Source organism: Micropterus salmoides, unplaced genomic scaffold (assembly GCF_014851395.1).
Source record: "Micropterus salmoides isolate LMB-PRFRI ecotype aquatic unplaced genomic scaffold, ASM1485139v1 Ms_hic_scaffold_12, whole genome shotgun sequence".
NCBI lineage: Eukaryota > Metazoa > Chordata > Actinopteri > Centrarchiformes > Centrarchidae > Micropterus > Micropterus salmoides.
In genome coordinates, this window is record NW_024040263.1 from 30,820,966 (window position 1) to 31,397,681 (window position 576,716).

Genomic DNA, 576,716 nt, shown 5'->3' on the forward strand with positions numbered 1-576,716 from the left:
ACTGGCATGTTGTGTATGGACATACCATATCGACATATGATGCTGATGATAATAATAATTATTAATATTATATTATGATTATAAATATAATTATTATAATTCAGTATTAGACAATTGCAGAGTAAATATTAAGACAATGATATATTAAAAATGTAATTTAAGATATAGTTTTATTATTTTTTATATGATATGTCCCATATTGAGATTGTTTTACGTTAGTAGAATCCTCAGCACCATGGACAGATCCTTTCTCTCTCTCTCTCTCTCTTTCTCTCTCTCTCTCTCTCTCTCTCTCTCTCTCCTAACTGTCTCTTCCGGACGCACACTCGGCAGCTGGCTGCGATACAGCTCCTCCCTCCAGTGTGTTGGCTTTCCCGAACAAAGATCCTTGGACGTGCACAGTTTCGCTGAAGAGCACTTTTCTCCCCCAAAACAACCAGACGGACAATCGAGGCGTCAGTTATTCCATATCGACCTGAGAGAAAGGAGTTAAGGTGTCGGATAAGGTCTCCAACGGTCCTTCACTCCCCACCAAATCTCTGTCAGCGATGGAGACTTGGGCTGGCTTCTGCCCAGCCTTGCACTTATCTCTGGGTATCTGGGTGATGATAGCCGCTCATACCCTACAAAATGCCAAGGCGGAGATAACTTGCGCATCTTGCACGTCGCCAATTCAACTTCACCTGGAGCAATTGCAGCTGGGGATGCGCACTGACCCGACAGAGGAGCCGGGCACCCTAAAAAACATCCGAGTAGAGTTTAGGGAACTCGGGGTCGACGACGATCACCAGACAGGCGTTTCTGTCGAGGATGTCCCCCAGTTCCCTGAAGATGCCAGTTTGGATGGAGTTAGTGCAAAGGAAGATGCGCCAGGGTCCAGTGAAGAAAGTCACCGCGGCAGTGATAAGGCGGGGGATCCCGAGACGGGTGAGGATGCTGCGCTCCGGAGGGCGAAGAGAAACGGCCCGGAGTTTGGCGAGTTCAATGAGAACGGCTGGACCGGCCGGGCTGGCATGGATACTGGCGCTCCGGAGGACCGAGGCTCCTTATTAGACGGACACAGGCAGGGCAGGTCCGATTTCAGATGGAACAGGGACGAAGGGAGAGGGAATAACCGGCAGGATGAGCCCAAGCTCACCAGCAGCACTTTCGCTCTGACAGGGGACTCTGCGCATAACCACGCGGTGGTTTACTGGTCTGGGCAAAACAGCAGCGTAAGTAACCATTAATTATTATTTTGCCTCTGCATATTCGGTCGCTTTTCTCGACTCCACATTTCACATGAACTCTTTTCTAAGAGTGGGATATTATGCGCAGCTGGGTGAACAAACTCCGTGACGCGTAGAGCAGAGACTCCGTGGTCTGTCGTGCCGCTGAGTTGTGGTTCACTGTTAACAGGTGCACTGGAAGCTACAGATGCGCACCGACGCACACGCTTCCCCAAATACCAGACTTGTGCAGCGACTATGAACTGTATTCGGCCGCGACCTTTGACTCTACCAGCAATTACGCACGAAGCCTCTCTCTTTTCATCATCATTTCTTCAGCTATCTTGTGACATTGTCCCAACATCTACACTTACTATCTGCCCATGGTCCCAAAGTCGTCCACTTTGAGTTCAGTATTTAGTTCGTCTTGAATTACAGCCTTAGTGTGAAAATATTTCTGATTTATTTGCAGCGAATTTGAAATATGTAAATTCATGATTTATTCCTCCCAAATGATGCAATGTTTTCATCCAAACTAATTGACTGGGGAAGGAGGGAGTCATAAATTATTGCTCAATCTCCAATAAGCCTTTAAATTCTTTAGATTATGAATTTCTCTTCTGTATGACTGCTTATGCTTCCCCTGAATTTGTTGGCTTACTATATCCAAAAAGAGTGAATTAATTTGGCTTTACTGACTGTTTTGGACCTTTTAAAAAATATAATAGGTGACCACAGTGTGGTGTGATACAATCTCTATATTGCAAATAAAAAGACCTGGATGCATTACCACATACTTTCCAAAGGGGGGGGGGGTTCAGTGTTTGGAGGTCAGGTTGTACCCCATCTGCATTAATCCTAAACAGAAGATGTGTGCATCCCTCAAACAATGGCGCCTTAACATATGGACTCACTGGGATTAAATGCTGCACTGTGACAGCACTTACACAAAAACATACGAAATTGAGGAAAAATATCTCTTGTTGTTATTCTAAACAATTAAAAACACTTAAAGGATGCTGCATGCTAAATTTAAGAAAATATATATATAGATAATCAACATTGGAACCTTAAAACGTTTGCTTGCTCTCTGGGTGCAGGAGTACAAAAGGTCAACTATACAGATAAAAGACAGGAGCAACCTGCCACAATAGACGTGTAAATCTTTACCGCAGCAGTCAATAGTCCTCACAATACCACTTACGGGTCTCTAAAATGACACAGACCACATTCAAGTCCATTCTGCATACGAATTGGATGAAAATCCTGCCCCTCTTACACAAGAGGGCCCTCATAGGAAGATAATAATTAGACAAAATGAATCAAAATCATTTACACAACCATGTAAGCTCACAGGGAGCCGATGGGCTCTTCTTTGTGGTTTCACAAGCTTAATTTGTTGTTGTGGCTGCTTCTCTCGCTGTATTCCATTAAAAAAAAAAATCCCACATATTCAGTCTTGTCTGAGCTGATTATGACACGGTGCATGAGCTTGTTTTTTAACCCGCAGTGAAGCGCTGTGAGGGGAACATGTATGTGTGTGCGCACATCCGTTTCTGTGTTTGTGTGACTATGTACTAGCAGGAGAGGGTGAGGAGGTCACTCTGTACCGCTCTCCCTGAGCTTTAAATCTTTAATAATTATCACGAAGATTGAGGGCTCTATTTCAAAGAAGGAAAGTCAGGCCTGGCCTCGAGAGCATCCTCAAGAGAGGAGACCTGCTACTTAATCTTCATTGGTCGTTGGTTTTTGTTCTCGTGATGAATGGAGTGGAAGAACAAAGAGATTGAGCTTGAAGTCCTCTAACTTAAACGCAGCAGTAGTTAAGTTAGATTTAGAGCAAGTGGCTGGATGACTGGATGACTAGCTAGTTGGATGGATGACCAGTTTGGTTAAAACAGATTAATCTTGAATGTCTATTCACCACCCATTGTACGCTTGTGGACATAATTTTCCATCTACAATTCTGTTGTAAAAACATTACAACATTAGCTTTCTAGATATACATTTGATAATACCACCTGTGGCATACTATAGAACAAAAATACCTTTCTCCCAATGTTCTCTGTGTGTCTGTCAGTGCCCAACATTCCCAAAATAATCATTTTATAATTAAACTTAAACAAGCTATGGTTTGGTTTTCCTGAAAAGTGATGCAAAAGTAGCGTGACAGTAGTTATAGCGCCTCAAAACCTCTTAGGAAAGAAGTTAGAGCGGTTGGGTGTACAGTGCGTCTGACAATAAGACTTGACACCACTGGTTCCACCCCACCTCGCACCAACAGTCAGCATTAGCTTCTTTCAACCTTGACCGCAATCTTTTACTTGACTTTAACCAAGTAGTTCAAGTTCAGGAAGGCGGTCCCTATCTTTAGCTAAGCAGTTTTAGCTGGCTAAACCTAGTCAAAGAATGAGGTGCCAGATCAGAAAAGGCTCATATGGGTCCGAATTGGAAGGCAGCGACAAACAACTTTTTGTTGTTGTAGAGGTTACCTTGTTGATGCTCCCACGCTTAATTCTATTAGAAAATGACCAATACTGAGCGACTGACAGACTAATTGGATGGGCGGCAGTCATGTGCCCTGTTCCACTGACCTGTAGTCAAGTTACAGATTTCCTACTTGCTCAACAATTTAATCCTTCTGGACTAAATGCCTAAAATATAAATGTAAATGAACCTCAGCTGGCTGACTGGTACCCTATTCGGTTGACTGGCCCCAGCATCATATTCACAACCTCTTTGGTCTAGAGACTTTTTCTCAGTCTTATTTCAGCCAGATTGGTCGGCCGTGTCTTGTACTGTGACTACCTCTGGGAGGACTTGATGCTGCTGTGGGTTCCCTGGGGGGTGAATGGTGTGTCCTCTGAGGCGTGTACACAAGGCTAATGCACTCTCACTGTCTCTCTGTACCTGTCCAACTTGCTGTCTCTGCCCCCGCTGCCCTACCTCTCTTTCTCTCTGTCTGTCATTGTATGTGTCTTCATGTCTCTGCCTCAGGCTTATGCAGGTTATGTCGAAGCCTTAACCTTACATATTAACTGAGAATGTTGAGACTAACTGTCATTTATAATATTCACAGGCATAATTCCAACGAAGCATCCCCATAGCAAAGTGACATGTTCTTTCCTGGAGTATCTTTGAGGCTATGTAATCCCCCCACCCTCAGCAGTCATGAGCATAATGGCATTGTGACTGACAGCCTGAATACAAAATGGATAGCTTTAGCAGTGCCTCTTTTAATGTGGTCTTGAAACATTCATCTCTTCTAAGGGAACCTTGAGATTCCCTCCTAACAGCATAATCACAGTGAATATGTTCCTTTAAGAGAACTGTGACCATAAATATTAGCACATTTAGTTAATAGCACAGAACGGGGCGTCAACGCATTGGCTGGTCTACACTATATATTCTCTCCTGTTTTTTTCATGTGGCACATGGAGCTCTCTTTGATGTCCTTCATCCGTTGGGGAGGGGTTTGAGGAAAGCATAAGGCGGTCCGAGTATGTGCTCAACTTGAGTGGTCTTTAAAGTCATGAAAACTCACGCAGAGACAGGTCAGTCATATCTGGCAAGTCATCAATAGAGCTGTGTGTGTTTGAAATTCCCAAATCCCTGTTGAGAACCGGAAGAAGCATGCAGACTCTCATGAGTGGCATTTGAAGGCAAAAATGTCATGCAGCAAGAACACACACACACACGTTCAAGGCATAAGTATAAGAAATTTAAATACAGGTAAAGATCAGACAATTAAAAAACTCACTTTTTTGAAGTACCTGTACGCAGGATAAGAGGTTGGCAATGGATGGATGGATGGACTTTTTTGAAGGATGTTGCATTCTTTCTAAACTTTGGCGCAGTTGATTAATGATTCCTCTTTTTAAAGAATCCAACGTCCTGCCAAAATTTTGTTGTAAAATACTTTATCAACCTGACTGGCTGTTGTTTGCATGTTTATTGTCATTATATGCAGCCTCCATAGTATGGAAAGAGCCCAGAGACAAGGACAAAGCTGTGTGTAGCAATTCCAACCACAGTCTCTGCAGTTAGGGGAGATGATTTAGGATGTAGAAGCAGGTCTTGTTTACGGCCTCTTTCCATCAACCCATCTCACCCCTCAGCCTAAATTACTGATGGTAATACATTATAAAGTTGTTTCTTTTCTTCACTCTCTCACTACTCTGGTGGCACTCTGCTCTGGAGAATGAAAGAGTGGAAAAAAAGGAGAATATTATAAATAATGTAGCCCTTCCAGCAGGGCCTTATCTCCCTTATTTCTCAATCTCTCCTCCCTCCTCCACCTCTAATTAGTCTCTACAAATTTATTTCCTGTCCCTTGTTTTTTTTGCATTGGAACTATGATGTTGTGGCAAGAGGCCATGTGCCACAGAACATGAATGGAGAATCCATCTTGACTGGCCTCCAGAGCTTAACTCTTGGCTGCAGTTCCCAAACAGTCAGGGCAAGGCGGAGACTCACTCTTGACCTCCTGATTCCACGCAGAGTGGTTTTAAAACATTTCATGTCAGCAAATGTTTACTATATAACCAAGCTTTCAAATTCCATTTGTTAGGAGGAGTCACATAATGTCATATTTCATTTCTGGATACCTTAATGTGTAGCGCAGATGTTAGCATAGAATAAAAAGCAGCTTTTGCGTACAAAGGTTTTGTGTTTTGTGAAAAATACAGTTGAGCATAAAGTATTAGACTAACATACAGCCATCAAAAATATCTAACCAGTATGACTGCAAACACAAAAATCCCCTTTCTTTTAACCTGAAGTTAGCTAGCTGAGCACAATTTGAGAATGCGTTTTTTAAAGGTCTCCGGTTGCACTTAATGTTATAACTCTCCTCAGCACTTCAGCACAGGAACGCTAGCACATTAAGGAAGCCATTCAGGAAGCCATCCAATCAGCATGCATTGCACCTGCTGCAGCAGCACGCCACGGATCTTGGATCACATCAAGCCGCTAAAAGCTTTGAAGCTATGGACACGTGCATAGTAGAAACCCAGCCGGTCGGACAAGAGGCTTTAAGGCTTCGTTCGCCAAACCTAATGGCCTCATTATGTTTCCTGTATGATTGCCACGTTGGCTGAGGCGCTGATAGAAGCCACCTCACTAAGACTTCAGAGAGTTGAGTATAATCATACGCTTGGCCACTGATCCTGTTCGGCAGTACAAGGGTGCTGACATAATCTGTGTGCGGTAAAGAGTGTGTGGTAGAAAGAACTGTGTGTAAGTATATGTGGGTTAATTATATTGGTGCACCCCAGTGTCAGATTTAATTTAGTGTAATTTCTATTCTATTAAATGTCTTTTTACCATCTGTAGTGCCCAAAAAATGTGGGGTACCACCTACCCGGGCAGCGTATCTTCCACCCACTGTCTTCCTCTTGCTGTGCACAATTTGAACACCTATAGATTGACTTGGAATATCAAGCTTTGAATTTCAGTTTCCAAGTCCCAGCGGCACAATGCATCTTGACCTTATCCACCTTTTTTTCTGAGCCAAGTGCGACACCTTGTAATGTTGATGTCCCTTGCCATTTCCCAAACACGGGCAAGCTGTGGAGAGTGGCCAGGCGATGAGCACGTAATAATGTCAGACCACATTGAAGCGATAGACCGCACGCTGTTTCTTTCTCTCTGCCTCTCCCTCTGCTCTCTTTCTCTTCCTCTCTGTCCTTCTTCAGCAGGCACTCCCACACAGTGATATATCTTCACTAGGTCGCAGACAAAATTGCAGGCACCCAAGACGTACTTATTTGCATGCAAACAGGCCCACATGGAGTTGCACATGTGCTCGTGTAAAAAACACCCATGAACATGCACACGCCCTCAATCATTCTCAGTATCACGTCTCACTCTCTGTCGGAGTGAATGGTGTCGTGCCTGCGGGAGGTTGTCACTGATGGAGACTAATGTTGACACATCTCACCCCAGGACCTGCAGTCAATTAACACATTGTCTAATTAAAGTGATCTACTGGTTTATCTATGAGAGATTGAAAGTGGCTATAAAATGAGTCCACGCTGCATTAACTTTACAATCAGGTCTGCTTCTTGATTTCTTTTTAGATTTTAATGGTAATAACCTGTTTAAACATTGCCCTATTACCAAACAGATTGTGTAAGCATCTTTCTTTCATGGTGGCGGGAGATAGATGCTCATGATGTTGGATCCGTATTTCCTGTTAATACCCCTCTCAAGCTGCACAAAATACTTAAGCAGTTGCCATACGTGACTGAACTTCTGACTGTCCATAGTATCTTGCGGAGAACTCAGCTTGAAAAGTGCACTTTAAATAGGCCTAAATCAGTCATTTTCATACCCGTCCAAGGTTTGCCCTTACTTCTTTTGAAGGGAAACCACATTACATTTCCATCAATTGTCTCTTATTTACCCAGCAACTAAGTACAGCTGCATTTAAAATTTAATGATGTTGTAAGAGTTGTTCGGACTGCTTGACGGGTACAGTAAAAATATAAGCCTGTCTTGTAAAGGAGAGTGTAAGTGGACATGGATATCAATGAATTATTTAATCCTCATGATTTTTTGGTGCTTTCTATGAGGGTGGAGCTTCCACTGGGACCGAAAGTACAATGCCTTCACATTATCCTCTTTAGAAAAATACTACATAGAGTAGTAGAACTACACAGTACGACAACACTAACGATCCCTTTAGTTATTCATTGAATAGAGTTGACACTAATGCTAACATAGCAATCAAGTAACAAAGTCCAGTTGCCCTTGATTTTACCTCCCTTGGATAACTAAGACCCAAATGAGAACCTTAATTTTTTAGTAGGGACATGACCCTACCAATATCCAGTGACTACTGAATGGTCCCTCGCAAAAATGAGTCCCCCCTCATATGTCTAACATTGGTTTGGGTCCGCTGCCTACTTTTTTCAGACCCCAATATCTGCCATCCATCTCCAACCACTTATCCTGTGTACAGGGCCCCGGGTGGGCTGGAGCCAATCCCAGCTGACATCGGGTGAAATATCCGCCCTTGTATTTAATTCCCCATTATAAAAGGTATGCACTCATACTATATAAAAAAAGTTTGATGAAATGCAATGTACCTAATAGTTCTTTACTTAAAAACTAAAAGCTCTTGTTGAGACTTAAGTCATGTGTTGACGTATTTCTGTAGGTACCCTTTGTGGTGATGGTGTTTTGGCATTATATTGAAAGGTTATTTTGAAATTTTTGTTCACCTCAATTGCAATTAAAAAATAATGTGACCTACAGGGCAAGTATTAAGGTGACCTGCAGTGGCCTCGGAACCGCTGTTTCAAAGGTCAAAATTGTGTTGTCAAGTTCAACTTTTAAAGAATTAAAAGAAAAAAAAACTAGCAACAATTTTCCTCCTAAAAATGAAATCTTAAATTTATAACTAAAAGAATAAAAAATAAAAAGCACCCCCGCTGAATGCATCATTAAAATTATCTGCCATTGGTTATTATATATTATATTATTTAAGCTGATATTTGCTTTCAAGGATCTTTGACAGTTGGCACCTGGATCCAATGGGCAACAAGCTGTCGCCACCTGTAATCATGTGTTTGTTTAGCTAATGAACAGAGGAATGAGGCTGTTGCTTTCTGTTGCTGGTCAACATCTGTTTTCAGTAAAGATGAGAGGAGATAGTATTTGTCCACATGCATCGCTCATATTTGCTGCCAGAAATGACTGCGAAGCCTGTGGAAACTAGACTGCAGTTGCCTCACACTGTCACATTGGTGGTAATCAACGGCTTAAGATGAATGTGAATGTGCACGTGTGTGCATTAGCATAGGGGTTGTGTGTGTGCACATTTCTATGCAACCTGTATGTGTGTCCAAACACATACAGTATGTGTTATTGTGTGCTTCTGTTGTTGGGTATGAACTGCCACTAAAACATAACAACCTGATGAAACATGATGAATTAAGAGTTGTCAACTTTAAGCATGCACTAGATGCATGCACAAGCTAAAAAAGTTCCATCTTCAATTAATTCCTCAGTGTGTAATTTGCTTGTAGTAACTAAATAAAAGTACCGCACTGTAGCAAAAACATTCTGCAAATGGATAGCCTATATAATCATACACAACAAACCCATAATGAAAAAGAAAGCGCTGATGTCTCCTCTACTTTACATTAACCTCAACAGCTAAATAATCTCTTTTTCTTGCTGCTGTAATAAAATCATCCCCATGTGGCCCCACTTCGACCCTCATTGCTCGTTTTCCCACTTCCTCTGTTTGTTCCCACACTTTTTTTCCTCGACATCTTGAGTTGCGGTTGTACTGAACACTAGCAGTAATGTTGAGTAATGAGTGGTAACAGGCGTGTAACTAAATAAATACCCTTAGTCTGACACTTTTTACGTTCTCCAGCTTGCAAACCTCTTTTTGCCTGCGTCAACAGCACAGTGATTTTCTGCAGTGTGGCTCGTCGTGCTGAGAGCAGCACATAAAAGGCAGCACCGACGAGGGCTTGTTCTTTTTTAATGTGAAGCTTTATCACCTTTTTTTTGTAGTAGCAGTTGTAATGAAGAGAGCCTCTTGAATATTCACTTATATTTCGGTGTCATTTGTTGATCAAAAGCACACATAATTATTCCTGAAACTGGCACCTCATAGTACATGTCTTGCCCCAAAGTAGAAGCTTAAACCTTCTAAATCCCAATAATTCTCAGTGAAGGTAACCACAGTGATGCCCCAGTCCTGTCATAGAGAGACTGATAGTGCACCTTTACAATCAATGGTGCTCAGTATCATTTCTGGTGTGTCATATGCCTTCCGGCTACAGTGAAAATAAGGCAAGTAACAGTTCAGCCAGAGTCAAACTTTCTTGGCTGTATTTTCTTGTGATGCAAGGACAGTAGAAACCTGCATTTATTAATATTTATGACATTAACAATGAATACGACTGTAATCATGGGAGATTAGTCAATTGATTTGCTTCTTTTATCTCATTGTTTTTAGTTACACGTTTACTGCATGGTTCCTTCTCAATATATTATTACATTTAACATTTTGTACAATCTTGTTTCTAACTACTTGTTTCTTAACTACTGTGGTATGTTTGGCAAAATGACAAAAGTCTTATCAATACTCTCATCATACCCAGCGGGCAATGATTTTAGCAAAAAAATTGAAAAAGATAGCTTACAGATTCTGAAGTATTATAGTATTGGCTATAGACCCAGATATTTTCTCAGAGTTGGTTGAGACCAAATAGAGCTAAAAGTAAAGTGAATTTTAGATTAATATTCTACCAGGTGGGTAGAAACATGACTTTGACTAAATACTAAAGTTGTGCCTGCTGGGTAACTATGCAGCTGTTTGCTAACATATAGATCGTTGCCCAGACAGTATACGGGGTGGCTGCATTAGCATTTTTGCTCTTTGCTAACACAGAATCTTACATTTTGCATCCTGGTGCATTCCCATTGACAGCGATAATTTCTATTTCTTTTTTTCCCCACAAGGCAAAATGACTCCCATTGACTCACTCAGCATGTTAGCAATAGTAAGCATATGCCTATGCCCTTTTAATTATCACACATTGTGCCAGAGGTGTCACAATATGATAGCAGGAGCATTAGCTTAGGCTTGACCTTTTCATCTGGAAGATGAGCAGAATCACAACAGGAGAAATTAGATGAAACCTGTACAATTCCAATATCAGTGAGGTAATCTTTATTAGAAACACAAAAACCTACAGGGTAATCTAGTAAATTGGCAATAGACTACATGAGAATCATCATTTCTGGGCCTTCACTACAACACTAGCTATGTAGTCTGAGCTGACCATGGCTCTCCTTTAACCATGGATATGTTATTGTGTAATCTTCAAAAGTAAGTCAGTTATATAAAATTTTATGAATAATGAATAATGCCCCATTTTTACCGTGTGGTCTGCCCAGACTCTGGCGGTATCAATTATCTTGAAGGGGATAGATCTCATTCCAGTCGCTCTCTGATTTTAAACATGTCAGTGTAAAGACATAATGGGATTTAAATGAGACCACTCACATTGAAACAATGATTTGTTGCACGGAGAGTGCTCTGTAGCAACTTTATTTAATGAATTCTATTCAGTTCAGTACGTCGAATTCTGCCTTACCTTGTAATTTGTTTTGCGTGGGTAGCTCTGTAGTGAGCCATTACATTCATTATGTATCTATACATTTAGTTTGTTTCTTAGTGGGCTACTCTCTGCTCTGAACACATGGACACATCATCTGATATAGTAACTGAATGGTTATTAAAGCAACAGACCTGTTTGTGTTTTTCTTGCTCACGGCTTTTATCATTCGACGAAGATATCCCACTGATAAGTGCTGTGAATGCAGATAGGAAAGTGGAGGCTGTGTATGATTATTAACATTCGCCGAGGTAGGGCCTCGAGTGAAGGCATCGCTACATCATCCAGACCTGTGAGATGGATGAGGGGAGCCGGGGCTGAGGGAAACTGGGCCTTGTTGGGAACCCACAGAGTAGCATGCAGCTCTGAAGAAACCCAGCCCAGGTAATTATCACGTTGCGCCACTTAAATACAAATGAACATGCTTTTTCACAGCAGAGAGCCGTTTAATCAAGTTTGTTTGTGTGTGTCTGTGTGTGTATTTGTGTTTGTCCTCTGCTTGTTCTTGTATGCTTTTTGATTTTTTTTAGGCCCTTTAGCACTTGAGCCCACTACATTTCCCAAAACACAGTATAGCGCTTGCACTCCGTTTATCATTTTTTATGCAGAAGTGACTGTTTTGTGTGTTCTTGTCACACAAGTGTTCCTCTCAGTCCACCACTGTGTTTCCCACCGGCAGCCTGGCACGGCATCCAGCTTGCAGCGAAGGAGGCTGACTCTTCCTGTCATTCCTGTGGTCCCACATTTGCCGCCTGTCTGCCTGCCTGCTGGCTGCTCCTTAGGCAGTGCCTTTGTCCATCACTAGAGGGAGTGGGTAGTCTAAAGAATAATGAAGTGTAATATGAGCTGCAGGACAAGAGGACAGAGGGAGAAGTAGAGCGAGAGGGAGAGACCACTGATTATTCATTATCCTTACTTTAGAGCTGTAGCCACTTCGTACTTTTTACAGCTTCAGTGCACATATAAATTGCATGCAACATGCACATGCTGTAGGTTATGTGTGGAGTATATGAATAGATGCCACTGGACAAGTCCTGCAAAGACAAATGGCTTGCTATTTAGCAGATAAAAAGATTATGTGATCGTTTACTCTCTGTCTGTGTCTGTGCCGGGGTGTGATGAGAGAAGGCAGGGGGAGGCATGCAGAGTCAGAAAGATGGATGGAAACATGACAGCAGCAAACATACTTTGAGAGACACAGCCGAGCTCTTGGACTCTCACAAAGCAACTAGTTTGGTGCATGCTAAACATTACAGCGCATCTCCTACAGCAGCTAAAATCTGTTCTCTCCACTGTTTCTCAGAAGTAGATCAGGCCTTGCTCATTTCTCCCAGCTGCAGCCTGAGCCTGTTTGCTGCCCTTTCACAGCTCACTTGCCACACATGAAAATGTTTATGTGGCCCTAATTGAATTTAGAGCTACATGGTTTACCAGATAGAAAAGCATTTGTAGAGCAGGCTGCTACAAAAGAGATAATCCAGCTAGTAAAGATTCTTTGCCTCTGCAGCCCATCTCTGCTTTTAGGAGATTTAGTTTTAGCCATCACTGGGAGAGAGAATTTAGGTGGAGCCAAATCTTAGTAGACTGTGCCTCAGGATACAGTGGTCACAAAGAGCCATGTGATTTCACTGTGTCAAATTTCTTTTCCCTAAAGACAGAGGTATGTCAGCTAACCTTTGTCATTCTTGCTTTGTTTGTCATGACAGTGTTGGATAGGGTGTCCGTCTGTCTGTCCATTGGTCCACCCACACTTTTGTCCAGGGCATGACTATTCACGACTCCCAGAGGATGGTTTGTAATGACGCTAGGACCTTTCCTTCAACCAATATTACACAATACATATAACTAGCAGATTGCCATGAATTTTTCTGCACATTCATGCTTCCCGGAGGATGAACCCTGTCAATGGCTTACTGGATAGCCTTTTTACTAGTGCCAGTCTCAGGGCAAAATGTCAGTTTGACGCATGAGATACCTTATAGTCTAAGGATAATTGTCATAAAATTTGCTGAAGAGAATCATGCTCCCAAGGAGATGGTTGATTCTAGTGACTTTCCTCCAGCACCAGCCTCAAGAGGAAAGGTATTAGAATAGTGAAAGCAATATGTTGCTCATTTGATCTAGGGCTGCAGTCTATAAAATGTCAGGAAAACAGTCCATCTTCCAGTTCCCAGAGCCCAAGGTGACATCTCCAAACGACGATCTATCAGTTCATCTCAGCTTTAGTTCTTTCCAGAGTATTTCTTACACTGCAGGTTCTAATAGATTAGTCAACTGACAAAAATTTATTTGCAACTATTTTTATAACCAATAATGATAAGTAATTAAAAATGTTTAGATTGATTATATTATACATTCATTATTGATACTTTTCCACAATTTTGACATTTCATAGTATAATCAACCAACCATGTCAATAATTGTCAGATTAATAATAACAACAACAACAACAAGCAGAGGGCGACTAGATAGGTAGATACAGCAGTCACACAAGAGGAAGAGTTCTGGTGGGACCCTGTCCTTGGCCCGTCGGTCCCCAGATGTGGAATTTACCACTTGACTATCTCTGGGCTGTTTATTCTAAGGTTTATTTAAAGATCTTCTTTGTGACAGGAAAGGAAAGAGAGGGGATGATGTGATAATGATTGCATTTGACATTCAAACACGTACAATAACAAATCTGTCGTTTCCTTGCAGAATTAAGTTCATCATATAGCTTGTAGATCTATTGCTGTGGAAATGTTACAGTGTGCAGAATGAGTGCGAGTAGTTAAAGGGGCAACATGGAGTTTTCAGCGGCCACTGGCAGTGCGGTTTTAAGATTGCAACAAGGCATGTGCTCATACGCATGCTCGCTTGAAGTCGGGAGCGAGCTTAATCACAACCACTTTCATACAGAGATCCTGCAATAAACGCAGAAACACTGGCAAGCCGACTGTAGCTTCTCACACAGACATGTTCAGGCTCAGGAGTGACAGCGGCTATAGACAGACAGGGAGACAGCTTCACACAACATGCTGGAAACTCAGGTAAACTCCCACTGCAACGTTACAGTAATATTTTTAACAGCTTGTTACATGATAACATTACATTTACTGCATTTGGCCAGCGTGATACATCAGCGTTCGCTCGCCTGCTGCTTTTCAGTAAGTAACATTACTATCTGTGTGTCTTCCACCGGAGGATCAGATATGTGAGCACAGCTAAATGTATTGGATGATAACAAAATAGTTAGTGATCTTGACTGAATATTATAATTGTTGCCACAATTTATAATAGTTAGACCGCAAGTAAGTAACATTACTGTAGTGAATGGTTCTTCCACTGTGTTTTGCGCTATGCTGCATTATTGTATATTATGTGGGTCACGTGAGTTACAGCAACTGAGACTGTGGAGAAGCTGAGTATCAGTAAAACTAAATTGAACATTAGGAAGCAAATAGTGGTAGCCATAACATTTCATATTATTTAATGCAATGCACCGGATAACGTTAGCACCGGCGAGCTAACTTTACTCTCTCCGTGACTCCAGCCTTTCTGATGTTCACTGTTTTCACCCAGTCTATGTTTGGTCGGATGGGCTTCAGCACATAAAACTTTGTTGTTGTTTTGTATCCTTATGTGGAGTTTATGTTGGAGTTTGGGTTGGAGTCTGTGTTTTGCTGGGAGACGGTTGTTTTGTGGTGTTGGTGGACTGCATGTTGTTAGCTGCAGTGTTGTTGCTGTAGTCAGAGAGAGGCTCAGGAGCGTGCACAAGGCTACATCCCGACCCGTTGTCCTCACATTAAAAGCAGAATAGTGGTTGATGCAAGCAACAGAGAAAACAGGCTTGTGCTTCATTTCTAAGTGAGGTTAGAGCCGATCGACGAAAAGGAAGTAAAAATTTGATCTTTTAATAAAGGGATTTCATTAAAAAACTACAAATCCCCTTTAATGTTTTCAAATTATGCAATATTGCTGAATTTTGTATTAGTGATAATTTGATCTAACGTTCCATCCACACTGTAAGTATACCTGAACAGAAAATGGATGATAAAAGAACAATATTGCTATATTTTGCATAGTGTCTTTTTTTTTTCCTGTGGATAGAATGCCATTACAAAATAGGAGCTTCTTTCCAATATATTCCTGTGATATTACTTCATGTCATCGCCATGCCAACCAAGACAGGCATGAGCCTCCGCTTCAACTTGAGGGGGATGAGTTGTCAACACAAGTTCAAAGGTCAGGGGAAGTGCGGTCACCAGCCACCCGTCTGCACACGTTTTGATGAGCACCCAGAGCTTTACAATGCTGATAGGAGGGGAGACAGGTGATGGGTTAAACCAGTCCCTGGCACACAGAGGGGAGAGTCACGATGCAACAGGGGAAAAAAAAAACAGTTTAATAAATGGTTCTGTAAGTTTGTAGAAGCACTGCAACCTAGTTGTGCATAGGAATTAAAATAATCTAAATTAAAATCTTCCACTTGGTAATTGAGCAATTTAATTTCTCAGTACAGTTAACGTGTAATTTTATTCTTTCCAGTGATGGTAATATCCTCAAATGAACTGAATTTCTGCAGCACATCCACAAACATGTTCAGAACAGAGACTGTCAGGATCAAACAGTGCTAAAGCAAGTAGGCCTACACATTTAAGTGTTTTAGTCGAATGCGCATGTAGTTGGTTGCATGAAACATTTTGTGGTAATGGCAGTTTTGCAACAAACTCAATGCGTGTTCTCACACCTGAACATATACCGCATATACAAGCACACACACAGAGGCACACACTGTCAAACACCGAATCCATTTAAAAAAATCCAATCGTAGTATGATTTTTTCTTATCAGCTGGATATCAAAGAGCCTTGATCCATAACTGGCTTTACTCCCACCGGCACTCATGTCTGCAGCATGGGAGGGGGGGCTAAGGAATCCATATGAAAGAATCTGAATACACGAGAATCTGGGGAGCGGCATTTTTTGCTCTGCTGCGTCGAGTCATCATGGAGTGGGTAATTCAGCCGAGTGGAAAGTGTTCTATCGGGAGGCAGACAAAGAGCGTGCCAACATGCCAAGCTCCCACTCATACTCAAACCTCAGATGCAACATCAAGACAAGATTATAGATAATTACAGCAGGAGCGTGACTGGAAGCACTCTGAAATAAGTGCAAAAAGAATGTAGGAATATCTATTACCTGTTGTTACCTACAGTATATTGATTCTGTAATCAACATATTTTCATGTGAAGTTTTCCACTTCTCTGTACATATAAATGGTAAATGGACTGTACTTATAAAGCGCCATTCTAGTCCTCTGACCACTCAAAGGGCTTTACACTACATGTCACGTTCATCCCTTTCACACACGTTCAGGTGCTAACTGCACGTCCGAAAGGAACTAACATTCATACACTGATAGCACGGCCTTCAGGAGCAATGTGGTGTTTAGTAGTTTGCCCAATTGAAACTTCGACATGCAGACTGGAGGAGCTGGGAATGAAACCACCTTCTGATTAGTGGGTTACCCGCTCTGCCTCCTGAGCCACACCCAATATATATGTATGCAACATAGTTGTTCTGCAAGACTCTGTGTAGGTGTGCACACATGTATGTGTGGTTGGCGTAGATAGCATGCATACAGCGTTATAGAGAGTGACACGCAGTGTGGGTGGATTCATAATTTGGACCATATCTGCCCCTCAGGGTCTGATGTGCATGGTGGGGGCTGAGACTGGAATTACTGAAAGAGCCCACTCCACATTTTTCTGTGCTCCCTCCGGGACTGCCACTGTAGTAGAAAACTTCTCACTGCTGTGGTGTGTTGCAGTAGGACAGAGTAGGAGCAAAGAGCGACTGTGGAGAGTAAACTTCAAACCTGACACTGCCACAGCGGCTGTCTGAGAATAATCAGCGTTAAGATGTTACGGCTATTCAGGCCAGCAAGCAGCAGACAGAGCCTGGATGGCGGGTGACTGTGCCAAGACCCCTGGGAAATATGTTTATTCAAAGGGCGGAGGACTTGTGTCCAGGCATAGTGGCCAGGATTGTTCCACCTCCGAGGGGAGCCCCAACTCCCCGGACGAACAACACATAGCCACATCCATTCCTTTCCCTCAGTAAGGTGCTTGAGGGTTTCTATTTTATGTTACTGTATAATCCACTTAATTTCAGAGGGAAATATTGTACTTTGTGCATTAAATTTTTTTTGACATCGCAGTCACTAATTTCTTTGATGATTACATTTTTGTGTAGGAGAAACACTACTTTAATAAATATTTGTTGCAGGGGCACCGCCCTATTTAATAACAGGGAAATTAAACCAAATTAATTAAATTGATCAGTCTCTGGAAGGAATTGAATTCTTCCTATAGATTGACATTATCTTCTGTTTCAAAGAAAACACAGACAACTTCTTACTGATTAAATGAGGGTACTAATAAATGAATAAATGAAGGATTAATAATGAAAACAACAAATACAACAGATGAATAGTAAATATTGTGATGAAATAATCCTTTAGCTTAATAGTAAAGTGTGTTAATTGATGGTGAAAACAACAGGAAGACGTTAACGTAACACTAGGGTATTTAACTTCTCTAAATGTCTATTAATATGTTATTCAACATCAAGTCCTTTTCACAGTAAAAAGCGTGGTTCAGGCTAATGTTTTGAAGCGCAGGCAGTGATGAGATGCTCTCGCTGACCTTCCGGCATTGTTTGAAGTGTTCCGTGCAGATCACTACATGATGCACTGTTATAGACTGCACTGGTCAACTGTAAAGAAAATTAAATCAGCTCCACAATGATCAGCTACAACATTACATGCTGTTTACTGAGGCTGGGTATAGTTACAAATGCCAAAAAATACAAATTTCCCATAGATTACAAATCTGTGGTATCTAGTGGTGAGGGTTGCACACTTGTAAATAACATTATTTATGCCTTATTTAGTCCACCAGCTAATGTCCACCATTACCAATTTCTGCCATGTGAACAGATTCCAAAGGGCCTAAGCAGTGGCATATGTCTCCCCAAATTAAGGGCCTTTTAGAGCATGTGAATTGGTTGCGCTCTCAGCGACTCCCCAGATGGATGGAGATTTCCCCAAGGACAGGAACTTAAACCATCTCTTCAGCTCCTGCACCTCCTCTTCTCCTCCAAGGGTCCTTCTGTCTATTACAGATATCGTGGTCTGACTTTGTGACCTTGAGAGGATATCTCTTTCTCCATTAGACACATATAATAGTCCCTTCCACCCATCCTAGGAAGGCACTGGCTAAGCCTCAGGGAATGTGACATTTCACCCTCGTCAGAGGACGACATTTTAAACGTGAACATTCTGTCTTAATACAAAGTAAATACAGTCTTTAGAGGCTTATTTAGTTTAGTAGTTGGATGATTTCATCACTGAGTTAGAAAACACATCTTTTCTCTCAACAGGGACTGAAGAAATTAGCTTTTTCAAAACATCGACATCAAACATGGAATTGAATATGTGGTTAATGAATCAACAGCCTTGCCTCTGGCATGCTGGACGATTACTTCTCGCTATAAAGGTTGCTTAAAAATTAAAATCTCCCCAAAAGCCACGGTTATATATATTATATAGCAATTAAAAACAAAGAATGTGTTCCCAGTAGTCTAATATTAAACTCTGAGAGGTAAAACCATGGTATACATTTACTTTAGCCCTGTGGGAGGCAATTAGAGAACTACTCCTGTTTTAGATTCACGGTCATCCACGTGCACTCAGAAGTGATTTATTGATGTATACAAACAAACAGTCTAAATCTTGATTAGTAAACAGCCTGTGTGGCGACGGTGTCTGGAACCTCCCAGTGTGGATGGTGGATGGCAGAGCTCCTCCGGCCATTTCTCTTTAGGTCTGGCAGCCGTATGGCAGCCGTGGGCTGTGTCTCCGTAAATCCAGTGTGGATGAGGGATGAATGCTGATCAATTAGAGTACAGCATTAAAATGTTCAGGCTCCAAGACGATGGCTGCCATGCCTCCCTGGTGCAGATATGGAACCACTGTGTGAGCTCTGCTGCCATTTATCTTTGTGGCCTGGAACAAAACCAGCATCAGTATTGCTTCATTGGATGATTCTCATATACCAGAAAGTTGTCATAGCAGATTGACTCTTACAATATGGCATAATGAACTCACAAAAATTAAACTACTGAACTATATGCATGGACTGGCAAGCTGTTTAAAATCGGACCATGTACAGGTGTAGTTGCAATTTATATGGCATTGACAATTACCAGGTGCACTAATTTAGATTTTACAGGATGCACAGTGAGGCACACATTTGGAATGTTGGGTATGTAGATCTGTGAAGTGGGAGGCTTTGCTGGTTATGGACCACTTAAAATTGCAATTTTATAGTTTTCTTTAATTGATATTCTCAATGTTCCTCAACACAGAAACAGACAAACACTCATGGATGATTAAATGATACTATATGTGCATGTCAGGATCATCAAATCGTCTGAAAAATCATGACTTTCCATAGGTTTGGTCGGGCATATTACAACACCCATGAGCCTCCTCTGCAAACAAAACATAGTGCTGTAATTGCAGAAAACATCCAAAAATGACCCAGAATCAAAAAGTTAACCATAAAAAAAGAAAGAAAGAAAAAAAAAAGAACATTGTTTTGTTTTTGTGCGGATTAAACAGATGAGTGCTCCAACTGAGTACCCTAACATTTTCTTTGCAGAAAATGAACTTTTCATGAAAGACTTTTACTTCGTTTAAAAAAATCCGAGCTTCCATTGTCTACAAGTAAAACTTTCATGATCAGCTTTTGCAGTGTCCATCTGCTGACTTGTGCTTGCAGTGTTGCATTGATATGTCAAACCTTAAATGTTAATGTCCAGTATTTAAAGCAGAAAATCCTATACCTTCAAACATGTGTGGGTGAAAAGGGGTTGTTGGTCTTGATATGCATTCTATGAGGACGGTGACACAGTGGAACAAAAGTGGATTTGCAGTAAGTGGTTCTTCATCATGTTTGACCTGAGCTTTTCCCCTGGTGGGAGATGATTGAGTACGTGGCGAGAGGAATGAGAGGGGTCGGCTATAATCTACTGCCTCCTTTTTTGTTGTGCAGATCCCAGGTGTAGTACAGGTGGAAGCCAGTGAACTCTCTGCTAATTGGACAACAGTATATATTGCCTTCAGTTCTTTGTGCATTATCAGAAAAGTAAATAAAAACATTTTAATAAGCCACTTGGCTTTTTTCTTTCAAACAAAGCACACTCATGTGACACCTCCTCTTGCAATCTGACCGATAGCGCCACTGAAAGTCAAAATATGACAATATGACAACTGAGTTTCACCATTATTCAGCAATCCTATAAACACCTGAATGTACTCCTAAAACAGTAACATTTACAGGTACATTCGAGTGTTAAGGAACTCAGTAACTTCCTACAACAGTGATGACAGTGCCTTGATTGTGGCTACTGGAGTGTGAGAGTTAATAACAGGGTGAGAGGGTGATCCACACCAATCTGGGGCAATGAGGATGTGATGCGTAACACAGACCCCCAAGCCTGATGTATGGGCTGCCATGTGACAGAGCATGTGGCTGATAGTCTACGAGAAGGGAGGAACTCAGCGGGAGGGAGAGATTGTTTTGAACTGTAGCAGTAATTAACGGCTCTCACGCCGAACGAAGCCTCTCTCAGAGCTTGTCTAATCAAACTTGCACCCTCCCTCTCTGCCTCCCTGTCTCCCACATGATGTCTTTCTCTCTGTCTTTTTCAGTAATTTGCTCAAGGTCTCTACCTTTATCTTTCCACTTTTACTTCTTAAGTGTTGGAAGTAAATGAAGAATGTGATGCAGCCGTTTTAATTAGAGACTGTCCATTTACATGTAGCTGGGTTATTTGATGATATTAAATACATTCTCACACATACTGCCCATACTAAACCCCACATGTCAGGCTTAAAATAGACTTGCAAAGTTATTTACTTATTTCACTTATTTCCAAGGGTCTGGAAGTAAAAGGCCCATTAAATGTTAAAATGTTACGTTACACGGATGGAGAACTTCCAAAGGTTGGATGGCTATCAAGATGTCCCACTTGAATAATCAGTACAAAAGATGTGCAAGTGTGTTAGAAAAGCCAAAGTCCTTTGAAATTAACTACAACTCCCAAGGTGCATTTCTACAGTGGCTGAGAAGAACAAACGCACTACAATGGCCCAAAACATTTGCATTAGGAGACATGTGCTGCAACTTCAGAAACTATGCAAATTCAAAAACACATACAGAAATCTGTGAAGAAAGAAAAACAATGGAAACATGCTGCAAATGAAAAAATGTGCTGCAAAAACACTATTTTTTGTCATACTGCACAATGCTGCTGCACCTCTTTCCACCCTGTGGGTTGAATGCTCAGTTTTAGCTACAGCTACTCACTTCTATTTGATCTTTTTTGGGAGCTGCACATTCACAATACCTAACTAAGGACTACTGGCCAATCACAAGCAAGGTCGTGTGATCTAAAACAAAGCCATTTCAACCGGTAACCATGGCCTTGGTTAATGTGTACGTGATCCCGGAACGCAGGCGAGTGGTAAATTATTAATTTGTAACAAATTTATCTTTCATAGTAATGTTTTTGTAGTGGCTAAGTCCACACATTAAGCCACTGAAGGTTGCATAGACAGGCATCTAATTAACACGCCCAGCCGCCATAGCCTACTAGTGTCTTACGAAATAAAGTTGTTTGCGCTAGCCGTTTTTGTTCAGATTTATTGTTTACCGATGATGGTCTTAAGATAAATACAATAATCCATAATGCAGCTCACAAACATCCATTAGATGTTACATTTTCTCATACAACACAGTACAGCTTGTCCGGCGTAGAGTGCTAGAACGAAGCGGTGAAAAAAAACTATAGGTGCTCCCCTTGGTCCAGCCAACACATTCTCACTCCGGACTCTACACAAATGGATGCCTTGTCAAGGCCCTTTGGCGTCCTTTTTAGACGTTTAGGGCTCTGCGGTCAAGTTAGCGACACTTAGCATCAACAAATATGCAACGTCCAGTGTTTCAAAACATCGCCATTTTGAAACCGCACGCTATTAAAGTTGTGAAACACTGCAATTTGGTTAGGTTTAGGCAACAAAAATACTTGATTATGGTTAGGAAAATATCATGGTTTGACACGTAAGGTAACTAACGTAATTTGCCTAACTTCAATAAAAATTATTTAATGTTGACTTTGTTTCACACGGGACACGAACACCGCTCTCCTGGTTCAAAGTCCAAAACAAACTGACGCCACAGGGCTTCCCCCACTGCGTTGAACTATGACACTATAGGGATCCCCCGTGCGTTACAAACTGACGCTGATGGGTCTTGACCATGCGTCCATATGTGATGAGTTGGGGAGTAAGAACGGGTTGGTCCAGCAACACCTGTCACCTGTACAAAGGTTCCATCTTAAATTACCTTTGACCCAAAACAGACAGGTGCTAAATGGCTCTTACAGTTTTAACTGTGCTCTGTCTCTACATCACAGTAACAACTTTATGTTAAATGGATGGTATCTAACATTCAGTAGGGAGGGTGGGAGTGAGGGGAGGCAGCAGGTGGACGTCTTATCGCTGTATGTGTGCTGCAGCTCTGTTTGTTTCTCCAGTGTTTTTGAGGGACATGCCTGACTAGCCGCTAGGCGAGCATTATGTGTTAGTGACAGAAATAGGTTACGTAAGTAAAGGCTGGACTACAATCAAGCTGTTTTCAGCCAGTTCACTGCAGTGTTTTCTGTTGGCGATGGTAACTCCTGTTGGGGTGGGCCAAAAAGCAGAATATGACCTCTTTAACATTTGGCCATAGTTTCTTACAATATTATAACCCTAACCTCTTAGTGCTCCCCTAGAGGCCTGGAGAACTTATATTTTAAACCGTTGTGTTGCTCTATCAGTAATTTAATACCTGTAAGTTAATCACTGCATGATCCAATGAGATGTCTTTCCAAAATATAGACTGTCAGCGTTTGGTAAATCCGTTCTACCTTTACAACAAGGGTCCCTCATCACTACCAATACCCCAGCACTGGTCACCCACACATTCATCAGAGGGGCTCACATACGTTGCATCATGATCACATACAGATCCACATCATATGGGATTATGTGAATTACATAAGGTAGTAGTTTTCTGAATGGAGATTATTTAAGGGAGTAAGTCTCCAAAAATTGTGAGTAAGTACAAAACTAAATGTCACTACAAACATACATCACACACACACAAAGGCAACATACAAGCAGAATCTCCTCCCCCTCAAATGTGATATTGTGATGTTTTTACCATCAAAGCTGAGGTTGTCTCATTATCCTTTGGCCTGCTGTAGCCTATTCCTCGGGATATTTCTGGTTTCATAATGCCTGTATGAATATTAAGCAGATAATGGGCCATGTGTCAACACTGATGAGCGGATATTAAAGGTTAATATCTGTCATGAACACAGTATTTCACCTTTTTGCTGTGCATGCTCCCATGAGGTGGGTGCAGCGGCCACTTTCTGAGCATGAGCACAAGGAAGAAAAGTCACAAAAGTGAAATGTCTCCACCACTGGGTTTGTTGGTCATTTGAATACCCACTTTAATATGAAAACAGGAAAAAATGCAGTTATTTTCCTTTTCTGAAATTTACATTTACATGTATTGTCATGGGTGGCTGAGTGCAGTCTTAGGTAGCATAGGTGTGGACCCAAATGCAGGCCAATGGCGACGACATTGCGGTTAAAATAAAATATTTATTCCACAAAGCACAAGACAAAGTCCAATCCAAGGTAAATTCAAATGAAAGGTAATCCAAAATTGACGGGGTAATCCAAAACACGGAACAATAAACTAGGAACAAAGCAAGGCAGAACACTCAACATCTGACAAGGACATCACAAAGACAGAGCTGAGGCTAATATATACAGTGGCACAGCACACACACACACACACACACACACACACACACACACGCAGGCAAGGCAATTAAACATAGGTGAAACACGAGCAAAACAAACAACAGGAAACAAATCTAGACAAGCACACATGAGAACTGAACACTACAAAATGAAACAGGAAGTAAAGCGTATGGGAACACACAAGGACAGAGTTACCAAAGTAAAACAGAAAACAACTACATTACAGAACAAAACCAGGCAGGGAACCAAACAGGAAACAGGACTACATATGGAGACGTAGCACTAAGGACTAAGACACAGACACAAGGAGCAAAAAGACAGGGTACAGTGATTACATGGGGAGCAGACAGAAACTAACTACAACCAAACAGAGAAACAGAGACTAGGATGAAACAGAACACAAGGTAGACAAGACCAAAATAATAAAACACAGAAGTACACAGACCAGGAATATTGCTAACATGTATAACATTTTTTGACTTTTTGTTTTGTTTATAAAGCAGTTGCCACTATAGCCATTATGTAACAACGTGCAAAAAAAATTCATACAAATCTTTTAAATTATGTGCAAAAAGTTGTTCTGTTTTGAGTTCATCATTTTTATTATATCACAGGCAGTATTACTTTTTTCAATTACATTATGCACACTTATTATATTACCCACACTTATTATTTTATGAGTTTATACATGGCTTCAACACTACAAAGACTTAACTCACACTAAGTTCTTGGAGAGAGATCGGGGAGGCAGTATGATGCAGTCAAGGGGGAGGTTATGACTGCAGGCTTTTTGCAATGCAATCCAGTGTGGCCATTCAAGACAGGTAAAAATGCAATTTCCTTAAGACATATAGTTAGTTTGAAGCGTTGTGGCACAAGCGGCAGATAGGAAGTAAAAAAGTTAAACTACTGAAAAATTATTATAACTGTTGCGCAAAACACAAACCTATTGGATCATTAAAATACAACACATCCTTATACCAAAAGGACAGAATAGGTTGATTGCCTGTGACCCAAAACGACATATATGAATGGTCCCTGTGTCGTTGCAGTCTTTAGCAGGGTCTTGTTCCATTTGTGCAGAAGGAGGACCCACTCACTCTTTCTGCAATCCTCAGAGTTAGTCGCTCTGTGCTAAGCTACTTCATTGCTTCTGTTGGCATTTAAAGTTAGTTGGTAGATTTTGTGTTGAAGCGCTCAGCTGTGTGGGAGCACTTTAAATTGAATGATGACAATGGTAGTGTGTCAGTTTTGGGTTTTATTAAATTTTACAATAGCTTAATTTCATTACAGATTACAACAGTCAAATAGCCTTGATAAACTGTAGGCTACAACAAACAACATGATGTTAGGCCTATTGTAGAAGAAGAATATTTAGTAGGCTATAATAAAAGTTAAAAGCAAATTTTGCAAAACAGCATGTGGTTTTGGTTCTGATAATAGTTCTCATCCTATCTGCTCTCCCTGGACCCCCGCCCAGGCACCTACAGTAATCATATGCCAGAGTTGCTGAATCACCATCTCCTTTTAGCATGACCAAGGGGGATAGCCTACGAGTTGCAATCCGCTAGTTGGACACTTGAGCCCAGCGTCTGTGTTTAAATCATCCACTAACTAACAAACCTATTTCTCGTAAATATATGACTGTTTGACTGTTTTTTTTTTCCCCTTGTAAATTTGTATCGGAAAAACATTTTTCTCTGAATATTACCCCCTTCACCCAGCCTGGTCATTTTTTGGCCCTAATACACCATCGTAGGAGAGGGAATATTTGACTGAAATTTAGCAGGTGGACACAAACGTGCTTCTAATGAATGATAATGTTGCACTGTAACTGTGTAAACAGGCAACTGTTCGCCTTCTTCAGCTAAGAAGTGATATATGTCAATGTCGTGTAGGGTATCATTTCAATTTTATTGATTCCGATTCTACCTATAAAATCCGGTTCTTATCAAATCTTCCAATTACAATATTCTAAGCTTTAATCAATCATAACTGTCAACTGTGACTGTGTTTTTCCCTTCATTTTTAGAAATAAATATTACTCTCCTACAAGGAATTATCTATGCTGTTTCTGATGTGCTATGAAGTCTCATGGATATTGCTGTGAATAAGCAGATATCAATATGCAACACTATGCATTTTACATACCTAAACAGAGGACAGCAAAGGGATGTTGCCCCTTCACCACAAATCTTGTCACCGCTTGGTGACATTCATCCTCTTCCTCCTTGCTCAGCTTCCCTTTCATGGCTAAAGTGAAAAGAGTCTCTGTACTAGAGGGGTGTCTCTGGGGACTTGTGTCTAAGAAAAATATATATTTAAATCATTTGTAGACAACATTCGTTCACCTTCAATATAAAAAGTGAATGTCAGAGTGTGAGACGTTGATTCTGACATTCTGACACAGAAAGCTCTGTCACCAAATGTCCGGAGCCTGGAATTAGGGACAGCAAGCAGGTCCTTGTCAGAGGACTGCAGGGACCGTGACTGAGTGTAGGGATGGAGTAGATCTGTGAGGTACTGAGGTGCAAGTCCATGGAGAGATTTGTACGTCAGTAGGAGGATTTTATATTTAATCCGTTACAATAGTCAAGTTGGGAGGTGATGAAGGAGTCTTAGCTATAGAGTTGGAGAGGCACTGTAGGAGTCTGGAGATGTTCTTAAGATGGTAAAAGGCAGTTTTAGTAGTGTTTTTGATGTGCTGTTGGAATGAGAGAGTCGAGTCCATGATGACGCCCAGGTTGCGTACTTGAGGGGATGCAAAGATTGAGCAGCCATCCACGTCCATGTCACCAACCTTTTTCAGAAGTGACTGTGGGGCAAACACCATGAGTTCTGTTTTGTCTTTATTGAGTTTGAGGAGGTTACTGTCCATCCAGTTTTTGTTGTCCTTCAGGCAGTTAATAAGCCACACTGGTGGAAGGGGACCCAATGAAGGTTAAAGTCAAGGGCAACTGGACTTGGTTGAAGATACTGGAAGACTGGCCCCACTGAGGTTAAATAGCTGAGTTTCCCTGCCAGTCAGTCAGAACTGAAGAAGTCCTTTGGATGAGGGACGAAACGTCTTCCAGTATCTTCAACCAAGTCCAGTTGCCCTTGACTTTGACCTTCGTTGGATAACTATGACCTGGATGACTGAGAATCTTCATAGACTGGTGGAAGGGGAGTAGATGATTTAGTGCTGATGTAGAGCTGGGTGTCATCAGCGTAGCAGTAGAAGAGGAGTCCATGTTTCCGGATGATCCCGCCAAGATATAGCATGTAGATATTGAATAGTAGCGGGCCAAGCACTGATCCTTGAGGTGCCAATTCAGAGCAGATGCCCTTAAGGGTGATGTATTGTTGCCTGTTGGTGAGGTAGGATTGAAACCAGGAAAACAGTACACAGTACCAGTGAGGCCAATAAGTTCGGAGAGGCGAGTGAAAAGAATGGAGTGGGAGACTGTTTCGAAGGCTGCAGATAGGTCGAGAAGAATTAAGACGCTGACGTGACCAGAGTCAGCTGCCATGAGAAGGTCATTTGTGATTTTAATGAGGCTAGTTTCTGTGCTATGATGTTTCCTGAAGCCAGATTGAAATGGCTCGTAGAGGTTGTGATGTAGCATATGGTGGTTGAGTTGGGCAGCCACAGCTCTTTCCAATAACTTGCATATAAAAGGTAGGTTGGAGATTGGGCGGTAGTGGTTTGGGTCATCTGGGTCCAGGCCAGGTTTTTTGAGTGTAGGGATCACTGCTGCAGTTTTAAAGCTGGTGGGGACCACCCAGAAGACAGCGAGGTCTTGATGATGCTGACCAGTGTGACACCCAGAGTTGGAAGACATGCCTTGACCAAGGCAGTTGGCATTGGATCCTCTTTGCTGGCCGTGGCCTTGACACTAGCTCAAGAACTTGAGCTGTTTTGAGCGGGGTGAAAGAGGAGAGGCAGTCCTGCGGTGTGGAGACAGTTGAAGAGTTTATGTCGAGCAGCGGTAGTGTGGTTGGATGGGAGGAGCTAGACAGCTACAGTTGATTGTGGATGGTTTCTACCTTTTTCTGGAAGTATTCCAGGAGCCTGGAGCATAGGCCAGCAGCGTCAGATGGTTGAGGAGGGTCAGGTGGACAGAGTAGGCAGTTGATAGTGGAAAAAAGCTGTTTATGGTTGATGTTGGTTTCCAATGAGTGTGGAGTAATAGTTTTCGCCCTGGACAGAGCATCTTTGTAGCTCTTAACATGATCGTTGTAGGCTTCCTGGTGGACAGTGAGGCCAGATTTTTTATAGTACCTCTCCAGCCTATAGAATTACTCTCTTCTTGCATGCTTTTTTGACATACTTCGTAAAATAACGAGATGTTAGGATGTTAGCAGGTGCTGGCAGATTAGTGCTACTTTTTGGACTGTAAAATGCTCACTGCAGTTCAATCAGAAGCGTTACTGTAAATATGCAAGAAGTTAGGAACCAATAAGCTGAATCGTGGGTTTGAGAAAAAGAAACACACAAATGGGATTATAAATTTAGTGTGATGGCTGAACTTTACTATATTCATTGTCAGCTATGACAAGCTGACTATACAGGAAACACTGCAATTTAGACTGCATACAGTAAAAAGTTGTTTGTACACCAGCAGGGAAATATTTTTATACAGAAATTTTATATTTTGTATATTTTATTTCTTATTAACACACAACTTTTACCATTTTATTTAATGAAATGTATGAAATGAATTGTTCTTAATGCAATGTAATTTACATGTAGCTTTGGCAATATTGTTGTTATACATTCATGCCAATAAAGCTGATTTGAATTGGACGATGTAAGGTCCCGGTTCTGCCACTCAAAGCTGTAGTAATACAAATGGAAACTGTAAGGGCTATGGCTGGTTTTCGGACTCGAATGCAGTACTTAGATTTGGAGGTGGTGAATGTAACTGGGTTTATTAACAGTTTGCTGGGTGTGAGAGGCTGGGTTCGGAGAGTGGAGGGTCCAGGGACAGCACTATATTGGGGATTAGGGAAAGGGGGAAGTCCGTGGGGAATGGGCCCACCGGCCCAAGCGTGCGCGAGCAGGAGAGGAGTCATAGCAGGAGAAGGGCTAGGCAGGGATATTGGTAAGGTAAGTCTACGATCTGGTGGTGAGTGGAGGCAGGAACCTGGTATAAAAGGCAGAGCATAATGAGGTTGATGGCTGGCAGCTGGTAACAGGCTCCTGCACACCTGACTCCACTCCTGCAAAAAGGGACACACACACACACACACACACACTACCCAGGAACAGGGGACCTGACAGGAAACTTGACTACTATATATTGAGTAAAGTAAAAAATAATCCATTTCCCATTTTAAAATTAATTCAAATGGAGAACCAAAGACTTGGCACATACCGCATACCTACAGAATCCAGGGTTCAAATTCTACCATGGACTGCCTGGGATCACTTATTTTCTAGACCAGGGGTTTTCAAAGTCTGAGACTGTGGGCCTCCTTACTTGCATAGTTTTGCTCAGTTCCTGATTGCCTATGGGATCATGATTATGTTATTTGATCCCATAGACACTCAACAATTGAGTAAAGATTGCCTAACATTGATGTTTGACATAACCTCCAACTACATCAAATACATAAAAAAGGCTGTCCTAAGGCATTTATTAGTTTCTGACTCTGATAAAGTGGGGAAAACTGTATTTCTGAACTCTATCCATAACCAAATCACACAGGTAGGCTATTCTACAGAATGTGATCTCCTTTTGATGACTATTGTAATATTGTTTCACTTCCATTCACTGAGCCTCCCCTGAAACAGTTTGGAGCCCCACTAGGAAGCCCGCCACACACTCTGAAAACCTCTGTTTCAGACAACACCTAATTTTATGTCTCAACCTCCAAGTAAATATAATTACAACTTTTTGGTTATGAATGGATGTGTTACTTTTGTGCATTTTTAGAATGGTTACTCTAGATACTCCTTAAATTATACAGTGCCATGTTCTCTTGCTCCACTGGGGGTTCAGTGTCACTTTCAATTTGCCATCCTCTCTCACCATTGACCTATTTCTGCCTTGGTTCCCTCTCACTGCTGTGCCCCCCAGTGTTGAATTGACCTAATAACCCCATGCAACACCTAGCCACTGGCCCTCTGGGAGCTGGACAAGAGGTGAGGGTTCACACTAATATTAGAAAATACGAGTAGGCCTATGTTATGTTGGAGAGGAATGGAGACCTCAATTTTATTTTGCTTTTAAGATCAGGGGAAATGCATTAACTGTACATGCTGTTACAACAAGGTGGATTTTGTCCAATGCAATGGTGCAAAAATGTATAGGTAAAAAACAAAACCAGTAAAAATGTATGAAGCAGAGGGGGGACTTTTTATTTACAATAGGTAGAGCAGCCTCAATGCTTCTCATCATCAAATTATGATTCTGGTCTTTTTTCCAATCAGTTTCAGGCTTCATGCTGTTTTATTCATCGTGTGCGTTCATGCAGCAAGTGGATTTGTTGGGGGTGTGTTCAGTTCTCACAAAGACAAAGACAACAAAAATATTACACATCACTTCTTGCGTCATTGCATTGTTTTATTTGGCTTATGCTCATTTTTGAATCCCGAAGCATGTTGGCAACACGACTGTTAAGGTGAATTCGGTGCTGGATTGATTGCGTTAAAAATGTGATCCCTCACTCTGTTACTGGTTTCCCAACTTAAACCGTGCTTCAATATGAACATTTCAACATCTTCAACTCATTTCATGCTGGGTTTCAAAGACTTTCACATGCTCACTGAGAACTCATTCACATTTGGTGAAAAAGGTCATGCTCCGTGGCACTCTGCTGCAGACCTGTTGTATTTGGGAGTCGGGGGGGCCATTATGTAGTAAGATGTGAAAAACATCAGGACAAGCTCCTTCATTTAGCATGACCTTCCGCGCAGCAATATCAGGGCTTGGCAACACTTTGGCTTTTGTAACAGGGGATACATATGGGGCAAGGGCACAGCAAGAATGAGCTGTCAGTATAGTCGGAGGGCAAGTCATGTCACCAGATTAATTGATGAGACTAATTAATGACATTACGTAATGATGGCAGTCTTCCATGCCAGTTCTTCACCCCTGGGTTATGAGACGAGCAGGGAGGAGGGGGTTTAGATGTTGCACACCTACAGCTCAAAGAGGGGAAAAATTACTATAGCACACACGTGCGAACATTAATTAAAGAACACCTGAATACACACACACACACACACACACACACACACACAGGCATATCTCCTCTGTTTTTCTTATGCTTGCTATTTCTTTTCCCAGATCACACTATTGAGAATTGTTCTTCAGTACAGCAATTACTTAATAAACCCACTGATACCATTACTAGTCAGCATATTATGCAGAATATAAAGCAGAATTCACCCTTAAAAAGGAATTCCAGCTGATTCGTCATTTCAAACAATAGCTGTAGCCGGTTTCTGTTAAACACTATAGTGCTTTGCCTTTGGGCTTTTTTGTCTCGTCTTGTAATTTAATTAAATCTATAAACATTCAGTCACAAAATTCCCTCTCCATGCTTAAAGCTTCTCCGTCAACAGTGCAAACTTGAGGCTTTGTGTGCTTTAAGCTTGAGGGCTTCTATCCCAGCTTTTAATTTTTCTTTTTGTTATGTAGACCAAACAAAATGAATGCTCCTTAGAGAGACTTGGCAGAGACAGGATGTGACTCCTTGGGGCCTGAATCCTAATGACTTGTAAATAAATATATAATGTCATCACTTCATTAATTGTACCATGGATCCCGCAGTGAGAGTGTTTCCTCTCACATCATGTCACCCTGTCTTTAACTGCATGGGGCCTGATGTGAGTCGGAAGGCGTGTATCTCTGCTTATGCACACAGACTCATAAATCTAGCAGTTGTTTCAACCAAAGTCAATTAATTTATTACAGTCTGTGCGTTATATGGCATCCATGACATGTCTCTTAATGCACATTGCATATAAGTTAATAAAATAATCTCACATCAGTCTATATGTGATGAACGTACAATGTATTTCCACCAGACACTTGGGATGGTTATCCAGGAAACGGCTTAAAAATGGGATCGGACGGACAGCCTTTAAATAGCCCAATTAGCATTTATAGCTTGAAGGCGAGACAAAGCTGGCAACGTCTGTCCCTCAGTTTAGAAAAGCGCTCCTCCATTCTAAGGATAGGGCTTTGGTTTCATGCTTCGACGGCAGAGCAGACTGTACACACAGACGCAGATGAAAGTGGCGATGTGAAGAATTCCTTCACAGAGAGTTTTGGGAAAATCCTCTTTAATTCAGTCTGATCCCGGGGTATTACACTCGAGGAGCTTTGCCAATTGTCATTTAGCTCAACTTGACTTTCAGGTATTTAACACTCTTATGAGAGAATCTACAAATTCCCTAAACAATAAAAAACTGTCACTGCTATACAATTCATGTCCTCTAGATTTTTTTATGTTTGATTTCATTTACTGACCAATTATATATTTTTATATAAGTTTTATTCCCCAACATGAAGGTCTAGTTCTGTTTCAACACTTTCTCTGCAGTGCCAATAATACATTTCTGGAGGTTAAATAGTGAATTATTTATGTATTTTTGGCTTTAAAGTACACACATTTAAAGTGGCATCAATTGATTTTTGGCCACTTGGGGGCAGCAGAACAAGCCGTAAACACAACATTTATTATTACCTTGTACATACAGTTGATATGATATAACAGTTCACTATTTACCCATACCAGTAGACACAGAGCAGCATTAGCATTGCTTTGGAGTCATGTTTCTGGCTATCTGACGACTGCAAGTCAAATATGCCCTCTCCTTGTAGTACTGAGGGAAATATCTAACTCCTAAGGGAAATATTATCAAAGATAAAAATAAAACATTAATGTGGTGGGCCTAAAACAAAATGGTAAAGATGTGGACTAAAATAGAAGCTGAAAGTTAGTAAAATGCTTCATAAAACTGAGGGAAAGGTGATAATTCTCTGTAAGTTCGTCACTATAAGCAACACCTTTCACTGGTTCATATACAAATACTGATGAGTGCAGATTTAATTAAATTGAATCTAAAAATACTGGAATAAGCCAATTAAATAACTACAGGGTATAATTCGATAATGTAGAATTTTAACTACCCCCATATTACCAAGACTTCCAAATTGATTGAGGAAAAAAAATTATGAGAACATAACGACACTGAAGATAGGAATATAAACATAATCATAGCTAATGTCATCACACTTCAGTCTGAACAGAGGTCCTGTTTATATTTGGCAGACTGAAGATCCACTATAACTTTGTGGGAATCTGAATTGAGCTTGCTTCCCCTGTCTTTTTCAGCGTATATTTGGAGAAGCTTTTCATTGAGCTTATTTAAACCGCCATATTCCTTTACCAAAATAGAAACCTAGAAACATAAAAGGATAAAAAAAGAAGATACGGCTTAGAAACAAATCAGTGCCATCTGCATGAGGGCGTCAGATCTTTACATGCATTTCCACAGTGGAGACACAAGTTTCAGGTTCATTACTTCACATGTAACACTCAGTCTATTATCCATACACCATAAACCCATCACTTGCTTCTTTAATTTAGGATGTTTTTTCATACCCATTTTTTTTGGAACTACATATTCTTTATTTGACTTGTTTGTTTAAAATAAAGCCATAGTAAAAAGAATCAGGAAGCATTTCATACCATGATAAATGCAGTTCAATATAAAAAGCGGTTTAAGGAAGTTAGCCTAAAAGCATACATATTTATTATCTTGAAGATTGTTAATTTTACTTTGATCACCTTGTCCTTCATAAATCCATTTCTAAACCAACCACTAAGTATATGTTTTTGAAACGACTGAGGCTTCTTCATGAACACTTTCACTTTGAGGCCATGTCTGGCTCCAGCTGGTCATTAGTGTATGCAAAATGCTGCATGTTGGCTGCCTCAAGGTTGAACTGATATTTCTTTTACCATTAGCTATCCAGCTAGTAAGCAAGGCAAATGCAATAGATGAAAAACATTTACAGAATTTTCACATTACTCCAATACATTATGCTCACTTGCTCACAGGCCTCTGTGGCCACTGTAAAGCTGAGATCCAGGTGCACATGGCAGAGAACATATTTCTCTCTGTGTTGACCCTGTTTGACCCTCTGGCCACCTCATTGAGTTTAGGTATTTTTCTCATCATGCATGGCAGTGCAATTGCACGCAGGGGACTAACTATAAGCGTAATGACTCTCTGGGCTGAATTCCATTAAATTGAATTCCACTGAATAATCACCCGGCAATATAATGACCCATTACCCATTTGCTAGAATTGTCTCATTTGTCTTCTAAAATGCCTATTAAGTTACCCATAGTGTATTATATTTTACCATCAGATTTAAAATCAGACATATGTCCCTGAACACAGTTGTATGGCATATTTAGCAATCATTGTTTTCAAAAGACGTCCTCAAACTCGACCCATTTAAGCCTCCCATACAGACTTAGTCAGCCCAGTATCTTTGGAATTGCATTCATTTTGGACGATCTCACTGGCCAGCATTTAAGTACAGTCCCAAAGTTCAGTACCCATGCAGCAGTGTTGTAGTCAAGACCACCCAAACTGAGATCAAGTCATGACCAAGATCAAAGTATATCTAGACAAGACCAAGACTTTGAAGGGTTGGGACCAAGTCAAAACCAAGGCTAGGCAAGATCGAGTCAAGACCAGGACTGGTGCCTCACACTACATTACACACAATAAAATGCGGAACATGATCATAGGCACTTCTCAAATTGATCTGAAAGAACCCCATTCCCATGAAAAACACCCACTATACAAGCACACACTATAAACTGGAATCAACTTAGCCTTCTTTATTGAGGAGCAGTACCACAGTCAGAGGAAAGACACCACAATGCAGTACACACTATTAACAAAATAACTAATAACTAACTAATCTAAATAACTGAAGACTGTGGGAAATACTAACACGTTTACATATGACTATACTATATCTATTGTGACAGTATACTCTAAATATTATTATTTATTTTCTCAAATTATTATGACTTTATTCTCAAAATCTCAGATGGCTGTGTGTGTATATGTGTATGTGTGTATATATATATATATATATAAAAATAATTTTACAATTCTGCCTGTTGGTTTATGTTATTATCTTGCAAATTTGGCGCTGACTGACAACACACACACACACACACACATATATATAAAACTATATACATATATTATTGCAAGGAGCAATTTAGTAGTCACTGGATATTGATAGATACATGCCCATACACCTACCTACAGTAATTCTATGCCCTTGGAGTCCCGAAGGATTTGTGATGTGAAGAGATAAACATTGTTTCATCAGTGCAATAGTGATCCAGAAACTCCTTTGCAACTCCTCTTACATGTTGCAGTTAATTTGCAGCTGGTTCACTTAAAAAGAATTGCATCTGATTACTTAATAAAGAAGTATACGGGAAAGTACTCAAAGTACTCTATTGCTTTCTTTCACGGGATCAGGTACTTGTTTACTAAGCATCCACAAACCATTTTGTACAGAAAAAGACTAGTTGAAACACTTGGATCATTTCACATTACTGTTATATTAATGGTGCATGAGCTAATTGGCTTGGTCTGTTCTTTAATATACATGTTCTTAGGCAGTGTTTTGACACAAATTCCTTGATTGCATAAGTATTCTTGCGGATATGTATGCCTTAAATGTTTATTTCATACCATTGAGGAGCTAAAATTTGAGAGTGGACTTTGAAGCTGTTAAGCAACATCTATTTTTCTCCTCTAAGTAAAAATGTGCCCAATTATAATATATACAATTTCCCACAGCTGTTCCCTCAATTTTTTTTTAAAGAAACTTTGATAAAAGGTTCTTGAGTGGCAATGATTATGCAAGTCTTAAGTATCTAACTATATAGCTATCTGTGATTGTTTAGTGCCTTTTGAATAAGAGCAACTCATTCAAAGTCCAACTAAACAAACTGAGATATTAGACTGCCCTGTGCCACAGGGCCTTAGCCACAAACTCCGGGCTTTCATAAAGAATAAGTTCTCTCTCACCAGTAAAAGAAAGAGGCACAATGAGAATGGAGTACAAAATATATCAAAATGGACCCGATAGAAGCAGAGGGTAAGACAACCAAAACGACAAACAGAGCTTGAAACGGATTAATGAGTTAATGGTCTCATATGCAGTATTCTATCTTTTGTGCCAGCTAACAGCACGCAGCTTGGGACTGAAAGATGAATCTTAATCTTAATCATAAGAAAAGATGTCTCATTAGATACTAATGATATAGAGGCAGATTTATTTGTAGATATTGTCATGGTAAACATGTACAATTAGATTAATCTGCCACTATCTGACAAACAGTCAAAACTCCAACTTTTCTGTCTACCTGTAATTCCTGCCGTCATGTGTGAGGAAAACATTATGGTAAATTGTGACATGAGAACAGGAACATTCTGGTTTGCATGTTTGACAGATAATAGCAATGAAAAACTAATATTCCAAGTATTTTTACCTAGTTTATGCAACTTTAAATCAGAGTGTAGACCTCTGAAGCCACAAGCAAACCCAAATTCTACAATGGATACATCTTCAACACCGCTAACTGAAATAAGCCCTATGGGTTTACCATGTCTTCCTTAAGGTTTAACCTCACAGTGCAGCCCTAAGCTGCCCTCAGAACCACTCAACTGTTTATGAAGCCACAAATTACTGACCAACCACTGACCTTCGCACACTGGCTTATAAATCAAAGTGTTGACCTCATTGTGTTAATTATTTTATTGAGATCCTTTTTGTAATACTAATTTGTGATGGAAATTCTTGTGAGAGAGTCATCTCTTAATTAAAAAAAAGGTTTCAGGAAACTCAGGATGCCTTACACAGCTTTGTTATTTGAAGCTAGACTCAAAGGCATTACCTAAGTCACGTTGGAGGTCACATGTATTGTATTCTAAGAGGAGACAATCAGTCTGTAAATAGCTAAGATTGAAGGCTTACCCTAAAAATTTCTCATCTTTTAGCCTTGGCTACAAGATCACAGCCTTGTTATCAGCACAGCTGGTTTCCTGACAGAGAGAGAAACAGTATCTACAGAACTACTGCTAGGGAGACAGACTTCACCTTTACTTCTTGATATGTCAGTGATCCAGAGTGTGACATGTTTATGCTCAGCTTTACCCACTTTAAATCCCCTAAGTAAAATTACCTCATAGATATAAGTGCAACAACTAATCCTGTTTAGAACACCATTTGAATAAATATTACTTTCATTTCACAAAGCAGGGAGTAGAGGCCTTTACAAGAAAATGTCATAAAATCACATGCAGATGACATGATTTTGTATATCACAATCTTCATAGATCTGTACCAGCAGTTGTTCTCTAGATGTGAAGTGAATATGTAAAAATGTGAATCTATCCATGTATAGATAATGTAATGTTTCTTGGAGGATGAGTCTTATTGATATTTAAAACTAGGGTAAATAACACTGGCGAAACAAGCAAGAGACAGCTAGATTTGGAAAGTATTCAACTGAAAAAAATTGAAATGTAGGTAGAAGGACTTTCATTTGGCCCCAGTGAAACAATTGGCTGGGCTTATTAGAGGCCTGCAACAGCCAGAGATACCGGATTCATTCCTTTTCTCTCCAGAGCATTTGATTTATTGATTGCTGTTGGGATGTAATGAGAATTTAAACAAATATATCCAGTCAGATGCAAGTGAGATTACTGCAACAGGTAGGTGATGGCATCGATAACCATGGAATAGTCTTCTTGGGAACTGGAACCAGGCAAGATGTCTTCCACAGCACTGGTATTTTCTCCTGGTTAAGGCTCAGATTGAAGAGGTATCACAGAATAGCAGATAGCTGTCTGGCACAGGTCCTCAGAACCCTTTGGCTGATATGGTCAGGGATTGCAGCCTTGCCCTTTTGGAGTCTCTCCAGTTGTCTCCTAACCCGGCCTGTAGTCACTGTCAGGTGGGGGAAGGTGCTCACTGTCAGTGGAGGAAAGGCACTTCAAAGGTTGGGGGTCGGGGTCCAAGGAGCTCACCAGGGGTGAATTGGAGGGGCCGGAAGCATTGGTGGGAGTGGAGGAGTGTGGAATTCTGAGTGTGTGGAGTAGACAGCTGAGGGCTGTGAACTAATCCTGTTGAATTAACAGTTTAGCTTTTGCCCCCTCCAGGCTGCCCAGTGTTTGTCTGTGTCTCACCTTGAATCCAGTGATTTCCTTCATTCCACTCACACATCTCTTACACTGTTCAGCTGGAGTTTGCCCCCCAAGTTTGGCCATTGGACAAGAGTGACAGCAGGACCAGTTTGTGATCTACCAAGGGCAGGAATGCCAGTGGCACTGTATGCATCCTTAGCATTTCCATACAGGAGGTCCAGTTATTGTCTTAGTAGTAGGGCAGTTAACAATAATAAAATATTGGTAATATTTTGTCCACTGTGATATTATTGAAGTCCCCAGTAATGTCTACAAAAGCACTGGGATGCTGAGTTTGAAGTTTTGCAATAGTCGAATGAATGGTGTCGCCACGCCAGCTGAGGACATAATCTCTGAGGCAATTTAATAATGCATGCAAAAATATTCTTCACTCTATTGCTCCTTTTATAAACAATATTATTAGATCAAATGCACTGCTATAGATCGATGAACAAATAAAGGACCTCAAACGACAATGCAACAAAACTGAAGAAAGTGAATAAAAGTCACCCATGATATCCTCAAAAGCTTGATGAAGACCACATATGAGTATACAGTTAAGAATGCTGCAAAATCCTGCTACTCTAAATCTATCACCAGCCATTCTCACAAAAACCCAAAGTCCTTTTTCAGAAAATCAATTAATTCATAGAGAATTGCTTTCCCTACCAACCTTAAATATGCAATAATCTGACCCCTACTAAAAAAGCAATCTCTTGATTTGGTTTTAGATAAATTTTTGAGCAATTTCAAAATCACCATTTTTAATCAAAAAATGTATGTTGTTTTATGAATAACAATAAAATATATCAAAAAAAATTACAATTTGGAAATCCTGTTCCTTGCCCCTGCCCTGCCTTGGAAAGATTGTTTCCAAGGTAGGGCTAGTTTTTGAAATGAATAGGATTTTCCATGGATCTCTGTTTCCTTTATAATTTCCCATTTTCTCACGATGTTTACTTCCATTTCAACTACATCATCATCATGTTGGACGTTTGGTTCGTTTTCTTCTTCATCATTCAGCTCAATTATCTCAGCATTTTCTATTGCTGCATTGTTTTCTAGATGGTTTTCGTTTCTGTTGGTGTTGCCTATTTCTAGTTTGTTTGCAGTCATATTAGGTCTTGATGTTGGATTTTTTTCATGCCAGATGATGTATGTGTTTGCAATGACTGATGTTGTTGGGTTTATATAGCTTTGTAGTATGCTTCCATCACCTCTTTATACTCTTTCCTGGACCATTTAGTTCTAGTGGGCTTTTGGCAGTTTTCAGATGGCGCAGTTTGAGGGCCTCTATGAGGAATGTTCTTGCCGTGGTGATCCTCATTTACTTGTTGGGTAGAGTTTGTTCCAGTAACAAACTTTTCGACCTCCCTACTGATGGTCGCAGTCCTTGTTGACCAGTGCAACGGCCAATGCGGTATGGTAATTTGTTTGGTTGTTCTGTCATTGCAGATATGAATTGAAGCCCCTTTAGCCGCTCTCATAACTGGTCTGTTATGCTTGCGTGGCCCGGTCTGCACCACTTGGAGGAGAGTTTGAACTTCTGCAGACTTTATTATTATTATTTATTTATTTAATTTTGGTTTTTGAGATATTTCACAATGTGGATAACTCAATCCCTGATCTTGTTAGGAAATTCTAATTCTGACCATAGGTTATCTGTGGATACCAGCTTGCTTGGTTTGGAATGTCTCCTAGCCAATAATGGGCTTGGGTGCAATGATATTTAGCATTCTGTGTGCATCAAATGAAAAGAAGCTGGACCTAAACCAAGTCAGCTGATGATGCATAAAATCATAAAGTATAAAATGAAGCCTTGCCTGTTTGAATTGTGAGCACTCAAGCCCTCTTCTACTCAAGCTTTCTTCTAAGGGTTGTTAAGGGGCAGAAATCATTATTTCATCAGCCAGATGAAATGCTGTACAGGTGAGGACAATTAGCGGCAGGCTTTTTGAAGTGCTGATACGTTAGGTGTACCAATGTATAATTCCCAGCTCAGACCCAATAATACCCCTGAAAAGCTAGAACTATGGGGTAGTGGAGGCTGAGATCTGTCAGTGCTGAATGACTGGAAACAGAGAAGTGGAGAGGGAGAAAAACCAAATCCATCTTGGCCTGTAGTAGTTTTGGAGGTCCTCTTTTAGCCATCCCAGCTATTACACGGGTCATTTACCATACAGTATGATGCTGCCTACTATGCTTCATTTTAGTGACACGTGTCCTTGTTGTGAACCATGGTAGAAACTTCTTCCTCTTCTAAAGCAGTTGCAGGTAGTGGAAAATTTCTCACAAAGTTTTATTCTGTAAATGGAAAAAGAGTCAATGCATCAACTTTTTTTTTCTGACTTCTAAAAATTTATCATTGAAAATAGTGATGTACTTTTCTATGTGTATTGTAAGTTAGTACTTCATAAAAAATGAATGTAGAGAGGAAGATAATAAGACAAAGAGACTATATATATATATAGTAATATGTACATAGTCTAATAGTAATTAGTACTTGTATAACATTGTAATTACACTCCAACTGGCAACTTTTACGTAGTAAAGCACTTTGGAAACAGTTATCCATATGGTATCATGTGTTCTGTTATCGTTTCATCTGACTAATGATAAGTCAAAGTATGTGGCAGTTTCTTAGGGAGTGACGTGCACTACACAGTGTGTGGGTGAATTTTGACTTTAGGGGATAAGGGCAAGAAAAAGGACACAGTACAGAGAAAACAGCCTTCCATGATTAATCTTGCAGATTTTAGTTGCAAACAGTATAAACTTAGATGGAAGAACATGCATTACACAACCCAGCATGAAAAGAGAGGCACAATGGGCCACTTTGTATGCATGGTATCAGCTGACTGAAACACAGAAATACTCTTTTTCTATGTGGATTAAAGCTCTTGTTGAAAAAGATGGTTCAAGAAGTCATTTCAGGAGATAGAGAAGTGTATTTCCACAAAAAAATATCCACAAATTATTCGCACCACACTTCGCATTTGAGCTGATTACACGCTACTCCTCATAAATAGAACAAAAGCATACTACAGCATAATACATTTTATATTTTTTAATGTTATTAGTATTCTTTTATAGTAAATGCCTTTATGCCAATGTACAATAAAACCATGCCACCTTCATTGTTATTATTATAAGGAGTAGATTTTATCAACCAAAAAATATAATTAATTTACCAAATAAGTTTTGAAGAAAATTTAATTGCACCTGAAGATTTTGGTTAAAGCTAACATTTATTTATGTGTAATGTGAAAGAAGTCACCCACTCAAGCCTAGTGGACAGCTTGCAAAATCTAAAATCATACTGTACGCTACCTGCCCAGAACCAATCAGCAAATGGACAAAGTTAGCAACAAGCTGATGAACACAGTTGAGCATTTAGCAGCTAAAGAGACAGATACTTCTATTTCTTGTTGAGTTGGTGGAGACAGAACTAATTGGAAAAGGAATATTGGAATTATTTTTTTTCCCAGATGAATGAATGAACATGTATATCAAATTCATGTATTACAGCTTGTTCAGCTGCCCCCAAGTGGCCAAAAGACATACTTAACTACTGCTTTAAGATAAGGGGAAAATGGTGGTTTTGGTTAAACACTGCACATCCCATCTTGTGCTCTGTCTGTCTTATTTAGCCAAGACCATGATCTTACCCCAACATTTAATGAGTACTTTGAGTTGCCTAAACATAGCCATAAAAATACTTATAATGTTTTGGTTGCTATTTCTAGGTATTTGTAGGAAATATAGGCTTAAAGGAGCACTGTTTTTCTAGAGCAGGTCTTTTAGCAGTTTGTCATGTCAAAAAGACAGGTGCCATTAATGCTTACCCCACTGTATTACTGTAGTTTTATCCTAATGAGAATTGGCAATAAAATGCCATGCTGACAAGCTGTTGATGGCATAACCGATGATTAGTCCCAGAGCCTCTGTCCATATGTCCATTTTGAAATTGAGTTACAATATGTCACAGCAAATGACTTTTCCTATTAGAACTCGATGTCATGCTGGCATACGGCTTATTGCCTTAGAGAAAGTTTCATTGATGAGAACTGGAAGGTTTTAAATGGAATCCCTGTCTACCTCACAGAGAGGGACAGAGGGGAAGAGAGAAACGCTTTGCAAAGCGTTAACAAAGGTGACATGCATTTTTCTCTTTTAGGGATGTGCACTCTTGCAAGAGGTCAGGCCAAAATGTTCATGGCCCATTTAGTCCTGAACGCATCAGTTCCAATGTGTCATCTGTGTTTTTCTCTAGGAAGAGATGAAATCCCAAAAAGCACAGTAATGTGACAGGGGGAGAAATGTCCCTGCAATGTTTTGCGAGTGCAGAGCTGAACATAATTAGATTCCAGACATCCACAGGGAGCTCCAAAACACACCGCTCTAATGTCACCATGTCTGGGCCTCCACTAAGGCCAACAGTACTGTCAACAAGCAGTTTAGATAAAAACTTCTTCTAACGCTGTGTTTTTAACAATAGCCCACGGTAGATGATAACTGTTCACTCACAGATCTTCTTTCGAAAGCTAAACGCTGCAACAAAAACAATTCAATTCAGTTTTATTTATATAGCGCCAAATTACAATAACAGTTATCTCACAGCGCTTTTTATAAAAGAGCAGGTCTAGACCGTACTATGTGATGATATTTACAGAAGCCCAACAGTTCCCACCAAGAGCAGCACTAGGCGACAGAGGCAAGGAAAAACTTCCTTTTAAGAGGCAGAAACCTCGAGCAGAACCATGGCTCAGGGTGGGCGGCCATCTGCCTCAACCGGTTGGGGTGAAGGAGAGAGAGAGAGAGAGAGAGAGAGAGAGAGAGAGGGCAAGAGAGGGACAGAGAGACAGAAGAAGGAGGAAGGAGAGAGAGAGGGGGAGGGAGGCACAATACACACACAGAGGTACAGACAGTAAAGGTAATGTTGCTATAGACTGAATGAATAATGGTACAGATATTTATAGTAGTGTTAATGATAATAATCGTAATGTTAATGATTATAATAACAATAATAGCAATAGGACTAGTAACAACAATTGTAGCAGAGGGTGTTGAGCAGGAACACGGGGGCAGCGGGTGACTCGCAACCACAGATCCAGACTCCACAGCTCTAAAGCCAGAAACACCTGCAGGAAGACAATGCTAGCAGCATGGCTCTATGGATGGCAATGCTTTGGTTCATGACCAAATACCTGCAAAACTAATGACATTCCCATCACCCACAGCTGCGCTTTGTGTTTAGTGCTAATTTAGGGTGACCAGATGTCCCCGTTTTCCAGGGACAGTCCCCGGTTTTGGTGGCCTGTCCCCGTCTGGAGCTGTCCCTGGAAATGTCCCATTTTTAACTGTGTGTTATTCATAGACTGTATAAGGTGTTAACAGACCTGAAATGAGATTTTACATGGCCAGAAAGACTGGACAGCAGGATGTACAGGTGTCGTGCCGAAAAGTGATCGCTGAAAACTGATTGCCGTCCGCGGAAGCACACGCAGCATGTTAAAGCTGTATTGCACAGTGTCTTTACATCTGTAGTTGCTTTTATCTGGATCAAACAGACATAACGTGCAAATAAACATCACTTTATGTCCGTGGTAATAGTAAAGATATGTCTTTGTGATAGGCCTACTTTTAATTTTGGCCAAATAAGTGTTTGCAGTTTATTGTAACCAAACATGACATTTACGTGATTATAGGCAATAATTGAAGACTGTTGTTGCCGATAGATTATGTGTTTAGCAGGCCTATGTCTAATATCCTTGTTCATATTTGGAAAACGAATGTCGTCTATAATTAACATGACTTACTGCTGAGTTATATATAAAATAAAGACAAGATCTCTTTTGCAATTATCCTTATGACTCTACATTATTTAACTTACTGTTAACCAACCATACCAGTCCTTTTTACCTGTTGAAATACATTTAAATGGCCAAACACACACATAAAATGCATTATTCTACTGCCAGAAAGTAATTACAGCCTCTGCTTATTGACTGAGAAGTAGTTTCTGCCTAAAAATGACATGATTTCATTCAGAAGAGTTATATTTGACAGATTATAAAACCAAAATCGTCGGCCTTTTTTATTTCATAATTACATATTTTTTAATGACATACTGACCACCAAACCAAAAATGTCCCCGGTTTTCGTTTCAGAAATCTGGACACCTTATGCTAATTAGCCAATGTTAGCATGCTAACACGTTTATACCTGCTAAACATTAGCATGTCAGCATTTTGCATGTTGTCATGCTAATGTTAGACTTTAGCACTGCTGTTCACAAGCACATGCCTCAAAGAGCAGCTAGCATGGCTTTTGTTTTTTTTTTTATTAATAAAACGTTAACCTTCTGCAAGTACTGCAGAAAACAGCCTTCTTTCTTAGTGAAAGAATAGTAGACATTACCCTGGTGAAACATGAGGCAGAATTATCGTCAGTAGGAAACAGAAGAGGAGGGCACTGTAGACTTTTATTTGTGAGAACAGATTGTGTAACAAGAAAAACTGTTAGGGAAACTGTGAAGAACTTTGCTGAGGTACTGCGGAAAAAGGCAGACGATAAGAGGGAGTTAGAATTAAGGCACTTAAGACAAGACCTTGTTTGGGATGGCTCTGTTTCTCCCCCGTTTTCATTAGAATTCGAAACGGCAGCCGCAGTCTGGGTCCCAGGAAGTGGGAGTGAGACAGAGGGGAAAGTAAAATAAAGGTGGCAAGAAGAAAAGGAAGGCAAGAATGTCTGCTGAGGATAAGGGAGACATTGGAAATTATAAAAGTGGATGCCTGTGATGTGTTGTCAACTGAATCAGAAATGGAAGTGAAAGAATAAGACGGAAAGATGGAGAGAGATAAAGACAGTGAAGGAGAAAAGTGAAGTTGTCTAAAGTTCATGATAATATTTTATATTTTTATATTATAATATCAGCACTAGCAATAACGCAGAAATTGTGCAGACATTTAAATTGTGACATTGCAGAATGTAAAATAGGTGTTGGCAGATATTGCTGTATGTTTTCACTGTATTAGTGAAAGTGGAAACATTTCTGTGAAGGTGTTGCACTGTATTTCAGATGAACGCTTGGCTGCTGCTCATCAAGCTTGACTTTGAATACTAGAGACAATAATGTAGAACAAAGGGCTTCCCAAATGTTTTTATTGTGCAACCTCAGGGCAGGATATTGAGAACAATTTCATCACATTGGATTTAAACAAAATAGGCTACTTTAATTCAGACATACTGCGGCTACATGGGCTGTGATGAGTAGAGACATTAAAGTCTTTTTTGTCAATGTAATGCATTCTTTACTGCTCTGCTGACATTCAAGCCCAAGGCAATGTTTAGTAATTTCATTAAAATGGAACACAAATGGATAGCTGTGTAGTTTTTGCTTCATTAGACCCAAACTCTGCTGCTGTCTTGATACCTTGTGCTAAAGAATTCCCTGCAGAAAATTAATTGCAGCATGTGAGATCACTCTTGTTTCAAATATATGAATAAAGGATGTCAAAATACATTCAAGTGAGATTAATTGCTCACTTACTTTATCACTGTTCCTTCAGTATTCCTCTTTAGGTGCTGAGATCATTGTATTTTTAAGTATATTTTTACAGATCAGTGGCACAAAAGCAGGTATATAAACATATACATCCAGTGAATTATCAATTCAAGTGTCATGAATGGTACACTATTTCACTTTACTTTAAAGCTGCACTAATTGATATTTTCAATTAATCAAATGAAGTCAGAGAAGACGAGCATATGAAGGCCTATATATATATATATATACATACATACAGTATATATATATAAAAAATATGCGTGTCGAGTCTATGCCACAGCAGACGGATGCTACCAAGCCGACCAATGACAGTTCTTCCAGTCGGCCTTGCCGCAACGTGTACTTTTTTTGGGAGGTGTGCGTCATGCTTCAGTGTAGGGTATGCAGCTATGCGTAGGCTATGGTGTACCACGATTGTAGATTTGACACAGTAGTATAAATTGGCCTGAACTCTGCAGTTAGCTTTTTAGCCTCTTTTAGCTCATTGTTTTGGTTTTAAAGCACATTCGCTGGTTTTGGTCCAGTCTTAGCACTCATCAGACTCGCTTGTAGCTGCAGCAAAGAAGTTCTAATAAACCCTATGTAAACAACCCATACCCATACTCATACCCATACAATAAATAATAAACAACCTGCCAAGCACCAAATGGCGGACAGACAAAGTTAGTGGGTAGCTGGTAAACAAGGAAGTGCATTTAAGTAGTTGAAAGCACAGATTTCTTTCTGAAGAGTTAAAAATACAATATACTAGACTTACATTCAATAACTGGACAGACTCCAAATGAACGCCAATGTTGCTAGCTTTGTAAAGTAATAATTTGGTGGAGACGAGGTTCTTCTTCCCCCGTGTAGCTAAAAGAATCAGTGATGCAGCTTAATGACACCTCAACTGGGTTTGATGGAATTTATTTTGACACAGAATAATAGGTATGCTCAGTACACAGCACTCATAACAAACCTTAAACAGACATCAGTAACACATATCACACAACTAACTGTGTTGAGTGGAGGGGACACTTCGTTCTTTAGAGTAGAGATAACACAGTTCTTAAATTGGGATGTTTCCGTAGAGAGAGATCTATATATTAAGCAGGGATTTTACCTGCACTTTCGATTTTGTATTACTAGTACACTGATTGCATTGATTGGAGGAAGAAACCTAGTCTTAAATGATCTCTTGAGTGTGCTCTTCATTTATTTTGGGTGTCTGACAGTCTGTGCTGTGTTTTCAGATATTTATGGATAGGGGAAGATACTTTCATTGATAGCTGTATAAAACTGTGGGAACAGACGCTGTAAACCTTCTTGAGTTGTCTGCTGCAAAACAACAGTCTTAAGTTGTTAATAAAAGCTGTTGACAAAAGGCTATTTGAGGCTAAACATAATCTGTACAGAATGTCTTGAGATCTTTAAGATTTATCATGACAACAAGACTAAAAACAAAACTTTAAAACTGTCTTTTGGAGTGGATTGAATTTCTTGCCATGCTGAATGCAATGTGACCTCACATTGGTATTATCTTTAAATGCTCTATGGATTTTGTAATTGGATTTAAGTGGTAGTAAGTTGGAAATTAGACAAGTAACTTTTGGCAGGCTACATTGAAATGCTTGGTGGTTTTCCGGTTGAAAATCTTGGTGTGTGCCATTCAGCGAATTTCTATGAGATTCCCTCTTTAAAAGAGTAGCAAAGGAGGGCATAAGGCAGAATATGTTCAAAGAGGACATATATTTGATTTAATGTGCTGGGACAGTGCAGAGTTAGAGGATACCCTCTGGTGGTTTGCAGAGGAGAACAAGAGGACTCTGCAACCAGCATGATAGAAGACTTTTATCAGAGGACAGAGGCAGAGAAAGGAAGGCAGAATTGTGCTAAAGAGGTTCAGAGGGAGTGATAGGAGGCATCTGGTCAAGCAGTGAAACGGCCCAGCACGCAGAACCTGAGTAACATAAAAGAAGCAAAGGCGCCCCAAAAAATCAGAGCCCCTGGGGTGTGCTGGAGCACAAAGGTTAATGAGGAGAAAGATCCTCTGCAGGAGACCTGATGAGAGAGGAGAGGAGGAAAGAAGTTCAGAATGACTGGGGAATTTAGCCCACAGCACCTATATTAGAGTTTCGAAAATAATGTCAGCCAAAGTAACAGCGTTATCACACTCAGCAGAACAAGAGATTTGAAAAGCAATATGAGTTTACTTAATTCTATAAAAGATCCAGTGTTTCTATCTTTATAAAATTTTGAAACTACATGATAGGAATGCATAACAATTTACATGTCATCTTGTTCATGAGCCACCTACTCGTGCATGGATTACATTTCCTTGTCATTCCAACAGTCAAGCTAAATTCAATCCAATTTTGCAGTGCTTGAATGCAGCATCAGTCACAAAGAGAGAGTTGTCTCAGCCGTGTCCGTGCCAAACTAAAACAACCTCATTCCCCCTTTTCCTTCTCTGTACACCGCAAAACTAAGGATTGATTTTCAAAACAAAAGTGAGAATGAAAAAAAAAGAGAAAAAAGATACACAACCTCTCTCACCCTTGCACAAAGGATCCCCAACAGAAGTAGTTGCCAGATTGCTGAAGCATGAAGCACTAACAGCTTTGCCCAAGGCTAACTTCAACCTTTTCCAGTGGAATGGAATAGGAGATGTCTGGTGAATTTCTCATTGTTTATAGTCTCATTTCATGAAGAGATTAAGAGTGAGTCTCTTGCTTGGTGAAACAAGGAAAAACCAGGGAAGCGAGAAGATCATTTACTTCTCTGACAAAATGAGCTTTCCTCTTAAGCGAAGCCGTGTGTGATTTAAGGGTTGAATTTAGCCAGAAGTAAGGTGTAATACAGAGTAATTGTACTTCCTACATTTTCTCACTGTCAAAAAATGTTAGATTTTAGGTTTTTCCTGGTGTCATTAATAAAAAGTGAAACTGTAGACCAGATTCACAGTTATTTTCCAGAAAGTAGAGGGTGGGTGGATATAGGCTATATTTCACAAAGGCTCTGCTCATTTGTGCCATAGCTAAGACTACACAGACTTGGGAAATATGTAATATAACTATCAATCTGAATGCCTTTAATATAATTTTCCAACTAAAATTGTTTTAAGTAAAAATGCTTTGCTTTTCTTTACAATAATAAGTAATCATTATTCAGAGACAGCCTGTAAGCCTAAAGCCTCCATGTCTTTTATCTCTAACGTGGAAATGATCAATGCGATTGGTCAAAAAGACCAAGAGGTGGGATATCCCTTAAAGCTCTCCTGGGACAGGCGTGAGCTTGATGGACAATTCATCTTTACACTTCTGGCATGGATCAAGTAGAATTAATGAATTCCTCACAGCCTGACCTTTCCTGGAGTTAATGAAGAGGAAAATAACTGTGAAGAGCTGAAATATGTGTTATTGCAAAGAGAGGTGATTTGAGTGAGAGAGCGGGATGGCAGCACATCCTTGGTACTCATTTAGCCTTTATGAAAATGTTTGTCTCTGTTTTTAAGGCCGTGAAGACGCTTTGAATCTCAGCAAAGGCGCTCAGCTCCTATCATATTGTCATGTACTTGTGGAATGGGTTCTAGTCGTCATAATGTGGCACATTCCTCTTGATGTTGTTTTGGATGTTTTACAGTCGCACCGACTGTTTGCACTCAGCTTTGTGAGGCTTCCTGTCTCCCAGACATGGAAAGCAGGTGTTTGACAGCTGATGGGTCTTACTCTGCTGGGAACGCCCGGCTCATCTCTCCCCTAATGAGCTACATGAGACGGATTGTTTCTTTATCCTTCATTTGACTTTACAACAAAAGTGAGCGTCTTAACAAAACTGTTTCGCTGCTGACAGAATATGTTTACTGCGTTGAGAAAGTAGAGAAACAAGCTGCCTCGATAAGGTCTTTGAAGGTGGCTTAATGATTTTCCTAAATTAATGTTTTGGCAGTTCCACTGTCTGGCTGCCTTTGCGCTTCAGTCTGCTTTTATTGCACATTTTAGTTGCTGTGTGTTCAGTTTGGAGAATCAGTGGCATTTAGGTTGTATGAGAGATATTGAGTGTAGATGTTGAAGAAACCTGGAATATTGATTTTTGCTGTTGCAGTCTGTGTCACTTTTAATACAAGCACCTGAGAAATGTTGAGTGGTTATCAAGATTTTGTTATTGGTTCAATGCAAAAGTAATGCAAAAAAGTGCAGCCCATTATTATATAGTATGTCTTTCAGCAAGCCATGAATGTGCACATATTGTCCGGTAAATCAAATAAAGCCAGCTCAAATGATAATATCAATGATATGAATCATTCATATCATTTGAGCTGGCTTTATTTGATTTACTTCACAATACTCACTATGAAGCTCTATAAAACCAAGGGAGCTGCTGATTCTGGTTATAGTTCACTGCAAGTCTATCACTTTGAGAGGCCTTCATATTGTCACATTGTTATTTAATTTTGTTATTATAAAAATGTAGATGTAGAACATGGCAAAGTATGTAAATTAAACAACTTTGGAGTTAACACTGTAAAACATTACAGACCCATTTAGTTATGACAGTTTCCTTCTTTTTAACTCAAAGAGCTCTGACAAGTTTTGGACTTTGCACAACTGTGTGAGATTTGGAGAGTTAAACTTGCATTAATTCATTGTGTTGACTATGCGAGACTTTTGTTGTGTTGATTGTTGAAGTTTGTTAAAGTTATCAGTTGAAAAAAAAGGCAGAGGCAGGTGTGCGGTGATTGGAGCGAGAGAAAAAAAAAATAGCCTAGTTGTTGTGTCTTTTGACTTCGAGAGAAACACAGACATAAGAGAGTGCTCTGTTAAAATGAGTAGCCTGTGCAGATACTTTTTACGAGTACGACTATCATCAGAGTGTAATGTGTCAATATCTGTTTTCTAATAAACTATAAATATATATTTTTGATTACTATTGTGATCAAAAACATGGCTCAGAAGCTCAATTCTGAGGCTGTTCTGTAGATAGTTTTCTAATAAATATAGCAACTTCTGACCCATACCAATTTCAGTCTAACCTCCAGTTAGTCCCACACATGTCCAGCTTGAGCCCCGCTCGTAAGGAGAAAAAGTTTAACTTGAACAGATACAGATAGTGGTGTACTTGCTCATCCCTACCAATTATACACTGCATAATGTTATTTTTCAACCAAGATATAGGCACTTTTGTGCCAGCTGTGGAAAGAGTTCCTGACAATGGCCTCAAGGCCCTGTTAAATAGGAGGCAATATGAGCTGCGCTTGCCACTGAGTTCAGTGTAAAAGTTCAACTATATTGAACTATGACCATGTTGTACACACAAGCTCACCAAACCACCCTGATGCGGCGAAAGCCACGCATTGCTGTCGTCGCGGTCCATCTGAAAGGCCCTTTCTACATGTAAACTGAAACAAATTTGGAATTTAAATCCTCTTAACTTGAAATGGAAAGTAGTATAAATGTGGTCAAGTTGTTTTAACTTTAAAACTCTGAGTTATGTTACATCCCAAAGGTCTAGGGGTATCCAGGATATAACAAATGTGTGGCTTCCCACGCTTCCCATTCCCAAGCAATGCCAGAACACAGTAAATACAATTTAGCAGTTTTTATTTGCTTCAGAGATGAGCAGTGCCCTAAACAACCAAAACACTCTAACCTAAAGGTTTCCTAAACCAAAAAGTAAAGAAAAGACAGATCTACACTAGGCTTCTAATTCCAAAAACAGGAGAAAAAGGGGGCAAACATAAAGGGCTTCTCACTCTTACTAAACTGCTAGTAGCTGACACCTACAAGCTACAACAAAGAAAATTGCTATATTGTGAACAAAATGGCTAAAGCCAACAAAACAAGGTTGTCATAAGACAATAATCAGAATGACTAAGGTAAGCTATTCAAAGTTGATGTGAACACAGGTTAATTTATAAAGTCTAATATGCTCACAACAGTTCTCTACTTACAATGAACACAGACATAACACACAGTACACAAGCTCAGGTTAGGAATGGCAGAGAGAGAGAAAAGTTCCTGTTAGTGGGGATTAACATGCCTGCTGTCATCCAGTTGACCAATCAGGAGGCAGCAATCAGCTCTGCAGGACCAATCCAGTGTGCCCACTTGTTCTTCATTAGGTGTATAAACACTCTAAGGGAGGAGACAGCTGACCGTGCAGGGTGAGATAAACAAATAACAAAATATGACCCCAGGTTCAAAACAGTTAGAATAATGCAGAAAGTTTTCTTGCATTGAAAAAGTAAAATAATTATTTGCTTTAACTCAAAGTATGAAGTTGAAGCCAGTTGTAAAAAGTTCAATTAACTGAGAAAACAATGTTGAGACAACTAGAACACTGTAGTTAGATCAACTTTATGAACTTGAATTTGTGAGGTGAAACAAATGCACTCTTCAAGTTGAGTTAACTTGCATTAAAGGAAGCAGGTGAACTTACATTTCCAAGTTCAAATAACTTGAAATATCTTACAGGGAGGAGCATTCTTTACAGGCTAGCAGCCTGCTCCTAACCCTTAGCTCCTACGTCAAGCTAATTCATACCAGACCCCTTTGTCCACTGAAGGCACAGAGCTGAAAATTTTAGCAAACAATCAACACTGGTTATGCACACATGTTAATATGCTGAAATGCAGTTCATGCCTTTTGCTGTGGCACCACTACTGCCAGCCCTATCTTTCTACATTAAGTTGGGATACCACTAATGGAGCCGTGTCACTGAATTGTTTTAACAATACGACGTGTTTCACAAAAAACAAAGCCTTGTTAACGAATTAGGAAATAGGTCTACGGAAATGTTTGGGCTTTAAAACACATGCAGAATGTGTGGAGTTTTTTTTTTTTTTTATTTATTTTCATGTCTGTGACATATTCTACAGATATAGACATTGAAACTGTAGTGAAAAGTAATGTTTTTGGTACGAGGTCCACATATCAACAGATCATTTTCACTGCCTATTTTTGCTGAGAACCAGACCAGTCTGTTTGTCTGTCTGCACGCATGTCTGTCTGTTGCGCCTGTTAACATGGGCACTGAAAAGAAAAGCAAGAGGTTCCCCAATGCACATGCGCTGCTTGGGTACCACTGCTCCCCCTGTGAGGCCTGCAGTACAAACTGGCCCCGCCCCCGCCAGTATTCATGAAGCGCCGCTCCATATTACCAAGTGTGACTGATGTAGCCTATTAAACTATTTCTTACTCTGCCTGTGACCGTCGCAGCACCCTTCTCAAAACTGTCACTAATTAAAATTCTGAGAAGCACCACGGCACAGGAAAGACTGTTGGGGCCTCCCGAGTCTTAAAAATAAATATGCTCGCAGTCTGGAATTAAAGATTGTGGAATAGGATTTTGCTCATCGATGCACCAAAAGGTGTGCACATGTACCCTGGACAGCTCCCGCAATAACGGCTGTAGCAGGATCAGTACCTTGACTCTGGTAAGCACCCTTTTGAAAACTGAAACTAATTAAAACATATCTGAGAAGCACCATGGTACAGGAGAGACTGTCGGGGCTGGCCTCCTGAGTCTTGAAAATGAACGCACTCGCAGTCTGGACTTAAAGAGGGTGGCATTGGCTCTTGCAGGATCAACATGTTGACAGCAGTTGTGACATGTGCTGCAGGAAAGGGCCCACTCAAGGTTAGCTGTGGGGGTGCCTTACGTGTTTGCGTTGTGGTGTCTGTCGGCAACCTAAAAACCCATCACACACACACAGAATCTGCTCAGTTATAAGTCTTCCAAGAAAAATGTTCCATCGATAATGCACAAAGAACTTTTTTCATTGGCTGGATGAAGAGTTCCTTTCTGGGACATTACTTTTACATTTGCTTCTTGTCCTTTTAGAGAGCAACTTCAAATACATGCAAATCTATAATTACCAAACCACTAGTATTAGAAGCATCCATGGATGCAGAAGCCAGAGCCATAGACTATACTTTTGGCAAAAAAAAAACCACATTGTCATTTAAAGGTGCTATGAAAACTTAATGAAAACACAGTAGGGGGCAAGGACAGAAAGGCTTGTTCAGCCTTTGTTGTCATATTTTGTGTGTGATAACGAAGCAAGCATTCCCTAAATGGTTTACTCTACACGTCTATTAATAAGAAGAGGTCAAAATAACAGGGGCTGAGAGAGTTGGAGTCAAAGAGGAGAAATATTTTGTTAGGGAAACCATATGGTGCACTAAGCACTCATATAGTTTCAGCCACAGATTCAGCCACAGCTGAAGATGATGGATTGTATCGAGCTACGGGCGGGGAACGGTTGAAATAAGTAATAGAAAAGAAGGTGGGGGTAGAAGGTGTTTATGTGGAGGGGTTGCCCACCATTTCATTCCTATATTCCAAGAGGTGATGGAGCTTGTTATGTTGTTGATGGCGTGAGAGGTATTGTACAAACTCGACTGCCTCCTGGCTTTGGTAGGTGTTTTAGTGGAATAGAGTTGAATTATCCATTTAGTACCAGAGGGGCAGTTTATGACCTCTTCCTCTTCCACTCCCCCGCTCCTCCATCATCCACCCACAGTGGCAGCTGCGGTCAAGGTTAGTTCTATGGCTACTCTGTTGTTTGGTGAGTGAATGGAGCCAGGGAAGTCTGCCAGACAGGTTTTGCCTGAATATATTTCGGTACAGAGATGGTTTCAGTACAAGCTTTAATTATGCAAGCAAATGACCAAGAATTGTTTTCTGTTGCCATGGTGTCTGCACAGGGCATGTGCCAGAAGAGATTTTAAATTTAAAAAATAAAATCAGCAGGAGGCCTGTGGGATTTTAACAGGAACTAATGTCTAAAAATAGATGGATTTTATTCAGCCTCTGAAGCAGATAATAACAGACAAAAAAATGTTTTAAGAACTCAGAAAGTGGTACTAATAAGAATTTTCACATTAGCTTTATTTTTACTTTAAATGATGCCAAGAAGTGGCATGAATCTTCCTCACACCTAGGAAATGGGCTATTGTTCCTCCTGTGGATGGCTGAGAGTCCTTGCTTTTGTTGAACTTTCAGTTTTTATCATTTTTGTGTCTGCTTTTATCTCCGCGACAATCAAGTCTGAAGGCTGAAACTGTACAGACAGCGCTGGGAAACATTTTCACCCCTCAATGACATAGGGTGCAATTCCCAGTGCTCACACCACTGACTTGCTTATGCATTGCAACAAACACTGTTGGCCATGTTTGTGGGTGGGAAGGCGGTGAGGGATTGTGTCTTTTTCACTCTTGCTGTTGGTTCTCTGGACACAGAGATGGTGGTATATCAGGGGCAAAGAGTTATGGAAAACAAATAATAATGTTTGAATAATCCATTAAAATGCATCAACTGTAAAAGGATGATTAAAGAGCCAACCACAATTTAGATCGCACCTCTAATTTTTAATGTGGCAAATTTGCTTAAATTAAAAGAAGTCCATAATAAGTCCATTAATAAATGGCTAGAAGCAGGTGTGATTATATCCATTTGAGTGTGTGAAATACAATTACAAACATTATTTTCATTCATCATTGTATTACACATAATAATTTAAAATCTTTAGTCACTTGGCCTAAATGAATAGTGGTGAGGCAAGAATAAATCCAAGGAACCTTGAACATGAAACAATTTGTGGAGTGTAAAAGCACAATATGTGTTATTTTTGTCAATGGGAGGCAGAGAATATAGTGAAGAAAATATGTTGATGATAGCTGTATGGTGACACAGCATCTATAGGTATACATAAAATGAACAGGCTTAAAGACTACAAAGCCACAGCTGTGCAACACATTAAAGGAAATTATGTCAGTTTAAAATGGTGTTTGTCTGAGCGAGACTCTCATTTGGCAGAAAAGAGTTGTGTGTATTCCTCCGCGCTCGCATCTCATCCATCCATCCATCCATTGAGTCAAAAGTGGGAGGAGCTAGTTAGGAGGAGGAGAAGCCAGTGAGGGAAGCGATGATTCATAAAAGATGAACCTCTGATGTAGATGATTGTTGTTCACTCATTTCAGAGTTGTTTGTTATTGTGTTTAATTAATAGAGTTTGTGTGTTTTGTAGCTTTTAGGCATTCAAGATCATTTTTCCCCTACACACTGATCAGTTACACATATTCTAATATGACTATTTCATAGCCATCACTCAAAAAAGCTATTTGGTCATTTAGAAGGAGTCTGCCCTAAAAGTTAAGCCAATGCAATTATATTCCTAGAGCCATTTTCAGCCCAACAAATGCCTGGTGTTGGGTACCAGCGTAATTCTGGTTAAATCTCTTGAAGCTCAGAAGATAATTCAGACATTCAGCTGACAAGACCTAGTGATTATTGCAGACATATCCTTCATAGAGTTGCTATTTACCCAACAGAAAACCTTATTGTAGTCCCCATTCCCATCACCACCGAGGAAAAAAAAAAAGGTTTATAGGACCATCAATGCTATTCTCTTTAAAACTGCAGTTTCTGATCAGAGTCCAAAAGCTCAAGGATAAGGGCTTTGAAAATATGTTGCTAGCCTGCCTGCTCAGATGATCTGCCATTAGTGAGCAGAATGATTGATTTCTTAAAGTGGATGTGCGGCACTGGAAAAGAAACATTTACGCCTCAGGCAGAGAAGGCGGCATTAATAAAACATTACAGGCAGTGACTCGCCAGCCCTCAGAATCCAGTGTTTTCCTCCCTCTCTTTCATATATGTTTAAATGTTGTTCATTGAGATTTTCAATTCTGAAAGTATGTGAGTGTGTAAACTACTGGGAGGAAAGTAGGTTAACTTTGCAAACTTTAACATCTGACTATTAAGTTTTGAGTCTCAGGTGGTGTCAGTGTCAGACAGTGTTTGTGTTGGTGTTTCATTTTCCAGCATTCATTTCATTTTCTTTTCTATAAAATGAGTTGTAATTCTAGTCCTTACCAGTGCCAGTTTCAAATGTTTCCATTAAATTTGAAATGGAAGGAAATTACTGTCAGTGTGACACATTCATTCAAAGCCAGGGGCTGATATTCCAAAACTGCCTTTCTGTTTACCCCACCATGATTTGGAGTAAATTAACTGTGGTAATATTTCAGATGTAATCTGTATTCATTGTCCAGACTGCTGTCTCTTGTTTGTTTCTTTGCATGACAAGTAGCATCTCATTTCACAATGAAGAATGCAACACCTTGCCTTCTTGGTATTGAAACCATAATTGGACGGTTATTCTTTGAAATACTGTTTTTGTTCACGTCTGATGTCACTTTGCTCACTCATCTTCGAGTGTAGTGCTAGCAAATGAATGAAAGTGATTGGAATGCTTCTTTCAGGACTATTAATGGGTTTCTTCTAGTTCATCCCGCAACTTTACCAAAGTATTTTAGTTTGAAAAGTTTCTCAAATGTATGTTCCGAAATGTAGGAAAGGGAAAAGAGGGGGAAAAGCCTCCCGTCCATCTATTTTCCAAAATCTATCTAGGTCTGTGTTCAGGCCAAGCAAAGTAGCCCAGGTGTCCTTCTCCCCAGCAACACCCTCCATCTCCTCCTGGGGTCAGATAGGATATGTATTCCTTCCAGTGTGTTCTGGGTCTACCTGAGGGTCATCTCCCAGTTGGACTTAGTTTGGAATGACTGTACAGAGAGGTGTCCTGATAACATGCACAAATCACATCAAGTCATTCCTTCTGATATGAAGGAGCAGTGGTCCTACTCCAAGCTCATTTACAAAGCCACAAAGTAGATCCAGACAAGACAGAGAGGCAAACACTCATTTTCCCTTCCACAAAAAGGTCAGAGTTTGCATTGCTCACTCGTAATCCAAGGCATCTCCTTTCCATTACTTTGGCATATGCTCTCCTAGGGAACCTATGCAGGGCGATATCGTGATAATTGCAGCAGACCTGCTGATCTCTTTTTAAAAAATGGAATCCAACACTCCTGTCTGGCAGACTATCAGTACACAGTTACTGTACCTGATCTCTATGCAACATTGGAGAGGCGTATCAGCAAAGATTACTTTAGCCTAACCTTGTACGGAGAGTCTTCTCAGGGCAAATCTCCTCAACCTCTAGCAACTGAAGCTTTTAACAGAACACAGTGATCTCTGCCTGAGAGATGAGTATAACCTCCCTGGCTAAGCAAAGACAGCAGTCAATGCTTTTCTTGACTCTCACTCTAGACAACCCACCGACAGTCAAAGTCTTACCCACGAGATTGGCTCCATATACAACTACAGTGCATCTGGCTTCTTCCCCACAAGAGAAGTTCCACATCATTCCACCAACACGATTAGCCATTTTATAAATCCACCGAGACTTCCACATCCACCTGCCACCTGGCTGGAAAGGCACCCACCTGTATACCTATCCTTGCGGGTGGTGACCCCACATGGTAGCGGCCTCATGTTGTTTCTTTGAGCCGAGCCTGACAAAGCCAATGAGTAAAGGCCCCACCACCAGGTGCTCAGCTGTGAACTCAGCTGGCTCCAGGAGGGACTCCTGGTGTGGACCCTCCTCTTTACTACTCAAGCTTTATAGGATTCTATGAATCATCTAGCCCCTGACCACAGGGACCAATTTGTCTTTAAAAAAAAACTGCCAGGAGCTATTGCCTCTGACAATACAGCTCCCAGCATGCAAACAATCCCACCATAATAAGGTAGGAAAGCAGGTAGGAGACTAAATCCCCATTAATAAGGTGTTTTTATCTATCATATAATTTGCTTTTCATTTGCATTAATGAGGATGCTTCAATCTGTCTTGAAAGAGGAAACAGGGACAAGCCACAGGTTGATCACAACATAATGAGTAAGTGCGGGAGTGGAAGCTGGCTGTCTTAAATAGAGAGGATTTGAATGAAGCCTGCCATAATATAAAAAATGTGCAGCAGCTGGCTAGGTGCCACCTCCATGCATTAAATAAAGTGCACTTGTGTGCTCACTGAGTGGGTTAACAAGGCACTCTCAAGTGAAGAATCAACATGCCCCAGAGAGAACAAAGCCGCAAATCATTCAAATCCAAGCCTTTCCAAAAAGTCATAAACCTCTCAAAGGGAAAAGAAAGGGTGAAAAAGAGCTCAGCACAATAAACCTCTCACATGGTTAAAGTTACATTTCTAGGATATAAAATGGGCATACCTCATGTTTTAAAGTGACATTTGGAATATGGCTCTGCAGGACCACTCTCTTTTAGGTAATAGTGGTCATCTTTTATAGGAAAGATCCAAGCCACTATATCCTGTTGGTGTACACTATTGTGCTTCCTAGTGTGTCCTTTACCACTAAATGGCATCTTAGAGGTTGCATACTAAATGCAAATCGATAAGGCCATCCTGTGTCCATCTAATCCTGCAACCTTGTGGACTGTTGCATTCTTGTTTGAGATATCAGCACCATTTTCTCACACACAATGTTATGCTGTTGAATAACATGTTAAGTGATTTTTTGGTTGAAATAAGCAGATTAGTAAGTAATAATAGTGCACCAAGGGCATAATTTTCTCTGGGGACCTTCCTCCTCTGCATGTTTTTCAGTTAAAAATGTAATATCTATATTTTTATTTACAGTTAATATTCTTAAAAATGTCAAACATCAGTGATTATTTAAGACAGTGAAGGACAGTGCTGCAAATGTATCATCTATCATAATGTATGGGAAACTAACATCATTTTAAGAAGGTTTAGTGCACACAAAAGTTGGGGTTTTTTTGTCCATTGTACCCTCTGAAACTTCCGAAACCAACATAACATATTTATTTTAACCCAAACCATGATGCTTTCCTAAATCTAAGTAGCTTTTTGTGGCTAAACCTAACCAAGTAGTTTTGTTGCCTAAACCCAGAGGTGGGTAGAGAAGCCCAAAACTGCACTCAAGTAAAAGTACTGTTACTTTGCAAAAACAAGTACTCAAGTAGAAGTAAAAGTGTTCATCAAAATAATTACTTGATTAAGAGTACAAAAGTATTTACTAAAAAAATTACTTGTGAGTAACTTAAGAAAAAAAAGAGTCTTTCCCCCCTAGTCTTTTATTTGATGCGGATGTGACTAGAATCATGTCCGATGGTCTTCCTCAGGAAATGTAAAGAAGTGAACATACACTTTATTCATTTGTGATGAAATGACAAGTCATCCTCTCCTGATTAGATAACCTGCCACACTGACACCCGGACAATATCCTCACTGTCTAATCATCAAGTGTGATAACAAAATATTGCATTAATATTATGATCTGTTAGTACTTCAATAAGAAACGATTGTTCAAAAATATAAATTATTTTCTTGTTGTCTCCCATATTAAATTATGATTTGGCCAGCAAATCAAATTAGGAGAGAATTCTTTGATGTTTCCTAATTTACTGCCTATTAAAGGTGTGTTCACTTCTTCACGTTTACCTGAGGAAGATCATCTGTGGTTGAAACATTACATCAGTCACATCCACATGAAATAAGAGTAGTTTTTTGTTTGTGCATAATTTGGTCTGTCTTTATCAGGCTACACCAACGAGTATGACTAGTTAAATGCAGTTAGCTTGAATATTTCCATTAAGGCAGAAAGCAGGAGGAGTTTTTAAGCATGATAAACTGTGTGTAGCTATTTAATATTAAACAGACACTGCACTCTGCTCAGTGAAGCCTACTGACTTCACAACCAAAACCTGGTGCTCTAATACGGTCTCATCCCAGAGTGTCAGATCAAGGGCGTCACTTCTTGTTGAAAAGTGGTGGAGACATAAGGGCTCAGATTAGGGGTGTGATGATACACTTGGATCACGAGATGTGAAGATGCACGATAAAAAGTTGATGAGATTTTAAACACTATTTTGAAGAAATAGGAAATGCTGAACGCTAGGACCTCTCGTGATTGCAATAATTCACAATTTTTGAAAAATGTATTTTATTTATTGAGTCTGTAGTAAAGCTAAGACTTTTGAATTTTCAGACTCGTACCCACGGCACTGTGAAAATTTAACCAGCGCCAAATTCAACCAAGCTTATTCGGAGTTGGCTGTTCACTTTCTCACGATGACTATTTCTACTTCTTATATACAGTCTATGGAATAATCCCCCGTTCATTCTTTCCTTATTAAGTTTATATAGTTAGGTGAACCCAGGATGTTCGCATCACACTATTCTACGCATCTTAAAGAAAGCTTACACTATACTATCTAAAGAAACTTTATTAAAAATGTTGCATACATCTATAAAAGAAAACTTACACTCCATTACTCACAGGCTGGATTACCTGTTTCCCATTCACATGCCCCAGAGACACCTGGCAGAGATCTGCACTGTTCTGAGTACACCCTTCTACTTTTTTTTTTTTTTTTTTTCAGAGAATAGTCAATGTCTGTTAATTGAGGGCAGTGAGCTCAGTGACATCTTATAGGAATAAAAGTGTAGTTGTACTATTAAACTAAAAGAAAATTACAGTTCTTGCCACCAGGTCTTACTTTTAGTTTCAACAACCACAATAATATTTTATTCTTCAACTTAACAGCTGATATATCCACAATAACACTGATTTCGCATTAAATGGTGCATTAGATTTCATATTAAGGAATCTATAAGCCTTTTGTTTTAACCAAGCCTTAACCTATTCTCATACTGCTTTATTTTCCCAATGTTTGAAAGCGTGTTCCATGTTTGCCTCCCACCCCTCCACTCCCTGCTCCAGCTTGACTGAAGAATTACTGTATTTGGTGCAATTTGATGGACTGCTGAACTGTGAATATGCTTTAGCCCCAGACAGCTGTCTTGCCCAGAGTGAAATGTGATGGATGGGTAGGAGAGCAAGGGGGACATATGGAAATGACCAGCATGAAGGGAAAGAGAAATTCTGTGCGCCTTTGTTTCACTAACCCTTGACCACACACGGCAGGGATTTGTTTTCTTTTTCATTTACCATTTGTGCCATATACTGGACAATGTCAGCTGTTCTATTTCCAATGAATCAATATCCATTTGCCCTAATTTCCTGCACCTATTTCAGACTAAAATACATCTAGAAAATGTAACATTTCTCTTTGAAGGTCAGTATTATTGATCAAAATAACCAAAGACTGAACTCATTGGATGCATTTATCACTCACACCCATTGTGACATCTGCTCTGTCTTCACAAGCGGCATCAGGCCACAGAAGCAAGCTGGGTGGTACTACGGTGACAGTAGCTAAAGATCAGAATTGACAAAGTGGATCACTGTTCTAGATAGAGTGGCAGGTAAGCATAATTTCCCAATAACTCACCATATTTGGCAATGCCTTAGTCAGCAGAAGGCCTGCAGGCCATCAATCCAATCCGAGGAGATTGATCCACTGAGTGTGTTTGCATGTGACTGTGTGAAAAGGGGGGAGAGGAAAAAGAGATAGAAATGTGATTGCATACATTATGTTGACAGGATGTTGAAGGAGCATTGTGTGGTTTTATTGTGTGATATGGGTGTGTATTTTATGTGTCATGTGCATCCAAAGAGAGACTAGCAGGACCTGGTGGGTGTTGGGGAGCCTTCAGCCGAGTCGTCACATGCCAAGTTAAGCTGAAGAAGTAACTGCAGGCTGCCGTGTGTTGACTGTATGGAAGGTCACTGGCTGTTTTAACCCCTGACAGACTCCTCTAACACAGCAGGCCAAACAGCGTTGAATTGCAGCAGGACAGGACAGGACAGGACAGGTAGTCTGAAATATATTTTCTCCAACAAAAATAAATATTTCAAACAGGAGATGGATTTATCTGTAAATATAATAGCCTTCAACAGGTTGCACTTGGAGCACACAGCAGGCTGCTGGTTTGCAGAGTCTAGATTTATCATAATACAAACAAACAAAAGAAATAAAGAAAATGGTGTGCCTTGAACACATCACACATGAATGAACTATTGGACAACCAAATGAACAATCTCATTAAAAACCTCATAAACTTCATACTCATGCTGGACTGCAGCCTATTTTATGCCCTGTTGAAACTGGGTGAAAGCTGCATTGCTCTACTACTTGAAATGTAATTTATGGCAAGCATTCTGGATTGAAAAAGTAGATACATTTAGATTTTTACAGCATAAAGACAAATAATTTTTGATATCCAAACTAACAGAATGAGGAAATGTTACAGGTGCACTCTACTACAATGTATTATATTTATTTATAATGTGTATACATTAAGTATATTACCCTTAATTCATACACCGAGCCTGTCCAATGATGTGTGATCATAGGTAACTTCTCAGAAAGTTCCACTAACTTTCTCTGTATGGTTTGTAGACTGTGGAAAATCCCATTGAAGGATTTCTAAAATGGCATCCTGCCATTTTAATTTATCAAATGTACTAAGTTGCGGAATAACTGCCCGGCTGGAACTATGGGAGCCTTGAGGTTCTTAGGGAATCACTTAAAGATGTGCTGTACCTACACTATATAGCCAAAAGCGGCCACCTACACACCCTTATTTGTTGAGCATTTCATTCCAAAAACATGGGTATTTTTATGTTGCTATCCACGATTTTGGAACCTGGCTGCAGGGATGTCGCTCACATTCTGTATTGCAGTTCACCCCAAAGGTGTTGGATGGCGTTGTGGTTAGTGTTTCGCACACCAAACAGAGAATACATTAAAAATTTATATATTTGTATAGCACTTAACATAGTCACAAAGTGCTTTAACAAAGCTCAAACAGTGATAGATAGATATATAGGGAATCCAATGAAGGGGTGATAAAAATATGTTCTCGCAGTTCCATTTAAACGCTGAGCAGTTGGATTTTGGATCAATTGCAGACAAATTAGGGCGTTTTTTTAGTGCAGAATAGAGAGAGTTACAGGTCATCTGCAAAAAGAAATAGTTTGAGACACTTCTCAACTGATAAAAACAAGACAGAATAACCCTTGTACCTTGGTTTTTAAAGTTCAGATCTGAATAAAAAAATGACTCCTACAGGTTGATATTGGTTGGCATGAAGCCAAGTTTTCCATTAATTTTGACTTTAAGTATAATTATCTTATTCTTGTTAAGCTGGCAAAAATTACAAGACATCCAACACTTAATGCCATCAAAACAGCCTTTTAGGTCATCTAAACTAAGAATAAGTAAGGTTAAAGGGAAGATAAAATTGTATATCATGTATATATGTCATCTGCATAAACAAGATATTGTGACTTGAGTAATCTGATTCATGTTGAAACAGGAAAGGGTTTTTCCCAAAGTGTTGCTACAGAGTTTCAAAGTAACCCTAGCCCATACCAACCCCAGACCAATTGTGCATAACAAAATTTGGACAGGGGCATCTACATCATGGCCAGATTAACCTATTAGACCACCACCCTCACCCACCACAAAATGCCCTCTGTGCATTGTATCTGTGCCCTTTCCAAATACAGTGCAAACAGTGAACAGTTTACAACACTATCATCATAACCCCAGGGACCTAGACTCAGAGACCAACCAATACCCCTTCACTGGAATAGCACCTGGAACCAGGTGTTCTTAATGCCAGTTAATTTGTGGTAATTTGACCAAACACAGCTTTATTTAAGAACAAGAGTTAATAAGGCTATGTTTGGCACCGCAGTGCTTTCAACTAAATGCTGAAATCAACATGCTAACATGCTTACAATGACAATGCTAACATGTCTGTGTTGAGCAGGTATGTTTACCATGTTAACCATCTTAGTTTAGCGTGCCAGCGTGATAATATTTACAAGTGAGGCTGATGTCATTAGTTATTAGTTAGGTATTTGGTCACAAATTAAGGCACTGGATAAATCAACATTTGGAGCGGAGGATGGTGCTCATCATGGAGCTAAATAGACAGAGCAAAGTTGTTATAATTTATTATAAGGGTAACATCTTTACTAACATCAGTGCCAACCTCATGACAATCCATCCAATAGCTGCCAAGAAATGTCTCTCGAAACCTCACCTGTCGACCTCATAGTGTTGCAAATCTAAATTCTGGAGTGTTCAGTTACACATCCTCTGTGAGCATGGCAGATGTGAATGGAGGTTATTTTGTTTTGAAATCCGTGTGGCTATAGTGGTTCACAGGCTTTAAAAGGTTGTGTTTGATAGTTGCACTATAATGCCTGTATACTGAAAGTTTTATTTTGATGTAATCTCTTACTGTTTGCTTTAGTTCTGGGAAATACAATCAGGAGGCAGTGCAATGTTTTCTTCAATTTACTGTTGCCATCAGACTGAAAAGGCAATATCCACAGAGATTCTTCTTTGCCATATAAGTGCACAGCAACTTGATAGTATTATAAGATACACTGGTTGAATAACCGCAATATTTGCTTTCATTTTTTTATATAGAAATCATGAAGTGAATGAATAGATGAAAAAAAATCCTGCTCTTTCTCTAGAATCTAACTATATAAGCAGGTTAGATGTGATTACAAATGCACTCTACAACATTGTGGAGTCAAGCAGTTCAAGTGGCAAGTATCAGAAATGAAAACCTAAAGGCAGCATTGATTTTAGGTGGAAATGAAGCTCTGTTTCAGTTCATGACAACACAGAACACATTTCCAATCATGGTGTAAGTTTAAAAATCACTTCTTAGATTTCATGGTCCAGCGGCTTTGCTTAATTGATTTTCACAATAAACATAAACTCCTGTTTCCTTTTTTATAGGACAACAAGCTGTGCTCCTACCTACTCTGTCATATAAAGACATTCATGGCTCTGAGTTTTTTCCCCACTAGCTATATTAAATGTTTTGTTTGTTTTCTCCTGAACACATAGCTCTCTTGTGTTTACCATAATTCAACAAACCCCCTTTGGGCGGGCAGCCAGTATTTTAGCACTTACTTTTAGTAGTTGAACATAAAATGCTTAAAATGCATTACAAGCTTTCTTTTTTCTCAGACAGACAGATAAATGTGTTTGGAGGCAGCTTTTGTCACCTGGCAAATTATCAAAGATTTGTGGTCAGTGCATACACGTCGAGGTCTTTCTGTGTGCATTCACTGTGCATATGTCTGCTGATGTGTGTTTCTGTGGTTGCATGAGGCTTTCCATACTCAAGATGTAAGAACAGACTCTAAGAGCACTCACTCCACATCACCTTTTTAAAAATGAATGATTTGCAGCTTTCACAAAATCAAATTCTGGTCATAACAGCTTGCAAGATCCAAACCATGCTGATTTAAAGTCCAGTTTGTGATTCTGTGAAACTTCTCTGTTTTGAATGCTGCTTTATGCTGTTGGGGAGTTGATCAGCTGAGTGGATCTCCATCTCCCACCTGCTTTCATTATCTGGCATGAGGGAGGGTATGATGCTACACTTTAGCTGAGCTTTGTCTTTCCACAATGAACTGTATCAGGAACAGTGGGTGATAACTAACTGCTGTCAGTCATTGTCAGATGGCATACCATTTATTGTATCTGTCCTGATAATGCATCAGTGGCACACCTAGCATTAACCACATGTTGCCCCACTTTTCAGACAGCTGAAAGGGAGCACCATCACAAGAGACACACTAATACAATTTTTTTTCATGTTTGGTGAGTAGTTTTCATTGGGATGGTCACCATGTTTGAAAAGCATAAACAATGTTATACTCAGTATTACATCTGAGCCACCTGTCAAACAACTAACAACAACTAATGTGCCTGAGCTTTTTAACAGTCTGGCTATATGAATGCTCCACCACATTAGTCCGGACTGAAATATTTCAACATCTACTGGGTGGATTTCCATGGAATTTGTTACAAATAAGGTCCCCAGATGATGATACAGACATTCATTGTTCCTACATGATGTATCCTAAGCTGTGTTTCCACCGCAGGAACAGTACCACGGGACTAGGAACCTTGAGAGGAACCAACTGCATTTCTGATGTTCATATAAATTTTGCTCATGGATCGTGGTTACTAAATAACGATGCAGGTCCATCACTTTGTACGGCGTATACATCAGGTGGTGAATTTGCTTAATCTTTGCAGGTCTTTAGACCGCGGTGGAAATGAACACAACAATGGGCTGAAAAAACCTTTTAGTTCCTTCAAAAGTAGATCCTGGGAATAGAAGTCCCAGGTATTTTTGGTGGTCACAACTACTGGACGTATTACAGAGAAAATGTGTACAAACATTCATGTTCTCCAGATGTATATTAATGATTTGGGGCATCCTCTGATTTCCTCTAGTGTCGAGTTAAATGTTTCCGCAGCTAGTGGATGGATTACTGTGAAATTCTGGATGAATATTAGGCTATGTTCTGACTGCAGGCCAATGTGACCCAAAACCGATTTTTTTGCTCATATGTGACTCAGATCTGATCTTCTCATGACAGTGTGAACAGCCCAATTCACATAGAATCTGATGTTTTCCAGTTCGGATCTGGGCCACATCCATATGTGAAATGTGACCCGTGAGTGGACAATGAAAAATGGAAACACGCAACAGTACTTAGATGCTGGAGTGTGTTGACACTTGGATTATTGGTGAATGGCTACCTGTCACCTTACACCCTCTGCATCAAAACTGATCAATGATATCAGCACTGGCTTGTGTTTTACTGCAGAAATGGCTCACATGACAAAGTGGTTTTATATCATATTCACTTAAATCAAAGTGAAAAACCAGCTCTGTTTCTACTCCATACACTGCTATAAAGGACCAAATCCTATTAATTGACCACCACAGTCATCACAGTCTGCAGATAAGGTGCCAGATTTAATTGAGAAGAGATGTCAGCTTCAGGATAGGAAGACTCAACTCCATCGGTCCTCAGAGTCTGGCGAGAGTCAGTGATGTCAATGAAAGACGTGAACTTTCAGACAGCATGAAAGAAACGAAGGCAGGCGATAGAGATAGGGGGCAGGAAAATGGCCAAGAGGGGGAAGATGGCAGGAAGAAATGCAGGAGGAAGGCGAAGAGTAAAGAGAACAGAGGAAGAGAAGGAGGGCAATCAGAGAAACGGAAAAGAGAATAGATATGTCCCTATTCGACTGCCAGCAAGTCTCTATGCTGCTGAATTACACCTGATCCAAGAAGTGCAGACAGTTCCCTCCTCTGAGAGAGTTAGGGCCTATAATCTTCCGAGTTGATAATGAGAGCTCAACCTCAATGATACATCAGACCAATGGAGAAACTTAACAGCAAAGGCATCATTCTTCATTGCAAAATCCTGACAGTTTTATTACCTCGCTTTTCTGAGGATATTTATAGCATAGCTATGCTGGTATAGATACAAAGAGAACAGCAGCCAAGAGAGCTGAGGAGTGACTTTAATGCTACACCACACAGTGAAGTTCCACTTTTAACATTCAGGCCCAGCACTGTGCGAAAGAGGAGCATGCAAAAAAACGCAGGCTCTTTGCTTATGAAAAAGGCAATATAAAGCTTTGTTGGTGTTTTCACAGTCATGAATAAAAATGGCTCCACACGCAGAAGCCATACATCTCATTTTGCATTCAGAAGCCTTTCTGTGTTGCTGATCAATTTAAAAAAAAAAAAAAGATCAAATGGATACTCTGTTCCCACCTCTTTCTCCTTGATCTCCCTCTCTATTTCTTTTTTCCTGTAGCGCAACAACAACAACAACAACAGCAGAAGTAGCACAATGATTTTTTTTTGGAAAGGTCCCATCTCAGTGGCTGCAGAAATCAGAGATTCATCGGCAGCATCCATTGTGTCTCAGTGGCTGACAGAAAGAATAAATGTGCTTCTCTCTGTAACGATCATTTCAGGCCTCCACTATCTCTAGCAAGCACGAAGAAGAGCAAGAAAAGCACACAAGCAGGCTCTGATCGAGACTCGTAATGAGACCTAATGGTCCTAATTCTCTGCGTCAATGGAAAATCCTTTATTTACTTTCTGCATTCAAGGCAACAAAGTAGATTATGCTCCCACAACAACAGCCGGTGCAGAGTGATGTTTGAGCTTTTCATGCTGAGAACAAAGAGCTCCTCAGATTCGAAGACTGTGTAGTTTAATAATAAAGGATACACCATTAAACATTTAAAGACTATGCTAACCAACAATGTAAGGAAATAAAATGTACTTTTCATGTGGGATTTTATTTGTACAAGACAAATGATTAATATTGACCTGAAGAAAATAGTTTTATTATAATATTACAAAATAAATCTCACAATTAAAGCTGGGGTAGGCAACGTTAGAGAACTAGCAAGAGACAACAAAACACATTTTCATGGGCAGTGTGTGCACAGGTAGACAGGTTGGTAGGTAGACTGGTAGGAAGGACAGCCAATCATTTATTTCAGTCATGATGCAATCCTGCGACAGCCACAGATACTAGTTTTTTTGAACGAGAATTTCAACAAATAAAACAAAAACTAGAAAGAAAGAAATAAAGAAATTGCCTGATCCAGTTTTAATTACTCTAAAGACATCAACTGTCTGGTGCTCACCACGAGTGTAAAAAAAAAAGATTCCATTCATGTCCCTTTAGGGGTTTCAGGTTAATAGTTTGGCAAATACAATATGTATGCTGTCCAATTTTGATAATAATTAAATGTATTGCAGTGTGGTAAATATGCTTAACTTTACTGCCTTGAGTTAGATATGAAGATCGATACCACTCCTTTTTCAATGCCTTAACGATGTAGCTAGAGCTGGGAGTAAATTAGCTCAGCTTAACGACTAGAAACAGAGTGAAACAGCTTGCCGCGCTTAACCTGGTAACCAAAAATTTGTTTTTGAAGAGATGTTCACGCTAGCTGTTTCCCCCTGCTTCCTGTGCTGAAACACCAAAATGTATGCACAGACGACATATGAGAGTGGTATCCATCTGATCCTCAAACTCTCAGCAAGAAAGCAAATAAATGCATTTCCCAAAATCTTGTTTTTAAGGTACACGTTTATCTGGTGCACTCAAAATATATATAAATAATAATAATATAATAATTTTTTTTTAGCTTTTAGTATGTTTGCTTAGGGGCTCTGGATTTTCATAGTGTTTTTCACCAGGCATTTTTTTAGGAATAGGCAGTTCAAGCGCCCGATCTACTTCTGCATCACAGCGTTTAGTAAACCCACTGCCCACAACAAACAACTGATGCTGTAGGATTCAGATTCTATAAGGGGACACTCTACTGGAGGCCGACACTCGCTGTCATATCATGAATTCAAATGGCTGGTTGCTGCTTATTTTCTTTCCACGTGATTAATTTGCTCACACCACTGTGTACAAATCTTGGGGAGCTATTCTGCTTCAGCACATATCTAAATTGCTTCACAAATTTTAATATAGGCCAAAAGGGTTCAGTGTAAATTGTAAAATATAGGGGGGAAATTAAATAAAAAATACATATATAAAAATATTGGATCATAAAATGTGGTCAGGACATCCATAAGTGGAAAGGGTAATACTGGTAATACCTACATATCAATACAGAAATAACAGAGACTATGGGATATGGAGGAACAGAATACATTCTGACAAACAATAAGCTGGAAAGAGTTGAAATCATAAGGGAATATCAAGGTTTCTCACGCCCCATATATCAAATGTAATTAAAACCAGGATAAAACATAGCAGCTACACTAGTGTGCATGTAAAAGGTGCTTATTGACAGACTATATTATGTTGATTAAATGATTCAAATGCAATTGAGTCAAGTTAAATTAAGTTTAATTCAAAATAAAATATTGGAAAAGTATTGTAATTGTCATAAAATATTGTAATTACAGGATGAATCCCCTCAGGGGCGCTAGTGGATGTCTGACCTAGGGTACCAAAATGTCCCGAAACGGCCTTGTCAAACACAGTCTACATGCTGCAACATTTTGACTGTAATTGAATTTATCAAGGGGCATGTAAGTGTCAAGTCTGTACTTAAAAACATTTGACGTACTGTTCTCATAAAACACTGTGTGTGCAGGCTTCACCAGTTTTATATTTCAGCGTGGGATTTTCTTCATGTAGCTGACTCCTCTTTTCCTTGTTTTCACTGATAAGCAACTCGTGTCCCATGTTGTTGTTATTCTCACAAAACTTCATTATAGATTGTGATCAATTTCCATCTTTTGGACACATTCTGCATCACATGAACACAGCAATCTGAGCGCTTGAAATCCATTTTGATAAGTTAGCTCTTTTTTATCAGCAGCAATGAAATGGGCATATAGTCTCATCTTCTGTCTACTTCTATGCCCAATTGAATAACTCAGTGAAAAGTGTGATGGTCAAAATTAGAGCATGAACCAATCCAATCAGGCTTTTATCTCTTTTTCTCCAAGGCTACTGTATGACCTTTTCTTCCTCTAATTGGTTTATGGAAAGTCTCTCACAGCTGCACTGAAGCTTGGCTAGATAAGTGAAGGCTGTTGCAAATGTCTTTTTTATCCCCCTGTGTGAGGACTGAACTTGTAGCAGGCATTCAAGCAATGTCATGCATGATTTTTTTGCAAGATAATTCTGTTTCTTATACAGTGAATAAAGCGTGATCCTTTAAAGTCCATTGAGGGTAACTGATTGCTCAGCTTACATAATCAATCAGAATCAGATGTGTTGTGAAGAAATTTCAAATGTGGTTTTGTGCGGAGCTAAATCATTTTGTAGAACTTAACTCCTCTAAAGAGGTCAAATTGTTCTGTTTGCCTAGTTTGAATTACTGATCAGGTGATATATGATCTTCTTGTGCTTAATAATATAATAGTTATTATCATCATCATTACTTTTACATTTTTAACTCTTTACACTTTACATCCATGCCTGACGACAGAGCACCCCAGGGTCTAGAAATGTGAGCTTTGCTAGGCTGCGATTTGTCCTCTGTAATGTAATGCCACACTGATCTGTGCTACTGCATTGTTACTGTGATCAACTTATATCATGATAAGGCTTCAGCTGTAGCTTTAGCTAGAAAGCTAAAGTATAACATGTTGTTGTTAGGAGACAGAAGTTAGCTACATGGGCACATCAGGGTTAATTCACTTGGTTGTTAGCCCTGTAGAGCCTTTTATCAAATCAGGTTTCATAATTACTCAGTCATCTAACAAGTAAAAAAGATATACTCAGCTATAGTTACTGTGTGGTCATCTGTACCCGAAGGCAAAACAAGCTGGCTTCTTATCTGCTTGTCTGATGCAAGAGAACCTTTGTTTTTAAATCACACTGGACTTAGAGTGCTTTTCTATCACAGCGGACAAAGCGCTTTATAATTTGCTTCTCACACCCACACCTACACACCAATGACAGCCCAGTGGGAGCAATTTGAGGTTCAATATCTTACTCAGGGACACTTGAGACACTGGATAGAGGCTGGCATTGTATAACGCACTTTTTTAGAGCCTGACTGCTATAATTTGTGTCAAAAATCAGACTCCTCCTTCGGCTCATACCTGAACACACATACAAACAATATTTTTCAGATTCAAGGAGAACTACACCACAACACATTGTAGCTGGTTGTGTCTTCTGGTAAATTTGCATCAGACATGTACTATATAGTCCAGATGAGAACAAACACCAGTGTGGTACAGCTATGGTGGATACCATGCCCTATAGATGGCCTGCAATACCTATTTTCCAACATGTTGAAGCAGATAGCTGCTGCATGTCCTTGTAATAACTGTGCTGATAACTGTATGCCATAAAAATGGTTTCTCCAATGATCTCCCTGCTTTACCTGTTCACATGAAGTGGGCATTTTCTGTTGAAACCCGTTCCCAATGAGTACAGGTAACCATGTCAGGAATATCAGAATCAGAATCAGAAAGAGTCAAGTAGACAAGCATTCTGTGCAGACTCTGGTGACCAATAACATGAACTTTAAACCCGCCATTGCATAATTGTTTAATCGTCTCTGTGTCTGTGCAGTGTGAGAAAACCTTTAGCTTCTCTCACAGTGTTTGTGCAGGGTTTTGTTTGGGGACCTGCAGACCAGAGCCTCACTCAGGAGTCTCAGAAATGAGTCACTTAAAATGCCTTGGCTGTGAGGATGCTGGATGCTGGGCATGTCAAAATGAATCACGCCACGCAACACATGGCACCAACTGTTTTGTTTGCTGGGCTACGGTTGTTGGCACAAAGTGATGCACACTGCCCATGACCCACCATGGCACCGGATGATGAGTTGAGACAAGCAGGCTTTCTGGAGCTCCAGTCCTGACCGTGTCGGCGGAACTGGAGAGCACCGCTGTCTCTCTGGAACTTCACCGCAGTGACAGGTTGTGCTTTCTATGGAACTATGCAGTTTGATGGTCCGATTTCACAGAAATGGACTGAGCTTTTTCCTAGAGTGAAACTTTTTTTTTTCTCACTTCAGTGGTTCTCCAGGAGTGTATGTGATATCTATCTGCAAAACATAACTCAATGATTTAGCTGTGACAGCCCATCAAATCATGTGTCATTTTTTCATTAGTTATAGAAATCCCCTTTATTTTGACACATTTTTCAACCAGATGTTTATTTAGGGCTTTAATCTAATGGATTTATCTAAAACCTGACTTTTTAAAAATGTGATCATGAATGTATATGAATTTTTTTTTTTTTTAAGCCACACTAGCGTTATGGCTCAAGGGATGGACTGTCAGTCCACCACTTTGGTCCAGACAGATATATCTCAACATGGATTGGCATGAAATTTTGTACAGATATCCATAGTGGCCAGAGGGTGAAGCCTAATGACTGTGGTGATCCCCTGACTTTCCCTCCAGCACCATCACGAGTTTGAGTTTTTAGGTTTTTATTGAGATTAGGGTTGGGCAATGTCAATCAAATTGGCATCATCTTTTAAAGCCTCAGCAGTAGACAGTAACTTAGTACATTTACTCAAGTACTGCACTTAAGTACAAACTAGTGTTACTTTACTTGAGTATTTTCTTTTAATGCCACTTTCTACATCTCAGAGGAAGATATTGTACTTTTTACTTCTATTTATTTGACAGCTTCAGTTATTTTACAAACCAGGACTTTCCACAAAAATCTTATGAAGAGTTTAAAAAACATGTTTAGTTATAAAGTAAATTACAGTTTATACAAGGACAGGTAGTACATTCGTTGATTGACAGACATTTATTGTCAAATATTTTGATTATCTTTAAAGTCATTTTTCATGTAAAAGTTTTCAAGGTTCATAAATGTGACGATTCGCTGCTTTTCCTTTTGATCATTTAAATGATTTTTATTCGGTTTGAGGTTTGTACTGACAAAAAAAGCATTGTGAAGGTGTCACTTTCGGCTCTGGTCTTCTGAGTGTTGTGAGTGTAGTGAGTGTAGTGCTGACAATTGATTAATGGAGAAATGAATCAGCAGATGCCACCCAGAGGATGATGCACAATACAACACAATGCCGGCTCAACCCTGTGATGCTGTGATGTTTTCAAACTCAAGACATTCCCATCATTCTCAACTGTACTTTGTTAACATGCTAAACTAAGATGTAGAACATAGTACGAAGCACCTTGAACACCAGCATTTTGCCATTGTTATTGTGAGTATAATAATTAGTCATTTAGTGGATGTGCCGCAGCAGGATTCGAACCCGGGTCTTCCCACAACAAAGTCATGTGTCTTAGGCCCCATCCACACTACTGCGTTTTTGTTCTACAACGGAGACCTTTTGTTCCGTTTGCACCTCCCTTCCAGACTAAAATGGCAAAAAAGAAGACCTAAAACGGAGAAGTATGGAAACGCTGCCGACACCGTTTTTCGTTTAAAAATATAGGGTAAAAACGGAGGACTTTAGAAACGATGACACTCAGGTTTGGCTCTCTGATTGGGTCTTAAGTAAGAGTCCCAGCTTGTTATTGGTCCATGCAGAAAAGAAATCTGGCGTGATTCTTCCTCTACATTACTGGACTACTATTACTTGTTCTTTCGCCAAATCTTCTGTAACTACAGAATAGACCATCTGCTTCATATTTACACCGGCACCTATATGACCAGCGTACGTGAACGGCCAATAGATGTGAGTTTTCAGTGGTTTTAGTATGGATGGAGATCAACTCTGATACGCAGCTAAAACGCTAGTGTGGACAGAGATCGTATTCGTTTTGAAACGGAGTAATGGGGTGGGGCCTTATCCACTGTTCCATCACCACCCCCATTTGGCCTAAAGCACTGCTGGGCACAAGTATAGCCTCACAGAGCAGCTCCGATAGCAGTGTGTTCTTAGTCTTATACAGAAAGCAGAGAAAGTGTGATTTATGCGAGATACTGAAATTAAAAACAGTTTGTGACAGAGCAGAGACAATGAAACAGATAAAAGCTTATCTGTTTCTTATCAAAGTTTCTTCTCTATTAAAAACCAACTATCCAGCATCAATCAAACTCGGTTGATCCGTCAGGTGGAAGGGATAACAATAATGGATGGTGTGCCGGGGTGGCATCAGCACCCCACTCGAGTGTCTGCTAACCCAGCGTTGTCACAGCAGATGTCAGTATGCAGCCCCTGAGCCATCAGTGAGCTGGCTTGTGTTGAGTGAGCCAATGGATCAAATGCTTGATGGAAAACATAACGTCCCTGAAAGGAAAACATATTGCAATTTTAATTATGCCCAGCTCACTTCTGATGCTTTTAGTGACTCAGCAGTGTCTGGCATGGTACACCTGCATTAGCTTGAGATATTCTATCAGTGTCTCAGCAGTTCTTTAAAGTACAACCTTCTGGTCCCATTTCATCCCTCATACCACCACATCAGTATGTACCATCTAGAGACAGGAGACGTAGGCGTCAGAGCTCGTGAAAAACATAACACTTTAAGACAGAGCCTGGTGTTAATCAGCTGTCCTGCTGCCTCCTATATCGTGTCACCTCTGAGAAGATTCACAATGACACGCGAGTACGCCTGCAGTTAAAGCTCTCTGCCTCACTTCTCCTCTCTTCTCCTCTCCTCTGCTCCTGCTGACACCAGAGTGGGGAAAATTACCAGAGCTCAGAGAGAGAAAAAAAGAAATAATGTGAAGATGAAAATGACAGACTCCAACTAATTCCTGTCGCTCGTTTGCTGAAAAAAGAGCAATATGTCCCTGTAATCAGAAATGATGTGCCTATGGCAACACAGGGGAAAAAAGCATATTCAGACTCGCTGAGGTGGAAGATGACTCTGATTAGATTAATAGTAGTTTGTGCTCTAGGATGTGTTTAGAGCTGTCAGGGAAATTCACACTTTTTAAGAATCAAAGCTACCAGTCTTCATTGTGAAAACAGTGCACAGTGTGTCTTTCTGTCTTAAAAAAAACCTTCAATGAGAAAGGTAGAAAGTTCATAATAATCACAACAGCTATGGCTGGTGACATCTCCCACCCTGACTCTGACTCCCTGGACTAACACAAGCTAGTCTCTCATGTCTCCTTCCACTTGTGAATTTGTTTTTCACACTAATTTGAAAAAAACTGACCATTTTCTTTCCAAAAAAGCTTGGTAACACAGAACATTTCTCGCTTGCAAATTTGGTACATTGGAGAGCCAGGTGGGCCCTGGCTCCCTCTGGCAAGAAGTGCATAATGCTCCTGTCATTCAAAAATGTCTCACCTTCGGGGGTTTTTGGCATTAATTACAAAAATCCACCCAACACTTGCAACATTCCCTGCAGAATTTCAAAGATAGTCATAAATTTTCTGAAACCTTTGAAATTTTGCAGACAACTTTCATTCTACCAGTACCAGTATCCCTGAACTCTGAAAAACGTGCAAAGATATGTAGATTTTCCAGTAAAGGAGCACTCCACCAGTTTTACAAATCAACTCACCATTTGGGAAGTTCTATACCTAGCCTGTGAGAACAGTTATATTATGTTTTGTGGAAGAGCTTTCTAAAGTCTGAAAAAACAACCCTGATGTTATTGTGGTTATCTCAGCTTAGGCTTCAGAGGACAGCATTTTACAAGGAAGCCTGCGTTACAAAGCTGCGGCGGAAAGTTTAAAGACGTGGGTTTTTACAAGGCAGGGAGGGTCTAATAAATTGGAGGAAGTTGAGGGGCCACTATTACCTGCGAGGAGAAGGTCACATGACTTACAGGGTTAATCAGCTAGGGATGCACCCTAATCCAAAAATGTTATTTGAGAAAGCACAAATAATAAGACGGAAACAAATATTTGTTCTAGCCTAAGTTGCTTGTTATTATTCAGGAGGGAAAGCAAGCTCAGGAATGTGATAACCAGTGTGAGAATGGAACTAAAGAAAGGTGTGAAATCAGAGGCTGCAGTAGAGAAGAAACTGCTGGTGTGTCTTTTCACCTGTCTGTCTGTTTGTCTGCCTGCCTGTCTGGTCACTTGACCTGTCTCCCTGAAGTAGTGATGCTCTACCCGCCGAACACACTAATCAGACGTGTGCTGTGGAGTTCATATTGTTTATACATCTCCGTGTTGTCTGCTTTGGTAGCCTAATATTGCTTGTTGCAGAAGCCTTTGTGTCCATAGCTCTTTTTATTTATTGTTAATCGGAAATTTGTGTTTACAGTAACTGTCTGAATTCTGTGTCTTTTCTGGTTAATTATAATGAGGTTATAGAGAGGAAGGCCAGGGCATATTTATAATTGATAAGCTGCAAAAAGTTGGTTTGGACATCATGGCTAAGTGTCCTGATGATGAAATTTAATGTAATAGTAGCCAATTGGAATTTGAGATTAGTACCTTCAACTGAGGGATATTTTTCTATATATCTTTATTGTAAATCGTTTTTATTTCCAATGTCTTGGAGAACCTTTAAAGCACTTTACAAATAAAATGTATTAGTATTATTATTATTATTATTTAAAAAGGCTAGTTTTTGTTGCCGTTTTTCTTTTTGTTTTTGTCTTGAATCTCTTTATTCTCTCTCTCTATCATATCTAATTATTTGTTGTGTGATAGAAAGTTTACCCTGGCCTGTAAGCAACCTGAATACACTATAGTAAATGATAAAAAGAGGACACATTTGCCGCCGCCCACTGTGTGACGTTGTTGAACCAGGGAATTTGTGTGTCCACCACGACAAATGAGCCTCATTGACTTTGTATAGGTGTTGTTTTCGTGGTGCTGACACGTAATTTGAACACATTACGTGCCGCCACCACGTAAATCCAGGTTAAGGGGTTGTGTTCATTTCACGTATTTCTGTGAGATCAGGTTGCCTGTAAGATGTGTTTATTAGTTCATTAGCTACAATGGTTCATTTCCTGAGGTGGCACCACTGGAGAGCATTGGTGGTTGGCCAGTGAGCGTACTTTAACGTACGTTAACAGTGAGGTTAGTTGTCTGAACGTGGTTCTCTTTGGTGATAAAGGTTAGCCTAATTACTAACCTCAGTGTATTCAAGGAGCTCAGAAGACACTGTTGTCTGGAGTAAATGTGGGATAAGCAATTCCCTTCCAGTGCACATCTTTTTCACAGATTATCTCCTTACGGTCTGCCAGCCGTTCTGTGTGTATGCTACAAAATATCTGGTGTGTGTACACAGCCCTGGCTCTGTAAATGGGAAAAAAGAGTTGCACGCACCCCGCCACACAACACTATTCCAGCCATGACGTGTGTGTCAGGTAATGTTAAATGACCTGCCCACGGACATTCAGCTTACTTTTTAGTTCACCAAGACATGCTGTTGTTGTGATGTTAGCTATAGTAGTAGGAGAGTTGTCAGTATCGCTGTCTGGAGCCGTTGTGCTGGCTTTGGGACTGTCTCGCCCTCTCTGCATGTTAGCTTGGCTGTAGCTAACTTTAACTAATGTTAGCTACATTACTTGCCGTGCTGTTGTTCGCATAATATCGTGGTATTTGTCATGGTGTTGGATTTAACCAGAATTGCATACCCCACTTTTAACTGATAAGCTGGTAAAGGTTCAGACATCATCAGTGCTGCTGTGATAAAAAGGTCTCTGCACTTAGTTTTGACCGACACCAGGTTCTGGATTTAACATGGGGCAGAATTGACCTGACCTGTACGTATCCGTGGACTAAATTATCACTGCATGATCAAATCTGCTCAGTATGCAGAAACATGAAGAGAATGGGGTTATCAAAAGACAAAATGATTTGTTGTGTTATATGTTATTTTTAAACTGTAGCTTCTTCAGTCATTGCACTTTTTCCTGTAGTAGAACATGTTGTAGCATTCAATAAACAATACTTCACAAATGTACAGGCTGTATTGTATCTTCTTGATACTCATCCTGGGCTCTTTCTGTGCCTCAGTCTTCAACATCAGAATCAGTTGCTTCCAATATACACAACAGCTGCTGCCCCGTTTTCTAATTAGTGAATATGCAGGGCCACATTCTTATAAAAATAGTTCCCTCAGAGAAATGGAAAATCTTTGAACATCTCCCAGATTGTCACTGTGGGCTCCCACTGAATTATTATTTAATGATAAGATAAGAAAAATCTGATGCAGTAAAACAAAAAAAAACTGGACTGCTTTGCTAGTCTTTTGTTTTATTGTCAAAAATACATTATCATAGTTTCTAATCAGTGTTAGCTCATGAGCTTGTGGGATGTATTTTTTCTTTCACTGTGACGCCTGGCTAGTCTGAGTCTGTGTGTCAATGAAATTCCACCACTTTCATTTTTCCATCTCTGCATTATGTAGTATGATGGGGGTAAAGTCAGGTAGTCTACATACAGTCTTTGTTTTCATTGCAACCTTGCTTGCAATGTGATAAGCTCTAACCCCCAGTGCAGGCTACACAGCCAGCCAGATAGTGTTTGCTTCGCATGACTTCCTCAAGAGCTGGCCTGAGAGGCAGATGCACCATGGGAAAGAAAAAATGGACTCATAGGAGATCTCAGTGGCTGGTGTCCTGCTTGAACTTGAAATGCTTAAAATAGCCCATGCAAATGGAGACTATTAATAATAACGTTGAAGTCCAAAGACTTGGAGAGAGAAGCATTTTTTCCCCTTGTTTGTTAATGACAATGTAGATTTCCTGTTGAATCTGCAATATTTTTTTTGTTAGTTAAGCCTAATTAGGTGTTAGAATAACGCTCACATCTTACCTTACACCGTGGAACTGGCTTCATGCAGGAAACATTCTGGGTGTTCTCATAGAAGGATGAAACAAATGCCAAGAATTACAGATTCAAATCTGAAGGACTGTCATTGTTTGTTTGTTTTTAGGTGAATATTCCATTAGCCTACTGCTATCAAAATGGCAGCAAACGTTACACATGGCAGCTCAGTATCATGCTTTGCACGTGCACAGTGGCTTGCTCATGGCATCGCAGCAAAAAAGTAGTGTACATCTAAGTAAAAGAAATTCTTTCCTATATCCTTTTGACATTAGGTACGTTTCAGCATTTTCATATCACCCAAAGCAGAATACCCTTGCTTTTGACAAATTATAAATCCTGTATTAAGAAGATAGCAGCAGGTTTCTCAAGACTTTTAGAAACTGTGGATCGAGATTGGCTGAAGCTCTGCACGCATTTGCAGCTGCTTCACAGACAGTGGTTGTTATGGTAACATTTCTATCTCAAGTCTTTAAAGCTTTGGTAGGATATAGTGTGCATGAGTGAAATTGAAGGACCTAAAACTTTGGGAAGGAATGCACAGCATAATGTGACACGTTTATCTCAGTGTGCTGCAAAGGTTATTCCTCCCATGGTCTAGACGTCCAGCTGTGGTGATAAAGCAGATATGCTCACAATCTCATCCTGCCATGCAGGCCACTTGATTGGTTTATCAATTGACCTTTCCCATCACCTTGTAGCACCATATTGATCCTTCAGTTCTTTTGTGAATGCCATGTCACCCACTCAAGCTAAGACTTATGTTGTACCAGTCTATGATAAAGCAAAATTTCTGTCACACCAAAAGGCAAACTTAAGTTTATTTAAAGTAGTGATAGACCGATTAATGTCTGATATCTTCAAATAATCTGCATCAGCCGATACCTGCACTCACAAGGCCGATATATCATCCTAAATGACAGTAAATCTAATCCAAACTATTACTGGCTAGCTTTAAATATATACTGTCAGAGAATAATGCAGTTGAATGACGTCACTTCTGACAAACTTTACCCGACCCTCATTTAAACACCAGCGACGTTCTGAAATCTACAGCAGAACCCAATGTATCTCTCTCTTTTAAAAAAAAAAATGCCATCAAAAACAACATGTTACTGGCTAAGTTAAACATGTATATTGGATTGAACTCTGCATGGAATAATGAAATTACACCTGACTTTTCTTTGTTTTGATATCGGTATTATGAATCAGCCGCCCTTGCTCTCTAAATATCAGCATCGACTACTAATTTAAAGCTGCGGGATGCAATTTATTTGAGAAGCATTTTTTGTGATATTTGTTGAAATTCTCTTTACATACTGACAGCAATCAATAAATCAAATGCTCTGACACAAAAGTTGAATCGTTCTCTTAAGCGATTGTGCCTCCAAAATGAAAGAGAGAGGTTTTACTTTGAAAAGTTCTAAAGGACATTCAAAAGAGTCTCTGGCTTGCTTGACACATCTATGAAAAAGCCATCAGTAGATGTGTGATAGGATTTTCTATGCTTGCCTATATTTCCTTCTTCTAACTTTGAGGACAAAATAGTCACTTGCTGCTTATATCCCACCCACTGAAAGGTGCCATGGTAATGAGATAATTGGTGTTATTCACTTCACCTGTCAATGGTCTCTGAATGTTATGGCTGATTGGTGTATATTCCTGAATCGCTGACCGAACAAAAATAGTTGTTCATAAATGTTTTTACAAATAAATTGCTAACATAATTGTTAAATATAGTAATTAATAGTTGGGGCCGCACTGAACATCTTGGTTATGAATTACATTAAAGGTTAAATGGATTGACGGCACACTGAATTTGCTTTGCCTTCCAGAAAGTTTGGTGACTTGTGGGAGACAGATTTAAAAAGAAAATTAAAAAAGAGTTGGTGCAGAAGAGGCTGTGGCGTCTTAAGTTTCTAATATGGGTCATGTTTCGGAAACCCTGGGACCTGCACTTGCTATATCATTATCCAGGGTTCTTTTCATAGAAAGACAGAGATGGTGGAAGAAAGAAGAAGAAAAACAAAGCATGGCAGACACAGTAAGAAAAGGAAAAATGATCGAGTGATGGTGAGGAGAGCAGAGGTCGGTATAGGGAATATGAGAGACAACTCTGAGAATAAAGATAAGAAGTTGACAAGGAGACTAAGAAAACCTAAGGGAGACCAGTACAAGGGAATAGGGAAAGACAATCCCAGATAAACAGAAATAAAGTGGCTTTAGTTAGGAGGGATACTCAGAGTTGGTAAGGTAAAAAGGGAAAGACAGACAAACGACGGATGCAATAAATGAGAGAGGACTTCACTCCAGGGAGGCGTACGAAGAAGGATGGGCATAAAAGAAGGGGGGAAGTGATTTAGATACAGACAGATGGAGACAGAGCGTGTGAGATGGAGTGTGTAGAAGCAGAGTGATAGAACAGAAAACAGAAACAGAGAGAAAAGGAGGAAGCCGAGTGATGTCCAGAAGGGGCACAGTGCTGCAGTCTTCTCCCTGGTGTCGCCCTGATTGGACTACAACACGCCAACAGCTACAGTAGACCCTGGTGGACTGCATTTACGCACGCAAACACAGGTCATTTCAAATCTTAGTTCACTTCCTTTCATCCATTGATGGCCTTCTTCTTGGAAGTGTATTTAATTTGTGTATAATACTGATAAGTTAATTACAACATTCAGCATGCTGAGCTTTAACCTTGGTTTTGTTCTTTCTTTGCTGTGAGCGATGGTAGTTAAGAAGCAGCATATCTGTTCAAGGGTAAAAGGGGTTATTTATCTTTGTAGCTTGTATTTGTATGTGCATACTTATGTGTCCATGTACAGTGCAGTACATGGCACATATGGCGTTTTAAGTTGACATATTACTCTTAACTGCACAGCATGATAGAAGAATATAGCATAGAGGCATTCAACACCGTCTGTCACAGTCAGAGACTAATGATGCAGCTGGCTCCAGTTCTCTCCAGCGCAATCCTTTTCTGCTGCTCAAAGGCTGACGTGAAGACTTGACATTATGGTATTTGTAAATGGTAAGTGGACTGCATTATTATTGCGCTATGCGCTAAATGCTAACATTTAACCCATTCACACACATCGCTGAGGCTGCCATGCAAGGTGCCAACCAGCTCATCCTCGTTAGGGGATTGGAGACGGGAGCAGTCAAGTCATGCTTGGAATACCTGAAGCGTTTTTAGCATTTAGCTCGCTAGCTACCACTGTAATGTGCTTAAACCCTCCCGTTTCCCCCGGGCTTCTCCCACATTTTACCAATCTCTCCCGATGTCCTCAGATTAAAATGATTCCCCGTAAATCTCCCATTTATTTAATATAATAAATAAAACAAGAAGAAAAGCTGCCCAACGAGTTCAGGAGGGATGATGTGCTGCTAAACAGAGTATTTGCTCCTAAAATAAATACGTGCAAACCAGAAAAATTATTTGCGATGTGCGAGTAAAAACTACAGCCTACACTTATTTTTGTGCATTATGATTTTTTAGTTAGTTAGTTAGTACTAAAACTACTAAAACAAATGTATATTGTATAAAAGGCAAGTTATTATTTTGGCCGGTAAAAAATATGCATGTTGGGTGGATTTTTTCATCTACCAGTCCCATTGGCAGGTGAGCCAAAAAGTTAATTTCCACTCCTGCATGTAGTCTAACTATCGGCTAACTTTGTCTGTGGTCTACTGTTTTCTGTTGTCCTGCCATGTCTGGAATGGGTGGGCCTAACCATAAAATGACTGGGAAGAGGCTAGAAAGAAGAGCTGAGGGGAAGTAAAGACAGCTTGACACTATAAGCAACACCCTATTTGATCCACTGTATAAAAAGTATTGATTAGTGCAGCTTTAATCTTTCAAGACTAATGGTCATCTGCTACTATGTTGTTCTATTACTGAGTGTTTCATTACAGCACAGGTGGACCAACCCTTTGATTAACATAGTGAACAGAGAGATCCTTAGAGCCCAGCGCTCTTTGTTATTAGCAAGAATACAAAGGCAACAGATGACAGTTGAGTCCTGTATGTCAGATGCTCTCTCTTGTTGTCCCCCTCTTTATTTCAGCTCTCTATTTCTCTCTATTTATAATCTATACAATATTATTCCCAAACATCCCACTGTGCATTTATCCACTTACCATTAAGTCAATGGCGTAATTTTCCCTCATGGAGATGCCGAATTGTATGAAAGGATTCAGTGTTTTTCACCCTTGCCTTGATGTCAACTGGTAGCTCTATCGCCGCCAGTTGTCACTGTGTCTCATAAACAGCTCTTGCCAATTGACAAAGTAATTGCTCAGCTTTTGACATGCTACTGAGAGGCTTAATCACTTCTATATAATGATCAGTTCCAGCTGCCATTTTGGTGTCGACTATCCTGACGTTTGTTTGCAGACTGGTAAAAGCTTGTTTTCAGTTGTCTGTGGGACTGTCAGTACTGGAGTACCGTGACATTTTGCAATCAAAGGCACAGAGAGCTCTTTTGTTCCAAACTGAGCGTACAAAGTGGACGTCTTTGAAATACTTTGAGGTGAAATACAATGTGTGAAATGTTCTTGTTGAGAAGATCCATGTGCTGTGGATGTGGATTTTTCTTTGATCAGTTGTTTTGATTCCACTTGAGCCTTTGAATAGAGTGAAATGAATTATGAAGAAGGATTAATGAACAAAATGATAGAAATGCTGCACAAGGGAATCTTTGTTAATCTGGTTATTTAATGCTTAATGCTTCTTGTCCATTTATTTTTACTTTGTGTTTCATTGCATTTTTTGCTCTGTTTCGCTACGTTTTGGTGAATTAAAAATACTTGATCTTTTTATGTTAATTCAAAACTTATTTCAAACATGGCTGATAATGCCATGTTAGCGTTTGCATTTTTAATGATTACTCTGTCAAGCATGGAGCAACACATTCATCCACTGCAATTTGTAGAAGGCAAAACTATACTGAATGGCCTTGCTGTGCTGCCACGTACCGCTTCCTGACATCGAAGGTAAAACTTCATGATCATATTTAAACTATTGCTCTGCAAAGAGAGGAGTTAAACATTTTTCTCAGAAAAGTCATTGCACTGTCATTAGCACGCTATGAGGTGAACCAATATTCAAAATTGTGTTTGGCACTTTGACTTGGTCTTTGAAGATAAGGAGACATTTAGTTATGCTAATAATATGTTTTCACCACAGTTAGTTAATTGCTGAGGCAACAATGCTAATGCAAGAGCAATGTGACTGACATTTTGATTCAATAATTGCAAGTCAACTGGGGATTAAGAAGGGGAGAGTGCACTTGAAATACAGACACCCTGTCAAACTTTTTCTTTTATAAGCTACAGTTTTGTCCTTCCATTACACCTGCTGTCTGCTGCACAAAGACCATGAACATTTGTGAGCAAGTATGTGAACAAACGTAAGATTATCCACCTGGTGTTCCTTGATATCCCCACAAGGTTTTTCATTTAGGTCTGTGGCTTAATGCATTAAATATTCTTTAAAGAAGACTTTTAAGTTTGGCTGAAAAGATATTTTTGAGACAGATAAATAAGCATTTGAATGGACAATAGTAGCTTCTTTGATTTGTAGCTGGTGTCCTGGTTGTTCCATGTGAATTTCAAATTCAGACTGTCATGTGGGGATGAGACAACTCGTTTCTGTGTGTGTCACCCCCACCCCCCGAGAAGACGAGACCACACATCACTGACAGCACAAAGCCCGTAGGAGCACACACATGCTCTTTCTATGAGGCCGCATCATTTCTACAGAGGCACGGCATGCACATATGCACTTCCAATAAATATGCAACCAGAAACACACACAAACGTACACTCATAGATCTTGTTTTTCTATGTGGTGTCACCACATGGCAAGAATCCATTTTTTTTATCTTATCCAACATTGCCCTCTCTCTGGCACTGCAATTTTGCTTGGCCTTAACCATATGTTCACAGTCTTAGTAGGAGGATCCCTTGGGCAAGTGGCACATCTCCCCTTAAAAACCATCCCAGGGTCCCTGATAAGCGGCTGGCTTGTTCAAAGGGCTTGTGGGTATGTTGAGGCTCAGCCAGAGGTGGAAAGGTCCTGGAAGTCTGCGGGCCTCAGAGCTTCACGAGGACATGAACACTGGGGAGGTCGAGGATGCCAGGACACTGGTTCTTTTCCAATCTGTACAGGGATGCAGTTTCTTCTCATCTAGCCCTGACTGCTAATGCTTGTCAGAGGAGTCAAGGCACCTCCTGCATCCCCTCCCAGCAAGTGACTCAAGTCAAGCTTGTCAGGTTGATTTAAACAAACATAAGCTTGTTGCAGGGAGGGAAATGCTAACTAGAGATGTGGATGCTAATGAGGAAGAGCAGCAGTCATTAAGCCAGGGAAGGAAAACAGTACAGCAACAACACATTGACGGAAGAAAATAGCATCTATTATGTAAAAGGATGTTTCCTCTGAGGTCAGGTCAAATGTGTGATAAATGCTAAGTAATTGTGTGTGCACAATTTCCTGTGTTTTGACATTTGCTTGACTGATTTTTTTCACACACCTCTGACTGCATTCTGTAACCCAGAGGTGAATATCACTCGTGGATGTGTAACAACACTCCCTCCACCCCCCAACCCCCATCTCTCTCGCAACTTTACACCCACAGCTGGCTCTCCTCCGCTCTGGAGTGGACTATCACAGCCAACCATTGATCCTCACGGCAAGTCACGGCAGACTTGGCCTTCATGTCTTGTGATTCGCTCTGAGGACTTGCACAGTACTTATCAAAGTGCCCTGCCATGCTGATCATCTCTCCAAAAGAGCAGAGACCAAAGCTGTGAACGCAGAGACTTTTGAATCAGGCTTTTCTACAGGGGCGAGGATGGCTGCGTGCTCCATCAAGAGGAAAACTAAGTTTCAAACTGGCGTACACAGCGTTGCTTTCACAGTGCTAATTATGCAAAGCACTAGCTCACTACATGCTAATCTATAACTCCCAGAACCTTGTAGTGTTTTCCTAACTGGTGTTGGGAAGAATTCAATTTAGTGTTGATGCAACTTATTTTGTCACAGTATGTACTTTTTGTCTGAGATAGAGAAAACAAAGAATTGTTTTAATTAATTGTACTTGGTGATGTGTGTTGTTGTGTCCTGTCAGAAAGTCGTTGATTTTGGTTTCATGGACACAGAGGCATCCAGGAGACATCTTGTATCTGTGATCTAATTTTTCAGAATCAGCAGACTTCTTTCAACGCAACCTCAGGGTGACCCCTAGACTAGGTCTCTTTTATGTGGATTAAATAAACGAGATATAGGATATTAAAAAGTACGATTCAGAGGCAATGGTAGGTGGATATATTTACATTTAGGTAAGCCACGCTCAGCTCTTTTGTCCGGTGCTAAGCTAAGCTTGCTGGTTGTGGCATCATATTTAGTGTACAGAAATGAGAGTGGTATCGATCTTCTCATCAGACTTTTGGCAAGTAATTATGTGTATTTCCCAAAATGTCAAACTATTGCTTAAAGGCTGAGCCCAGAAACCCTGTAAAGAAAGCTCATTTCGGCCCTGCTTGTATCTGTGATCTCTGTTCGGTCATTACCCAAAGCTCATGACCATAGGTGCAGGTTGGAAAAGAGAGATGGAAAGTAGGTCAACGAGTATCGAGAGCTTCAGGCTCATGCTCCCTCTCTCTGCATCAACACTCAGTTGCGGTACAGGACAGTGTCCACATCTGGTGGTTCTGTGTTCCATCTTGCTCTCACTTGTGAATGAGACCCGGGGACATTCACTTGGGGGAAGATCCTAAATTCTGGTATTAGACCAGAATCAGGTAAGGAGAGATGATTAAAAGTGTGATATTGTTTGATGTTTGACGTCAATCAAGATCCTGCTGCTTGATGTCAAACATTCAGTAATTTCATTGCCTCATACAAAGATTGTAATGATTATATTCCCTGTCTTTACAGGTGATCCTGATTCTAACCAAGCTGTACGACTTTCATATTGGCAGCGTCACTGAGAGCACTCTTTGGAGGTGAGTAGCAGTAGATGTATTTTAATCCTTTAATGCTGCTCAGAGGGCCTAGGGGTAGACTTAGCTTTGTATAATAATTCTGTGATTGGTTTGATGTTTCAGCTAATTGATCAGTCAGTTTAATAGACAGTTCACTAATGAGGACCACACCAATACGAGGTATAAAGCAGTTTATTGGGATAATGAAGAGTAGATGAATGGGATGAAAGGGTCAAAGGGAGAGGGATGGAGGGGTCGAGGACAGAAGGATGAAACGGGGTTGTTTAGGGTTTGGTGTGGATGGGAACCCAGGGGTCGAGACTCTGGGTGATCTCGGAGAGCGGCTTGCTTATTGTCAGTTACTTAGTGGAAGTATTAACTCTAGAATGCATGTCTTTGACGGTGGGAGGAAACCTGAGTGCCCGGCGGAAACCCACGCGAGCATGGGGAGAACATGCACACTCCACACAGAAAGGCCTGGGCTGACCGAGGTCTGAACACAGGACCTTCTTGCTGTGAGGCCGCAGTGTTGTCCACTGGGCCGCCGTGCTTCTCATTGAAAGAGGAGAGAAAGAGGGTTTGAGGGGGAGGGATGTGAAACTGGATGAGGCACAGGTGGTTGAATTAGTGCGCGTGAGACAGGGCTGGTCCTTTTCCTGAACTTTAGTTATATAACTCCATTATATTCCAGTGACTGTGGTACTGTGGCCCACTGTGGGTAAACCCTTAAAAGAAGTGCTAGGCCTTCCTCATCTCTGTTTTGCTCACTCATTCATTTTTCTTGTGCAACTTTGAACCATCAGTCTCTTTCCCCACGTGTCTGCAACCACTCTGTGTCCCTTCCTACCCCTCCCCTGTGGCGCTGTGAACAGTATGTTCTGGTGTCATACACGGTCAGACAGGGCAGTCAGGGTGGAGCCTGCTGTTTGCCGTGCTGTCGTTCTGGCGTATTATCTGATGTACTCCCCTTCCTCAACCCTCCCGGAATAAAACAAAAACACATACACATGCACGCACACTCTTGAAACAAGAAGAGTACTTGTTGGGGGGGAGTACTCTAGCAAAAGGATGGGTAACACATCCCTGATGAGTTGAAACTGTGTGTAACCCATTTTCAGATCTGGATGGAATGTGTAAACACACAGAATTATTTCTTTTAGTTTTAGGAGTTTAATGATGATGCCACACACACGACAATGTCCTCCTGGACCAGATTTGGCCTGGGAAATATCTGCATGTTAGGACAAAGGGACTGCTCAGGTAACTTAATGTTCTCCAATCCCCTCCCAGAACAGCAATTGCTTAATGATGTAATTCAGCAACGGTAACTATGCACAGTATGTCTGTAAAGCTTTGGATTTTTCCACATGCTGAAGGGCTGTGTACGCTGTAGTAAGCGTGACAATCTGCATTTTTTCAATTGGGTATTAGGGCCACTGATCTGATATTCTGAGAATGATGCAACAAGAAAAAAGTCATAAGGTTAAAGTCATAATTTATCTAGATAAAAAGCTTTAATATTTCAAGAAAAAAACATTTATAGAATCGGTGGTTTCGATTCATATGTTATAGTTATAGGTTGACTTGATTACATGGGCATGTTTTAGCATTTCCTGTTATTTTGACTTGACAAAAGACTTGTGTTGGGACTGCAGTGTCACATTGTTTGGGACTGTCTCCCTGCTGCCAGGATGCTTCCCATTAAAAAGCTCAGTGAAGTGGCTATCAGTGAGCTGCGCTTTATCAGAGGTGTGGAAGCTAACATTTGTGTGGACATTAACCACACAAAGGTGAAATTAATGCCTGTTCAGAAGTGTTTTCAAATAGTTTTGGTCGTTCAGGAGCAGTGCACAGTAGCTACCCAACACTTTGTCTCTTCCAGAGAAAATCTAAGTGGGCTAAGGTTTCTGTCATTCAGCCTGAATGGGATACGATCATAGCAGAGCACATAACAATAACGTAATGCACAGCACACTATAGGACAGGTAGATACTAGTAGGTTTTCATATAATTTACATATAGCCCACTAAGCTTTAATCATTTTCTGATGCCATGACTGAACTCTGGTCTCAGCTGTCTGGAGAAAACCAGGTCCCCACTGTACTCCAGCTGCTGCTTAATATCGAGTCATACATCTTAAAACTGGTTTCATTTTCTCTGATAATAAGATCCGGACTTTATTGGTGAAACCTAGAACTTCCTGTCATCAACAGCCATCATTTTACATATAAGGCCAAAAAAGGCCTTATTGTTTACTACAATAAGAGTATTCAAATCTTGACTTTATTCTCAGTACATCGATAATATTGTGACTCTTTTCTCACCATATTTCCACTTTGTTCTTGAAATCCCTGCAGCTGGACTGATATGTTGATAATTCCACAGACTCTGAGAAGTGCCTCGCCAGACCACAGTGACGTTACACACGGCCGTTCAACCCATTCTGCTACAGTACAACCATACAGAAATCTATGGAGACTGCTTATAACTGGATATTCTGCTTTTTTTATGAAGGCTACCAGGGGTTTCTTAGAAGACAGCATCCAGGGATTAGGTGGAAGTGTTAGTTCTCACATCAGGTGTGGTGACACAGTGCTTTGCACCTGCCAGGCATCAGCTTCACTCACTGATATGCCACACTAGACGCGACAGCGCCACATGTGCCTCTACATGTAGTAACTAGAACTTTTCTATTCCCCAACCCCCCACACACCTTCCCTCACCAGCTGGGAGGTGTTTTTCCCCCCAACAGTGACATGAAATTTCCACCAAGGAGCACATCATAAACTAGATTAGTTGTGGAGTTACATGTTACATATAAAAAGCTTGACAGGAGGGTTAGAGAACAGCCAATTCTGTTTGTCAACAGCATTACATTTCATTTTGGGGTAATATGCTCACACCCAAACTGGGTTGCCTGGTAGTCATCAAAAGTAACCCTACGAAAGGAAAAGTTTAAGAGAGGAAGACTGAGGACGAGAGTATTTAGGTGAGGAAACTTTTTTTGATGAGAAAAATAGAGTAAGAGTGACTTGTTTGTTTACTACTCAAGAACATTCAATCCCATCTTTTCTTGATTCAGTTTAACTAGCCCCCATCTCCAATCATGCAGTTCTGCTCTTGAGTATCCAATTACTGGTTCAAACCCCAGGAGCTCTATTTGCCTAAAGAGAAAGGAACAGTATTCCATCTGTATGTTTTTTTTTTCTTTGAGACTTTAAAGATGGCAGTCCTTTAAAGCACAAAACATTTGCACTTCTCAAGCTTGAAGTAGTAGTTTGACAACGATAAGTGGTGCCAATGTGACTGCTAGCCATTTCTGACATTTAGACATCTACTGTGTAATTTGGACCCCAAGGCAAAAACAGAGCAGTGTTTTGGTGTTTGAATAAGGGCAAAGTCCCCTGATATTCTGGGGTAAGACAGAACACAACTGCTTTAGCTGCAGACACCATGGATCATAAAATAGTCTGGATATACTTCCTAAATAATTAAATGATTGTTTTGTTATAAACCTCTACTATCTGCATTTCAAAATTGTGTGCACCATCTGTCCTCTAATCCTCGTTAGCTTTTTTTCCATTGTGTATCCTATTATACAACTAAGAAAAAGGAAGGAAAAGACATCCTACAGTATGTGTAGAGGTTGAAATCTGTTCACTTTGATGATCCCAACAGTCCTTGTTGCATAAACACCCCTAGACATACCCCCTATTACAACCAGATGGAAGAAAAAGAACATAATGTAGCCTTCAGGAGAGGTGAAAACCATCATAATGCAAACTGAATGGAGCTGGAGTAAACTTGTATTTGCATTTATAAAAAACAAAAACTAGTTCTAGTTATCAAACTGCATTGCCTTACTTCATACTCCATCATCTCTGCATCTGACATGGTGCCCAATGGTGCTCAATGGTGCTTCCTTCACCAGTAAAATGTGTGTTTTTTATTGCAGATGTTTTTATGCCCAATATAGATAATATTTTATAACTAAGTACCTTATCAGGTTTGGAATGATTCACAGTGTTAAATAACAACATGCAAACGTGACAATGGCCTACTACGTTTTTTTTCTGTCGCTATGGTACTATTCACACAATATGTGGTAATATTTCACTACTCGTAGTACAAAAACACAACAGATTGTGAAAAATACCTTTAACTATAAATACATCTGACACTGAGTACAAAAAAAAAAACATCTAGAAAGACAATAAAATAAATTACGTTCATACAAAGTACATGCACCACTTTGGATAAGATTTTCCTCTCTATTGTTAAAATACATTTTACTAATAATCACTATGCTCATTCTTCCTAATTGATTGTCGCTGAAAATCAATTCAGCAGCTTATTATATATGTATGTATTGTTGGTCAGATTCAAACGCACAACCTTAGTGTTGGATAGCTTAGTGCTGCATTGATTACAGTATGCACAATGCAATACTGTAAAATACACTACATAATTACCATCCATAATTATTTTTATATTATTTGTTACATTTGATTATTGATGTGTTGCAATAAAAGTTAGCTTCTTGCATCAATGATTGGAGACGATGTCTTCTTTGATCACACTTTTGATTATGGGATAGATGTTATGGCTGATTGTGATAAGTAATGTACAGTTAAATTTTTGCCCAATGTGAAATGAACAGTAACAGATCACCTCAGAGTCATTTTGAAACAAAATTAAACATTTTGTCTTGGACTAGGTGATTGTTTGTGAGAGTTTTTGTTGATAGCTTTGGTACCATTATCACAACTAGTGGTAAAATTTCACAGCTCTTAGTACTCCAAACTCCAAACTCATCACTTGTAACACAGCCAGACTTTCGTTCAAACCACACAACCATCGATTCAAAATGTACAGTAAGTATCTCATGAAATGTCATGAGAAGATATGGTTCAATCACCAAAACACAACATGATGATATGTTTTCACTTTAGTCATTTTAACTACCAGTGAATCTAATGACAAACAGTGCGAGATACATGTTTCAAATCACCTTAGAAGTGCTGAAAGTAGTATGCTGCAATATGCTGTAAAAGACAGATTACACAGTTTTCACATTAGGCAAGAAACTTATTACATTATCCAGCATTTACAGAATCTATCATCTCCATAATATCTATCCTAGATTGTGATCAATGAAGACATTCTGTACAATCACTGATGAAAGAAACAAACTTTTACTGTATTTTACTCTATTGCAACATAAGTTTGTATAATCACATGTAGCTCTGTGCCTGTCCCCTCTAACGGTGGCCTTGCTCACCTCTGATTGATTCCACTGCCTTGCTGTCTATTCTGCTCCATGTTGAAAGGAATTGCCACTTTTCACACCATAGACTGGGTTCACACCCCCTTTTATAGTATATGGTTACAGATTGAGTTTGCCATCACCTGAAAGTAGCAATGTAATTATGGATGGTAATCATGTACTGTATTTTTTCATATTATATTATACATAGTGTAATCATTGCAGTGGTCATTTTTAGCTCTGTTTGTTCCATAGAGCACTAAGCTACTTGCACTAAGGTTGTTGGTTTAAATCCCACTGAGGTCACATAACAATCTCACACCTTGGTGGTGATTTGGAAGTTTTGAATCAGAATATATCAGGCAAATGAAACAACAATACATATACAGTATGTTTATTAAGAAAATGTTTCAGCAATGATCGAGTAGGAACGATGAGCATAGTGACAGTAAAAGGTGTTTTAACAGAAGAGAAGAAAATCATCGCAAACATTCTGCGTGTATTTTGTATGAGCATAATGTATGTGAAACATGTCTTGCTAAATGTTTTTGTTGTATCGAGTGAATGTCAGATGTTCTTATAGTTGTGAAAAAATATATTTGTATGGGAAGGACAGTGTTCCTTTTTGGAGGAAGCGCACAGGGACTAGCATGAATGTTTTGCTGTCAAAATAAAAGCAAAACAAGCTTGAATGTGTCCCAAGCTGGGCATTGTGCCTACACCATTTGCTTTGTCCAGTATATAGCCCAATTTAGTAAGAAACTCTTATGTCAAGGAATTGTCCTTTCATAGAAAATGGTTATAAAGTTGGGGTTAGGTGGAAAAGGCTCTGCTGTTTGAGGGAAACCTCGAAGAATCAATGCAACAGTGAAGCAATACAGATTCTGCTTCCTTTGATGAACATACTGTAAGTGAACATTACATCTAAGTGAAGTAATCCAATAGAGTTCGGGGTCTTTCTATAAGATCTGTGTGAACTGCATTGAAAAAAGGTGTGAAACATGTGTGAAACAAATGAAAAAGTGTTAACACATTCGCAAGAGAAGACTTCTGCTGTGCTAAGAAGGTTGATGATGAAGATCAAGAGGATCCCAGTTTCATTAAGCATGTCTGAGCAATCTAGAAAAACTGTAAATCAGTAATACTTAAAAGAGGGAGCTGAGGCAGCAAACAGCGGGGACATCATGGGTGTACTGAGGAGAACTGGATACTGCGTTCAAAGATGGCACCCCACTCACTCCTATGAAAGTTGCTGACTTGCCGCATTTGCCAAAAAAGACTCAGGATTCCTCACACTTTTCTGGGGCCTAGAGAGCATGTGCACTACAGTCGGCTGAAAGCATGCACATCCAATAATCACACTCTTCTAGATTGTGTAAATGTTATTGAACCAAATGGATCAAATTCTGATAATAAAAAGAATCAATTCAACGTGTTTGCTATGCTCAAATTATCTATTCCCCCTTTTATAGCTGCTTCTTTTACAATAATTGTGAATGGGGAAAGTGCACGTTGGGACAGTGTGTGTCACAGCAATGCCCAGCTCCGCTTCTGGGGGCTTGGTTGACATGAGATTATAAGCAAAGCAATAGTGAGAAGTGTCATATTGTAATAGTTAAATGCAATTGAAGGTTTCTAGTCAGCTGGTAGCCACGCAGCTGATGAATGAGCCAGGAAGTGTGGAGCAGGAATGAAGAAGCTAATGCCAATCAGCTAATGGAAGTATGAGTTCAATCCGGTGCCTGAACTAAGGTTATGCTCCAAAAATCGCTGACTAGGAGGGTGAGTCATTCTGAGTACCACTATACTGTCCCTGGTACCATCACTATTAGCCTGCTACCACCGAGAATTTACAAGACTGACAGCTAACTTGCTTCTATCGCTAATGTCATTCTGTAAATCTCAGAGTGTGCTTGTCTATATTTCTAGAAAAATGGAGTAATGCAATAGGTCAGAGAGGACTGATGACAGTGGGCTGTGTTTGGGACTTAACCTCTATTTAGTTAGCAATTACCATTTTATTTGCAATTAGAGTGGTTCTAGCTACTAGCTCAGTAAAGCACTAGGTCCCTGCAGGAAAAGAAAAAAGAGGTTTTCATTCTAGTTCTGGTGATTAAAGGTGGTCAGACGAAAAGACAATGTGGCGGTAGTTTTTTAACCACACATGGTCCTTAACTCGTTACACAAGACACATAAATACTAAATGAATGGACAAAGTGCAGTTCACCTCAGGGCTAGAACACCATCACAAAAATGCAACCCACTGAACTATTTGCAGCTTCCAACAAAGTACATTTAAGGCAAGCCAACACTATTAACAGGATGTCGGAGTATCATCCTCTGCTACACAGCTGATTTTTGCACACAAATAAGTGATGATTGGACTCACATGAACCCTGCCACTGTCATCAGAGTTAAATGCACCATGACAGTTTAACTCTGTAGGGAAGAAGTAATCAGGTGAAGTAACTTATCCACGGTGTGAGAGCAGAGACATCATTGGGCTTGAAGATCAGCGTTATTGGCAGCACTCCCAGCCCTGTCACTCACCCGCAAACCTACAGTGAGGGGAGCAGCTGTCCATCTAGGCTTGACTTTCCAATATATCAGTGTCTGAAGAAAATCAGGATTGTGTATACAAAAAAACCCAGACATAAATAATTACAATAAATCTGGTTCAGGAGCTTCAAGAGCATTTGAGACAGGGATGTTAGATGTAGAGGAAGTTAGAGTGGAAATAAAAAAGAGGAAGCTAAAAGGCGAACTAGCACTATTTATTGAAGCAGCCATTTTCTTGAATCAGCTCAACTGTGGCAGTGCTGAGGAACCTGGCTGTCTCATGTCAGCTCCGGTCAGTGATTCGTCTCTCTGTTGCCGGCTAATTGAGATCACAGCTCTGATGAGGTTTGAAGAGGAGCAGTTGGAGAGAATGTTTATCACTTCACGAGAAGACGGCCCAAATGGCAAGTCTAACGCTGCCTTTTTTGCAAAGGTCAAGGCAGTGGCAACACCTCAAAGTATCACCCAGTCAGTCTGTCAATTTTAATGAACATCCTGACCTTAAACAATGAAAGCTGATCAGTCAGTCTGCGCAAAATGTTCAAAGGAGCCTTCATATGTGCGTGGTAGAGGGGAAAGAAATGAAGGGGAGCTATTCATTGTTGACAATAAATCAACTCAGCAAAACAATTCTTCAAAGTTGTTCAGCCTCTCTCATCTGGCCCCTGGAGTATTGTCCCTCAGCGGATGAAAATTGATCAAATATGACAAGCCCTGTACTCATTTGCAGGTATTCAGACGTGGGTAAATTAATGCAACAACAAAGTCAGGTTGTAGTTCCCTCCTATCACTGTAGTAATTTGACATATTTGACATATGGAAATTTTTTCAAAGGAAGTCTGTGCAGCAGTTGTTTTCTGTGCTTTACACAGTGAGTTTATTGAAGTTCTCACAATATGTTACTGAATCACTGATCTGGAAAGCTCGAGGATGAGCTTATGATCTTTGTTCATACCACTACATCATGCATAAGCAAAAGTCCAGTCCTTTTATTTTGTATTCAAAGAAATATCAGTCAGATATTGTTGCCACTTTAAATTAAAGCCTAGTTATTAGAGACCTTCAGTAAAGGAAGAAACACTGAATACTCAAACTGAGTACACTGAGTCATCATTGTCAATGAGGATCTGTAGCATTGGAGCTCCCCTCACTGGAGAAAGAAAGTGCCATAGCTGTGATAAACAATGAGTTACTTCTGGTTAGAAACCAGCTGAAAAAACAATAAAAACAACAGAAACATTCATGACTCTACATCTGTGTTGCAAATATGTGCTTGCTAAGATATTACCTACTTCAGAACTGTGCTTCTTTGGGCCAAGTTTTGTCTTGAATGAGTTTAGTTTGAGCCAGGGACAGACTAAAATTGGTTAGAATCCACAAACTGCACTTAAGTCAGAAGCTGCCCCTTACGGTTAACTGGACAAAGTTATTCAAATCAGTTTTACAGCAGTTCCTTTTCCAATAAATTGTGTATGGGAAAATGCTTTTTGTGCAGCTCCATCCCTGGCGACCACAATTGAAGCATCAGCTGCCATATGTATTGCTAACACACAAACACTGGACCAAAACATCTAGATTTATTTTGATATAAGAGCAAGCAGGAACTTCTTTGGGTGAACATTCACTTACAGTCACTGAAAGAGCTGGCGCCAGGCCACCACAACATGGACAGAAAAGCCGTGCCTCCACCCCATCCCCGCCTCATGGCTGAAGTGTGCTGCCGGTCATATTGTTCCAGCTGGTATGACAGAACAGGCAGGCGTGGCAGAGCACTGCTAACTTGAGTACACTGCCATTTTGCAAAGGGTGCACTGGCTAGAGAGAAGAGCATGTCACATGAGAAGTGTTGCCACATTGGGCAGTTTTCAGCCCAAGTGATTAGATGGGTAAAAATGGTTTGGGGTGACTTATGATAGTTTGGGCTACTTTATGTATCATTTGATTCCCTCCAAGGAATTGCTGTAGCCTCAGTCAGTTTGTCCTATTTGATTAATGCTAATTTTCACACTAAATGATCAGGCGTTCGAGTCTAATTATTTTGATTTAATTGGTCTCATTCTTGCCTTCAGAAAATTAACGTTGATCTGATAAAAAAAAAAAAAGAGCATTCTCTTCACTCTTATTTGTCCCCTATTAACATGCTGATTACAGCTGAAATATTTGGTATGAAGAAAATATCATTATGAGGATAACTGCCTGAAAATAGTGTCACTGAAAATGACAGTGATTATTTAGTATATTTACACAACAATTAGACAACTGGTGGAGGGATTGTCGTGCAGCACTACTTGCTCCAGGTCTAAAAAATAATTAGCAATCCGGGACATATCAAAAAGTTAAAGGGGAGCTTTACCAATTTTTCACATAAAGATCAATTCACTAGCCATGGGGAGTACTCTACCTGTGACAACTGTTGTTTATTGCCTTCTGTGGCTCTGGATGAGTTTTTTCAAGTAAAGAAAACCACTAAAGATGTTTTCAGAGGATATGTTCACCTTTATAACAAAAAGGCTGCCGTCTGAACTGAGAGGCATGCAGTTTGAAAGATGTGGGCATTTCCCAGGCAGGAAAGGGCTACAATGCTGGTAGTTGTATAAGGGGAAAGTGTTTCTGGAGAATGACCCATATGTGGATTAAATGTCTGGATAGCTTGAATATGTCTGTTGTGAGTCTTTATAAAAGAACAGTACAAAATTGCTGGAGTTGCTATAGGAACATTTAAGAGGAAAATATATGTAATTTCAGTTAAATAGTACTCCTCTGATTTGGTATTGTACTCCTATAATATTGCCATGTCAGACACAAAGTCTAAATGTTTATTCTGCAGAAACAGAGATATAGTCTTTTAAATTTCATGCATTCCTGCACAGGTAACTCAACAGTTAATGATATTTTTACATTTATCCTGTTGTGTTACTGTGTGGAGCCCGGCTTCACAGTGAAGTGTCAAACCTGTTAACGGCAAAGCCTACTATTGTTGCCTGTCTCTGTTGTTATCTTGATAAGGACATAGCCAACCAGACAATTTGCTTTGGTGTGAAGGGCGTTGCATATGATCTGAAATGACAATCGCTCAGGCACCCAATACAGTATAATGAGTCCTTGAGCATCTATGAACATAATCTTTACAACGTGAAGGATTACTGGGATAATAATAATAATAATAATAATAATACAGGAGCTGCCCATTGTTGAATGAAGTAGGGAAAGCCCGCATTGCTCTCTTCCTTCCTTTTTTTCCCCACAAAAATGATTGTTTCCTGAATAAATTTCGTCCTTCGGGTTAGACGTTAAACCGAGGTCCTGGCTCATTGTGGTCATTAAAGATCCCATGGCGCTTCTTGCAAAGAGTAGGGGGTTCCCCGGTGTCATGGCAAAATTCCCAACCTGGCTTTCACCATCTGGCCATCTAATCATCCCACATAGTAATTGGCTCAGTGTTTCCTTCCCTCTCTGCCTCAAACTGATGTGTGGTGAGCGTCCTGGCGCTAAATGGCTGCTGTGCATCACCCAGGTGGGTGCTACACATTGGTGGTGGTTGAGGTGAGTCCCCTACCACTTCACTGTGAAGCGCTTTGAGTTTCCATGATAAAGCGCTATGTAAATGTAATGCATCATCATCATCATAAATGACAACTAGTAGCCTCGTCCACACTACTGCATTTTCGAATTAAAACGGAGATCTTTTGCTACGTTTGTACCTCCCATCCAGACTAAAACGGTGAAAAAGAAGACCCAAAATGGAGAAGTTTAGAAACGCTGCTGACCCCGTGCTGCGTTTCTAAACTCTGGAGGGCGTTTTAGTGAAGACGGACCGAAACGGAGGACTTTAGAAAAGATGACGCAGCCGCTTAAGCTCGGCTCGCTGATTGGGTCTTTTAAGTCATGCAAAGCAGAAACAGGATGCTGCTGTTTTTGAGTTGGTATTTTTATTAAAATATTCTGTACCATGCAAATAACATTTATCTGCCTACACTTGTACTGTGCATGTCGCCGTTTACTTTGCGACGACTCCCAGTCTGTTTTCCGCCGCCACAGTCCCGTGTTACATTAAGTAACAATCCCAGCTCGTTATTGGTGCATGCAAATAATAAATCTGGTCTGATTCTTCGTCTGCATTACTTTATTATTTCGCCAAATCTTCTGTAACTACGGAATAGACCATCTGCTTCATGTTTACACCAGCACGCGCATGCCCAGTGCACCTGAACGGCCAGTAGATGTGCGTTTTCAGTCATTTTAATGTAGACAGAGATCAACTCAAAACAGCCAAAACGCTGGTGTGGACGGAGATCGTATTTGTTTTAATTCTCGTTTGTACACTAAAACGCAGTAGTGTGGATGGGTCCTAAGAGAAAGCCAAGCTCAGTTTTACTGATGGCATTCTATTTAGAAAATTCATCATCTTCACTATAAAACAAATATCAATCAATGTAAATTAGAGAACAGAATTAAGCTCGTTTCTATCTAAAGAAAGCCATGCTCTGCACAACAAGAGGATTTTGTTAACATATCAGAATTAAACCAGTGAGCATCTGACTTACATGTTACAGTGTGTAGTCTCCATTTGTTCTGCAAAGACCGAATGAGCTTTTAATACGCCATTATAGGAAAGTGGAAGTATTTCAACATTGCCACCAGTGGCATAGTGTCCAGTTACTGCATTTGAGTTACATAACTAAACCTTACATTGAAAAGATATTTGACTGATTTTCTAAATGTTTGCCCGGCTCATTAATATCTAGCACAAGCACACTGGTTAAAGCTCTCCTGTGTAACCACAGGCACACAGCTTGAATGACACACGACACACTTGAACCTTGCTCTCCTGAGTGAAAGTCCTGAGTTTACTTCACTCATCCATCACCCCACCACCCTCCTTTCATGGACTATGTAAGCATTTTTTTATGAAAAGTGCTGTATAAATTATATTAACTAATAATTATTATTTTTGTTGGGCAGGTTACCTCATTAAAAAACTACAAGATATGCTGGAAGCTGAAACATGTCCCTCTGGCATTAATTTCCACTGTAGACTATGAAAGAGTAAGAAAAGTGTGAAAAAAAAAAAAAACATCAACGGTGGATTTGCACCACCTCTCTTTTGAGAGGGCCATCATAGTTGGAGGGGATTCCTTTGCCTAAACACAGGGGACCGTCAGAGAGAGAGCATGGAGATAGCTCTGTGTTATCACTCCCTGACTGCACACTCCCCTCCCGCTGTGCCAGGATGGGGTCACCTAGGGTGAGGAGTGACATCCTCTCAAATTGCATCATTTTGCTGAGCATGGTCACAGGCTATGTGATATTTCACAGGTCAGTGCCTATAATAAGGGCCCAGCTCTCTCAGAAAGACTCACCTGATGTCTGTGACCTTTTGCAATTGGACTTGGTATTTCCCTCAAAACCTCACTAGCCTGGGCTTACCAGAACTTTTCAGGAGCACTTCAATGAAAGAGCTCTGGAGAGGATAAGATTGATACAGTTACAGGGCTCTCCTAAAATGGAAGAAAATAATGAATAGTACGATAGATAAAAACAACTTTATCTGAATGTGACATTTATGGTTTGGTTAAAGCGGTACTAATGTATATTTTTATATTAACAATGGATCAAATAACTATGGGTAACATGAAACATATTGCTCATAGTGACAAACCCACAAAGAATAATCACCTGACTCTGCAGTTCACGCTAGCCCTACAGATTGTTTTAGCCTCTTTCAGCTCCTGTTTTGGTTTTACAGCGCGCAATTTTACTGTTTTGATTCAGACTCACAGTTTCCATCGGTGGAGATAGCTGTTTTCAGTAAAAATGCTCTGATAAACTCACTGTATTCTACTGGCCCAGCATTAAATGGCAAACAGTCTATGTTAGCTGCTAGCAGATGAACAAAGTAGAGCACTTATCATCTATTTACCTCAGGAGATCCATCCATCCATCCACCGTCAACCGCTTATCCTGAGTACAGGGTCGCGGGGACCTCAGGAGATATAGAAGACAAAACAAAGTTAAAAGGAGAATAATTATTCACATTTGTACATTTGTCAGGTGGCTAGAGACATGGCTGCTAATGTTGCTTCATATGTGCTGGTTGAGGTAATTGGAAATGTTTGCTAACGCCTTTGGCATAGAAACTTTCCAAAGTGATAATATGTTGTGTTTAGAGCTTGTTCTGCAGCCACCAAGCGGCCAAAATAAGAAAAATAAATGAAAACAGCTTTAAGGTTAGGTTAAAAAGGTTATATTATGCTTTTTGGCTTTTTCCCACCCCTTTATTGAGTTGTATTTCTTTTTTGTGCATGTATTGTGTTTGCAAAGATAAAAAGCCCAAAGGGAGTTCCCATCTCCCAGAGAAAACTCTGCTCTGAACTGACTGAAAACAGCTTGTTTGTTGTCCAGCCTTTTCCTTTTGTTTTCTGTGACATCACATCAAAATGCGCATCATAATGCTCGCCTAGCGACTAGTCTGACATGCCCTCAAAAACACCGGTGGAAAAACACTGAGCTGCAGCACACAGTGACAAGACATCTGCCTGCTGCCTTTATGGATGAAAGATACATTTGTCAGAAATTAATAACTCACTACTCTGAATCTCTTCCTCCAGTCCATGTTGCTAAGCTGGTAAGTGGAACATATACAGCATCGACTGTATATAAGAAGTGCACATAGTCATCATGTCGCCACCCGTTAGTTTGTGGACTGCCGTTTTGAAGCATCGAGTTTGGCCGTTAGGGCGCCGCCATGTTGATTTTTTGCCACCAGCGGCACTAGATGTGACCATATTTTGACGAGACGGCGGAGCTAACAGCTTAGCTAGGTGCATCTGTAATTCACGTAAACTGTCATTTTAACAGGGCTGATAATTTTGTCTAGCGAATAACAGTCTTAAAACTAAATGTACTCACCAGCGAACATGAACAGTCAACTCCTAATAAGCTTCAACGCCGCTGGTGAAATTTATACAGTGCCATGGGTACGAGTCACTGTCGCCCCCTGCTGGCCATTTGATAGAATGCAAGTTTAAGGGACTTCCACGTTCGCATCAGTTTGCTGACCGGAAGCTTCCCGCTTGAGCTGAACCGACCCCGTGCTTACCAGCTTCTCACGATCCGCCCTACTCTGTTTCTGATTGGCTAGTAGTCCTTACCTGGGAACTGCGCATGTGCAACTCCCAACCAAGATCTTGTAGAGGTAAGATGTATCATTCCATAGCTAAAACAGAGCGTTCAACACACAGGGTGAAGAGAGGAGCTGCAGCAATGTGCAGTATGACAAAAAAATATGGTGTTTTTTGAAAATCAACCCCTTTAAACCTGTTCTGGTACAACCCCTAAATAAGATTTTGAACCTGAATATGAGCTTAATATGACCTCTTTAACAAAAGGGAAATGGCAAATAAATAAAAAAAATAATAATAAAATAAAATAAAATACAAAAGTCTGGTTAAGGTAATGGAATTTTTGCACATCTTTAAAAAAAACCTGAAGTTTGTCTGTCTGCAATTTTCAGGACATTAACCATGATGCATCTACCACCTTACCTCCACACCATTAGAATCAGGCCATATGAACATAATTGCAAGAGCAGGCTGACAATAGAGCAAAACAAAATAATGTATTTGAACTTAACTTATATGCCAAGATGTTTTGTCATTCACATACAATGCTGGTCTCGGTCATTGCTTTTAATGTTCAAATACAATACATGCAATTACAAAGATCACAACTGTCCATCAGAAGCCAGTCAATCACAGTATTTGTCAGATAGAACAAGTTAGACTGTATTATTCATAAGCAGCTGCCAACCTGGAGTCAACACAAAGCCAGTACATTTGCAAGCATGACTGCGCATATCATTCATTTTATGGTAATAAAAAAATGACAGCCCTGAATAATAGGCACCCTGAAAAAACGTATTATATGCATGCTACTTAAAAACAAATTTCATGTGAGTTACAGCGACCTTTTTGTTTCCCCCTTTGTGATTTACCACGCAGTTAACACATTAATCACCCTCTGTTATTAAAGAGGTCATTTGTTCTGATCCTTACTCACAATATTTAAATTCTTACCTTTTTAATTACACACTCTTGGGCTTTTTCCTCATATCCTGAAGCACACACTCATTTGCTTGCTGTCATAACAGAAAATGGTGGATTTCATCATGAGGCTTAAGTCTGGGGGCGATGTAGAATTTTATTCCACAGTGATTCAAGGGCATCTCTCTTTGAGGCGGCTCTGGTTGGTTTTCATTTTGCAGGAATCAACTTAAAGTCTCATCAGCCATCCAGAAGTGGTTAAAGCTAATTCTTTTCCCTCACATTAAGGAATATTAAATGCCAATTTTTTTTTGTGTTTCAGAGTTATTACATTTGTAAACCATATTACACTTTCATTCACTTTTTCAATTTGGATACTGAACTAATAAATCTCCAGTGGATTCACAAGCATACAGGCTGGTAAATGAATACGCCTTGAATGTATGATAAAATTTCCTATGTTTGTGGACAGCAGTGTGCAGCCCGAGAGCTTTACTCCTCTGCTTATCTGAGATGACATAAATATTTCCACGGATGACAACGTTCTGACACCACTTGCCCACAGCATGTTGTTGGACTGTGGTGGCTGGTGATGTGGCTGGCGGCATGAGTACTATAGCTAGGTACATGTTTTGTCTTTGCCCATACCAGCTGCCCGCTGCTCGCACAATGGCCACTTACATAGGCAGTGCTGAAGCAATGGGCTCAGATATGTTGAGATTATAGACAGGGTGCTGCCAACGCTGAGAGAGGCAGCCATGAATGTGTGAACAACATAAGAGTGTGTGCAGCACAGGAAGAAAGCTTGGTTAAAGCAGTACTAATGTATATTTTTATATTAACAATGGATCAAATAACTATGAGTAACGTGAAACATATTGCTCATAGTGACGGAGAAGGTTGGAGGAAAGTTTATTATTCATTCTCCCCTCCTTCTACTTACTTTCCTTGGTAAACCTTCCCTTTCACATGTTTGAGTTATAAGTTCCAGATGATTGGCTCTGGAACTGCTTATCAGAAAGAAGAAAGTTACCAGATAAAGGCACTGCAGAGTCGTGAAGGATAGGTCCCACTCACATTGCAGGAGAGCACTTTTTTTGGAAATGGAAACAAAACGTGTATTTACACAACAGGATGTATGCTGGCAAATGAGCAGGCGATCAAACAATAGAGTTTTAGAGCATGCTCAGACATCTTACACTCTTGCCTTGCTTTTATCACTCCTACTTTACCAAGCCTCCACCAGAGAAACAGCTGGTTTTCTGCTAAACACTTGCATTTGTGAGTCGCTCATCCCCGTTGGGAGAATTCTATGCTGACAGAAAAGGAGAGAATGATTTAAAAGTGGACATTCTGCATACAGAGTGGATGGTGAGCATAAATCCAAAGGAATTATTGCAGATATAAATCAAAAGTTTATTTGCAGCCTTCATCCATTATGACACAGTTGAAAAAGGGATTCGGAGAGGTTCCTGCAGTCAGTGAAGCATATATTGAAAAGGGAAATATTTCTCCTTCACGGTTTGTCTCAGCAAGTTTTTAAAAGAAATCTATGTGACTGTATTTTTAAAGTAACTCAGTAAGTTTACAGACAGATCATTAAGCTATCTCCATGGGAAAGATGCATTTGAGGAAATGATGTGTGAAAGCACACCTGACCCCCGTGTCTGTGCTTACACCTCTAAAAATCTCCCTGTAGGCAAGAAAATAGGACAGTAGATTAGCTTCAAGTTAGAGTAAATGTAAGCTGAATGTTAAATTGCTGATGAATTTGGTTTAAATTATAATTATTATTTTTAGCAGACAAGTTGAAGACATAGCTAAATATGTTACATCAATAAATAAGTGTGAAAAGAAATAATGCTGTATACTATATACTCATTTAACCTCATTATATTTTCAACTCCTTTATTTACCTATGTTCATAGTCTTGGCACACTAATCTATTTCTGTTTTCCCCCCACATATTTCCAACATGATAATGAGAGTTGTGTCCATATACTGTTTGCCCAGGTCATCAGTCCAGGGTATGTCTGTTTAACGTGGAGTAACCAAAAGGACTGTGCGGCTAGCTAGCTAAAAATTAGTTATATATCTTGACTCCAGATTCTGACTATGAGTACAGGCATAGCCCTCTTGCTAAGGACAGGGATCTGGTTGACCGCTTTGTGTTGTGGTGTGGGAACAACCACCTCCTCCTAAACGTGGCAAAGACAAAGGAGATGGTGGTGAACTTTAGGAGGACCAGGACAACAACACCGAACACCATTCACCTTCTGGGAGAGGAGGTGGAGTTGGTGGAAAACTTCAAATACCTGGGTGTGCACCTTGACAACAGACTGGACAGGAAGTACAACACTGAGGCCGTCTTCAAGAAGGGCCAGTGCAGACTCTACTTCTTGAGGAAGCTTAGTGCATTCAGGTGGAGACTCCTACAACTCCGCTGCAGCAAAGACCGTTACAGGAAGTCCTTCCTACCCACTGCCATCACAATACACAACAACTCTCCTCTGGGCAGGGAGAGGAGACTGAATGACACATGATTGATAAAGGACATTAAATGGTAGTTTAGGGCTGACCCCCAATAGTCGAACATTCAATGCTTCGATGAGCAGAGCCTGATTCGACTGTCAATCTCACAGTGGAAGCTTCGCAGCGAAACAAGGATCATGCCATCTTGGTGATATGGGGGTGCTCAACATCTGATTTTACATAGAACTACCAGTTTCCTGACAATAAGTTAATTTACAGCCTATTACAATATACATTTCAACATTTAATGCTGTACATTAACATGTAAGAAGAATAAAACTTTCAATACATGTCTTTAAAAATGCGTACATAAATCTAAAATTGTAACCCTAACCCTGGGTTGTCAGTGCACATGTGTAGGCGTAGCGTGTGTGTGTGTGTGTGTGGTGGCGGAAGAGGAACACTTGCTGAAGAGACGGAGCTCCAGCTTCACTGTGCCGAGTTGTCCGCACCTCGCGGGACTTTTGGATAATTTATAACCGTTGATGAACCACACAAATAATGTTTTATCGTTTTTAAACAGCCGGCTACTTGAGATAGACCCGCGAGGAACCGCAACGTGCATGCAGTTTTCAGCAGCACGGCATGCACGCAAAACACACACAAGACCGGTGAATGGCAGGAGAGAGAGAGAGAGAGAGAGAGAGAATGGGTCTTCAAAAAGCCTCAGTTTAGCTGGAAATTTACAGTGTTAAGTTGAATGATACCAAGATTAAAGCGGATCTACTGTGTGAAATTTTGTACACTATATGTTAGTTTGTGGAAATATGTGTGGTCTGTAAATGATTTGTATCCTGTGTCAATTTCCCCTCGGGGATCAATAAAGTTTCTATCTATCTATCTATTGTAGTATATCTACTTTACCGTTAATAAAAATAATGAATATTAATATTTGGAAATATTAATAATAATAATTAATCTCTCATTTTCGGGGCACCACCTAAAGATTTGCTGTCCGCCCAAGGCTTTAGGAACCTTAAGTATAGCTTAATAATTATACAATTATTTCCTAGTGATCAGTTAGTAGTAATTTCTTGATTATCTTAAATCAATCTAATCAATCAGTCAATCTCATATCGAAGGCGTAAATCCTCCATTACAGTGACCTGGAGTACAATACACACACACACACAGTTCCTATGATTATGGTGAAATTTATTAACTAACTAAAGGTGGATATAAATGCGGTTAAATATACGTCATGGAAATAAACAATGACTAAACAAACAGAATGCAAACAATGAAAATGATGGAGTTGAATGTGAATTTAGTGTTCAATTGTGGAAAGAATTTTAGTAAGAGAACAAAGGAACAAATGAATGCAAGTTTTGATAATAACTTATATTTGGCTAGGAGTTCATGCTAAAGGATTAAAGATAAAGGCAAAGGATTAAAGCTAATAATGGACATCAACTCGACCACCAAATGTAGCATGTTATAGCCTTACTGCTTGTTGGTTTCTCAGCCGGATGGTGTTCGGGTGGCCCCGTGACTAGTTAGCGCTCAGGTCCTAGGCGTCCAGGTTCAGCGGCTTGGCACGCCGGCACCGGCTTTTTACTAGCAGGTTTTATCCTGGAGGTCCGTCCTAGGCGGCTTGTGGTTGAAGAAAACTTGCAGTGATAGGCCGTTAACCTGGCTTGGTTCGTCGGTTTGATGTCCTCTGGATCACTGCTGGCGTAACGGACCCACATGTCTGGGCCCGAACGTCGGTGGGAGCAGTGGACTTTAATTCGACGGAAGTAATGCTTAAAAAGGGAACTTGGTTGGTCCTGACTTTGAAGTTGCTTGGCTTAACAGTCTGATAACTCTTAACAAACAAACAAAAGAAAAAGAATAACTTCCACGAAGGTTCTCCAGACCTCGCAGATGTATGCAGTTATTGTGAGACAAAGAAAACTTGAAAGTCGCGGCGCTCGCCGGGCCGGACTTCTTAGGATGTTGCTGGGAGATGGAGCACGCTCCGTAAGCGTGCAGGGCGAAGAGCAAGAAGAGTTGAGGTGAAGGGAGGGAGCGAGTGCATGTCGCCATGTTTTGTTCCTTTGGGCGTATCCCTCAGGAGGAGGTCTTTGTTTCCCCTGAGGCAGGGCTTCCGGTCTCCTGAGAGAGTCTGTCTGTTAACTTTAATGTCTATTTTAAAGTCTATTTGCGCATATTTTAGTCAAATACTTTCCCACAATGAAACCTTAAATGTCATAAACAGTTATACTGTTCTTAGTTTAAGCATTTGATAAAAGGAGGGAAAACAATTAACCGCCGTAACGATTAGAATGGTTCGGTTAAACACATTTTTCAAGTTTACAGCAGATGAAGAAACTTAACTAAACATTTCCTGGATAATATTGGAAGTTAACCATTCTTACTTAGAGAATATATAAACAAGTTGCACGAACATGGCATCAGATTATACACAATAAAATACAGAGTGATACATTAAAACGCATTACATGTAATACTTCTTTTGCCCTCTGGGGGGGAGCTCTGGTCCCATGAGAGGAGGCTGAGATAACTGATTATTTCTTTAAAACAATCATTTGCTCAGGAGCTGGGGAAATTAATTAATTTAACACATGATAATCTTTCTGTTACATGTTCTTTAACAAGAAAATATATAAAACGGTGTTGAAGCATGGCATTAGTATAACATAAATTAAAGGAATATCAGTGAGTATTGAGAACATTGCAAATTAACTTTCTTTATGGATTCTTCTTTTCAACACAGTCTTAAGAACATGGTAATAGAAGTACTCAAATTGAAGTGGCAAGAACTGGAACTTAACAAAGATTATTTAATTAAACAATGTAATAGGCAAGTTATAAGGAGACAATATTCATTTGTCCACACAAAGGAATTCGGGGCAGCGTCCTTCTCTGGCGTCTGGAGTTTGTCACACCTAGATGTGAAAGTGAGAGGGCATGTTAAAAGTCCAAATTAATGGCTCTTTGGTGGGGTAGAGAGTCAAGACTGATGTCTGGGGTAATCAGTCTGTTTATTGAATGGTTAGTATCGTGAACACTGTTGTACAAATCCGTCCAACGTCAATGTCGGAGACATTCTGAACATCTGGTTTATGTTTATGTCTCCCCTACACCTAGCGAGTGGGGACGTAACACTTATTAAAAAATAATAAAAATATAGCTTAGCTAGCTAACTACAATATCCAACAGTTATTGCACATTTAGATTAGATATTGGCTGCCCTTTTTATGTACATCTGCAGCCTGTTTTCCTGGTCTACTATGAAGACCCTGTTCATTGGCTGTAAGTATCCTGGTGGTCTAGCTTGCTGCCTAGTGGACTCTGCCCCCCTCCTGCAGTATCTAAATAAGGTAGAATGGCTACTCTTCAGTGACTCCTGACGTTTAAACTTCACTAGCTTCTAAAATGTAAAATATTTGAAACTTCAGGATATGTTAAAGTACTAACTCGTCATTCAAAAAAAAAAAAGATCACTTAAGTGAATTTACTTTCCGTGATTGAAAACAGCTTCTTTCGTATTTGTACTGTGGACTGTATGTGCTGAGGTAGTTTGGCATATCAGACTTGTATGGGCGCCGAGAAAATCGCTGTTTCATTCGTCCCAGCTCTCCCCTACACTGAGACTGAACACAAATCAGAGCGAGGGAGGCCGAGAGCTACTGAGTGTCAAGAACACTGTCCACGATGAAACAGACATCCAGGAGTACATCAGGAAGATGGCCCCCAAAGATGAAGAGTTTAGTGAATACCTCAGGCTGCAGAAACCCAAGGGTGAGGACAAGAAAAACGAAAAACCTTCATGAGACAAATCCTGTCAATAAATCCTACCAGTGGCTGGAAAAGGCTGGACTGAAGGACAGCACAGAAGCACTAATCATGGAGGCACAAAAACAGGCTCTCAGTACAAGATCAATAGAGGTTGGGGTCTACCACACCAGGCAGGACCCCAGGTGCAGACTGTGCAAGGATGTCCCTGAGACAGTACAGCACATAACAGCAGGGTGTAAGATGCAGGCAGGAAGTGCGTACATGGAACGCCATAACCAGGTAGCTGGTATAGTGTACAGGAACATCTGCCGTGAATATGGGCTGGAAGTCCCAAGGTCAAAATGGAAGACACCTCCTAAGGTAGTTGAGAATGACCGAGCTAAGATCCTGTGGGACTTCAAGATCCAGACTGACAAACTGGTGATGGCTGACCAACCAGACATCGTGTTGATCGACAAACAGCAGAAGAAGGCTGCAGTGATGGATGTGGTAATCCCAGGAGACAGCTTCTTCAAGAAGAAGGAACACGAGAAGCTTGAGAAATACCAAGAGCAACAGTGGTTCCAGTGGTAATCGGAGCACTGGGGGCTGTGACCCCCAAACTGGGAGAGTGGCTACAGCAGATTCCAGGTACAACATCAAAGGTCTCTGTCCAGAAGAGTGCAGTCCTAGGAACAGCGCAGAGCACTTAATCTTCCAGGCATCTGGTAGATCATGTGTGTGTGTATATATATATATATATATATATATATATATATATTTTTTTTTTTTTTTTTTTTTTTCACATCTTCACAAGCATCTTCACTAGAGAGCACCCATACTTCTCCTGTTTCTTTTTTAGCACATGGACTTCAGGACTACTTCTTCCTGACCCCGACATGTCAGTTATCATCACTAACAACACTCAAGAGACCTTGTTGGAGCGCAAACTCAAAACCTACCGGCCACTATGGTGCGCTGCCACTCAGAGCAATAGTAATAATCTAGCCACCGAACTGCTTTTTTTTTTTTGCTTGTGGCATGAATAATGAATGGAAGTGATTTCTGGTTGTTCTTTTCCTGCCAGCTTTGCAAGGTTGGAAGATACACAGGGGGCAGCTTTCCTCTAAGCCTGCACTCTGACTAAGATTGAAATCACATAAAGTATAGTAGCTATCGACTGCCAGGGAAACTGGTAGTTGGTTCATCTCAGGTGGACAGAGCAGAGGAAAAGAGGGTTAGGTAAGGTGTATTTAGTCATGACACAATGCGGGTCAGGTCAGCAGCCGGCAACCATACTGCAAACAAGGTGCATTTCAAAAGCAGATTTATATTTTGTAACCTTAAAAGTCCTTCTCGACCTCATAAAAAAGTCATCATGTCTGGGAGGGATTTTTAAAGTTTTATACTTTATTTAAAGATTCATTCTGGAAAAAGCATTCTAGAGCATGGTGAGCAGGGAGGAGGACGGAGCAAAGACACTTGCCTACCAGCTGTCAAGGTTGAATGGAGAACACAGGCTGTAAGTGGGAAACACGACAAATGTTGTCACTGAGAGCGATCTTTGAATGTCAGCACTTCTGTCCCACTCCGGCTGTTCCTTTAAGGTATTTCCTCAACACTCCATTTGTCAGGTGCAGTGCAATGATGCGGCCAGGGTTATATTTGGTAAAGCCTGATGGCAGCGTAGGATACTGTGATTTTTATACCAACTCCTGTTCTCCTGATTCTGTTTGGCTTATTGTGTACAATGTATCACACTCGAGGAAATGCTTTTTATGTGAAATCTTTTGTTTTAAAATGCAGGATCGTCTCGGAGCGCCTTGTATTAACAGAAGCATGGATTCTAGCATGGTGGGCAGGCACATTTCCTGTTTCTGTTTGTTTCACACATGGGTTGCTTTTATATTTTCATTTCACTATCTCTCACTAACAGGGACACATACGTTAACACACACACAGAGTCACATATGCACATAAACACATTTCTTAATCTGTTGACAGAAAGACAGAATATGGCATACAGTGCTCAGTCTTTTGAGGTTCCATTATTTTTTTCATGCTTCACTGTACTCTTCTCTCACGTGTGTTTCACTGACAACTCTGTGCTCTCCTGCAGAAACACAGTATCTCTCAATCTTAATGTGTCAATTCTCCAAAGTCATTTTCAATTATGCTTCAGTGGATTCTGTATTAGCGGAGAGATTGTGCAGCAGTTGCCTTTGGTGAAAACATGGAAAGATGCAAGCACTCGTGTGTGTGTGTGCCACCTTTGAGCATGACTGTGTGTGTGTGTGTGTGTATTCTTCAGTTGGTGTGCACGTTTTCACAAGAGTGCAACTCAGGGTGAGTGTCTGTTCCACAGAAAAACTCCTTGACAGCTTGTACATTACGACTCTTGCTGAGATATGCCTTGTTGATGGTAGCAGTGATTATTAAAACCTGCTGGATGTTTGCTGCCTCAGCCTGACACATGCTGCAACGCAATCTTCGTGGCTGTTTCTCTTTCAGATCACCATTTTTATTCTGTTTGCATGCAGCAAATATAAGAATGGGTTTTCATGGGTAGTCCTAAAAGTTTAAACTGCCATTTGCCTTAAATCAGTTCATTTTGCTTATGGAAGGCGGTGGAAATTTTGTTTGTATTTGCAGTGAATACTGCATTGTCTGCTGGTTTTAGTAAGTTGGACAATCAGCACCTCTGTTCTACCAGGGTTCTACCAACACTGCATCTGCAGTGTGGACATTTGTAACAAGCAGTATATCAAAAGCAGGGGAGCTTTCAGCCAAAGGTGTTGTCAGAAATCATGCCCATGACTTTCTGTACATAAATGTATCGGAAGCAGATCTTTCTTCCCCTTCAATATTGGTTTTAAATGCAGGGAAACATTCCCAGGCACATTGCCCTGTGCCTTAAGCCAAGTGGTCTTAAATGGTAAATGTGACTGGAATGCAGATGAGGAAGTCTTAATTTGGGTATTCTCTGTACAATCCATTTACATGATGCTGCCTTTTTGTACCTGGAAAAGTAATACTTTTAAACAAATGTTGAAAAATCCCGTATACACCTACTGTCACACCATCGCTTCCTGAAAAATATTTTTAAATGAACAAAAAACTAACCAGCTATGGCCAGCTCCAATATCTGTCTTGCCTCCCAGAGCAGCCCCTAAGTGAAGGATTTGAACATTTGTGACTCCACTCCTTGTGGTATTATCCAAAATGGCAGTAGGACACGCCTCTGGATCCAAACTAGGGATGCTGGCATGAATGGGCTGAAAGTAGTACACAGACTGCACCAGTATCCACTGGAATTAGCTTGTTTTTCAACAAACAAAAACTTAAGACATCAGAATAATTTGAATCAAACTATAATCACATGAAATTTTTGCACACAGAGCCTTCAAATGGCAAGCTCCAGAAAAGTAATTGCTACTCCCATGCTCATTATCCGTGGATGTCACTGCATCTATATGTGGAGAGTTTGATATGGCATGGATCCTCTATTGTGGAAAATTTAACATTATAGAGAACGTGTTGGATAAACTAACCAGAATGGAATGACTACTCTGGCAAATAAAATATCTGAAAAAACAAGGTACTTTATCATATTGTTGGAAAGGATCTCAACGTTGCCCACAATGGACTAGCTACCACATTACACATTACATTAAGGCAACATATCTGACAGTAGAGAATTGATATTTGTCTTCCCGTAAGTATTGTTTAACTTTATATTATAAATCATTGCTGATCCATTAACTCATTTTACATACATTTAAACATGTATTTCGGTCCTTTAGTATGTTGTCATGCATGTACAGCTTGTGGTTCAGTCCCTACATAACCACCAATCACTGCTCTCCCCGTAGAAGGTCACTGACCCTCTGTCCTGCTGCTACAGTGCTATTTTGAACTGTTATGAGTCAAATGCATAAATATTGGATACTACAAGCTAACACTGAATGATACAATTAAGACTTATTTTGCTTTGTACCCTATTTAATATGAAATGATTTGACAGGGAATCTGCTTTGAAAGGAACCATAATGCCATCAAAAGTACTTACCAAAACAGTTTGACAAAACTATGACGTGTATTTCTGCAGAATGTTGTCTGGAGTGCCAGTTTAGTGTTTTGGATTAAAGCCCTTATTAATCCATTGGTTGAATGAGGCAGTACACTGGCTGCAAGTAACAGACTAATTACCCGAGGCAACTCATCCATCTATTAATTTTCCATGCCTGCTTACTCCTCTTCAGACTCACAGAGAAGCTGAAACCTTTCTCTTCATGCCTCAGATGAACTGGCAGGGAAACACCCTGGACAGGTCACCAGTCGCTGCAGGGCCATCAGACAGACTAACACATTACAAGCTACACTGTGGGCAGTTCTGACCCAGTGAGCATTGATCTGCAGTTTGTCTACATGTCTGGAAATCTACTGTAGGGGGAAACTGGGATTATTAGACCTCTAGGTTACATAAAACTGTTAATAACATAAAAAAAAAAACACATTTCAACACCCCTGACTATGGTATTGAGAGGTTAGTGTAGATTTTATCAAACCTGTATCCAACTCCAAATCTTTTATGAATTTTTTTTAGGTACTTTGTCTGATGGAGAATGAAGACATTTGTTAGTTAAAAAAGAATGATGCACTGTTTTTATTTCTCTCAGTATCATACCTAACCCTACAGAGATTCGACTGTGCTGAAGGTGTTGGGCTTTTAACACATGTTTTGTCACTGCTCTGTGACATTCATTAATAGTTGTTCTTGTTGTTGCAGGTCACAGAATCTGACATGTAATACAGTGTGTTAGTGTATCGTAGACCGAGGTGGACTTTAACATGATGGACGGTTGATATTTAAGCAAGGGAATTTTGTTGGCTTTAGTGAAGTATACCCACATTTAAGTTGTTCAGTCCTGTTAGTCACTGAGTTAGCATGTGCTTGTATCCAGCACCATGAAATCAGTTTTCTTTTTTCCTTTTTTCTTTGCAGAAGAGGCAAAAGAGATCATCTAAGAGAGATCATGAAATAAATATTTGATAAGGGATATGTTGGATGCAAAAGTTAACGACTAAGGGTCTCAGCATTTTAGTTTCCTAACCCAAGACATACCTTGACCAGAAATTATTTGCCATAAAAATGATAAATTTGTGATATCCGGTTATATAAATAAAATTTACTAGACTGCTGCGGATGTTCAAATTAGCTGAGTTGTATTTCTTTGGAATGGGAGGACATCCGAGTTTCAAGGTATCAAGAGCAGATCTCCTCTTGTACTATATATATATGCTATAGCTAGCCCTTTACTGGTTAAATGAAGGTTATTACGATTTTCAACTTGTCCAAATATTGTCTCTCATGCTTGCTCTCATACTCTCATACTGTCATCACACTCCCAGGCGTTTTGTTCTGGCGACAGCTCTATTTAGTTATTTTCCTCGTTACCCAAAGTTCCCTGGATTCCATCCAGAGAGCAGGCTTGTGTTGAGGACCTGTGGCTGGAGCAGAATTGCCTTTGTCATGCCCCTAGAGTGTGTTCCTGGAACAAAAGACTGCAACAATTTAGACAATTGCAGTGGAAATGTCTGCGGCGCATTCAGGCGGCTCTGCCTCTGACCCCTCAGCACTGCATAGAACGCTTCGGTTCACCAGTGCTGAGAATGTTTTTCGAGCGCATCAGTCAGCGAGTCTTCAGGCTTGATTTTGCCGCAGGGTTCTCTGCTAGAAAACCTTTCCTCTCTCGTCTCTCTCGCACTCTGAGCCTCCTGCGTCTCTGTGTGACTCTCTTTCTGAGGACAGACGATTGAGGTGTAGCTGCTTCGGTTCGACTCCGACAACCACCTGATGATGCCTTCATCTTCAGACCCCTGATGAATATTGATTTGGTGTTTTCTGTTCTTGTTGTGTCTCTTTGCTATTTTGTATGTGCTAGCATGCATTCACAAACAGTTTTTATTCAGCAACAAGCAAGCCAAAGTCAGCTTTACAGTGAGTGAGATCAGAATCCTTTTGTTTTCCTTGGAACGATATTGCAACAGCCTTTATTTCTCTGTATTTCATATATGTATGTGTCAGGGTGATGTGCTTTGTTTGTATGAGCTTGAGAAACTCAGATGATTTGGTTGGAGTTTTCATCATTCAGTCTTTGAAGTGCATGGATTTTTTTCTCTCACTCTCTCCCCAGAGCATGGTCAACAGTGTTGTACACCAATGCTAAATTGTTCTGCTTTACTGGCAGCCATCTGGCAAAACCTCACAAACATTCCCTAATGCAATTTCTGTCTGCCTTTTTTTCCCAATCATTTGATGTTCAGTGCAATTCACTGCACTGTATCTCTCTCTCTCTCAAAAAAATGGAGGCCTTCACTTCACAAATGAAAACAAATGAAAACCTCCACTTTATGATTGTGTAGATACAGCAGACAAGTTTAGCTCTTCTATTAGAGCATGTGTCCTTCAGTCCTTATTGCAGAGGCCCAGGTTTAAATCCGACCTAAGGTCCTTCGCTGCGTGTCACACCCCATCTCTCTCTCCCTCTTTTCCTACCAGTATCTACTATCCTGTCCTTTAAAGGCAATAAATGCCAGAAAAATAATCTTAATTATATAAATAAAAATAAAAATATCTGCAAATGTTGGAATCTCAATTTTTTGTTGAACTACTTCACTACTATAAAGACAGTGATTGCCAACACCCTGACAAACTTTACACAGTTTGTGGAGTGCCCAACCAAAAACAATGAAACACTGGAATTACTGTACTCCAATGTCAAAGAAGTGTAGCTCCAGAGCCCTTCCCCCACACAGATCTGACAACTGGTTCATATCTTGCCATTATATAAGCCTTGTCCAGGGGCAGCCTGAAATCACCAGGACAGTCAGGAGATGGTCACCGGGGGCGCGCGAGTCGCTGAGATGTTTGAGGCCACAAATTGGGAAGTGCTGACTGAGTGACATGGTGAGGACATCGAGGGGCTCGCACACTGCATCACACCATAGATCACTATCTGTGTGGACAATGTCTGCCCAGACTGTAACCTGTTTCTCCAGCAATAAGCCCTGGAACACTAGAGCCCCTTTTCCACCGCACCAGCTCGACTTGCCTTTTTTTGGTTTTCCATTGTGGAAAAGTTGTACTTGTACCTGCTACCAGGAACTTTTTTTTCGTATCACCTCCGTCGAGGTGGCTAAACGCTCTGCTGCTGAAATGCTTCTGAGAGGCTTCCAGTGTGAGTTGACGCCGGAACTAAACCGCTGCCCACACGCAGCCTGTGTGAGCACAGGGTGATAAATAGTAGCCTACGTCCATCCCTCAGAATTCCCATGATGCATGAGGGTGAAGGGAGTTTTGTAAAAAATTGCCAATAAGTTTGCCATTTGTTTGAAATCGAAATGTTACTTTATGATTTATGTTTATTAATGTCTCCTTAGAATATAGTGTTTTTTGTTGTTAATTATCATTCTTGTGGTGGTTTACCATTAAACCAGGAGTGAAGGGACCGTTTCATCTGATAAGAGCTGCAGAATTCTCCCACAACAGGGTAAGTGCATGGAGTATTTTTGTTCGGCTGTGTCTATAATCAACTAAGTTTAACTTCACGGCCTACGTAGGAGAGCCTCTATCCAGCCTGGGCCATGGCTGCCCCCGTGTATCCACGTCACCTCCACTTATGCTGCCAAATGTAAATCAACACTCCAAAGCCTGATCAGAAAAGTCAGGAAGATTATTGGTTAAATGCCCCTATCTTTAATTCAGGAGATATTTGAGAGACAGTGAGGAAGCAGGGCCAAAAAAATCATAGCTGATTCAAAATACATCCTGAACGAAGAGTATGCATTGATGCCTTCGGGCAGAAGGTATGGGGTACCAGGCTGAACAGGTATAAGTTTTCTTTAACTCCACTATCAATTAAACTTCTAAAAAGGAAGACATTAGGGATTTGCGTGTTTGTTTCGGGGGTAGGAGTTGGTGTGGGTTTCTGTGCAACGTGCATCAATTTTAGAATATAGGAATGAAGTCTGTAACTTTTTGTTGTAGAAAATGTATTTATTTATGGGTTAAGTAGTATAGTATTGTGCAACATCTACCAGTGTGGTTGGTGTTGGTGAACGTGTAACTGTTATATACTGGTATAATGTAGTAATCTAAGTGTTAATGTGATGGCACCATGACTGTATGTGTAGATTACCGTAAAATTTTACTACACTGGTATGTCTTGTGTGACTGTATATGTTGTATATTCTGTTAAATGTTTAATGTTAGGATCAAGTGTGGTTGTTGTGATGGCTGTGTGCTGCCAAACGATGTGGTCTCTTGAATGCCCAAGACGAATTTCTCCCAAGGGAGACAATAAAGACTAATCCTATCATTTTTTCAGCCAAACATACCCCCAATGTGTTTCACTGAGCAGCACAGGAGATCATTCATGCCTGTGCCCATCACTCTGGCACAGTGAAATGCATCTTTTTAACTTGTAAATTATATCCATTTTACACACTTACTACACTCTATCTATCGACCGACCGACCGAGGAAACCTTTGCATGTTCTGCAATAAAACTCTTTAAATATGGTATCTCCAGGAGCATAATATTGCCAGTGTGGTAAGTCTGTTTCATGGTCACAGACTTACTGAGAAAATCTTCCATTGAAGAGTCTGATGTAACATCCTGATTAAAATCTAGCTTAATCTCTTTCACGAGTCACAAAAATTATTTCCAACCGCTATCTTCTAAAGCTCACAAACTGCTTGTCTAAACAGAAATGGAAACAGGTTGCCTTTGCCTAAAAACACACTGCCGTTGTGCCTCGAAAATATGTAGAAGACTCAAGTCAATGGCAGTAATTTTCTTTCCAATCTCTCCATTCTTTGTAGACACTGTCTGCCTCTTCATTTCTTGGCACATGGTGACCAGACAAAACAAGATGTAAAAAAAAGTCTCTCTTATGGGGAAGTGATGAATAAATGCAGAATCCTCACGCTAGAGCACTTAAGTGTCTCTGCACATGCACAGAATGTGCATGATCATGTTACTAAGCCTATCAAAATAAGCCTATTCAACTGAATAAGAGCTGGCCCCATATAGTGACTGTGCTGCTGTTACTTCTCATAGGCCTATATCAAGTCAGTGACTAGTGAAACAGAAGGGAAGCTGGTTATTGGATTGGGAAAAAAACGAAACTAATGGTGATAGTCCATTAGACCCACTTGAATAACCCTCTGTACTACAAAACCTTTAAACAGAACACACACTCACAGAAGGCACAGAAGAGCTGCAGATGATTTGTTTTATTACATTGTATTAAATTTATTTATCTGACACTTTTATCCACAGTGACTAACAATAAGTGCATTCAACCATGTGGAAACAATCCAAAAAATGCAAGAATCATACAAGTACATCAACTTCATCTAAGGCCTAAATGCTTCAAGTGCTACATTCATCATCACATCCGTAGTCTTCAGACTACAAATGTGAATTAGCATTCTTGCTAAGCTCTGGCGTGTTTACATCTTGTATTTTCGTACTGATGTTCATTTACATGCTTTGTCCTTATCAAATAAAGGAAATAAAGCAAAGTAATTATTATTATACATTTTTATGGGCTGTCTGCGACGGAAGATGTGTAGAGTTTCTGCTGTCCTGATGTCAGTGGAGAGATGTCAAGATTTTGTGCGCCGCCTCCTGGGTGAAGAACTGACGTTTCCTCCTAATGTTGAGGAGATGAATCTTGGATAAAGTGCAGGACAGTAGGTCACACCCAGGTTCCTGGCAGTCTGAGCCAGGGAGGCCACAGAGTCCTAAATGATAATGGAGAGTTTGTTTACAGGACATGCCTTCCCTGGAAGGAGGAGCAATTCAGTTGGGTCGATGTTGGACTTCAGGTGGTGAGAAACCATCCACGGAGAGATAACACACAGAGATGTGTGCTGCCACCTGGGTTTCAGACCAGGGAAAAGAAATAAGTGAGTGTCATCATCATAGCTGTGGTAGGAAAAGCCATGCAAGTGAATAACAGATCCAAGAGGGGGTGAGCCAGAACAGAACCCCGAACGCAGTGAGACCCCAGTAGTAAAGGTACAAGATTCAGACTAGAGATGAGCACCAAAACCCATTTTAAATGGGCCCCAGGGCAAAAGTATTAAACACTGTAGTATTGATAAACCTCAACATTACCTGTTCTTTTATCTTTACTTTTAAACGTTTTGGTGTGATTTATTATCACGCTGCAGCCTCTCCCCTGTTCTCTGTGTTGGGGCTGAGCTTCTCCACATACATAAACACACACACACACACAGAAAGCAAAATCAGCGAACAGCAGATCAGAGAGGCCACGGTGGAGACAGTGAAATGACTAGGTGAAGTGAAGTTGACTACAACTACAATTGTTACTGTAAGTGCAGTAAAACCTTAGCGAGTAATACCTGTTCAACAAGCATAAACATGTAAACATGTCGAAAGTATTATTTTAATCTGCTTTGTCTGCAGTCTCTCATCCACTGCCGCTATGTTTTACACAAGCATAGCGCTGTAGCTTGGCTAATAGCGAATTGCTGCAAACAAGGTAAAAGGAAAGCTGTCTGTAAGAAGTCTAACTGTTTAGCTTAGTTTGCCAAGTTTTTTAAAATGTGGGAAATTCTTGTAAACGTAGCTGCTGGCTGAGACAACCCAGCCCTTCCTCCCTCTACAAGCAGTACCTGCAGGCAGTGAATCACACCAGCAGCAGTGTGGCACTTTGTGTCGGAATAATCTGAACAATGAGTTCCCAATCAAATTTCATGGCTTACCAGATCCATTTTATTTGCTCTTCCTTATCAACCTGTTGTTTACATCACAAGGTGCGGAATCGTCTAGCATAGACGTAAATCCAAGGATACCACTGATTAATGGGCTCTGTCTGTGTTCATAGAACAATAAGTAACCATCATATTATTTTGTTAAAGCTTCGCCCTCAAGCAGAGCTCTAAAGGCTGAGAAAGTAAAGAGCAAAACTTTATGAGACAATGACAGGAAGGCTTAAGTGTCACACAGTCATAGCAGACCTGCATCTGTTTTGAGAGCAAATAGGCAGAAATTCCTCCCTCCAGACACCAGCCTGCCTGACAATCACTGTACAGGATGTCCGCCAGAATAAATGTTACATACTGCCTATTCTTGTTGCCAGAAGGTGGTGGGTGATCCATCCAACACAAAGCGGGTGTTAGTGTACTGGAGTGTAAGACACAGGGTTTTTCACACATAGGTCTATTTCCAGTGGTATATAGGAATAAGGAGGATAGGGCATTTGCAGAAGTGGATTTTCACATTGTAATATAATTCAAAACTATTAAATGTTCACGCATCCGATAAAAAGAAACCTAAGTATGCCATCATCTGTACGGTTTTTGTTAAAATCATTATGCATAAGGCATTTTTTTTGTGAAACAAGGCACTGTAGTAATTGATGTACTATGAAATATTAGCACGGATAATCCTCTCTTCTTAAAAGTACGGCTCAGGTCAAATTGGACTTGTCAGTTCCTCAACACTTAATATGATTAGAGGACCAAGGACAGGCCAAATGTAGCTGGATATGCGCTTTGAGCCTGTAACAGAAACTTTCAGTTTGTCTAATTGTGGAAAATGTAATTGTATTTGTCAAGCATTATATCCAATGATTTACATCACTGAGCTCTTATGGAAAGTTGTTCATTTAAATTAATGCAAATAGTTTTAAATATATATATGGTTTACTGTGAGGTGAATATTTATTACAGGACTATTGTGTTGTACTGAATTGTATTGTATGCAGCGCACTTTTAGTCTCAACCCACTCTTGATCCTAATTCATAAAGTTTCTAAATTTAGGAATTTGATTGGTTTGATTGTCTAGAGCCTGAAAATGGCTTCATGTGAAAATCATAATGTACTTTCTTGAAGAAGGATCGTCTCTAAAGGGGCCCTGTGGAGTTTTCTCATAAACAAACAAATGCATGTTTGCATTCAAACGTTCTCACCAGAATACATTGTGTATATCAATTATGCCTAACAAGCATGTTGAATGCTATTCTTCCCTCATAAAACATTTGCAAAGCTGATTGAAAAAAATAGATTTCTTGTTTACATCTATTTTGGGCTACCATTCTTTTTTTCCCCTGGCATTTGATTCAGTTGAGTACAGCTTCTTGCTAACCACTGAACAGTGGTAGGAATCAAACTACTGGCTTTTGGGTACCGTACAGCATAACCACTGACCCATCCTGTAGCCTTGCCATTGTCCACCATTGACCATTTCCTAATTCCGTTTCCCATTGCATACCTGTCCAAAAAATATGATGTGGGTGGATAGCTTTGTTTTTGTCACTTTGCCATCTCTTCTATTAAAATCAATCTTCTATTCAGACTCAATTTTCCTTTATTGTATTGATTAGCTCTCTTGTGCAGGGTGGCAGACTGTTGGGGGGGGGGTCACACTTTATCTCAGTCCACATCCGAGAGCTGACATCCTCCTGCTGTCTGCACCAAAGATATCACCACCTTCCAAGAAATATAAGCACATGCATTACGGTGATTGTGTGATGAAGGCACGCCTGGCAGTAGTGCTAACCCATGTCATGCCAAAAACAACATATGTTTCTATGGTATTTATGGAGTCTCCTCTCAGGAGGCTCCGACAGTGTTACACAAGGCAGAACGGTACAGTTCACCGCCTCTGCTCCAAATCAGGAGCATTCTCAGTGCAGCACTTCTCCCCACACCTCCACTTTAATATTCTGTGGAAATGTTGCTGTCTGCCTGACTTATTATTGTGCTTTGTAATCATAGCAACTACTGTGTCTCTCAGAGGCATTGTCGAATGAATTTGAATGAGAGAAATCTCTTTGCAATTTCACTGAAACCCTGTTCCCAGTGAAGGAGCACAAGAAGAGGGTTCTGACTAAAAAAAGGAAAGACAGCCGAAATAGTTATCATCTTCACTGTAACACTAACACCGTGATGTAGACTGCAAATCCAAATGGGAGTTATGCCATCGTTGTGGGTGGGGGCTTCTGTCCCACAGAGAGAAATATTTGAAAATCCTGGGCAACTGAAAGCCGCTTTTCCAGAACAAACGAATAAGCGATTACAGTACTGTAATGCTGTAATATTCTACTTGAGGGCAGATTTGGTGGTTACTAGTGATGATGGATTCACATGTTTTAGGCACTAGGCTGGCTAACAGGCTCATTCCCACTGTTAAATTATTAAAGCCCATAGGTTCAAGAACATCCACGTTTTTGCACTCGTCATGTTTTATTTCATAGTAGTCATCTGGAGAGAATTAATTATTTACAGCGCCAGGTCCCAAGACATTTTTGAATTAGTTAGTTTTGTTGCTTTGTTGATGATTGGTTGACCTTCTCTCGTTCTATTGCCAGAGGTTTTACTGGCTACAGAGTAAAACTGTATACATAAAGCACCATACCAGCCTATATCTGCTTGTTGCTTTACTATAGGGTGCGATCTGGCATTATTTTTCATCATTGCAAAATAAATTTGAAATGAATTGTGCAATGTCGTAGGTATCTTCAGTGTGTTTGTTTACCCATTAGATTGTCAGCAATCTTTCAGTCTGCTTTTGTCGAGTTTATCTACTGTAGTATTTGCCTCCTCCTGACTGGATTTTCCCTTTCTATCCTACACAGATCTACTGACTATGGCTCCACATACGAGAGAATGAATGACAAAGTAGGATCCAAGACTGTCCTGAGTTACCTATATGTCTGTCCAACCAACAAGAGAAAGGTGAGCTGCTGCAAGTAATTCACCAAATGATTCACCATCTCAATTATAAAAGCTGTGTTTTCCTGTTCACAATGTTCATGTACTGCCAATTCTTAATGTATAAACAAATAGCATTTACCTTTACTGCAGAGAATAAGGCCCTTTTTGAAAAGTTTGGTTTATAAAAAAGAATGACATTTGTTGATATTGTCCCCTGGTTACTTGTGTATTTGATCATATTTCATTAAGGAGCCTCCTTTTTCTGATCTGTTTAAGTTTGTTGTTGGTGCTTTAAATTCAAAACTTGTTACCCATGTTTACTTATTGTCTTGATCAATTGCACACCACTAATTCCAGTGCAACAAAGGAGTCATGTTGTACTCTCCACTTTGCTGCGCTGAATGTTTCTTCTGTAATAGAAATGTTGTTATAAATCCATTTATTATTTTGATGGCAAATGGCATAATCCCTCCAGTTTTTGGAAGTCTTTTCACTTGATGTGTAAAGATAGTGTGTGCACTTCCCGACATAATATCAGGTGAGCAGGGAAAAAGGCAAAATCGATCTCAGGAAGAAGGGCACCTGCACACTGAATAGATGCTCCCCAAATGCAATTTGTGACTTTTTACTTTTAAAAATGTTACTACGAGCTACAGTACATCACTGTAGATTATCTTTCTTTTAAGTTAAGCATGTGATCAGACTCCAGTGATTGCTATGGAAGTGATATCTCCATGTTGTTCCATGTTGTAAATGTCGTAAATAATTTTATGTCTACATATTGATGTAATTGGTTGCTTGACCTGGGATTAACGCCTGGCTGAATCAGGTGAAGTAAATGGACCATCTTGGACACATATTACCTGATAAAGATGCAATGGCGTAACATTGTGATTGTGCTTAACAAATTGTCTTTGTGCCCATTCTTTATAGTGAATGTGCACCCTTTTTCTTGAGGCCTTTAATTTGAAATATCTACAGCAAGTCTCAAGTTTCATGATAGTAGCTTAGCAATTAAAGAAATAGGAAAATAGAAGATTGGACTTACTTAGTGAATCAAAATAGTATTTCTAACAAACTCTGAGCAGCAGATTGGTGAGTATGATGTGACTCTTTTGTTCCACAGATTATGCTGAATTTACAATGTGAGCTATAACAATCCACACCTTCTCAATTATTTTTACCAGACTTCTATTACCTAGTCTTTATTTGAAAACCATTAACCGCAACCGTTTTGGAGAATTTACATTATATAAAATTTATCTGTGGACACAAAGAACATTTTGTTAATTTATGTCATTGCATTGTTACGCAAAACATTTTGTGAATAAAATGACAGTTTAACGAGGGAAACGATCCAGATTTGACTTCTTCCTGTATGAGGATGTTTCTGGCAACCAGCTAGAGTGGAATTTTAACAACTTCAGACCACACAAAAGAAAGAAAGAAAAAGGGTATGAGCAGCCAGCTGCCAACCATCTGCCAATGTCTTTAATATGCCTGAGAGTTCTGTCAATTTCTTTTCCTTTCGTTTTTTTTCTGACATTCTAAGAATTTAGTTCACTGATCAGTGGATAGTTTGCACTTCATTTTCTACCATCTGCCTCAGTTTTCCGTTTTAATTTCATTCAATGAAAAAAATGTTAAAGAACCTTCCTAACCTTCCTGTTATTAAAAATTCCCATGCTGCTTTCACATTAGCTGAATTGAATTGCGCAGGAAATGGATCCCCTAAAAGACTGTGCTCATTCCTGCATCCCCTGCATGTATAGGAAACAAAGCCCTACGCTTTTCTATACTGTGATTCACAATTCACAGTCAGTAAATCTGATTTGCCCTTGTGTGGTGAACTCCACCCGTCTAGTTCTCCGAGCTACAATCTGATAGACAAGTGCAATCGTAGCCAAAAGGTCAGAGTGCTGTAAGCAGCTCAGTTACAGTAGGAGTCTCCATATACACTGGGGTGTCTATTTATATATCTGTGTGTTTCAAGTCAACTTTTTGTATCTTTAAAAATAACAGTATTATATAGAAAGTACAAACATACTAATTACAACAGATTGCATGCGTATGGAGGAGATGGAGTTACACAGCGTTTAAGTGATCTGTTCCTCTGGTAACGCAGAGCTGGAGACATTAACATTATAGTTTTGCAGAGAACTTGACATGATAATTACAGGCAGTTAGTTGCAATAACAAGTCATTCTTTGAATATTTTTTCTATTTCAACCACAAAACAGTATGCCTGAGTCAGTGTCTACACGACGTAAGCAAATTGGCAATCAACTGGGAACCAATAACTACAAAATCAACACGTTTTTCTCTGAACATTGTCTTAAAAATATATAATTGTTTTGAATGATTGCTTCTACACCCTTACTGTGACCAGTACTGTAGCATATGTTGGCTAATGTTAACTAACCTAAGATTGATGTTGCTGTGTAACAGACATGTCTTATTCACACACCTTTACCAGTGCTACTGTTACAGTGTATTTTAGTAACAGGTGCGATTTCATTGTTTTTTATCTAAGAGGTGAAACACAAATATATTTGCTTGTAGTTCCATTCCATAAGGTATAAAGTCAGGTTGTTTATGATGTCTTAACTTAATTTGAAGTTGTACTTCTGGCTTCCTAGCTACTGTGAGTGCAATTTTTACTTTTTAATAGCTGCTTTAACTACCCCTTATGGCCAAAGATGTCATAGTTACTTGCTAGTCTTGCTTTCAAACTTAAAGTCATGATTGAGTGATAACGCCTGCAGGTTAGACTACATTAATTGACCCAAAATGGGAAACACTAATAATAATAACAACAATAATAATAATAATAACAATAATAATAATAATAACCCCCACCCCACCCTCGTCTATGAACCATAGGACATCAATGATACTGATGTGAAAAAGATGTCATGGCCACCCACTAATAAAGTTGAGAATGTTCTGCTATATTACAGGTATTGCGAAACGTGTGCAAAACATGTCATTTTCAAAGATGACATGTTTTGCACACGTTTTGCAATACCTGTCATCTTTGAAAATATCATTTTTCATTTTATTTAGTTTGAACTGCATGGTTAGTCAAATGTTGAATAAATAAAAATCATTTTGGCATCAAACGACTTACAGAAAATAAAGCATGACTCCCGTGTGTGAAGAGGATGTGGTCATAGTTGTGGAGGTGCTCGGGTTCATCAGCCTCACTTTCCAAGGCCGAGCCAATGTACTGACCCTGAATACATTTGCATGGCAAGGGAGATAATAGGATCCTGGGACTGTTGAGCTAAACCACGTCAGGCCGAGGAACAGATCATAGCTGATTTCTCTCCATGACTCACTCTTCCCTCACTCTTCCTGCCTATTTTATGTGGAGAAGGTTTTATTCCACATCAAGGGCATAGCAGGGATGTAGTCCTTAAGGTCCTCTTTGTGGCTGATGTGACGTGCATTTCTAGTTATATAAGATTAGATAAACTTTATTACCACCTCAGGAAGAAGAAAGAGAATTCACACACGTACCACATAATATACAGGACATAAATAACACCTAGGAAATCAGTTTCACCACACATATTGAAGATATTTCATATTTTTTAAACCAATCTAGGTAAAATAAAACGACATTTTATTGCATGCGTATTACTGTGTGAGTGAATCATTAGTAACAATCTCAGGAGAATCTTTTTCTCTAATGGTTGACCTCTGGCTCTGCCTATGGGCCGATTCCCTTCGCGCACTTTATCTCTTAACTAATTATTTCGATTTGGCATCCCATAGGTAAATGAATGTTTGCCTGTATGCTTGCTACATTCCTTTGCTGCCTCCTTGCATCTGAGTGGCCTTAACCGCCCATGTTCTACTGGATAAAAGGAGATGACTAATCACTCACTATAATATTTAATCGTCTGCTGCTCTTTAGATATTTGTGTCAAACACAATAATCATTATGTGTTCACCGTGTATATTTTGGAAACATACAGTGTTTTTCATTTCTTTCTATTACATTGTCCAACAGTCCACAAGCTGTGACCCTTTGCAATGTCACATTATAGATTTGAATGATAGCAATGACATTTAGTGCAAGGCTGCTGAAAATGACACCTCCCATGAATCTTCTCTGCCATATTTTGATGTCTTTTCCTGAGCCCGGTGTGCGCTCAGTCCTTGAGCGGTTTGACTGAACGGCTGGTAGATTAGGTTAATTTAAAAATAAAGACATGCACAGTTAAAATGCCATTGAGGAAGCAAGACAGTGAAAACATGATAGCTAAATGTGGGTGATTAAGTCTTGATCCATGGTTAATGAGCATATTGCAGCGACAACTCTCTGTTAAAGCCTCCTGTCAAAGACAGACTAAGCTCAATTGATCTGGCGTGACATGATTCATTTGCTGCAGGGTCTCTCTTTCCCTCCGTCTCTGATCCATACCTCCACTTACCTCATGAACCGACAAATACCGGCTTCTATCTCTGTGCTCCAGCTTATGCACAGCTCAACACCAGGCTGATAAAACACAACGGTTATCCCTCCAACCTCTATTGATTTAGTATTGTTACCCTTCTCACTCACCCACTTCCTCACAAAGGCGGAGTGGATGCTGTGAGGGAAATCTTAATCACCCCTTGCTAATGCTATCGGTCACTGTGATTTTGGAAGTGAGTAATTATTGTGTGAGGTTGATTGTTTCAGTAGGCAGTAGAGAAATTGGCCACTGCTCCTTTTCCTGCTTTTGTATTGGCCTCGAATTGGTTGTGAGTTCTTTCTAATCTCAGAGGCAACAGACAGTTACTGGCTCGTTACGATAATATAAGGTTGGGAAATAATGTTTTTCACACTTACATGGTGAATGGGTAATGTGAATGTGACAGTACATGCTAGGGCTGTTTCCAAAATTAAAAGCACGCATTGTGAGGCTTACAGAATCTAGGAGTTAGGAGGAGCTAAAAGCACTGCAATTGAAGGCTATTGTAAGGATAGAGAGGGAACACAACTCTCATCATTCAGTACAAGGCTTGAATGGAGAGCAAGGGTAGATTTTAACATGAAATGTACAGTACAGTGAAGACACCCTTCAAGACTACTTTTCTGTTTAACTGAAAGTCCTGACGGTTGACTCAAAATAAGAGGTGGCAAAATGTAATTTCCCATTCATAATAAACTCTGCTGCTTACTATAATATTATAGAATGATTACTGCTTCAAAACTGTAAATTACATCTGACAAGCACCAAAGACACTGGCAGATATCAGGACGCCTTGGCATTACACAGTGACAGGTAATGAATGGCAGGATCGGCGAGCCCGGGCCAATGAGAAATCTAGGTTGGGAATTTGCTGCCTGTTTATTGGCGCTTAATGAAAAACAATTTATCTAAATCACCACCAGGGAGGGTTCCTGGTTAAACCTCTGGAAAGAGAGCTAGCATTTCTGTCAGTGACAAATGTGCTGCTGTTTTTCCAATTCAAATTGAACTGACGAGAGAAAACAGCCATTTGGGCCACGATTGCAGCCACTACCCACAGTTCCACCACACAATCCTTGTAGAGGGATGGATGTAGTTTATGCCAGATAAAACACTTAAGACTAAGATAAAAACATTTAAAGCTGCACCAGTCCATATTCCCATATCAACAATGAAGCAAATGACTAAATGTCATGTGAAAGGGTTTCACTCGTAGTGACATGAAATCACCTCTTTAGCTCATTGTTTTGGTTTTCTGGCCCACTCAGCCGAAAAGCTTTGACACTGTCCTACCACCAAATAGCAGGTTTCAAAGAAGTTATAAGGAAAGTGAATTTGAAGGTACATTCACCAAGTCACCAAAACATTAGCAATGCTTATGTTGCAAACATGTCTACAATGTCATTATTTTGATGTATTGCTCTGAAAAAAATCTGTTAGTTCAGCTTTAACATTGAAAAGACTCTCATTTATCCTGGTCCACATGTTTTTGACCTGATTGGACTTCGTCAAACATTAAACTAAGCCAGTTTATTGGATCTTTTGCGTCTATGTCACAATGGATGAAAGGTACATCTCACTGCAAACTTTGTGGGACGCCATTCAACAGATCAAGACTTACATGCCGATGCAAAAGCGGATCCCATTCAAAGCAGCGTGAGCAGAATTCCCTAACTACTTTGGGAGAACACGTTTATTTATGAGAGCAGCGTGTCGGACCTAATGAGAAACAATGTGCAGCAATTTGTCGCTCGGCTTCAGCAACTAGAGAAAAACAACTTCTACCTGATGGACAACGTTGGTGATTTGGAGACGTGGAGCCTAATCTCCACTTCATTGGAGTTCAAGAGTTCGCTGAGGGATCCTGACTGATCCCACAGCTCCGGATGAAACAACTTCCCTGCTCCACCAATCCTTGAGAGAGCCCATTGTTAGTTTTTGCTCCCTGAATGGATGATGTTAAATAATTAAACAAAATTTCATTTGAATATTGGGAGCCTAATACTGACGTACTCCATGCATGGGTTGTACTACATAAGCCTAACATTAATTACTTTCTTTGAAACATGGCTCAACAGTTACATCTCAGATAATAAAATAAATCTCTTTTATATAGATGTGATACATGCTCCAGGGGTTGAGGTGTCGCTATATATGTTTCCTCTGATATCGTATCTGAGTTAATCATACCCACAGGTGGGCCTCTGCATTTTGAATGTGTCTTAGTTAAGGTAATTTTTCATGCAAATAAATGTATGTAACTCTTGGTAGCGTATATAGGCCACCCTCTTTGCCAGCAGAAACCTTTAATTGCCTGCTCTCCACCATCAATTCCATTCCCTGAAGAAACAAGATAATTTTGCCAGGTGATTTACAAAAAAACTGGTTAGATAAGTCATCTGATAAAGAAAGAAATATAATTAGTATTCTAAGTTCTACACAACTAATTAATGAGCCTTCTCGAATCACACCTAGAACCCAGTCTCTGCTTGACTGGATACTCGTTTCACACCCAGATAGAATCTTAAGGGCAGGTGTTCTGTCTGGCTGCTTTAGTGATCACTCAATTGTCTACTGTGCATGGAAAACAAAACTATCTACATCACCACCAAGACTAATCAAAATCAGACAATACAAGAACTTGAATTCAGATAAATGTATTAATGATTTCATTGCTATTAATTGAGACAGGTACCAACTAATACAGTACCTAATGTACAAGATGCCTGGGATTTTCTGTACACTGAGTTCATTGATGTTGAAGACAGACATGCTCCTTGGAAAACTGCTATGGTCAAGGGTAAACATCTCCCTTGGATCAGCCCTGAACTTATTACTCTCTTTAGGCAGGGGGACAATGCATGGTCAGTATTCAGTGAGACAAGGGCTAATGCTGATTGGGAAGTAAACAGCCAGCTGAGAAATATGAGCAAGACAACAACCTGTAATTCAAAACTCTAACTACTATAAGAAATGTCTCACTTGTGATTTTAAGAACCCTTAACTGGAACAAAATTAGACCCATTATTAATACATCAGATAAACATTCTATTAATTATTAAGAGTTGCTAATGCAAAACATGACTCTTTATCTATTGCCAAGCATTCAATAGAGATTTCCCCTCTGTCTGTTCTATCTTATTACCTGACTGACCTGGCTACTGTTTTTCTTTAGTAATACAGTGAAGCTGGACTTGATGGTTTAGAAAACAGGTGTATTAAACTAGCTTCCCATATTCTAATGTATCCACTTGCTGATTTACTTAATCTCTCCTTAATTACATGTGAGTTACCAGCTGTCTGGAAATGTGCATGCATCACTCCATTGTGTACAGGAGACAATGTACTACAATCCATATCCATTTAATGTTCCATCTCTAACGTGTTCGAAAAATTACTTTATAAACACCTTCCATATTATCTCAGTGCAAACAATATCTTATCACCATTTCAATCTGGCTTCAGGTCTAACCACTCCACAACTACTGCCCTACTTAAATTCACCAATAATGTGTTCTCTGCTGCAGATAATAGTGAACTCACAGGTGCAATCTTTATTGATTTGATTAAAGATTTCGATCGCCATCTACTTTTAGATAAACTCCATGCTAAAGGCGATTCTGAAAATGCAGTTCTGTGGTTCAATTCATACCTTCACAATAGAAAACAATGTGTCGTCCTGGGAATAAATCTGATGTGTTCAACAAAACAAAGTCTTATCTTGTGATTTTTGGTACCATACAAAAACTCAAATCCAAACTTGGTTGTTGTGTACCTGTAACCTGTACTGATGGCCCTCCTCTGCATATAGTTGATAAAATTAAATATCTTGTTGCACGGCTTGATTCATAGGAATCAATGCAAATCAACATGCTTTACACTGAATGTTCATAAGAAACTTGCCTCTCAACTTATTACGCCTTATTTTTGACTATTGTGATGTAAAATCAGACCATGTCTGGCTTAACACAGCATATAACAGACTGCAGATTTGTCCTTGGACGTCCTTTTATCACTCACCACTTGTATGACACACTTAAATCTTGACCATCTCTAAATATAGACACACTCAATGGCTTCAACTTATATCTAAAGTCTATTCATTTTAATTATCCCCTCTGCTCAGCTGTATTTCTCTGTCCCTCATGCTAAGATAACAAGTGGCAATGTAACCAATTGTAAATATATAATGTATTATTTGTTTTGTGTGTGTATGTGTGTCTGTGTGTGTTTCCAAATTGACGTCTGTATTTCTGTTTTTTGATTTTGTCATTCCTCTGTTGTTATGTAATGACAGGACCCCCTTGATAACGGGATGATGCACCTCAAGGGGTTTATCCTAATAAAAATTTGAATATATTAAGCAGTATGTACAGTTTGAATGAACACCACTATTGATTTGAGTGTAATCAGGAAAATCCCTGATGTAACTATTTAGACTATAGAATCGCAAAATATCCAGTTAAATGTACTGGTAATGAATTATTCAACGTTTGAAATTTTACCAAGAATACATGTATTCAATAGCATAGTCAGAGTTAAAGGAATACCATTTTCTTAAAATATATTAGGCACCTATTCAAACACTTCTTCTTTAGTCAAGGAGGAATTCCTGTGACCATTTTATCTGCTTCCACAAAGTCTCTAAATGTCATTAGCAGAAAGAAATGTGCATTGTGGAATTCCTGTTCTTATTGAATTCTGTAATAACTGTGATAGCTCTGGCAGAAATATTCCAAGCATGAAATTAGGGCTTCTGCCACAGTGGCACTGTTAAATTTGAAATTAGAATTTTATTGGAAGGAGAAATGCTAAGAAATTACATGCTAAAGGACTCGCTGATAAAGAAAATAACATACTGTGTATGCAGATTCATGCATGGCTGCTTAATCCCTTGTTTGTACAGCTTTCAATTGTAACTAGACTATAAACTCCATCACCCTTCTGTTATGTTTAGTGTCCTGCTTGTCTGTTTTGTTTTATACACGATGTCACCTCTTATTGCTGCCGACAACCTTGATCTTATTTTAGAGAGAGATGTAAAAACTCCAAGTCTTCACCTCAGAGTGCACAGGAATAGCCACAGAGCCATCGCAAGAGAAGCGCAAGAATCGCACTCATGAAATTAAGTTAGAAATATAGAGGAGTTGTTTGCCAAGCAGAAGCTTGACATGTGCCAAAAGCCAGGCATTTTCTGCTGACACTGCTCCTCTAACATCCCTCCTCTACCTCCTCTCATCTCCCTATCTTTCCACCTCTTTTCAAACTTTCTCATGAAATCCTTTCTCCTCCCATCTTCAAAAACTCGTACTTCCTCCCTCACATGTGCGCACCCCCCCCCCCCCCTCCCCCTCTCTCGTCTCCCGGCTCTCAGATTATGGTGTTGACAGATCCGGAGTTTGAGAGCAGCGTCCTCATCAGCTCTGATGAGGGAGCCAGTTACCAGAAGTATCGCCTCACTTTCTACATCCTGAGCCTTTTATTCCACCCCACTGAAGAGGACTGGGCCTTAGCCTACAGTCACGACCAGAAGGTGAGATAGTGCTTGATGTCATATCTCTTTACTCTCCTTATAATTCTTTGACAGTTGTTGTTTTTTATAAAGATGAATACGTGCGGGGCAGAGACCAAATAACCAAATGTTAAAACAGTCTCAAAAAGGGGTTTGCCAATATTTAAACACTTTTTTACGTTAATAAGGTAGATGGTGAAGTCACTGAACACTGACTGTCACAAACCTGCTTGTTGCTTGAGTTTGAGAGTTTTACCATCCTCAGCTGCACTGGGAGGCCCGTTTATCTTTCACCACAAAGACTAAGTATACGTTTGAACATGGTTAGAAATGGCAGATTACATGTAAGCTAAATAATACAACTGTGACACACGAGTCCATTTGCATAGTTTATTATGAAACCCAAATACCTCTCCACTTGTTCTCTCTCCACTTGTCTGTGTCAGAGTCAATTCAAGCTGATTTGTGGAGGGGGGGTGAAGGGCTGAACCAAGTGTAGTTAGTTGAAGTAGAAGAAAAGATCAAAATTATGGTTGGTAATTTTATTTCTGTACATGAATAACACACTGCATGTATTGGGTGAGATTTAATGTCATTGAAATATATATTTCATCAATAAAGATTACAATAAAAAAAATTCCCAATAGCATGCAGCTCTATTATGATGTGTCTCACAATCCATGCAATGCTGGTCCAAGCACTAATCACGTTCTTGCACATCAGAAACTCTTATTTGGCAGAAGCATTGGATAATATCATGGAAGTTTCTTGGGAAGAACTGCATAAGACCCGGCTTTTACAGGATCTGAGTTAGTGCTTTCATTTCAGAAGTAATGGCTAGCAAAAAAACACATCAGTCACTTAAATAGATTCTTCACTATAGTGACCTTCACCTGTCTTTGTCGCACAGTATGGAGCTCTTCTGCTCACCATCTTCACACGGTGCTCTTAAGATTGTACCCGACAAAGGTTCACCATTTAGGTCAATGACTCTGACCGGAGAGCCAAAGCCATCGCCCTGCAGGAGGGAGATGGTGCAGGAGGGTGATGATTGGTGAACAGTGGTGGCTGTATCAAACCTGTCACCGGTAAAGCTTTGAAAAGGTTGTCACTGCATGAGCCAGTGTCAGGCTTTTTCTTGGCAGAGCGGATTTACATCATGTAAGATGGAATCCTGCATTGACAGGTGAACAATTACAAATCTAAACAAAACATCATATAAGTAGAATCACACAGACATGCAGAACTAAACCTGTAGACTGTTTACCATTTACTTAGCCAATCCTTTTAATTAAATGTTTTATAATTTGTGGATGCCATCACCTCTTGTTAATCGGGTAGCATTACTACTACATTACTACAAAATCATTTCCTCCTCCGTCTCACATCTATACATTAACGATTTGGTCACAGAAAGCCAAAAAAGTCTCGAGGATCATAACTTTAATCTGAGCTCGTCTACTTTGCTCCAGCATTAAAACTCAGCATGACGTTTCTGCTGCTGCTATTTCAGAATGCAAGAGCAGCTATTAAGATGAACAAGGTAGCCAGGTTCAGGAGATTCAAATCCCTGTGAAGTTTGGGTAAGAGTGTAGTTGAAAGAGAGGTGCCGTCTGCCTTCAGCCAAAGTTCTCGGCAAACCATAAAATTATTCTGATGGATTGCAAGGAGTAAAAACTACTCATCTGTCACAGTCGTTACATTACAGTCTTTCCTAATGTTAATTAAAAACAGCTCTTAGCAGCTTATATTATCTATAAAAATTACATCGTATACCAAATACGAGGTGCGCCTGGCCCATGACATAAACTCTCAAGATCAATAATGGCAACAGCTATTGATCTCACTGATTAAATGCATCTCAGTCATGAAGGCGGGATATGCATCAAGTAGCAGAGTAGAAAGTTCAAGAAGATGGAGGCTGCTGAGACGGGAATTTGGCAACTCAACATTAACAAAGCAGCCAGGGTCAGTGTGTGCATTGAAGATTCCAGGTAATATGAGGATATGACTAATGTGGCTATAATTTGCATCATCACCAGGACACCTTGGCAGCCAAAGCAAAAGGCTCAGGCATGATTACCACCTCTGCTAGACCCATTTTCATTCCTCTCCTGAATGTGTCATCCACATAGTGCAACCACCTACACAGGGCTGCTTTTTTTCCAATAAAGAACATGTTTTTCATCTAGATACTTAAAAGAGGTTTACACAGATATTGGTTGCTTAATTCAGCCTGATTTCCCTTGCAGCCTCGACACTTCATTTTGACCGTTGAGCCAGCAGCGAGAAAGTTTAATATGCTCATTTTCAGCTTGTAACGGCTAATAGTTTTCAGACTGGGTCACTCTGCATTTAATCAGTTGTAAGTTGGTGCTTAGCCGTGGTTAAGTGCAACCCTCAGGACTTAACTTCGAGGCAGGAGTGAAACTCCTTAGCGAGACATCAGAGTCCATGTCAGGATGTATAAGCTGGAATGAAGTATTTGTTGTAATTCTTGATTCTCTTTTATGACTTTAAAAAAATTACATTCGGGTCAGTCCCCTCCTCGAGTAAATGGAGGTATTTTTAGATTTAGCACTCTTATTGACCTTTCCAGGCTCTTATCGCTAGACTGTGAGGGGTTTGTGGAGACAATTACTCATTGATGTATTCCCAAGTTGGCTTCTGAGAATAAGGCCAGTGTTGCTGCTGCCAAGTGAGTGAGTTATGTAAACAGCCTGACACAGGAGAACAGTAGAGGGGAGAAGCTCCACACATAGAATAAATCGGAGTTGTCTTATTGTATTCCCTGTGAACCGTCTGAGCTCTCGGTAGACTGGGTGTTACGGCATCATGCCCAAAATTTTTTTCTTCTTAAGCTGAAACAAGTACAGGGTGTTTCCTAATTTCCTCTCTTTTACATGAGAGTCCTTCCTGCCCTGACGTGAAAACTACAATATTTCTGATGATGTGTTGGCAGATATGGCAGATATTTAGTAGCATTCGAGTGATACTGCAAAAAAATAAAATACATTTCTTCAATAGGAATAAAGACAATAAATATTTCCCTTTGTGTCACTTGCAGTGGAACCGTAGTCATTTGTAAACAGTAGGTTTCTATCGCAGCAATAAATATTACCATACAGCTGCTTACGCCTCAGCAAACTTGAGAGACAAGGCTGTGACTCTCTAATGGACTGCGTAGTGATTAACTCATCCAATAATTGCATCTGAGACAGAGCTGTACACTGTAATCAAACATTGTTTGCAATTAGCTGTTTCCTTATGTGAATATCTGACCCATGACAGAATGAAATATTTTCTAGCAACTATTTGTCATGAATCATTATTATCTTTATTACTATCATTATGATCCCCACTATTCCTTGGGATGCTATTAAAGACAGCGTTTCAGTATTGCACTTCCGGAAAGTTGTAAGAGACAGATTAAGAGAGAAATGATCAGAATTGGTGAAGCAGTCTCTGAGATAGCCTGACTTTTAGTTCCTAATGAGGGTCAAACGCCAAAAATACTGCCCATAATGCAACTTCATAGCATCTTCAGCCACCTGTCCTGCCCTTAAATAGGCAGAACTTTCATCCTTAATATCATTTAAATGGGTAAGTTTTATAAAAATTCACTCCTGTGCAGTTGTCATTAGGGGGAAATTAGCTATGGAGACAAAAAAACGTTTTCGTACAAGGCTGTAAACATGTTTAATTCTGCTGTAACGTTGGGCGTTTTCACATGGGGGTTTATGGGGATTGACTTCAGTTTTTGGCACTTTCAGGTTGGCTTCATTTTTCAGCCCCGGAGTTTGCCACTTGGTAGAGCATCAATCCCTTTTTCAAATGTGTGAAAATGAAATGCATTGCAGTGCATGAAAATATGAAATACACTATTACTGCCCCCCTCCCCTCTCTAGTTATAGTTTTATAAGTGTGGTTACAGGTTATGTGTGCTTAGGCTCTTCAAGGAGGCTGAGCAGTTTGGAAAATAGGTTACAGAAGACTGGCATTTGACCAGCATCTATTCTCATTCTGCTTCCTATGCATTTTTTTTGAAAATATAGATTTTACCATGTTGGAAGGTTTCTTTCCTCTGTGGCTTTATTATCTATGTTCTCTAAATTATTTTGCATTGTGGAGTCTTTTTTTGTGAATGTATGCCCCTTAAAGGAGACCGATTATGCTTTTCCATATTTAATACAATCAACATATCTACATTGTTACAATGTTGGATGTTCATGTTAGACATGCCTAAAGCTTCTAATAATGAGGTAAAAGTATTTAGAAGAAATCCCTGTGAGCAAAAAAGTCAGATTTCCTTCTCTTCTGAAAACTCTGTTTTCAACAGCTTTTTCTACCAAGGGCTCCGAATGACGACACACGGAGCCCGACGGAGCCGGTTTTCCATAAATGGTCATTTACTCTGTACCGCTCAGCGACAACAACAGCCTGGTAACATACTTCAGGTCTTGGCCAATCAGAAGACAGTTGGCTTTGAGGGGGGGGGAGCTTAAAGAGACAGGAGCATCTACAGCTTGTTTCAGACAGGGGCTGAAATGAAGGCCCACATGAAGGGCCAGTATAAGACAGAAAATTATTTTTTTTTACTTTGAATCATGCAAAGCTGCCATACAAGAGTCACAGAACTACAATATAGGACTGGAAAAGCAGTATAATAGGAAGCAGAGAAGATGCAACTATTTTTCATGAAAAGTGGCAGCAGTATAGAAGTGAGTGTCATTTTCAATAACCATAACAGCACAAATCTTTGAATAGATACACGGTACTTACCCTAATACAAATTGGGAGATTACTGAGCTACAAAAACTCATTTAGTGAAGTTTTAAAATAATCCCCCCAAAAGTCTTTGAATATATAGGCTATGTCAAATTGCATTTGCAGTTTTTTTAGTGATTATGTTTGATGTGTAAAACTATTTGAATGCACCTTTAAAGCCAGTCTACAATGTACTGTAGATGCAGATTACAGCCATATCATATACATAGCATTTTAAATCATTTGGTTTCAGCTATTCCACAAACAAATGCATGACTGACATATTTTGGTTTGGCGCCCATGTTCTAAAAATGTGCCTGTCAGGGACCTGCCACCTCTGAACAGTGGCCTGCCGCACACAGTATTTCCTGCTGGTCTGCTGCATTCTGACCAGCCTGCAGAAACAGAAGTTGAGCACTGACAAACTGAAATTCCCCATCTTCACCTTTCCTTTTAACCCGTAGAAGCAAATAACTAAACTTGCACTTTAGAGAAAGACTGAGACACCAGTATATATTCACACAGCAAGTGTTGAGCTCAACAAGGACAGCGCCTTCCATGGTTCAGCTTTAACTTCATAAAGAGTCATCCACATGGAGATGTAGTGCGTTGTCACGCTGCACCACAGATTACCCTATTTTTTTTACCCATTACCCTTAGATGTTACACAACAAACTGTAGTTCCAGGCAAAAACTGAATTTTTTAGTTTGTATTTCCACTGAAGGAGCAGCAGTCCATTAGGGCTGACGTGGCTGTTGCAGAGAGCTGGTGTCTCGGTGGTTATAGCAGCTATGTTACTGAGTCTGAACATAAACCCTTATGGGATTTAACTAAATGTTTCCATGGCACTGAGTTGGCAACTTGCTGCGAACTAAGTATTAATGTCATAAGTCAGGTGATGGATGGCTCAGAGTGAAACAGTGATGACACAATAGATCATGATAAAATAATCATACAGGGAGGGACCTATATTTGGCAGGTTAATTCTAGACAATAGAAGAATGCTTAGTTTTGAAAAGAAAAAACAAAGCATTGTCAGCTTAGTCAAAATCAGTTTTGTGAAAATGCGCATTCACTATCAAACAAGGAGTAAAAACAAAAGAAAAACACTATTGTAAGCCTAAAGGCACATATGAACATTTTACAATACATATTTTAAAAGGAACGAGATAGTGACAGATGTCGCCAGGTCAAGCATGGTTTGATTCATCAGGAAATGTTTGATTGTGGTTTTGTTGCATGTGGCATGATGAAACAGGGAAAGGAGCACTGAAATCAAAGGGAAATTATACAGTAAAGCACTGACGGCCACATGGCAATGAGAGGCAAGCACAACAGATGGAGTAACTCATTCTGATGGAATAGCAGATATGTATCGTCACTCCGTTGTCAAAACAGCAGATGGAGGTGTGCTGCCAAGGCGACAGTGGAGTGTATCAACAACAATGAGGAGAAGAAACTTTTCTGCGACTTGGTAGCCCTTGCTAAAGATTATACTTAAGGCTTTATATATATATATATATATATATATAACTCTATTTTGATTTGTATGTGTTTTGTATTTCTATGAGAGTTTGTGTTTGTGTTTTTACTAGTGCTGGGTAACGATTAAAATTTTTATTGCGATTAATCGCATGATTTTCTTGCGATTAATCGGAATTAATCGCATTGTTACACGTAAAATTTAATAATGAATTATAAAGTAGTGTATTGCGCTCTTTTAATTTAAATGTACTGCTATACACACAAAAGTGTAATAACATGTGGTTTGCAAACACTTTAAACAAATAAGGTGCTTTTTACCAGCAGTATTCTCTTTACACAGCAGCAATGAAATATTTCTTGTAAATCTCAACTGAAACATTAATGTAATCAAATCAAATATTACACCAAAGCTATTTGCCACTGCCAGGCATTAGGGCTACCTTTTATCTAGCTCGTTAAAAAAAAAAGTTACCATCAGAGTTCTGTTTTTTTGTAGTTTTCAGGTATGTTTTATCAGGGAGCAGCAGAAACAGTCTGTTCAGTTGGGTTGGGACGATGTCTACAAAACTACATTGAAACATCGGGATGGACGATGGCATGGGGGGGGCTGTAGCGGGGTCGGTGCGTGTGTTCACTCGCACAGACTTCACTCGGTTAAAAACTTGAAATGAAATACAAGCACAGACCAGGTAACGTAAAGCAACATTGAACACAGGGTGCAGATGTTGGTTTCGGCTGTTTGAGTTATTTGATAGGCTGCATCATTAACAAGCAAGCGGCTCACCTGCCGCCGTAATAACAGATCGCAAATAGAAAAATGATTTGCAGGCTGATCAACATCCCGCCCCTCCTGTGACCCATGGTTTGACTGTATGTGTATTCAGAGCCAGTGAGCAACGGACTTTCAAAATAATAATAATAAAATAAAAACTGCGTTAACGTGCGATAAAATAATTGTCACATTAATTAATTAATGTGTTAACACGATAATAACGCTTTAACGTGCCCAGCCCTAGTTTTTACCAAATACTGTTATTGTGAAATTGTAAAAAAAAAAAAAATAATAATAATAATTAAAGCTGCAAGCAGCGTTGTGTGTAAATCATCCAAAAATGGCCGTAAAATTCAATATGGCCGACTTCCTGTTGAGTTTAGGATATGGGTTCTTGAGGCTTTTTTGTGTGTCTTGATATGATACATGTCCCCAGAAAATTTTGTGCATGTAGGTTGAAACTGGCCAAGGGGCAAATTTTTTCCAAAATTTGTAGGTGGCGCTAGCGAGTCATTTTGCCACGCCCATGCGCGAAACCCATAAAATACGTAATTTTTCACCACTCCTGACGTGTGCAAAATTTGGTGAGTTTTGGAGTATATTTAGGCCCCCAAAATTGAGCTTACTTTGGAAAAAAAAATAAGAAAATAAATATATAATCCTTACAGTTTCATTTTGTATTTCAATTTTTGTAAAAGCTGCCTTTAGCTGTCATGCCAGGCTGGATTACAAATGGGGCAAAGCAGCAACTACCAAAAAACAGCTACTCCCAAGATCCCCAAAATTCCCATGTGTGAAATTTGCCAATTTCATTAATTGCCAATTTGTTAGGGAAATTGTACCACTTAAAGTACAATGTTTATTAAGTTGGGTTATGCTTTATTAACTAATACCTGTCTTGTAGTGGGGCCAAAATCTATTTTTAAGACCGTAAGGGTTAATTAGGGTTATTTTAACTTTTCACTTGGTGAACAGATGAACAGTAGATTGTTCTGTTGTCATCTAACTGCAAGCATTCAAACTTTCCATGATTCTGAGCACCTGGCTCAGGTGGCTCATTCTTGACCATGGTAGAAATTTTCTGAACAGAAGTGTTTCGTTCAACCAGGCGGGAAATCAAAAAGTATTTATGCCTGTTCTGATCGGCCATATCCGAAGGCAGGGTGAACAGCCAATCATCTTCGAGAGGGCCTAATGCAAGAAACATTTAAATATGAGGATTATGGTGCACATTTTCAGACAGCCTCTCCTGGAAGGCATATATTTATTGCACTTGTTTCTACACCGATAAAGTGTAAAGAATGACAAAAGAAGCTCAAACCCATCTTACTTTCTCAGGTTTTTTGAAGCGGCTCAGATACGAGGACACTCTTGTAAAAGAGATTTTTCATCTCAAGGAGGTTTTTTTATCCTGGTTAAATAAAGGTTTGAATGAATGAATGATACAGTACTTCGTGTCTGATAGAGATTGTGCCAAGATCTGGTTGGTTTAACTAAAGAAAGAACGCTTTTGTCAGTTGATTAGAGGAGACGGAAGAGGGGGAATGTTGTGATAGGGTTGTGAATTGACAAAGCATAAAGAGAGTCCTCCTGGTTAAAATGAGCTTCATTACTGGTTAGCTATAGCATTCGATACCACGGTCAGATTTCTTTATTATATCCAAAGATCTGGTGAAAGTTGTACTCTTTCCTTAGAGACAATGGTTTAGATGTCCATGTCTTCTGAAGGTGAGAAGCCTTTGGTATTTCAACATCCGTCTTAACCTTTACATGTCGCTTACATGGCCACTGTTCCTTTCAAGCTGTGGGGGCTGTCAGTCCACTTCCAGCTCTTTTTGGAGGAGACCCATAGCTGTCAGGTGAAAGGGATTGAGAAAAGAGGCTGACTGTCAGGAAGCTGTTGGCGGGTGTGTGTGTGTGTGTGTGAGGTGTATGAGATGAGTGCGGGGGTAAGAGCAAGGTAGGGAAAAGAAATGGAGAGAAAGAAATGATATCGCTGATATCCTCCAGTGGCATGACAACAGATGAATAGATATCAGTTGATCTGCTTGTTGTTTGTTTATCAGTTTTCAAACAGGCCTGCGATGTATTCCCCTCTCGTCTGCCCTGCTGACACTGCAGAAGAGCCAAAACCTGATATGACACACTAGGTTAAAATCACTTCTTCGGAACGAGAACGAGTTCCCTTTACCACATTGGCAGAAGTAAGGGAAAAAACTATAATGGTTTGCATATTTATGTTCTGTGGGGGGTGATGTAACAATTTATATCATTCAATTCCGTTGTCTTTGTGGCATCTGGCAGCAGAATTGATGCAGGGTCTCTGAGCTGTTCTCTCACAGCGAGGAGTCACTGTAACAAGTGTATGCTTTTTGGCTACACATAATTATGACATTTATTTTAGTCGCCATCATCCCACGAGTGAGCCTATCAGTGTGTGGAAACCCAGGACAGCAAGAGGGCAAAGAACATAATTTCCCAAACCCTGACGGGAAAGCTCTTGTCACTTCTGTAAGCCAGCGCTGCATGGTAGAAGATACACTGAATTAAAATAAGTGCTACAACTTTGAATCCATTTGTGTTCTTAGTGCCATCGGAAGCTCCTACTACATAAGTGGTTTACTTTTAACTGAGATCAATTTAGATCAATTTATTTGCTTGTTATCTGAGCTTTCTGTAGAAGCGTTCATGATTCTGAGCACTTCGAGGACTTTTGCTTAAAGCTGGGGCAGGCCATTTATTTCAGAAGCATTTTTTGGTTTATTTCTTGAAATTCTCTATAGATCCCAACAGCAATCAATGAATCAAAAGCTCTGAGACAAAATGTAAAAAACAAAATATGGTGTATGTGGCTGTCACAGGAGCTATTATGGCCTTCAGTCTGAAAGGCATGATTGGCTGGCCTACCTACCTGTGCGCACTCAGCCTTTCTCTCAATGTGCATGAAAATGTGCATTTTTTTGGTTCTTTGATTCTTTCATAATCTAGCTGTCTTTTGCCAGTTTCTCAAAACATTGCCTACGCCAGCTTTTAAAGACTTTCCATTCGTTCTTGACTGTGGTTGAAAGCTCCAGATCAGGTGAGTAAGTGTGGACCAAGACCTGCAACTGTTTTGTCAACTGCTGTTTTCATGGTCAAAAATAAAATGCATTAAAAAAAAAACTAACTCCAACCCTAACCCTAGCTTTGAAAAATCCTTCTGGGATGGTGGTGTAGATGGTGGTGTCTCAAAGTTTATGTTCACGTGGATTATGGACCGACAGACTTTTGTTCCCTCAGTTTGTTCTTCAGACAGCACTTCTCTGTGCCAATCTCAAGGGACCAAGAGTCATCAGGGCAACAATGTCAGTTTATATCCACCCCAGGTAACATAAAAGCAAATGTTTCTGTTTATTTCAGTTGATTATGCAAAATGAATTATTCAACATGTTCCAAATGCCTAATGACTGCCCGCTCATTCAGTTTTAGTGGTGGTAAAATTTTGCTGATGTTTGTGTAGTCCTTGCCAGAGAAGCAACTAACTAAGTGAAGTTTCTTCTGGTCTGGTTTCTTTTTATACCTCCTTTTTCATTGTTAGTACAGGTGAACTTTGGGGTTGTTTGACTAACACACTCAAACAAAAGCCACTCTTTTCAATTAACCTTGTGTACAATATTTGTTTTTTTCTTTCGTCAACCAGGTTCCCTCAGGCTGCGACCTGTTTGTTTTCAGCACCTTAAGACTTGCATAAGGGGACATTAGTAATTTACTAATTGGGGTGTGAAATTATAGGGCATCTTTCATTATAAAATGCCATTGCACATTTAGGGAGGAGAACATTAAAGATTTATGGTTTAAAAGTGCTGTGTTACTAGAAAAAAAAAGCAATTTTAACCTCTTCCCAAGCCCATATAGTCTCAACCCCATTTCCCTTTTCCCTTTCACAATCCCCCTAATGATCGTAACAGGCCTTGGAGCCCATAAATCTGAACAGTAGGGAAACTAAGCGTCTCATCATTATGCAGCCTCCACCTATCCGCTCAAAGAGCATCCATGTAAGGCCCCCAGGACAGCAGCAGCACTTGTTTAAATCCAATCTCATTTCAGAGAGCTCTTCATCACTTTTTCCCCCTCCTGAACCTAATGACGTCCCTGTGCTATATTGTTGTCTTATGTGTAATGGGGATGTGCTCAATTACTCTTCCGCTTGACTAATGGTGATGACTGAGTTAAGTTGACTGAGTCATTTACAGTTGAGGTAATGTTGTTGCTGGCACTTGTTCCCTGAAGAAATCTCCTAGGAGACTCCTGTTGGACAGCTATCACCTTGGCAGGATTAGGGTTCAAGCGTACATCTGTTCATGTCTGTGAATAGATAGTGATTTATCTAACACTGACCTAGTCACAACTTGGTCCATCAGAAGGTCAAAACATTTTTAAAGTATGCCTAATACTTTTCTTGCTGATGTTCCTTCATATACAGTAAAAGGTTAACTAGAACTGTAATGAATCAGAAGTAGAAAAAACATTTTGTATGTCACAAGGCGATGGAAGCTTGTCTTTGGAGCGACTCTCAGAAAGAACAATAACATACATGTAACATAAAAACTTACATGAATAGAGGCAATGACCCATGTTTCAATTGTTAATTTTAAGCCTGGAAACTAGACTGTGGACATCACATTGGTGGATACATTTAGTGTTTTTCTTGCTGTTTCTTTAGCCTGGTTCCAGACCTCTAAACTGCCACCCCTTCTGGAATTTGTCGAGCAGTACATATAATTGACTAATCAAAGCTTAGTAGGTGGGATTAAGCATGGGGATGCCATCTTCCTAGTGAAAAAAACATTGTTGGGACAGGTACATCACTCAGTACCGATTGGTTAGGGCCAAACAAAACAAAAGAACATCCCAACCAAGTCCAATTGCCCTTGTTTTAAACCTTCCTTGGATAAAAGACCAAAAAAAGAAATCAGGTATTATGAACACAGAGTCAGGTTGAACGAATGAAGTGAAACAAAATAGCAATTCAACTCTTTCTCTTTTTGATGCTTGAGAATGAAAGAGTTTAACTTTCAAAATGGACAGATTAATGTTCCAAGGTTTTTTTTTTGTTGTTTACAATAGAACTTTTTTTCTTTTTCTACTTCTTTCTGTGAATGCTTTGCAGGGATATACAGAAACCGTTATAGGAACATCTGGATAAGCTCTCCAAGTCAGGGTCTTAGATTTTGGAGCGGGTGTTAGCAGTCAGCAGAGTGAGCCTGGGAAATGGGAAAAAGCTCTGTCAAGGAAAAGTTACTTTAGCTGCTAAGGTTAAGACTGGAAGAGGCTCAGGGGACAACTAAACACATCACACTGCTGCATGTAATTGCCATTCTTATCTGTCGCTGTTAACTTAGTTACACATACCTGCTAATATACGCAAACATATGTGCTCAAACACATGTTTTTATTCAGGAACACAACTAAAATAATGTGTCTGCATATCTGTTTCACTGATAAAGCAGGAATATTTTCCACTAGTGCTCCCATGGGAAGACGATAGCCCACCTAAAATGTGAAAGGAACTAGCAAAACCACCTCTCAAAGAGCCGCACAGTCCCTTCAGTCCTTCAACATGCAAACAGTGTTTGACTTAATCCACCCTAATGATGCAAATTTATGCTGTTAATTATTTCTAGCTGAATTGTATCCTGGCTAAACGTTTTCAGAAATGCAATGGGGACATCAGACTCAATAAAGTATTCAGGGAGAGAGTGGGAAAACATTATTCAGGATTATTTTATTTCTTCTTTCTTCATTCTTTTTCATTTGCATCCAATCCATAAAAAGAATTTGCATTTTCCATTTTGTTACATTCCTAATATGGGTGATATTGTTGTCTGCGGCTATAGATTCTGGTACTGCAGAGTCCTATTTAGATAAGCTCTTTTAATTCAAACCTTATTTAATAGGAAGCAGTGAGTCTACATCCCTGAGTGCTTTCCTTTCAAGATTTTTCTGTCATTGTAATCCTCAGCTGACACCTTTTTGCCTGCTAAATAGGATTCTTCATTTAAAACTCTGATATGGACATATACAAAATGGATGTTATAATGTCAGAGTAAACCAGTTGCTGATGAAAGGGCTATTTTTGTCACAGTGTGATTATAGTCAAGAGTGGTTCAAGCAGGGCCCATACTGTAGCAAAAATAGCATCTATATCACTGGCTATGGCTTATTTCCTTTTTTCTCGTAGTCTTAAGTTCAATTCAATTTTATTTTATTTATGCAGCGCCAGTTAATAAGTTATGTCATTGCACTTTTCATATAGAACAGGTCTAGACCATATTCTTTACAATAATATTTACACAGACCCAACAGTTCCCACCGTGAACAAGGAAAAACTCCATTGGCAAACTCCTTCGAAGGTCGAAGGAGTGGGAGTGGGAGAGTGAAAAGGACAGGGTAGTGGTAATAAAAATGAATAATAGTAATAGCATTATAGCAATAGTAATGATAATAATAATAATATGTTGAATAATAATTGTATCAGCGAGTGTCAAGCAGGAACATGGGGACAGTAGGCAGCTTGCAACCACAGATCCAGACTCTACAGCTCTGGAGCCAGAAACACCCGCAGAAAGCTACAGAAGGAGAGAGGAGAGGGACAAGAAAGCACAAAACTGTGGGAGAGGGAGGAAGTTGAGTTAGTAACATGCATTAATGGGAAAATAATGCATGGGTGTCATCACCTTTCAAGTCAAAAATCATTATCAAATTGATTTTGAAATTTACTGTAACTACTTTTTATAAAACAAAGGAAGAAACAGATGTCTTTAGGGATACGTAAGAAATACTCCTCTGAGTATTTGGGCCAGTGCTTGACTGACAGCTGAGCTAGCAGAAGCACAGAGATGTGTGTGAGTGTAACCAACTTGGTGGTAACTGGAGCTTATTAGCTAAGGACACACAATGTGTTGTTTTGCTGCTTGTTCAGCAAGCTAAGGTTCAACACAAGACATGTGTCAATGTTTGTAAGAAGAAAAGGAGACATTAGCTAGTAAGCTCATGTCGACTGCAGTTCAAAGTCTGAGGCTGATTTTGTGTAGTTTCGGGGCTGTAGCCTGGCTGTCAGTCAGAGTCACTGTCAGCCCCTGATAGAAGGGCAACATTACTTCTCTATGCAAATACTGTAAGTTGAAAAAAAGCAATGTAATGTATGGAGCAGATCTGTATGCTGTTACAGAAAATGCAAATGCAATTACAGGTGAACTTTAAATAATAATCGTCTCGCAAAAAAATAGTGTGGTAACCCTTAATTACAATTGTCAGATCATAATTATTTTCACAAACCAAAACATTACCTACAAACCTTTTCGCAGTGTGTCTGTTTGAACAGATTCACTTCCAGACCTTTCTTGCCCTTGTCTGAAAGGTGGTGTTGTTCTTGAGCCAAAAGGGCTGCTCAGCTGCTGCAGTGCATTTCTCATCTCAATGACTCTCCAGATGGCAGGTATCTTTAGTGTTCAGCTCCCTTGTCCTGAGCTGCGACAGCTCTGCCGCGCTCCACCGGTCTGCTGCAGGCCCACCCTCCCAGGGTACTTTTAATGGACTTTAATTTAAAACACATGATCAGGATAATACAGTGCATTTGCTAGCACAATGGGGATAATAGGGCTCCTTTTCATACATATAGACTTAGCAATTCACAACACAATTATTGCTAGGTGGAGAAAAATTATTACCTTAGGTTACAGCAAACTTCTTTATAACATTGTGAGGCAGTGGTTTAAGTACATGTTGACCTATACAGTACATGGCAACTGTCAACTACTTACAGTACCAGTGTGAACGCCAGGCAGGTGTGCTGCCTGCTTTCATTTCTTATGTAGCTATCAGGCAACATGCTAGCATAACAAGGAATCACTGAGGGAACCCAGACGTGGTGGTGCAATATGAAAGTGAGCAAAAAACCAGAGGGAATGCTTTCGTTATACTTGACTGGGCACACGTTAGTGTTTGGCACTGATAATCATACGGGATGATATTTTATTTGCAGAGCATTCAACAAGTGGTTAAAAATCCAACCATGTTCATGTTCATATGCTTTTTTACTTTATGAAATATATTTTAGAAAAATGCTTTTCAATCTAGATTTTCTAAAGATTTGTCCCTGACTCAGAAATGAGCAAAGCACATATAAACTGTGATAATAACAACAGTAGAGAGGCACACAGTGTGTCTAAAGTCATAAAAATGGCTCTGATTATTTATTTTTATATAATGTGATAAAACATCACAAGCACATGTGAACCATTTGTGATGAGCTGTAGAAATAATTTCAGTATGCACCTTAACAACCTGTAAAGTGTTAAATAGCATGACACTATCAGGTCAATAACTGTGATATAAGCATAATAATCCCATTGAATATGCTTTCATTAAGTTAAGTGTCTTAACTGTACGATATCAAAGTAAATGACCGTGCCTATTTATGTAAAATAGATCATGTCTGTCATAATAAAATATGACATGAAATGTGAGGTCTAAATAGCACTTTGACAAAATAATCATAGTTACACCATCTGCTACTAAAGAAGAAAGCAGTGGAAAGCTCCAGGAAAGGCTAGTAAGTGAACAGTAAGTTAAGATTATGCTGTCTAAAAAGGTTTAAATAGACTTTTAACATGTAAAACAGCTTCAGACCACAAAAACCTGTCTATGCATTTGTTACTTTTAAGGTGGATTATTGCAGTTTCTTGCTCAAAGTCCCTCCAGACTCTTCAGCTGATCCAGAATGCTGCTGCGCATGTAAGAACCCTGAAAAAAGATCATATTTCCCCTGTCTTAGCTTCTCTGCACTGGCTCTCTGTAAAATGTAGAATAGATAGATTTAAAATCCTTTTGCTCACCTACAAAGCCCTTAATGATCAGGCACCATCTATGTCGAAGTGCTCATAGTACCTTACTACGCTACTAGAACAGCCTCATATCAGACAGAATTGTCACTTCACTCTCCATTTCCATTTTCAGACATTGCTTCCACTCTAACCGATTCCCGTGGGTGAGGGCGATTTTACTTTCCCTAACCGATCACTAGAGACCAAAATATCCACTTGAATCTAACATCTTTTTGAGTCGACAGTGATGCATAAACATGCCAGCAATGATGCCAATATACTTGTTTTATATCAGACAGAATTGTCTGGATCCAGGCAACAACATAATGGTTTTACCGGGGTTTTAAGAGTGGAGCATCAAACCACAAAGTTGTATGCGTGTTGAGCACTATTGAGAAGACATGCTGTCTTTGTAAAAATCAATGTGTTAATCAAGGGGGCTATATAAAATTCAAGAATATAATTCAGTAGCCCAAACGTGACAGAGAGAGAAATAGCTCAACCCAGTAGAGTCTGCAAATTCAAAGAGCTGGACCCAGGCAACCACTAGAACGCTGCACTGCCAGAATGCAGGGTTACTTGTGGTTCCTTGAGTCTCCAGAAGTAGAAGGGAACCAGAGTCCAGCTATCAAGCTCCTCTCCTGTGGAACCAGATTCCAGTTTGGGTTCAGGAGGCAGACACCATCTCCACATTTAAGACTAGGCTAAAGAATTTCCTCTTTGATAAAGCTTATAGTTAGGGCTGGCTCAGGTGAGTCCTGAACCATCCCTTAATTCGACTGCTATATTCCTAGACTGCCGGGGGATATCACATGAGTTTCTCTCTCCTCCTCTCCCTCTCCATCTGTATGCATTCTTATCCCAGTAATGCATGTTACTAACTCACCTTCTTCCCTTTCCTGTAGTTCTGTGCTTTCTCGTCCCTCTCCTCTCTCCTTCTGTATCTTTCTGCAGGTGTTTCTGGCCAGAGCTGTGGGGTCTTGATCTGTGGTTGCAACCCACCTAGTGCCTTCATGTTCCTGCTCAACACCAGTTACAATTAGTCCTATTATTATTATTTTTATTATTATTATTATTATTATTATTATCACCATCATCATCATCATCATCATCATCATTATTAATATAATTATTAATACTATCATTATTATTACTGTTTATTTAATATTACTACCCCCCACTAGCTTCCCAACCATCATTAAAAATTGGCAATAGTGTTTGTTGGAATATACCACTGAGCTAGAGGTACAGCTCCTAGTGCTACTTCTGATTACTCTCATATGGCTTCTAATTAGGGCTGCAACTAACAATTATTTAAATTGTCACAGTCTGTCAATCCACACAGGAATCTAACTGTCGACAAAGGTGATAAACATGTGCGTAGCCTAACTGTGATCATGGCCTAAAGATAGAACAGGAATAGGAAATTATAGACAAGCATATGTTGAATGAACCTGCTTGGCCGAGCCAAACTTTAAAGGAGACCTATTATACTGCATTTCCAGTCCTATATTGTAGTTCTGTGACTCCTGAATGGCAGCTTTGCATGATTCAGTCTTATACTAGCTCTTTATATAGGCCTTCCTTTGAGCCCCTGTCTGAAAGAAGCTGTTGATGCTCCTGTCTCTTTAAGCCCCCCCCCCCACTCAGGATCAACTGTCTTCTGATTGGCCAAGACCTGAAGCATGTTACCAGGCTGTTCTTGATGCTGAGCGGTACAGACAGACTGAGCAAAGCTGTGCGGAGCAAATAACCATAAATGGAGATCCGTGTGTCGTCAAACGTTGGTAGAAAAAGCTGTTCAAAACAGAACGCTCAGAACAGGAGGAAACCTGAGGTTTTTGCTCACAGGGATTTCTTTTAAATACTTTAACCTCATTGTTAGGAGCTTTGGCCATGTTTAACATGAACATCCAACATTGGAACATTGTAGATAAGTCATTAAATACGGAAAAGCATAATAGGTCTCCTTTAAATTAGCTTAATGTAGGATTGTAATGTCATTGAAATGCCAAACTGATTTGCAATCGGATAGGATACAGCTGTGGAGATGGAATGTTTACAAAGGAGAAGAATCAAGGCATTGGCCCTGTTGAGTTTATTATTTGGGCTGTAGTTGTGTAGTTTACCCACCTTTTTCAAATGCAACCGAAGGTTTCCTTACCTTTTTATGAGTTTACCCTTTGAACAGTTTAGCCAGTGTACAGGTATAGTTTATTATTTATTATTTATTTTACCACTACATCCCCACTGTGGTTTTGTCCAATTACTGTTAATATCTCAGGCTGCACTGCTCTCTCCCTCGCCCAACACAACAGCAGAGTAACCTAGAATAGTGTTTCCAAACCTCTATGAGAGCACGCATCCCCTGTCCAGCATGTTGTCCATCCAACACATTCACCACAACTGGCTAATGGGATGTTATGAGCCACACAGTTACATTCAACAAAGTGAGGAACCCACAATCTTATAATGTGTCATTATTATTCATCTAACTAAGACTGAGTAGGGCATATATATATATTATTACTATTACTAACGCTCTCTTTGGTTGATTCTTGAAGGTACTGATTTTTTGACATGGCATGCAGTCAGACAGTTAATTTGTGTAGCCCTATCCTATACCACCCTCAATAGGATCATCCCTACTGCTGTGTACTTTGCAGCCTCCATAAATTGTGGGGTATAAAACCAGTCCTCCTCTCCCCTCCCATATGGGATATGCCAAGGTGATGCCAACAGAAGCCGTTTGATTTAGAGCACTGTACATAGATGCATCAAGAATTTATAGGAGACGTAATTAGGAGTTATAAAAGTGACTTATAGTAATTGTGTGGGACACAGCGGCCAATAATACAGTAGTTATCATTTCCATAACTCCCAAGTCTTGATTCTTTTCCTCAGAACTTTTATGTGTTGGTAGAGATGTGTGTGCTTTGATGTTAATGCACAAAGCTTTTCTGGGTGGCAGAATGTTGCCCCTGCAATGCTGTAGAGGGAACTGTGCAAATGAAAAAAGGCAGAAAACCTATGCTTTGCTTTCTGTTACTGTAGTGTGTCACAGAAAAGATATTATTCAATTTTACACATTATCCCAACAACAGGGCATATGCTGTGACGAAACAGCATCCATATTTTGAAGCAAAGACAGATTTTAGAACATGTTTCTCAGTAAGTGTATTCACCTCCTTTGTCTTGCCTGTGTTTTGTTTTTCAATCTCATGGCTAATCAAAATGTCTTGTTGACTCATTTTGCAAAATATTACTGAGGCCTGCAACATTATTGGGATCATGGACGGTCTAGACCTGCTCTATGAAAAGTGCAATGAGATAACTTCCGCCATGAATTGGCACTATATAAATAAAATAAAATAAAATAGAATTGAATCGAATCATGTGAAACAACAAAAATGCGTATATTGCTGGTAGGAGTGGTCTGCAATATATTGTATACTTGTAAACACGTTACCAAATACATTTCCATCATGTCTCGCTTCCTGGCTGTCTCTCATTAGACCAGTCATGTACTGCTTTTTAAACTTTGAAGGTTGGTTCACCTTGCCTGATAATCAGACTGAATTGTAATTTTGTTTTCATAATTCAGTTGGACATCCTGTTCATGGGCGCGTTTCCCAAAAGCATGGTTGCTAAATACGGTAGCAACTTCCTTGGTCTGAACTATGCAGTTGCGACGAAACTGTATCCCAAATCCCTTGTTCGAACGATGGAGGTAACTAAGTTGGTAAAACCATAGTTCTGACGAACTTTTGCGCCAACTGTCGTTAAGTTGCATAGTTCGAACTACAGCTCGGACCTGTGGTCAGAAGCTTAGTTCACAGTGACTACGACACAGATAGCAGACAATGCAGTGTTAGGAGGTGAATGTAATGAGTTTTAAGCAGGGAATGTTAGATAATCCTGCTGTACAAACATATTTTAGGTGAAGATATTTTTAAATGTAGTTGTAAAAGCACTTTTTAATGTATTTGTCATGGGTAGGGTTGCATTATTTCAGTCTGTAGACCATCTATGAACAACAGATTAACCATCTGTTCACAAAAACTTAATTAAATATAAGTCACCCAGTACAAAGGTTAAAGAATAAAACGGAGAATATAAAGACAAGACTTTTAATATTACCTTCATGTATACATTTCCAGGCCTCTGAGGACCTTTGGTGTTCTCTAGTCTTCCTTACAAACATAAATATAAAAAGGTCAAGCATACAATCCATGAAAGTATTGTGATGAATAAATCCCTGAGAACTTTCGTTGCCTTTATAGCAAAGATAAGTTGAGAGCTCGCGGGAGTCAAACCCGTGTCTGTCTCATTAGAAAACATACACAAGCTAAGCCACTTATCACACTGAGCTATTCTCAAGACCTAGGTTTCCCTTGTGGCCAAGGGATTCATAATAGTATTAAAGTGTAAAGGCGAAGAAACTCGCAGATTAAACCTATTTTACTAAATATCTTGTAGTCACTAATAGTTCTTCATTTTTTCTATATGTAGGCTAAATAAAATGATTAGGTTATATATTATTTATATTGTTGATTTCATTGATACTATTGTTGATTTTCTTTTTATTGTCGGTACAACTATGATCTGAAAAGCCTAAATAATAAGTTAATAATGTCACTTAATATCAGTCACAACTGACATATTTAGGCAGAATATGACCAAGATTTGTGAGTTTCGGGCTGTGAAAGTCAGACGAACAGACCTGGAAACATGTTAGTTCGAACTACGTTGGTTCAAACTAAGTTAGTTCAAACCACGGTGGTACCAGCAAGGTATGACAGTTTTGGGAAACGGTCGTACTTTAGATGTTTGTTTAACGATGCATCGTACCAAGATAGTTCAATGCTACCTTCCGTGGTTGTTGGCCAATTTCTTGTGAGTGGAGGTTATTTTGATCCTAAGCAATTAGTTGTGACCTAGGTATGTATTCTTTCAGTGGACACAGCAGCTGTGTTAGCAATTATTAAGAGCAGGTGACTTCACATTTTTGAGATTATTGTTACCAACTTAAGAGTTCATTTTCAAACTTATCCAAGCGATTTTGTGTCAATTCTATATTCACTAGTTTTCTGGCTGTAGCTATTTTTCTGACTCTGGCACAGAAAGATTTCATCCCCATTGTTAAACCAGGGAAATTGGGAAATAGCGGTAAGCAAAACAAACAAAACAACAACAAAAACATAAAATGTAAACAGTAATTCAGAAGTACGGAAACAATGTGAACAGTTTTCATTGGAGCTACTTTCTTAGTCCTGTGAAAACCAATAGATAAGTGAGAAGATGTGTTTTTTGTTGTAATTTGGGTGAACTTTTCCTTAATGCAATTAAACTACATTATAATTTAAAGTCTGTTTCTGTTTGTTTCATGTTAAGTAATTCTGTGTTCCCAGTCCAAAATGACTGTCCCATTATAGCTAATTAAAAATTCATAATAAAATATATTATCAACTAATATCTTCTTTTTTATCAACTTAAGTCACTGTGAACATTACAGGTTTTGAACTTCTATTTGCAATTTGTGTCTTGTAGGCCTCATTGACCTGAGCTAATACAACTCATTTTTGGGAAAACAAGACAAAATGGATGAATAATTCTGAAACATAATGTGCTATGAATGACTTTGTGTCAAAGTTTAATAAGGACATTTGGTTTGACGCCATTTCAAATTTTTATACAGTGGCACAAAATAACAGCTGTTGTGTCCCGGGTCAAGACTGACTGGTAAAGAAAGGACATGGGCTCAAAACTACACATTAAAACTTACAAACTGAGTGTCTGAACATGTTACAGAACAACAGTAACAATAACAGTATCACTAACAACAACAAAAATATTAAAATGTTCACAATCTGTCAACCTGTCAATCTACAGTGGTTACATTGTGTGTGCTCTTATGCACGCTGAATAATAAGTGGTAGTTGTTGCATGATGCTTATTCTCAGAAAAGATTTATATACCACAGCTGCAAGAAAAGTTTAATATATAATTAAAATAATGTTGTAACCAAATTGCAACATTTCACAGTGTTAACCACTAGTTTTATTTTGAAAGTCTAACCGGACGTTGCATATTAAATGTCGCTAAATTGACAGCGGAGGCCTACAGAGCCACAAAAAAATCCCAAAAATAAAGAATAAAAATCAGAGAAACAGGGACATGATCCCTAACATTTTTATTACTTTCCACTGCCTCAAGCAAAATCCATAATGTCTTATTGTCATTGAAGAATGAACAGACTGTCAACGAAGGGCATTGTTGTGGGCAGGAATGATCAGGATCTTGGTGGGAGTAACATGGTTCATTGGGTATTGGTTGGACATTCTGTGGGCGTTTGTGGGGTCAAAAAACAATCCCGCATAGGCTTCCTGTCACTAAAAGGTTGCACAGGTCCACCAGTTTTTATCATCTGCTGCAAGAATAATGGTGTGTCTCGCTGTCTCTCACGTCATCCATGCTTTTCCACTGCTGGCTTTTTCAGAGTGAGAGTCGAGGAAAACCATGAATATAATCTCAGTAAGTTCGGTCTGTGACAATCGGTAGGTTTGGTAGATTTGGTCCAGTGGCCTCAGTACTAACGAGTAGCTGCAGCAGTAGTTTGCAGCGGAAAACTAGCAGCAGGGTCAGCTGTTCTGTTATGTATAGGACAGCAGTATGGGCATTCTTTGAACATTGAAAACCCATGTCGCTCTGTCCACAGGGGACATGCCCCTGCATCACCACCACTAAGACTCCTTTTTTCTAATTGATTTCAAGGGTATGAAGCCACTGTAAAGAAGTCATTTATTTTTTATTCTGATTCATATTTCATCTTGAGCAAAAGTGCACTTACACCAGGCTTTAAGTAGTTGGATAACAGCTGCAAATGCAATAATGTGCATTTCCTCCAAGCATTTCCTGCACACCTCTGAAAAGAAAAAAATGGTCATGAAAAGTCTTTGTGAAATTCATCTTTTAATGGTTGATGTGTACGCTCTCCTGTGAGAGACCACAATTCAAATCAATTCATTTCTCATTTAGGTTCCATCTGTGTTTGATTTACCTCACTTCCTAGTGTAGATTTGTTTCCTGCAAAGGACAACTTAAGGCTACAGGAAGAAAAACAATATAGACCAGTACACAAACCATAAGATTTATTCCCTATTCATATATGCTGAAATCCAGTATCCCAGGGTAACTCCTATGCTAAGAGTAGTGAAACAAAGCCTGCTTATTATGCCTGTATGCCTGCAGCATACTTTAAACTGTGTGATGGCTAAATGTGATAAAAAACAGCGCTAAACCACACTTTAGAGTAAGACAGTACATTTGACTTTGATGTACCTTATTTGTTAACGGTGTTTGAATGCATGTCCCTGTATCTTCACTAACATGAATTATTCCTGCGATAAGGAAGCTTACACATTCTGTGGAATGGCCTTTTGCTCCTTGGATGTTTGTTTTTTAATCTGGAACTTTGGAAGTATATTTTGCAACTATCATTTATACCAACTGTGTAAGACAGTTTCACATGGAGTATATCAACTACAAATATTCTCCATCACAGTTAATTTTGACACCTCATTTTAATTTAGTTTTAGTCTTTTTAGTTTTTTGTGTTTTGTTTTTGATTATGTTGGTTTTAGTGAACATATTTTAGTGTAGTTTTTGTCATTGTAATTTTCACATTACTTTGGTAGTGCATTTAATATATAGTATGTCTTTGTAGCATTCTGAGACTACATAAGTTGCCATCTTTTTTATAACATGTCACAGGCGTTGTTCTTTCGTTTGCGAAAAGGGCACTCTTAGGGATCACTCAGCGCCTTTCTTGGTCACTTGCAGCTAGATGGGTTCCCCACTATATTCAGAAGCTATATCACACCAGATTTCTGAAATGCAAACCGGGGACATTTTTGGTTTGGTGGTCAGTGTGTCATTAAAAAGATAATGTTATTATATATGAAATAAAAAAGGAGGACAATTTATAATCTGTCAAATCTGTCAAATGCCACCCTCGTGAATATAATGAAGTCATATCAGGCCAGAAATAACCTTTTAATCAATAAGTAGATGCTGCAGTCACTGTCTGGGTTGTATTGGCCATTTAAAGGTAAGAAGGACTGGATTGGTTGGGACACAGCAAGTTAAATAATTTAGAGTCATAAGGATAATTGCAAAAAAAGATCATGTCTTTATTTTATACATAACTCTGCAGTAAGTCATGTTAATTATAGGGTACAGTCTGTTTTCCACATATAAACAAGGACATTAGACAGAGCCCTAACAAACACACATTCCATTGGCAACAAAAGGCTTCTATTATTGCTTTAGTCACGTAAATGTAAGTGCTGGCTATGTATAAGCTGCAAACACTTATTTGGCCACAATTTTGATTATTCCGTTAAAAGAAACATTAAGTATCACAAAGACATACCTTTGCTATTACCACGGACATAAAGTGACATAAAGTTTGTATGTAATGTCTGCTTGATCCAGATAAAAGCAGCTGTAGCAACACACCTGTACGCTCTGCTGTCCAGTCTTTCTGGCTGCGTAAAATCTGATTTCAGGTCTGTTAACACCTTATACAGTCTATGATTAACACACAGTTAAAAACAGGGAAATTTCCAGGGACAGCTCCAGATGAAGACAGGCCACCAAAACCGGGGACTGTCCCCAGAAAACGGGGGTGTCTGGTCACCCTACTATTCACAATGAACAAAATACTGTCAGCTGTCAGAATCAATCTTGAGACAATCAGCTTATTATATTATATTTTCCTTTACCGGAAATCTGGGGGAAGATTTATGTGGGTGACAGCCTACATTCATTTTGCACTCATTCCTACTGATAACACATAAACACTAAACTGAAAGTAGCGCAGACATTACCATTACACAATAGTAATAATGTACATTAGCTGACCTCTTTACAGTTGAAATGTTGCTGTACTAACCCACCTGTTTTTATGGTTTGTCCTCGCTCTTTTGTTGTACTTTCTTGTCTTATGTTCAGTGGAAGTGTGGATGACTTTAGCCCATGAATCTGTTACATTTTTATCCTCCCAAGAATGATGGAAGAAGAATGATGAACATTACTTAGCTAACATTACTCAGACACTGAAATCCAAAATGTTGTTTATTAGTTCAGCAGTTCAAGCAGCTAAATCTATGTATACACACATTAAGGGGTCACATTTAAGGGGGCTTTTTTAAGGTCTATTCAAATAGTAGTAGTACAAAGATGAAATGATTCCTTCTTTGCATTTCCACCTATTCAGGTTTAACTTTTTTGTGATGTCAAGGTTAATGTTCTTATGGAAAGAAGATTGTCACTTATTATTTTTTCTAGTTCCTAGGTCCCTACACAAATCTGGCTTGGACTTTACAAACTACTAAAAAGTCCACATACTGCATTCCAGAGCACCTTCAGCTGACTGTCCAACATTACCTGCAACCTAATGCAAAAGTTTTTAAAACCACCATCCACATGAGTACATGAGTTGAACTAGCATGCTCTCTGCAATTCCTCAATCACCATTTGAGCTCCGGTCCTTTGTCGGTTGCTAGGCTGTCAATGACTCCACCGGTGGTGTGGCAGCTGGCTGGCCGCGCTTTTGATTTATCGAAGTGAGTGGGAAACTATGAAGCTTACTTTGTGACAGCTCAGAAGCTTTAAAATTTAAGATGTCATTGAACTGATGAATGGAGAGAGGAGAGGCTGAACCTGCCCGCTGGTGTCATATGTCACTGTCCAAAGTGATGAGGGACCCTGCCTGCCGCCCCGTTACACCTGCCCAAAGGCTCCGGTGGCAACCTTTCTTTACTGATGTTGGAAGAATCAGCAATATCATTTTCAGTAGAATAGAAGCCTATGGATGCTGTATGTTAGAGTCTGTTCAACTTCATAAAGATGTAGACAAATGTTTGCTCTCAGCTAACTTCATGCCTTAACCACACAGAGGACACCACGATGGAAGTTTTGCTCTCCTGCCATTGCTTATCATTGTCATGCACTCCAAACAGACACATGGCCTTCAAGTGCTGATTATATGATGGAACACTGATACGACAGAGTTTGGCATCCATATGTGAAATCCAAAGAATCACACCAAATTAAAAGCATATGGGACTCTTAATGTACATGTCTTGAGTACACTGGTAATTCAGATTTTAAATTGCATTACCAGAGACTACAGATGTAAATGATCTTATAGCTAACTCTGGTACAGCTAAGAAGCTGCATGTGCACAGTCCCTGTCAAATAAACAAATGAATGGAAAACACACCTGCTGACAGAGATAGATTTTCCCTTGCGATGCTGATAAATAAATTTGCAGTGGGTGACAAATGTGTATCCTTTTATCAGAGTAAGTGTCCGATTTGCTCTGATAAAAGGCAACAAGTAGGAACATTAGCATAGAGCTCAACTGGGGCCACCAACTCACTGCACTGTAAAGAAATAACAATGCACAGACGCAGCAAAGTATAAGGGAGCTGTTTCCACAACATCAATCAATGATAGATAGATAGATAGATAGATAGATATGTACTTTTTTATCCCGAGGGAAATTCAAGTATCCAGCAGCATACGAAACATACATACATTAACCCTATAATAAAATAAAATTAAAATTAAAATAACACAGTAGCCACAGTAAAACAGTGCAAAACAGTAAACAGTACAGATGGAAGTTGTAAAGAGTACAGAATACATACACCTTGGTTATTAATTGTTTGTCTAAACACCAGAATATTTAATTACTACATTGAAATTGGTCCACATACTGTACACCTTCATGTCAACTGAGGTATGGTAAATCATTCCTTGCATTTGTGTCCACTCATTGACTGTTGGTTTTGACTGGGCGCTGAAGAAACAGTTTTATGGTCAACATTAGCTCTTAATACAGCAGCAGGTTAAAACCCACTAAACTTTTTGCTTATCAAGCTAAAAGTGGCCACATTATTGTCATATCTATTTCAGTTTTTATGAATTATTCCTGTAAAGTGCTTTGTTGAAACCGCTAGGTCTAGTTTGTAAAGGAAGATGGGGATATCTATGTGACAGCATGTTAGTTATTAATGGCCAGTTGGTCATAATGATAGCCATTCAGCACAATGTCAGCCTATCTCCCCCAGTAATGCTTTATAGCCCCAGACTAACCTCCGCTCTGGAATTATCCTGCCATGTCTCAAGCTCCCTCATCACTGTTACAACTTTAAATCAGCCAGTCTAACTAGAAGCTGGACCAATTTGGAAACACGCATTCATCTTGCTAACAAGAATTAGTCCCCCCTCCCCTCTTTTCTCTGATGTCTCCACAGCTGTACAGCTCAGTGGACTTTGGCAGAAAATGGCAGCTCATCCACGAACACGTCACGCCGAACAGATTCTACTGGTGAGTCATCATTTGTCTTCGCTTTTTCTTTTTTATTCTGCTCCATTCCTCTTCCCCAAAGTTTTGTTTACTCGGGAATGCAGAAACTGTTGCTCGTGTTCTGCGCGACTGAGCAAGTGATATTGATGGCTTAGAACAAGGTGTGTGACTGACTGGTGATGCTGCTAAAATTCAGCGCATTTTCTACCCCTTGATACAATCAGGCAGAGATTAATCTCCTCCTTCAGAACACACTTTGCATTCAGCGTCCGAGGGATTGTCGCATTCCCCTTCATTTCTCACACACGTCCTGCTCATATCAGGCATACTGCACGTAAATACAGGGAGAGGGAGGTGGTTTTCTACAGATTCACACTTGCAGAGAAGCTTACGTACAGTATCAGGAGCTGTGACTAATAATGGATCCGGGTCATCCCTGTCACTTCTCATCCAGTCATGTCTGCTGCTCACTCCCCCTGCAGTGTGCCTAATATGTCTGAAAGTGCACACTCATCACAAACATAGGCCCGGATCTATTCCAGCTCATTGCTTCTTTCCCCCCTCTGAGGTGCCCGGGATTGCTGTTGGCTATATCCAGCGTAACTTGCATAAATCTGGAGCTACTTCCGTGCCATCATGGTATAATCCTAAATAATGTGCACAATCCATTTGCCCTTCACCGTCAAAGCCCCTTCAAGGACATCTAAACACTGGATGGGCCTCTAGCAATCGCTAGGCAGGCCTCCAGTTGGCTGCATTTAGACAATGGCTTCATCAGCCTCCAAGGGATGTGAAATATCGCCACAATGGGAAAGCTGCGTCCATCCAGTGTAATCCACAAGCAGTGAAATGAGCATGAAAGCAAGATTTTACCCAGAGATAGACTCATAGTCAGAGAGTGTGGTGACCCTGCACTACTCAGCCAATGATGAGGAGACTGTATTTGTATTTCTTTGCCTTGTTGCATTTTGCTGCATGAACTAGCCTAGAGCTGTAGTGGATGTGTTTGTCATAACGTGGCATTTAGAAAATGGGAGAAACTTTCTTGTATTCTCCTTACTAAGTTAAAGAAACAGCTATAATCTGAGATGAATGCTTCTGCTAGATCTTTGTCCCTTATTTTCTGTTTCCTCTTCCACCCTGTCTCTGCACTTATAACTTGCTGGTCTTTTCGTATTTTTTTCCCCTTTCCATCCTTTTCTATTCATTGTCATTATGATTATGTAGTCTTTCATGGTCTGTCATTCTCTCCTAGGTCTGTCTTGGGCCTAGACAAGGAGCCAGATCTGGTCCACATGGAGGCTCATACACCAGATGGAGGTGAGTGTCTCCTACACACACATACACATCAAAGAGGTGTAATGAACAGGAATGAATTCCTCCTGGACAAAAGAAGGTGTCTCTGGAGAAACAGCACTGGCTCACCTTACAAATGAACCCAGTGCATGATTCTGGATTAACATGGTCTTTCTTCTCTGTCCTTCACTCGCTGCATGTCAGCTCCGTACGTCAGTTTGGCAGTACCACCAAGGTCTTTCATAGGTGACAAAAATGAAATACTTTATGCCATGTCAGACTTGTGTCAGTCTGAGATAAAAGCATTGCTTTTTTCCCATAAACATAGTATGATTGAAAGGCGGATATGTCTGTTTGTCTTATCGACACAGAATTGGAGTAGATCTGGTGCTAGAAAGAGGCACAAATTAGTCAAAGAAAATGTTAGCATAGACGGGGGAGTAGAACCCTACGCAGTTCATGTAAGACTATGATACATAATTGTTTTGTTCTCAATTATCTACTTAATTGAGAACAAAACGTCAAAGATGCCCTTTATCGCTTTGTTAGAGATAAGGCATGGTTACAGCTCTATGAATGTTGTACTATAAGTATCATACTAAATTTAGTAGTCATAAACATCTCATGCTTTCTGTATGTCTTCCTATGTGACAGATGTGCAGTATGTCACATGCAGAGCTCAGATGTGCACAGAAGCTAACAGGAACTACCCGTTCCCTGGATACATCGACATCAGCTCTTTGGTGGTTCAAGATGACTACATATTCATACAGGTAGGGCTCTTAACAGTCAACCCCACATATTATTTTCTACATGATAGATTATGCTATGTAGACATTATCAACCCTGAGTAAAATGTATCTTATACATTGGGGAACCACTATAACTAAACTGTATATAAAGATAGAGGACAAGTCTTCCTCCCACTATACAAAAATGAAGCCAAAATATCCTGGATATGGATGCTGCCATCTTGCGCTGGTGAAGTCATTTAGAGCTGGAATATTGGATTTCAGCATATATGAATAGGGAATAAATCTTAATGGTTTATGTATTGATCTATATTTGTTTTTCTTCTTATAGCCTTAATCGTAATGTGTCTTGATTTTCTGAGTTGTGTTCAGCTACTTATGACCATTATGGTGTGTAAAGAAAATGTCATTGAAAACACAAGCTGCGACTAGCTTCAAGTAATTTTGGCTAATGTGTTAGCAAACGACAAAACGAAAACGAGACACAGAACATCACAAGCATCCGGTCGGATATGTTTCTGGCCAACTGAACAATGTCAGTCCAATATTTCAATCCACTATTCACTTATAACCTTCTATGATTTGCGCTGCTAGCTCTACAGAAAAAATATCTGGGCCATTCGCTTGCTAATGTACGGAGATGCTCAACGTGTTTAACAACCACAGGTGCCCGTTGAGTCTCTGCTGTTGTGTTTGTCAGGTGGATTGTTGTGAGCTTGCTTTCTGGAAGAGGAATGGATTTTTTTTCAGGTTGATGTGACCAGTGAGATTTAACATTAAACAATATGTCTTGAGTCATGAGCTAAAAGAAGCTAAAAGTGTCTACAAATTGCTTAAAGCTGAGGGTTGGGTTTTAATTTGTCAATAGGTTTTATTAAACAATAATATTAGATCATCTTGTTGCTTCTTTACTACTATTTTCAACTAATGCCACAAAATCACTGGGATACTATATGTTTTCTCTTAAACAGTTCTTACATAGATGATTGTGTTAGGCCCAGATCTTTTAACTTTCACCTCGACTGACCATTTGTGCTTTGTTTTTCTGTAAAGCCAGACTTGTTTTAATATTCATCCTAGCCACTGCGCTGTATGTCACATTAATCATGATTTGTGCGACAGAAAAATCTGAAATGGTAATGTCCTGAATTCCAAGTAACGAAGATGCAATTTATGGGTTGTATTTTAATTTCCTCTACAGCGTGAATATTATTTACTTTGACATGTGCAAATGAGGTTTCATACACACAAGTCTACGTAAAAAATCAGCATAATTACATGGGTAGTCTACAACAGCACCAATTTTATTAATTTACCTCCAACAACTGTTGTGGTGCTTTATAACTGTTTTTTTCAGCACCTGCATTTAGGGGAAAAAAGTATCTGGTTACATTTTCTGTTCACCTTTTGTAAATGTATCTTCTTCCAAAGGTAGTTATAAGACCAACGCACATTAGAGTATGCTGGCACCACCTCTAATAATCTTTGGATAAACTTCATTATTTCCAGAACCATCTGCTCCTAAACTTATACAACACTGTCTTGCTCCAGAGAGCAGATGACCCGAGTCCTCCAAAAACCTTCTCTGGCACTGGTACAACGAACTAGTAACCATCACTTTATAAAATCCTTCACAGACCATGAGTCAAACAGTCTGACATGAGCCTGTTCAAACCTTGTAGCCTAAACCTGAATCACTAAAATAAAATTCTGCCTTTAATTACTATTTTCAGTAGTAGCTATAGTAGTTGTAATGGTGTTCTTCCTGCTGTTTGATCCCGCTAAATGTTTTATTCAGTAGAGAACAGGTATTTTTATTACTTATCTGAGGCACCTACAGGCAAGTCCTTCCCCTGGAAGCTTCACTGGCCTTGGCTACACATTAGACAAAGAAATAGAGTTGTTCTCCAAAGATCCTTCAATCCTGTTTGACCTCTCCGAAACCTTTCAAGTAAACTCACAAGCACTCAGCCTAAACCTCCCCTTCAGTTCTCGCACCTCCACATTTTAACACGCATGCGTCACAGACGAAAGATCCTGAAAGGGATGGGGAAAAAAATCAATCATACCAATTCCTCTTAAAGTTCAAACCGCCTCTGGTTACCCTGCCATCGATCTCCTGCTCCTTCACTCGATTGCATGTGGGACTGTTACCGCAGTGCTCGCTGCCAGGCCGCTATATTTCCTCTCGGAGCTTGTTTTCTCTCTTTCAGAGCACTTACAAGATCAGTAAAAGAATCAGCCCTGTCATACAACATTAATAGTGATATTGCTTCTCTTCAGCAGAGAGCCACAGGTTTGATTTGAAGGTTTTCCTGTAATGAATTTCATGTCGTTACTGATAGGAGGGAAATGTTGGTTATGGAGCTGCAGTCTCACTTTGCTGTGTGTGTGTGTGTGTGTGTGTGTGTGTATGAAGTGCTTGGCATCGTGGCCTGGAGGCTAATGACAATTCTCCTACACCCACCAGCCCCGTGTTTTCTTGCTGCATAAGCTATCAACTAACAGCTTGGAGTGTTTGCAAAGGGTCTAGACCATTAAAGACGACATTTTTTTCCTTAGCCGGCAGATGAGGCTTGGTTAGGCCACTTAAAGATTTCTCTTGACAAAGAATAATGAGACTATTGATTGTCCTACGAGATATTTACCAAAGTCCACTTTGAAACCACCAAGTGCACTGACACCTAGAGAGGGCAGCGCCCTCTGAATGCAAGCCAGGAGAATGCTATAAATGGACACAAAAATAAATACATATGCTGTGTCTCCAGCAGAGCTTTTAAAACCTACAAGACAAAAAGAGAGGGAGAGTGCACTTTCACCCACCTCTTTAATTGATTGGACAAAATATGACATTGTGTCATTGATGAGGTTAGGTATAGCCTTTATAAAACGTGTATTTGTTCAGCAGCAGAGAGCCATCACTACAGAGCCCATGAGGAGACACGGACGTAAGCTCCATATAATAGTATGTATATGTTATTCAATATATGAAGTTAATTGTGCTTCATGTGTAGGTTCCTACATCAGGACGAGCTACCTATTATGTGTCCTACAAGAGAGACTCGTTTATACAAACCAAACTACCCAAATACTCCCTGCCCAAGGTAAGTTGCAGCAAATTCAGCCTCACAAGTATTTATGACTTTTTACTTTCTGACTCATAGAAATATATTTTTATTTCAGAATGTCAGAGAGTTAATTAATCAAAGCGTTTTAATTCGATGCTGTCACCACAGTGAAATTTATGTAGATTGGTTAAAAAACAGAATTAGGTCAAAGTGGTGTCACTCGCTCTTTTTTAGTTTGTTTTGCCATAAAAGCTGCAGTTCTTTTAAAGTGATAATTTTAGTATTGGTACCACACTCAAGAGTGAGCCTCCGAGTGAGCTACACCTTACAGTATGTCGTCAAACATTTATATTCACATCCCGGTATTGATCTCATGACCAGTCCCACAGGGTCAGCGTGTTCTAATCCGTCACCTCTCTGCCTCCAGTCATAACTCTTAATCTCTCCCTGCTCCCTGATAGGATTTACACATTGTCAGCACTGATGAGAAGCAGGTATTTGCGGCAGTGCAGGAGTGGAACCAGAATGACACCTATAACCTCTACCTGTCTGACACCAAAGGGATCTACTTCACCTTGGCCATGGAAAATGTCAAGACCACTAGGGGCATTGGAGGGAACCAGATGCTGGACCTGTACGAGGTAGGCACCTGATGAAATTATTCACCGTGGGGGTATAAATACAGCACGGTTTTCTATGATTGAATCTATGGGAAGTTACAGGGACTATTACTTTTTCACTACTTCTTATGATCTGCCATAAAGTACAGGCCCATGAACACGCCAACAAACAGTGGCATTTTTTTTATTTTTTTTTTTATTTTTTTTTTAAAGCTTGTGGTTAAATTCAGATTTCATGTCCCATTGCTCAAAATAACCATACAGTATCTGAGAAGGGTACATCAATAGGGTTGTTAATCGATACCAATGACCCAAACAATTGTTTTGCTGCTGCTTAATTTTCTGGCTTCTAAACCCCTGCAGTATATTCTTCCTTGGAACAAATACTACTACCTCTTATTTTAAAGATGCACATCTGATCACAGTGTTAACAAAAAGGTTCACCTGTCAACCAAAAATTCAAACACAGGATTGTGTTAATTAACAGGTCTTTTAAGGGGGGTTGAATACATCAAGATTAGTTTTCTAGTCATGGGTAACACTCATTGTACTGGTACTAGCCTGTGAAAACAGTTGTAACCCCTGAAAAGAAGAAAACAAAAAGAACAAAAGACAATGTCAAGTTGCACCGAGTTGGACACAAAGATCTAGAAGTCAGGATATCTTGGCCTTGGACTTATTTATAGAATGCTTAATTTTTGGAATACTCCTTTATTTCTGAGACTAATACTAGGCAGGAGCTGTGTATATATGTGTATATATATTCAATTAAATTTTATTTATATAGCGCCAAATCACAACAACAGTTATCTCACAGTGCTTTTCATAAAAGAGCAGGTCTAGACTGTACTCTATGATGCTATTTACAGAAGCCCAACAATTCCCACCAAGAGCAAGCACTAGGCGACAGAGGCAAGGAAAAACTTTCAGCTAACTGATGAGTTTCATCTGGCTTGATCAATATATATAACTGAGTATCATCTGCATAACAATGAAAGTTTATGGAATATTTCCTGATAATATTGCCCAAGGGAAGCATATATAACGTGAAGAGGATTGGTTCGAGGACAGATCCTTGAGGAACTCCATGACTAACTTTGGCGTGCATGGAGGACTCATCGTTAACATGTACAAACTGAAATTGATCTGATAAATACGACTTAAACCAGCTTAGAGCGGTTCCTTTAATGCCAATGAAATATTCTAGTCTCTGCAATAGGATCTGATGGTCAATGGTATCAAATACAGCACTAAGATCTAATAAAACCAGTACAGAGACAAGTCCTTTGTCTGATGCAATAAGGAGGTCTTTAGTAATTTTCACCAGTGCTGTCTCTGTGCTATGATGAGCTCTAAATCCTGACTGAAAATCCTCAAATAAACTATTGCTCTGTAGAAAGTCACACAGCTGTTTAGCAAATGCTTTCTCCAGGACCTTAGAGAGAAATGAAAGGTTAGATATAGGTCTATAGTTGGCTAAAACATCCGGATCAAGGTTGGGCTTTTTCAGAAGAGGTTTAATTACAGCTACTTTAAAGTACTGTGGTACATAGCCTGTTGATAAAGATAGATTGATCATATCTAGTATAGAAGTGCTGACTAAGGGTAAAACTTATTTAAGCAGCCTAGTCAGGATGGGGTCTAAGAGGCAGGTTGATGGTTTAGATGAAGAAATTATTGAAGTTAGTAGCTAAAGATTGAGGGAAGCAAAGCAGTCTAAACATATATCTGGTTCTACAGCTGTTTCTAAGGTTCCTGAGTTAAGAGATAAGTTGGTGCCAGTTGAGGGCAGGTCTTGGTGAATTATTTTCTAATAGTTAGAATTTTATCATTAAAGAAGCTCATGAAGTCGTAACTACTGAGAGCTATGGGAATACTTGGCTCAATAGAGCTGTGACTCTCTGTCAGCCTGGCTACAGTGCTGAAAAGAAACCTGGGGTTGTTCCTATTTTCCTCTATTAATGACGAGTAGTACGCTGCTCTGGCAAGTTTTAAGACTATCTTGCCAAATTCAGCGAGAATTTTCCAGTTTGGTGGAACGCCAATTCCTCTGAAGTTTCCTCGATATTTGCTTTAATTTGTGAGTTTCAGTATTATACCATGCAGCTAACCATCTTTGTTTTATTATTTTCTTTTTTAGAGGGGCTACAGAGTCGAGTGTCATTCGCAGCGAGCCTGCAGCACTATCAACAAGTTGATCGACTTGGGAGGGACTGAAACTAGCATAGGAGTCCTCTGTTACTTTGTGACTTGATAATGAATTTATAGCTGATGGAATCGCATCCTTAAATTTAGCTACAGCACTATCAGACAGACATCTTGTATAGAAATTTTTGCCCAATGGCGTGTAGTTCAGCAATACAAACTCAAAAGTTATCAAACAGTGGTCAGATAAAGAGGGATTCTGTGGGAACACCACTAAATATTCAATTTCAATACCATACACCAGAACAAGGTCGAGGGTGTGGTTAAAACAGTGAGTCGGTTCATGAACACTCTGAGAGAAGCCAATGGAATCTAACAGAGAGATAAACGCAGTACTGAAGCTGTCATTCTCAACGTCCACATGAATATTAAAATCCCCTACAATAATAACTTTGTCCGTTTTAAGGACTAAAGTTGACAAACTCTGCAAATTCAGTACGGACCAGGTGCTCAGTACACTATAACAAAAATAATTGGTTGCAGTGATTCCCAACTTGTGTGTGAAAGACTAAGAACAAGGCTTTCAAATGAGTTATAATTTAGTTTAGGTTTAGAGCTGATCAGTAGGCTAGTCGAAGATAGCTGCAACTCACTCACTTCCTCCTCGGCCCGTGCCTTGAGGAATGTGAGTATTAATATGACTGGGAGGGGTGGATTCATTTAGGCTAACATATTCTCCATCACCCAGCCTGGTTTCAATAAGACAAAATAAATCAATATCATAATCTGATATTAGTTCATTTACTAGTACACCTTTAGAAGAGAGAAATCTGATGTTTAAGAGTCCACCTTTGATTTTCCTATTGTTTTGCACTATTATATATATATATATATATATATATATATATATATTAGGTCATACTACTTAATTTGATTATAAATGCTTTTTTTTATAATTAAGAACATATTTTAATGTATATGATGTTGTGCTCTGGTATGCATTACATGACGTCAGAGAAAAACCTTCAATGACTCATTTAGTTCGTATTTACCTACAATGTGGTTGGAATCAGTCATTGTTATTACATGTATGTAAGATTATAAAATAACACAATGTGACCACCCCTATGATGGTCTATGTTAATATAATTTAAAGGTTTACTGGTACACCGCTGCTGCTGCTGATAGTTAAGTTTATAAAAGTTATGAACCACACTATTAACCACACTGTTTTTTGACCTAACCGCAACAAGCTGTATACATATTGACATAATATTGTCTTGTTCACAAACAATTGTCTATTTATATTTTCAGCAGACACGGCACTATAAGCAATATTAACATTCATTTGGAGCCACCTGATGAATTTACCTCTGTTTTGGTCTCCTCCAACTATTTCCAGAGGGAAATATCTGCTAAGCCTATTAAGTGGTCCACTATGTAGGTGTGGGTACTAACTCAATACAAGTAACACAAATGAGTAAGTAAAGTGAGTATAGTATTATTTTTTTTTGGAATGGTAACTTTTCACATTCCTGTTTACTGTTTTTTGGACCAATAATCTACTTTGCTACATTTACCATTTATACATTTATACCTTCTGTGACGGAGGGGCAAGAGCAGTCACCCCACCCGGATTCAATTCACCTGGGTCTACAGGGTACCAAAGTATATGTAACATGTAACTTGACCGCACCGCCAAAGAGCCAGGCTCGTTGGTATGGCAGTCACAGTGCATACTCAACCGTAGTGAGTATTTTACAACCCCCTTGTAATATGACACACAAATTTACCTTGTACCTTGTTACACAGGGGAGCTTTAACCGGTGCACTAGTACCAGATATTAATGAACTGGGCAGATGCAAACATTCAAAAAATCTGTCAGAAAACCTTTTCAATTTCAGGTTTGGTTGTTCTACTATTGTAACTCAGATACAGTAACTATGCCACTGGTGGCAGTGTTGGAAAGCAGCCTGCATCGCCCTTTCACAAGCCAGCAAAAATACTTCCACTTTCCTTTAATGGCGTATTAAAATCATATTTGGTCTTTTCAGAACAAATGTAGACTACACACTTTAACAAGTAAGTCAGATGATTACTGGTTTGACTCTGTTATATTAACATAACACAACAAATGGTATGGTTGGCTATGTCCATGTCAAGATAACAACAGAGACAGGCAACAATAGTATGCTAGACAGAGACATGAGACTTGGCTTGGATTTGCAGAAAATGAATTGATCATTAAAACACAAAGTTACTTGTACTTTGAGTAGTTCACTTGAGTTTTTTTTATGTGAGTAATTGTACTTTTACTTGAGTAAATAAATGTTCAGTACTCTAATGTTGTCTGCCTTTTGGTGCTGGACAGGTAGTGTGCAGTTGGTTTAACAGAGCTTCTTTGCTTTAAATGGCTGCCTGCTGCAGTTGGAGATGTGGTTGATAAAAGTGATGAGACTGAACAGTGTTGGCTCTAAAACCAAAACAATGAGCTCAATGACACTAAAACGCTCTCTTGAGCTGAGGGGAAATGCTGAGTGGAAAGATTTTTCGTTTACATTGAAATGTCTCACCTCAGTTAGTAACTGCAGTTCTGCAGTTTAGATTGTTAGCTTTTTATACAGATACACAGTGGTGCTGTAGAGTTTGTGTAACAGTTACTTGTCTGGATAATGCATAGGTTTGCATTACAGGCTGTGTTCGTCCATCTTCCTGACAGCAGACATATGCAGTATGAAGAGCATGTGTAATGGGGCTCACTGCCATGCACCTCTGGACTTATAATGACCTTGTTAGCTTACTGGCTAGCAACTGTATGTGTTTGCATTAGCATTCATGGCAGGGAAGTAGAATTCCCTCCTTCTCCACTCTCTGGTGAACTCATTTTATCACTCCTACACTGGCAGGTGTGACTGAGACAGTGAAGAAAGTGAGATATTGGCCAGCAGCGGTGGCAGCGGTGTGGTAATTAACAATGCCATTACTTCTCCTGCACAGTATGTGGTGTGTGTATATGTGTGTGTGTGTGTGTGTGTGTGTGTGTGTGAGGCTCTGAGTGTGTGCGCAGCTCCTATTACCAGGCAGCTGTAGTTAAGGCATTTCACCATGCAGCATGAGATAATAAGGCATTTTAATTACATTTGTTGCACGGTCACAGCTCCATTCTTGATCAGAACCTAAACAAGAGATAGATGATACACTGCTGTCTCTGATAAATCAGACCCATTACACAGGGAGAGATATATACTGTGGAACTCATCCATTTATTGCTGTTAGTCCCTGACAAACTGCACTTCACAGACCTAATGTTCCAGAGAGAACAAGCAGCTCCAGTCAGACCAGAGGGGAGACAACAAAGTATATGAAAGTTGTTTTGTTCTTCCACTTAGAAGCCACGTCTCTTCCCAAAGGGCTTCTGTTCTCTTTGCATCCTCCTCCCAGAAATCAATTATGCTATTTCCACAGCGAAAATTGCACAATTATCTTCTAAATTAGCAGGATTATTTCATTGTCAATCAGACTGGATAAGGGCAATTTCTATAATCATGGGCCTTTGTTGTGCAAACTAATTTTTTGTTGACATCAGGGCTCTACATCACCTGCTAAACTTCCATTCAATGTAAGAGGAGGTTTAGCAGGTGGCTCTCTGACAATTATCACTCTGATTGGCTTGGATTCACAGTATCAAATATAATTTATCTTTCTCTCGCCTCGTTATAAACAGCTCTGAATGAGTAATTGAAGATTGAAGTGGATTGTTGTCAGTGGAGTGTATTAGATGATCTGGATGATTCTGAGTCATGTGGCCCTTCATGCTTGTGTTTTTTTTTTTTTTGGGCGCTTAAACCCACAAGTCTCTGATTCAACAAATGAGCCATATAATAAATTGCTTCACGTTAAATAATTGGCAATTCCCTGCTGTTCAATAAAGATGCTCCATGTTCACAGTGTTTTCAGATTGGCAGCCATGTTTTAATCTATTTTTCAAGTTAGCAACGCTTAGCAACAACAAATATGCAATGTCTGGTAAAGTTAGAAACAATAAGTATGCAACATCTGTTTTGACTCAAAATAAACGCTAGCATTTCAAAACATCGGCATTTTGAAACGGCACGTTATTAAAGTTTTAAAACGTTGCAATTTGATTATGTTTAGGCAACAAAACTACTTGGTTAAGGTTAGGAAAAGATCATGTTTTGGGTTAAAATAACTACCTTGGTCATTTAACACGTAAGTTAAATAACGTCACTTGCATTACTTCAATTTACGTCAATTTACGTAACTTAACCATTAAAAAATATTTGATGTTGACTTTCTGTTTCACACTGGACACAAACCCGGATCTCGTGGTTCAAAGTCTGGGTTCTAGCCCTCCATTCACCCTAAACACCTCCTTATTCTGTGTTGAACTATGACACCAGAGGGATCCCCAGTGCGTTACAAACTGACGCCGATGGGTCTTGACCACGCGGGTTGTCAGTTAAGAGTGATGCAAGGAGTACATTCAAATGGTGATGGAAAGGTTGAGTTGTTAATTGTAGATTTTTATATATAGGTTAAGGGATAACATTCTGCAAAATTAAATTTTACCTTGGCTTTCATTCTGTAGAATACAATATATATTTAAAAATATATTTAAAGCTGCAGCAATTAACATCTCTAATATCAACAATGGATCAAATTACTTTGTGTCATTTAAATGGGGTCACTTGTGGTGACTAATCCGTAGAGAATAATAACCCAACTCTGTAGTTCCCCGAGCTCAACAAACCTTTTTAGCCTGTTTAACTTCATTTACCTCATTTTTTTGTTTGACATATTGCAAACTCTGGTCATTTAGATCATTTATCAAACAAAACTACCAAACATAAGCTGGTTCCAGCTTTGTTTGTTTTATGTCATTAAAAATTGATCATATGCAGTATGTGCCCCCATTGGTGCTCTGTTTCAACATTTACATTTATTCATTTTGCAGACTTACATTTGCTATATATGTCAGAGGCCACACGCTTCTAGAGCAACTGTCTTGCTCAGGGACACATTGGTGTCTCACAGCGGATTTGAACCCGGGTCTCTCACCAAAGGCATGTGTCATATCCACTGCCCCATCACCACCCCTAGTTTCAAAGAAGAAAGAATATGCTTAGAGTAGGATCTGGCATAAAACATCAACTTCCGAGCACTAAAGTAGATGGTTAAGAATGAAAAGTATTTTATAAATAAGGGCTAATGCATTATACAATACACCCCAATGCATGTCGGCACACTTGCCTTCCTCTGGACATCTTGACACACAGTGAAAGAAGACTTATAATCTGTCTAATTCCACAGACCTGTCTAAAGCTGAAACCAAGAAATGCAAAGCCATTTTGTAGAAAACTGTTGATTCTGTAGATCAGTTGAATTAAAAATAACCATTACATGCAGCCCTATTATAAAGTACAATAAATGTACAGGGATTTGTTTTAGGATCCCTGTTTCTCAGATCCAGTTAATTGAATTTATATTGGTGCTTTGGTATGAGATGATGCAATAAACTGCAACAGTTTCATTAAATTTTATATATGAGTAGTCCTATATGAGGTATATTTAGATTTGTCTGAAATGCAAAAAAGGGCCATGCACAGAGCTTCCATGTGCAGTAAATGCTGACCAATCAAGTCACCCCCTTCTGTGTTATTTAAGAATTCCCTATTGTATGATAAGAGGACGAAGTCAACAGAGTCCAATGCTGAATATAGTCTCAGCAAACAGAGATGTTTGTTTAGAGAGAATGGTGGTAGATCTGAGAGAAGGCCAGAGGTGTTGTGCAATGTCCTCTGCATGGTATTGATATGCTAGCACAGATTATTAAAACTACCTGGGTGTTTGATCACATGCTGTAACACAACCTTCATGCTTTAATCTCTTTTTCATGTGTACTCACTTGGCATTCAGCAAATAGCCAACACAGCTTTTAATCTTCACTGCACAAATAATTTCCTGAAATGTCAGAGTATTCCTTCAAAGGTAGGGCATCCGATTCTGCAGAAATCCAACACCGTGACAAATGAAAGGCTACAGAGCGAAAAACGACACAGCAAGTAATAAAGCTAACTTTGGCTAAGTTGTGCGTGAAGCTAACACGCAGAGAGGACGAGACGGGCACAGAGCCGGCACAGCTGCCCCAGACGGCGACACTCACAACTCTTCTGCCGCTATAGCTAACATCACAACAACAGCATGTCTTGGTGAACGAGAAAGCTGTGTACAGGGCTGTGTACAAACACCACATTTCTTTCCAGCGCACACACAGAATGGAATCGCATACCCCACCATTAATGCTGCACTGCCAAGAGTAATCTGTGCTGTAGAATAGATCTACGTCTGTGTTCTTCCCTTTCGTTGTCAAGAAAGTACCGTGTGGGTGGTGTGAGTGATGGACAGACAGAAATGTGCTGGTGGGGACTTGTCGTTCTCCTTGCATGCGTGTGTGTTTGTGCATGCACGTTTGATAGAGGAGGTGGAGGCAATAAATAATTACTGCAGTGATTGACAGGTTGGGTTGGATAACGACAGGAGGACCCTTGTTTGCTGCATCCATCCCGAGCGCCAAGTTTCTATGACAATGTCAGATGCGCTGCCTATTAGTGCCACTTATACAGACGTGCCCCTTCAGGGAGGGAAACACATCCAACTGGTGCCCCTCACTATGGCAACCATTTGGAGTGACTGTGTCCTTCCCATTGCACATCACACTTTGGTTGAGGAATATGTCTAATCCCTGAGAGACAGCTAGCAGGGAGGATTTTGGATGTGTGTGTCTCTATACGTGTGTTTTCATGGAGGTGTGTGTGTGTGCGCGCTTGGGGAGATACAGACAGACTGTGAGAAAACAGACAACGTGTCACTTCTCAACAGTCATCATTTTGTACTGTCTGGATTGCTGAGATCCGTAAGGATATAATTACAGCTAGCACTTAGCACAGTATAAGAAAATGCAGCCGCTCTACCGATGGTGTCTACCAGACTGTCAGCCTCAGCATGAAAGGACAAGCACACCATTTGCATTTAACTGAGCTTGTGTGGTGCGGATTGCTGTTTCAATACACAGAATGCCCCTTCTGATGAAAGTGCTGGGTATGCTTTGTCATCTGCAAATGAGAACTAAACTGTTATGGGAGAGAAAAATCTAAAATGCTGCCTTCTGATTTGCGTTAAGACAGATTAGATAAAGATTAGATTCAACCTGTCATGTTTCTGTGTCCATCAGGTGGCAGGAATTAAAGGCATGCTGATTGCTAACAAGAGGCAAGACAACCAGGTCAAGACTTACATCACCTACAATAAAGGCCGGGACTGGAGGCTCCTGCAGGCTCCTGCTACTGACCTGGATGGAAATGACATTCACTGCATACTGGTAAGATACTGCAAATGCACTGTAGCTCAAAAGCCTTTTCTGCTTATGTTTAAAAAGATATGTAAATATAAAATGAGAAATTGTATGAAGCAAAATAAAACTCTAGGGGAGGAACTACTGGGGAGCCAGGGGGATCTTAGCTCCCCTAAATTAGACATCAGCTCCCCTAAAAGCATGATTTTTGATATTTGTGATAATATTGACAGCATGGTCTATTGCCATCATCACGGATCCATGCCTAAATTCAGGAATGTCAGACTTCATCTAGCCAGAGGGAACGATCACCGACCGTCCACAGCGGGCCTGTCGCTCGGCGATCTCCTGTCCCTGGTCCGCCCCACTCCGTCTCCGGTACGGGTTGTGTTGCTAGTATAACCGACGCGTTGTGAGCAGTTCGTGATTGTTCCGTCTGGCTGGATGAATATTATGCATGATCCATGCACTGCTGCAGCTGGGGGCTCTCCGCAGCGCCATGCAACTTTTCAAAATTCTTCCCCCTCATGTAGAAAAGAACATGAGGGCTACATATGATGATAATAATATTAATTATATTTCTATTATTATAATAATAATAAGACCGACAAACACGCCTGATACTTTCACAGTTAGCCTAGGCCTACATGCTTGCAGAAAGTGGGGGGGTGGGGGTGCAGTCGATATTGACTAGCAGCTGTCGTGATAACCGCAAAATTTAAATACCGCGCTATTGGTCATGCCTATAGTGGAGGATGGCAAGCACCGCAATGTTCATACTTTACACTTAAGTGCGTGTTAAATGAATAAATTAGAGCTTCAAAAGTTCCATAACCGTAACAAGCTCTGTAACGGTTTAAGGACAGACCACTTTGGGCTGTACCTGACTTGACTTCAAACTTCGAAGCTGTTTATTTAGCCGTGTTGTTTTACAGTTTATTTTTATTTTCATTTTCATCAGAGTGTGGACTGGTAGCTGGAGATGTCCAGTTCACCTCCAGGGCACCACCAACAAAGGAGGCTTTGAGAAAGCCCCTTAACCCCTAACTGTTCGGGGCGCTGCACTGAGTGGCAAACCCCTCACTCTGATATCTCTCTGATGCTATGGGTCCATGTGTGTGTATTTTGGACCTGTGTGTAAATACTAACAATGTAAAAAGGGCCAGCAACACATCGAACCTTCCACCCACTATCCCCAAGTGGTACTTTCCACCCCCCTCTTAGAATGGTACAGTATGTTCAATCTGCCCAGTGCAGTTAACAAGATCATGGAGAGATCTGAGTTCCAATTAAGTTACAAAAGAATGTTAATGCCTTTGTTTCCCACTGTTGTGTGCGTCCGTTGAACTGTAAGTACTTGAAGTCTCATATTATTATAGTTTGGGTATACTCTTCCCATTTTCTTGGCTAAATCTTGCTCTAGCTCATTTTGGCTACTGTTAATCATGTCAATTAGGCCAATTTACCAGAAAGTGAGTATCTACAGTGCTAGTTCCATATGTGTAGAGCCTGTGCTTAATGTAATTACATTCAATGCACCCTTTTTTATTATTAATAGCTGCCTAGCTGCCAACTGTTCTGTAGTGGGATAATTTACTGTGTAAAAGGTGTTTAGCTGGCACAACAGTGGTCTGTTATATAGTATAGCGGTGTTTGTTATAATGACTGGTTTAATGGGTTGTAATATGTTGCTCCTCATTTCAGAACCACACACACATCTACCACAATTTGTCAATAAAGCAGTCTTAACTGGAAATTCTGGACTATTGTGTGATTTGACTCGTCACTTCAGTAGTGGGTGGTGATTTCCTGAACCCAAGTATTGTGAGAAGCCACCGTCAGCTCATCTCTATCTTTCAAACAGTAATAACAGTGAAAACATTGAATTGCGGCATTAGTGTATTTTCTTCTTCTACATGCTTGCTAATAACTTTTGAATGTTTGATTATGAATGTTCATCAGTGTTGTGTTGAGAACAACTTATCAGAGTTAACTTGAATGCATTACTTTTGGACAAATGATTGATCATGATAATAACCACTCAGCTCTGGATTGATTCAGGAGAAAATCCGATCATGTTTTGATTCACACTGTGTCTAAAATATAGGGGCTATTCAATTCAATTCAAATTAGCTTTATTGGCATGAATGTATAACAACAATATTGCCAAAGCATCATGCTATTCACAGGCGCTTTGTCAATGTGTTTTTGAGAGAGACAGGGAGCAAGCAAGCAAGCAGAGGAGCTGAGGGAATCTATGCTCTGTGAGCAGATCTATACTGAATTACGATTTTACACATTTTAAATAATAATAAATAGAAAATCACTGTGTGGCGGTCAGTTTTAATATTATGGCGGGCTGACCAATAAATCAATGTATGGGAAACACTGTTGACTTGCAGATTTGGCTAGCCCCCGCAGTTCCAGGTGCAGCGGTTCCAGACCCACAGTTTTAGATGTACACATGCGCGAGTCGCTGTACTGGCCATCTGACATGCCAGGGGAAATCCCAGTGGGCCGACTTCACTAGTTGAGTGGTTGGTAAAAATCCCTTGTTCACACACCGTCCCCTCATTTCGCTTTTGGTCTAAAAGCAACATTACACAGGTACACTTATTCACTCCTGGAGGCTGCCATATAAAAGCACAATCTGATCTGCTGCTGAGGATTAAGGATCTTGCTCAAGGGTACATCAGTGATAGAAATGAGGATGGGACAAATGCTGCTCTTTTATTTTCCCCACCCAGACCTACTCTGCCATTGAGAATTCAAACATGCAAGTCACATGCCCATTTCTCTTTAGTTCACCTTCTGGAAAAGAGCTGCAGTGCATCTGGGCAAAAACCCAATTGGTTAACAACAGCCTTGTACATGGGGAGCACACTCTACCAACTGAGCTAACCACGGCCTGAAGTGTTTAGAAAATGGTACTGAATTAGCAATGCAACAATCCACCTTTACCTCTTCTATTACTTCAGAGGAGAACAAGACTGAGGCAATTAATATAGGTTTTTCTGAATGATAAACACTGTGGAAATTACAAATTGTGTTTTAAAAATTAGGCAGAATGCGGTGCTGCACTGGCAGATCCAGATCTATTGCATGGGTTGACAGTGTTTCATTCCTCATTAGACAGCCTCCCTGCAACTTAACCTAACAGGATGACTGTTAGGAGGAATCATGTTTGAGGCATTAGGAGGACTTCATGCTGTTTAAGAGGTGACTCCAGGGCATGTGGTATGGCTTACAAGTTCCCTGTGATTGCACATTCATGTGACATTTTAATTACTGCCGTAGATTCCTTTTGATTACCCTGTTCAGTCCCACTGCTCTTGATGTCCTTACACCAGTGACATGCTGTCTGCTGCAGAGACAAAAGCAGACACTTTTTTTTCTGCTCTGTGAGCAACTGTAATTGTCTTCTGTTGTGTGCATGCCCTGGAGACTTTGCTTCATACTTTATTCAAATTCCATTGCTCTTTGTATTAATGACAGATTAAATGCAATTAGCAAAACTTATGAAGGCACAGTTGGTTCTTTTTGGGAAACTAATGAATCTGGCTTGTTTTTTTTGTTGTTGATGGTTTTGTTTGTGTTCTACAATTTGGCTCTGACCCTGTAATTTTCTTAATCATAGGGTAAGCGTAGAATTAATTTGTCATATATAATGTAAATATGATCCAGTATACTGTAACACATCACCACTTAGACAAAGTGATGTGTTCTCTTGCAAAAAACTTAACACGTTCATTCTTATTCTGCAGCCTTTCTGTTCACTCCATCTCCAACTGCAAATGTCAGAGAACCCATACTTGTCAGGAACAATCTCGACTAAGAGCTCTGCACCAGGGATCATAGTTGCCACAGGTAAGAGAAAAAACTTTAAATTGTAGGATGATAGTAACATGTTTCTACTATAGCAACTTCTTTTAATGCCCACGCTTTCTACTTTGAAGTAAAAATTCAAAAGGTATTTTGTTTGAAGAGTTATACTGTGATCCTTCCAGTCATCTACAAGACTAGTTAGTGCAGCACCAATGTGACCCCTCCATGCCCTCACACGTAAGCGTCAGTCTTTCACACTGGACACAGCGCACTGCAGGATCTCAACTTGCTTCCACAGGCAAACATGTTGCAGATCCCATGTCCACCTGCTTTGATGACAAAACAGCCAATTATGTTCAGCATGTGTGAGAAAAGGCGACAGTTTGTGTTGTGCAGTGGCTGTGAGCCTGCAAGTGTAAGAGCATTTGAGAGAGTTGAAGCACAGAAAGAGTGATGAGTTAAGACAAAATAGATGTGTTAGCACCAGTGGTGGTGTCAGCAAAAAAAGTCTGCCTTTTGCTGTGAGTGTGTGTGTGTGTGTGTGTGTGTGTGTGTGTGTGTGTTTGTCTTTGGATCTGTCTGTTTTGTTTTTTGTGTGAGAGAATGCTGAATAAACATACATCTCTGCTGCCATGCTTGCACTGTGTGTGTGTGTGTGTGTGTGTGTGTGTGTGTGTGTGTGTATTGCTGGCCAAGCCTTTGCTTTGGCACCGTGATTCACTTTGCCCGCTGCGCCTTTTAAGACATCAGCTGGTGCGGAGATCATCTCACCAACATGACAAACACCATCCAGATCAAACACATGCCTATTTACTGAGCTGTGGCCAAGATAGTAGACGCTAGTTTACTTGCTTCACAGGAAACCGCTATGGAGGCACTGTGTTGTAATGCTGCAAATTGCCAAAGCAAAAGAGGCACCCGCCCCCTTCAACACTTCTCACAGAACGTCGTCTGAATGATTCGGGTGTCAATAGGAATTACCATAGGGTCTTCACATGAATCAAAAACAGCAAGCTGATCTGGGAGCCAAGCTAGAGGAATAAATTAATCACAGAAGTGGTGTGATTGGCAGTATGTATTTTAAACACATATGGCCCTTTATCTGTGTGATGTGGCAGTTTCGTTGTGTCTTTTTCTGTTGGCATTTCCACCGCAGGAAACATTGGAGCAGAGCTGTCTTATAACAACGTTGGCATGTTCACATCATCTGATGCTGGCAATAGCTGGAGACAGGTGAGCTTCACACCAAAATTCATAACAGCTATGGCTTTCCAGATGCATATTGTATTAGGGTGTCTTGTTATACAACCCAATTGATACTTTGCCCCACTCTCCCCTTAGTTACTATTGCTACACCTGTCAAGCTTTCCACTCCAGCAAGGCCCATGCAGTTTACAATAGGCCTTTTCATGTAATATTTTTGACATGTCACAGTAGGAGAAACACAGGTTTAAAAAATACAGTTAATAAAAGCTGAATTCCATTTAGCTGCTTCAGTTTTAGGGTCCTAGTGATGTGCATGCTGGCTCACTGTCACACTGTTATGTGTGTTCCACTTACTGGGACTATGACAAATCAAAATTTATGCTGTGAAAAAAGCCATCATGACAGGATCAGATTTACAACTTGAAATTCATAGTAATTTGAGAAACAACGGGTCCTTGATATTAGACAGGCATCTTTTCCTAACTGAATTGACTGCCATTGCTAGCAGATTTAATTAGCTCTAGTGAGTTAATAACAAGAACTATTAGAGCTAAAAACAACTAGCGTCTCTGGCTGAAACTCTGGCTAAAAACCAGAACCTTGTAAAAGTGTGTTGAATATGTACTTAATACGTCATATTGTGCTAAAGGATTAAGGCTAATGCCTAAGTCAGTATCCTTATCGGTTAATGATCCATGAGGAAGACATGTAAATGAAGCTGAAGCATTATTTTTGTATTCCATTGTAAAGCTATTTAGCCCTAATACTATAGTACATTATGAAAAGGAAAAATGTCAGAAAATAATAATATTTCATTATTCTAATGCCTACTACAGATAAACATACTTAGACAAGCTACACAGTGGTTAGATTTATGCCTTATTGTTTGTTACGTTAATTTAAAACATTTTATTTCACTTTTTACTAAAAGGCTTTGAGTATGTGGATTAACAATGGGTTTGGCATTTGTTGCGAATCTCGGGTAACAAGTAGGGCTGGAATTGCTGGACTTTTTTACATCCAATAAAGAGCAGGACTGAACCACTGATGTTAGCCTAAATTCTGCGTAGCATCCAGGACGTGTTTCCAAATGATGTGTGAATATTACACAGTTTATATGTGCTACTGAATTTAAATGTAACAGAATAAGAAACCCTTATATAAATATTGTAGATAGCTAAGGATAGTCTACCTCTTGGTCTTGAAGGAATGCTAGCTTTACTATTTTGGGAAATAAGCTAACATTTAATCCATTCATAATAATGTACAATAATTATATAATCTTCGGTTTTTGGTTATTAACCACGCTGAGAAATGTTTATAGTTTATAGTAAGATATTATTGGTGGGTTTCAGTGAATCATTTCATTGTTTGTTGAAAATAATATTTTGCCAGGTTGCATACCTCAATATTATAAGGATGGATTTCTGCATGTCTGTTTACAGATTTTTGAAGAGGAGCACAATGTGTGGTTTCTGGACAAAGGCGGGGCCCTTGTCGCTGTGAAACAGCCATCTGTGCCAACCAGGCACTTGTGGTACGTCCACTTTTTTGGACACTATTCCTTTCTGAAATTGACCCTTCGCTAAGCCACGCCCCGAATACACAGCTGGCCAATCACAGCGCAGTATAGGTCTCGCTCTAATTGAGGTCCGATACTTTCATGGCTGCGCTCCATTGACTCTAATGTAAAAAGAGTCGTTTTCTTGCTTTTTTTGCTGTATTTTTCCAAGATATGGTCAAAGCTGGGGCCCTTACAGTCGCTACCCAGAGAGGTTGATAGCAGAAGTACGATTTATTCTCTTTCCAAAACCTAAAATAAATCCAGAAAAATGGCGGCTCTGGGTTGTTCCTAATGGGATGTTAGTTAGGTAACGCTAGCTAACGTCTTACTGAATGTAACATAATAAAGCCCAACTGTTCTGCTTTTTAATAACTGTAATAATGAACAGAGGCCTACCCAGCTTTACAGGTACAGTGTTGATCCTTAATATCGTTGTCTTTTGTTTTTTGAGTCAGTTTGACAGCCTGAATACAACCTTCAAATGTATAATGCAATTGCAAAACTGTCTGCTTCTTTCTGAGATCGTGCAGTAATAGACAGCGGCAGCACAGGCAGTTTGTCAGACTTAGCAACAATAACTACGGGGGGCGCGGCTTAGCGAAGGGTCAATTGCATTTCCAATTTCCTACAGCTATTTTTAGGTTAATTCAACCCGTATGGTACAAAAAAAATAAGCATGTATATATTATATGTGACACTTGATCCATTTAGCGATGCACTTTGACTGTGGAAAAAAAGTGATAGGCAATCTAATTTGAGAGGTTTTTTTTCAAGCCACTTATCATTAACAGCCAGCCGCCTGAGCTCCCCCTTTTTAGTGTTTTCATTAACACATTACCTTCCTTTTGCCAAATCGGATGCCTACGCTGTGCCTCAGTGCAGGCTAATTCAAGTGAGAACAGATCTGTTCTACAGTCGCTTTTGCAACAATTCTGAAATTAGTTTTAGAGCCAGTGAAGCGTAGCCTGCTGGGTTTTTGTCTCTCAACCAATTTAAGTGCAATAGTAGAGGAAGTGGGGGGGAAACTGACAGATAGAAAGAAGCCTGTGTATGTCCACAGCCACTATACAGCAGCTAAACAGTATTGCTTTCTCAGCCAGTGTTCAGTTAAACGCTTCCTCTGCCTGACTCTGATAATAGGTGCATATCAACAGTCCTTTTCTGTTGTCAGTGCTTTTAACCAAATGAAGGCAGCTTGTGTGTGTGTGGGGGGGGGGGGGGGGTCTTTCACAGGCCTCAGTAGTGTTTCAACCCATGTCACACCCAGATACTCCTAGTTGTTCTCACTTCAGCACCGATGTTGATAAACTGTCAGAATCAATACAGCCCCAGCCCCGATGATGAAAGCCGTCCAATGCTTTTTTTTTTTTTACTGTCTCATTCTCCCTCTGCAGTTTTGTAGTTGAACATGAAACAGTTCTATTCTGGTCTTGTTTTTTTCACCCCTGTGTAGACTTTACCCAGGACGCGTGACGTCGCTCTTTTTCTTTTTGACATGTGCTCTGAAAGCAGTTTTGTGAATCTTTGCTTTCATAACCAGACAGACTGTCTCTTAAATATCCCTTTAATGCTCAGCCTTTTGATATTTACCAAAACCTACAGTAGCTAATTGCACAGAGACTCTGAGACTTGTCTGTTGAGACAAGCCAGTCATCCTGATCCCCACCTAAATCCCCGCCTTTGACCAGGCTCTAATAGAGAGCGTCTGTTTCCGTGCCATTGCTGTTGCTGGGTTTGTGATGGGAATGTGTTCTGACACGCATTCACAGGGTCAGCTTTGACGAGGGGAGGCAGTGGAACCAACACAGTTTCTCCTCTGTGCCTCTGTTCGTGGATGGAGTCTTGGTGGAGGCCGGGGCCGAAAACCAAATAATGACGTAAGTCCAGAAAATCCTAAAATGGATGAATGACACGGTAAAGGTGTTGATTTCTCTGCCCTTTTAGGAGCTATTGTGGGCTGAGGGAAAGGTGAATGGTTTTCTTTATTCTGTTCAGACCTCTGGGTTATTTTTTTAGGACTAGACAGATGTAGGACCTTTAAGGAAGTTGTCCATTTAAAGCTCTGTGGTATTTAGACTTTATTAAGCCACATTTCTGAGGGGCAGATAAAGGGATATGGATGCTGTTAGTCAGGGCTTTGTCGATATTAGGTCACTTGACAAATGGGTTTGATTATATGGAGATCACTTGATAATGGGACTCCTGTCGTTAAGCACCTGAAAACATGGCTTTAAATCTGAAATATTTTTCTCCAAAGTCAAATAGTCATGACTCAATAAGCAACAATCATGGTCAAAACATCTTTAGTTACAATTTACTGAGAGTTTCGCAGTCAGAAACTCCCATCAGGACTATCCAGACTATCACCATTATTGATTCGAGTGGCCTTTTATTGTGGCCAGCCTAAGGCACACCTGTGCAATACCCATGCTGTCTGATCAGCATCTTGATACGCCTCACCTGGGAGGTGGATGGATTATTTGTTTTATTTTTTATTTATATAGTTTAAGTTTACAGAGACAGTGCACATTGATAAACATTTCTGTAAATGTGCCAGTTTAGCCAGCTTGGCTAATGTTTGACTGTAGTCCCTGGGTAGGTGTTATCACAATTACATAAAATACACTAAAACAGGAACAACAATACTCATACATATAACAAGATACCTTTCACAAGGACACGTAAAATACTTTAAAACAAGGACAACAATTTAAAAAAACAAAACAAACCACTCTTCAGGTGTTTCTGAATAATTCACAGACTATGGTCACGCACTTGATTGTCTTTTAACCATGATTTTAAATTTAATTTAAATTAATATGTTTCACAATCTCTAATAATAATAATAATCTCAGCAAAGGAGAAGTGCTCACTAACACAGATTTTGACAGATTTGTGAACAATATTTGAGAGAAATAGGTATTTTGTGTACATAGAGAAAGTCTAAGATCATGATGAATAACAAAATAACAAAAGTGTTGTGTTCATAATTTTGTTTATTGTAATAATTACAGTCAGTCAGTTAAAGATTACAGCTAACTGGATCAGAATCAGAATTTTCTAGACTCGGCAAGGAGCAGAATGTTGCATGCAATATTCAATGACCACACAAGACAGTGAGTGATGAACTGGTACCTTGTATTTTTTTAACAATAAGAAAATATAATAACCATAGATTCAAAATACAGTTCACTTTATAGAAACGCCTCAGTTTCAGTCATTAACAAATCATTTCTTTTGTCACCTTTCTGTAAGGTTGAAACCACTGAGCTCTTATAATTACCTCTATTTTTCAGCTGGGCTAAAATCACTGATCTATTTTCAATTATGTATCTTTTCTTACTGGGTGCACCCTATTATCAATAACTCAAAGTCTCAATCCTCAATAATTACATCCGGTGAATAAAACTATATTACACAATACCTGTTTCAATATTGTCACTTCACATCTCGCTTCGACTTCATAATCGTTCACTTTTCACTGTATGAGCAATAGCCAAAATTATAATAACCAGGACATCACAATACACCATATAAACTATATGAATACTCAGTTCTGCAGACACCAGGGATGCATTTCCAAAAAGGATGAGGAAGGTAATTGTCCATTCAAAGTCCAAAATAAAAAAGTAGCACAGAGTTCCTCTCTTCAGGGCTCTTGAGGTCTCATCTGGGTTGGCTCACCATCAACTTTAACTCAGCTCAAAGAAAAAAACCTGGCCTGCAGTCATTGACACGGCCAGATCGGTTCATTAGTCAATAGCCTTTTCAAATGTGTTTCTGAAGTGTTCATTCCTTTAACTGTAACCTAAATATATTCATAAAATGCAAATGGCACAATTAACACTTTTTAAAAACATTTTACATCAAATGAACTACTGAGTAAAATTGCTATTTTAACTTAACACTGATTATACATTTTTAAATAAACAGAACAATGTTGCAGAAATTAAAACTATGGAGTGCAAATGCAACAGATTCACCATGAACCATGAAATAATGTCTGACAAAACACAACTTACAGTATGTAGCTTCAGTCTTAAACAGTATCTTTACAAGCCAGAAAAACATTGAGCAATTAAACACTGTGACATTTTTATATTCTGTCAGTTGAGTTGTCAAACAGATTAACTTTAGTTGAGGTCTACAACAGTAGGCTAATTGCACTGTTCATCACTCAATGCTAATTGATAATTCACTTCAACTCGCTAGCTTAGCCTAGCACCTTGTGACGCAGCATTTTATTATTTATTGTTTCCCGCGACTCACCAATTCGGGGATTTCTCTCTGTCATTCGGCAGATTTCAGTGAACAAGGCCTCACACATGCACACATCTACAATCATAAAGCAAACAGACTGTTATTACTATTATTTGACAACTTATTAATGTGAGTTTGCAGTCTAGTCTGCTACGGTGGAGTAGTATGTAGCTGCAGTATCAGAGGCTGCAGTTTCAGGACCGCAATCCTAGGACCGTAACCGTAACATAGCTACTAGCTATGTTACTCTTGACAGCCCCACAAAGGCAATTACCCTCACCCTAACCATCACAGGGTGCGTGCCTAAACCTAAGTTATTGATTATATGCATGTTGACCGGTTATTTGACTTGATATTTGATTTTGCCATGTTGCCAGATCTAAGCAATTACTTTGGGTAGCACAATGTTATTTTTACCAACAGAAATGTTCGCCAAAACTACAAAAAGTAGACCCAAGAAGTGATAAACCCAAATTGTCCTTCAATGTACCGAGGCACTGTGTCACCTCACATTATTTTAATTATTGCATATGCTGTCGTAGACTTGTTGATTTAGAACTGTCTATTTTTCTAGAAGTTTGTCATTTGTTTTTTGCAGCTTCTTTGGGCACTTCAGCCACCGTTCGGAATGGCAGCTCATCAAGATAGACTACAAGTCAATCTATGGCAGGAAATGCACAGAGGAAGACTATCAAACCTGGCACCTACACAACCAGGTAAGAAAATTAAAAACATCATCAAAGCATCATGCGTTGCATACATGCCATAAAAAGAAGTAGCACTCACAGGACTCATGGTGCTTATTGTGCCGACAGGGTGAGCCGTGCGTGATGGGACAAAAACAAATTTACATGAAGCGCAGGCCTGGAAACTACTGCATGCTGGGAAACGACTACTCCAGAATCCTCTCAGCGGAGTCCTGTATTTGTCGAGCTCATGATTTTGAATGGTAAGATGATGTGCGCCTTTTGTACAATAGCTTCTTTCTTCATAATCATCGAGGGGGATTATGTTCCTCTCCATTGTCTGCTGAAGGAGAGCTTCATTAACAGCAATTTTTGTTCTCCAACACTACCACACATGTAGACACTATCCTTTCAATGGCAGTGTTTTTTCATTAATCGTTCCAGATTTTTTTCAGTATGTTTGGACTTTAATTATTTTCTACTGGGCAGCTGCCAAATGTGAGTCTAACAGTATGAATGTGAGTCAACAGGTCAGTTAAATGCGATGCCCAATCAAAAGCACCTATATACTGAAGTAAACGGCTGATATTCAGGAGCCATTTGTTATTTCCATATTCATCCACCCAGCTACCATTAAAAACCCTCTTTGGCCCCCTTTGAAGTGATAACCAGGCTGATCAAACCTACCGACTTTAGCTACAAACAACTCACTCATTACTTCAAGGCTGGAACTTTATAAGCTGAATTTGGTGCAAAGCAGGCAAACAAAATGCACAGATTAGAAAAGAACTGATGTTTTGAGCTACAATGTTCTACATACTCTTTCTTTTCGTAATACGTTTATAATCCCCACATTTGTCACACAAATATTAAGTGGATGCAGACATATTTTGAAGAAAATGTGCTTGATGGATGGGTGCTGTTAGAGAAATACTGCAGAGGTGGGTTTTTCAGCCGAGGAAAACTGACACAAACAAAGCAAGTTACAGATAGTCACATTTGTTTAAAAAAAACCCTGAGTGAAAGTAGGTGATTTATTCCTTAGCGGGGTGTATCATTTTCTGCGATCAGTGAATTAACAGTTATTAACAAGTATGCCGCCTGGACAACAGAGGAGTCTGTACAAACACCATTTCCACTCTACTGCCCTTTAAGTGGAATCCATTGGATATGCTGTTCATGGTCTCATTAATTCATTCTGTTTGCTGTGTGTTTTCCAATAATCGGATAAATTTGGGATCGTTTTATACAATTTGCTCATAATGTCTGTCTCCATCGTGTTTGACTGTGAGCTTGCTTTGCTTGTAATTCTGTTGAGAAGATGTGGGGTTGTAGGGGGTGTGAATAGTTTCAATTTGTATGCAAATCCTTAATATTTGTATTTTTTATCTTGTAATGACAGGGAACAGAAAAAAAGCCATCCCATCATACAGTACAGCAGTTATGTAAATAGTGTTTGTAGAAGGTCAGAGAGTGTTTGCTAATTGGTATCCATTGAACTAGTGTAAAGTTTTGGGTTTTTTTTGTTGTTGCTGTGTCTGATTTTGGACTGTCAATCTTGCTCTGTCGCTCTCTACAAGGAATTATTTGGCGGATGTTTAAAATGAGGATTTTATAAACCACCAATGCAGAAAAAAGCTAAAATCCTTTAACTTAATTTGCATACTTTTTAGCCTTGTATCAAATAATGGTGCTATTAAAGTTATATTAAACCTCCATAATTTGAGTACCAACTGAACATACAGAAAACAATGTATGTTGTTTTTCTAATGTATTGTAATGTTTCTTTTCCCTCATTTGCAACCCTTTTTCTCCAAGGTGTAAAAAAATAGTGTGACATTTTTAGAAAAATATGTGCTTTCTTTTGAAAAGTTAGATGAAAACATCTGTGCCAATGTCATGTCCATGCATTATGCATCAGGATGTGGTTAGCTGATCGAAGCATAAAGACTGACAAAGCTGGAGGCTGTTAGCCTGGTTTTCTTCAACGTTAAGAAAAACAGCTACTAATACCTCTAAAACCTACTGATTAAAATATTTTATTCCAAGAAAACAAATACAGCTCATCTGGTTGCCTGGCAACTTCACAAACATAGTATTAGCACTTTACTCTCCTTAAATGCAATACAATGTGTGAATTGCTAAGCTACAAGCATTATAGGTGCTGATAGGTCTGTTTTTATACTTTTATAAAAAATTAAATTGATGCCTAACACTTCCAAAACCGTTTTTGTTGTGTTTTCCTGTAACTACAAGTTACATAGTAGATTTGTTTATCATTTTACAGAACGCACTCCCTTCATGCTACTCACAATAAACATTACATACAAAAATGTTAGACACTAGGTGTGTGAAGAAATAACAAGTCATAAACACACGAACACATCATTCATTAAAAGAGAAATGGGATGTTTAATGTAATGTTTGAACCATGATCCCAATTCTGTGTGCACACCCAGCTTTAACACAATGTGCACAGACTCACGCTCTGTTATGTCTTGAAGACACGATACTAACCTTTTACGTCTTTGGCCATGCGCCTGTGCAACCATCTGCCTTGACAGCTTGTTAATGAATAGTTCACGCTGCATAATCACAGAATGAAACTGGACTAGTCAGTCACTGGCTTGTTGGTTTTGTTTATTTGTTCTGGCTTGGTGATTAATTGATAAATCAATGTCATGACCATTATTAGAATGGGCACTAGCTTACCTTGCTTTGTTAGATGTAAATCATGGTCTTGTTGGAAACAGTAGCGGGCATGTGAGAGTTAGTCATCCTTTGTGTATGGTAACAATTCCAGCCTGTGTTTCCAATAACACTGCTTTACGCTGCTGTGGCACATTTGTCAACAGTCGCCTTAATCAATACATAATAATGATGGGTCTCTCTGCCAGAAAGGCCCCTGGTCACCAGTAATAAAGAGATAGATAAGATAGGGATGTGGAACACACTGTATGACAATATGTCCCTTTTCACATGATATTGATTAGGTGCCGTGTGGATGTGCTTTGTTGTCTGACAGTGACTATGGATATGAACGCAGCGGCGACGGGAACTGCCTGCCTGCCTTCTGGTTCAATCCCTCCAGTGTCTCCGGAAGCTGCAGTCAAGGTCAAAACTACCTCAACAGCACAGGGTGAGGACTATGTGATTTACTCAGAATTCATATTTTACCGTATTATAATATGTACATCCATGTGAATTTAATCTTCGCACAAATCTGTCTGTGTAGGCTTTCTCTTGGATGCTCAAGCAGGGTTTTAGAGCAGATACCAGTCACAGATTTAACAACACGCTCTCACTCCCAAGTCGTTACATATGGATGCTTGGTCAATACCCCTTGGCATCGCGTTTTAACGCACTGGATACCCCTTCAGCATCGTTTTTGTAGGCCAAACAGTAGTGCATTAAGCACAGTTTTTGAGGTTGAGATTTTGAAATTTGGGGGCAAGCACAAACAGGATATTCATAAGATTTATAAGATTCTAATGTGGCCATTCAAAACTATGAAACCTCTCAAGTCCTGTAGTATTGTGCATTGAATTGAGCAAGGTTAAGCTAAAGGTTTTTAAGCTTATGAATTCCATTTTGTAGATTGTGTTGTTTCTTATTTAAAAGTTAAATGGCTGTGCTTTGCAGATCTGAGTACTGCTTCTACCACTGGCATAAACTACATGAGTGTAGTGAGCACCATTGTGTCAACTAGACACCACCAATCAAATACTACTAATGAATATTGATCCAATTTCCAATGACTTCCCAATTAGTGTCACTGCAGTACACCATGTAGGTTTAGACACTTGTGATAATAACTGATATATTCTAAACACATTTGTTTCTGTGGTGTAATAATTTACTTTTATTGCATTTTTCTTTCTTGTGCCAGCAAGATGTTTGAGGATCCCCAGAGGACAGACACCTTGCAAAGCTTAACCACAGTGGGGGTGTTTTTATTCACGATGTGATTAAGTTTTGCAAGGTGTTTCAGCCTCTGACACAATTTGTGTTGTCAGTTGTTATCTAGTCTGTGTTTGCTGTTGTTAGGCACAACAGCTGTACTAACACACCACTCTGCTCTCCCAACAAAACTGCAAGCTCATGTAGCATCTAGGGGACTGATTCAAACACTAAAGGAATATGTGGACTTGAGTAGAGTGAACTGAAAAAAGGAAAAATACACTAAGTTGTAGGCTCTTTTCACAATTAAATGTTTTGGATCTTTCCAAAGGTACCGTAAAGTGGTGTTGAACAACTGCACTAAAGGAGTTAAAGAAATGTACACGGCCAGAAAGCAGCAGTGTCCCAACAGGCCCCCTAAAGGACTCCTGCTGACTGCCAAAGATGGCAAACTCACTGCCAACCTGGGCAGCAACGTTACCTTTCTGGTGCATCTGGATGAGGTGAGAACACAACCAACATGTCTACTTCGCTAGTCTAGCTATATACACTGTTTCCCTCAGACATTGATTTGTACTGTTGATTTTTAAGTAAAGCTGCATTAATTGATTGTTGCTCACCATGGGGCAGAAAAACCTTTTGACAGATACCATACCAATGGTGTATAAGTTACTTTTGCTAACAAGTTAGCAACAAATTTATACTAACTAACATTCATTTGGAGTCATGTTTTGGCCACCTAATGAATGTAAGTCTGATATTTACTCTTATTTTACCTCTTGTTTAATCTCCACCAACGCCTGAGAGAAAAATCTGGCTCTGTTGCTAGTAATTGTACCACTATGGTCACCAGCTACCTTTGGTGCTGGGCAGCTAGAGTACAGCAGTGGTTCTGAAAGTGGGGTCTGGGGATAATTCTCTGTGGCTTCATTACTGTGATTGACCATATTCACATTACAGTAATGTTCTGCATTGTTAATTGAATAATATTTATTAGTGCAGCATTTTTTTCAAATATATGTTTTTGTGCTAAAGGGGAAATACCACATCAATTCATATTACTTCTAAACAGACCTCAATCAGCCAAAGGTCAATACTTGCCAGGTTTACATGCTGTGGAGAGGGACAACATGTTTGGTCTCTCTGTGCAGGAAATTCATCATCATATATGGACAGAGCTCAATACTTGGTCCACTGATGGTCAGCTTGTATATATTGCCTCTAGACCACATCATCTGCAAACACAGCATATGTTAACATAGTTACGCTGCTGACACACAGTTATACCTATCCTTGTCCCCCAGATACAGATACCTTGTATTATTATTAGCTGATAAAAACATTTGGATGTCCCAAAACTTCCTGCTGCTCACACACAGTGCCAGATTTGTGAGTCTCTTCTTTCAGCGTTTAAAACAAATATGTAATATGGTAACTTTAAAGACACGTAAAATAAAAGTAAATTTGTTTGTTCCTATACAGCAATGAATGAGACCAAAGGTGCATGTATGGAACTAAGTTTAAATGTGTATTATTGTGTTTATGAAACATTGCAAGATATAATTTACAAACCTGGAAAAAAGTTTGAGTGAGTCTGCTGATTCCTAGGAAAGTAAATCCGTTCTAAACACTCTCTAAAGTTTAATAGAGTCAAATGGCTCCAAATCACCCACGCAATGCAAGAGTTCTGAGCCAGAAGCAAAAGAAAAAGACCTCACTGGAGACCCTGTTAGTGAGTGAGAGGCACTGTGTTCAGAGCCAGGCCTGCCAGGCTGCCTCGTCACTAGGAAACTGCCTCACATTACTCCGTCAGAATATAGTCCGTTGATACTAACTGAAGACTTTGGGGCATTAGCAACATGAGTGTTTTCCTACCACTGCAACAGCTCAAGGCAAGTGTGTGTCCCCAGGGTCTTGTCCAGGCCCAGTTGTCATATTACTCTGTGATGAGTTGAGGAATCAAGACCTGTTTCTTTCATTATGAGGGGGATTGTCTGATCGAACGGAGAGGGTAGGGGTTGATGGAGGAAGGGAGGTGGGTAGCAGAACGATGTGATAAAAGAAGAGAAGTGTGGGTAAAGAATCCTTGTGGCATCAGACCCATTTTAGAAAATTCCTAAGATGATTTCAAAGTTTAATTTATATTCATGAAGTCTGCAATGGCTGTATTTCTTGGGGAGAGAAAATGCGCCTAAATATTTAATGGGCTGAAGACTCTGTGGGGCACGTCCACATTTAGAAGAAGAAAAAATTTAAGATTAGTCTGACCACATGTTGTGTTTTCATGGTCAGCACTGGTGTTGTATTGTTTGAGAAACCTGTTATGCAACACAATAATTACAGCTGGGCTGGGCTTGTAAAAGTGACACACTTCTCACTAAGCAGTTAATAGAGAAGAGATTTGCTTGTGCCTGAATGACATCAACCAAATTTCAAACAATTCATGACGAATTTATATGCCATTCCATATTTGTCATCAAAGGATGGAGATACAGGGCATTTGAGACACTTTATTCATTTTATTTTCTCTCTCAAAAGTATCAAATTGGCTTTTCATAAAAATGTATCCAAGTTGCAAGTCCATGTGAAGTCCATGGCTCACTTTCTGCTAATATCTGCCACACTTTTCTCTTCTTCCTGCACTGTGTTGTTGGTTATGGTTGTTTTCATTGCCTTGCTGCCTACAAAATGAAAGTGCCCGAGCCGTCTGTTGGAGGTAGACCAAATCACTAATTTGTAATTGATTGAATTTAATTATTTGCAATCCTAATTTTTATCCAAAAATATTCATACTGGTTCAAAAGAATGGGAATGTGTGTGAATGGGATTATAGGTCTGTTCCATATGGATGCCTGTCACCAAATATAGGCAGGGTGAGTTCAGTGATTTAAGCAAATAAAAGCCCAGGCTGTTAATACAAGTTTTACGGTAACTGCATGTCAATAAACTGACTGCAAAGAAACAGTTCATTGCTGTACCTGTGGCTCGTGGAAATTCCCCAGTAACTCTCTTGTGAACACTATTATGAAGACTCTCGTTCAAGGCTTATAGAAACTGACACTTGAGTCTGTTGCTGCATCCAAACTATGCACATTTGCAGCTCTAACAATGTACTAACCACTAGATAGATCAATGCACGCTGCATGTTAAAAACCTTTCCAGCACCTGTCCTCAGTCCTGTCTTTGGGAAAGTTTTGCAACAACCTGATCAACCTTGGATTAAACAGCAAAATATGATGAGCTCATAACCTCAGTAGTTTTCAAATCTTAGCTAGACAACTAGCCCTGCAGATGGCCAAGCTAAAGAATGAATGCAACCAATTGAAATGAAAAACAGTGCATACAGTATGTACATCATATTTTGTTTTCTCTGACAATTCATTTTTAAATCAACAAGTACAACTAATCAAATCAGATGGTGACACAGAGTGAGCGCTGACTTCCTGCGGATAAACTGGCTTCCCTCTTGGTTCAGCGTTGTCATTAATCAGATTTGGCTTCACTTTTGCTGGCAATACTTGGCTAACAAAAGCTTTGCCAGCTCAGTGCTTAAGTTGGAAAGAGACACTGGTGTGAGCATGCTTCATTTTTGTACTTTCATCACAGAGGCACTGTTGATTTATACTCATAAAAACTAAAATAATTGTTGGAAATCTTAATTTTTAATTGTCTCCTTAAGGTGCAAAAACTTGAAAGGGTTTATTTATAACAATGTTCAGCTTGATATAAATTTGTGCTCCCATTTGTGTGGCCATATAGCAACTCCTGTTCAATACGGAAGTTTTAGCCAGCCATTTCACTCTAGTCACATTTGGGAGAAAATGTTCAAAAGTTGTTCTTGCTCACTCATTTTTTCTTTTTGTCAAAATGATTTCTGCCCCAGTGGAATAACCTGATGGAGTCTCATCATTGTGATTGATAATAACAGGCACAGCTACTCAGGATTCCCAGCTAAAATATTAACAGCAATGTGCATTTTCAAACTCTGTGCAGTCATTATTGTAGATTTGAACTTGTCCTGACTTGTTAAGTTATTAGTAAGGTCAGTTTTTACTTCTATTTCCAATGATTTCCAACATCTTTTTTTATCTTTCAATTTATGTCAAGTACTCATTTCAGTTAGATATTACAAATCAGATAGTCCATTTAATATTTTATGGAAATAAAGAATGGAAAAATGTTGTTCTTAAAGAAGGCCACTGGGGGCAGCAGATCAAGCTGTCAAAATTATCACCTCACAAAGTTGTTATACGAACATGTTAGCAACCAATTGCCTTTTACAGAGAAACGCTAGCATTTATTTGGCGTTTGTTTCTGGCCACCTGATAAATGTAAGAATGTATTAATAAATTTTTCTAGACCTGGTTTTAAATGACACCATTAACTCTTGTAATCATTTAACTTCCAACAATTATAGTTCTAAAATAAAATAATGAAATATCACATCTAAAATGTTCTTTTCAGCATATAGCAACAGAGCCGCTAACATTAGACATTTCTTAGTAATATCCAACAGCAAGGCAGCAACATAAGGGCCAAACCAAAATAGAACCATCATAATATGTTGAAAAGTTTTTTTTATTTAGATCAATTACTAACTGCACTGCCATACACTTTTCTTGGTTTAAAAAGATACATTATTATTTGTAATTTTTTGCATTTGTCTTATTTGTTTATAATCATATAGAAATTTTTGAATTCTGAGGCAGAAAAAAAATAAAGCCATAGACCTGCTTCCTAGGAAGTACTATAACAGACATTTCTTCCCAGAAGGATTGAAATGCATAAGAGAGTTCAGTTAAATCAAAGTTCAGTTAAAAAAAACGAAAAAAAGGACGATTTTTCCAAAATGTGTGACATTAATTAATTTTGAGTATAAATTTCCACTTGTATAAATAACATAACAATAATAATTATCTTTAAGTAACAATGCTCCCAAACAGAATATTACAGCGAAAACATTAACCCTCACTGCAGAAACAACATGGACTCTCTCACTGTGTACCGTGTTAATAACCAAAATGAATTTCAAGAATTAGTCACAACAGCAGTGTCTTTTGTTATCACATATCACGTTGACGTGCCTGTCCCTGTGTATCCGAACCCTTGTCACCTCGTACAAGAGTGTTTTCATGCAAACCAATACCGACGGGCCACCCTCAAGGCTCCAGCCGTGATGTGTTTGGATCTGCTCAGCCCTGGGAGATACATGTACACAAAGAGTGACATTTAGAGAGATGGGTCAGTATCAGTCTTATGCAGATTAGTGAATCCCATTGTGGCTGGTATAGAGAGCAAGCGTGAACACAGAATGGACAGCACAGAGCAAGAACAGTTGAGTGACATCGGCGCCATCAAGCCCGAGTCTTGTTTGCATGCCAGCTCATTACAGCTCTTAACAATGCCTGCACTGTCAAACCCTGCTCTTAGCTGTTCTCTATTCTCTCCAGCCACTTATTGAAGCTATCATTTTCCAGGCAAAGTGACATGAAATATACCCAGATGCCTCGACCAAACCTCCTGTGTTTTCACACCAGGAAGCACACAAAGAAGGGACTCAGGTAGCAAGGGATGGAAGGGGCAAAAGAGCATGAAAGGGGAAAGAAAATTAACAATTGGTGTATTTATCTTGTGTTATTGTGCATAGTGGCGAAACTGGCATGCTAATGCAGTGTTACAAATGAAAATCCCAGTAGCATTGCGCTACAGTGTGCCAAGGGGAGAAGGGGAGTTTGCCTTTGCGGGCCTGGAGGGATGAAAGCAGATTTGGTCGCCGTGGCAGCTGGAGCCACCAACACTCGCGCTGTGCTGATCCTAGGATAATGCCAGATGTGATTCCCAGAGGAAACCGTGCAGGGAGCTGAAGACTCACACACCATGCAAAGGCAAACATGGTGGCGTGGTGTGCATATACATAGAGGCACATGTGCGCGCATACATTCAGATCTATCTCTATTCTTCTTTCTGACACTCATTTATAAATACAGCAGTCCTACATCTTCGCATCACTAATGATCTTAGGTAATCATTTTGACATCAACATTTTAAAGACACGGTACATTGACTGTCAAGCATCTACATCATTAGCAATCAAAGCTCAATGTAATAATTATTTTATTATATGAATTAATTTCTAAACAAATCAGCTGTCTGCAAGAAATCCTTGAACAAAGCTTCCTGATTTTGATCTCTGACAGATGTGAACCTGGAGGGGATCATGTGCCTGGTTGTGTGTGTGTGTGTGTTTATCTGTATGCAGCTAATCTTGCAGAAAGCTGGACCCACCAGCGTAATATTATTTGTGCCTTATGAGATGATTCAACATCTCTTGCACACCAGACAGTATCTTGTGAGCACCAGATACTATCTCGCGATAAAAAATGTTTTTAGCTCCATATATAAACGCCTGTTATATGAAAAAATAGTTTTTTGCTAAACTAGTCAGACGAAACTTTTGAAACCACTAGTAATAATTCCAATGAAGAGTCATTAGTAGTTTTAGTCTGTAAGATAAATTATTGAAAGAACTGTATTAATCTATGTAATTATACTGTAGCTAAGTACTATAATTATTATATAGTGTACTTCAACTATAATGACCAAAAGGAACATACATTTGCAAAGAGCAAGCAAATGCCAGCGCATCATTTAAATGAAGGAAAATCATTCTAATTGACTATAAAACTGCATGTATTATGAATAGCTAAATTAACAATACAATTTTAGTATTTAAGAGGTGAATGCTGTGTGCATAGATGTGGTGGACTATGTGGAGCTTACTTCCAGGATTTGGCTTTAATATGTGGCTATTCATCTGAATTTTTTCTGCTCACTTAAATCTGAATCAAACCTGGGTTATCCATCGCTGCCATGTCACATAATTTCACTCAACTGTCCTTGGTGCTACTTTCCTCTATTTCCACCTGAAAGGAACTGGTACAAGTGAGATTGGTCCAGTAAATCTATTTTATGAACTGTATTGGGTTGAATTTTGTTCTGATGGATGACACTTTTCTGACAATTGCAAGTAATATGTTAGCTTTTTTATTGTGCAATAAATTGTGATAATGTTAACTTTGTATTGAGTACTGGTAAGAGTAAAAATTATCTTGAATGTTTCATTCTGGTAGCTGAAGGTGGGCAGTTTGTGGGTGTTTCTTAAATAGCCACTAGTCTATGCAGACAATCAGGGTCTTTTTTGTCTTCTTTGAATTTTTTGAATTGAAGTCATGAATCAAATAGTGTTTGCTCTTAACAAGTTCCATAAATCAAAGATTTTTATGTATTTGGATAGAGATGGTTAAGTTTAAATAAATGCAAATTGTTTTTGAATTTCAATTGGTAGAGCTGTCAGTGAGCATTTCACAGCCTGGAAGTGTGTGCTGTATGAGAAGCCAGTAAAAGACAAATAGGCATCAACATATTTGCAAGGAAGGATGTTTGTTGAGGTCAAGGTTTGATTTGATATGACCAGGGTTTTTAACAGTGTTGCTTGAAAGGATTGTAGAGGGTAGCAATTAGCAAAATGAGCAATCTTCCGATTAGAAATATCTTGAGGACTGGATGCAATTGCAGGCTCTTGCAACTGAGGGTGGAATTGGTTGCATTTGTGTTCATTGTAGCGATCACAAGATTGCAGATTTATGTAAAACCCTCTTAAAGCATCTCATTCACGCTATTGATTTCGAGTGTTTAGATAAACATTCTATGTTGCTATGAGCAACACCTTTTTGTGTACTAGAAAACTGGCTTTAGGCTTGTCACAATCCAACAGGTTGTAAAGTGAAATATAGTTTGTACCTCCCTTCTGCTACATACTGTAGCAGACAATATGCATTAATATAATGAAGTTTCATCATTGTCTGGCCAAACTTCACAACAGAGTTCTCTCTATGTCAGGGGATGCAGGCGGCTCCTTCATGTGTTTCTTGACCTCGTTTTCGACCGTAGTGTATTGTTTAGGTCAGGCACCATCTTATCTTAAAGAGCTCATAGTACCTTACTACCCCACCAGAGCACTGCGCTCCCAGAATGCAGGGTTACTTGTGGTTCCTAGAGTCTCCAAAAGTAGACTAGGAGCCAGAGCGTTCAGCTATCAAGCTCCTCTCCTGTGGAACCAGGTTCCAGTTTGGGTTCAGGAGGCAGACACCATCTCCACATTTAAAAGTAGGCTTAAGACTTTCCTCTTTGATAAAGCTTATAGTTAGGGCTGGCTCAGGTAGTCCTGAACCATCCCTTAGTTATGCTGCTATAGGCCTAGACTGCCGGGGGATTTCCCATGATGCACTGAGCTCCTCTCTCCTCTACTTTCTCTCCCTCTGTATGCAACCTTATCCCATTATTGCATGTTACTAACACAACTTCTCCCCTTTCTGGTAGTCTTGTGCTTTCTCGTCCCTCTCCTCTCTCCTCCTATCACTTCCTGCAGGTTTTCTGGCTCTGGAGCTGTGGAGTCTGGATCTGTGGCTGCGGGTCGCCTGCTGCCCCTGTGTTCCTGCTCGACACCCTCTACTGCAGCGACTGTTGTCGCTGGTCTTATTGTTATTATAATCATTAACATTACGATGGTTACCATTAACACTATTATAAATATCTGTACCATTTTTCATTTAGTTTATAGCAACATTACCTTCGCTGTCTGTACCTCTGTGTGTATATTGTGTAGGCTGCCTCCCTCCCCTCTCTCTCTCCTTACATCCCTCTCTCTCTCTCTCTCTCTCTTTCTCTCTCTCTCTCTCTTTCACTCTCTTCTCTCTCTCTTTCTCTCTCTCTCTCTCTCACCCCAACCGGTCGAGGCAGATGGCCGCCCACCCTGAGCCATGGTTCTGCTCGAGGTTTCTGCCTCTTAAAAGGAAGTTTTTCCTTGCCTCTGTCGCCTAGTGCTTGCTCTTGGTGGGAACTGTTGGGCTTCTGTAAATATCATCACAGAGTACGGTCTAGACCTGCTCTTTTATGAAAAGCGCTGTGAGATAACTGTTGTTGTGATTTGGCGCTATATAAATAAAATTGAAATTGAATTGAATTTAGCAACAGCGATCATTATACATTTTTTTTGTTGGGTAAAAATACTTTGTACTTTGAATTTTGAAATTGATTAGAATCATTTCTTTCAGTATTTTCATTTGGAATTTTAAAATGTTTGTATGTATGGTAACTGTTTGGATGCACAGTCCAAAACAAACGAGCAGGAAGAACTCAGATTCTAATTCTATTATTATGTAGGCCTATAAAAACACTGCAATAGTCAATCTTTTCTTCTCAAATATATACTGCATTTAAATTCAGGTTTACGTGTTTCAAATGTAACTACAACATCCACAACAGCACGGAGTGGACGGCATCAAAGGAGCCACAAGCCCTTCACAGATGCAGAAGTGCTCAGGAGAAAGTCCTTTGTGGTGAAGGCGCAATGCAAGCAAAACGCACAACCAATGTGCTGAATGGTTCCGCAATATGTGTGTTTGAGTCAGGTGTAGCAGAAATAATTACAAAATCAATGCATTCTAGAAGCTGGTAAATTTTACCCATTGGTGGTTTTAGGAATCCAGCAGTTCAACTGTTAAATGTGATAAATGGCAAATTCTTACTAAAAAATATAATTTACACTGCTTGCCTATTTGCATGGAAACCTTTTGTCTTTTAATATCTTCCATATGTTTTTGGCCACTTGTTGGCAACACAACTGAAAAACACAACAGGCTATGATAACCTTTTCCTTTTTACACAGTAAGCAATAAAAGAGCAACATTAACACCGATTTGGTGTCGTGTTTCTGGTCACATGTTAAGTCCCTTTCTTTTAGCTCTGCTTTTGGCCTTTTCCAATTAACCCCTGAGGGAAATATCTCTTTAGCTTCTAAATTAGCCACTGTGTTAACTAGCTACTTGTTAACTGTGTCACGGCCTGCTATCAGCACAGACAGAAACTTTTCTGGAAACGTAAATTCCTTTCAAACAGGGATGTTGTCCGCCCTTAGAAGCATCTCAGGAATTCTCTATACTAATATGTTTAGCTACATATATCAATATATTGGTTGCTATATAGTCACATTTGGACTTCTACTTAATTAATATTTGGCTTGCTGTAAATTTGTGCCTTGACGTTCTTCACATTCCAGATTAGAACCGTTTTCTCCTCTGTGAAATAGACTCTCCCCCAGGGTCATTAAAAGCTTTTCAAAAGACAAACAACCAGACAGCTGCTTTACAAACACAAACATCACCCAAGTGCTATACAAGTTATACTAAAGGCGATGGCCGTGCTGTTCACACTACACAACTTGCCGTCACAACAGCAGTCTTAAAGTCGTTGTGGCGTTCACACTACGTGACTGATCGGTGACAGGGGGTCACACACTACACGAGCTGACAGTGGCTGTGTCACGCGACGCTGGTCTCCAAACCACATTTTATCAAGAAAACACGTGAAATGTGAAACGGGAAATGAGCGATCCTGCACACGAAACAGCTGTTGTTTGTTATTATAAAGATGGCAACTATAAAGACAAAAAATATGGGTGAAAGGATGGATTAGCACACGCAAGTAGCAGGGATTGTCTGAGCCACAGAGAGAGCTGGAGGTCAGTAAAAAGGTGCAGCTCCCAGACAGCCAGTTTACTCATGACTGTGAGGTTACAACTCACAGCCCAACCAGGAGAACAACAAACGCACGTGTGCACATTTTCAGCTGAGGACTGCAGCTTACTTTGGCTTCAACTCAACAATCAATCATGATTTCAGCTAAATGATAAAGTTACTGTTACCTAGTCTGTGGTCCGCTGGCAGAACACCGGCTGCTATCTAATCAGGTGCTGTCCTGCTGTTGCTGTGGTGACATAAGTTTCGTTTTACGGTGGAAGGACGGTAACATTACAGAGTTGTTGATTTCTTTAGCTTGAAATAATCCCGTACTTTGGACACGTTCTTCTTTCTCTGTCTTCCTCCACTTTGCAAACAGCGCCATCATAATCACCTCGTGTTCACAGTGTCTGTCTCTGTCTATTAGACGGGAATTTAGCTTCTGAGTTCTTTTCAGACAGACTGCGCTGTCAGGAGCACAGAGCGCACTGAGATACCGCAGGTGTGTGTCTGATGTGATCAACAATAATGTTTACCTTACTACCTAAAGTCTTTGTTTACAATAATATAATTCTATTAAACTCTCTAAATCTTATTTTGTCTGTGAACAAGCTGCATTAAACAGTGCTTTCTAACTTCCACCTCACAAACACCTATACTTCTGTATTAGAAAAACTCTTTCCCCGTCTTTTTGGACACGTCAGACCCTGTTTTCTTTATTTCAGCCATTATGAATCTCTGAGCCGGTTGCATTGACTGTATTCTAACACTAAACCACTCTGTCGTTTTGCGTTTGTTGGTGATCAAAGAGTTCAAACCATCAAATGAAATATTTCGCTCAATTTCACATTGATTGGGATGTATGAAGGAAAGGTGTGCAGGACCTGGCGTACGCTGGTTTTATACATGTGGATATTTCTGTGTGTATATACTTTTGAAATTCTGAGTACGCCATCTTTCAATATGAAAGCTGCACAGTCTTTTATACATGAGGCCCCAGGTGATGTTCTTCCTACTAATAAAACACTAGAACTTAATAAGGAAAAACTATTCGGGGTGATGAGTCTAAACTTCTGAATTTAAACATTCTTATTTAGATCATGTTGTTGTAAAACACCAAACAGAATAAAACCCCATAAAAGAAGAGGTGAATCTCACTCATTTGTCCCTCCTGGCTCCCTAACAGCAAAAACAGGGATTTATTCACCTTAAACTGTGCGTACCTATAGTGGATCAGAACAGATGGGATTTATTTGCAGATGCTCCAGTTCAAAATGAGACCAAATGTCTGTATGGATGTCTTCTATTGACGTGTTATTTTTTTGTTTTTCGAAATCACCTACTGAAGTCTTTGATAGAAAGTATACTGTATATGTGAGCTTATGTATTACATGCGTGATATTGAGGTTCATATGTGACCGGAAGCTCTATTTATTTCTGGCCACATATCAGCGTCATCAGACCACTCACTGTTCTGTACATTGTATATACATTGTCATTTCTGATGACCTTTACTGTTTTCTTCTAGGCCTGTGTTTGGTAGCCCTCCCCTTTCAGAGGAGCCACCTGATGATCTTGTTTGGCCTTTCTGTGGTGGTGAAAGTGATGTGATGTGATAGCGTTCATCTATAGCTGAATGAGGCCTTGCTGTGCTGTGTTTCAGGGTGACTCTATGCGGACCAACATCCAGCTGGATTTTGGTGACGGCACAGCCGTGTCTTACTCCAACCTGAGCTGGACTGAGGAGGGGATCAAACATGTCTATAAGTCTGCTGGAATATTTCGTGTCACAGCGCTGGCAGAGAACACGCTGGGTTATGACACCACGACACTCTTCCTGCATGTCACATGTGAGTACTGCTACTTTCAAGGTAAAACCCCAATAACAAGGTCATTTTCATATATGTTTTTATTGAAATGGAAATGTTTGTCCACCTCACTTTTACTGTTTGAGGTTTATTTTGTTATTAAAGTTTCTCTGAGAAGTGTCCTCTTACTGTCCTGCCACAATGGTCTGGGAAAACAAATAATTATGTTTTGTCACTTTTTCTGAAAGCGTTGGTATTGGACGCCCTGAGATGAGAACAGTTTGGCTATGTATAGAGTTAAGGTTAGTTGTTAGATATCTATATTCTTTATTCTGCCAAAGACACAGTATTTATGGTCATGTTGGAGGCAGCTGTTTGTGGTGCTGTTGAACTGTACTGAGACTACAAAGAGGAGGTTTCTGTTATTTAGCCTACCCTTATTGATATGACATGGCACTGAAGGCTCTATATCGAACACCAGCGTGTAACCTGTTTGAGTCCTAATGTCCTGTGTAGAGTACATCCTGGGCTTTCTAGTGATGTCAAACAGATGGGGTCTGGCCAACATAGCAAATGTTCTGTCTTTTCAAAATGACGGGAATCACACCAACCGGCATCTATGGCCATAAGGGAGGGAAATGATCACCTTTGTATTGTTAGGGCCCGAGCACGAAACATGTGAGGTCCTTTTGAAACTGAAGGAATTATTTTTCTGCCGCCCTGAACACATGTACACGCCAACATTCACCCATAGTCATAGTGACAGCTACTGGCAACAGGAAGTGACTACTTCTGTGCTGTGATGAAGCACTTCTTGCAGGTTGGCTATATCTACTTCAGCTATTTCAGAAAACCCTTAAAACACTGATGATGTCATGTTGTAAAGTGTGTGAGTTTTCCTTCAACGGCATATCCCTGGCGTTGCTGCTAAGTTCCATGTTTCGCCATGAAACTGGAAGTTGTCATCACTTCACTGGACATGCTCAGATCGGTACCAAAATGTATGTTCTTCATAACAGTCCCAACAACATAAAGGTTGTAATGTTTTTTAAGTAAAAAAAAAAAAGGTTTCTTAAAATTAAATATGAATGTTCCATGATGAATGTGTTTTAAATTAGTTTTATATTGTTATATATAATAGTATAGCAAATTTATGGTTAACAATGCAATTTTTTTTTTGTCAAATTAGACCTGCTGTCCCCTACAAAGAACATGTGAAAAAACATAAATGAAATATATTTTTCAGAAAACACTTCTTTGTGACATATTTCTTACATCTAAATTACTGGAATTATGTAAACAAAATCAAAATTTAAAACATTTTTCATATTAATATTATAAAATCCATAAAGCTGGGATCTATTGCTGGACTTTTGTATAAGATTACATTAGTTTTAGCTAGGTGTATTTAATAGACTGGCAATAGACTGAGTAAAAATACTTTTTTTTTTCTTTTCACCATTGGTTATTCTACTGTTTCACCCATAGGGGTTTAAAATGCAGTTTAAAATATTACTTGAGCAACCACAACATTTACGTTCCCACAAATAGTTTATAAGTCAAGGCAAACAGTGAACCAAAAGCAGAATCTGATTTTTTTATTTTTTTTATTTGTATATTTTATGTTGCCTTGCTCCAGGTGCTAAAATATGTTCAACTGAATGACAGCCACACTGTTGATCCATTCTAAACTCATCTAAAATGAACTGCACTGACCTATACACGGGGTTATGTAATATAGCAGCTGGGATAAACTCCAAAAACTTTTGGGAGAAAGGTCATAAAAAACTTGCTTATGCAAGGTTTCACTGTGGGCAGAAACAGACAGAGAAGTGGGCCTTTAAGGCCACTGCAGCTAATTGCCAGTTATCTGAGGATACAACACCAGGCCAATGGCTTATTATAAAGTGGAACAGATTTCATACAGCAGCACACACAACAAATTACAGAATCATCTTGTTTTTCAGCTCTATTCAGACAGCAATAAAAAAGCATATCTTAAGTTTTTAAGAGAATTATGCAAGCTTCTCAGTAAGTGTTGAATTGTCTTTTTCTCTTGTCAGTTACTCATTCATCGATTTTTTCAATTCATTTTAATTTAACCTCTTGCTGTCCTGATGTGTCAGACAGTGTGTTTTGTGTTTCTACATTTCTGATGGCAATAATTTTAGCTGGATTTATTTCACAGTGCAGGTGATGCTTTGGGAAATGCCAAAACCTACTACAATGATTTCTCAGCTAAGCATATTTAACACCAGTGATTCTCTCTCGTCTCAATTACACACACACACACACACACACACTCTGAGCATCTCAAAGTGCGGATAAAGATTAGTTCTGGTTAAAGAGGATGAGAGCTAACAGAAGCCTCGGTGAGACGAACACCCCATACCGCAGCACTACACATTCGGGAGTTTTTCTATGAAAGTAGTGTATTACATCTGTCCACAGCGGGAAACTTCATCCCTGAGATTAGTGTAAAGCAACCTAGACCCATGTCACATCCTATCAGGTCCTATTAGATTCTTAGCGGGGAGGTTAGAGGCATTACCCACAAGGTAATGTCAAAAATACATGATGGTGTTTTTGCCCCCATTCATCATGAGCTGAACTCAAACATGTAAGACTTTATCTATGTACACAAAAGGCCTATTTCTCTCAAATGTTGTTCACCAGTCTGTCAAAATCTGTGTCAGTGAGCACTTCTCCTTAGCCGAGATAATCCATCCACCTCCCAGGTGTGGCGTATCAAGATGCTGATCAGACAGCATGGGTGTTGCACAGGTGTGCCTTAGGCTGGCCACAATAAAAGGCCACTAACAATGTTAGAAAATCATTTGATAATCTATTTTTCATTTTAAATTTCTTAAGTCAACTTTTAGAATGAATTTGCTTGGCGGGCCTATAAATCAATTGTGTCAGTGATCATGATGTCTCCCAAAATTGTGGTTAATTACTGCTAAATTGGCACAGCAAACAAGTTTTGAAAGAGATGTGATGTTACCTGGATTACCATTTTCTCAACATAATGAGGACATAACTGCAAAGGCTCAAAACAGTCTCTGACAACTTATTTTGTTTGTTGAAATGGCAGTTAAGTCTGATTATCAGGCTAGCACTGTTTACGTTTTCATAACTCACCATTCTGAAACTCTTGCTCCAGTCTATGTTACCAAGCTGGTCGGCAACGTGTACAGCTGAACCAAAGCTGTTTACCGGCTTCTCACTGACCCGCGTTTGTCTGCTTCTGATTGGCTAGTAGTCCTTAACTAGGAATGTACGCATGTGCATCTCCCAACAAAGATCATTTAGAGACAAGATGTATCACTCCATAGCTAAAACGAAGCCTTCAACACAGGGTGAAAAGAGGAGCTGCAGCAATGTGCGGTATGGATTAAAAAAGGTATTTTTTAAATCATGTAAACCTATTCTGGTACAACCCCTAAATAAGATTTTGAACCTGAAAATGAGCATAATATCACCTCTTTAAACTTAGACAAAACCACATGCAGGATGAGAACACAGGTAAAAAAAAATAAAAGTCCCTTTTATGCCCACCAGTCCTCCAGACCACCTACCAACAACTTCTCAGCATGACGTACACTATCTGCATTGGAAAAAATGTTGCCAGTGAAAATGATTTAGACAAAAATTGTTTCCTCCCAAACATATTTGGTACACTGCATTTTTGAGTTGTATATAAAGGTAATTTTTTAGGAGAAATGGTTGGCATTTGACAAAGAACATGTGATCAGAGTTCTATTCAGTTAGCTAGTTTCAAATTAGACACATTTGGTGAAGCTGCATCGGTTATACAGTAAATGGCCATATATTTAGGCATTTGGAAAGAATCCCCATCCATCATTTAATTTTACAGTTTGTTTATATATACAGTGGGTACGGAAAGTATTCAGACCCCTTTAAATTTTTCACTCTTTGTTTCATTGCAGCCATTTTCCAAAAATCAAAAAAGTTCATTTTATTTCTCAGTAATGTACACTCAGCACCCCATCTTGACAGAAAAAAACAGAAATGTAGAAATTTTTGCAAATTTATTAAAAAAGAAAAACTGAAATATCACATGGTTATAAGTATTCAGACCCTTTGCCGTGACACTCATATTTAACTCAGGTGCTGTCTATTTCTTCTGATCATCCTTGAGATGGTTCTACACCTTCATTTGAGTCCAGCTGTGTTTGATTATACTGATTGGACTTGATTAGGAAAGCCACAAACCTGTCTATATAAGACCTTACAGCTCACAGTGCATGTCAGAGCAAATGAGAATCATGAGGTCAAAGGAACTGCCTGAAGAGCTCAGAGACAGAATCGTGGCAAGGCACAGATCTGGCCAAGGTTACAAAAAATTTCTGCTGCACTTAAGGTTCCTAAGAGCACAGTGGCCTCCATAATCCTCAAATGGAAGACGTTTGGGACGACCAGAACCCTTCCTAGAGCTGGCCGTCCGGCCAAACTGAGCTATCGGGGGAGAAGAGCCTTGGTGAGAGAGGTAAAGAAGAACCCAAAGGTCACTGTGGCTGAGCTCCAGAGATGCAGTCGGGAGATGGGAGAAAGTTGTAGTAAGTCAACCATCACTGCAGCAATCCACCAGTCGGGGCTTTATGGCAGAGTGGCCCGACGGAAGCCTCTCCTCAGTGCAAGACACATGAAAGCCCGCATGGAGTTTGCCAAAAAACACATGAAGGACTCCAAGACAGTGATAAATAAGATCCTCTGGTCTGATGAGACCAAGATAGAACTTTTTGGCCTTAATTCTAAGCGGTATGTGTGGAGAAAACCAGGCACTGCTCATCACCTGTCCAATACAGTCTCAACAGTGAAGCATGGTGGTGGCAGCATCATGCTGTGGGGGTGTTTTTCAGCTGCAGGGACAGGACGACTGGTTGCAATCGAGGGAAAGATGAATGCGGCCAAGTACAGGGATATCCTGGACGAAAACCTTTTCCAGAGCGCTCTGGACCTCAGACTGGGCCGAAGGTTTACCTTCCAACAAGACAATGACCCTAAGCACACCGCTAAAATAACGAAGGAGTGGCTTCACAACAACTCCGTGGCTGTTCTTGAATGGCCCAGCCAGAGCCCTGACTTAAACCCAACTGAGCATCTCTGGAGAGACCTGAAAATGGCTGTCCACCAACGTTTACCATCCAACCTGACAGAACTGGAGAGGATCTGCAAGGAGGAATGGCAGAGGATACCCAAATCCAGATGTGAAAAACTTGTTGCATCTTTCCCAAAACGACTCATGGCTGTATTAGATCAAAAGGGTGCTTCTATTAAATACTGAGCAAAGGGTCTGAATACTTATGACCATGTGATATTTCAGTTTTTCTTTTTTAATAAATTTGCAAAAATTTCTACATTTCTGTTTTTTTTCTGTCAAGATGGGGTGCTGAGTGTACATTACTGAAAAAAAATTGATTTTTGGAAAATGGCTGCAATGAAACAAAGAGTGAAAAATTTAAAGGGGTCTGAATACTTTCCGTACCCACTGAAGCCCTAATCAAATATTTTTTATTCCGTTTTCCTGTGATAACGGGATAATTTTCTCCTGATTTCGAGATAACCATAATGGTAATTATAGTGCAGTTTGTTGGATCATTGGTTAGCTCACTTGGTAGAGCACAGGACTTATAGGCTTAAGGTTGTGTGCTCAGTCCTTACTAAAGACAAAATTTTTCTGTTTTATATTTTTCATAATCCTCTTCAACAAAGTTCTTATGAAAAGACTGTTTCACATGCTCACATTACTGTAAAGCACGTGCTGGATTCTGTGCGTTCTGGCGTTTGGTCCACATCCATCAACCTATGGACTTTTCATTTCCCCATCATTCTCAGGCAGAGGAAATTACTTCTCATTCAGGGGAATCCATGTAACGTTACACATTTCCTGACGGCTTTTGGAACCTTTGAAATAGCTGTTGGGAAATGTGTGATTGGATTCCCCTCAATCTCTTCATAACAATTTTGCTGAAGAGGATAATACACACACAAGAAGAAAAAGAAAGTCAACAAGAACAGGAATCAAATTAATCAAACTGAGCCCTGTGCTCTACCAACTGAACTAACCAGTGACACTGGTAATTGCTTTGAAATTATCCTAAAGAAACGCACCTGCCAAATGTATATGTATATATAATATGATTTTTGATAACGTCTTCAACCTTTTTGCATGTAGTGACTAATGCAATGAACTTGTGCCTAGATGTTTTGGGGGGTAAGATTATTCAACAGAGACTGGTATAATTCATTGTGATCAGCAGGACATAAGCAACTGATAATGTAGGAAACAGCAGACAGTTGTACATAATCATTTGCATCAGTGTGTCAAGTCATTTGCAATTTGTTCAAAACAATGAGAAAGTGCTTTTATGATGTGCACAAGTGACGAGATGATGTGAAGGTGGAACAATTAGTTCTGAGAATTTCAATTCTGATCTGAGAAATGCACTAAAGCGACTGAGAAAAACTGTAATGCACAGTTGGCAACAGCCAAAATGTTTGGATCCATCTAACTGTCCATTCTTCTTACCCACTTATTCTGTTTAGGTTATGGGGGTGAATCCTATACCAGAATGCACTAGACAAGATGCTAGGAAACATCCAGGAAAGGTTACCAGTTTATTGTGTGACTAACACACAAGGAAACCCTCACATTCACACCTTTTGGCTATTTATCATTTCAGCTGAGGTGCAGGGACAAAACCTGAGCACACTAAACCGTCGTATAAAAGTAATGGTGCATGGAGTATTTCTCTCCCTGAAACAAGCTTTACACCCCATGTACTGATCTAGCCAATTGGCTTTTTATTTTTTGAATAAAAAGCACACTGTCAAGTTTGCCTCATTAAAAGTAGCCATGCATAATATGAACTCCTCTGTGGTGTTTCTATCTTAGGTCCAGTGGAGCATGTCCAGCTTCTCGCTCCCTTCGTGGTCATAAGGAACAAGGAGGTGAACATCACAGCAGTGGTCTTACCCAGCCACTCACGTACTGTCACTTACTTCTGGTGGCTGGGAAACAATACTGAGGTAATTCTTCCAGGACAAGACTCTTAATACACATTCCAGTATTTGTTTGTATTGCATGTTACTGTATGTTAGCCTTCATCTGTGCCATTTAAATCCATACTATATCAAAGCTAAGCATTATCATCAAGTAACTTGGTAAACATTACCTTGACATGAAGACAATACTTGCTTGAGAAGTGTATCTAACTTTGAGAACATACACACAGTGATGTAAAGACCAGTGTGAGCTGCAATTAAAGTCTATTAACCACGTGGACCCTGGCACCTATTTCCAGTAAAAACGTCTAAAATAACACACCCAAAATAAATCAGTAATATCTCCTCAACCATTAGGCCTAGATGCATAATTCTGGTCTCCTTTGAAAGGTCCACAGCTAAGGAATATAAATCCATTGTACATTAACATATTTATTTTACCATTACAGACTACATGGAGATGAAATACAGAAAAAATATATTTTCATCCTCAATCCTAAAAAAAAGCTATATTTTAATGCAATAAACCATCAAAACCATCATAAGGTAGATTATAATGCAACTGAATATCTTCTAATACACCTGGAATACAACTGTAACTGTAAATTTGATGAAAAGAAACTGATTTACAACAGTTATTATGCAATCTTTCAAAAATATACCTGGCTAATGTCCATGTTTTGGCCATATTTACTGTTTATATGTTCACTTTTATTGGGAGTTATCTTCAAAACATTATTTCTCTCCATATAACCACGTTCCAAATAACATAAAGCTTCCAAAACATTTAAATATTGATTAAAAACAGTCAATATATATGACCAAAAACACTCCCATGCATTACAGGCGACAGCTTGAGCAAGGGGGCTCTTTCTCTTTGTATTGAAGAGACGAATCGATTGATATCCTGCATGTCTGTGTAGCTCCTACGGGACGCCAGCAGAGGCCGATAAACACCGCCGATAAATCTGACGACAGAAACGAAACTTACCGACGAAGCCGACCTCATCAAGATGGCGGCCCGTCCGACAGTCTCTGTTGACAAAAAGGACCGATGTTTTTGGAGGGAAAACAGCTAGAACAGCGAAAATCGATTACGTCCCCTGTATCGGGCAAGTCCGTTACCAAGTTTAAACTGTTCACTGGCACACCATGGTTTATCCAGCAAACAACTATTTTGACTTTATCAGGGAGGTGTCTGTGGTTACTTCCAGTTTGCTTCAATCAATCATCTGACTTATAGATCACAACAAATTTTGTGGTTGTAGTTGTTGCTGTGCATGTGATCATTTTGCTACTATCCACCTTCTATAAGTTCAACACGCAGCAAAACTGTGCAGTTTGTAGCTCAAATAGAGGAAATGGTTAGCAATATTACATAATCAATTTAATAATAATTGTCCGAGACAAAATAGTCTTACTTTTAAATTAAAGTTGCTTTCATACAATTTCTCCTCATTGATCTGTCTGTTCTTGCTGGTAAATTCATGTATAATTATGAGGGAACTCAAGTGCCAGTAAAATCAGCTCTTGTATCATTTCCATCGCTGCAGTTTCTCTGGTTAGCATCGTCGCACAGTGAGTTGAAAAAGTTGAACCAAAAACATCATAAACTCTGAATGCAGCCACAAAGAGCCTGTTCACAAGAGCGGCAGTCGCCCTCCCTCTTTTTCCTGGGGCCAGCGACCTCGGCCACACGTCTGCTGTCATGTTTACATCGAAAGCAACTGAGATGGCGGCAACCGCTTGGTGTCTGAAAGCAGAGAGTCTACAACCACCTGGCAGTTCTGTGCCATGCTGTACTTAGACACAGCAGTGGTTTGAGCTAAATACTTCAATCACATTGCAAAACATTAAACATGCTGACATCTATCAAGTTCACCACCTTTGTGTAGCATGCTAGCATTTGCTGATTAGCACAGTACTGCTGGGGCTGACGGGAATGTCTTTCATTTTGCAGGGATTTGGTCATAATCTAAAGTATTGGAAAATTTTGCAAATTGACCTGATGTAGGCGCTACATGTGTGACTGTATTCAGGGAATTTTTTAAAAAAGAAAGCCTTAGTTAAACTTCCCTGAATAAATGAAGGTTTAAAAAATCTCAAGTTATTACTATTCGTCCTAAGGGAGTCATGAATGTTAATAGCAATCCATGTAACAGATGAGATATTTCAGTCTAGACCAAAGTGGTGAACCAACAGACCGACAGTGCCACCCCTACAGCTATGCTGCTAGCATGGCTAGAAAGTGTTTTAAAATCTCTTTCATCCCTTAATACTAATAGATAAGACAATCTGACATTGACCTTAACACACCCCTACTTTAGGTAAACTTGACATTGCTCTAACAAATTTCAGTTTTTTGATAAGAAAAGTCACATCACTGATAATGAAGCCAGAGTCAACCTCGCACACCACTCTTGGGCAAGATAGCAGAAAATGTCTGTTGACTAAAGCATTGTGTACTACAGAGGGGCTGTGCCACATGCTTGAGAAGTGGGACATTATTTTATGCCTGTACCTTTTGTGCTTGCAGCCAGTGATAACGCTGGACGGGAGTATCTCATACACCTTCCCCAACGAAGGAATGCACACCATCACAGTCCAAGTGGCTGCAGCCAACACCATACTGCAGGATACCAAGACCATAGCAGTCAAAGGTCAGTATATTTGTTTTCTAATTGTGTCCTGGAGCTCATAATAACAGTTAACAAGTCTGTACTTCTGGCATCTTTTTAGTTTAAAAATGCGGTTTTATGGAAAGCAGTGAAATACTTAGAGAATATATCATATAGTCAGCTATGTATTTCTACGGTCTCTGTTGTGGGTAAAATGTTGCTGAAATAAAATTGCTCCTACTTGAGTAAAATATATCAAATTACTGTTAGAACCTCTAAAAATATGTCTTCATTTGAAATGAAGTAATCTCGCAGCAAGTATCTGTAAAATGCTATGATTTATTACCAGTGGATGGGTTGGCGTAAAGCTGTGACATTTTCTAATTATCTAGAAGTGCATCTGGTACACGTAGCCAAAGGGAAGTTCGGGGGACATGAGAAACCCTCTTCTTTTCATCAAGTGTTAACTACCTGAAACTCAGCTTGAGCAAAATGACAGTTGGCACAGCTCCCTGAGAATAATGCCCCCGGATCCAAGTGAATTAATGGCTGATTCTCCCCCGACTCTCCTCAACAGAATTCTTCAAATCTCTACTTTTATCGTTCTCGCCTAATCTGGACGAGTTCAACCCCGACATACCCGAGTGGAGACAGGATGTGGGGAGAATAATTAAAAAGGCTCTGCTGCAAGTGAGTGATTTTCATTTTCTCTGTCCTTCCCTCTCGGTTCTTTCCATACTTCTATCTGTCTTCAGCTCCTTTCCTTTCTGTCTTTTTATCGACTACTTTCTTTGTCACCCTGCTATTTCTCAGTTATTTCCTATACCCCTATTACCTTGCCCAATACGCTGGGCTCATTGGTGTGGTAAACGCCCTCGGGCCACACTGTGATTCATCATCAGACAGGTATGAAGATGCCTCTGCTTTCCTTCTCTCCCAGGATAGTTTCATGAGTGCTGATGCCTTCATTTTAAAAGTCACCAATAAAAGGATCTCAGAACCTCAAGAATGGGGGCTCATTAGGGACCTATGAGTGACGACACCTGTGTCTAAAGTGTGCCTGTGTGTGTGTGTGTGTGTGTGTGTTGGCGTACTTGAATGTAGGAGGGGTGCAAGTGCTCTCAATGTGTGTGGGAAGCTCACCCATCACAGTTAAGTGGTACTCGTCTCCTCATTCACAGCTCATGAATAGTGGACTACATTTGGTGTGCTGTGCTCTTGACCATCTTACTAACATACTGAGCGGTAGAGCTGCAGGTGGGTGCTTTTGGAGGAATATAGGGTAAGGGGGATCTCATGAACAACCCGGATGACCCAGACTCACGCCCATGCTTTTGAGCCAAATGAGTTCCCTTTTCCTGGACTGTGATATCATTAAATCATCAAGTTTATTCTGATGACACTATACAATCAGAAACATATTGCGACCATCAACAACAGAAGTGAGTTTCTGCTAAATTATTAAGACTGAATCAATATTAACAACCCTGTAGACACACCGGTTGTGGGTATGTTTGAACTCACAAACAGGGGTGTAAATTTTACTCTTAAATTAATCACCAGGGCAATTGAGGCATTCTGAAGCTATTAAAGGCTTGTGTAATTCACTAATCACATAGCTTGGCATGAAAACTGGCATGTTCTGACTCTTAGCTCAGTCACGGTCAAAATAGTTTTTTGTGTGGTGGAAATGATGTGCATGTGGCTTAAATTTATATTGAGACTGGCTTTTAATATTTGTGTGACATCATGTTACCACGTTGTTTACTTTATTGCAAAAGCCAGTAATGTGTTTCATGTCACTTCAGCTACTTTGTTGAGTGAATTTGATCAAGACCTGTTAACTTGTCAGTTATTTTCCACTTCACAGCAGGCCAAAATCAAGGGGTGGATCACCAACTAGGTAAAGCGGGCAACTGCCCTTGGGCCTGAAGGATCCAGGTTCACTGTTTGGGAGTTGAGTGGTGCATACTGTAATGCAAAAAAATTGCAATTCATCAAATCACCACAAAGCTCAGTGCAAAATGATAAGGGCCTTAACCCTGTTGTAGAGGGGCCTGAGTTAAAATGATCGTTATTATTCCAGTTCTTATTTTGCATACATGGTGCACACAGAAAGAGGACTGTGGATGTTGTCACCAGCTCACTTACACTGAAATTAATTTGATTATGGATCTCTTTAGGGCCAGAATAAAAAGCAGGAATGACTACAGGAAGCAAAACGTGTATCATATTGTCTCCTTAAAGGAGACCTATTATACTGCTTTTCCAATCCTATATTGTAGTTCTGTGACTCCTGTATGCTTTTTATGATTCAAAGTTAAAAAAAATAAATTTCTATCTTATACTGGCCCTTCATATATTGCTTCATTTCAGCCTCTCTCTGAAACAGGCTGTAGATGGTCCTGTGTCTTTAAGCCCCCCCCCCAAAAGGCCACTGTCTTCTGATTGGCCAAGACCTGAAGCATGTTAACAGGCTGTGGTTGGTACGGACAGACTGAGCGTAGCTGTGCGGAGCAAATGACCATAAATGGAAAACTCTGTCTAGTGCTGTGTGTCGTCAAACAGAACCGTTGGTTGAAAAAGCTGCTGAAAACTCAGAGCACTCAGAACAGGAGGAAATCTGAGGTTTTTGCTCACAGGGATTTCTTTAAAATACTTTCACCTCATTATTTGAAGCTTTGGCCATGATCTCACGACACACTGATATACTCACCTCTACAAGTCAATGCTGATCAGCTAACCTCTTCTGATTCCCAGCACTGGGTTGCACCAACTATGTGTAATTTCAAACTTAGCCTAGTTTGAACGTAATTTCTAACTTAAGTCGGACTTTACGTGCTACTAACGTTTTAAGGGTTGCACCAGCTGAAATACGTCCAACGTAGACATAAGTTACAACTTAAATCTTACACCCAACATTGTAACATTGTAGATAAGTCATAAAACATGGAAAAGCATAATAGGTTTCCTTTAATAGTGTTTTTAGACATATCTATTATTTAAGATAGATTTGAAAGACTGTCATCTTTTAATTAAATACCCAAAACAAATTATTATAATTAGCTACTAATTAATACATACTGTATAATATGAACCGAGGCAAGAAGAAATGAGGGATCATTAGTGGCTCCAGGCCCCAGCAATGGATTAATCTGCCTGCATATTGTGAGTACTGTCAAGTCCCCAAAACACTCTGGTTCAACTACTTTTTCTCCTCCATTACATGATGACTACCACCATTGCTCGACTTTTTCAGCAAGGAGAAACCAAGATCTGAATTTGTAAAAAAAAAAAAATAATTACAGAAAACAAGAGTTCTGATTTAAATCATTTTTGCCCATTTGTGGGTAAAATCAAATGCTGGTTGAAAAGGAGAACCACACTTTACTTAAATGTGTTTCAGTGCCACAATACACAGTAGAAAGCTCTACGCTGATCATAGAACTAGGGTTAGAATACATAACCATCCTTACAGAGTCTCCCTTAAAATGAAGTGAAGTATTAAAATGGAACGTTGGGTGAAAACAGTGACAGGTGCTGTATGTGTTTAAATTATATTACACTTGTGGATTGTGGCTGATATGTCACTTTTGTTTGTTTTTATCATCACATGTCACTGCTACCCATATGAAACGGCTGTAGATCTGTTTATGAGGCTGGAGGGGACACAAAGTTCATTTCCGGACAAACATAAATCAAGTGGTGACAGGAAGGGTTATTTTACTCTATTTTGTTATGGTTGAGAATTCTTGCTTGAGACAGAGGCCAGTCCACAACTCCTCAACAATAAAATAGGAGATGAGATAGGGAACAACTTGCAATTAAAGTCAAGGTCCATTTAACTGAGGTGACGTGCTGTGTGGTCCTGTTGCTGAATCTTTCAAGTCATGACTTTGCACTCTTCACCTAGGCTCATTTCGGTATCACTGCCTCTACCGGTCCTGAATGCACATTCAGTAATGGAGGTCATTTCATTCTATTCAGTCTATCTTCAGTCACCTCCCTCTCACATTCCCTTAACGTGTCTCAGCTCAAACTCATACAGTTTACAATGTTCATACTCCCCCATAGCTTCCCTTGAAGGTTAATGCAAGCTATCAAGCTATCATCTCCTTATTGCTTCCCCAAAGGCACCGAAATACTTTCTCTTTAACTGATGCATGGCAAATCATGCACATTAATGTGATATTTTCATCTTTTTGCTATAATGTTGATAATTAACGTATTATAAAATCACTAGAAGGCATATTGTGTTTTAAGAGAGTCCCCTTTCAATAACTGATTTCAGTTAATATAAGGATTCCTTTTTATAAACACATCACATTAGCGTTGCTTTAAGTGAGTAGAGATCAGAAGTAGTGTTGTACTGTATAGCCTGCACGATGAGAGCAACATCTCATTACAATTAATAAAACATCTTTGTAGCAATGCTTTGCTTAAAGGGGACCTATTATACTGCATTTCCTGCCCTTTATTGTAGTTCTGTGACTCAGCATCGGTCTGAAACAAGCTGTAGATGATTCTGTTTCTTTGTGAGCCTTTTGAATTTGAACACTTTTAGATTTGCAAACAAAGCTTTTGGATGACATTTTTAATCACAAATTTGTGAGTGTGGATGGTGTTGCTGTCAAACCTGTTTTTGGATTGCATCATAAAGACACAAAAATCACTCCATCAAAATAAATGTCATTACCATCAGCTTCATGTGTACTTTGTGTATAGTGCTAATTCGCAAATGCTAGCATGCTAAACTAAGATGACGATAATGGTAAACATTAAACCTGCTAAACATCAGCATGCTAACACTATGGCTGTGAGCCTGAGTAGTGTCAAAATATGTACTGTATCTGTAGAGGCATAACACCTTTTGAGTTTGCATGCATACGGTTTCATTCCAGTGCTGAGTCCCTCTAGAGCTTATCTTCTTCAAGTAGTATTTCTTCAGATAAACTTGCAAAATATTGCACTGTGGAATCTTTGTATCAAACAAAGTTGAGCCAGGCTTCCCGGCAGCAGGTAACCTTGTCCTCGATGAGTGTCTCACTTCATGTCATGCTTGCCATCCCAATGTGATTCTTGTATCCAGCAGGAAAATTTCAAAGCATCTAAAGGGGGCACTCCAAAGCATTCAGCCAGATTTTTAAACTAATGACTGATTGCTATGAGAACAAACATGGTCAAAGTGTTTTTATTTTTCTTCAGAGGCTATTGCCTCTTCTGTCATCCGATTCATTTTATCTTCCCCTCTGCCACCCCTCCTCTCAAGTCTATGCCCACGGCTATCATTTGTCCACTACTTTGGTACTCAAATAGTGATTTCTGTGCTTGATAATTGATGTGCTTTGGCTATACCCACTCCATTATCCACCCAGGCCACTGAGAAAACATAAAAACATCACAGGCTCTAAAATGAAGAGTGATCACCACCCGGGCCCAACCTCCCTTGCTTGTAGAAACTGGTTAAGAGCTAAGAGCTTTAAAAAATTGTTCTAGAAACAAAAACAGTGTTGGACTTCACCTTTTTATCAAAAAATAATAAAATAAAAAATAAATCCTTAGAAATTTAGATGAACTAAATTGCTCTCTCTTTTTTATTTATTTATCAAGATATCAGCCTGAAGGCAGTCTGGACATACAGTACAGTTATTTTGACCATTCCTTGTGTAACTTTCTATTAGAACCATGTATCTCCAAAAAGAATAACTTTTCAGATTTGTAATAATTATATATATATAATTTATTAGTGCTGGGCAACAATTTAAATTTTTAATCGTGATTAATCGCATTGTTATGCGCAAAATTTAATAATGAATTCTAAAGAAGTGTATTACGCGCTTTTAATTTAAATGTACTATACACACAAGTGTAATAACATGTGATTTGCAAAAATCAAATATAAAATAAAATAAAATTTGCCACTGCCAGGGAATTACTTTTTATCTAGCTTGTTAAAACAAGTTACCATCAGAGTCCAGTTTTCTTGTTTTTTTTCTGAACAGGTATCAGCAGGTATCTTTTATCAGGGAGCAGCAGAAACCGTCTATGTTCAGAAGCAAGTTTTCCTGTTAGAGTGAGGTGAAGTGGTCGATCACAATGTGTAGCGACAAGCAGGTGCGTTCCTGTGAAGCTGTTGCGGTTGTCCCACACGCTGCATCCGTATTGTATTATATCCATATATATATATGCTTTTTTAACCAGTAAATTCTAGTCATAAACCCAGAAAATGTATGTGGCCTGTTGGTTGCAAAAAGTCAGGTGATCACCAAAGTCATTAAGGGCCCAGTATTGAAATTCTTCTAGTCTATTGCTCTAAAACTTACCAACCAATGGGACTAAAAACACTTCCAAATTGAAGTTTTTAAGATATTTATATTTGTATGCAGCTATTCTGCTTTAGGGATAACAAGGTAAAAAAGTAGTGACATTAATGTAACATTGTAAAATCTAAGGTAGATATTTGGAAGTAAAAGATCTGCTTTTGATGCCAATGTTCTGAGTCCTACATTTTCAATGGTTTTCATATTTATTACAAGTAATTTTGTTATTAAACCACCACTGTCTGTCCATAACCTTAACCAAGTGGACATTGCAGGAATATCCATTTGTGAAGTATTGGCATTAAAGAGGTGGTATTAAGCTCATTTTCAGGTTCAAAATCTTATTTAGGGGTTGTACCAGAACAGGTTCACATGGTTTAATTTTCAAAAAACACCATATTCTTCTCATACTGCACATTGCTGTAGCTCCTCTTTTCACCCTGTGTGTTGTTCGCTCCGCTCTTGAGCTACAGAAACTTGTACAAAATCTTTGTTGTTGGGAGTCGCACATGCGCAGTTCCCAGGCAAGGACTACTAGCCAATCAGAAGCAGAGAAGTGTGATCTAAATCAAAGCCGCTTCAGACTGCGACCGTAACCTAGCAGATGGTATAAGTTATTCTCAAGTCCACAACATCATTGTTCCACATCTTACCATCAGGACTTAACGTTCTATACTGCCTTGCCGAAAAATGCTACCATAGCGCAAATCGATAGACTCGACTCTACTCGACCCTGCTCCGTTTTCCATTGCAGATAGTACCCACAGATATTACGTAGCTTGTCGTCATAGCGACGCCACACACAACTGCCGTGACGTAATGTTCAATGCGACACACGCACCAGTGATCCACACAGCTTTCTCTTTTTTAAGTTAAAGCATTTCAACATTCCTCAGAATGTAAAGACAGATAAGCGGTATGAAAACCTTCCAGCTGTGTTTTCCTCTGCCGTTGTTGCTGCAGCGGTCTGTGTGACGGCGGGAGCAGAGGGCTCTGTGAGCGGGCGGCCGGCCGGCCTCACACGCTCCTCCCGCGGGTTGGCGCAGGCTTCCCCCGCAGCCACTTGCGGAGCTCCTCAACTCCGAAAATATTCAAGCACATTTTTCTTCCGCCATCATTTCTTGTAAAACTGTCAATATTCAAAATCTACACAGCTGATTTCTCACCTCAAAAATTCTCAGAAGTGGATTTAATGTTGAAATTCCATAAGGAAACTGTAAAATATAATACTTTCTGTTGCTGGCCTCTGTCTGGTGCAGCAGTGATGATGCAGTGAATAGTGAATATTCTCTCTGACCAATCAGCAGTCTGTCGTGTTTTCATGTTACATTTTAGTTTCCCTCAGCTCGCTTGGAACCTCGTCGGAGGTCAGGTGATACAAAAAAAAAAGTACCTGAAAGCAGGTACAGGTACAACATTTCTACAATGGAAACCCAAACAAAGGCGAGTCGAGCCAAAGGGCCTCCGCTCAGACTAGCTTGATTTGAGGACTAGCCTGACCCCGCTAGCCGCTTGGCAAGCTTTATGACGCATTTTCATTGTGACATCACAAGTACAGGAAGTGAAGGGCTGGACTACAAACGAGCTGTTTTCAAGCGGTTCAGAGCAGAGTTTTCTGTGGGAGATCGGAAATCCCTTTGGGCTGGACTTTGGGCTTTTTCACTTTGCAAACCTGTTACATACACAAAAAAGATATCTAACTCAATAAAGGAGAGGGAAAAAGCCAAAAAGCAGAATACCACCTCTTTAAACACTTTGTACAGTTATCGATACAGAGTAAAACACACCAAATGTTGGATAAGCATTCCTAATGACGTATTCATGTTAAGTTATGTTTTGACCAAACATAAAGTCCTGCACTGGCTGTCAGGCTGGACCTTCATATATCTACTGGGCCCTCTGACAGGCAACATCATCCACTAGCTGTGACCTCACTTACGTTTAAGCTGCCTTTAACTTATATTATCACCCAAGCTAAGAGCAGATACGCAGCGGCTTGACTCGACCCGGCCTTATCCTGTATCTACTTGTATCTGCGGAGGCTAAACAGCTGTGGCTGACCCCACTGGCTTCATGGGACTGTACACAATACGGTTACTAAGTAAGTGTAAGTGTTGAAGAAAAGAATGAAAAGAAAGAAATGACACTTGAAAAAGAAGGGTGCTCTTACATCTGTCAACTAGACATAAAGGTCATTATGCATTCAACACTCTATCTCTTTGTATCTCTCACTATGTTGCTATTTGTGTGTTTCACCCTTTCTTTCTGTCTCTCTTTATCGCTCTCCTTCTCTGCTCCGCTCTCTCTTAGAAAAGAACAGAGCAGCAGTAGTAAAATTGTATTTACCTGAAAGTACAGTTACTGCCAGCCTTCCAGAGTGTTGGTGAGGGTTGGTTGAGACTAGTGTTGTAGTCAAGACCACCCAAACCGAGACCAAGTCGAGACCAAGACCGAGTTCAACCGGTTCCCCACATTACATGACAAACGATAAAATGTGGAACGAGATCATAGGTACTTCTCAGATTGATCTGAAAGATCCACATTCCCATTAAAACACCCACATACAAACACTAAGAGCTTTCCATGTTTACCATCGCGGGGAGGGGGGACAGATGTTAACGGTAACAACACATTTTTAGATAGCGTTAGTGGTTACATTTGTTTACATGTTTTACATCCAATCAAAGTTAGGATGCAAAAGCAATTTATTGATATTGAAGTTATGGTCTTGACTGATCTTGGAAAAAAAGACAAGACCGAGTACAAATGCAGTCGAGTCCGAGATGAGAACAAGACCATCAAAGAGTGGTCTTGAGTACTACAACACTAGTTAAAACACAAATGCACTGGTGAATTCAGAGTATCTGTAAGATCCTAAATTTTATTAATGAAAAAACAGTTGAATATACAGTAGTTCATCCTGTTTATTTTTTAATATTTATTAGATTTTTCTATATTAACTGTGTTTCATATATTATACTCATTTTCAGGCTCATACTTTTATTGGTTGGTTTATAAAGCACTTTAATTAAATCAAGTTTAAGGCTGTAGATCAGTATTGTACTCCACACTGTAACCTTTATTTTCCTGTTTTATCCTGTTTTTATTTCATATATTATTATTAATTTTATTAGTTTTATTTCACCCTTTTAAAATTGTTATTTTTATTCATTACTTTTTAAAATTTTCTTGCCTTCCCTTGCCTTGAACAATCCATTGTAGTTCCCGTCTCTTTAAAGCCCCCCTTCCTAAAAGCCCACTTTATTGTGTTTTGCCAACTTCCCGAGGGCCACCTGAGGTGTGTGAATCAATGTGTGGAGATAGGGCTTGCTATGCGAGACTAGGCCATTGTGATTAAAGTACAAAAACACAACTTTATAACTTTATTCTCTGGTTTTGGTGAAACTGGATCAAATTTTATGGAGAAAATGTTTTCTGGTTTTCCCTGCCCTGCCTCAACTATAGTTGATTTACGGAGTTTGTTTACTAGTTACTCTAGCCACTAACGGTAGCTGCTGCTAGTTAGCCGTAGAGCTAGCTGTCCTTTTAGATGATTCTGCCTGGACTGGAAGTTTGGTGCTTCGGGGGGGTGTTGATATTTACACCTCTGTTACTACAAGAGCTTTGGACTGCTGGAAGTGCCCAGTTCAGGCAGAACCAGCTGGTAACAGTAGCTACAGTTAGCAGTAGCTAGTGGCTATAGTGACCGCTAACAACAAGTTATCAGTCCATCACATTCACTCCATAAATCAGAGTTGAGGGAGAGCAGCCGGAAGACATCAGAGGGAAAACCAGAAAACATTCTATTTTTAAGTACATGTTAAATGGGCGGGACCAACTGGAGAAGGTCCTATGCTACGCAGATCCCACCATGATGCTATGAAAGGAGCTAAATTCAAATGGCGTGTTTGCACACACGTTTACTGAAAGGCTGAGCAGGAGTAAAAGAGAGGGGATGTTCTTTTTCATAGTTTAGGGATCTTTTACAAACATGGGACATGTTCAGGTTGAAGATTCTTTTCAGATTTAAAACATTAAAGAAGAATTAGCCAAAGCAGCAATCTTTTGTTCATTTTCTACATTTTAGGCATGTGTTGAAAGTTACACAACAACAGAACCTAATTGAAATAACTTAAAAATATCACTAAACATATTAACACCAGCATAACACTAAAGCATCAACAACCGTATGAAGACGTTATTTTTAGAAAGAAAAAATATTCTACTTGAGGATGGCCAACATCTGAACCATTGCTGCTTTTCTTTCTTTTTAGCTTAAGTGCTGAGTATATAGAACCACTTAGCTTCCAGCAAAGACTCAAAGCCAGGCAACTGCATCTTGAATGAGGGTTTGAGTACATAATTAAGTTCTCTACTCTTTACTTTTTTATTTTTCATTTTCATTCTTTTGAAACATGCAATTTCTGAACAGGTGTGGATCTACTACTTGCATGTTAATGTCAAACGAATTGAGTTTATTTGCATTGAAATGTGTGATAGGAATAAAATACAATACAACGCTTAATCGTTACCTGAACCAAGTCATGTGTTTTTAATTGATGAAGCTATTCGTTACATTAACTGTCACAGTGTAATAGCTAATAAAGTATTTTTCCTCATTGTCACAGGTGTCTGACTTCCCGGAGGAGCAGCTCTTGGTAGCCGTGTTCCCAGGAGTTCCAACAGCTGCTGAGCTCTTCCTGTTACCTTACAAGAACCAATCAGAGGGCAAGAAAAAGAGTGAGGAGGAGCTAGAACAGGTACGGGCAACGTTCATTGTATTTGACATCACAAATTGTTGGAATCCTATCAAGTACAGTATATTGCTCTGTAGATAAACAATTGTGACAGAAGGTGCTCTGTGAATGTTAAACACCAAGTTTTATGTGTTTAACAGGTATCTGACATCATTGTAAGTGCGCTGAACCAAAATTTGGTGGAGTTTGAGCTCAAGCCTGGTGTAAGAGTGATCGTGTACAACACACAGTTAACACTGGGTAAGTAACATTTGCTCACACTGCTTTCAATAGTTCAACCATAATATGAACTTGCAAAGGTAATTTAATTATGCCCTAGCATTGTCTGTTTTTTTTCATTTTGAAGTGCCAACAAATAGAACTGTAATAACCATGTTTTAACAACAAGAATTTCTCTTTGGTCCACCAATTAAAATTCCTGTCAGTATGCCTCCATCCCAGGCAAAAGAACACAGGGGAGTACGGGTGGGTTTGATTTTAAGTGGAGCTCCTTGAGACAAGGGATCTTTTATGCCTGCCATCAAAAGCTGAACATCTGTTCTATTTCTTTGATAGCCATCCAACCACAAAATGAGTGTTAGACTGAGTATAATTATGCTGATTATTTAGTCCTTGAGAAAGAACACTGTGCAATTTAAGGGCAGAAGCAGAATTCTGAATTCCTTCAACAGTCAACAACTCTGTTTAGTTACTGCAGGAAATAGAAGGTTGGTCTACATTTGGTAAATTTAACTCTGCCAAAAAACAAATTGCTGTTGTATCAAATTGTAATGTAAACAATGTTGCTGGTCTGGGAAACTTTTTTTTTTTATTGGCTTTGGCCTTGGTAGTCCTCAACAACTCCTCTTACATTGTAGTCATTGCTTGGTTGGTTTCATTAGGAAATCTCTGGAGGCACACAGCCATGAGTTGTCTGTAGCTCAAAGTAGTAGGTATTAACAGCCTGGCATGTTCTGCAGAGTGACGTTCTGTGGTGTTCTGCACTCCAATGACATTGGAGGTGTACCCAGCTGGATCCCTCTTTATATTTCACCTCCCAAGAAAAGGTCTTAAAAGCCTTCAAGCTGCTTGAAAAAGGTCAGCAGCATACGTGCCGTCATCTCTGAGCTGAATGGCCCAAGCGAAGCATGGTAACATTGGGAAATTCAATATGATTTTCCTGCAATGACAGACAGTAATGCTCTCTTCAAAATCATAAGAAGAATTTAATACGGATGCCTTATGAGCAAAACCATGGACTGTGACATTAATCATAACGTGCTTATTTGGTTGGGTTGTTTGAGATAAATCTAAGTGCATTTAGCCATTTCAGATCTACCTGAAATGTGTGAATTACCTGCTGCTGTCACCTTTGTCCAGCAATTTTATTTTTATTATCCATTTCACGCTACCACAACTTGTGACGTTTCCAATATTAAAAATAAAAGCATCATCTCGTAATGCATTATAACGATACAGTATATACAGCACTCAGAATAAACAGCGGACTTCCGTTAGTGAAGCAGATATGATGTTGATCTGAATGTGCAGTCAGGAAAATGAGAAAGATTGCAGTTTCTATGTTGATAGAATCAAATGAAAAAGAAATTAATTGTTAAACTATATGCCCATGCTATATGCTAAACTGCCTTTGTTGTGGTGACTACTGTCATCTAGTTGATGAAAAGGTCTGCATCTGAAGCCTAAAAAAAATGTATTGTATGAATTCCTCTTGTTTCGGCGATATCATTTGTGTTTTCAGGGTCATCTACTTAAATAGAAACAGAGCTTTCAAGTTCTTTACTTGATAAATTTGAAGTACTCAAGAGTAGTGTTTGACCACTATTAGTGCAATGGAGCAATGTTTTTACATGCCCGTTCTGTTTGTGTTTTACATGTACACATTCCTATCCACAGTAGTAGTGAAGCAAAAGAATACCAAACATGGGTGTAAGCAGGGCTGGGACCAAAAAAATCGGCCCTAGCATTGTTGGCCCAGGTGGCCCACCAAAATCGGTCGGACACCCCTCACCAATACCCCATCGGTCCATTTAAGGGCTCAGATTAGGGGTGTGACAAAACACACAAGATTTTGAGCATTAAACACTTAATTTCCTGCATTCTGGAGACATTTTCTGCACCAGAGAAGCACGAAATTCAGGTGGCTGATGACAATTAAGAAGCTAAAAATATAATAGAATATAATGTAGTAATCAGTAGCTTATTATTGTTTTTAGCCGTTTAGGTTATTTTTTGGACAGGTTTCTTCTATATTTACGTTACATTACAGGCATACTGCGCAAATAAACTTTTTTCACAACGTTTTTATTTGTTAATAACCATTTCTTGGTGCAAGCTATTTTTCAGAACATTTTTAACAAATGCTTTCAAAAAGTGGTGGGTCCCCAGCGTCCCCAGTGTAAATGACCCTCCCTTCCTGCTCCCTCCCTACAGGTTGAGCTACTCCATGCCTACCGCTTCACCTCCACTCTCCTCCTGCTCTCTCTCTCTCCCTCAGCCCTATCACTTTGTCACTCGCTGTCTCATGCCTCCTCCTCTGCCTGGCAGTGGCCACTGCTGTCCTTCACTCCTTCAAGTGCCTGTGCCAGCAGTACGTCGTGTACTGCAGCTGATGTTAAAGCTACTGCGGCCCCGGTAGCAAACATGTCGGTTGTTTTCCCGCATTTGGCGGCAGCTGTCTGAAGGGGGGGCTAGTAAGTGATGTGATTGGGCCCGTCTAGTGTCAGTATAGAAAATTACCCAATGGGCTGCTGTCCATGCCTTATGAGCCAAGCGTCGGCCCATTTTTAAAAAACAGTTATATAAACACATTATTTAAATTACACCGGCCCCAAAGGTACGTCGGCCCACCGGGCATTTGCCAGATTACCAGTCCAGCCCTGGGTGTGATTAATGCAGGATGAAAAACATTTAAATATTAGTAAAAGGTGGAGTAAGTGATTCTGGAGAAATCCAATTCCATGACAAAATCATGATATAGCGTGAACAACAACACAGCAAGTAATGTAGCCAATGTTAGCTAACTTGTGGGTTAGCAAACTGTCACTACAGTTGCTGCTGTGAAGCTAAGCAGAGCCAGCACAGCATCTCCAGAATGCTACTATAGCCCTTCCAAACGCCTACGTGGGAAGCCATGAGGTGGGGAGAGCAGCTCCCCGTCCCTCCACCTGACTATATGGAAAGCATAAGGCAGGGAGAGCACCTCCTCATCCATATGCATACATGGAAAGCCCAAGGCAGAGAGCAGCTGTAAAGAACCCCCGTACAGAACAAAGCAGGCATATGCCAAATTACATGATTAATCAGATATTAGATAGGCACTGAAACAAGGTGTTAAACGGGCCTGGGGCTATAGACCGTGCTGTTTATCATCAGGCTGCAGCCTCTGCTGCTCCGTGTCGCCTCTTGCACACACAATGGCCAGCGCAGAGAAAGGCCGCGGAGACGGTGAAGTGAAGGTAACTCTGAGTTACTCGAGTTAATGACAGCTACCCCCAAGCATAACATGTAGAAGGTGTTATTTGATCTGCTCAGTCCACGTCTGTCATCCTCTATGTTATTAAAAGCACACCACGCTAACTCTAGCTTGACAAAAGAGCTGGATGTACAACAAGCTAAATGAAAGCTGTCTGTAGTCTAACTGTTCGCTTAGATTGCTATGTAGCTTCGATTTGGCTCGTTGTTACCTGCGGCGATCACAGCAGAGACAGAGGGAAGGAGGGCAGGAGGAAGGACTGATGCCATATGCACTGCGCTTCTTCTTCTGAAACAGTGAAAAACATCTGAACCTTGACGACATGTTTGTTTGGCTCTAGCTGCCTGCACTGCGTCTGTGTGGCTCTGTCCACGTGCAGCAACTTGACGCCGAGAGCGCGAGAACAGCAGCGCCGCATGTTAGCATTGTGTAAATTCTTGGCCAAAATTAATTCCCGATATGATTCTGATGGTGAAATATGCCTAATCAGCCAATACTTATCGGATCGATAATATCTATCATCCCTATCAGATACAGCCTGAAAGGCAGAGCTGGAAGTGCTACAGCAGCTTAAATAGGTGCCCTGTATGGAATTTACCAATGAAAGCTAAGAGAGGAATCAGCTGAGCTGTCAGCTGATGTGCTGGAATTGTGGGTTGAGCTTGACTTGCCTGCCTGAACTAATGCTATGCTTGATTTATTGCAGGTTTAATATTATTTTATTCACATTACTTCACTTACTTATTATCAGGGACAATGTATATTCAGTAAGTTATCAGTAAGTAATTGTTCCAAATTTACCCAAATGGCTTGACAAAAATGGCAGACAACAACATTAAAGCTCAAGTATCAATAGCAGAACCTTTCCTGTCCTGTCTCCCGCTCCCACAGCACCCTTGGTGGATTCCAACCCCAGACACAGCAGCTCAGCCATGCTGATGCTCCTATCAGTGGTGTTCCTGGGCCTAGCTGTGTTCCTCATCTACAAATTCAAGAGGTACACATGTTTGTGATTGCTTCCACCCGCCGCACATACAGCATTATCATATAGAACCCAAATATATGTTTATTACCATATTATCCATTATTGATGATACCAGATGAGGACAGTCTGGACCCAATCAATCACAGTCATGTTTGAAAAGTCTCCCTTAGAGGTTGTAGACAAACTTCCAGCAGGATTCCAATGCATGAGGCACACGCACCAATCAGTGATAAAATGCAGAGAAAACGACCATTTAATGGTTTAATATGCGGTTGCTGTGCCTCGGCTGTTATTTGCTGAATAAATTATTCATACTCAAAATGATTCTCTTGAAAAGTCGGAGGGAAATGGAAAAGCTGTCATTAATTATGGATATGAAATTTTCCCCATTAATCTAAAGATGAGGCATTTTTCAAGAAATCTCACAGTTGACAAAACAGAGCAATTAATAACTAAAATGAAATAAATTGGATAGTGACTAAATAAAGATGTATATTATGTGTTATAAATTCACATGGGAAAAGTCACCAATGTTACTGTAATTTGCCTATAAATTGGTTACTGTGGTATAATTATAGTCAAGTAACTATTAAAAGTTTGCATTGTCCAGCACTGATAAACAGATGTACTCCTCTAAGTTGTAGAGAAATGCGTGTTTTTAAGAAAGGTTTTTCTTACTTTTTCAGACTAGTAAAAATTATGAATTATATCAAAAACATTTTGCTTTCCCTCTAAGAATACTGTAAGATGTTGCCACAAGGTTTTCATTCTGGTGCACAGTTGTCAATCTCTTATTTTGCTAATCTTTAGAAAAATACCTTGGATCAACATATATGCTGAGGTAAACCAGGAGAAAGAGCAGGAGATGATTGGCTCTGTGGGCCAGGGGGACAGCACGCCTAAAATCACTCTGAGTGAGTTCTCAACTTCCAAAGAACTCATGGAGAAAGAACTGGATGCCAGGGTCAAAAGTAAGTGAAGAACTTTCATAATCAGGTTAAATGATGTATGGAATCAGTCAAAATGTTTACTTGCTGACATTACTGTTTATTGTAAAAGCAGTTCTTCAAAGGGGATTTTGGTCTCCTGATCCGAGACAGGATTTGTTTCTTTGGTTTTGGAGTAAAAGTCAACATGATAATGCACAGAATGTGAGCAGATTCATCCCCAGGCATACTTTACCTTTTGAATTTAAATTCTTTTTTAAACAGAGAATTGGCAACATAATCTCTTTTTAGCGTGTTTAATTATTCAGAGAGAGCCACAGAGTTGAGGCACTCCTGGAAGGGTTTTAGCATAGTAAAGAATAGATTCTAACGAGGCTTGCAGTACTGAGAACAATGAATAATTAATAAAACCAACATGTTTAAGCATGCAGCCTCGGGATTCTAAAGTCCAGCAGGAGCACGGAGGCAGCGGCTTTAATCACTCGACTATTTGGTCACAGTATGACTTTTTAAAAAAACGAATATTTCAATCCAGGACAAAACAGCAGGTTTTCAAAAGCAAATTGGCGAAACACTGCTGACTCTGACTCTGACCTTATACGGTGCATGAGTCTGTCTTGCAGCTTTACCAACATAAAGCAGTACAGGTCTGGCAAGTGCAGTTCCTGGATTTATTTGATTCTTAGATAGACACACGAAGCTCCTGTAGTTTCCCAGTTTTGGAGAGCTAGGTGATTGTAGGTGTTAAAATTCAGAATAACTGTAGAGAATGAAAACAAGTCTTACACAGTAGTGGACACCGCCAAGCACCAAGGCCATCAGAATTCAGCCTGACATCCAGCTGAATATTTTTATTCATATCCATTGTTATCTTTTGCATAGAGCCTGTAATCCTCCACAGAGTGCATTCTGTCAGTAAAATCATGTAGCAGCTTAACTTGATGGTGGTACAGACGGTTGTGGCTCATACTGAAGTGGAAAATATAATAATAAGAGATTCAGAGGAAGGAAGGCATAAGAGCCGAAACGATTAGTCTGTCGGTTAGTCGATTGACAGAAAATGACTCATTTTATTCAAACAAAATAAGCCATTTGAAGATACCTACATGGAAATTAGTAAGAACAAACAGCTTTATAGATTGAATTGATTCATTAAGAAATTTAAATAATAATTGCTTGCATAACTATTATTCCGTAAAGGCATATTAAATTAAGTCATTTAATATTGCACTACCATAACATCAGAGACTTTTTTTAAAAAAAGGTCAATATAAATATAGAGGAGGTAAATATAGCATTATTTGTAGTCCCTAAAATGGGTCAGGCTCCAAAATCACTAGATACTTTGTAGTTTGGACTACATAGGAATTATAGAACTGGTTTTACAGGCTAAATACTCTTTCACTATGCACTTTGTAGCTGTATATTAAAAGCATATTTACATACAATAAAGAAATAATATTTCAAAAATGAAATAAGTGTTAAAATGATCATTATTGTGTGTGCCCATTTATTAAAGTACACTAAATCCATTTTGAAAATTTGGCTTTTTTTATTATAACAAAAAAGAATTTTTTTCAGAATGGATCACTTTCTAATGTCCTTTTTTAACGGCTTCATTGCCTTTGATAAAACAACAGTAATTAACATGAGGTGTCAATGTCAAAGTAGTTATTTGTTTTACAGGAATTAAAGCACCAACGCTGAACTAACTATCTATGTTCTTGGCTTGTTTTTCTCCATTTGTTTCATTTATTTCTGCTCAGGGGGAGTTGGAAAAACCTGCGAGAGCACAAGGGAGATTCCAAACTGTACTAGCGTGTAAAGCCGGAGAGCAACAGTTTATGTACAGAGTGAAGTATTGCAGTGTCGGAGGTTTTCTTTTTCTGTTTTGTAATTCTCCACAGAACTGATGTTAATAGTTTTCTAAGGGACCTCATTTATACAGACTTGCACGGATGCCTCGTTCAACAACATCCACGCAGCAAATGTCAATTTACTCAATGAGATCATTGTAATTACTGACAAAACGTGTTCAGTTTTGTGGATGTATAAGCTACATATCGATATTCATTTGCGGAGTGAAATATCTTTCGTCAAAACCTATGAAGAGTTATGTAAAAAGGAGTTTGCTTTGAAATTCATTCTGCCTATAAATAGACTATAATGTCTGAGTCTTCAATCAAACAGGGAATATTATTGAAATGTACAAAATCATCTGTTTTGTCAAATGTATATATTATTACTTTCTATATGCTCGTAGTCTGAGTACCATGGCGACGACAGAAGATCTGACAATGGTCTGTTTTTGAGTGTGTTAAAAAGTCAAACATTACTTAAAGAAATCAACTTTGTTTTGCTAATGTCCTTGACTTGTGCATGTTCTTATTGAGGACACAATTTCTGTGTTGTAGATAAGCAAGTGTTCTGTCCTCTGTAAATAGTTATTTTCTAATCATTCATCAAAAGAGCCCAATCGATTTTGCCCAGACTGTTTTGCTTTCATTTTCTTCAGTTACTGTTGGGCGATATGTATCTAGCAGAAAAAGTTTATCTGTTAATGCTGGAAGAACTGTATTGGCACATTGGAGTTTACACTTCTCTCGATTCCCTGGAAATGAAATGAAAAGGATCAACATAAATATGTTAAATAAATGAAATATGTTTATATTCCCATTAGATATACAAAATAGACGTTCAGAAATTGCAATGCAACATAAAACAACATTGCATTACATTCTGTTTCTAAGACAATGACTCATATTTCTGACGTAGCTTCAGAACAAAAGCAGAATCAGTTAATATATTTTGGCTATTAGTGATCAAATTCACAATTTTCACATGATATTATGTTTACATCCTCTAAAACACCAGTAGGCCTAGGGTTGGGTTCACATAGCTGGTTTCATTTTGGATTCCATTCCTGTTTGGCAAAATACCCAAATATGAGAAGCTCTGATGCTAACGAATCTCCTGTTAAACCTTTTTATCCTTGATCCCTCTTTTCGGCCATGATAGCAGCACGGCTCTGTGAATGGAGAAGTTGGTCAGTCAGTCAACCAGACCACATGGTAACATTGTACCTGCTAAAGATTAGGATGTTAAAACTATAATTGTGACCATGTTAGCACGATACCCTTAGCATTTGGTTGAAAGCGCCGCTGTGCTAAGCACAACCTCACAGAGCTGCTAGAATAGCTGTAGACTCTTAGATTTGTTCTTGTTTATTATCTTGCAAAAAAACCCCAAAAACATTAGCAGACTTCTTATCTTCAGCTCTCACTGGCCACTGCTTTCATCAGTGGAAATGACTGACATCACTGGCTGCAGATTATATTTGCTGAAGCTTATTAATGTTAAGTACATAAGTAACTCAGCGCCAGGCTGTAACACCACTTTACAATTGTGAATTGACGTGTGTTTTTGTAGTTCAACGTTTTCCACTGAAACAATATCTGTATTTTAAGCTTGTTAACTTAATAATTAAGAATCGGGACCTCTAGTATTTCAAATAGCTTGTAAAAAGTAAGGTGTGTAAAGAAAGTATATTACACCCATCATTTCAATGTGTTCCATTTTTATCAACACTTCATATCTTCTGCTGCTCATCTCATTTTCAGGTCACTACAGGTTGTGAGCATTAAAGGTGGGGTATGCGACATGTGTTTTTGTCAAGTTCAGCGAATATCCCCTCACGGCCCGATAGTTTCTGTTCTGTGTGAAGAAACAGAGTGGCTCGGACTGAGTCACAACACTGTTCCAGCACTGTAGGTCTCCAGGCTCCAGGCTGCTGGAAACAGATGCATTCAACCATGATTGTAATGAAACATAAATAACAGATTACCTTGCCAACTTGATCTAAAAGTATTTTACTTGTTACAGCATGTATAAATGATGGTAGAGTATAGTTAGAGTATAGTCGCTGTTACTGTTGAAGTTGCTCGAAATAATGTAGGCTTAGCTACTCCTCGGTTTAGACTTTGGTTGCACACTTGCTACAGTAGCTACTACAAAAAAACAGATGTATTTTAATAGCATAACAAAATATTTAGACTAACCGCAGAACCAACCTTTGGCCTTGCGTTCTTTTTCATTTGTCCATTGTGTTAAGGCTGTACTTACCAACTTATGAAGGAGCACTGAGGTGTATTTATTTGACTGTTGAGATCAAATTAAAAAAGTCTTCCTCCAGAATCGCACACCCCACTTTTAATTAGACTTCCTCTAAATCTTCAGTGTTTCTGCCTTCTCAGCTAACAACAAGCTTTTTCAGCTCTAGTTTAGGCTTGTAGTTACTTGACCATTAAAATAACCCTGATGCATAAGCCAAAACCCAGCCCTAAGTTGGCCTTTAGAATAAAGGTATTTTAGAGGATATAACTTTCTTAGGTTACATTGAATATAGAATATCAAAAATGCTTTACGGTTAAATGTATTACTTGTATTACTATTTTGTTCATAAATTGATATAACAGTAACTCACAATGAACCCCTTCACTGCAGTGTTTCGTACTTGGACCTTTGCTCAGGGTTTTGGGGTGTCTGCTCCGTGCAGTTTGAGGAGTGTTTTATATTTGTTAGCTGTTACAGAGCGTCGTGATTATTTGCCCACTCTGCTCCTTCTGCCACTGTCTTTTTATGACTTAAAAAGTCTCAGAAACGTTTTTTTATATGACAAAACCAGAATATTGTCCCCAGATATGAAGAGTGGATTAAGTAGTATTTATTGAACCAACACATGTAGTACAAAAAGAGCAGATACAGAACAAACAAGCAGGGTTGTTGTAATTAATCCACTCTCCCTGGTACATCAAGCATCTTTCACAACCAAACACTTGACTCGCTGCTTTGCATTTAGTTTCAAATGAAGGGGTAGTGTCATCCCAGCATGCAACTCTCCACCAGCGCTGTGTTTTCCGGTCCTACAAAAGCAAAGTGGCTCGGACAAAGCTGGACAGCAGAGGATGCCCCATACAGAGCTATCCCACAATGCTCAGCTCAAGTTAACAGCACTTGCAGGGGCACACTGCACAAAGATATAGGCTGTCACATCACATATGCATTACCTCAAACAGATCGTTCTCATCTCACATCAGCCAAGCCAAGCCTTGTTACTGCAGACAGAATACACACTGAACAAAGAATTGTTTCATAGCTTTGTTGTATTCAACACATGAGCACATGTCATAAGCAAGGGGTTGTTTGCTTGGCTGAATATTGTTTGGGTTGGGGCTTTGATACTGCCACTTTGTTCTGATTTGTATTAGCGAAACAGGATTAGGAGGAACAGGAAAAGAAATATCAAAAACTTTGCGCTGAACTCAAATCATACTTTCATTGTATTTTTTGTTTTTCTCTTTTTACTCTTGGACCCTTTGAAATTGTAAGGAATGTATGACGACTACACTGGTTCATTACCGGGCCATAATGCTATGTATCAGCTGTTGCTGGAAAATTATTTGGCATTCCATTAAAGTCTGTAAAGAAAGTAAAGAATAGCTACTACAAGTGCTGCGCTTAATGTCTGCCTGGACATATTGGAACTGTCACGCATAAAAGTAATTCATACACTTTGGGTCATCTCCTGGTGTTTATTTGCTCTTTATTCATTCCATCAGCGCTTTGATCATTGGAAATTGCTGTCTCATCTGCTAGCATAAATGCCACATTATTCTGTAAGAACCAGATCTGCGGGGGAATCCATACTGGGGGGAAAAATGAAAGAGATACTTGCATTGTAATGTTCTTCAGTGCACAAAAATCTACAATGCATGCATCATCAGTAATGTTCTGTTTCATCTTTATTTCAATATTTCTACGATAAAGAAACTGTCATTTTGAAATTGTTTCAAATAAATGTATTTTTGTACATCAGTGCATTTGTTCTCTGGGTGATGAAATTCCTGTGAACTGAAGGGTGCAAAGAAGATGATGTTCACTGCAAATTACATTGCTTGCATGATAAATCAATGTACCAGTACCAATCTGTAGTATAGAAGCACACTAAAAGATCAGAAAACTACCAGCACTGTTCCTGTCTTCCTACTCCTCCACTCACAGACTATTTGGTATAACCTAAACACATCAGCTCACACATATGTAATCCTACAAGGTACATATGTGTGAACAAGTCATAGAAATAAAACTATTTTACATGGAGGAGAGGAGAGGATGAATGTAGTTGTCTCACAGCCTGGTGTGACAGCATACACCTCTGTATCTTTTTCCAGACTGCAGCAGGGTGAGCAGGCTGTGACTGGGTTGGTATCCTTTTGGGCTCTACATAGGCACCTCACCTCACCGATATCACTGATGCTCGGGAGATGGGTACCAATGATCTTCTGAGCAGTTTTAATCAGCCCTCCAGTCCTGGGCCGTGCACATCCCATTCCAGTTAGTGATGTTTCAAGTCAGCATGCTTTCTATTGCTCCTCTGTAAAACTTTTCCTCCTTAAGTTTTCTTAAGAAACAGACGTTTCTGAGCTTTCCTTACCAGGGCGTGGATGTGAGATGACCATGTCAGGTTCTCTGTGATGCTGATTCCCAGAAACCTAAACCTGTTCACCTGCTCCACCTCAGCTCCACTGATGTAGACACGTAGACTTTTGTCTCCTTTTTCCTAAAATCAATTATCTAATAGTGACTGTAATTAAACAAAAAAAAGGGTCAGAATGTGTGTGTATGTTTCTACTGTGTCATTATCAAAAACTATCAGTGTGCTAATGTCTAATGTTAATATATATTGCAGAGTGAAGGGCTTGTTCACAAGCCCTAATATTGTGGATGCACATAAAGGCACTTGTTTGCTGTAAAAAGAAAAACTTACCAACTTCATGCTGCCTTCAAAGCTGTCATTAGATTGTTCTTGCATTGGGGAAAAATAGCCATCAACAAGCACTACACAAGACCTACCATATTTGAATTCACCAAGTTCCACAGCAACTGAAAGAAAACCTGGTAACTGTTGCATATGAATAGTTTCTGCCAAATATGATCTGAGATTTGCATGACCCCTGTCATCGTTGACAGTGACAATGACTTTAGCAGTTTACAAAAAAGAACTTCACAGTGACCTAAAAAACTTGAGACGTCTTTTAAACCGCCTATGTCCAACCATCAAAGCTCTTTTTGTTGTAGCTCTACACAAAGGTGCACAGACATTCATTATTCATGTATCTTGCATTCCAGTTATTACAAATTGGCTTATTTCTGTAGTTTTGGTCATTCCTAACCAATTTAAATTTAAATCAGTTTTTATCATACTTGTCCATCACCACAGTTTTCTTGTTTAGAACTTGTCTGATCATCTGAATGCCATTTTTTGCCCTGTTGCTGTTCCCATAGCTACACAATTACTGTACTTTGGTAGGTACATGTGCTTTTGTTTTTACAAGAAAAGCACTCTTATGAAACAGCTATTCACATAATAAGCACATGTTTCACATGTGATGCATTTGAAAGCACATATGGTGCCATGCCATTGTTCCAATGGCCCATTATTCTGAAAACCCAAGTCTGAAAATGTCCTATTGGACTGAAAGCCCATTTGTTGGTGACAGGCCGTTATCCCAAAAGCAAACGCCCATTGCTGCAAAGGCCCATTGTTCTGAAAATACACACTCTCCCTGCAGTTGATAGTTCAGTGACTGCCTGCTCTGTCCATTGTGTGGAATCAGCAGGGTTTTGCCCTTAATAGGCCATCTTTCTGGTAAATTTCATATGTCAGGATAAAATCATGAAAGTTTTACCTCAGTCGGTGCGCGTCCCCATCACCTGAGTCATTAAAGATGTAGGCTGAGCTGTCGTAAATATATGGGTAGGAGGCGCAAGCTCCATTGCTCAATACTTTCATTAATATGACTCAATACATTTAGTAATTTTTTTTTTTACATACAAATTAAAATGTCTCGAGTTTGCATGTCAAATCGTCGTTTTCACATTTAAGTTTGCATTTTTGTCTAAAACTGAAAAAAAAACCATTTAACACGAGTTGATTGAGTTTATACTTCAGAAAGCTCTTATTACATGGGAACTGCAAAAATATATTTGTTTATTTTATGTGAAAACTAAATAATATTATTATTATTTTCATATAATAAGTGTGCATTCAAAACTTTTTTTTGATGATGATAATGATGAAAAACTTTAATATCGTCATTATTTTTTGTTCCATTTTCTTCACATGTGGAATTCAAACATCATATATAAATGTTTCATGTGAGAACTTTTTCATATGTTTAGGTTTACTTTCATATGTAAAACTGAAATTGCATTCTTTTCATCGTGTTTTTGTTTTTTACCACTTGTGAATTTTACATCATTTCCAAATGGGAAATTTGGTTTCACATATAAAATCACAATATTGCATGTGATTTTTTCGTAAGGGCAACATTAAAACTGAGCAAAAATAAAACCCATGTTGGCTTAAACCAAAATAACAATAATGAGGGTACAAAATACAACTTTACTTCAAAAACCACAAACCAGGGACTTCACCATCTCTGATCCGTTCGCATCAAGCTGAACTCACAAAGCACTAAGACATGGAGAAAGAAAAAGTAACAGAATGAGATGGAGACTGAGCATGAGAGATAGATTCTGGGCTTAAACGTGTACACAGCAGTCCCCCAAACACTTTCCCTTGCTAATCAGCCATTATTGTGTGAGCTTCATGCAGTCCACAATAGGGAGATTGGATTTTCCTTCCACATGCTTGTCCTTTGAATGTGCAGACTTTTTTTATCAGGACATATTAGAGGGGAGGTAAGTGCCTTCATAGTAGTGGATTATGGGTAAACGGATAACAATTGATTTCTTAAAGGTCCCATATAGTGCAAAATCCACTTTTTCATGTCTTTTCAACCTAAATGTGTCCATGGTGTGTCTCAAGACCTAAACTATGAGAATAAAACATCCTCTCTCTTTTTCTCCTGCTCAGTCCTTCAGTAAATGTGTGTGTTCGGCTGTGTTCAAAACAGGTAAAAATCTCAGAAGGTGTCTAACAGGACAGCGAGGCATTAAGTGCTATTCGAAACGGATCGAACAATCTTTTCCTGTCTTGTAAGACGCCTTCAAACTGCCCCCTGTAATGGTCAGTTTTGAAGGCAGCATTGTGTCAGCATCAATGTTGTCTTCAAACTGACCATTAGCCATAAATCTGTGCGACTGTGGTAGCTTCTGAAAAACTCACAAGAAGGCGGACAACAGAAAACAAGCTGAAGTTGCCTAGAAATATAAGTTTTTAAAAGTTTTTAGTGTTTTTTTTCACACAGTAAGTGAGAACTAAACACTGAACTATCATATTAGCCCATGACTGTTACCAAACTTAGTTTGTTTAGTAGGATTTCTGAGGCGTCTGTTAGCTATTTGCCTGTTCAATAGCTAGCTAGCTGACGCTAATGCTAGTGATGACAGCCAGAAGAGACGTAAGAAGCATGGCATGCTAACATCACACACTGCCATAAGTGCTACCCTAAGGGCCTGTATCCACCAAAGTGTTTTTGCCAGCAGAAAACGCCCCCTGCTGTTCTGAAAACGCCAAGCTGGGAGCGCTAGGGTGCGTTTTGGAGGCGCATTGTGTTTTTTCGAGACGCTGTGGTTGCTATGATACATAATTTCCGTGGAGGCAATGTGTTGCAAGTAGGGTAGCCTACTTAATTTTAGTGAATGTAAAAATGTCACCACAAAGTATGTAGGCCTACTTGCTCTGGCCCTTGCTCTACATGAAGAGAAGGCTGAAACATGAGAGCACAGACTGTGTCCGTACGTTGGTTCATGAGATTTTGCGGCCGAGGAAACAACCTCGGAAAGTAGGCACATCGTTTGCTTCAAGATCGGATGTGCTTGGTGCGGTGTTTGTCCCGCCCCTTCTGCACTGTGATTGGACGGCTGGGTAAAAAGTGACAGTGACGAGCGTAGCGTTTTTCTCAAAGTTGAACATTTTTCAACTCTCGGTGACCGGAAAAAAACCGCTCAGCGCCCAGTGCGGAAAAGACGCTCACCGCCTCGTCATACTCCTGCCATTTTTACCAGCTTGGAAAAATGCGACGCTCCCATTGCAATGAATTGAAAATAGACGCTGGTGCCACTATATTCAATTAATGGACGATAATTTACAGAATCAGAATCAGCTTTATTGCCAGGTATGTGTACACATATGAGGAATTTGACTCTGGATTGTACACTGCTCACAATGTGCTTACTTATACAATAACGCAGTAATACAGTAATAAAATCAAACAGAAGTTCACCCGAGTTCATAGCTTTCCCTGTTGCCTACTAAATGCCAGAGCCATTTAGCCGATCAGAAATTAAAATGTGTTGTTTCCGTAATCCCGCAGCAAGCACGTTCACTACTAGGCAACATCGATGTGCGTGCACACACTGAGTGGAAGTTGGAAGCGCAAGACCCGATGAATGCGGTAACTGTAGTTTGTTTTGTTTTTTTAGCATTTTGCTTTTACGATACCTGGACGAAATCACTTGCCTGTGATCCATAGTCTGTGATCAGAGATAGAGAGACCGGCTGATGTTGGGGAGTACAGCCAAATTTGTGCTAAATGTTTATTGAAGCAGTGAAAAACTCTCCAGCCTCTTTGCAACCAGAATCTTTGGCTTTTTTAGCCAGTGGTGAACAAAGTAACTTGGGCCTATTCAGATCCTTTAAAAAACTTACTGGAAAAGTTAAGTAAAAGTATGTAAGTAGGCTATAAGCAGGAAAAGGTAGCCAATTAAAAATAAAAGCAGAAAGAAAAATGTCCCCTATGACTGTTATACTATTATATATCATTCGATTATTATTCCGCATGCATTAATGTAGGCTAGTTGGTTGAGGTCTAACCATTTATTTATCAGATTGCAATACATTTTTGTTATGTATTAATCAGCTGATTATTTTCTCCATTAATCGATTGTAATACATTCTGAAAATAGTGAGAAATGTTGTCACAGTTACCAAGAGCCCTAAATGACACATTCACAGTGCTAGTTTTGTCTGTCCAAACCTCAAAATGTCATACAAAAAAATGCATTAAAATGATCAAAAGTAAAAGCAGCAAATGTTTTGTTTGTGAAGCTGGAAGCAGGAAATGTTTTTACATGAAAAATTACTAATAACAAAATAGTTGCTAATTAAATTTCTGTCAGTTAGCCTACCTGATGTAGTTCTAGCTGGACTTCTATCAAAACATCCTACTTTTTTCAACTCTTCATTCATTGTGTGCAAAAAGCTTATTTTTTAAAGTAACTAGTAACTGAAGCTATCCGATAAAGTAAAAAGTACAATATTTCCCTTTGAGATGTGGTAAAGTAGAAGTACAGTACAGTGCTTGTGCTGACAAACTGCCTGGGAGCTGCTCCTCCCCTTCAATCAGTGGTGAACCAGGTGGAACAAATTTTCCAGGCAATCTGAGTGTGCCAGTACCTCGCTCTGTTGTTGTCTTTAGACCGCAGTGGAAGGAGCATTTATAGCACCACAAAACCAAGGAAACTTGATCTTTGTCATTAAAGTGATTGTGCAAGACCAAGCCCTCCACAAAACTGTGAAGGGCAGCCGGTAAGCGCCATATTGGCCATGTTTTGCCTAGATTGACTTAAGCAGTGCAGTGCTAATGATGCTCTGGAAAAACACAGACTCTTAACTCTTGCTGACTTTGATAGGACTTTTTGCAGTGGTATTTGTAACTTCAAATGTTGTTTGGTTTTATCAAACAAGTGGGGAAAAGGAAAGATAAGAAAATATACATTTTGAAAATTAAAATACCAACTGATTTGTTTTGGTATAACATATCTAGTTGTGTGGCTACAATGATACCTTATAATAATTCTTTACTAGAAATATACGGCTTAAAACTAATGATTAGAAGGTAAATAGAATTTTTTACTACTAAAAAATATTTTGTATTGCATTTGGCTAAAATGTGAATTTGGCTAAAAATATACTAATTCTGATCATTTGATTTAAAATTATGGGTATTGGTATTGGAAACCTTGTAACTTATAATGGCAGAAATGTGTTTATCTGAGTTAAACGTGAATAATTTTATTTTGGCTGTCAACTCAGATAATAACTTGTATTTGTCATCTCTCTTTTGAGGTTTTTCACCTGTTTACTGCCCACCAAAGATTGGTTAATAAAAGACAAACAACTGATCCCATGGCTGTTTATTGAGTGAAATCCAGTTAAGATCTTCATGTGGAGGGACTGTCCTTTTCAAGTGGGGAATTGCACAAGAAATGAATCACAACTTGACAGTGCTACTTTGTTACTGTCCACCACTGGGCTTAGCTTTGGTCATCTGAAACTAAGGAAAAGACCAGAGATGTTTTTCTATATTTTTGCTCTGGATGGAAAGCTATCATCCATCATGATGGTGAAAATGGCTGACCTTGAGGCACAGCAGCCTGTTGCACCAGCAATACATAAGTTCTACCCTAAGTTAGGATGCAAAGTCCACACTAAACAATACGTTGAAACGAGTTAGTTTGAGACTTAAGTTGTGTCGATGTTGCAGCACCGAGACATAAGGTTCATCTTAGCTACTCTGGCGTAAAGTCCATACTAATCAAAACAGTGTCGCAGAGAATGACGTTTACGCATCCCATGGCCAATCAGTGAACAGCACTATTCTTAACAGAGTTAATTACGGTTTTGTCATTTGTTTGTCTCTCTCTCTTTCAACGTTTGCACTACTGAAGAGGCTAACGGCTAAAAATAGCAACAAACCAACAAAAAGGTACCTATACAAGGACAAATAATTATGATTAGGTACGTTTTATTAACTCATTACGCTTCTTGTGATGCTGTCACACGTCTGACAGGCCACCGTGCACCACACAGAACACTTGCCGACAAATTGTGCAGTTTGGCTTGATAATCATCAAGTAGGCTATTTGATTTCTCCCAATCTCATTGTCTTTTGCCTCCACTTTCGTTTCAGAGGGGACGCAGGCGTTTCTCGAGCTGCAGCGGGTGCAGGGACGATTCCATATTTTAAGGGACAAGTGACAACCCTACTGCTGGTAGTACCACCAGCTGGTCCAGTAGCTTCGACTTAATGATAGTATAGGTTCAAGGCTTATTTTAGGATGACTCGGGGACAGTTTGTTGCAGTCTCCGTACAATCCAAGCAACTGTAAACTGAGGACCCCGCCTCTTTGATGGGAAAATGGGGGGAAAAAACGACTTCGGACACTTTTCGGCTCAGAGTTGAATTTTTTTCAACTTCGTGCGCTCAGAGCCCTCCTTCGAAAACGCAAAACGTGAGGTACCCAGAGTGCAAAAACAGCAAGTGGAACGGTCACTGCCAATAGAAAACAATGTTTAAAATGTGCCTCTCGCTGCAAAAAACGCATTCTGTCTAATCGGGGCGCAACTCTGTGTTACCGGCTGAGCCTCCCCCTTTAATGAAGGTGGCCTGCGGGTAACCTGTGTATGTGATGTAGACTAGCAGGTTTATTTTCTCTCACAGTGTGTGTACAAAAGTACCAGCATGCTGCTGCAATCACAGAAAAGTGTATGCTCTGAGGGGTAGTTAAGTTTCTTCAGTCAGCCGTGTACCGTAGCTATTTAAGCCTGAGTTCCTCAAAGCAGAGTTGTATGCAACTCACCATGGATACTGTAAGTGAGCTAGCTGGGTAAACGTAGCAACAGTTACAGCTAGGGTCAAAGAATAGTGACGCAATTATTGACAGTCATACTACTGAGTCGCAGCAAAACAAAACTAAGACTATTTTGAAAAGAAAAGTATCCTCTTATTATTATTGATAATACTATTATAGTAAAAAATGTGTTTTTCAAATGTTAAAGCTAATCTTAAATGATTTACATTAAAAATAGAAAAAATACTATGTTTAATGTGAAAGGTCACAGAACTCTGCATTTCCTTACAGCTCTGTGGAGCTTTAGTGTTTTTTAGATCATTGTTTTACACTCACACAATTGTTTCATACTCAACAGATTCTACAAAAGAATCACTACACACACACACACACACACAAAACTGATGGTGACAAGGACTTACTTTCACATCTGAAGGAGTGCTGTCTGTGTCATGTAAAGATCTATCGGCATACAACAAACAAACAGAATAGATAGTTATTAGATGAGCAGCAGACGATCTATTGAGGCAGGACACATTTTTCACATAGTGGTCAATTTTGGAGATTTTGGTCTTTTTTGCTTCCATGTCTTTTACAACTTACTTACTCTAATGGAAAGAAAACTTCCAAAATACAAATTTATTTTTGTCTGTAGATTTCTTAACCAAAACAAGCTACTCTGCATATTTAAACACAAAATTTCAGAAGAAAAAGTGATAGTTCATGTCGGAACAAATGACACAGCTCTTCAGCAGTCTGAGATGACAAAATCAGATTTTAACTCTTTTTAACTTTTTAAAGCAGTGTGGAAAGTCCATTTTTATCTATGGTCCCATTCCCACAGTTGGTCGCGGTGCTGGCCGCTTCAATAGACTGGGGTGAGAGAGAGTGAGTGAGTGAGAAAGAGAGATGGAGCGTGCGTGTCAGTAAATGCAACTTTCAGCGTGTGTACTGATAACACATAGTGCGCATTTTTAAAGTATTATTCAATTTTGTGTAAAATTATGCCCTGCACTGTAACAGCTGTAGTGAACAACGGTGTGGATTTGTGCATTTTACAATAATTTTGGAGCTACCCTAAATTCCTTTCTCCTCCCCAGAGAAGAAGGGGAGGGGTCAAAGTTGCTTTCTCTAAGTGCTAGCCCGACCATAAAACTGGCACCTTTTTGATTCCGTTCTGTTAAACTGACAAAGGGACACGAGCCAGCCATTGGCATCTCCCTGAACAGCCTATCAAAACTGGCCCCCCCACACATGTTTCCGTGGCAACTGACCTTATTCTTTGTTTTATTACCACATCAAAGGGATACTCCTTGTCTCACCTAGGTGTGACATGGTCCAGACGGCAAACTTTGGATGACAAAGGACTGCAGTCTCCAAAGACTCAAAGCATTTAATTAAATCTTTAGTTACCTGATTACGTTTGCCTCTATTTGAGTAGTTGTTAACTGTTGTTGCTATCTTTTGTTGCTATTAGTGCTGAAAAGAAGTTACTTGTGCAGAGTTTTTATTTTCAGCAAGACACTCCTTCATCTGATGTAATCAATGCTTGTTCATAATACTTTCCTACAAAATTCCTTTAGAAATGATGACAAAGATGTTTTACTATACTCTTAATCGCCAGCTTGAATTTAAGGATGAATCAACAATATCCCCGGTTCCTAAGGAGAGACGATCTTTGATTTAATCCAAGCTTTCCTCATGTAACCTGAGCTCCAAAATAAGTATTACATGCCCTCATCGGAAATGCCGTTAAATGTATAAATATCCTGACCAATAATGTGACAATTGTTTCCTGTTACCAAACGCCTAGAACAGTACAACCGTTCGACCATTGAGGTTCGATTGTGGAAAATATTTGATTATAATACGTGCAAATAGATTTCTTTTCTTTAGACATTAAGTTTAGAAAGGCAGTCCCTCGGGAAACCTGAGACGCCCCCTGGGGAACCACGCCCCAGGCAACAAAAGAGCGACACGCGACCTCTCGCTCTCTTCTCTTCGCTGTTGGCTCTCTTCCACTCTGCTCTGCTCGCTGGACGCTTCGGCACGCGTTTGGCGTGCCTCGCCAGGCAACGCTCTCAGAGTTGACCAGCGAAACAGGCCTTTTGTTCGCCTGAAGCTACACACCTGAAGTGCCGTGACATTGATCTGCCTTCAGTTTGTTTTTATTTTTCTTTATTTCTTTTGTTTGTTTGTGTAGTTATCAGTTCGTTAAGTTACACTGGACTAATTCAGGAACGACCAAGTTCCATTTTAAGCCTTTTTCGTCGAGCCAACTTCACCGAGGTCAGACCAAGACACGTGGTTTCGCCAGCTACGATGAAGGAAACCTGAAAACAGCCGAATTGCCAGACGGAGGAGGTGTTTTCAATCAGACACGGAGAACCCCGGAGAATCCCTAGCAAAAAGCCAGGACCGGGCAGCTAGCGTGGGACCCGTGCAACAGGCCTAAAAGCAGGCTGTCGACAAGCAGTAAGACTTAACACACGTTCTGTGATCAGATGTCCATTTTAACTCCTAAATTATAGCATTAGTTTACTTTCATTAGCTCTTCTATGCCGTATGAGTCAAATGCTTCCCACAATCGAACCTCCAGGCTCAGTGTTCAGCAAATGTTTGTTCCCTGTATCCAACCATCTTTTTATCACCTTAGTTAGAGAATAAATTCACTGTAATATAATCAAGAACTGTGTGTGTTGCCTATTTCTAGTTCCTACCAAGAGAATTGACCCTTTAGATATGAGACTGACTGACTGATTTAAGATAATTGAGCGTTTATTAACTAACTGATCACTAGTAATAATTGTATAATTATTCAAAACTACCTAGAGGTCCGGAGACTCTAGGATTATAACAACTCCGGTGGTGCCCTTAACGAGGAAAATTTTGATTTTATGAATCTTCAATTATGAATTCATAATTGGGTATCAATTCTCATAAATTTATTAAAATGCATAACTAAAAATTTTTAGGTCTGCTACAAGCACAATACATTAGATAATTGCCCTCCAAAAAGGACATTCCCTCTCATTCTCTTTCCTCTGGAGAGTTTTCTCTGTCTATCCTGTCAAGTTTTTTTTATTTTGCTGCTTAAATACCCCACCGTATTTGCTGTGACTTTACTGCGCACATGGCGGCAGCCTCTCTAATCAAGAAAGCCAGTCTTTACAGAAAACACACGTACATCAATACAACCCAATAAAGAAACCACTTGGAAAGCAACAAGGACCAGTAGAGGTGGGGTAAATCTGAAAAGATAATTACTTAGTTGGGGGCGGGCGGATGATTTATGCATATACCACCTGAGACAGCTGATATCCAGTGGACGTTGAGAAGACATACCTGATAACATACCGGGACGGGTGCTCAAAGACTGTGCTGGCTCATGTCCTCACAGACATATTTAACACCTCGCTAACCCATGTTGTCGTCCCATCCTGTTTCAAGACTGCTACTATCATACCAGTGCCCAAAAACCCCACAATTTCATCACTCAACGATTACCGACTCGTCAACACATTCTCACTCCAGACTGGTCACATATTGACTCCTGGTCAAGGCCCTTTGCTGTCGCCTTTTAATGACCTGGGTACCCCTTTTGTGTCATTTATTGACGTTTAAGGCTCCGCGGTCAACTTAGCAACGCTTAACTTCCGGTAAAGTTAGCTACAATACATATGCAACATCCGTTTATAATAAAGTGTTTCGAAACATCACCATTTTGAAACGGCGCGTTATTAATGTCGTGAAACGTTGCAGTTTGGTTTGGTTACTTGGTTGGGTTTAGGCAACAAAACTACTTGGTTAAGGTTAGGAAAACATCATGGTTTGGGTTAAAATAACTACGAACATCAGTTAGCACCTAAGTTAACTAACATCACTTACGTCAATTTACGTAACTCTTTAATGTTGACTTTTTGTTTCACACGGGACACGAAGTCCGGTCTCCTGGATCAAACTTGGGGTTCTGGCCCTCCATCCACCCTAACCACCTCCTTACTCAGTCTGTTCTGTTAAATATCATACACATATATACATACAATGGGATCCCCAGTACGTTACAAACTGACGACAATGACTGTTGACCATGCGTCCATATGTGATGACTTAGGGAGTGAGAACGGGTTGGCCCGTCGCACTCACTCCCATCATGATGAAGTTCTTCAAGAGGCTGGTGAAGGACAACATCATCTCCAAGCTTCCCCCCTCTTGTGATCCGCTCCAGTTTTCTTACCTGTTCAACCGCTCCACAGAGGACGTCGTCCCCTCCACACTCCACCTGAGCCTGGAACACCTGGAGAAGAACAATACTATTATACGATTATTTTGATAGTCGATTAATCTATCAATTATTGAAACGAATAATGGACTATTCTGATTGTGAATTGCAAAATTACACAATGCATCTTATTTAACTATCAGCTTTTAAATTAAACTTGAGGTTGTTTTAGACATGTTCTAATTAAATGTGCTAAATAAATAAAACAGTCACAATAATAAAATAAATACTGCTTTCAAAAATGCATCTTTTAATGAACATTTCTGCTGCAGCAGCAGAAAGTTCCTCTGAAATCAAGTCCTGATCTCAGCAGCTGATCTGCTGTGTAGTGACTGAGCAGTTTACATATAGTACTGCAACTCACCGGGACAAACTGACACTATATACAAAGAAAGGAATAACGTCATGCATTACATTTGCTGAATTTACGGGGGGGTCAATATTTATTTTAATAGTAACTAATTAACGGTTTTATAATAGACAGTGTTTCACAACGTTAATATATTTTCCCCTAACTCAACAACTCTGATTTTTTTAAGGGAGTTTGGGGCGGATTACACACCGCCTCTTGCACTGACAGAAAAACTGTTTTCTCTTCTTTAGAAAGTATGAAATTGTCCGGTGTTGTCTAATCTTGCGCACTCAGCAGCAACATGTTCTCCAGCTGGGAACGTTGCCATGAGCAATGCATCGTTTATGATTGTAAAGTCAGGGCACATCTGGAATGTGAACGCGGCCGTTGTGTATCATAACTGTGCTATTTTCAGCGGCATTATCAATCAATCAGATTGTCCAAGGCAAACTGTATAGAAAACGTTACAACTCATAACGTGAAGTAACACGACTTTAATGGGAAGCTAGCTCGCTAACTAGCTTACCGAGACAAGTCTTCATCATCCACAGAGCAACAACGTTACTTTCCAGGAAAGCTCTGATTTCCAGAAGCTGCAGTTCACAACCTTTTTGGCTGAGTGAAGAGTGGGAGGTTTTAGGTTGTGAAGGTGTTACTGCAGCGCTGATGTTGTTTTAGTAACTTTACTGTTCACATCACTTTAGTCCTTTAAGCTGATGGTGTCGTTACGGCCCGATAACGTCATGAACAAATCGATTATTAAATTCGTTGACAACAAATTTAATAATCGATTAGGTCGATTAGTTGTTGCACCCCTACTGGTGAGTAATCTGGCCCCCCTTAGAATCAACACCCCCCTGCGTAACTGGCTGCTGGATTTCCTCAGAGACAGAACCCAGTCTGTGCGGCTTGGCAAAAACACCTCCAGCATCATCTCCCTCAGCACCAGCTCCCCCCAGGGCTGCCTACTGAGCCCACTGTTTTTCACCCTGATGACCCATGACTGCTGTGCCAGTTTCAGTACGAATCACATTAAGTATGTAGACGAGACGACAATGGTGGGTCTTATCAGGGACAACAACGACTGGCTTACAGAGAGGAGGTGAAACACCTGGTGGACTGATGCGACATTAACAATCTAATCCTGAATGTCAACAAAACAAAAGAGATTGTTGTTGACTTCAGGAAAAATCCGCCAAGTCAACCCCCCCTCCTCATCAACAACGCAGCAGTGGAGTGGGTCAGCAGCATCAAATTCCTGAGGGTGCAGATCAGACTCTTTGACCTGGACCCTCCACACCCGGCAAGAGGTTCAGCAGCATCAAAAGCAGAACAACCATATCCATTTCACTGTTACAATACATCCTGCTGCTACAGATATTTGCACTATTCATATTGTCTGTTTCACTGTTATAATACATCCTGCAGCTACATATAATTTTATCTGTTTGCTGCTACATTTCTGGAAAAAGTCACAATATTGTTATTCTGTTTCTTTTATATTTTTATTCTATTTTATATCGCATATACTTATACTGTTTTTCTTTTAGTTGTTTACTTACTTCTGTTTTTTATTTGGAGCCTTGCAATGAAATCTTGCTAAAATGTACATTGTGAATGTGCAGTTGAATGACAGTCAAGTCTGTCGAAGTCTAAGTCTATATGAATATTTAGATATTGTTGAGGCAATCCACAGTAGTCAGTGTGTTCTTAACCAAACACAGTGCTTTACCCACTGCCTGGTTTAAACCTTCACTTCACACACACACACACACACACACACACACACACACACACACACACACACAAACACGCACAGAAGAAGAGAGCAAAATTCAGTTTTAATATAAAAGTATTTATTTAAAGGTCATTAGTTTGTGTGACTGTAGTGTATAACTTTGGTTGTGTTTACTTGTAATTTTGGTATGAATTACCTATATAGGGTCTATTAAAAAGAATCTGGACCTCAATAATTTTTCAACCCTGGTTATGGCCCTGTAAACAGTTGTGTGACTTTCTACATAGCAATAGTTTATTTGAGGATTTTCAGTCAGGATTTAGAGGGCATCATAGCACAGAGACAGCACTAGTGAAAATTACAAATTAATATCAGACCAAGGACTTTTATAACTTAGTACTGCATTTGACACCTCTGACCATCATATTCTTTTACAGAGACTGAACATTTTATTGGCATTAATGGAATCACTGTAAGCTGTTCTAAGTCCTATTTATAAGATCGATCTCAGTTTGTACATGTTAACAATGAATCCTCAATGTATGTCAAGATAGTCACGGAGTTCCACAAGGTTCTGGGCTTGGACCAATCCTGTTCACCTTATATACGCTTTAGGCAACATTATCAGAAAACACTCCATTAACTTTCATTGTTATGCAGATGATACTCTATTATATCTGTAGACCAAGCCAGATGAAACCACTCATTTCCAACTTTAAGCATGCCATAAGGATGTAAAACCTGGATTACCTACAATTTTCTGATGTTAAACTCAGACAAAATTTAAGTTATTGTCCTTGGACCCAAACCTCCAAGATTAATTATTTAAAGATATTTACTCTGGATGGCAGTACCTGTCCTCCAGCATCACCATTAGGGATCTCAGAGTTATCTTTTATCAGGATACGCCCTTTAACTCCCACACTAAACAAACTTCAAGAGTCTCCAAAGGTAGAATAGGAGCCAGAGCCTTCAGCTATCGAGCTCTTACTGGTGCGTGCACCCCGTTTGATACCGCTTATAAGTGCTGGCTCAGCTGAGCCCTGAACCATCCCTTAGTTATGCTGCTATAGGCCTAGACTGCCGGGAGACCTCCCATGAAGCACTGAGCTCCTCTTCTTCCTCTCCATCTGTATGCGTTCTTATCCCATTAATGCGTGTAACCAACTCAACTTCTTCCCTCTCTCATAGTTTTGTGCTTTTCATCTCTCTCCTCTCGACTTCTATCACTTTCTGTGTTGATATTGCTTGGTCAATACACCAAGGCAGATTGCCTCCCACCCTGAGTCCAGGTTATTTTCAAGGTTTCTACCTGCTAAAAGGGAGTTTTTTTCTTTCCTTGTCACCAAGTGCTTGCCCCTGCTGGGAATTATTGGCTCTCTGTTAATAACATTACAAAGAGTACAGTCTACCTGGAGACGTAATTGGTCCAGCCTGCATGTGATGGCTATGGAGCAATTACAGCAATTATTGATTTGGTTTTTAATTGTGACCATAGTGATGGGATGACTTCATGTTATGGCATCCATACTACTCTTACTCTACTATCTCTTGACCCTGATGTAGGTAAAATCTTTGATTTGATGGCTCCTATATAACACAACAAGCAACACTATTGGAAGCTAGATAGTTGTTGTGCTCAATGACATTTTCAGCAGAGAAGGCAGCTTTGTCATCTCAGATTTACCATCCTTCACTCTCCTTGCTTCCACCCGCCCCCATGGGATTACTACCATTAGAGTATGAAAATACCCTGTCACTTAATAAAAGTCTCACTCAATTACAGTGCATTTCACTTTTTTGCTGCTTTCTCTGGCTGTGGCAGATGAGACTTGGGCATGAAATGGAACTATTGGAGTTATCAATACAAGATGGTAAAGCTGGCACAAACAAAAGCCATTTGTCTTTATTCACTGGGGAAGTCTGAAAGCAGCCTCATTATGCTGTGGCTCGAATTAATCTCAGGCCCCTGTCTGTCCCTTTCACCTTGGGAGCCTGACACAATGTATTACAGGGCTCTTAGAATCCTGCACACATACTCTAACCCTTGGTGCAGGTTACTGATAGACTTGCATGTCAGGTAGAGGACAGAAGCACAGAGCAATGGCTCCCCATTGCAAGCTTAATGTCTAAAACAACAGGTTATGGTTGGGTTCCTCTGTCTGAGTATTACAGTTTCTAGATTTTTCTAGAACAGTAGATAGAAAGCCAGATCAGGAGAGACTATTTACACATTTATATTGCGTTTTAACACCTGGCTTTGGAAAAGGCATGGATATGCTTTGATTTGATATATTTGTGACATTGTGACAATGAGTTGCCGAACCACCCATTCCCTGCTTTATTGGCATTAAAGCCACCACCCTTTAATGTCACACTACAAACATTCTTCCCCACTAATGACAAAGTCACTGACTACACCACACCCACCCTACCACTAGAAGCTAGAATCAGAACAAGGCTTCAACAACCATGTCTAAATGTCATATATTTGACGAAGCCTGACGCCCCTGGCACCGGGCAATGAGGGATTTTCAGGCAAAAAACTGTATATGAAGATTATGTCCTACTTTAATATAAGTTCAACCTACTCACACCTTTGTAAAGCTAGGACGCTCAGCTAAAAGCTCATGCTAACCATTTTTACCTAAACCAAACACACATCAAACACCAAGCAATTAACTGAGCTTTTAGAAAAACATATTATCTGTCTGAACATGGTGCGTGCCTGCAGTCACAGCCCTCACAGTCAACATGTAAATAGTAAACATGGCAAAAACATGGAGACCACCTGTGTATATCTTTATAAATTGTATCATGAATTTTGTATTTTAGTGTCTTTTCAAAAATGTTACAGTTGTAGTCAAGCAGAAGGAGAAGACATTCAGGTTATTATTGTCTACAGGATCTTGGGTATAATAGTTATATTGCCTTTGAAATTTAGATTTTATAATGACGAAATATGGATTTATACGGATTAAAATCTCATTTTTTCCTTTACTGTATCTCCATTTACTTGCTTCTGACCTTTTTAAAGGATGCCAGCAATATGCATATAGGCCTTATGGTTGAAGAGTTATACCTGATTCATTTTGGGTATGTTTTTTTAGGCGTTCTTTTCCTGGGGATAGGGGCAGTTTCAACAATTTTGGGAAATATGCTTATTCTTCTGTAGCGGAACAGTAACTTGTGAGTTGGTTGCCTGACAGAAATAGTCCAGAACATAGCCCCCCATAAAAACAACAAACTTTGCCATGCTCAAGTCCTAGCCATCCACTCCTACCGGTGCACCTCTGCCCCCGTGCAGTCACTGATGTGCTGTAACGTGATTGTCAGTGTTGTGGCGTGCGTGTGCAGTTGTGCCAGTTCTGTTAGATAGGATGTTTTAGTACTGCACTCCAAACTGTCCCATCGTTGCCTGTCTCATGCTCAAGCTCACACCGTCCTTGCAGCGGTAGAAGTGACATTGAAAAATGTATAAATATGTACAATGGGCCAGATTTAGTAAAGGTTTGAGTCAGTAAATGTGATATCACAGGATGGGCAGGTACATACGATTTCCACATACTGTATGAAACAAAGTAAAGTTTTTACACAGTGGCTGCTTTCCCTCCCGACTCTCCATGGCGGAAACCATTAAAACACACAAAACCCTCATGTAAATACTGCCACCTCCATTATGTTTGCTCCTGTTGTCATCTACGCAATGATTCTTAGTTGATCACCCGTAACAGGTATTACAATTGCATGTGCAATATTTTAGAATGCACACACAATTTAGTACTCTTTATTCGGGATGTTAGTAAATTGGGCCCTATGTGTATTAAAATAATGTGGAATGTGTCAAATAAAGAATTCTGATGAAACTGAACATAGGGGAGGTGGTACTCTAAGCTCACCTGTCATTTGTGCTCCAACCACAGACCCACTGTGGCGATATGGGCAGGGTGGGTGGTCACTCTATTGAGAGTAACAATAGACTAAATGAGATTGTGTTGTTGTATGCCATAGCTAGTCTTTATGAAGTTGAGTTGTGGAAGCCTAGGCCTACCTGGCACCAGAAGCCTAGGTGTTTTTCTGTAGGGAAAATGATAGGTCAATTGCCATTGATATTTCTCTTCCATCAGATTCTCCCTCACTCATGTCCTGAAGCATTTCCAGTGCCTTTTGAACATTAAGGTATCATCTGTTCCGGTCTATTTTTTGTTTTTTCTGTCTTTCAAAATTGCTAGCTAAAGCCTTTTTCTTTTTATCCGATACTTCACAAGGTGATTGATAAACCTATTTTAGTAGACATCATGAAATGAGAGTTGTAGGGGTTTTATTTTAAAAGAGTTACATGCATGATGCCATAGGGGTAAAAATTACCCCTTGTCGATTCTAGTGTTAAGGGTGGCTATATTTTAAGGTGGCACCAAACAACTGGTTTGTCATAGTGACAGGAGGAATAATCAAGTAGAAATATTTGTTGGTACACTATTACAAATAATAGGTATCACACCTACTGTGAATGCTGTTCTTGTTTTGGTCTTCTCTGAATGATAATGCTCTGAGGTTTCTAACCAACAGAATCACTCTAAGTACTACTGGCATTAAGTAATATATGTTTAAACACATGAAAGTAAAAGGTTCTTTCTGCCTGAAAATGTTTGCAAACAGATGCATGCAGCAACTATAGCTGGGACTTCTTAGCTAGAGAACACAGTGGGGCCACAGCATGAAGCCTTACCTAGTCCATGTTAAACATTTATAGCAATACCACAGAAAATGAACATGAAACATGAAAATGAATTACACAGGTTTTTCTAAAGGTATGTCTAGCCATTTAGATTTTCAAAAAAGGAGACTCCAAAGGAAATTTGGTAACCATGGTCACATAACTATGATGAAAAAGGCCATTAGTCTTGAACTCTTCCTTGATTTTTGGTCAGTAATAAAAAGGTGACACCTGGAGATTTTCTGTTTCATACATACCAAATTCAACATCTGCATTCTACATTATTACAGCTCACTGACACTGCTTTAGTTACTGCATTGCTATACAGTTTCTTTTTCCCTTATGAAACTAAAGTAGAATCAAAACAAGTGCTATGGTGAAAAATGAATTCACATAAGTAACATTACAGTTAGTAACAGTAATTAAATAAGAGAGTAAACTATTTACATAACAGCAATTATTTACATAATTTAAAATCATTGTAGGTTGATTGGTCTTTCAGCAGACACAGGATGTGTACTCGAACAACAACTCCTACACACGTAACTGTGGTCCGGAGCAAATCATTTTACAAATTACTGGTAACAAGCCAGTCATTGTAGCACTAATAACCGGGACAAAGCAAAAGGCACAGCACAGGAGGAGCACTTTACCGGTGTCTTTGGATGGCACTTTCTGCACTTTCACCGACCTGACCTGAGGTAGGTGTATTTGTATACAGTATATACAATATGACATAGTATGAACAGCACTGAAATAGAGAATGGTGAATAAATAAATAATAAGTGGAAACCAGTAAACAGGTGGCTGATTAGAGGCAGAGTTACTGGGTTATTGCACAGGAATTGTTCCTGACACTGTGAGTCAGGAATCAGCTGTTCATCAGAGTGATGGCTTGTGGGAAGAAACTGTTCCTAAGTCTGTTGGTTTTGGCGTACAGTGCTCTGTAGCGCCTACCAGAGGGGAGGAGCTGGAATAGATTGTGTCCGGGGTGAGATGAATCTGCAGTGATGTTTCCTGCCCGTTTCCTGCCTCTGGAAATGTATAAGCCCTGAATGGAGGGCAGGTTGGCAGCGATTATTTTTTTCTGCAGTCCTGACTGTCCATTGTAGTCTGCTCCTGTCCTTTTTGGTGGCAGATCCAAACCAGACAGTGATGGAGGTGCAGAGGACAGACTGGATGATGGCTGTGTAGAACTGGATCAGCAGCTCCTTAGGCAAGTTGAGCTTCCTGAGCTGACGCAGGAAGTACGTCCTCTGCTGGGCCTTCTTGATGATAGTGTCAGTGTTGGGCTCTCACTTCAGCTCCTGGGATATAGTGGAAGAGGATTAGGGCCACAAACTGAAAAATGATAAATTTCAGAATTCTGACTTTAAACTCAGATCTGGCTTTAAACTCAGAAGTCAAATTTAATATTTCCTGTGTGGTCCTAATCCTCTAACATAGATATATAGGCCAGATTCGGGTCTAGGTTTTAAGGCCTGTCTCTCATCACCAACATATAGGAGACTACTGCGGTCAGCAGTGAACATGAACCCTGGCGGAAGTAGAAATGAAAAAAATATTAGGAAAAGAGTTTGATTTCACCCCCTTAGCAGACATTCTGAAAATGGGCTTTTCATCTAAAGGAGATTGTTATCCCACCTTGAGATTGCAAATGCAAACATTTCAATGTCAAGATTTAAACCAACTAGTAAGAGCCTTCCCGTGTTACCACCATAATTCTTGGAGGTATGCTGAAACTTGTCCATGTTCAGTGTGCATAATTTTCCTACAACACTTTTTTGACATTTGCAACAATTGTAATATTTTTTTACCCATTGAAATAGATCAAACGTTTGATTAGCTAGAAACAACTGTGCCAGCCATATCAACATTACCTAATTAAATTGAGATATTATTCTTACCCAATGCCTAAAGATAATGTAGGAGTTATTGATTATATTTCATTTTAAACTGTTGGTGAAAGTCTGACGCCAAGTTTGTTGGTGTTTATCATGTAGAATAATCTAAACTCGCCACCTACTCTCTGCGCCTGTGCAGGGTGGCAGAATAAACAACATTACAAAGTAGAAATAACACTTAAGTACATTAAATAAGAGTGAACTAATCAGTGTTGTTTTGCACAGGACTGGTTCGAGATCAGAAGCTATTATGGTGGGCTTCTGCATATTAAATTTCTGTAACAATATTAATCAATTTATTACTACCACCAAATCACAATTGAAGAGCAGAATACATTACATAAACAGAGGCATTTAGAAAGATCAAAAGCTCTTTGCTCATTCAGGAGTTCCACCAACACTTAACCAGTGAGGCAGACTGCAGGGACTCTGACCTTTTGTAAAGTTGTCATAAAAAAAAAACAGGTTTCATACCCAATTAACTAAGCTGAGCTTCACTGAGAGGAATCTGTGCCTGCATCAGTTGCCATATGAAAAACATATGGGCAACAAATTACAGCTGGTCCAGAGACCTGCCGCCTAGGGCAGCTTCAGGTGTCTGGCCCCGAGCAAAGGGATGCATAATCATTTACAGTCTAGGTTTCTATTTGGGGGGGAACATAGAGCCTTGAATGAACATTCAAGGAGAGGAGAGGAAAACAGGGAAGGGAAAACACTAAACAATCTCACAGCCTGACCTAAACCCTACATATGTGAACAGACTAATAAAGAGTATAAGAAGAAGAAAAGGGTTAAGGTATAAAAACACTATATATATATAGTGTTTTTATACCTTATAGATATGACATAAACTATACTAGTAGCAATAATAACAACAACAATAATAATAATAATAATAAAAGATTAAATGTAAGAGGAAACAATTTTCTGCCACAACTGACCCTAGCAGTGGAAAGCTGACGCAACTTCGTCTTACTAGCATAGCAAATGGCACATCAGTACCATTAGCTGCAGCTACTAAAGGGTTGTCAGCGAGCAAAATCTCAAGAGGCTGGATACTGACATTGGGTAACTCTTTTTCTACCCAGTACCTCCTAATCTGCACTGGAAGCCCATTAATTGCACAGGAAACGATGCACCTCTTGCCAATGAGTTGTGCAACAATTTTTCCCCCTTGTTTTTGGCTGAGAATTCACAGCCATAGGTTTCTCTGTTTGAAGAGAGCTGACTTTCACCGGGGACGTTGCAGTTCCGTCAGTCACTGATTGTCCCTCTCCAGTGACTGCACTCCATTTCCTGAATTTGTCTCTTCAGACAGCCAACAGCTCGATGTCCAATCTGGCCACAGCGGAAGCAATGAGAGCATAACACATTTCCCTGTTGCACACATTGAGAACAAGGGCCTTTGGTATCCGTCCTCCCAGTCTGGATGCTAATCCGGGGCGACCAAAGATCTCTAGGAGTCTCACTGTCAGTTTTTGTGGTCAGTTTACTCAAATTTTTTGTCAATGTGGACACCTGCGTAGTCAGTTCCATGATAGCAGTCTGATTAGCCCGTATGTCACAGTTAACTACAGTCAGCCTCGCGTGGTCAGCTGGTTGGTTGTCACCTTGCTGAGCTGAGCTAACAGTTGCTGATTTGAGCTTAGTCACAGTACCAAGTCATTTGAGTCTGTCTGCCTCCTCAGTTAACCTGTTAGGTAGTGGAAAAAGAAGTGTGTAAAAATGGATACCATTGAGGACTTTATTCAGTGCCCACGTGAGGATTTGTTAAATTTTTACTTTGTCTGGCTCAATGGAGAGAGCAAAGGCTTCTTAGAGGGTAGTAGTTTTTCTGATGTAGGTTCCCCTAAGGTAACTGGGTCTGGTAAAGTATCTGACATAGCTCCTGTGCTGGCTGGTTTTGGGGCTGGGTTAACATTTGAGCAGCAAAAACAGCTTCTTCTGCTACAAATGCAACAGGAACAGTCAGGTGCTGGCATTAGAGAAATTAAACAAGATGCCCGTCTTCGGGAAGCAGAACTAGTTCATGCACAGGCAAGACAACAACTAGATTTGGAGCACTTTAAGTTTGAGCTTATAAGTGAGGGAAAGCTTCAAGCTGAGACTCAGAAAGCTGGAGAGTTGGTTCCTCCTGCCCAGTCATTTGATCTTGCTGTCAATTTATGGTTAGTTCCAAGGTTTAACGAAAGAGATCCTGACATCTTCTTTGTGCTATTTGAATGTTTGGCATAAGCACAAAGTTGGTCTGTTGCTGAGCGTACCCTTCTGCTTCAGTGTGTGCTCACTGGCAAGGCCCAGGAGGTTTTCTCAGCTCTAAGTGTTACTGATTGTGGTAGTTACCAGTTGGTTAAATCTGCAGTAGATAAAGCATATGAGCTGGTACCGGAAGCACATCGGCAGCGGTTCAGATCAATCAGAAAAGAGAAACAACCTCATACAGAGTTTGCTCGAGAATTAGCCGCTCATTTTAACCGCTGGTGTACTGCTTCTCACATGAACACCTTAGACGATTTGCAGGAACTTGTTTTTCTCGAACAGTTCAAAAATATCCTGCCCGACCGCGTGGTTACATACATAAATGAACAGAAGGTAAGCACGATTTCAGATGCTGCTAAATTAGCAGATGAGTTTGTCCTCACTCATAAAGTTTTTGGTGAGCACCACAGTCGTGGTAACGAGGATTTTAGATTGTTGGTGGGGTCCATGTAAGAAAATATTTGTCAAAAGGGAGAGCTTTCCAGTTAAAGTGGGACAAGGCCCACGGGGAAAGCTAGACCCCCATCGCGTTTGCAATTACTGTTTTGGTAAGGCTCCTTTAGTAGTTTACACTGATCACAATCCTCTAACTTTTCTCCACTTACTCCAAAACCCAAATCAACGGCTTATGTGATGGTGTCTTTTCCTTCAGCCATTTCATTTAGACATACGACATGTAAAGGGTGCTGAGAACACAGTTGCTGATGCCATGTCTCGAGCAGTGTCTGTGTAAGTTAACTTGTGTTTTACACCCTGCAGTGTCTCTTTAGTTCTGTTGCTCTCTTCTCTCTTAAATGCTTGTTAGGTACCAAGGTTGCTGAGGGGCTCAAGATATGGCACTGTCTGCAGGTTGTAAGGACATTCACATGTTAACATTAATATACCAGAGTGTATTTAAGTTTTTTCATTGTTATTAATTATGTTTGGATATCTGGGATTATTTGGGAAGCTTTGGCTGAATTTTGGGGATCCTAGCCATCCCATACATGAATTGCTGTGGGGTCTTTTTATCCTGTTTTAGAATTACTAGAATTACTCAACTAATGAAAGAGTTCTGTGCTTTTCTCCCTGATGTGAGACCTGAGGAACCATTTTAACTCATCTACAGTGAGGTCATCTTTGTTGGTCTTGTTACCTTTTATCACTGTTTACATAACCTTAGACTCACTAAAACCTTCCTTAAGACCCTCATCTATTTGTTTGCAGATGCTGTTGTAAGTAATTTCAGACCCAGTCAGATAGTTGACCAGATAGTTGACCACCATGAATCTTGAACTCTCTACGGGGTAACAAGCTTTCAATATCAGTAAGTTTTACCACCTGATCATACACATAAGAGATGTACTGACTGTAGCAGCCTTTACAGAGTTGCTGAATGGAGTAGTAGACTTAGCTGGAATAACTGCTTGTGAGGTTGACCGTGGCCTCGTCAACCTCTCTGTTGTTGGTCAATGTTTTGATGTGTGTGGGTAAAGGTACATCACACTGAGCATTAACGTCTTCCTGGTGACAAACATCTTCATCTCCCTAAACCTACAGTCCAGAGCCAGCAGCACTAACAACCTCACAACGCATGAAACAGACAACAGATGGGTGAAAAACCTGTCAGATAGGGAACTCACCCAACCAGAGAAAGACATTCTGGCCAAAGGATTAAACTTGTAGACCTCATCACAGCCACAGAACCGGCCATTAGGAAAAACAAATAAATAGAAGACTAAAGGTATCTGCAGCCCTTTCTAATGCGAAGGCTCCAACTTCCAACCTCATCATCCAAGAGAGGAAGGCTGTGACATCACTATCCTACCTGCAGGTAAAGGAAGATGCACAGTAGTCCTTAACACAGCGGACTACCAGAACAAGGTCAACACGCTACTAAAGGACACACACACACATACAGTATGTGGACGACACCTGGGTCAAAATTAAAAGCCAGGATGGGCAAGCCTTCACAGAACGCATCAACTCTGTGGACAGTACCATCAAGTTCACACGAGAAGATGTCCACAACAACAGTTTGGCCTTCCTGGACTGCGCTGTACACATTGAAGAGGACAGGAGCCTGCAAATTGGTGTTTACAGAAAACCCCCACACACAGACCAATACCTACTCTTCGATTACCACCACCTGGAGCACAAGCTAGGGGTCATGAGAACACTGCACCACAGAGCGGAAAACATACCACCAGCACCCAAGCCAGAGAGAGGGAACAGAACCACCTGAAGGGGGCACTTACAGCCTGTGGATACCCTAAATGGACCTTTGTGAAAACAGCCACAAGATCCAGGAAGAACAAAACTACAGGGGATGACGGAAAAAAGGTCAAACACAACAACATTGTGATTCCATACGTGTCTGGAGTATCAGAGAAACTCCGGAAGATTTTCAACAAACACAACATCCCTGTGTTTTTTAAACCCAAGAACACGCTAAGACAGATGCTGGCACACCCAAGCACAAGAAAAGCAATCTAGTGTATGCAGTGAGGAATGCACAGACCTGTATATTGGGGAGACTAAACAACCACTAGACAAACACATGGCTCAACACAGAAGGGCCAACTCCTCAGGTCAAGACTCAGCAGTCTACTTACATCTGAAGGACAGAGGACACTCGTTTGAGGACCACCAAGGCACATTTTAGACAGAGAAGATGGATGGTTTGAAAGAGGTGTCAAGGAAGCCATCTACACCCAGGTTGAGACTCTGTCGCTGAACAGAGGAGGGGGTCTACGCCACCACTTATCCCCCACTTACAATGCTGTCCTTTCATCACTTCCCAGGAAACTCAACAAATGTAACCTATTGGCCTCAAGTGAAGATGCCAACAATGGTTGTTCAGTCTTGGCATTGGGTAGTCCTAACAACCATAACGACTGTTGTTACAACAGGCAGGAATACTAAAGAACCAGTGGTATCGACGATCCTGGCAAACAACCCCACTGAGGTTAAATAGCTAGTTTCCCGCCCTCTGTTTTACCGAATCCCAGCTCACCCCGCTCATCCTGAACAGCGCACTTTTCCTGTCGGGTTTTAATCTTTTTCCGGGTGGACTGCGTAAAGGAGCTCACGGGAAAAACAAGGGGAGGCGGACTCTGTCTCTACATAACTGAAGGTTGGTTTACAGATGTCACATTGTTGAAGAAATCATGCAGCCCTCACTTAGAGACATTATTCATAAACTGCAAACCATTTTCAACCATTCATCTCGGGAGTTTTCCTCGTTTGTCCTGGTCGCTGTTTACATTCCACCTCAGGCCTGTGTTAGTGAGGCGTTACTACACCTGGCCGACCAGATTGCTAATGTGGAGAAAAACATCCAGAATCCCTGCTCATTGTTCTTGGTGACTTCAACAGAGCAAACCTGACACTGTGACATCTTACATAAGTTTTTGTGAAGACGTGTGTGCCGACTCCTCCAACACCATCTTCAAACAGTCACCTTCCCCCACTGCCACACTGTCACCCCACCTCTCCAACCCCTCACCTGCACTCACGATCTGTGAGGGGGATGTGCGCCAGCTCTTCTAGAGACAGAAGATCGGGAAGGCTCATGGCCCCCTTGGTGTGTCTCCATCCTGCCTGAAAATCTGCACTGAACGGCTGGCCCCCATCTTCACACAGATCTTCAACATATCACTGGGGCTGTGTGAAGTTCCCTCCTGCTTCAAACGCTCCACAATCATCCCGGTCCCTGAAAAACCCTCCATCTCTGGACTAAATGACTATAGGCCCGTCGCCCTGACATCTGTAGTCAGGAAGTCCTTTGAAAGACTGGTGTTGGCCCACCTGAAGGACATTAGAGGCCCCTTGCTGGATCCCCTGCAGTTTGCCTACAGGACTAACAGGTCAGTGGATGATGCTGTCAACTGCATTACATCCTGCAACACCTCGACCTTCCAGAGACATATGCAAGGATCCTGTTTGCGAACTTCAGATGGGAGTTCAACACCATCATCCCAAACATCCGACATCCCCCAGCTCACTGTGCCAGCCTCAACCTATCAGTGGATCACAAACTTCCTGACTGACAAGAGTCAGCAGGTGAGGCTGGGGAACGTCACATCCAGCACCCGGACTATTAGCACTGGTGCTCCCCAGGGGTTTGTGCTCTCCCCCCTACTATTCTCCCTCTACACCAACGACTGCACCTCAGGGGACCCATCCGTCAAACTCATGAGTAAGTCGCTTTGGCTAAAAGCGTCAGCTAAATGAGTAAATGTAAACTTCAAATGAGGTGTTTCAAGCAGTTCAGGAGCAAGTATTGATTTCGGTCGAGTCAGTTGTAAAGCCCAAATCAAAAACATAATCTATCCAGCTCTTGTAACGTGTGTCCCTGCGTCAAGCAGTGACTATTTTGCTCTGTTGTCCTCTTCTTTGCTCATTTCACTCATTCCACTGTCTGATACCTTGCTAGATTTAGATAGATATTCTACAAAGGTACTGTAGTGTCACTGTAGTGTCAAGCTTCATAGTCGATTCTTATCAGCAGTAAATGTGTACATATGACACCACACTTACAACACAGTAGATACATGGTTATAAATACCATTAAGCTTAAGATACAACATGTCTTGTTTTTAAATAATTAGTTTCATCTGACTAGCAAAGCCTCAGAGCAGGATCCTGTGCGGTGAATGGAAGGTCACGGAGGCCAATTAGAGGGTTCAGCTTGGCTGCAGAGATTGATGAGGCAGATATATCTGATGCTGAGTCTAACATCAATATGATTGCTCTATCTTGATAATAATTTAGATATTTGGATTATCACAACCCATTAAAATAACCCATTAAAAGATAAGTATAACGGATACCGAGGCATTTGCTAAGTTTGATTACTTTCAAGAGGGCTAAATGGATTGAAACTTCTTAAAGTCTTTAATCAAAAAGTACTTCATAAAGCAGATTATCTATTTGAAACTTAAAAAACACTTCACTCTGTTGCTTTAGCTAGCGGATAACAGCCATCTTTTCATTTTTGACTGACATATGAAATATGATAATTTGGCTAAACAGGGATGATGCTCTAAGTGAAGCTGTCACAAAGTGCCTCTTCTCCACACTAGTCACAGTCCTGTTGCCACATCCCGACAGTTCTAAGACTCTTTGTTGAATTGTGATCCCCCGATGTATTGCGACAGCATCTGTGCTTTCATTTTCAATTTTACCAGCTCCAAAGGCCCATATGGAGACTGTCTGAAGCTATTGTGTCACTTTGTATGCAGATCTTTCAGCTCTTTACACTGCTACTTGGGTTTCATCGTTGCACCATGTTGCTTGGATGCAGATGCATTAGCAATTTATTTTGAAATGTGAAAATTTTCTTTTACCAGAATGATTAAAAGATTGGCTGCAGCTCGACTTTGTGTTGTCTACAAGCTTGAGACAGTGCAGCAAGGGTTGATTTCTAATGTGAAATACAATGTAATCCCATTCAGCTGGGCCGTTTGAGATAAACACTGCAAGACGTGCCTAGAATGTTTTATTCCCCCATAAGCTTTGAATTTACAGGTAGCAACAACAATCAAGGAGATGCAGAGTCTGGCTTCTTTGGGAGTATGCACCTCTGCAGAGTGAAAAACCTTGAAATAAAGTTACACCCACCAGTGAATACTCTGCATGGCAAAATGTGAGAGACAGAGATGCAGTTCAATGATGTTTAACACTTTGTCAAAAACATTTTATTATCCCTGTGTGGAACTTTTTGTGCAATATTTGTTTAGCGGGTGAAATTTCCTATTTAAAGTTGAACCAGGATATTAATTTGTTAACTGTGAAGGATGTTTACAGCAAACACTTTCACTGTTGAACTTCATTTTTCTTCCAAATAATTTTGGCTAACTGGGGGCCTGGGGACAAGCTGTTTGATCGATTAGACTTATTTTTATGCTCCAACATCACAGCAGTTACTTTAGTGACTACGTTGTAATCAGAACTTATAGAACCAAACACTGGAGCTACTAAATAAAACCCAGGTCTTAGCGCAGGTCACCTATAGGCCTGGTTCCTGAATCGCAGTTTTTTAACTTTCACATGACACTTTTTTGAATACCTCAGTGTTCTTTTGCACCTTCTCTAGCAATTCAGCCAAAATATTCAGTAGTCATCTCACTTCGTTGTAAGTCCAGGTTTGTCCCCTGATACTTAACATTTTGGTAGCAAAGTCACCAAACCCATACCACCACCATAGCCAATTGATTAATTTAGTCTCACAAAATATACTAAACTATCAAATTGAAACTCTGATTATTAATTAAATGAATAACTACAACCAATATTACCACATATTAGCTAGTAACAGTTGAAGAGTTTTGGAGTTCTGAATAATAGAGGTTGGCAGCATTCACAACATCAAAAAGACCAGCATATATCTTCAAAAGGATTTATTTAAAAGTTAACAAAAGTAAAACACACAATATGACCTAAAATCTAACTGTATTTAAGTGTGTGTGAATGTGAATGTGTGTGTGTGTGTGTGTGTGTGCGCGCACGCTTGTATATGAGAGGCAGAGTCTGTGTGCGCGCATGTCAGGTGCACGCCAGGAATATGTTTCTTTGGTCTGCTGTTGAGAGTCTGGTTAAATGAGTTATAGACGTGTCTCACCTCTCAGCATCCCCTCAAAAGCAACACCTGCCTGACCACAAACATCCTGCTAAAATGGTCTCTCCATCCCTGTGACCTATGTATAGTTCACTTGTTTCTGATGTTCCTGTGTAAATGTCATCTAATTGTGGGCGACCCCAACGGGTAATGGATTGTTTAGAAATTTTTTTTAAAAAAAGTATTTTGATCACCTGTTTACGTTTAATTTGACAAAAGGAAGTGAGCTTTTTGCTTTTTCTATAGAAGGTTTTATTAGATTGTTAGATTGGTGCAGCTATAAATAAAAACAGATTGTACATTCTGTGAAAGACAGTTCCTGTTAGACTCTAACCTTGCACACTGTGTCACCCCGACCCCTGCGGAGGATATGACACAGAAGGCCTGAAATGAACTGACCTCCAATACCGAATCTCACTCCAAACTAAATTGAAAAGTTGGCAGCCCTGGTGTGTGTGTGTTAGTAGTGGCTGAAGAGACCAAGCCCCAGCTTCACTGGTGTTGTGCCCGGTTGTCCGCACTTCGCGGGACATTCAGATCTTTTATCACCATTGATGAAACACAGAAAGAATATTATATCGTTTTTAAACAGTACTTGAAATAGACCTGCGAGGAAGCGCGACGTGCATGCCGTTGGCGGCCACACGGCACACACGTAAAACTCGGCACAAGACCAGTGAATAGCAGGTGAGCAGAGAGAAAAGGGTCAACAACAAGGCTCAGTTTAGCTAGAAATCTACAATGTAAGTTACAGTGACTAATGACTAAAGACATCAGCTCTGCAGCTTCTCAAGATTAAAGCAGAGTTACCATGTGTAACACCCCTCTCTGCAATTGCCGCCACACAAACACGTGATTCAACGATCACTCGACTGCCCTAACATGTTCCTAACATGTGTATGTTCTTAATTATATTTAGGTAAACTAACAAACAGTAAATTATTCTTATATTAAATCTAAATTATTAATCTAACTTATATAAACTATATAACTGATTGTTTACAGCAACACTTTATACAACACAAATGTAATGGTCACAAAAGCTAGATAATAATTATTATGAAACTCACCATCCTCCTGATCCCACAATGATATGTTAAAAAGCATGAAAAGAAAAATATCAACACTGCTAAAGCTTAGTGACTGACCAGAGAGAAACAAAATAAGACTTAATGGATTGTGCATTTTGGTCTTGGACTCGGTGTGCACACAGATGGGCAATTTCACAAAGAATGGATTGTGGCTGCTAATAGCACCATGAATTGCACATGACCTGCAACCACTATCTGCCCTGTCTCGAGATCCGATTCACAAAAGATATTGCCCTAATGACATTACAGTGCCAACAAACCAATAAAGGGCAATTTGCCGTTGTTTTGTGTCTATTAAATGTTCATCTGCAATTTTCTGTAATGTTCCCAGTAATATTTGTGCTCAAGGTGTTCTGAAATAGCATATCACATATCACATGGCATGGTTAAGCAACCTTTGAGTCAAAACATTTCATTAAAGCAGCTGCAAAAACTTTGATTTGAAAGAGAACAAGTTCTAATTATAATTTTAACTTCTAATTACCTATTAACTAAAAACTTTAAATGTTATCTTTTTTTTATCATATCTTGAGGCTTTTAATAACCCCAGTAAATGTCAGCTTTTAATGCCTCTGATCTCTCAGATAAAACAAACTGAAAAACAAGAATCAAACGATGTGATTTCTTACATACCAAAACTGAAAAGACGAGTTAGGATTAAGTTATTTCCACGGGAATTATTTAGTTTGTGTATGTAACTCTTTTTAGTCAAATCTAGTTTTTTGTTGTTGAGTATTAAAGGGTGACCAAAAAAAGAATAAAACTAAATAAAGGGTTGTTAAAGGAGTCTGCAAATGTGGTGTGTTAAAATGGAAATGTGTGGCAGACACCTAGTTGAGTTAGTAAATGGAAAAAGACAGCTGGTGTTTCCATTTCTTGATTGTGTAAGTTATAAACTCCTCAGGATTGGGCCAATGTTGTCTGTTCACCTTGTGATTTTCAATTTAATTTTTTTAAAAGGATGTTTATTTGCTTTTTGATGAAAATGATTTACATAAATAACAAATGCTTTGAGAAGAGTGCAGATGCTGTGTGCTACAGAATTACATGAAAGAATAATGATGAAAGACATCAAGCCCTAATGAGGCATCTGGAAATGCATATAAAAAGGCAACCTGGTGTATTCCTTCACTCCCTGGGAAATTGGTGCTTGTCCTTGATGCCTTGTGCCTCGCTGAAAGGATGGATGCTGTGATTTGGTTGCCAAATAGGAAGATTTTTTTTCTCTTTTTAAGTGGTATTTGATATTTTGCCTATAAATCCTTAAAGTCTTTGATGACTTTAAGTACAGAAAATTCATCAGACAGCATCAGACCAGAACGAGATGCTTCAGAAATTTTAATTTATATTTGATCAATATATTGGTAAGGAGATTTGTTCCACCACAAAACTGGGAGACCAACAGTGAGATTGGCTTTCATACAGCTGGCTATATAGAATAAGGCACCAACAAGTGTCTAAAGCACGAGATCAAGAGTGGATGCCAGCTTTCTAGTCTGTGCTGGTTATTTATGGCGACTCAAACTCACAGCAAGCAACAGGGTTTGGGCTCCTCAAACATCTATGCTGCAATCTGGCAAAGACTAAATATCAGTTTAAAGGTCAATTGAGCTTGATTTTCACTGTGACCTCAAACAAAATGTGTCTCAAATGAGCTTAGCAGGCAGTTGAATTAATTACCAAAAAGGTCTCTCAGATGAAAGTTCTCCTCAGATGAAAGTGCTGCTTGAATGGATTGACCAAAATCAGCCCATACAACTCTTGTAACTGTTTAACTGTTTCCCATCCATGTAACGGGAGCAAGATCTTTTACTACAGGTAAAATTGCTATGACATTTGATGTGAATATTCATGGTCCCCAAAGATCATTCCTACAATTTTTATGCCCCTCTGACCTTGCACCCAGTACCACAATTAGCCCCCTGTCTTCATGATATAGTATTAAGGCAGGTTGCTATGCAATTACCTATGCTCAGTAAAATTGCTGATTAATCTTCTACAGAGAATCAACCCTACTTACTCCAGACACACACACACACACACACACACAGTGCTTTTCCACTTGTTAGATATTGAAATCCAATAGCTAAATGTCCATTAAATGTGGATATATATGTTATTGGAAATTTTTGCATTGAATCCCTGGCCCTCTGTCTAGCAACCACAATTGGCCCAAAATATATCTCATGATCAAATCGGCATCTGCAATAACATTTGCGGAGAGCATACTCTCAACATTAAAGCGTCATTGGCCTTTTTTCATATTTTGAACCATAGTGTTGCATCAAATGGAAATTGTATTGTGCAACATTTTAGAGTATTTCCCAGCTGCTTTAGTAGATTTCTCAGATCAGAACTAAAATTCTCAAAACTACTTGTTCAACCTTCGCATCATCTCGTCACTTGTGCACATCATAAAATCTCATTGTTTTGAACATACTGCAAATGCTGCTTCCCAATCTACAATATTGGGAAGATTGCTTTCTTGCTAGTTAGATAAGAAGTTGGATACCACTCTCAAGTATGCAATTTCATTATTGTATGAAGCAAAAGGCAGGAGACGGTTAACTTAATTTAGCAAAAAAGCTAGAAGTAGTCCAAAAAAGCTAACCTGGCGCATTGACTTCCTACAAAAACTGTGTTCACCCAAGAAATAAATTTAAGAATGTAAATCAGATTTAGAGCTATTGGCAGGCAGACTTTTTTTTACATTGGACAGAGCCAACTAGCTGTTTCCTCCTGTGACAGCACAGCTAGGAAGTGACGCTACGGCAGGGATTGGCTGAGTGCACGCAGGAGGTTTTGAAGCTCCATACTTCCACATTATCTGTGGTATTCACCTCCGCACCGTTTGCTGTTCGTTCACTGGTAAGGAGATTGTCTAATGCTGCGTTCCAGGTAACTTGGAACTCGGAAATTGTTATGATTCTGCAGTTCTCCTCCCCGACCCCTTGTGTTTATGTTCTCTTCCCTCCCTGTGTCTCCTGTTAGTCTGTCTGTCTGTCTCTCTGTGTTGTCTGGGCGTGGCTTCTCACTCTGGGCCTGGCTCTCCACCTGCACACCTGATCCACATTCCACTAATCAAGACTCTGCAGTATATCAACCTGGTTCTTCACCTCGCTTGTCCCCAGATTGTCAGCTTACCTCAGTGGTATTGGCACTGCAGCCTACAAGTCTCGAGTTGTATATTGTGTTGTTTGTTTCTTGTGAGATCACTTATCTTGTCTCTCTGTGCTCAGGACCACTGCCTGCCTGGAAACTCTGCCACTGCCTCACCCAGCTCCCTGCCTGTCTGGAAATCCTGCCCCTGCCTCGCTCAGCTCACTGCCCTGGAATGCCACTTGAAGTCGGATTTCCTACTTGTGAGCTCGGAGAAAAGATATGTACCCCCAAAACAATGGCAGGCCCCATGGAATCATACACTGTAAATGGTACACCATAAACTAAAAGGCAACAAATAGTATATTTGCATGTGTTTAAATTTAAATAATACATACAGTACACTGATGTAGAACTATGTTAGGCCTAGTTGGTAGCTGGCTACTGTAAGGAATCTCATAAAGCCATCTTCTCTGCATAAAAGTTAATGTTAAAAATGCCAAAACATTAGGAAGTGTAACCTACAACACTGACTGACTTGAGGGTTACCAAGTGATGTAGCTAGAGGGGTGCACAGAACTAGTAAAGTATAAGCTTAAGTAAATAGAAGTAACACCTAAAACATTACTGAGGGTGCAACTGTGTGTACACTCTGTCAGCCATGGTTTTTGTAGGTCAGAAGTTTCAACAGGGAAATATCACAGTTCTGACCGGTCTCAAACGCGGCATAAATATGCATGTTTGTGCGGTTTAACAGTGAGTTGACTGCTCGCAGGCTCCTCTTCCTGGGTGTGTGTTAGGCCAACATATTTGCTTGGTCTCTTCGGCGTCCGTGTGTGGGAGGATTCCCCTTCTCCGGGCTGTACGCCAGTCTTCCTTCGCTGCCCGGTAGGTTACAGACTGTTGCGTGTGGTGTCAGGTGATTCCACTGCAGGAGAGCTAATCCTCTTCTGCTCTCCTCTTTGTGTTTTTTCAGGCGCGGGATCAGCCTCCTTCTCCCGGCTGTCTTGCCTCTCAGCAATTAGTTGAGTTGCCTCTTAGCGATCGTTCGGCTGCTCCTTAGTGTTAAATTTAATACATTTTTAGCTGGACTGGTGTTTATGCCTTGTCCTTCTGAATGTGCTACTCTCTATTAATTTTCATTTATGGGTTGCTGTCCTTGCTTTAATAGTTCTGTTTGAATTAACCTTCGCTTGGTTTGGTTCAACAGCTTGCATTGTTAACTAATAACTTGTTTTGGTAAAACTAACCACTTGCTTAGTTTGAATTTTCTGCTCTGTTTGAATTAAAATATTGGTGGGGTTTTTTTGGTTGGGGTGCTGCATGTCAGAAGTATTTAGGCAAATGGCTGCTTTTTTAAGTTTTTAGATGCATGTTAACTTAAGATATTATGTGAATTTCTCCAGTCTAAACTAAGCTTATCCTGGCTAGAGTCAAACTTAACTGACAAGTATGAGAGTGGTATTGATCTTCTCTTTTGACTTTAACTGTGCAAGAAAACAAACATATTTCTCAAATATCAATCTGTAACAAAGCTTACAGTACAGGATGACTACATATAAAAACAAAACGGGTTACATCCAAGCCCTTGCCACACAAGTTCTCACAATGATGACTAAGCTTCACCCCCAGATAAATCTTTGCAGTATACCAGATATTTTAAATTTTGTGTCATTACCACACTGGCTCACCAGAAATGATGTAAAATAATGGAGAATTGTTTATTATATTGTATAGTTCATGTAAATATGCTTTGGCAATATTGTATTGTATGCAGCAATGACAAAGCCACTCCAAGCGAAAGTGAACGGCGCTTGCGCTCTCTCTACGAAGGAGAAGCTACAGCAATGGCACAACCTGTTGCAGGAAAACCTAAAGAGGTGATGCTCCAGATAAAAAAAAAAAACTCAGAGGAAGCATTCCAGTCAGGGAAAAAAAAAAGATCAATGCACAAACATTGGTGTAGCTTCTCCTTGGTGGAGAGCGCTAAGAGAAGTTTGTGTTATTACACTCACTGCCAGAGGGGGAGAACAAAGTTCTGCACAATGCTGAATTAACTTGATGCATGCTGGACTTAACATAAGGCATACTGTCTAGAAAGTTTGTCTGACTTTCACCAGCGCTGCAAAACGTCACCATGTCACATGATAAAACCTCGCTGCAGTTGCTTTTCTCCGGCTGCACAAAATTGTAACCACCTTTTTACTTGATCTCGATCAGTCATTGTTCTAAGCTCACAGTCAGCTAACAGAACATTCACCTCACCATTACGAGGGATACTGCGTATGTGTACCGCTCATTTATTTGGCATGGCATCAGTGTGAGAGCTATAGTAACTTTTTCTTGACAAAATTATTAAATGAAACTCTTGTGCAGATGTGAGGCTTTGTTTAGAGGTAACTGGTTTCTAACAGCATATCAACACAGACTGCAAATCAGACCACTTTTTCGGTTTGGCACAAAAACAATGTCATCTGTAATAAATTTCTTTGCCCCCTGAGGACAGCAGAAACCAGTTAAGACAAACCGTGCCTTATTTACCCATCTAGACACAGAGCAACATTGTTTATTTGAATTCATATTTCTGGCTGAGTCCAATAGATTGTTGCCAGATTGGACTGACAAAGTAGCCCAGTCAAAGCCTAGACTGCTTTGTTTTTTGAGGAAATGGTTTTGGTATATTTCTAAGGGTTTTGTAGAGATGAATATGATAATATGTCATCTGCTTTATCAGTATATTTAAGCGAACTCAAAACCACTGTATAAATGTATAACAGAAGTCATAAATATTTTAGATAATGTTAGAATGATTGCAAAATCAATCCTATGAACGGATGTAAGCTTTTTCAAGTCTGTAATAGGAAAAAAGTTTCAACTTAATTGGAAAAAACTGAAATGACATTTGTTTTGACAGATCAGTCATCAGACACTGTTAAGCTGAGCCTACCGAACTCAGTGCCCTGCCAGTCTGAATCATACTACTGAGAGGAGGGACAGATTTGTTGGAGTATAGCTTTACATTGGTGGAAACCGCCCCAGATGGTACAAAAAGTAGCCAAAATGATAAAAAACGCGGGAAAACATTTTTACCAGATACCTTAACAATACAATTTGTTGTCAATTAAACCTATGAAAATTAAAATCTATGACATACAATGATGTCAGGGATATTTCAACAGGAGAAAAAAAGCTAAATGAAAATTAATTAGTCTTGTGCGTTATCACTGTGGCTGTACTGATAAGAGAGACACGGGGCCCGAATTGGTAATTTATGTCAGTGCTTGAACGATGCTGCTGGGTCAGCATTCCCATTTCCATTTCATCAATAGGGTGCCTCACATATTTCACTAGGTGATTTGTTCATTAAGATGAGAATTGGCTGCAGCTTTCACGGGGTAAGTACCCACTTCAAAGCACCTGGAGACACATATCAAGATGAACAGCTGAGATAAACATAAAACTTCCCGAACTGTTTTAGTTGCACTGGGAGGGAGACAACACTTGAGAAAGGCAGTTTGGTGCAATAATTTGTATGTCTGGTTACCTGCAGAATGCTAAACAGAGCCAGGGCTTTGAAGCTCCTTAGGTCCCCTTTCCCTTGCTCCTATGGAAATAGATATATAGAATATTTCTTTTTTTTAACCTGTGCACTACTATCACATTTTTATCCTTTCAATAACATTGTGTCATCAAGGCTCAGTGGAGAAAGGGTTATTTATGTTGCTCTTCCTCACTTTTTTTGCCCTCCATCCACTAAATGAATATGGATTCCTGGTCGCTTCATCAGCCTCCATTAACACACCTGGAGAATTCTTAATGGGACTGGAATTAGTCCCAATAACTTCAACGCATAGCAGGTCACTCTACTCTCAGGGCACGCCAAATTAAAAATTCAATATCAAGTCCTTTCCTCTAATTCCCCGAGTGGAGCCGGATCACCGCAACAATAATCGAGAGGGAGAGTTCCCATGAATTATCTACATCATCATGAATCTTCTCCCAATTATTATAAATTTATTATTATTATTATTATTATAAATGTTTCAAACTGTGAACAACACTAACAACAGAACGCTGGATGTGCATTTGCTTCCTGTAGAGCCAAGTGAGAAGGAGACCTGGGCTGATGTGTGAACAGTCCTCAACTTTGTCATCTGAGGAAAAGTTTGTTGTTCCTGTACCAGTACGACTTTGCTACTTTCCGCCTGACAAGCCTTTCTTACGGTATTTCAAAGTGTCTGAATTCTCCACTGGGGTCATATGGAAAATGGCTTTTCTAAAAGAAAATGCTTTTCTTTTAGTGTTAGTTTTTTGTCTTTGCAAAATTACCTATTAATAGAACAGTGATATGTCATCAATGGAACTGCAGAAAATTGGCTGGAAAGATAAGCTTGAGATCACTCCACCAAATCTTCATGTCAAAGTGAATTTACTAGTCAAAAAAAGTATTACTCAGGCTGTGAAAACAGGCGTATAATGTATTTTATGGCTCTGGAGGAGCTTTGTCAAGTCTGAGAAAATGACTCCATTGAAATGACTCAGTATCACTTCTTAGAATGGAAACATATTTAACAGAAACCTGTGTCAGAAAGTGGGAGCAAACAGTTTGAAAGACATGGGTGTTAATGAGGCAGTTGAAGTGCACAGTAGAAAGTGTAGTATCTAATGTTTGACCTGTGACGAAAACTCGGCATGTCTTGTAGTCTGACCATTCTTTTCATCATTTAGGGTGACCATATTTTGGTCAGTTGGGGCAGGAGGCAGACGAACACCCGTAGAGGTTCTTTGATATTGACACATATGTACCAGTTTCGCAGGCACTAGCAGACTGGCCGTCGGGATGGTCAGTAAAGGAGCAAGGTGCTCGCTTCCTGGCTTGTGAAAATGTAGTTTGGCTTGCTGTTAAATTCCGTTAACATACTAGTTGTATACACTGGCGGACTGGCCGTTGAGAGACTTTCAGGCTGTGTCAACAGTTGCGGCTGTGTTTGTGACCTGAGCTTTCTTTTCTCCATGAGAGGGAAGCATTTAGAAAGTTGTGTGGTGCTGTGGAGAGCCCCCAGCTGCAGCAGTGCATGGATCAAGCGTAATATTCATCCAGCCAGAGGGAACGATCACGAACCGTTCACAGCGCGTCGGTCGTACTAGCGAGACAACCCGTACAGAGAGGCAGTGGGGCGGTGGAGTGTACGGAGCCAGGGCGAGGAGATCACGGAGTGACCCGTTCCCTCTGGCAGGATGAAGTCTGACGCTCCTAATTTTACACATGGATCCATGATGATAGAGAAATTAAGAAATTAATGGCAATAATGCATGCTGTCAATATTTTAGAGACCCCCAAAATATCAAAAATCGTGCTTTTAGGGGAGCTGATGTCTTATTAAGGGGAGCTCGGCTCCCCCTGGCTCCCCCGTAGTCCGCACCCTGCCTACTTACTTTCATTGTTGTAGCCTAGGTTATGTTCAGGTTCAGTGAACGTGTGTGTGTGACATTTTTTGATACTTTTTAAATGATTGATGCTTGTATATAAAGATAAATTTCAACATTTGAGCAAACTCTGTATATCTCATTCTATTCTTTAAAAGTGTAGCCTAGGTTTATTTTGTGTGTCTAGCCTTGTGTGTTATGATTAGTGTAGCTAGCCTAGGCTAATACACTGGAGTTTTTGAGGGTGCACCCATAGCATACCTTCAAACTCAGTGTGCACATCTAAAGGCTACTTTAATGATCAGTCCCAAATGTCTGTAGATAAACACAGTGGCAAAGATAAATCCCTGGTTTGGTACCCGTTACAACAAATAGAGTTAGTCCACAAAATGAGCGATCTGGTAGTTTGCTTGAACAGGGTGGCCTGGGATGTAGTCAAATTAATTGTGCCAGTCTGCCCGTTTGCTGGTCATGCATTCTACTTCACACAGGTATATTATTAATATTTTTGTAGGTTACACTTTATTTGGCTAATGTCTGCCTACAGATTGTTTATAGTAGCCTATTTGTAACATTTTAACAGCTTAGTGAAATTCAATAATTAAACTGTTTTCTGTCTCGTTAAGGTTTGATTAGGGCTAAGGTTAGTGTATTCATTATAATTTCATATAATTGTCACATAAAGCGTACCACTAGTATTATATTAATTCCAGTTCCATCAGTTTCATTATGGTATGTTGTTCTCATTTATTAAATCATTGTGCTAGAAATATTATCTACGTGCTGAGTGCTAGTCTCTGATTTGTTAATGCTAAAAAAAAAAAAGCTAAGAGTGAATCAACACAGTAAAGTGTCTAAGCGATTGTAACTCAGTCTTGTGCAAGAACGAAATTGTGAGTCCAAATATGAGTAGCTTCTGGCCCATAGTTGGCTGCCAGGCCAGATTTGGCCAGGTTTTGGCATTGTGGGCATTGGCCATTTGGGGCCTACAATCAGCTCCAGCAAGCAGCACATGGGCCAACTTTGGCCCCTGGAATGGGGCCGGTGTACTTAAGCTGATTCTGGCACGTCATTCATCACATGTCTGCACTGAGTTCAGCAATCTGGCATGAAGGATTTAGGCTGCTGTTGGGCCAGGCTATTTAGGCGACAAGGGGCCTTTAATATTCCAGTTGTCTGAAGACAGTATGTGCAAATTGGCCATAAAATCTAATTAAAGTTGTAGGAGTTAAGGACTTTGGCAGGGGTTACGTTCTACACATCTGGCCAAATCACTGTCACTCCTGTTTCATACATTTATTACAAATGTACCAAATGTTGTGCCTCTACTATTAGTGGATATTGAATATTGAATAGATGCATTAGAAGCGAGAGAGAGGCAGATCATTGCTGCAGGACAGTTCATGCAGAAAAGACTTAAGAACTATACAAGACATGGATGCAACACACTTATATTAAACACATGTCATGTGCTGTGTTGCTTATTTAGTGTGCTTGACTGTTTTCATTTCTCTCTTAGTTGTCTTACTATTTCAGCTGTTTATTGCTGCTGTTCGGCTGGTTGTCTTTTATTATTATTATTATTTTTATTGTTTGTTTGTTTGTTTGTTGTGTTTTTTTCTCCTCCCCAAGCCCCCCTCCCTGTTCTATTGCAGGTTTCATTGCTTTCTGCAATTGGTGTTTCCCTCTGCTATTCCCTGTTGTCCCCACCTTCCATCCCCCTTCTCTTGCAGGTGTTGTCCTTTCTCTCTGCTGTCTGTTTGTGCGATGTTTGTCCTCCCCCATCCCCACGTCTGCCCCCCTGTCCGGCCTGGTGACAAATCAATACATAATGAAATAAATAATAAAACAGACAAAGGAGTATATTAATACTCTCTTATTAAAGTAATATCTGTCTGGCACAATATGGTATCCAGCTCATCATACTCTATACCAGGCTGCTGGGCAGGACAGGTTAAAAAACACACACAAAAAAAACACAGCATGTCTGCCTCAGTCACATTTTAATGGTGGGGCATGCAGTGAATAGAGAAAGGTTTGGAATGTGAACAGAACAGTGGGAACAAATTACGGTGGTGGAATGTTTGAATTCATTACACGGGGAAGTCAGTTTGAGCATAGACAAGTCACCAGAACATTCCACATTATAAAGAGACTTCTTGCAAATGAGAGAACTGACAGGAGTTGGCAGGTTTATAGTGGCATTCAGAGCTTTGTGAACTGTGAGGTAGTATGTATATATGTTAAACTTTATATAAGTGATACTTTGGATGTACTGGCACCAGAAGTGTCTCGCCCTGCAACAGGATTCATGCCTGTTGGGATGCAGTTTTGCTGGTGCTTCCATCACACACACAGATGTATTTTCCTAAACTGGGATTTTACACTCCCCCCACAGCACCCCCTCTCTTTTCCCCAGGAGACAAACTGGCCAGGCTCAGAAGTGACAGCTGGAGGTGTGCATGGACTGTAGTCAAATACTTGGAAGCTGTTGATCATTGAAACAACTGGAACAGCTGTGCGGTTGGAGCTACTGGTACCAGCAAAGTTGTTATGCAGTTGTGTGTTTTATCTCTCTCTTTGCCTTTAGCAGTAAAGTAAATTTAAATAAATTCCTTGGTTGATGCACTGGCATCTTTTCTATTTTGTTACTTGCTGCAGTGGTGCAGTTCTGCATGGTCACTAACAGCTGGACATCGCAGTTTGAGCCAGCAGATGATGTCCTTTTTATGCATGGCTCATGATTGCCTGGATGTACTTAGTTATGGCACATTTAGGATTTTTGAGCTCCAAGTGTGTACTAATATCAGGTAATGAGCAAATTTACATAAAATTAAATTGGAATTAAATTGGATTTAATTTACACATTATACCAAGGTCTTTATTGTTTATCTTACTGTCCCTCATTAATTGCTACTTATGTTGTACACTTGGTTTGGAAAAGGGAGCTAAGCATTGTTGCAATTGACAGTAATGTTAACACACATGCATCCTCACAGCAGAGGTTACATTTACACACATACAGTATAGCACATATGTAACTAAAGCAAACTGTTGGCTTTTCAGGCACTTCTTTAAATGTATTTTTTTAGTCAATGTATCGACACAGAATTGTTTCATGCAAGCATCACACATGGTTGTCTGGTATTCAGCCAATGTAAGAGGCAAATATCAATAATGTCATTAAAAAGACAACAATTAAATCAAAGTACTTAATCATCCATTTGAGTTTGGATATTAACTTTTCCCTTCTGAAGAACAAAATCCATGATTTCCCAGGGGTAAATGCTCAGTCAGAGCGAGGAGATTAAACAACTGAAGGTGAAAAAATGAGTATGTTTAACGATACAAAAGTCCACACAGCTTTAGCAGTGTGTTGAGTGCATCTTTTAAATCCTTTGAAATCATGTACACTGATTACCATACAATAGTGCATAAAAGGGAAACTGAAGCGACGAATATGGTGTGGCTCACTTGCTCACAGCTCTGTGAGTTCAGTGTTTCTAACAGAGCTCAGTCTGACATTTTTGACAGCTGTCATTCCAGGAGCAAACATCTGGATTTATTAGTAATTTATTTAGTAATCAAGATACCTGGATTTATTGATCGTGATCTAGATCCTGTGGATCGGCTGGAGGCATTCTAACTTTACTTTAATTTCAAGGTGCACATCAATGTTTATAATTTTAGGTCATCTTTTCTTAAACCTTCTGACTACGACTGCTGTTGAGGAGGCACCTGCGCACACAGTATTAGTATTTCTGTAGAGAATTATCCCAGTGTGAATCATATGATGAATGAATGGAACAAAAGTATCCTGATAATTTATTCATGATTCTTACACAGCAGTGTAAGCAAATACTGTACACCGCAGGGTCACAAGATAAGCTGCAGAAAGCAGCTTAATGATATGACAGGTAGCATCAGCCCCCAGCAGAGTGTCTGTCTGTAGACTCCTCTCAGGTGTTTAGTGCAGAGTTAGCAGTGGGGGTTTATTTTAACAATCTAATGTGCAAAACAGAGGCCAGAGATTGACTTTCAAAAGTAGAAAGGGCGCATTAAATCATTTTCAAAACGTTTTTTTGTTCCTCCTCTTTTGTGCTGCTCCAGCCTACAAACTGCACTGCATACGCTTGTGCGTGTGGGTGACCTGTCAAATGTGTCACACTATTCCACATGGATAGCAAACATGGATGTTAAAATGCAGGTTTTAAACTTTTAAGAAAAATTGGCTTATGAGGAAGAAAATGCTTTTGGACCTCAAGGATACACACATTGTGTTCTGGTGAGTAACACTGAATGTAAACAGAAACTATGTTTGTTTATAAGAACTCTCCGCAGGGGACCTTCTAACACTGATTATATATTATGCTTTCGAAAATATTTAGCTAGAAATACATCATTTGTAGGCCTAAAACACAGAGCAAGTATTTTGTTTTCTCCCCAGTGGAAGCAGTGTTTGTTAAACAGGCTCCCAAATACAAATAATATTGAACAAACTCAGAAAGAACAAATGAGTATATGTTATTAGTCCTTTGCCAAATCTTGTATTCAGATTCAGAAAAATCTTTTGAACTGTATAGGAGCATGCTCACAACTTAATACACTGCACCACACTTCACCTGATGGACTACTACAAACCCAGATGTCAACAAAAGTTACATTTTTTGTTGTGAACTAATGTGTCTGTTCTGGTCTTAGAAGCCATGAAAATATAAATACAATTGGATTCACAAAGCAGAAGATTGCTTCAACTAGGACACTGTTGTGTTAGTCAATCCTAAAAGTGTGTGTGTGGAAAAGCATAAAATTGAAGCAACAGTAGTTTGGGTGTTAAATTAAGTGCAGTGACAGGGCCTGTTCAGCTGTGCCAAGACACTACCTAATTCTCTTTTAAAATAGCCTTGCAGTTGCAACAGCTGCAGAGTTGTGATTTTCTACACTGTAGTAATTCAAACAGTTTTGAATCGTATTGTTTTCTTTTTAAATATCATCTGATAAAATGTCTGTTTTTGAAATAATGAGGTTTTCTCAGGCCTGGATTGTTAAAACTGCATTACTCATGGTTCCACTCAGGCTCAGATTATGCTTTTACACATCTCTTTCATCTAGAGATTGTTTTAACTTCAAACAAGCCTGAGGCTCATTAATCGTAACATGCAACCACTACTACAATGCTACTGTATTGCTTTTGTTGACTTCACTTCTAAAGATGCATACACACAGAGCTGAGGTTATGTGGTACAAAGTGGGATGTTGCCAGGGATGCTCCTTGTACAACCCCTTGAAATACAAAACACCTTTCATCTAATTATAACAGGGAATGCAAAAACTGTACACTAACATCACATTATGACTCCATTGTACTGAAATAATCTACTTCTATGTTTGTTTTGGAAATATCTATGCATACAATTAAATCCAAAAGAAAATTATATAAATTTACCATTAAATTATTTTTACTGACAATGTAGTCTGGCACACAGGAAGTAGGCTGTAGGTATAACGCCACCCAAGACGAATATGATTTAAAGAAATACAAACAAGCCATTGTTTCCCCCCCTAAACCAGAATGATAATGGGTTAAGTCAGACCTTTCTCAAGAGCTGGCACAGTGCTGAAACAAAGTGTGGAGACTACTGACAATATAATGTGACAATGGTCATATTGTGTTCAGGTGCTGAAATGATCTCTAATCTCAGCTGAGGCTAATGAAAAATGTCATTAGTTTTGCAGGTATTTGGTCAAAAACCAAAGTACTGGACCAATTAAAAAATACTGAGTTGATTACAGCAATATATGAAAAGTTGGAAAGGAATCACCAAAGTTGTTACAATTCATCCTGAGGGGGCATGAATATCTTAACCAAATGATATGGCAATCCACCCAGTATTTGTTGAGACATTTCACGAAAAACCACATGACAATCTCAAGTTGGCGCTAAAGGAAAAATCTGAGGATCAACAAAGTCTTTAGGATTCATCATCTGGGACCATGAATGTCTCTAAAAAAAGTTTTGCCAATATATCAGACAGATGTTACAAAATGTTCCTCCAGTGCCACTCCTAGTGTCTCAAAAATTCCATGCCAATCTATTCAGTAGTTGTTGAGATATTTCAGTCTAGACCAAAATAGTTGATTGACCAACTGGCATTAAAAAAAAAAAAATGATATTCAAACAAGTGCAAAAGCACAGCTCATATGGCCTCCCAATTAACACTGCTAAAAAACTAGCCTTAAGTGCTGCCCCCTGATCTATTGCTTGTCCAATGGGCAGCTATTATGTTGAATACAGAGAGAGAGAAAGAGTGTGTGTGTGTGTGTCTGTGTGTGTGTGTGTGTGTGTGTGTGTGTGTGTCACAATGGTTGACACTCCCCACTGAAACGAGGATCAGAGGGATGAAGCAGATGTCTTTGTGCAGGTGAGATCAACAGGGAGACTCACCATCTGTTTCAACCGGAATCCTCCTCACAAACTGTACTCAGTCTTTCACAGGTTCATTGAGACATTTTTCTTTGATGAGTCAACTAGCTGTGCTTAAAAGACTTGGCATGCACCCACAGCACACAGTACAACCATGGAGAGACCTTCTCTTGATCTCAATAACTCAAATCTTTTGTTAACCTCCCGCTACATAAAATGAATATTTTAACATTGACACTTAATTAATACGTAATTGAGACTATCATTGGAAAAACAAAATATGTGGGGGGAACCAGAATCTCTCTTTAATGAAATTTCAAAGTGCCTCTTTGTGTAAGTTGTTTTTTAATGAGCTAAAGTGAACATTATGGGGAAATAACTAAATAAATAAAAGAAAAATAATGGGCAAGCATTTCAAATTTAATTGCTCTAGTACAAGAAGCAAATCACTCATCTCTGAAACCATTTACCCTCATCACTGTATATCCATCCATCATTGTGTTTCATTAAAATAAGAGGACATCTTTTTAGCAATGTGATGTAGCTTTGAGTTGCTAGCCTGATGAGGTGGTGGGGAGCGGGTTACAGAGGTCTGGTAAGCTCACTCTTAACTTGCTGTCTTCAGACTCAACTGAAGCTGACTCAAGTGACGCTTAAGGTGCAGCTCTCTCTGGAACCACAACGGCTTGCAGTAGTGCTGCCAAAGACCTGTGAAAAGGCTTTTATGTGTAAATCAGTGGTTCCCCTTTAACACCATTAGTTCAAGGGAAAGTATTTGTATCGTCCACTCCTATTCTCATGCTGAATCTCTTTTGTTGAGCAGTTTATGCTCTGACAGCGCATGGTTGTTTAAAATTGGATTCAGCAACACAGAAAAGAAGGTCCATACTTTTATTTTATTAAAAATGTATTAAATCTTTTTTTTAAGCATTTTCTTTATTAGACAGTGACAGTTGAAGAGGGACAGGAAAGCAAAGAGAGAGGGCATGGCATGCATCAAAGTGCCTCCTGGAATCAAATCCGGGCCGCTGTGTTAAGGACTATGCACTCTACCAGGTGAGCTACTGAAAGATCCTTTGCAATTTGTTGCAATGTACAAGTTCATCTGTCAAAGCACACCAAAGTAGGACACCGCACAAAAGCAACATGCTCATGATTATTATAGCTTTTGGTAACTGCAGAAATAAATAAACATGATTTGTTAAAGTTCTTTAAATGTGATTCAAATGTGTTATTATGATTGCTGACGGTAAAAAAGCAAATCAAATCCCATAAGAATTTAGAATGGTGCCAGGTGGGAGACATGCCTGTTTGTTTTCCTCAGCAGTGGTTGGTAAAAATCAGCTTCACCCCAAAATTGTACAGCTTGACAGCTCAACCAACGAAGATCATGAATACAACAGGGAAGACTATTGTAGTAGTTATATTTTTCCTTGTTATATTATGGAGCAAAGTTTATCTGGTGTCCAGCCATCTTCATTATGTTTCCTGGTCTTCAGGAACTATATTCAAATCATAACCATTGATAAAGCTGCTAAATCAGGGATTACATTTTTCTGAATTATGCTCCACCTAACACCTCTACAGATGCCAGTGGGGGCATGTAAAGAGGAAAAGGATGACCATCAGAAACATGGCTGCTTAGCACCACATTACGGAAAAGACAGAGCTGAGATGCTCTGTCCTGAAGTACAGTTGGGGTCTGGCATCCCTCCAGCCTTTCTAAGGACTTGCCGTGGCAAATCCACGGGGTAAGGAGAGGGCTCAGCGGTACCACACTGTGGAGACAAGTAAACACAGGCTGAGCTCTGCTCTCCAAGCTCCACGACACAATGTTGTTCTCCCAGATGACCACCAGACAGTGGGGTGAAAGAGAATAAAGCGCATTGAAAATTGTCTACACCAACGCGAGTAAGCTAAAAGATTAGTGAGGTGAGTCAGCTGACTGGCCAGTATGTTACAGGCGTGATGGTAGAGACACCGAGCACGATAGATAGATAGATAGATAGACAGATAGATAGATAGATCCCAGAGGCGAAATTGCGGTGTTGCAGCAGCAAAATTGACGCAGATTACAAAAATTTACAGACCAGACATATTCACACAACTAACATATAGGGCCTGATTTACTAAAGGTTTGCATGAGTAAAAACGTGTGCAAACTTGCTCTACTAACGGTGTACATGCAGAATGACGTCTTTCAAATGCGCAAGATAGCACCTTTCGTTCATTTAGTACTTTTGCCTTAATGAATATGCAGTTTGGGGCGTAACATGCAAATACATATATTTACTACATGCAATGTGATCTATCAAGTCTAAACGCAATTTCACGTGAGTGCAACAGCATCTATATTTAATATGTTAGAAAGGAAGGTGCAAACCGTCAAGTGTTGCGCAGAGATGGCTGCTGTTATCGTATCAGAAGGAGACACAGCAATAACAATAATAGATATTATTCTATATCCACTGTATAGAAATAAAATTATTTTATTTTATTATTATATATATATTTAATTTTTTGTATTTTCCTTTAGCTTTGGCAATACTGTTGTATCGACATTCATGCCAATAAAGCAAATTTCGTTTCGACCTGACTTCTGTTCTCCGTGAGATGAACAAAATTTAGAAAGTTGCGTGGCGCTGCGGAGAGCCCCCAGCTGCAGTAGTGCACGGATCACGCGTAAAATTCATCCAGCCAGAGGGAACGATCACCAACTGTTCACAGCGTGCCGGTCGTAATATAGCGGCACAATTCATTGTAGGTATCGGAGAGGGAATGGGGCGTTGGGGTGTAGAGGGACAAGGACAGGAGATCGCGGAGCACGATCTGCCACCTCCATTGTGTTTGCTCCTGTTGTCATCTACACAATAATTCTAAGTAAATCACCCATAACAGGTACTACAATTGCACGTGCAATATTTTAGAATGCACACGCAATTTAGTACTCTTACTCGGGATGTTAGTAAATCCGGCCCATAATCTACAAAGTATATTTACAATGTATATTTACAAAACCGACATGTATACAACAACAGAAACAGACAGCTTTTGTTATTATTATATTATATATATGGTCGCAAGAATAAGGCCAATGACTTCTCCAAAAGCTAATTGGAGTCAGGAGCCAGCAAACCTGGAGTCCAATCAATAAGAGGTGTTGCTTAGAGCTGCCCTGCCCCATGAAAAACACAAGGCATTGCTTGATGTGAACCGGAACAGAAAACTTGATTCGAAAGTTTATCAAGACATTTTGCAGGAGAATGTAAGGCCATCTGTCCGCCAATAGAAGCTCAACAGAAGATGGGTGATGCAACAGTATGACCCAAAGCACATACATAAATCAACAACAGAATGGCTTCAGCAGAAGAAAATATGGCTTCTGGAGTGGCCTAGTCAGGGTCCTGACCTCATTTTGATTGAGATGCTGTGGCATGACATCAAGAGAGCGTTTCACACCAGATATCCTAAGAATATGATGAATATGCTCTGGAAAGAGGAATGGACCAAAATTTCTCCTGACTGTTGTTCAGGTCTGATCTGTAACAACAGGAAACGTTTGGTTGAAGTTATTGCTGCTAAAAGAGGGTCCGCCACTGTTATCATAGCCTAACTTATTTACCAGGGGCCTGTACCACGAAGCAGGATTTGAGCTTATCCAGGTAATTCGGGATTAATCCCGGGTTTTCAGTACCACGAAGGTGGTTCACTTCTTACCAGGGTAGATCTCCATGGTAAATTATGCTGAACAGCTAACCTGCTCCGGAGCAGGTTATGTTCCAGATAAGAGATCAACTCTATGAAAATGCTCCCTACTGACCAATCAGTAGGAAATCCTGTTTTAGCTAATAGGCTGCTTTATGTTTGCAGCGGTGATGTGGAGAAACTCTGGAGTATAGCGATGTAATCCTACAGAGACTGATTAAAAGCCTTAGGCTATTGTTGCCTACAGGTTTTTACAGTACAGCAGGATAAGCCTACTTACTCCTTTGAAATGTGCTTAATATTTTTTATTTGCTCCCAGTTTGTTTCACACACCCTGAGGCAGCCGTTAAAATAAATGGGTTTATTTTTTCTTTTGTGAGGCTGAATATTATGAGCAGTTTGGTAGGGATATTGAAATACTAAATTTTAATATGAACGTAGGCTATCTATTTTAGGTTAATATAGCTTTCTAAGGCCTACTATAGAGACTGTAGTCATGTTCCTCCTTTTGCGATGTGGGAGCAAAAGGTGGGACAGTGACTTTTCAGTAGCCTAAATGTTGAGATTCAGTCTTTCAACCACTATATGAGCACATTTTATGGCATGGAGTTTTCATTTCATTGCTTTATGAAGTTAATTTAGAGTTTTGAGACAATTTTGAGTGTGTTAAATAAATTAATCTCATTTTTGAAGTGACGACAAGTTTTTTAAAGTGAGGTGGAAGACCACTTATTCAGTGCCCGAGTTGTTAGGATTTGGTTTTGTGCTGTTGTTTTTCCTGTGTTTATTTGATATTGTCATGGTTTGGAGTTTTGTAGTCTAGTTTATTATTTTGTTCATTCACTTTAAGTTTTCTTAGTTACTGTCTTGTCTCTCATCGTAGTTCTTAGTCCTGTGCTTTAGTTCATGTTTAGTGTTTTCTTGGTCAAACTACTTCTGTGTTTTATTACTTATGGTCTGTGTCTTTGTTCTTAGTCTTTTATCTCCATGTTTTAGTTTGGTCCTGTCCATGTCCTGATTTTGCAGTCGTTCCATGTTTTTTACTTTGTTAGATCTGTCCATTAGTGTTCTGTGAACTTCCTGTTATATTTTGTAGTCTTTTGTACCTGGTGTCCTTGTCTAGCTTTGTCCCTGTGGTTGATTCCCTGATGTGTTTCAGCTGTGCTTCCCTCCCTGCTCATTTACCAGTGTATATATTGTCCTCAGTTGTCTTCAGTCCTTGTCATGTCCTTGCGTCTTGTTGAGTGTTCCGCCTTGTGCTCTGTTCCCTGGATTTCTGGTTTAAATAATAATGACTCACCTTAGGTTGGTTGAGGGGTTCCCTTGTCCTTTTTTAAAATTTTCTGCAACTTCTTGTTGAGCCTCTCCAGTATAGCCGTGTGTTCCTTCTGTTATGGCAGAGTTCTGGTGTGGGAACTGTGGATGCTTTGGCAGCTTTTCTTGCAGAGATCATCCGACTTGACCCTTCTGTCTGGAACCAAAGATGTGAGCCCACACCAATGGGGATGAGGTAAAGAGGCAGACGTGGTGGGGTGCGCCAGCAGCTGAAGAGACAGGGCCACAGACGGATACCTCTTCCCACCGTTCTCCTGGCTAATGTTCAGCCACTCCGCAACAAAGTGAATGAGTTTCGGGCAAATGTCAAATTTCCAACGGAATATAATAGTGCCTGTCTCCTTGCTCTGACAGAACCATGGCTTAAAGAACAAGACTCTGCTTCCGATCTGTAAATTGAGGGCTTTGATTCAATTCAATTCAGTTTTATTTATATAGCGCCAAATCACAACAACAGTTATCTCACAGCGCTTTTCATAAAAGAGCAGGTCTAGACCGTACTCTATGATGCTATTTACAGAAGCCCAACAGTTCCCACCAAGAGCAAGCACTAGGCCACAGAGGCAAGGAAAAACTTCCTTTTAAGAGGCAGAAACCTCGAGCAGAACCATGGCTCAGGGTGGGCGGCCATCTGCCTCGACCGGTTGGGGTGAAGGAGAGAGAGAGAGAGAGAGAGAGAGAGAGAGGGCGAGAAAACCTGCAGGAAGTGATAGGAGAAGAGAGGAGAGGGACGAGAAAGCACAAGACTACCGGAAAGGGGAGAAGTTGTGTTAGTAACATGCAATACTGGGATGAGGTTGCATACAGAGGGAGAGAAAGTAGAGGAGAGAGGAGCTCAGTGCATCATGGGAAATCCCCCAGCAGTCTAGGCCTATAGCAGCATAACTAAGGGATGGTTCAGGACTCACCTGAGCCAGCCCTAACTATAAGCTTTATCAAAGAGGAAAGTCTTAAGCCTACTCTTAAATGTGGAGATGGTGTCTGCCTCTTGAACCCAAACTGGAACCTGGTTCCACAGGAGAGGAGCTTGATAGCTGAACGCTCTGGCTCCTAGTCTACTTTTGGAGACTCTAGGAACCACAAGTAACCCTGCATTCTGGGAGCGCAGTGCTCTGGTGGGGTAGTAAGGTACTATGAGCTCTTTAAGATAAGATGGTGTCTGACCATTAAGAGCTTTGTAGGTAAGAAGAATGATTTTAAATTCTATTCTGGATTTTACTGGAAGCCAATGCAAAGAAGCTAAGACAGGAGAAATATGATCTTTTCTTGGTTCCTGTCAGAACACGTGCTGCAGCATTCTGGATCAGCTGAAGAGTCTTAATGGACTTTTTCGAGCAGCCTGATAATAAGGAATTGCAGTAATCCAGCCTAGAAATAACAAATGCATGGACTAGTTTTTCTGCATCATTTTTAGACAGGATGTTCCTGATTTTCGCAATATTACGTAGGTGAAAAAAAGGCGGTCCTTGAAATTTGCTTGATGTGAGACTTAAACGACATGTCCTGATCAAGGACAGATCCTTGTGGAACTCCATGACTAACTTTGGCATGCTTGGAGGACTCATCGTTAACATGTACAAACTGAAATCGATCTGATAAATAGGACTTAAACCAGCTTAGAGCGGTTCCTTTAATGCCAATGAAATGTTCCAGTCTCTGCAATAGAATCTGATGGTCAATGGTATCAAATGCAGCACTAAGATCTAATAAAACCAGTACAGAGACAAGTCCTTTGTCTGATGCAATAAGGAGGTCGTTAGTAATTTTCACCAGTGCTGTCTCTGTGCTATGATGAGCTCTAAATCCTGACTGAAAATCCTCATAAACTATTGCTCTGTAGAAAGTCAAACAGCTGTTTAGCAACTGCTTTCTCCAGAACCTTAGAGAGAAATGGAAGGTTAGATATACACTCACCTAAAGGATTATTAGGAACACCATACTAATACTGTGTTTGACCCCCTTTCGCCTTCAGAACTGCCTTCATTCTACGTGGCATTGATTCAACAAGGTGCTGAAAGCATTCTTTAGAAATGTTGGCCCATATTGATGGATAGCATCTTGCAGTTGATGTAGATTTGTGGGATGCACATCCAGGGCACGAAGCTCCCGTTCCACCACATCCCAAAGATTCTCTATTGGGTTGTGATCTGGTGACTGTGGGGGCCATTTTAGTACAGTGAACTCATTGTCATGTTCAAGAAACCAATTTGAAATGATTCGAGCTTTGTGACATGGTGCATTATCCTGCTGGAAGTAGCCATCAGAGGATGGGTACATGGTGGCCATAAAGGGATGGACATGGTCAGAAACAATGCTCAGGTAGGCCGTGGCATTTAAACGATGCCCGATTGGCACTAAGGGGCCTAAAGTGTGCCAAGAAAACATCCCCCACACCATTACAACACCACCACCAGCCTGCACAGTGGTAACAAGGCATGATGGATCCATGTTCTCATTCTGTTTACGCCAAATTCTGACTCTACCATCTGAATGTCTCAACAGAAATCGAGACTCATCAGACTAGGCAACATTTTTCCAGTCTTCTACTGTCCAATTTTGGTGAGCTCATGCAAATTGTAGCCTCTTTTTGTAGTGGAGATGAGTGGTACCCGGTGGGGGTGCATACCTCGGTTGTAACGAGTGGTTATTTCAGTCAAAGTTGCTCTTCTACCAGCTTGAATGAGTCGTCCCATTCTCCTCTGACCTCTAGCATCAACAAGGCATTTTCGCACACAGGACTGCCGCATACTGGATGTTTTTCCCTTTTCACACCATTCTTTGTAAACCCTAGAAATGGTTGTGCGTGAAAATCCCAGTAACTGAGCAGATTGTGAAATACTCAGACCGGCCCGTCTGGCACCAACAACCATGCCACGCACAAAATTGCTTAAATCACCTTTCTTTCCCATTCTGACATTCAGTTTGGAGTTCAGGAGATTGTCTTGACCAGGACCACAACCCTAAATGCACTGAAGCAACTGCCATCTGATTGGTTGATTAGATAATTGCATTAATGAGAAATTGAACAGGTGTTCCTAATAATCCTTTAGGTGAGTGTAGGTCTATAGTTGGCTAAAACATCCGGATCAAGTTTGGGCTTTTTCAGAAGAGGTTTAATTATAGCTCCTGTAAAGTACTGTGGTACATAGCCTGTTGATAAAGATAAATTGATCATATCTAGTATAGAAGTGCTGACTAAGGGTAAAACATCTTTTACCCAGCTTTGGGGTACCTTTTGCCTGGACAGAGACTCCATAGTGACCACTAAATCACTAGGTGTCTCGGGAGACGATTCGTCATGGGTGATTTTAATCATTGCAATCCAGGAAAATCTTTCTGTGGATTTTACCAGTATGTGACTTTTCCGACACGACACTCGAGATGTTTGGATCTGTGTTTTGGATCTGTCAAAGGAGCTTACAGATCCATTTGTAGAGCTCCACTCGGCGTGTCCAACCATAATGCTGTGTATTTGGTTCCATCCTACAAACTGGTCCTGAAGAGGAACAAACCGGAAAGAATATTAGTTCCACTCTGAACAGATGAGTCTTTCCAGTATCTCCAAGACTTCTACGGTTGCACAGATTGGGATTTGTTCAAAAATGTCTGTACTGACTTGGATGAGCTCACACAGACAGTGTCTGCTTACATAACATTTTGTGAGGATTTGGTCTTCAAATCTGCCTAAAACTCGATTATTTAGCGAAACATTAGTTTTAACAGAGGGGATGTCACTCAGTACAGATTATTACAGAAACAGGTTAAAAGGGAACTAAAATCAGCTAAATGTAGTTACAAGGACAAGGTAGAAGAAATGCTCAGTTCTGGTCATTTCACAACCCGCTTGGGAAGGTGTTAAATCTATGATGGGGATGCAAACCAAGAAATATTCAATTTCCCTTGGTGGTAAGACTGACTTTGACTTTTCAATGAACTGAACCGTTTTTATAATTGTCTTAATGTCCACCAGACGGAGAAGCACTCCGTTTTTAAAAGTGTCATTCCTGAGAATAACAGTGTGATCATTTACAAGGGCAAGGTTCAGAAACTTCTCCAAGGTACAAAGGAAAGGAAAAGTCCCGGCCCTGATGGTATCGGAGGTCGAATTCTTAAAAACTGTGCAGTACAGTTGGCAGATATTTTCTGTTTTATTTTAATTTTATCACTCCCCCTTCAGAGGGTTCCTTGTCTTTGGAAGGATTCCATCATTGTGCCTGTACCGAAAAATAATGCTCTGACGTCATTTAATGATTATAGGCCTGTTGCACTTACCTCACTTATTTTGAAAGCATTCGAGAAGATTATAAAAGAGGTACTTTTGAAAACAGTGCAGGCAAACCTGGACCCATTCCAGTTTCCCTATAGGTCTGGCAGAGGCGTTGATGATACGGAGGGGACTCTATTGAATATGATGTTAGAAAACTTAGAGGGTGCAAAGACTTTTGTACGATTAGTTTTTATTGATTTTTCTTTGGCTTTTAATAGTATCCAGCCCCATCTTTTAGCAGGTAGACTTGAGACTATCCGCAGTATTGATCCCGGTTTGATTAGTTGGTTGATGGATTTTTTACCTGAAAGATCCCAACGTGTGAAGGTAAATGGTGTCCTATCAGACGTCTTTTTTACTCCAACGGAACACCCCAGGGTTGCGTCCTTTCACCTCTTCTATGTGTCAAAGCCAATATGTGAGGCATCATATTTGTAAGTTTGCTGATGACTCAGTGATTATGTCTCTCCTGAGCAGTGACGATAATGATCATGGCCCTGTGGTCACGGAAACTTTAGTGTGGTGTAAATTGTCCCTCTTGGACATTAATGCGACTAAGACTAAAGAGATGGTAGTGGACTTAAGGAAAAGTCTGACAACTATATCCCCTGTGGTGATCAGTGATCAGGCTGTTGAAGTTGTTCAGCAGTATAAATACTTGGGCATTAGTATTGATGATAGCTGCCCTTTGAACCTCATGTGGATGCTGTGCGTAGGAAAGCTCAAAGCTCAACGGCGTATGCATTTTTCAAAGTTTTAATGTTGACAACACTTTTTTGAAAATGTGTTGTTTCATTGAATCTGTTGTAACTTTCTCATTGGTCAGTGGGTACAGGTCAATTAACCTTAAGAACAAAAATAGATTGCAAAGCATCATTAAAGTGTGCTGGAAAATTGCAGGCCACCATTGTGGATAACCTCCCGCACATATATGAGGTTTGGACTTTGAAGAAGGCCCAGTCAATCCTGGCTGATCCTAGCCACCCTCTGTTTGAGAAGTTTAGGTTGCTTCACTTGGGCCATAGATACAGGATGTCAACATGCAGGACAAACAGATTTAGAAATTCATTTGTCCCAGCTGCCATTGGGTTTTTAAATAATTTACTGTAATTAAATTTTATTGTTTTATTTTTGTTAACTGCGGTCTTTTTAAAGTAGTGTATTTCATTTGCCTATTTTGAAATTGCTTGTTTGTGAGTCACGACTGTTGATAGTTTTGTGCTGACTGCTGTCTGTACACATAGGGACATGACAAAGTTATCATTGATCCTTGACCTTTTGTAATAAATATATTTAGTCTTTATGGTGTTGAGTGAGAAGAATATGTGTGCTAGCTTGGAGTTCCTAGGCTCCACAAGAAATTAATGTGGCTTAGGTGGATTTACTTTTAGACATTTATTTCTTATTTTAACTTGCATATTAAGTACACCCCACTGCCTACATCACATATAGGCTACTTTACGATGTGTAACACAGCAGTTGAAAGAAACTCTTTGTGACATAAACATAAATGCTCTGTTAGAACCACCGGGGGCAATTCTAGAGAAATATTCACAGGTTAGCAAGAGGGTGGCATGGAGACTTTATTGGGTGGTAGAAATATATTTATGCTGCCATCAGCCATCAGCAGTAGTTGTGTGGCCAGGACCAGGAGAGGCTGCACGGAAAGCTGCCAGGGCCGATGAGAAGAAAGAGCTACTAGCTGGGTTAAATCGGTCTGTTACCAACCCCGTTCCTCTCACGGCTCCTGTCACCACACTGTAGCAAGGCTGTTTTTTGTTTCTTATTTTATGGGGATGTCTGTTTTTGACCTTCTGTCTATCCCAAATCTTCCTACAATAGCATATTAGGGCCATTGTAGATAAGAAAATACAGAATAATATTCTGAGAAATATATTTTTGAGATCAAAGTCAACTCACAAATGTTCAAGAAATAAACTGGGATTAAGCCCTGCTGTATAACCAGCTAAGTGAATTGTTGTGGTAGAATTATAATAAAGAAGAGGGGGTCCATGTTCAACATTCACATCATCAAGGGGAGGGCAGTATATAATTTGTAAATCAGGAGGTCCCACAACACAGAGAGGCTGCTGTTCAGGCAGTTCAGGGTGAAAGCTGTTCATTTAAATGTGACTTTTAGGCCAACTGAAAAGACTGAAGGGTTGAGAAGGATTTAAAACAGCATTTAGAACTCCATTTGGTAAAATGACAGTATGTAAATTGAACAGATATTAAACAATGTAATATGAAAAATTATGACATTTACAAATTCACACTTTTCTTCCAGTATGCTGGGTAGGGGTTGTGGAGCTTTCTACTCGGGGACTTCAGTATTTCTAAAATCCTGTATGGCCCTGGTCCTAACATAAGAATATGATTTGGTTAAAAGGAGTGAATCTCCAGAGCTCACATTAGTGGGGATGGGGCACATTACACCACTGTGATTTTGGCTAATAGCACAGGTGCAGTGTCACATGAAATATTCCCTAGCTTTTAGGCTTTATGCATGTATAATCCATCCATGCATTAAGCCTTCAGCAAGTATCCATGAATGAAACCTGTAATCTTTTGTTACATTTGCATGATGGGAAGCAGCTTTATGATCAGTGGTTTGCTCATACAGCTGCTTCAGCTCATAAAGTCTGAATCAGCTCTGGTGAAGCTGCTCAGTGGACAACAGTAGTAGACTTTCAGGTGTCAATGACTGTAATGCCATTAAAATGACACAGGGCATTGCTTAAAGAACAGATGCATTGTCATAGAAGCCTCCCTGAATAAAACGGGCTTCAAAGTAGTGCCAACCATGAGTGGCACTTGGCAGTTTAATACATGTTTGTTGTTTATGGAATTATGGACGAACACAATCCAGGAAACCAAACCTTAATGCTCCAGACAGCACAGATTAATCTCTTCAATTTAATATTTTTACCTGACACAGAGGAAACAGATTGTTGCTGGAATGGCCTTATGGGTCCTCTGCAGGACATCTATAACAGTTCTTGTTATTAATCTCCTATGAAGCCCCCCAAACTTCCCAGTGGATAGCAGAGTTTCACTTCAGACTTCTTGTCTTGACAATGATTTTTAGCTTTGTGATTGGTTGTTTACAGAAAAGAAATGTATTCTGCACCTCATGGTAAGCCCATTTGCAAACACTGTCATTGTTTACAAATATATCTCAGCACAGAAACAATTATTGTGGTTTTTTCTTCCCTATTCAGTTACTGAGAAAACAAAGGAAAGTCATGAATATGTATATGCCTTCTTACTTCTTGACTTGATTGAATTGGATTATTGCCCAGTCATTTTGCTCCAAAGTAATTTACAATAATGTGTAGCACTGTTACAATACGTATTGTAAAACAATCATTTTAGATGCAACTGAGAACACATTAAGTTTTCAGAGACATTCTGTGTTTTTGTGACGCCATATCATGATCCTGAGAAACAATATGAAAGTGATCACACTAAACACTTTAAATTTGTTTTCATTTTCAAATCGATAATCAATAGTGCAAACACATATTACTAGTGACCCAGCATTATATCAGGGTACTGTATGAAAAGTATTAGGTGGGTGGAAGGGTAAGAATTTGGGGAAGATTTGGTATTTTTTATTTTTGCAGACAATAGGGTAGACCGACTGACTGGGGGGGGTGGGAGGCAGGGGCTGGTCCACCAGGGTGGCATAGGATGGCATGGGGTGGCAGCTTCCATAAAAAATGCCATTCCACCCCAGCTGCCCCCAGCTTTGGACAAAAAAAAAAATATTTGAAAAGTTGTGGCTGGTTGGAAAATTTACAACGCTCAGTGAAAAACTGAAACATCTGCTATGGATTTGCATAAAACATAAACATGGTTCCCTAATGTATCCTGATGACTTTCCACTAGCACCACAATGAGGTTGACATGTGGATCTAAGTGAAATGTCTCTAACTATTGAATTGATTGCCATGAAATTTGGTTCACATGTTAAATACTCTTCAGCCTTAGCTGTACTGTTCATTGCAAAGAGCAACGTTAGCATGCTGACTAACATGGTGAACATGGTAAAAATTGTATTAATTATATATTTGCGATGACCACCCCCAACTGTTCACCTGTCACAAAGCCACTGAAACTGCCTTCATGTCATAAAGTCTCCATCTTAAGAACAATGTGGTTATTTGAGGCATACAAGCCAGGACATTGTAGCATATCTAGCTTTTCGTATCCAGTCGCTTAGGGCAGGTTCACACGTCAAGGCTTCTGGTTCCTGACTTAACAAAAGCCATGTTGTTGAATTGCCGTTTGATTATCAGAGAACAAACCCCTCCCTTCTACCTAGATATCATTCATCATGGAGCACAGTCACGTAGTGTTGTAGTCATGACCAAGGCCAGAGTGTATTGTGACCGAGACAATACCAAGCCAAGGGAGGGCGAGACTGAGTCAAGACCAAGACTAGTGCCCCACACTACATGACACATAAAATGTGGAATATGATCATAGGCACTTCAAACTCAAAATTAACACTTTTTACGGTCCCATGTGCATGCAGCTGACATTAGCTAAGGTTGATGTAGACCCTTAGACATTAGCTACACAGCTTTATGTGGCCTGTCTCATCATTGTTTGGCACAAGCAAAAATGGAACTTGGGAACAAGTTCTCACCACATGCCCAGTCCACTCAATCTCTCACAAAGTTAATGCTGCATTAGCTACTTTCCCTCATTATGTTAACTAAATTGGGTAGCTTGTGCACCTAGTTAGGTGGCAAACAGCTGGCAATCAACTGAAACTAGGGCCCTGAAACATACAGTGTACACATAGATAAACTTGCTAGCTATGCTAACATCACATAATGTTTTACCTTTCTTTATACCTGCCAACAGGTGGGAGATTGACCATATGGTGACCTGGCGTAGCCAGAAAAGTCTGGAGCTCAACACTCTGAAGACAGTGGAGATGGTCGTGGATTTTAGAAAGAGCACAGCCCCACCCTCCCCCATCATCCTATGTGACTCCCCAGTCAACACTGTGGACACCTTCCGCTTCCTGGGCACCGTTGTCTCCCAGGACCTCAAGTGGGAGCTAAACATCACCTCCTTCACCAAAAAGGCCCAGCAGAGGATGTCTTTCTGTGGCAGCTGAAGAAGTTCAGGCTGCCAAAGACAATGATGGTGCACTTCTACACAGCCATCATTCACCTCCTCCATCACCATCTGGTACCCCTGCCACTGCCAGGGACAAGGGCAGGCTGCAGCATATTATTCACTCTGCAGAGAATGTGATTGGCTGCAATCTTCCATCACTTCAGGACCTGTTCGCCTCCAGGACTCTGAGACGAGCAGGAAAGATTGCAGCTGACCCCTCCCACCCTGGACTTTGTGTCCAGGGTGGGAGGGGTCAGCTGCAAGTAATACAAATGTCTCTGCACATGTAAACACTATTTCATTTCATAGCACGCACAAACCTGGCACATTGCACATATCTGTTGTTAAGTGTTAACCTTTGTTGTTGTATATTTTTATATTTTCAATTTATAAATTTATGTACACAATATTCTCTTCCGTTGTAATAAGTCTGCACAACAAAACCGGAATAATGCAAATGTAAACTGTTTAAACATAAACTTAATTACTAAGAATTTGTTCTTCATTTCAAACACTCACCGTTTTTAAGGACAACGTAGGTCCAACTCCTTTTGAGATGGTAGTGGCAACGGTCCGGGGCATGGACGGTCGACCCTCCCGTCTCTTAAGTCAGCGAGGTGGAGGCTGAGACACTTGACTCCAGGGTGATCAGTCGCTGGCCGTCTCAGGTCCCAGACAAACTTTGCCAAACCATCCCACTTCTGACACCAAACACCAAACCTATTGTTATTACAAACATTGCTCTGAAGCTCAATTCAGTTTTCTAATAAACATAACAACTTCTGATCAACCCATACCAATTTCAGGCTTATACACAACATCCAGTTAGTCCTTCCCATGTCCGGGTTAAGCCCTGCCCATTATGAGTACAGATACAGATACAGCTAATTTAACCACCTAGAAACGGACTGACCCGGTACGGGGGACGTAATCGATTTTCGCTGTTCTAGCTATTTTCCTTCCAAAAACAGCGGCACTTTGTGTCAACAGAGGCCGTCTGGTGGGCCGCCATCTTGGTGAGGTCGCCTTAGCTCCAAGTTTCATTTCATTTTAGGCGTTTTTCCTGGAAATAGGTGTTAGGATACAAATAGTGGTGTACTCGTTTATCCCTAATTATTCATTTATAACAAAATGAAATATTATGGTTGAACTCTTTTTTACATAATAGAAAACAATATGTTGACTAACAAGGGAGTAAGTCCGATTTATTTGTTCAACAAAGGGGTGTACCCCAGGATTCTGCAATGGGTCCACTTCTTTTCTCTATTTATATTATTGATCTTCCTTTAATTTGTAGGAATTATTCTGTTCAACTATATGCAGATGATACAGCCGTTTATACTTCTGCAAATCCAAACTGCCCTTCAGTCGGATTACACCTTAACAAACTGGCTATATACTGTACTACAATACTGTGTAATGATGGCGCTTACCTGCATAGAGTTGGTCAAACTAAATATATGTGTTTTATGTCTTGACTCTGAATTTACATTGAAACTGCATTTTGTTCTGTACAACTTATCGGATATGTTCTTTTGCAAAATGTGATATTTCTTTGTTTGTATTTATTTTTTCCAGTTTATGTCCAGAGGTATGGGTTAAAGATTCCATCAAGCAACAAATGTCGTCAAGTTTGTTTTTAAATTCCAAGTTTATTTAGAAATTGGCATACGCCGCCTTATAGAAACAGAAAACGCATAAGAAAATATGAAGCGTCTGCTACAGAACAGACAGTGCGTGTTCCATTGAGATGTACCCAGTTGAATGTTATTGCTGCATTTGTCTTTCCAATATTTTGGTGATTTGGTATAAGTTCACAGAGGCCTGGAAAGATCAAGAAGGACCGTACATGTCCACTTTGACAATTAGACTGTTGGAAGGGTTTAAACATCAGCATGTGCCTGGCAGAAATGACTGAAACACTGTGTTCACAGCTGAAGTGTGCTGCTGAATTGGAAAGCAATAACAATTTTAGGGCGCTGCATAAATTGTAATGAAAGGAAGCCACACATTTTGATCAGATGATAATGTAAATGCTCTGTACTTGTATAGCGCCTTTCTAGTCTTTTCGACCACTCAAAGCGCTTTTACACTACATCTGCATTCACCAGTTAAACACATTCATACACTGAGCCTAAGTGCTCAAACAGAAACTAACATTCACACTCATTCATACACTGGCGGAACAGCCGCCAGGGGCAAATCGGGGTTCAGTATCTTGCCCAAGGACACTTCGACACGCAACCAGGGGGAGCCAGGGTTTGAACCTTCCGACCTTCCGATTAACGGCCAACCCGCTCTACCTCCTGAGCCACAGCCGCCCCGTAATAACGTGATAATGTGATGTCAGACCCCCAAAAGATTCATACACATGCAGTCCCCTCCAAAAGTATTGGAATGGTAAGGCAAATTTCTTTGTTTTTGTTGTTCACTGAAGACATTTGGGTTTAAGCTCAAAAGAATATAAGTGTATAGTTATAAGAGTATAAGACAAGAGTTCAGAACTTCAGCTTTTATTTCGTGGTATTCACATCTACATGTGTTTAACAACTTAGGACATATCACCGTTTGTATTAGACCACAGCATTCTTAGGTGAACAAATAATCTGAACATTTAATATTTGGTGGCATAACCCTTGCAATAACTGCCTCAAGCCTGCGACCCATCGACGTCACGAAACTGTTGCATTCTTCATTTGTGATGCCATTCCCGGCTTTACCGCAGCTTCTTTCAGTTCTCGTTTGTTTTGAGGTGTTTCTCCCTTCAGTCTCCTCTTAAGGATGTGAAATGCATGCTCTATTGGGTTAAGGTCAGGTGATTGACTTGGCCAGTCTAAAACCTTCCAGTTTTTTCCCCCTGATGGAAGTCCTTTGCTTTGGGTCATTGTCCTGCTGCATGATAAACTTCCTCCCAATTAGTTTCAATGCATTTCTCCGTAAATTGGCAAACAAAATATTTCTGTACACTTCTGAATTCATTCTGCTGCTACCATCATTAGTTACATCATCAGTAAATATTAATGAGCCTGTTCCAGAAGCAGCCATGCACGCCCAAGCCATGACTTTACCTCCACCATGCTGCACAGATGAGCTTGTATGCTTCGGATCATAAGCAGGTCCTTTCTTTCTCCACACTTTGGCCTTTCCATTACTTTGTTAGATATTAATCTTGGTCTCATCAGTGCATAAGATTGTGGTCCAGAGCTTTTGCGGCTCATCTCTGTACTTCTTAGCAAATTTCAATCTGAATTCTTCCGATTCTTCCTGCTGATGAGTGGTTTGCATCTTGTGGTGTGACCTCTATGTTTCTGCTCTCTGAGTCTTCTTCCAACAGTGGATTGTGATACCTTCACCCTGCACTGTGGAGGTCGTTGGTTTTGTCACTTCATGATATTTCGGGGGGTTTCTTCACAGATCTCGCAATATTTCTGTCATCAACTACTGTCGTTTTCCTTGGCCGACCTGTTCGACGTCTGTTGCTCAGTACACCAGTAGTTTATTTCTTTTTCAGGATGTTCCAAATTGTTGTGCTTGCTATGCTCAATGTTTGTCCAATGGCTCTGGTCGATTTTTCCTTCTTTTCTCAGCTTGACAATGGCTTGCTGTTCTCCCATAGACAGCTCTCTGGTCTTCATGTTGGTTTATCCTCTTTAACAGGAAATACAGTCTTTATAGGTTTGAACCAAGGATGAAAACTTAGACTAGTCATGCAAAGCTATTTAATGTTTGGACAATCAACCTAAAGGCAACACCTGGGCAAAAAGAAACATCTGTCAGTCACATGTTCTAATAGTTTTGTTCACTTGAAAAATGGGTGGGTTCAAACAAAGGGTGGTATATCCTGAGTTGTTTAACACATCTACATGTGAATACCAGGAAATGAAAGCTGAAATTCTGAACTCTTGTCTCATACTCATCTTTTGATCTGCAACCCAAATGTCTTCAGTGAACAACAATAAAAAAGAAATTTGCCTTACCGTTCAAATACTTTTAGAGGGGACTATGTCACCCTCCATGTTGTGCTGATAAAGAAACCTAATTTGTGCAATTCATTTACTGACTGTGCTCACCAGAAAAAATGACAGCATTGTTTTCGAAACTCTGATGTTCACCCTATACTATGTTAAACACACCAAAACCTGTGAACTGTGAAGTGCATTGCTTTACTGCACGGCAAATGCTGTAAAGATAGTATGTGAGCAATGAAATCCATGACGACTGGAATCTCCGTCTTATGAAAACTAAATTTGTTCTCACATTCATCTCCCCAATCATGCCCACGTGTAACTGCAAGCAAGATGGAATACAACTGCGCTGTAAATGTGCAGGATAATTGGTGCACCATTTTGTCACTGTATGAATTATTCATTTCTGGTTGTTGCTTCTCCACGTTGTAGTTACCTCGTCTAAAATGGTCCAAGGAGAGATTTATCACTTTGCCTGCTGTCAAAAGAGAATATATTAAAGTGAGGTTTGTGGATCGCTTCTGTGATAAATGCCATATTTATAATGTCCTAGGAGAGATCATGGCAGCCGATAATTTGCCTTCTTGATATCTGCCCGTATGCTGACTTTGACTCTGGTTCGCTCACAGATAGATGTATTAAAAAAAAGAAAAGGTCTGCCAGCAGAGCATGGGTGATTGTAAATGAATAATAGAGGTGAAATTCCACAGAGACAGAAGGATATACTGTTTACAAACCGAAGGAAAGATGGATTTAGTAACTCAACAAAAAAAAATCTAAAAAGAGGAACCAGACATTTATTAAGTCATTTGTACATTCATTTGTCACTGCTGTCTAACAGACGTGGACTTCTTGTTTATCCAAAGGGTATTCGAGTTGAATTTTTGGTGACTAATGAAGTGTAATGAAGTTTGGTGAGAAGTAAGAACTTGTGTAATATTGTAGTGCTAAATTTAATTCATTAAAGGGGAAAAGGCATATTTATTCAAATAACGGCTTTATTTTCCTTTCAGCATGAGCCCTGCTGCTCCATGTGTGAATTTCATAACCTTTAGATTGAACCTAATGTGTCTAATTCTTTCAGATATGTCAAAATGAACGGCATTGACCTGTTTTTTTTTGACAGTTCTCTGGCCACATGCCCTTTTGTGTCCACTCATGGCTAATCACGTAGTTCTGTCTTTAGGACACATTTTTGCTTTTTCTTTAAACTTTGACATTTAACCCATTACACTCAGAGACTGTGCTCTTTATCAGCCCTCTTCACAGAGGAAAACATGCACTTTGTCAAGTAAACGTGATGTGACTCCAGGTTACTGCACCTGGCCAAGAATCATCATCAACATCACGCTTGTAAAACCAGAATTCATCATTTTTTCATTTTGGTCTTTATACAGATTTAAAAAGTGAGCATTGGAAGGGGGGGGGGGGTTGCATTTGGGTTTGTACTTAGTCCCTGTGCTCCCCGTGTCTGTTGCTTCCAAGTATAATAGTTTTTTTCCATCTGCTTTGTGTTTTCAAGTCTTGTGTTTGAGTCCATTGTCTGGTTGCCTCATCGTGATAATTCAAACGACTAGTCCAATGTTACCCAATCCGGCTGACATTCAATGCACTAATAATGTATTACTTAATTAATTAATTAATAATATAAATGTAAAAATAGTGTAAAAGGTTGTTTTTAAAGGAATACCTTAACATAATGGGTAATGTGCTTATTATTAGGCGCTTTTACACTGCCTTATTTTCCGGGATTATTACGCCAATATGCCGGCTGACTGCACTATTTGAAAGGTACAGAGCTGGAAAGGGGTGTGAAATTTGATCCGCCTCTGAGGTCAGAATGTTGGTAGTAACAGAGCCGTTCGTTCATTTTCATTCATGGGTGACTAGTCTTGGACTCTTACGTTCACTCGTCACACGGCAGCTGCATGGGTTCCGTCAGCACAGGGAACAGTATTGATTTGTTCGCGACTCTCAGCTGTGGGTCTCGGGGTTTGAGTCATTCATTTGTCACATCACAGCTGGGCTATAGGCTGTGGTTAGCAGGAAGAACAGGAAGCAGAATTGATTAGTTCACGACTCTCAACTGTGGGTCTCTAGGTTTGAGTCGTTCATTTGTCACGTGACATCTCGGCTACTGTGGAGCAGGAATGAACTAATTGTTCACCACTCACATGGGTCCTCCTAAGAGTCTTTCATTCATTCAGCAGCCAGAGCATGGTTCAAATTACAGGGGGGATTGGGGGGGTTTTACCCCGCTAATTAAGGCTTGGACCCCCCCAAAAGAGACAAAAACAACAGTTCAGGGGGGTCTTTCTTACCTGTAATTGTAAATATTACAATATACAACTCATTCCTTATATTCACTAATCTTGCATTTACATTTACATTTACGCATTTGGCAGACGCTTTTATCCAAAGCGACTTACATTTGAGGAACAACATACAAGCATCAACAGAGCATCAAATACAGATCTACAACTGACAATACATACTAGTAAGAGCAGCAATAAATACTAGTAAGAGCTCACAGTACATATCACATCAATGGGGTAAATACCTAGGGAAGGAAGTAAGAGTTAACAAAAAGTGCAATCAAAACAAAAAAGTGCAATCAATACAAGATCATTGTAGGGGATAGAAGAAGAGCACAGGAAGTGCATGTTAGAGGTTAGGAGTTAGAGGCGTTAAAAGAGGAAGTGTTCTGAAGAGATGAGTTTTCAAGAGCTTCTTGAAGTTAGAGAGGGACGCCCCTGCTCTGATGGCATGTGGTAGCTCGTTCCACCATCATGGTGACACAGATGAGAATAGCCGGGACTGGGATTGCTTTGTGTGAAGGGAGTGACATGAGTCCTTTTGAGCTGATCAAAAACCAGACGCGCTGCTGCGTTCTGAACCATTTGTAAGGGTTTCACTGCACAAGCTGGAAGACCTGCTAGGAGGGCATTGCAGTAGTTGAGGCGAGAGATAACCATGGCCTGTACCAGAAGCTGGGTGGCATACTGAGTGAGGTAGGGCCCAATTTCCCTTATGTTGTATAGAGCAAGGATTCGAACCACTGGAGCGCTTTACTCGAGATGCCCATTGATGAGAGGGCGGATAGCAGGATCCTGTGGTTGACTGTGTCAAAGGCAGCTAATAGGTCAAGCAGGATAAGAACCGAGGATTGGGCTGCAGCTTTAGCTGACCTTAGGGCTTCTGTTACAGACAGAAGAGCTGTTTCAGTAGAGTGGGCACTCTTAAAACCAGACTGGTATGGATCTAGGAGGTCATTCCGTGAGATGAATTCTGAGACCTGTTTGAATACTGCCCATTCAATAGTTTTGGATAAAAATAGAAGATAGGCTTGGTGGATAGAAGACACAGGCTATCCAGGCATGAGCTTAGTGTAGAGCACAGAGATTGTGTGGCATCATTGATCCCAAGTGAGGAAAATGTGTTGACAGAAGGTAGAGCGGAAGCTGTTAAGCACTCTGTGGCACAGTTTCGGACAAGAACGAGGTCAGGCACCTTGCCAGCTTTGTGGCTCGGGGGGCTTAGATCAAAGGACTGAATCAGAGACAGGAAGTCTGCTGAGTTCGAATTGTCTAAGTGAATGTTCATGTCACCGAGGACGAGTAGGGGACAGTCATGCTCTGGTATTGAAGACAGCAGTGTGTCTAGCTCCTCCACAAAGTTACCCATTTGTCCTGGTGGACGGTATATGACAATCACAGAGACCTTTACCGGAGCGGACACAAAGACAGCATGGTATTCGAAGGAGACATATTGATTCAGGGGTAGCAGCTGTGTCCCAGACGGTCAGGGGGTGTGGGTGAAAGAGTAATTGGTGGATAGCGCAGCGGGGGTAGCAGAGTTTTCTGGTTTGATCCAGGTCACAGTGAGCGCCAGTAGCCCAAGCGATAATGTGTTAGCATAAGCAGTGATAAAGTCATCTTTGTTGACTGCCGACTGGCAGTTCCATGACCCAAAAGACAAGTAAACAGATGTGGTTGGTGCCTGTTTTAAAGGCTTGAGGAGTGCCTGATTTCTGTGTCTGATGGCATGATACCTCTTGCATGGACCGGAGACAATAGGAATAGTATAGTAGCACATGGCCTGAGTGTAGTTGTAGCTGGCAGCTTTAGGTGAGTAGGTGTGCCTCGGGAAGGGAAAAGCTTCTCTTGTCGCGTGTCGCTCTTTTGTTGCCTGGGGCGTGGTTCCCCCAGGGGGGCGTTTCAGGTTTCCTAAGGGACTGCCGTTTTGAAGTTAAGCATTTGGTAACAGGAAACAATTGTCACATTATTGGTCAGGATATTTATACATTTAACGGCATTTCCAACGAGGGCATGTAATACTTATTTCGTCCACTTGGGGGAGCTCAGCTTACATGAGGAAAGCTTAGATTAATCAAAGATCATCTCTCCTTAGGAACTGGGGAATATTGTTGATTCATCCTTAAATTCAAGCTGGCGGTTAAGAGTATAGTAAAACATGGACTTTGGGTCTTGTTGTTTCCGTTAAATGAACTTGACAGTGGTATTGTGGAGAATCTAACCGGTGTAACGATGTTCAGCATGTCCATATTGATCATATTTTTTAACATTAGTATTTGTATTAAGATCTAAGCAGCTTAGAAGCAGGTAAAGCGGCGACCCCACGGGGTTTAAGAGGTTTTATACATCCAAAGTACTTCTATAAAAAACAGACCAGGCGTTTAATTAAGGCAGGTGTTTATTTGTCAAAATGTGTTTCCACAACAGACCAGTAAAGGCAGCTATTTGGGACTCGACTATTAATTTAAGTTTTACGGTATACTCAGAAAAGATTGTGAAAATGGACGGATTTAGCCAGAGCAGTGGCGAGTGAATATTGGCAACATATTTCCGTGGTTTTTACATGGTTTGAATTTGGTTGTGGCCCCATGGGGCTTTATAGAACAATGATGAGGTGAATTTGTGCATTATATTATAATAATTATACTGTGCTGTTTTTTAAATTGCCCACTAGAGGGCTGCAGTGCCGCAACAACCAGCCTAGTTCAAATGAATGAAATGACACAAGAAAAGATTAGTTAATTTTAATGAACGAGATTTGATTTGAGGGTTTGGTGATGTTTACAAAATTGACATTGGACGAGGTCTACAATGAAACATCGGGATGGACAATGACATTGGGTGTTTCATAATAATAATAATAATAATAATAATAATAATAATAATAATAACCTTTTATTTGTAGAGCACTTTTCAAAAACAAGTTACAAAGTGCTTTAACAAGTGTAAAGACAATAATACCCAAAAAACAATAATACAAAAGCAATACAAGATAAAGAAAAGACTAAAATACACATTTAAGATAAATATAAAATTGGTAAAATACAATAAAACAAAAGGGATAAAATAAAGTCACATAAGATCGGGAAAGGCTCTCCTATAAAATTATGTTTTAAGAAGGGACTTAAAAGAGTTCACTGACTCTGCTGACCTGATTTCCTCGGGCAGGCTGTTCCAGAGCCTCGGGGCCCTGACAGCAAACGCTCTGTCCCCTTTAGTTTTCAGTCGAGACTCTGGAACAGACAACAGACCTCTGCCCGAGGATCTCAAGTTACGTGCTGGTGCGTATGGGACTAAAAGTTCAGAAATATAACAAGGCAAGAGGCCATGAAGAGCTTTGTTCTTTGTTCTGGTTAAAAGCCTGGCAGCTGAGTTCTGGACAGTCTGGAGTCGATCAATAGATTTTTGGGTTAAACAGGTGAAAAGTCTGTTGCAATAATCCAGGCGTGATGAGATGAAGCCGTGTAAAATGGTCTCGGTGTCCTTAAAAGTTAACATAGATCGAATTTTTGCTATATTTCTAAGTTGATAAATCATGATTGAACAAGCTTTGTGGTGTGCTGCTCGGAATTTAAATTACTATCAAACCAGACACCAAGGTTCTTTGCCACAGGCTTAATGTGATTTACTAGGAAACTAGGACTGCCATCTCCTGGACCCGATGACCAGGATTTCTGTTTTGTCTGAGTTCAGCTGGAGGAAATTATTAGACATCCATTTTTTAACTTCACAAAGGCAGTTGTTAAGTGAACTCAGCATTCCAGGGTCTGTGGATCTGACAGGCAAGTACATTTGTGTGTCATCAGCATAAATATGAAAAGTAATGCCATGTTTATGGATAATATGTCCAAGGGGAAGCAGATACAAGGAAAACAAAATGGGTCCTAAGACCGACCCCTGAGGCACACCATATTTAACTGGGCAGAACGAAGAGACATAGTTGTTTACAGACACGCAAAACTTCCTATTTGACAGGAAGGATGAAAACCATTCTAGGGCAGTACCAGAGATCCCCACCCAGTGCCTCAGTCTGTCTAACATGATGTTGTGATCAATGGTGTCAAAAGCAGCGCTAAGGTCCAGGAGTACCAGGACTGAGCACATGCCATCATCAGCAAACATTAAAAGGTCATTGGTGGCTTTAAGCAGTGCAGTCTCAGTGCTATGGTACTTCCTGAAACCAGATTGAAACTTTTCAAATAATTTGTTGTTTTCCAGTACAGTGAGCAGCTGTTTGGACACAATTCTTTCTAGAATCTTTGCAATAAAAGGCAGTTTTGAAATAGGTCTAAAGTTTTGTGGGAGGGAGGGATCTAAACCAGGTTTCTTTAAAAGTGGGTTCACGCAAGCCGTTTTAAAATAATCAGGGACACATCCAGTAGATTGGGAGCTGTTGAAAACAGAGATCAAATGGGACCCAACAGAATCTATTACTTTCAGTAAAAACTTTGTAGGTATTACATCAAGTGGGCTGGAGGACACCTTCATTTGTGATACTGTTTTTAAAAGCTCAGACAAGTCGATGGGATAAAACTGGTTAAAACTCTCTTGTTGCTGGTGAGGAACCTCTGAGTAAGAGGCCGCGGGGGTAATAGAGGCTCTGATTGACACCACCTTATTGGTAAAATAAGATAAAAACAATTCACAGTAGACATTACTCTATAAAAAACTTGGTATTACAAGACGGGACACATGGATATTTTACAAGCACAGACCAGTGAACACAGGAGTGCAGATGTTGGTTTGTATCGTTTGATAGGCTTTGCCATCGTGTGTGTGTGAATGGGTGAACGAGCAGCAAAAACCTTGTAAAGCACTTTGGATTAAAGTGCCAAATAAGTGTAGCCATTTACCATTTAAGTAGATTGCCTAACAAAACAATATGTGAGTCCAATAATTCCATGGTGTTTCAACATTTTCTGTCACATGAGTGACAAAAATGCTGCATACGCTGGCACCCCCATTTTGAATCTTCTACCAAGGCTTTAGCATTACACTTAGAATTGCATTTCTCTCCCAAGTCTGTCCTCGGAGTGTCCAAACACACCCAATAAATACAAATAACTTCACACACATGAACCTTTACTTCTCCCTTTTGTCATGAGCCTTTTTTATTTGTTGGCATTCTGAGGAGCGGACGTGTTTCTCAAGCCACTTGTAATGAATTAAAATCACTTTATGCTGACGATCATGTCATGCTTTTTGTATTTGCAGAGTTTTCCTTTGGGATGATTTACAATGGCAGAATGTTCAAACTGACCACTCACATAAATCATATTATAGCGTAATGAAAACTCATTACGAAAGTCAGTCGAGTCTCAGGCTGATAAGAGTCAGGTTTATGGGAGAGGCTATTACATGGCAGGGGATACCTTTGCTTTGAGCTACAGTGACATGCAGTGTGAGAGCAGCACTCAGCTGCTTTGCTGAATGCATGTCAGCAGTGTGTGTGTGTGTTTCTAGGAGTCTGTGTCTCCCATGTATTCCATATGTCCTGTCCTGATCTGAGTGATTCTCATTGCAAAGAGCTATATTTTAATCCACAGTCCTTCTGAGAAGCTGAAGGAAAAGCAGAAGCGTTTCTTTTTGCTGATGTGGAACAGGCCTTGTTGGCTCGCCTCCTACAACATTAATTAACACTATAGCTCATGATGGATGACCTCAGCTTTAGCTACCTAGCTCCCATTCATCACAACACGGAGGAGGATGGAACTCCAAATCTTTTATTTTACTCCTTTCTTTTTTACACAACACAAGCAAAGTCACTCTGTGGTTTTTCTTCTTCTTGTAATCAAAACGTAAAGATGATCCACTCTCAACAAAAAAACGTGCTTAACATTTCTGTGGCTTATTATGAGACATTTGATCCATTACCAGCTGAATCATTCTTCTCAGTTATAAATGCTACAGAGCCTCTGCAAGAGTAAATATATATATATATATATATATATATATATATATATATATATATATATATATATATATATGGCTTGACTAATGGTTAATAAATCATTGTTACAAAGGCTTTATTGATTAGTTATAAGGTAGAATTGAGAACAACTTTTGGTTGCCAAGTTGTGATCTCTCTGGCTTGTGTTAATCATCCTCCAGATAGCCCCTCCAATGCACAATTTGATCTCTGGCGGGCCAGAACATTGTCAATTGACCATTCAAATTCCATCATTTACTGTGTGTGTGATTAGCTCAGTTGTGCACAGGACTCCTGTTTAGAGCATTGTGTGTTCAGTCCTCACTTGCTGCTAGTATTTTTTCCTCCTTTTTCAACAAATTGACTGAGAAAAGATCCCTTTACATATTCACAATTAAGCATGTGCAGGAGTGTGTATATCTCGGCGATTGGTCCTCCAGGCAGAGGAAATTCCTGCTTTTCTCATTCAGGGGAATCCGCACATTTTCTGACGGCTTTTTCAGAGCTGTGTCAAGCAAGCCAGAGATTCTTTTGAATTTCCTTCAGAACTTTTCAAAGTTGAGGGAGATGTTGAGAAGTTGAGAAAGTTGAACAATCACTCGAGTAAGTGTGAGTGTGAGTAACTTTTGCTGTCATGACAGATCTGTTTCAGCACCAGCCGCTATAATTATTATTATTACAATTTTTTTTTTACCACTATCAAAGTAATCTGGCCAAGGGCCAGATACTATTGCTGGCGGTTGCTTTAGAAGAAACGATTACTATTGCAGTGTTTTATAGGCCTACATAATGATAATAACAATAGAGTAGAATTGGAATGTGAGGTGTTCTCCCTGCCTGTCGGTTTCGGACATCCATCCAATCAGTTGAGCATACAAAACGCCAAATGAAAGCAGGTCAAAAACATATGAGGGAGCCACACACCTGTGTCAGCATGAAAGACTACTTACTAAATCTATTTCATAAATGTTTATCTAGGCTACATTTGATAATATTAGTCCTATTGACTTGTGTTTTATAAATATCACAATAATAAAAGTCATAGGGTAAAAAGGCTATCCACTGCAGCATTAGTTACTTGTCTATATAGCCTTGATATATTGGCTAATGAAAATTACTCCACATGCAATGTTTATGCATGTTTACCACCTGCAAGTGGATCACTGCCATCAATCAATCACCAATCATCCCAGGACTCATGGCTCAGTCCTGAAACCTCCCCACCATCAGACTCTCTTTCACTTAATGCACTGAGAAGTTTAATGCCTGTTTTGTAGTATACAAAAGGCATTGCCAATAGCAACACAGAATGTTTATCTAAATACCCAACAATTTTCTATAGAGGTACATTTTTCCCAATGGTCCTTATAGGTATAAATGTCCCTATAGGGATTTATTTTGACCATTGTTAACAATTGGGGGTGCTACATAACATACTAACAGGAAAAGTCAAAGACTGGTGGACTGTATTTGTTTTGACTTAAGTAGTTATTATACTTGTTTAATTACCAAAAATAAGACATTTTCATTTTACTTTATGCCCTCACATTAGATTACACTGGCATGGGATGTGCACGGCCCAGGACCGCAGGGTTCTGCAGCGGGTGATTAAAACTGCTCAGAAGATCACTGGTACCAATCTCACGAGCATCAGTGATATCAGTGAGGTGCCTACGCAGAGCCCAAAGGATACTAAAGGACAGTGCCCACCCAACCACAGCCTGTTCACCCTGCTGCCTTCTGGGAAGAGATGTAGAAGTTTCTGCTGGCGCACCATCAGACTGCAGAGCAGCTTTTACCCTTAACTCTTAAGCTAAAATTCATCCTCAGCACTGCTCCACTGAATATAGTTTTATTTCTGTTTACCATTTTTATAATTGCTTCTATTTTAATGTATATTGTCTGCTTTGTAGCAGAAGGGAGTTACAAACTCAATTTCACTATATAAACTGTTATATTGTGACAAAATAAATCTACCTACCTACCTTATAATATTTCATTGTCAGTAACTTCTTAAAATCCTAATTGATCATTTACTCTTGCAAATGGCTGCTTAGAATGTGAGAAATGGTCATATTATGCTCATTTTCAGGTTGATCATTTTATTTAGGGGTTGAACCAGAACAGGTTTCCATGGTTTCATTTTCAAAAAACACCATATTTTTATCATACTGCACACTGCTGCAGCTCCGCCCTATAGAGTCATCTTACTTGAATACAATCTTTGTTTCAGGGTAGGCCCTGAAAAGCCAGTAAACACAGCTTCAGTTCCCCATACCAGCTTAGCAACATAGACTTGAGCAAGAGTTTCAGAGTGGTGAGTTATTAATCTGTAACAAATATATCTTTCATGCATAAAGTTTTAACTGAGCTCTGTCTCTACATCACAGTAACAACTTTATGTCCACTGACTGCCTGGAGGGTAGCTAGTGTTTGGAAGGGAGAGGAGAGGCAGCAGGCGGACGTCTTGTCACTGTGTGCTGCAGCTCAGAGTGTTGTTCCACCGTTGTTTTTGAAGGCATGTCTGACTAGCTGCTTGGTGAGCATTATGACACATGTTTTGCTGTGACGTCACAGGGATGAAAGGGAAAAGGACTACAAATGAGCAGTTCAAAGCAGAGTTTTCTGTGGGAGATGGGAGCTCCCTTTGGGGTGGACTTTGGGCTATTTGGGAAAACCTATTACATGCACAAAAAAAGACATATAACTAAATAAAGGAGACGGAAAAGGCCAAAAAGCATAATATGACCTTGTATTAACATTATATTACAATTTTTTTTCACAACATGGCCTAAACAATCATCCATAACAAATTTATAGCCAGCACATCACTCTCCAGCCTATACTGTTCACACTTCAGCAGGGAGAGACTGTGCCCATGTGTTGGTAAGCAGACTACTTTTGCCTTCCATAGTAATAAACTGTGTCATTTTTAAATTGTAACATTTTGAACACCATCTGCAGCATTGTCTGGAAATACGCCATATCAATTCATACACATTTTGGATTCAACGGCACAGACACCATGCTGAGCAAAATGTCAGTTACTTCGGTCCCTGATTGACATTCTGGCTGTCACTTACAGCAAGGCTCTGTAGGAAGTGTGTTTTTTATGTTTCTCTAGATGAGTGAACGACTTACACAAAGACTCAACAAATTAGCAGTCTCACTTTCATTTTGTATGTTATTTTAAATGGTATTCCATATTATTCATGCAGATTTAGTTGCTATAGATCAAATCCAGGATATGAATTTCCCCACTGAGCATTTCACAAGCGAGCAGAATCCAGCAGCTTTACACAACATGCTGGAAACTCCCACTGCAACGTTACAGTTATCTTTGTATTAGCTTGAGGTTGAAGGAATCCATGCTGATTGTATTTATTTGCATTGCATGTTTTGTTATTGTGCATTGTTTCATTTGTTATTTAACATTTCTCCTTGCAAGTTGTTTTTCAGATCATTTTTAACAAAAGCTTTCAAAAAAGTGATGGAGGCATTAAGTGTGTTCGAGATGACTGCAGGTGACTGCAGGCGCGGGGTATAAAAACGGCACCGTCAAGTCAGACACATTCTACCTGCATCAGCTTGCTGTGAGCTAGCTTGCTAGTGAGATAAAAGACTGATCTCACGGCATTTGCAAAGAAAAATGCTGCGAGACCAGGCAATAGTGTGGTTTGTGCAGCCGGAGGAAAGCAACTGCGGCCGCCTACCTGTTGAAAACAGACACCCCTGGTACCAGGGGCAGCCATGCTGTGGGTGAAATTACTGACTGAAATTTTAACCTGTTGGGCACAGGCACCTTTTTCCAGAAAAAACACCCAAAATACCCAAAATGAATCAGGAATAACTCCTCAGCCATTTGGCCTAGATGCATAATTCTGGTCTCCTTTGAAAAGTCAGAAGCTATGGAATAAAAATCCATTGGATATTAACATATTTATTTTACTATTACTGACTACATGGAGATGCAATAAAGAAAAATCTTTTTTCATCCTCTACTGGTAAAAAAAGCTACATTTTAATACAATAAACCATCAAAACCATCATAAGGAAGATTATAATGCAACTGAATAGCTTCTAATACACCTAGAATGCAATTGTGATGAAAATACGCTAAAATACAACAGTTATCATACAACATTTTCAAAATATACCTGGCGAATGTTACAGGCCTGTAGATTGAGAACGCAACATTCAATATGCAAGAAAATGTCCTGGTACGCCAAAGAGTGAAATGTCCAGGTAACGGCCCACTTCAAGCACTGATTATAATGAAATTGTTGCCACACACTATAACAGCTAGACCGCAGTAAGTAACTGTAGTGAATGGGTATTCTACTGTGTTGTTGTCCTGCGCCATTATGTTCCATTATTGAATATTATGTGGGTCACATAAGTTACAGAGACTCAGACAGGTGAAGAAGCTAAAAGTCACGGCTCAAGAGAAGAAGCAAGTTCATGAGCGTGTCGAGGAGATGCAGCTAGCTCAGACAAGTCTGTAAAAACAGCAGGATAGAGACAATGGTGTAAATGTTTTAGACAGCAGAGATTACATTAAAATCGACCTGCCCTTAAGACTACATTCCGACTTGGTTTATAAAAGCTGTATTTCAGACGGTTGGCCCAGACATTTTAGCCATCATTAACTGCTCATTATCAACTGGCAATTTTCCTTCTTGTTTTAAGCATGCTTCTTTTTTTCTGAACAGGTATCAGCAGAAATGTTTTTCTTTTATCAGGGAGCAGCATAAACAGTCCAGTAGCAAGTGTCCCTCAGTGAAGTGGTCGCCTCACGCACACGCCAGCATGAAGTTGAATTGTCTTGAACTTTTTGTACACGACGCGCAGCACAAATCAATGGGAAAGAGACTGATCCTCGTTTGTGATTTTAGGAACGTTCCTAAGACCAACATCTTCCCCAATACTAATCAGCATGCAGTGTCTAGCTATCCACTATCCACAACTAATTGTTCGCTTGTCCTGCTTTTGTTTATCAACGTCTCCCACACGCTGCCATCCAGCGAAGTCTGCCGAAGCCTCCCTTCCGCTGCTTGTTTGGGTGGGTGATTTGCAGACTGATCAACATCTCCTCCTGTGACCCATGGTTTCACTGTATGTATATTTAGAGCCAGTGAGCAATGGACTTTCAAAATAGTAATAATAAAAACTGCTTTAATGTGCGATAAAATAATTGTCGGCTTTAATGTGTTAATAACATGTTAACGTGCACAGCCCTAATTTTAAGATTTTACTACTTGTTTTTAAAGCCCTGAACGGCCAGGCTCTTGCTTGTATCTGTGATTTGATCTTCCTACAAGCTGGACCGATGTCTGAGATCCACTGGCAGGGCTCTACTAATGGCTCCAAAGTCTCGTCTTGTCACTAAAGGTGACCAGACCTTTGCTGTTAGGGCCCCTCAGCTGTGGAACTCCCTGCCTGGAGATCTCAGGCAGGCAAACTCAGTGGCCTCTTTTGAATCTCGTCTTAAGTCTCACTTTTATCGTATTGTGTTTTTATAAACATTATATTTTTGCTGTTTTTGTATTACTTAATGTTGATTTTTTATTTATTTTAATTGATGTATATTTTTAAGTATGGATCATGTTTGTTTCACTGTATAGCAGTGTGCTATACAAATAAAGTTGTTATTTTTACATCTAGAAGAATGGAAGGCCCAGACTGCTGGGAGGCCTCCCATGATGCTCCTCTCTCCTCCTCTCCCTCTCCATCTCTATGCATTCTTATCCCATTAATGCATTTTACTAACTTGGCTTCTTCCCTCTCCCATAGTTTTGTGCTTTCTCGTCCTTCTCTTCTCTCCTTCATTTTCTGCAGGTGTTTCTTATGATTATTATCATTATTTTTGTTGATATTTGTATTATTACCTTTACCATTACTATTTTTTAAATCCCTATGTGGAAAATGTGGAGCTACTGTGTGTTACAACCGTAATGCATAAGTTAAATAAAACACCTCTGGAGCAACAAGGGGTTAGGTGTCTTGCTCAGGGACACATTGGTGGATGGGTCACAGTGGGGGATTGAACCCGGGTCTCTTACACTTAAGTCATATGTCTTTTCCATTGCGCCATCACCACCCCCAATGCAAAATTAAGGTTACTACCACTATGATCATCATGTAAAACTCAATATATTGTACACTAATGCCTTTTGGCTGATGGTGGTTTGAGTCATATTCAGCATATGTACCCCTGTCTGAATTATAATATTTGATGCCATAATTATTTTACGGATTCCCTTGCCCCGGGACTGCTGATGAAATGTAGCTAACTTGCTAACTCTGGGACAGACAATGACTGTCCGTTGCCACTGTTAAATATACAAACCCAATTTAAAAATAATAGTACTATTAAAGTTAAAAGAGGGTTTTGGTCAAATCCAGCTGTTGGTGAACTGTATTACTTTAAGAGTGTTGGGCTGGTGCCATGGCTCAATGACAAGTGACCCTCAGGAAAAATGAAGTTGGGTCTTTTAATCACAGCGTTTAGATGACACAGCTAATGATTACCTGTTACTTCTGCCCATCTGAGATAGATTGACTTGGCCCCAGAGATGCATTCTGGTATTTGCAAGTCATCGAGGCCTGTTTAGGGCCAAGAAGTTGAGGGGGATCCTTATCCATTCAGAATCCACTTTTTGAGATTCTGTTCTCTTACCTAAACGTGGTTAAGAACCAGTATTGCCATCAGAATGCTAAAGTACTTAATGCAGTTCTAAAGATGATTTAAATGTCATGTACTGTGCAAGAGATGTAGGCAGGTGTGGAAAGAATGCTGTAAAGTAAAAACGCTTTCAAAGACAGGTATGTTATTTATCAATCAAAGAAAAGCAAAACAAGGGAACAAAAGAAAAATCTTATCAATATTCAGTGTGACCCCCTTTTGCCTTCAAGACAGCATCACTTCTTCTAGGTACGCTTGCACAAACTCAGGGTTATTGTAGGCATATGGTCAATATTATACAGGTGCTAATGATTCAATACGTAGGTTGAAACACAATCACTAACTCAAACAGAAACAGATGTGAGGAGGAATACAACTGGGTGAACAACAGCCAAACCACCACAGCAAGACTGAGCACAGCAACAAGACACAAGGTAGTTATACTGCATCAGCAAGGTTTCTCCCAGGCAGACATTTCAAGCAGTGGTGCTTCCAGACATTTATATAACTAGGGTGGCAAGGGTAGGGCACTACCTTGTGCATGGGTGGCATTAATGCCACATTTGTGTGTGCGCACACACACGTCAAAATAGCATAACTTTAACACTTCTGTCTCCACTGCTCATACCTACTTTAATTAAGAACATTATAGTTTCATGCATTACATTTTCATTACAGCTTCAATGCACAGTGGTCAGATTCAGATTCATTGTTTATTGTCCTCAGTGGAGGAAATTTGTTTTTTCACAGTCTGTACAAAGAGCAAACTACATATAGTACACATTGTTTGTATATGTGTACTGTCACAGCAGGCCTTCCCATCACAATCAGAATAACATGATGTCAGCTCACCTTCACACATGAAAACATGATCCTATTAGTAACAGTGCACAATGACGCACATACAAAAATTATGTTGATCAGTGAAGTGCACCACTGACAAAATGTTTCATGTCTGTGCAAAAGTAAAAACAAGTGTGTAGGCTAGATAAATTATTGTTCAAATAATGAATAAATACGTTCTCTTACATGATAGAGCTTTTCCCCTGTCAACCCTTTAAATCCAGCTGGAAGGCGAGGACATTCACTATTGATAGAGTGGCAAGTCCAGATAAACGGGTCTGTCCCATAGAGCTCCTCAGGTAACATTAAGATTTGATAAGTTTTAGTTTGGAAAAAGATAGTTCGGTAGAGGCCACAGTCAGTGGAGTTAAGCAGTAAAACAGTGCAGACTTCCCCAGAGCTTGCAGCGATGCAGTTGTTGTCTAAACCAACATATTTTTTAGTTCTTGTATTGTTCTCACTTTTGAGATGTGGTTTGGAGGGCGCGATGCTGTTGCTAGCTGCATGTGCAAGCACAAAAAAACAGGCTACGTTTAGGACAGTAGATGCAGGCCAAAGAAACTTACTGCAGCAGATGAAAGACACATCATGCACACTTCCCTTCACAATCAGAGGATGTCCAGCAGTGCCAACAGCTCAGAAATGGCAGAAAAAAGTGAGACTTTGGTACACTGCCTGTCTGGAAAAGGCTGGTCTGGAGTGACCTTCATGGAAGACTTGCAGCCAAAAACCCATACCTCTGACATGGAAACAAGGATAAGTGACTTAAGTAGGCACTGGGACTGAGAACTGGGGTGCAGAACAAGGTGCAGTAGGTGCTTTGGACTGGATTCTGCAAACAGTGATGGGGAGTCAGTATTAATGGTCTCATTGCTGAGAAGTACACGCTGATACATATTCATCTGATTGGCCACAAATTTATTTTAATAAATGCAACCTGGAAATGCAAATTCATATTAAACTTAATTTGAATACCAAAATACATTCTCATTACATTTAGCCTAACATAAAAAAAACATTTCTTCCATTGGTACGATGTGTTAAATGGACTTGGGAGCAAATAAAAAATGAATACAAAAACTTAGATTCCAAAGCAGTGAGTAGGTTTAAGTGAACCACACTGACTGAAGTAGACTGAAAACCCAGAGTTAATCCTAATCCTAATCTCAATAAATTAACTCACTAACCTCAAATCCTGCTTTGTTTTATAGCCCCCCCGGTGCTTGCTTTGTCATGGTGCACTAAGAAAACCTGAATGTTGCCTTACTGCTGCTGAGCAGTAATGTTGACCTTAGGAAGGCTGGATACATTCATTATCGGGTCACATAAGGATCACTCCCTTGGGTCCGCAGCAAAATGCAGTGTGTGAGGTTGATTTGATGAATGGTTCTCGAAATAATCAAGATACAAACACGAACACACACAGAGTTCCTGCCTTTATTAGAGAGATGTCCAATTCTGACAAGGAGCTGCTCTAAACAATGCAAGGGCTCAGGTGTCAATACAACTTGGGGAAAGGGGTGGTACAAATGTGGAATTTTCTTAAGAAGAAGAAGAAATTTTACGCGTATCTTTTAGGCCGAAGTACTGGTGGAATAATAGAAATGAGGGGTTTGCCCAAGCCAAAACTAGCCTTCTCAGTGATGTATGGTTATAGTACAAGATACTGAATATCTACTAATTTATCTTACATATTATTTGGCAGTAATTAAGAACCCAAAGCACTGCAGAGTCTAGTTTCAGGTAATTTGGTGCGCTACTGAGATAATTATAAGTCCCTGTGAATAAGGGAACAAAAGTCATTGTTGATTAGTTCAGTCAGGAACACTAGTCATGCAGTTAAAGCTATTATCATGCTAACAATTATATAAAGCATTGTTTTACAGAACTGCGACAGAACCTACACACCCAAAATGTTTTATTTGATTCAGAAGGGAATCTATACCTAATAACACCCACACATGAATATACAGTCCCCTCCAAAAGTGTTGGAACGGTAAGGCATATTCCTTAGTTTTTGTTGTTCACTGAAGACATTTGGGTTTAAGATCGAAAGATGAGTATGAGACAAGAGTTCAGAATTTCAGCTTTCATTTCCTGGTATTCACATCTAGATGTGTTAAACAACTCAGGACATATCACCCTTTGTTTGAACCCACCCGTTTTTCAAGTGAGCAAAACTATTGGAACATGTGACTGACAGATGTTTCTTGTTGCCCAGGTGTTGCCTTTTAGGTTGATTGTCCAAACATTAAATAGCTCCACATGACTAGTCTAAGTTTTCATCCTTGGTTCAAACCTATAAAGACTACACTGTTGGAAGAAGACTCAGAGAGCAGAAACATAGAGGCCACACCACAAGATGCAAATCACTCATCAGCAGGAAGAATCGGAAGAATTCAGATTGAAATTTGCAAAGTACAGAGGTGAGCCGCAAAAGTTCTGGACCACAATCTTTTGGACTGATGAGACCAAGATTAATATCTACTAAAGTGATGGAAAGGCCAAAGTGTGGAGAAAGAAAGGAACTGCTTATGATCCAAAGCACACCAGCTCATCTGTGCAGCATGGTGGAGGTAAAGTCATGGCTTGGGCGTGCATGGCTGCTTCTGGAACAGGCTCATTAATATTTACTGATGATGTAACTGATGATGGTAGCAGCAGAATGAATTCAGAAGTGTACAGAAACATTTTGTCTGCCAATTTACGGAGAAATTGAAACTAATGGGGAGGAAGTTTATCATGCAGCAGGACAATGAGCCAAAGCACACTGCCAACAAAACAAAGGACTTCATCAGGGGAAAAAGTGGAAGGTTTTAGACTGGCCAAGTCAGTCACCTGACCTTAACCCAATAGAGTTGCATTTCACATCCTTAAGAGGAGACTGAAGGGAAACGAGAACTGAAAGAAGCTGCGGTAAAAGCCTGGAATAGCATCACAAATGAAGAATGCAACAGTTTGGTGATGTCGATGGGTCGCAGGCTTGAGGCAGTTATTGCAAGCAAGGGTTCTGCCACCAAATATTAAATGTTATTTTCTTTAAGATTATTTATTCCATTACTTTTGCTCACCTAAGAATGCTGTGGTCTAATACAAACTGTGGTGAATACCAGGAAATGAGAGCTGAAATTCTGAACTCTTGTCTCATCTTTTGATCTTAAACACCCAAATGTCTTCAGTGAACAACAAAAACAAAGGAATTTGCCTTACCATTCCAATACTTTTGGAGGGGACTGTACAACATACAGTACATACAAGACATTCAATGCCACAATGTGTAGCAACAGCATGTGCACATGTTCTGTATGTACAAAATAATACTGGTACATCATGTGCTATGGACTGTGGCGACAGCTAGGATGTTAGAATTTTATAATTTTCCAAAATACACACTCCGTTTGGTTTAAAATCAAAGCCATCCAACTAGCTACTGTTTCATTCACTGGGGCAGATATTTTCTGAGTTTGACTTCTCCCCTCTCAGTGGGAATTGCACCAAAATGTGGCAGTAAACATTTGACAGCAGTTTTTTTTTTTTTTTTGGAAGCTGAGAGCTCACATGACATGAGGAACAACCAAAAAGATATTTGTTCTAAGATAAAGGCATCTCAAAGTTTGCCCATGAGACAAAATATAAGGCATCAGAGAAGAAGATTTTTTTTTTCTCCACACAAGCACAAACAAAGGTTATGCATTGTAACATTTGTTGTGGGAGCACAGGCGGAGCCCTCTGAGTGGCTTTTTAGGATTGACATCTGTGCACATATCTAATGATGTTGTTCTCACCTGGCCGTTTACATACCCAAAGAATCATTTGCAAATGTTATTTAACCCACATTTGATGGATGTGATTATGGTTGTTTAAATTATACAAAACACACATATTGGGTTGATGGAAGAGGCTTGGAGGGAATGGTCAACATGGCCTCCAGCATTCACATATCAACATGTTTAAAGCTTGAATCTGGAGCTCATCACCAGACTGCCTAACAAGGTTAACTGGATATGCATAATTTACTGACGTATATCGTCTCTCTAGCATACATGATGCTGAACAAATAGCATCCACTACTCAACACCATATATCTGTCACTCTCCAGCATCTTTAATTACGATCATACTGTATGCATAAAGATGATATGCAGATTAGGAGCCTTTTCAAATCAGATTCTCTTAATATACCACTGTCTTTATTATTAATAACACTGCATCATAAAAGTTTGTCCAATATATAGTTTATGACCCTTGTTACTGTTTAAGAAATGGCTGCAAATCTAAAGACATCCCTTTCAGCCATTATTTTATTTTGTGTTTAGAGATAATTAGCAAATGTTAGCAGGCTAACCTGGAAACTCAGATAAAAAGCACAGTAAATATTATACCTGCTTAACATCCAGATGCTTAAATCAGAAGTAAATAGACTTGAAGCTTGAAAATATGCTTTAATTTCAGTAAAACGTGAACAGTTACGAAGCCTCTGTAATCAGCTGGACTGATTAAAATAGGAGCATATCTGTTTTGTCAGAGGTGCCTTAGACAGATGACTAAAAAATGCGGATAAAATGCTTTCTGTGTAGACATGCCGTTAGTGTTGTTACAGCACATCTGTAATTACACAGAGGTTCGGGGGGTTAGGGGTGGCTACAGGTAGGACAGTCAAATTTGTAATACCGTGGCGATTATCATGCTCAGCTTCGACTTGGGGAGCAAGTTGGTCTCTGGAAACCCAACATGATATGGAATTGATTTCCCAGAGAGAAAGATAATTACTCTCAGTTGGGCAGTGTAGAAAATGTGCAATAGCTCCAGTTGTGTTAGTCCCAGTCGGCAGCATGTCCTTTTATTATGCTTGCTGTCAAAGCAGCCAGGCTTCTTCTACTTAAAACTGCAAAATGGATGCAGAAGATGTTAGGCGCTATGACCCACTCCTCCTCAAAATAAAAGCAAAATGTCCTGCTACTAGTCTACTGAGAATGCTTTGATTAGAGGGAAGGCAGGGAGGAGTGTGGGACTGGGTGTGTGAATCCTCGTGTTTTTAATGGATATGTGTGCAAACATGTCCGTGCACAGAGCTGTTTTTCCTCATTTTACAACACATGTGGCATCTACATGTAAATACATCTGTATGTACATCTTTATGCGCATATAGTGTATGAAAAAGGTAGTGATACAAACAGATAGCGAGACACGTTCCTCTGGGAGATGTTGAGATATAATAATGGCTCATGGCCAAGGCGTTTATAAAGGGCAGTATAACTGACTAGACCTGCATGTCAAGTAATTAATCTTTTTTTGTTTATGATTGTTTGGGCTTTATCTTCAATCTATGCATTCTGATAAAGAAAGCAACAAAACACATGCTGCACAATAGCAAATGAGAGATCACATGCAAATTCACACATGCGAAGTCTTCAGAGTTGAGCAGGAAACGCTGACGGCATTTAGCAACAAGGAGCTGAATAAACATGTGGTTGCATTTTTTTGTAGATGAATTGAGTCTCCAACTTATCAATAAACAGTAGAAACCAGACATGATAATAACAACCTTTATATGATTACTGATGTAGCTGTCCTGGTTATGTTAATACTTGCATAAACATATCTTCCTGATAAAAGATAAGAAGCCTCAGTTAAATTAAATACCTTTGACTGATATGAGCAAATTATGCATTCTAAAGTCTGCAGACACATATGTTTTCTTCACCTTCATGCTTTAATTTAATATGGCTTGAAAAGAAAGAACAATTCTGCTCCTCCACAAACTTGTTTGGATAGGCTTTGTTAAGCTGCCCACCCAACAAAAGATGATATGTGTGTGGAGCGGCTGCACAGACAGATGGAGTCGCTGATATGTGGATGAACCCTTATTTTGAGCATATGAAGTCTGGGGCAATATCACAGATGTATTGAACAAGAAGCCGCTGCTTTATTATTCTCAAGACAAGTATTCAGTGGTATCATTGAACCACCTGTTTTCAATACTTTGATATGTGTAAAAAAAAAAAATCTATGATGATGGGAAAGCCCACTGAAAGCTGAAAGCAGTGTTTTCATTTTCTATCTGTATTCAAGAGCGTGCGGCCACAGGCGGTGGTTACTTGACCCTGTTCGGAAAGCACCATCGAGACCAACCTATGCATAATATGAGTGTCATTTCTTGATATTTCTATTTACCACACACATTTAAAGGAGGTGCACCACTGAATAATGACATTTTCTTCTTCTGTAACATATGGTGTACTCCGTAACATGCATCAGCTCACAACTGAGGAATGCAAATTTAAAGAATTTAAAGGATCAGTTCATCAGTCATCATTATTATGAAGAGTATGTTCTTAAACTTATGTTATGAATTGGCGCTATATAAACAAAATTTGCAAATTACATAATACCATTTTTTGTTTTATAGGGGAGTAGAATTTGTGTTGTTTAGAGCAATGCTAAATTGTATTTAAAGGGGTACTCCACTGACATTACACGTGAAGTTCAGTTCAGTTCACTCATCGAAAGGGAGATTTCTAAAGTCTGAGATAAGAACCCTGATGATGTCAACAGGGGTCTGTGATGTCATCAGTATTATTTTGGTTCGGGCTTGACATTTCATATTCACGTTTAACTGAAAGCCCGTTATCTGACAGAGTGGAGTTTGAAAGACGTGGGTATTTATCAGACAGTGAGGGTCTCATGAAAGATGCTCTCAACTTGCATTATGGGAAACACAGGACCCAGGGTTTTTGGGACATGGATCACACTAGGGGCTCAGCCTCCACTGCATAGATTTCATGTGTGTAGTATGACAACAGAGTAGAGGAACAAAGCAGAGATTACGACCTGCCGTGGGATCTGGGATTTCAACCAAAGTAAATCAGTATTGCTGAGAAGAAGGCTAGTTTACTGAGGGAAGATAAGATGACTCAAACACAAGAACTCAGCTAAACTTGCAGCAGCACGCTGGAATCAAAAAATCTCAAATATAATATGCAAAAGCTTGTAGATATTCAAAGCAATATCTCAGCTCAGTACAACACATATCTATGCAAGGAGATCTGTATAATGAATTCATTGTGAAAAGCGCAATGAAGGATGTAAACACAGAGCCCATGGTCTAGTAAGTAAACATTAATTTCCAGTGGGGTCAAATTGTAAAATGGACTGCATGCTTAGGTTGTTTTATTACCAGCTGTGACAGCTGTTTTTATTATTATAGTATTATAGTATTGTTTTCACCTTGTGAGTCTGTCTGTCTCGGTGTATGTGTCATCATTGCAAAATGTGGTCCTGGACACATTTACTGTAGCGGGAATCTATTAACATGTCTATTTTTTCGTAGGCATTCTTACTTTACAGCCTTTTTTTTCCACACCTGCCTAAAAGCTTTGCACAGCACTGTATGTATACTCAGGCTCGAATAATTACTGCTGAATAACCAAGTCAGCGAAAACACTGTAAAATGTAGGGCCGCACAATTAATCCAATCTAATCGCAATTGCAACCACAGTTATCATGATAGATAGATGTGTTGTGCAGAGGGTGGTGGGTGTTGTCCAGTATGGACAGCAGTTTGTCCAGGGTCCTTCTTTCTGCCACTGTTACCAGAGAGTCCAGCTCTGAGCCCACCAGTCTGTCCAGTCGACCAGTGTGACTTGTGTGCAATTACATAACCGCAAAAGGGTGCAATTTGATTCAACAGTGTGCACACAGGGTTCTACAGAGCGACCATATCATTTGCATTTGCCCCTGAAAACAGAAACGTGCAAATCAGAAAAAGGATTTATGAGCAGTGTGCAAGTAAAGACTAAAACCTGCTGTAACCCCTCGCCCCCCACTAATTGTTCTAAACATATTCGGACAGACCACCGGAAAGAAATCCCAGTGGTCAGGTCCCTCTGTGACAGAGACAGAAGCAAACAGGGAGAAGATAAGGAAATATATATACTCACCGGCCAACACCTGTTTAATTGCTTGTTAACACAAATAGCTAATCAGCCAATCACATTGCAGCTACTCAATTCATTCAGGCATGTAGACGTGGTCAAGACAACTTTCTGAAGTTCGAACCAAACATCAGAATGGGGAAGAGAGTGGATTTAAGTGACTTTGAACGTGGCATGGTTGTTGGTGTCAGACAGGCTGGTCTGAGTATTTCAGAAACTGCTGATCTACTGGGATTTTCACGCACAGCCATCTCTAGGGTTTACAGAGAATGGTCGGAAAAAGAGAAAATATCCAGTGAGCGGCAGTTGTGTGGACGAAAATGCATTGTTGAGCATGTCAGAGGTCAGAGGAGAATGGGCAGACTGGTTCCAGATGACACAAAAGCAACAGTAACTCAAGTAACTACTCGTTACAACCAAGTTATGCAGCTGAACGCACAACACGTCCATCCTTGAAGCAGATGGGCTACAGCAGCAGAAGACCACACCGGCTGCCACTCCTGTCGGCTAAGAACAGGAAACTGAGGCTACAATTCACACAGGCTCACCAAAATTGGACAACAGAACGTTGCCTGGTCTGAAGTGTCTCAATTTCAGGTGCAGCATTCAGATATGGCACACTTTGGGCCCCTCAGTACCAACTGAGCATCGTTTAAACGCGACAGCCTACTTGAGTATTGTTGCTGACTATGTCCATCCCTTTATGACCACAGTGTACCCATCTTCTGATGGCTACTTCCAGCAAGATAATGCCCCATGTCACAAAGCTCAAATAATCTGAAACTGATTTCTTGAGCATGACAATGAGTTCACTGAACTCCAACGGCCTCCACAGTCACCAGATCTCAGTTCAATAGAGTACCTTTGGGATGGGATGGAAGGGGATATTCGCATCATGGGTGAGCAGCAGACAAATCTGCAGCAACTGTGTGATGCTATCATGTCAATACGGACAAAGGTCTCTGAGGGATGTTTCCACGCCTTGTTGAAAGTATGGCACGAAGAATTAAGTCAGTTCTGAAGGCAAAAGGGGGTCCAACCCGGTGCTAGCAAGGTGTACCTAATAAAGTGATCAGTGAGTGTATGTTTTTGTTGAAACATGTTCAACTTTTCATAAAGGCAATGAGCTCGTCACTTTTCATTAACCAAACAATCACAGCTTTGATGGGGCAGGAAATTAAAAAACGGTATGCCTACAGCAAATCTTTAAATGTTAAAGTCACTTAGCATTAACAAATGATTACATTGTTATTAAATGAACGTTAGACTTTATATTTAATGTTAAAACGTTATTCTAATACACTTATTTATATTAGTTACTCCTCCAGGTTGTGGATAGAGTCTCTGCAGTGGACAGATTTAGCCAAAGCCAGGATGCTATTGTGCCAATATTCCTTCTAAATGCCTCCTCTTGAGAGCAACAGGTTCCCCTTGACCTATTTTACTTCTGTTTTACAAACTTTATTGTTATATTGTTCGGTAATCTTGTTTACATAAAGTGTGGCATGGTTTGTGTGGGTGCTGCTGGTGTATCCGTCCTTGGTTCAAAAACTACAAGCCGCAATGCACCAATTACAGTAGAGTTTCCTGTGATGAGTGTTCTAAAAAGCTGTTGGCTGACAATGTAAACATCAGTATTTTGTGGCAAAATCAGTATTTTTGGACTGGTGCCCAAAAAATCTGTATTTCTTACTTACTTATACAATGTACTTGTTTAACTTTGTCTGTTTGTGTTGAAAAATATGTATTTTAAAATGTCAGCATTTTGTGCATTTTCCTTGATAATCATGCAAGTAGACTCATAACACCATTATATCACGATCACAAATCGCAATATTGTCCACAATAATCACCATATGACTTTTTCTCCAAATTGTGCAGCTTCAGTTTTATGTATCCTCACCTATATAACAACCCCTGCACTCTATTTGGGATGCCATTTTCGTTATTGGAAACAACTTGAAATGCAAGCGAAGAAAACAAGAACGTTTTGTTGGCTTTTGACTGTCATCTAGCATGCCTACTGACTACCCAGAGGCAGAGACTAGAAATCCAAACAGAAGTAGCCTGTAGTCCTTTCCTGCCTCCAACCACTTCACTATCAAGTCAATTGACAGCCCTGAAAGCAGGAAGAACTACTTGAGGAACTTCGCTTTCTCGGCCAGTAAAGCATACACTGAGAAATTTATTGCTTCAGTCGACTGCGTTTACCATCAAAACTGATTGGACAGCGGCACAAAAGGTGCTGAATTTTCCCTTCAGCATTTTCCCAGTCTTTCTCATTGTATTTACTCTTAATATAATACTAATGTTCAAATCTTAATGCCAATGAATGAAATTTTCAAGTGATTTTCTTGAAGCCTACTACAATATACAATATATAATAAAATATACAAAATAAAGTGTATGACTCTGCTGGCCCAGCTGCACTGCTAAGGACAAAGCAGTCTTACAGTCGTGCCAAACAGGTGTACTGAGCATGTCCAGCCAGGCTGACATTTTATTCAACTGCTGGATTACCTGGCCAGCACGGTGTTCTAGTAAGATTTGGCTTTTACAGAACGTCAGTTTCCAAGACTTGACTTTTATTGCCTGGCTGTAATCCAGCAAAGGCTAACGGCTCAGCACCTGGCCCTGGCAGGGACCCCTTGCTAATTCACTCTCAGAGTGTAGTGTCATCTTCAGTGACCTTTGCTGACTCAACTTAGCTGCTGTATGCATTACAGTGACTTGCCTTTGAGACGTTAGATAGGGAGTAAATTACACCGTGTGGATTTGTGCAGCCTGTTTTAGACCTGTTCCCACGGCAACAGAGCCGGTGTGACGGGGTGAAGTCTAAATACAAGACACAGTGTCAGTAACTGATCATACATTATGTTTGTGCACTTTTATCCAGTCACAGTATTCAGGAGGTTTCTCACAGCCATGTGCACAGTGCCATCTAGTGCAATAAACTTCAACACGTTTGCAGGGGAAGAAATGTGAAAGTGAATGTATATTTATATATTATACTGAAGAAAGACATATATGGTCCAACATATATTTCAAACACTGATAAAAGCATAGGGAATGTCATATTGAGCCAGTCTTCTTCTTCTGTACAAAACACAAAGAGCATCAAACATGTACAGATAACAATAATGTCTTTCAAGTCTGTTATCATGAACTGGTTTGCTATGATATTGGAACTTCTCAGAGTCTCCACTCTTCTGAACTGCTGATAAATCTAAATGTTGTCCTCATTGTTACTTAAACCTGTAGGGTAGCATCAATACAACAGGTAAAAAAAAAAGACTTGTGTTCATTGATCTGTCTCTTCTCTTCATCACCCAGCTCTATTTTGGGTACCAAACAATTACCATCTAACCCGCGATCCACATCATCTGCTTTTAATTCCACATCACGGAGAAGCAGCTCATAATCCGCAGTTTGTCACCTTGTCCTGGTTAATTTAGTATCGGCCAGAGAGGGAAAGAGACAGTATGGATGACCCACTGGTCGGTTCCTCTGCCTGCTTCCTGTTCAGAATAGATCAACGCTATGTATATTATTATATATTCTTTTTGTTCTTTTCCTCTCTGCACCTTTTCCATATAACCTTTTTATCCTAAACTCTATCAGATACATTCTTTGGCGGTGTGAAGCAGTTTATCATAGAGCAGTGTAGACTGTACAAAGACTGTAAAATTGTGCTCCCTGTGTTGAGTAATGTATCTATGTCAGTGTTACACATCTCTAATGTGGTAATCATGTTTCGGAATCTGCTTTTGTCAATGTAAAGCAAAACAATACGGCTTCTGACTTATCATTTGAATTTGTGGTGCACAGGGTGAAAGCTGGCTTGATCCCAAAATGTAGAACACAGCTACAGGGCATGAGGGGGAGCAAGGTTCACAACACATGTTTTATCATTTATTAAACATTCATTACACTGTCCACTCGAGCTACACCCAAGGTGACTTGCAAATTATCCTGGGGAAATGAAGAAAGATGAAGACAAGACAAAACATTGACACAATTTTAAAAGCTAAAAAGGTCTAAATTGTTGGTCATTAACCACGTCAACCACTACGGCGATGTACATATAGTCTGTGATACGGTGGCCGCTAAAAGCAAAAAGGGGTGGAGAGGATATGCGACTAAACAGCTCAGAAAAAGTAGAGAATTAAATCAAAAGTAAGGGAAAGAGAGGCACGGCGTGTGTGTGTGTGTGAGAGAGAGAGAGAGAGACTTGAAAGAGAGTTTTAATAACATTGTGTAGCAGAATGCAGTCTATTCTTGAGATTGACAGCAATAAGTGAATTTCCCTGTCTGTTTCAAAACTTGTCAGGATTTTAAAACTTCGAGCCCAGCCTTGTGAATCCCTACTGGTTTACATAAATTTTGCCTAAAAGCGCAAATGGCAGGAACTGATGCACTTTTTCACTACTTTTCAGCTACTTCTCAAGAAGTTTCCACAACCATTTTGATTCCACTGCTGTTCACTTGTCCATGTGATCGCCATTCTTCTGGCCATTGTGGCTCTTACATATAAGTGTCCCTCTGAGATGTCAATGTAGATGTGAGTTTTGTTGGGTCATGGTCCATTTAAAAAAGTCTTAATTATTTTCTAAGGCAGCGTCATTGAAATAAGTGTTCTGTGTGAGCATCGCAAACATGTTCAACTGAAATGGTGAGTCTATAGCAAACCATTAACCTTACTTTAACTGGGACCCAGCATGTCATGAGGTGTGCAAGCTTAGTATCTTTTAATCTTGTTCTGCAGGGCCTCTCAGAAATATATTAGGACCAATGTTTAAGTCCTTCATTCTGTTTCACTGCAACATAAGTTTTGAGAATCCACACAGAATCAGGTTTTCCCTGTTTAGACAACTATGATGAACTCCCTGCCAGCCCCCAGCAAACGTATGCACTCAGTCAGTGGAAGTGACAGACTGCAGAGAGTGACACATTGCAATGAAAATCCTATTAAATAACATAAAAACAGCAAGTTCAAACCAGATCAGCAGCCTGTGGGATGTGTAGCAGGACTGCAGCACTCGTCACTGTCTGGAAGGCTCAGTGCCTTAGCAAGGTGCACCTTTCACTGACACAGGGCTGAGCTGAACATGACAGAGCCACATCTCCCCCTGTTGCGGGAAAAGTATACTGCTTGTCAAATCTCTGCATGCAAGCATTGGCTGGTGCTGGTGAAACTGTACGACTGGTGTTGGGCTAAGAGAGACTCCTAGTTATTTATTGTGATGTGGCACGACATAAAGTGCAATTGCTTGAGTGCATTTTGGTATGGATTTCCTGATTACACTTATCACTCAGTGATAACATACGGGGTTATAAAAGGTGCCAATATTCAAAATTGAATAATGGATGGAGACAGCTGAAACCGTGACTCAGAATCTAGACCAATATAATTTTTAAAAATAAATTACACAAGATAGATGGAAAGATACCGCAATGATAATGTGGCTAGTCCACTACTAAAATTAACTTATTCTGTTCATTTTTTCATTCAATTCATAGGCAATAAAGCATACTCTTGCACAGCTCTATACACTCAGCAGTCTTGCTCATACAGCTTACATGGTCCGGTATTACCAGTAGCGTATGATGTTAGCAAACAGGATTATCTCAAAGTTGTATATCTCAAAAACTCTGCATATAAAACTGAAACTGTCTACATGGCCGACTATTACTAAGGCAAACGGTCCTCACCAGAAAAATGTCTGTATAGGCTGTCTGTGCAAGCAGCTTACTACCAACCATATTTAAGTTTTTTGTTGAGGCGTCGTCCTCTACTGGTAGTAATTATGACTAGAACAGTCCTCGTATGGAGATGGTTGGGGTGGATGCATGGCTCAAACAAACACTGGACTTTTGACCAGGAAACTGGGGTTTGTGTCCCGTGTGAAGTACATGATTTACATGACTCACGTCACCTCACTTACGTAAAGTAATGTAACTCAAACCATGATCTTTTCCTAAACCTAACCACACTGTAACCGTTTCACAACATTAACCATGTGTTTAATGTCATGCCTGTTGCCATATATGTCATTTTGGGAGTCAATGACATCAACCTCTTCCGTGGTTTAGGTATGAGGACGTGCTGCACAGCCAGTGGTGATACAACAGCAGTGCTTCTTCTCATTCTCAGTCAATGGTACATTCTCCTGTAGGCTATATTTTATTGTCAGCTCCTATTTATGCCAAGGCCAAGGGACAAATATGCCCTTTGCAGTCAAAACAAAAGATCCTTTTGAGCTGCGTGGTGCATACCAAAAGGAAAACATATAGAGAAAAAACCTCTGCTTTGAATTAAGGAGTGATCAGCAGAATGCAAATGTGCGGCCTGTGTGCCTGTGATGCATTTCCATATCAAGCGGTGTGATCAATTCTTTAGCCTTGTCTGAATGTTAAATTTGTTGTATGCATGCGTGCATCTCTTTAATAATTTAAAAATTGGAAAATTTTCATGAAGTTCAGTGGATGCATATAATTTATTAAACATGTTGATTCTTGAGTGTGATTGTATGTGTGTTTTTCCAAGTAAGTGTGCAAAGGCTTTTTTAAAATAAATTTTTCATATTCAGCAACTATTGTGTCACCGATCTATGAAAAAAAAAACAACGTAGAGATGTGTAAACACACTCAAGAGACTGTGAGTGTTGTGTGCATTATTGACTCAGTACCAGTTGCCTTTCAACATAACAAGGTTAGAAGCAAAGGCACCACTCCCTTTACTTCAGCTGCAGAGACCCACTGGGACTTCCCCCTTAATCAAATCAAGCATTTCCAATAGCAATTAATATTAGAGCATGCAAATTGCCCAGGAGAGCAAAATGACATTCCCTCGATGGATGCCCAGGCTTCAGCCCAATCTCTCTTCTCTGTGCCCCCTTTCCTCAGGGGACAGTGAGGAGTGGAGCGCTGGCTTGTTAACTGTGGCCCTTCTGTGTAACTATGCTTTTACCATAAATAAAGGTTGGATGGTCCCAGCTCGCCCTTTCTGCCCTACACAGCTAAAAGGGCTCTGTAGACATCTTCTGTGTGACTGGGCTTACTGCTAATTTTCATTTATGTTGCCTCGTTTACAATATTTAAAAAGTGATACAAAAAATGTTTTTTTTAGCAGGATTTAGTATGATTTAGGAGAAAATACTTAATATAGAAGCAGCAGAGACCGAGATTTTCTAGGCCTCTATGAAAATGTTTGTGTCTTCCATGGTAAATGGCAAATGGACTGCATTTATATAGCCCTTTTATCCAAAGCGCTTTACAATTTGCCTCTGATTTATCCATTCACACACACACACACACACACACCAATGGCAGCGAGCTCAGCTACCATACAAACGTACATGCCCATTGGGGACAATTTGGGGCACAGTCTCTTGCCAAAGGACATTGTCTGACATGTGGACAGGAGGAACTGAGGATCAAACCGCAAATCCCGCATTTAATGGACGTAGGTCTTGTAGTTGTACCTCAACAATGTTTGGAACTCTTTTGAGTCAAAAAAATTAATTTCCTTTTTGAAGTGAGGAGAAATTCTTAAAAGTGAGGTGGAACAACCACTTAGTCAGTACCCAAGTCATTTAATGTGGAAATGCCAACACACAGCAGAGCTGAAATAATAAGGCTACTGTTTTCATAGACGTCATGAAAATCAAATCAACGCATTATTATTGAACCCGCCTGTTCATTTAGCCTAGGCATTCACACTGTCTGCGATTTTCTGTCCTCCTGCTGTGTCAGCTGCAGCTACTGTATGCTACTTATACCATGTCTGTCTAATATTACAGTTTGCTCTTCATTTGTAAATTATGACACTGGCTGCAGACTTGTTCATGTTTGTGACTGATCATCTGCTGCTAACACTGCCTCTTTTCACGACTGGATTGGGAAACCCTGGGTTGACTTTCCGAGCTGATAACCAGCTTCATTTGACCACTTATCCCGATCGCGATTGTTAAGGTACGTGAAGCCGGACAACAGAAAGACATCCTGGGTATGTTGAACTTGCTTCATGGTACAGGCCCCAGGCAGCCCTCTACTTGATGACTTGACATGACAAGAGGGTTCATGTGGTACAGTCCTGCCATAAATCCCCCCTTCATGAAGATTATGGTGTCCACTGTTTTAGAGAGGCGTTGATTCAACAGTGTGCTGCGGTTAAATCATACTGAGAGCTGTTGCTAATATTGTGACCAACCCATTTATTGTTGTGATCTGGCTGTGCATCCTCCCCAGCTCCTAGTGTGTTCCTGTTTTCTCCCTTCCTGTTTGTCTGCTGTCTGTCTCCTGTTTGTGTTTGTGGACCTGCCTGGCAGGTCGCTTATCAGCTGGTGTCCCTGGAGTTTCCTACGCACCTGAAGTCAATCCCTCTATCAATCTCCTGGGTCGTCACTCCAGAATTCGCCAGATCGCCGGTTCACCTGTGTGGTAACTACTCAATAGGGTCAAGCTCTTTGACAGGCAGGGGCGTTTCCAGGCTCTTATATAAAATAATTATTATATTGGGGGCTGAGTGCATTCTGGTAATTTTTTCTGCATCAATTTATTGAGGAAATGTCTTTATTTATATAAAAGGAAACACAAAATTCAGACAATTCAAAATATAAAAATATAATGTACTAAAATGCAGTAAAGCTTCTCCTGAAGATCAACTTTTCTCATTTAATTTAATCCCTGCTGAGTCTACATACATGCAGGTATGACTGAAGTAGCCTAAAGTCTTTAAATGTGCATGCGGCACCTTTTCACCTCAATAATAAATGTATTAATTATAATTCAATTATAAGCTCCAGGACTTTAACTTTCTGCACATTCAGAATCTCTCCCACATACCTGTGTTCTCTGACATTTGCAGAATAATATTTTGAAACAAAAGCCGTAATATTACGAGAATAAAATCATTTTCTGATGAGAATGAAGTCAAAATATTTTAACAAAATCTACCTGCCCCTCTGCTGTGCATTAACCTGCGTTATTGCTCTGCTGATATGGTATAAGGCTACCCCCTTTAGACCGTCTGACAGACACAGAGCCCATCAGCGACTGTACTCGAAAACACGTGTGATCATAATATATCAGCACACATCCACACCAATGTTCACTTCAGCACCTCTGATAAAGTGCAGCTCACAGCCGCTTAAGAGGGAATTAAGAGTCCCGGAGCAGTTGAGTTGTGAGCCGAAACACTAAAACAATAAACTGAAAGACACTAAAATGCTACTTATAAGCGGAGCTGGCTGATAATCCTCTGTGTATTTGTCACCACAAGCAATTCATTTCACAGTACTCATCTTATTAAGTGTTATTCTAAAAATATTGATTAGTGCAGCTTTAATAACCTTAACACTTACCCTGCTTTATGCTAACCTCTGTATACTCAGATAGCACATGAAAAGTACTGCAAATGCAGAGGACACAAATTAACACACGTGCAGACAGATTCATACTTGCTTGAGCCAAAGTAACAGGCTGTCAGATTGCCTCCACACATAGATATGTGTGCTCGCAGGTGTGTACACATGCACGCACACCCCACCACCCACACACACATAATGACACATAACCAACCTACAACCCTGAGCTAAAGTAACAGACTGTCCTTCCCCGTGCCCTTCCCTCTTTCTCTCCTCGAGCAATTAGGTCTACTCCCTGCAGTGCTTGGGTCCTCGTCATTAAGCTCTGCATTTAATTGAACATGACGTCATGGGCCATTGAATCTGTCATTATCAGAGGTGGCCTAAGCAATGTATTGAGAAATGAAACAGACTCAGTCATTATAAGCCGAAGGCAACTACCGTGTCCAATATCCAGGTTAAAGCCATTGCATCAGCTCTCACTGTGGCTTATGAACAAAGCTTTTGATCTGTGCAGGAAAAGCTAACCATTACCAAATGGATATTGCATATAAATCTGTTTTAACTAGCAAGTTTCTGAAAGAGCGGAGTTTGCAACATCCAGACAGTTCAACTAGTTTAATTTTAACTGAAGTTACTCAGGAGCTGTAATAAGTTACTTTTTAGTTATTACTCCTTTAAAAAGTAATTATATTATTTTACTTATTACTGGGTATTAAAAGCAACATGTCACATTACTCGTTACATTACTATATTACTTTCAACCCCCTCAAGCCAGATGCTGGAGTACAGTATAGGCTAAGGGGATACAGGATTTGACAAAGCAAGTTTCTTAACTAAAACATATTCTTAACAGCACCAGGGAGACACCCTACAATGAATAAAAAAAGGAACAGCAGCTTGCAACTGTACTTATTTGTGGATGTCCATGTACATGTCATTTAACTGTCATTTTGTCTTTTAATATCATTTAACGTCTCTGTTTAGTCATTTAAGTTTAGTTAGCCAAACTGAAAACACTGCAGCCTCTCAAACCGGATGATTGTGTACAATATAGGCTACGCATATACAGGATTTAAGAAAGCAAGTTACTCCTGACAGCAGCAAGAAGTATGTTTCAAATATGACCCCAAACATGAGCTTGACATGAGCTTGACTACAATACTTAACTGCTGACTGGACTCTTTTGCCAAAGCATTAAGAGACTAGTTACACACCTCCCAATAATACTTCTGACGTGCTTGCAGAAGCCCTTTGGATGAGTGCAAAATAGCCTGCATAACTACTGACATTGTGGTTGCTGGCCATGACTTAATTGCTTTGGCCACAACCTCCATTTGGCAGTTTCCCATGGTTTGGACAGTGACAAGAATCACACAGTGCGTGCCATGGCCCTCACAGAGTCTAGTACTGGTGAGAGATTGATAAATCATTGATAGTTGAGTTATTATGCAACACAAAATATTTAAGTCAATTTATAACTTTCCTTGGGGCCTGTAATGTACACACTTTTGTGAGCATGTGTGTATGTATTAGATCATAGTAACAATTATTTGTAATAAATAATAGAAATTTACAAAATACTTTTGGTTGAATAATGTCGATATAGACTAATGAAAAATGAACAAATGGTATCGCCACACTATGGGGCACCAAGCAAAAAATGATAGCGAGGGTGCTGAAGCAACTTCCTGCCATAAGATGTGTTCTGGTTGAAGATCAAAAACATGGCCACCTCAACCCAACCTGGCAGGATGTTTCTGTGTTGGAATCCATTAATGCAGCAATGAAGCCAGTGGCTGCACTGCGCCCTCAGTAAAACCTGTGCTGGAGCATCATAAAAGCAAACTTTTACCATTAGAGTGACACTGCACTGTCAGCAAACACAACGGAACACCTGTGCAGGATAGTTACTAAGAAATATATCCCACCTGAAATCCAAGACCTCCAGAGAAAGGCCACCGTCTTGGATCCAAAGTATCGTGGTAACATGGAGGATGCAAAGGTTTGGATGATGTCACACATCGGTTCTTGCAAGAGCTGCTAGACCTGAAAATGTAAGAAAGAAGTGAAGAAAGTGCGAGTGGTGAGGGCTGTGGTAAAGCTGCAGGGGGAAATGATGGATCAGAACCTCCCTCACTCAAGAAGAAGAGGCTAAGTAGAACAGAAGTGTACCAGGGTGTACCAAAAAGAGTGCAGGCTGATGCAGAGCTGACCAAATTTCTCCAGGAAAAAGCTCTTGATGCATCAGCTGATCCTTTGATGTGGTGGCGTGGAAATCATAGAAGATTTTCTCTAATAGCCAAGATACTACCAAAATGCATGTGCATTTATGCAACAAGAACTAGCTCGCAGAGAATGTTCAGCACAGCTTGCAACATTGTTACCCAAGAGAGATGCAGCCTCGAGCCCACAAGGTGAACATGTTGGTGTTCCTTGCTCGGAATCTACATTATTATTAAAATACAGATTTGGCAGCAGATATTGCCTGTTGAGGCATCTATGCCTCTGTTTGTATATATATGTGACTTTGTTCACCCCACTTTACTGAGAAAAGGAGGTCAGGGAAGAAACTGCAGATGGAAAATCTCCACACAAGTATCTTTGTGTTATGTCCAGAGACACTCTAAAAGAAGAAGTCCTGAACTGACGTACTTTTTTTACTAAAGTTTACTGTTACTTTGTTCAAACATGCATCATTGTGCGTATGCTATATATAAGTGGCATAAAATGGTCTTAAAATGAAAATAATATTATTAATCGCAGTTATTTCTGGGACATCTAACAGAAGTAGTTATCCTTAGAGGCCTAACTACTGGACCTTACTAAAACGTTTAGAAAGTTATCAGGGTGTACCATAAACTTGGCAGAAGTGTCAATTTATGTATCAAAGTGAGGAACTAGATCCAGAGTTACCTGTTAAAGTATCTGACTACATAATGTACCCTGGGAGCCATTGTTCCCAAACAATCAGAGCTGATTTATGAATTGAACTATAAACTTAGTAGGGATACTGAACACTGGTAAGCAGTATGCCTCTGAAACACATCACTTGGTTTGTTCATCATAATAAGAGTATTACAATTCCCACACGAATAGTTTTTTCTTGTTGTTTTAGTGTGAAGAGAGGGGTGGGATGATTTCTGTTTGTTAACCGTCTATTTTTCTTTAAAAAAAGAGAAAAATATCGTTAAAAAATGCAGCAATGCAATAATTAGACCCCAGATAAATTCCAGCAAATTAATGTGTAAGGGGAAAATCACTTTAAAATATACTTTATTTAGGTGTTGGGCATTTTCAAATGAATGGGAAAATGATTGTATGTCTGGCTACTATCACATGGATTTTAGGTTTGGGTATCAGGGTTATGCTTTCAAGAGTAAACTCAAGATTAATTAAGGCTAACATTGAAGCAAACTGAATTTTAAAACTTGTGCGTAAACCTTTGATGACATGACGTAGTTTGAAAAAATCCCTCAGAATCTACTTTCAAACACATCTCACTCTCTTCATCAGTGAATAGAGGTTTTGGTTCAGCTGTCAACCGTTGGTGGACCTTTAAAATTCTCATTTTACTCACTTTTTCCACTGCATGAAAAATCTGGCACATACTGTATATCCCAGGACTGTCTATCAATACTGTACAGTGGTGGGCATGTAACTAAGGAGTAAGTACTTGAGTATTTTCTTTTCATGCCACTTTGAAATATTGTACTTACTTCACTACATTTATCTGACAGCTTCAGTTACTAGTTGTTGTTGGCAGCAGGTGAGCCGCTTGCTTGTTATTGACGCAGTCTATCAAACAACTCAAATAACTGAAATCAACATCTGCACCCTGTGCGTTCATTGCTGCTTTAACGTTACCTGGTCCACGCTTGTAACGTCATTTCAAGTTTTTAACTGGGTGGAATCCGTGCAAGAAAACTGGACTCTGATGGTAACTTGTTTTAATGCCCTGGCAGTGGCAAATAGCTTTGGTTTAATATTTGATTTGATTACATTAATGTTTAAGTTGAGATTTACAAGAAATATTTTATTGCTACTGTGTAAAGAGAATACTGCTGGTAAAAAGCACCTTATTTGTTTAAAGTGTTTGCAAACCACATGTTATTACACTTTTGTGTGTATAGCAGTACATTTAAATTAAAAGAGCGCAATACACTACTTTAGAATTCATTATTCAATTTTGCACATAACAATGAGATTAATTCCGATTAATCGCAAGAAAATCATGCGATTAAATCACTATTAAAAATTTTAATTGTTGTTTAATTGTCCTGCATTGACTACTTTTGCTTTTAATACTTTAAGTACTTTTTCCTGATTATACTTACATACCTTCACTTAAGGAACATTTTCAATGGAAAACTTTTAGTTAATTTAGTAATTTTACATTGAGCTATTAGCAATTTTACTTAAGTAAAGGATCTGAGTATTTTATTTACCACTGATACTGTATGTGTATTTTTAAACAAAAGCATATAATTAATAAAATATTTTATATTTTTGGTCATAATACATTTTGACAGTGCAGGGCGAGGTTGCAAAGTGCTTTCTCCTTCATTTATTTGCTCTCCAGTGACCTCACCTGATATCAAAGTGATTCTCTCTCTTTTTTTTTTTGTGACCGCACATTCTCCATGTTCCTCCCAAAAACATCTTGCCTGGTGTAGCTTTAACTTAGCCGTAGTAGGAGTCCCACCCTTGTTAACACTGCAACATATTATGTAATCCTCCTGCTATTTATTTTCTCCAAAAGTATCTCTTTTCCTCTCTCGGAGTCTCCTTCACACTAAATCCACAGTAATACCAGCCTGTATTGGCAGCCGATCCTATGGGGACACTGCAGTGCACTACCCTGAGATGTCAGCACAACCAGCACTGTTCTGGAATTGATCTCTTGGTAATCTTCTTTCTCCCCTGGGCACCCGAGCGTCTTCTGGCTTCAGAACGATTAAAGAGCCAGTTGCCCAACACCCCACCTCCCCCTCCCAGCGCTCCATTCCTGACCACTCTGTGTGGGCCCCCTCAACTCTTGTCAGCAGCAGTAGCATCAGTAATGACTCTGCCCTGTCGCCTGTCTCTCTTCTCTTTTGTTAAGGACAATGAAGGCCTTTGGATATGAGCATCATGTGAACTATGATGACTCTTTCTCATGGGTAGCACACTTGTCATCAGCGTTATTCAGACGATATATGTTCCCTGAATGAGTTAGCTGAGATATGTACTGTACACTGGCAACATCAACATGAATCAGTCAAACAATCAGTCTGTGTTAATTTTGCCATTGCAGTGGCCATCATCATTATTGCCACCGCTGCTCCGACCACAGCTATTTTAGGAACTGCATAAATAAGTGTTGAAGAGCGAGCTATAATTATTTCTATCCTTAATGCACTATCACTCACTTCAGCATCATTATATTCTGCAGTGAACTTGTTAAGGTTATGTCTATGCTGAAATTAACATCTTCATCTTTAATGACTCCATCTCAGTTACTCATCCCTATTTATGAGAGTATGCTTTCTGCTCGACAAACTGGTCTAAACTACCTTCAGCAGAGAAGGGAAAGAGAGACTTTTCTTTTAGTCAAATGACTGGTTTCCTAAGTTTCTCCCAAGTGTGTAAGAATAATTTAAGGGAAATTACTTGAATAGTTCATGAATAGTTCTTGAGAACATTGAGGAAGCATTCCAACTTCTTGAGATTTTTTTTCCTAGGATGCTATTGACTAATGACATCATTTAGACATGATCCAATTCAGTAAATAGATTTGTTAAATCAATTTAAGATTTAGAGATGCACAGCTAAGCACCGCTACTGGGTTAAGAGGTGGCCAGAGTAAAATATTCCTGACACGCACAAAGGCCACGCGGTTGTTCAAATCGATGGAAGTACATTGACGACAAAAGATTTGACAGAGGGCAAAACAAATTTGAGGGCTACTCATTCTGCAAGTCAACCTTTAAGAGCACACAGGCACAGAATTTATAAGAGCAGATTTAGATTTGTGTGTGACAGAGGACAGAATCGTGAGCTTAACAGATGATTTAAGCATGCAAGAGGGATTCTCATGCTTATAATGATCAAAGCTGCTTGTGCTCACTTTGGGCAGTCTGAATCCCCTGAGTGCAAATTCAGAGAGTCATCTGTTCAATTTCACCTGAAAGTGAAGGGTCGCTCTGTTAGACCCTTCCTTCTGCTTTCAAAATAAAAGGTGGGGCAGTGGCATTTTTAAACCACAAACAAAAAGCAGAATTTGATGTCTGGATAATTTTTATAATCTAAATGTGTTGATACTAAATGACTAAAATCACATTCAGTTTGTTGGCAAATTATCTAGTTTTCAAGCAACATGATATGGAATGGCATATAAATAGCACGCCACTTCTAAGGACATTGTGGCGTGCCATGTCAACGCATTTTAAGCTTTTTGCGTGTGAAAAATAAAGTAATATGAATTTAAAGGCGGTTACTACCTGCTCTACACAGTGCCCGTGTCATGTTGTGTTCTATTGTGTGATTTTCTGCACCAGAAGTATGGTGTTCTTATTTCTTCTGTTCCGTTTTTATGAGTCATTTAAACAAAGAAAATGATAAGGACCAATATATGAAAAACGTTTATGAATGAGGCTCATTGTCACTACTGAGTGGAATACTGCCCTTAGAAATCATAGGAATTTAAATCTTATGGGCTGTGTCTCTAATCAGATTGACAGCCTATTCAGGACAGCCATGGTGCAAATCCAGGAGCGGCTGGCCAACAGAGGGTGATAGGGCACCATCTTCCAACTCAATTCATACACATTTTGAAGACAGTTTGTTCTGCCTGAATATTTGGGTTGAGAGATTGAAATGATCAGAGTAAAATGTGTCAATATACCCCACCCATTCAGAGTACAGACACAAATACAGATAATTTCATTTGTTGAACAGATACAGATAGTGGTGCACTCACTCATACCTACTGAATATCATAGTCCAATCAGCCCAGCCGCAGCGTCAAGTCCTGTGGAGTACCGACCCTTTTGGGCAATTTCAGTCTGGTTGAAAATCGCCCAGATTGCTCTTATAGACTGTCACGCAGTGTCTTTCAATCTAATTTTTCCAAATTATTTCAACACGACATGAGGCAGCATCATTTACCCGAGTGGCAACATTAAAGCTCAACATGGCTAATGTTAGCTCAACTCAGAGGAGCAACCAAAACGTGTCATTAAGAGAAATACTGTTCAGTCAACATCATACTCAGGATCACTTCATTGGCAACTTTGTTTCCAAAATTTAGACAATATTTCTCCAGGGAGTGCAGTTATAGACAGTGGCTGCTCCGTGATAAATCCGACATTGTCGGACTAAGCAACAGTAAGTTAGGGGGGTGTGGCTTAGCGAAGGGTCAATTGAAAGCACAAAAAACTGAGTGGACCTTTAAGCTTACAATATTTTGTTACACATGCCAATGTCAGAAAATCTGTGCTCAAATTGTGTAACACTGTATAACTATATCAGCTTTGACTATATGCATGTAAAAACATCTATACAGTATATAAGTGGTGATAGCGCTGTGGATAAGACACATGCCTTTGGTGTGAGAGACACATTCCTCTTAATCCCTAGTTGCTCCAGAAGTGTGCAACCTCTGGCATATATAGCAATTGTAAGTTGCTTTGAATAAAAGCGTCATCTAAATGAAGAAATGTAATAAGTGTGTAGAAGAAAATACGAACACGTGCTTGTTTCGTTTTCTTTATAGGTTGAATATTACTTCCGCAAATACATAGTATTTCTTTACAAATATTGTAAGAAAATGAGAACACGGTTAACAGACTTCTTTCCATTTAATAAATATGATTATAAATGCATAAAACAATTACACACAGCACAGTTGAGGTCAAACATAAACACTGCAACACCTTACCGTCTGTTCGTATACAAAAACTGTACAGTAATAAAACTTTTTTATTATTATTAACATTTCTCTACAAAAATAATAATCTTGCTAATTCTGCGGGGAGGAGGATTTATAGATAAAGAGAGAGGAAGAGAGAGGAAGAAAGTGTAGCTCAAAGCTGGTCTAAAACTAAATACTGTTTCCCACATCCTCTGGTGCTGTCACATCACATCCTAACCAGGAGGCCAGAGATCCCTCGTGTCAGCAGGACTTCCTGCCTGTTCAACCTGTCCTCCTCCCAGTGAAACTCAAAGGCAGAAGGTTCTGGACATGGTGGACCTCCTGATCTTGCCTGGCCAGAGTCATTTCCTGCGCCATATGGGGTTAAAGTTGGGATAAGTACTCCGCTGTTCCTGACCAAGGGTCTGGGGTTACAGGCTATGTCTCCCTCAAGCTGTTAAAATCAGAGCCAGAAATCCTTTTTCTAAATCTGAAATGTGAACGAAATCTTCCCAGTATAGAACTTTAAATCCCTGCTTTGCAAAATGTAAGAAATCCTTACATTTCCGTAAGCATAGAAAATCTGATTATTATTGTATTGCTACATTTCAAGACATTTCGTTGTTGCTGCTTTACAAATTTCCAACCACGGGTACGTAAAATTACCCTTATATGCCATGCAGGGGACCAAGATAAATCTGTCCTGCAACCTCAGATGGAACAAACACAACTACAATGAAAACGAAGAGAGACGCAGAACTATTAACCAAAATATTCATAGCATGCAACTTTGCAATGTAAACGCTCATTTTAAATAGATACATCACACTTCATCTACAAAAAATGTATCGACTGTAACTGAGGGCACAACGGAGGCATCTTGACATATAATGCCCTATTCACACTAATGGGCTCAAATACTGGAGACTCAACAGGATGCCAGTCACTGTGAACTGATTCTCGGAAAACTGTGCTATTGCCATCCACCACTACTTAAAGACAAATCGTTCAGCAGCACAACATAAAGAAGTTGAGGGTTGCAAATGCCCTCTGACACTAGGCCTGTCACAATACTTACTTTTGTTGGATGACATATTGTCCCAGATATAATTATGATAAAAGACATTATTGTCATTTTAAGAGCGTTTGTATTCCACTGATGTAATGATAATTCAAAAAGCAATTAACTTTTTATTAATGAGAATATTCAGACATGGAATGTAAAAAAATTTTTAAATATCCTAAATAAATAAAATATAACCACACAACCAAAACAAAAATTAAAGCGGACTCTTGGGCAGTTATTAATAATTAATAATATTAATTGAATTCAATAAATATTAAACATTTGGCGCATAACATTTAGTTTGTGCAGCTTCGGAAAGCTTGTGCAATCATTGTGACATGAGAAAGTACCTGAACATTAGGACTTCGGGAATCAGTCTTGCATTATCAACACAAACATGCCCGCAAGCTTCAAGAGGTGGTATTACTGTGCTTTCAGACCAAACGCAAATTTTCTCCTCGCGACGCTTTCCTCGCGTGAGTACATTCAGTGCCAGTGTTCACACACAAAGCGAGAAGGCGATTTTAACGCGATAACGTGAATAAACACAACTTGCCATTACAGCTGTATGAACCCAAAGTAAACATTTTGTTGTGATTAAATAGCAATAAACGGATCAAACTGATGCCAAAATAACTACAATATGATGCAGTTTTGTTAAGCATATGAATTCATGCTTTGTCAGGTCTGTCAGCAAGATAGCAGGACAACAACTTCTAAAATGTTTGTTTTCTGAATGGAGTTCGGATCGATCAGGGCTATGCTATGCTAACTTGGTCACGATAGCTGGAATAAAGTTATATACACATGTTTTTTGAACTCACCAGGTAGTTCAACCTCCTGTCTTTCTTTTCTCCCAGCAATGTCCAGTTTTGTCAGTTTTTTATGTAAATATGAAGTAGTACCAAACGACGCTAACAACACTGGAACCGGATGTGCACGGAAGCTAGCTGCTGAGAAGCTCAAGTGAAGATAAATCAACGTTGTAACCCTAAAACCTGTAATAAAATCAGTTTACTCCGAGCTCCTCCCTCGAGCAAACGGCGTAGTTGCGAGCAAAGTCCACTCCGACCACGGGTGTTTATTTGTCCGAAGCTGGAGCGCTGCTCAGCTGGAGTTTAGCAGTGCTCAGCCGGCCTGCAAATTTTCAATCGCTCGCTCTGCCTGGCCCTCTCCACACAATGCTCTGAAGCTATCGGTGACGTACGGACAATCTCAGCGTTGATAGGCTATCGCAACACAGCGTCATGCGAATTTCTCGAGCTGCCTTCGCTTCGCCTTTGCGTCGCTTCACGCCGCCCCGAACGCTCGCTTCGCTTTTGGTCTGAAAGCACCATTATGCTTTTTGTCTTTTTCCCTCTCCTTCATTGAGCTATATAAGTCCTGCCCAAAGGTTCCCATCTCCCACAGAAAACACTGCTCTAAACTGTATGAAAACAGCTCGTTTGCAGTCCCTGTCCCTTCATCCCTGTGATGTCACAGGGATGAAAGCTACAGTAAATGCGCCTCATGTAACGCTTTCCGAGCGGCTACTCCAAAAACAGTGAGCTGCAGCACATACCCTCCTCTCCCTTCCAAACACTAGCTACCCTCCAGGCAGTCAGTGGACATAAAGTTGTTCCTGTGATGTAGAGACAGAGCTCAGTTAAAACTTTATGGTTACAGATTAATAACTCACCGCTCTGAAACTCTAGCTCCAGTCCATGTTGCCAAGCTATTCGGCAACATATAGCCTACAGCTGAATCGAAACTGTTTACCGGCTTCTCACTGACCCGCCCTTCTCTGCTTCTGATTGGCTAGTAGTCCTTAACCAGGAACTGGGTATGTGCAACTCCCAACAAAGATCATTTAGAGACCAGATGTATCACTCCATAGCTAAAACGAAGCCTTCAACACAGGGTGAAAAGAGGAGCTGCAGCAATGTGCAGTATGAAAAGAAATATGGTGTTTTTTTTAAATTAAACCATGTAAACCATTGTTGTTCTGGTACAACCCCTAAATTGGATTTTGAACCTGAAAATGAGCATAATACCACCTCTTTCAGGCTCTTTGTATCTCTACGTGTGTGAACACACTGCCAGGATACGCCACCATACTATTTCCAGCCCAGAAAAACAGCAATTTTATCACATTCACTCTTCAGTTTAACTGGTTTTCTGTCTGTAGCATGTCCAGCGTTTGTTATGGTGTAGAGCCACGAGGCGTGAAACAAGTAATACTGCCTGAGCAACTGTTGGTTAGTCACTGTATGCAAGTCAGGACCTGCAAACATGGCAAACAGCTTCCTTGTTTGGTAGTGTTTGCTAAATAAGCAACCAGGGGCGTAATAACCCACTTAAACCCAGCCCCAGGGCAAAATGAGATGTTAGCCCTTCATGACCCTCTAATTTCTCCCAATCTCTGTGCCTTCCGTATGAATTTGTTAGTAGTTAGTTTGTGGAAACTTAAAAATGCACCATGTAGCATAACACATTAAACACATAAAGGGCAGATCATAACTTAGGGCCCCTCTAAAAGATGGGTCCTTACGACTAGGTAATGATGCAATGATGCATGATGATGTTATCTTAAGGCCTTTATCATTTCAATTTATAATGAATTTCAACAGTATATACATTATTGACAAACACATTTGCAATTAATTAGATTATCACAAACTAATTTATACACAGTGAATCTAGCACCTCTGAGTCCCCCGACTGAGTCTGGGGCCAATTGCTTGGTTGGTAGGCCAATCTTGAAAGCAACCTACCACTCACTTCAACAATTTATGTGACTTTGTGTCAAAAGCATCACTTAATATTTGTTTGTATCTGTAATCTTAAAGGCAAGAGTCCTACTAAAGAGGAATCCCAGAGTTCAGAATAATGATGTTCTTAGAGATATTTTCCCACAGGGGGTAAAAAACCTCATGGCCCACCACAGCGTCACTTTTTCTTATCAATATTTTTGGCTAGTCACTACAGAGCTACGAAGGTATTTTGCTATATATTCCACAATTGCAATTGAAAAGCAATTCACTTGAGACTCATCTAAAATGAATTGCAGCAACTTCTCAGTACTTGGTATAGTGTGTAATGGGTCTGAACACTGTTACAGAGGTCATATGAAATAATGCTTTGCAAAGAAGCCAGTGTGAGTTTTCACTCTTCTGCATGGCCTATGCTTACATTCTCCACTGATTACGTTGAAGGTGAATCTACTGTGGTAATTTCTGTACAGTTATGACCGAATAATTGTAGAAAAGTTCATCCAGTGCTGACAAAACCACGCTCCCCCTGTATTTGTGGATAAATAAATTAAAAAGTGGGAAAACTAATCTGGAAAAGTTGCCTCCGAAGATTTTAAAGGCGTCAATCAGGCATTTACATCTGTCAGATTTCACACACAAAGTACCACATGGCTTGGCAGTCTTCTGAACAAGCTAACCATCCGTGTAGCCTGGTAGCATCTGCGCTCTAGTTCTCCTGCTCCGTATAATGAGCTGGGATGAAAATGGGTGCTACTCGAGAGCGGGTCAGGACATTAGCCTGAATGTGTCACCAACCTTAGCCAGCCTTGAGCTTGGCTGGCCATATTAAGTATTCAAGAAGTCAACCTCTTCTTTATTCTGTCCAATCGGATGCTCTTAATGCGTCACAACCCCAAAAAGCACTCTTCCATCTCTCTTAACCTCTCTCTGCCTCTCTCTTTCTCGCTGACATGCTCTTCAGATTTTCTCACAAAGAAGAAGTCTAACTGCCACCGTAAATCTGAGTTTCAGTGGGGGTGTGTGTCTGAGGACGATTTTGGAATACCTCCCCCAGGTGTGTTGTCTGGTGATATTTGGGGATCACTTTCAGTCCAAAACCATTGAGTGGTCTGAAGCACAAAACATTTTACAAACTGGTATGTATCATAAATAGTACCAGAAGAATTAGATTTACAGCAAATGTTACATTAGACCAGAAAACCAAACCCTGTACTTCTGTTAATAAATTAAAATCAGAAAAAAAAACAGTAGAAAATGTGTATTGTGCCATAAATCAGCTTTCCAAGAGACAATGGACCAAAAGCTTTGAAGTACCCTATTCATATTTTATAACAGCATTTCTGTTTAGTATGACATTTGTTATTAAAATACACAAATTTATAATAGACATTCATGAATTTAGAAAATAAATGTGTAATTAACTTCAATAACATACTTCATAAAAGTATATTGATATGAATAAATAATACACTACTGCTGTTAGCTTCATAGAACAGCAAACCAATCTCAGATTTGTAAGCAAAACCAAAACAGTGTTGCTTATTTCATTTTTTCCACTCTAGTTCATGCTGGCGTTCCCTCTGAATTATGTATCTGACTTGTATAAATACATTTTTAAAATGTTTAATTTATCGGACATATGTTAAAAGAACATTTAAAACCTGTACATAGTTTCTTCTGGTTTGAACAGAGCACAGTATGTGTCAGCAGGGTCCAACATGCACAGGTATAAAGCTCAAAACCATTGTTTCCCAAAGGGTAAAAAATATCCATGACACAGCTGGAGTGGTGATCCAGAGTTTAGACGATGTACGTGGGGAGTTCTGTGGAGAATTTCACATGTACATGAGGTTTCATACATCCTGGGAGTAAAAAGGAGAGGGAGAAAAAAAAGCAGGTTTTAAGAGGATATTTTGTACAAGAAAGTAAATCTATAAAATATAGCTGGTTGCATTACATCCTTTTATGCTGCATTAAGACCCAATTCCCTCAAATTCAAGGACCCAATACGGCACAGTTTCAGACACGGATCGACGTTAGTTACTGTTAAAACGCTATGGATTTTTAGAATTTGCTGACAATTCTTAGTGGGCGTACACAGTTATTTGAGTCACTGTTAATGTAAAAAATCTTGATTAATGCACCTGTAAAACTTCTTTCACCAGATAAGTCAGCTGGCATTTACATACTGAAAAAGAAGTGTTTCAAAAATAAATAGTATTGATTAAATTTTAAATTGGATGAGAAAGGATGTACGAAAACAGAAAAGCAGCTATCAAAGTGAGACTATGAAAGTTTTTTGAACACCAACCACTGTAGCCACAAGGCAAATACTAATACTACTGTAACAATGGCACAAGAAGAAAACAATGCTCAAGTCAGTAAACTGACTCAGTAACATCAATTACACAGCAATATCCAATCAAATCTTGCTAACACTAGCTAACATTAGCCACGGTAAGCTACTAGTCGTTTTGGCAAAACGCTGTAAAGTGTATTGAATTGGGGACGAATGTGTATCTGGTCATAAATTCAACATTTCATTTGTACAATTTGCTATTTGTTCTCTCAAAACTTACTCAGTCTCACTTTAAAGAAAACTGAAACAGAACACAACATGTGACTATGTGCTAATGACATGGTTGCACTGACATTCAACAGGTAGTGGTGTTAAACCCTAAAATTTCATAGAGCCACAAACACCTAGCACAATTTCTTTACCTCTGGAAAAAATACTTTTTACATACATTTAAGAAAAGCTGGGGAAACAGACATTATGTTAGGCTATCACAGTCAAATATCATATCACAACATACAAATGGGTGACAAATGAAAGGAAAAACCAAAATAAATGAGGTGAGACACATGAGAAAATGCTAATGCTGATACTTCAGATAGGGTTTATGAAACGGTTTGATGAATATAAAAATGACATGAATCATATACTGTGGCCTTCATAGCACCCGATCCCAACCCAGCTGAAAACCCATGTGAGTGCAACTAGTCCCATAGACTTGAAGTATCTATGACAAGGAGCGTTGTGGCTGAGAGGCTCATAATGGAACCTTCCTTTAACTAAGACACCTCATACTAGATTTTTCTTTAATTTGTCACCAATCTGTTTTCTGAGTTGATTAAAAGGTGACAGTACTGAGGAGAACAATGTGTGTTGTACTGCCGAGAAGCAGCTGTACTTTTCATCATACTCATTTTTGTTTAGCTCTCGTTCACTCCTTCACCGGACCATTTCACTTCTGGGAAACACACAACAAAAAGCACTGGATGAGTCTCATGGAACAACACACACGATGAGATGAAATAAGCAATGTAGAAAAAAAATGAATATGCGAGCCACAGATAAGATTCACACCAGAGTGGATATTCACCGATGGGCCGTGAGTTAAACTCTGTGTCCAGAATCTCCAAAGAATGCACCAAATCCCGCTGTGAGCTGGGCGTGGCCTCTGTTGGATTAGCTGGACTCATCATTTCTTGTTCTTTTTCGTTCTGCATTTGCGCATAGACGTTGAGGCCTGGGATCTTCCTTGAGGAAAGATTTACAGTGAGGTAGGGACAGCAACCTAACTATAACAAAGAATGCGAGGACACCATCCGCATCCAGAAACTATTTCTTGTAACAACTTCTTTGTAACTTTGTGCAATACAGTAAAGTACATTTGCATGCAAATCAACATTTACACAAACTAAGAGCAACACGGTCTGTAAAGTTTTATTCTGTCTGCTTGTCTGTAAATCTTCATGACCCTTCGTGCCCTTTTCCTTTGAAAATGCACCTTGGCGAGGAGGCATAATTTAACATTTCAGAAAGGTCAACTCCCTACGTTCAAAGGGCTTAATATTGATAGCGGCTGACGGCTGACTGACATTTCTTTTGCAAAGGATGACCTGACAAAAGAATTTCCACAGGATCCCAACAGATGTGTGAGGGAAAAGCCAATTCTCCACTGTGATGCGCTGGGTATGCCGGCAACGATGTCTGACAGGCAGCTATCAACCTTCTCTGTAGCCTCACAGGCAGCTTTTGTTTACTGAGCTGTCAGGATGCTACGACACCTTTCACCACCTCCCTATCGCGTACGCTGTGACGACTATATAGACATGACATTTCGTGAATGCTTTACCTCTTGAATTTGTAGATGACAAATACAGCTAAACCCACAACCACTACTGAAAGCAGCATTAGCATGGCAGAGCCACTGTGGTTCTCGCTGGTGTCCACTAGGGGCGCTGCGGAGACAGGGAGACAAGAGCCACAGAGTGTAAGCAGCACAACTGACACAACCTGTATTTCCACCCAGCTGAATCATGCAATCAGCAGTCAACAAGATGATTGACACCTATGTAAATGAATCATTTTAATGTACAGTAGTATGGACTTATCTTACTCTTTATCTTATAAGCCCCTTTAGGACAGAAGCAGCATCCCCAATAGGAAGAGGCACACATACTTGTAACGATGCTCACTCTCTGAATGTCCCTGTGTAGCTACATGGTGGGAGCCAATCAAACACAGGGTTGGGGTTATTAGTTGATGGGGCAGCAAAAATAATAATATACCCGACTGTCCACTGTATCTAGTTCTCTTGATAGTCTACATGCTCTATGTTCCATCCCACTTACTACAGAAGTACAAATGTCCTCCCGGGCAGCTCTAAACATACGCAGGCAGCTGTGTTTCTTTACCTGCTGATAGGTGAGCTGCGTACACAGTGACTTGGACCCCTGGCCGCAATGTGAACTGGACAAGGTTTTGATTTAAGGCACTGAGCAGCACCTCAGAGAGCTGTTGGGACATAGAGAGGGAGACAGGATGTGAATGACATAGTTTTAGTTTGTGCAAGAAACAAGAATGCACCTATTGAGAAAGGTCATTGCCAAGATCATCAAACCCGAGTCTCATCTATCTCTAGTTTGACTTGTCATTTATTTACTCTGTTCTGACATTTCCGAGAAAATGTGCTTGTTGTCCTGATCAATCTTTGCACAGATCCATCCATTTTTTTAATGTCAGACTGAAAAATAATTGAGTCCAAATATCACTTGCCCTTAACAGCACTTCCGAAGGTGTTCTGGTTTAAATGTCTGAGAGATGTGAGGATTATGATTACCAAGACTGAAAGAAGAGGGAAAGAAACATGTTTCTGCTACATAAAATAAGGTTTATTTTTTGTGGCTTTGATTTTTTTTTTTTTCTTGTGAAGTAAACATTTTTAGGGGAAACAAGCCTGTAAAGGTAGGGAAGCAGTGCGGTACACAAGTGAGTCAGGTTAAAGCTGCATTAATTGACTTTTTGTCCACTTGGGGGCAGCCGAACTGGCTGAAAACACAATATTTTCACCATATAAAGCTGGACAACAGTTGCCTATTTACACATCCAGAAGGCACGGAGTAACATCGCATTCATTTGGAGTTGTGTCTCCGGCAGTCTGCCAGCTGCTGTCAGTCAACTGATGACACGCCCTTCCAGCCGGCTGAGACGACAAAGAAGAAAACTCTAAAAAGAAAATTCTTTTTAGTTGCTAAATAATCCACTGTTTTTTTTCCCCTGAAAACTGCTGCGGGAAACAGGGTTAATGAGAGGGGAATTTGTGGGTCAGAACACCAAAACACTGAGCTCAAAGGTGCTAAAAGGCTCCTCACTTCTGAGGGCAAATGCAGAGTTGGGTGATTATTCTCTATGGCTTTGTCACTGTTTGTGACACCTTTCACATTTTGATTTATTGTTAATATACAAATATTGGCTAGTGCAGATTTAAGTTCCAAAAATTCTCAAATCCCAAAACGTTACTGCCTGAGACAGACAAAATGAACACAGAGGTTGCATGTACAGTAGATCCAAATCAACAATGGACATTGCAAGGATATTATAGCATTAACATGACTTTAATTAATTTTAATTGACACCACTCTGATGCACTTTAAACACTGAGCATTACAATGATTGTGTTTACTTTCATTACTTGTAAGAGCTTATGACCCAAAGAAACCTCACCTCTACATACAACCCCATCTGAGCTTTCTTGTTTATGTAAGAGTCTTTGTCTGTGGGACCTTTCCACTGTGATGCATAATGAATAGGATGCAGCGTCACTTGATCACTGCTTTCCAGACTAGCAAGTAACCTTCTGCACTGAGAACATCCAACTTTGATATAAATCAGACAGATTAGCCTGACCAGAATGTAAATGTAACCTATAGAAAGCCAATCTCATCTGTCCCTCATCTATTCTCTCATACAGGTCCTCACATTACATCCACACAATTATAAATGTCTATATCCTTCTCCTTATGCACAATCTTAAAGTTAAATGGGCCTTTTCTTAAACATCATTCCAACAGCATAAAAACAGTTTTCCTCTATTTTATCTGCACTTATGAAACAACCACATATGGAGCTGCATAGAGAGGACACACACACCTAAACATCATCTTCCATTCTATCTCTGCTGATTCCATTTTTTCCTCTGCATGGGCTTCATTTATCTTGTGTGTCTCATTTTCCAAATTAATTGTGATATGAGTAATTTTTGTAGTGCTTCATCCTCCCCTTTATATTTCTTAGCAGTTTAAATTTAGACTGTGCTGTGACTAATCACTTTTTCCCACTGTATACCAGGGTCAGTAAATCTATTATACATTCTAATAAGAAGAGCACGCTACACTTTAAAGATGCCAACCTTGAATGAAGATTTATCGCTGGCTTTTAGGAGGGAGGATCTTTCCAGGCGATCATCCAGGTGTTAGCAGGGAAGGAAGATGAAATTGATTTCTTCCCCCACTTTCCTTCTCTACATATGCCCGTGGAATTCTTCCCACGGATCCAACATTATTATCAGTCATTATCTGTTACGTGAGGCTCAGTGCTAATTCGGTCCATCTTGATACGCCGGTGATTTAGTGAACTGATCAACCATGGCAATTTCTTTGTCTGGCTTTTTTTTTTTTGAGACACGGCCCCCCCTCCCATCTCAAAACCCCACAGGATGTGACTTGAGGGAGTTTAAAAGTTGTTCCCCCTGATTACATGGTAGTGCTTTTCAGGCTTATTGATGAGTCTATTGTCGAGATTCCTCAGGCAGGTTCTAGAATTAGGCTCATGGAAAGTCCTGGACATGCTTCAGTAGATCAATACTGACATCTGCTGGACAAAGGAGGAACTTAAATCTGGGATGGTTTTTCAGGAGGCAATTACTGGGTAAGCTGCTGCTAGAAAAAAAGAACAACTATGACTCACAAAACAGGAAAAAAAGGAATCAATGTTTTATACTTGTGCATAGGGTTATGGTAGAATTACAATGAGAATAACAAGGTGAAATCCGTCCACCTACACAAATACTGTCTAGGGCTGGAAAAAGGAATGACTCACTCACACACAGTAGCAGAAAGAGCAGCAGCTGGTGTCTCACCTGATCTAAATGAGCAGAGCTCTTCTCTGGTTTCCCCTCAGTTAACTGTTTGTCAGGTAGAAGGAAAAATTCTGCCACTGTGGGTAAACCGGGGAGGACGGTGACCAGAAGATGATCCTCTCTCACGCTTGTGGCCTGAAAGGGAACAAGAGAGAAAATTGTCCATCATCGGTTTCGTTGTCTGTTTTGGTATTGACCGAAATGTATGGAGTCTTTTTAAACATTTTTTTACTTGGATTTCAGACAGTAATTAATTTGAACAAAGTCAATTTATGATTTGTTTAGACAGCAATTAATATAGGGTTTGTCGAAATAAATGACCAAAACTAAAGCCTCTGACTGTCATATTTTCTTGTTGGAAAGTCCAAGAGCTTGTTCAAAATCAAAGATGATCAAAATGTTGATATTCTCATTTGAGTCGCCTTCAGTTATTACTGCACACTCAAAGAAATGAAGCTTCACAAGCAGCAGTCAGTCCTTTGCCTCTCCTGCATCATACAGGCTGCCCTATTTTTCTGGGGTAGGTTGCTGAGACAGTATGCAGCCTGAGAGAAAGACTGCAGGCATTACTCAGGGATTAAAAAGGTATGAAGTACGACGTTTAAAAAAAGAAACAAGATAAGAAAATGCTAGAACTGATATTTTGTTGTTGAGCATCTGCCCATAGGTTCATTCAAGGTTCATTTCTAGGTTAATTTAATTTCTTTATAATTATACAGCACATGGTTGTACAACGACATGCAAGCTGTAGTCCCATGCCACACACACACACACACAAAAAAAGAAACAAAACTATTATTTATGATGCATTTCTGAACATTCATTCAAGAGTCTCACAGCCTGAGGGAAGATGCTGCTCTGTACTCTGGTGGTAAGGCAGCAGATGCCTCTGTATCTCTTGCCAGACGGCAGCAGGGTGAACTGGCTGTGGTTGGGTGGGTACTACTCTTTTAGAATTTTTTGGGCTCTGTGCAGGCAGGCATTTTGTCTTATTAAGTTTCATTTAAGCCATTTCTGAGCTTTCTTTACCAGCCTGGAGATGTGTGAGGATGTGTTAGACTTTCTCATTAGGGTCTAAAAAAGGCCGTGGTTGCAAAAAGAAGTGTGATTGCATCAGACTTAATAACAAAATGACCCTAAAACATGACTTCTCACTTGATTTATTACCTCAGTAAACACTTTCCTAGTAAGTTTATGGTTTCAATCACTAATTTCAAATCTTCTTCAACACAGCGTGATTCATTGTTTAAGAGTAAAATAGATGACAAAGCAGAGTATGCTTTAGGGTGTGGCTAACTTTGGACTGACAAGTCACTGCTATGGCGTCAGGATCGAGGTGACTAGTATCCACTGCATGTGTAAATTTAACCAGCGCCGTTGAAAAACTTTTTTCAGAGTCAGCTGTTAATTTCATCCGGTAAGTACATTTTGTTTTTAAGCCTGTTTTTCGCTAGCCAAAATTAGCATCCCAGTTAAATCACAGTTAACTTAAATTACGGATGCACCTTGCTAAACAGGCTGGCTAGCGCCACCCTCTCGTCAAAATCCCGTCACGTCCGGCTCCTGGTTGCAAAAAAATAAGATGGCGATGGCCAAACTGCCAGACTTGAGAGTTCACTTGACGTCACTGTGACTACGTCCACTTCTTTTATAAAGTCTATGTCACCACAAGTAGCAGAAGAATTATTTTTACCTCCTTGCTGTCACTTATAATGAAAAACGTATAATGTTCAGTATTATGTCGGTATTACCTGCTTGTGCTTCACTCTCCACCTCATCAATCCTTCTTTTTCACCTTGTTTATCAACCACAATACAATTATAGAACTTTCTAAAGAAACTTCAGACATGCTGCAGCTGCAAGACATTTTCGATAGCTGGGCTATGTAGCGATATAGCCTGCCAATGTGATGGCTAAAACCAGCCAGACAATGAGGTCGTGCATGTGAGATCAAAGACAAGTCTACTAGACAGCAGCTAATTAATATGCACAATCGCCACCAACTGGACAAGGGGTCTTCTACAGGTGGACTACATGTGGTTATTGAATTGTCATCATTGTTGTTAATAATCCGGTTGATGTTGTCCCCAAACAATTATGTTATGAGAGGTACAGGAATGATGGTGGTTGTATTGAAGCACACTAGCTGATTGGCACATGTTCTTAGTACACGGCCAGGGATGTTATCAGGCCCAGCAGCTCTACTCATAGTCACTCTCAGCAGGACTCCTCTCACATCTGCTGTGGATACTGACAATGGCCTGTCCTCTGGAGGAAGAACAGACTTGATAGCTGACTCTTTGTTGAGAGACTGAGCACAATCTGATATTAATGTCTACTCAGTCTGCTAGGAATATAAAACAAATATAGAGTAATTTACTGAAAGTTTTCCCTGATTCCTGCAAGAGCCTCCAGTTCTTATTCCAGCTCTTGCATGGATTTGCTGCAGTGAGTCTTGTGAATGTGAATGTTTTAAGCTATCATGTCATATTTTCATCTGAAATGTTTTGGGTGTTTTTTTTTGTTTTTTTTCCCGTGTTCTGCCTTCCAGGCAGGGGTTGTCAAGAAAAAATGATGTTAGTAACAAATAACAAAACAGACATGTTCACTGAAGACTGAACAGCCGGGTATATTTTTGGCATCAGTTTTGATTTTGCAGGATCAAAAAACATGATGCAATGCCCAGATTGCTTTTTCGTAGGAATCCGAAAAGTTCCAAGGATGTTCTAAAAAAAAACAGAAAGTTAATGAGGCAAAGTCTGTACCTGACATGTCATGTGTGGGTTTGAATCATGTCTTCCACTTGACAGATCGCAAAGCACTTGACTCCAAGCGTCCCTTCAGGTCAGTGTAAGAACCCACATTAGGCACTTTCTGACATTTATTCTTCTGTACATTTCAACATCCACAACCTCGTTACTGCATGTCCCTGAACTCAGAGTGTGTGCGAGCCACTGCAATCAGCGTGCTCTTGAACTGTATTTTCCCCCCTCTCCTCCCTCTTGCCTTGTCATTTATCATCATAAAAGTCAGATACATGTCTCAAAGCCTCAGGAAGGTCACGCTGCACTCATAGACTGTCACTGGCCCGGTCAAGCACTGACAGTATTTACCAGAATAAAGCCACGGTTTCCATTAAAAGACCTGAGAGAGCTTCACCTGGATCAGAGAGTTCTTGATGACTCGGCTTACATCCAGCCTCCATTCTGCAACGTCAGGGTTGTGGTCATCCAGGTTTGATGAAAAGGCGAGCAGATGAGATCGGAAATATTCTGCAGAGAAGAGAGTAAATTCATGTGAGATGCTTTGACTTTTCATCAGTTGTTAAATGCAGAGATCAACCCATTAGATTCAGCTCACATGGACCAAAATCTACCACCTTCACTAGAGGATAACTCCAGCTTATTTCAACTATCTTATTTTTATTGTTTTGGCAATCTTTTCAGATCTTATCGAAGCAATAACAGTTACATGTGTATAAAGTAGTCCAACTTTACAATAACCACAAGAGGCCAGACCATCCAACAGGTTGTAAAGAAGCAAAAAATTTATACAAATGATCTAAACCAACTTTATCTGGAGGTGAAAACAAACGTGAGCACACCTGAAATGTTAGTTATAGTAAGTAAGTAATTTCTTATGCACCTATCAAGAGCAGACAACACAACGTGTTTCAAAAATAAAGCATCAAACATCAAAAAAACACAACAGGACACGTAAATCACAGGCTTGAAGGTGCGCTGTGGAGGTTTTGACACTTGTGTCACTTGTGTAGTTGGTCCACATTTGTTTCTATCATGCACGAGGATGCACATGCTTGAGCAGGCAAACACCAAGATACACGTCACCTGACCACATCGCTATGCTAATCAACAGGTGGTGGTGGTAGTAACAGGCAAAGAAACAGAGCAAGGAACTAAATAAGGCAAGGAGGAGTAAGAATCTAAGCTAGCAAACACGGATATAAACACAGGATCTGAAATCAGCTTTGCAAAGGTTTTTTGAGGAAGGAAATCCATTGAACACATCTGTTAGGCCACAGGAACTTTGTTTATTTACAAGAAGAATCCACAGGACATTTTAAAACTAGTGAATGATGCACTCATTCGACTTTTTCTCTCCCAATATCGACAGTGCTGTGAAAGTTAAGATAACATAAGGCAAGATTTACATTTATTTATATTTTCTCCCTGCAGGAGAAATTTAGGTGAAACTTGACACTTCACAAGAACTAGCTCAAAGTTCAGTTCACATCGATTAAAAAGAGCTAGTTCATATTCATTTCTACCGTTTTTTTGACTTGGGTGGAGGAACTTTGTGGCTGTTGGCTAGTGGTCCTACCCTTTGTTAATAATTTTGTGTGCTCATCATTTACTCGCACATATTTCCCAAGACTGGTTGGATGCCTTCACTCAATGTGTTGTTTCAAATGCACTCCCAATGTTACACAAAAATCTATGACTCTTCAGATTTTGCGACCCAAATGGAAAGTTAAGCCCTCGATGCGTTCTGCCAGGCTTTCTAACACATGGGTAATGTTGTGAAACGGTCACAGTTTGTTTAGGTTTAGGCACCTGAACTACTTGGTTAGGTTGAGGAAAAAAGATCATGGTTTGCATTTAGACACAGAATCTGATGGGTCACAAAACACCTGTTTGGTATGCCACAAAGCACAATGTGTGAGCATCGTTAACTCCGTTTGCGCTCATTAGTTGCAAACAGATACAGGTGTATCTGAAAATTGATCAGAAAATTTGAAACAAAAATTGTTCCCGTAATTTAAGTCAAAAACTGAAACCTTCAGATAAGTGAAATATTTCAGCCCTTTTGCTGTTTAATCTTGATGATTACAGCTTATAGATCTTGGAAATGAAAACTCCATATCTAAAAATATTAGAATAAAGAATGTATAAGACAGAAATGTCTGAAAAAGGTTAATTTATGCACTCAGTACTTCAGGCTCAGTCCACTCCTTGTGAAGCCCCCCCCCCCCTCTGCTTTTCTTGATAATCCTCTCAAGGCTGCGGCCGCCACTGTTACTTGTGCACCTTTTCCTACCACACTTTAACCTTCCAGTCCATGAATATGCTTAGATCCAGCACTCTGTGAACAGCCTGCTCTTTCAACAATGACCATCTGTGGCTCAGCCTCCTTGTGAGGGAGTCAGTGAGTGTCTTCTGGACAACTGTCCGGTCAGAAGTCTTCCCCATGATTGTGGTTGTGTGCACTGAACCAGACTGAGAGCTTAAAGGCTCTTCTCAGGTCCACATTTCTGTATTACACATTCTTTATTCTAATATTTTAAGACATGGATTTTGGATTTCCATGGAGCTGTAAGCTGTAATCATCAAGATTAGAACAAAAAAATGATCATTTCACCATTCACCAAAAACATAGGCATGTTGAACAACAATGGATATCGATTCTGATACCAAAACTTGCCCATCCAGAGCCTGGCATATAGTGATATATAAGACAATGTTATGTACCAGGACTTCAAAGTTTAGGAGCAACAATTTTAAAAGCACAGTCTCCTTTAGCTATAAGCCTGGAGCCAGGAACAATCAGCGAACCCTGATCAAAGGACCTTAGAGACCTGCTGGTGATTAAGGGCTGCAGCGGCTCTCTAATGTGGGCAGGTGCTTCACTGTGCCAGGCTCTAAAGGTGTTATCAAGAATCTTTAATAATACTCTACTCAACAAGAAAACTTTGTGCGTACAAGAACAGTATACAGCAGTTCAAAGTTGCACTAAGGTATCGGTCTGTAATTTGTGACTTACGATAGGCATCCTGAGGATATCTTTTTACTGTTTGGTGAACCTAGTTGTTGGTTTAAATCTGATCATCTGACTGACTTTTTGGGAGATGCCATTGTGTTCCCAGAAAAGATGTTATGGTTAATAAGTATTTACATAATACATAATATGTTATAACTCAATATCACCAATAAGGATGATAGCCAAAACAACAAATAAGACCCAAGTTGTAATTAAGCGGGATTATCCTTTCATAAAAATATGGATAACATCTATCTGTATATTATTAAGTACTGTAGATTGTGGTGAGACATGTGTGTTTACAGAGCTACAGGATCCCAGATGGAGTCACGGGGTCGGCTCACCGTGGACAGCAATGTTTTTTCTGTCCTGCAGAATAGCGTTCCCTGCAGACACCTGCACAGTGACTGTACTGATGCCCTCCTGGGAGAACGTGCACGCCACACTTCCCTCTAGGGTGATTAGTGGCTGCTGAGGGAGAATGAGAGAGAGAGAGAGAGAGACAGAGAAGGCAGGGCAGAGGGAGACGGAAAGTCAGAGTCTGGGGGGTTCTGGTGAGAGACCCTTATCAACGGCTGGTCTCACACCACTGTTATTTACCCACAAATACACACACACACACGGAGGAGCATACACTGAGAGCTTTGCAACAATCTGTGCTGTGCTGGATACAGTATCTGGGGCAACAGAGAGTTTCCTGTGTGACACCGGCAGCTCCTTCCTGTCATTACTCATGTCTCCATTTGTTCTTCAAATAGCTATCAGATGCTAATACTGCCGCAGTTTATTACCAACTGACATAACTGGCTGTCCTTGTGGAAGGCCCCTGTTGGTGCTGAACAAACACATTTATACAATGACAATTATGAAGACAGATAGCGAGAGTGGAGCATTTCTACATACAGGGCCGGGCGTTCAGCTATCTATTTGTCCAGAGAGATGGAGGTTGTTCTTTCAGTGTCTCAAAATCATCATACCAGGATTTGGATCAGAGGGTTGTGCGCATAAAACTAAAACTATCTGCGTGGCTAAATACCAGGGGTGGTCGAACTTGTTTAATTGTGGGCAATAAACAGAAAAATATAAGACGTTGCTCGCTATCTCCCATCCTTTCGGCTCGGCAACGTTTGATCAACTGTGGAAAATGTTTAGTAATCATTGTAGGTTGTAGTTGTTCAAAATGGTAGTGCCTCTAGTGATCAGACTAGCTAGCAGTTGACATCTAGGATGTGCAATGTACATGCAGTGCAATTTATTAGAATTAAGCTCAAGCCAAATTCTAGTTTATTTAAAAAAATTCATTGACCAACTGTGGCCCACTGCCCAGTTTTTAAATGGCCACCCTAGCACTAAAGCTTAGAAGAAAAATGTGTCTCCTCTGACTTTATGGGCTTGATCAGCTCTGCCTGGCAGCTTAAGATCTTAGTTTAAGCAAAGAGTAAGAAAGAATGATGGAATTCACTGGCCATCTGTAATTAAGCTGCTTTGTGTCTCTTATTCGTCAGCATGATTAGCAATTTTTATTGAAGCTGATTAACAAGGCCACAATGTCTGCCACCTTGGATGCACAAAAATAGCTTCACAAAATAATGAGACTCACATTTTGCAGCAGCAGCATACTTAATTGCAAACAGGCAAAGGCGTAACAGAAGTAGAAGCTCAGAGAGAAGTGTAAAGTACCTCCGTGTTATTTCCGATCCACCAGATGTAGGTGACCGTTCCCACTTGGCTGGGCCACAGAACAGCAGTGAGGTTCACTTCCTTATTCCTCACCGCCACAAAGGGAGCTGAGAGATGGATATACTCCAGCTGACCTACTCAGGAACACATATACATCATCAGTGAACTCAATGCGCTGCACCGCAATGTGCAAAAAGAAGAAACAACAACTTCATTGTTTCAAATGAAGAAAGAAAGTGGAGAGTATTTAGTTGGGTGTGGGTTGAGTTTGTTCAGAATTCGCTTCTGCGCTAGGAGTGTTGGCTGCCATCTGTGTTATTTTTCATCCGTGGCACTCATGAGCCTGCGGTGGCTCTATTTGTTCGCCTGGCACATAGGATTGACAGATTGGTGGGGGCAACGGCGCTCCCTGATCAATAAGTCAGCTCTGTTACATCTGTCACCCCTCAAATACACCAGGGGTGGTCAGTCTCGTCACATATGAGACTTCCGTGGCTTCTGTGGGCTAAGTGGCTGCAAAGCATGACCTGACTTGAGTGGAAGTGTATTGGGATTTGTTTTATCTCTCTTGTTTGTTTGGTTATGGGAGGGGAGCATGTTCTGTGAAGAGATAAAGCACAGAATGTGGTACACTGTGTACAACTAGACGGCCGCAATTCCACTGCATGTGATAAAAAGTGGAAAACACAACGAGCCGAACGCATAAGCGCAAAAATTGGAGATTCCCCTATCTAAATAAATACACACAAGCATTTTTATACACAAATCTTACAAAACTCACATGTTACATGCAGGTAGAGCAAGGTCGTCTCTGAGCCGAGGCTGTTCTCTCCAGTGGCCGTCACCCGGTAGATTCCCACAGCTTTGTAGATATGTTTGATCCCGTCCTCAATGGAGCTCACATTGGAGTAGGTCAGAGCATGGCCGTCTCCGAAGTCCAGTGTGATGCTTGTCCTCGCCCCGTCGCCCTGCACAGGACTAACACTTTCAGGGACTCTGCAGAGTTAGCACTTTATCACCCACAGATTCACTCAGGTTTCATGTAACTAGTTATATTCACGGTGGGAATTGTTGTTAATTATAGTAGAAAGTATGAGTATGGTCTAGACATCCTCTATAACGTTTGCTATGTAAACAAAAATGAATTGAACTGAATTGGCCAATGCACTTGTGAAAAAGATGTGTAATGATGTCTTTCCACTTGCACTGCAAGGATCATATCTTTGGTAGTCACTGTGGTCATTCATGTTAAAAGGGTATGTACTAGTCACAGTGTATGGTACTTCAGATAAAGGGGTCCAAAGGGTTGAATTCTTGTTGCTATATTTTACTGTATCTTAAGTACAGAGTTCATGCTGTTTATGTGTAAAGTCCTTCCTCAGTTCTTAGTAGTACCAGCGAGTTTCAAACTAGGGAATTACTAAATCATTTTACAAACTCATGCATGATTTTCTTGCGATTAATCACATAGTTACGTGTAAAATTGAATAATGAATTCTAAAGTAGTGTATTGCGCAATTTTTATGTAAATGTACTGCTATATACACAAAAGTGTAATAATGTGGTTTGCAAACACTTTAAACAAATATGGTGCTTTTTACCAGCAGTATTCCCTTTACACAGTAGCAATAAAATATTTCTTGTAAATGCATGTGTTCACTCGCACAGACTCTCGGTTAAAAACTTCAGACTACCCTTGCTTACTGAATATAATGACATTTAATTGGTGTGAGAGTTCATGAGACTTTTAGTCCAGAAAACAGCTCACCTCCTCCAGAAAAACAAGGAATGTGACATTGGTGCCCAGTGTGGCTGTCAGCGTGCCCTCGCTGGTGACCAGGTGGAGACCTTTGGGTGCTTGGGTGGGACACTGCTGCCTCTTGGCTGTGTACTCTGTGCTGATTCCAGCGGTACAGTTATTAGAGACCACTTTCCTGTAGCTGTCAAAAAACACAAAAAGCTCATAAATTTATCCATAGATGTGGATAAAATACCGTAGTAGTTAAAGGGCCGGAGTTGGACATAAAAAATCTAAATGATATGCACGGCTGGAAATCACTGGAAGTCAATGAGAAAATGGTTGAACCAATTAAAATTCAGTCTGTGCTGTTTCAAATAGATGTGAATGTGTAAATGAAAGTTACATAAGTAAGCTACATGTACTGTCTGCCATCTTATCTTTTCTTTAATCCTCTTCGTCCCTGATGGGAAATAAGGCTTCGACCATCTGCCACCATATAGACCTGTCTTGTGCTACATGTTAGAAGCAGCTCCTTCCTTTTCCCTGATGGAGTCCATCCCAGGTCAAGCTTTGGGATTTGATCCCGGGCCATTTTGAAGACATGCCCTAGTCATTCTGATTCGGTGGCCTTTGATATCCAGCACCATACTGCACTTCATCTTGTATAGCTGTTCATTTGATGCAAATCTCCCTAAGGCATCCATTGTGGAAGGCGTTGATATATAATATATGGGGACACCCATATAGACTCTATTATAACAAACACATCACATTACGAAGGTCTGCCGTTCTTTGAGTTAAGTGTGTGGTGAGGGGCCCAAACAGGAACATAAACAGGGTGTTCTCTGACAGGCAATCTAAACTGTGAAGAAAATGTCCGAAATCACTCCTTATGTACTATACAGGGCACAAGGTCTGCCATTCTCTTTTAGTGTCTGAATTCTGAATGGAAACGTATCCATAGTGCCTTCAAAAATTCCAAAACTGAATAAAGAAAGCAGTGTCCATTGTTAACATAAAGTAGTGTTCAGTTATATGATGTGGTTTTCATTGGTAGATGGAAATGAATATGTTGTAATTGGCTTAAATGTTGAAATGACTGAAAGCTCCAGAAGAGCTACTAAATGGACATTGATGTGAGGTTGTTTTGTCAGACAGAGAACATTATGGAAAATCCATAGTGCTTTACACACCGGATACTGAATCCTTCATTTATACCTTTTTGAAATTCTTGACATGAATTGCAAACACTATTTCACCTACATTGGTACGAGGGGTTTATACTCGCTGGTTTATGATTGTTTTTATGTACATGTTTGATCATTCACCCCATAGTCATTTTTGTCCCTGAGAAAGTAATTAATGTCGGCCTATTCAACTCAAATAAACTGTTCATTTTACCCAATGCCTGCGAGTCACTACTTAGTGATGTGTGCGCTGATTCTACTAAGCTCTCGTCCTGTGCTTACCCAGTGCTGTTAAGGAAAGTCATCCCCGTGGTGCAACTTCTGGAAATCGATGATGGATGGAACCAAAAGGCAGGTGTGCATTTGCCGTTGGTCCGTCTCTCGTAGCCATAATCACTGTAATGAGCCGAGGAGACAAAAACAGAAGCAGTTATCCAATAAGGAACCACAGAGGAAACACTTACAGACAAGACAGGTGCAAATATTTTAAAATGAGACACATAAAATGACTGTGTACATATTCTGAGCTGAAAAGCCTGCTCTGTATTTTAGACGTAGTGGATATTGAAATTCTGATACAGAATTGTGGGAGATTAAACCTGCTGTCTTTTTAGTATTGACTTCACTGTAGTAACAACTATTGTTCTGTGCGGTCCTTTTAAACACAGCCTATGAGTTGTTTGTCCTACAGATGAAAAGGCAGAGCTATGCTGTGTCCCCAAAATGATAGGAACAAATTGCCCCAATTAGTGCGACATGCACACAGATGCAAAAGTGTTGTGATTGTTAATGAAAGCTATTAGGCTTGGTGATTTATGATTTTGATGGTGCTTATTCCAAGAGCTGCCTCACTCAAGAGACCTGCAGATTTGGGACCAAAGCAAAAAAAAAAGAAAGAAAAAAAAGCACTATTAATACTGCGGATAATTCAAAGAAAGCAGGTTGTGAGGATGTAGAAAAACATTCTCTGTAACTGCACTTGTAATAGGAAGACTCACTAGCAGCCGCTACAAAAGCAGATTCCACTGAAATCTGTCCTTCAAGCAGTAAAATCATCAGTTTCCATCAATTCAAATTTAATGATTTATGGAACCTGTTCTGTTATGATGTGACTGTGTAAACTGATTTATGTCCCCACAACATGTGTAATACATGTCTACACACAGGCGCATACACACACATACAAAGATACAGGTACGTGTTTAAGCAGTTGAATGGTTTCCATTAAGCACCTTCCAAGAAACCTTCTGCTAGAGCTACTATACAATTATAATCTGGAGAATGTTATCCATTATGGTATCTCTTCATCCCTCCCGTATCCTTCACTTAAGCCCAGTTTCATTAAACCCTGGGACATATGGCAAATGTATTTCCACTATTTATAAGGCTGAGGATCAGATTAGAAATACACTTCCTTGGTTAACTTCTATTTGTTGTTCCCACTTTTGTTATCTGTCCTCCAAATGATGGTGAATCCCACAGAAACAAAAATCAAACTGAAACATTTTTACCCCAGAATTTGAAAAGTTATCACATTTATTGGCTTGTTGACGGCTGCAACTTTTAAAAGCTTATTTATCTCCAAGTCATTTACATGAACAAGACAAGTCAACTTAAAGCTTTTTGCACTTACTTTATTCTGTGTTGAACTACAAGGAATCATGATGGTTGCCAGTGATATTTTCATAGTAGTGTAGTGTATCACAGAGATGTCTGTTTTTGTAAATATCGGTATAGAATAATGGCTTAGAATTGCCCACAAAGGAGTTGTATTGGGATATAAATTACACGATCTGTATATAGTATGAGAATGTATGTTCACTCTCTGTTTATCTTCTCAGATGTATCCATTTGTTACACCAGCTGCTGATTGAATAACTGGTACAAATTAAATAAGACAAGACAAATAAGAGTCAATCTGTGTACTCAAAGTTTTTAGTGTGCTGGATGGTTAAAAACAGAAAAGCATACTCACCATTCAAAGTCTGCCTCCGTACAGTCACAGGGGCCCGACGTCATCGACACAGAGTACATCTTTCCCATAACACACCTGGATGTGGACTTCAGTTTCCGATATATTCTTTTCACTCCCATCAGGCACGGCTCGCCCTGTGGGCCCGATTTCAAGAGAGAACAGAGAGGAAAGTCACCCGGAGAGAGTTTTAAAATTGAGCTGCTTTTGTAACTTGCCACCATAAATAATTTACACAATGCAACCAACCATGTGTGCATCACACTGTGTGTGAAAAGCACCATTGTCTTGCTCAACATCAGCTCATTGTGCATTCCTGTTCAGCGAATGTTTACGGGCTCGTGCTGTGTGGTGTGCTAAACTCAACAACTGTTCTTCCGTTGCAAGTGTCACACTGGAGATTATGCTAAGAGTTCTTTTTTTTTGTTATATTGAGATGAACGAATAAGAAGGAGCTTCAGCTGCAAAATCTGCCAGCACCCAATCCATTTTTAGCCTTGTATCTATGTGTAGGAAGTGACTATAAAAATCAGTTGGAGTACAAAAAAGATGAGAAGATAACACCAGCCTGTTTCACTGCATCCTCCATCCTACACTGCTGCTCTGTTTCTATTAACAGAACATTCTGTCTTTGTGCATTAGGTGTCAGTAGTGAGATGCTTAAAAAAATCTGGCCAGATCCACAAATAGACTCCCAGCTCCTGAAAATGTCCTTAACTTTCCCACTGATGTTAAGACACAAACTCGGTCCTCTGTTTTAAGATAGCACTCGGTTTATTTTTGTAGCAGACTAGGACCTACAGTGTCTCTACATTTAGGCAGGTTGACCCTGTAATTGGCTTGGTCGTCTTCTATGCTATATTTTGTGATCATTAGCCAGCTCTGAGCATATGGGTGTCTAAACCAATTACAGAACCGGGCCATGAATAAAGGCATGCTCTCTGGCTCGGCTTCAGGTGTAGCCGTGTTGAGGGGTTCCCGGGGAGGTTTTATGCTCACTCAGAGCATCAGCAGGAATCTGTGGAGAATCTGCAAAGGTTCTCTGGAAACTGAAAGATCCACTCCCTACACAGCCAGGCTAAAAGCAGAGATGGTCAGCGTGTGATCGGACATTACCCTGACAATGGGAGGGGACCTCTCTGAAGTGAACCTCTGTTTAGGAGGTGTGTGTTACAGGAAAGACGAGCCCTACACACTTTAGAGTATTTAATTTTCTTACTTTGAAATAATAATAGCTAATTATGAAAATGTTAATCCCCTTTAGGGGGTTTGTTTATGCAGCAGAATGGAGGTGCAGCCATAAGCTAAGAGTGCTCACATTAGAAATGTGCTGTGTCTGAAATCACTCCCAGTGTGTTGCATAGAGGACTATATTTACTTTCTGCTATTTTATTTGAGTGTCTGAATTCCATGTGCACTATACATCATCCTCAACAGTTCCCACAATGGAACAAGAATGTGGCATCTACAGCTTGTACACTACGTTCTGCTGATACTGTACATGTATGTCAAAGGCTGTATCTGAAATCACTCCCAATTTATTACACAGTGCACACTATTTATAGATAGACAATGATGATGATTCACAAGTGCTCATTCCTGCTCACTGTACTACTACTGAGTATTATATAATAGTGGATTGGATATATAGCAAGTAGCGAATGAGTGAATAAGGGAGTGATTACAGACACCAACGGTGACCAAAAAGTGAAATATCCACCAGCTTCATGGGGGTCTTTAACATGTTTGACATATTACTCATCCATCCTTGTCAGCCAAAGTTCACAATTATTATTATTATTTACAATTTCTGATCGAGATTTAACATAACATCTGATAACTAAGAATGAAGCACTTTTTAAGACCTTAAGACCTCATGAAACAATCCTATAAACATACACACATACAATAATCATTACATGGCACATTACTTGACCATCACAGAGATATCACAACTCTAGGTAGTGTTTTATTAAAAAAAAAAGTAATTGTATAACCTGTCAGTGATATTGCAAAATGATGATGATCTGTAAGTATTTTCAAATGTTTAAATTACTGCACAATATTAAGTAAATCCAGTTTTTGCTATGATGACATACTGACTGACTGAGTGACCAAGGGATTGTGTGGAACAATAGACTATTTACAGCAGTACGATCTTTTTAATTTTCTTACAAGAAAAAAAAAAAAATACAATCACTATTGTGATGCATCACTTGCTTTAATGGTAATTTGATCCAAAATTTCATATTGCACTAACCTCATGTTGATTGTTAAGCCTCTACATTAAAAGAGCAAATTAATCTAGTGTGAGGTTCAATTCCAATTAAGCTTCAGGTGCAGATTTCTCCACCAAGAGTCAAAAACATTTTTTAGGATGTAGGATGATGTTTAGGATGATAAACAAATCTAGTCTTTATTTCCATGCCGGCACGGACCGTACCTGGTTGTGTAGGTGCCACGTCTGATAATCCGCCTCTGTACACCTCCTGTTGAAGATGGACCTGAAGTCTATTTTCACCAGCTGCCATTCTGAGCGATGACTGACGTGGCCGAATATCCTGGAAAACAGCCAGGCATGCTGCTGCTTGTTACATACAAAACATGCTGCAGGTAATAATCAGTAGAGCTGAGGTTAAAGGAATAGGCTGGTGATATTCTGTCCACAAGAAGACCAATACCAACAATGAATTAATCATCTTACCAGTAAGATATATTTTGTCTGATCAGCCCAAGAAAGAAAAAAAAAACAACAACAAAAAAGCTTTTTAGATTTAAGTGCTTTTTATAATGTGATGTCTATGATTGATTTCTATTGCTCATCAATATTTCGGTTATCAAGTAGGTGGACCTTACTTGAGCAGTAGATCCTGCACCTGACAATTCAGTAAACAGATCCTGCTCTGTTTTTGGCTTGTTGTAGTAGCATTGCTACAACTGACCTAGCAGTTACATTTTTACATTTATGTTACCACTCAGCTCTCCTCCAGACTGCTGAAGTCAAAAAATTGCCAAACTCGAAGATTGGATCTCTGAGCGTTACCAGATCAAACAACACCATGCTTTCCTGGCTCTCTCTCTCTCTTCAACCATGTAGTCGGAGCCCCAAGTCATCAGATCGATCCTCATGGAGGACCCTTGTCCCAGGCTTGGAGCCAATCCCAAGGCAAGGTCATCAGACAAGACACGAGGTAGGAACTCCTCCTGTAATCCACCTCCAGGTTCTATCCAACTGAGTAAAAGTGAATGTGTTGGCCCCCATTGCCTCTTAGTTTGGCCATTTGCCCCTCATGATGATGGCCCCAGTACAGTTTTTAGACACCAGTGTCTTTTGTTGAGATTCTGAATTCTTACTGGGCAACATCAAGTGAAACGCTGCGCACATAACCAGTGGTGGTTAGAGCCTGCTATGAACCACTGGAAAACCGGGCTACATATGACTATTGTTTGAAACAAATCTAGCACCGCCCAACCAGGAGACTTCTTGAACACATCCTGATGTGTCAATGCTGTGACTGTGCACTTCTAAGAAGAGAAGTCGGCTAAATTTAGCGAATAAATAAGGCAAGAACCCATAGTCAGGCTGGCTATCGGCTATCATCAATGTCAAGCTAGAGAGATCATGTGTTGACGAGCTTGTGGATATTGACAGAAATGTGGATGTGATATAAAAACTTTCCTTGATCATGAAGCCTAATGTTACTCTACAGTTGTGTGGTTTATCATGGAATTGTATGAAATACACTGCAGACTGGACTCAGTTAACAGTGAAAGACAGACGCTCGTCTCCTCTATGAAACATCTGTATCTTCACTGCATTAATAGATACAAAGATGAACCATCCATAGATCACATCTCACGCCCGCATCCAGGTGCTGTCTCTCCCTCTTCATCTTCTTCAGTTCTCATGCATTAGCTCCTGTTGTTGACTGTGTAGCTGCTGTGGCTGCTTTGCCCGTACAGTATGTTGGTGTTAAAGTTTGCTGTCTACTGTAGTAATCCTGTATTTCTATTATTACCACTACTGTACTGTTATTATTTTGCATCTCAACGTGGAATTTGAATTGTGCAACACGTTCTAAAAACAGAACAAGGGGACCGTGTTGCTCTACGGAGGAGACGGCTAGAAGGAGCACATATTGGCACACTGTCATCCTGAAACTTTTACAATTTACATCTGTCCAGAGGCTCTATCTGCAACCTGGAAGAGAAACTAGTATACATGAGTGTATTAGTATAATATTATAATAAAGAGTATAATGTTGAGTTAAAGGTATACTGTTAGTAACCTATAACAATTATATATTTATTACTACATGCATTAGAATTTCATATAATAGTATATTATTTTAACACTAGTTGACTATCAAATCCAGTTACAGCTGTTTCATTTCTGTTTCTGTTTTTTAAAATGTAATGCTGGTGCAAGCAAAAGGCTCAACATTGGTCTTTAATTTCTTAATGCTACTTACTAATTCAATAATCATATTGTTCAACATTTAATGATTTGCCGTAGCACGTCAAACGTTTTTATTGCCCTGCCCCATCTAGGCTGTAATTGGTCGGTTGACAAAAAGTGACTGACAAGCATGTCGGCTTTATGAAAAGTTGAACATGTTGAACGACCAAAGGCACCAATACAGCTAATGTTAATTGACCAGCTAGCTAAACCCAAACCTTCCTTATCTTCACCCTGTTTTATTAAATCGTATCCGTTTTGCGGTTATGTAATTGCACATGACGACATCGTGATTGCGATGTCCACACAAAGGTTAAGTTGATCCCACATACACCATTCCAGTGCCATTAATACTCACTAGAGGACCAAATGTGTATTGATCCCTAGCTGAAAATAGTCCCCAACAAGTGCACAATTTCCTCCTGTTTGGTTAATGTTTGCTTCAAACCACAGTGCCCAGCTGTTTTAGTAAATAACTGAGCCTTTTCTAATAATTAAAAGTTGAGGAAGTGTTGAGATTAGTTTTTCTTCTCAGCTGTTTGACCTTAAGACAAGGAATTTTATGGAGTATACTAGCGCAGTAATTGTTGATTTTGGGCTTTACATGTGTGGGTTAACAGTAAATAAATATGGAAAAGCTTTACCCTTAAAGATTGAATACAATACCTAATTTGCATCTTTTTTGTAGCCCATAGCAAGTTTGAACTGACATTTTGTTACTGAAAAGCATTATTTCCTATGAAAGCTAACCATGATCAATATTCTGAATCCAAGGTTACAAGACTAACCAGAAAAATATTCTATCTCCAGCCAAATTGAGTGGGTGTGTTTCTCTGCGCTGCACCCACTCACCATTCATACCACAACATATTTATCACAATCAATCTGTCAATTAGCTCCCGAGGCACCCGGCCATGACAGACACTTACTGTAAAAATTAGTACAAATTGATAAGAAAACACCGCATGATGGTCTTATGAAAACTAATGGCGTGTCTGCCGGCTCAGTGCTCGAAAACGTATTCTCAGTGCAAACTTGCCAGGATTGTCTTTACACTGCCCCTTTTCCCCCACCTCGGTTTTCTTCTTATTGAGACTATTGCTGTGCATTTTCCTATTCCCTCTCCCCCTCTCTGTCTCTCCAGCTGTGCCCTATCACTCTCCTGTAGAGCTGACTACAGAGCCAAATGTCAGTCTGTCATTTATGGCAGGTGTCATGAAACATTAATGTAATGGCTGTGGAAACCCTTTGGTAACACATTCCAAAGTCCTAAGTCTCTGCTGCAATAAGGGGTAGTGCTGTGTCATACCATATGCACGCACACCAGCTCTGGGCAATTCTAATAATAAATGTGAAAGAACACAAAAGGAATCTTCATAAATCTGGTTTCTGAGGACACACCAAATCATACTCACTGTTCTTCCCACTTTTTAATGTTGTTAAAACTTTTCTAAAGCAAAGTTTCTTGTCTGTTTTCTCAGGGATTTTTTTTTTTTATCATTTTGATCATTTTCCTTCATATTCTTCAAATGGACAGTCACGCTGTCGCTGGCTGCCAAAGCATTGATCTCCTGTGATCATAATCTGGAGACAGCCAGTTCTGATGTTGGGTAGACCTTGGGAGAATTTTTTTTATTCATGAAAAGGAAAACAGGCAGTCAGGAATGCTGAATCGAGCAGGCTTGGTGTAGATGCAAGCAGCAGTGGCTCGAGTTGAGGCAGAGAGCATGCACACGGTGTGCATACATACAACCACGCAGAGGCTTTTTGTTGTTACTCTGCTTTTTCTGTGTGATTGTAAGGTTTCAATGTTGACAAATGTTTGTCACTCACGTCATGATGAGAGTCTCCTCCCCAGGCTCTCCCAGCACACCGTCCACGAACAGAGGAGTGTTGGTGAAGCTGTACTTGTTCCACTGCCGTCCTTCGTCAAAGCTCAACCTGGGAACACAGACAGCTGTTGCAGAAGGCGCCTACGCTAACCCTCCGAGTGTGTACACAAGCTAATGACCCTGGGAGTTGTCTAACAACTTTACTTCATATTCCGCACAGGGCTGAGGCGCTCTGCTCAGTGAACACTGATTAGTAGAAGCTAGACTAATTAGGGCTTCAAACATGGAAAGGTGAAATTGACTGACAATTGTCAAAGCAGAATTTTCCATGGCTCGTGGGTTTTTCAGCCAGGATGATATTGTCCCCCAGTTTGAAGACAAACTAATTCACCTTTGTTTAACTAAGACTTGGAGCTTCCTGCGAGGGAGTTAGCCATGCTGTGACAAATGGCGTCTGTGTCATAATTACTCACCACAGGTGTCGGATGGGAAGCGGAGTGTGTCTTATTGCGACCAAGGCTCCTCCTTGGTCGAGATACAGCACTGCATACTCCTCGTCGAAGATCTGCAGGGACAAAAAAAGAGCTCACTCTGCTGTGGCTTGTTACCAGTGTGTATGTCCAACACACGTCTGCACACACCCACCCTGTATCATTCAAGCCAGAATTACAAAGTAATAATACACCACGCACACACAAACACAGACAGAATACATCAGCGTTAGAACTTGCTACATCAGCTTCCGAATAATTATTTTTCATTGCAGTGTTTAATTAGGAACAAGCCCCCATAAATTAACAACGCCGGGATCAAGTGAGGTAAGGGCCTCCCACCGGCACATGCAGGGACTGAATCAAATGTCTCTCAAGATTTCATTTGATGATTGATGATCGAACTTAAAAACACTGGCTAGAGTATGAGGATTAAAAGCTTGTATGATAAAATCAGGGACAGTGAGTGAGTGAGGAGGAGGATATTTTCAGTGAGAGGATGACAGGTCATTCAGTTCATGGCGCTCCATATGTCGAGTGGCTATGATTCAAGTGGGTACATCACTAGAAAAATGAATTATCAGGTGTGAGTCTGTAATAATAATATAACATTTACTGCAGTGTTCATGTATATTTGCACGAAGCCAGTCTCTTGACAGACTAGTTGACACTAATAAATAAAGTCTGACTGAAATAATAATGTAATTTCCCTAAGAAGTTAATATACAGTATACAGCGTATATATAGTATATATAATTATATAGGGCCCACTACATTAGCAAACATGAAAAAAAATGTATTTTGTATTTTGACAGTCTGATAAATTTACCACCCCAACTCTTTTTTAACAGCAGGACATTATTACAATAAAAAAAGTACCCTCACCTGTCTCCACGTGTTTCCTGCATCCGAGGTGATAAATACACTGACATTGCTGGTGGTCAGCTCTGCACCAATGGAGCCTGGAGGTGAGGCAGCAATTCACAGAACACATAGAAGACAAAGTATCAGTAACTGTTTAAGGTTAGAAACTGCATAATGCGGACACAGGAAATGAAGTCTATTTGAAATCATAAATATCCCAAATTTATAGCCTTTAGATGGGCAGTGGTTGTACAGCAGGACACTCCAGCCTGCAGCTGCAGACTGAGGCTGTAATTACAGTGCTCCAGAAGTCCTACTGTGCAGTGCGACATTTGCCCATACTCCTAAATTAAGCAATTAATTCAGATTACTGTATTCATCTTTCAGCAGTTCTGACCATATTAAGACGAGCTTTCCTAATGCTGTGCAGGCTGTAATTGCTTTGATTTAGCCTGTAATTGGTGCCAGGTGGTTTAACACAAGACCGTAAAGTGTTTCAGAGCCATGGTTGTCCCCTTGTCTGAACTCTTCTAGAAAAATTGTTTGCTTTACAATCGCTGCATTTAGAGAGTAGCATAACACTACCCAAAAATCTCAATTTTGCTGACCTCCAATGGTTGAGGTTCTCACCTTGCTGCAGTGATATAGAGGTGTGGTGTGTATACAACATAGCACCAGTGTGGGGCAAGCTACTTGGAAAATGTACTGAGCTAAACTATCAGTTATTCTATATCAAAAAGTTCAGTATATTAGTGTTAGTGGCATCTAGTGGTGAGGGTTGTGAATTGCAACCAGCGGCTCACGGTGCATTCACATGCTCCTTGGATGGTCTTATTTCCAGAGCTGTAAAGTCATTAGTCCGTCTTCCGTGTGTGTTCATGTGCTCTTAAATCGGAATGTGGAATCAATATGGACGTTACTACAAAGATGTGTTGGATTAAAATTATGAGAGCATATTATCAACACGCAGACATCTAGTTCACACACCATTATTACCATATTGCAAATTATATGTTTGCAAAATATCTATATGCAATACGGGATTTTGCACAAATCAAAGTTCTGTGCACTTCATTAAGTCCCATGTACACTTTATTTTTCTTTTTGGAATTTTTGAAAAAACTTTTTTTTTATTAAACTAGAAATAAAATATGTAAAAAGAACTGGTATTGGTATCGGCAATACCAGCCAGGGTATTACTTGGTATTGGATCGGATAGGAATTAAGTGGTATCACACATAATGTTAAACATGGCCAAAGCTTCTAATAATGAGGTTAAAGTTTGTAAAAAAAAAATCCCTATGAGCAAAAAGACGTGCACGTCCTCAAAAATGTAACTACACGTTGAGGTGAGAACTGTGATTGGTCAGCTGTTTGGCCCTGCAATGCCTCTAAGCCGACAGGAAGTTCCCCATGCTTTGAAGTAAATTTTACTCATTTCACTATCAGAATGTGATCCATTCGGTCGATAACAATCCCACGTATACAATTTTACCCCCATTCACGTTCACGCGGAGGGCTAAACCGAAAGTTAGCCTGCACAGCAAGTATAAATGCAAGCACGTAGACCCTGCACAGGAGTATAAATCAAGCTTCACTCTGTCCGTTACGCTCAGTGACAATAACAACAGCCTGGTACCATGCTTCGGGTCTTGGCCAATCAGAAGACAGTGGGCTTTGAGGGGGGGGTCTTAAAGAGACAGGAGCATCTACAGCTTGTTTCAGACAGGGGCTGAAGTGAAGGCCTATATGAAGAGCCAGTATAAGAACTTTGAATCATGCAAAGCTGCCATAGGAGTCACAGAACTACAATATAGGCCTGGAAAAGCAATATAATAGGTCTCCAGTAAGCCCAGGATGTGAAAGAGCTGAATTTTCCCTTGAGACCATGCAACCATTCTCAAGTGGGAGCTAAAACAACTACTACACTAAGAAACAAACAAAATCAGTCGATTGTTCTATTTCCACATCCCTGTAACCACTTTAATTCACAATTTTTCACAAAGGTCCAGACACCAATACTTTGAGCATAATCTTGGCCTCTTCCAGACACCCGAGGCGTGTGCTGTGTTATTGACAGTGCCGGTCCATGTGGGAGTAAATATCACTGAGGTGTGAATTCATCTGGGGGGCTGCTGATTCTTGCGTTTCTTTGCCCCCCCCCCCACTGAGTCAATGAGTCTTTGCTTTCTATCCTGCGTTCTCAGGAACAATGATGCTCTGAGACATGAAGATTATATAGTTTTGATGCTCTGGCTTTCTGTTCTGTTTGCCCCTGTTCAAAGGTGAGGTGACACATTCATGTTGTCAGATGCCTGTGGGAGTCATATACTCATGCTGAATAGGGACAAACCATTGACAACAGAAGTAAAGAGCAAAAACCTGCAATCAACCAAATGCAATTGTACAGAAGAACGTAGCGCTGAGAACTGCAGTGCCACACTGCAAACGCCACTGCACTGAAATGTTGAGTGCCAAGATTTCAACTAACTGAAAGAGGCAGATTTCTTTTGGCTTTGTCTGTCTAAGTGATTTTTGTGGTCTTTGTCTCTTTGAGTTAGCACAACACCATCTGATGCTTCGATGGATGAAGAAAAGAAACTCCAAAAAAGAGATATACTAGGAGGTAAACTATACTCGATTAAGAATGCCATTGCCAATAAGAAATGACTTGGAGAAAAACAGATGGGTAGTCTCGTTTGTCATCTTGTGCTGAAAGAAATTTAAGCAAACCATACAATACAGAATTCATTTCACATCTCAATTGGATGTATTATCTTAACATTATTTTATATATATATTATTATGTGTGTATTTCATTTTTAATGGTGAAATACAAGTCTGCTATAATCCGGTGACTATAAAAACACCGTGAGCACCTGATAGAGGTTTTACTCTATTAGTCATGAACTATATCCAAACAATCCACAGAGTTTATTTATTAACTGCTTTGTAATAGATAAAGCAAAAAGATTAGAAGGAGTTTCAACAGGGACTTGGTTTTTAAAGAAACCCCCTCAAGCTCCAAGAAGAAAGGGAAAAGAGAAACAACATGTCACTCAAAAGAGATTCCCTCTCACCCACCTGATGCGACAATGATCCCCGGCGCTGAGTCCCTGCTGGCTATGTTTCCAGATGTGTAGGGATTTGCAGACACGTGAAGATGAAGATGTAATGAACAGTACGGCTGCAGAAAATCACAAACTCAATTAGCAGAACTATCACCCTCAAAAAAAGACACTTCTAAATAAAACGACTGTTGCATCGAGATGGATGCACAACCCTCCCAAGTCATAAGTTTGATCACAAACACCATTTCCCCATTGGCTGGTCTCACCATTAATTTTGATTGGGTTAACCTTTACCGGCACAATTCTCATTACGACCCAGCAAAATGCCAGTGGTGCAGGCCATGTTGTGACGGGCTGTTTAGAGGTTTATTAAAACTCTGACATTTCCTGGCAAATGACTGTATAATATGGGTAGAAGGCGAGGCATGCCACAGAATTGCTAATTGGTTTATCAAAAAGGGGTGATTCTTTTTGATACAAAGTCATATTAGGAGAGGATGTGCTAATGCGCCTTGAAGATGATGTGCTGAAGTATGCTTCAGTATAGTACGACACAAATCATCAAATCTACACTGTCATCTTAGCCAGCCTACTTTTTCACTTAAGCACACATTAGAAGAGGGTGATTGAAGTGAGCAAGCACCACGTCTGTAGTTAAAAAGAAACACTGTTAGACTTCAAATGTCCAACTTTGGCTTTTGAGTGAAAACTCAGCTCGACTAGACTCTGAGAAGTACGCAACTTTCAGAGGCTTTCAGAAAGAAAGGAAGCTAAAAAGAAGTGTCTGCTTTTCACCTCTTTCTCTCTGTGTTTCTTAAATGGGAGGTCAGCTTATTGGACTGAATCAAAATGGCTGACCTTTCAGCTCAGCAGCCTCAGAGCACTCAGCTTTGACGGGCGCTGCTCTTTCTGAGCTCGGCCTCTCATTGCTGCTGGGATCAGTCAACTTCTGTCAAGGCCTCTCTTTGATGGAAGCGCACACATATAAAAACATGTATGCACACTCGCAGATACGCAGACACTCACTAGCACGCAGTGGATGCTGTTGCCCCTCAGGTCTTTGCTCGGTGCCTGCAGTAACCTCCAGTCTCTGCCTCTGTTGTAGGTGATGTGCGTCTTCACTTGGTTATCTGTCCTTTTGTTGGCTAGGAACATCCCCTTTAGTCCTGCTACCTGGGAAATGAGAAAGAGAACGGCTCACAACTCCAATGAAAATGGAAGCAAACTCTACATGTCCTGCAGTAAAGATATTAGTCATCATCAGAAAATGAATGCAATACTCACATGCCATGTGGCGATGCAGCCACGCACACTTACCTCTTACGTATTCCCAACAAAACCAAATGCAGCACCAAGCACTGAGTGGGAAATGATAGACTGTCTGGTGACTTTTGAGTTATCAATGTGTGCCTTAAATGAATCTCACTCTTTGTTGGAGGCCCCTAGGAGTAGCTCAGGGACACTGAACTGAGCCAGTGACAATCACATCAGGCAATGAAATTCCAGTTTAGTAATTGACAGATACTTCAGTCTCCCTTCGAGGAGAGATTTAGCATATCCTTCTTTTTGGGTGGCGACCCCAATCAAGACAGTGGATTTGATTTTTATCGCAGAGGCCACAGCAAGACATGAGCAGCATCATCAGCAGCTTAAATGTTTGATCCAGAGATATAAATTCCTCCTACGTTTGGTGCTTATATGTCTTTAAAAATCATACCTGCATACCTTCCAGTTACAGACCCTCAGCATTAGCCAGCATTTTCCCTTTTTGGATTAGGTGCATTTTGTGAAGTAATATCTGCAGTTATTCATCAAAGAAAGAAATAATCTCAGCCTCCCAAAAATCTATATCCCTGGCACAATCCTCTCTTGCCTTTGTTGATGTCAGCACTTTGAAACTGCTTCGTATTCACACAATGTGCTCTGAAGACTGTAGGCCTACAGCAGCAGGGTTCTTTTCCAAAATGACAAAACAAGTTACATTTCATCATCTCTGCCTCCTAGCTCTTAAATATTGATTGGTGCTCATAATAAACCTGTGGGCTAGGAACTCAACAAGCAGGTCTTTATTTGATACTGTTATTTAAAAAGAAGAAATTGGCCAAAATGAATACTGCAGACTTTGGGGAGAGTAGGCCTCATCTACAGCAAACCAATCCAAAACTAAAGCAGAGTCAATCTACTTCCAGCACCTCATGATACTGTGCTACTTTAAGCACAGACTGTATATCATCATTTGCTACCATGTTTGTTTACCTCATAGAGGTCGACCATGACGTTGCCCTCGGGGCCCATGCTGCTGACCACGTTCTCCAAAGCCAGGGTGTAGTATACCCCCGACGTGTCTGACACATACAGGTTGTAGGTTTCATTCTGGTTCCACTCCTGTACGGCTGCAACCACACGGTTTTCATCCGTACTAATCACATGCAGGTCCTGGCAAAGAGGCAAAGGTAACGCCAGTATAGGATTATAACGTCATTACAACATGAAAGATATATTGTTATGACATGAAAAGAACCTCATTAAAATGAGAAAGGTTCGTGTTTTAACAAGAAGCTGAGCAGAATGTTTAGTTGTGCCGGTGGCAGCTATGCCCTGTCATATGTTCATGCTATAGTGAATTGTAGTTTTCAACACAATATATGTATAATATATATGTTATTTTGAATAAAAGGCAAAAAAGCTCATGAAATACTCCTCGAACATTTGGCTAGAACATTTACATTCACTTATTCTAAGATTGAAATGAAGTTAATGTGAATAAATGGAATAAATAAGCAGCTTACCTGAATACACTCTCATTTACAGTTGACATTTGTGAAAGCCTAAATTTGCTCCTAACAATCAAAAACACGATCTCTTATGTCTCAATGAGAAACACACAAACTTTTAGATTGAATCATTTTCTCACACTCCAGCTGGGTTTAATCATATTCAATCATCAGAGTTGCTTCCTCTTCTGTATTCGCGTATTTTAACTTAGAGGATACTACGATCATTGACACTATGTCAGGCTTGCTGGGCAGAGATTATGCATCAGAGGCCATGCTGTTTGGCTGTGTGCTTCATCTACCTCTGACTGTGCCAATAACACCTTGCAGTGAGCCGTCAGCAACCGGGGCGCCTAGGGCACGATTGAATAAAACATGTTTAATTGTCAATGGGGACGTGACAAGCTAGGCCATGCGCACACGGAGCAGCGCGGAATAACAATTCCTGAAACACTGTGAGGGTTACTTCTGGCCTTGATTTGCCCATAAATAACAAGGAGAATGTCACGCAGGGCCAACAATGAACAGGTGCTATACTGCAAATTTAACCCACATAACAAACAGAGCTGGAAGCATATTATATGCCTTTGAATGCAATTTGAGAACTTCAAAGGTGTGCAGCATTAAACTACAACTAAATTTGAAATTTGTCTCATATATTCTTATATCCCATGATCAGTTACGGAATCTTACCAATGATCAAATAATTATGTGTTAATTATCAAGATCTCATAAGTATCTGTCCATGTTCATTTCATTTTAATCAGGAGGTGGTTGTTACCTTGGGCAGGGTGTACTTGGGCAACTTCATGGGTGTAAAGACATCTCTTTTAGCAGACACATAGTAGATTGGCCTCCCTGCGGTTGACACCTTATGGTGATGAAACCGTTGAGTGAAAACATTATAGAGACAGAAAAAAACAGATAAAGCATTTTTCATCACCTTAGGGACACATAAAGCAGCCCTGATAACAACTCTCTAAGAATGACCTTGGAAAATTTCCTACAAAATCCTTGCACTTTCTGCCTCATACGCTGCTCTAATGTTTTTCACTGAGCAAACTGGACAATTACCTACCTGGACAAACACATACTCATCTTGCACCACCAGAGAATTGGGGTCAATGTATCCGGGGAATGGTTTGCCCTTGTTGGCATCTGTGCAGTTCTGGAGCTTGCAGGTGACATACAGCGCCTCTGCTCCCCCACACACACACAAAGACACACACACATACACACGCGTCAAGCCATGGCATCAGCATTGGTATTAGCCAATGAAGAAAGGCAGCCTTCACCCAGAGCCAAGCAGCCTCTTTTGGCTTCCTACATTACTCGTGTCAATAAAGTGGTCCCAGTAAGGGAGGTACCGGGCGGAAGGGAAGACAGATGACCAGAGAGGCCAATTGCTTTCTTTGCCTTCAATCGCGGCGCTAGGAGAGAGCCTGTCTCCATATGTTAGCCTCTGCCAAATATGTGTCGGATTCCTCCACGCACGCATGATCAATAGTGATAGTCTCTGGCTGCATGACCGGACTGATGTTTGCTATGTGTGGTTGTATGATTGGCTTTTCTCTTTTGTGTTGGCCTCAAAGAGAGTGTTCTGACAGAAAGGTCTCACTGTTACTTTGAAGGCTTTTTGAAAACTAACTGAGAGGGAAAGAATAGGGGATTTATCAAGCACTAAAGGGGTACTCCAACAATTCTGTGTTGCTAGAAACCGATTTTTTTTTAACGATAAAATTTGACGCAGCAGAGGCTGAGATATCTTGACTTTCAGTCAGTATGGGTCAAGCTTTAAAAGCGTTGGATCCTACATTTCCCAAAATAATAATAATAATAATAATAATAATAATAATAATAATATATAATAATAATAATAATAATAATAATAATGATAATAATGATAATAATAATAATAATAAAGATGATAATAATAATAATAAAGATAATAATAATAATAATAATAATGATGCAACCAATAGAATTTAGGTTTTAGACACTTCCTGTCTGGTTAACACCCTGGCCTTTCAAACTCCATTTCCCTTAGGTTGTAACTTCAAGTCGAGATAATTCCCTTACATCATCATTATATGACTGTTTTTACAGGGTAGAGTAGTATTCACCATGACTAGAAATTGATCTTTCAGTGTGAAATCAGAAGAGTTCCCCTTTAAATTTTAATTTCATCAAAGATTATATATTTGTTATGATGTACTTGAAAAGTAAGTTTGGGCAGACACTAATATAGAAAATGAAATGGGGAAATTATGGAGAAAAAACTAAAAGAATACTTTTTTTAAGGATTCTGACACTAGACTCAGTAAGCAACTTAAGTCAAATCCAATATATCAACCTACAATATCCCAGTGTTCATTGTCATTCAGAAGGATGAGTGATATTTCTCTATAATGTTACCTACGAGAGCGCCACTGAGCTAAATCACTTGCTTTTAAAAGCATTCTAATATATGCATTACTTTTCTCTTCATTGTCATTGTGTGTCCCCAGACTCAGCCATTTCCACTGTCCCTTTGCATTACCCTTCAGCAGAATTGTCCACACAACTCCAAATGCCTCTCTACTTTCGCACAATGCTCACGGTACAGTACAAAGACACGAGAAAATGGAGCGCTGAACTCCGAATTCAATTACTCACGTCCTTCAGAGATGCTGGTTTCCAGGTGAATTAAGCCCGGCTCTTTGTCCAAACCCATTTTCGACCTGAAAGGCAGACAAATGTGTTTCAGGAACATCGCCATTGGTCTTTTGCCTTTGGGCAGATGCCACCTACTGCTGCTAGCTGCTGTCTGACCTGAAAGATCTCATGCTTCGAAGTCAGACAAAATTATAACAACAGCGAGGTTAAGTCAAGTGCTTGGCCACAGGAATTACCGTGACTTTGTCTACATTGAGGATGGCAGTTGAAAGTGTAAGGAAAAAGGACCTCAGGTTTACCGTGTGAGCTAAATGTTTAGAGCCCCCACAGAAGACCCCCCCCCCCCCCCCCCCCCCCCAAGGAAGATGGAGAAAGACGTTTCCTGACATCATTAGGAGAGGAAAGGCCATTGATTTTCTCACTACAGTAGGGATGCCTGCAGATGGAATAGCATATAATCATTAGGGCATTAAATATGTATTAAAAAGACTGGGGGATCAGAGGAGAAGCAAAGCCAGCACACACATGGAGGGAGAGAGAACAGGGAGGTGGAGAGAGATGGGGAAGAGAAAGAGAGAATGTGTCGACAGGTTGCCCACACATAAATGGAAAAAGAAATAACAGAGGACTGTGTGAGGGGACTGAGAAGCAGAGACAGTTAGAGACAGTCAGAGCCCCACAGCTTCTAATCATATACTTATTGGGAGTATTGGTGATTTCCCAGATGAAACACAACTGTGAATAGGTTAGCCTTCTTATCCAAACCGCATTTACATTTTCACCTAATAATCCATTCAGGTACCCCAGAACAGTGTGAGGCAGGCACAGAATAACTCTCTGTGTTAGTGGAGCTATATGGTGGTTTAAACTTGTATATTTTCGACCCTTTGTGATGGGAGACAAAGATCAGAAAGCCGACGGCCTATCATTGTGTCTCTGTGTATGTATAACACGGGTTTGGACCGCTGTGTGGTCTCTGAGACTTGGTATAGGACTTAGTCATGAGATGGAGCTGTTGCCTTGCAAAAATATCACATCCAAGCAGCTCCAGATGTTTCTGTAGAGATTTTTAATGTCATATGCAAAACATTTGATGGCTGCACCCGCTAAGCTCACAAACTGCTTATCGCTGAATGTGGTGGAATTTAGAGTGCTGTTTGTTCAAAGTTTGCTCAAGGGTTTGTTGTTTGTTCAAGTGCTTTGTGAGTGAGCACTGCCCAGGTTCACCAAATCGCAAATTAGCTTACAACTCTTCCTTGCATGTTTGGTGGCCACATGCACAGCAGACATAAGCTGCCGCTGCAGCCTCATTACCCAGGGCTACCACCACACCTACCGCACAGTGTGCGTCCCAAAATAGAACTCTGACAGCTTCTGCAGCATCAGCCCTCGAGGCTCCTTTCACTCCTGGCTGCCCAGCTTGTTACTACCCTGACAGTTCCGCCGCAGCTTGTTGAGGTGCAAGCTTTTTGTTACGTGTTAGTTACTTTATAGAGGCCAGACATGCTACCATTAAGTTAGACAGCATCTGTGTGGTGGTGGTGAGAACATTTACTTCAGGAAAAGATAGGTAACCAGGGGACAATAATGTTAAATGTAACCGTTAAAGTTTAGTTTAAGTCCTCATCTGAAAGACTTTAAACAATGATCATGCAATAATTCCAGATAGTCACATAATATCATAATTTGGCTTGAAAAGACTTGCGGTTGGGGAACCATTAGATTATTTCAATCTTCAAATGGTTTATTTCATCTCCCAGAATTGATTTTGAAGCCTCTCTCCACAGCTGAATATTGCCAGTCACATAATGTAACTGTCTGCCACAGAAGAAGATCAGGCATGTCAGACACATGAATAATGAAAATCTTAAAAACCTCCCTGGCTCATCTGCCCCTCATTTTGTGGAGAGGCAATGACGTAGTCTGTCCAGAACATTTACAATGTCAAAACTGCTCTTCATTTGGCTTTGAGGTCAACATTAGTTTTGCTGATAGCTTTCAGGAAATTGTTGTTTTGTAACAACAATGTGGCAGTGTGTTTGTGGCCAGGAAGTACATGTTGGATAGTTTTCCTATACATCTGGAAATGACCCAAATTAATCAGATGTAGGGCTGAATGATTAATAAGTTTTATATTGATAAATTGCAATTGAATTAAGTCATTTTCATTATTAATTTTCATTCATACCTAATAGGTTGTAGTTTTTGTTGTATATATGTGTATATGTATATATAACATTTTCTGTAGAATATAAACTGGGGTTATTTAAAAGTTTACTTTTTTCCTACCTTGATTTTGAAAAAAGGACTAAAACATAAAAAATAGCATAATGTAATCCATCTATTTTCATTTAGGAATAACATACATTAAAATATGCTTGGGCTTTACCATGTTTCATACTATGTAGGTCATCAATATAGACAAGTTGAATTTATAAAAAATAATAGCTAGGTAAATGCTATTCCATATCATACTATTAATAAATCACAAATAGTTTTTTTTTTTTATTTAGCCTTGGCGTTAATAGAGCAAAAACCAATGCTGAATTGTGGGTGATTTTAGATGAAGTTCGTATTTTTTTATGAAGAACATTGTCCAAATTTCGGTACTCACCAGTAGAAACGATTGGGAGCCACTCTCTCATGTACCAGCTGCCACCTCCTCCCAAACTCCACCGAGCTGTATAGCTGTAGTAAGACAACCAGGCACCAGGTGAGTATTTATTCACATACCGTCTTAAGAGCCAATCACATTTACCATTTTGGATGACACAAGCCATCCTATTATCAAATCCAGTGTTTGCCCTCGAAATGATGTGCACTTGCACAGGATTTTTCAGGGGGTTTGTTTTCACACATTGATTTACTTAGTTCCTCAGTGATCCTTTTAATAGCAGCAGTGTAAGGACGGGTGGCAGATGAATTCCCTCACAGTATCACACACACACACACACACACACATACACGCACAATGACCTGGATGACTGAGAATCTTCACAGACACACACACACACACAAAAACTGTACGAACAAGTTCTTTATTTGAATCCACTAAATGAGATTACAATTTGCATAAGATTCAAACACTGCAGAGGAATAACATTGCTTAAGGACATTTACGGATGCAAGCAGTGTGTGCCTCCGCACACAACTACCCATTACTGCAGAAACCTTGCAGAGATTTTTGCCACACACACACACACACAAACACACAATGAACACCTATTAAGAATGGGACCATGTGCAGGGTGTAGCTTTTCCTGTACTAGAGAAATGCACCTTGTTGTAACAAGCTTGTGAACGGGACGATGAGGAGAGGAACCGAAGCATGGCGGGTGGTCTCAATACAGCCATTGTTCACTAGTAAATCATTGGATTTCTGAGACTTTACCATGCTACAGAGAAAGAGAGAGTGGAGATTGCATGTAACATCTCTGTGTAATGGAACTACCTACCTGTCCATACAAATAAGAACCCACAAGTGTTCAAGTATGTTCCCATTATTGTTCCACTCAGATTTCAGAGGTCCCTGCTTCAGCTAATTTAAGTTGAATTATTTAACTAAATGAATGAATTAAGTGAATGTTAAAGGGTTGTTTCACCCAAATGACAAAACATATTAAAATACATTAAAGTACAGTATCTCACAAAAGTGAGTACACCCCACATTTTTGTAAATATTTGATTATTTGATGAGTCACTTTTGTTGCCAGCGGTTTAGACATTAATGGCTGTGTGATGTGTTATTTTGAGGGGACAGTCAAGCATGGTGGTGGGAGTGTCCTGGTCTGGGGCTGCATGAGTGCTGCCGGCACTGAGGAGCTACAGTTCATTGAGGGAACCGTGAATGCTAACATGTACTGTGACATACTGAAGCAGAGCATGGAGACTGGGCCGCAGGGCAGTATTCCAACATGATAACGACCCCAAACACACCTCCAAGACGACCACTGCCTTGCTAAAGTAGCTGGGGGTAAAGGTAATGGATTATCCAAGCATGTCTCCAGACCTGAACCCTATTGAGCGTCTGTGGGGCGTCCTCAAACGGAAGGAGGAGGAGCGCAAGGTCTTTAACATCACCCAACTGCTTTCACACCTGTAGTTCGGTTTTAATTTACAAATTATGCACTGCCCCTGGCTAATGTTGAACATGCACCCCTGTTCTTCGTTATAATCCTACCACAACAATACACTTTACCCTTGGACCTAACTAGTTTTACAGAAGGGCTTAATATCTGAGTCTCTTTCTGTAAATGTTTTAGTTTAATGCATACATGCTGACGTGCATATGTGGTTACTAAATTATTTGTATTATGACAGATGAATACAAGATTTCATGATCATCAGTTAGATATATTAATAGTACAAAAAAATGCTAAAATGTCATGTCTCTGCAGCAGAGTCCACTTTGAAGAGACCACTCTTTAAGCTGTCTTCGGTGCGGTTGTTAGGTCCGCACCAGTGTTCGATCAGCTCAAAGAAAAGGTGTGAAAGCAAAGCTTAGAGTGGCGGGGGCCCTGTCAATGTGATACTAACGGGGTGGAATTAACGACTATATAAATAGGCCACAGTGTCCACGCTGGTGCTGTTTGCTGCAAGGACCTCTTGGAAGCGGTGGGGGATCGTCACTGCAGATGACAGATGTGGTCTGAGTCTGACTTTTTTTCCACAATCAAGATACACAAACAAACTTTATTCATAATTTTCAACTGAACAACAAAAATGCACGTTCAGACCAGGAGATTGGGTCCCAGGTGGGCCCCTTTGTAACTGGAAAGAACCGTTGGCCCGGGGAAGCCGCACCCTCTGCCCCCCAGCTCACTCCGTTACAGCTCTCGTTGCTTTCATCAACCTCCTTTCCAGATGCAGCAGGCAGTTTTTAGCCAAAAAAGCCCCTATAAACGTACTATAAGCTACTTGTTCAGTCAGCGAATAGCTGTTGAACACTGTGGAGCATTTAGTGGCTAAAGAAGAAAGTAATATTTCTCAGGAGTAGAGCATTGATAGTGGACTTTCACATACTGTATGTAAATTTGCCACAAAAAGACTCCAAATGAATGCTGATGTTGCTGTGTTTCTGCTGGATGTGTAACACGTTTCTGACATGTTTGCAACTTCATGACGTGATAATGTGTCAACTGTGAGTGATTTTTAGCTTGTGATGGAGTTTTTCGCCCAAATAATTACAATGTTTACAATGAGTACCAAAACCAGAGAGAAAAATCAGCAATGACGTGCAGCAAAGGTGGTCACGGTGCCCCAAATAAACAGTTTAAAGTTTGCATTCCACCAACATATTCTGCTAAGTTCTTTTGTCTCCAAACACACCTGCATTCTCTGACAAAGCAGAATGACAAATCCGTTTACTCTATAGCTTACAGCTGGAATTTAATGAGGCATAAAACTTATTATAGGGGTTCAAGTTGGACTTTTTCAATTTTAAGCATGAGCAACCATGCATAATGTGTAAACAATCATTTATTAGCAGATAACAAAAATGTGACTCTGTTTATATTAATTTATTTTTTAATTGTGTTGTTTTACTCTATCCAGAAGGGTGAAGTATAGGCCTGCATTTAAAAACACCCCTGAGAACTGATCCACTGTTTATCCCATACAGATTATCGCTGCTGTCAAATCAATAATTGTTTTATTTTGCTAATTATTCTTTGAATTTGTTATTTGTTGCTTTGGTATATTTCACTGACAAAGGTAAGAGTTACTGCTAACTTTAATATATCGCTCATTATCGCTTAAATACAAATTAGACAGATATTTTCCTGCACCTCTGAGCATCACAGTAAAGTACAGCGAGGGATGACCTTGCAGTTCTGACATTATCTGAAACATATTGTCCTACATTGTGTCGGCTTCGTTGGATCGCTCCATAACGGGCATATGTAAACTATATATTCACTGTGACTGTTGCATCTGGTATGTGTATTTTCTCATGGAGAAACAGGGAGAGACAAACAACATGGCTGATCAGAGTTACATGACTTCCATGCCAAGCTGTGCTAAGCAGATGCAAGTGAAAGAGGGTGAGGTGGGGCTGGGGGTGGGGTTTTGTGTGCAAGAAATCACTCTGACTAATTATCCTCCCACAGCAAGTTAGTATGTAGCCAAGCAAGTGACAGCGAAGAGGCAGAGAGCAGGAGACGGGGGGAGATGAGGGGGGTGGAAGGGTCAGAGCAGCCTTTACAACCTCCAAAGGCCGCTCAATCAACAAATGCAGCAGCACTGCCAAAAGGAGGTGAGGAAATTGAAAGAGAAGCAGTTTCGGGGTGGAGATGATGCGTGCGAGTTAGGGTACGGGTGAGAGAGCAGGTGGGAGAGCGATCACCCTGATTGAGCCAGACCGAAGAGGAGCTGTACGGTCTCATTGCGGCAGGCAGAAAGAAATCTCCCGTAGCTCCTCACGTATTCTGTTGCTAAAGGAGTTTCTCTGCTCTACCACAACGTCATGTAAGGGATGGGACTGTGATGTAAATCTGTTAGTGAGCCACAGTTTCAGTGAAAATTCCTCCAAATATTCACTTACAGTCATTTCTGCTCATGCATTGTGTGAAAAAAAGACACAATATTCTTGTTGCATATTATTTATTATTATTTGCTGACTTTTGCCTTGTTATTTTTTGACCCTATCTTGATTAATGCCGGGAAGTTTGAGTGTTGTGCTGCCCGGGTCCAGACCTCAAAATATATCTCTTTGAGTATTTTGAGTTTTCGTGTTGTTCACCTTTAAGCCTGCAAGAGTGCAGGACACAGTAACATAATATGCTGATATTGAGTGGAAATAAAGTTATGTATGCTTCAGCATCCTTCCAAAATTTTAAGCTGTAGACAACATAAAGCTCCTGATATATATAATCAGAAAGTGCTTTACTTTACTTACTGTGATAATTGTGTTAATGTTGCGTGTGCGTTAGTAAATAAAAAAAAAAGAGAAATGACATGGATCCAATAAAAGTATTCAAATTAAAATGCAAAACTATTTTTAACACTAACAGGCACTAAAAAGTGTGTAACTATCAACCAAAGTGCTGCAGCGAGTCTCGCCAAAGGTCGCTGGTAGGCAGGAACAGTATCCGCAGGCTAACAGGCTAACAAGCACTCAGTCTACTGTCTCACTCCGGTAAATGAACGAATCTGGCAAGCCCCAAAGCCCCCAAGCTGCCTCTTTGTTATTATTCGGCATACGGACTGGAGTACAGCATGTACGGGAAGTCTCAAGGGCAGAGAGTATGTACGAGAGCTCTATCAGCAGCAGCCAAGCCAGGTCAAGTCGAGTTTGCAGGCTTGTACTGAACCGTCTCAGCAGCGGGCACATACAGTAAGCCCCAGGGGGAAAATGTGTCCGTCATTCACCACCTGCACCCTTTGTCTTACAGTGCATGAGTGACTTTTATTCACTGTTTAGGGGCACAGTGCTTCCATTTTGATCAGTGGCAGTTTGTTTGGTGACATATGAAAGCCAAGTAGGCGGGAGAAGGGTAGAGCTTTTGTCAGTGTCAGACTGAGAGTGCAAGTGTACGGCTATTTCCTGGAGGCAGTACGTACCAGGATAGACCCAGTACTGAACTCGCAAAAGACTTTGTGCAAAAGAGTTGTTTATCCATTTTTTTGGCAGCACTAGTCTTGAACCAAAAAGTCTAAATGATTTCATCCATAATTCTTTTAATAGATAAAATGATGTAGAAACTGATTCCTTAAACCCATAAACACCATTAGATCATTAGTTTATGATTATCATTTAAAAGTGGTTTGCCCAGCCCAGATACTCATGAAATGCATTTAGTCTGAGTCATTTACAGTAGGTTGGAGTCACAGCTGAAGTGAAGTGAAAAATGGCTATAAAACACAACTTGAAAATGAATTTAAAATGTGATGGTGTTTATGGGTTTCAGGCATCTCAGAATCATCACACAGCGAATTGTAGGACTATGTGGTTATGGTGTGTGTGTGTGTGTGTGTGTGTGTGTGTGTGTGTGTGTGTGTGTGTGTGTGTGTGTGTATGAGGGATTATACTCGCAGCACAATGAAAGTGTGATGTTAGTTCCAGAAGGGAAAGCTGGCTCAGAGGCAGAGGCATGCTCACATGCTCTGTACATCCACACATCCGCACGCCTCCTTAGCAAAGGAGAGTGCCTTTATTATTCATCACAACTGAAACATTAGACCCAAATGGGCTAAGCTGCAAGAAAAGCACTTTATTAATGCAAGCAGTTATTTTAAAATATCTATAAATTTGACCTCTCTCTTTTCTTTCTCTCCCTGTCTCAGTAGTTCATACGTACCATTATTTTTGCCAGCACTTCGACTCCTACATTAGATGATTATTTATTTAAAAGCCATTTGCACTGTGTCTCATTTGACTGAGCACTAATACGACTGTCAGTAAGGACACCAAAATGACGCTATTGATACCTATTATAACCCTTTTTCATTTTACAAAATAGTTCATACAAAACCATTCATTCTTACAGCATATTATCCTAGTCCACCTCTTTATGTGTAAGATGGGGTGAAGCATTTGTGTTTTGGAAAGAAAACTAAGTTTTGTTCATCTTTCAATACACCCGAACCAGGTGACTGTTACAGCTAAGAAGCTTAAGAGTTTTAAAGGGATTTTTAGTTTAACTGAAAAGAAGTTTAAATAAAAATCACCACCCAAAAGTCTTGTATTGCAAAAGTCCTCAGTCCCTAGAGTGCTTTTGAGTTAATTATCACTGAACACAGCGGTGACACTAAAAAACTCCTTTAAAGGACCAGTGTGTAATATTTAGGAGGATAGACATGGCACATATACAATATACAGTGTTGGGAGTAATGTACAATTCTATTGTTTTTTGCTGTAACGCAGTAATATAAAAAATCAGTAATATTATAAATGTTACTATCTCAGTAATGCATTTTACATCGCATTTTAACATTTTAACAAAGTGGTGTTTTCTTTTTTTAATAATTCACCAACACAAAGAAACATTTTGGCACCAGAAAAACAAATCCATGAGTATAAAAGTAACGTTATTTCCTGTTGCAGGAATCCAATGGTCGAGTATGTAGGCAGGGTGCAAACTACGGGGGGAGCTCCCCTGATGGATCACGCGTAAATAGATTTCTATAGGCTGTGTGTTATCTTTAACAAATTATTTTCAGAATTAGAGAGGCTGCTGTCAGTTCATCCTGACCGATCTTGTCGGAGTGTCGGGGGATTCAAATAATCAATGAAGTTATGCTGTTGTACGTCGTGCGTAAATGCGTAAATAACATGGTCTTTTTTAATGGATTGATGATTCATCCTATTTAACCCCCACCCCCCCGCTATTAATCAGAAGGTAAATTTTTATGACCCACCTGATCTGCGGATATAACTCTGCACATAACTAGAAACCACCTACGCAGGCACATTTTACCATCAGAATAATGCACCCATTAAATAGCATGTAAGTAACGCAAACATAATGTAAAGCATTACAATTCTGAGACAGTAATATTGTAATACAACTAATTACTCTCAAATGACAGTAACTATAATGTATTATAATTTGGAAGTAACTTGCCCAACACTGACAATATAATATAAATAACTATGTTTTCAGTGGTGTTTAAAGACTTTACATAATGAACTCTTTTTATTACCTAAGAAGGAGTCATTTCTGTCTACATAGCTGCGGAAGTCGCCATGTTGCACCGCCATGTTTTTACATTTGTCCAAACGGACAAACTGCTCAACAGAGCATGTTTTGTCACTATGTTGAATACGTACAAAGCAAAGGAAGAAAAAGAAATAGTAGTAGTTGTCTAATTTATTGGAAGTAAGAAGAGAAGTAAATCTGTCCTATGCGCTTGGAAAGGGAGGGGTGAGTGGAGACTGAGCAGTAGGTTGCAATTCGCAACCCTCACCACTAGATGCTACTAAAACTCAAACACTGAACATTTAAGTTAAGCAGAAATCCAGAATATATAGAAGAATCAAATTTTAGGAATGACAAAACTAAATGTCTTCTATGATATTAAGTTAGTATTCTGCCCAAAACTTGCTAGTTTTTAATCAAGAATCTTAAATCAAAATGTTATTTCGACTTCTTTAAAGTGAGGATTTTATTTTTTATTAACATTCTTAAAAATCATCATTTTGACTGGCTTCTCAAAATTTGCATCTCATAAGTTTGACTTTGAGGATCAATCTTTTCATTTCGACTTGTAAGTGAATATTATGATGTTTTATCTTTTAAAAACTAAAGCTCTATGTAGAAAGTCAAACATAAAATGACTTCCAAACTTTTCATCCTTTTTTTCTTTAGCTGGGGAAAAAGGAAAATCTGTATCACTGAATTTAGAGCTACCTGAACTATACAATCCATGCTTATCCACCTCTCTTCCAAATGAACTTCATGAACTCTGACTGTGGTTTGAGCCAAACTCTTGTGTAACAGGATCTCACATTTATCTAACTTGCTCTGAGGCTCTGCATCCCCAGACTGTTGTTACTTCTCTGACTTAGCTTCTTTTGATACCTTTGAACAACCGACCACTAAACTAGCCTTGCCTGTTATCTAACCTTTTGGTCGTGGCTGTAGGCCAGAATCCAGTCTTCCTGATCGGGGTGGAAGAGCAGGCTGAGGATGTAGAAGTTCAGCCTGTACTTCTGGTAGGTAGCTCCTTCATCAGAGCTGATCAGTAGACTGCTCTCCACCTCTGGATCAGTTAGCAGCATGATCTGAAGATGACAGAAGGTTAGAGATTAGGGACAATGTAAGCAGGTTAGAGGAGCTCCACTTTTAGGTTTTCGATACTTAACAGAAAAGCACAAACAACATCTCCCACAACATCAAATGTATCTTCCATTTCAGTCAAGGCCTGCAAACAATAGCCAGCCCAAAGAAAAAAGTCTGAACCAGTGGTACAATGTATGTGTGTGTGTGTTTAATTGCAGTGTGTATCTTCTTTGATTGTGCAGAATAAAGACAGACAAGTCAATCAAGACTGACTACCATATCTGAGATATAAAGCATATTATTACAACTGTGCCTGCAGATAAGGATGTTAAAACGTGTCATCTACTGTCAGTTTTCCACTGATGATGCCATATCTCAAATAATAATTTGTAGCGGTTAAGCTTGATGTAATAAGCAATATGATACAAGCACATGTCTGTGTGTGCCTCGTCATTCAGATTTCTGCTATTTGTCTCTCTTCATTCTCATCGCTTATGCTCAGTCGGCCAGACTGAAAGCACTAATTTCCCATGAGCTTCTTTCTTTTCTTAGAGGTCCAACATTTTTTAACAAATCCTGGCACTGTCCCCAGAAAAATTACAAAGAAATCCCCAGGTAATATCAGATGCACAGCGCTCTCATCATTAGGAGAGTGTACAGTAGCAGACAGTTGCTTGTGGATGTATGCATGTAAATCTACATATTTCTATTATACTGCAGGCTATTGCATGCATTTGTTCTCAGGAGGTAAGTCTATAACCAAAGGTAATACTCTGTGTGACTGCTTCATCCCATGTCAGGTCCATTTCGTTAGGTTACACAGTTCGCCTTGTTTCCTTTTCCCTGATTGAATCCTAGTGCAACCTTTGGGATTAAGTACTTAGCCATTCTGAAGACATGGCTTAGCCATCATTTCGACAATTCGACTTAGTCATCCATATAGTTGTTCATTTGAGATCTTTCAGACCAGAAGATTTGGCAGGTTTTGGAAGGCATCGACCTTTTTCATGTCACATGTTGTCACTTGCCTTCGAGCCACACAACAGCACTGGTTTTATGTTGCTGTTCTATAGTCTGACCTTTGTTCTTAGGCTGTACTTCTGTGACTCCAAATGGGCTGGAGCCTAGCATTAGCACTGTGAGCCTTCCCAAACCTTGCTCTGATGTCCTCTTACAATAATGAAGTTTATTTGTGCTGTGATTCATTTATATTTAGCTGACGCTTTTATAAGTGACTTACAATTGCTATATATGTCAGAGGTCACAGTGGGGGATCAAACCCAGGTCTATCACACCAAAGGTGTAGTCTTATCCATTGCACCATCACACCCCAGATTCAAACAAAAATAAACATTTACCTTTAACTATGAATGTGTATGGGAAATGAGAGAAGGGTAAAATATAATGTTGTGATGCTGAAGGTGTTGTGAAAATGTTTGGTGACAACTAAATTTTCGAAATAAAACATTTAGGTGCACCAGTGCAGCCAATGCAGAAAGGTAGTCTGGAGCCCTGCCGAGTACAGGATAACTGAGCCGTCAGTTATCCTCCCTAGCCGCTGATCTAGGAAGCTGGCTCATCTGTTTGTTTTGTTTGTTTGTTTGTTTTATATCAATGTTTGCTGTTACGTGCCTGGCCCAGATTATGCACTATTATGCACTACTCTGCTGACGATCCAGTCTTCTTATTGGGTGATTGTAACAGACTCATTTCCACCAGTGTCCCAAATTTGGAGCAATTTGTGACCTGTCCAATGAGAATTAATAAGACTCTGGAAGTACCGTCAGCAACTAAAAAGCTGGTAAACACATTCAGGCTTGGACAACGGACTCAGTTGAAGAGCTGAAGGGTACTTATTGCTCAGTGACCAGGTCTCTTATAATAACCCCGAACTGTTAACTACTTATCTCAACTTCTGTGTGGATTCTGTTATTCCCGCCGTTGCCATCTGACAGGAGGCTCAAGGTCCCACTAGCCAGGGAAAAATGAAAATGTACAAGAAATCATTTGTGCCCTCTGCTGTGACTATTCTGAACAGCAGTCTCTTTTATACTGTTTTGCCAGATGGCTGAAGACAAATTTCCATCTTATTTAAATCTAATGGACAATAAAGTGTTCTTATCTTATCTTATCTCATAACAAACAAAATGCCCAGTCTTTCATTGTTAGTCCTACTCAAGGGCGTAATTTCCACTCAGAATCGGGGGAGGGGCATGCCCCTCTCACTTTTTTTTATGTTGTTTCTCTTACTAAATTCTCTTTGAAAATTGTCATCTTACTGTCCTGCCAGCACAGTCAAGACAAGGGAAGGGAGGTCTGAAAAAAATCATCTGCATCAACTTCAATGATTGTTGAGCATTCAGGGCAATTGACTTGCCAAGTTTTTTGCTATGGTTTTTGCCTCTCAGGCTAAAGTCTACACTACCTTAATGGTGAAGTTTGTTGGGGATAGGTTCAGCCTGAAAGGAATACCTGCACAACATGCAACTCACGGAAAAAATTATGACCGACCAACTTAGTTTTTCATGTAATATTTTTAGACACAAGATAGCAAAGCAAAGTGTTCTGTAATAAAAAAAAATACTAATATCATTATCATAACATTATCTATCAGAAAGTATTAGGTATTTATAAGGAAACTAAAAATAATTTGAAGTAAGGTTAGTGCATTAACAATACACTGGTTGATATAGCATTTACATCTCCTGCCCTTTCTGTTATACTACCATTATTATAACAGTATAAGATAATAATGGTATATATATATTGCTTTATTATTACCATATATATATATATGGTAATAATAAAGCAATATTACTTCTATACATCCATCGTCAACCACTTATCCTGCGTACAGGGTCGCAGGGGGCTGGAGCCAATCCCAGCTGACATCGGGTGAAACGTGGGGTACACCCTGGACAGATTGCCGGTCCATCGCAGGGCCGTTACTTCTCACATGTGTTACACACTTTTATAAACAACAAGAAGATTTGACATAAAGACTAGAAGTATCTTAGAGGACAAAACTAATGACTGTTGTGATTAAGGTATATTGCATTATCCATCCATCCATCGTCAACCGCTTATCCTGCGTACAGGGTTGCGGGGGGCTGGAGCCAATCCCAGCTGACATTGGGCGAAAGGTGGGGTACACCCTGGACAGGTCACCAGTCCATCGCAGGGCCACACATAGACAAACAACCACTCACGCTCAATTGTTCTAATCCACTCAATTGTTTTGTTTTGTATTGTCATCTAAATAACATGAAAGTCAAAACAATTCAATCTAGAAAAGGTAAGTATTACATTTCAGATTTTCTCATCAGTCTTCCACTATGAAATCTACCCTGGCCAGGAAGTTGCCGTTAGTATATATCTATACCCACTGTGTTTTTTAATTACAGGCCACTACAAGTGCAGAAGCCCAATTCTTGCGATGCCTCTGTCGCCAACAGGTCGATAAAAGTTGTTATGTAAGTGCAGAGAAAGTACTGTCCCTGCGCTGCACACAGAGGCTTACATTAGGTTTAGAGATGGCCTTTGGCATGACAATCTCTGTGCCCATCATGTCGTCAAACAGCAGTGAGAATGACAATGCACAGTGCTCTCACACTCAATGTCCTTCTCAGTATGTCACTATAGAGAAAACTGTTTCTGGTCTCTCATGCCAGCGAGTCATTTGTCAGCACTTGCTTAGGTAACAGCATCCATGGTGGGCAGACCCACTAACACCAGTTCATCAATCACAGTAGGCAGATATAATGCCACATACGTGAGTCACATTCTGACCAATCCAATCAAATGCACTCAAATGCTGTCTGAACTACAAATTCCAATTAACAGTTTGCTCACTCCCTGGAAATGCAACTCAGCTGGAATAGAGTAGTAGACAACTTTATAATTGGCTGATGTATATCTGGTGAATGGGGGGTTACAGGAAAATCATATGATTTAGCATGCTTACAGGACGTGTGTATTCCACAAGTATACATTACAATATGGAGAATACACACTCCACAGTACACTCTGTTCAGATGTGTAAACAATATAGAGATTACTTCAGCTCTGATGCAAGTGCTTGGTTTTGTGTTATTCTCTAGTATAAAAAACTTCTATGACCTTTTCAATCATAAACAAATAAGGGAAAAGGCTGGAGGACAGATGCCACAATACAGAAAGGATTCTATAATGTTATTCAGTTCTGGGAAATAATAGTGTGAAAATATGGGGCTTTGCCTTGTTTGCATTCTAAAGTCTTTCCCTCCCCTCAATTGCTCCACACGCAGCTTTCCTGCATGCAAAAGTGGCTCAAAATAAACCTTTTGCATGTTGATGTTTACATGAGATCTCATAAATGAATTTTGGGTGAGCTCCTCCCAGTCCACACAGCATGCTAATGCAGACACATGACAGGCTTGAATAAGAATACAAAAAAAAAGAAACTGTCACCGTTATAGCTACCTGCCTAACACCAAATGGCAGACTGCACCAAAAGGCAACTGGTAAAATAGCTAGCAAGCTAAAGATACATTTTTCTGTTGTTGGAGATAAAAAAAATACACACTTGTAATTAATGCTAATGTCGTCATGTGATCGCTAACATATTAGCTATAAACTTTAAGGCTTGTTTTGGACTTCCACTGCTGCAAAGAGGCTAAAAGAGATGATTATTCAGCTTTTAAGAGGGATATAGAAAACAACAATGATCACATTAAGATTCATTCTTGACCTTGAAAATAATCATTTGACAAAACAATGTTAATATAAGGTCCACTCCACTTACTAGCTCTTTCCATTTAATAGCAGCCACATCTGCTAGCTTGTTCTAGATCTCTCAACTCTATCTGCTGAGATGTGATTACAATGTCTGGACAAAGCCTGTAAGTGGACCTTGAGTCAATAATTGTTGTGTCAAAGAAATACCTCTTGCTGATATTTTTAAGGGCAGTTAAAGCATAAAGCCTCTTTTACTGTTTCACCACCATTTCTGATTCAGACAAGCCATTCTAAGCAACACATCCATGCAAAAAATAACAATGATACTCAGTATGTTATTTCTAATTTCAACTTTAAATCAAGTTTGTATACCTCTATATACTATTTAGTATTCAGATATGGTTTATTCATAATTATTTTACTTTGATTAAATCATTTGTCACAATGAATGAACCCCTGGAGCATTGTAAACCAGAGTTTTGGTCCAACAATAACCTTTGGCGAAAAAAAAATAGTAAGTGTTTCTGCTTCAGAGAAATCCAGCGGTCATAGAAATTTGTGACCAACAAAAGAATGAAAATCCTTAAGTTGTCTGAACAGCATCCTTGGGAACAATCTCTGGAATAGTAGACTGTAAGTGTGAGTACATGCATGTCTGTGCATTAGTTTAACTGTAAATTATGAGGCTAAAAAGGTTGAAAATGACAAAGGTTAATGAAGCGTATCTGTGCCGGCTGGAGGACATTTAAGTTATGTGTAAGGAATACATGAGTTAATTCTGCCGCCGGAGTATACTGTAAATACTCCGAGATGAATGAAATTAGCTTCATATTTTCCATTTCACACAGTCACCCAGTAATTGGATTGTGACTCCCCTCTATAAATCTATGCCTAATTTCCCGCAATATCCTGCAATAAAACGATTTTTTTTGTTTCAGCCAAAATTTAAGCAGGCTCAGATTGGAAAAGCATTCAGAAAGAGAAACAAAGAAAGGCGTTTTACATGTAATCTCTCTGGTGTAAGTCAATTTTCTTGCTTTACAGTGACTGCAACTTTTTTGGGAAATCTATAATACTTTTTTTTGAACTGGTTTCTCACACACACACACACACACACACACACACACACACACACACACACACACACAAAACACAACCAACAACGCAGAGTGATCCACCTGAGGTTTCAGTTTTGAACTGGGATTGACAGCCAGCAGGAACCCAGGAGCCAGATGTTTCTCAAAGAACCAGCAACAGAAACACAGAAAGCAAAAGGAAATAAAGGACAGATCACTTCTAGCTCATTTATTGATTCTCTCTGTGTGATGAAGCACAATGCATGTATTATAAAGTTCTCTGGCTTATTTTGTATTAATGCTCCACCAGGCCACAGAAACCAATGTGCAACTGTATCAGCAGAGGCTGCGGGACAAAAAGAAGTTAGCTTGGGGTTGCACAAAGCTGAAGGTCCTGGATTTCGTGATTGAAGGGCAGTCAAAGACGAGCGGGTCTAACCAGGAAAGAAAGAGTAAAGTATTCACAAGAGGTTTGCGAATTTCAGTCCTTTAGCCGGTCAAGTTCTGCTGGACCGGTCCATGGAGGAGTTCTAAGTGAATGGATAGGCTGACAAAGTATGAAACTTTAACAGTGAAGACTGCTGTTCATTTCTCGCTTCATGTCGGCATTTAGTATTGGTTTCTTTTCACCATGAACACCGTCTATCACTAACCCTTACTAAATTGTTCTTCTTTTAACCAACTACTACCACATGCCTTTCTTTTATTATGTGAAACAAAAGTGAAGTCTCTTACAATACTCTTGGCATAGTTTGCTTTGCATCATGTGTCAATGCTCGCATGAAATGTCTCATGTCATTTAAGAGCACATACACCCATAGATAAGCACATTACTGTCAGCTGCCACTGAATAAAATGGTTAACAATTACAAAGCTAATGCTAACAGACACAAGTGAGACTGGCAGTATTACTAATGAGTTAACTGTGGCCCTAAAGTACAAGATGGCCCTCTGTGTATCCATGTGGAACCCTGTAAACTTTGTGAACTGTCTGCATTGCCTGTCTGTAGCAAATGAAATAACACATGCTACTTCTTTTGATGAATATTCATGACAAACATTAGCTATCAAACTCCATTAGAATCCCTGGTTCTAAGTGCAGGACATGAAAGCAAAAAGTGTTGATACACATACATATTGATAATAATTACTTCTCTTATGCCCGCTGCCTCGTCCACATCGACCAGGTGCTTTCAACTTTTTGATCCGTCTTATTAAACGCAACTCCTGTTTCTTGATGTGAGGAATTTAAACCAAGTTTAATTGAACACTGCCTGACATTTTAGCGCACCCTGGCCCCTGCCAGACCTGACAAACAGTAACATGTCAGTTTCCACCTTTCAGCATAATTGGGTTTCCATCTCAGCTAGCGAGCTAGCTGCCCCTTCCGGCGTGGAAGGCATGCAAGCTGTGTGAAAAAACAACGAGCAACAGATTCATTACATATGAATGAAGAGAGACAAGACAAACAAAGTAAGTTTAGATAATTTACCAGCAGCATTCCCACTTTAGACATCTTGATCTGTTTTGAGCTACTGAAATAATGATTTCTTCTCAGTGATCATTAATAAATAACATAACAGCATATGCTATTTGGTGCACACTTTACATTAGCACGAGTTAATGCTTTTTGAGGGGAATTCAGGTCCTTTATCCTGGCAGCATCTGGTGCATTGAATTGTAGAGCTTTCACTCCCTTAGTGAGAAAGTGGTCAGTGTCCCTTAAAGGCACATAAAAGAATATTGATGGAATCCCACAGCTCACCTAGCTTTACCCATCCCATTTTCTTTACAACTCCAGTTCTTTCTCCCTTGTCTTTCTCTGCGTCCCACACTCTGTCAACCTGTCTCCGTCTCTCTCCATCTCTCTTTCCATCTGTATTTGTGTCTCTCAGCCTGTCTCTCCCTCTCTGCTGCGGTGTCTTCTCACAGGCTCCAGGGCGCTTGCTTCTTCACTCGACGCAGCCATTTGGAGATTGTGCCTTAGGGCTGACAGATGTTGCGTCCCCTCCCAGCACCACCAACCCCAACCCCGCCACCTCAAATGAAACCATCATCTGTTAGCTTGTCCTCGATTGCGATACCACGGCTGTGTGCGCGACGTTCCAGCCAGCAAAGCATGGCTGATTCGCTGTGATTCATTCGACATGCATTGTGTCCTTAGACAAACAGTAGGCAGAAAGACACTTCACCTCCCTTTCCCTGCGTTATCCCCATGCAATCTGCCTTTAAATGATGTGTTGCTATCAGTATGCTGTTCTTGCACCAGGTGGTATTGCTCCAGGTAAGTCTGGTGTAAGCATGTGTCTTAATGACACTTGACCTGTTTAATTAGGTACAGCTCTATAATTTTACTGCAGCACTAATTTTGCCTTTGGATAGTTTGTGCAATGTGTTTTGTTGAAAACATGCACAAAGCAAAAACAAATTGTTTCTTTTAAACTTTACCTTTTTTAATACTAAGAGTCTATAAATAAGCTGTAACTCTTAGTTTGTCATCTTTAGTCTCAAGGGAGAATATTTTCTCTTTCTGCTGTCATTGAAATTATAGCTCATCTGTTCGGTTTAGAGCTTGCTGCAAATGAACAAATCTTATATATGATCTTAATAACTGTATTAAACTGATCCATTAGCTAATGTGATGGAGAAATCTGGGATGCTATTTTCCTGGTGAGCGCAGTGATGCAGAAGGATATCTTAAAACATGGTGCTTATTAAAGACCAAAGCAGGTTTATTATTGGGAAGCCAATTATTGTGAAGCCTGAGATGTGACAATGAATTTCCTTTTACTATATATTTGCTTGTCAGAACGCAGAATCTGGACTTCATAAATTGATCATGAACTCTACATAATTTCCATGCTCTCCCTTTCAACGAAGGAGGTCTGTCTGTCCTCTTTGCTCCTCACACCTGGACTATGAAGCTGTTGCCAAAATGATACAAATCTGATATTTACTACCCTTAAAAGCATTTGAAGAGGACTGCCAAAATTCATCCGACATATTAATCAGCAGTATGAGGCCGCCAAGCTTTACCCTACATTGCAAAGACACAGTCAGGGATTCATATTCTTCCCGTTAAGTATTGAGTGTACTGTGCCCGCATTCTCTACGCAACTCTATTGTGCTTGACTTGTACTGTAAGAATTATGTATGCGAATAACAAATCTGATCACGTGACAATGAATATGTTGGCCACATTTTAGTTTTCAGAACACTGAACAGTTATGATCCTTGATCCTCATGAAATCAAAACCCTGGTTTTGGTACTGCTGTTTTCTTTTTTGCAATGGCCCTTTAATATTTATTTTCAGTAATTAAGTCTCAATATGGTAGGCCTAGTTTCCATAGTAAGTGGCCACCATTACTGCACTCGTTCCAGATTGCCTACCTAAGCACGAGGGATTCACAGAAAATAATGTATTATGTATGGCTGAAATTCAGATTTTATCTCATTAATACGAGTCTCCCTGTTTTCTCTTCCAGTTCTTTATTAGAGCTGTACGGATTTACTAATAATGCCAACGGAACATCCTGCTGCTGCTGCATATTAAAAGTGTTCAACTCGCGAAACACAGAGTTTCTTTGGTTATGAACTAGTCATTGGAATCGCAATGTCACAGTTGTTCATCAAAATGCATATATAAAACAAGACAACTGTCATTTTTGCCATTTGTTTGACAGTGAATCAGTGTTCAACATGTTTGGGAGTAATGGAACAAGAGGAGCAGCCACAGTGAGCTGTTAGATAAAGAGCTGCAAGCTGTAAGCTGCAAACATCCTACTCCTCAGCAGTGTTGGGCAAGTTACTCAGAAATTGTAATATATTATTAGTTACTTATTACTTCTTAAAAAAGTAATATTATTACTTAACTTACTACTGGGTGATAAAAGTAACTAGTTAAATTACTTGTTATGTTACTATAATACTTTCCAGTGTTTCCTACAGAAAGAGCGCAGCGAGGGGGGTGTTCACAAGAAAGAGAGAGAGAGAGAGAGAGTAAGAGAGAGAGAGAAAAAATCAATATGTGACGGTCAGCATTGATAATTATCCAAATTATAGACTGATTATGGGAAACACTGCTTTCACTACCACCCCCAAACAAAGCAGGCTCTCCCGACTTTTTAACTAATATCATATCCAAAAGAGCAGGACTGTGTTTATTACAAAACATATAGCCTAGGCCTAACGTTTCTTAACAAAAAAATTAAGCAAGTAAATCACAACTTTTGAACAGAGGTTTTTCTGCACATGTAGCCTGTTTATAAGAGCAGTATTCAGTAGTTACAAAACTTTACGTTCACACCACTCTCTCCTGACGAGTCCAAGCATCACTGGCAGTAGCTGCTGGAGTTTCTTTCTGTAAGTTTAGCATTGCTGTGGTACCTTAGCAGATGCTTCAATAAATCAGTTGTAGAATTGTTTGCGGTTGAAAGCTTTTTGCTGGTCGCACAGAGTTTACACGACAATGTTCTTTGCATCTTAGACTGTGACACAATAATGGCAGTAGCTCCTTACAGCTGTGGAAAGAACGCCTCTCTCCCTCATTTTCCTTTCTTCCTTCAGCTGACATGAACAACAAAGTCCAGTGCTGCTGACCTGCCGCACAGTCACGCTTTCACGTCAAGGATGGTGCGTTCAGTAATGCAGTAAAACAGCGTTACTTGGATTAGTAGCTGTAATAACATTACTGGTTTAGAAAAGTAATTAGTTACTGGGAAAAGTAATATTATTACATTAACGCGTTACTGCCCAACACTGCTCCTCAGCAAGCTAAAAAACATCACCGTGCCCTGCTGCTGTGTAAAACACAACACTATTACTGCCATGCACAGTTTGAAATCAAATGCCGTTTGCTCGAAACATGATGGAAAATGGCCAATTATTGACAAACTTTTTTATTAAAACAACCTGAGTCAGTTGCTCTTCGAGCAGCTGCTGGAGGAGTGCTAGCTGCCTCCAGAATTTCCTTATATTAACCGTATATGCTGTTGCTACCAGCTGCCAAATTAACCAGGAGTGAAATGTTAAAGATTAAAACTTCAAGCGAAACAAAGACTCTGCTTGTCCTCAAGCAAAGCAGACTCTTTTGCAAACTTCATGAACCTTTGTTTGCCTCACACAGTTAGACTAGGCAGAAATGCCAGCCTCTCCTCTACAACAGCACCCTGCACCAGGAACACCAGAACCTCAGAGTAGACTGCTCCGCATCTATGCTTCACAGATTGATTTAGAAATTAGCTGTGCCCCACTTAACTGGCTCGTCCAGCCACAGAGCCTTGAAAAGCCTGTCTTGTAGCATTCAATGCCAAGAAAATAACTGAAAGTAATATAAAACAAAATTGACTTTAATGTATTATTTTCTTTGTTTTTTTCTGATTAGTTTTTTTCCATGATACTGTAAGTCCAGAGTTCATAGTCTGCTATTGCTGCTGTTGGTCATACTATTTCATCAGGAAATATTTTTGTCACAAAATTTAGTTCAACAAATAATTGTACGTTGTTGCTCTCACATCTGCCCATAAGGTCAAACTCACCACTATATATATATATATATATATATATATATATATATATATATATATGTTGAGTATTAATGTATGAAATCCTCTAGCTTTTTGCATCATCCTGGAAGTCTTTGGATACTCCTTTTTTCTGATAGTTTATGTATTCTGTTTGTCCTTCTGCTAGACTTTTTTTTGTCATTGCCATTTTGAGGACAGTCCAAGGATATCAAATATTAAAGTCCACTTTTAAGTCTGAGCTTGTATCCAAAAGTGAGACAATAAACAAAAGTCTCTGAAGCCTGACAGTGGGCGAGGTCTCATTTTAGGTGAATTCATATTCCACCCACCTGCCTGTTGTTGCCGTCTGAGCCACACAAGCCTGTAATTGTTTTTGAACGCTATGCATGCAAACAAATGCTTACACACACAGACAAGCAGGCAGACACGCACAAGCACAACTGAAGCCTTAGCCGTAAAAACACTTGAGCCCAGTGATTGCCGTGTCAATACATTCATGAGAAAAGGCAGTTCTGAATTCCTTAAAGAGAAGTCACGGAGTGAGTGTAAAGTAGCAGAGACTGAATCCATCTGTCACTCATGTGTTTTTGTTTGACTTTGTTTTTAAACCATTAGAGACATTATCAATTTGTAAGAGACCGCAATCTGTGAGTTCTTTTTTTTTTTTTTTTCAGCACTCACCATCCCTAGCCATTTACTGTAATAATGTGCTCTCACACAAAATCTCAGGCTAAAACCCCAAATTATTTCCCCTAATGTGTACTCGAGATGTGTTCTCTCATGTACAGGCTCGGTATGAAGCCACAATATGAAAATTGATGTAATTGCTGTGTTGTCAGTCTGTTTTCTCCATGGGTGACCAGTGGGCCATCTCTTTATTTTTTGTATCCGTCACTCATTTTCCCCCCCCTTTTTCCTTTCCACACTCCCTTGCTCTCTGTCAGTTTATTTGCCGTCTCTCTCTACCTCTCCTATCTCCTGCACACTTTCTCTTTAGCTCTCTGTGCTGTTTCTCTCTCTGTTCTACAGAGCTTTATTCCCTCTATCTCCCAGCAGCCACAGAGGCCTGATTTACTTCCACCACTGGGTAAAGAGAGGGGCTTTTGTCTGCCACTAGCAGTGGTCACATGGCACCATGTCGGGGGTGATGGCAATAGTCCCAAACCTGCAGTCTCTGCTACCCTCCCTCACAAGAAAGACGTGTGTGCTTAGAATGAACTGTTTGTGTGTCTTTCTCCATCCATGTTTGTTCTTAAGTTTGTTTCTCTCTTAATTTTAGCCACACTTGCAGCACAGCCAGCGCTCATTCCCAGGGTATCGATACCTACGCTTTGTTATGTCCTTCGGGCGTCTTGCAAGGTTATAATCGTTAACGAAGACGAACGAACGAAAACTAGTTGTGAAAAAACATTGTCATTAACTGAAATAAAAGTAAAAACGGTTAGGGTTAACTAAAACTGTGTTGTAGGTTTGAAAAACTAACTGAAACTAACTAAAATGAAAGAGTAAATTAGTTAAATTAGTTTTCGTTTATTTATTTATTTATTTTATAGGACCTAATAAGCCTACATTTTGATTGGATATGAAGCTGGTGGAACTGACGTGGCGGGGCAGCTGGTCTGGCCGGACCTATGGACCGGACCGGCAGGTCAGCAGTGCGTGCGGTGATTAGCCGATAGGCACCTGTTGGTGAGCTGAGGGTGTTATGCTTCTGTCCTCCGCGTGGCGTGTGGCTGTCCTGCCACTATTGCTTTACCCGTCATGAGAGCCCGGGGTCAGGGCGGCGTCTGGCCGGAGTATAGCAGGTGGCGACTGCTGTTATGAGGAGAGCCCCATGTAACGTTAGGGGGAGGCTAACATAGCCGGGGAGACCCAGGTAGGGGTCTCCGTAGTTGGTGCGATTTGAACATGTTTTTTATTATCTTTCATAGCCTACATACATGTGTACAAAATAATGTGGTTGGTGGTTTTCTTTTCCTTGTTTTGTTCTGTTCTGTACTGATGGTCTGGCTTAGAGCTCATCCTGCGTGTGGGATAAACTTGCCCCATGCCCATTGATTGTGAGCTCCACTTGCGCTGGGTTAACGTGTCTGCTGGTATATTTACTGCATGTCAGCTAGTGTGTGTTTTATGGGCTCGTTGATATCTCAGCCAAACTGTCTCTTTGTGCTTCATATTGTTTTAATACCTCTTTTTAGATTAATAAAGGTTTAGAATTTAATATAACTGCTTTCCAGTAATACTTGCCTTCAGGGTAGAGGGACCTGTTTTTTGTGGCTCCAAGGGGGGCCATTGTTCAATCCAGCACTTATGTAAGTTAAGTCACGCAGTTATTTGAACTCAAACAATGATCTTTTTCTAACCCTAACCAAGTAGTTGTGTTGCCTAAACCTAAAATTGTGACATTTCACAACTTATCCACTAGCTTTATTCTGAAAGTCTAACCGGATGTATATTTATTGTTACCAAACACGTTACATAGAGGAGACACCACACTCAATCACATCCTCAATACAACTCTATGGGGAAAGCCGTACCACCAAAGATGGCGGTTATCCCGCCCCTCCCGCAAGAAAGCCAATCGTCTGCTTATAACAGCCAAAGCGGGAAACATATTTCAGCCAATCGTGTGTTTCCACTGACGTTAAGGGTCTGTGTTACTTCTACTGCACAAACGTGGAAGTGGTGATGCATGCGTAGTACAAGTATAACCAGTCAGGAAAAACGCTTTTTAAACCTTATTTTGGGGAAGGGATGTCAACTTTTTTATTAGATTTTACTGCTGATTCTATTCATGTAGCTTTTATGTCCCGGTGACCTGTAAAAGTGCAGTTCTGGCTCTCTCCCCCTTCCTTAAGATAGGAGCCTGGTCTTGTTAATCCAAAATAGCTGCACATGCAAAAATGATGCTAAAAAGAGACGTCGAGGGTGCTGACCAAGTGTCTATATGTGACTCCCTGGGATGAGGACGGATTGAGCAGCATGGATGACAATGCCATCTGTCAGTCTAACACGTTGAGCCAGCGTGAACTGGATTGCCAATAGCAGGGCTGGAGGGCAAAGTTGTTTTTTGACTACTTTTCTTGAATGTTTAAAAAAATTGGTAATTTAACTTTTACTTAAGAACTTTTTATGCAGAGAGGTGACACTCACCAGCTGGAAAAATTATATATTCTAAATGTGTATATTCAGTGGTACTGCAAGTTTGTCAGGGCTAGCAGTTAGTATTGGTAGTTGGTTAGTAGTATAAAAATGCACAACAACGCAATACTTTTTTAGAATTGTCAAATTTGCAGCTTTCAAATAAACCCTCTTAATTTAAACCTTTTCTCTGCTGCTATTCACACATAGGTGTCATTTATACTGGTGACACTGGGGACATGTCTTGAAAATATCAAATTAATCTAAATTTCTGTTCTGCTGCGAGTGAACCCTGTCCTTTAAAGGACAAGCTGGTATTGCTAGTGGATGGATGGGCAATCCATGTTGTAAAGAAATCACAGAGAACCTGCGCATGTGTCAAAGAATGCCAATGTAAAAGCTACATGGAGGTTAAAAAATGGACCCTGAGGATCACTGATAAACTGATTCTGATAATCTGGTTCTAAATCATTACATTAAAAAGATCCATTTCCAGTTTCATTTTAGCTTTAGGAAGGAGTCTTTTTATAGTTCTTTTTTTTGAACAGCTATCCAAGTAGGGTTAAATCAAGCACGACTCAAAAACAGTTGTCCTTGATTTAACCCTCCTTGGATAACAATAACCTTAATGACTGAGAATCTTTGCAGACATACATTAGAACAGGGGCATTTATTTTTTCTATGATAATATATAAAACATGCAGATATGTATAAAATGGAACATAGTGAAATTCAGTATAGGTTGGCTGCACTCAGGCTGACTTTAGAATTTAAAATTTTCATTCCCCTCGTTCATATGAGTGGGGCCACTCCTTTGATACAGCAGGGGTGCCAACCCAGAGGGCTCTCATCTGATAAGCCTCCTGGACCATTGTTACTTATACTTGACTTCCTGGATCATATTTCATTGTCTCACCTGTACCTGAATCAACACGCCACCACCAATGCAGTCCCTTGCATTTTGTTAAAAGCAGGTCCCAATTTTGGGAAAAACTGCATGGTCTGCATGGCTTCCTCTTGCCCAAAATACAAAAGTCACGGCTCAAATTCCAACATGATCAGACATTTAAATCAGTAACATTCTGATTTACTAGCTAAAAATAAAGCTGTTTGGCTGGCATTATCAGTCTCTTGTCAGTTCTTGTCAGGTCCAGTAAAATCTCTGCAGAGATCCCAAACCTGTGGCAATTTCAGTTGCTGGACCCACCCTTCCTTTCACCCGCAATCTTATTCTTTCAGTCACTACCAAAACCTTTGGGATTGGAATGCCTTGCTACTGACCATTCACCAATCCACCTGTTGGCCTTAGGCTCCATTTATCCGCAAGCACAAGATACTTGAACTCCTTTACTTGTTCAAGTATCACTAGACATCAAAATGAGCAAACTGAGGCAGTCGGAGAATGTGACGCGGATGCATCCTGGGTGCCTCCCCTTGGAGGGACATCCAACTGTAGGAGACCCCAGGACACACCCAGAACATGCTGGAGTGATTATATATATATCATCTAGTGTGAGAGGAGCTAGAAACCGTTGCTGGGTAGAGGGACATCTGGACTACTTTGCTTAGCGTGCCCTAAGCTCCAGAACATGGATGGATGAACAAGGCGTAGAGCGGGAAGACTCAATGACCTGTTGTTGAAAAGTATTACTGAAAATATTCAACCATAACTAAATTAGAAGTAGATCTGGTGAAACTGAAAAATGGACTAAATAAAGAGTAGATTACAGTAAACATTCAACAATGATGACAGGAAAACTGTTTTATTTCTCAGTAGGTTTCTTTCCATAATGTTGCCATACACTTCTAATAACAATCTGAGCCTGTCAGTGGCAAAAAAGAAGCACTTCTAGTTGGCACACATTGATGGTCGTTATTGCCCTGAAGGATTACATTGCAGCCCATTTCGCAGCTGCCGGCTCATTCTGGACCAATTTCAAAAACCCTTGCCCCCATTAGTCATTTTAGACGCAAAAACATGGGCAAAAAGGTTCTAGGTTGAAAATATATATTTTTCCCTTTAATCCTCCCCTGATAACATAAGGGCATTCCATCCTCGCAGGGTAGCTAAGGGTGTCCCCCTCTCTGTTCAATTCCACTCACTCTCGCTCACTATCGACTGTCTCGACACCTGTAACTGACCACAAGGATGTCCCAATCCCTGACAGGCCACCTAACTCAATTAGGGGGCAGCTGGGATTCTGAACTGAGGTGTGGCTGCATTTTATCTTCATTATTAGACAATAATTAACTCAAAGAAAACGACTCTTCCTTGTTAGAGTTATGTAAAGGGAGAGTGGTAAAACTGTGGTGTGAAGAGAAACAGATTGTTATAACCGTCAACTGACCCAAACCCAGGAAGGAGCAGGGAGCCTGCCTGAAGGAATGGCTGCAAATATGAACCTATTCTTGTCTTTTAACCCTTCTCGTCTGGCTTATAATTGATTTAGTTCCAGAAAGACGGAAATAAAAAAGAGAGACTCTAGCCAACTTATTCATTAGAGAAATTTAACAGCAAGTATTTCCTTTGCTAGGTCTAGGTGGATTCCACATATAATAAATTATTACCAATCTTATTAATATCGTAGAAAGTGACAGAGGACAGACATCAAGCAGACAATGATGAGTGAGACTTCAATATGTCTGCATGTATTTCACTTTGCATACTGCGTCTCAGAACAAAACTGAAGAGGAAACAAAAGCTCAAACTCATACAATAAAAACAATTACCAAACTCAAAGGAAACAAAAGAAGAACATTACCTTTCTCTTGTTGTTCGGGCTCACGTACAAATAACTGAGTATTGTTTTGGCTCCTACTTTGTCATTCAGCTTCTGGTACGTTGCTCCGTAGTCAGTTGACCTGAAATTTAATCAGAAAGGTCTGATGAACACTTGATGAATTACTTGCTGCAATTAAAAGTCCCCCCTCAGGAATTCAGTGTGAAAGGGGAAAGAGCACTGACGTAATTAAGTCCCTTTTGTGTTTGATACACCAACATGAACCCCAGCGGGAGAACAGGGGTCACTTCATTACGGTCACTGTGTGGTGACTGCGGTATTTATAATGCACGCAAACAACACATCCTGAAACAAGAGCTATCTCTGATTATTTAATAATTATGTCAAGTAAAAATACATGATAGAACATTTTTAGCTACTGCTTAGCACACCACACACACCTATAGTCTATACATATGGGTGACAAATTAGAGGAAAAACCAACATGAAGTGCCTTAGTATAGTGTTCCCCACTTGCCAGGTACAATAATACACTGTACAGGGAGTTATGTAGCATTCGTGCAGAAATGTAAACAACATAAATCCACAGACTGAAAGCTTTAATTACACTGGAGACTAGTTGAACAAGAAGGCAACAAGCTTAACATGAAAATGTGGATTACAATCTAAAACTTTGTGGAAAAGTGAAGAATATACCAATACAGTGCATTCAAGATTGAAGCAAATTTTGTGCAACATATATGGAGACAATAAAGTAAAAAATTATAATAAACTATTTTGCTTATTCTCTTACATCCAGTTAAGATGAAAAATGTAATGCTACACCATACATTGATATTTTAGAGATGCCCCCATATTTTAGAGATGGGGGTCATGTGACGTGAAGATTCCTGCTGAATAGCGAGCTCTGCATCGCTCTGCTACATTTATCCTCTTAATAATAAACTTGTGTTTAGTTTGGGGGAGAAACATCATGGAAGCCTAAAATGTCAAAAGTTACAAAGTCATCAGCCTGTAGGGATATTAAAAGACATCCGCGCTCGCACGGAGGTGCGCCTAGCGCTAGCGAGCAACAGTATCATAACACAGACATTTGTAACATCTATGCAGCACCAACAAAAATCTCCTGTAACAGCCGCGACTTCGGCTTTCTCTTGTTTCCAGCAACTTACTTGCTTTATATTTTCTTTTGTCAGACCGTTTCAGTCGCGCAACTTTGAATTCAAGAACAACCAAGTTCTTTTAAACTTTGTTCCATCGAGTTAACTTTTACTGCCTCCCCGAAGTTCAGACCCATCCACGTGGGTTAGTTGCGCCAGCAGCCCAAAGGACATCAAAATCCACGAACCGAGCCAAGGTTAACATCCATCACTGCAAGTTTTCTTCAAACACTCTACATTTTGGGGTTAAGTTGATGTCCAACAGTCTTTTAATCCATTAGCTTTAATCCTTAGTTATTTCAGCAAAAACTCCTAGCCAAATTTAACTGAGTTATTATCATAACATGCGCTTATTAGTTATCTTGCTCCTTATGAATCAGATTCTTCCCCACAATAAAACAACTAAATTCACACTGAACTCCAGTACATTCTCACTGTTTGCATCCTGTTTTGTTTAGCCATTGTTTATTTCTTTTATGTATATTTAACCACATTTATTTCACCTGTAGTTAGTTAATAAATTCCACCATAAACACAGGAACTGTGTGTGTGCATTGTTTAACTCCAAGCCTGGAGACCCTCGGCGAACTAATTAACTAACTAATAACTAATTAGTTAACTAAGTAACTAATTTCCGGTGGTGCCCTAACAAGGATTTATGAATTAATATTTCTGAAATATTAATATTCATAATTTATATTAAACATCATACGTAGATACGCTACAAAAGTGATGTACTCTAACTTAAGTTGTTAATGGGCTGGGGAATCCCATCTGGGGAGGAAGAAAATGGCCAGTCTTAAAATAAACATGATGTGGTCTTTTTACAAAAACACATATGACTTGTCATGGAATCTGAAAAAGTGTGTGGATTGATTGAAAATATAGAATGGCTTAGATCAGAGCTAAATGATTATTTAGCAATTAATTGGCCCTCTGTGTCGTCTTTATTGGTGGCCTTAAAGGCTGTGATCAGGGGGAGCATTACAGCATACTTAATTCCGTTAAAGGATTCATTTCGTTAAAGGATTGGTGCCCAGGCATTGTCAGAATTAGAAAGTAAAATGAAATGTGCTGAAACAGAGATTAAGCAAAGAACGTCTTTGAGAATGGTTTGAGAAAACTGACTCAATTAAAATACCAACACAATATTAAAGCTGCAAGCGGTGTTGGAGGGGCCCTTGAAACGTGACACGCAGTTCAGAGGCTGAAGGTCAGTAGACGCGCCTCTGAATTACTGGGCATTGTGTACTGGACACGAAGAACTTAAAGATGGGGCGGTGATGGCGCAATGGATAAGATGCCTGCCTTTGGTGTGAGAGACCCGGGTTCAATTCCCTATTGTGTCCCTGAGCAAGACACTTAACCGCTAGTTGCGCCAGAGGCATGCGACCTCTGACATATATAGCAATTGTAAGTCGCTTTGGATAAATGCGTCAGCTAAATTAGTAAATGTCACTTCCTGTGTCCTATAGGTGGCCCTAGATAACATGGCCCCTTAATTATATGTTGTGTACCAGTAAATCGATGTCACAAGTAGCTTACATCCAGTCGCCTGTTGTTGTTGGTGCTATGGCACTGAGTGAATATTGGCATGTACATGTGTTCAGGGCAGGACTCTTATCAAGCACTTAAAGTTGGGTACAGATCTGAGCATATATATATATATTTGTAGATCATTGGCAGACTTTCTGGGGAAGACCTGGTCTGATCCGGAGAGACGGCATCCATCCCACAGAAATCTGGCCAAGTTTATTAGTGGACCAAATCCTTGACAACCCAGAGTTGAGACCAGGAGGCAGAGTCGAAGTCTAACACACTTCTCTGCCCTTCTAATTCAGCAGTTACCCACCCAAAACCCTACGCAGAGTCGCAGTCTAACACACTTCTCTGCTCCTCCATTTCAGGAGTTACTTAGTGACGGTGTCTGCCCCCCGACCATCAAAATTATTTAAAAAGGTAAACAGAACTAGTACTTTAGTAATGATACTAATGATACACCTCCGTGACGCATTATCTAAAGATATAGTTTCCCTTGATGGCATCGCCCTGGCCTCCAGCACCACTGTGAGGAATCTTGGAGTTGTCTTTGAACCACAAAGCTACAAAGCTCTTAATGGTCAGGCACCATCTTATCTTAAAGAGCTCATAGTACCTTACTACCCCACCAGAGCACTGCGCTCCCAGAATGCAGGGTTACTTGTGGTTCCTAGAGTCTCCAAAAGTAGACTAGGAGCCAGAGCGTTCAGCTATCAAGCTCCTCTCCTGTGGAACCAGGTTCCAGTTTGGGTTCAGGAGGCAGACACCATCTCCACATTTAAGAGTAGGCTTACTTTCCTCTTTGATAAAGCTTATAGTTAGGGCTGGCTCAGGTGAGTCCTGAACCATCCCTTAGTTATGCTGCTATAGGCCTAGACTGCCGGGGGATTTCCCATGATGCACTGAGCTCCTCTCTCCTCTACTTTCTCTCCCTCTGTATGCAACCTCATCCCATTATTGCATGTTACTAACACAACTTCTCCCCTTTCCGGTAGTCTTGTGCTTTCTCGTCCCTCTCCTCTCTCCTCCTATCACTTCCTGCAGGTGTTTCTGGCTCTGGAGCTGTGGAGTCTGGATCTGTGGTTGCGGGTCACCTGCTGCCCCCGTGTTCCTGCTCGACACCCTGTGCTGCAACGACTATTGTTACTAGTCCTATTGTTATTATTGTTATTATAATCATGAACATTACGACTGTTATCATTAACACTACTGTAAATATCTGTACCATTTTTCATTTAGTCTATAGCAACATCACCTTTACTGTCTGTACCTCTGTGTGTATATTGTGTAGGCTGCCTCCCTCCCCTCTCTCTCTCTCCTTCCATCTCTCTCTCTCCCTCTCTCTCTCTCTCTCTCTCTCTCTCCTCCTTCACCCCAACCGGTGGAGGCAGATGGCCGCCCACCCTGAGCCATGGTTCTGCTCGAGGTTTCTGCCTCTTAAAGGAAGTTTTTCCTTGCCTCTGTCGCCTAGTGCTGCTCTTGGTGGGAATTGTTGGGCTTCTGTAAATAGCATCATAGAGTACGGTCTAGACCTGCTCTTTTATGAAAAGCGCTGTGAGAACAGTATATAACTTCCTGTTTGATGCCGAATCATCAATATTCTACACCACGCCACAGACACGCCATTGAAAGAAAATCTCACAGATAGCACAACTTTTCATTGTCAATGTCTTAATATTGCACAGCAAAAATCTGAAGTTTACTAGGAGGAGTTTGTTAACGTGCGTGCCCTGTAATTATCATTAAATTAAAAATCTGCCTATTTGATTAGGGGCATCCCCACAGGCTTTTTTGTCGGTCCGGACCTGATACATCTGGAACAAAAATTTCATACATTTTGGAGAAACGTGACCCGGGGCTGCTCTTTAGGGGGTGCAGGCAGGTCATTTTGCCACGCCCATGCACAAAAACATATGACACGTAAATTTACATTTTTACAATAAGTACAGAAAGACATGCACGCACCTATTACCTCCCATAATGTAGAGTTTTTCAAGGAGGAAAAGAGTGGTCCTAAGGATATTCACTGATGTACAGTCAACTGTTGTTTTAACATTTTAGACTGTGAATTGTGTCCATTGTGTTCCCAGGATGTCACTATTGCCCACACCAGATAATGTGCATCATCTAGCCTGACAGAATAGTACAGTTGAAGCGTACCAGTTTGTGGCATACACAGAAGTTATTTTGCACATTGTCAAACGATATATCAATAGATCATTGTGTGCAAATTCGAGATTTCACATTAGAGGTTACACATACAGCACACATATTTGTTGTGCTGCCTTCAGATATCTGCCTTAATGAGCTGGTCTTTCATAAAGTATTAACGCAGCTGTGGATAACAGATACTGGAAACAATTATCTGCATACACTAAAAGGCAAAGAAAATACCAGTTTAATCAGATGTAAAAGAAAACACAAATAAATGTCAAATAAAATTACTTTGTCTTAAACAGAAAAAAAAACTTAAAAAATACTGCAGGTATGATAAGAGTATGAATAAATTGATACTACTGTGTCACATCTCTCTATCTCTTTTGCCATTTGCCTCTTCTATCCCACATCATACTTATGACTGTATGACATGACTTTTGGCCATAATTCTATGTTTAGGGATCACTTCATGCCACCTTCTGGGTTACACTCAGCACATAACATTAATGTTTAACATGAGTGCAAACAGAGCCACTTCATAATTTCTTAAACTTCATTTACATAGAAAAGAGTGATAAATTAGCTTTAAATCAAGTGCAGTTTTGAATGAGTGCTGAAATATTCAAATGTTGGTCAAAGAGCTAATGCAAAATTTGTGTTCGGTTGAAATTTTGCATTCCATTCTGTTGTAGCAACTGTGCTGTAGTTTGAATGGCTTATCTGAGCTGTCAGGCCTAATTTATTTTGAGAGGCCTGAGGCTCAATCAAGGAGCTATTCTAATTTCACATGAAGATAGAGTATAAGCCCAAAGCATGTGAAGGCTAAAAATGCAGCAAAGACACCGCAGAATGCCTTGTGTGTCTTCAAATGAAGCAATCACTCACATCGACTGATGTTATTTCCCCCATCTCCTTCTTTCCGTGATGCTGTTAAGTCCTTGTTTGAAGGGGTCTGAAAGCTTCCCGCTTGAAGTTTACAAACAGCCATACAAATACAGAAATATTCATGGCACTCTGGCAATTTTTTCTCATTTACTAGCCCTTTGAGATTTATTACGGCTGGTTTCCATGGCAAGCAGATACCTTGCCACCAGGCAAACTCTCCTGGAAGAGTCCAGTATCATTCATCAGAAAACATCAACACAGGGCCATGGTACAATGACATCATCAGGCTATTGATCGGCTCCTCAGAGGCCCCTCTCACAGAATCACTTGATTTAGGGGCCAATGACTTATTTTTAGTGTCACAGTAATGCTCAACATGAACTGATAAAATGACACAACCCTAGCAGATCCCAGAAGAGTGAAAAGTTATATTAAATGGAAAATGATAGTTTCCCAAGGACGATGATTCCTAGTGAAACTTGCCTGCCTTGCTAGTGGCATTTGAAAAGCTATTCAGTGGATATGTGTGGGTGTGAAATGCAGCTCTGATCACACTGCTTGATTTAATCCATTGTGAGGATGCTGGCTCCACGGGGGCTGTAGGTGAGCCAATGCTTCAGACTGTCCACATGTTGAATTAAACACAGGGGGGTAATGAAACAGTATACGAGGACACAAGAATGATATCAGTCTATAACAGTGAGAAGGACGGAAAATGGATTCTGGATATGCTAGGAGGACGACTGTGCTTTACCCTACCACAGGGCTGCCCCCCAATAACAGTCCTGTGATTATGGTGAACAGTCGACTAAACTGTTGATGAGAAGAGTCATAGTCAACGACAAAGTTGTCATTTATAGTTAATTACAGAAATAAAAACGTCCTCAAACTACCTTTGCGAGCTGCGCCTTGCTTGTTAGGGCTGGGATGAAAGTATCAGGGGACTTTAGTACCAGTGTTGGTGTTTCTTTACGCCACTAGCACATGTGGCTTTGGACTACCAGGAAGAGGTTTTCAAGCCGGCAACAGGGAATAAAAAAACAAGATGATGTACAGCGTCTCCGGCCAGGTCTCTGACACCGGGGACGACGAAAACACGGTGAGTTCAGTGGGGACAGGAGTCAATTTGTAAGTAACGCTATACATCAGCCACTTTGTTGAAGTCTGAGAGTTTTTGTTCTTGTGAAGTTGCAAGTTATTTATTCCCACGTTTTGTGCAACAAGACTTGTGTAATGATGTACTGTGTTGTGTCTACTCATTGGTTGTTCCGAAAAATTTTGAATTGTTACCGCTTTTTTTGGGGCAGCAGTTGCTAAATCCATAAGGATTAGGCTGGGAACCGGAGGGTCGCTGGGTTGAATCCAGCTCAGACCTGAGTTACGGAGTGTGGACTAGTACCTGTAGAGGTGCCAGTTCACCTCCTGGGCACTGCCGAAGGAGGCCTTGGGCAAGCCCCTGAACCTCCAACTGCTCGGGGCGCCAAACTGACACTCTGACATCTCTCCGTGTGTTGCTATGGGTCCTGTTTGTGCATGTGTGTGTCTTTCGGACCTGTGTCTAAAAATAATAACAGAGTGAAAAGATTGAGTTTCCCCTTGCGGGATTAAATAAAGTATGTAAGTCTTCTTCTTCTTTTTCCATTAGCGTTTAACAGGTGGCTCACCTCGTGTCCCTTGTAAAACTTATATTTTTAAGGCTTATTATTAAGGTTTTGTATTTCTCTGTGATGTAGCACAGTGTTTACAATGTTACTGATAAAATCCTTTCTCAGCCCTTTAGCTCAAACCATTTTCTGATACCCCCCAAAATATATATTTAAATAAATAGATTCAAGCTGATATCCGGGATTTTTACATATAAAAGAACATCCGTTAGATTCAAGCCCTTGCCAAACAAGTTCACACAATATTTATTAACATGCTCTCACTAAAACTGTGAGTAAAAATAGATACCACACACTCAATCAAAAGCCTAAAACATTCTTGATTCAACCCCCCACTATACATTGATTAGCAGCTACTACACAGCTTTTACATTCTCTGTGGGGGTTTATTAATCATGGATTGGAGGATGAGAGCTGCATGTATCTCGGGATTGTTAACATGAGGTCAGTCACAGCATTAGAGCGCAGAAAACACCAAAGGCACTGTTTGAGACACCGGACAAATGGCAGCTGAGCTGAGTGTTCCACGACGGATTTATGAAAACCTCAGCATGCTCAGACAGTTTATCATCTGAATAGCTAAGTCGTACCCTTCCCTCCCTCCCTTCACATCCGCAATCCCTTTCCAACATATTCCTGCTCTTCTGCTTTGGTGGCATACATCCCTTCTTAAAGCTACGTTAGACAACAGTGTGTTAAAGAAAGTAGCTTTTAATAGTTGCATGGAAACAAAGGAACATAGCTTCTATGATTTAAATAAAACCAAATAAGATACTAGAAACAACCTTATTAATAAAAAAAAGCTTTCCCACTGAGATTTGAGGCACATAAGTTACATGAATATTCCTTGTCAGTGTGGTAAATAGGTAAATAATGATGGTGGCTGTTGCTCGCTTGAGTGGGAGGCTGCTGGACTACAGTCATACAGCATAGAAGCATCAGTAAACATGACTGCTCTCAGCCTAGCCTAGATCAAACAGTTGGCAAATGGGTTAGTTATTTACAGACAACAATTAGTCAACACTATCTGGTGATTTAATCAAATATGTATAAATGTCCTAAAGCAATGTCTGGACACTGTCTTGGGTCAATGATCCACTTGGATGAGGAAGAATGAAGGAATATGGCGGCTGACCCATCAATTTCAAAAGCAATTTATTTTAGAGGCACTGTGTTTATCTGTTGAAATTCTCCTAACATCCCGGTCCCAATGAAATGATTGGCTGGCCTACCTACCGGTCTACCTGCACGAGCTCTGCCCGTGCATTCAATGCGCATGAAAGTGTGTTTTGGGGGAATGGCTTGGGATGTCTCTTGCTAGTTTTTCAGGCAATGTTGCAAAATTAGAAATATCTATAAAACAAAGGTTGCTTTAGTACAAAGTGACAAAATTCTAATCCAAAAACGCTTTATATTGCATATTGCATTGAGTGCATCTATAGAATCTTTGGTTTTGAATCCCAGGCTCGGTGTGTTGTTTTGGGTATGTGCCAATCTGGTCTGTAGGTTTGTGTTGGATTTTGCACCAAAAGACATATGCCTCCTTGTCAATGTCACAAATCTGCCCAATGAAAAGAGACATACGACATTCTACTGTAATAAGAAAGGGCCTAATTTATAACTGTTGTGTACACACAAAACATTATAAAAGAGGCGTACTCCACTTCCCTTGTGATCTATGAAAACATTCGCAACTAATTTTTTTAACTCTGACCCCTGCGTACGAACATTTTGGAGACGAGGGAAATTGGTGACGCAGATGTCAAACGTTAATTACAGATCCACGTGATCATAAACATTCATTCCAGCAGTGTAATTTGTACTTGCGCTTGTAGTGAGTGTGGTGTAGCCTGGCCAGAGTGGCTAGGAAGGTGGTAGATAGGTAGACTCCAACATCATATGTTTACTGAAGTGATTATTTTATTGACCATGTCATGGATAATTCAATCCAAAATAACAAAAGAAAAATAACGCCTCAAACTTCTAGCAACACTAACACGAGGCACATGTTCACAGCAGCACACCCCCACCACCTTTTTTCCCCCTGTTTATATATGGTGGTCAATTCACACCCAACTGCTTCAGCCCATCCCATTCTGATGCAGGTTGATCTACTCCACAACATCTATATCTAGAAATCTCTTAATATTTGGAACTTCGTTATCAGTTCTCTCTGCTCCCACTGCCTACAAAACAGGTCAGGGTTATTCACACATTTATTCATAATACAAAAACAACCAAAAGAAAAACATTCCTATAAAGAAAGAAAACCCTCTACTTGGTTTGGCCCGGTGATGTCATCCATGACCACCCTATTCCTATAAAACAGGAAATACTTAGGCCGGCCCCTCCCCAAACAATTATCCTGCATGGTGGAACTGAACAAAGGAACAAACAATTGTAAGTATTAACACAGGAAAACAATTAAACCAAGTTTAAACTTGCAACCTAATAAAATTGAACTGAAACTAACTTATGACTATGTGTTTACTCTAACTTACCATATGCTTTGCACTCGCCTGTAACATAATACAAACACAAACAACCCGGAATAGTAAGTGGTGCACTTTTACACAAGCTATGACAAGTTACCAAAAAACATAAACATGTATGTATAAACTAGAAAGTCATGGCCTGTATGGGACAAGTGGTGAGCAAACCCACTTCGTCACAGTGAGCCATAACTATTACACAGTTTGAAAAGATATAAGCCAACTCAAATCTAAAATCAAAGTCCGCTCATTAATTCATCATATTCCACACCCCTGGAGCATAGAGGACAGGGCGGGCTGTAGATGATGAAATCGATTGTAGAAATCCAAGATTACATCAAAAAGCATTAAAGAATGGCAAATCAGAGCATTATTATATGTTCTTGTGTAAAAACGCTGCAGTGAACATGGTGGCGCACACACACACACACACACACACTGCCTCCAGAGATGGGGACTCGAGTTTGAGACTCGAACTCAAGTTTTTACGTTGCGCACACACAGTGACTTCAGACTTGACTTGAAACTTGTCCTCAAAAGACTTCAGACTTGAGGTGCAGTACAGAGTAGTGAACGATGTTTATTTTTAGTCTGACCTATAACGTTACCTATAACCTGTGCGCGACCGCACGTCAGAGAGGACAACAAACATCGGCAGCGGCTGAGCCGTTCATCATAAACTTTGACTTTAAATCTTCATACAACAAGGCGCAAACAAAGAAGCGCTGAATGCAAAATAGGTTAGTAACCTGAGGTTAGTAAACCTGTTTAGCTCAGCATTGGCCATCTAACATTAGCTTGCTTCTTGCTTTAGCTACGACCTACGGGACTTGACTTGGACTCTAGCTCAGTGATGTGACACTTGACTTGGACTCATTTCATTTATACTGATTGAACTTTGTATTAAAAAATAATAATACTAATGGAATCAAGGGCAACTGGACTGGTTGAAGATACTAGAAGACATTTCATTTCTCATCCAAGAGGCTTCCTCAGTTCTGAATGACTGGTAGGGAAACTCAGCTATTTAACCTCTGTGGAGTCGTTAGCCAAGATGATCGATACCGCTGGTTCATTAGTGCTCCTGGCTGTTGTAACGACAGTCGTTATGGTCGTTAGAGCCACCTGAGGCCAAGTCTGAACAACCATCTTTGGCATCTTCACCTGAGGCTAAAAGTGAATGTTTATTTCTGGGAAGTGAAAGAGTGGCCTCTTTCAAATCCACCATCCTCTGTCTAAAATATGCACCTGGTGGTCCTCTATGTGCTGAACTGGGACCAGAATTAGGCAGACCAACCTGACGGTGGGCTATAACCACTCTGGGGTTTCTGGCAATTGGCTGTTACCAGTGGGAATTAGCCGACAGGTGTTTATTTGATGATGATCAACAATATATAATATTTACCTTTCTGTCTAAAGCCCCTTTTGGAAATAACATAAATCTATTTAACATGCGGCATTATATTGTTTTTTAATCTATTCTAATTTAAATATATATATATATATACACACTGTACAGCCTTGTGTTGTAGAATGATAAATAAATGTACCTTGAACCTTGATATCAAAGTAACTTAAATTAAAAATAACGATACATGGCATCCCACGCTATGTAGTGAATATGTGGGTGTGTTCAGACTAAGCCTTAAGTAAATGTTTCCTTTGTGTTATTCACACAAATTTAACCAACGACTGGGTTTGTTTTTGAACAGATTATGTACCGACTGTGTCATGTCTCTGTGTGTGTTTATGCAACAGCTTTGACAATGATAGATTTCAGACCTCACCAGGAACTCCAGTTACTTCTGTTAATTTATCCCAGTGCTGAAATATTTTTAACGCTCAGATGTGTCTCCGCCTCAAGCTAGCAAATTCAGATATGCTTGCAAACTTACAAATATTCATTCTTTATTCATTTCAGTCAGAACATACCTTTGGAATTCCGCATCCCAACCTACTTTGTTGGGTCCTGTCAGCTTTGGGAGGGGTTTGTTTTACATAAAGCTATGGGCCAGGTTTGGGTCTGGTTATTTCCAAATACACTACATTAGCTTGGAAAGCTAGGGGTCAGTAATGGAAATGAAGCAAAATGCCTTCAGGTTATTACTGTAGGCTGTTGTAGAGCCTGTAAATAAAGGGAGTGAAAACTTCGAAAAAATATTTAGTTGCATCAAAGCTTATCAGTGTGAGATATTTTTCTGTATATGTCCTTTGCCATAAAACAGGGGTCCTCAGCTACTTTTGTTCAAAGGCCAGAATTTCTCTAAGCAGACAACGAAAGAACGGACTTAAAAACAAACTCGTTTGCCAAGGAGGCTGGTTCAAATCTGTAAATGTAACTGTAACTGCGGGATCCAGCTCTGATTGGCAGGAAATATTAAACAACCGTTTTTTTATAATGTCTGCTGTTATGTATTTGCAACATTATTGTGCATGTAACATAAAGAAACTATTATCAGGCAGTAATTGGTCTTTTTCCATAATTATGTGAGCAGTCATAACCTTTTAAATACTTAATACCAACCTTATTATTTGAAGCTTTGGCCATGTTTAACATGAACATCCAACATTGTAACACTGTAGATAAGTCATAAAATGTGGAAAAGTATAATAGGTCTCCTTTAATGTTACCTGGCTGAGATGGTGGAGGTGTGCAGCCTGTCGGATGCGGCCCGCAGGCCACCAGTTGATGATCACTGGCATAAAACAATGACAGACAGGTTGACGGATGTGTGCACGCTCACATCACGCCACGTGATTTGTAGGTATAAAAGTTTCAAGCTGTTACCTCATGCTGCTATTTGGGGCCACAACTGGCAGAGATGCCTAGTTTAGCATCAAATTCTCCCCAAGGAGTGCTGAATTGTTGACAGAGAAACTGGCTTAAATGCAGTTATCTGTTGTTATCTGTGGTTCAATGCTCTGTCCATCTTCATGGTTGTAAATTGCCCACTAATGCTGCACTGTCATTATCCTCTTCACTCTCTCAAAATGTATATCATCTGTTCACTCATCTGTCTTTCTGTCAATCTCTGTGCTTATTCACATGCAACTGTATTGATCTTTCCATTACTAGAAGTTCTTTTTTGTCAGGGCATAACATGAGTGAAACTTAAGTACTATATGCAGCATTATGAGGGTAGTGTGGTTCCATCATCAGAAACACATGAAGCAATAGCTTCACTTGCATCTATGACGTTGAACCTGACAACAGCGCAGTGCCACGAGTATCATCAGGATCCAAGTCAAAAAGGACTCACGGACGGACTCGCATTGCTACCGAGTGATTTCAAGTAAGATGCTTGTGTCTGGGTAGAGGTAGGTTTATAACTATTGTAACCAGAGTTTCATTGTTTACCACGCTGCTGGACCTTTACTGGTGTTGTTTCTGACACTGTGGGAAGTCAATGACTGCGCTTTAAGAAGACCGTGGTCCAATAACACGTCTGCTGAATGCAAGTTCACTGCCGTTTTCTGTGATATAATGTGGTAATTAATTTGTTTTGTTGTTTTTTCTGCGGCAATTAGGATTGAATGTATCTTTGTTTGTGTTGGACCAGCCTCTGCATGTACAGCAAATAACTGCACTTTATCAAGACCAAAGTCCTGTATCACAGCTGCCAAACACAACTTTGCCACTGCCAACTGTCCCGTGTGATGCTTTGTCTTGCCGCGACAACTACGATCTGATATATCCTGCTTTGTGTGCTTTTGTCTCACCCCTTATTAACCCACGAACACACACCTACACGCCTTACACGCAACCCCACACATACACATTTGGAACCCACAGATTGTGTGTAACCATGTACAGGGCATTAAACAATTCATCCCACTCAGAGCTAAAGAATGGTGTAAAGCTCATTGGTGTTAGCAGGGTATGTTTTTACAATTTGTAGAAGCTTTCTCCATTCGTAGTAGGCTATGTTATATAAAGTCGCAAGGACTCATCTTCTGGATTTTTCCACTCGCGATTCCATTCACAGCAGAATGTGGAGGAGGCGTGTTGACGACGTAGCCAATCAGAACAAAACCACCCAGGTAGCTAATGACATCTGCGCTTTAATTGGTCCGCGCACGTAAAATATCCACCATGTCCCCGTCTTGTTACATAATAGATAACAGCTCTGTGTTTCTCTGCAAAATGCTAAAATGGGTTGCCAAATTAACATAATATACCTGGGTGTCAAGCGGAAATGTAAATGACAATGTATGGTTTTATAGGGAGTTATGTGCTGTTACGGTGATTCTCTCGTTCATGTTACAGTGAGGCAGAGCTACAGAGCCAGCCGTGCAAATGTTGCAAGATGGCAGGATGGCGTGACTGTTAATGCGTCACAGAAATTATGGTAAAATGACCCCATCATGTTTTTTAAAGCTGCTATAATGATTCTTTTTCTATTAACAATGGGTCAAACGTGATAAGGGTTGCTCATGCATACAAATCCATGGCAAATACATTTCTACATTTCCATTCAGCTGTATAGGAGCTGTTGTTTTTATGGTCCACAAATTTAGTGTTTGATTGACTCTCACTGCTCTTATCGATGTAATTTCCAGATGCACCAAGCAACTGTACTCTTCCTGCTCAGCAGCAAATGACAAAGTTAGAAGCTGGTGTCACATCATAGAGTCATATTTAGCAGCTAACATTAAACAACCAGAGACTTTCCTAATGAGTTGGTAAAGACCAGAACAAAGCTAAAAGAGTGAACATTAGGTCACGTGGACATACGCTCCAAATGAATGCTAATATTGCATTCTTGATTTGTAAATGAGTCACTCCAACGAAGGTTAAAATCAAGGGCAACTGGACTTGGTTGAAGATACTGGAAGATACTGGAAGATTCTTCCAGTATCTTCAACCAAGTCCAGTTGCCCTTGATTTTAACCTTCGTTGGATAACTATGACCTGGATGACTGAGAATCTTCATAGAAATAAATGAGTCACTGTTTGCTAACAAGTTCAACTTTAGTTTTGTTGGTAAGTCCATTTTGTGATTACAGCTTGTTGCTCTGGCCCTAAGTGGCCAAAAATCTATTAATGCAGGTTTAATAACATCTAATGCATAAATAATTTAAACCCTGTAAAGGATGTATGGAATTCAGCAAACAATAGTAACAGATTAATCTTAGCATGGCGTAGCATTAGCTAGTTATTGATATCATTTAACGTAAAGCTAATTTTACTTATTTGATTTTCACCACTCATGTTTATTCAGCTAAAAAAACAGACTAATCAAAAGTTATTCAATTCAATTCAATTCAATTTTATTTATATAGCGCCAAATCACAACAACCCAAAAGTCATGCCATCTCTATTTTGCTGACCCCCTTTCTTTACGTTACGAACCAGGTACAATATGTATAAATGTGTCAAAGGTTTGTCAGGGTGCCCATACATCCATACAAGATATTCTTAATTTTTCTGCCTTAAAGTTGAAAAATGTACCCAGGAAGCAGGGAATTAAATGTTCACACTTGCACAGGCTTAAACCTAAATGTACAAAATTAAGCTGACAAGTATACACCTCAGTAGGCCTATACATGTTTGACACTACGTAATCCATCTAGACAACAGCTGCTATAAAAAAGGTTGGTGGAACTGAGGCTCGCTATATAGTATGACACAGTAAACTGAATGCCAAATGTTGCCTTGGCTCTATTGTCAGTTGACCATGCACAGATTTAGGTAATCATACTTTTGTCACACTTAGGCAGTACAATACACAATACACATAAACTGGTATTTACTTTTTATGACTCTTAATTTTACATTTACACTTCTTCTTGCCCTTCTTTAAATTTATATACAGAAAAAAATTCCACACTGACACTCACTGACACCCAGTATCAAATATGCAGCATGAGTATCAGCTTGTTTCAACACATCATTGAAGCTACATGATACATATACCAAGTGAAACATTCAAACCCAAGATGCCATATTTTTACGGCTGCACCATTGCATCAATTGGAAATCATCTAGATGTCTTGTGCATTTTTTATATGCTTCTTCCTCATACTTCTGCCTGACATATTTGGTCAATTTTCAAACTTTGGGATCTCTGCTAGAATTTAAAGCCAACTATGCAGGTTTGAATAAAACTTGCAAAACAGCCTTGAATACAGTCCAATCAACATGGAGCCACTGGTTAAATTGATCCTTGTTCCTTCCTATGGGGTCTCTGAGATCCTCCGAGTCCAGTCAGAAACTAGGCTACACTGAGTTCAAGGCTGGTCAAGGTAATTTCCTGGATAACACTGCCAGCTCTATGTCATTTTTGGTGTCACACATATTAGAATTTATTGAGGACAGTCAGATATTCAGGCTCATCATTTGAGAATGCTTTAGACTGTTGTCTCTTTTTCAAGCTTTGAATGTTTCATTAATTAACCCTGTCTCATGGTTAGGTTTTTTAAACAAAACTACTTGGAAAACAGTTTGTTAAATATGAACATAAGTTGCGTAAGTTAAAATAAGTCATTAACATTAACATTAACTTCTGGTTTCACTTCTGGACTCAAACATCTGCTATCACAGATCTCTTGTGTGATAGTATATGTTTAAACCATCCATTCGACCCAACCACTTTCTTGCGTAAAATTTTTTGCTCTTTATACTAGGCCATCTCTGCGCTATAAAAGTACAGCCTGGTATTGGCATACCAACAACACGCAAACCTGCCAAAATGTGGCATATGCACTACAAGCAGTTTCAAAGTCTAAAGTGAGAGCAGGCTGCATCAATCTACATCATGAGATCCTTGTGAGCATTGGTATTCTTTAGACCTACGAATAGTGCTGGGAGCAGTTCAAACCACAGGATTAAAAACATCATAAATATATGGAGCCAGGTCCAACGATCCCCTCTGACCAACTCATTGTTTCAAACTCATGCTGAAGGATTTTCTAGAAATGTCATGAGCTCATACGGTGTAATACACTTACCTCCATAATGAACTCTCAGTCACACTGTTGAGGTTGAAGTCAAATAGTTTGGTCAGCATCAAAATCACCTGCAGAACAAGACAAACATTGTATTCAGTACACAGGCTTATCAATGGAATGTCTGTTGAGCAGGATCAATAGTATCGATGCAAAATTGACAGAAGGGAAACAAACAGCATTCAGACAGCGACCATTTGATAAAGACCCTTGTGTCCATTATGGTGGAGGCATTGTAGGGACGTGCACATGTCATTCAATTCATTTCAATGCCAGGGATCTACACTCACACCACACTGTGAGCTTCTCAAAGCTCCAACTATATTTTGCCATGCATACTACCGTACATTGCATTGCTTCGTGTGATGCCTCTAATTGTTTCAAACTCATTACTTAATCATATCAGATTGATCCTGAACACTCCCCTGTAAATATTCCTTATTCCACCCTCAAGGTGTATGGGATGAGGGAAAGTGGGTCAGCCAACGTCTTGAGGGAAAAACAGAGGCAGTAACATCACATTTCGCTCCGAGCATAAAAGAAGTAAAGCAGCACGGAAATTCACAATCTATTTACTTTGTGACTGGAGGTGTATTTGAAATGGATAAAACTCAGAAGAAGCAGAAGAGGCATAAAAATAAAATCTTCACAGGGAATGCTGCAGTTTCAGTTTAATATAGTCGTTTTTAACACTTGTGTAGTGTTCTTACTTCTCTTGCTCATGAGTTATGTTTCATTTTGATAACACTGTGTGAAAATCCCAAGGGATATTTTGTGGTGACTTTCACAGTTATCAGATGACCTCGATGTATTGTGGGTAACCCGCGGCACAATGGTCAGGTGATATGGCGTGGGCGAAGAGGAGATGCTGGCAACGGAGAGATGTGTATTCACATAATGCATTGCTTGTGATGCACTGGTTCATCCTTATCTCCAACTTTGCTATCGGGGAAACGACTGTATGTACAAGGCAGGCGATGCATGAAGATATTTCCCAGTGCTTGGACTAAAATAAACAACCTGAGCACATACAATTTATATTTGTTGCCTTAAAGTTGTGTGTCACGCTCACGGTCAATATCCCACCGTTTCCCCTTGGCCTGGCTGCCTTTTGATACCTTCACTTCCTGTTATTGAGGCAGCAGCCAAGCCACTGTATGACTTGTGTGACTTTGTGAAACAGTTCCAACAGCATGGGGTTCCTGTGAGTACAAGCAGAACAGATGCACCTTGGGTAGCGAAATTACATTGCGAGGTTGGGGCTCCTGTGATCAAGCTTATTAAGTATGCGCCAACATCTGCAGCCCCCAAAACACTCAAAACGTGCAGTGCACTTGGTTAACCAGCGGCTGGCAGGGCTTTTGGAGTGTTGTTCAGGATGTGTTGTGGAAAATGGCCACCGGGACAAACAACAAGTAGTAAAAAGGTATTGATTATGAGAGATTCAGGAAGTAGCTGGACGGTTTCAGCATGGGGAGGATTAGCCTGGGGAATGAATAACCTTAAATGTCCGGGCTAGACCTTTGCATGCTAATGACTGACCAAGTCCATTTAGCCGCCCAGCTGGAGGCTGAATTCACACTCTTACCACGCAGCTTCTCTCTTTCTCTGTATTCTCTCACTTTCTTTTTTACCCACTGCCCCTCCTTATTTTTCTCTCCCCTGTGTGTGTGTTTCTGTGAGAGGGGGAGAGAGAGGGAGGTGAAGGTGAGGTTAGTGGTACAATTATCTTTGTTGTATTGTTTTTAGCAGAGTCATGCTGCTGTGTGTGTGTGGGTTAGTGTATCTGTCCAGGTGAAGGTGAGAGAGGATCGGGTATGTTGTGTGTGAATATTTGTCTGTGTGCATGCTGTGAGAGGTAAGTCTCTGGCTCCAGATTCTGGATAAAGTCCTCTAAAAGGCTGAGGTATAAGCCGGGTGACTTGGCTTCATTAGTTAAAGGGCAGTGTGCGGACGGGCCCTTCTGTCTGCCACGCATGGAGACTACGTAGGCAGTCATCAGCCAGTGGCCCTGTCAGATGGGCTCCCACTGGAAAGTGCATATGCTCCATCACTGACCATGCCAATTAGGCCTGCAGGCTTCTCCTACTGTAAATACTACGATGAGGGAAGGTTTCCCTCCACCAGGGCTAGCAGAGGTGGAATATAGACACACACACACTATCACTTCTGACAGTTTGGAGCTGTGCAGAGGAGCATGGAGGCATCAGAAGGGATATAGCTGGTGGCCATATGTTACAGTTTGAGAATACAGATACAGTGATTAACAGACACTTTAAAACACTGCAGTTACATGCTTCATGCAGTTAGAATGCGGTCTTGTGTTTGCAAAAGAGTGTACTGTATCTGTGAGTTACAATGTTAATGTGTGTTTTGTTATGGAGGCTGCATTGACTAAAAGACAGACGAAGGCTTTGTATGTGCCCCAAACAACAACCAGAATGATATCCACTAATGAAACAGCCACAATGTCAAAGACATCTAACATCACAGTAGCTTCAGGATCACCAGTCATCCCTGCCTGCTACAGTCAAGATAACAAGACAAACAAACAAGAAGAATGTTGTTTTCTTTTTGGTATGTTGCTTATAAAAAGTTTTAGCGCATTCAGGGTCAAAATCACAAAAAAATGGATCGCTGATAGCCCCGTGCAATGGTTATCTGCCTCGTCTCAAGGTCCGATTCACGAAAGATATTGCACTAATAATATTACCGTGCAAACACGCCCATAAAGTGCAATCTGACATTTAGAAATAAGAATATTTCTAAAATATTTGTTCAAAGGTGTGCTGATATAGCATTTCACACGACATGGTAAAGCAACTTTTGAGTAAAAAAAAAAAAGTTAGAAATGCAGCTGCAAGAATGAAAGTTATCTGTTAACTCCCCCTGCTCTTTCATTCATTTCTATCTGCAGGATGTCTCTTGTTGTCCTATGACTCACTCATTTTGTCAGAGTGGGTGTTATTTGGGATGCTTTAAATGTGTGCTCTCCCTCATGCGTCTTGAGAGCTGTTCTCTCTACTCTGCTCTGTGCTGGACTGTTACGCGTCCTCTCTGTTTCTCACAGCAGTGTTTTTTTTTGTTGTTGTTTTCCAGTTAAATTTTCTTGTGATGAATATCAGGTATTCTACTGTCTGTGCCATCAATGCGAGTATGAGTTACTGGGATGCGTCATTTCTTTTCTTGGCTTCACGGCTGCCATGATTACTGAAAAGTCTGGGTGTAGCACCGAAGCACCAAGACACTATTTGCTTTGCTTGGCAGAGCAGTTAGGTGTGCATTTCACCTTGCTTTGAGAATTAGAGTTTATTTTTGTCTTATTTGTGCAGGTTTAGTCCCAGTCAGAGTACAGCAAAGACAATAGAGGAGCTAGTGTTGCATATAGTACGTCAGAATTGACAGCATACTGACAGCAGCCTCTCAAATCACAAAAGTAAACAATTCATACATCAATAAAAGTAAAAAAAAAAACACCTGGAAAACTACCAGGACTGGTAGAGGTGGGGTTGGTGAGGGTGGGTGGATGGATAATTTAAGCTTTATGATTATTCAGGTATTGACCAAGCCGATTTGTGCATCAAACAAATTCAGCTACTATAATCGTGCAAAACAGCGCAAACAGCTGCTGATGTCAAATTATTAGGCTGTAACATTAACCAGCACTTCATTTAGCACTAACCTGCTCTATTTTAGGTTGTCATATAGTAACAGTGTTTTTCTAACAGTATAGTCCTGTGTTATGACTACATTTCAGAGCCTAATGCATTTTGTGAAGATTAGCATACAAATATTTCTCTGTTTACACTACTTGTGTGTCTGTATCTGTAAGGAGAGAGTGAAATTCAGCTTTAATAAAAGTATTTTTTGTTGGCTTATGTATTCCATTATATATCATTAATTTCTGTGACTGTGTTGCATAACTTTTATTGTGTTTAGGGGTGATTTTATTACGAATTACTTTAAATAAGCTCTATTAAAAGAAACAAAAAATCTGGACCTCACTAATTTCTAAACCTGGTTACGGCCCTGTGTATCTTGTGTTTCAGAAGGTTTCCAAAAGTGCAGTGAAAAATCATGCAGCGGGAAGCCTGAGCTCCGGATCACTAACAACTGTGTCTGTGCAAGGCTTTAGGTGTTTAAAATATCTCCCCATTATTTCTTTTTAATCAAAAGTATGCCTTTGCTGCTAGCAAACACTGTTATCTCCTGTACTGTTTGGTAATTGTCCTTGGATGGAGGAGAGAAAATATCATCATGGATCAAAATACCCAAACACGCATATACAAACAACAATTACCATTTCCTGGGGCACAAGAAGGCAGAATAAACAAATATGAAATGCAGAGTATTAGCACACATTCTGAAGCTCCCAAAACAGGGAAATGTGCTGGGTTCATGTCCTGCAGGGCATTATGAACTATTTGTTTTTCTCACATCTCATTTTTTGTAATCACGTGAGACCTGATTTCTCCAGGGGACAGATCTTTTTGCACTGTTTCATTACTTGGGGGAAAAAAAGAAAATTATCCAAGCACAGAAAAGCGATACATATTCAGAGGAAGTTTCTTGCCACACAGATGCATTTAATGAAACTGTTTTGCTGTTTATTTTTAATCAATAAATTCATTCTATAATGAAAACTCAGAAAGGGAAAACACTGCAATACACACATATAATGATGTAAACACGTTTTTACCTGCCATCATTTCCAAGTACCTCAAACCCTCAGGCTCATGGGGGATCATTGAGCCAGGACCGCTCCTCTCTGTGGATTAGCCTGTCACATCTTCCTTTGGAAGATTCACCACTTGTGCTTATTGCTAATATAAAAGTGAAACATACCTGGGAAACGGGGTTTTCAGGTGCTTGTCAAATATCTAAAAATAATATGTTTTTATCTGGATCAAAATTGATCAAGACCTGTCATGGATACGTGTCCCAGGGAGGTTATATATGCTGTTGCATACCAATGTTTAGCGAAGTGGGCTGTTCATTAGTCAACGAATAATCAGTCTTCTGTGGCCTCATTTAGCCTGATTTCTCTCAGTCTTCATTAGAATGCACAGAAGCTGTAGAAAAGCATCATTTAAACATGCACCCACAATGTGGAATGGTTTATGCTATGCCATCAAATGATTAAAATCTAATTCCTTGAGATAACAGAAAACATATACATTTTCTATTTTCGATTCCACTGGAGCACATTATTTTTGGACGTGTGATGTTTGCACAGATGCTCATAGAATACTGAGGAAGTTTTGAGCTTGTGTGACTATGTGCTATTTGATCCACGCAGACCTGTCACCTTTGTTTTGTTTGTTTTTTGATGATGATGTGGACTTGATGTGGAAAATATTTCCCTTGATCTTAAGCTATTTGCTGCTGCTAATTGGTTGTTAACCCATTTTGCAACTTGTAGATTTTCTCATACAGTATCTTGGATGGATTCAGAGTATTGAAATTATTCCAATTAGGTAGCCGATCTTTCAAGTGGAGAGCTGCTAATGCATTGCAAGACATGAAAGGCTTAAGACATTAAGGGGATACTTACTGGTAATAGGCATTAAAAGTATGGAGGAGAACGATTGAATGTACATAATGATTGCATATCATTAGATTGTTTTTTGTGATGTGACACTTTATGATATAGCTACAAGACCTCTTCATTTTCCATGTTGCTATGAATTATGTATATGAGAATAACTGTTGTTGCGTAAACATAGGGATGTACCATTATGTACATGCACAAGTACATGTGGAATGTGTCTGTGTGTGTGTATATATATATATATTTTTTTTTTCCTCTACACTGGCAGAGGAATTCCTCCTTGACCAGAAAGCCTCTCCCAAACCAGGAAATACATTTGCTTTGCTTGTTTAACTTGTTAACTGTTAAACTGCCTTTCTCTACAGTGATGATATTTAATCCTGCTTGCAATATTAGACATTTTGAGTGTGCATTGAATAAATGCAACCAGAAGCTACAGATTATTTTGTGAGAGACCGTATGAAGAAGTTGGTGATCACATTCAAACTTTATCTGGATTTCTGTTAATCTCAGAATTTGTTGAAGACTCAAGAAATAAGATAGCTGTCAACATAGTGAGGTCCTTACATGGATGTCTGCATTTTGTGCTGACTGCTTATGAGAGCAGACAAAGAACCAAGCCATATTTCAGAATCCTATAATAAAAAACCTTTGAACATCATTTTAACACTCCAGTTGCTTGCCGGTGTCTCATCTCCTCCTTTACACACAGTAACAGGAAAATAACCTGCACCAGCTTCTTAGCCAATCAGAGAGTGGCCAATAGGTTTATCTACATTCATCTCACATCACATCTTTACATATTTTCATATGTACACTCAGTATATGAAAGGCCCAGAACAAAATATGGCTAGTATGGCTTCTCATATGTGTGTGTACTTGCCAGTGAAGAACTTTAAAGGAGTGATGTGTCTGCAGAGAATGTATATTTTGGTAATAAATCACTGTTTAGTACTTTGTCATGAGGGGGGAGATAACACTTGACACAATTATTGAAAAGAAATTCATGGACACTCGTGCTGATAATGGTCACAACATCACTCCAAGAGCGTTATTTGCTCCTGCACTGATTGAAAAGCTAAACAACCACCTTATTTAGCTTCAGAACTGGGTTACTCACCGAGCAAAAGCAAATCATGTCAAGAAATATCGTCTACCTGTTCTGATCATTTGGACAAAAAGACTGAATATATGAATTTTAATCACATGTATCAATTATGCTGTTACCCAAGGATGTTTTTCACGTGTGGTGATACATAAAAAGCATGGATCCAAGTGCCGCTTGGTAGACAATCAACTTCTGTGAAGTGTGTGAGAACTGCTGAAGGCGCTGCCTCGCCCCAGAGACAGCTGTAATCATCTCCAAGCTGTGTTATAAAGAATCAGGAGTTATAATGTAATGAGGAGAGAATACATGCTGTGGAGAAGCTTCTGGAACCTGGTTTATAAATACAGAAAAATCAGGGAGATCTCGGTTATGTCATCATTTTAGCTTACATTGGAATCTCCTATAAATATAGTAGACAGACAGTGTTGAATTGAACCAGAGGAATCTTGCTGCCAGTCTAGATTAATTATTCAAATGGGCATTGTTAGGAAAACCACTGGTTGGCTAATTGTCAAATAGGCCTATAAAGTGATTTGCAATAACATCATCCCAAGCCAAAACTCTGTGGTAACAGGCTAATAAAAAAGAATTTGTCAACTTTCTCAAAGAGAATTAAACCTCATTGATTTTGCTTAATTTCATCCAGTTCGGACGCTTTAGGGCTGGGTAGCTATTGCCCAAGGCGATACTACATTAAAAGAAGTCCCCTTAGGACCTGCCTGGAGAGCAAACCGATGGTGGTAACTAACAAGCTGTAATGTTTTTTCCCCATCTCTCACTTTGTTCCAATTATTCTGAATTAAAGATTCCCTATTCTCAACATTTGCATTTGAGGAATGGTGATTAGACAAGGCTGTGATGAAAAAAGAAGCACTTCTTCAGAGCCTCTCACCTTACTACTGCTTAATCAACTCAGACAACAATGCAGAACAGACATTGACCCTCTTTTGATATTTGCATACTCCTATTTCTGCATCATCATTGCACTGTGAAAATTGCTCTTGCAAATGCCAGCACTAAACATGTAATTAATTTGTGTGGGATATCTTTGTTAAGAGAGACGGACAGTGTTTAAAGTGAAAATAGAACATTAGATCGAACAAGAGACGAACAAGCTTTTCAAAGAAGAAAGTTGACATGTCTGTTAAGGCAAAAGTGTTGCACAGAAATGTAAGTTGTAGTCATGGTGATCATACCCTTATCCCAACGCCAGCTCTGATGTACATAGACAGCTATATCACGGTCCACAAACCATTGAATTGGAAGACATATTCTGCACAGGAAGTAATCTATAGATCACCTAATGTAGATGCTGCAGCTGTGAAACCCTCGATACACCTTTTAGTCAGGAAGGTCACAACGAAATTGTCAGACTTTACTTGAGTTACCGGTGGTTGAGTTACCACTGGCATTTGATCCATCTCCTCATGATACCAGTTCTGACCAAAAATTCAACCCAGCCCACACAGGAAGTCATTCAAGGCCAAGCTGTCAAGCCAGCAGCGGCCTTGGCTGCAGTATGCATGTACAAGCTGAGGCAGAAGGCATGCTGGCGCCCCTATTAGAGGAATAAATCCAAGGACAAATGAGCACGCTTGGCAGGGCTGAAAGTGAAAGGAAAGCAGGCGAATCAGAGGAATTGAGCTGCTTCTCTCTTTAAGTATCATCTGCAGAAGCTCAGTGGCTTCTAACCAGAGAATCCATTTGCAGAGAGCACAGAACCATTGATCTGAATGGCTGTCATTACTTGCAGGTTAATGTAGACGACATGAGTAAACATGATCAATGTCTATCTGCTGTGGCCTGTCAGCATGATGTAAATGACCACGGGCCTTCAATGTGAACCTTAGTTCAATACAACTGATGGGTTTCTTGCACTGCCGGGAGGTGAGGCAGGGGCTTAGAGGTAGAGCGGGTCACCCACTAATCAGAATGTTGGTGGTTCGATCCCCGGCTCCTCCTCCAGTCTGCATGTCGATGTATCCTTGGGTGTGATACTGAACCCCAAAGGCTGTGCCATCAGTGTGTGTGTGAATGATTAGTTTCTTTCTGATGAGCAGTTGGCACCTTGCATGGTAGCCTCTGCCATCAGTGTATAAATGTGTGTGTGTGTGAATGGGATAAATCTGACATGTAGAGTAAAGCGCTTTGAGTGGTTGGAAGACTATAAAGGTGCTGTACAAGTACAGTCCATTCTCTTCACCTCCCATGGATGTCTTTAAAGTTATAATCCTTATGAAATAACTCAAATAACATCAAATTCTATTTTTGATACTATTAATGGCTGGCAATTCAATGTGCATTCTGTCGTTACTTTTGCGCATTTGAATCTGAATCTCTTCAAATAGCACTACCATGCACAAGGGACTGACAAGAAATAATGTATGCGGGTTCTGGGCATACTGTGGAAGACAAAAACCAGTACATGTGCAGATTTAATGTAAAATGGAACATTAGATCATTGGTACAGATGACATGATGTGACAAAGATAGGGCTGGACGATAAGACCTATAGTTCACTGACAAGGTTTGTAAGTCAATATTCTCAGCTATTAAATGTGCATTCTGTCGTTACCTGTGGGATTTTTTTTTTTTTTGGATTAATAGATGTCAAAAACAGATTGTGTTAATTGATCAGGTAGTGACATGCACATAACAGAGATTTGTTCCCCCTTTATTTGGCACGTGGCCGCTGCAGAATTATGACCACTGCAACAAAAATTTCACATGATCATCACTATCAATGCACAAGGAATGACTTTTACTTGCACACTATGCGAGCACGGCAACACTCAAGCTTCCTCTCCTCATTCATCAAAAGGACGTCTACATGACAGGTGCTGTTATAACAGCATCGAAGTTAGGTCTTTTCAGGGAAGTGCAATATATGTGTGTGTTGCGAGTGTGTGGGCGAGCGAATGTGAGAGAGTGAGCGACAGAAAGTGATGGGAAAGAGAGTTCTGGCAAAAATGTACAAATGTAAATGTACAGTGTAGGTCACAGTGTGTGCATTAATAAAAGTCTGTTGTTTTGACAACTGCTGGAAAATGAAGGCAGTTAGCGTTAGCAAACATCTCCCTGGGCTTCCAATTTCGGTCTGGAAGCTGAGCAGGACTGAACAGTGCGGAGTCATGTGACTACACCCGCGGTAGTATGTTTTTAAGGGTAAAGTTTATGAACACCTTGATAAGCACATTGAGGGGGGACCAGGGTTAATAAACCGAAACAACTTACTTGGTAAAATTTAGAGCCCGACCAGTAATATCGCATTATATTGCATAGTTTGCCCACAAGAGACACAGAAGAAAACAATCAGCTAACCGGAGTTTACCGGAGCTTACTGCAGCATGTACCAAACACGCAGAGGGCTGTGTTAGCGGTGAGTCGGTCTTTTGTCACGTTAATTACATGACTTAAATAATTATAATAAAAACAGACCCAATCACTTCACCTCTCCTGAAAACATTCATGACTTGCAAACTCCCGTTTTTCTCTGCCCTCTCCTGGCTTTGGTAGCTGGGTATTGGAAGCTACGCTGCTGACAGACGTAACTGTAGATTTATTCTGAAACAGAGTTGCAGTTTGAGTAAACAGTCCACATTTGTCCCTAGTTCATCACTACTAAATATTCTCTGAAATCACGTAACGTTACAGCAGCTAACGCCATCCGTTGCTAAATTAACCACAAAGCTAATGCCGTGTTTATCAGTGGAAGAGCGCTAATGTTAATGAGCCGTTAAGCTATAGTTTCTGGTGTATTCTAAATATATCTGCGAGCCGCCTGTCTGCAGTTAGTCGGCGTGTCTAAAATTATTAGACCAGAGCGGACATGTAAATAAACGTGAGCTGAACAAGAAAATAACACGACTTCCTGTAGCTCCTCTTTGTGTGACGTTGTAGATGTGAAACGCTGTAGTCAGAGCCGTAACGGCTCTGGTTGTAGTTATGATGTTAGTTTAATGAAATCTCAAAGTTGCAGTCATGTTGTATTAGATGCATTCAACAGCAGCTCACTGTATCACAGACGGCATGATTTAGACAGATGATGAGAAATGGTTTCTCATAGCTTTGGTTAGAAGAGTGCTGGTAAAGGGATGAACTGGATATGAATATGCTACATTGAAATTATGGCAGATTATGTACAAAGCGAAATACACATGCTTATTCTCTCTCACTTTGTCCAGTCCACATGTTCCAGCAACAAATATTTATTGATGTGCAATTGTTTACATGTTAATTTTTTGAGACAGTAATCTATTTTATTAACATAACCCATTTAGGAAAAGGTTTTATAGCCCACATACATACCAGCTTTCAATATCCACCCGTTCTAAGTGTAGTTTATACAGTAAAGGGGTCAACTATCCAAATCATTCTCTAAATCTAAATATCGGCTCATTAATTGGCTCTTTTTCACTTTAATATCGGCATTGTCATCGGGCTCTGGTTAAATTACACTGGTTAAAGATTCCCTAGCCCTAGACAAAGATATGACTGGCATGACGTAACAGAGACGTGGTGAAGACAAGACAAAACATGAAAAAGACATGAGCTCAGGATTTCTTTGAGCATTTTAATTTTGAATGGAACAACGGGGCCAGCGCACTAGTTACCACCAGGTGTTGCCAAAACAAATCTTAGCTAATAATTCCAAAGACAAAATTCCGGATAACTTTGCCTACTCAGAAATACCATAAATTTGCCCGTGAATTTGTTTTCTAGGACACTTCTTTATAAAAGATGACTTTTAAGAGACTTTTACAAAATTTCAAGCAATTTCAAATGGGTTAAGTTTTTGGCCTTTACTGTGTGTCCACGCGTTTTGAGCACACTGCAAATATCTGTAATCATTTGATAAATTGATTGGAGAGCGTCAATGTTCCTGGACTGTAAGAACCACATTCACGAGACAAGCTTAACCTTAGAACTATCAAATAAACATAATGACAGCTAATATTCATGGATACTGTTACTCCTGTTCTTTTTCTTTTTCATATCTCCATTTGGGAAAACAAAACATGTTCTGAGTTTTAATACTATCATGCTAGGGCTGCAGGCTGATTCTAGGAGTGGCACGTGTGTATAATGTTTGTATATTCAGATTCTACTGAAGATGGGGTTCAAGTTTTGACAAAAATTTACATTGATCAAGTTTGAAAGGTTAAACTTCTAATTGTGCACTCTTAACGCTGACCTTCAGGTATGTGCAGCTTTGTATTTTACATGGGGTGCAAAATGTATTTAGTTAACAATGGCTGGAAACAGACCAATTCCTATAAACAAATAACTCAAACAAAATGAAATGTGATGTTGTGTAGTTTTTAATGGCATTCCTTACACCACCCAATTACTTACTGTGGTATCATTTGTGCTTGCACCGATGACTGGATGCCATTGGATATTTCAAACTGGACCTGTTCCAAGTTAATGCATAAATTAATAAGGGGCTGAATGGGAGGGGAGGTCTATTGCTGAGCACAGGGCGCAGGAGCAAACTCTAAATACAGCTCCACCATAGAAAGTAATAAAGTGCAGAGTATATGTATTGCTTACTGTGACTTCCTAAAGCCACAAGGCAAAGGCTCAGCTCACTTCTGCTCACTAGAAAAAAGTGCAGTGATTCAGTAGGATTCTCTGTGGTTTTCTAAAACAGGCAGAAGGAAGCAGTCCTCAGGGATGCTACATGCAGATTATGGAGAGAGGAATTAGCAACTGACAGATGTAGGTAGCTGTGAGTTTTATCACTAATGAAGTATTGACCAAGTCTAAGATCCATAATAAAACTTGGAAGCCAGCCCTGTACCAAATGTTTCATTTTTGCTTACAAAGAAGAAGGATAAATAGATCAGTTTAGACTTGGATTTCTCCACAATGACCAAATCGGTTGTAGAATCGTCAGTAAAATGACTGGAAGCTCCGAATAGGAAAATGTGCTTTTGTATGACTAATGCATTGGATTTGTAGGAATTGAGCTTCCAGTTTCAATACAGACCTAATGAAATTAAACTTATCCCAGCTACGATCAAATCATAAAGTGAATCTGTGATAGGTCATCACTTAGTTTGTCAAATAGTTCTGAGCAGATTGATTTGTGGGCTTTGACAATTCCCCAGTAAATCTGCACATTTATGCTGAATAAATGACATTTTCAAATGTTCTCCGAGGTTGGAGAAATATCAATGGAGTAGCCTTATTGCACTTCAGCTTTGGTGTGTTCAGTGCAATGTAATTACAATGTCGTGTATCCAGAAGATATTGTGATTAGCAAAGGATGAACAAGCACCTAAAGGAGGACGGTCTGGCTCAATGTTAAAATTGTTTTCCACCCTCACCAAATTTGCCTTATCAGCACTTACATGTAATTTGATCAATTTCACTGTCTGTATATTTGCCTTCTATAATTAAAAATTGGCTTACCGCTGAAGGAGGTAATTGTTACTCATGAGAGAGACTGCACAGCGAACAAGGACTTGTGTGAGAAAGCAAATTTCAAATTTCAGAATTCACAGTGTCCCTAAGAGTGTCCTCAATTCCCTAAGAAATGGAGATAATTCCAAAATTATGTCCCACAGCAAACACAGATAATGTCCTACACAAAAATGTGTGGGTGTGTCTGAGAAGGGTCTGAGTGTGCACATTTCTTTCAGTTACTTCACCACAAAGTACACAATTACTAGATCAATGACCAATCCTAAATCTTCCCCTGTCTCACCCATAAAGCTTGGTTCCAGACCTCTGGAATGCCAATATCTTAGTGTTTTCTCAGTGATTCAAATGGGTCTGGCTGACAAAAAAAACAATCTGAGCTTTGTTGGCAAAGGGGCCATGTGTAGTTTTCAGATTGCAATCACTACCTTCCTAATTATGTGCTCATGCACGTGCTTCAACTAATGAGCGAGCCAAAACAGAGGCCGACACACCCAAAACAGCATCACACAACATGCTGGAAACTCCTACGTTAACGTTATACATACACATGATACCTCAGCGTTAACCTTTCAATAACGATTTGTGTATCTTTCATCAGAGAGGCTCAGCAATGTCACGATGATAATATACTTTGCAGTAATGTTAGTTTACCTGCCCAGTAGGATGAAAGCCAACTCTGGGTCGGTTTTTACATCCAAATAAGCAATTAAAATGTGTGAATGTCATTAAAAAACTACATATAGTCCTTTAAGAATGGCAGTAGTGGTTGCTCCTAGCTCCTAGCAAAATAACAACCCCCAACAGAAAATGACAAACAAGAACACAATGTCAGACTAAACGATGACATCAAAATAAAACTCCAGTTCCACGTCATAATGTTCACCCAAATTCTGTAGTGTAAAACTAGTTGTTTAAATGCAAGTCAGTATCAATAGTCTTCATGACAAAAATATTACTTAAATTGTCCATAGATACCTAAATGTACCTGTGTAACATCTAATTTTGATTTACGTAGCCTCCTGGAAGTACCTGAAATAAATATCATAAAATATGAAGAGTTGTTTAGCAATGCAGTATAAACATTGTTTAAATACATACAATCTTCGGAGCTGTAACCCTCTTTCAGAAAAAAACAAGAACATGAAATTAATCACACATTAAATACAAGATTAAAATCATACAAATACAATTTTGATGACTAGAGACAAACCATCTTTAATAAACCGACCAAATGCAAGCTGTCTCTAACAAGTTCACAACAGATGTAAGCAGAAAGTATTACTGGATTAGTGTGGATAGCACTTTGAGGCTCACACAAACATATTGACTGTCCATCTCTCAACGGTACAGAAAATGGATGGGCAGCAGATGGTACAGTGTAAAAGAAGTCCCTACAATAGTAACCCTTAATCTGGCTATGATTAACTTTGCATATCTAGGGTGAGAAAAATGTATGCTTCGGTGAAAGAGTCCGTTGTGTGTTGTGTTATTCTCTCCTTCTTGTGTTTGTAGCAAGGGAGATAAGGTTTGGGGAGTTCATGCAGTAGACTGGGCTCATCTGGTCTGAGGGTTGAACATGCCAGTGCCCCCCTGAATAGTGAGCAGTAGCTTAGGGGTTTGTAGTGTGTAGGTGGTGAAAGATGGAGAGGTTTGGAGAGGGTCTGTCGTTGTTTTTTTTTCTTTCTTTCTTTGTGTTCACAATCTGACACGTCTATTCTCTGATCTGCAATCTAGAGTCAATCTTCACAGCGTGTTGCACCTTGTTCTCCCTCCATCCAATTTCATTTAAGTTAGCACCTCTCGTAGTTGTTCTCGCGGGTTTCTTTCAACTGTCTTCCACTGTTCCATCCAATCATCCCCGTCTCTATAAACAGGGATTCAATAGCAGGACAGGCCCGATTTTACACTGATGCTTGGAATTAGGCAGACTTCTGTGGTGAGCTGTAGGCAAGAGCTAACTGGAGCAAGCAGAGCACAGCCCATCAGCATAGCCCAGTATGATTGTTCTAAGGACCTCTAGCACTAGTCTCCGGTGGCTACATGTGATGGGGCTTTTTAACAGCTTAATACACTGTATGCCACCTATCTAGCAAGAAATGACAAGAAAGAAAACCATACAAAGTTAGCGACTACCTAGTGAAGAAAGTGGAGTATTTAACAGCTAAAGTGTATTACCCTGAGGAGTTAGGGGAAGCCAAAATGAAGCTAAAACGAGTGTGAGTGTTGGGCTTGCATCACAGGATGGGAGGTGGTGTTAGCACCTTTGCTCAGAAACTGATCATCCCTCGATATCGCCGACAAGCTACAGAAGACATGTGTACTTGTACAATAACATCAATGTACAAGATGACGAACAACATGATGGTTAACCTGAGTTTTCACCTGTCTAATCCAGTTAGATTAAGATAAGATTAGTTTTACTGACTTCAATTTAGATACTTTATATCTTTATTTTCAAATTAAAGCATTAGGTCTGAATTATATAGTACAATTCAAACAGCAAAAATGAAACTATTAAACACATATAGTTTAAAGAATGCAACATAACCAAGGCTTTCCTACAAATACAGAATTAAAATCGAGTGAGGTTGGTATCATTCTTTAAATAAAACACTTAATTCTACTGTCTTTAATTTCAAAGCATGCAATATATAATTATAATTTAAAAATAAACTAGATTATTGTTGGATGTTTTACGTATGACAGAACAAGAGAAGAACTAACGCATTCAACATTCGTCAGGATAAAAATTCTGACTTTTCTGCTTGGTGTAAATGTGTTTGTAACAGCATTAGATTGTTTATAATTAACCTTTTATAAACTAGATACAGAATCGAAAACATACGCCAGCCAGCCACAAACAACCTGTGAAAGGAAGGTAATGAACACAATTTGTCCAATTAGGTTAATTATATACACTAATTATCCAAATGAAATAATTAACATAAGTCATTGAAAAGGTTTCTCTAGATAGCAGAAAATTATTCATTCTACAGCTCAAGCTGTTGAACACTCTCGAACTCTCTCTCTCCAAACATGATTTAATCATTCCAGTAAGAAAAGCAGAATTTTCACCCGGTCTGGCTAACAAACAATCTTTTTTAATTTGGGATTATTTCCAGCAATTAGCAAGCAATTACAAGAGAAAGGACTGATGTTCAACAGGAGGTTTACAGTGAAGAGTCTTACTACATTGTGTCTCCATCAATGCTAAGCCGTTCTCAATGTCCATGAAAAGAGGCAATCAGAAATTGAAGGACTGATGAGCTTTACCTTCACAGAAACATTCTGTTAGCTAGTTCAGAGGTCACCTGGACTCTGCATTGCCTAGCTGTCTTTGCTGTCTACCAGCAATGGCTAACCTAGCAATTATGATCGCTTGAAACTTGTTCTACTGACATCCTTACTCAACCGATAGCGATCAATCGCCTTTTGACTTTCTTCTGACAAATGTACATATTGTAAGTTTGTACAAAAGCTTCTGCAAAATAGCCTAAATGTAATAATTATTATGGCGGCTGCGCTGAATAACTCTTTCAGCATTGCGGGTGTTCTACATTATTCAACAGTGAAAAAACAATATTTGTGTGAAAAAAACAACAACAAAATAGTGAGAATTTAAAGAAAGATCCAGCAGTTAAGATCTCTTTTTTCCAGGCAGCTGTTTCTTGTAACAGAAGGAAAGTGGATAACGTATTCAACATCAGACACCATGAAAGCCCTTCAGCACACCTTTATGCAAGGTCTATTTATTACAACTAAATATCATCCCCCTTTCATTCTTCCTCCTTAACCCTTAGTGTCTTTCACTGCTTCCACAGCACATTTCTAAATATGTGTTAAATCCACTGGCTGTGCTTTTTGTAGTGACAGATGCTCTCCTCTCAGTATGCTGAAGTCTGGCGGTCTAACAGTGGAGTTGTTTCACTGCATAGATCTCATTACTTAAAATCCTCAGCTCTGAAACAGAAGGTCAGGGATCAGCAAATCCTCACTTCTGGCCAGGCTTATGATTCCATTCTGATGCAATTTTCCTTCTCCAGTTCCCTGATTATCACACTCCTGCCCACCAATTTGATATCTCATCTGTCTAAGTTCAGACACATTCACTCTGCTTCAATTTTCACCACGCTCTGGCACTGTCGACGGGCTGCTTTTCCAAAACAATTTATAGCTTGCTTTTCTTTTCTCACTGTTGACATGCAATCGAGGAACACTGTTACTACCAACATCTTGACCCAAAAATATTTGGAAATCAAAGGTTAACTCCACAAAAAAATGACCAAATTATCTGCTCCTGACTTTGCTGTAGGTGTAATTGGAATTTCAGTTCTTCAAAAAAATCTAATTTAATTTTAAGTTTGCATTGTTGACGGTCACAAAGATGGAAAGATTTAATTTGCTCTGTAAAAGTGTAGGATTCACATTTCACATATTCATACATAAATTAAATATTGATTTGGTGATGTATTGTGGGAACATAACTGCTAATGGTCCCACCTAGGATGAAATGAAATGCGCCATAATCAGTTACATATATAATAAATAAATATTGCAGGGAACAGAGGAACAAGAAGGAGCAGCCACAGTGAGCTGTTAGATGAAGAGCTGCAGGCGACAGGCTGCACTCCTCCAACCTCTCAGCAAGGTAACCCACTCCTTTCACTGTGCCCTGCTGTTCGCAGACTCATGGCGAGTGCAGCATAAAATCAGATCAAGATTGCTCACAGAACGATGGAAAAAGGCCAATTACTGCCTAACTTCTTTATAAAGATGACAATAGTTTGTTTTGCTGCCCCGAGAATTCTGTGACCTGTAGTATTAAACCGCACTGGCTGTTATGGCTACTACCAGTAACCACAGGTGTTGCCTATTCAACCATCTTATTATGGGACTCCACTAGAGTAGCGTTGCATGAGTCACTGTTGTTCATAAAACTAAAATTTATCTAATTCTGGCCCTTTATGCAGCCCCTCAATTCATCCTCTGTCTGAAACAAGCTGTTTTAGCTCCTGACCCCCCTTCCTAAAAGCCCAATTTCTTCCATTTTGCCAACATCCTGGAAGCCTGCCGAGGGGCATGAGAGCCGCTGTAACCAGTTCTCTTTATACACTCAGTGCTGTGAGCCTGCGTCACCTCATCTTCTTGCTGGGGTGCAAGACGGCATTTTAGCCCTATTAGCCTTATTAGCTTAGCTTAGGAGGAGGTTTTCGAGCCCGGGCATCAAGCTCCCAGTCAGCTAGCTAATAGGACCTTTAACTGCATGGCTAAATGAGTTAACTAGGTAAGAGCAGATACCATTAGCAGTTGTTAGCAGTTACTTTAGCAACAAGTAAAGCCGTCTTTCTTTTTATCAAGAAACCAAATTTCCTTCACAATCGAAAAAAACACTTTCTTCGAACGTTAACTGAACAACCTCAGAGAGCAGAGTAGTCTCACATAGCCAGACCCATTTCCACACTTCGTTTTATCGCTGTGCCAGTGTTGGCGAATACTAAGACAGACTGAGCAGATGGATGGGCCCTGTACTTCGTATATATGTGTTGTGCCTGGAGCAGATCACGAGCAGATGACCTTAGCTAAGCAGGAAAGAAAAAAACAAAAAAGCTGGAAACCTAGTATTCAGAGCAGTCTGAAGCTGAAGCCTTTTCCTCACAGGGATTACTTTACATTCGTTTACCTCATTATTTGAACTTTTGCAACAGCAAAACCATTTTCTTATTTTCTTTTTGGCAACGGCTCATTCCAGTTTTGTACAAATTATTACGGTTTGAAAACCTCATATTCCCTGTACACAGAATGTGGGTACATCACTCCCATTGATCAGAGTTGCAAATTCCACCTACTAAAGGCAAATAACTGACCTCAAGATTGTTGTAAACACTGTAATAATCAAGTTTACATTTTTGCAATTATCTCAAATGGTTTAGCCTTGAGTCCAAATTCTTACATTGATTTTAATCTCTCAAGTCATCTGTATCTGGTGTTCTGCTTATCTAATCAAATTTTTATAAAAAAAAAAAAAGGAATCATGTGAACTATGTCTACACTGAAGGTCATAAGCTACATGTTCCTGAAAGTAGATTTATATTAACAGAGCATTGGCATATAGTGACAATGAATTATTTTATTAAAATCAAGGGTTTTGCTTCTTTTCAGTTAAATAAGAAACAAGCATTCAAATGCTCGCAATCTGCTTGGAAACCTTTCCAAATCACTCACTATCACCCATACCTCACTAGTAACTATTTTCATTGAAAACATGTTATTACAAAGCCTAAATATATACGTAATTTTAAATTAATGCTGGAAAAAAAAAATATATATATATATATATATATATATATATATATATATATATATACACACACACACACACACACAAAAAGCATCAGATGACGCATAATTTGGTGTCCCAGAGGTAAAAAAATAAATAAAAAATGTCAGCAGCTAGACAAACAGGTGGCCAATCTGATTACAACAATTTTACAATCTGATTATGTGAAGGTGGAGGAAATCAGTTTCAGCTTTTCTTTCTTGCAGGCACTGCTGATGTGATTTACAGTGCACAAAATGAGGGGTATTCACATGATACAAATGAATCCACTGATTCAGCGCCAAAAAGATGCTCTGCCATGTTGTAGGTAAGTACCAGGACAGAATGTAATTCTGGGGTAGGGTACAGCATCTTTAAGTTAAAGGCATAAGGAGTTGGATTTGTCAGTTGCAGTCTGTCGTTAAGGGGTTTTTTGTGTTAACAGAGAGAGTGAGCGAGAGCTACGTTGTGAATTTGAGAAATAAAACGTTATTTGTCGGTTACGTTCTAAAGCAGCTATGTTTTTATAGAGTCACGCCCTCACACCCTCCACCTTATATATAGGGAAATAGCCAGGGAAAACGCGAGTTAAGAAATATTTTGACACATAAATTTAAGGGTTACATCTCTCAGACATACACAATTTAAGCTGCAGTTCATCATCAATGCACACTAAGAATAGCACCACGCATAAATGCAACTTTAATGTTGCCTATTGCTTTCACAACCTGATTCCCTTTGATGCAGCCTTTCTTAGGGACCGTTAAAGGGAGCTGCTTAGTGAGAGCCATAAACATTCAAGGGTGAATAATGTCCCGACTTTCCTTATCAGGTTCTGACACGCTAGCTGACAAAGTATTACCATAACAAGCTGCAGCGCATTCTCATGACTTAGCAGAATTGTTTGTGTCAGCTAAACAAAATATGGCTACAACAACATGCACACCCCTGGCCTTAAGACATTCAAGAGAAAAAAAGAAGAGATGAGTATGATACAAGATCAGCAGCCTTTGGAATCACATTTATTATGTATTTGATGCTAATATGTATTGCTAATTCCTCAACAATAAGGCCAGGGAAACCATGCTCCAGGATCCAGATTTTGAAGAAAAACACATTTTCTAACTAACACATGGTTTTTCCATTACTGTATCAGGCAAACCATCTCTAATTGCCTTCACAGGCTAGCATTTGGGGGAAATGTAGGACATTAATAGATGCACCTCCCCACCATTTCAGGGGCGTCCAAAAATGAAAAAGGAAGTCTTTTCCCCCGTGTGTGCGCTGGGCGAGACATGACTAGGAGCTGTGCCAGGCACTTGCAAATGCGGTCTGAGCCCCTCAGTAGTGATCCTTTAAGCTGCTATCAGCACAAATAGAACAGAAAGCCATTGCTTTACATTTTCATTGATTGAGGATTAACTTTTCTTGTGATTAAAAAAATGCTTTTTCAAACAATTACAACTCTGTGTGGCCCTTAAGCAGTATCTTGCCTTTTGCTCCCCACCACCACCCACAGCCCCCAGCTAATCTATGATATCCACAAGCAGTGCTTCACGGAAGAGCTCTGCTTTCTACTGACAGTCCCGAGTGAAAAGATGCAGCCAACACAGTAGCTGATGCTTCCAATCCTTTAAAGGATATTGTCTTGTATTTGGAAGGCTGTTACACATTAGCAGCCTAAACCTATTTATATACAGAGATTATTTATCTAATCATGTCTGTGAACATAATGAACTACTTGCTTTAACAGGCGTTGGACTATGCTCATTATTTCCCAAAGGGCACAAACAGCTCGCACCAGGTAACTGTGTGTTTGCTTTTTATACTCTTGTGAGGAAGTGCAGAGAACGGATTGTTGGGGACCTCACTTTACTCTACACGTAGATCCAGCAGCTTGATAAGGCGGCACTGGATTTCACCTGGCTAAGCCCTCACAGAAACAAAGGAATCCTCTGCAATGTGGCGATGACAATAGCGTCGAAAGCAGATTCGATTCAATGATTTATTAAGAAAAGCACAACAGGGCAAAGACTTACAGAGGAAGAAGGCAGGCAAGGATCATACCAGGTAAACAGTCCGAAAAGGGCAAACAAATCCAGATCCCAAAATCCAAAGTCCAGAAAACAAGCAAGGTCCAAAGAAAGATAATCTAAGGGTGCTTTCACACCTGCTTCATTTAATTTGGTTGAATCGCACTAGAGTTCGTTTTCCCCCTTGGTGTGGTTTGTTTGCAGCAATCGCACTCGGGTGCGCACCAAAAGCGGACCAAACAAGCGTACCGAGACCTGCTTGAAACAAACTCTGGTGCGGTTCGCTTGTGGTGGGAAAGCAAATGAACCAACCACAGAATTTTATGATAGCAGAGATGTCATCTGAGCATTATATCCAAAGCTAAACCACTAATAAATCCATCTGCTGAAATGTCTTCAGCGATCTTATAATTGATCTGTATAAGCCGCTATAATATGAAAATCATTTGGTAACGTATACTTGACAGCATGGGTATTTTCCCTGATTAATGGGTCGAAATCTGTTAAAAAAGGAGGGCAAGTAGTATTCTGTTTACCTTGTCAGTTCAGTCGATAAAACATTTGTAACAGTGATGCCACTGTATACTATAGGCTAATAAGCCCTGAATTTTTACTGTAGCCTACTACATGTCCTGTTTTTACGTTACATTATTGCTTTGTGAGCTCTTTGCGATACAGATCAGAAGCATTAAAGTGCTGCATAAACTTCTGTCAGTTTGATTTCCCCACGTGGGTCCTGATTGTCATCCTGATGCAGGATGACAATCGCCAAAGCTGCCCAATCAACAAGTTACCTGTAAGTCTGTGTAACGTCATGGTTACTTCTCTTGGTTCGTTTGTAAAACTGCAGTGTGAACATGAACCGGACCAGAACTAAAGTGCAGCAGTGTATAATTTTTTCACTTGGTCCGGACCAAATGAACCAAACTACAGGTGTGGAAGCGCCCTAAAAGGACTAGGAAACACATTATCCAAAATAGGAGAAAAACTAACACTAGGAACACGGCTTGAACATGAGCCAAAAGATATCCATGCCAAGATAATGAAACTAAAGCAACACATACTTTTAAATTCATGATATGCAACTTTTTATCATTTGATTTCTGTATGTTATGCAGTGTATTTAATAGAGTTCACATGTGTTTTTATCTTTAAGAAACATGAAGACTATCAGCCAACACACAATCTCAGAAGCAACTGAAATAATCTTAAAATTCACCCAGCACTGCAGAAGTTTTGGGACCTTTCTCTTACATTTGGATTTATTACCTGCATATTACTGCTCATGAATTAAACATTGCAGTACATTTGGAGGCACTTTTATCAATTTAGGGATTATGGCTTAGTTAAAATTCTCTAACGTATCCCATAAAACAGCCACTTTAGATGCACTGTATGGGCAAAGGAGGGACTACAGATGCCGCTTTTCCGTCGCTTTGCAATTTCCCAGTGAATGTATAATAAAGATTAATGGCTTGAATAAAAGACAAGCATGTTTCAGCTGTTTATACTGAATCACAGACCTGAGACCACACGCCAGCATTCCTCTGTAATGCCTCCTCATGACTGCCCAAAACTCAAAAACAGGAATCAAAGAGGTGATTATTGAGTTAATAAGTTCACTTGTTCTTTGTGTAATCCTTCCGGAGGGATAAGGAATGACAAAAAAAACACAAGTGCCAAGGAGCAGGGGACATGTGACGGAAAAGTAAGTAGTTAACCTAAAAGCAAAAGTACTAAGCATTAGACAGCCCAACAAAATAGTCTATGTAATCAATTTAAGGGGAAACATCTCATTAGGGGCCAGCACTGCAGCCACAGATCTGCATACACCAGATGGCAAGGGCGCTGTAATGGGGCCACCATGGCTGATGCTCCTCATATTAACTTTCAACTTATGGATAGTGTGGCTCTTCTCCAGCTATATCTTCAACCCCACTATTATGACTGTCAAGGTCATATCTAATGAAAACATGATGAAGCAGCAGTTTATCTTTCCACGTTTCTCTTTTTCCTCCCCCCCTTCTCTCTCTCTCTCTCTCTCTCTCTCTCTCTCTCAATCTACCTCTCTCTCTCAATCTCCCTCCCCACCTTTCTGTATCTCTCTCTCCTGGCACAGAGTTATTGAACAGTGGGGGCCTGCAGAGTTTTAATTACAAGAAGATCCGTGGAGTTAATTGAACATTGCACAGGCCCTAATTTCACTTAACAGCAAATCAAGATGTTGGTTATGTAAATTCTGTCCTGTCCCACTGGGGGATTGGGGACTTCTGCCAGACACTAAAGTCATTTTCTCCCCACTGGCACCAAGATCCTATCTCTGTAACTCACCTAAAGGACTTTTTATTAGAATCTTCTTTTAAACGTACTTCACATAGTTGTGAGTTTCCACCAGGGCAGCATTCAGAGTTAGCATACCACCGAGGCTGTACAATTTGTTATTCTAATAATAGAACATTTTTTAAAAGCTTTAGATTTTTTGTGTCTGGTGCAGCGGTGAAACTCAAGGTACCACTAGTAGCGCCGATAGTGTTTTCAGAGTGGGTTCCCATTTTTGTTTGTATGCTAGTGCATGACATGCATGCACTAGCATGCAGCAAAACAATGCAAATTCCTGCTAATGGTTTGTGTGCAAGTTTTAGTGACATCTAGTGGTGAGGGTTGTAAATTGCACTCACTAACCCCTCAACAAAAAGTGTTGTCTTCTGAGGTAGCAGAGAGTAGCCAGTAAAGAAAATAGTTTTTTTTTTTAGATAGGTATTTTAAGAAATTATATTTACTAATTATTCAGTAAAACCATATGGTATTGCAAATATTATTGTTAACTGTTCATTTTGGTAAAGGTAAAGGCACTTTGTTCAATTAGATAAGCAATCTGCAAATCTTACCAAAATGTCTTTTTTTGTTTGTTTGTTTTTTAAATACAATAGAAACACAAAGTAGTACTATTAGCCAAAGGTTGCATGTTTTTAAATTCAAATCACACATTTGTGTGCACAGTAGCGAAGCAATAGCCTACAAACAAATACGTTTTTAATGCAAATTCTGAAAGTATAAGCATTGATAGGCACGCTGTCTTGTCATCGTGACGCCGTTAGCAGTAAAAAATGAATAAGTGTTTTCCACCAATATGGAAAGTTTATCTGGCTGATCTGAGTTATTATTATCATTTCCTCTTCTTCTTTTTCATACATATTCAGTGTAGTGATGGGAGTCTACACTGCCGGAATTTTACAAGAAGAACAACAACATAGTGATGAAATGCGCTCTGTAGCGCCATTTGTCCGATTATGGTGTCTATGCTGTAGAAACATGGCGACGCAACATGGCGCCCTCCATGTAAGAGAACCGGCGGTTATGTAGATAAAAACCTTATATAACGGTTCATTACATAAAGGTTTTTATACACCACTGAAAACATAGTTATGGATCTTGTATTGCATTTCTGTCAAGAAACATTACACACTGAACCTTTAAATGCAAATATAGTTATACAAAGTATATAGTACATAAAAAGCAGAGCTATTGCCAGGGGGAAAAGGGAAAATCCAACATATTTTATGTGTATGTCCAATCAGTGTTGATGTTAAATGCAGTCCATCGAGGCAATACATTCCTCAGTGCATGCTATATTGACAGAGAAAGTGGAGTTTGCCAAGTAGTTCTCTGCATCCGGCATCGTCATTTGATGTGATAGTGACGTGGTTGGATGCAAGGAAGAACTAGTGGCCGGCCAATGCAGATATTTAGAGAGCAGGGTGGCTGATGCTGACATTATGATGTTTTTTAATTATTATTTTTTTACATTTAATTAAATATAAAAATTTGCTAATGATAACAAATTAAATTGCTGAACTTAAATGAACATTTATTTAATATTGTAAAAATACAAGGTCAGTATTTGGGTTAAAAATAAAAATAATACCAAGAAAAGTCACATATAATTCCATTATTCCATGTACATAATAATCTAATAATATACATGGTTATCTTAGCCAGTAAGGTTTTGTGTTAGATGGAATTTTTATTAATTAATTAAATAGAAAAATACTAATTTGGTTATACTGTAGAGTTCAGAACATGACTGGTATTTAAGGGAGAACAGGGTAGATTATGTCAGAAGCGACAATATTTAATGCTAGCCAGTAATGGTTCTTTTTTGCGACATTTCAAAAGTTTGCTTAAAATTCGCTTGACAATCAGATGGAAATGTGGCTTAGGTGCTACTTTCATCACCTTCAGCTCAGTGACCATGGGTTTGAAACTGCCAATAGGGGGTGCATAAGTAAAAAAATATATATATATATATATTTAAGAATGCTCAACTGGCTACATGGTAGTTCTACTAACAGCTACATGGCAGATTTGACATGTCCTCTCCACAGTGATATTTAACCAAAATCTGGCATACACATGCTGTAAATACAGCAAGGAAGAATGACAGCTGTAGAAAGCCATCCGGCGCACAACTGCCTCCTATGGAGCATTTTAATGAGATCAAATAGATTAGAAGGAATCCTTTACTGCTGACAAGGTGTTAACCGTTGCCTGTGTCTTAAGGCCCTTTCCAATATGCCAAGGACTTATGGGAACACAGTGAAAGACTGAAACCTGTGATCCAATTTGGAAACAACGTGGTGTCATTAAATTCATCAGTACATAAACCTCAACATAACTAGGGATTATATTTGTCGGGATGATTTGATTTTAAAGCAATGATGAGGTCTAAAGGGGAAAGAAGTGCGGATGACAATCTAGCATTCTGAATGCAACACTATTGAGCTGTAAAAGTCGAGGCATGTCTTGATTGAATTAAGCTCTCTGAGGGTCTGATTGGCTAGCGACGTACAGACAGGCTTTAGTTTGAAGTCCCATGATACCGGCCTACTGTTTCTGCAGGAGGTTCGTTCACTCAGTTCCCCATAAGGTCTGTTTGCACGTCGGGCCTCATGGGAAATCCCCTACAGCAGTGGGCATGGTTGATAACAAAAGAAAATGTTCAGTCCCCCATCCCCCCCGCCTTATCTTAAATACCTTGAAGTGGATGGAGGCACTGGTTTAGTGGAAGCTGTCAGTAGCGCTCCAGTGAGAGGGGCCTCTCTGCGGTTGATAGGACTTTGGGAAGCTCCATACTCTGTATTATACAGTTAGGGCTTGTACATTTTTCATGTGAAACTGCCTTAAAAAGAGCCGTGCTCAAATTTTATGAATGCGGAAAAATGCTTAGATAAACGAAGGGGTGACTGAAAGAGTCATACCCGTTTCTGATCTCTCCTTTATCGTGGAGCCATCTTGAAAGAGCTCAAATGAAACAAAGGCAAAAAGTTAACAAACTTCATTGGTGGTGTAAGAATACATTTCACTCCTTTCCCCCAATTCTGCTCAGTGCTTCTGTGACCTGACCACAAATTGTGCAGATGGCTTTCAGCTCAGCGGGATGCCTCTAAAAGCCCAGAGAACTCAATGAGACAGCATGAGTCCTTGTGATTTGCCACAAGAAGCGCCTTTACAAATACTTGTAACAGACATGACGGCCTCTCTGGTTCCTGACAGCATGCTATTTTGCCACTCTGGTGGCTCGGCATAAGTGAATGATACATAGTGTTCCTCTGCAGGACCCACTGCCAAAGCTCTCATGGTGAGGCCTGCTTGCATCAGTTCCCAAGATAAGACAGCGTGTGAGAGACTTGGGGAAGGTAAAGTCAAAGGCGAAGGCATGCCACTTACTTAAATGTCATACTGTCTATTTCATTTGCATGTGGGAAGCGTCAGGAGAGAGACTGCCAAGTCGCAGACAGCAGCGTTCTCTGGCTCGAGCATAATGGGAGGAGAATGCAAGTCTCTAAGAAGACAAGTTGGATGTAAACATCGCCGTTTACGTCAAAAAAGTTGACTCTTTAATGCAGCAGATCATTATTAAAAGCATATTTTACAGTTCTGGGATTCTGTTCAGAGTCAAGCATGAGGATGATTTCTTAGCAGGTGTTTGATGCCGCTGAACATATTTCCTCACTTTCCCAAGGCTTCCATTTTGACAATAGTCAGTCAGAGAGTAGCACATTGTCTTGGAGAATATTTCATATACAGTATTTGAAATCAAGTGGGTATTACTTTTTTTCCCACATCTGTCATTCACGTTTCAGTCAAATCGGTCTGTCCCAGAAAAGATCTTAGAGGAGAGAGAGTCAATCTCAGTTTCCCCTGTGCCGCCAAAACTGTGGTAGTTATAATAATTACAACTGCTAAAATCAGAGCAAACAGAGCCAAATATCACAGGTAGGAGAAACAAAGTGATGCCTGTGTTCTCTGGGAATGAAGAAAAAAGGCTTGGCACAGAACAGCGATGAGAAAAGCTGTCTCTGCATCGCTCTTTATTCCTGTCCTCCTCTTGGTTTATACTTCTCCTTTTCCATCTCATCCCTACAGAGACTAATTATTTTCTGAAGTTTTAGCCATTCCTCTATATTTATCGGAAGCGAATGACAAAAATGGAGTAACAGACTGAAAGACAGGGATGCCATGTTTTTCCACTTTACTTTTTTTTCCCCCATTCGTTGCCGAGGGTTTATTTATGATGCTTTCTGCTGTCAACTGTTTTTAAAAGGACAGAAAGAGAGTGTTTGAATGCATGGGAACTATATGTGCAAACATTAAAGAAGAGGCCAAAGGATCATGTCACTTATTTGTTGGTCTTTTACATCATATCGTCCACTTCACAGTGTAATCATAGTGAATGAGCAATTGCAAAATGACAATGATGATAAAACTGTACTCAGTGGTAAAAAGTGGGGGGTTTTCTCAACCATGCTGTCAACACTTCTCCCAGAAACATGATAGGCACAGTGCCTCAAGCACACTAACACATTTTATTTGGCTTATTCAAATTTCTTGGCTTGGGCGTATTGTGGATGACAAGACATATGTGTTTTCGTTTTTATGAGAAGCACATCTCTGGCTAAAATGGGAAGCTGTTTTACACACAAGCTCAAACACAGTTTCATGCTAATGATTGATAATGTTTCATTAATGCTAAATATTCTCTGCCAAGAATCTAAACAAATTGTTGCAATTTAGTCCTTCCAATGTGTGGTATCCATCATTTCCACCAAGGCAAGACCATGCGTCAATGCCATTTTCCTCTACTAGAAGTTCATGGGTCCAGAGGCAACAGCTGCTCATTTTTGGTAGTAGAAAACAAAAATGTGTTGTTTTTCTTTTGACAACTCCTGACAATGGATTGTTTATGTGCTAAATGATTTACCAGGAGATTAAATTAGATTAGATTTTAAACACTTGTTATGTATACAATAAACAATTTATGAAGACAGAATTTGACATAGAGAATAACCCAAATAATGGTGTATGGGTGATTGCTACAGGTCTAATGAGTTACCAGCCAAAGACACATAGCAAATGAAGCCCCAAAATTAAAAGACATGGACGCTATTTAATATGGAAGTCTCCATGACTGGAAAAGGTGTATGAGAGTGTATGCCAAACTTATCTCTTCAAGCACATAGTACAGTGGCCCGACAAGAAAAAACACATTGCAGCTTTAGAAAACACATGCAAATAGACACAACACAACCAAATACACAAACATACTGCAAATACACACAACACAACCAAATAGGGATGCACTGACATGAAAATTCTTTGCCGAATTTGCCTAATACCGAACAAGTACATTCACATTTTTGCCTTTTTTGTTTTACCACTGCTTACATTTAATACCCAAAATGTGCTTTTTACCGAGGCCCAAGAGGTAAAGTAAAGTCCGGTAAAGTAAATTACATGTGTCCATTTACTTTTAATGTAAACATGTAATATGTTTTATACTTTCTGTGAATATAATCAAATTAATCTTCTTTCTATGCTGTATAGAAGCCTTATTTTGAAAACTGGATGTTATCACATGTGTATCCTCGCGCTAAATTCATCAAGTCCGACCCAATTTGTTAAATAATGTTGTATGTGGTTCTTGTATGGCGTAACGTGAAACTCTTGTCTTTGTAAAGAGAGAAAATGACAGGATAAAGTCACTAACCTGCCTGTCAGCTCGCTCTGGTCCATTTTAGTTACCATAAAGGCTTGAATACGTGTGCACTCCAAATGTGTGACACTTGAAACACTAGCTTAATCGTCTTCTCAGAAATGAGTAACAGAAACACTCTAAGCGGTTCTTTTCTAAGAAGTCAATTCACCAGAACAGTGTCTGCAAACCGTCACTTTAAAATGCTTCCACACTGCCAGCATGTCAACATAATTCCTCTAAGCTATGGGTCTCACTGGCTCTCTCAGTGGCTGAAGAAAAAGCTATCTGGAAGCAGACTGTCAGGTCTCACGGCTACCTATACACAGGGTGAGACTGTGGGTATGGCCCATCCTGCTGGTGGGAGTAGACAAAGCTCTTCTGCGAGGGATTAACCCACTAGCGATAGCCTTAAAGGTGCTGCGCCTATATTCATAGAATGTGGAGTTACGGTATGTAACTATCGTTCTGGTCCTGGTAGGCACTCGGGCCACAGAGTTCTGAATCAGCTTTGGGTAGACCAGCTAGAACAGCATTGCAGTAGTCTAGCCTGCGCAATATAAAAATGTGCATTAGTCTCTCTGTGTCACTCAGAGAGGGAAATGGTCACACTGTAATAACAGCCGGACATTATTATCTAAAATGAATTTAAAAAGGGAATCAATTGTTCCTGTGTCATCAGGGGATACGGCTACATAAAGTTGTGTGTCATCGCCATAACTTTGGAAATATATAAATATAAAAGAAGTGGCCCTAAAATGGTCATTGGGGTACCCCACAGGAAACAAAGCAACAAAGAACTCGTGTTTGTACTTAGATCAAGTAATACCAACAAAGTTTAAGAAAGTTTATTGGCATCTCTATCTGTTCTGATGTGTCTACCTTCACCAGAACTGTGAAGAGTAGGCCGCAAACCAAACTGAAACAATCCCAATTTATTGTTTGACTTAATAAAATTGATTAATTAAATGTCCAAGAGTGTTTCTAATGAAAGACTGGAGATTGGTCCGTAATTGCTAGGTATGTTGGGATCAAGGCTACTACTAGTAAAAAAAAAAAGGCTTCAAGTGCACTCTGGAATGCTCAGGGGATAACAACTTATTTTATCAAGTGATTAAAAATTTCAAGGACCTCCGCAGACACTGAATTTAGAACATTTTTAAAAAAAACTGGTTGGGATTGGATAAAGGGTGCATGTGAAGGACTTCTGTGTTGTTACCTCTTCCCTGAGCGTTTCAGTGTCGGGCTAAAACTGTCCAGCAGGGCTTCACTCTGTATACTGGGTGTTTGTTCAGTAGTTATGGCATTGTGGAGTTAGATATTAAACCTGATGATTGTGGTCTTTTCTTTGTGGTGGTCTGCCAATTCATCACATTTAGAAGCAATAAGATGGTTACTGCTGAGAGCTACCTGGTAACATGTTAGCCAGCTGTGAATATGACGGAACTAGTTAGTCATGATATCTGCCCAAGCTTCTTTTCGTTTTCACTATAGACTACTGTGCCATCCTGGCATTTTGAAATCTGGATTGTACATCATGAAGTCGCTAACGGGTCAATATGTTCACACGGTGAATTAAAAATACTTTTTGTAGCACCAACTCATAGACTCATAGACATAGACTGTCTCTAACCATCCCTCCTTTGTGGAGCAGTTTATACTCAGAGGATGGTGCAACACAGCCAATAAGCTAATATTCCTCCATTTTGGACTCATGGGCTCTTCGTTTTCTCAGTGGTCAGCATTTTCAAGATGGATTGCTGTAGATGCTATTGGTCACGCGGATTTACATTGCCCCGTGCAGTGTTAACTGCAGCAAATTCATTTCACCATTTTAAATGCTGGCGTGCTCAGACCTGAACTCCCAGGACACACCAAAGATAAAAAGGTATCATGACTGTAACAATGCTACACATTCTGAATACACATTCGTCTATGTGTCATTAAAAGCAAAAGGTTTTTACTGATGTGTGTAGAATACTCCCAGCAGTCACTTGTGAATGATGCCTGCCAGCTTGACCTTCACAAGACTCCCTGCACATCCAGCTGGAAGAGGAGGACGAAATGGAAATATGTCGTCCAGCTGCCAGTTCAGGGAGATCAATCACTTTAGGCAGGTCATTGTTCTTCTCGGTGGCTAAAAGGACAGAGGTCTATCCCTGAAGTAAGGAAGGTGCTTCAGGCAGGAGCTCTGGCTGCCGGCCAGAGCACCAGTGCCACTGGATTAATCATGAAGGTGCATGGCAGGAATAAGATGGAGGGACACTAGTATGGACCTTGGACTATTTGTTATTAAAATATAATTTCACACAAAATCTCAAACACGTTAGAGGATAAATATAAATGAATACATTCTTTAAGTCAAGTCAAGATTGTACATGATACTTTGACATTATCAGAGGGTGCAGTCTAACCGGAGCATATAAATAATGAGATGAGCAAATGTGTAACTATATGTACATTTCTGCACTCAGAAATATCTTCCTTACTAAATCAGAATCTATTTTTTGTCTTTTATTAACAAAATTCAGAAATTTGTTTTCACAGCCATGCCTCACCTGGCATGTAAAATCCATTTTGCATTTGTTTGTGTACTGTATAATTTTTAGTCATTTGTCACAGCAGGATAGGCAAATTTTTCAGTCAGGTTTTAAGGCAATATTTTTCTAATCCCAAACATATCACCTGTGTGCTTATTCACATCAAGTGAGCAATAAGTTTATGGTTTACGAGAGGGACAGCTTTGTTTGCGCTGTTCCCAGTTAGAGGGAAACTGCAGATTCTCAACCAGTTTTGTATCATTAAAGTGTGGGTAGTATTTGCATATATGCAAATGAACAATGGTTAACCTTTCATGTTGCCTGGACACAGAGTTCCCCACTCATTTGGCTGCAAAAATGCTTTCAGGGCTGTTGATTAAACTACAGATTGTCCTTCTGCATGGTTGGTATGCCCCACTTCCAAAGCCACGTATGGACCAGGGAGTGCTTGAGACATACTCCAGGATCCCTAATAGAAACTGTAGAAAAAAGAACCAAAGACAGCGGGGCGAAACAGATGTCTGAGCATAGAGTAAGTACAATACTAACCATGTTTTGTTTCTAGCAAGGCAACATTACAGTGTTAAAACATACAATAGCTACATTACCTAGCCAGGCTAAATTAGTGAAGGTCTCCTATAAAGTTTCATAGCGGTAGTTCTGTCAAAGTAACTGAGTAATAATGAATGGGAAACACAACATATTAACACATTTGGCTATAACTAAGAGATCCGCACTTCTGTTCACCTCAGTGTGACTTGAAATTGAGAACAGATTATGTACTTGCATCGTAATTGGCGACGCCTTCACCAATCTGCTTTCTGTAATCTGTTACTTTGCCTGAAGTTCTACCAACCCATGGGTAATTAACTGAATGACTAGTATGGTTTTATTCTATCTGAGACAAATGATAAAATAAATTATTTTATTATTTTACATTTCTGGGTGTAGCTATTCTTTAAATTGATTATTTTCAGTTTGGGTTATGTCACTTATGTTTTATATTTTTATTTTTAGCAGAATGTCTCAGATGTCCAGCTAATCAACAAATACAGAAAAGAATATTTAACACCATACGCTATAACTATAAAAAACAAAAGGAAGCAAAAAAGATAAACACATATAAAGTGCACTGCATGGGTCAAAGTAATGAAGTCAGATGAAAAGAGAGATGAAGAGAAGAGAACCATTTAATATTTTGACAGTATATCTATCCATCTATCTATGTAAGAGTCAAGTTTATTTTAATCTTTACCCATCTCTATATTTGTCTCCACATCACTGGATGTGAGGGAGGCATGGAGCGTTGCTTGTAGACATTCATATAATTGACTATGTTGCCCGACAGGCAGGAAATGGATAGATAGGGCTGAATGTAAATAGCATTACAAAATACCAAAGTTGTGTCTATATTTATGGCAGGCAAAAATGTGACAAGTGAACAGGGAGAAGACGGGGGAGAAGTGGGTGACAGAAACTTTCATCTTTGAGAATGAGCGGGGAGATGGAGAAAGTTACAGCGGTTGTAATGCTGTCGGAAACTTGTTTGTGATGGAGAAGAGGAGAAACTATTTGTGAATCTTGACTGTATTTGTCATTGATCTATTCTGGCTTGTCATAGGTGCTACAGAAAAGTTTTGTCTCACACTCGGGGTTCACACTGGAATAGTCTGTTACTGGATTGTTATAGCACTGCGGGTGTCAGAAATAAGCGAGTGGACAACACCGAACTGGTGAAAAGATGTCAGAAATGGCAGAAAATCACTGAATTGTGAGATCAAACAATGCTTGAGCAAGAACTGAGATAAAGGGCGAGCAGATGAGAAAAACTTGTACAATTAGCAGAGGATCAGAGCTTAATCTTCCGTCACAAGTTTAACTGACATAGTGTAAAACAGTGGAGACAACCAAAAGCTTTGCATCAATACCCACCATGCAGTAGATGCAGCAGTGACACATAATGACCACATGCAGAGAAATATCAAACAATATTGATTACCAATGGAAGAAGGGGGTTTAGAAGGTCCAACATTTCAGAAATAATTAGCATGTAAGCATTTTACAGAGTCAAGAAGAAGTTTTCAAAAATATGATATTTGGCCAGGACTCCAGCGGCCATGTGAGATCAATATGGTCTGAATTAATGGGTAACTTAACAAGGCACTTAAAACCCTCTTAACAGGACAGATAAAAACCCAGTGAACTTTGAAAGGTAATGAACATTTTTTATCCCTGTGATGCTGCTGGCTTTATTAGCTGAAACAAATGGAGCAGGCACTTAAAACAGACACTAAAATTGACTTCTAAATAAATTAAGCTGGCTGAAAATGCAACAGACGTCTTTTTAGTCGGCTTTGTAGCAAATCCAGAGGTGTAGGCAAACAGTGAAGAAGTGATATTTGTACTTTCCAACTTCCTCACCAGGCAATCCACAAAGACTCCTTTAAGACAGAGATGATCTAAGACCATCAGCAGCCTCAGACTGGGGTGTGACGAAGAATTAAGCCATAATTCAACATTAATCTTGTTTCTGGTGATCATAGCAGTCAGTCTGTTTGTAGTCCATCAAATTGTTCTGATCAGGAGGCAATTAAGAAACTAAATCGAAATCCAGCCTTCATATTTATTTGCTTGAAATCAATTCGTCACGCTTTAAGAATCAAAAATTTTTTTTTGCCAGCTTTTGAAGTAGCATGAATAGCTTCCTGTGAATCATACAGTATTTTTCTTTCCCGGACCTAATATATCCTCATACCTAACTTAAATATGTTGTCACTGCCTTCCAGGATAACCCAAATAGCTATTACAAAACTACACTGTCTGATAATCCACCTCTATAGTTAAAGCTGCACAAATCAACATTTTTATATGAACAATCAGTCAAAACAGTGAAATTGGTCTGGCATAGACCCCAACCCAAAGAAAGTTATTACCTGACTCCCTTCAGCCGACTGTTCTGTTTTCACAGATGGCAACGTTAACATTTTCTCAAGTCAACCTTCTTCATAGCTGCAGGAAATGGCTATATTAAGTGAAAATAGTGGAGCATTTAACAGTTAAACCCAGATATTTCCTTCTGTAGTTGGGGGAGACCAAAACAGACCTAAAAGAGAGTAAATATTGGACTCACTATCATCAGGTGTTCGGAAACACGATTCCATATGAACACTTATGTTGTTGCCTGCCTAGCTGTTGTTCTTCTAGATGAGAAGGCAATTGTGTAATAACGTTTACTATAAAAAATGTATACAGTGATAAAATGTAAATGTTATGTTTATGAAGGTAATACAATGTAATTAATGTAGCTTTAAAGTTTGGTTAAGTGTTAGCAGCTAAAACCCCTTTAAGAAGTAGTGAAAGATTGTGCTCATTGTTACAACCTTTCTAAACAGTATTGCCTGGTATAGATTTGTAAGATCTACAATCAGTAATTCCAAAAAAAAACGAATGGTATGATTATATTGTTATTAATTTCAAAATTTTCCCCCGCAACTGTGGAATGATAAGGAGATCATTTTTATGATTCTTCATATGTTAACTATGTTTAGCAGCAAACTACGTCCATACATTCCAACTAAGATGCCGTGAGACAGCCACTGTTGGCATCAACAACCTTCTGGGAACTTTTTATGGCTTTATTTTGTTTATCTTAAGTCTAAAAATTGTTAATTTGTGGTTATCTTCACGTTTTGTTTGGATTATAGTACAAAAATGTAAACCTGTTTGCTGACATCCCAGGATGGATAGTGTGACCTGGAGCCTGGATAAAAAACAATGCTTTGAAGTCGGAACTCACTGCCGTCAACTTTGTAAATCCGTGGATGTTCTGTGAACTGTGGCGTAGCCCTTGGCAAAGATTCATGTATATTGCAAACTCGGTTTTTGGTGGGTTCTAGTGGAGTCTTTTACGATAACGTTATGCTACTTCTGCCTTTGCTTCTGACAAACAACATTATATGTCAAGATTGCTGGTCAGGAAAATGAAAACATCGGTTGTCTTAAGCATTTGAACAAATGATCAATGTTGCCCTTTCTTTGGTGAGAAGAGTAAGATGCAGGTGGTTATTAGTATAGTAGTATAAAAAAATAATTACAATGCTAAAAGACATCCGAGTTCTTGAATACCAGTCCTGAAGGCTAACAGGCCTAAGAGAAATATGCTAACATTATGCAGAGGAAGGGCCTGCAGAAATGACCTATTCTATTGTCCTTTAATGAGAAACAAGTCAATCTCATTTCTCAGTAAGCCAATCCAATTTTGAAGAACAGATTAATAGCTAACTGCATTAATTGACTCACACGAAGGGCACCACGGAGGACCCCCTGAAAACATCATCTACATAATATTCATTCACTTGAGACACACCTACACCTTTCAGTTCACCGTGTGACACGGCTCTACCCCTCTGGATTGCTGATTCTAGATTGCTGATTTTTGACAGGAGCGACAAACTTTGTTTGGTAAATTATACAGAGCTGTGATGGGAGCCGTGCTCCCCCAAGCAGATGGCTCCTTTTGCTATAATCAGTGTGCTAAACACTGGGTAATACAAACTTTAATGAGTTCAATGCAAACTTTCGCTCACTCACTCACAGCTGCTTTGCCTCAGAGTCACAAATCAATCCATTATTACAGGTAAAACAGCAGAGCGAGAGGGAGGGAACTGTGGTCATTAGTGCTGACAAATGAAAGGCCTGGGGATACAGGGTAATTCATCTGGAGCTGAATATTCTGCTTCCAAAGCTAATAAGGAAGATGTTTTGGAAGTATGTTGAAGACAGCACACTCCTTTAAGATTCTATACATAATTATAATGTAATCAGACACTATATATATGTAGAGTTTATGACATTTCAAACAAACTTCAACTCCCCTTTAAAAGGTGAGGTAAGTGATTCTAATCCAATACACGTCAAATTCAGTGAATATCTCCTATCTGTCCGCTAGCAGTGTGTGAGTTGAATTCTGGTTGTACAGAGCCCAGGATCTGTAGATGGGAAAGAAACAAATGATGTGATGTTAACTATTGTAGCAGGAGAGCTGTGAGTGTGGCTGTTTGGAGATGCTGCTCTGGGATAGTCTCATCCTTTTAGCATATTAGTCTTGCAGCAGTTACTGTAGCGACAATTTGGCTATCCACAGTTTAGCTATTGTTATTTGATGTGTCATTGTTCTATATCGTGGTATTTGTTGTGGTGTTTGAAAATCCAGAATCACTTAATCCCCATTTAAGATAAAACTTTCAGTCAGTAATATTTGTTGAGTACCAGTAATGTAATAATTATAATAAAATTATGATTTTTGTGGCTCCCTTCAGGTTTCTGAACTGAAGGTCAGACGATAGAAGAATTCTGGATCATTAATTTGGGTCATTTTCAAAGTTTTGTCAATCATTTCTAAAGGGCTGTCCCCGATTAGTCAAAGATTCGATGCTTCGATGGGCGGAGCCTGATTCGACTGTCAATCTCACAGTCGAAGCTTCGCAGAGAAACAAGGATCATGCCATCTTGGCGATATGGGGGTGCTCAATGTCTGATTTTACATAGAACTACCAGTTTTCTGACAATATGTTAATATACAGCCTATTACAATATACATTTCAACGTTTAATGCTGTAAATAAACATGTAAAAAGAACTAAATGTTTATAAAGTGCATGAATCAATCTAAAATTGTAACCCTAACCCTGGGTTGCATGTGTACGCGTAGCGTGTATGTGTATAGTTGCAGTGGAGGAATACTTGCTGAAGAGACTGAGCCCCAGCTTCACTGGTGTTGTGCCGAGTTGTCTTCCGGATAATTTATCACCGTTGATGAACCACACAAAGAAAATTGTTTTTTAAGAGCCGGCTACTTGAAATAGACCCGAGAGAAACCGCAACATGCATGCTGTTGTCGGCAGCACGGAATGTACGGTGAATGGCAGGTAAGAGAGAATGAGAGAGAAAAAATGGTCAACAATAAGCCTCAGTTCAGCTTCGGCTCGCAATTGCCGTGTACAAAAACACACATGATTCGACTATAGGCAGGACTTGACGATTCTGATTCGACTATGTAAATCCTTAGTCGGGCCCAGCCCTACATTTCTATTGGTTATGATAACATTGTACTAGATAAAGTCATATCTGAGATTTGGGAACACAGAAATCGCTACAACAAAGCCTGACTGGGCAAAATAAATGTTAGATGTGTTCTTATAATTTGCAAGACTTTTGCCAGACTTTTGAAACCATTTTTGGAGGCTAAACCCGAAAGTCAGTACAGGAGTGTTTTATATTTGTGTGTACTGTATGTTTAAATATATATTTCTGAGCTGATGGCACTGCTGGTGCCGATTAAAAACACACACTGCTCCGATTAAAAAAAAAAAATTCTCTCTTTTGCAGGACATCACATTCACACTATTACACATTCATACCTGGAAGCTGCCCAGTACCACCCCGTCACAAGCTTGCTTCTCTAACCTTTGGCCACCACTGCAGATTGCAGATTGCAAAGGGATGTAGTCATGACGTGTCTTTAATGTGTTGCAGTAAGTCCTCAACATTGTCGTTTCTTTGTGTTGCTTGGACAGCACATCTGGAAACCCCTGTCTGATTTGAAATGTCTATTTCAGAGTCCTTGCTGATGCAGTATAACTACCTTGTGTTTGTTGCTGTGCTGTCTTCGGCAGCCTCTTCACCAAGTTGTATTCCTCCTACACAGCTGTTTCTGTTTCAGTTAGTGATTGTGTTTCAACCTACATATTGAATTTGCGATCATTAGCACCTGTTTGGTATAATTGTTTAATCATACACCTGACAATATGCCTACAAAATCCCTGACATATCCCTACATATATGATCTCACAAAAATTGCTTCCAACATTCATCACAGCTGGGAACGACAGTAACTCTGTCCATGGGGACTTGGCTTGTGAAGTGTGAATGACACAAACCTTTTGGTTCACTAATCGTGACGAACATTAACTTTGATTATTATATTGCTGCAGAAAAGTAAGTAAGTTGACCTTAAACTGAGCTTGTCAACCTATATTTTAACATTACAAAAATTCACAAGTTTACAGCAAAGACAAACCAAGTTCAAGAGTCTTAATGACTCAAAAACTAGCCTTAACATGTCACTGATTGTGCACTAAAAAAAATCTCTACAGCAGTCTGTTCCACCCCATAGACAGACTGTTCTATCATTTCTGAAGAGAATGGGGATTTTCACCCAAAGAAATCCACATAAATCATATGATGTAGCCTATGTTTTAGAAAACCCAGAAGCCTCTGGTTGAAATACTCTCTGTTCCCTCCTGCCCTGACAGCAAATTTAGCTGAGGCCTGTAGCATTGAATATTTTGGGTACTTAGTGACATATTTAACTATATCAGCTAAAGAAGGGCTTCATGTAGTTGGATCCACACTCATTGGGAATACGTAAGGAAACCAAATGCTGTTATTCAATGGTCTCCAGACTGTGTAGTCCTGTCAATTGAAGCAAGTCAAATACATGTGATAGTGTTTCTTTCTATTTCCGTTTTTCCCCAGGATACTGTATCTCTGGTTAAAGTATACTACACAAGTACACTAACAGTTAAAAATTAAGTGCATGGGTTTGTACCATGCCACTATGACTTTTCAAAATAAAGTGCAAAGCTTCAGACTATAGACCTGATGAGACGAATACTTAGGACCATAAATAATGAACAGTTTCTTTAAATACGATATCTTTATTAATAAATTAACATGACGTAGTGAAAGTGTTGGCAGAAATCTCTGCAGTTCCATACATGCTAAACTCGCAATCATATTTAATGAATGTGTTCTAAAAAAAGACCTTCTTTGGAAGACCACATTATAATATGCTATTTCCCACCACCTGATCCATGCTGAAGAGAAGACAGGGTTAAATAATTATACAGATTTATATTTTTAATCACAGAGATGTTGATATTTCAGTAAGCTGACAAGTACTCTTTATAGTTATAATAACATGAATATACTTCAGCACTAACCTGACTAACGGCAGAGTAAAAACATCACACTCTTGTGTGAATGCAACCAAAATCCTTACAAATTACTTGACAGACTTTGTTGCTCCTCTGAAAAGGAACTTGATATTATTACAAATGACGTAACAACTGAGAGACCAAACATTTGTCTGATGAGCTTTTTAGCACAGGATGACAAATGATGGTGCATAATGTGTTGTAATTATGCAGAGTAATGCAGTTCTCCATAAAGCTCAATTCTCTGCTGCCTTTTGATAGGGAAAACAAACCCAAAGCAGAATCAGCTCCAGTTCAGCACAGAGCTGTCTGTCTGGGCCAGCTGTTATGACTAACAGTGATAACAAAGGGCCTCCGTTCAAACTCACACTGAGCAGTGCTTTAAAGTCTTGTGATTAGCTTTCTCTATAAAGCGCATGGAAAGTACTGAATAGACAGGAACCATATTTGATGCTGTGAACCTCTTCAAAAATCTTCATGTTGTGCTACTGGTAATGCCACCTGTCTTCAGGCTTTCATTGATTTGTGGAACTATACTGAGTATCATAAGCAACATTCACAGGTAGGTTTATCACAAATTTACCACTGCCTTCTGCTGTCGGCAATGTAGGTGTGGATTAATCATTTTCTTATTGTTCAGTGCCTAATTTAAATCCTGGCTGACTGTCAGTCTATTGTGTCTATTGTGTTTTTTTTTCTGATACCAACACTGATGGAAAAAGCATTCAGGTACTTCAGGCATAACATGAAAATACCCCATTACAAATAATAGTTTTGCATTCAAAATTTTACTTTAAACTGCCTTAGTCGGTGAGCAGCAGAACAAGTGGTAAACACTATGCTGACATACTGGATTATCACATTGAAAAGTTCTTATGGCTAACATGTTCATTTTTTACATCAAGCAGACTCATAGCAACACTAACTGATGAGAACGTTTTTGGAGTCATGTTTCTGGAACCCTGATCCAGTGTTCACTCATTTTTAGCTCTGTTTTGTTCTCCAAGAATCCTTGTGGATCTAACACCAAAACGATGAGGACAACTGCAGAGTCGGGTGAAAATTCTCTGTTAGACACTACAAGAGACCCCTTTCACATAATCATTTTATCCAAAGTTAATATACACATATTGAAAAGTGCCGCTTTAAGATAAAAGAATGAGTATTATCAGCAAAATGTACTTAGCTATCTAAAATTGTAGTACTCATGCAGAATGTTGCCTTTGACAGTGTTATAATATTATATATATTGATTTAGTTCATTATTATGGATGCATTATCCAGTCCCTCCAGGATTTAGCGATGTTAATACTAATTCCCAGGAATTCAACGCGACTTGCAATTTTGATCATTCACTATAACTTTACCGCAAATTTGACCCATCATCGCCGTTTCCCACAAAGCGTTGTCATACGTCAGCTTGTCATTTCCTTGTTAATAAATCGCAGCAGACCAACGTCTCACATTTGCAGACACAAAAAAAAGGATAATTAGTATTTACTTCCACAGAGGCTTCTGGCGAAAGTTTGTTTACTCAGGGAAAGAGAACTCCATCCCGTCCATGTGGTCCTGCCAACGTACTGCCGCAGCTCCGTTACATCATAACAACAAACACGTTCACTCTGCCTGCTTATGAACCTTGGTCAAAGCAAACCAGCCAACTCAGACACAATCACATCTCTACACCCATTCCTTAAAAACCAAGGGCCCCATCCTCAGTGAATTCATTATGGACAATAAAATAGACTATGATATGATTCTGTGGCCCAATGTCTGAAATTGAATAAGAGACGAGACGATGGTTTGCTAATGGTGCTGTCGTGGCAGGAATGTGAGCTGCCCTGAGGATGAACCGATGTATAGCGATATTTGTGAGTCTGCGAAGGAGTGAGGTTCTGACAGGGGAACGGGATCGACCTTGTGGAGTCTCTACCACTGTAGTGTTATCTGGGTGGATGAGTGTGGACTCGGTAGACCCTTAGAACCCCCATAGATGGCGACTATGACGACGAGGTAAGTTCATGAGTGCTGATGAAGGAAGGCTGGACTCAGTGTCTAAAAGTCTAACTCTATTGAGATCGTGGCAGGAGTGTCTGGAAGGACTGCGACACTGAAATGATTATATTGAGGTGCAGTCTTGCTGGTGTGATTGAATAGTGCTGCTACGCAAAGGAGCAGACATGCAGAGCCTGCAGTGCAAGAGTGCGGCCCCGGTGTTTGAATTAATGCAGACCATCGTGCCCGCTTGATAGAAAACTGGCCTGCCCTGTTTGTCACTTCCCTTTAGCGTGGGGACATTAATAATAGAAGGACGTGAGTCTGCGGGCCTAGGGATGATGTCAGATGGGGGCGTGGCGGGTGAGAAACAGTACACTGCGTTGTTTCGTGAGGAAAAAGGGGCCCTGAGTGGGGTAGTGGAGTGCTGACTATGCATGCTGAGGCTGGGTGAGGGGCTCCATTGACCTGCAAGAGAGGGATGTACGAGCTAGAATTAAGGTGACCTGAGGGCTGTTTGGCCGTTAATTATCCACTTGACCAGCAACAGTGATAATATAGCAAGATTAGTAATTAATTAAATAATTAATTAATTAATCTAGCACGTAGGACGCGCACGTGGCCATATGCTTTAGCGTTTGTGTGTGTATATATAAGCCTTTTCGGACGAGGAGCAGCCCCCCTCCTATGTAGCTAGCTACACATTATGATGCACGTGGTGTCATTGTGCTCACCGTGGCAACGGCTTCTGCGTGCTACTAAATCCAGATCAACGCGGTAGCGAAGATTGCCTAGTTTGATACCCGTTACATCGAGGAATGGGATTAGACCTCACACTAGCGGTTTGGTGGTTTGTGTGAATGGGGTAGTCTGGGAGGGAGTGAAATGCCCAGCCTGAATTATTGTGCCAGTCTGCACCTGGTCAGAGGTGCCAATGGTTATGTCGGATAGACAGGGTTGGTGTGAAGGATTATAGGCAGATGACATCTGGTAAATACTGACACTTCAAGAAAAGGCCGACAGGAACATGGCTTTAGAGTTAAGTTAATTGCTAGGGATATGAATACTTGACGTATGGAAGGATGCAGAGGCTGACAGGTCTGAAGTGAATGGAACGTGTCTAGCTGTAAAGCAGGTTCCTGTTTCCGTTAGCCTTGACTAACATGAGACATTAGATTGAAAGGTAGATGACATTGGAGACCGGTGACCAGCTGGATGAAGAATTAATACCTGCTAAGTGGGTCTGATGGTAGAGAACAAGATTAATTAATTGATTTTATTTTAATAATTATTGTCATCATCATCATATTAGTATTATTATCATCATTATATTATTAATTTATTTGGGATGTGTGTAGGTGATAAGATTGCGGATGGACATGGCGTCCAGAGAGGGAATTGATGGCTGATATGTGGTGTGATATGCCTCGAGCATTTCCAGCCAGTTAAGTAGGCTGAGAGAGTGCTTGGGGCGAAGTTTTAGAGAAAGGTTGCTTGTGAGGTGTTGGAGAGGTTCTCGACTGTGAAGTTAGTTGAATGTGTGGCTAAAAACGGTTGGACAGGTATGGGATGAAAATCCGATTCGAGAGCGAAATGCCTGAATTTTGTAGAGAATATGCAGACGTAAAGCGAGAGAGACAGGTGAAGGTCAAGGATTGATAGAACTGGTTGGGTGGCTGGTGCTGCCATTGCCAGAGAAAGTGCTATGGAAGGAGTAAGTTTTTGAGACAAAGAGCAAAAAACATTTGGGTGTTTGGGAAGAGAGTGGTAGGGATGGGGGGGTGGGGGGTTGGGGTAAGGACAGACTTCAATTTCAATTCAATTTTATTTATATAGCGCCAAATCACAACAACAGTTATCTCACAGCGCTTTTCATAAAAGAGCAGGTCTAGACCGTACTCTGATGATATTTACAGAAGCCCAACAGTTCCCACCAAGAGTAAGCACTAGGCGACTGAGGCAAGTAAAAACTTCCTTTTTAGAGGCAGAAACCTCGAGCAGAACCATGGCTCAGGGTGGGCGGCCATCTGCCTCGACCGTTTGGGGGTGAGAGAGAGAGAGAGAGAAAGAGAGAGACCAGACCAGTTGGAAATAAAGGAGAAAGCTGAGGATCGCCGACTCTCATATTGAGGCCCATTGAATTGTGAGCGGCTCTTGAATTGCTGCGTTGGCTGCTTCTAAAGAGAGAAGAGCAGAAGCCGTATTGCTGTAAACGGCGGAAGGAAGGGTAGAGGAAGGGATGATGGTATGAAAGGATGTGTGTGCACGGGAGATGAGTGCAGCCTGCGAATACAGGGATGAAAAGAAGGCAGAGATTGCCTGAGACATGGCAAACACAGAAGGAGCAGGCACATGGGGAAATACAACCTGATCCCTACCAGAGGGAGCTGGAGATGCGGGCTGTGGCCGTCGAGGCCCTGTGACATCATACGTGACGCCACTGGCCGTGGCCGACCCTGGCGGAGAACCGGAAGCGTACCAGGATTGGTGATTGTTGTTTGAGTATTGCTGGAGGCTATGTTGAGGTTGAGGCACTGCCCCTTCCTGGCTCAACTCCTACATTTGTGAAAGGCACCAATACATCTCTCCAGCTGCAAATCCTTCACCACCCCAGTTTCCCATGGTGTCCCTCAGGGCTCGGTGCTTGGTCCCCTCCTCTTCATCATCTACATCCTTCCATTTGGACAGATCCTCTGCCGTCATGGCCTCCATTTTCACTGCTATGACGATGACACTCAACTTTATCCCTCCAAATCTATCACCCAAGCCACCCACACACCTGTCTTGCCGACTTCAAGTCTTGGATGTAACAGAACTTCCTGTCTGAAATCCTTATCATCAGCCCTAACACCCTCACCCGCTCCACCCAGACCTTTTCATTCAACATCGATGGCTCTATTGTCACCCCCTCCACCCAGGTCTGCAACCTTCGAATCATCTTTTACCCCACCCTCTCCTTCATGCCCCACATCAACCAGGCAACAAAAACTGCCTTCTTCCACCTCAAGAACATCGCCCACCTCTGGTTCTCCTTGTCGTTTACTACTGCAGAAATACTCATTCATGCCCTCATCACTTCCAGACTCAACTACTGTAACAGCATGCTTTATGTTTCACCTAACATAATCTTAAATAAACTTCAGTATGTCCAGAACTCCGCTGCCCGCATGCTCACTTCCTACCGTCGCAGAGATCACATCAACCCCGTCCTTCACAATCTCTACTGGCTCCCGGTGAAATACAGAATCCATTTAAAACTTCTACTCATCACCTACAAAGCCTTAAACAACCTGGCCCTGCCCCACCTCTCCAACCTCCTCCACCACCACACCTCCACTCAGCGTATGCAGCAACACTAAAAACCATGAGGACAAAGTGCAGGACCTGGGGTGACGGGGCCTTTTTCGTTGCTGCACCCTCCCTCTGGAACGCCTTCCCCAGCCACATCCGACAGGCTAACTCCATGTCACCTTTCAAACAATCCCTCAAAAGCCGGGTTTTTAAAACAGTACATAGTATTCAACTGTTATATTTATCTTTGGAAACATCAGCTGCACTTTTGATCTTCACACAAGCTGAAACCATTTATTTCTATTTTCACCATGACCAAAAGAATATGCCTATAGATAAAGTGAAAGAGCCTTTATTCTACAACTCTCACTATTTTAATTTAAGAATTGCTGATGTGTGTTTTTTAGGAATGCATTTATTCAATGTTAAGAGACTCTTGATGCACTTTCATGGTGGTGTCTTAAAAAATGTACATCCATGAGTTTTATGTCATTATGAAGCGTAAACTGTGAAGACAGACTTGTGATGCAGTGAGGATCTCTAGAAAATTCTGACTGCCTCGGCTTATCTCACCCAGAGCTCTATATTCTTCTATGTCACACTTCACATCGTCACGTTTCCTCACAAGCTTGAAGGCAGTGAATAACTGAAACAGCTTTAATTTTATCAAGAACTTAATAAAACAATAATTCAACTACATACTGATTTAATTCAAGTTTTCTTAATTCTAATGAAGATACCCATCACTCTGCAATGACAGTGAACTAAGAGTTTCCAAACCCAACTACAGTGCAACATTAATCTTCCCCTCTGCAACCAGGAGGTGTGAAAAATAATTATAAATTACAATATGGTACACATCAGAGTGCTGAAACTCCTACCTGTTTTATATGTGGCTTGATGTCATGACTACACACAATGAGCGATGGATATGCACAATCTGTCCGCTGAAGGGTTGGATAAAAAATGCCAGTGACATTATAAAGAGAGTTATGGTCTTCTGGGGGTTAAGATCAGAAAGAAGCATCACACAGTTGCACACTGCAGGGATCAGTACAAACATGCTATTCAAATGACAGCAAAGAGCTGGAAAAGAGCATGCCAATATAAAGGGAAAGAAAACAGATGTCTGTCTAATTTGCAGCTAAATGGAGTTAGATTGCAAATTGTTCATTCTCCATTTCATCCAATTTCTCGATTTGTCATAGTCTAGTTGTGAATCAAAACAGGGCGCTGCTAATCACACTTCTCAGCTTCTGTGAGAAGTTTGATGATGGATCACAACAGCTCCTTTTTTACTACTTTAAAATCTCAGTCTGCATCTAGTAAAACAAAAAATTTAAAGGTCACACCGAGAACATGTTTTGACACTTGGTTGCATTTACCGAACTGTAATTACAGCAACATCGTTACAGTCATATCGTTCTATATCAGCTGACTTTCATTTTCTCATACATGAGATGTTGTCACTTAAATTTGTAATCTGCTGCAGGTAATTGGGAGAGAGAACCAACTCCTACACATGCTGTGTATTTTTCCAGGTACACAGCAGCAGGGCTGCATGAATGCCTTAAGGTGATACATTTAGGTGGTGTACTGCATGTGCAACTCTAAAACAAGTAAACAGAATGTATTTCTAATGGTATAAAGCGAAGTTACTAATTGTATGTGTTTATTTCACCAAAATGGTCGTATTCATATCTGAATTTGGATTTACACAGGAAGTGGGTTAGGCCTAGTTTGGGGTCTAGAGTGACTTTATCCCGTATTGTTTTCTACTTCCATTTATAAATTTTCACAATATATTTCAATAATAAGATAATAACAATATTGTGATGAAGTGGGTTTGCTCACCACTTGTCCCATACAGGTTATTATCTATAGTACACCTTCTAGTTTATACAAGTGTTTATTTTTTGTAATTTAGCATAGCTTGTGTAAAAGTGCACCACTCACTATGCCGGGTTGTTTGTGTTTACGTTATGTTACAGTCTACAGCAAAGCATATGATAAGTTAAAGTAAACACACAGTCATAAGTTAGTTTCAGTTCCATTTTGTTAGGTTGCAAGTTTAAACCTGGTTTCATTGTTTGTTTTGTGTTCATCCATCCATCCATTGTCAACCGCTTATCCTGCGTGTAGATCAACCTGCATCCGAATGGGATGGGCAGTTTGGGTGTGAATTGAACAACCTATATAAACGGTGGGATTTGTGCTCCCCCCGCGACCCTGTACACAGGATAAGCGGTTGACGATGGATGGATGGATGTGTGCTTCCAGGGGAGGAGAGGTGAGGCTGTGCTACTGTGAACACGTGCCTTTTGTTAGCATTGCTATAAGTGTAATGAGTTATTTTTTAAGTCTGTTTGTTGAGTTATCTGTGTACTGCAGACCACTGTACATAAAACAATCACCTCTGGGAACATACAATGTTTGAGTCTGCCTACCTACCACCTTCCTAGCTACTCTGGTCAGGCTACACCAAAAATAATTAAACTGTATCAGAATCAAATAATTAAGACATACTAAAGGAAAAAAAACACTGAAATAGAATTGGGGTTTACCAATACTGTCAGGAAAAAGTTTTTTCTGAAGTATCTATCATTAAAAAATGACATTGAAAAAAAAAGGCCATAGCAGCTCATTGTGTCATGGTTTTGGGTTGGTCGGGTGTGTTTTGTATTTGTTTCCTTCCTTCCTTCCTTTCCATTTCAGGAGGCGGGATTAGTGAAAATTCTGAGTATGTTAAGCCTGATATTAGGGGAAACTCTTTTGTTGGGGGGGGGGGGATGATAGATATCAATCTATCATCAATTTATCCTCAGCACAGAATAAAATCTATGTCCGTCTTTAGGCAACACTGTGACAGTTGCACTGAAAACACTTACTGTGGGCTACATTACTGCAGTAGTCACTGTTTAAACTAATCAGTAACCTAGTAAACTGATCAATGAACGTAATCTTTCATATAGTTGCACTGATTGGAACATTCTTATCGTAGTTATCATGTTGGAGATACTGTGACTATTTCTGAGTTGATCTATACCCATTTTCATAATCGGATAGCCAATTCACACCGGCATTTAGTCCTGTCAGGTTAATAAATATAGCCTTCCTATTTAAAATGGAGTGTAATGGGCTGTAGGAGAATTCCAGCACTTTATCATTTATTGAGGAAATTCCAGTCTGGTAAATTATGAATGAGCAAAGCTGTATAAAAACTACTAATGTTAATGTATTGATCCTTCCTCCACTCCTGAGTTTTAGAGCCAATCATGGTCCACGTTGGCATGCATTCATATTTATAGCTCCACCCGATTAAAATGGAGGGTCAGCCTTTATTTATTCATTGCCATGGCGATTCGTAGTATCAGAGCTCCATTGATGATGGCTTTTTTTCATCTCCACGCACGCGCTTCCACCAGGCTCGACATCCTCAGAGTTGATTGAACTAATTCTGATTTCCCACCTCAGGCTCAATTAACTTAGAGCTCAGGGTTAAGCTCAGTGTTAAATCTGCTTTCTGAAATGAGGCCCTGGTCTTGTTTTACTGTCTGTGTTATTTGCCTTTGAATATTGTTTGAGAATATTGTCTCTGATTGTCTAGTATTTCACCTGTGTGTCATTGTGTTCTCCCTTCCAGGAGTATTTAATGGTTTGTTCCCGTTGTTCACTGTTGCTTTTGCCTCCAGTGCTTCACACCAGTGTTTCCAGTGACCCCAGTGCTTCATTTGCACTCTTAAGTTTCACTATGGTTTTCAAATAAACCTCACTAACTCTACCTGTTACCTTCCATGTCTGTGTCTGCGTTTAGGCCCAAAACCTTGTTACCTGCATCCAGCTCTCAGCTGAACGTAACACATTGCGCATTCATATTGCATGGATAAAATAATTAATGAGTTAACAGATAAAATGGTGGCTGTGCATGCAGTGGGAGGAGAGCAAAAAATGAGAATGCTGTTGCCAAAAGTTTTCTTGGGCATTTTGCATGCACTTTTAAGATGGTCCCTAACTTAGGTCATTTTGCACCTTTTGCAACGTGCTCGGTCACATCCCCTGTCATCGTTAATATATTCCAGTGATAGCTGGTAACATCTTGAATTCCAAATAAGGGGTGTGAGCATCCAACCACTTGCAACTATCTCTAACTCATCCCAATAAACATTTTCTAAAATAATATTTCATTTCTATTCATCATGAAGTCTTAAATCACTTTTAAGTCAATTAATGAAGACTGCTAATTATGCGTTCCCATTCAGTTCTGCAACTTTAATTTATATGAAAAGGCTTTGATTTTTCCTTGCTGTGACATTTCTTTGGCTGGGACCATCCCTATGAGCTAAATATGTGTATAAAGACAGGCAGAAATAGCAAAGGAGACTGAAGCCAGCATTAATCACTGAAATTAACAATTTCATGATTGATGGTAATGAAAAAACTGCCTCAACTCTCCTCCCCTGTGAATTCCATTAGCCAAGTTCAACACCCTCGTGGATGCTGGAGATATCTGTTTTATCTGTAGCAGTATAAGAATGATTCATTCAGAAGCTCAAGTTATGTTGGTTTGCATTAAATGGCTGCATAAATAGAGAAAATGTCGAGCACTACGCGCCGTCTGTGAGCTACATGAGCCAGAAGACAAAATAAAAATGCAATAAAAACTGAGACTTTATTACAGAACAAATTAAACCTTGGGAGGGACAATTGTCAGGTTTTAAAAGCGTACCTGGATATAATCAACAAAGTAAGACGTTACCATCTGTCATTGAAAGGTATACTCATTAAAGCTGCTCTAATCATCCTTTCCATATGGATTCTGGTTGACTAGACTAAATTCTGTATTCCATCTAATGACACAATGCCTATATCACACTAACCTGATCCTCATTTCTCCAGCAATTAAAACCTGCAAAGTGCTGGTAGACACAGCATGCCTCCATCTCTCATCATCTGAGAGTGAAGCACTTCCCCCCCCTCAGATCAACTCATCAGTGCAGTGCTGAGGGATCAAACAGGCTGGAATTTGCTTGAGGTGTGAATTTGAAGAAGTCCTTCGATTGAGGAATACGGTAATAAGACCTCCACTTGAACTAAGCAAGGCTCTTGAAGCCCCTAGGCAAAAGGAAAAGCACGAGGAAATCTCATTAGGCGCAATACGTTTTCTACATGGCTGCCCCATCACAATGTCGAGTTTAAGCAATCCCAGCAGTCAAGTTTAAGGATGGTGCAAAAAAAAAACTAGCAACCTGACGAAACAAAGGCATCCTGCTCTCCTCGATGTGCCTCTGTGGCACTGAAACAGACACTTTTAAAAAAAGCTGCCATGCTGCAAATTTCCCGCCATGAGATAAAGTAAAAGTGCTCGAACCAGCAATATTTTAGATTCCCAGGTGGGGGAATGGAAGCTCTTGCATAAAAAGCACATATAAACAGAGAAAATTCTCCCCAAGATAACAGGGAAAAAGTCTCCCTGAGATAAAAATAGGCCTCTTCAAACAAGTCTAGACTTTGTTCAGTTGCTTGCTGAGGGAAGAAACCTTTCTATGAGGCGAAGCTGCTGCAAGAGAGATAGTAGTGGAACTATCTTCAAGGCCAGCTTCAGTTGTATTGTATACAATCATGTACTATCATTTTGTTTTCAGATGTACAATGAGGAACATTTTTACTCTTCAATGAATTACTCACTTTCATCTGTAAAAAATATTTATAAAAGTTGTAAAAGCTAGCTGAAACTCACCCCTATGAGTTACTCAATTTAAGAGGGAGTTTTATGTATGACTAAGCTGATTAAATTGATATAGCAAAGACCATGATATAATTGATTGTCTTTGCACATGGTTGACCTTGGAGATGATGTGGAGGGTCAGTAAAGCACAGTAGTTTTGGTACTGAAAACCATTTTTAATTCATTTAAATGTCTTTGCTGAACATCTTTTTTGGGGGTAATTTTACAAAATGGGCAAAAAATCCCTCCATAGTTGTCGACTTTGCCTTTGTATATGTAATGTTAATGTAGTTAGCATTAAAGTCGGTAAAATATCATCATCGTAACAAGCTAAAACATTTCAAATTTAACATCTTACAAAGTTCCTCTGTTGAACAATTGTCTATTCACGTACCCAGCAGAAAACCAAAACAATGCAATAAAGGACACTAAAACGACCCTTAGAGATGGAGGGAACAGCACTATTGGTGATTATTCTCGGTAGATTTGTCTCTGAGTGATACGTTTCACTTGACATATAGTCTATATTCACTTTTTTTTTCATCTTGTATACATACATAGATTTTTTTTTTTGTGCCCCCTGAACTCTGCATCACACACTCTGTAGCCATGATACTGCCTTCTGCAGTTGTTGCTCCCTCTCTGTTGAATTTTCGAAATATGCTCAGAGGGTAAGCAGAATTTGAGGGTGTATTGACCCTTTAAAGTCACAGTGGGTTCTAGATCATGGGTTCCCAACCTGGGGTCCGCCAGAGATCACAGGTGGTGCCCAAGGCTTTATCTGTTTTTGAGGTTGTCAAAAAAACTTTGGTTTGCACATTTATAAAAAAAACACACTAGATAATTTATACAAAAGTAATTTTTTCCTCACTGAAAATAGCAGGCAGACTACTTAGTAGTAGGGCTGTAATGGTTTTGAAACAGAGACCAAACCGCATGTGGATCGAAACTGAAACATGACGTGACATCTGCAGTGGTGCGTTCACTGTCACTCCGCAATGTAACATTTCCTGCGTGTCCGTTGACATAATACCAGATGACCTCTCCCTCACTGTTTCCGCAAAATGCTAAAGTGGGTTGCCAAATATACTTTGGCAGGTGCAACTATACCTGACTGGCCCACCCAAGTAATGTTGAAAACACTGAAGTTAGTGCAAGCTGTAGGCTAGGCCTATAGGTAGGCTATTTTGTAAATATTACACCTTTATAAACCCCTTTTCTTGGTATTAAACATGTAGTGAACAACGGTGTGGATTTGTGCATTTTATATTGAATAAATTTGGAGCTACTCTAAATTCCTTTCTCCTCCCCAGAGAAGAAGGAGCAGGCAGTTGCTTTCTCTAAGTGCTAGCCCGACCATAAAACTGGCACCCTTTTGATCCCGAAGCTGATAACGCAGGGCCTGACTGTTAAACTGACAAAGGGACACAAGCCAGCCATTAGCATTTCCCTGAACAGCCTATCAAATCTGGCCCCCCACACGTTTCCGTGGCAACTGACCTTATTCTTTGTTTTATTACCACATCAAAAAGAAAACTCCTTGTCTTACCCAAGTGTGACATAATCCAGGACAGCCGAACTTTCAATGTAAAAGGGACTGTTGTCTCCAAAGACTCAAAGCATTTAATTAAGTTTAATTAAATCTTTAGTTACTTGATTACGTTTGCCTCTATTTATGTTAACCTTTGCAGTGTTTTTATTTTCAGCAAGACACTCCTTCATCTAATGTAATCAATGCTTGTTCATAATACTTTCCTACAAAATTCCTTTAGAAATGATGACAAAGGAATGTTTTACTATGCTCTTAACCGCCAGCTTGAATTTAAGGATGAATCAACAATATTCCCAGTTCCTAATGAGAGGTGATCTTTGATTAATCTAAGCTTTCCTCATGTAACCTGAGGTCCCCCAAGTGGACGAAATAAGTATTACATGCCCTCGTTGGAAATGCCATTAAATGTATAAATATCCTGACCAATAATGTGACAATTGTTTCCTGTTAACAAATGCCTAGAACAGTACAACCGTTCGACAGTTGAGGTTCGATTGTGGAAAATATTTGATTATAATACGTGCAAATAGATTTCTTTTCTTTAGACATTAAGTTTAGAGAGGCAGTCCCTCGGGAAACCTGAGACGCCCCCTGGGGAACCAAGGCCCAGGCAACAAAAGAGCGACACGCGACCTCGCGCTTCTCTTCGCTCCTTGCTCTGCCAGCTGCTCGGCTCCCTGGACGCTTCGGCATGCGACGGCGTGCCTCGCCAGGCAACGCCCTCAGAGTCGACCAGCGAAACAGACCTTTTGTTCGCCTGAAGCTACACACGTGAAGTGCTGCGACATCGATCTGCCCCTCAGTTTGTTTTATTTTCTTTATTTCTTTTGTTTGTTAAAGTTATCAGTCCGTTAAGTTACACTGGACTAATTCAGGAACGACCAAGTTCCATTTTAAGCCTTTTTCGTCGAGCCAACTTCACCGAGGTCAGACCAAGCCACGTGGTCTCGCCAGCGACAACGAAGGAAACCTGAAAACAGCCGAATTGCCAGAAGGACGAGGCGTTTTCAATCAGACATGGAGAACCCCGGAGAATCCCTAGCAAAATCGGGCAGCTAGCGTGGGACCAGCAACAGGCCAAGCAGGCCGCCGGCAAGCAGTAAGACCTAACACATCTTCTGTGATCAGATATTTCCCTTTTTTTTACTCCTAGGAATCATAGCATTAGTTTACTTTCATTAGCTCTTCTATGCCGTATGAGTCAAATGCTTCTCACAATCGAATCTCCAGGCTCATTGTTCAGCAAATGTTTATGTTCCCTGTATCCAACCATCTTTTTATCACCTTAGTTAGAGAATAAATTCACTGTAATCAAGAGCTGTGTGTGTTGCCTATTTCTACGTCCCTGCCCAGAGAATTGAGCGATTATTAACTAACTGATCACTAGTGATAATTGTATAATTATTAAAAACTACCTAGTGGTCCGGAGACCTTAACGAGGAACATTGTTTGATTTTATGAATAATAAAATTCATAACTGGGTATCAATTCTCATAAATTTATTAAATTGCATAACTAAATTTAGGTTTGCTACAAACAATACCATACTTTTCTTAGATAAAAGTAGCGGGGGCGCCAAGGAAAAAAGGTTGGGAACCACCTCTTTGAAATATGTAACGTTAGCGCCCCCTGTGGTAGTGAGGAAAAAAGACCCTCAAAAAAGACTTACACCACAGCTGTAACCTAAAACTACTGAGAGTTAATGTCCTGAAATCAATACATAAACTGCACTAGTTTTCACCAGATTGTTTAATCTTCCTAAAAAGTAAAACACATTTAATGCGAGTTCTACACAAGATATTTTCCAGATAGAAGGACTCACACACATTTACAAAGAGTACGGTCTAGACTTTAATTAAATGTATAAGTGTGTAGATTAGGTATTTTTTATATCTACTGCATAATTATAGTGAGTATAGATGCAACAGACACAATATGGTTGGTAGCTCACCTTATAGCCAAAAGCTCTGAGGTTCACAATTCAGCCCTGGTCCTTTTTCTATGTTTTGCATATTGTGATGTGTGGTTTACTCCATCAGTCAAAGATATATTGGAAACTAACTTATGGTGAGTGTGGATGTCTTTCTGTTTATCTCTCATGACCTTCCCCTTAGCATTATCTATGAAATGGATGAATACAAGGCTGTTTGACCATGGGTGACCATGATTAATTCTAAAAGCCTTGAGAGCAGTCATCAGAAGAGAACAGATTACAGCTAAATTTTCCACTAATACTTAACACTCATATGCATTCTATTACTATTCCCGTCATCTGCACTGTACATTATTATCATGTTATTCTGAGATGTGATAAAGTCAAATCAATGAGTGAGGTGAGCACACTGTTGGAAACAGGTAGAGGAATTTGTCGTGGGTGAAACCACAGACTCTGGAAATGCCGACAACTGGCAGACAGATAGAGAGCTCCTTAATGTCAAGACTATCTGTGCTCATTGTGTCAGACTTTATTTGAATAACAAATCAGTAAATGTCACAGTCACATCAAATAAAACCTGTAGAGCATTCCATCACTGCACCACTATCTGCACAGCGGTTCATTACTTTTTGTCTCATTGCTGCCTATAAATCAGAAAACATTTGTATAACAATATCCTTGGATTTTGTAAGTGTTAGATTTTGAATCTATCTGGCTTATATGAATATTTCAGTAGTCACTGCTTTTTTTTTTTTTGTCATGTTTAAATCTGTTTCCCTTTCCAATTACCCCTACATACCTGCACCAGACATTTGTAAGTATCTCTTTTCTTTACTTACAGGTTACATAAGCTCGCATTTTCCTGGGGAAGGAGGTAAGTTTGTGCATCTCTATATCCAAACAGAGTAGCTGCATTGCCATTTTCATCAGCGATGTTTCTGTTTCTGCACCTCCCATCCATAACCTGATTCAGTCAACATCTGACAGCAGAGAGTGAGATGGAAAAAGAAACAGTGGAAGGAGGGGAGAGGGAGATGTAAGGAAGTAACCCCACACAAAGCAAATACTGTTCCTATCTTTTTCTCTCCCACGGAGTGTGATGAAATGTGAGAGGTGCCATGTTGTGGGTGGTGCCTTCTTTTTAACGATCGACTTTTATTGCAGTAGAATAATGTCGCATTGTTTATCTGGTGAGAAAGTGGTCATTTGAGGGCAACAGTGTAACACAAAACAGCAAAAATACGACAAAGCTACTGCAACATCAGATGAAAAAAAAATCCGATTATCTTTTAACACTTGAGTGCATTTGAATTCAGTGAAGTTTATAAGATGAAAACATTTTGATTATTACATTCTGAGACGTTTAACACTCTGTGTCATCTTCAAAAATCTCTTATTTTTGTTGTGGGGGATTTCTTCAACATATGGTCAGGTTTGGTTATTAGCTGAATATCAAAGAAAATTTAGAAATATTAATACAATTATTAATATTCAAAATTATTAATTCTAATTAATAAATACGGGGCACCACCCTGGAATCAGGGACCAATAACCAAATATGAGCAAAGTATGACCGAGAAGGGTGAATCCGTAAACTGGCCGTGGCAACCAACTCTTACTACAACATTATACACAAATAATCACAGGCAACGACTTCTTAAAATTATAATAGGATTTATTCAACTCAGGCATAGATCAACGACAACAACAACTTTAGCAAGTAAATCACTATTAACTATTCTAAGCAAAAATGAAATAAAGTCAATAAACAAATCATACAAAAACATACAACAATCCAGCAAGCGTGTACGTGTGCGTGTGTGTGTGTGTGTGTGTGTGTGTGTGTGTGTGTGTGTGTGTGTGACAAAGGAGGGGGAGAGACTGAGAGGGGGGGGTGGATCCGACCACGTGGGTGGTGCCAGATCCGGTTGTGCTAGAGGCCAGCTGATTTTGGAATCAAGATGGCGGTTCAAGCCAAGTGATTTCAAAATCGAGATGGCGGAAAATTACTCTCCCCTGAACTAAAAAAATTGGAGACCTCTGATGCTAGCCTGCTGTGGGTAACCGGTCTGGTTAGCTTCAGAGATCACGTGGTGTGTGCATGTGGGGTTAGTGAGCAGAAGGAGGAGAGAAAGGCACAGAGCAAAGCTATATACATACAATATACCACAATCTATCTTACAGCCAACAGCAGTGAATGATTCATTCAGCAGCGGTTGCTGCTTTGGATTAGATAGAATGTGCAATTGTATCTGTTCTCAGTCAACAGAAACAAACACCAAAAATCTTTATTACTGTAACCGTGTTCCCTGGCTTGATAAAAATACTGATACGTTTTCACACAGTAATAGGAACAAAGCAGTCACGGCCCAGTGAGTGGTACCGGACACAAACAACGTACGTAGCATGGAAAACACACAGCAATTAAACAAGATGCGGCGGTCTTTCAATATCCCTTGGACATTGTTAACCACATTCACCACATGAAGCTTGTATAAGTAAGTTACAATAACAAAGTTATAGAACTATCTGCTGCCCAGACATACTAAAGCCTCTTACGTGTCGCTTTGATAGCAAGTAGATGCGTCAGTCCTTTTGGGAAATCCGGCGAAGTTTCTCTCGGCTCGGTTCTGACGATGCCGGTGGGTTCAATGGCACAGCTGATTCTTTGGCGGCAGCAACCGTAATCAGTGAAGTCGACGTTGGTTGAGAAGGTATAACACGGAGGTGATCCTCTCTCAGTTAAGCATGGCGTTTATCCGTCTTTTGCAGGCACGAAACGTTATCTTGTGTAACAGTTTCTTTAGGGATCCAAAATTGTGTTGGTAACACAAAGAAAAATAATAGAGGTTGCTCGTCCAGCGAGTGAAGTCTGTATTCAGGAACAAAGTAAGAAAATCCCTCTTGTGGCTGCTGGTGCAGTTGCAGAAAGGCAAAGTTTGTTACAGTCCTGTGACGGACTGGGAATGGCGATGAGGGTTCGGAGGTGTTCGGTTTTATACCTCCGTTGACAAAATGGCTGTGCTTCCTGGGATTACTCCACCCCCTGAAAGCTTTAGCCAATACAAACCTTTGGTTTTAAAAGTTAAGAGTTCACAGGTAGGTGTGATTTAACTGACCAGGGCCATCTGGGCTTTCTATTGTTCTCTGACCCCCTTTGTGTATTCAACCCGCATGGGGAATTCCAACAGGCCGGGGTCTGGCTTGTAGGATATAAGAAGGCCCAGTCTTTGTTCTACCAGACTGTGAGGCCCAACATTGTATTAAGTAAATTTACCTTTTTATCTAAACATAGATAACACTGGATCAACAGCATGGCCGTGTGCAGCCAAGGGGATGTTTCATATAAGCCACTGACTGAGCCGCTTTTTACAGATATGAAGTGAATAGATATGCTAGTACAGTTTGTTCTGCAAGTAACCTTGACCTTGTATGAGCCTGTATGGGGAGTGTGCAATGTGTGGAGGGGGTGGTCAGATCACTTTGAGCCACAACTTGCCTCAGCATGCTATGCTGCAATGCAGTCTGTCATTTGACCCTTGATCGTTCCTTTCTTAATTTATAGCAATCAAGCACTGGGAGAAATGTTGAAAAAGGGTTAGGTGGCCAAGTTGCGAGTGCATTGGACTTTGATTTTAAATCTGTGCTGATTGACCATTCTCTGTGTAGAATTGCTGTCCTTTCATTTCAGACCTGGGCAGACTTTAATACGCTTTGAGAAGGATCTATGTTCAGAGAACTTCTATACATTTGATATTGACTTAAGCCCAAACATTTCTACTAGGCAATATATCTATATATCTATATATGTCAATCTTGCATGATAAAAGGATGAACAGTACTATATTGCAATTACTATAGTGTGTTTGTGATTTTTTAAAATCTCAGTGCTGTTCATAGTCGTACATTTCAGGCTCTTCATTTTCATGGCCAGTGGTCTCCAGAAGGGCCCAGGGGGAGGGCTGAGTGATGTAGCCCCAAGGAAGGGCCATCTGGCCCGAAGAGCGCTACCTGACTCCGGCCCCTACAGTGGGGCCACTGGCACCTGATAAAGCTGGCAAGGCACGCCTTGGCAGTTTTCCAGATATACCACTTGGATTTGGATGGGCCTACTCAGCATGGAGGTCCTCTGGCTGGAAGGTTACCAAATGGAGCAAAGAAAGTTCAAAGGGCAGCTCTGCCGGAGCTTCATATGCAACTCACACTCGCAAAAATCATCTAGCTGAAAATGGGATGCTTTTCAGAAATTAAGCAGCCTTATAAGAGGATAAATCCTCAGTGATGAATGAGTGAACTGTAGAGGTGATGGCCCAAATTGAAACTGAAAGTAAATCGCAGTTGAAAGGTTTCTCTGAAACAACAAGCCTCTGTTAAAAGTGCCTTTTTCATATTTTGTTTTAGTACCAGAGTTTTTAAAACTGGTGTATGTGTTGACATTCCTGCACACTGATCACCAGCAATGATTGGTTTGCCAGAGCTGAAGGGGCTTACATCCCAGAGCCATGTAGAGCACTCCACAATCCACCATTGCTGGAAAAAAAGGTCCGTTGGACAGAACCTTTATTATTGATTTACATTTTTTTTGTTGTGTTTTTTTTTTTTTTACATTTTTATTCATTTAGCTGAAGCTTTTATCCAAAGCGACTTAAAATTGCTATACATATCAGAGGTCGCACGCCTCTGGAGCAACTAGGGGCTTAGTGTCTTGCTCAGGGACACAACGGTGGATGTCTCACAGGGGGAATTGAACCCAGGTCTCCCACACCAAAGGCAAGCATCTTATCTATGCGCCACCACCACCAATTATTGATAATTGTTTATTGTGTACTTTTGTTGTTATGATTATATAGTTTGTGTTAGCATGCTTTGGAAATGTTGTATTTTATGCAGTGAAAGTGAATTGAAAGCGAATGGAGATGACCATCTCTCTCTCTCTCTACACGGTTCTAGAGAAGAGTAGCCACGTCAACTAGGCACAGCCTTTGGCGGGAAAACCCAAGGAGCATCCCAGAAAGGTTTCTGATGCAACAGATAAAAAGAAACTGCATTCAGAGGAACAATGACAGTCAGAAAAAGAAAGCAATGGATCTTCTTGGAGAGCACTGAGAGAAGAAAAGGGACTGAGGGCAGATGGTGTCACTTCTTCAACAGGTTGGTATTAATTTTTTATGGTATATACATATTTGGAGTAGGCTATGTAGCTATTACATTTACTCTAAATAAACAATAGGTTATTGTCTTCAGCATGGTTTATACATTTATTAGCGCAAGCAAATACACAACATGTTGGTGACCCTTCCTGGTCAGCTCGCTCTCATCTGCCCTTTCTGATTGATGCCTCTGATCCAGTCGGTGACCTTACGATTAGGTCTGTAAACCCCTCACACTACAGCATCATTTGGGCCGGTAACTGGTTCCGGGAACGCAGACGGACCCACTGCAGGTTTAAATGAAGTCTCTCCTAATTGATTTAAAAAATTGTAGAATATCACCAGGCTAATCCTAGAGGTTATATATACTAAGCTTAAGAATACTAATGCTGCTACTAACATTTCTAAGAAAGAGAGGACTTTCAACTGAATACACACGGAAAAGGATAAATAGTTTTCATTGTACAGCAAAATGATCTGCCCACTTCCTGTATACGCAAAAATACAGAAAAGCTGCTATTGAGAATAATCAGTTATCTACAAGCAGTTAATTATCTACAAGCTCATTTTAAAAACATTCTCTGCTGAAATTGACATATTTCTGATTTGTGTTTATTACTTAAATGCCAAGGACACTCACCGAATTACTCCTCTCATCTGCCTCCCACTATCACACGCCTCCACAGTGGTGAGTCAAATATGTTAAGTGTCTACTACTGCTCACACAATGACAATCACATTATCACCTTATCTGAGCTTCCTTTAGACTCTGCGTGCATTACTTCGACAGCAGATATAATTATTAAAGGTATAAGGCACAGAGACAGCACTCAATTAGGCGTAGTGGCCACACATTGTTTTTACCTGGAGTGGACTGATTACTTTTAGCTCCATCTGGGAAGGATTCCTGGTATGATACAGTCCCACTTTATAAGATCCTTGCTGGCCGCTGGACTCTCTCACTGCTAAGTGGATGAATTAATTACACCCCCGTATTCCTGGTGTCCCAACACCTTCACACCACTGCTTTACAACAAAATTACCATTTCATCACCAACATATTTTTTTTCTAGGGGCACTGATATGCCATGTTTGGTTGTGGCCTTTGTATCTGATAAATGGAGAATAAATTAAATTACTGTAATTGGCAAAGCAGTATGTCCAACTTAGAACCTACATAATGATAATTTCCAAATAGTAGCTATAGTCTCTGTTGAAGGGTTATATTTGAGATGTGTTTTTATTTCTTTTTATCGTTTTCTGTTGCTCTAATTCTTTATTGATTAAATATACTATTTCCTCCATATGTAACTGTTGTCTTAAAGTATCAGTAGTAGTAGTAGTAGTAGTATAATAATAATAATAATAATATTGTAGTAGTACATTTTCACTGCACTAATTCTATCAACAACAGTCATGGAAAACTCACCACTTCTGATCTTCGGTAACATAAATAGTTTACATTCTATTATTATTTGTTATCTAAATTAAGAGTTTTTGTTAGCTGTGTTCTTTGTGTGGAGCATAAAGGGACTGCGAACGTTAATTTTGTTGCACAATGTTGTGTTGTAAAATGACCATTAAACTAACCCTTGAACCTTGAACCCCTCTGTTACTGAGTATCTCTTCTCAACAGGAGTTCTGTTTTCATTCACTGATTAATTGTAGTTGCTTCCACTTTGCTGTGGAATGTTAACATCAACGTTTCCTGCACAGATTAAAAGCTTTCCAGCTGGCATATAATCACTTCCTTTTCTGTTAGCATATTAATGTGAAACATCTACAGGAAGTATTGACACTAGCTAAACATCAATTAAAAGAACAGCAAAGCAGAAGTAAGTGGAATTAAGTAAAAAAGAGAAGTTTACAGCAGAAGATTGGTGAGTGTGACACAACTCTCTCTCGATAGCTAGATAATATGCACTAAGGGGTGTACTCACTTTTGTTGCCAGCGGTTTAGACATTAATGGCTGTGTGATGTGTTATTTTGAGGGGACAGCAAACTTACGCTGTTATACAAGCTGTACACTCACTACTTTGTAGCAAAGTGTCATCTTCAGTGTTGTCACATGAAAAGATATAATCAAATATTTACAAATATGTGAGGGGTGTACTCACTTTTGTGAGATACTGTATATGACATTCTCTCTGTATGTTTGTAAGCTGTTAATAGCAGATGCATATTTTCAAAAAATGATCCAGCGATGCTAGTGTAGTTGCAGTGTCAACAGCCTTACTTTGCTGCTTTCTAACGGGCTCTGATGGCTCGGAGCTGGCATCAAGAGCTGTGGCATGGGGAGCTGGGCCGATCAAAGCATCATCAGAGGGATACATGGTAATTCACACGGTAATGACAGGGGTTGAGGTAAATGCGTTTAGACATTAGCAGATGTGGCAGGTACTGTATCTCCAGATGTCTTCATCTGTGCCCGGTATGTCTTTTCAAAGATAACTCTATACACAGATGGGGTCTGCCAAAAAGCAGGAAGTGATTTATTTTTCTAGGCAAGTATTCTTTGTTCATAAAACACATGTGCACCTCTTGCAGGGCATTGCCAGTGGTAAAAAAATAAATAAAAAAACCCTGAAGACTGGTTGTGCAGAGCTAGTGCCAAAAGTCAGCAACAATGTTGGACAGTTTAATTTGCCCACATCTTTTGTACTGAACAATACAGAACATATGAATGCACACCTTGACTCATTTGTAAAATGGTGCCATTCAGTCAGTACTGTGTAATTTTCATTTCATAGATTTCTACTTTACAGAGGCTCTTCAGCGGCCATCAGTCATAAAACTTCAAGAAAATGGAACAATCTGAGCAACAGTTCATAAAGCATTATTCTTTGAAGATGCAGCGTAGTTTTAACCAACACATTCCACCAAATAATGATATTTAATTCTCCTTTGCACTCTGTTCATTGCACTACTGTACTATTGTCTCAATCTGTCTGTTTTTGTATAGTGTGTGTGTGTGTGTGTGTGTGGATAGATAGATTTTATTTGTGTTTGTGTTCTCTATACTGTAGCCTGTGTTTGATTATTATTGTGTTATTGTATTATTGTATAAGTAAGCACATCGTGAGCATGGTCCAGAGTCAAATTCCTTGTATGTGTACACATACCTGGCAATAAAGCTGATTCTGCTTCAGCAAAGTGTAACATATTTTCAGCGGTTCCCTTTTAGAAAATTCGACAAGTGTTATTATTTTTTTATTGTTTGTGTAAATCACACCATTACCTGTCGAAACTGTGAGGTTTTTTTCAGTGGGTAACAAACTGGGGCAGTGTGCTCAGCCTCATTAAAAATGTGCATTGTATGTTTTCACACTGTTATGTTGCCTTGATAGTAACAAAACGCTGTCGCTGTTGCTCTTACTCTATGCTCAAGTGTCTGTTTAGCCCCACCGGCTAGCCGTGCTAGTACGCTGCACTTACGCTAAGCTCATATGTCTGCTTTGCCCAAAGCTGACACATTAGTTTGGATCTTTAAAACACCAAAGTCACACAATAAAACGATCTCACTAACTGATTTGAGGCAGCAGTAGACCAGCAAATCCCATGTTCCGCAAGGTAAAATTACTGTTTTTGTCAACAGAGTCTGGTGGCTTTGAACACAGCAATATAAGGGCCATTTCTATAAAAACAATCTGAACATGTCAGTTGCAAAAACAAGCACTTTTAGTAGACGTACATGGTGTGGTTTCACCACCACACACAATTTAATGTATTTTTTTCCACCTTTTGAACTGCTCCTCCATTTCCTTTGTGCATTGCGTTGTCAGAGAATGGAGTGCCTCAACAGCACCCTCAAATCTACCATTTTTGCTGCGCATACTGTGTGCTTTGAGAATATTTAATCTTACCACTTTTGGTGTATGAACACTTATACTCAAATGTAGTATGGATTTAGGACACCATGGCAACATTATACTTCCTATTTGCATCTCCAACTGCGATGGAATGGCGACATGTCCAGGGTGTACCCCGTCTTTTGCCTGATGTCAGCTGGGATGGTGTGACCCTGTACACAGGATATGCGGCTCACGATGGATGGATGGATGGATTTGCATTACCAAAGCATGATGGGAACTAAAAGTTACCAATTATTGGGAATAAGAGGGAAAAATGGAGACATAAATACATTAAATTGATTTGTTTTGTTTTACACAATCAGTGTATGTTTTGATATTACAAAGGCTCAGAAAGCCCCATCAACATGGTTGTTATATCTCATGAACAATGCCTCTCTCCTGTATCCATTCATATCCAGATGTTTGATGGATCCAGTGGACATACAGGCAAAAAAATTCAATTTGCATACTTCTTTTATATGAAGTGTCATAGAATCGGTACGGTACATTACAAATGTCATGCCGAAAATTTAATTGTGAAAATTAAAATATATGCCATTCCTGCCAAGGACATAGAACTGGAAATAAAGGAAGTGAAAACAGAGCAAAAACAGCCTAGAGTTTATAGCGTTAATTCTTCTTTTCATTCCATCTGACAGCATTAGCTTACAAAATTCATGTTACCTCCAGCTAGATGGTAAAGCTGTAAGGTGATTCTGTCCGAGCAGTCAAGTGCATTCTGACATTCAGTTGCACGGGATGTCTGCAATCTGCAGGGAATATCTATTACAGCTGTAAGGCTGATCAGTCTCTCTACAAAAAAATCACTGCCTGTCTGTATTATCTTTTCCATCAACAAACATAATTACAGGATCAGTTTTAAGTGTCTGGTTTGGATTGTATTGTGTACTCTGACTTTCGCATTACCAATTAAAATTCATTGTGTTGATTTGCAACACTAATATGGTATTATGCACTTCCACTAAACAAAGCTGTTAACTCAGCTATTAGTCACACACTGAAATAAGCATTTTAAAAGCCATGTGTTTGAGGAATACACAGTCATGTTTCATAGATGACACTTCGATGATGTAAATAGATATAAAGTTAACGATGTTCTTCAGTGTTTGGCTGATCAGTTAGTAATGTACTCAGTGGTTCTGCAGCTTATACTACTGCGCACAAACACACACACACACACAGTGGATGCCCTACACCAGACCTTAAGAACCTTGGCAGCTTACAAAGAAAAGAAACACTGTGTGAACTTCACCACCAGCAAGATAAGAGGAAAATGACAAATAACGAATTTCAGCATAAGTTCTAAATATCGTTGTTTGTATCGTACCTTTTCAAGCAGCAGCATTTGTACAAGGAAGCAGGAAAATACATTGATCATAATGAACAGCAATGTGATACGGACTCATTAAAAGATTTGTGAATGTCTATGTTGGGTCATCTCTGTGCATGCAGAGCCGGGAAGTGTGTGGGCTGTTGTAAAGGCAGAGAAAAAGAAAAAGGGCTCAGTTGTTTTTACTTTTGAACAATAAGTATTCGGTATGCACCATGTCAATTTCAAGAGCATGAGTGGGCAACACAAGGTTCCTTCTTGAGTCGTATTTTGACACACACACACAAACGGAGCAGGAATAAACAGCTGCTTATCTAAAACAACAAGCGGCGTGTGTTGAACAGCAGAGATTCACCCATCGCCTGTTCTTCTTTGTGTTATTCAGGGTCTTTCTGTGCTATTTCTACCACTCTTGTGTCTCCATTTTATATCAGACTTGGTCAATTAACTTTTCTGGCCATCTCATCTGCTTCTCTCCGTCAACATGCTCGGATCTTGAGAAACACCTTTTTCATCTTCACTTTCAGACACAGTCCTGCAGTTTACAGATTGCCTGGGATTCAATTTGTGCCATAGAAATGTCCCATGCAATTCTGCACCTGATCAGCGGGTGAGATGGGACTCTCTGCCTCCTGAAAGAAGACCTCTGACTGCCTTGCAAAAGCTGCGAGAATCATCCTTGTCAATCTGAATTGCTACTTGGGGGAAGAGGTTTCAATGGAAGCAGATAATATATAAACACCATGACCAGCAATTGAATCTGTGTGCCTCAGACTGAAAATCTGAAGTCAGAGGGTATCAACTGTATCCATGAACCCCACTCAGTAAATCTAACTTTCTCAGATATTCCATAGTAAATATAACTGCTTGCTCTCACTTAATACTTTCTGTGTAGTGTATAAATTACATTTGCTCCCCTAACTGTCACAAATGTCCAGACAATATCTGATCTGTGAGTGTGCTCCACCTTGCAGCTCAACCTCCAAGCTGCGCTTCAGTACTCTCCTAATAGTGTGCAGAGCTCCTCTCTCCCACAACCCCATCACTTTCATCACCATCATCCGCGTCAAAGTGTCAATCACAGGGCAGTGGGGCAGCAGCAGTAGTGTCACCGGCCGCAGCAGAAAATACAATGCACTGATGTTTGTGAGATCATGGCACTGGAGTATAAAGTAAATGTATCTTACTTACATACCAATACATACAGGGTCATAAACACTGGAAGCAGCGGGAAACAGGTAGCCTGACTCTGTCTTGTAGCGTAGGTTTATGTCACCAGCTTGTGACAGAAGCAGGGAAGTATATTGTTTGCCATCTGCTCATTCAAACTTGGTATCTGTCTGACTGCTAACATAATGCTATGCTATTGTCTTCCTGCTAAGATGGCGGTAGGACTTTCAGTTGGTGTCGTCCAGTTTTGGGAGCTCTGAAACACAGAGAATGAGCTTTTAATAGATCACAACTCACTTTCAGGTCCGTCGAAGACAACTGTGGTCTCATTAGATGCACGACAGATCGTCGAACAGCATCGGAAAGCCCCTTCCCCCACACCTTTCAAATGTTGGAAATGGAAGGTTGCATCCAACTATTTGTTTTACTTTCTGAAACCAACACTCTGACGGCTACTTTACTTCCTGCCCATTTTACACAACTATTTTCCGTCACTTTTAATGTACACTTGGGTCGTCCAATGCCAAGTGTGTGCCATTATCCCCATTTGTACTGTGGGTATAAATGCAGACATGGTGATATGATGGCAGTTTTTGTGACTTTGCCTTTACTCACAAGGTCTAGGTAGCTAGACAACAAAGTCATTGTGTGAGGTCAAAGACATGACTACTGGACAGGGTGTCTACTACAGGTGGTCTACATGTGGTTAATGACAGTTACATGTGAATAACTTAACAAAAAACTGGACACAGCTTTAAGGGGAAATGACAAATTCAGATTTTTCCATCATTGTTAAGAAAAATAGTAAATGATTGAGAATATCTGGTTAAAGCTACCCCTTGAGTGAACTGTGGAGTGCACTTGGACAATTTTCTAAACATGTTTACAACAAATGTGGAAAAATATCCCGCTGACATCTATTTCACTAGTGAGAATCTCCCGTTTAAACTTTTATACATATCATTTGATAATTTTAACTTCATCAACAATAGTTCTGAATTAGATCCTCCAGTATTTGGAGAAAGTAGCTTGTGTTTAGTGTGTCACAGTCGTTTTAAATCAACATTTCAATGCTAATCTAATTTTCAGGTTGTGGCTATTGGTTGTGTACAACAATGAAGTGCAGCATGTGATTAAATATCTCAATTGAATATTTGAGCTTTAGTCATTTATAACTTTAGCTCCTTACAAATGTGCAAAGCTGTGGATTCAGATATGTATATTTGATACTGGATTTTAAGTTAATAAAATCCCATTGTTTCCCCACCCCTACTAAGAATACCTAATGTCATGAGTGAGTTAGACAAAAACACAAAAGCAATTACTGCTTAAATGGATGCATAGTTTGTAGAATTTTATATCTCTAAAAAAAGAAAGGAACCAAAGAAGTGTTTCCAGAAATCACCAGCCTCCTTTGTGACGTCCTTATCATCCACGCTGGGAGTGAATGAATTTCTGTTTGAACAGTACAAGACAGTCCCACTGTAAATTGAAGGGGTCACTAATTGAGTGGGTTGCGAAAAAACACAAGCACAAATGTTTGCATTGTGTTATTGAAAAGAACTTAGGAAGGACAGATGAATAGGAATGATACCCTCAGGAGAACCTAAGGGCACTTACTGAAATAACACGTGCATTCCTGAGGCCTCACAAGCTTGGCTCAAAGTGCCCCAACACATTATCCACATAGTGTTTATTTTTTGTTAAGAGCCTGCCTACAGGAAGCCTCTGACAACTCTAGAGACCGGGAGTTTTACAGCATATAACTTCAGACTAAAGGAAATAATGACTTATTTCTGAGCTTTTCACATGGGATTGTTGCTTCTAGAAAGAGAGCGGGACTGGGAAGTGTGTTTATGGGCATATGCAGCCTGATGGCAAGTAAACGCTGCTCATTGGAGCGTGACAGCGTCCGCCTGCCTGATCACTCCCAGGCACGTACCCGAAGGATCGCTTAGCCCACACAGCGGCTTTGGTTATGTTTGTTGTTTCAATGTGTCTTTTCTGGGATTTTTTATTTTTTTTCATTCTCTCCTCTCAACAGGATGTGTTAAGTAACAGGTCTGAAAACATACAGATTAGACTCTGCCTGCGTTGAAATTGGATGTTCACAAGCTGATTTCGAAGCGCACATTGTAATTGCAGCGTTACACAGGATGAGTGTGGCCAAGACACAAGGTGCATGTGAGCACAGCAGAAGAGGCAGAAAGGAACATGGACACAGATTTAAGGGAAATAATGCACAAGAACTGTCAGATTTAGGCATTTTATAAATGTATCAAATGTGACCAAATCCACTTAGAGATGTTACATCTTCTCCAACAGAAGGATAAGACCCACACAGCCACATCTATGGCTTAATGTGTTACATTGTTAAAGGTTCAGTGTGTAATATTTCTGAGGATCTATTGACAGAAATGCAATATAAGATCCATAACTGTTTTCAGTGGAGTATAAAGACCTCACATAATGAATAATGAATATTTTTATTACCTTAGAATGAGACATTTATATCTAAATAACTGCAGGCACCCCCTCCTATGGAGGTCGCAGTGTTGTGTCGTCATGTTTCTACAATAGCAAACGACGGTCAAACAGCGCTACAGAGTGCGTTTCATCATCACGGCGTTCGTCTGCTGCTTGTATAATTCCGGCAGTGTAGACGCCCATCACTACATTAAATGCATCCGTAGAAGAAGAAGAGAACGTAATAATGATAATAAACAGTCTCTGAGCAGTCCTCTGGTTTATTAGAAGTAAGAGACACACGTGTTATTTAGCACAAGAGCCAACAGTCTGTGGATCTTTATACCATGAAGCACGAGGAGTCCGACAGATGCAGACAGATGACGGAAAAAAATCACAGACGTAATCGGTGTGGATTTTCCCAGATGGAAGGCTTTGATGTGGGCCAGATGTTTTCAAAGCGGAGCTGAAGTTGTCTGTTTTCTGTTGGACAGGTAATTAAGTTAGTCGGACTTTAGCGATGCAAATGAAAGCTGTTGTTTAATAGCTTTTGCTAGAAGCTGGACATAATCACCGACAGACGTGGCGTGTTTCTCCTGTCCACTTCTGTAAAATATGTAGTTGGATTAATTTCATGTAGCCTTGTTGTTCTGGCGCGGTGGTTTGGCTTTTCCGGTTACGGTAGCAAGACTGGTTACGTTCATGAGACAATCAGCTGATCATTAATTAGCTTCTAGCATCTAAGCTCAGATCATCCAGCTAAACTTTTACTGCCCTGGTAGAAAAAAAAATGTTGTTGGATTGAAATTTAATGTAGTTATTCTACAGCGCTCTGTAATGGCTTTGCAACGTTCAGAAATGTGCCCTTACCTTCGTGAGTCAAACAGCTGATGAATATTATTGGCAATAAAATGGTAACAGCAAGGAAGCTCAGATCAGCAGCTAAACTTCTGTTGAATACTGCCCTGAAGGAAAACATGCATTTAGTTTACTGCTAATAGTGACACATAAGACCGTGTGCCTATCAAGTGACCTATAATGGATACTTTCTGAATTTGCTTTAAAGAAAATTGGTGTTTTTTTTATAGTGCTTTGCCACTGTGCACACAAATGTGTAATGTGTGTCACAGAGGACATCTTTTGTCCTGTCTCAGGCACCGTAGCTTATACAACTCGCTTGGAAAGGGCAGGGGGGTGCAATTCACAACTCTCACCAGAAGATACAACTTCAGATTTTCCCATTTTTACCAACATTTTGTAAAAGGTGGATAATCACCTGTATTTTGTACATGCATCCAAAATGTGTTGTTTTTGCTGTAAACTGAATATGTTTAACAGTAGACAAGAAGAAAGAGCTCAGAAAAGTAGCAAGTGAGGAGAAAAGTTATATAATTAAGTATATTTAAAATAAACACACCCTAATTGCTGCTACAGAAAAGTAAATGCCAAAAGAATTTGTGGGTAAATTACTTAATTATAAATCTTCTCTCAACTTTTACATGTCATAAAGTGCAGAAACAATGTTGTTTATTCCTGTGGGAGAGTTGCATTAACACCTGTGACATACTTCAGCTGTCTAAATTAGAATGTGCTTTGCAAGTTAACAAAATGTTAACTTCACTAAAGTGTTAACGAAGAAGACAACTAATTATCTATTTAGAAAAACTGACATAATATCCAAACTGTGTAATATAGGGGTTACTTTCAGGTTCTAATTAAGTTTTCACATCCCTTTTTCTCCATTATTTTATACTAAGATTGACCAATGGTCATTTTTAATTTTATTGTTTTATTTTAGGCCAAGGTAACAAATGGCTACTTATGATTTTGCAAGTATTAAAAAATGAACATTTTAATGAACCACACTCCACTGCATTGCTATTCATTCGGCTTAAAATTTGTTTAGTTTAAAATAAGAGTCTACAGCCATGCTAGTAGCTGTGAGGCTGTACCTAGGCACAGCAGTGCTTTGAGTGAAATGTTAACATTGGCATGCCAACATGCTCATACTGACATTGCTAACATGCAGATGTTTAGCAGGTATATTTTTAACCTCTTCACCATCGTAGTTTAGCATGTTAGCATGCTAATATTTGCTAATTAACACAAAACACAACGTACATTTGATGCTGATGGGAATATCATTAGTTTTGCAGATAGAAAAGTACTGGACAAATTTTAAGTTTGAACTGATGGTGGTGCCGGATACAAAAGTCAGGGGATCAGCAAAGTGAATACAATTAATCCTGAGGAAAACATGAATGTGAGTACCAAATATCAGCAGCACAAACTTCATGGTGGTGCTAGAAGAGAAGGAAGAGGATCACCAAAGTCATTACAATGCGTCCTCCTGCAACTGCTACTCTGGATACTAACTTGTGTTCCAACCCATCAAGTAGGTGTTTGACCTGCTGGAGGAAGAGTCAGTGGAGGACCGAAGTCATTCAAATGTATCCTCTGCGCACCCTAAACATCTGCTAAAAATGTCAAAAATCATGGAACTCTATCTAATAGTTGGTCAAAATATTTAGCTAAAAAACAAAACCTAACAATGGCACAAGAGCAAAAGTCACCAAACTCTGTAGGGTTTGTCCTCTGAGGACCATGAATGTCTGTATAGAACTTTATGACAATCCATTTTGTTGTTGATGAGATTTCTGTCTGGACAACAGCGGTGGACCAACTGACAGGCCGAAACTGGCATCTATACAGCCATGCTGCTAGCATGGCTAAAACTCTGTATGTAGTTGTTTAGCAGATGTATGCTAAACCTTTGCCTGAAAAAAATCATTAATTTTAACACAATCTCCAATGCGTTGTGCTTTTTCAACAAGACAACAAATATTTTACAGACTTGACAAACTATCAGATAATACTGCACTTTATATCAAAGAGTAAGTTGTAAACACTAACCACTTTCCCCTGCTGCACAAATCTTGTCAATTTAGCATGTCTTTCCTAAATTGCATGTTAGATTTCTGCCATCTCGGATGAGCAGGTTGGAAATGTGTTGAAATTATAGCTCGTCCTGCAACTCCGTGTGGCGTTGTCAGCCCTCATGTGTGTGAAAATTAGCAAATTATGAAGGCTTGATGGCGTAGAGAGAATACCAGTAGAGACGTGACTTTGGTGCAACAGATCTGGCATCGGCAGTAAATTGGGCGTTGCCATGGCTATGAGTACGCATAGACAGCCACATTTTCCCTCAACATCTAGAGAGGTAGTGCGAGACTGTCAACTGGGATGGCATATGTGAGCGAGTTTCTCACAACGCTTCAAAGGGTGTCATGTGATCGACTCCTCATTAATTGGTGACAAAGTCTTTTGATACATCTACATGTGTGTCTGTGCGAGAAAAACAGAGACCACTGTTGTCTCTGAAGGGTTTCATTTTAAAGTTTACCTGCTTCTGTTCTGCTTTTATTGGACATGTTCCAGCAGGACATGTCCTCCGTCTCTGGAAACATCAAAGCTCAACTTAATATGTCAGCCTTAATCCATCTGAGTGACAGAGCAAAGTACAGTACTCAATGTCTGACATTTCATAATGTAAATAATACTGTCCTGGTGCATGTTGTACATCTATCTGAGCAATATGCCACAGGCCCCACGGTGAGACTGCTATTTGCCTGTCACCTTCTTTTTTTTTTTTTTTTTAAATCTCAGTGCCGCTCTGCCAGTAACAGGAACCCAGCAGGGATTTGTTTGATCAGTTGTGTTTCTCTCTCTCCATAATTATAAATGGCAAAAGGTAGGTAACACTGGTGTGAGTGCAGTTCTGACATGGTGATGTAAAAGATGAAAAAGCAGTATCCAAATGTTTCAGCGGTTCTTCTGGAGGTTCCGATGAGCCTTTGTTTTCTGGACCAGTCCAATGATTAGAGATCGAATTACTGAGTTCAGTAACTTTTTCAGAACACCAATGACATGTTAGCACAGGGTGAGAATTGCATAGTGCTGTCACATGTTTCAGTACTGGGTTAATTAAAGCAACATGAATATAAAATGTTCAGCTTTGGCACTCATCAGTGGTAGTATCAAAAAGAGAGGGTGGCAGACAACGAATCCCACATGTAGACACTGAGAATGGAGGCTCAAATTGACACATAAACTGCACTCATTTTCACAAGGATTGTCTAATATTTCACTTATAATTCTACAAATGGGGACTCAATTTAGCCTGTAGTTTGTGAATATATATATATATATCTAATAAATACAGATTTATTAGATTTTGATTGTGTTAAACAGAGCAATAGTGTATTTGTATTTTTAGGGGTCCAAGCAGTGAAGCCTGCAAATTGTTATATTTATCTCATTCTTCATCTTGTTTTTCACTGCTAGAAGTGTTAATGCAGCAAAAAGTCACCAAAATTTGCAAATTCCGCCCCCTACTCAGGCACATAAGCAGACTACACTTACTGACCTCAAGGTGGCGCTGTAGCAATCTAGTTTACATTTTTGCAATTATCTCAGAAACAGCTTGGCTTAGAGTCAAAATTCGTTCCTCTTTTTAATCTGTCAATTAGGGCCGGATTTGGATAATAAATCAGGCCAGGTATCCAACATCAGTCCGGGCTAATCTCCACATTCCCTCCATTCACAACAGACCACCAATACTGTAAGAGTTTTAAAATATTGTTACGTCCCATTAACAAATATTTTTTGTTACAGCGGTTTATGGCTGTACCATATCTTTCACTTAAAAAAAACTAATATGCAAAATAGTTAAAAACAGCCAAGTGTCACATGAAGATATCTGTAATTTTACAGCATCTAGCTCCACCCTTTCATCCAAATATGGTCACTTCTTGTTCCAAAAAAAACAAGATGAAGATGGCAACAGCCAATACGCCAAACTTGAGCCTTCAAAACGATAGTCCACAAACCAGCGGGTGACATCACCTGGCTACGTACACTTCTTTATACAGTCTATGGGTGTGTCTTGAAGAGCTTATTAAGGTGGTGTTGCCAATTGTGACTCTGTATAAAGTTCTTATTGCCACTTATAGTATTCTTATTATTTTTCTCGGTGAAAGGTTTTGGCAGGTGAGTTGCAAATTCTATCGACTACTTAGGTACAGGTATAACGACACTCACTGAACTCAAGGTGTAATAAAGTTTATGTTTTCACAATTATCTCAGAAACGGCATGGCCTAAAGTAAAAATTTCATCATTTTAATCTCTCAAGTCATCTGTATGATAAATAATAATACACTTTTATTTTATACATCTTTTTACTCCATTTATATAGCACCTTTCCTATATTTAAACCAAATTGAGAATAAAACCAACTAAAAGCCATAAAACTATATTATACACCTTGTAAAACACAAAGAGAGTAAAATGAACAAAAACACAGCATCTTGGAGAGGGCTCCCAGCTTTAAGACCCCCCTGGCTGAAAGGCGTTCTGGCAGCAATCCCCTAGGGCAAACGCCTCCCACGTATCTCCCCTGTATCTCCCCTGTATCTCCCCTGTATCTGGCCTTCCGCATTGAAAATGTCAAAGTTTTCAAAATCCTCTTGTCGACATCTCGTCAGAAAATGCTTGGCCAGTCGTCCCAAAACTTAGTCAGGATCATCTACTGGCTTCAATGATCTTACATTGATAAAGAAATTTCCACATGTCAGTCAGTTCCCATTACACTCAATTTTGAACAAAATAGCAACAAATGAAGTCATGTGAGCCTTGTCTTCACTGAAGGTGCTTCTTGTCAATTAAACAAGAAACATCATGCAGCCCTAACTTGGATCATGATCAGATCATGGACTTTGAGTGAAAACTTGCTCCAAAGTAAAGCTTGAAATCAGAACGCTTAGAGCTGAAGGGAATGTAAACACATTTATTTTTACAACTCTACATATTTAATGCGAGATCCTCTATTCTCGCACAACTGGAGTAACTTGTTCACATCAACTGAAAGAATAGGGGTAAATTCTTTCATAGTCACACAAGCAGCATCTATGGATATCAAAAAATCAAAACAGGGCTTCTAAATAGTAATGCCTGCTTTGTTTTCAAAACAAAAATAACCATGAAAAATGTAAAGATCCTCTGTTTTGACATGCCTCCACTGTAAGGTCACTTTTTGCCATGAGCTACAGATGTCTGTCAATCCCACAGAAACACCTGAGGCACAGGATGGAATTTCAGTCAGGAGCGGAGTGGAGGGCATGGGAGCTGGTGATACGTGTTTGACTGTAATTGGTTTTGTTACAGACAAGGCTAAGTGGTGTGGGTGTAACACCGAGCCGTGTAGTTGTGGAACAGTCAGGACACTGAATCATGGAAAGCCCTGTTTGAGGACAAATGCTTGCTTTTTTTTTTTTTTTTTTTTTTTCAAGGACGGCAGATTTTGTGGGATAAAAAGACGATTTCTACATTTTATTGCCTTCGATTCTCAGTCCATGCTAATTATATTTCGACTCTGAAGAAGAAGCAGTCGTGTCGAGATATCAGTCCTTGCAGCAAATGAATACATTTGAACTGTGCTCCAATGCTTTTCTGGTTAAGCTGCCCAAAGACTTTCTTCTTCCCATGTTAATTAAAGTTTAAAGCAATAATCTAAAATTGCATTTAGGCTAAGATTATCACTGGGGATACAACAGAAAGCATGTTTGTATAGGTTCTGATTGATGCTCAGATTCAGCACAAGACAACGCTTCTTTCTCTTTTTCTACTAGTATTAGTTTTCTCTAAAGAATGAACAAAATGATGCATAAAAGGCAGCTAGTAAACAAATAATGAAAATGTGCTGCGCCATGGATGACACTGCAGAGTGACAAGTCCTCTAGCACTGTGGGCTACAATATAAATGTAGATACACTACATATCAATGCTCCAAGGAGAGAGGCTGCTCAGGGACTCAAGCAGAGACTTCTGCAACATTCAAGTGGTTCTTCTAAAAAGGGCATTATGACATACTTTGACATCACTGTTTGGACTCAAACGCCACTTACTCTGACTCATTCTCTCCCATGTTGTGTTTTATTTACACAAAACTGGAGGACATTTGAATAAATTCCATAACTTGTGACCCCGCTTTAGAGGTGCGACAGAAGGGAGCTGAACTCAGGTGAGTCCATCAACTGGACAGGGATGTGGAAACACCCACACAATTACGAAATGCTCACTTTTTTGTACTGTGGACATCGGTTAAGGAGAGAGCCTTGGTCATTCATGTGCAGCGTAAGTCTGCATCATTTGAAAATTTGCCATACTTGCCAAACAAGTTTCAGAATTGTTACCAAACCAAACCAAATATTTTAGAGCTGAAATGATAGTCAAGTATTGATTGGTCTTTTATTACATATTCATTATTTTTATTCTATGTGTGTGTGTGTGTGTGTGTGTGTGTGTGTTAAAAGAAAAACATTCTTAAACCTTTTTGATTTGAGATGCTGACAAAAGATATAAATCTGTCCACATTTTGTACATGACTATTTCTACACAGTTAGGCTATATACAAAAGGGGTACCAAAAATAAATTGAGATTGGACACTTAGGCCTAGTGCAGCTCCTGCTGCTCCCTCCCAAATACAGAGCAAATAAGTGAACAACATATAACCTGCTCTACAGTATGGAGCACCTGTAAACATCCTCCCTTCCTTAGGATTTACTCCTTCCATGACCTGCCACACTGATAAAGCCTGATTACAAAGCCCTGATAATCTCATTCCTGTCATTATGAAAGGATGAAATGCCAGTGATCAATGAGGCTAAGCAGAGAGGCCACTGAAGCCCCAAAGTTCGCAGGCGCTGAAGGCTGTGACCAGGAAACCTGGCTTCAGAAAAGGAAGGTGGAGGGTTGAAATTGCTTAACCTCTCCCACAACCTATAGCTACTTGAAAATCCTGCCCTCTGGTCAGAGATACTCCCTGCTCAACAGGAGCAGTTTTTACCTTACATCAGTTTAGCTGTTCAGACTGAAGAAGCTACTAAGATAAAGCCCATTCTCTCACTCTCTCTCTCTTTTACTCTTCCTCCTCTACTTGAGGTGATGCTCTCTCTCTACAACTTAAAAGCCATCACCGGACCAATAGTGCATGAATTTTTAGGCTTACTTTTAATTTGTGATCAAAATATTGTGGTTTAAATAACATCAGCTGAAATTATAGAATACAATCAGTAGCGTGTGATTGTCTTAATACTAAAATTCATTATTATACTGAAAGTGTTATCACGTGTTGTCATTAATTCAGACACAAGTCTGCAGCAGTTTAATTTCATAACTTGGGGGTGACTAATTAAAGAAGGATGCCTCTCTTTTGGACTCTCCCTTTCTCTCTCACACACGTACACACACAGAGGGACCGACACACTCATTTTAAACGGCCGACAGAGATTTGGTTCCCAAGCGCACATTTCTCTCCTCGCGCATACGGCCGGTGATGCTTAAAGTGGACATAATAAATCACTTACACTGCTGTTCTGCCCGGACCAGTGCACCATAGCCTGGTTGTGAGATGAATCCCCGGTCAAGGCGAACGTTGAACTGTTAAGTTTTAGTTCCTCCTGCCTCTGACCGGCGGCTCTCCGCTCCTCTCCGCTCCAGCGCAATTCAGAGCGCGGCACTCTGCGTCCGGCCGCTGAGCTCCTGCTCTCTCCCGGTTCTTGACTCTGGGTTGAACCGGGGGATCTGGCTTTATTATCATCACTGTCCCTTCTGGCGCGCTTTCTGTAGCGGGTGGCAGAGGTAAAACCTGCACCACCACTGGCCTTCTGCTGACCACTCATATTAACATGAGAAACTTTCATGTTTGCAAACTCGCTCTCACCAATTTCGCCTTTTGTGTGCATCTTGTCTGTATTCCGTTTCAGCCTTGGCTCTTTGTATTCCGTCCGATCCGGAGCGCATTCAGCAGACCCAGCTACGCAACGGAGCCGCCGACTTTCAGCACTTGCAGCACCGGATCTCCCTGCCCCATCCCCATGTCCCAAAACTTCTTCCTTTAATCCTGTTGCGGATTGACTTGTGTCGAATTTCAGCAGTAACTGCTGTGCACGCCACTTATTTCCAGGCTGGCATGACCTGCAAGTTATCTCAGCATTGGCGGCATGAAAGGAACAGAGCATCATCAAAAGCAAAAACCAAAGCGCACCATGCCACTTTGGGCAAAATATGACCTCCCTCTCCATTTCTGAGATAGAGAAGGATGCTGTGGATGCTGGAAGTCTTTTCCCCCCACTCCTCTCGCTGCCTTTTCGGGGTGTGAAATTCCGCTCGGCTGTTGAAGATGAAGTGCTGCGCAAGTTGTGGCGTTGCCCAAATGCAGTGTTGTAAAAAGTGCGGCTGAGCCTAAGTGGTCCAAGTTGAAGGATTTGATCAAATCAAGCCCCGCACGCATGGGGGAGGAGCTGAGGATCCAGACTGAGCGATGGAGGATAATGTTGGACTGTCTTTCTCCATATTTGTTATTTTCCACCATATGGTCGGCGATAATTAATGCAGCCAGTAATACAGTCATTTTATTCTACTGGCTGCCGCTTCTTTATTTCTCCTCACAGCCACGTTTTCTGAGAAGCTATTCCTGGTAGTTTTTTTTCTCCTGATGCAGATTTTATTACCAGCCTGCCTTCAGGGAAAGAAAATCTCTTAATTTTGCAAATGAAACTGAATTATTTTACCTATGATGCACCTGTTTAATCGTTTTAGGTCTCAAGTATTAACATGTTTCCAATTAAGTGCAGTGTCAGGGATGGTAGCTTCTATTACTTATTAAAGAGCAATAAAGAATTCAACAGGGGACATAGGAACATGAGATTTTTACACAACACATCTCTATCTGCATGTATTTTGCAACTGGTCTTGCATCCCTCCAGGATGATATGATAGCTTTGCGTTTCTTGTGTAGCCCATGCCAGAGCAGCTGAGGGCAAGCTGGAAAACACATGTAAGGCAAAACATGCAGCCTGCACTGAATCATGAATATTTAACTGCTTTGCAAAAAAGCGACATCATGTTAAACTGTATAATTTGTCCCAACAAGCAGCCAGACTGTCTCCTGGTGACAGGAATGAGTGTAACTGGTGGAAACAACAAGACTGGAAGTTCATCTCTTTGATATCAACCCTGCAGCTCTCTGTGTCTAATGACCGGGGGTTATGGTGAGAGCTGATGAGCACTTAGTAGCACAAAGGGATATACAAATGGTCACTGCCTACTAAAACAGCTGGCTGCTTTCTCCTTCACAGCAGAGGATGTTGCCATGAGGGAATAAAATGGGCAGATTGTGCCTCAAGAGGTGATTCATTTTACCACAAAGAAACATATCAATAGGCTACAATAAATTAAGATGGAAGACTAAAAGGATTATAGAATTTGGAATGTCAGACATACTGTTAAAACCTGCTCAGATAAATGTTTCCTTCTAACACATGTTGCATCATGTGTTTGGAGCGAGTGTTCTGTGGGCAATATTAACACATTGGTTTGAAGACGGTCATATGTTTATAATGACCCATCTGCGGTGATTACAGCTCAGTATTGCTCATTCTGCCACGTTCCTTCTCCCTCTGTTGGCAGAGCGTCTAACTATTTCCTGGGGAAAAGCAACCTAATCCCACATTTTTATCTCCACATGAATCATGAAGAGGTCATTTAATTGCATGTTTATAGTTGTAACATATCTAATGGGTGGGGACTAAATTTATAACATGAAAACAAGGTTATGACTGAAACAAATGCATTCTGCATTTTTGCAAATACAAATGAGTTTGTTTTTGTAGTTGGTGTTTTGTTAGTATGATGATTAAATCGGCAAAAACAGCTTTGTTTCTGTGTTTAAAGGGTCAGTTCACAAAAACCAAACCCAAAGCGAGCACCACAAATTAAATTTCATTAATTTTATGAAATTAGGGGTGGCAACAGAAATCTCAGAGATCCCCGTCAGTGCTGCACATCTCGGCACTCTCCAGGGTGCTGAACCTGTAGTTTTTAATGTCTAGGGAGTCGTGCATGGTGCTTTACCTGTCTACATAGGCGGGGAAGGTTACTGCAAGCAATAAGTTCCAGCTAATGAGTTATCATGTCAAATTATTAACTTTATCTGTTCCCCAGCCCAGTATCCTCAAGAATAGTAAACAGTATAACAGTTCCACTGCTCACAGTTTACATCGAGTGCCAATGTCCAGTGCCTGCCAATGCAGGAATTAGTGTGCCCTTTTTATAGCGAGGTAGAAAGTAAAGGTGTGGAGGTCAGGGAGGTGGACAGGTGTGTAACACGTCTGACTTTCATGCAGAAGTTGGATCATATCCTAGTTGACATGCGTATATTGTCATTTTCAGTCATTTCTTGGTTCTGGTTGTTGACAGCCAACAATACACTTCAATCAGGATGGACTTCATTACATGAACTTTAAGAAGTTATTGACATGTGTACAATGAATATGAAGAAATGTGAAAAGTCTTTAGAAGATCAGGGGTTCAATCCCCCGACTCCTCAAGCCCGCAAATTGAAGTTTCCTTGGGCAAGATACTGAACCCCAAACTGCTGTGTGAATGTGTGTGAAAGGTGCTTTATAAGTACAGTCCATTTACCATGAAGCCGTAGTGGAAAGAAAACGACCCGATGGAGTCTAGACACTGATGATCAAGGGATGAAGAAAATGCTGATCTGGATGTGATGAGGAGTGGACTTCTGCTGAGCTTGAACTGGGCCTGGATCTGATGAGTACACGGGGTGGAGGAGGGCTGCCGCAGTTTTGCACTGGAAGACAGCTGACAGCTGACAGCAGCAGAGAGGAGAACAGATTTTAAAGTTTGACAGTGACTACATGATTAGCTGATGGAGATTGCGGCAAAATCTGACTGGTGAGCTAATGGGTGAACTCCTAGATCAGGTGATTAGAGAGGCAGGAAGAGAGAGTGAGTGAGTGAATGTGAGAGAGTTGTGAATGAATGAAGCATGAAGATAGTCTTCCTGTTTAACTTAAGCTGAGCTTCATTTAAACTCCTTTTTAATATACAATATAAGTTTAAGGCCGAGCAGAAAAGCTACCTGATCATATTAATATTTGGTTTGATTTGGGGCGGCTGTGGCTCAGGAGGTAGAGCGGGTTGCCCGTTAATTGGAAGGTCGGCGGCAGCCCCTGGTCGGCAGCCCCTGGTGGCTGTTCCACCAGTGAATGAATGTGTGTGAACGGTGAATGCGATGTAGTGTAAAAGCGCTTTGAGTGGTCGAAAAGACTAGAAAGGTGCTTTACAAATATGGAGCATTTACATTTGATCTGGAACTAGTGTACAGTCTCCTGCCTCTGCAACCCGTCCTCACTCCCTGACTCGTCACTTATGGGCGCATGGTCAAGACCCATCGGTGTCAGTTTGTAGCGCACTGGGGATCCCTACAGCGTCATAGTTCAACGCAGTGTGGGAAGCCCTGTAGAGTCAGTTTTTGATGGTATATGATACGTAAAACAAAAGACTGAGTAAGGAGGTGGTTGGGGTCATGGAGGGCCAGAACCCTGACTTTGAACCAGGAGAGCGGGGTTCGTGTCCTGTGTGAAACAAAAAGGCAACATTAAATATTTTCATTTAAGTTAGGCAGTTACATAAATTCTGTAAGTTACTACTGACGTACGTAGTTATTTTAACCCAAACCTTTCTGATCTTTTCCTAACTTAAGCAGGTAGTTTTTGTGCCTAAACCTAACCAAACTGCAACATTTCACAACTTTTATAACGTGCCATTTCAAAATGCTAGCATTTTATTTTGAAAGTGTAACCGCATATTTATTGTTGCTAACTTTACTGGACGTTGCATAGTTGTTGTTGTTGTTGTTAAGTGTTGCTAACTTGACTGCACAGCCCTAAACATCTAAAAATGACACAAAAGGGGTACCCACGGCGTTAAAAAGCGAGGCCAAAGGGCCTTGACCAGGCGTCACTGTCTGATGAATCGGGAGTGAGAATGTGTTGGCCTCTAACTGCACTGTTATAGCTACACACAGCAAAAGTATCTGCATGGCTAGACACCACTGAAGGTAAGAGAAAAAATATGTTTGTTTTTTTTATAATGCGGGTGGAATGACCCTTTAAATTATGTTCTTAAATTAGAGTCTGATTACACCATCCCTTTTTTTGGGAGCATTCCTCCCAAGCCATGTCCTTCCGGAGACGTTAAAGATGATAAGTGTTGCCTCTCCTCATGGCACACAGCATTAAGCAGACATATTGTATGGGATTAATGGTGCTGTAATGGACAGGGCCCACATGGCTCGCAGACACAACCAGTTCTCTGGTGTGTGTGTGTGTGTGTGTGTGTGTGTGTGTGTGTGTGTGTGTGCGGTAACTCACACTGCGTCATCTCCTGTCCCCGCCTGGATTCCCCATCCATTCACAGGGAATCAATGTCCTGCCAATAAGAGAAATAGATTTTTGAGGATGTTGCAATATGCAGGTCTGAGTTGTCTGATTTGTATGCGCCCCCTCTGACTATGAATCCACAACAAGGTGGTAAGCTTCAGAAATCAGAGGAAAATGTTCCTGTGTTATGAAGTGAGGGCAGAGAATATGCCCTCTGGCTCTACACAAATGTAACATAGCGAAGGCAGCATGATTGAAAGCCTTTGCAGGAGAAGGTGGTGCCACACATACATATTGCATGCCTGCAACTAATGTTTACAGACATTTTAAAACATGTATTACAGAAAATAGCTTGTCTGGCTTTTCAGATAAACACTATGTAAAAGAAAATACCCTTTTGCAGTCCTTGTATGACCTTTTTATTCTTTCAAAGGCACTGCTTCATATTATTTCAATCATTTTATCAAACCATGACACTGTCTCATAAAGTCTCTTTTCACAACTTTTACAACACTGTTCCCCCACCCCTGCTCAGCTCCCGGGGCTACTCCAGTAAAAGCTTTAGAACATTAACACAAACAAGAGCTGGACTCAGTGGAACAAACGGCGATGCACTTTTTTTTCCCGAGCCAAAACATTCCCGTTTCTAACAAGACTGCCAGACAAAAGAAGCCCAATAAATGTTGAATCAATGCTTTTGTTTTAAGGGGTCTAGGTGAACAAGTAAGAGTTGAAGTCAAAAGGAAGGAAGTCAAAAAAGATGCCAAAGGAATAAAGAGGATGTTGGGGGTTTGGGGGATGGTGGTGGTAAATGGCTCTTTTATATTCCCTGTGTTTGCCCTCAAATAGAAAGTTACTCCTGATAAATAAGTTTCCCAGTAACTTATACTTTATTGCTACTCACTCACAGCAGAGACAAGGTCAGCAATCACTTTGCCGCGGGCTCATGGAAAGGGGTTCAACATCTGAGTTCAGCATCTTTCAATTTCCAACACTTTTTGGCATGTTTGTCTCAGCCTGCCATTAATTGCAAAACCATCCACCCATAGCGCTATAAGTTGGTGAGATTGCAGCCTGAATCAAAGCCATTTCTTCATGAGGCAAAAGAAGAAGAAGAAAAAAATCAGCCTACAGAAATAGACCACTGGTTAGTTCCATTTCCATTTCATGGACTGAATTTCAAGCAGTGTCCCAAACTGGCTGAGCCACACTGCAGCTCCACTCTGCATACCCATGGCATTTGAAAAGCAGTAATTGGATAATTCATTTTAAGATGGCGATGAAACCCCAAACTTATGGCAGTGAGAGATCTCCCAAATGAAAGTGGATGGTGCTGAATAATTCTCAAACAAAAGCCTCCATGACATACAGTTACTGCCTATCCAGCTGCGCAGTGTGTGAGAACATATTCCTGTCCAGCACTTCTACACAGAGATTTCAAGTTCACTTCTTCTTTATAGAGATTACTTGTTAGCAAAATGTGGCTCTTATTTATTCCTCTCACACTGGACTTTATCTTAGAGCAGTTTATGCCCCACTGCCCAGTTTCCAAAAGGTACTTTTGGGGCCAAGTCTCAGTCCTTATGGCACTCTCCTTAATTTACTTAATGCAAATCTAAAAGCCACAAATTGATGTTTTCTTGCAATAGACCTAACAGGCCAATGAAGCAACTGTTGTGGCTTATTGAAATTGTAATTGTCAGAGAACAACGTGGGAAGAAGAGGGATTTCTCTCTCTATTGAAGGAGGTATTTCACTACACAGTGACTTCATTCATACGGTTTAGGAAATGTGCATATTTCACACACAAAGCCAGCTCTCATCAGCAGCATTCAGATTCTTCTGAGATGTGTTCCTAGAAATCCCCCCCTTTTCAACATCCTGCTGGGGTGAAATGAATCTTCCATAAAGTGCTGGTGATTGGACACATAATCAGCTGTGCTTCTAATTTTTAGAGCAGAAACTGAATCCAACTGCTGTTTATTCACTTGGTTTTAATCAGACGCAGAGAAGTCGTTAGCTTCTATTCATCAGGCTGGCTTTTCTATTCATTTCCTCAAGAATACAGGCATGGTAGTACACTTTTTGGGGCTGTCACTGCTTTTCTCACATCAACATCAGCCATGGGGGTTGGGGGTGGGTTGAAAGACAGGTAAAGAGAGAGAATAGGATCCATCTTAATCCATTTGAATGGCCAAATGAGTGACTGCTATAAAAGCTTTCCTACCGGGGCTGAAATATTAATATTAGCTGCTCAGGAACATTACCAGTATCCTCTGAGTGAGGCAACGACAATTATTAATGAATCTCATTTTCAGACCACAGCGCTGGATGTTCAAAGTGCCTGCGACCTTCAGAGGGAAAGCAAAGCACAGCCTTCTATCAGAAGTCAGTAGACTAGAAATGAACAATCTGTTACAATTCTCTCATTGCAGTTGGGGCTCATCTTGTTGATTTGTTTACCTCAGCGGTTGTGCTCTAGATGACTTATTCATGAACATGTGGAATCCATGTCACTCCAGACGACGCCACACTTTTATTTGAATAGACTGATCAGCCTCTTTTTTTTTTTTTTTTACTCATCGATGCTTCAGGCAAGAACATGGATTGAAACATCCAGTGTCACTTCTGTCACAGTGAGAGTAAGAGTGAGCTTGAGGTCCTCGGGGAAAAAAGCAACATTCTATAATCTATAGTCTAATCTTGAAGTCCTGGTTTCCAGGTAAACTTTGGGCTAGTGTGCACTAAACATCTATCACAAGGACGATAGTTCTGCTTTGTAGTGAGACTACAGTATGTTAATTACATGATAATGGTGCACATAATAATTTCCAAAGATTCTCTGGAGCCAGTTGCTTTAAAGCTGATCTAATCAACATTTTTACATTAAGAATATATAAAATGATGATGTGTAATATGAAATGTGTCGCTCTTAATGACAAGTCCACAGGTTAATATCAGCCAACTCTGCAGTTGGACCCTCAGTTCTACAGATTGTTTTGTCACACAGTTGTTTTCAGGGAAAAAAGCTCTGACAAGCCCGCTTTACACAACATGCCCAGCACAAAACTGCAGACAGACTAATTTAGCTAATTTGCTATCATTAGCTAACATTAGCTACCCTGAGCTACAGGTCAAGACCAAGGAAGGCTAAGAAAACCTTGTGTATTAATCTGAACAAGGGTGCATATTTATTGGAGGAAGATTTTACCGCCTTCAAAAATGTCCATAGACTTGCTTTACAACTGAACTTCCCTCTCTCCTTTTGCAGAATAATGATCAAGATGAGCATATACTGCAGTTGGCAGACAACTGATTCATTTGTTCCTGAGGTTGAAATTGCACACCACCTGCTAACATGCACCTCAATGCAAATAAGTATATTGTAATTGACCTCACATCTGAGCAAAGCCAGCAGCCTAAGAGGATAATTATGAGAGGAGCCATGCTAATGATGTCTTTAAGTTTCTGTGCCCTTCGCCACCCAGTCAACTTTGACCCGAGGAATAGTTTGCAATGGTATGATTGTGAAATGTTCAATTAAGCTGTAATTTGAGGCAGAGACTGCAGAATAATTGCAAGATAGTGGGTGTTTTTTTTTTAGTTCAGTTTGAGCATGCCTAATAAGCAGTCTGTCTCACTTCTCTCCAGCTATTAACATCTGTTCCCCAATGTGAGATGTCGCTGAATAATAACAACAAAACAACAGAATCTTACTGTGTTTGATTTACGTCCTGGTGTCTTCAAAGTTCAGAGAAAAAGAATGAAGAAATGTTGTTAGCCTGCTTTTAATTGCTTAACAATGTCTTAAAATGGGTGGTCAGTTTTGAAATACACAGAAACCACACATGTTTTACTACTTAGAAAGGGCAATGCTGGACATTTATAGAGCTTTAATTGACATGGCTGCTTCTGGCTGAACAGCTCAAACACTCAGGTTAAACATCAGAGACGGCTGATAGATTGGCCATAATTACTAGTATGCAAGACTTGATATTAGGACACATATCTTGTATCAAGGGGCATGCGGTGCAGGATATTAATTCTTTCATGACTTCACTTTTTTTTTTTTTCAGATTCAATGAATGCATTACATTGATGGCGGTTGAGTGCGCGTTGTCCAGTGTTGTCGTATGAAGTAGAATCGATTGTTTTCAATCACCAAAATGGCACAGCTCATTTACTGCCCTGAAATCACATGAAAACAAATCACTCCAAAACTGGTAAGAATTACCCCTGCATCTCAGATTCTTTCACCTGAGTCAAATAAATAACGTGCTTGTTTCTAAAAGGGGTTCACAGTAAACTACAGCCAGGACAGCCAATGCTTATAACAGGCTGAGTAATTGAGTCCACCATGCATATTTATGACTAAATAGACACCCTGTCTGCCCCTGGATTTATTGGTGAGAGTTGTGGTTTTGGTGGAGGCTCTGCTCGGCAATCTATGGCTTTATAAAAGGGCTTTAGCGAGCAAAACAGTCAATCTGTCATTCTTATTAGAATGGGATATATCAGCAGACTAGTTGCATGGTCCACAGATCATGTTTCTGTACGGAAGGGCTCCAAACAGTTCATGGGAACAAGGTGATCACCATTATACAAACTCCACAGTAAGAACAGAGCAGAGTGCCTCAATGAGGAAGTGCCCATTCATAAAAAAATATCAAAATACAGAAATGTCAGCAAATTCATGTTATTTGTGTGCTTAATTTATATAGCCTTACAAGCAGGGCTGGAACTGTAAATTAGCGTTTTGCATGTTTTACTTAAAGCATGAATTGTTGTTTTTTGCCACTTGCTGGATGTAAACATTAACATATTATCACTTTATAAATTTGTCCTGGCATTAGCTTTCATTTGGAGTAATGTTTTTGGCAAACAAATCAAAGTCCAATGTTCAGTCTCTTTTGAGCTTTGTTTTGTTCTCCACCAGCTCCTGAGAAATACAGTAAAATACAATATTTTATTTATTATACATCAGAAAAGCAGAACTTAATATTTGGTATAGAAACCTTTGTTTGCAATTACAGAGATCATACGTTTCCTGTAGTTCTTGACCAGGTTTGCACACACTGCAGCAGGTCAGCATTTTGGCCCACTTCTCCATACAGACCTTCTCCAGATCCTTCAGGTTTCGGGGCTGTCGCTGGGCAATACGGACTTTCAGCTCCCTCCAAAGATTTTCTATTGAGTTCAGGTCTGGAGACTGGCAAGGCCACTCCAGGACCTTGAGATGCTTCTTATGGAGCTACTCCTTAGTTGCCCTGGCTGTGTGTTTTGGGTCGTTGTCATGCTGGAAGACCCAGCCACGACCCATCTTCAATGCTCTTACTGAGTGAAGGAGGTTGTTGGCCAAGATCTCGCGATACACGGCCCCATCCATCCTCCCCTCAATCGGTCGTCCTGTCCCCTTTGCAGAAAAGCATCCCCAAAGAATGATGTTTCCACCTCCATGCTTCACGGTTGGGATGGTGTTCTTGGGGTTGTACTCATCCTTCTTCTTCCTCCAAACACGGCGAGTGGAGTTTAGACCATAAAGCTCTATTTTTGTCTCATCAGACCACATGACCTTCTCACATTCCTCCTCTGGATCATCCAGATGGTCATTGGCAAACTTCAGACGGACCTGGATATGCGCTGGCTTGAGCAGGGGGACCTTGCGTGTGCTGCAGGATTTTAATCCATGACGGCATAGTGTGTTACTAATGGTTTTCTTTGAGACTGTGGTCCCAGCTCTCTTCAGGTCATTGACCAGGTCCTGCTGTGTAGTTCTGGGCTGATCCCTCATGATCATTGATGCCCTACAAGGTGAGATCTCAAGGTGAGAGTTTCTCAAGGAGGGTTTCTTAAAGCAGAACTAACAGGTCTGTGAGAGCTGGAATTCTTACTGGTTGGTAGGTGATCAAATACTTATGTCATGCAATAAAATGCATCATGCAATCATACAATGTGATTTTTGTTTTAGATTCCATCTCTCACAGTTGAAGTGTACCTATGATAAAAATTACAGACCTCTACATGCTTTGTAAGAAGGAAAACCTGCAAAATCAGCAGTGTATCAAATACTTGTTCTCCCCACTGTACATTAAATCTGGCTCCCTTTTTGCTTAATGCTCTGCTATATATTCTTTAGCTACCATAGACGCAGGAATGTATTTTCAGCAGGAAGGGCTGCCCTGGATATGTGCATGTGAAGCCACTGACATGTTAATGTTTCGAATGAACAAGTGAAAGATGTACATTTTTTATTGTTAATTCTGAAACTCGTGTGGAAATAACATTACAGCAGAATAAACAATGTTATCCAAATAACCAAGGGCATTTAAACTAGCAACAAACTCAACAATGACTTGTTCAAAACTGAAATAACAATAATCTTAAACGTATGGCGTAACATGTATGGGCTCATTCCCACTTACTTTGGTGCTTTATTCAACATGTTGTGAATGATGCATCAAGTTTTAGATTCTGTCTAACCTCAGAATCAGCAGTTGTATTTCCTCTGCACAGAGCGTTTGTTTCTTTAATAATAATAAAACAGAGGAATTGTTTTTCAATATTGTAACTGATCTATATAAATTACTAAAAGTAATTTTTAGTAACAAGTGTATTTTGGGTTCTTTTCATTTCCTAACTGGCAAAATCATAACCTCCTTGGCAGTATTTATATAAAATAAATGAAATAAATTTAACGTACTTGCTCAACAACTATCCTAAAACAGATTGTAGGCTGCTGACCTGTCATGACCAAAAATAAACATGCACACATCTCTCCTGTGGGTTTTCCCAGGACATCTGGCCCCGCCTTAGTTGAGTCGAGTTGATGGGGGCGTCTCTCAATTGCCAAACGAGTGCTGCTAGCCTGCCACTATCTTCCACAGAGAGCCACTAGCTGCCACTGCACTGGGAGGATCTCACTGTCTCACTCATTGTTTGAGTTACAAAGTTGTTTGAGCTACATTACAGCAGAGTAATTAAAGTGATACTGTGGGTATCATGCTACTGCACCTCTATTGAATATGACACCAGGGCAGTAGGGACCACACGACAGCAGTGATTTGACCAAACAGTGTTTAACAAACATGCTGCGTAGAGATGCAGGGGACAGCCTATACCCTGGAGACATTGTTAATGCGATGGCATTTACAACCCATGGCTTAGTGACTGGATCAGAGTGAGAAGTGCAGTGTCTGCTAAGTTTTCTCTCTAAACCTCTCAGTGACACAACAATGTGAAAAACACAACATAGCGACAAACAATAAAAGGTCACCGTCTAATTAGATAACTCGGGATTGCTATTAACCACTTGTTATGCTGAATAAACTGGGGGCAGATAAAATTACATACAGTTGAGAAAGTTACCCCTTTAGGTTTAATGTGTCGTGTGTTTTTTAAACTCTCTGAAGGGCTTTGCTGACTGTGGGCTCGTTTTGCAAGCAGTGCTGTGCTTCACATTCAATTCTGCAAAGTTACACACTTTTACACCTGCCTGCCAAGTGCCTCCGACTACTGGCCATGGAGCAGTTTCACTGGAGCAATACATTTAATGAGAGACACTCCAACTGTCACCCTGTTATATTTCATTTTCCAGCTTGTATTCCAACCCCTCACTCCAAATATGACTATGAATAATATTCATATAATATCAACTTTGAATATTAGAGTGAAAGACTTAATGTAACTACTTAGACATTACACAGCCCAATAGCACAAATTCAGACACAGTAGCTAATAGATAGGTAGTCCAAAAACCTGCAAGGATCAAAAAGCAGACAGACAGGCAGCCAAAACCAAGGGGAGTAGACAAAAATCTTCAATCAAGCAAAATTTCAGGCAAGCAGAATCAGAAAGGTAGAGAGTCGCTGGAGAGCTAAGCCTGACACAGTAGACATCTGGTCTAGGAGGAGGTGATAAATTTGTGACTGATTATAGTTAATGAGATCCAGGTGTGGAGGTGGGTAGGAAAGCTCAGGTGAGGGAGCATACGGGAGAAAGGTGGAGGGAGTGGCAGTATCTGTAACGACAGGAGGGTAATAATGCAGGTAAAGCATAAAATCTGCTCTCTATGAAAGTGAACATGTAACACTTAAAGACTGCCGCTTAAGTATATTTCTGAATATTTTATTCATGCAATATTTAATTTCTTGAAGTGATGTGGGCAAAGCTAATCACAATTCATAAACTTTGCTTTACATACATTTTAACTTTAAAAGGAATCAAAGCTATGTCGGTGTGTTCCTTAATTATTTGCGTGTGTACAGACTGGTATCAAATTTCTTCTAACAGAGGACAATGAATTATATATCTATCTAAAAATGAAAGAATCAAAGGCATATTCATATAAGATACAATGTTGGTGGTTAAAGAAAAAGCTGATTAAAGAAATTAAATGTTTTAATGAAGGATTTGGGACAGAGGATGATCATGTCTGATTGATCACAGTTTAGTTAGAGGAAACTGGCTTGCGTCCACGGTTTACGTTCAGTGAGGCTGTTGGTCAGAGTGAAGTGGGATAGTGGTGCAGAGCTGCCCCATACCTGGTCATGCCCGTGCCATAAATGTGCACCAACAGAAGTGGAGTCGCTGTGGATTAAACCAAAGCTTTGGGCATCAAATGATCAGGGGCCGTGCTTGAGACATACTTGAGAATCCCTTAAAGAAATGACCAAAGCCACGGGGTGAAACGGAAATTTGAGCACAGTGACAGTGTTTTATTACTAGCACGGCAACGTTACAATGTGAAAACATTTTTTGAGATTTGGAAACTTCTGTATTTTTTAACCTGGGCCCTATTTTCCCCATGTTTTTGTCAAGTGATTAATTACACGCTGTAAATGTACATGTAGCATGTTTTTGCCACTGACAGGTTCAGAATGTTGTGTTTCATAACATTACAGAAAAGAACCTTCAGAGATAGACGTTTTTGTGAAAGAGTAAGATCCTTTTTGTTCAACACAATAAAAGTAACTGAGGCGAAGGTAGACTAGCTTCTACTGAGTTCTGCAAGGTAAATTTCCTGTTTTTGTCAAAGGAGTCTGGTGGCTTGGAACAGAGTGATATGACAGCTCTTTCTGGTTAGAAACTCAGGTGGGGGAAACGTATGTGTGAGCATAGAGTGAGCAGCACAACATTTCAGGGTGACAACACAATACATTTTTTTTAGGCTTAGCACATACACTGCTCTTGTTTGTAATGTTAGTGGCCCAAGCCGGTTGTTTGTAGCACTTGGGGGAGTTTAGAGTTAGAGTGGCCTTGGAAGGCAACAAGGCAGTGCATTTTCTCTGTACCAGAACAGGTATACATGGTTTCATTTTCAAAAAACACCACATTTTTTGTCATGCTGCACATTGCTGCAGCTCCTCTTTTCACCCTGTGTGTTGAAGGCTTTGTTTTAGCTCTGGAGTGATACATCGTGTGGTCTCCATCCTTTGCACATGCTCAGTACCTAGGTAAGGACTACTAGTCAATCAGAAGCAGAGTAGGGCGGGTCCTGAACCAAAGCCGGTAAACACGGCTTGGGTTCAGCTGTATGTTCCCCTCACCAGCTTAGCAACATAGACCGGAGTCAGCAGGTGGAGGTCTTGTCACTGTGTGCTGTAGCTCAGTGTTTTTCAAGGCATGTCACACCTAGTCGCTAGGCGAGCATTATGACACGTATTTTGCTGTGATGTCACAAGAAAGGGTAACATAAGAAATACTGTTGGGCAAGGTTATGTTCTAGGACTGGAAATTTGTAATGTGTGTTATTACATGTGTCAGTGTGGTTTTGAATAAATTTCTTACTTCGAGAACAAATCTGAAGTCCATATTTCATTTACACTCTGTAGGATTTTAAAAAGCGGTCACTTTTTTCTCTCCTGGTAATTCTTGTAAGCACATATTACTGACTAAAGTTAAGCTTCATCAGTCTTTGTTCTTGCTGAAGGAGCAGTAAGCAAACCAGCTTCAGAAATTTCTAAGTGCATAACCATCAGCATTACTCTACTAGAAGAATTTAGCGCCACCAGGCTGTTTAAAGATGACATGAGCTATAATAATTTTGACCTGCACTTCTCAAGCTCAGCACAAATACATTTAGCTTTAATTTACCTTTATTTTGGAATTCCTCACTGCTTTTCAAATCTGCTTATCCACAATATGCTCAGCAAAACCATCCATGACTGGCTTAGTTTACATGCAACACAACAGTATCCTGACAAATACATCAGCACAAATAAGTCTTTATTCTCTCTCAGACCAAGCAATATTTATTTAATACATAGTGTTTTTTCATGGGGGGCTGTTCGGGAGCAGACTATGGCGAGTTGGGATTTCATGATTGGAGCTAATCAAATAAAATCACTGCAGGTATCCTATGTGGCTGAACAGCTTAGTTCTGTCCTTCACTGGGGTTTTATAGCAAGGACAAATAATCGAACTTCAAACTGCTGTCTGTTGTTCTTGGAGTCAGTCATTCAACTTTTTGTGTGTCATGTCTGGTGCAGAATGTGTTCAAATACATAGGATGTTAAAATGGATGGATTCCATCACTATAGAACGTTCCCCTCCTCTGCTGATAAACAGTAGGTTGGTGCTCATCTCAATTTCAGTGTGCCCTCAAGTAACAATAAAGAAATATTGGAAACAGAGGAATATGAAATGTGAACACTATAAATGAGAGACAAAGAAAAATGTTTCACCCAAATTTCTTTTTATCTACTTCACCATCTTCCTCCCTGTGTCTGGACCACCATCGTTATGACACCGTACAATACATACTTTAACACAGCCACCTTAAATTATTCACCACTTTTGCAATTTTCATGAGCTAGGTGATTACATAGTGAAATGGTACTGCAGGCAAAACAGGAAACTATTTCTTCACAGCATTAGCAGCGATGTGGCAAAGGCAGAAGAGGACTTCCCAACATGCTAAGAGAAAAACTTTTAGAGAAGATATTCTAATTCAGTTCAAAACACCTAAAAAAGTCTTCCCAGCCAACCTTCTGATGCATCTTCTAATGAGGGCTGTGACCTCTGTCTGGGCAAATGCAGTACCATAGATTTTTTTGGTACGGGGAGAGTGAGAGCGAAAAATGAATAATGGAGATTTGCACTTTGAGTCTTTTTAAACATAGTGTAGCATAGCATAGAGGGTTTTCAGTGTCATGCTTTGGTCAGTGACTTCAGTTGTGCCAGAGACTTTTTCTTTATATGGCTGATGTGATGATCAAGACCTATGGTACTGTATAGTCAGTACGTAACATTTGCAATATTAGGCAGGTAAACGTTAAAGCCCGACCGATGAGGTATTTTAAGTGCGATCCCGATTTTGAAATTTGAGGATTTTCAAATCCAATACGCCGATATATCAGCCAATATTCTTTTTTCCCTTTATTTTAAGAAACGCATAACATAAACAAAGATTACCCCTAACATTTGTAATGCTGAGACCTCACCAAGATACCATGACATAATGCAGTATAAAAAGAAACTTTGTTATTGTTAGAAATAGTACTTTAAACAAACGTACGGCAAAATATATTAAAGTTTTGATAAAAGTCAAATGTATAAAACTACAGAAAACAATTTACAAATATCTGATTTGTTATAAATTATGGCTAATGAAAATTAAAATAAATAAATAGTGTATGTATTGTGGGGCCAGTGAAACAAACAAAAAAACAAACAAACAAAAAAAAAATACTAATCCAGTACTACTAATAAAAATAATGATACCATATCATCTGTCATGTCATTGCTATAATAATGATAAAAAGGGCTTGCCTACATAGGTAGTTATTACCTTACATATAATCTGCCACAATGACTACTTTCTACATCTAGTTTATCACCAGCAATATTAATTCTATAAAATGCCAATTCTGCCCCTATGATACAGTGACACAGAGGAAACGCTGCCCTTGAATTAATCTAATACTACATGACTGTCTACAACAAGGACCTGCAACTGTGTGTTAGATACTTCAGCTCACGTTTATTCTCCCCTCTGGTCTTAATCATTTCTGAAACGCCGACAGTAACTACAGCTTAATCGCTCATTAATATTAGCGCTCATCTACTGCTAAACACGGCATTAGCTTGGTGGCTAATTTAGCAATTGTTGCTGATGAGAGGACCGGTTGCTAGAACTGCCTAAATCTACAATCACGTCCGTCAGCAGCGTAGCCTCCAACACTAATTTACCGTAACATTAAACACACTGCTGTAAGCTGGGAGAGGGAAGAGAAAAACAGGAGGGTTAGCAAGTTACGTCTCCGAACAGGAAAAAAGATGAGGGTTATTTTTATTATTAAGTCATGTAATTGATGTGACAAAAGACCAACTCACCAGGAACACATGAGTGTGAGAGCTACCAGGAGCCACTCTCTGTAGTTCCTGGAAGACTATCACCAGGTCAGCTGATGCTTTGCAGTGCGCCCTCTGGTGGGCAAACTATGCAACACTCATGACATGAGGGAAGGATCTGAATCTGTTTTTCTTTTGATAATCATTTATCGGCTGTTATAAACCCTGATGCAGATATATCTGCAAGTAGCTTATATCGGCCAACAACATCTGCAAAAAATTTAATTGGTCGGGCTCTAGTAAATGTTGCCTTTTTTAGTTAAATAAATATTTTAGAGCTAAAATCCACTGTTCTGAATAGTTTTCTACCTTTTCTTACCTTATCTTTTTTTATTTACCATAACCACAACCTGCAGTAAGGCATAGGTTTGATTTCCTAGAACAACAAGATAGAGCAGGCTGTATGAAGCCTGTGAGGCAAAACCCAGGGTAAAAAAGGTTGCTTAGCACATGCTGCTGCTCGTTAAACTCATTGCTTGTAGCACACTGTAATAAAGGAAGACAACTCAGATAAAGGTTTTTTTTCACATTCTGTTTTCTCTCATCTGAAGGAACAACAATGATTAGAGAGATTTTAGTTATAAAGTTGACCTGTTCAATAAAAGTGATGAGGACATGTGAAAATTACACCCTTGACCACAACTTTTACCATGAGAAAGTCCTCCCACGTAAAACAACAGAATCAGCCATTTCAGCTTGTACTCCAAAACAATGTATGTCTGTATTCAAGTGGCCGTAGGAGATATGACTCTTATCCACATGGAGAAAAGAAGAAGGTCAGGTTAAATTATCATAGAACGTCAAAGTCCACACAAGAAGGAAAGTAGTAGTGGATGGATGGGACAACAAAACATCAGAAAAATATGGGAGCTCTTTATTTCATGTTTCCAACCAACACTCAATGTTTGTTTCTTTTAACCATGACCGCAGTTCTTCCCTAACGTTGGAGGTCTCTATTATAACCATGAGGTCCCTTAACCTTGATAAACCTGTCTATTCAATCCAAACCAAAATATTTCCCTAACCTTTACTGATTACTTCTTTTTACCCAAACCCATGCTCTGATTACCTTAAAGAGCAACTTAACAATTAATTGGCCTTGGATTATTCCTGATGTTTTTCCACTGTATGTTTGGGCTTCACTCTTCATGGACTGCTCACATTTTAAGTTGTGGATCATTATGTGTTTGTTTGGTTGGTTTGCAGCCATCAGCTCCCGTGTCTGCATCCGTGTAGCTGGAAAGCTACACATAACAGATCCTGTACTTTGGTGATTGCTATATCCAATTTTTTTGTTTGACAGTTCACTTTATTGTTTGAATGTGGGCCATATCAGACTCCAGTGTGAACTGTCCGCAGCCTGAAAGTGATGCATGTGCAGCAGAATAACACGTCACACACAGTAGCAGGCTGTCATATAGAATTAAACATCAAGCTACAGATGTTAGCTCTGGTTAGCTCATACCTGCCAACGCTCCCAATTTTTACAGGAATCTTTCATTGTCCTCTCATGGATCACATTTTTTAGCTTTTATGCTCCAGGCTGCCCAATCATGTTAGGTGTGACCCAATGATATTGTTTAAACCAAACTCAAAAACATTTATTTTTAGCTGCGCCTTTCAGTTGCCTGGTTTGCTGGTCTGAACTAATCTTTTATTTTATTCATACTTATTTCATTGGTTTCAACTTACATGTCTTATTAGGGCTGGGCAAGTTAACGCGTTGTTATCGCAATAATGCATTAATTAATTAACGCCAACAATTATTTTATCTCACACTAACACAGTTTTTATTATTATTTTGAAAGACTGTTGCTCACTGGCTCTGAATACACATACAGTCAAACCATGGGTCACAGGAGAGGTGGGATGTTGATCAGCCTGCATATCACCCACCCAAACAAGCAGTGGAGGAAGGCTTCGGCAGACTACGCCGGATGCAGCGTGTGGGAGAAGTAGATAAACAAAAGCAAGACGAGCGATCAAATGCAATAGCGAAGTGGATAGCTACACATTGCATGCTGATTAGTATTAGGGAAGATGTTGATCATAGGAACGTTCTTAAAATCACAACGTAGTCGCTTTGTTCTTGCGGGGTTGCTATGCGCTCCTCAGGTGATCAGACAGGGAGACAAGAGATGTGCAAATAAACAGCAGGCGCTTTATGGATAGTAACCATGGCAACAGTTTATATCCGCTAAACAGCTGTAGCCTATTTAACTTAAGTTAAAACCTGACAGGCCTACGTCTTGTTATGCGGGGATGCTCTGCCATGTGAACTCCCTCCCGTTAATGTCCTGCTTGTCGCTAGACCTTGTGCCTTTACCTCACTCATTAACAGGGACACTTGCTACTGAACATAGACTGTTTATGTTGCTCCCAGATAAGAAAAATGTTTCTGCTGATACCTGTTAAGAACAAAAAAACTGATTTATATATGTTAACCTGTTGCTCAGAAGGTGCCTGTTCTGATGTTATGATTGTGGCTCTGGACTCTGATGGTAACTTGTTTTAACAAGTTAGATAAAAGATAATGCCCTGGCAGTGGCAAATAGCTTTGGTTTTATATTTGATTGATTAAATTAATGTTTAAGTTGAGATTTACAAGAAATCTTTTATTGCTACTGTGTAAAGGGAATACTGCTGGTAAAAAGCATGTTATTTGTACTACTTTAGAATTCATTATTCAATTTTGCACATAACAGTGAGATTAATCCCGATTAAAAATCGTTGCCCAGCACTACTTAGTTAACTGTTAGTCTTAATTATTATCTTATTTAGTCTTATTTTATTCTTAATTTTTAATGGTTTTAATTCACATCCTATACATTTTTTGTAGTCGGTTGCTTATGTTAATTATTTTATTTATTTTTATTCCAACTTTTCTAATGGTTTTTAACTCACATGTATTATTCATGTGTCATTGTGTTACTTACTGTGTACGTATGTCTAATGTAGGGTTGTCCCTGACAAAGGATTTACAGAGTCAAGTCCTGCCTATAGTCGACTGATAGTCGAATCATTTGTGTTTTTGTATTATGTGGTGGTTGACACTCTGTGCAGCGCACTATGCTTCCACCTTGAATGACATGTGTTATATAAATAAAGTACGTTTTGCTTGCTTGTCTGCTTGATGTCCCAGCCCTGTGTAACACAGTAAAGCCTAAAGGTAAAGTAGTAACCATAATGTCAATAAAATGTTTTGGATCAAAATGCTACCAAGAATTTCCAAATTTCTAGCCATTGTGGTGTTTTTGTATGCATTGGCATGAGTCCACAAGTTGGAAAAATGTGCTTAAGACAGAACAGTGGTTAGAATTTAAAAGAATTAAGGACTGTCAGCTGTGCTGTATTGGCTTAGGAAGTCCTTAAATCTCGTGGGTGAGGCCATCCGTCTTTGTCCACAGTCTCAACGAGAGAAAGATGGATGCATTCAATAAATGTGGTCTTGAGAAATCTGCAGGAAATGATTAAGAGTGATAAATGGGGACAGGAATTTTGCAGGACTGAGTATCATGTGACATCCATTATATCGTCAATGGCTAAAATGGTCTATTCAAGCACACGGTGGGAACAGCTTAAGCATTCTTTGTAAACTCTTGCCACATTTCTGCATGTGTCTTTGAAGCAGCAGAAAGAACATTGTGTTTGAAGCCACTATCTTTAAAAGTCTGCGCTGACAATAATAAGAACTCTATGATGAATGTTTAATTGAGTGCAATAATCTCTTAGCTAATTAGGCAACAATTTGTCACATTCTTGAAAGCATGAAAAACCTGTGCAAATGTTTTTACCTAGAACGTGACAATTAGCAAGTGAACTAGATCTTACAATGAGTTTAATGCAAAATGCATGGGGCAGTAGACAGCACAAGTATCTGTTAGACTGTCTTTTGTTGGCTCTGCTGGCATTTCTTTGCACATAATCAGGTGCTAAGAAACAGGGGCCAACTCTAAATGCAGCTATGCATGAAAGGAAACAGACAGACCTTGTATTGCCTTATACTGTTCTTTGTTACTGAGGACAGATGCCTTAGGGGGCAGCGTTTGTCACATAGTCACTGTGTTCCCTTACAAAAGATCAGACTAACTCTGAAGAGATGTAGAGGGACCAAACCAAGCTGTCAAACCTCCAGAGAGAACACAGTACCTGTAGCAGAAAAAAGGGCATCAAAGCAAGTGCTACACTTATGAGGATACATGTTGGCGTTTACTGTATTCCTTTCTTTTGTAATTTATTATCAAAACTTTCTTTTCGTTGCTGTTGTATTTGATTGTCATTCTCTTATCAGATCAGATAAATACAGTGATCTTTGTAGCACGTAACTTGAAAGTGATCTGTCTACATAAGCATGGTCTCTTCTGGTTTTTGACAGTGTTAAAATTTCTGAGAGGTTTCAGAAAACATTAGGGGAAAGGCAATGCTTTCTAGGGGACACATTAATTCTCCAGCCAGATAGCTAGGCTTGATAGATTCAAAGTCTATTCTTAGTTGGCATTTAGCTTAGCGCTAAATGATTTTCAGCTCAAATTGTCTCAGTCGGCCTCCTATTTCCCCCTTTTTTGTGTTTCCATCTTCCTCCCTCAGTGGCTTTTTCCCTTCCATCTTTCCCTTCTTCCCTCACCTCATCTTCTGTCTTGCTCCCTAATTACATTTATTCCCCCTTTCCTTCTCTCCCCTCCATCACTCCTAATTCCTCGGTGTAAAAAGCCATGGTCTGCATTGTGACTGGCTGAGAACCACTGCCTCTCCAATTGTCCAGGCATGGACAGATCTTGTTACAGAGCTAAACAAACTACTTGTTAGCCTGGCTGCCATGAGCTACTCTCTCTTTTAGAAGTTTGGGGAAAAACTGTTTTCTCAGTCAGGTTCACTTGATTGCTCAAATTAGAGAACAATGAGGAGATACAAAGTGGCATTCTCTACTCAGAAAAACGTTATGTGTATTTATTGATGAGGTTCACAGGTTTCTGGCTCATCCGTAACATTTTTAGTTCTTCAGCCTGAGAAATGAGCTGTAGCCACCATGGGAGATAATGGCAGATAGGCAGTATCCTCATTGAGTAATAGCTAAAGAAATTGGCTTCACTTTACTAATAGCTAATGCTAATGCACAGCTGACTGACTCATAGCTGTTTCACTAAAAGTAGGTCTGTTAAAATGTGCTCTGTACTTTAACATTTAATTGCATTGTTGTTGCATTTTTTATACCATCCTCAAACTGTTGGTTGCGACCGAAGCTGACACACCTGCATCATCTTCTCTGCTGCAGTTGCCGATGTGGCTCCTTTCTTTTGTCCCATTGTTACACAGCATATCATGACTTTTCACATGACTTTTGTTATTACTCTCTACCTGGTGTGACTTGAAATGTAGCCAAATACGGTACAAACTATAGATAAAAAAAATACTAGCAAGAAAATACAAGTGAAATTATTCGAAATAGTACAAGTCAACAAAAAATTACTTTGTTGCAGTAAAAAAGATAACGAAACTTTTGAAATATCTGACTCACCCAATCTAAAGATGTAATTCCTTACTTTCAGCCGTGGCCTGGCAGTTACTCACTCATACTGATGTTATCTCTTCAAATCTTCCTGTGTCACTGACAGCAGGCAGGTGCACATTGCTGGGAGATTTAATGTACTAGTGTTATTAGTAGGAGTGTGACGAGATCTCGTGCCATGAGATCTCGCGCTAGTAAAATGTGATGGTATTTCTCGTCAAGGTGAACAGCATCTCATGGTATCCGTATGACGGAGTGTCAGGGTGAAATCAGCATAGAAGATGTTGACCAGCAGGTTGACCATCTCGCAAATTTTGCCAAATGCCAGAGGGGCCGGACCATTTGTTTGGGGTGGGTCCGTCCAGGTATTTTTGGCGACCCATTTAAGCATTTTGTAGAGTAACACTGAGAGAACTGCTATCTATTACTTAATAGGACTCTGACACAGCAGATATTTTACAAGCACGGACCGGGTAAACAACAGTGAACATACCAATATAATGATAGCAATTATAATAATAATAAATAATAAACATTTGGCCCAGCAATGGCCTGCATGGTCCTGAGATGGGCTGACTGACCCGATCAGAGGTTGCTCAAATTGAGACATTCAGTCGAAATTAATGGTAGGAAGAAAACAGTGACACGCACGTACTTTGGGTTTGTAATTAACTCTGCAGTAGAGAATGACAGTAACAGCAGACAGACAGCACACATACTCTACAACAAATTCAGATGGAGAGCTGTTGTTTTTACTATATGTGTAAATTTGTTATAAATGTGTGCTCTTTAAAAACTATCAAGCAGTTTGTCAGTCACAGAGTTTCTGACGAAACTCACCAGTAGAAGAGGCCCAGCCAGTGCGCTGTTTGCCAGCACCATCTGGTTTTGTCAGAGAATCAATCAGCCAAAGACCAAGCGGAGTCAATTGGTTTAATTTTCTTTGGCCTTTGTGTTTTGTATTGAGCACTGACTTTATGATACACTGTGGTGAACTTAACTTTGAAATAGTTGGTTGTTAAGTATTTTGGAGTGATCCAGTGGTCCTTTGTGCATGCAAACATGCATGTAATGTTTTTGTGTATATATTGAACACTGAATGACAACATTACATGCCTAAAGGAGCCGAGACTTTATTTAGCACATACACTTAAAAAGTGGCTGATAAAATGTTTGACACTGTGGCAGCCAAAGCAAATACTTGCCACAGCAGTAAAAAAAAATAGTTCAGACCAAAGTTCAGTTCAGACCCTGTGAGCAACAGGGCGAAATGCACCTGCATTGTGTGGCATTTTGAGACTTGGAGTCAAATAAAATACTATTTTTCATATATTTCATCACTGAAGATTTCTTAAAAAATAGTGTAAAAACTCTTTTCTTGTTCTCGTGAACAACATTGTGCATCGTCTTGTCTCGTGAGCTAAGTGTATTGTCACACCCCTACTACTGTAGTGCCTGATTCACTCACTCATTACAGTTGTCTTAAGACTTGATGTCCACTGAGGCAATTCAAAATAGCAGTCCTTCCATGGTCGCAGGGGGGTAACACAGATGATAAAGATTTGGCATGGCTTGGCAATGCACACCATGGCTGAACCATGCTATCCCAAGCCAGTGACATGATGGTGACTGACTGGAGGCTATGTGCACTCTTTCCAGACAGCAGCACGGCTCTAAAGTAGTAGCTCTATTATTGTTAATACTCATAGCTGGAAGGCGACTGTGTGACTTTCAGTCTTCTCCTCCTACTTGTTGCAGTAGTAAAGGAACAAAGTGATTCCAAGGCTAACAAAGACACTGTAGTCCAAACATAAAGATTAGGCAATATTATAAAAGAAAGACTTAACTTCCATTTCCATTCATCTGGCGTGACTACATGGGTGTTCCACCTAGGAATATGGCATGAATGCTCCAAAGTCAGGAAAGTCAGGATGACACCACAGCCATGATTTGGATGTGACCACCGGGATGAGTGTGATTATGTTTTGGTTAATTTTCCCTTGCATGTGGCATGCTTGGTGTGTTCTGGTTTTGTCCGTCTGGTTGTGTCTCCTGCCGCGTTGCAGACCAGTCAGAACTGTGAAATTTCCAAGTTGAAATATCCGACTTCCGAAACCCTCAGCAGTGCACTTGGTGTTAATTAAAAGGATGGCCATTTTATTAAAAACAAGTGATAAATATACATTAGGCCTACTCGTTAACTGTGTATCCTTCTAGCGTCATCAGTTGGTAATCCTTAAGTCAGCAAAAGTTGTAGGCGATATTTCCAAATTTTTTCACATTTCTGGGCATTTAACATTTTCCTGAATAAAGTTTGGGCAGACAAGATGACTTTCAGAGATTGTTTACTGTAACCAGCTGCCTAATAAGTGACGTATTTCTACATCAATTTACTATTTGATAGTAGTATGTATTTTTTTAACTTAATACTTTCAGGTTATTGTTTACCATGTACAATGTGTGCTTCCATGGGAGCTGCCATTGTTGTGTGACTCCAAGTGGCGTTCCATAGTACTTTTTCTAGTTGGAGGTCGGAAATTTCTGAGTTCCCACTTGCCTGGGACGCAGCATTATTCTTGTTGGCTCCTGTGTTGGTGCTTCCACACACCTGCTGGCAATTTCGAACTGGCACACCTGATCCTCATGACGCCTATCAGCTCAACCTTAACGAGCCCTGGCTTTCCTTCCAGTTCCCACCGGATTGTTAAGTTGCACAGTATGTCCTGCGTTAACAGCCAGCTCAGTATTTATCTGTTACCTGTTTCCTGAAGCTCTTCTGCTGCTGCTTACTTCTTAACCAGTGTATGTCTCAAGCTCTTCAAGCCTCATATTCCACTCAACCCTGAACTGCCAGTCTGCCAGCCTGTGCTTCTAGAGCCACGCAGCTAACAATCAAATCACCACGCCATCCTGACCACTCCAACCAGCCATTCAGACGACCCCATCACAACCCTTTCTTTAATTATTCTGCTAATTAAAGAAAGTTAAACTGCTTAAACTTACTGAATCTCTTGTCTGCTTCTGGGTTTAGAATACAAATCCTGACAGAAATCCCTTTCTGCCAACATAGTGTGAGTGCAGCATTAAATGGTGACTTGAGGCAATATAAGCAACATGAGGTATACAGTAGAAAGGTAGGGTCCACACTTATACAATTCATCATCAGGCTCTTGTTTCTTGTGGAAATGTGTGGGGCTGTAAGAGGTTATTTTTCACTTAGCTTGAGATGGTTGGTGTTAATATCATTCTCCATGTTAAATGGCAGCAGGTTCTAAATTGGAATGGACTGATATTTAGCTCAGATTCAGAGTCAAAACCAGGTCAAGGTCAAACTCAAGAGAGCAAACACACACACACACACACACACACACACACACACACACACACCCAGTCACACTGAAACACATGTAGTGTTAAATCATGTGGAAAACAACTTCAGTATACAGTGTGTGTAATGTAAAAGATTTAACATCTAAATATCAGTGAAAACAAGCGGTGATAACAGGAGATGGAGCTCTTCATACTAAGAAATGATTTCCTGTTAGGTCTGGGTTACTGTATTATAAAGATGCATCAGTGAGACTATAAATCATTTATGAATTATATCCACGTGCAGTAAAACCCCATGCATTTTAACAGGATATTTAATACATGTGTTTAAGGTGGATGAGGTTTTCATGATAATTACAATAACAGTAACATTTCCTCCAATGTCCATTTGTAATTTATGCAGCTTGTCAGTTCTTCACTTTTATATAGGTCATTCTGAGTGGCTGATTTATGAAACCTCCAAGCGAAACTTCTTATCTGTCCAGTTTTATACCCCCATTAGGCCCTCTTTGGGTGTTTATTGATGGGTCTGCAGAGATACATCATTTATGTCATTGCTTGTGACATGAGTCCTCTAGATCAAAATCTGGGGTCAAGGCATTGCATCTCCACTTCCTGCCATTTCTGTTTGTCTCCCTCCCTTTTCCTCTTTCTGCCGATTCTTCAAATCCCAAATGTGTGCTGGTTGGTTGACAAACCACTTCCAACAGCAAGAATTGCTTCAATTACACTCATTCAGTGGAGTGAATGACAAATTCATTGATTTTAAGGATTTTAATTGTATTTGGTTTATTTTTTTCATCAGCTCTATGTGTTGCTGTTGGTGGCTTTAGTAGTTTTTAAAAACACCCTGACATGGAAATTAGCACTTGAATGAGCTTTGTTAAAAATGAAGTGCCAATTAATGCTGTCCACATACTCATTGGCTTCTGGCAGTATGATGAGATAGAAATCCAAACAGACTTCACTACCATACTCTTAATTTACAGGTATGTTCTGTGAGGTACCTTTTTTGGGAATGACAAGCATGCAAACCTCTTATACCTACAACTTCATTTACTTATTTTGGTTGTATTGCTCTAGGTTGTAGCTGTCCATACCACAGCTATCATGCTCAAAGTGACAACATAATATATCTGCATTGTCCCATAGTACTTTAGTGTGTCATTTTCTTAATTAAGCAGATAGAACAGTTGGTCAAATTTGGTTTGGTTGCAAGCTCCCCTCTGGATGCTCTGCCATCTTTGTAGTTCAAATATTACTTAACATACCTCTCACCAACAACATGTGGAAAGTTGGATTTCAGCTTCAAGAACTATGTAGGCAAAGGATTAAAATAAACGGTAGTACCTGCATATTAAATCATTGTGTACCCAATGAAGATGGTCAAATAGAATATGCTTCTCTTGTAAACTGAGATGGTTTATGTTGAGGGTACACCTGTCTGCTAATAAACTGTTGGGACCACAAGGACGCAAGTTGTGTGATCTTAATTGAACGTGAGTCATTAAACTCAGTTTCCCACAATCCTCCAGGAAATTAAACCTAGGTGTGAATTGAGCCCATGGACCCAGCTTTTAGCTAAATTTGTCAGTGTTCTGTTACCCATGACATCACCTGATGTTCTCTCTCAGCGGCTGTCATGGCAGTATTTGGATCTGGATATAGATGATGAACAGAAGAGGACCAAGCACTGAACCTTGGGGCACACCTTGTGACAAAGGAGCAGTGGAGAAGGTGCAGTTGTTGATGAACTGTTGTCTGTTGGTAAGATAGGATTGGAGCCAGGAGAGTGCGGTGCCAGTGACGTTGGAGCAGGTTTCCAATCAGGAAAGAAGAATGGCGTGGTTGATAGTGTCGAAGGCTGCAGTGAGGTCGAGCATGACGAGTATGGTGAGGTGACTGGAGTCAGAGGAGAGGAGGAGGTCATTGGTGACTTTGAGGAGGGCTGTTTCAGTGCTGTGTTGTGAGTGGAATCCAGATTGAAATGGTTCAAACTGGTTGTTATAGGTGAGGTGGGTTTTAATTTGAGCAGCGAAAACACTTGAATTTCTGATGGGAAGGGGAGATTGGAGATGGATCGGAAGTTGGACACGGTGTCGGGGTTGAGACCAGGTTTCTTGAGGATGGGGTTGACAGCTTTAAGTTTGAGTGGTGTGCGACTGACCTGGATGTGAGGGAGGAATTAATGATTTTGATGATGAGTGGGGTCTTGGATGGGGTCTAAGCTGCAGGTGTGGTGAATTGTGACAGCTCTGTGAGAAACGAGACAGTGACCGAAAGTGTGGAGGTGGGTGGGGGAGTTGAGGGGACAGGGGAAGTAATGAAGTTGCTGTAAATAGTGTTGATTTTGGATGGGTGAGGAGTTTGTTTATTGTAGAGAAGAGAGTCTTGGGGTTGTTTGAGCTAGAATGTAGGAGGTGTGAGTAATAGGTGGACCGGGCAGTGTTGAGAGGTTTTTGTATTGGTGAAGATATTCTGTGTATTTTAGACTCTTTCCAGTTGATGCTTGCGGGATTTCATTTGGTGAAGTTCAGGAGTGCACCAAGGAGCTCTGTGTGTGAAGGAGACAGTTTTAGTTATAGTGGGAACCAGCAGGTCGAGACAACAGGAGAGAGTGTTGTTGTAGTAGTCCACAAGGTCAGTTGGATCATCAGACAGTGGGTGTGGGGAGAGGCAGATTTTGCACTGGTGAGTGAGGCTAAGAGAGCTGAGGCATTGAGGGACTTGAGGTTTCTGAATGAGAATTTGCACTGCATTTTCGGGGTGGTAATGGGGATGTAAATGTCCATGATGACTGCAAGATGGTCTGAGATATGGAGGTTGATGCTGGAAATATGATTTAATGTGGGACAAGTGGAGCAGACCAGATCGAAGATGTGACCATGGGAGTGGGTGAGGAAGTTGATATGCTGTGTGTAGTTGAAGCAGTGTAACAGTTCCAGAAATTCAGTGGCAGATTTACAGTTGGTGTCATCAATGTGGAAATGGAAATCTCCATGGAGGAGGACAGTGGGTGATATGGCAGAGAGCAGGTTCAGAAAATGAGAGAAGTCTGACAGAAAGGTGGTGTTTGGCTTGTGGGGGGAGTGGTAGATAATAGCAGTGAAAAGGGGAGTGGGACCAGATAGTTTGAAGGTGAAATGTTCAAATTACAGGGTAGCTGGGGTGGAGATAGTGGTTAATTTGATTTCCTTTTTGTAGACAGTGGCCACGTCGCCTCCCCATCCCTCAGTGCATTGTTTGTCTGTGTGGGTAAATCTTGTGGGTGTGATCTGGTTAGAAGTAATCCAGGTTTCCGTGATGCAGAGGAAGTCCAATTTATTGTCGTGATGAATTTGTTCAGGATTGGTTGAACAGATTTACATGTGAATTGTTGTGATGACTTTGTGAGGAAATACGTTGTGAGGGGATCAAGGTTATTATCGTTAACGAAGACGAACTAAATAATGATAACTAGATATGAAAAAACATTAAGGCTTTACAAAAAACAGCAGTTAAGTATTGCGTGCGATGATTAGCCAATAGGCACCGCGGGTGTGTTGCTTTTGTCCTCCGCATGAAGAGCTGGCACGATGCGTGTCGTGTGGCTGTGGATTACTTTATCCGTGAAGAGAGCCCGGGTTCAGGGCAGCGTCTGGCCACAGCGCAGCAGGTTACCAGAAGAGCCCCATGTAAAGTTAGGGGAGGCTAACTTATTCAGGGAGACCCAGGTTGGGATCAGCTGCGTAGTAGGTAGGATTTGAACATGTCTTGGTGGTTTTCTTTCCCTTGTTTTGTTTTTGTTCTGTTCTTCTGATGATCTGGCTTAGAGCTCATTCTGCATGTGTGATGAACTTGCCCCTAGTACATTGATTGTGAGCTCCCCTTGCTCCGGGTTAACGTGTCTGCTGGTCATTATATTTACTACGTCAGCTAGTGTGTGTGTGTTTTATGGGCTCGTTGAACCTGTCTCTTTGTGCTTCACATTGTTTTAATACCAATTAGGTTTTTGATTAATAAAGGTTTACATTTTAATATAACTACTTTCCGGGCATTCTTGCCTTCAGGGTGCTAGGGACCTGTTGTTTTTGGCTCCACGGGGGGCCTACACTATCTTCCAATTTCTTAGCTTTCCACCAATTGAATGTATTTCACCTCCATTTATTGTATTTCAACTATTTAACCAAGAATGATAGAACTAGAGAATCTATCCATCGTCACCGATGGATCCATCCATCGCTTTTCCTGCATACAAGGTCGCGGGGGGCTGGAGCCGATGGCAGCTGACATCGGGTGAAAGGCGAAATACACCCTGGACAGGTCGTCAGTCCATCACATGACAGAGCTAGAGAATGATGAAATGAATTTCTTGGGACCACTGGGTAGTAGGAGTGGGTAAGACTTTCTCTATGTGGAGATTACATTTATTCATTTAGCTGATGCTTTTATCCAAAGCGACTTACAATTGCTATAAATGTCAGAGGTCGCACGCCTCTGGAGCAATGAGGGGTTAAGTGTCTTGATCAGGGACACATTGGTGTCTCAGTGGATTCAAACTCGGGTCTGTCACACCAAAGGCATGTGTCTTTATCCACTACCCCATCACCACCCGTCTATGTACACAAATGGCCTATTTCTCTCAAATATTCACAAATCTGTCACAATCTGTGTTAGTGAGCACTTCTCCTTTGCCAAAATAATCCATCCACCTCCCAGGTGTGGCATATCAAGATGCTGATCAGACAGCATGGGGACTGCACAGGTGTGCCTTAGGCTGGCCACAATAAAAGGCCAGTAAGATATGTGTCTTGGGCACATTTTGTTCAGTGTGTGTGTGTGTGTGTGTGTGTGTGTGTGTGTGTGTGTGTGTGTGTGTATATTTGCTTAGTTTTTGTACAAGCTTCACATTGCTTAAAAAATGGTCCCGTTTATTATTTCTAATGATTGTACTTGTATTTAATGTTTTGTTAAAAAACTAAACCCGAACTGAACTGAAGAAGTTCGCTTTGTGCAGCGACAAAGACTAATAAAAACTAAACTAAAACTAAGCATTTTCAAAAAATAAAAACTAAACTAGCAAACCCACATTAAAAACTAATTAAAAATGAAAACGAAAAGTCAAAACGAAATAAAAATAAAAACTACCTAACTAACTAATAACCTTGGAGGGGATGCAGTTTGTCGTTGAGAAGTGGTATTAAAATAGGCGAGCAGAGCATTTGTGTGGAGGAAGGGGTAGTGACATGTGAGGCCACAAGAGGGTAATTGAACTAGAACCTGCCAGCGAACTCATGCGTGTGAGGCAGACTTTACAGCATGTTGTAAGTTGGCTGCTAAAAACAAGCTACCTAGTCTGTTTGGGTGCATGCTATCGGTCCTATAAAAAAAACTGTTCCAAAACAAATCCCGAAGCACCTGTTCAGTATCAGCGCTCTCAGCTGCTGGCGGGAAAGGGGCTGCAGGTTTGGTAGACGGTGCGGATGGGTCTGTGCAGGAGGAGGCACGTGGGGATCAGCTGGGTGAATCTGCTAATGCAGCATAGCGGTTGGAGAGGCTCAAGAAAGGGGGAGAGTTAGACGCTTCAGAGGCTTTTTGAGGCGCCTGATCACCACCTCAGCCCATGGTGGTGATCAGGGGTGAGCTGGTGAGCAGAGATAAAGAAGGTACAGTACAGGGCTAACAGAGGGACATAGTTTTAATAAAATAGAAATCTATTTATTAGCTGTCCCTTGGAAGAAAAGTACGAGGACACTTACAGGCAGGGGCTTCAAACTGGAGCCCACTGTGCTGGTATGGCTTTGATAGGGGGTCATAGAAAGTCAGCTGTAAAAGTTACCGCCATGGACCCGCTGCATGATCCAGGGGTCTGATTTCTTAAATAAATGGACAACAGATCAGCAATAAAAAAGTGTTAGCTAATCTTTGGGAGAGGAGTTTTCCGCGCACAAAAAAACCCCCCACCATACTGCTTTGCACCTTGGCATTATATACTGTAACTTCACATAGCTTAACAATATATTTGGCTAAGCACAATACGGTTAGCTGAGGTTCTATTTCATATAGGCTTCGTCCTCTAGGGGTATCGCTATTGGATTTCCCCTTTTTGCGGATCTACAGAACCGAAAAGGTTTTTGAGTAGCCCACGCGTGGCGTGGGCCTTAGTCACGGTCTCACCTTGTGTATAAATGGCTGTGAGACCTTGCAATTGGCTCTCATTTTTCTTCGGCACTGAGCAAAGTCTAAAGAGCAATTTTCCTTTGAGAGAGCGGGACGAGAAGCCGGTGACACTATGTGGGTGTGCCACGTCTGCCCGAAGAGCCTAATTTGGCGTTCTCACTTTCAATCAGCCAGCTAAGCATGATTCCGTCTAGCCGCGTTTCCCTCCCATCAAGCACTACCAGGAAGGTGCAGCTGCGGACCCTAGGACTCTGAGGGTGCAGATTGCAGAAATAGAGGCTCATTCTTTAGAGCATACAATGACACACACACATTCTCTCCTTATCTCACACACAAACACATATCTCGTTGTTCTTTAGTTTAGTGCATTTAGTTAGATTTCATCTTGTGTGTTTTGCTTTTGTTGATAATTTTAGTTAGTTGTTTATTGAATTATTAGTTGCAAATTGATAGTTTATTATATATTATTAGACTAAATTAGGTAATTGGCTATCAATTGTCTTCTTTAAAAGTGGTGCCCTGAGGAGAATGTAACACAAGTTCTATTCTATTATTAATGCTTAAATAATAGTGTTAATACGAATTATTATTTAGTGTAACTATTGATGCCATTTAAACCCTAATTGCCAACATAACGAACGTGCTGTGTTGAATGATGGCTCACAATTTTGTCAGTAATCAATATTGTCGCAGTGACCTTTAATATCATACTTGGAAGATCACAGAAATGGTTGCTAAGAAATCACTACTTTCAGTAAAATTGACCAATTTATAAAAGCCATACTCACTTTACACTTTAAATACAATGGTACATTACTCTTTTTCTACATGATAAATGTTTTTGTTTAGCACACTACTGCAAGATACTGCTTTGTAGAGCTGTTTCAATTATTCATTTTATCCACAGTGTCAAATACTGTGTTTCTTTGAAGAGAACAAGCATCCAAACACACAGGAAACTTACTCAGCCTACTTACACTTACTAGAATTAGAATGCTAGAATTAAAATTATGCAAACACTGGTTTTCAGACAATACAGTGACTCCACATCACTAGAGGTCAATATCCTCAATGGTAAGGGACACAAGAATAAAGGCATCTTAACACATTCATTTGACTTTTAAACATTATAATAAAACTACTGGCGCTGCAGAAAGCTTGTCTACACTGCAGAGTGGGCGATGTATACAGTACATAAGTGTTTAGAGCCAAAGTATTTGCCTATAGTGCTAATTTAGCCACCATTTGAAAAAGCTGTTAAGGAAAACCACAGGGGTCGCTGATAATTGTGCATGTGCCATCTCCATCAAACCCTCTCTAGAGCTTTTTCAGGGTCTCCACCCTCTTACTCAGCTGGCGAAGGAAATATTAACTCACTGATACTGCAGAACACTTACTAAAACAGCAAATTGCTAATTGTCAAATTTGTTCAAATGTCAGCGTATATTAAATGAAGGGAAAAGCTGCTAGCATAGCAGAGGTGAGGCAGCAGTAGCTGTGGGACTGCTGGTAGCTGCAAGCTTAGTGGGGGCGGCAGATCTTGAATAGTCCTCTTCATCGCCAGCACAGCCCTGAACAATGCAGTAAAGTGAAGAGAATCACTCAGCAGTCGGAAGAAGTAAGAGCACTTTTTTTAATGTATCGTTGTTTCCTCCCCTGGGGGATTAAGTCCTTGAGCATCGAATGGCACAGACTTGTTAAACCAACATGCTTTACTGAACCAGAAGAAGCTGCAGGGAGAAGCTGTGAATCTATCAACCCTGTCTTTGTCCAGGGGCATCACAAAACACTACTGCATTAAGAGCATTCAAGGTTGAGCACGAATGAAAAGAATGGTTTTATGAAGCAGAGGTTCTCACAAATTTGAGCAGGAAACTAAAAGTCTGTAGTTTTGCATTTCTGACATTTGCATTTCTGAAAGAAAAAACACATTGGTTAGATATACCTATTATTATGTGTTGGATACACAATGCATATGTTCAAGATGAAACATTGTGCTTTGTTTTGTTATTTGCAGCCAGTTATTCACCATGAATGATAAACCTTGTGTATTTTCACATACTATTTATTATTGCAGTCCACTATCAATTTCAACTAAATTATTGTCAGCTAAGTTATGTTGCAGCCACCACATTTCATTTACAGTGGTTAATTACTTTAATACTGTGATGAAAAATGCTGTTAGCTGTCTCTGTGTGTGGTTCTGTTTACACACAATTCTAATAAAGGCCAAGATCTGGCATTGGGGATCCATCCCAGTGGTTTCCCCTTTAATAAGACAAGAAGGATGCCAATTATGGGCCCTTTGCTGCAGACTCAACTCCCAGACCTCCCCTTTAAATTGGACGCTTGAGCTGTCAATGTGTACAGAATGCCTATCCCGTCCTGCATTTGTGTTCACAGAAAGGGTGGGGTGTAGGCACAACAAGCTGCTTGCACTTGGAAGGTTACAGTTTACAGTGAAATTTGTCGTTGATCCTTCATCAGCCGTCAGTCTCAGGGGCCTTGAGAGGATTGTAACATATTGCAAGTGGAGAGGAGGTAATGGATCCTTATAAACATGATTAGGAAGACAGACAAAAGTGAAGGAGGGGCTCATCATCTATCACAGTGGAATTTACTTATTTATTGATGCTCTATGGATGGATGTTTGAATTAGCTTGATAAGCTGTATGCATAGAAGTTTATGTGGATGCAATTTTTGAAACATACTTAGTAACAAAATGACAGAGACTCTTAAGTTTGTATGTAATCTAGAATGCAAAATGAAAAATCATGTATATGTTATTAAAGGACTGCTAGATATAGCAATATATCATTATTTCAATTTTCTGTGCCACATCTTTAGAGGAGATTTCTTATGGAATGTTTGCAATGTTAAAATGCACATTATGATATGCCTCTAACTTGTCATAAGGTTTAAGGTTTCAGTTGGAATTTCAAACACTTTTTTTCACTAATAGCATTCATGAATGACCTTCAGTGGAGTCCCAGAAGTACTGGTAGGAATGAATGAATCATACCTTTGCTTACCAGAACAAATACTCAGCAACATGTGCTGCATAGTACTGCCTTATTTACTCCAAAGAGCTGCTAGGAAAATTGACACCAAAAAATGCTTTTGAATTTAGAAGATAAAAACTCCCAGTGTGCTATAGTACATCAACAGGTTAATTCAGCCCATGGTATCATGCTTTTAAGTGCCTATTGCAAGCTGTCGTCGGTTTACCGCTCTTTAACTTAAATCTATATGCACTCTAAATTATGTCTCCTGTCTCCTAATTCTGATGCACTACTGTTACAACCGAAAGTAACAAACTACAATTACTTGCGCTACTGTAATATTATATATATGTATATTATTACCGTATTATTTTTGTGTATTTGTGTGTATTTTTGTTATTCTTATAATCTGTTATTTTACTTCAGTTTAAATGTTTTTTTAGAAGTAGTGTACTTCCCTACATTTTATATCACATCCGTTACGGAGTTTAAAAAAATGCATTTGCATGTGCCTCAAAGACACGAACTAGAAAACGACTCTTTTTGTGTATTAGAGTCAATGGAGCACATCCATGAGAGTGTTGGACCACATTTAGAGCGAGTCCTAGACTGTGAAGTCCTACATCAGCTTCTGTGAGGACTGCAGGACAATGGTAGTAATTGGAGTAGCTGCACGTTCACTTAAAAGGGGCAGGTTCGGCCGTGCATGCAGAATTTTTCAACAATGGCGCATGCGCCGTATTTTCCTCCAGAAGAATGCCCAATGATGTTAGGATCGGGTCAGGATAGGAGTGTAAAGATGTACTGTAAAGGTAAACTGTATATTATCCACTGTAATAAAGCAGTTCTACCTTGATATCTTAATCATAAAGAAGAGTCCATAAAATACTAAATAGAGAATTACAGCCAGGAGAGTGGGGTAATAATCTGAGAAAAAATAAGAAATTCCCAGATTAAAGTGGTAAATTTAAAGAGGTCATAATATGCTCATTTTCAGGTTCAAAAAGAAATGCAGTAATTGCCATGGCAACAGACCTCGCCTAACACCTATCCACCTTCCACCAGACCAAAATGTCAGTGACACCAGGTAAAGGGAAAACAAAAGGGAAACAGGAAAAAAATCTGACGTGACATACCAGCCTGCTTCAATATCTCCACCATCATTTTAACACCATCATCCTGCTCTGCTGCAGGACAAGCTCTCCCAGCTGAGTGTGTCTGACTCCAACAGCAGGGGGATCACAGACTTCCTGTCTGACTGGTAGACAACAGCTGCACCTCCATTCACCAGTTCATCAAGCTCCTGAAGTGGGCTGGTTAACATCAGCTCCCTCACCAAGAAGGCCCAGCAGAGGATGTACGTCCTGCGGCAGCTGAGGAAGTTCAACCTGCCAAAGACAATGATGGTGCACTTCCACACCACCATCATCGAGTCCATCCTCACCTCCTCCATCACCATCTGGTACGCCGCTACCACTGCCAAGGACAAGGGCAGACTGCAGTGTATCATTCGCTCTGCTGAGAAGGTAATTGGCTACAATCTGCCACCTTTTCAGGACCCGTACATCTCCAGGACTTTGAAGCGAGCAGCAAAAAATAGTTCCGGAAACTTCCCTTTGACAGAATGATGCGGTCCATCAGTACCAAGTCCTCGCGCCACAGGAACTGTTTCTTCCCATTAACTAGACCCGGGACCCCCACTGACACCGACTCTCATCCCGCACCAGGGACACCCCACGTTAACATCTCCACATCTGTCTCACTGCGGTACACACATCTTTTGGAGTATTTTGCAGTTTCCTGGATACACTGTACAACTCATTCATTCTAAAAACAGATATTTTGTAATGATATATTTTATAATATTCATTGCCAAGTTTTCTATTAGTACTATGTTCTCTTGCAATATTTTTATGCACCAAAATAAAGCAAATGTCTTCTATGTGAAAACTTACTTGGCAATAAACCTGATTCTGATTCAAATAAAACTAGGGATGAAACGGTATGAAAATTTCATTTCACGATTATAGTGACCAAAATTATCACGGTTATCAGTATTATCACGGTATTGTAAAAATGTGAAAAAAAAATATTAAAATGTACTGATACACACACTGAAACCATTTCAACAAGTTTTATATTGAAAACGACAAATACAATTGCCTTTTTTTTTTAAATAAAGTATTTAGACAGCAACTGCAATGAGCCAAAAAACTGACATAAATACAGAGCAGTCTATAGCGTAACAAAATAGAACGGAAAGTTCAGGACATAACCACATTCAGACATTTAAACACTCGTATAGCCTTTATGAGGAAATGGAACTTAAAGGAACATTATGTAATGCATGTTTCATAGATATAATGAGCAGGGATGAGCGAGTACCAGCATTATCTGTATCTGTGTTAACCATATGAATTATCTGTATCTGTTTATTTAACCCGGAAGTGGGTCGGGTTGTCTTGAAATGGGCGGGGCTTTAACGGTATGTTATTTTAAGCATGCAATTGATATGGGTTGATTATAAATTGTTATATTTATTGCTGATTAGAAAACTATTTACATGACAGCATCAGCATTGAGCTTCAGATCAATGGTTTTGCAAAAATGAATACAACACATGCGGTTGCAATTATGAAGTAAAATGTAATGAACAAGAGTTTTCATACTCAACATAACTTTCTTATTTTAACTTTTAATTTTTTTTATGATCAGTGTGATTTATTTTTTTTTGTTTTTGGTTCTTTTTTTTAATTTTTATTTCCACACCAGAGGCCTGTGCCATGAAGCAGGATTAGAGCTTATCCAGGTAACTTCGGGGTTAATCCCGGGTTTTCAGTACCACGAGTGGATCACTTCTTACCGGGGTAGATCTCCATGGTAACTTATGCTGAAGGCTAACCTGCTCCAGAAAAGAGATTAACTCTGTGAAAACGCCTCCTACTGACCAATCAGCTCCCTTGGAAAATGACATCACCATCTGTAGGAAATCCCACAGACTGTTTTAGCCAATAGGCTGCTTTATGTTTGCAGCGGTGATGTGGAGAAACTCTTGACTATGGCGATCCAACAGAGACTGATTAAAAGCCTTAGGCTAATGTTGCCTACAGGTTTTTACAGTACAGCAGGATAAGCCTACTTACTGCCTTTAGATGTGTTTAATATGTTTTTATTTGCTCCCAGTCCGTTTCACACACCCTGAAGCAGCCGTTAGCCGTTAAAATAAATGGGTTTTATTTTTCTTATGAGGCTGAATATTATGAGCAGTTTGGTAGGGATATTGAAATACTGAATTTTAATATGAACATAGGCTATCTATTTAGGTTAGTGTAGCTTTCTAAGGCCTACTATAGAGACTGTAGTCATGTGAGTTTTCACCAGCCTAAATGTTGATATTCAGTCTTTCAAACATTATTTGAGCACATATTATGGCATGAATGGAGTTTTCGTTTCATTGCTTTATGAAGTTAATTTAGAACAATGTTTGGAACACTTTTGTGTGTGTTAAATAAATTAATCTAATTTTTGAAGTGGCAACAAGTTTTTTTTTTAAGTGGGGGAGAACGGCCCGAGTCTTTTAATGTGGAAACGCCGACACACAGCCGAGCTGAAAGAATAAGGCTGATATTTTCATACAGCTCATGAGAACACTTTTTATCAACGCATTATTATAGACTACGCCTGTTCATTTAGTCATTCACACTGTCAGCGACTTTCTGTCTCCCTGCATGTGTCAGATGCAGGCGTGTCTTATTTCTGAAGTGTTAAAGTTTAATCCTCGTTCGTGGGCAGAGCGGGACACAGCAACACAATAAATCTGTATGTGTGTAGGGGAGGGGCGCTGTGACTACTGTCACAGAAAGCAGACAGTCAGCTAACCAATGAGGATTTTTATTCAATCCGAGCACAGATATTGAGTCCTATTACTCGTACAATACTCGTACTCGGCAAATTGCTTTATCCGTACCAGATACTCGTTTCAGGCTCAACTCTAATAATGAGCACCATCTTAGCATGGCACGTATGTTATACATCAGTGGTTTGTAAATTCTGAAAAACAAAACAGTGTTCTTAATTCTGTGTTGAAATTGCACTGGAGTTAAGTTGTGCAGTGAGTGCATCAGCCTTCCACGCCTCACCTCTGTTCTCCCAAAACTCAATTTCACAAAAGTATGAGGTATTGATTCCATACAGATGCAGTCATGTCTGAGCTGTTACATTAGGACTTGGTTAATCTCAGGCCTAGAGAAAGGACTGAATGTGGTTGGCATAAGCCATAAATCTACACCTTTCCTACAGCTGCAAAAATCCTCCCACAGTAACTCTGTACTGCTGATGTATTAAAAGCAACCAGGCGTAAACATCTCTTGATAGACTTGGGGGAGTGCGAATCAAACTTCCTCCTTGTTCAGTATGTAAAATCACAACCTACTCCAGCTTGTGACATATACAGTATGCTAGACTAATCTTTGTCACTGCACACAAACAGCTGAAATACTTCTACAGGGGAAGTGACCTTTATGACCTAAAAAGCAAAGTTTACTCTAGCATGACAACATAAATGGCAGCCTGTTACTGTACAGTATGTATGTTCAGACTATTTCAGTTCAAGTTTACAGAACATGTTGGTGGTCTAACACTAGCAGGGCAAGCATAAGGCACTCGCTTGTAGGCAGGCATGTATGGCCCATGAAGGGTTAATAGACAATTTTACTCTGTTAAGGGTATTGATATCTATGCTAGTATGGAAAACGGTCAGCAGAGGAAATTCTTAGCTAACACTCTCACAGTTAGAGCCATAGATTTAAAACACTAGATGGAATGTGTCATAATGACTTCCAGGGTCATGGTTCTGGGTTGGAACCAAATGTCAGCCATCTTACCTTTGTCCAGTTTTAAACTTTTCCTTTATAATCACTATTCCACTAATACGCCAGTACTGTTTTTTATTCAAAGTAATGAGTGTAAAATAACTGTGCCTGTCTAGAATTAACGAGCTTATAATAGCTCCAAGAGAACAAATCCTACTTTCATTGATTATTTCTTAATTTTCCATTGCATTTTTTTAATTTGCATATATTTTTATTCGGAATGGCTAATATACTACATTAAGCAATAACGTTTATGTAGAAATCCTAAATGGATTCAGTATTATGGCCTATTTTGGCAGGCAATTACAATCAGAAACTCTTGATGTTATGCAATTTTGTCAACTGGCATGGCATTTGTTCTGAAGATTGTTTTGAGAGGAGAGGTTGAAATGCGTTGGTAACTGTATATAAGGAGCTATTTTTGTTGATAAAGCAAGTATAGTTTGGAAAGGCCTACTTTGAGCTGTAATACCTTCAGCAGAACTCCCGATGGAATCGTTGCACTTGTCTTTCATTCTCATTGCAAGATAACGTTATGGACATTCAATTTACGTTTGATTTAAAAATGATAATGCACAGAATTTGCAGGAATTTAGAAAAATTGCAAGCTTGACCTGTGCTTGACAAATCTCCTCTTTGTGACGGGATTACTTTACCTGGGGTGCGTTTCCTAAAAGCCTCGTCACTAACTAGGATAGCTAACTATGATACAACTTTTCCCCAAAACTCTAGTTCGAACTATGGAGGTAACCAGCATGGTACGAGCCATCGTTATGCAACATAAATGTTACCCAAAACCATAGTTCCAACAAACGTTCGCAACCACTGTCTTTTGCTGATATTCTTGTTTTATTGTATAATTCAAACTACAGCTCCTGACCTGTAGTTAGAAGCTTAGTTCCTGGTGACTACGTCATAGATAGTGGAATAGCGAGTAAAGGTGTGGGTAAAAGTATAAAAGTAGAGGCCATACATGTGGTGAACTATAGGTTGGCGCACTTCTACTCCTGCAGGATGCATCATTAGGCATTAGGTGGACAGCCTCCTGGACCACAGCCTCCTCCACCAAGATCTCCTCATCCTCCAGCAGCTGAATATTTTCCTGCAAGACCATGTTGTGTCACCACAGCACAGCACACCTGAAATTGTTTCCACAGCCCTATGGCCCTCTCCACCACACCGCGGGTCCTGATGTGAGCGTTGTTGAAGCTCATCTCTGCCTCTGAGTTGGGCTGCAGGATTGGGGTGAGCAGGTAGGGGCCCAAAGGGTAGCCACTGTCCCCTTAGAGCCAGCAAACCCCAAAGCCGCCACATTCTGCCACCTGGTAAAGAGCGGAGTTGGCCCACATGAAGGAGTTGTGGGTGATTAATGCTTCCTGCTTTCTTACAGTGCAGACGCTTTGCTGCTTGCTCCTGCCTCTGCCTGCATTCTTTTGCTGATATTCTTGTTTTTATTCTGCTAGAAACTTTGAGCAGCGGCTCTTGGATACTTTTAAATCACTGGGACTGTCAGATAAAGGAGGCAATTGCCATACTTTAAACACTTTTATGATCCAAGTGCTACACGAGTGCAGCCTATCAATAGCGCTAGCCTGTACTGCAGTGACTGGAGTTGTAGCTAATGCTAATTAGCAACAAGATGCCACCCTTCTCCACGGACGACTTCCACAAACTTCTGCAGAAAATTGCAGTGTTGGAAACCAAGATCCACAGGTTAGAATTGAATGTGGAAGTGAATGGACTTTGTGGGAATGACACTACTTTGCCATGGACCCAAAACAGTGGACAAGAGCATGCTAACACACAGCAAATTAACTCTCACCAACAAGAGTGCCAAGAAGCAGGAGGCCTGTGTACTGGGTAATAAATCTAGAAGTGGTAGTCCTCCCTGGAACTCGCTTGGTGCAAAGCCTAAGAGTAAATCATTTCCCTGGAAAATGGGAGGACGAGTAACAGGCAGAACCCAGCGCCCTGAGATTTGTGATGCGCATGGCTGGCCTGCATTATCATCCAGGCACAGCGCCTCTTCAACCCCTCTTCTTGTTAGGACACAGCCATGGACAGTTGCAAAAGGGAGAGTTAGCAACAAACCTCCCAAACAACCGAGTGTGCAACAGCAGAACAGATTTTCACCACTATACGATCCAATACCAAGTAATATCCAGGCTGGTATTACCGATACCAGTACCAATACTTATTTTATTTCTAGTTTAATGTGACCTCCCTCCTCCCGTTTCTGTCGTTATGTGAGAAATAAGGAGTAGGCTGTAGCCTTACCAATTGAAAATAATAGCTGCATAATAACAAGACATCAAACTACTGTCATTCTTTAATTATAATGAAAATATCCTGCTCAGAACTGCTGCTTCATAACATCATCCTATTATTTTGACTTAATCTCAGATGTTTAGCGAAGTTTGCAGTGTTGCCAAAGTATTTCAGTCTTTTCACACACATCACACAGAGCAACATTATTACCGTCACAGCTAAAATACAGCCAGGCATGACTGTTTTTACAGTCAGCCATAGTCAGTATTCAATTGTACAATTGAATACTGTAAATTGTAAATGTAAAGGACTGCAGTGGCTCACTTCAAAGAAGCTCCGTCACAGAGCCATAGCATAATAGTTCCAATCAACCGAGTAGCCTATAATTAGGACATCCTGGTGACAGTAAGATACTTATGATAAAACACACACTCACTCCAAATTACTGAGTTTAGATATCGATCCTTTTATATGAGTATCGATCCTAGTGCAGGAAACGTTGGTATCTGAAATATCGATACTTTAGTATCAATCCCATCACTACCGTCTGATGACCTGAATAATATCCCATCCTCACATAGAAGGGTAAGGACTGAGAGTAAATCACAAAGTAAAAGGCTACAGGGAAAGCTAAAGACTGGGCCTCAAACTGTGATTGTGGGTGACTGCTGTAAACGATGTAAGAAGCATGTGCAGTAAAAACACCAAAATACTCAGAAGTATACGGTGTCTGACTTGGCAGAAAGAATCCTGCATATTGTGGCTGAACATCCTACTGTGAAAAACATCATACTGCACATCGGGACAAATGATGTTGTGAAGCAACAGTCTGAAGTGTTGAAAGAGGACTTTAATAATCTGTTGAACACAGTCAGCTCTCTGAATGCTGAGGTGTTTATCAGTGGCCCTCTACTGCCAATCCAAAGAGGAGTTGAGAGATTTAGCAGAGTGTTAGCATTGAACACGTGGCTCTCAATGGCATGTACTGTCCATTCAGTGCTTTTCAGTGAAAATTTTAACTTTCTATGGGACCGCAGACATCTTTTTCATAACAAGTCAGGAGTAAAATTGTTCAGCTCCAACCTGTTTTACTTTCTGCGTCACTCATCTGTTCCCTCAAGGATAAGTGACAAGAGGAATCAAAACAAGAAGAAGACATAACACAACACGCCAGAAATCTTGGATAGCCACCACAGCTCCCGCCGGAAGAGAGCTCTGATCATGGCAGACGTCAGAGCCAAGAGGACGAGTCTCCACCCCCCCTCACTGAAAACAGGGCTTACGTACTGTAACCCAGATTCTATGAATCTAGGCGCAACCCTCTAAGGCTATCGCTATTGGGTTTACCCCTTCCGCGCACCTGCGCAGCCGCAGAATTTTAGTGTACGCCCACCCACAGCATGGGCCTCTTCTACGTCCGCACCTTGTGTATATATACACACACACACACACACACACACACACACACGGTTAGACCCAGCCTTCGGCTCCCAAATGCCTTTTCTTCAGCACTGAGAACCAAGGTCCAGTGAGGCCTTCAACTTAGAGGGCTGCGCCTATACTCATAGAATCCGGGTTACAGTACATAACCCCTGTTCTATTTCGTATAGGCTTCGCCCTCTAAGGCTATCGCTGTTTGGTTAGAGGAAGCAGGATGAGTCAACGCCTCACTGGCCCATACAGTACCACCAAGCACAACTCACCTGCCCAGAGCCATAATGAGTCACCCAGTCGCCTGCCATCGGCGCTCGTGTGTGCGCCGACACCACTGCCTTGCCATGGGAGGCCGAGGGCCGACCCATGCGTAAGTCGGGAAACTAGGTGGGGGGCCTCACAGCTGTACATACGCAGGTATGTCACGACATCAACCGCATCAGCAGCGCAAAAGTCAGGGCCACGTAAGCAGCAGCTGCCCCCCCCACACCGTCCTGTGGGATAGGTGGCACTGCACACTCACAAGGAGAATCAATCAGCCAAAACACTCTGAGTGAGTCAGAGAGAAACGGAGACATCCCGCAGGTAGAAGCAGACGAAAGAGCATTGGGATGACCAGGAGGCCACCATGCAGATGTCATCCACTGTCATCCCACCTTGCAACGCCACTGAGGAGGAGACACCTCTCGTGGAATGCTCTCTGATGCCATCCGGGGGAGACTTACCGGCAGACACTTAAGCATGGGAAATGGCATCGCACAGCCAGTGAGACAGGCGCTGCGCCAACAGGGGAAGTCCCTTGGACCGCTCCCTGTAGTGCACAAACAGACGCTGCGAACGGCGCCAGGCGGCCGTGTGCGCCACATAACAGTACAGCACTCACACCGGGCAGAGGAACCAATGTCAGAGCCAGAAGCAATGCGACCTTAGCCGAGAGGAATCTCAGGTCCGCCGACTCCAAAGGCTCAAACGGGGCTTTGGTTAAAGCGTGTAAAACCAGCGCCAAATCCCACTGTGAAGTCGTGACTTTTCTCTCCTCTCAGGTTTGTCCCCACAGGCCCCGAAAACTGCAGTCATTAAGCCACTCTTAAAAAAGAGCAATCTAGGGCGGCTGTGGCTCAGGAGGTAGAGCGGGTTGGCCATTAATTGGAAGGTCGGCAGTTCAATCCCTGGCTCCCCCTGGCGTGTCGAAGTGTCCTTGGGCAAGATACTGAACCCCGAATTGCCCCTGGTGGCTATTCCGCCAGTGTATGAGTGAGTGTGAATGTTAGTTTCCGTTTGAGCACTTAGGCTCAGTGTATGAATGTGTGTGACTGGTGAATGCAGATGTAGTGTAAAAGCGCTTTGAGTGGTCAAAAAGACTAGAAAGGCGCTATACAAATACGGAGCATTTACACTTCACTAATGAGCAGTTATAGGCCCATATCAAATCTGCCCTTTTAAAGTAAAATCATTGAAAAAGGTGTTTTTCAACAGCTTAGTGCTTCTAAATAACTGGCACTAAATAACTGTTTTGATGTCTTCCAGTCAGGAAAATTTCAGTCTTGGTATTATTGGATCTCAGTGCTGCTTTTGACACGGTCGACCACAACATATTACTCGACTGACATGAAAAGTGGGTGGGACTTTCTGCCACAGTACTAAACTGGTTTGGATCCTACTTAAAGGACAGGGACTACTTTGTGTCTATAAGTAATTACATATCTGAGCTAAGAAAAATTATCTGTGGAGTTCCCCAAGGCTCCATTCTGGGGCCTCTTCTGTTTAACATCTACATGCTTCCACTGGCTCAGATTATGAAAGAACAAAATGTGTTACCATAATTATGCAGATGACACAGATTTACATAACATTATCACCAGGGGACTATGATCTCATACAAGTGCTGAGTAACTGTAACTTGGATGCGCCAGAATTTTCTTCAGTTAAACAAAACTGAAGTAATTGTGTTTGGAGCCAAGGAAGAACGATTAAAAGCCATTGCTCAGCTTCAATCGGTAATGTTAAAAACAACAAACCAAGCCAGAAATCTCAGTGTAGTCATGGACTCAGACCTGAATTTAAGCAGCCACATTAAGACAATTACAAAGTCAGCCTACTATCACCTGAAGAATATATCAAGGATTGAAGGACTTATGTCTCAGCAGGAACTGGAAAAACTTATCCATGCATTTATCTTCAGTCATCTCAACTACTGTAACGGTGTCTTTATAGGGCTCCCCCAAAAAATAAAAATTGATCAGACAGCTGCAGCTGATTCAGAACCAAAAAATCGCTCCAGTTCTGAGGTCTTTACACTGGCTTCCTGTCTGTCAGAGAACTGATTTTAAAATCCTGCTGTTAGTTTATAAAGCACTAAATGGTTTAGGGCCAAAATACATTTCTGATCTTCTGCTTCGTTATGAAACATCCAGACCTCTCAGGTCGTCTGGGATAGGTCTGCTTTCTGTCCCCAGAGTCAAAACTAAAGGAGGAGAAGCAGCGTGTAGTTTTTATACTCCGTATATCTGGAATAAACACCCAGATAACTGCAAGTCTGCTGAAACTCTCAGTTCTTTTAAATCAAGACTGAAGACTTTTCTTTTTACCACTTCCTTTAACTAGTAGATTGATAACACTGCACTGTAACTTTTACTGTCCTGTTTTCTTTTTCTTTGTTTTTAGATTTGAACACCATTTAAAAATCTTAGATTGCTCTTTTGATTCTACCATCTCACACGGCTGATCCGCAGTTAACAGGGCCCAGTAGAATTACAAGGATTAGAGTCCCTGTTTTCTCCACTGTTAACTTGTTGACAGGGCCCGCTGTCAACCGCTTTTACCACGGTTTGTAGCGTGGACAATCTGGATTTACAGTGATGACTGTATCTAACGAAGGGTTAGAGTCCCCTTAGGGTTAGAGTCCCTCAGTAACTAAATGGGGGATGGGGAATCAAAGGAGTAAATTTTTATTTTTATTTAACCTTTATTTAACCAGATGATCTCATTGAGATTTAAAACCTCTTTTTCAAGAGAGACCTGGCCAAAATGGCAGCATAATAACAGTGCACAGTTACAAATATGAACACCAAGCCCACGCACAATAACAAGGAACATTTAACAAGACTCAAAAGATAGATAAACAAACATTAGACTACTAAAAGTACAATTTATACATACCGTAGGTTTAATGGATTTAGTTATTTTAAAAGCAGTGACAACAATTTATGGCATCCATTTCCAAATCTTTCATGCAGTGTTTAAATTCACCAAAAGAAATCAGATTTCGCAACTGCAAATCAGTCCGCAATGTGTTCCAGGTGGATGGGGCTGCATAACTAAAGGCCTTCTTACCGAGCTCTGTAGGGACCGTAGGTACAGATAACAAATACAAGCTACCAGAGCGCAGACTATAGGAACTGATGTTGCGAGACATATGAGTGCAAAGATAGTGCAAGATAAGAGGGAAGCATTTCCAGCATAGACTTGTAAATAAAAGTGAGCCAATGTATGGGAGTTTGTCACTTTGTACAAGGTACAATGGTGTGTTGATTCTTTACATCCAGTCACAAATTTTAATGCACTATGGTAGACAGTATCCAACAAAGATAAACATCGATCAGGCGCATTTCTATAGAACAGGTCACCATAATCGAGTGCAGTGAGAAAGGTTGCAGCAACCAATCTCCTCCTGGTTTTCCAAGAAAAACAAGCTTTGTTTCTAAAATAAAATCCTATTTTTAATTTGAGTTTTTGTACCAGTTTATCAGTGTGCAACTTAAAAAGAGCTGATCATCAATTAATATACCCAAATATTTGTACAATTTGACTTGTTCGATCTGCTCACCATGTATAGTAAAAAAGCATAATCTTAGTCTTCTCAACATTCAAAACTAGTTTAAGCTGATACAGTTGTACCTGAACAAGGTTGAAAGCAGATTGTAAATAAGAAAAAGCTTGGTGTAAATTAGCAGCCTTACAATAAATAACGGTATCATCAGCATAAAAATGGAAATGAGCCTGTGGGATGTCTTGACCCAAGTTATTAATATAAATAGTAAATAAAATTGGACCCAAGACTGATCCTTGTGGTACACCACTAGATACATTCAGTGTTACTGATTTGAGATTGTCAAAATAAAACACACTGAGTTCTATCTGCCAAACAGTTGGTAAACCAGACTACAGCATCGTCAGAAAAATCAATATTGCGCAGCTTTTCCAGTAAAATGCAATGGTCCACTGTATCAAATGCTTTAGATAAATCTATTAAAAGAGCTACACAGGTGTTCTTGCAGTCCATTGCTTCAATAATGTCATTAATGACCTTTATTGTAGCAGTATTAGTACTGTGCTGCCTTCGAAACCCAGACTGTCAGATAAAATATGGTTGGAAACCAAATAGTCCTTTAACTGATCACCAACCAATGTTTCTAAAACTTTAGCTAAAACTGGTCATTTGGAAATCGGTAAAATAAGCAAAGGTGGGAGACCTGCCTGTTTTTATTTTCTATTTAACTTAAAAACTTTTATATTTCCCTGTTGCTTTTGTTTTATGTAATGAATTACCTTGTTGTTGAAATGTGCTATACAAATAAACTTGCCTTTCCTTGCCTTGCCCCCCAGCCACTTGTCACAATGTCCATGAAAACACCATGATGGTCACAGACTACCTGCACATTCAGTTCTGGTGAGCCTTTCCCACAGAAGAACACTACCTCATCGGTGCATGGCCTGGCTATAGCAATAAGGGTGCTGTTGATCACTCCAATCGTCAAGGGTGTGGATTCCTTGATTGACCCGGGCAATCGCTTCAGGTGTGTTTTTAAGGTCACCCAGTCAGCAAACTGTAACAGCACCTGGGTTACAGCTGTCCCAGCTCTACTGATGGATGCCTTGCTGAGACCCTGGCTGAAATTGCAATGTAGCCAGAAGCTGCACAGTTGGGGTCAATGCGAAGTTACGCCTAGTGGCCCTCATCAGGTGAGGGTGAACAAAATCTAATTCTTCTATCTTTGCCCTAGTGAGGTGATACTTTCTGGTGATTGCCTCATCTGAAAGAATGTATAGGGGGATAAACGTGGTGCGTATGAATGCATTCAAGTACACCACTTCACTCCGTTGCCTGCGTTGTCTGTTAAATGCAATGATGCACTGTAATGCTGCCAGTGTTTTAAGGGCCTCACATGTTCCCATACAATTTATAAGCAAGAGGAAGCAGCACACATATTTGGACTTAATTGATGGGCAGTTTTCATTGGTGGCCATTTGTGCCCAGGTGGACTTATTGTAGAGTAATTGAGTATAATGTTCTAATTATCCTTTATTTGTTTCAGACATGTTTTCATACCTCTTCACACATTTACATTTACTCATTTGGCAGACACCAAAGCGACTTACATTTGAGGAACAACTTACAATCATTAACAGAGCATAAAATACAGCACGAGATCTACAACTGACACAATAAACCTATTTTTAATACACAATCTTGTCTTCAGACTTGCTTTTGATACCTTGGCATGATTGTTCTGCTGTTCATACTGTATCATGTGTTAGAACTGAGGGACCACTGTGAAAGAAATGTTGTGGGCTTTTAATCGTGATGAAAGGAAAAGAGAGCCAAATCTTAATTAAAAGATGTCATTACATCAACACTGTGTAATAGTTTTCTTTCCAGCAGTAGCACGTCTCCTCTTGGCCCAAAATTGCTTCTTAAACTTCCAACGACAACAATTAGATTCATTGCATCATGTTTTTGTTAAGACATTCAGGAGTTGACATGTCTGTGTTACGATAGATGTGTTGATCTGTCCTTCACATTACAGTATACCATCTAACTTTATTTGAAGATAATACCAGTACTAGTTCACTTGGAAAAAACTGCTTAAAAACTATCAAATTGTTGCACGCTGTTTTTTAAGGACGAGGACAAGGACAAGGGGTTGGATTTCCAGGTCAACCAAAAGACGATAAAACCACCAGTCCTCTCTTGCTCCCTTCTCAGCGCTGCTGCTTTGCACTTTGTGATGCTGGCGTAGTCACGCCATTTCGCCCTTACCTCTGCCATACTCCCCCTCCAGGCATGGCCCACAGAATTAACCCTATCAGTGATTTCTTGCAAGGAGGGTTTTTTGGACATTTGTGATGCTATTTTTCGACTGTGAATACAGAATCATTTTGTGTTGGTCGACCTCATCAACCAGCACATTTGGCTCATTAGCTGTGAATTGCGGCTTTCTCAACATTTTCAGAATAGCCTATAGGACATGTGGACAGAAGCACAAGGGTTTAAGTTGCACAGAGCATCTACCAACAGCAGGTGTTTGCTCACTGAAGATTACACTATCGATTAACAATCACTGAATTTATGACATAATTCACATGAAGGTAAAAGGACGAAACAAAGAACGAAAAAGACAAGGCTTTTAAAATTTCCTTCATGTGTATGGGTGTACATTTCTGTGCCTATGAAGAAGATGGGTGTTCTCTAGTCTCCAGACAACATACAATTCATAAAAGTACTTTAATGAATTAATCTCTGAAAGCAAAGAGAAATAGAGAACTCATGGGATTCAAACACGTGTCTATCTCAATAGATAATGTCTACAAGCTCACCCACTTATTGCACGGAGCTATTCTCCAGACTGATATTGTTGGCCAGGATACTCATAATAGTGTTAAAGTGTTGAACAGAAGATATTTGCAGATAAACCTATTTTACTTTATATTTTGTAATCACTAATAGTTCTTAATTTTTTCTTCTAAAATGTTGCTATTGCTGTAAAAAGTTAGATGTAGGCTAAATATAACCTAATAAATAGGTCATATTATTTATATTGTCGATTTTATTAATATTATTGTTGATTTTCTTATTATTGCCAGTATACGACTGCAATATGAAAAGCCTAAATAATAATTTAGCATAATAATGTAACTCATATTTACCCAGCTAGAAATGTAACATTCCCAGAACGTTTCCAGACAGTCACGATGTGGAGTTCTTTAAAGGGTTGGGGGACGTTAGACATTTTGGATTGTCTTAGCAGGGAAAGCACAGGTACAATTGATAACATCAAAAAAAGACTGCATTCCATTTGGGTGAGCTAGTTCCAAAGTCCTGATATAGTGTGTGGTCACTGTGATGGCTTACTGGGACACTTGATATAAGCAAGCCATTGTTTGCAAAATTTGTGTCACCCGTGCCTCTCCTGCTATGACTAGTCAAAAGGTCTACCGTTAAAAAAGAGTTAAATGAAGTTGAGGGTGTAATATGAGGTTGTCAACCATTAAAATTGTAAATGAGAGAATTGTGTGGAGCATAGAACTGTTTACTCATGCAGGTGAAAATATGTTTATCGTGATTGTTTTTACTTTTGTAAAGACTTTTTTACTTTTGCAGTGTACACATGATTTTTTTCTGTTATTATGTACTCAATGTTCAATGTTTTGTCTTGGTTTTGTCTTGACTATTGGTTCTGTTCTCATTCTTCTTCTTCTTCTTTCTTCTTTTTTTCTACTAAAAGTCTTTCGGCAGCAAAAACTGCTGCACGAAAACTCAACAAAATTGGCATGTAGGTTGCAAATTCCATCCAACAACCCAAAAAAGGGAACTCATAGATATCATGGTGGCGCTATAACAATCAACTTTACGTTTTTGCATTTATCCCGAAAACGGCTTTGTTTAGAGTCAAACTTCTTTCATCATTTTAATCTCTGAATCCATCTGCATCTTTGGTCCAGTGGTCTTCTGCTCATGTCAAATTGCGACTTTTTATCACTTTTCTCTAATACCTGTTTTTGCGAACTCCCCCCAGATGGTTTCACCAATTGACCTAAAATTTTGACAGGATCATCCACAGACGTCGCTGATCAAAAGTTATCAAAAGAATTTTGACACATCAATTTGTATTTTTTTTATTAATTTTTACTTTTGCGTCTTTACACACAATTTTATATAAATACCCATAAATCAAAATTGGCATAAGCTATTGTGACCAAACTTGACATGTTTGTTCAGATGCTCAGTCGGAGCTTTGCTGAGCAGTCCTAGGATATTCTTACACTCGTGGGCACTACATATGCAAAAAGTTTATACCTCGTAATTCATGGCATGGATTTGTACAAACTTTGGTTTGTACGATGAGGTGTTTGTAGAAGGTTCAGATGGTTACAGTCCTGTTCTACAGTGATAGCAGAGCTGATGCATGTTGAGTTAACACCAAACAAGCAAACCAAAAGTGTTTCTGCCTGTTGTCATGAATGTGTTTTATACCATTAACATTTGTTATTAAATGTGTAGAACCAGTTTGGACCCATTGTTTTAATATGAGCCTGTAAGTCAGGCATGAGACATTATTCACGGTCCTGCGCCGTTGTGTGGGTAACAATGTTCAGCATATGTTATTTCAGGTAAGAAATTTAATAGGACGATGATGTCATAGGGAGTTTATAATGAACAGCTAATAGAATAACAAGCCTGCCCTGTTGATCCTGATGCAAAATAATAGGCCTAGATGTTCTATATTCAGTAAGCAACAATAATAGTGTGACAAATCTGCTCATTAGCCATCTCACATACTACCCTTGGTCTTACTTTTTAAGTGTAAAAGCATATTGAAATTAGAGCTACCGCTCCAGACAGCAAGAAGCCTTTATCTAATACTGTGGCATCCTTACCAAGCTGTGTGCCTGCCTTTCAAGGGGAAGATGATAGAGCCTATAATCTATCACAGAGAATACTAACCACTTTCCCCCAGCAGAGTTGAAGAGGTGAACTATTTCCCCCCAAAGGGATCTTTTCAGAACGCTTTAATATAGATGAAAACATTCATCTTTTTGTGTTGCATGAGGATATCGAGGATATCGATTTGGCGGAACTGAATGGACAGTCATACTGAGGATGTCCTCTAAAGCTGCAGACACTTTGACGGTTTTGGCTGCATCGCCAACAGGGAGGATTCTTCCGAATAATGAGCGTGTCTGTTTCACAACAAAGCAGGGTTAATTAAAGCCTCGTATTGATGATTGGTTTTTTATTAATGAGAATGTAGATAGGGGACCCCCTTAGCTTTTTATAATTTGCAAAAGTTGGAGGGGGGCTGGTATGGTATGACTTACTTCTGTGTTCACTTCCAAAGTCAAAAACCCTGATTAGCCCTCCCACTTTTAATTAATGGGGTTTCTCTGCATTGGAACGAGCTGCTAAATGGCTTTGAGTCGTGGCAGCTTTGAGAATGCAGGAGAGAGGCAAGAAAAGAGAAACTGAGAGGAAGAGTGCAAGCTAAGCCCTGGACTAGACTGGAGTCAGATGGAATCCATGCTGCTCATTAGTAGTATTTCTGTTCTTGAACAAAAGCTGAGGAAAAAAATATTGTAATTGATTACTACGCTGGTTCACACAGCCTTCTTTTAATGAATAATTACTTCCAAAGAGCACTGAGCAAAGAACTGTGGCAGGGTGGCTATTTTTATATACAGCTTTCGTTTATTTCATTATTTAATGGCATTTTTTCATGTGTCCACTGACAGCGCATCAAAACAAGTGACACAGATCCATCTATCATTGCAGTGCTGATAAACGAAGCAGAGAGTACGTGCTGCAGCTAAGTGTCAGAGAAGGACATCAAGAGATACAAGCCAATTAGTGATTCGCCATTGATCTTCATCTGCTTGGAGACGGACAAGGGCTCAGACACTTGTTCATGACAGTAATACTTCTGTTTTGCAGAGTAAAGTTTGCAAAAAAAAATTTCTCTTCCTCTAAATTGTCAAAACCATGTAGCTCAGAGGCTTTGTTTTCGAGATCTACCTAGTAAGTATGTAAAACATGCAGAGGTCCCATTTTTTATTCTGCAGGGGACACTGCTAGATGGTTTTCATCAGCCTTGTATGTAAATGTTCATTACATTTTTTTGTAGCGGATATTTTTTCCTGCCTGATCCAAGCTGAATGATTCCATACCTGCTTGTAAGTACATACAGTCCGCCATACTAATGTAAAACATGTCTTTAAAACATCTTGGTATGACAACTTAGCAAGTGCTTTTTAGATTTTTTCACCTGACAGGTGAACCAGGGCTAAAGATCGGTGGAACTTGTTTGGCCTGTTCACTAGACTCAGGTGCAAACTAGTACTGAACTACTGTGTGCTTTGTACATGTTTTTCAGGAATCAAATCTTAATTTTGATTTACTAGTACACCGAACATAAATCCCTGACAAGGCAATAACATTGATAAAGATATAAATACAGTATCTATCTTAAAACCTCTTAATAGCATTTTTAGCCACTTGGGGGAAACGTATTAACTGGAAACATATTTTCACTATTGAAAGTTCACGTGTTCGCAAACTGTGTCGCCTATTTACACATCCAGCAGACATGAAGCAACATTAGCATTTATTAGAAGTTGTTTTTTGTTGTGACCTGTTCAGTGTTAGTCTATTATTTACTCTACCTTTAGCTCTGTTGTAGCTTCCACTAACTCCTGAGGGTTCTCTAGCATTTAGCAGCAAAAGCTCCATGCAGCTGAGGATCACAGCAGAGTCTGGTTTGGTCACTATGAGCAACAGGTTTCTCATTACACATCCCTTTAGTTTTGTTTGTAGATGTTGCAGGTCTATGGATTATCCACAATAGCTGGGATATTGTGTCTGGGAGGACCCAATGGTGTTTAGTTTAAATCACATAATGATATAAGAACCAGATGTCAAAACCTGGACACATAAACTCTCAACATGGCATGGATATTTTTGTGAACTGAGCCTAAATTCTTTCATCAACAAATTGGTTTTTCTGATTTCATGAAACATTTTGATATGGTTGGAGCAAAAGTATCTTTGCAACATTTACTCTGTCCTTCAAAGGTTGTGTATTTCCCTCTATGCAAACCACAATAAGAATAAGCATGTTTCTAGGTTGTTTAGAATCTCTTCACAGGAGAGGAGTGGCGCCTGGAACTCTTAACATTTTGTTATGAGTTGTAGTTTTTTACCTGTGAGTTTGAGTTTTTGCCATTGTTTCATATGTCTATTTGCCTGTTTCTCTCATTCCTTGCCCTTCGTACTTTATGTCTCGTCTTTTATCTTAGCTGTTGGTCCTGTGTTTTAGTTCTTTTGTCTTTGTTCCCAGTCCTGTACCTCGGTTATGTTAGTATTTACTTCTTGTTCCTCGTCTGCATTATTTTAGTTTAGTCTGCTCTGTATTCTGTGTCTTAGCTCCTCGTTCTGTGTCTCAGTTTATGTCTTAGTGTTTTGGGTTCTGTCCTGTGTCCAGTATCAGTTATATAGTCTGTTGTGTTTTGGGGTTCACTCATGTCTGTCTCTGCTGTCACTCATGTCTGTCTTCTTGATGCCTTAGTTTCCAGTTCAATGTTTTACTTCGCTTCAGTCTGTTTTCCTTGTTGGTGTTAGTTCAGTGGGGATGTGTCTGCTTGTGTCTTGATTCATTTATATTTATTCCTCTGATCTGTTATGTGTTCAGTAACCTGTGTCATGTCTATTCCCTCCAGTATCCCTCTGCCTGCCTGTCTCTCTGTTCTCCTCTCTGCTCTCTCTCTGCCTGCCTCGTTAGCCTCATGTCTGTCACCTGTGTTGCTCGTGCCCTGCTCGTTATCCCTGGTATATATGTGTGGTCTTTCTGTTCAGCCCTTGTCCGGTCATTGTTCATGTTACCTTCTGTGCGTGGGTTCCCCATTGTTAAGTCTTGTTGCCTGTCTTCCTCGTCGTGTTTCCCTGCTCATGTCGGATTTTGGATTTTCACCTGTTTGGATTGCTGTTTGGATAACCTGTTTTTGGACTCTGTTGATCAGCCACTCTGCTTGTAAGTGTGCTCGCCTTTAGTTTGTATTAAACCCCATTCAACTGTTCCTCCTCCTGCCTTGCGTCCTGCGTTTGGGTCCTCCAACCTGCCTCCACCCCACCCACCGTAACACATTATCGCTCTTTCCACCCAATTTCCCCTCCTTGGCGGGCAGGGTCAGTGTCAGTGAGATTAAAACCTTGGAAATATCCCTGAGTGGCACTCAATATAACCCTACTAGACATTTCTTAAATTCAGTCAAGATGGACTGAATGATTCATGATCTGCTTTCATGACTGATAATATGACGGCCATAGCCCTACAGTTGGAGAAAGGTAAAGGCTCACAAAGATTCCAAAATGCAACACTGCACATAAGGTCCCGAAAATACACAGTTTTGTAGCGAAAGGTCTTATTCAAGTTGTTTTCTATAGGTATTAAGTGTTCACTACTAATGTGCCTTGGGCACTTCACGTTTCAATGCTTGGAGCACCTTGTGTTTTTTCAACTTTGGCAAACTGTCCCCAACTCAGCCTTGAACCAACCATCCAGATGAAGCTCCTGGACCAGCCAGTGATAGTCTCTGTGATTTCTCCTCTTAATGTGGGTCTCACATACCCACATCCCTTTTTTTTTTCTTTGCCCAGCTACTATTTGGGAACTGCCTCAATCAGAGCTAGTCCATGTATATACTCATAATAAAAAGGTACAGATTTGTTACTTTACTTCACAGGAAAATTACCGTTTGTCTAAGGAAAGGCGATTCAGTGGTTGCCTAGCAACAATTTAAAAAAAGCCAAGTACTTTTTTATTATAGGCATCAACAAAAAATGCCTTGCTTTTGGCAAACTACTGATCGGGGTCTCACAAAGCCTTTTCAAGGAAAAATACTTACATGTATCATTCTAAAACAATCAATAAACCAATTTGAGACTTTTAAGAACCCCTTAGGCTCCCAGAGTCACAGTTAACAGGCATTTTTCAGGTATTAATTGCCTCTTTTGTGTTTCATTGAACCCAGAAGGAATGGTGATGTTTTGAGAGCTGTGATTCATATTGTTATCCTGTGGACTCATTTAGCAAGGCTGCTGCTGCTGCTCAGCCATAATTATTTCCTTAATCTTGGTGCAGTTATATTCAGTATCTTGCCGTAACTTGTACAGTATGCCATCAAAGTAATTGACAACACACCCAAAACCAGCAGAACGATGTTTGATTTTTGAACATTTTGACAATGTTTTAAGTTAAAACTGACAAAAATATCCCATCTACCTCAACTTGTGAGAACGTGTGTGGAAACCTATCACCAGTAGCTCAGTCAATAAGTCACCTACTCGGAGTTCCAGGGTTCAAATCCCCACGTGATCAAGTCGGACTTGCTGACAATGGGGGTGTTCAGATCATAGTGAGTCTAAGTTTTCTATTTTATTTGGATCCCGACATCCGTGACACTTTCTTCTTTTTCTCTTCTAAAAAGTGTTTGTGCAATTTAAACTTTAAATGGGTTGAACATTTCGCCCACATATCTGATGTTTATTGGATGCTGTAAAAATCAAGTTTGCGTTTCCCCAATTATGTCAAAGTCCAAATTCTTTCATCACTTCAGGTTCTTAATCTTATTTAGGGGTTGTACCAGAACAGGTATACATGGTTAAATTTTAAAAAACAACATTCTTTTCATACTGCACAGCTCCTCCTTTTCATACTGTGTTGAACGCTTCATTTAGCTATGGAGTGATACATCTTGTCTCTAAACGATCTTTGTTGGGATTTGCACATGCGCAGTACCTAGTTAAGGTTTACTAGCCATCAATAGCAGAGAAGGACGGGCCAATGAGAAGCCGGTAAACACGGCTTTGTTTCAGCTGTAGGCTATATGTTGCCGACCAGCTTGGCAACATGGACTATGGTTATTAATCTGTAACAAAAGTATCTGTCATCCATAAAGTTATAACTGAGCTCCATCTCTACATCACAGTAACAACTTTGTCCCTTGACTGCCTGGAGGGTAGCTAGTGTTTGGAAGGGAGAGGAGAATTGTGTGCTGCAGCTCAGTGTTTTTGAGGGCGTGTCGGAGTAGCCGCTTGGCGAGCGTTATGAGGCGCATTTAGCTTAGGGAAACGGCTGGACTACAAACAAGCTGCTTTCAAGCAGTTCAGAGCAGAGTTTTCTGTGTGAGATGTGAAATCCCTTTGGGCTGGACTTTAGGCTTTTTCACTTTGCAAACCTATTAACTGCACAAAAAGGTATATAACTCAATAAAGGAGAGGGGAAAAAGCCAAAAAGCATAATACCACCTCTTTAATCTCTGAAGTTCTCTGGATCCATTCTTCTCCTCTGAAAATGTCAAATGTTGTGTTTTTCAGGATCCCAATCATTGCCCCCATTGTGTTTCCCCATTATTACTCTTAGTGTGTGGCCCCTTACCCTGTGATTTTAGTTCAGTGGTAGCATACTAACATGGGAATGGTACTCATCTCTTATCTAACTCTCAGCAAGTATTCTGTTAAAGACACCATTTTAAATTCTGAAAACCTTTAATAGGCAATGAAAAAGAACTTCTGGCATTTTAGACTAAATAATGAATCAATTAATTGTAAAACTAATAAACATTTGAATCAATAGTGAATTGTTAGTTGCAGCCTTAGTACACTGCTGCATTGTGTTACAGTTCGTTCTTCTGCTATTTGGCTACAGTAAAACCACCACTCAGCCTATTTTTCTCCTGTGAAGCAGCATTGCTTTTTGACCTTTTTGAGACCCATATGAGTGTGCATAGCCTAACCTTATTTTAGCCTTTCACAGGGTAAACGTTCCATTCTGAGGATTCTGACTGCATGTGGTGTCAGTGCTTGGCTGGATGCAGAGAACAATGGAGGAAGACTGGTAATCGGGTTGCAGAACTGAAAGTGGGCCAGTGGCGATCAAATGTAATGGAACAAGCCGGAGGATCAATACAAGCCAGTGATGGCAGACAGACAAAGGTTGTTTAGTAGCAGGCAGCACTAATTGAAATCAATCTCTAATCTGATGACAGTTCTTAACCTTTACACCTCTGAGAATTCTTAAACAAGTGAGAATCATGGCGGAGCAGCAGGCAGAGTGTACAATTACTTTCCCCCACAACACCTTTTGTTTTTCTGCTGATTCATACTTTCTACGATGCCTAACTAAGCCATTCAATGAGATTACATTGCCCAGGATCAATACGGTAGGAGCACTAACACCCTGGTTTAATGGTGATTTTGCTCTATGTGGTGTATCATCAATAAAACCAGGTAAATGAAATATGCATGTGGACATTGTAAGAAGTCCATACTGCATGTGGAACATCATTCAGCTGGTAATTGAGTAATTCACTATGGAAACAGAAGTGTCAAATAAAGCCGTATAATTAAAATGTTATTTTATATACATATACATGGGTCAGGTGAATGGGGTGTCTATCAAACAAGATTGAACCCAATATACATGCCATTACATGTAATGCCCTTAAAAGCTGTGGTTAATGGATCGAGCAGCCGTAATCCATTTTCTATGGAGGCTGGAGCCACCGGTCAGGCGTCAACCAGTGTGACAGCCCGAGAAAGGAAGATGAGACTTAGCCCGGACGTTTTAATCACCAGACATCAATAACCAATCAGGCAGCAGAGCACTGAAATACATATCATGGTGAATTGTCACAAACAAATTGTCAAGAAGAATCAAAAGAAAACCTTTGAAGTTGATTGGTCTCTGAACGCAGTGTCACTTTTGATTGATCCTTTTATTTTATCTGAGCAATATCATGTTTCAGGGCGAAGCAAAGCACCACTCTAGAGTGCAATTATATAGTATCATGATTGCACCAATTAGCCAACATCTTTATTTTTATTAATCAGTCTGATGTTCACACAAGAGCACCTCTCAGCATGAATTGTAACTAGGAGTACACTACAGAGACATCAAGTATTTTGTAACCAGATAATTATAGGGTTTAAATAGATAGTAGGTAATGTAGCTCTATGGAGAAATCAGCATGCATTACCTAACCAATGTTCTATACCTACATGATAAAACGTTTCTGTGTACTTTATTGAATGATTAATAGTTGACCGTCGTTATTGTGCTCTTTTAAAATGCAGGAGTGGTAGGAGAGGAGAGTGTAATACTCTTGTGGGAGTAGGAGCAAGGTTGAGACGGTTAAAACACAGGCACAGAATGATGTGTATGATGAAATTTATTGATCGCCCTGTGGGAAATTAGGTATGCAGGTAATACGGACCAGTGCTGTGTTGTACTTTTCTGCTATCAGACCTGTCTGAATGAAAGCAGTCTTTTATTTAGATGAAGCAGAATCTTGTATTTCGTCATCATCTGTGAAGTTATATTTTCAAACAAGACGAGACATTCCATTTGCACCAGCTGCTGCTTGGTGACAGCTAGCTTTCCACAAGGTCCTTGGAAAACTACAAAAAAGGGATGTATGTATTATACTATCACAGTAGCTGGTGCTTTCTTGTCTCATTTGAAATCAGAACAGTGCATCTGTATTTGAACAAGGCTTTGATTCATGCAGAGACACACTCCCTGATCCCCCTGCTTAATCCCTCCATTGGCTGGGACAAGGACACGTTGACAATTTAAGACCTCTTCCCTCAAACTCTCTTAAATAGGCCTGTTGACCGATCACAACATAGTCTCCGGGATTTAGAAACATGCTTTTAATTAATCAGCTTGTAATGGGCAACCAAACTGGGTAAATATATTTTCAACAAGCTGACATGCTAACACAGACTGGCTAACAGATCTGGCAGGTGATATTCTGAAAAGTTTCAGCCACACTTTGTTTAACAATGTTTGTATAGCATAGACTGTTTAATAGCTCCAAGTGTGATTTACTTGTTATTGTCTCAGTTTTATACACCCAGCAGTCTCATTCTGGGAAAAACGTAATTTGTTACTAACTCAACGGAAAATAGAAATGCTATTTCATGAAAAGCTCGATTTAAACCCAAAGTATGTTTCATTTGTTCTTGGTTTATATATATATATATATATATATATATATATATGAGAATGTGCTTTTACATGTTTAGCAGACCTGCTGTGCAAAGCCTTGCCTCCACTAGCAGTTAGCAGTTAATTGCAATTGATTAACTGGCAGTGTAGCTATTGATCACTCTATTATTCCTATAATTTATAAACTTCTTGGAAATTATTTGGAAATCACAAAACCTTAAAAATAAAATGTTAGTGGAAAGTGTATTTAATGATAACCCCATGGTTTTAGTCAATAGAGCTTCATCACAGGAAGTTTGACATAATCAAATCGTACAGCTTCTAAGGACATTGAATAAAGCACAGAAGGTGTTTTGATGTGCAAGTATGGGATATTGAGTTCACAACTCTAGTTCCTAAAGTCTAAATACACATGAAACAATCCACAATTAGAGAAATTGATGATGGGGCATAAGGATGAAATCAAAAGGATGGGAATACATATCAGTAGTAGAAGTAATTTTCAACATTTCTTCTTAAAAAATGTCTGCGTTCCATTTCAAGTCTGTATTTCAAATGATATTCAGTCAGCTCTTCAGTCAGTGGCTTTGCTCATATACATTTCAAGTACCATTACATAAAGCAACTCTAGAAGTAATTTAAAAAAAATATGATTGTTGATGAAAGCCTACTATTTATTAAGCTTTCAACAATAAACAAAGGATTACATGCATCAGTTAAGCCAAGTTTATAGTCAATTACAACCATGAAAACCTCTTAAAATCCTTTGGATGATGCCAAAAAAGGCATTATTATCTAGCCAAAACAAGGCTTTTTTTGTTAGATCCCAAAAAGCTGCCATTTTGGAGATAAAAGGTAAATGAACTAAATGAAGGGCAGCAACACACCATCTCAAACCCCCCGTCTTTGATTGACAGTGGCCTGTAATTGTTACAGATAATAAACTTACAATGGCTACGTACTAATATTAGTTGACCATCTGCTTTTTGCAACACATCCTCATACCTAAATGACAAAAAATTGGCACTTGTTCCAAAACGACATACTGTATATGTCCCTTGGAAAGTACAAACCAACATGTACAAGCTTGGCAAAAAGATGATGATGAGCAATTGAAAATGCCAGAGTGTATTAAAACAGCTCAGAAAAGTAAGCTTTGAAAGCCTGAAATCTCAGCACCTGGCAAAGTAATTGTTGAGTCACTAGTATTGATCAAAAATGCTATCAACCTCCCACAGATGTAACACAGGCATGTGTGTCATGAGGCAGTAAAAGTCTTACTTATTTCCCCTTTAACCTTCTCCACAGCTGTTTTCTGGATATGCACAGCTTCACATTCACACACTTCCACACAATTACACCTACATGCTGCCTGATACAATCACAGCCTTTGTGTTGTGCTGTAGAGATTTGATGCTTTGCTCAAAGGCACCTTTATAGCTATTGATTCACTTTCTCTTCACTGCGTTCTGTTGGGTTTACTTTATCTTTTGACTGAGTAAATCAGCAGTCTTTTTTCTTCTCTAAAACCGATGGATTGAGCCTTGGTATGTGCTCATTAAAGTCTCTGAGAGCTAAACATGGATTTACCATTTATATTTAAGGCTTTAAAAGGTTTTACAGTGGATAACATGCATTTTTATTCAGTTATGTATGGAAGCCCGGGTTATGCAAAATAGAAAATTATGCATGATTTAAAAAAAAATACTTTTGGTAAGTGTTCAGTCAGAATTATGAGATCATTTCTAAGGTCACTATGTAAAGATTTTTTTTAAAAACCTGTTGATTTCAGCTGGTGCTATCAATATAGGTGCTGTGGCAGGTAGCAAAGAATGCTGCATATTTGTTCTAATTTTCACCTTATTAAGTTAATTACAAACTAAAACTTAAGCCTTAATGTGAAAGATGCTATAATCACTCTACTCAAACTCTACTGGCTTTAAATTAATCTTTTTTTCAACCTGAAGGGAGTCTTATTTCTTTGGGTTTTCTCAACTTCTTTTACAGCGTAGAGCCAGGATGCTGTTCTTTAACTGGAACTGAAATCCTGACATTCTGTCTAACAGACCTACCAGTGTCCAATCCACAACCTTCATCCAACGATCACCACTTCAGGATGTTCAGAGGCAATTCAATTTAGAGATCCATCTTCTACTTACTTGCATTACTCCACCACCATGTAAGCATCAATGTAAGCAACAAAATCAATGTACATGCCAAAGTTGCCGACAGGTCAGCAATAATTCAACTTTTCATTTGTTTTCTCTTCCAGATAAACTGACAGTTTGTTTAAAACCAGTCTGATCATTTGATGTCTTGTCCTTGGAACCCCATTAGAGCTATGTTTGGCGATGTCACCATGTCCCCAGCAAGCTGTATGGGTAGCATTGAATGTTTTCAGCTAATGCGAGTTTGTTTTCACCTATGCGACTGCCTGTCAAAATCAGCGGCTGTGGATGTAGGGATCCGGGAGTTACTGGTAAACAATATACATGTGTCTATCTTGTATCTTAATGAGTTTTAGCCCTGATATTTATAATGTTTTTTTTTATTCCTAACACCGGAATTCCCCTCCCCCCTCCTCCTGCTGCATTACTGTGCTACAGGACTTTGTGTAACCTTGCAAAGAAGGCTTATAGTATTTTATTCTTTTAATTATGTCCAAGGCACTGTGATTTCAGAACTTGCAACTAATGTTTGTTTGTTTTTAAAGGCGGACCAGGTCAGCCACTGTTTTCTGTTGTTTTATATATATATATTTTTTGTTTCTTTTGCTAAAGGGTTTTCCAGTCAATTTTAAGATGTCTGTTGCTCGGTCTAGTGCCCCACTGTGATTGGATAGATGTCCTGTATTGGGTGTCTACTCGGTGTCATATTTGGGATGGTGGTTTAAATCCAGGTTGCTCTCCTCTCAGTATATCCAGAGCTTGACTTTGTACAAGGCTGGGTCGTATCGGCACACTGCTTCCCTTTCCGTGGTGAGACTGCACTGGGTGACATTCTGTAGTGGTGTGTATACTCAACTTTGACATTGCATGCTATTTTGTAGTGATGGTAAGTGTGTAGTAAATAGGTTGAGTGTATAGTGCATGTACTTCTTGGTGTTGGGTCTGCTGTCCCCCTCTTCTGTCTACCACAGTCGCTGATCGGGGTGGTGTGTACGAGGAGAGTAACACTGTTTTTTTTTGTTTGGTTTTTTTAACAATATACTTGTAATAAAATTTACTTACTTTTTTACAACACATGCCTCTTTGTAATTGTTCCTGTTCGGGGTAAATCAGAGTTCACGACACACAACCTTATATATTAAGGGTTTAAAGGGTTCCTCCTGCCCTTATCAGGAGGTGGCGTTGTCAGGTCCAAAAAAAGGGTATTCTTTCTAGTCTGTATCGACACCATACTTGCCAGGCAAGACTTCAGAAAAAGATTTTTTTTAAAATAGCTTCCAGCCAAGAAATAGTCCAGCATGTAAACCTCTGTAAAACCACAAATTGTCATTACACTTGAAAAAAAATAAAAGAGAGTTAATGTAGGCTGTAGAGGTGATTTTGTTACCTTTGGGCATAACTAGGCTAGCTGGTTCCCCCCCGTCAATCCTTATGCTAAGCTAAGCTAACCGGAGGCCCTTTAGCTTGGCTCGCCTTTGGTTTTCCATTGCAGAAATGTTGGAATTGTACAAGGTACTTTTTTTTTCGTATCACCTCACCTCCGTCGTTCCAAGCGAGCTGAGGGATACTAAAATGTAACGTGAAAACGTGACAGAATGCTGATTGGTATAGAATATTCACTGCATCATCATTGCGTGCGCCAGAGGCCAGCAACGGAAAGTTTTACAGTTTCCTTATGGAATTTCATCACTAAATCACTGCTGAGAATTTTTGAGGTGAGAAATCAGCTGTGTAGATTTTGAATATTGACAGTATTACAAGAAGTGATGGCGGAACAAAAGTGTGGCTGCGGGGGAAGCCTGTGCCAACCCGCGGGAGGAGTGTATGAGGCCGGCCGGCCGCCTGCTCACAGAGCCCTCTGCTCCCGCCGTCACACAGACCGCTGCAGCAACAACAGCAGAGGAAAACACAGCTGGAAGGTTTTCATACCGCTTATCTGTCTTTACATTCTGAGTAATATTAAATGCTATGAAACATTTTAAACGTAGATATATTTTAAGAGCTGCTGTGTGTGTGTCGCATTGAAAAAAACATTACGTGTGTGGCGTCACTATGACGACAAGCTACGTACTATCTCTGTGTACTATCTGCAATGGAAAACGGAGCAGGGCCGAGTAGATTCGAGTATTGATTTGCGCCATGGTAGCATTTTTCGGCAAGTCAGCATAGATCGTCAGAACACCGGCAACAGTTCAATGTTTAGTCCTGATGGGAAGATGTGGAACAATGATGTTGTGGACTTGAGAATAACTTACAACACACAAGGTGAAAAGAGGAGCTGCAGCAATGTGCAGTATGAGAAAAATATGGAGTTTTTAAAAAAAAATTGTAACCTGAAAAAAAAAACCTGTTCTGGTACTACCCCTAATTAAGATTTTGAACTTGAAAATTTGCATAATCACACCTCTTTAATGAAAGAAATGTAGAGAAATTAACAATATTAGATATTATTCCATATCCAATTTATTTGAAATAAAATTATTTTATTTATTTGATGAAGTATATTGAATTGGGTTTGGTTTTGTATTTTCCTTGAAGCCAATATTGTCGTATTAACATTCATGCCAATAAAGCAAATTTTGTTTTGACCTGACTTCTTTTTTTCTGTGAGATGGAAGAATTTTGAGAGTTGCGTGGCCCTGATAAGAGCCCCCAGCTGCAGTAGTGCATGGATCACACGTAAAATCCATCCAGTCAGAGGGAACAATCACCAACTGTTCACAGCGCTCCGGTCGTAATAGTGACACAACCCATTGGTGGTATCGGAGAGAGAATGGGGCGTACAGGAGGCATGGTGAGGATGGTGCGGAAGGTGCGGACGGGCAGTTATTGTTCCCTCTGGCTGGATGAAGCATGATCTGTTTCTGCTGGGGTTACTTAGTGCAATCTCGGGCAGAATGGGCAAGTACATACGATTTCCACATACTCGGGACGCACTGAATGAAACAAATCAAGGTTTTTACGCAGTGGCTGCTTTCCGCCCCTGACTCTCCATGGCAGAAACCATTAAAACACGCAAAACCCCTATTTAAATACTCCCCGTCCATTGTGTTTGCTCCGCAATAATTCTTAGTTGATCACCCATAAAAGGTACTACAATTGCACGTGCACATGCAATTTAGTGCTCTATATTCAGGATGTTGGTAAATCCGGCCCTATGTGTGTGAGTATATTTCCACTGTTTATAACCTCAAATATTTTTGCACACTTCCAGTTGATCTGTCCTGAAATTAAGTTGTTGGGTACCGTTAGATTTAACAGTTGAATGTATAACCCTCTTTGCTGTGATTAAATAATCCTGTGATGTAACTTAAGTCAAAGCTGACATCAGGAGTTGGTTATAAAAATGTATAAGTCAGCTTAGCACTGAAGTACTGCTGCAGGTGCTGGCAGTTCTGTATGTATGTGGAATATTTCCATGTCCCTCTTGCCTGCAGCTCAGTGCTGCAGTTTGCGTTGTCGTTATGCCTCAGTATTCTTTGTCCAAATTTTGTTTTGATGGTCAGCATGGTGGAACACATGTAGGGCCTGAGCAATGCTGTTGTCGTGCTGAATATTTATTTGTTCACATTTGTTGCCTGGACACAATGTCGGTGTTCACAGGGTTATTTATTTGTGCATTTTGTAGCCGCAGGCACTCTGTGATTCTGCACATGCTGATACTGTCTATTATGTGAACATCTGCCATGATGCTTTTGTGCCCACCTCCCCTGTAAATCAAATGCACTCTCTGATGATTTGCCAGAGTCACAGGTAGGCAGGCTTCCATTTTGGATTCAGCAGCTGGAGATATGCTGAGTTTTCTATTGTGGAGATACGAGGAATTGTTAATGCATATGTTAGCCGGACCACAAGCCCGTTTGAACAACTGGCAGCCCTTGTATTTTAGCAGACAAACAAGTTGAGATAATGATGACTTCTCCCATTGGGGAGAGATAAAGGGTAGACAGGGAGACAGCGCTGGTCTTTTGAAGAAGAACACAGTGTGAAGCACCAGAAGTCATCAACTGGAATTACACTTCAACTTGTATTTCTTGCTTCTTTAGGTTGTGCCAGGCAATCATCAACAGATGGGGGGGAAAGCACACTCCCAGAACGGCACTTCTTTACAATCAAGCTCTAAGCTCTTAAACAGCATCAAGCTAGGTAGCTAAGGAAAAACTGACTTGATTCTGGGCACAAAACAATAAAGAGATGAAATTGTGTGGCAGTGACTGCGCCCTACAGCATATTGTCTCTCTGCTACATTTCATTACTGGTGGGAGACTGCCGGATGATGTTCACAAAGAAGATGGAGAAATAGGTCACGGTACATTGTGATCACTTGAGACACACTCCAAACAGTTACTGCAGGGGAGATGTGATTTGTCCTGCCAGAAAACTAGTGAACAATAATTAGTGCAGCTAGATGAATATATCAGTCTTCCTTTCCCTCAAAGAATTCCATTTGAGGATTATCAGTCACCTTGCTACTTTTATTCTTGGTAAATTTGGGGGTTTGTGAGTGCATGTGTTTTGGGCGTGTGCAAGAAATATGCTTGCGGGCGTGAAGGTTTGCGTGGGTGGTTGTTTGTTGTGAGTGTTTGAGCGACTGTTTCTGTGTCTGTCGCTGACATCCATCCATTTTATTGAGAAATTAAGCACACGGAAACCTTTTTTACCACATGGATTCGTCAGGTTGAAGAGTTCTTTCCTGAGGGGGTGTTGGTGAAGCCTCCCGTAATGAGAAGACATGGAGACTTACAAGGCTGAGATTCATCACATCACAGCACTCATATTTGATTGTTTATGTTTAACAAAGAAGCAAAAAGAATGATAACAAACTCCCTTTGAAGAAATTAAGGACTGTTTTATTCTTAGTAGAAACAAATTGAAGCCAAAAGCTGACTTGGGATGGGTGTAATTTAAAAAATCAGTTATAGTAAAATATGGAAAATATGTTAAATTTACTTCTTCAAGGTAAGATGATATCTTACACTCAAATAGAATTATCCACATGGATCAGTGAACAAAGTAGAACAATTTTAGTTCATCCCCATTATTACTACCAACCTTTTCTTCCACAAGGTACCCACGGGTTCTTCAAAGTATTTTAAAAAGTCTTTAATTTCATAAACTAAAAATAAGGCCTTAAAACTATTACATTTCATTTACAGAGCTCTTAAATTTCTTCTTGTCCTTTCGTAGGATTAAAAAAATGCCGCAAAATTATAAATATTAAAATATTTTTGTGTGTGACTTGACAGTTCACTCCGTTTGGTGTGGCTTAGATGTTATACGGCAGTACAGGTAACGTTACTGTTTACGTCAGTGTTCAGCTTTACGATCTGGACTGTGGAGTGTTCGCTGTGCATGAGCTCTGGCATCCAAGCTCTGGTGCAGTCAGTTGTTAGGAAAGAAAACAAAACGTCTCTGACGGTCTACTAACAAGCTAACGTTAGCTGCTCGACTCAGTGTCTGAAGTTCAGAGGGCCAGAGATACAGACAAGTTGGCGGATGAGGCTAAGGGCAGCGGCGCTGAGGTCAGCACAACAAGCGTGTGAGAGTCAGTCACACTATGGCGAGCGCTAATGAAACAGTGGAGCTGGAACACCCGCTGCAGGTTCTTGGTCAGTGAATGTTTCAACAGCAATGGAGAGACAGTTGTGTATGAGACGAGGACGGTGTCTGTGTGTCAGCGTTGCGCCACTGTTGTAGGGTAACGTTATGTGAGTGGAAACACCCAACATGCTAACACGCATTAAACTACATCACCCAGATGTGCCGATCGCCAGGAATAGGAAAAAACAAACTGGATCCGTACTTTTTGTCCCCGCTGCTTTCAAGCCCATACGATATAATACTGTATTACAAGCAGCCTATAGATGCAAAAACAGAACAGGATCAATAATTACTAATACCTGAAGAATGTATCAAGGATTAAAGGACTTATGTCTCAGCAAGACCTGGAAAAAGTTATCCATGCATTTATCTTCAGTTGACTCGACTACTGTAACAGCGTCCTTACAGGGTTCCCTAAGAAATCCATCAGACAGCTGCAGCTGATTCAGAACGCTGCTGCTCGAGTCCTCACTAAGACCAAAAAAGTGGATCACATCACTCCAGTTCTGAGGTCTTTACATTGGCTTCCTGTATGTCAAAGAATTGATTTCAAAATCCTGCTGTTAGTTTATAAAGCACTAAATGGTTTAGGGCCAAAATACATTTCTGGTCTTCTGCTTCGTTATGAACCATCCAGACCTCTCAGGTCGTCTGGGATCAGGTCTGCTTTCTGTCCCCAGAGTCAAAACTAAATGAGGAGAAGCAGCGTTCAGTTATTATGCTCCGTATATCTGGAACAAACTCCCAGATAACTGCAGGTCTGCTGAAACTGTCAGTTCTTTTAAATTAAGACTGAAGACTTTTCTTTTTACCATTGCTTTTAATTAAATATTTAAGATTTTTCTTTTTACCACTGCCTTTAACTAGTAGATAACTTACACTGCACTGTAACTTTTACTGCATTGTTTTCTCTTTTTTGTGTTTAGCTTTTTACCATTGCTTTTAATTAAATATTTACACGGTGAGAAATGAGTAGGTATTTGAGTGAAAAGTTAATGAGAGTGAGATTGAACAGAGTGAAGGAAGTGGTCTTAAATCTCGCGCCTGAGTGATTTGCAGGAACTTCTGTCCACCTGTAAACGCACAGGTGGGTCCAGAGTATAACTGCATCAAAGTGGGCTGCGGACAGACATGTCCTGGTTTCTCTGTAGTGTCCGAGGGTTTTTGGAGTTTCAGTGGACCCAAAGATTGCTATGGACCCGAGTACAGACTAGCTAGAGAGAGTAGATTAAGTGTACTTCTCTGTTTATTCTCTTTTCAAAATAATTGTAACTCAGTAATTTGCTCAACCCCTCAGCCTGTTTTTATTTTCCATTTAACTCTTTTAAACCTGATTGTACACTGCACTGTAACTTTTATTATATTTTAATGTGTATTTTTTCAATTTCCCTATGTTGCTTTTAAACTTTTTTATATTTCCCTGTTGCTTTTATGTTTTATGTAAAGCAATTTGAATTACCTTGTTGTTGAAATGTGCTATACAAATAAACTTGCCTTGCCTAATAATCACTTGCCACTGCAACTGGCATTTACATTGGCATATTATATTACATCACCTTATCTAGCCAAGGTGTAACTAATTGTAACAACTCAAACTGCACAATTTATTTTGTATTTTTGGTTTCACCCCATAAGAGTTCTTAATGCGACAAATCTTGTAATCATTTTATGTTATCAGAGTACAAATGCACCCCAAAAAGCGATTGTGTATTAAATAGGAATGTGGGTATTATAATAAAATGTTTTATTAAATTCAAGTATCTTTGTAAGCAATAATTTTCTTGGGCTTAAAATTCATACAGATTTTTCATTATACGGCAGTGAAGTTGGCATTAAATTTCATCCCAGGTGGTATTAAAAAGGTCTCGAAAAGTCTTAAATTTAACTTGCAGAATCCTGGGGGTACACACTTCCAGCTGTATGTTGTCACTCTTTCATTAAAAGACAGTGATGCTCAATCAGCAGGTGCTCATCTAATCTTAAAAAGGGATTAATGTATATTTCATGTCCAAGTCTGGTGTTTTGGATTTCCATCATCCACTGCCAGTCCAGCTGGATGAACAGTGGCACACTGCAGTGGAACCTGACAGTGAGTGCTTTTGCTTCAAAATGGCAGAGAAGAGAAGACGCAAACTACCCCCGAGGTGCTGATACTCTCATGTGAAGTAAGCAATCTGTCGACTCATCCGCTCTAAAAATAAACACTAAAGAAAGGGGCAATATCTTATTTATCTCTCTGTGCGCGAGTGCATAATCCCACTGTTTGTGTTTGTTGTCTTCGGAATGAGAACGTCACAACCTGCAGAACAGAACACTGATTCTCTGAAATATTGCATTACTCACCCCGAGTGAGCCCAGTGTCTAACTGCATCAGATTCAAAGAGGGGGGCTGAATATTTGAAGGACTCTCTTACTACTTCACTCAAATTCACAGGATGGAAAGACTTTCAGATTACTATGATTGAAGATGATGGCTGAGGCATCCGTCGAAAGTCTTGGCCAGCGTCTTTGTGAGGCTTGATGTCGTGACTGATTGCTGATAATACCACTATGTGTCAATCATCAGGGAAAAGCTGAAACTCACATCATGTCAAAGAGCTCCCGTTAAATGAGATACATGTCCAGCTTCACTATGTAGTATGATGTATGTATAGACTTTCTGTTGTAATTTGTCTAGTGCAGACACAGGTGACGAGGGATTTGAACCAAAATGCAGGACACGCAGCAGAGCAGGTATGGTTACAATGTTTATTAAAAATAAGTGCAGAAACTCACTGGGAAGAGGAAGCAGACAGTTCAGGGAACAAACAAAACTCCAGAAAACAAGAAAAGCATAAATCCAGTGTGTAAGACTAAACAAGCACTAATCCAACAACAAGACAGTATATACAGTACTAACTGACAAACACACCAACTGAAGAACAGAGACTTGAGAACACAACAAAAGAGGGAGGTGGCAAAAGGAAGCATAGGTTGAAGACAATCAGACAGTTAACAGAGACAGGAAACAAAGCTAGACAACGCACAAGACTCACAACACTTCAAAATAACACTGGAAGTGAAGCACGCTTAAAAGGCACATGGACGGAATCAACACAATAAAACAGAAAAGTGAACAACTGAAGACAAAGACAAGAATACAGGGAGACGGAGTGATAAACATAGACACATGAGAGCGGATTAATCGAAATAAAGCCAGAAATACAACATAACAAAAAGTGTGTTCAGTTTAAGTTTAAGATTAACCTCTAGGGGGCCCCAGGGAAAAACTGTTCTTGGGACATATCGACCCCCACTATACATAGTGGTTCTATTGTTTCCACAGGGACCCAGAAACGATGTAAAGATGAAATGATAGTTGATTAATAGATTAGTTTATTGACAGAAAATGTATTGGGAACAATTTTGATAACTGACTAAATTATTGTTTGTGTCTCTTTTTAAACCAAACAAAAAAAAAAAATCCTAAAATTCACCTGCATCAGCTTCTCAAATGTGAATATTCGCTCGTTTTTGTACTTTTCTATGAACTCAACATCTTTGGGTTTTTGACTGTTGGTCAGACAAAACAAGCAACTACACTCACCTAAAGGATTATTAGGAACACCTGTTCAATTTCTCATTAATGCAATTATCTAATCAACCAATCACATGGCAGTTGCTTCAATGCATTTAGGGTTGTGGTCCTGGTCAAGACAATCTCCTGAACTCCAAACTGAATGTCAGAATGGGAAAGAAAGGTGATTTAAGCAATTTTGTGCGTGGCATGGTTGTTGGTGCCAGACGGGCCGGTCTGAGTATTTCACAATCTGCTCAGTTACTGGGATTTTCACGCACAACCATTTCTAGGGTTTACAAAGAATGGTGTGAAAAGGGAAAAACATCCAGTATGCGGCAGTCCTGTGGGCGAAAATGCCTTGTTGATGATGAGAATGGGCCGACTGATTCAAGCTGGTAGAAGAGGAACTTTGACTGAAATAACCACTCGTTACAACCGAGGTATGCAGCAAAACATTTGTGAAGCCACAACACGCACAACCTTGAGGCGGATGGCTACAACAGCAGAAGACCCCACCGGGTACCACTCATCTCCACTACAAATAGGAAAAAGAGGCTACAATTTGCATGAGCTCACCAAAATTGGACAGTTGAAGACTGGAAAAATGTTGCCTGGTCTGATGAGTCTCGATTTCTGTTGAGACATTCAGATGGTAGAGTCAGAATTTGGCATAAACAGAATGAGAACATGGATCCATCATGCCTTGTTACCACTGTGCAGGCTGCTGGTGGTGGTGTAATGGTGTGGGGGATGTTTTCTTGGCACACTTTAGGCCCCTTAGTGCCAATTGGGCATGGTTTAAATGCCACAGCCTACCTGAGCATTGTTTCTGACCATGTCCATCCCTTTATGGCCACCATGTACCCATCCTCTGATGGCTACTTCCAGCAGGATAATGCACCGTGTCACAAAGCTCGAATCATTTCAAATTGGTTTCTTGAACATGACAATGAGTTCACTGTACTAAAATGGCCCCCACAGTCACCAGATCACAACCCAATACAGAATCTTTGGGATGTGGTGGAACGGGAGCTTCGTGCCCTGGATGTGCATCCCACAAATCTCCATCAACTGCAAGATGCTATCCATCAATATGGGCCAACATTTCTAAAGAATGCTTTCAGCACCTTGTTGAATCAATGCCACGTAGAATTAAGGCAGTTCTGAAGGCGAAAGGGGGTCAAACACAGTATTAGTATGGTGTTCCTAATAATCCTTTAGGTGAGTGTATATACTAATATGTTAACTTGGGCTTCAAGGGGAAAATGTTTTTACACTACATACACTAAAACAATCAATCAATTAAAGACAATAAAAAGGTCCATCTACAAGACTGGGACCACAAAATGGATAATTAGTGTTGATATTGTACTTTAGTGGCACAAATTTCAGACAGATTTGCAATTTATCTAATTATGAAACCGGCTGGAGTGAACCCAGGTCCCAGGCCCCTAGTACATTGTTTATAACTCTCTAAGACCTTTTGGGAAAATGCCCAAGGTGTCTTTGGCGTGTGTGAGCTCATTAGTTGCTGGGTTTTCCTACACAACATTCCATAAAACTGTATCCCCAATCTGCACCACAAGGTCACTTAAGCAGTCTACAGTATTCTCTGAGGAAGTTTGCTTTTCAGTACAGCATTTATTAATACGCAAATGATAAGTAGTTAAGAGAAGGAGACAAGAGGAAAACTTGGGTCTGTAAATCCTTGTCATCATGATTGGTTTCCTCTGACATGCGATGGGAAAAAAAGAGCTCAAAGACATCCCTGTGCCAAAAACACAAATAAAAGTAATTAAACACAGCGACATCATCAATCTTCCCCAACAGTGCGTCTGCCAGGCTGGTCTCTGCACTGAATTAACACCGGGTGGGCATCTGCCGGCCGGGGCAGCGGCTGTCTGGCAGTCTGGGCTTACTATCTTACCTGGCGCCGAGCCAGACTGAGATGCTTTGATTGGGCATGAGAGATAGGAGCGCATCGTTCATTCGGTGAGCCCCGCAGCTGAGGCTGTTTATGATGAGATTATTCTGCAACCGGCTGATTAAGTGGATGCACACATATCTGTCTTGGAAGTGAAGGGATTATACCAGGTGGATTGGGACGTACAGCAAATTCTATGCATAAGATTGATGTCAAAGTGCGTCAAGAAAATTGTTATCCCATAATCTTATTGATTAACTATTTGCTTGTGCTTGGTGTAATATTTCACAGTCCCAGGCGATTTGTGAATGAGATTGTGACTTGTGTAAATATCTTAAGATCCCATGACAACCGTGTGATCATGATTA

At 40.0% G+C, this 576,716-nt stretch overlaps 2 protein-coding genes across 6 annotated transcripts; one reads left to right on the top strand and one right to left on the bottom strand.

Annotated features, from left to right (window-relative positions):
- Nucleotides 1-326: 326 nt before the first annotated feature.
- Nucleotides 327-232,570, top strand: sorcs3 (sortilin related VPS10 domain containing receptor 3). The gene is made up of 27 exons (XM_038714563.1): nucleotides 327-1,214; nucleotides 87,827-87,894; nucleotides 123,674-123,773; nucleotides 133,593-133,751; nucleotides 160,947-161,020; nucleotides 162,255-162,319; nucleotides 162,950-163,068; nucleotides 166,062-166,151; nucleotides 166,577-166,756; nucleotides 176,134-176,280; nucleotides 180,018-180,120; nucleotides 181,235-181,311; nucleotides 182,730-182,821; nucleotides 184,618-184,725; nucleotides 187,707-187,824; nucleotides 187,924-188,057; nucleotides 190,820-190,933; nucleotides 192,026-192,197; nucleotides 203,935-204,121; nucleotides 210,999-211,132; nucleotides 213,645-213,768; nucleotides 214,304-214,416; nucleotides 224,675-224,806; nucleotides 224,944-225,043; nucleotides 229,170-229,275; nucleotides 230,074-230,234; nucleotides 231,977-232,570. Exons 1-27 carry the CDS (start codon nucleotides 549-551, stop codon nucleotides 232,033-232,035), a joined length of 3,702 nt encoding a protein of 1,233 aa, XP_038570491.1. The 5' UTR covers nucleotides 327-548; the 3' UTR covers nucleotides 232,036-232,570.
- A 111,514-nt stretch (nucleotides 232,571-344,084) lies between these two features.
- LOC119899802 (VPS10 domain-containing receptor SorCS1) lies at nucleotides 344,085-503,486 on the bottom strand. Of its 5 annotated transcripts, XR_005443914.1 has the most exons (28): nucleotides 502,513-503,486; nucleotides 425,598-425,665; nucleotides 408,771-408,870; nucleotides 391,393-391,551; nucleotides 383,443-383,516; nucleotides 380,829-380,893; nucleotides 379,252-379,370; nucleotides 378,955-379,044; nucleotides 377,656-377,835; nucleotides 376,426-376,572; nucleotides 375,413-375,515; nucleotides 372,350-372,426; nucleotides 371,447-371,538; nucleotides 370,975-371,082; nucleotides 367,126-367,243; nucleotides 364,686-364,819; nucleotides 362,993-363,106; nucleotides 361,551-361,722; nucleotides 360,564-360,750; nucleotides 359,783-359,916; nucleotides 358,447-358,573; nucleotides 355,484-355,596; nucleotides 352,325-352,459; nucleotides 349,602-349,701; nucleotides 349,040-349,145; nucleotides 348,284-348,437; nucleotides 348,104-348,151; nucleotides 346,700-346,759 (listed from the first exon to the last, which is right to left on the bottom strand). XR_005443914.1 is itself a non-coding variant. In XM_038714566.1 (27 exons), the coding sequence occupies exons 1-27, from the start codon at nucleotides 503,227-503,229 to the stop codon at nucleotides 346,698-346,700; spliced, it is 3,756 nt and encodes a 1,251-aa protein (XP_038570494.1). In that variant the 5' UTR covers nucleotides 503,230-503,486; the 3' UTR covers nucleotides 344,085-346,697. The 5 variants fall into 5 exon arrangements, 2 of the variants coding, with proteins under 2 accessions (XP_038570494.1, XP_038570493.1); XR_005443916.1 differs by having other exon boundaries at nucleotides 344,085-348,151; nucleotides 358,447-358,570; XR_005443915.1 differs by lacking the exon at nucleotides 348,104-348,151 and having other exon boundaries at nucleotides 344,085-346,759.
- Between the last annotated feature and the right edge of the window lie 73,230 nt (nucleotides 503,487-576,716).

Excerpts from the sequence above, each read along its gene's own strand:
- sorcs3 (XM_038714563.1), top strand. The coding sequence starts at position 549 with ATGGAGACTTGGGCTGGCTTCTGCCCAGCCTTGCACTTATCTCTGGGT. Across the intron at positions 163,069-166,061 it reads ATGACTACATATTCATACAG|GTTCCTACATCAGGACGAGC; the intron begins GTAGGGCTCTTA and ends CTTCATGTGTAG. Across the intron at positions 188,058-190,819 it reads CGAGCTCATGATTTTGAATG|TGACTATGGATATGAACGCA; the intron begins GTAAGATGATGT and ends GTTGTCTGACAG.
- LOC119899802 (XM_038714566.1), bottom strand. The coding sequence starts at position 503,229 with ATGGAGAGGGAGGTCATATTTTGCCCAAAGTGGCATGGTGCGCTTTGG. Across the intron at positions 383,517-391,392 it reads CCTACAGCCACGACCAAAAG|CTATACAGCTCGGTGGAGTT; the intron begins GTTAGATAACAG and ends GTCTTACTACAG. Across the intron at positions 348,442-349,039 it reads GTCATCTACAAATTCAAGAG|GAAGATCCCAGGCCTCAACG; the intron begins GTAAAGCATTCA and ends TCTTTCCTCAAG.